At 41.6% G+C, this 576,716-nt stretch overlaps 2 protein-coding genes, 2 long non-coding RNA genes and 2 pseudogenes across 14 annotated transcripts in view; 2 read left to right on the top strand and 4 right to left on the bottom strand.

Annotated features, from left to right (window-relative positions):
• MACROD2 (mono-ADP ribosylhydrolase 2) overlaps positions 1-70,897 on the top strand; it is a 2,047,210-nt gene extending 1,976,313 nt beyond the window's left edge. Inside the window, exons 15-19 of the mRNA XM_086701648.1 lie at positions 10,617-10,691; positions 10,954-11,046; positions 61,919-61,996; positions 64,852-64,920; positions 70,813-70,897. Coding sequence (XP_086557774.1) covers positions 10,617-10,691; positions 10,954-11,046; positions 61,919-61,996; positions 64,852-64,913 — 308 coding nt within the window. The 3' untranslated portion in view covers positions 64,914-64,920; positions 70,813-70,897. The remainder of the gene's footprint in view (positions 1-10,616; positions 10,692-10,953; positions 11,047-61,918; positions 61,997-64,851; positions 64,921-70,812) is intronic.
• Positions 70,898-234,204: 163,307 nt separating this feature from the next.
• On the bottom strand, positions 234,205-238,554 carry LOC147582623 (uncharacterized). The gene is made up of 2 exons (XR_015248760.1): positions 237,358-238,554; positions 234,205-234,579 (listed from the first exon to the last, which is right to left on the bottom strand). It is a non-coding gene; the product is annotated as an uncharacterized LOC147582623 (long non-coding RNA).
• Positions 238,555-263,410: 24,856 nt separating this feature from the next.
• KIF16B (kinesin family member 16B) lies at positions 263,411-552,892 on the bottom strand. Of its 11 annotated transcripts, XM_086701642.1 has the most exons (28): positions 552,731-552,887; positions 514,294-514,363; positions 511,575-511,688; positions 505,500-505,616; positions 503,093-503,190; positions 502,194-502,303; positions 499,454-499,596; positions 497,806-497,974; positions 497,488-497,619; positions 496,348-496,523; positions 488,753-488,818; positions 485,703-485,762; positions 410,501-410,620; positions 409,569-409,620; positions 407,740-407,877; positions 392,613-392,695; positions 391,097-391,185; positions 366,350-366,382; positions 365,949-366,002; positions 363,224-364,576; positions 359,393-359,545; positions 357,415-357,511; positions 356,370-356,420; positions 340,576-340,698; positions 317,739-317,828; positions 296,806-296,889; positions 273,369-273,461; positions 263,411-264,717 (listed from the first exon to the last, which is right to left on the bottom strand). In XM_086701642.1, the coding sequence occupies exons 1-28, from the start codon at positions 552,775-552,777 to the stop codon at positions 264,559-264,561; spliced, it is 4,074 nt and encodes a 1,357-aa protein (XP_086557768.1). In that variant the 5' UTR covers positions 552,778-552,887; the 3' UTR covers positions 263,411-264,558. The 11 variants fall into 11 exon arrangements, 5 of the variants coding, with proteins under 5 accessions (XP_086557768.1, XP_086557769.1, XP_086557771.1 ...); XM_086701643.1 differs by lacking the exon at positions 273,369-273,461; XR_015249350.1 differs by lacking the exons at positions 263,411-264,717; positions 273,369-273,461; positions 296,806-296,889 and adding exons at positions 353,130-354,997; positions 521,426-521,500 and having other exon boundaries at positions 552,731-552,867.
• On the bottom strand, positions 368,188-374,337 carry LOC147582622 (uncharacterized). The gene is made up of 2 exons (XR_015249354.1): positions 370,061-374,337; positions 368,188-370,016 (listed from the first exon to the last, which is right to left on the bottom strand). It is a non-coding gene; the product is annotated as an uncharacterized LOC147582622 (long non-coding RNA).
• On the top strand, positions 521,158-522,678 carry LOC147582621 (UTP--glucose-1-phosphate uridylyltransferase pseudogene; annotated as a pseudogene).
• A 7,420-nt stretch (positions 552,893-560,312) lies between the features above and the next one.
• Positions 560,313-569,193, bottom strand: LOC112869592 (heterogeneous nuclear ribonucleoprotein A1-like 2; annotated as a pseudogene).
• Positions 569,194-576,716: the final 7,523 nt, after the last annotated feature.

Raw genomic sequence — 576,716 nt, 5'->3', positions numbered from 1 at the left:
TGTGCAAAAACAAGAAATATAGAAAGGAAGGAAAAAGTCAAGACTGAGAAAGACTCACTTGCAAATGACTATATGATAAGAGACTCATTATATGTATGAAAATGTTGAAATAGTTGCTTCAAACTTGGTATCAGAATGTTTTAAAGTTTTGCTTTTATCTTTGAAAATTATGGTGTGTTGTTTCAAAATGAGAAAGAAAAAGGAAAGACTTGTGTTTTCAGGAATGAAAGTCTAAATAGACGATTATTGTCACTGAAGATAACTAGACAACCTACACCAACAAAACAAACAAACAAATGAACAAAAATTATGGGCTCTGTTTAAAGGCAACAGAGAGCTAACAAGATAGTGAAGAATTGTCAGACCAGGTTCTGGTAAAAAATACATATCCAGGGATGTGAGCGCAGAATTGAAGCTGTTTTTATTTTAGGTCATTTGCTGATCCTACAAAAGGTATCTGGAGTCCCATTGCTGACAATGGCAAGGGAACACGGTAAACCCTTAGTTTTTGTGTTGAAACCCCAAAGATATGTACCCTAACAGAAATAATGAACCCACAGTAGACCAGCTTTCTGAAAGACTGGTGCCCAGCTTTGAATCATCTCAATCCTCAAATTAAACTAAGACCAACCCAGACTGCTAGTCCCTATAGGCACCTGAGAAAAACAAATGTAAAACATTTATTAGATGGAAAAGGAAGAGTATTACAGATGTCAAGCCATTTACAAAAACTATTTGGTAAACATAATGTTCAGCACACACATACAAAAAAAAAAAAAAAGTAGCCACCACCCCCCACCAAAAGAAACAAGATAACATAAAAAACAGTCAAGAGAAATAGGCCCTTTGGGGCTGAAAATATTAGAGTTATTATAAAATACAGTATAGAAAGTATAGAAATAAAGTACAGATTATATAAATAAAGTATATAAAGTATAAAGTTTAAAATAATTTTGCTGACTGCTATTACAGGGGATAAAGACAAAACTGAAAAACTTAGCTGAGAACTGGAAATTCAAAACAAAACAAAACAACATAAAAGAAAAATAAAGGAAAGTCTAAAAGTGAAAGATGCCATTACTGAAATGAAGAATGTAATGAATAGATTCATGGTTTAACCACATATTAGATACAACTAAAAGAGAATTTGTGAACTATAATTTAGGTCAGAAGAATATATCCAAAGTAAAAACAGTAGAGATGGCAAATGCTGAAGAAAGGGAACAAATACAGAGGCTAGAACGATAAAGTCTATCACAAATGTACTAGAAGGAACAAGTGAAAAGAATTACAAGCATAGTAAATACTAATTATTGGATAAGTCTAAATAAATATCAGTGATACCAATTCTTTTTAGAAAATATTTTTTTAATGTTCATTTATTCTTGAGAGATAGAGACAACGTGAGCAGGGGAGGGACAGAGAGAGAGGGAGACACAGAATCCAAAGTAGGCTCCAGTCTCTGAGCTGTCAGCACAGAGCCTGACGTAGGTCTCGAACCCACGAACCGCAAGATTATGACCTGCGCTGAAGTCGGAAGCTTAATCGACTGAGCCACCCAGGTGCCCCTATGATACCAATTTTGAGAATAAGCAGGAAGGTATGACCTATAAGAGAAGAGAAGTCAGTTAATATAAATCAATTCAGAAATGGCACAGATAGCATAATGAATATGAAAAGCCATGTTAAAAGGTATTATAATTGTATTCCACATCTTCTGAAAGCTAAAAGAAGTATTGTTTATGTCAGAGATATTAAAGATATAAAATGACCCAAATTGAATTTCTAGAGATGAAAATTACACTTGATGGGAATAATGGCAGATTAGCCACTGCAGAAGAAAAGATTAGTGGATTTGAAGATGTAGCAATAGAAACTATCCAAATTGAAACACAGAGAATAAATGACTGAAAACTGAAAAGATCATCAGTGAGCTACAGAAGAACGTGAAAGGTAATACCAATTCCAATATACATAAATTGAAATCTCTGTAGGCAAGCATGGGAAAGGAGGAGGAAAAAAATACTTGAAGTAAAAATAGTTGAAATTTTCAAAACTTTGATGAAAACTATGAACCCACATAGCCAAGAAGTTCTACAACCCCAAAGCACAAGAAAGGTAAAGAAAATTATAACCGAGTACATTGTAATCACCTTGCTCAACCCCAGTGATAAACAAAAATTCAAAAACAATCAGAAGAAAAAGGCAAGTTACATAGGAATAAATATAAAGATGAAGCAAAAGTCTTATTGGAAACTACAAACTAAAATTACAGGCTAAAGCATGGATAATGTTAAATTAAAAACGTACAGAAGCCTACATAGGGTACGATTTCATTTATATCAAGTTCAAAAAGCAGGAAAAGATAACAATACTATTTAGAAAAGTCATGTTTTGAGTGGGAAAATGATAAAGAAACCCTAGGTAGTGATTACTCTGAGTTAGAGTGCTGATTAAGTTTGGTGATTAGGGAAGAGGTTCTGATTGGCCCATGAGCAGGGCTTCTGGCTGGACAGTTATCATAAGGATATATAGTTTTTCTAGTTGCTTTTGGTTATTTGATTGAGCTGTCTATATTGTTTGTGAACTTCTCTATGTTTGTTACATTTTTATAGAATAGTTAAAAGAGGAATGAAGAAAGGGAGAAAATAAGAAAGAGGGAGAGAAAAGAAAGGAAGTATCAGTGTCAGAGTTGATACAGCAAAGATTATGGTGGGAAGCGGGGAAGGTTGTACAATATGCTGACTTCAGTCAAAAACTAAAAATCTTGCTCTGCTATAGATTATGACACTGTAAGTTTGAAAAATTTGATGATAATCACAAGTAGAATTAAATCACAATAGAATTAAAGGAAGAAATCTTACTCTTTAAATTTCTCAGAAAGACCATACCAAACATAAAAGTGTATTCAATAATGCAAATAATAAAAAAATAAGTAGGAGTGTAAGAAAAGCACAATATATCAAATAAGATAACAGAAACACAGGCAACTAATTATGACAAGAAATATAATTAGGTTGTTTTATTAAGTGTAAAAGCCAATCAGGTTGAATTAATTTTAAAAAATAGTAAGGGTGTAAAAAATATAAAGTCAGAAAAGGTGTATTTGGGAAGTGAACATCAAAAGAAAACATGGGAAACTACTTTAGAATCTATCCAGTTAGAGTTCTAGCAAAAAGTATTGAGCGAGAAAGCGAAATTTTATATCAGTAAAAATTTAAGTCCCTGATTTAATATAATAATGATGGGTTTTTATGTACCAGATGATATAAAAATCCATTTGGAAATTCAATGGGGGAATTCACTGATAATATTTTCAGTCAATGACAGAATAGACTAAAAATAATATGGAATCTTTGAAAAATGTGATTAGCAGTGTAGTTCTACTTTAGGAATAGACAAGTTGATCAATGAAACAGAATAAAGAGTTTAGAAATAGACCAAAGTAGATCTAGGTTTTTAGTACATATTCAGGCTGACATTTCGAAGACAGATAACTCCATAAATGGCATTAAGACAACTAGTTGACCATTTGGAAAAATCACCTGAATCCCAGCTTAACCCTTACACCAACTTAAATTACAAGAGGACCCAAGATAAAATGTAAAAATAAAATTAAAAATACTAGACTAAAAGAAATAAATGGCAAGGTATTTTTTAATTTTGAAATAAGAACTGCTTTTTGAACTGTAAATCAAAACATATACATGATTATATGCATATATGTACCTGCAATATGTGTCTGCATATGTCAATATATGTCATAAAAGAAATGACTAAATGTACATATACACATTTTGAGATGATAAAGATTATAATCAAATTCTAAAGAAAAACTTCCAGGAAAAGTATGCTCAGCCAAAATAACAAAGAATTGATTTTCTTACTAAAGAAAAAAAAGACCTCATAATTCAGTAAGAAAAAAAATTAGGAGGAAAACAGGCAATGGACTCAATTATAATTTACAAAATAAGAAATATAGTCATAAATATGAAGAAATTACTATCTCTTACTTAAGGAAATGCAAATAAAACATGATTTCAGTGTCTTCTCCTTTTGAGTATCAGGTAAGTTTCAGTAGGATTGATAATACACAGAATTGGTAGGAATAGGGTAGCCAAACATGCTCACACACCATTGATGGGAGCCTGAAAGGTGTAACCTCCTTATCAGCAATTTTGACAAAACCTAATAAAAAGTAAAATGTTCATACTTTTATCCAAGAGCTATGCTTTAGGAATTTGTCTTAAAGTAACATCCACCAAGAGTAGGGAGACATGTATTTACAAAAATGTTCAGGGCCGCCTGAGTGGCTCAGTCGGTTGAGCGTCCAACTTTGGCTCAGGTCATGATCTAACGGCTGGTGAGTTCAAGCCCTGCCTCAGGCTCTGTGCTGACAGCTCAGAGCCTGGAGCCTGGAGCCTGCTTTGGATTCTGTGTCTCCCTCTCTCTCTGCCCCTAACCCATTCGCATTCTGTCTCTGTCTCTCTCAAAAATAAATAAACATTAAAAATTTAAAAAAAAAGTTCATTGCACACACGTATGCATGCACAGGTGTATATCTACATACATATGTATACACACACAAGAAAGATCACAGTTTACAATATTAATAATGACAAAGTCATAAAGCTATAAATTATAGGTATAAAATTATTCATCATGCTCAACACTTATATGTACTTTTCACTGTTTCCATGAGGAAATTACAATTCTTTTGTAACTGCAAGAAAAAATAATTTTAGAAATAATTTACATTAAGAAAGTAAGGGTTTTTTTGGCCCCAAGAGATGACAAAAGGTTCTAGAAGATAATCAAGTCCACACTAATCTAGGTTTAACTTTTGTTCTGAAACTGGGGTATTTTTAGACATGGTAAACATAAAATTTTGAATATTTGCAGCAATCAAGTTTCCAGTTTAACAAAAGGACACAATTTCCATTATCTTTAAGACAAGCATCTAAGAAGCAAAGTCTTTGTTCTTATGAAGATCTGAGCCTATAATAATCTACAAACAATAAAACTATACTTTTGTTACTATTGTTCAGAAACGGCCCATTTACAGCCCATTTACAGAGCGAATTTAGGTTTATCCTCTAGAAATGTTTAGTTCCAGACTGATGACCCCAGTCCAATTTTTATGCAAATTATTTAAAGCATTAGCTTGAGCCAAACTTAATTACCAGGACTCCAAGAAATAATCACGTGATCTATTTCTAAAGAAAAGTGAATGGATTTTTGGATTATCTGTTCTAATAGTCCCCTCCCATTAGCATGGATGATTGAGTTCACTGTATAAATATATATATATGAACTGTGTGATCCTTTATATTCCTTTGTTTCCTCTGCCAGGAGGGATTAGGGCAGAGGACAGTGGGTGGAATTCAACTAGACTGAATGTGGAGAGGCAAACATAAAGCTTGCCCCCATGGGGTCAAGAAAGCAAGATGGAATGTGGAATGTCTGAGTGCACTGCAGAGAAAGGCAGAAGGGCTGGAGACCCCTGGAGTCATCATTAACACACAGCAGGCTGGGGTGCAGGGCTAGGAGCTCACACATACCTCCTTTTCCCATAATATGCCCAGTCCTGGCTTGGCTCAGGAATGAATGAGCAAATATGATTATTCCTGGATTTCAAAGCTGTGCACCTCGTTTCTTTCCCCATGTTATTTTACTGGCTTTATTTCAGAAAAATTAAAAAGAAGAAAATATATATATTTCCGTTCAGGAAAAGATTTCCAAAATATGTAAAGCACACGGGTGAAACAGATCAAGAGTGGGTACAAGTGAAAAGGCAGGGAGAAAGAAATACTCCGAAAGAAATTTGCAATGGGCTCTTATCCTCTAAGTGAAGTACCAGGACTTACTAGGCAAAGAGAAAATCCCTAGTATTCATCAACAGCCCTTAGGCAGTCTCCCCTGTATCAGTAGATACCCAGGCTCTGTTGAATGCTGTCTTCCTATCCCTGATTGAATTCCTTGGAAGATTTGTCAAGTGGGGCACTGGAACTGGGACACACGGGAATGCAGAGTGGCTGCTTTTATTCTCTGAAGCCTCTACTCTTTTCCTTCATTGTATGAACAAAGCCAAATTGCAAATGATGAGGTAATGGTCCCAGCAGTGATCTTGGCAGTAGATGTGATGGTCGGTTCCCCATATCAACAGTGATAGAGAATGAGCCTCACTCAGTGAATGCTCTCTCTCAATATCATCTATCTAATAAACACACATCAATAGTGACTAGAAACTTCACCAGGAGATAGATCCTCATTGAATGCCAAAGATAGAGGGAATCTAGGAAATTATCTAGTTTCCTTAAATAATTAAAGCCTTAAAAATTAAAGCCTTAAAAATAAATAATGAAAGTGAAGCCCAAAGAGGTTGTGATTTGCCTAAAACTTTGAGTTCTTATTCCAGGGTTTTTTGCAATAAATATAGTATACAGAGTGCTTAGCAGCCTAAGGCACTTACTTTGTTGCTAAAGGATGCAATAGAAAGTAAGTTACAGTCCCTAATTACTGCTTGCAGACATTGATGAGTACTATAATGGACAGCCAATTAAATAGGCATTTACCGATCACTCCTTATTAGTAGGTGCTGGGAAGGGAAATATGAATAAAGCACAATTTTTATGTTCACAATGCCCGTAACCCAGTAAGAGAGACAAACAGATACAACTATATTACAGAATGATAAGAAGAATAAGAAGAAGATAAATGAGCAAAAAACTCAATAAGAAAATATGTGAAAATGATTGATCCTGCCTAGTGATTCAGAGAATATTGCAAAGAAAGGTAAATTGATGGTTTAGTTTTGAAAGATAAGGAGATTTTTACTAGATAGAAGGTGGGGGTGAGGGGGGGGGGTTCAACCAGTGAGAACACATGTTGAGTGGACACAAAGGCAAGAAATAAAGTAATGGGTTTAGAAAATGGTGACCAGGTTGGGATATAGAGAGAATGGAAGGTAGGTGAGTTGACCAAAAGACAAAAAAGAGGGAAATTCAGGGGCACTTAGCTGTTTCAGTCAATTAAGCGTCCGACTCTTAATTTCAGCTCAGGTCATGATCTCAGGTTTCCAGCCCTGTGTTGGGCTCTGTGCTAATTGCACAGAGCCCGGTTGGGATTCTCTCTCTCCTTCTCTCTTTCTCCCTCCCCCACTTGCTTGCTCTCTCTCAAAAATAAATAATAAATAAACATTTTTTAAAAAGGGACACTCAAGAAGAAAGAGCTCCTCAACAGCTGAATTTCTCAAGTATTTTAGAGTTCAAATAGAATAGACACTGAGCAAAGGAAACTGGATTTAGCTAAACACAAACACCTTTTGGTTACAAATTTTTCTTCTGTGATATCATAGAAAGCACTTTTCTCTGCTTCCCAAATTGTTTCATTATGATTATTATATTATATAATATGCATTTGTTGTAAAATATAAAATGCAGGTTAGCAAAATAAAAATCCCATAAATTAAAATCCTACTTACCATTCAAAGATCCAGTGTTAACATTTAAGATAAAGCCTTCCTAGCTTTTGTTCCCATTAATATAAATATGTATAAGGGCATGTTTGATGAGTTACAAAATAGTAGATGGTTAGTAGATAGTAGTAGATAGTAGATACTTACAAAAAACAAAGTCATATTCTACATTCTCCAGTCTTTTAAAACCTCATGATGTGTTTTTTAATGGTTGCTCTCACATAAAAAAAAAAAAAAATGCTGCTGCTTAGATTTCCTCTAATCCTTAAATTAGAAATTCTATTGCTATTTTCTGTCCTCTGTGTTTATCATCTTTTTATGTTTCCTTTTCTCCTTTTGCTTTCTTAGTGAATTTTAATTCAGAAGTTTTATTTCTAAACCATTAATTTATCTATAGTGCTTATTCTTTTTATGACATCCACTGCTGATGTTAATGTTGTCATTTTGCTTTTAGGCTTGTAGGTTTTTCACAATGCCTCAGACAGTATCTATGCTCTTCAATCCATCTTTTCATTTCTTTATTCATCAGTTCTTTGCAAACACAAAAACGCTGTATATGTTTTTTGTTCTTCTGAATATATCTTTTACAAAAATATTTTTCGTTACTATATAATTCCCCTCTTTTTTTATGTTTCATTTTTTAAGTCCCCTGTTTGTTTGGATAGCTAGAAATAGCTATCCAGACAAGATGTTTGCCAGGAAATAAATTGAGAAATCCCCTTCACTTTCCATGTGATATAATCCTTCTCTCCATCCGGCCATTCTGGTATCCATCTAGTATTTATCCAGGATAAAACTGGAATGCAAAACCTGTGGCTTTAGTTTTATCAGAAATAGGATTGATAAGGGGCGTCTGGGTGGCTCAGTTGGTTAAGCATCTAACTTCGGCTCAGGGCATCATCTTGCAGTTTGTGCATTCAAGTCCCTCATCAGGTTCTGTGCTGACAGTGTGAAGCCTGCTTGTATTCTCTCTTTCTCTCTCTCTCTCTCTCTCTTCCCCAATCTCTGCCCCTCCCCCATGTGTTCCCTCCATCTCTCTCTCTCTATCAATAAAAAAAATAAAAATTAAAAGACAAAATAAAGACATTTCCAGGCAAAACAAAAAGGAAAAAGGGATGTGTAGTCAGATAAACCCAGTTAAAAATTTTAAAAGCAGAATGGGGATCACAATACTTACGTTGCAGGGCTAATGTGGTAATTATAGATAATGTACATGAAGTGTCTGGGCCACGTTTAGCATTTTTTATAGGATAAATAATTTGCAGATATACATTTATCCTCTAGGTCAGTGCTTCTGAAGCATTAATGAACTTACAGATACTTAGAAATCTTGTTAAAATGCAGAATCTGACTGTAGGTCTGAGATGAGACCTGAACTCCTGTATTTTTGAAATTCCAGTATTGCTTACCAAGGACCATAGTTTAAGCAGCAATAGAGAGGAATGGAGATGAATGGGCTTTATCAGCAGGGGAAACATCTTGATCAAATCTATGTTTTAAAAGATATTTCTGCTAGCAATTCACAAGATTGACTACAGGAGAAGAAAATGACAGATCCAAGAGACAGATAATATATCCCTAAATGGGGAAAGGTGAAGGAAAAATGGAAAGTGGGAAAAGAGGAACATTTTAAAGAATCATCAAGACTTGCCATTGCATTGAATTTTAGGAGTGATGACAGATAGTCATCAAAGACAGCCTGAGATATTTAGCTTCAATGATCAGACATATAAATATGCCAAAGTTGTAATTATTTTATCAGATCCTTTTATCAGATTAAAATTGAGCTCAAGAGGAGTGGTGTCAAAAAATTTCTTTTTTAGGTCGTGCTAGCAGAGCATGAACCAAGGGGAAGCCATATAGTGAGCACCTTAAGAATATTTGTATTAAAGAGGGAACTATAAAGAGTCGTATATAACAAATAATCCTAAAAGTCCCATTGGCTTACAGCAACAAAGGTTTGTTGTGTCTCTGCTTGGTTCTGCTCCACATGTTTTAATTCCAGGATATAAACCTGAAGGAGGGCACTCTATTAGGAGCAAGAAAGATGGAGGAAACATGCAATGGATCTTGAAGCTTCTGCTCAAATGTAGTATCCGTCATGTGTGTTGCTGTGTCATTTTGTAAACCAAATCACCCTATTGGCCTGGTGTCGTGAGGTGGGAACAAACACTTGTCCCCCAGGGGCCACTGCAGGTCACATGGTCACAGACAAAGAAGTAGAATCCTCTTACAGGAAGATGTAGGGGCAAGTTGAAACAATAATGCAATCTACCACAGGGATGTGCCCAGTCAGAGCCCAAGCCCCTCTGCATCCCCTTCATACCTATAACCAACTCTAGCTCTGGACTTTTTTTTTATTTCAACAGTTAAATGTTCTCAGCATTAAAAAAAATAAATATTCTCAGCATAAAATCTTTCATTAAAATGAGACAAATGGACAGATTTTGATTTCCTCTCTTAATGAGCACTTAAATATTCTAAACTCTACAGGGGGGAGTAAAGGGGAGAAACCAGGGGGGTGTGGAAGAAAAAAAACATTACTAGATAATCAGCCTTGGAGTAATCAAGAGTTGGCTGATCCCTCTCCTGACTTTTGCTATATTTATTAGGTGTCTTAACAGAATGGTTGAGGTGTTAGGTGACCCGATCCCTGTGTGCTCACATTACTTACATTTTTCATGCTCATTTAATGGGAGAATGAGAATACTAGTGTTTTCACTTTCTAGGAATCCTCAATATAGGAAATGTCTATACTTAAAGGAAAATTAAGTGTAGATAACCCATACAGGAATTATTTAAAATTTCAAAACTTCCAGGTTGTGCCCATAGACATTCAGTACATTAATAAACTAAACACAGATTACACCAGTCAGTTCGAAGAGGTTTTTGCGTAATTGTCAGGATAGCTCTCACAAAATAAATGGCATAAATTTGATGATTTGCAAAGTTGTCCACTTTGGTTCAAAACTGTTCTCTGCCTCTCCATGAATGATCAAAACATGGTTTTTAATTTTTTGCTTTTTCAAACCAGGGATAAAGCTATGGTCATGCATCTCTCTCTCTCTCTCTCTCTCTCTCTCTCTCTCTCTCTCTCTCTTTCTCTCTCTCTCTCTCTTGCAATCACTGTGCTTCACAGGACAAGAGCATGACTCAGCGAAGAATGAGATAAAAATTGAGGCAGAGTCCCAGAGCTCACATATGGAAACTGAAGGTATTAAAACCAGAATGTGTTATCAGAGAATGAGATGAAACTAAACCATGACTTCTGCATATCCCGTGCATGTGAGTGGTGTGGGTCTGTCTTTCAAGCACTGATTACTGGAGAATGGCAATAGTGTTCTGCTTGGTGTGCCTGTTAAAACTTGAAGGGAAAAAAAAAAAAAAAAGAACTTGAAGTTTCTCTGCTTTAGTCACTGTGTTCTCTCAATGATTCCAATTAAAACATCCCTGAGTGTCCTTCTGGCTCTCTTTAGAGCTTTCACCAAACCAAGATGATGCCACGACTGTTGAGCAACCAGAAGTGATCCTGCTAACAGATGACCAAGAGGAAAAAGAAGGTGAAAAAGGTAGGACTGCTCTTAAATTAACCCATCAGGAATAATGAATTCCTTTGGATTTTCGCCTACAATGCAACCATCAGTTATCCTTCTGGAAGAGCAGCCTGTGAAGGGGGAAAATGAACATTTCTTTCATCCTCAGCCTACTTGTGAGAGTAGAATAATCTAGAAGTAGCAAAAGAAGATATTTGTAACAGTTGTTTCGTCCTTCCAAATAGTTTGAAGATATTTTTATTATTCATTTCTATTTAATTTAATTTAAAAATTATAGCATTTAGAATGCCTATAAGAAATTGAAATTAAGGACTAGATGGATGAGAGTCTTAGAAAGTCTGAGATGGCTTTAAAACACACACATTAACCTTTCTGTATTGATTTCCTTCTGTCGTCCTTCATATGGCAGTGATTAAGGAAGCAATTTATGTAAAATATACACATTATATGAACCTTCTCAATTGTAGGCTTTGTCCACTAATACTAGGATACAATAATATTGAATACTAAAAATAAATAAGTGAGCATCATAACGATTTCTGAAGCCATAGGAGGAACGAATACTTTGTAAATTTTAAAGCGCTACTTGGGGCATGAAGCCAATATATTGGAGAAAGACATACATCTTTTTAAAGCATCTATTTTAAAAAACTATTATCAAAGTTCTTATTGAAGAACTGGATGATTTTTAAATATAAAGCGATCTCTTAAAAGAAGCCCAAATATGAAATAAAAAATGAAATGATTTGTCTGGTATACTCTATCATAAGTCATGCTGCTCTTAAATAAATATGTGTTTGCAAAGCAGTTACAAAGTAATAACTTGACAGGCCCTCTTTATAGAACACAGGGATCAATTTTGTTTCCAAATTAAAAGGCAGACATGATCTTAATGGTAAAATCAGGTCAATAGTAACTACTGCCTCCAAATTATGAACTCTTCTTGGCAAGGGGCATTGACAAAGTTTAATTACTAAGCCGGGTTAGTAATTTCGACATCTTTTAAAAATTTCCACTGCATTTAGAGCACAATACTCTTCCATCCCAGTTCAGGCTCATGTCACGAAGTTCCCAGCAAGTCTAGTAAATGGCATATCTGGAGTATTTTAAGTCTGATGATGGTAACAGAGAATTGATACAACCCTTACTTGAGACACAGATACATGGCACTGCTCTCTTCAGTTGTACTTCTAAAGTGTAAAATACACAATGTCTTGCCTGCCTGCTTAATTTCTCTACAGCAGAAATCATTTACTTTGTATATTGTACCTCAAGACATGCAAATGAGGAACAGCAAACAACTAGTATATTTTCTTCTTTTTTTTTTAAGTTTGTTTATTTTTTAAGTTTAGTTATTTATTTGAGAGAGAGCCACCCAGCCGCCCCACATTTTCTTCTCTTTAACTTGACCTACAGGGGAAAAGCTGGCATTCAGCACACCCTGATGGGTTTCCCTTGGTCCTTCAGCAACTGGCTCTCCTCTAGTTCCTGAAGAGTTAAATACCAACCCCCCTCTGCCTTGCAGGGATGTCAATGCTCTATAGCAAATGGCAGAATGACACATAAGAAGTGAAGTCAAATTCTGCTACTTGCTTATAGCAACTTTGAAGTTGGGCTTCTTTTTTTTTTTTTTTTTTTTTGAAATTGACTTTTCACTGCAGGAGAGTAATAATGCATGTGGACTGGTTTTCCCTCTCCTTCCTTACCAGAGATACTTAACTTGGCCCTGCCTTGCATATTCCTGTTTAAATTTGAAGTAATGTGAAATGCATCCCTTTACCATCTTTTTCTTTGCTTCAGAGTAAGAGTTAATAGGTAGCTAGCTTGCTACACATTAGAAAAGTCGCCGAAGGAAAGTGGGGCCATGTAGATTCAGGGTACTGTGTGTGAGGTAGCTCTGCCCTCACTAACAAGCTGGGTGGCCCTGGGAGAGTTATTTAAATTTTCCATGCCTCAGTTTCCTCATCTGTAAGATGGTGATGACAAAATCACCTGTCACGTATGGTTGCAGAGAAACTTTAGTGAGTTGATCCATGTACAGAAATTACAATACCTGCTGCATAGAAAGTGCTCAGTGTTTGGTGTTTCTCATACTTTGATACACTGATGACAAAGTCGAGAGGATCCGCATTTGGAGCTTCTCAAGCCCATTCGTCATCCTTCCTAACTGTTTTGAATCCATTAAAACTTCACATTTTCCCTCAACAACAAAAAAATTGTTCTCGGGGCGCTTGGGTGGCTCAGTCGGTTAAGCGTCCGACTTCAGCTCAGGTCATGATCTTGCGGTTTGTGGGTTCAAGCCCCATGTCGGGCTTGGTGCTGACAGCTCAGAGCCTAGAGCCTGCTTGTGATTCTGTGTCTTCTCCGCTCTCTCTCTCAAAAATAAATAAATGTTAATAAAATTTAAAAAAAAATGTTCTGCACATTTCCTTTTCAGCACCGTCTCCTGCAGGTAGTTTCGATATGTATATTCTTTTCTATAAAGATAGAACAATTAATGAAAGGTGAGGAGGGAGGCATTTTTCTCTATTCAGAAACTTCTCTGTCAAGATGTCAGTCTTCTGTTTGAGAAGTGTTGATCCAACCATAATTTCTATTTTTTAAAAGAAGATGCCATTGATCTATTGGTAGGTCCATGGAATAAAAGTACTAAATAACTGAAATCAGGACTTTTTTTTTTTTTTGCTTTCTTTAGACTCACAGAGCTAGAATCTTATTTGAAACCATTTTGAGAATATAGCTCCACGTTTTGTGTATATTCACAGTGTCTCTTATTGGAAAGTTGCACAAACGTATTAAAAATTACCCCAATCTACAAACAAAACAAATTAATTTTCTATTACATTTGTAGGGATAGTCTTTATAGCTTTAGGAATATGGGTTCTCTTTTATTTTGGGAATCCAAGGAGACAGAAAGTGGTTGCTTTCAAAAAATTTCAGACCAGGAAAAAAATGTATAACCTTTTTCTCTCATTTTGCAGCATTCTATAAGATTAGAAAATGTAGATAATCTTCAGGATACATCTTCTATGGCTCCCTGGTGTATGGGCACAGATGTTGCAACATTAAGTTTTGAAGTTAGCTCTACCAAAATATGGGTTTTGAAAAGAAGAGAAAATATTCAGCAGAAGTTCATGCTGATAAAATTATACAATAGCACAATGGACATATCCCTGGGAGATCTGAAATACAAAAATTTCAACAGGCATCGAGTGAGGTTTCACATATGGCAGCTTTTCTCTGAGAGCTTCATTGCCTCTTTCTAAATGAGCCCCGTTTTATACTTCCCCAGCAGGGTCTGCAGCACATATGAAATCCAGTAAAATAACCCCATTTAGGCTGATAACCCTAATAGGAAAGTAATATTATAGGAGATCTCCTCTAAACAGGATCTCATGTTTTAGCATAAAGTAGAAAGCCACCATTAAAACATGTTTCTGAACATGTTTATTTCTAGTTGAACTGAGAAATATTTGACATAAAATCTTAACTATATCATATTGCTGTCCTTATTAAAACACGTAATTTTCATTTGTGATTTACTATGAATATATTGGACTTTTTCTTCAAGTGTTACATGGAAGGCATACATCCTAATGATTTTTCTTATATCAATTGATAAGTCTTTTCTGAAATAGTAATTATTTATTCTCCTAAGGTTGATCAAACTGTTAATAGAGACTTCAGATCTATAGTTGGACTAAGTCAGACCTCCTTGGGAAAAGATGGATGTAGACAGGCATAGAAGCAGAAAGTGAGGTAGAAGCCAGCAACAAGTCTAAAATATCATGTTCTCAGGCTTATGTTTTGGCCTCTATCAGGGCTGTGTAACAAAGTGTATGCAAATCCATAGCTTCTGGCTCTGGCTGTGTGGTACCTTTAATGTCTCTGAATCCCAGTTTCCAGGGTCATACAATGAGGGGCATGAACTCAATAATGTAAGTATGGGGTTCCCCGATATCACAAATTTTCTCAGAAGGCCAAAGAACTGCATTCTTGATAAAACGAGGTAGGGAGGGCAACATGGGAGCCAGTGGTCATCAATACCTAGAGAAGGCCGTAATTATGGGTTTTACTCAGTTTTATTTATTGCATTCTACTGATAAAAATGCAGAAATGCCCTGGATCAGACAATAAGATCAGCCAAATCAACCATATTTTATTTCAGGACTTAACTGAATAATTGGACTGCTAATTATTCCCAGAAGATATTTTAAATGGGGAAAAAATGCCTTTCGACTCAAATTAAGTTTCCACACAAATTCTACTCAGAACGAGGCTGGATTTCCATCACCATCTTTCTTACCCATGTGGGAAGCATCCTTTCTTGTAGCTCCTCTGGCCACTGTTTCATCTTTAGGTGAACACATAGTTAGTGAACCACTTTCTTTTATGCTCCTACCAGTCAAATTCAATCGGGATTCATTTTTGTCTATAAAGCACCACTACACAGCCCTTGGTGTTTTCCACTATTTATGGGATTCTTGCATGGATGACAGAGCCTTTTCCTCTCTGCTTGACAAGCAGCCTCGACACCGACAATGCAGCAACAGACAGCATCTGTGGCATCCAGGCTTTCATACTCCAGCCTGTGTTCTTTGCTCTAGAGAATCAGAGTTCGGGTATAAGTTGATTCACACAAAATATTATGTGAGCTTGTACCTAGAGTAATTACTTTCCTGGAACTTTATATTTTCAGAAAGTCTTTTTATCTCATCTTTTCAAATGAAGTCAACTTTAATAATTCTGTGTGTTTTACATTAACAGCGTTACAGTTTAGTTTGGGGAGGGGGGTTTCATGTTCCAGTAGTTTCTTCTGTTATTGGTCTGCTTTCCTCATCATATTTTGTAGCTGGAATTTGTGAACCAAATTTTGTTTTAGAATATAAGATAAATTCATAATGCTGATCCCTGTACAGGTCTTAGGAATATTTTGAAGTGTTTAATGAAATCCCTTGTATTGGGTAAATATATTGAACATAAAAGTTGTAACTTTTTTAAGCTTGATTATTTAGGTTTTCTGCATATCTGTCTGTATGCAACATATACATATAGAACCAGTTCATTCAAATTACACTGTATAAGAGGTAAAGATACATGACTCTTTAAAATTCATTTTTAGAACGCTAATCTTCTTCATGTTTCTCCTTCAAATAAAAAATTAAAGTTAAAAAACAAAAAGAATGAATAGTGTATTCAGGTCTACAATAATAATTTTGGTTTCCATACTGCATATCTGTATGTGTGCAAATTTATATTCAACATCTCTCAATAAGAAAGTATGTAACATGCCTCCTGAATAATAATAATATTATAATATTATTGGCCAAAATTTAGCCTTTTGGCCAAATCCTCTAGCTAGCTTGGATCAGCTTGTCTTTCAAGATTGGGAAAAATTTAGCCTGAACTTCCATTCCACATGTAAGGGGGAGGGGAGGAAGTACTAGAATTAAGGACATGTGTAGACTTAAGTGAACATCAGGATCAAAACTTATCATCTCTATCTGGGGAATTTTCAGAGATCATCTCTTCTAATAAATCTCCAGCATCCAGCTTTGTTCCTGGATCCACTTTGTCTTTTTTTTATTTTCTCCCCTCCCTAACTCCCCAATTTCATTTACAATTTGACTTTGTACCAAGCCTAGATTGCCTGGTCTTGCCCTGAGGCATATGGCAATGTGGCTTATCAGAGTAATTTGCAAAGATGAAACAGACCTCTCCCTTAAGTAGAATTCTGTCTCCAGGTGTGGAACTTTTTATTCCTCTCTGTTCCATTAGAGTTCTGCAGCTCTCTGTGCACAGCATACCTTCAATCTTATCACATCTAATAAAAAGATTTGTTCCTGCATCTAACCATAATATTATTTTGCATATATCCTTAAATATTCCAGACAATTAGTTTCCTCTAAAAATAGTGAGTACATTGTTAACATTGGGTGACATGTTCATTATATTTGCCTTCTTCTCCAAGATATTAAATAATGTGAAATTATAGTTTTCAGAAAGACACAATCATGTAAAAGATTTTCTTTAACTCATGAATTAATGAGGGAACTAGTAAGATATAAAACTGATTTAAAAGAGAATTTTAGATGTATATATCTCCATAATATACATACAATCAGGAGTACTGAATATAGCCATGCATACACACTTACACACATAACTCAAGGGTCCTGAAATTTGAAAGACTAGTTAATTTTATGTAGGGCAAGAAAATATATTCCTTCTTCTCCACCAAACCAAATGCATTTGCACGTCTGTAAACAAGTCTCTTCTTCATCACTACAAGTTTTCTACAAGTTAACTTATTTTTTTTAATTTTTAAATGTTTATTTATTATTGAGGGAGAGACAGAGAGTGAGCAGGGCAGGGGCAGAGAGAGACGGAGATGCAGAATCCAAAGCAGACTCCAGGCTCTGAGCTGTCAGCACAGAGCCCAACGCGGGTCTCAAATTCATGAACCCTCAAGATCATGACCTGAGCCAAAGTCAGAACCTTAACTGGCTGAGCCACCCAGGTGCCCCTCTACAAGTTAACTTCTCTCTGTACTGATAAAATAGTCTAGTTGATAGAAAGTTTGTCAAAGGAATAACACACATAGATAGTCCCAGAGAGGGTGCTGTACAATACCCAGCCTTCCACAGGAGGGCCACACTCTCTTTTGCCCATTATCAAGTCTTAGACAATCTTTCTTGACAGTATATGAAGGTAAGACTGCCATCTTTACCCTTTTTCCCATTTCACTGAATTCATCAGTGTTGGTTATCTGATATGTTTAACAGATAGTGACAAAATGCCAGGGCAGTATTGGGGTAAGGCAGCAACTTCTCATTAAGTCTCTGAGATTTCGTTTACTTGCTATCATTTTGTGTCAAGGGCTACTGTAAATGGACTTATGCTGTGGATGTAAATGTACTTCTAAGATGCCACAATTTATGATGCATCATTATTTTATATATCATTAAGAAATTTTTTAAAAATCTTGCCAATTAAAGTAAGAAATGTTGTCATCATTTAGACTTTGTATTTTGCAACTATTGAAATGATTTTATAGTTACAGCTATTAAAATAACTACACACAGAGTTTATCATAAATAACTTTGGAGAATACATAAAGGGAAACGTATTAAATAAATTAGTTAAGGTATTGCCAAAATTTCACCAGATACAGGGTCAACTTCTGAATCAATCTCAATCAGAGTTATCAATATCTGTGTTGTTTCACACATACTCTGCTGTATGGTGTTAAACATGTGGATGATTCAGACTTAAAGAGAATCCAGAAAGAAATTAAAAGGCACTGTGCTATTATCATTAAGGTAGAGCTACTTACTTTTTTGCTTCTACATAGAGACAATTGCTAAACACTTCTGATTTACTACCTCCTCAGTTCCTTCCCTATTTCACTATTATTTCCAAGGGTTTCCCTCTAAGCCATCCAAACCCATTCTGCAAATTTTGGTATTTCTGTTTTTGATGTTAGTGCCTATATAGGATCAGTGAATTTCATCACAATGTTCTAGCCAACAAAAATTTTACAATTCTCTATTTCATAGATGTTATGATATGAAAACAGTGCAACTTAGTATTATGAAATGTAATTATTTCCCAGTGCAAACAACACAGCCTAGGTAAGGAAAACTTAATTATTGGTGATATAATCAAGTAAAGTTATTTTTTTCTGCTAACTCAGAAATCTGACTGGCGGTGGAATCCTTGTAAGCACATTCGTACACTGTTTCCTATTGCATATCATATAACTGAGAGTGATAATTGTTCCATTCATTCAACAAATACTTATTAAGCACCTAATGTTGATGTATACAGTCAATAGGGAACATATATGTATTATATTTATTGCACTCTGCTGGACTTTGGAATAGGATTCATGCGGAATAGTGAAAAAAAGCATAGGAAATATGAGTTACTTATATAAACATAAGCAAATTATGTATTATGTATTTTAGTTATATACAGTATACACAAAATTTTTCTTATATATATATATATATCTATGTTGCTTATTTTATGTGTTCATATGTGCTGATTATATATATTACTTATGACTATATATTATACACCTTATTTATATATAACATATAACACTGACTAGCTTTAACCACAAGTAAGCTGTGTAAGCCTCCTGGAGCCTTAGTTTCCTCTTTAGTGAGAGATGTAGCTGTCCTCATGCCTCTTGGAGTTGCTAAAAAGATGAAATGAAACTATCTTTGAGGAATAATCTGTGGCCTCTAGCAACAACCCATCAGCCAAATCTGGCCTGCTGCCTCTTTTTGTATGGCTTATGAATTAGAAATGGTTTTCACACTTTTAAGTGGTGGGGGGAGAAATGAGTAATAATTTTTGAGACATTAAAATTATATTAAATTCAAATTTCAGTGTGCACAAATAGAATTGTATTAAAACCTGCAAAGACTGAAACATTTATATCTGGCCCTTTACAGAAAAAAAAATTGCTGACTCCTAGTCTATAGCATCTATGTGAAGATAGCCCAAATTACCTTGAAGGTGAAACTATTCATTATCATGCAGGAACTCCTAAGTTACAAAGTCTTTATCAATACACAGACACGTGTGCATGTATGTTTCGTTAGTACTGTGAACACAGATTTATTCCCACAATGCCTTGCCTAGCTGTAGGCACAGCATTTGCCCTGTCCACACCCCTTCCGAAACTGGGAAACTGGGAGAAAATGGCTCCCTTTGATGTTAGCATCCACTAGAGGCAACCCAAAACAGTGTGGCTTGGATCTCAAGCATTTCACAATTTGGATGGTGAGAAGGAATACTCCAAAGCCTTGGTTCTTTCTCTCTTAGAATGAAAATTTAAGTTTCCTATAAAGCATTTGTTTGCCACTATTTAAAAGAAGAGTCTACCTATTTTTCAGTGAACTGATCTTTACTTTCTCTGAGTAGACTACAAGTGAGACCTTCATTAGGACCGTGAAGTAAACATCCTAACACAACCATTTTTACGGAAAGACCATTAGGTGACAGAACTCACAAATGCAGGTCCAGTCGTACAATGAGTGGGGTGCACAGTTAGAGATCGTAATAATATGAATATGGAAATATGTTCGTTTATACATTTTGTTGTAAAGACCAAACTATCGTCATCCCAAATTTTAACATATAGGCTTACACTCAGATATTAGTTGGAACATCGACTTTTAAAGACCACAGAAGCTCAACATCTATTTGCATAAAAGATTTTTTTAAAGTAACAAATAGCCACAAAATATATTGGATAAAATATTTACTGTACTTTGCCCATTTCACTTGACTCAGATGAAGGAGCTTCTAGACCCTGTTGATTCTACAAAAGGTATATCCATTCTGATTTGGATTTCAAATTTAAGTGCTACTTTTCTCTCTGTTTTAGAAGGAAGCTCAATTTCTTTTTCTTACTTGTTATACGTCAGGTGCCTTCATTTCAGCACAGTATGTAAAGAGCAGGTGGTATAAGGAGTACTTTGAATGTTAATTATTTTTTTCATTGATTTCACTGTGAGGATTTACCTTTCAATGTGTCTTTATAATCAGGATGGAAACAATTAGGGAGCTTGCTGCTTGAATGTTTCAGTACATTTATTTTATGACATCTGTTGCGATGATTAAAAAAAGAAAAGAAAAGAAAAGAAAAGAAAAAGGGAGGTAAGCATTTTAACAATAGTGAGGGGTTTGGGTTGATTGTATGTGATAGCTTTATTTCACTGTGAATCTTCAAAGGAAGTGTAGTGATAAATCAGTCATGTTTCTAACCAGTAAATACCATCTCATTGTTAGAACTTACATTTTTGACATAGAAGCATGTCTGTTCATGTTTCAGAGATGTCATAGTTTATTAGTCTTGGATTTTAATTGAAACCAATAGAAAAAAGCTACAGAGAAATAGGAAGGAAAGGGGAAAAAAAGTGGAAATTTCTTTTTAATGACATATTTCAAAGGAGAATGTTCTTTTTCCATTTATCATATTCAGTTCATTCCTCAAATATATGCAAAATTACTTCACCTGTCATTCATTTTCATATACTTTTGAGCATAGTTCATGAAATAATAATATTTGGTATCAGGAGAGGTATGGCTCATAATATATTAAGATATGGACATATAATTTCAATGTAAGGGAATACTTTTCAAAATGAATATAGTCATTTCATAGTGTGTTACATTACTCTTGTTTTTCTCATTAGCAAATATTATAGACAGGCCTATGCAACCAGAAAATAAAACTTGCATAAAATCCAATAATTATATATAATTAAATAGGATAAGTAATAGCCAGGATAAATATAGATATAATATGTGTGTATGTCTTTGGGAGGGGTGGGGGAGAACATGTGCCTGAGAACCACACTGTGGTTTTGAAGATGGATAAAGGAGAGAGGACATGAGCAGCCTCTAGAAACCAAAATATGTAAGGAAATGGATTCTTCCCCAGAGCCTCCAAAATGAAGGTAACTCTGCAGACACCTTGAATTTATCCCCATAAGACCCATTTCAGACTTCTGGCCTCTAGGGCTGTAAGAAAATAAATTTATGTTATGGTAAGAAACTAAGCCTATGGTAATTCATTACAACAGCAATAGGAAATGAATACAATACCTTTCGACATGGTTTCTTCAAACCATGTTGAAAATCCAGGCTTGTCTTAATAGATCCCCAGAGGAAGGAAAGGCTCCAATATCTTTCCATGTTCCAGTTGGGAATTACCATGAAGTTGTTCCTGCTTCTATAATCTATGCTAAATTAGGCAGCATTTTTATTATCATGACCCATCCCTTTTTAATGTCAGTCTCCGGTGGTTGCACAACTGAGATTTAATTCAGGTAAATCTAATTACCCTGGCCCCAGTAAGTGGAAATGGAATAGTTATGCATCTCTAGGAGATTAGAAGAAAAGGATTTAAAGGCATTAGGGAAATGGAGAAAAGGAGGAGGGGGAGGAAGAAGAAATGAAAGAGAAGGAAAGGTGGGAGAGAAGGAAGAAAGGATAGAAGGATGAAAAAGAACTGATTTCTAGTTTCTGGTCTGGGAAAAATAATAAAGTAAGTATCCAACCAATACTTTTTGGAAATGGAAGACATAAAATTCATGCCCAATAAACTTTCCAATTTGGCTGTCTCTGACTAATACTGCAAAATGAGAACAGAAATCTTTTTGACCCTAATAGTTTTCTGATAGTTAAAGGCAAAACTGACCACAAACATGGTTGGTATATTATCCTAGCACAGTGGCTCTCAAATTTATGTGTGTATAGGCATTAGAATGTTTGTGATTTCTGGACCCTATCCCCTAGAGATTCTGATATAGTAGGGCTTAGTGGGCTTGGGAATCTGCACATTTTTTTAAATGTTTATTCTTTTTTTTTTTTTTTTTTGATATACAGAGAGAAAGTGTTCGAGCACATGTGTCCCTGAGTGGGGGAGGGGCAGAGAGAGGAGAGAATCCCAAGCAGTCTCTGTGCTGTCAGTACAGAGCCCAACACGGTGCTCAGATCTTACAGACCGTGAAATCAATGACCTGAGCCAAAATCAGGACGCAGATGCTTAATCGGCCCAGCCACCCAGGTGCTGTGGGAATTTGCACTTCTATCAAGCTCCTAGTTGATGGTGATGCTGCCAGTCTGTGGACCACACTTTGAATGGCACTCCTAGTCTAGTATTTTTGCATCCAAATTTAGACCATTCTTTTTGAAAATCCCCTTATACCTTTCCCCCTGCCTTAATTTCATTGGAGGGTGGAGTGTTTAAACATGGCAACAATGATAGATACATAGACAGATGATAGAAAGCATATCCCTTCTCGGTAGATCCGAATCACCTGGATGCCTTGTTAAAAAAAGATGGATTGCTGGGCTCTATGCCTTGAATTCCTGATTCAGTAGGTTGGGGCTAGTGGGCAAGCAAGAGCTTGCATATTTAAGCTCCCAGGTTGATGCCCATGCCCCTGGTCCAGGGAACACACTTTGAGAACCACTGGCAAAGCCCTTGTTTACTACCCACACCAGCTGACTCCCATCAGGCACCGTGGGAGGATGTAGTCTTTTAATATTGTCGTGGACCACCAGGATCAGCGGCTGGGATACCAGACATTAGGATACTCGTGAATGTAAGGTAAGATTGGGAACCTCTTCCCAAATGGAGCCCCAGTATGTCTGAAATCAGCTGCTGCTCTTCCCTGTAAGCCTCTCTTCCCATATGTGCCCTCCTGTGGTCAGTGGTGCAGTGTGTCCCTCCCACAGTGTCTAGGAGGCAAGATGGAGGAGAAACACGTGCTACGTGCCTAGGTTAGGAAGATGCAGAAGAGGAGTGTGTCCGTTGGAAAATGGACCCAGTCTACTCCAGAAGCATCCTGAGTATGCCTTTGAGTTGCGTACCTGAAAAAATGTGTTTGTTTTTGATGAGAAGGAAATAACGAAGGAAACAAACATTTTCCTGTTGTTTTAGTAGTTTGACCCATGCTCCGACACAGAGGCAAGACAAAGTAACATGAAAGAAAATGCCATTCCTTCTGCAAAGGTTGAAAAAAAGAACAAACATAGGATTTAGGACATAACTGCTACCCAACTTCCAGGAGTTACCTACACAAAGTAAAAATAAACTCTGATTTAGCAGTCCCCTATCTGATTTAATTTGTCTTCCAAAACCTAACATTTTCTCAGCTGCATTTGAGGGGATGAGTTATTTTTTAAAAAACAAAAAAGGAGAAACCGAACAGGGCTTTTAGAGTGATGCACATAAGCTGTTTGCCATATTGAATCAACACCTGGGGCATTGATGTGAAAGCCAAACGCAGGCTGTTCACCTGGATTGCCAAGTATAACAGAAGCAACTGTCTGGTTGATGCTGTCAGACGGGACGTGCCTCGCGAGGGCTCCATCTGAAGCTGCCTTTGAGGACCACGGATAACCTGAAAAGAGGTTGCTCTGAAACCTAATTCCAGTTTAGGAGCAGATCTTTCTCTACTTTCCATAAACTACCTGTGATTTCTAATTAGAAATGCGCTTCTCAACCACGCTGACCTGATTCCTTTTTCTCCCTTAAATGAGTGTCCCTTTTTTGGTGTCGATGTTTGACTTTGCTTATTCGCTAAGCACTGTTGTTGCCTAGTCCTCTAAGCTTGTCAGGCCTGCCTTTCCCAACATTCCAAGCAGTAATAGTCTCATTGACCCAGTAATTAAAGAAATCCTGTACCTTTCCACTCTGGCTAGCTGCCCTCTTTCTTCTTCCCTATTGTTCCTTTAGTAACACCACCAGCAGATGGTTAGAGATTTTTCACCCTTTCAAAAGCTTTATATTTTTCCCATCTCATCAAGCATATCTCAGCCAAATGTAATTAGCTTAAGGCTTTTGAGCCCTCACGGGAGATCAGTAAAAAACCCAAGCAATTTCAATAAAGAGCTTGAAAAGAGGATCCTGGAAGGCCGTGCAAAACCACAGGAGAGCAGCTATTATTTAGAGGCAGGGATCTCTCTTCCTCCCTTCCCCCTTTGGCATTTTAAATTCTCAGAATATTCATGAGGCCTCCAGGGCTTTGGAGATCTGTTTGGACCATTATTGGGTAGGTGGGATATTTAAGCTCTCTTCAGCAAGGTCAGTGTTTGGTTCCTTTTAATTGATTTCAATCAAGGGGCCTTTTTGGGTAGCCCTGAGTTACTCCCAAATGGCAAACAGTTTGTTTGCTAAATCTCTTAGTCTTTTCATTCCTTTTTTTTTTTTTTTCTTCATCCTTTGGTTGTTGGAAACTAGCTGGTAAGCCTTCTTTGTAGTTCTGAGCATTTGATATGAAGGCTAAATTAATTAACCTCAATACAGATTTGCACCCTGCCTCTGACTGGTGGTGAACCCCCTTTTCTTTCTGAATAGCCACATGTCCTGCAGAGCTGATCCCAAAACCAGAGCCCTTTTCCCCACACTTAGGAGAAGGCAAGTTTTTGAGACCAACTTAAGCTCTATTTTTATTGAAATGGAGTGAAGTAGCACTTAAGTATGTGAAGCATAGATTTTTTTCATGGGATGTGGGGAGAGAGACATGGGCTCACCCTTGAATTGTGCGATGTGTGCTTTCCCCAAGCACTCAACAGGGAGGCTCCAGGTCTCAGGTGTTGGGTAGTCAGATGATTGTGTTCTCCTGTCAGTTTCTCATTACTAAGAGTTGGGTGAAAGGGGAATTGCTCTTTGTAACTGCACTACGCCCAGCCTTTTCAGATAAGGGAATCAATGCCAACACTTGATTAAAATAACTTTTTTTTTTTTTTTGTCTCAAGTGAACTAATCAGTTTCTTTGTGGATAGTGAGGCACAGATATGGATATGCACCTATGATGAAGATTGTTACATACATGCCACATTTCAGAGGACAGTGTAAGGGTGATTTAGGGGCAAATTCCTTTGAGAACTTGGGAACTGTGTTCTGAGCCGTGTTATGCCATGGCATAGGCTTGGGAAGCAGTCACTAAACATGAATTAACAGCGTCATCTCCAAAATACAACATAATGTTTGAGATGCAAATTGATTTACAAAAAGATATAAGCAAGGTGGAAGTTTTCTGTAGGCAGAACAAATAAGAACTTGGTCTTTAACAGGTGCTTTTCATAAATGTTAGTTTTACATTGAAGAATGAAAACTTAATTACAGTAAAGCTGCACTATCGTTGTTTAGACTACAGCAGGCCCAAAGAAACCAGACTATCTCAGGCAGGGGGAAAGTTCTGGATCACAAAACTAGTTGTGTTGGTGCAGAATGAGTAAGGCAGAGAGAAAAGGAAGGGATGCCTGGGTGGTTCAGTCGGTTAAGTCTCTGACTCTTGATTTCGGTGCAGATCATGATCTCTAGGTTCTTGAGTTTGAGCCCTATGTTGGTCTCTTCACTGACAGTGCAGGGCCTGCTTAGGATTCTCCCTCTCCCTCTCTGTCTGCCCCTTCCCCACTTGTACTCACCGTCTGTCTGTCTGTCTCTCTCTTATTTTAAAGTAAAATAAATAAACTTTAAAAAAAGAAAGAGAGAGAGAAGCAAAAGAAATTGCTTACAAGACCATCAGTTAATAACAAAAGAGACAGAGAAGGAAAAGGACCAGTAGCAAACTTGATATCCAGAAAATGTGCAGAAATGATCTTCTACAGAGCTACTTATACAATAGTTATGCGATTAGCCAGAGTGCCATTGGCAGGATATCTTTGGTTCATTCCATTTTCCAAATAACTGATGCTTAGTCAGAAAACTTTCGGGGCCAATTATCACTATTTTTTAAATTTACAAAATGATGATATCCATCTCCCTCCATTTTGAAGTTATAGAAATTAAGGGTAGGAGAGTTAATGCACCTGAACGGGGTCATACATTTAGTTGGTGGAAGCAGACCAATCCGTTGTCCAGATTGTGGCCCAGTATTACTTTTTCCACCCTACCCGTTCCTTTATAAACTGCTCTGAGGGGTTGTTCTTTGAGGACTAGGATACTCAGCGGAGGTGTCTACAGTATTTCAACTTAGCTCCTTTCTGAAATGGTGAAATCACCCTGCTGTAAATCTTGGATTTGGAATCAATCCTGAAGGTTGCCCAGTTTAGCTTCCTGCTCTGATGCACAAAAGCATTATTCCTTCCCAGCAGATGCTTTCACCTCTACTACAGAGCATACCCAATGGGGAACTTACTACCTTTCATCGCAGTTCCTTCATCCACTGATGATTCTGAGTGTTCAAATATGAACTGGACTTTGCTGCGCCTTCTGCTTCTTCACCCCATTTCTTTCCTGTGTAGGGAACTGAGATAGATGAGCCTGGCCTGTATGGTGAGCGCCCCTTGACTATTTGAAGGTAGTTTGCAGAGTCACTTTCTGTGTATTTTTTTTTAAACTCCCTTTTAAAAATTTTTTTTTAGTGTTTATTTTTGACAGAGACAGAATGCGAGTGGGTTAGGGGCAGAGAGAGAGGGAGACACAGAACCAGAAGCAGGCTCCAGGCTCTGAGCTGTCAGTACAGAGCCTGACGCAGGGCTCGAATTCATGAGCTGTGAGATTGTGACCTGAGCCGAAGTCAGACGCTCAACCGACTGAGCCACCCAGGCGCCCCTCTGTGTCTTCTTGTTAGCCACTTAATTCATTCCTTCCTTACTTATTCCAAATACCCCTCATATCACAAGGTTTTCAAACCCTTCCTCATTTTGGCGGTGTACTTCTGAGCAAGTTAAATGTGCCAACTTCTCTCTCAAAACATGGACACAGAATTGCACACAATGATCCAGATCTTCACTTGTCAAATTAAAGACTAAAAGAAATTGCTACAAGCCCTGAAAACTCTGTATACGAACGTCTCCCTTTGTGGGATGTTAAAGCATCTGAGTAGTAGTGAGACCAGCAGCCAGTCTGCAGAGGCTTGCAGACTATGCAGGTTCAAAGGCAGGCTCTTCTCTAATGATGCACGAACAAGCTTTTTACCCCTGGACTTGGTTTCCCCATCTGTAAATGGGGATAATGGTAGAGGAGTGTTTATAAGGTTCATGTGGTTTAATATGTGTAAAGTTCTAGCAATACCGCCAGGCACGTAGTAAACTCTTAATATTAGTGGGATTGTTCTGAGCAGAAGCCCATACTCCAAACTAAAGAAAATCCTCACATTTAAAAAAAAAATTGTTTTTAACATTTATTCATTTTTGAGAGTGAGAGAGAGCGGGACGGGGGGAGGGGCAGAGAGAGAGGGAGACACAGAATCTAAGCAGGCTCCAGGCTCTGAGCTGTCAGCACAAAGCCTGACGTGGGACTCAAACTCATGGACAGCGAGATTATGACCTGAGCTGAAGTGGGACGCTTAACCGACCGAGCCACCCAGGTGCCCCCAAAAATCCTCACATTGTTATGATGAGCAGAGAGAAACCTAAGGACTATCAGAACACTGAATCAAATGTTACCTCTGCTTTATGATTACTGGGCTAATCTACTCCCTTAGTCCCGACAAGCACAACGTGGGACCGCAAGGGTGCCCTGAGAGCCATCTAGGTACTTTGATCCTCCAAAAATGCCCCAGCTAGAAGTCCAGCAATTTCCCTTTAGCTGCCAATGTCTTTGATAGTAAGAGACCTCATTAAAGGGGTGCAGCTGGTCAAGAAAAACACGTGGAAGCCTTTGGCTTCTGGTAGATGTGCTGTGTCATGAGAATGCATCTGTCACAGCTGGTTCTGTCCCCATGCAGAAGTGACAGGGCCATGCAAACATCTCTAAAGCCTGGCCAAAATGGGCCTGCAAACTGAAGGAATAAAACATTCATGGAGGTGGATGTGTGCATGCCCACTGACGTTATTTTTAGGCACTTGGGCACAAAGTGTAAATGCTGCAGCATATATAACATGACTGTCACAATCATAGTTGACATTTGTATAGAAATGGCAAAACAGGGACCCAGGAGCCCAGAAACAGCCCTCCCTCAGCTAGGAGATTTAAAGTTGTAGGACTTATCATTAATTCCATTCTCTTACTTAAGTTTCTTATTATGGTGCTTTATATTTACTAGAACTTCTTTTAACTGTTGCTATTGGATCAAAGTCTATTACAAAGCAGGAGACAGAAAGAACACTTCCTACCTTGTTCAGTTTCATTTCCTCCAGGCCCATCCCATAAAGAAACTCAAAGTCCCCAAAAGAGCCACATTCTCAGGGAGAAGTAGATCGAGGACAAACAAAAATTTAAATTCCAGCAAATCGGAAACTACAAGGGATTGCTGCAGAAGGCAGTGGTAGCTCTCTTTAACCCTTCTATAGAGGTCATCCCTGGTGGGTTCGATCTTAGACTACAATGGAAGAAGTCTAATATTTCTCTCTACTGGACTTGATTTCAAATGCCAGGGTTGAGGTTCTTGCTTTATATATAAGCTACATTATCACTGGTGGCTTAATTATTCCTAGGATTATTAATGATTATGAAAATCTCACCTCAAACAATGCCAAGAGAAAGAGAACCAGATGTGGGTCCTAGTGCATTGGGGTCACCCAGGCAGCATCACACAGCCTAAGTGAAGAGAGCTGACCTTCAAAGACCCTTCTCTGCAGGGCTCTCACAGGACCAGCATCTTGTGACATTTTGTGCTGGGTACAGAATCCCACAGGCACTCACTTCTTATCTCAGCGTATGCCAGTGATCACAGCCACAAAGACCAGGGGACAGAATATAAAAGAATAGTGCTTTGTCTTCTTACCATTTTATCTTATTTTCCCTCTAGAATTTATATTTTGTACCAACCATTTCATAACAATAAAGGCAGTTCTAGAGAATGGGAAAAAATAGCACTATGATAGCCAGTATTATTATATCAAACTGCTTTGGGCTTTACCCTCTTTAAAGTGTGTTCATGTATTCAGCTACAAGGAAGTTTCTAAAAGTCCTCATGGGCAGCTCATTTCCTTATCTCCCAAGTGTGCTGCTCCTGAGTCATGGTCCTTGGGGTTTTTGAGAACTTAGGGTATGAGACCATGTTGGGAGATTTAGCATCTCCTCCATCCCTCGTGGGGAATAGACTAGAAATGCCTGGCAATCACCCCCACCCCCAGTCACATTTTGGGCCCCATTTGGATTCTGACAAATCAGTAACTGGAATAAAAGCAGCCTGATGAGGGAACACAGACTTGGGAAGCCAGAGACGGGGTGGTACCATCTCAACACACAATTTTATATGGTCTTATCAAAACCAAAACTTTCTCCTCAAATGGCATTCTCTTTTCATAATCAAGCCAGTCCTTTTCAAATGGCATAAGTGCATTTTCAACATTCCACAGGCATGAGGAAAAGCTTCCCCCAAACAAACTAAACCCATTAATCTCAGGACTTCGAGTATCTTACCCTAAGAGGGAAACAGGATGGTTTGGGTCACTTGTGTTAGGGCATTGGTGGTGGGGCAGAAATATTTGGTGTCATTGGAAGCACTGTGAACTGGGAATCTGAAGAAATGTGTCCTGATCCACATTTTGGCAGTCTGATTCCTACTGAACAATGGTGTAGGAGACCAAATCCTCAGGATGCGACACTCGCTTATGAAAGTCCTGTCAGTGTTCACTGACAGGCTAAAATGGCACCAGCTGCGGGGCGCCTGGGTGGTGCAGTCGGTTAAGTGTCCGACTTCAGCCAGGTCACGATCTCGCGGTCCGTGGGTTTGAGCCCCGCGTCGGGCTCTGGGCTGATGGCTCAGAGCCTGGAGCCTGTTTCCGATTCTGTGTCTCCCTCTCTCTCTGCCCCTCCCCCGTTCATGCTCTGTCTCTCTCTGTCCCAAAAATAAATAAAAAACGTTGAAAAAAAAATTTAAAAAAAATAAAATAAAATGGCACCAGCTGCATGTGGCCAGAGTTTGTGAGGCCAAAACAATAACTACTATGTTACAATGAGCCAGTTAACCCTACCCTTTGGCTGAAACGGGCTTCTGCCTGATATCTCTGAGATAGACAGAAAGTCCTAATTGTCCAAACTTGAAGTCATCCGTTGAAATACCAGCAGATTCTAGTGGTTCCAGGTGGTGCAAATTGTTAGGTGATCCAGAGTGTTAGTCTAGGTCTCCTTAGGACCTATTTGGGATTTATTTGGGAAATACAAGGTATTTCTTAGGGAAAACGCCCATGTGAGAGAAAAGGAGGAGGGGGTTGGTAAAGGCTAGGAGAGCCATCAGATGACACTGCAAGTGTGACCTCCAAGTGAAGGACACAGGGAAGGAAGGTTAAGAGGTGTGCAGGGCAAGAAAGTTTTGGCAAAGCACCCGGGAGTCTCTGAGGGAAGTTTAGCCAAGAACAGACCTGCCTCAGTTCCCCTCAATCACTGCTGGGAGCAACCTGTGAGAACCAGCCTCAGAACAAACACAGTGATGGATTCCAGAGCCCAGCAGGTGGGGCCCCCGGTTGATTATGCTGTCTGTCATTGGAGGTCTGCAAGGCACATTCTCATGGCTGCCATACAGAGTCCTGGAAACTTGGGTAAGCATCCAATAAATGACTCTACTTTTTAAGCACACATGTGGGTGTGCAACTAATTCTCAGAAAACAGGCGCATTTTCTAAGTTGCTTACAAAATAAATGAATCAACATTTAGACATTCAAAGTAAGTGAAATTTCTTTCAAAACAATTGCTTTGGGAAGTTGTGTACTGTTATTGAGAGCTCTGAAGTCAATCCTAACTGTGGTCACATCTGAAAGTATACTCAGGACTCACCTTCCCTACTCCACTCTGAATATGCATGTGGCAAGGAAAGCAAGACCAAGGTTTTGCAGAGGATTCCTCTGTGAGAAGATCCCAAGGGGAACCCTGCAGGCCAAGCTCACCCTGCAATGGATATGAAGAACCAAAGGTCAGAAGATTTCTGTAACAACATATCAATATTTGTACCCCCTTTTTTCCTTCCCTTCCTTATGCACCACGTAGAATGTGGGGAGCTTGTGTTCCCTGTTCTCAGACCCAAATTTCCCAAAGTAGTTCTCAGTTTTGAGGAGTTAAGTTCTCTGCATGCTCTGTCACTCTAAAATGGTGCTGGTGTGTATGAAGCACAAAATGGTGGTGGAAACACCAGCCCAATTCAATGCCTCTATATGTATGTATCACTTTACTTATATTCCGATGAGCAGCAAGTATTTTGATGCCAATGATTCCTCCCCTTTTTGGGATCAGAACAACAGAATGACTAGCTCTCTATATGATCATTGTTTTGGTACCTCATTCTAGAACATGCTCTTAACATGCCAAGTAAGCTTTGATCATTAAAGATCTGGAGAACATAGTAATGTTCTTAGGTCATCAGGAATGCTTACAATATGAGACACAAAGTGTGGTGCCTTATGGAAATACTTTTGGGAGTGAAATATACCAGATGATTTGTGTCACCCACATGATTTATCGGCTTTGCATTTTGGAATATGCCATGGATGCCTAGTTGTGTCAAAAGTGTGATAATAGCCAGAGAATATGAAATGGTAAGGGAGTATAAAGACTTCACTGCCATATCATAGCTAATACATTTTCAATTGAATTAGGTTATATGTACATGGACTCAATTAGAACAAATAGAAAAAGACTTTTATAATGCTCAACCACATTTCTCATGTAATTTAAATTTTGGCATTATGGGTTTTCCCCTGCATTGTCAAGTTGAATTCAGTGGGGAACAATAATGTCATTAATGGTTTTCACATGGACAACAATGTACTAAAACTCATCCTGGAGTGCCTGGATGGCTCAGTTCAGTTAAGCATCTGACTCTTGAGATCGGGTCATGATCTCACAGTTCATGAATTCGAACCCTGCATCGGGCTCCATGCTACCAGTGCAGAGCCTGCTTGGGATTCTCTCTCCCTCCCTCTTTCTCTGCCTCTCCCTCTCTCTCTCTCCCCGCCCCCTCTCAAAGTAAATTAATCTAAAAAAAACTCATCCCTAATCATTCTTTTGCTCAGAAGTATATTCATGGCTATTATTTCCTTAAACTCAAGTTGCCCTAAGAAGCTTACATTTTACATAAACATTAAACTCAGTTTGCTGGCTTCTGTGTTCCACCCATCTCTGGTGATGATAGATGTCAGTAATCTTAGACCATTGGTAGATAGAATGCTTATTGGGTGATGTATTTCAGAAAGTAATGTCCTAAATATTGCAATGTTAAACAGAGACTGGGGCTTCAAACTCATAATTTCAGTTTAGTTTAAAACTGAACAGCTTATCAGTTCAAGATTTCAAGGTGAACATACATGTTCATTCCCATCCCTCCAAAACACCCCATTGGGATAACAGTATAAAAAAACACAAAGTTGTAGCAAACCCCAACACTGAAGAAATCAGGAGACGGACAATGGATTACAGTAAATTTGCAAATATTAGAAATCAAAAGGAAATATGTTGGAGATGACACGGGGTCTAAAATACACTATAAGAGGAAGTGCCACAGTACAGAAGGAAGTAGATCTTCCATTTTAGAACCTCAGGGTTGGTAGTCAGCAGTAGAGTAACCAGATAATTTACTGTAGGACACTTTTAGAAGTAAAAGGTGATACTAGGACATATGGTCAGTAGGCAACATGGAGTTCAAGACAAAGAAGAGCCAGATATAGGTGGTTAACTATATCTCTTTGGAATAACCAGAGCAGTCAACCTCCTTACCATGGTACCTAAGGGAGCAGGGAGCTCAGTTCTAAAGAAATCAGGAAAATGAAATGAGAATTAGGGTTGTGTGGATGCTACCATTCCTGATTAATGTCCCCTCATTCTAGCAATTGGGGGCCTGACATCTGTCTCCTTGTCATCCTGCCCTAAGGTAGAACCTGTCCATCAACACATACCACTCATTTACATCAGGATTCTTCATTATGGGAGGTGGGGGAGGGAGAGAGACCAATGCCCTTATCAGAGGAACCTGCTATCACCCTGTTTCTTTCATGAATGTGAATGGCAACCTTGAGTCCTCAAACATAATAGGAAATCCATCACTGTAAATGCAGAAGAGTAAGAGAAAGACTGAAAAACACAGGTAAAAGAAACAGATAATTCAGGATAGTAATTTTGAAAAGAACTATCACAAGAAACAAACAAAAACAAATCACAATAATTTATAATCTCTTGAAGGAAAAAAATCTTCAAAGTAAGAGGTTGCAACAATTAGAAAAAGGCAACAATTAGGAGTAAGGAGCGTTTAAATGTAAATGTAAGGAGTGTTTTAAATGTAAAATGAAATTGCCAAAATTAAAAATAAAATCGATATATGCGCTGAAAGATAAAGTTGACTAAAAAGGCCAAGAAATGGAAAATATGAGAGAAAAGTTGAGGTCTAATTATCAAAGCAAATTGAAGGAAAGGTCCCAGAACTAAATTATGTGATGAAAAGAATTCAGGGAGTATCAACTATAAGAACAAAAATGGGCTCACAAAGAAAATGCATCATCATGAAATTTCAAATTGGAAAACTAGCAAACAAGCAACAGAATTGAATCTCCAGGAAGATTCTTTTTTATCATAACTCAATATGAGAAGTCAATAGAACACAGCCTGCAAAGTTCTGGGGAAAAAGTGATATTGAATACCTTTCTAATAAGGGTATAGCTAGAATAAACATATTTTAAGATATACAAAGCCTCAAAATGTTTACCTCCAAGTATATTCTTTCTTAAGAAATTACTTGAGAAAGCACACCACCAAAATGAGGAAAAAAACCAAAGTAGAAGAAAACAAGAGATCCAGTAAACATTAGATTCAACCCAGTAGAGAGGAGCCTGGGTGGCTCAGTCAGTTAAGTGTCTGACTTTGGCTCAGGTCATGATCTCACAGTTTGTGGGTTTGAGCCCTGCATTGGGTTTCGTGCTGCCAGCTTAGAGCCTGGAGCCCACTTTGGATTTTGTGCCTCCCTCTCTCTCTGCCCCTCCCCCTTGTGCTCTGTCTCTGTCTCTATCTCTCTCAAAATTAAACATTAAAAAAATTTTATTTTTTTAAATTTTTTTTAACGTTTATTTATTTTTGAGACAGAGAGAGACAGAGCATGAACAGGGGAGGAGCAGAGAGAGAGGGAGACACAGAATCTGAAACAGGCCCCAGGCTCTGAGCTGTCAGCACAGAGCCCCACACGGGGCTCGAACTCACGAGCCATGAGATCATGACCTGAGCCCAAGTCTGACGCTTAACCGACCGAGCCACCCAGGCGGCCCTTAAAAAAATTTTAGATTCAAGCCAGTAGAGAAACAAAATACCGTAACAACAAAATTTGCTCTAAAATGATGGAAACTATAATGTTTGATGCTACAAACATTCCCTCTGGGTGACTGTAGTGCCATACCATTGGTTCTGTGGTAAAAATCTATGACTGTAGTATGCTCTTGACCTACCTGGAAATAATATTCACATCACTTTGTAAAATGGCCAACAATTTATACTTCTAATTCATAAACCCAAAAGGATAGGTATGATAATCAACACATACAATAGATAATACATTAGATACATACATTAGATAGATTAGATACATTAGGTAGACACAATAATCCTTAAAATTCTATCCTATTGTGTAACAAAGCAAATCACATTTTATCCAACAATTTAAAGTATCTTTGGGAATTTAATCCCTTGTATGTATGTTCTCAGTGTTTCCTGTTTTCTCCCCTTTTGCTGTCCTCTGGCTTCTCAGGTAATGCGTCTTTGCTACTTCATGACTGAGCACCACCTCCTCTTACCTAACACAAAATCTATGGTCTGTTCTCTCTAGTCCAGTCCAGGCTTGGTGATTCTCTGATGACACCACCCCTTGACCTCAACGGGCCCTTCAGTGTGAGTGTGACTCCTAGCCTTTTCCCACCCCCTGGTGGTTCGTCTTGTACTTTTCAGCTACTGAAAGGCTGAAGGCCCCACATTTCACAACTCTGGAGGATTCGACCACCATCAGTGACCCTTGTAAATGTGCCCTAAGTGGCCTGCTCAGCTTCTCATGGAAGAGGGTTGCATGTTCCCCACTGTGGTCAGCATCACCAGCTGCATTCTGGGTACCCTACCTAGAGGACATGTGGGGACTTCTGATGACAGCAAGGCATGAAGAGATTCTGGGGATCTAAATGTAACCTCACTGAGACACCCCCTTTTCTCAGTTTAAGCAGAAAGGTGGAGGGGGAGATCCTCCTAGGACATATGCTCTTAATACCAAATAAGAAGTGGAGCAAAAGCCCCTCTTCAGATTTTGGCTTCCCCTCAACCTACCTATGTGTGTCCTCCCTCTGGGTCTTTGGCCTTTATCCCACCTTTGAAAGGAAGTTTCATAAAGGCTAGACTTTACTTTTCCTCTCTGACTAGTACTTCTTCTCAACTTCAACTGTAAATGAGAATTACCTGGGGAGCTTTCAAAAAGCCCAACTCCCATACCATAAGGTAGATCAGTTATATTCGATGATCTTGGAATGGCAGCTAGGCATTGGTATTTTTAAAGCTCCACAGGTGATTCCAAGGTGTACCCAAAGTTGAGAAACCCTGCTCTACATTCTCCCTCCTTTTTGAGGTGGCACCGGCCTTCCCATTTTCTGGTGGCTAAAATGCCCATTGGCTTCTAGAAAATGTGATATGTAGGAAAGAGGAATAAAGCATAATCAGAGTAATATGTTCAATATATTATCTCATTATAGCCTTTATCATAAAAATGGTATTTCTAAGTTCTAACATTTATAATAAAATCACTTTGGTTTATCATGTTTATAGACAGAATATAAATGTTTCTCTTGACCATGAAAGAGCAAATTTGTGATGGAAGATGGGAAGAATAAAGGGAGTAAGGAAAACTAGAAGGGAAGGTTGGAAAACTTGTACACTTCAGGTGCTTAAGTTAAAGATGTCAAAGGTAACCCATAGAAAATCTAGAAAAGAGATCTAAATGTTTAGCTCCAGTATATTCTTCCTAGATCAAAACTGTTTACCTCCAGTATATCCTTCCTAGATCAAAATCTAGGAAGAGAGAGGGTAGCATATGCAGTATATCACCATTGGTCATTGCAAGACTGAATAGCTATTGTCTAGGAAAGATAAATAAAAATGGCAGCTCAATTCCATGTTATTTAAAGGTAAGGTGACCACCCAGAGAACTAAAACAAATTATAAAGGTTGTCTCTTACAGGTGGGTCTGGGATAAACAAGAGTTCTGTATTTCTGAAGTTTTCCTTTGTACATACATGTAAAAGAAATTACAGATTAAAAAAAATAATGAAATTGGGATCCCATACTGTGGTGCATATCAAGGGATGGTTTGGGAGAATATCCCCAGTCAAGGTCGTTTTGTTGATGGCAACTGCAGCCCACCACTGACAAATGCAGAATGCTAGAGCCCGAGCCTTTGCCCACAGCAGTGTTTCATGCCTAGGTGGTGGTGCTCTGATTCTCCATGACCATGTCCTTAAGTTTCAGTTAGCAAATTGCCTGCATCGATGTTACTACATTTATAGTCTTTTAAATCGTGTGCACTCCCAGGGAAGATATAGGGAAAGTAACATTTAGGAAGAATCCACAGTGTGGCATTCCGGTTCACCACCTTGCAGATTCTTCTGAACGTAACTCTGAGTGATGACATTCTATTGGTGCAAGAAAGTTTTAGTGGATATTTTTGGTCTATGTGTCACGTGCCTTCAGATGTTTAGAGAAATATCTGTTGAGATAGACCATAGGTTCATAGAGCACTGAATTGAATTAGAGGAACTGTGATATCTCATCCTGGCTGTCCCTGTCTCCAGCTGGTTCTACATCCTCAACTACATCACTTAACTTCTGGAGGATCTACAAAATGAGGGCATCTCCTGACTCAAGTTCTAAATCCCCTTCTGACCTTAACACTGCATGTCAAAGCTTTCTTCTAGGATGAGAACTGTTAATGTTTGTCTCTGGGCTTTCTTCAAATTTTCTCTACCACCTCTGTTGAGGTTTAAAATATGGGTCTGCCTTTTAAGCAGGTCAGCAACAAACCTTGTCTTCAGAGAAATGGGATTAAAAGTCCAGCTCTATCACTTTTTGGCTGGATGACCATGAGCAAGTTTCCTAAATTTTGCACACCTAAGTTTCTCATCCATAAAAGAGATCAGATGTTCACTACTGTTAGAAAGGTTTGATGCATATACCTTCTAGTCAGAAAAAAATTCTCAATAAATGACACCTTATGCTGAGGAAGAAGATGGCATTAGGTTCTACTGCATGTTCCCTGAATGGGAAGAGAGGTCATCACAAAGGAGAAGTTCTGTGTGAGTTTGCGGATAACTAGGTCAGATTTTCCCATTTCCCTCATTTGCAAAGTAACAAGCCTTCTGTTCACACACAGAGTCTGTGTGCTGGGGGAAACCCTGATCACCATCTGGGTTCAACAGAAGCCAAGAAAAATAACAGGATAGCAGATTTAATACCCCTGGGCCATGTCCCTTTTCTATCCCTGGTCATTTTCTCTAGCCTAAACATCTGTTGTAGTGTTCAATACACTTGACCTTCTTATGGGACAGGTCTCCCTTAGGCCAGGCAAGAGCCCTGCCCTTTCCTCCCAAGGTATCCATGGTCACCTTTGGGCTTCTTGACTTATACACCTGTGTGTGTTAGGGTTAGAGTGCTCTGTAATCCATTAAATCTCATCCTTGGCCGATAGAAAGTTGAGAGAGAGGCAGAAGTGGCAGGAAAAAAGGACTACATCCCAATGGCAGTGATTTTTTTGCTGCTAGGCATCACTCACTCTTCAGAGTTTCCTGATTTTTAGTATGGTAGCAGTATTTCTTCAATCTCACAAAGGGGATGGTTGTTTGTTTGTTTGTTTGTTTTGTCATCGTTTTGTTATGGTTCTTACCTTATATCTGTATGTTGTTGGGTCTTGAAGACTAAGAAGGAAGAACTTGTCTGTATTTTTAGAAACCTGGTCCTTTGTTTCTACTCAACCATTTTGTCACAAAGTTCCTTACTGATGGTTTAACCACTAAAAATAAGCAGCCAATTTAAATGCAATTGAAATACCACACGTTAAGTATACATCAAGTGGAAACACTACAGCGCTCTTTCTTGAAGTAAAATCCCAAGTTAAATATTAATGGTGTCCACACAGAATTTTCCTCTTTTGTTATCTCTATAGAAAATAAAAAACAGTGGTGACCTGGGAAGTTGGAGGAGATTCCACATCCAATTGCTTATTACTGAACTAACCCAGTCTTAATTCAACTAACTCAGTCTTTACTCATGTTACAGCTCTGTTCACCCACTTTCAAGCCAAAAACAAAAACAAAAACAAAAACCTATGTTGAATGAGCTCATTTAGAGAATTTTCCTGGATAGAAAATAAATGTTGAATGTTTGTTTTTCCATACAAATCTTATAATTACTTTGTCTTATTCTACAATGAGTACTTTTATTGGAAGTAAGCTGTTTTGGCTACCTTACAATGTGTCTTTGTCACCAAAGTAGCCTCTGTTATGAATCCTCCACAGCATTTAAAAATTTTTATTTATATGCACTTTTAGTTTTCTTTTTCTTTTTAAATATATTTTATTGTTATTATGCCTATTATATAGTTAGTTTTTCTTATAATTTAGTCATACTATTTGAGGGCAAATTGCATTCAGTTGTTGGGTTATACTTTTGAATTTTTGGTTATTTATTGAGATTTTTTTTTCTGTAAAGAATTGTGTATCTTTTGTCCATATTTCTAACAGAATATTCTTTTATCCTTACTAGTTTATTAGAGTCCTTTATATATTATGACTCTTGGTTTGTTTTTTTTTTTTTCATCTTAAATTTAGAGGTGCAGAAAACTTAGAGATTATTCTATTTTACCATTTGTTATGCAAATTAAGAAAGTGAGGTCAGATGACTTTTCCATTGTCATATAGAGAGTTCATGGACAATCAGGACTGAAAAATTGGTCTCTTGGATCTTTTTTTAGAGGTTTCCCTCTCAACCAGTAGCCTTCTTGCCTCCACCTTTCTCCTTTTCCTCATAAGTTGAGCATTATTAGGTTACTTAATTTGATTCAAAATAACAATAAGTTGGTTCCCTACCTCAATAAATTAATTACAGCTAGTTGCTGACTCCCAAATCATACCTTAATTCCCAATATTTCCCATGAGCTCAGGATTCATCTAATAAACCTTTCTACTTGGATTTCTCATTAACAGCTCCAACTCAACCTTTCCAAAACTGAGCTTTTAATATCTGCTCCCCATCTGTAATTCTTACAGTCTTCCTCATCTGAGCAAATGGTACTTGTTCATGGTGGTCAGATCCAGAATTTTGGTTATCTTTGATGTGTCTCTTTATTCCCAAGTCCAAGCCCAATTCATCACCAAACCCTATGTTTTCAAAATATACCCAGATATGGTCACAACTCTCATTTCCTCCACCTTCTCGCCAGTCAAATTTATCTCTGCGTCAACTACCTATCACCTACTTGGTTCCCTGTCTTCATCTTGGGCTCCTTACAGTTTACTGTATCACCACTGTCAAAGTGATGCTTTTATGAAGTAAGAATATAATCTCCCACTTCTCCTCAAAATCTCCCAGTGATATCCAATATGACCTGACATCCATATAGTGACCCATGTAATCTTGACCCACTGTACCCCCAGCCTGCCCTGTTTTTTTTCCTCTGATGCAAATTTCTCTTTATTGATTCATGTCTGTTTTTCTTCAAATGTTTTAAGTATCCTCTTGCTTCAGGGCCTTTGCACTTACTGCTCCTACACCTGAAATGTTCACCCACACACACATTCATGTATAAGATGGTGACTACAAGGACATTTTCTACTTTGTAGCTGCTAAATCTTCAGCACCTAGGAAAGTGTCTGACACTAGGCTGGTGCACAATTTACAATTATTGAATGATCAAATGAGCTATACTCACTACCCATCATTTTTTGGTGGTGGTGTAAAGAATATACTGCAGCACCCTATGGCCTTTGCAGAACAAAGATAATCCTTCTTAGGAACTGAATCCTTGCATTAGAATAAAATTCAAACTCTTTGTGCTTGTCAGTTTCTCCGACAGCATTTCTTTCCTTTATCTCTCTCCCTCACTACTCTCCAGCTACACTGGCTTCCTTTCAGCTCCTTGAACAGGCCAAGCGTACCTGAGCCTTTGGGCCTTTTTTCTGGATGTGTTTCTTCAGGGAAACACCTGTTCCTGCATCTGCATGGCTGACTTCTCACGCAGGTCTCATTTTGAAGATCCTTTCTTAGTGAGATCTTCCCCAAACACTCAAACTAAATAACTCTCTTTCACTATGTCTCTATCACACCACATTCTTTTATTTCCGTCAAACATATATCCAGAGAGCGACGACTTTACCTGTTATTTCCACCACTGTATATTGCCTGGGGTTCACATTATATGATACATGGCGCACACTCACAAAATATTTGCAGGATGAATAAATGTCCTTAATCTAGCTGCTCAAGATCATATGATCTGTGCCTTCAATTCAGCAACAGCCACATGGTGCTGAAATTGTATATTTGTGAGTCTGTCTCCCACAAATACTGTGACAACCTCTGGGACAAGTACAATGCTTAATTCATAGTCGCTTCCTCGCCATTTCCCACAGCTCCTGGCACCTAGTGGTACCCCATAGATGTCTGCCAAACTAACACAAAGCAGCATAAAGGCCATTCAGCATCTTCACCAAGCTCATTTCACTGGAGAATATGAATATTCACTTGAGAATAGAGAAAATGAATTATAGACCGTAAAATATTAAAAAGTGAATATTATTAGATGGCCAAGGGAAGCCATATGAAGAAGAGTACACAAAAGAGTTAAGACATCGAAAAATTAAGTGCCTAGAATTAGCTTTCAGAGGGAGAAGAAATACAACAGTGAGATCATCAATTCAGGTACTCATTTCAGAGCAATGCCAAGCTTCTGGTGCTATAAATTTACATGGTCATTTTTTTTTTCTAGTCTAAAAAATAATATTATTGATGTGCTACATTTAATGGCTCCTATGAATAAGCCATCTTTTTTGATTACCCAAGCACACTTCTTACAGTAGCTAAACTTTATCCATCCTTCTCTTCCTCCACCTTCTCCTCCTCTCCTTCCCCTTCTCTTTCCATTCCCCTTTCTCCTTCTCCCTTCCCCCTTCTGCTTCTGCTTCTTCTCTGTCTTCCAGCCCTATCTCCTCACAGATTGTCCTATCTCCCACTTTGTTGAGAAAAATCAAAGTCATTAAAGGAAGAATCCCCTAACCTCATATCTTCTCCACCCAAATTATCTTTGACCCAAACACATCCCTCCTTATTTTCTTCTATCTTGACATAAGAGCTACATTTCTCCTTTCTAAAAATTAACCTTAACATTGCCTCTGAATCTCTTTTTCTTTTTTGTCAAACGACACCTTGTCTCCTCAATTATTTCCAATTCCCAGCATCATGTTTATATTTCTTTCTACTTGTTTCTTTCCCTTGGCTTTCAAATATATACAGCTTTTCCCTGTCTTAGAAAACTAATGGTTGCTACTGTTTCCCCTCCCTCACCCAGTGGCTATATTTTCCTTCATAATTAGGTCTTATCTGCATAACATACCATCACTGTTATTTCACAATATAGTCCCTCTCTTCTACTCATGCTTCAGATCTCAGCTCTGGTAACATTGGACTGCAAATGTGGATACCAAACTAGGGCTTTCTACACTTCACATTTAGTGACTTCCTCCCAGTGTTGACTCTGCCTGCCTGATATGCAGCATTTACCCCATGACTTGCCCATGACTTTCAGGCATGATGCATGCATACCTACTTTTCCTCCAACATTATGTCCAGATTATTCTATTTCTTCATTGTGGACAGCATCGATTCCTTTTTACTTAAAAAAGTACTTTATTCCTTTTTACTTAAAAAGAATTGCTTAGATACTTTATCCACTTTTATGGCTTCAGTAAAACAATAAATCATTTTCTAAGACGGCTAAGCACATTCCAAGGGCCAGGCAATGTTTGGACAACATTCATTAACTATTTGAATGATTCATAGGAATAGGACACTGGACTAGTTGGATAATCATTGAATTAAATATAAATATGGTTTTTACAGAAATGTAAATAGAGCAAAAAAAAAAAAATGATAGGGCTGAAAAGAGAACCAAAATTCAAAACAAGTTTAAAAAGAACAAGCTTACTTAGAATAATGGTTACAAAATAGTATGATACATATTTTGTCAATTGTAGAGGGAAGAAAACGGGCATAGGAGGGATAACTAGTCACAATTTCATCTGAGTAGCCATGCTGGTGAAAGTGATGTTTAAGCTGAGTGAAAATAGCTGCTTTGAGTAGAGGTAGGCAGATGTTGCAGAGGGAAGGAGCACCATGTGCAAAGGACTACAGGAGAAGACAGTATGATGTACACCTCCCTTAACTTACAGTCAGTGGGCCCTTGAGTGCCTACTGACACATCATCAAGATGACTTAACCTTATTTCGTGTGAAGCTTCAGATATTGTGAGGATTTTAAGTAGAATGTGTGGCTCTCTAGAGCCCATGGTCTAGTGTGGGAAAAGTCAAATGGGTGATCATAGTAAGTTCACTGTGAAAGGGAAGAGCACATCCTGGGCTGAGGTTGGGTGACAAGATGAGGAAGGTAAGCTGAGCCTTGAAACAACACTTGCATTCCATGCAGTTATAAAACTGATCACTGTGACAGATAGACCCAGTACTGGCAATCACACACATTGTAACTTTTTCTAATATGTCCCTTCTAGAAGTGACTCCTGTATTAATTTGAGTAGTCTGACTGCAGAAAACAACCTCATGATCTCAATGACTTACTGGAGAAAAGTATATTTCTTACTCAGCTCACACACTCCAAAGTTGTTCTGAGGAGGGAGACCCCTACTCCACACAGTCATTCAGGAACCCAGGATAATTCCTTCCTATACATCTTGCAATGCTACATTTTGTAGGGTATCAGTGTTCAAAATGTGATGCCTGGCTCAGCAGCATTACCATCACTTAGTAACTAGCTAGAAATGCAGATCCTTGGGCCCTATCACAGACCAGCTGAATTAGAGGCTCTGACTATGATTTAGAAATATGCACTTCACAAGCTGTCCAGGTGGTTCTCAAGTCTGAGTGTTGCTGCCAAGGCCTGGTGGATGAGGGCCAAGGTGTGGAGGATCACACAGGGAGGGTATGTAGGCGCCAGTCCCAAAAGTAGCACATGTTGCTTCAGCCCACAGTCCATTGGCTGCGACTCAGTCATGAGGCCCTGCCTACTATTTCAGAAGTGGGGACAGGGTACATCGTTCAGCTCTGTGCTCAAAAAGACTACTCCCTCCTCACTGTTCTTCCCAATTCCAGTCCCTCCCCCATTACTTAAATTCATTCTTTGCTCAGTAGTCAGACTAATCTTCCTAAAAGGCAAATCTGTTAGGCCACCCCCTGACTACAACCTCCATGGGTCTCATAGACCTTCTGAATGACACTTCTTAGTCTTCCAAAGACTGGTTCCTATTGCCTCTCTGGCCACCTCCCTTGAACTCTAAATATCAACCATCTTGAACTGTGGCAGTGACAACCGGCTAGTCCTTTCACTGGCCCCACACCCTCTTGTCTGAGCCTTTGTGCCTGAGACTCTTCTCAAGCTCCTTTCTTCCTGGACACTCCCATTCAACCTTCAAGGCTCAGTTGGGATGTAACTTAGTCCAGAAACATCTCCCTGAAACCACTTCCTATCTCTCTCTCTCAAGACTGGGTAAGATGCCCTCTACTAACCCAGAATAATTCTTATCACTTGGGATTTCAATCACTTAAGTCTCTGGAGGACAGAGACTATATCTTATAAGTATTGCTTTCTTGTTGCTCATAAAGAGCCTGGCATGTAATAGATACTTAATGAATGTCTGCTAAGTAATTAATTCAAAGTGGCTTAATAGATGCTCAGTGGGTGCTTATAGATGAGAATGTGGATTGTACCACACTTTGGCCAGAATTTGTTATTAAGTCCAATATGTTCACTCTTTCTTAATTAAGTACAGCACCAAAAAAAACTATAGCCAAGACTTTCACCTCTGAATATGAGAGGCCTGTATACAAGTGGGACTGGGGTGAAAGAAATCTATCTGCATCACCAGAAAATCATTCACAGTTAATCCATGTTTTTCATAGACCAAGTCTGCATATCTTTCTTCCTTCCATGTGATTTTACATATGCAATTTACAAAAAAAAAAAAAAAAAAAAAAGAATAAGAAAATAAAGAAGCCCAGCATGTGAAGTATAATCAAATTACATTGTTTAGAAAACAGAGAAAATAAAACTTGGTGCTGGTAGGACACAAAGCTCTCTCAGGAGCTTAATTGTTGGATGAATCAATCCCCTGTTCCTGTCAATGCTTCTGCCATGACTCATTCTGATGGACTAATTTTTAACTGAAAATGATAAACTCAGAGGATGTTCTCTTAAAAATATATAGCAACACCCTTCACAAGGGTATGAAAATAAGTCATATTAGCCTCCAAAAGTTCAGATAATTCCTCATTTAAAGAACATGAGCAACACCAACTGTTGCTGCAACTGTTGTTGCCTATGCTCTCGATTATTTTGTGATTCCCTTCTCTAGTGGGCTTTGTCTTATCAGTTATTTCCATCTCTCTCTCCCTAATGACTGTCTCCTCAATCTGTAATCAATCATGACTCCTGCTCCCATTGACAAAGACATACCTAAATAACAGCCATGCCATTTGGATTCTCTGTGAAGTAGAGAGGTAAGTGGTTGTAGTTAAAAGGTCTCCTGAGAAGGAAGGTATGTGAAAGCCAACGAGAGGAAGCAGAGTTGCACAGGAGACACAGAGAGGTGACATCACCCCTGCTAGTAAGTGGCAAAGCCAGGATTAAAACCCTGTAAATTCTGGCTTCAGAATCCAAGTGCATACGTAACCACTCTCTGTTACTGCCTGTGTCTTCTCCTGCCCTGATAGATCATGCATTTGATTATTACTCAAATCATAGCTTTTCATAATTATTTAACATGGGCCAAACACTCCACTAAGTGCTCCACTGTGTACATTACCTGTTTCTGAGGTAGGCATCACTTTGGGTCTTTTACATATTAGAAACCTGAGTCTCAGTGAGGTTAAAGAACATGCCCAGAATCATTCAGCAAGTAAGTAGCAGAATCAAAATTCACACTTCCAAATCTATGCTCTCAACCATGATGCCACAGTCCTTTATACTGTCATTGCCTTTGCATTAGGAAAGAGCTCTAGTCATCCTTATACTCACATAACCTAACAAATTACAGACGTTGAATAAGAATTTGCTAAATGAATGAATGAATGAACAATGTGCTTTTCCAGAATTTTTGTCTGGAATTAGGAAATTGTCATCTTTTAAAAAGGACATGTTGAGACATCTGGGTGGCTCAGTCACTTAAGCAGCTTACTCTTTTTTTTTTAATTATTTTTAATGTTTATTTTGAGAGAGAGGGAGACAGAGTGTGAGCAGGGGAGGGGCAGAGAAAGAGGGAAACACAGAATCTAAGCTGAGCTGTCAGCACAGAGCTGACACGAGGGCTCAAACCCACAAACTGTGAGATCATGACCTAGTTGAAATTTGACATGTAAACGATTGAGCCACCCAGGTGCCCCTAAGCATCTGACTCTTGATTTTGGCTCAGGTCATGATTTCACAGGTTCCTGAGATAGAGCCCCGCAGCAGGCTCACAGTGACAGCACAGAGCCTGCTTAGGATTCTCTCTGCTCCTTCCCAGCTCGTTCATGCATGTGTGCAAAATAAATAAACTTAAAAGAAATAAAGAAAGAAAAAGGACATGTTGTCAGAGCATCAGGGTAGCTCAGTCAGTTAGGTGTCCAACTCTTGGTTTCAGTTCAGGTCATGATATCCAGGTTTGTGAGTTCAAGACCCACAGAGGGTTTCACAGTGACAGTGCAGAACCTGCTTAGCATTCTCTCTCCTTCTCTTTCTGTCCCTCCCTCACTCATGCTCTCTCCCAAAATAAATAAGTAAAACTTTAAAAAAGGGACATATTATTGAGATGATACTATTCCCAATGTTTCAATTATCTTTTAAAAAATATTTGCTCTAGCTGTTATGCTATGAATAAAATTTCTACTAGTCAATACCTTAAGCACACATACTAGTAGAGGTCCAGGAACCTTAAGGATGCAATTTTGTTGAAAAGCAGCGAATAAGCAGATGATTCTCAAACTTCCATGTACACAGGAATAACTGGGGACAACTAATTAGAATGCAGATTACCAGGCTTCACCAGCCATAGATTCCTATTCAAGAGATTTGATAAGAAGCCTAGAAAAATCTTCATTTTATAATAATATCTAAGTGAGTCTACTGCAGATGGTCCATGGACCACATTTTGAAAAACTCAAGTGAATCACTGGGGCTGCCATTGGCTAATCAACCTCTATGTCACCTATGAGAAATCTGAAAAAACACACAAGGGTAATATCACTCTTGGAATAAAACTGTTTGATCCATTATTTCCTATAATGATTTTAAGAACTGTGATAAGACCTGAGACCCATAGCATGACACATGTGTGTGCCAACTAAGCCTAGTTGGATCAGGGTGGACAGAACAGTTCACAACTGTTTACAACTTTGTACTGATTTGGGGAAGGGGGGATGAGCTAATGACTCATTTTGCGTATTCAGTCTGTTAATGTCATCCCGGCAGTTTTATTTTTCATTAATAGTATGTCATTGAAATTAGGATACCTTCAATTATCTATAATTGAATTACTCCTCCATTAGCTATAACTGCATAAGAAAAAACTCCCCTGGCCCACCTGGGTGGCTCAGTCTGTTAAGTGTCCAACTTCAGCTCAGGTCATGATCTCACGGTTCAGTTCGTTTGCGAGTTCAAGCCCTGCATGGGGCTTGCTGCTGTCAATGTGGAGCCTGCTTTGAATCTTCTGTCTCCCTCTCTCTCTTCCCCTCCCCAACTTGCACTCCTTCTCTCTCTCTCAATCTCTCTCTCTCTCAAAACCAAATAAACATCACAAAAGAAGAAGAAGAAGAAGAAGAAGAAGAAGAAGAAGAAGAAGAAGAAGAAATCATTTTTTTAAAAAAAATCCCTAGAGCATTCAATATAGGACAACAAAGAGCTATACCCTTGGGGGAGGTTCAAGGAGAAATAGGGGACAGTGCTTTAATTTGTGTCCCTCCCAAAAGCAGATGCTGAGGCAGACCTTGGGTGTAAGTAATTTATTTGAGAGATGGTCTCTAGAAGCACAGGCAAAGGAGAAGGGAAATGAGACAGAAGGGAAGGAACCAATGAAGTATGGGTCATGAGCAGATTACTACTGTGAGAAAATGGGCTCATTCCCACGGAGTGCTCTTTAAGGACTTGTGTAGAACACATCACAGAATCGTGGCATCTAAGGACAGGGAAGCTGGGGCATTATCCAATGGCTCCCTTCCTTCATTGGTCACCCCCGGGCTTGTTAGGTCCCCAGCACTTTTTAATGAGGAACGGTTAATAAACAAATGATTCTTGGACTTCCATATGCACAGGACCCCTGGACGACCCTATGCTCAGAGCAAACAAGCTACCTGAGCACTGCTAGTGGAGAAGCAGAGGGATGCAGGCACACAATGGGGGAAACTGTCCAAGTACCCAGGGCTACTGTGTCCACTGCAGCTGCCACTCAGAGGTGGCCCAGGCGTGATGGCCCAGGCACCAACAATAACTGCTCCAAAAAGCCAGGAGTCTTGGGTGTCTTACCTTCAGCATTGATGGAAGTAGGTTTTAAAAAAAAGTCTCCCTTAAGAACTTGCACCACAAACTGGTGCTATTCCTGCAGGTTTGTGTCCTGAATTCATATCCCAGTGTGGTCCATAGAAACTGTAGGCAGGGAATTTAATTTAACTGATCTCAGGTTGGCAATGCTGTCCAGTGACTAACAAGCAAATGTAAATCCTCTGTCTGAACTTGGCTTCAATCCAGGTTAATAGCAATTGTAGAGCCATTGATTATTCAATTCATCTCAACTTCCCAGATGTTAAAATGTAGGGGGAAAAAAGGTGTCCTCAGATCAATGACATATAATAGTAGCAATTTAGCCACAAAATAGATAAAACCTCTTTCCTGTGTAATAAAACCTTAAGTAGCTACCCTCATCTTACCCCCAACACACACACACACACACCACCACCACCACCACCACCACCACCACCACCACCATCACCACACTTCTAATACAGGTTTCCTTGTAATGGAAAACACTTACTGGTATATGAGAACCTGTCTGTCTTCTTTCCTTCTCCAAGGTTTACAATCACACAAATAATCAATGTTCTATTGAAATCAGCCAAATAGCAACCGGGTTAAATGTAACAAAACCAGAAATCTGAAATTGGAGGGCAGCTTTTCAGTAGAGCTCTTCCCAGAGCAGAGGGGGTAATAATGCAGATTCTTGCTGCATTATTTTGGACTTTCAAAAAAAAAAAAATTTACAGGCAAAAAATGTCTATATAATTCTGTAAATTGAAAGAAATTAAGCTCTTATTTTTTTCCCCTTTAAAAAGTCTGGTCTTTAGGCTTTTATTTGACAATCACATATGGGCTATTATACACTGTTATTTTTTAGAAAAGCACTGTGTCTGAGATCAATAAATCAAAATTGGATTGCCTCCTTCTCACAGGTGAATTGTCATCTTGCTAGAGAGATTATGTGGCAGGATCTCTAGTTTGGTAAAGTATGTGAACAAAAAAAAAAAAAAAAAAAGAGAGAGAGAGAGAGAGAGAAATGAATTAAGATTTCTTTGCCTGAAAAGGAAATTCTGGATGTTCCTTTTTCGGCTATGAAAGAATTTCCTGAATTGTCTCTTAGAACAAGAGATTAAATGTCAAGAGATAAAGCGGGTGCAAGGCCCATTATTCAGTGTCCTCCACGTCCATTCTCTCACTGGAGGTACTGTTTCCACACAAGGAATAAAGTCACCTTGACAACTACAGAAGGACTGCCTATGAGAGTCTGAGAGAAGAGGCAAAAAAGGCAGCCAGAGGACTAGGGATCTCTTGGTTGTCAAAATTCTGGAACAAACAAGACATTCCTGACTATGGAAGAGACCAGGATGCCTCAGTCCAGATCATCAGTCAAGATGAAAGCAAAATTCAGCAGTCACAAGTCAGTCAAGCTGTAAAGCACCAGGGCAGTGAAGGAGCTGAGCATCCAGGGGTTCAGGAAAAGGACTGGGCAGTCCAGTGATGTCAACCTGAAGAGACTGGTGCTACAGCATGAATCCAAGGAGACTCCTGAAGCCCAGGGGATGACATCATTACATACCCAACCACTGTTGATTGACCACCCTCTTGAGTCCCAGGACCGCTAGATCCTCCGGTGGCTCAAGGAAGCCATGAAACCTTATGCTGCTCACATTTGGAATCTTTTCCCTGGATTCCAAACCAAGGCATCATGTACTTCTCACCCCAGTAGGAGGAGTTCCAGAGTGATGTTAATTTGGTTTTCCAGATTAAAGAAGACACGGAGTAAGCCCATCTTGAAAAGGATAATCAAACCACCAAATTTCAACTCTAAAATATCCAGCAGAGAAATATGGTCTGTGCTATAGGACCCTATCTATAGCAGACCCTGTGGGAGGGGCGAGCCTTGGCACACCACCATTTCTACCAAGCCTGCTGCCACTGACCACAGAGAAGTCCCTGGAACCGGACAGCGACCTATTCTCTTCATTGTGAATAATTTTGTGCTACCTTCCCCCAACAAAGCCATCTCAGGATGTGAACGACATCCCAAGCATCCCAAATTGCAGTCCTATTTCAGCTTTCTCACCACTATCACCAGTGTTGGGTAAAGTATTAGGAACAGCACAGGAGTGGAGTTAGAACTTTTAGTTCCAACCTCATCCCTGGGGTGCGGTGGAGGAAGGAGGGGGCGCTGGGCCAACTGTGCACTTTCCCGAGGCCCAGTGTCCACATCTCCACATCTGTGAAAGGGTTTGGTTGGACTGGAATATGGTCAAGGATCTTTTTTATTTCTGGAGGAAAGCATTCCCATTCAGAAACAAGAAATAACAGACCTACAACCTAAAAAAGGAATAAAGTCCTTAAACAGAAGAATTTGGCAAACATAACATCAACTTCTCATAAGTAACTTTGAATTCCCTTTAGTCAAAGGCTTCTGGCAGAGTTTAATAGCAGTTACATATTTAGTTACATATTTAGTGGATGTGGCCTAGACAGTCTTTTAGGGTGTGTGTGTGTGTGTGTGTGTGTGTATTTGAGTTTGCTCTGGTGGTGATAAACTCTCAGAAGGCATCAAAATTGTTAAATCCAAATAAGCTCCAAGGTTAAGATCCGGGCATCTATGACAGGGCTTTGTGAAGAAAAGCTGAAAAGAAAATGGGTTTGAGTTTAATACCAGGTGTGTTTGAAAACTTTTCCTACTAGGAAAACTTGTATCTTTTTTTTTTCCTAAAGCTAAAAGACTTGGTGTTGAGGGGCCAAGACCAGAAATGGAATTATTGTAGCAGAGCTGAACTCACTTACTTACAGTTCAGAGCCCTCTAATAACCATCCTCTGGTGCTTCTGTAAATCTTCTAGTTATTTCTTGGATGCAGCTTTCTTCCTGGGTGTAGATTTCTAGTACTTTGATCATAAACAAAGGTGTTGCACTAGGCCTTATTAAATGTTCGGAATAAATTGTGCTATTTCGGAAAATGCAACATACAAAAAGAGCAAAATCTAGTGGAAATAATTAAGGAGTCTATAATTAAGGATATATAGGATTAAATTATCCTTTGACTAAAGAGCTATATACTTAATCGTGCAGGGTTGCAACCAAAACAGTCAGAGGCACTTTCTTTCAGGAGCCTTAAATGTACAATGAAGTTTCTGAGAATCCAGCTTTGGTTATTGCCAGCAGTAAGTTCCTTCTTATGAAAGATTTCACATAAAGCACCATTGAAAAGCCCAAAGTTGCCCCACTGTGGCTCCTTACATAGTTAAAACCCTATTAGAGTGAAGGAATCAAGAGACTCCTCTGGAAAAAATACATATCTCTGTGTTCACTAGGACCCTGCTGTGTGCAGATTTATCTGGTTGCTGTAGAGAAACAAAAGCCACAAAGGGTGTGTGATGGTGTGTGGGGGCGTTTGAGAGACACCCAATCTGTATTATTCCTGCTGGAAAGACCCTGATCTGAGACCAGCACTGGCAGCCTCCAGCTGAGAAGGGCCTCCTTGTAGTCTCCATCCCTGCCAGGCCCTGGAGGGGGTGGGGAATGCATAATGAGGCCGAATGAGAATTAGATGCCTAATTGGGGCCTGGAAAAGGGAAAGAAAAAGCCAGAGGCACGTGGAATGTGATCAGCATCTAGCTCAGTTAAGCCAAATGTGACAACACCTGGGAAGCCTTCGGTGGTTGTGATAATGCACAGAGGAACTTGAACTGCTTTTTAGATTTTGTGGGAGCAGCACAACCAGCAGGGGAGATGCAGGAAGAGTAAAAAGGACCAGGCCCAGGGTAGTCTGGCTGAGGACGTGAAAAGCTGAGTCTTTCAGATGTTTTACAGACAGGAGATATTTCTACCTATCCAAATGCTTAGCGTGGGTGCAAAACATTTGAAACGGACTCAGACATAAGGCTCCAGCTTAAATGCTATCTCCTTGCCCTCCAAGGTTTGTCTTTACCCCCTTCAGAAAAGGTGAATCACTCTCTCCTTTGTGCCTCTGCAGTTCTTGGTAATGTCATTTAACTTGTGAGCAGTTAACTCTCTCTCTTTGTCTCTCTGTCTCTCAGCTAGGTTGTAAACTCCACGAAGACAGCAATATGCCTCATTCATTTTGCCTCCCAGCCCATGATAGGCACTGAAATATCTAGTGGACTTTTTTTTTTTGCTTTGCTTCCTAAATATTGTTTTCTTTCTGTAGAGAAGTTATTTGGACAATAACCAATGATGCATTTCCAAACCATTCTCAAAGGACTGGTATGGAGGCATATCATCTGGTAAAACATAAAATAAGAATTTGTAGACATTATGATCTCATGCCCGCCCCCAGCTACTGCCACTGCCTTTCATCTCCTACTAAAGACAGCTTCTGATTTTCATTAGGGTAGAATATTCTCAATTAATACAAGAAGGGTGTTGCCATGGAAAGGGTGTCTTGTAGAAACATGTGAATTTTCCACCTGCATGATCCTGTCAGCTTAATAATTGATTATTTAACTTCAGAGAGGGAGCCATGGGTGTGTGTCTACAGTATTTGTCTAAGTGATCAAGAGAGGTTGTGTGGTCAGGTAGCAGTTTTAACACTGAGGTTTTGGGGAGAAAGTAGATTGGGTGGGGGACAGATGGTTTACAATTATGCCTTTGTCCCAAAGAAGTATGAACTAAACATAAATCAAATATATCAGTCTGATCAGGCTACCATAACAAAGTGCCATAGATAAATAATGGAAATTAGTTTTCTTAGAGTTCTAGAGGCTGGGAAGTCCAAGTTCAAGGTGCTGGCGAATTTGGTTTCTGATGGGAGCTCTCTTTCTGGCCTGTAGATGGCGTCCTTCTCACCGTATTCTCACATGGCACAGACCTGTGCCTTCTTATAAGGCCACAGTCCTATCAAACTATGTCCACACCCTTATGACCTCATTTAACCTCAGTTAGCTCCATAAAGGCCCTGTCTCCAAATATAGTTGCATTGGGGATTGGAACTCCAACATACGAATTTGGGGGGAAAGGGGACAAAAACCTTCAGGCTATAACATCAAGTCTATAATCAGAACTATCATTTGATAAATATTCCAAAAACCAGCTACTGACAAGGTCAAGTATGTGACACATGTCGCTCAAGTGTGTGACAGTCACACAAATCAAAGCAGTCTGTGCATCTGGTCTTGGGTTTAAGATGATGGTGTGAAGTCAGATTTCACACCTTACTTTTTCCCATAGATAACAATATTCAGGGAGATCAGGAGATAAATAAAACAAGCATGCATAGAACATCAACAAAAACAGTAATCAGACAGAAGAATGGGTTGGTAGCCCTGAATGGGATCTTACTAAACACCATTTACGTCCTCAACTGGGAGAGGAGCAGCCCCAGGAAATCTCCACAAAACTACCTAGTCAGCCCTGAGCACCTTTTATTTCTCCCTTCCCCAAAGAGACAGGAAAACCCTCTGTAATTCTCCATTTCAATTATCTCCTGCTGAGAGGAAAATGGGAGAGGAAAAGCAGACCAGTAACAAATGCCTAGAACTAATTACCTCTAGCAAAACCCAGGAATTTCACCAAATGGAAAAAATAAAAGAGAAAATCAATAAGGCAAGATCTTTGGAGGTGCAGGAAGCAGGGAATGAGGTGCTTGAGAAGCCCCAATGAAATCTCCATGAAAAAGGTCTCACTCTACCGGTGGAGTCTGCATAGCACTCCTGTGGAGTTTATTTAGTCCCTGGATTGGGAGGCTGAGACCAAAACAAACAACAACAAGAACAACAACAAAAACAGCAAAAGAGAATAGAGAAACCCAAAGACAGACTGTCTGTCTGTCTTTCTCTTTCTTGCTGAGAAATCCAGTACAACTAATGTGGTAAATGCTCTGGCTTCTTTACTCCCCCTAAAGAAAATCTTCAAAAGAAAACACTCTTGGGGCGCCTGGGTGGCGCAGTCGGTTAAGCGTCCGACTTCAGCCAGGTCACGATCTCGCGGTCCGTGAGTTCGAGCCCCGCGTCGGGCTCTGGGCTGATGGCTCAGAGCCTGGAGCCTGTTTCTGATTCTGTGTCTCCCTCTCTCTCTGCCCCTCCCCCGTTCATGCTCTGTCTCTCTCTGTCCCAAAAAAATAAATAAACGTTAAAAAAAAAAAAAATTAAAAAAAAAAAAAAAAAAAAAAAAAAAAAGAAAACACTCTTCTAGGTAGTTCCCTGGAGGACAAGTAGGCCACAGATACCTTGAGAAAGAAGCACGCTAATGAATACTTGTCACACATCTCGACCTGAAAGCACTCAGAAGCCAGGACAGAGAGGAGGAAGGAAGGAAACCAGTGAGCATGTAAACCAGCAAAACACAGATGAAGAAGCTATTGTGGAAGAAAACATAACTCCAGATAACGATTAAAATTCCCTACAATAGCTATAAAAGAACTTCAAAAGAACATTAAAGATCTTGAAGTTAAGGTGATAAAACAGCATAAGGATCTGAAATGTAAGAATGAAGGAGACACATTTTCAACCATTAGCAACATAAATCAGTTAAGAACAGCAAAGACCAAATCACTGACAAAGAAAAAAAAAAAGGCTTGAGATTTTCACAGTGAAAAAGAACACAAAAACTAAAACAATTTGAGAAAAAAATGATATATATAGAAGAGAGAAGGAATAAATTGCTCTATGTGGGAACATTTGGTGTCCCTGGAATTTAGAAGTCAACATATAGAAGAGAAACTTCCCTGGGGCGCCTGGGTGGCGCAGTCGGTTAAGCGTCCGACTTCAGCCAGGTCACGATCTCGCGGTCCGTGAGTTCGAGCCCCGCGTCAGGCTCTGGGCTGATGGCTCAGAGCCTGGAGCCTGTTTCCGATTCTGTGTCTCCCTCTCTCTCTGCCCCTCCCCCGTTCATGCTCTGTCTCTCTCTGTCCCAAAAATAAATAAACGTTGAAAAAAAAAAAAAAAAAAGAAGAGAAACTTCCCTAAAAAAAGGGTCGCATAGGTGGCTCAGTCGGTTGAGCATCTGACTGGCTCAGGTCATGATCCCACGGTTCTTGAGTTCAAGCCCCATGTCGGGCTCTGTGCTGACAGCTCAGAGCCTGGAGCCTACTTCAGATTCTGTGTCTCCCTCCATCTCTTTGCCCCTCCCCCACTTGTACTGTCTCTCTCTCTCTCTCTCTCTCTCTCTCTCCCAAAAATAAACATTAAATATTTTTTAATCCCTAAAATGGAGGGAAAACAATTGATGATCTAATGGGCAGACCATACAAAAAGTCAGTACAGAAATCTCCCCACAAGAACATATATTTAACAAATTAATTCTTTACCATTAATAAATCGATTAAAGAATTAACATGTGTTAAATAAATAAGGCACAAATCAAGCTCATGATTTTATAGCTATGAACGCTATGGGACAAAATTAAGAAGCAATGTCAGAACTGAGTCCATTAAAAATGTATTATTAAGAGTGGTAGCTATCACCATAATAATGCAGTGTAACAGGCTATCTTCAATCTCATGGGCTTAGAACAATAATCAGCTCTGTTTTGCTCATGGATATGAGAATCAACTACATTTAGTCTGGGTTAAGAAGGACTGAGTAGGCTATGAGTTTAACTCAGTTCTTACTCTCCTTGGATCTACTGTTCCCTAAAGCATATTCCTTTTGGGGTAAAAAGCAGGAGTACAAGAGGCCAAGCTCCAACTGTACAAATGTGTTTGAAGCCTCTGTTTGACTCACCTCTGCTAATAGCCCATTGGCCAAAGCAAATTCCATCACCAAGCCCAATGTCAAGGGACAGTGCCAGAGACTCCCATGATGGTAGAAGATAGGAAGTGAACATTCCTGAATAATTATCTAATCCACTGCATTAGCAGCAAAGTTGAAAGATAGATAAGGCAAAAGTTGCCAAGATGGTTCAAGAATACCATCTTAGTTTGGGTCAATATCACTTTATATCCAGACAGGCCCTGCTCTCTATGGCTGTCCTGACATTTATGCAACCATATACTCTGAGAAATAATTATTTGCCATTCTATTTGTTGCATGGAGTTTATTATCAACACAAATCTCAGAAGAAAATGTTGGCGAATCCTCCAACATCTCTCCATGTTCATGTATTAAAAATCTGGTTAACTGCATTCTGTGTGTATCTCAGTATCTTTTCTATATGATGAGACCTGATTAACTTATTAGTTTTTATGTAATACAACTGACCTACAAAAGGTTACCATAATCAAGGCTTTGAGGAGGACAGTTGCTCTTGTGATTGAAAATAAAAAAGGTACTGAATGTCCCAGACATTTGCTATTTTAGCATCTTTCATCTCCTGCTGGGAGCGCTGAAATGTACCTCTTGTTTATGTTCCAAGCAGTAGCAATCAAACTGGGGGGAGGGACAGGCAAACTGGAATAAACAAGCTGTAGAAGCAATTTTTGTTTTGATCACATTCTGTCCTCTATATGAAATGGACTCATTTCTCTGGGGCACTCAGTTGCATTGCCCAGCAGGGTAGAAGCTGTTAGAATAATACCAGTTCCACACCACACACATGTCAGAGTAACAAATGTCTGTCATGCCTCTCCCTCTTCCCAAATATACCATGCATGTGCATGCACGCACACACACACACATGCGTGCATGCATGCCACTCACTGCACACAGTCATATATCCCTACCTTATGCACATATCGTGCATGTTCATGATATTAAAACATTTAATAATGCCTGTCAAACATACCTTTAGTGTCTTTGGAAGCAGATTTGGCAGATGATGCCTGCCTCTGCTCCTGGAATGCAGCAATATATAGAGCTACAACCTTGATTTCTGTTTTCATCTTTCTGTATCATGGATCTCAAACCTGCCTTTGCATCTCATGCTAATCTATGCTGATATGGTGACATAACCTGATTTTTCTCACATGAATATTTTGTATTACAAAATAATAAGGTTGAAAAGACAAAACAGAAGGCAAGCATCTAAAATGTTTACTATTTTTTTATTTGCCTTTGGGATTTTGCTTTCTTTAACTTCTTCCTTCATCTCTCACCCAGTTCTCAAAAGTGTTTTCTATGCTCCTTCATTTTCATTGAGCATTGTTTGGCTGACCAGTATCCTACTTATTAGATAAAAAGATCTCCATGATGCCACAGGGGTTTCTCCATAGTAATATCCCCAGGGGTATTATCATTGATAGTAATGACCTTGGAAGAGACTTCATGGACTAATCAGCCACAGATATCTTTAGATTCCATTACAAACAACAACCCCAAGGGGAAAGTCAGGGGCATAATGTTTAGCGTCAGGTCAATTAATTTCCCGTTCATAGTAATCATTTCTTATAAAAAATAACAATAAAGTTATGTGTTTATTAGTTCTGACGGTGTCCCAGAGAGTTAGAACATTTTATAAGTTACACAAGGAGATAGAACATTCTGTAGTCATTTAAATAGTGAAAAGTCAGGGCTTTTAAATGCTGAGATTTGGTAAAAGTCACTCAAAAAATTAAGTCACTAACAGGATATCCTCTTATGACATATTTGTTTGTTGTCTTGCTGATTGTTTATTGGGTTCCCTGTCTTTTCTCTGTTATTTTGCATATTTATTTCTTTTTTATATTCAGCATGGGAGTCAGTGATATATATCACAAATATCTTCTTCCACTCTGGCTTATTTTGTACTCTCTTAGTGGTGTGTTTTGATACATTAATGATGCTAATTTAAGTGTTTTCCAGATTGCCAGTCTTCTCCCTGATAGCTATTGCTTTATTTCTCCTGTGTAAGAAATTTTTGCCTAATGATGTGAAGGTATTTTTCCAAGTTACCCTTCACACTTAGTTCTAAAATCTACCTGGAATTGATTTTTGAGTATGGTGAAAACTATTCCTTCAGTGTAGGTCTACTGTTCTTGTCCCTGAATAAATTCTGGTGTTTTGTTTTGTTTTTTTTGCCCTGAAGTTGTTTTGTTTCAAATTCAAATTTGAAAGACCCTTTTTTGGCATGGAATTTTGCACTGCTGATCTTTTGTTTAGCACTTTGAAGATGTCATTGCATTGTTTCTGCCTTCCATTATTTTTTCTGAGAAGTCATCATGTAAGTCCTATTGTTGCTATTTTGATGTCAATGATCCTTATACACTAGATAATTTTATATTTGTTTCTTTAATTTTGGTTTTCAGCAGTTTTACTGGCCAGAGTGAGATTTGCTTTGCACTAATTCTGCTTGGAGATCATAGCACTCTTAAAACAGTGGTTTGATATCTTCCATTAATTTGGGGAAATTAGCCATCAAGCCTTAAATATTGCTTTTGCCACATTACACATAGAATAGACCCTATCTCATATATCTACTAACTCTTTTCTGTATTTTTCATCTGTACTTTACTTTTTATATTTTCTTCTAACCTAGCTTTCAGTTTACTAATCTCTTCTTTGGCTGTGTCTAATGGCTACCAGACTCACCCATTGATGTAATAACTTCAATTATAGTATATTTTTCAGTTCTAGAATTTATACCTGACATGTTAAATAGTGTCTAGTTATCTGATAAACTTCTTTGTCATGGAAGTTCTCCACATTGGCATCTGATTCTTTTTTAAAAACTGTTTATTTATTTTGAGAGGTGGGGGAAAGAGGCAGAGAGAGAAAAGAGATAATCCTAAGTAGGCTCCATGCTGTCAGCACAGGGCCCGATGGAGGGTTCTATCTCATGAGCTGTGAGACCATGACCTGAGGTGAAATCAAGAGTCACACACTTAACTGACTGAGCCACCTAAACACCCCAGGTATCTAATTCTTAAAGACATTAATCACTATTTTAAAATTGTGTCTACAGTATCTAGATCTCTAACATGTCTCTATATGTTGTCCTATTCTCTCGGTTTTCGGTTTTCGGTGATTTGTTCTTGTGCTTCTGGAATGCCAGGTAATTTTTCATTGAATACTGGATACTATGTGAATAATTGTAGCGATAACTTGAGGCACTGAGTGGTTTTATAACATTCCAGAAAGGATTTGTTTTTGCTTTTGCTTCTGACAGGCCAGTAGGATTGAGTAGAGCACTATAATATAATCAGGATTGAATTGAATAAAAGTTGGATGTCAGGGGTTTTTTTAGGTTTATTTATTTATTTTGAGGGGAAAAGGGCATAGAGAGAGAGAATACCAAGCAGGCTCCATGCTGTCAGTGAGGAGCCCAATGTGGGGCTCAATCTCACAAATTGTGAGATCATGACTTGAGCCAAAACCAAGCGTGCAACACTCAACTGACTGAGCCACCCAGATGCCCCTGGATTTCAGTTTTTTTAAGAGCTGGTCTGTATCGTTTATCTTTGTCCCCAGAATATAACCCTTCAGGTGACCCCAAAGTAAACTTGAGGTATTTTTCTAGGTACCTCTTCCTTGGTTAGCCTTGATTTCCACGTTTTGCCCTTCCCCCAAGCCTCATAAGATATCTGGAGGCTCTGTTCAACTTCTTGGTACATGTGGAATGTCAGGCTCATGATTTTATACCTCCTCAAGCTCGGGGTGCATTGATGGCTCTCTAGTGAGTGAATAGTTTCTTAAATAATTTCTCCAGTGACTCTAGCTGTTGCTAGTAGGAGGTTTAGTCTACATCATGATAATTCACCTTAGGTTGAAATCCTTTTCTCAGTGTAATTTTAATTTGCATTTCTTTCATTATGAGCAAAGTGAATCATCTTTTCACATGACTACAGGCCATTTTTATTTTTTTCTACGAACTGTCTGCTAAATTTCTTGCTCAATTTTCTACCCAGTTTTTGATCTTTTTAATATCTATTTTTAGAAGGACTTTAGATATTAAAGATATTAACCCTTTGTCTGTGGTAAAAGGTATAAACATTTTCCTCAGTTTATATTTTTCTTCTAAACATTTCTTATGGTATTTTTTTCCAGCCAAAAGTTTATTATGTTTATATAATGTCAAATGTTTTCATTTTTTTCCTTATTCTATTTTGAAACATAATTAACCAAGATTTCCTACTCCCAGGCTTAGAGAGATCCATCAGTGATTTCTTCTGTAATTGTGCCTAAAGGCATGTGTTGATGAGAAATTGAGAATGGCCCACTTTCCAGCATTGGTGGAGTTAGAGAGGATATGATATGGTTTGAAGTCCAGTTGGAAGGTTCCAGTTTTGTTTTCCTTTTCCCGACCTCATCCTCAGGAGCAAATGAAAATAAGTGACAGGCACAGTTACTTCCATATTGAAGCCTTGGGATCTATCAGTCATTTTTTAGTTCTGTTATCCTTTTCCCGACTCCTCTCATCTACCTTCATTTCATGAATGTTACTTCTACATTGACATCTCCCAAATATCCACATGTCTATTCACAGTTCTCTTCCTCAGGACTGGATGCAAAAGCTTGCTTGGCATCTCTCCTTATATGACCCTGCACTTCAGACTTCAAATCTAAAATGGCTTTCTTCACCTTCCCCCACTCTGCTTGTCTTGTATGTCTTCAAGTACTAACCTACCTACCACCCATCCACCAAGGCTCAGAGATTGGTCACCTTTGAATCATACTTCATGATTGTCAGCTTCAGCAAATCATTACCAAGAGCGCAGGGTCTATCCTTGAAGATTCCTTCCTTTGAAGAGACTATAAACTGGATCTTTAACATCCTTGGTTCATCCTCACCAACAGGCACACCAAATTTAACATACCCTGAGCTCAATAAGTACTCATGTAATGAAAATGAATTCAACCTTCTGATTTAAAAAAGTATTTTAGGGGCACCTGGATGGCTCAGTTGGTTAAGCATCCGACTTCGGCTCAGGTCATGATCTCGCGGTTTGTGAGTTTGAGCCCCATGTGGGGCTCTGTGCTGATAGCCTGGAGCCTGCTTCAGATTCTGTGTCTCCCCCTCTCTCTGCCCCTCCCATGCTCATGTTCTGTCTCTCTCTGTCTCTCAATAATAAATAAGCATTAAAAATTTTTTAAGTATTACACTATATGGGTTTCCAGACCTTTATCTGTATCTGTATTTCTAAATGCTATTGGTCTTCAAGTTGTGAACATAATAGACATTTAACTAAGATGTAAGATATTCTTGTCCTTCGGACTATCTGGCAAATTCTCACAATAAGAAAAAACAAGCCACTTACTAGTATATTTAAGCATGTTATATAGCTTCAGCCACAGCTGAATGGATGCACACCCTCTGAAGCTGTGCAAAATAGCATCAATCATAACAAAAATTAACTAAAGACTTGATTCTCAGCACTTCAAAATGGCAGCATCTGAGAATGTCTCCTAGGAAAGCATCAAGTCATTCATTTTGTGTTTAAAAAAAAAAAAAAACCTCACTGCCAAGAGAATGAATCTTTCAGCTTTCAGGCATGCCTAAGGCAAAACAGGTTTTTCCCCCCCTTTTCAAAGGTTAAGCTGTATAAATTCATACACACACACACATTTCCCTAAATTTAAATTGTAGGTTGTTCTGATTAAACCAAGTTTCCCTGCTTTCATGCGATCGGATTTTTAATTTGAGAAATTGTGTTATGTATGTATGCGATTATCTCACAAATTAAAGAGAATTTAGATGACAGCACTAAAGAATTCAAGCAACTCAACCCACTATTTCCTCCCTTAACCTTTTCCGCAAAAGAAGTTGAATCCCAGGAGTATTTTTAAATTTAAGAGGGCAATGGAGGGTGACAGAACAATTGGCAGTCAGGCTGTTCTAATTCTCTATTAATTGAGGACTATCTTCTTTCTTTCAGCTCAAGACGAGGACACACCTAGAGTTCCTGTGCAAAACGAAGGCTCTGGCTACACAGCAAACTCTCCGAGTCCTGATGGTAAAGTTCTGAACTATTTGAGCACATGCAAACTACAAACCTGACACATTTTCTGTGTGTAATCTAGGATTAAGGGAGCTATCTATTCTGTGAAGCAACATATTCAGTTAGAACAAGGTAAAGTTCAAAAACCATGTTCTACTAGGAACTAATAAAATTGGGAGACTTAAAAAAAAAAAAAAAACAAAGCACTGATGCTAGCTGCTTTAGAACAGTATGTGCCTCAGTTTAATCATAGCCCATAATACGGAAGCCATAGTGGATAATTCCAAGGGTGAACTGTACGAAGTACAGCTGGTGAACTGTATGGGAATATCCCTTACTTCCATAAAGAGTACTTTTCCAAAGTTATCCCTGTTCTACAGGGATTCAGGGGAGCCCCGGCTTGAGTTTGGGCCAAGGTTATCTTGGACCTTCATCACCTCACCTCACTGTATTATTTCAGATGGCTTGGCCAAAAGTGTAGTAAATCTTTAAAAGCACCTTAGAAATCAGTTTACAAAAAATATTTCTTTATTCACATCTCATTTTGAAGGCATCTAAATACTCTGAACCTCAGGAATATTAATATATCCTTGCCCCTGTACAACGATGCTGGGAACACTTTGAAATATTACTTGCATTAGAAAAACAATTATTTGGGAATATATGATTTAATAAATATTTGATTCCACTGGCCTACAGAGCTTAGGAGAACCAAAATTGGTTGATGATCAACCGTTTATATATATCTTGCTATTTGGGTTCTTTTAGCCAAAGGAAAAAAGCAAATTGCTTTGAGCTGATAAGGACCTTGGGAAAAATTCAGCCACTGGTAGAAATTACTTGGTGGTTTTAAATACAGTTTTCTACACTAGGTATTACACCCAATATAAGCTTTTCATCACCTGAATTTCCTCCCTTAATTATAAGCCCTTCCATATAAACTGGGTTTTTTTTTTTTTCACTCATAGGTATGAATTACCTAGGAGAATGTTTTTCAACTTTAGATCCATTAAAGACTACCACATGTTAGTCACGCTCAGTTGAATGAAACCTGCCACAGCCTGGTTGTGACATTATAGACATGGTTCTTTACTAGTTCTTTATAAAACATGTTCTGAAAAATAGCAGGCCCATACAATGCTCATTGAATAAAAGGGAAAGAAATGTGAGAAATACTAAGCTTTAGTCCTCACTTAGAGATTCGCCACGCATATTACAGGCTCTCAGAAGGCTCAGCTGTAAAGAGGTGTATTAACATTGCTTTTCCCAAACGTATTTGATCACGGGATGCTTTTTATATTAACATTTGCTAATAGGTTTTGGAACCAGTGACCCTTGGGTTGGAGGAAGAAACAGAGAAAGAATGTTCTATATTTTATGCGGCACACTACCTCACTAAGATGGGCAACCTTACAATAATTTTGTAGACCAGGATAGAAAGTACATGTATTATTCTCCTCATATCAGTAGCATTGCTGCATCTGGCCAGTTTATACCTGGGGTTTAGAGTAAGCTCACACATCATGAGAGACCCAGGATAGTTTGCAGGTGGAACAGAGACCCATTTTTAAAACCTTCCTCCTTAAGAAAGAGTTGGGTGGTATGCCCTTCAATGTCACTTCCTCTTTCATGCCTCCTTGGAGTGTGAAAAGCAGCATCTGCCACTACTTTAATTTAATCAAGTTTTCCTGTTTGAGAAAAAGAGCTTTGGATTGTTGATTTATTGTGCCAGTAAATGAAGACTACCTGAACGAGAACAAACAGAGGTTACTTATTCAGCTAAGTATAGTCGGCTGTTATCACTGGTGTTGGTCGACTCAAAGGCAGGCAGAGAAGTGGAAAATCTTTATTGTTAACAAAAGAGAAGGTTCCAAGCATCCTCTGAGTGGAGGTGGTTGGCATGGGGAAGCTGGATTTGGGCTACCTAGAACTGGGTGATTGGTTGGCTTTCCCTGTTTGGTCCTTCGTTGGAATATTGGCCCAGAATATGGTGGAGCTGGCAGTCACTGTCAAGTCCTGACCATTCTAAGCTGATTGCTACAGAGGCTGTGGTTGGATTGCCCAGGCTGGTTGCTGTAGAGGTTTTTAGTCAGTTATATTGTTACATACGGTCTGGCCACTGTCCATTTGTATATTGTCTCTCCGTTCATAATATGGGCTTTGATGCTTTAAAAATATCCATCTAATTAAACCTACTCACCCTTGAAATTTTCCAGAGCGACTGCTATGCCTCCCTGCTCTGGAATACTTCTGGACAATGGCTTTGATTATGCATTCAGATTTTATGCAAATGTTCGCAGAACAATGCACACAGTAATGTAAAAGCACACATTTTAGCATTGCTGTGTGGTCTGGTCAGATGTTCTGCTTTTCTGTTGCATGGTATCCACTGCTGCTGCACCCACTGGCCAATTTACAGGGTCTGTTTCGAAATTCACACTTGAAAACATAGCGAACCAAACAGGCCTACTGACATTGCCATTTTAGAGACAGCTGCTCACCTCTCTGCATGTCAATGATCTGTTTTGCTTTGTTTTCTTTTTCTTTTCTTAGACATCTATTAAGGCCTTTGAATTTACCTCAGGATGGTAATAAATACACCCAAAATGGCAACCCAAAAATCTAGTATAAAATGACAGCTCAGCTTCTACAGTTCAGTAAGAGGCAATTCTGCCCTCCTTGGCCCCTGGGAGTAAAAATCTAAAACCCCCAAATCTAAAAACCCAAATCTGGAATGAGTGAAAAAGGAACTGAAAAGAGGTACAAGATACGAGATCAGGAATGTAACGACACACAGACCATTGTAATGTGTTCAAAAGATTTGGGTTTAATCAATATTTAACCTTTTTTGTTTTCCTTTCTGGTTACAGTTGAAATGAATAGTCAGGTTGACAGTGTAAATGACCCAACAGAGAGTCAGCAAGAAGATTAACTGATAGGTAAGTTGCCCCTGTAGTGGGATTTTCAATTGATTAAACCAGCCATGGCAAGTGTTTGTAAATGGTATATTGGATTTCCCTCGGTTCTGCCAAGTCCCACAGTGTGGCTCAGGCTATACTTTAAAAATCTTTACACCAAATAACACAGTGGAAGGAGCAAGGATAACCCCTTAAAACTCACCATGCTTTGAGGGAAATAAGCCACAACATAGTCAAATATTCAGTTCCCTGCTTTTCTGAGTTTTGACAACAAGAAAAAAATGTTTCCATCCATCTAACCTCCTGGCCTCCCAGAGGGATCAAGCTATTTCAGCAACCCCTAGCTGATTCTGAAGCGTTGCTTTTCCAGAAGCTACCTGCTGAGTTGTTTTTAACAACTAACACTAAATAATAGTTTTTAAACGTAACACTAAATATCTCTCTCTGGAGAATGTGGAAAGGCACTTGAGTGTGTTTGGGCAGAAAGAAGCCTGACTTGTGTCCTATCTTGTCACACCACTACCTGTGGACCTGTATGTCTACACGGGGTTTGTTGAGTTGAATGAGCCTTGGGGAACTCCCCAAGAAAATCGTAGTCCTTGGGGCACCTGGGTGGCTCAGTCGGTTGAGCCTCCAACTTCGGCTTAGGTCACGATCTCACGGTTCATGAGTTCGAGCCCTGCATCGGGCTCCGTGTTGACAGCTCAGAGCCTGCAGCCTGCTTCGGATTCTGTGTCTTCCTCTCTCTCTGACCCTCCCCCATTCATGCTCTGTCTGTGTCTGTCTCAAAAATAAATAAACATTAAAAAAAAAAAAAAAAAAACAGAGAATCATAGTCCAGAGCAGTTCATGTTTAGGAGTTATTCCAAACCACCATTCTAAATCTCTCATCAGAGAGTGAAATTTATCTAAAATGATGAGTAGTCTGTAACCCTTTTCCATATCTTGAGGTCTGGTGAGAAGAATTAGAGAAGTCAATCTCGCTATTCTGATTCCTAGCTGAAAATAGTAACTGTGAAAAAAAAAAACCCTATGAAATAGATGAATTGTGGGTCATCCAGTGTAAGACACAATTGTGTTCACACCATTGCCTCTTAGCACCTTCCTGCACTCCCTGGCCTCTTCTCGGTGGGCCTCTACACTCACCCAGAAGACCATGTTGCTCCAGACTTGAGTTCCAACATCACAGTAGAATAAAGCTTGAGAATATATGAAAGTAGGCACCTGTCCTTCCCATCGTGGTCTTGAACATCATTTAAAACTAAATATAATAGTATTTGTGTAATACACACAAATGTAGTAGCTATACATGTATAGTATAGCACTGCTAAAAAATTAAAACTCATACAAATATGGTCTTATAAACATTTCTCCTTTTTTTAAACCTTGTTCATGTATTTAAAATTATCCTGTTAGGTGGAAGAAATGATACAGTAAAGAAGTTTCCATTAAAAAGTAATGAAGTGAGGCTAAGCCTGAACAATTTAAATGCAGGTTCCTCAGTGTTGCCTTACCTTTTGCCCTTTTATTGCCAACAAACTATAAACTTCTTTCTAGAATTTTTCTTACAGACACTATTATTTCCCTGTGTGATCAATATCTAAATAAATTATCCAGATCAATGTTTTCCTTGGTTAATGTCAAAATATTTTCTTTGACCATGAACATGAATCAATCTCTTTACCCAAATGAGTAAGTTGTCAAAACTTAAAGTTCAATATTAGTTTAAGGAAACTCAATTCCAGGAAGGAGAAGTGACTTACACAGGGTCACTTGGATGATCAATGGAAGTTCAGATACTCCCAGGACAGTTATTTGATGACACCATACTGCTCCCTAAACAGTAGACAGTTTCTGAACACAGTTGTCACAGAGAACAGTATGACCTGAGGAACTTCAGTAATTCCCACAGAAATATTTAGACAGCTGATTTTGTAGAGGTTATGTGGTAGTTAAAAAGAAAGAAGGGACTTTTAGTTCTGTGCATCACACATTCAGGAAATGGAAGAAATACAGTGAAATCGAATTAGAATTACAGAGTTCCAAGATATGATGCAAGAATATTTTAGTGTTGTGTAATTTATAATTGTAAAGAATCAGGAGTATCATAAATGGCAATAGGGGAATGACTCAGCAAATCAATAGAACACTTTGCCAATATAAAAATAAGTTTTCAACAGGTATTTGAGGTCATGGAAAGGTGGTTAAAGAATCTGAACCTTTGGTTCTAGAGAAACATGGCAGGCTGAGTTTGGCAGCTACCTAGGTACATTTTAAGAGGCCCTGTAACTTCCATGTTTACACTCTCAGAATGCTTGCTCTTGGAACCAAACCATCCTGTAAGAAGCTCAAACACTACTATAGAAGGAGAAAGGCCCCAGGGAGGAAGATTCTGGAACTGAGGGCCATTTTGGATGTTCTGACCCCAATGGAGACCACCTGGAACAGATAAACTGCCCAGCTGAGGCAAGACCAGACTATAGAACCTTGAAAAATAACAAACCATGATGTTTTAGCCACTAAGTTTTGGGGTGACTTGTTATGTAGCAACAGGTAACTGGAAAGGTGAGGTGATGCAGAATGTCTCCTAATACAAATGTTTAGAAATGAGAAATAAATTATAACAAAAAATGTTTAAATACCTAGCTAGCTCAACTGACATGAAAACAAAGGTGCCAGATATAAAGAGGAATTTGAAATCTAAAGCTATAATGTGGTAAGCTGAAGACACAGTAGCCCTAAGGGCTACAGTTTGGTTGTTGATGCAGAAATAGGCCCTATGGCTAGACCCTTGCTTACTAATGTCCACCTAGGACCTTGGGCCACTCAGGGTAAGAAGTTATAACTGATAACTCTACCTAAATAAACCTGGGATTTCCAGCTCAAGAAGTTAACAAGGAGACCTGTGTCAGCCCAAGGGTGCCATGAGGGGAAGGAAAAAGGTTCCTGTGACAAGTAGAAAACACAAATGCACCATGAATTTGAAACACAAATTTATGCCATCAAAAGTCATACAGAAATACACAGACTGAGAATTAATTTAATAGTTGATTATAGACAGTACCATTCCTGCTGTCAATAACACATTGAAATGTGAAACTATCACTTGGAATTCCTGCAAAGGAAAAAAAAATTCTCGGATGATGAATTCACAATTTGACGTCTTACAAAACACACAAGGAAATGACCTACCATGAATGAGAATCAGTGGGGAAACTTAAAGGATGATTAGTGCTGTGATAATTTTAGAGTAGAAAATTCTGAAGATTTTATAAGTACACTTAAATGACAAAAAAAAGATAAAAAGCAGATATAAAACTGTAAGAAAAGAGCAGTGCTCTAAAAAAATAAGAACCATTTGAAAAAGCAAACAGACATATGGCGATGTGAATGACACATAAAGAGACATGAAGGCTGGAAGGAGAGGGGCCAAGATGTTTGTGCTCAAAACATGTTCTAAAAGGAGAGAGTAGATAGTGTCTGAAAGATAATGGCTGAGGATTTATCAGAATTGACAAAAGTCATGAGTTTTAAGTTCAAAGAAGAATAATAAGTTGCAAGCAGGACATATTTAAAATAAACCCACAAATAGGCATTGCACAACAGCAGAGAACAAGGAGAAAAAACGTGAAACAACTACAGGGAAAGGAGAGTTAACCTATAAAGAAATAAGTATGGTATGTTCCCCACATCAAGAATTTAATTCAGAAGATAGTGGAATAATTCTGAGTTTTCAAAACACGGATAAAAATAATTGTCAGTGTGCAGTTCTCTCCTAGTTCCACTATCATTTAAGAAGATAGTAACTGCCATTTTTAGGAAGAAAAGAAAAGTTTGCTACTCACATACTCTATCTCTAAAAGCTACTAACAGATGCATAACAGTGAGAAGAAAACTAAGCCCAGAGGAAAGATGAAGGTGAAGGAAACAATTGTAAGCCAAGGAGAATGGTAAACACAAAGGCATAATCAAAGTATATATTGACCATACATTTATAATAATAATCAGTGGGTGGCTAAAAACAGGGCAAAACAAAATTACTATTTATGAGCATTTTTTTTTAATTTGGGGTGCCTGGGTGGCTCAGTTGGTTAAGTGTCTAACTTCAGCTCAGGCCATGATCTCACAGTCCATGGGTTCGAGCCCCACGTCGGGCTCTGTGCTGACAGCTCAGAGCCTGGAGCCTGCTTCGGATTCTGTGTCTCCCTCTGTCTCCACAGCTACCCCACTCATTCTCTGTCTCACTCCATCTCTCAAAAATAAATAAATGTTAAAAAAATATTTAAAAATTTTTTTTATCTGACAGAGAGAAAGAGGGAAAGAAAATGCGAGTGAGGGAGAGGGGAAAAGAGAGAGAGAGAGAAAGAGAGGTAGAGAGAGAAAAGGAGAGAGAGACAGAGAGAGAGAGACAGAGAGAGAGAGAGAGAGAGAAAGAGACAGAGAGAGAGAATCCAAGCAGGCTTCATGCCCAGTGCAGAGCCCAATGCAGGGCTCAATCCCATGACCTTGGGCTCATGACCTGAACTGAAACCAAGAGTCAGATGTTCAACCCACTGAGCCATCCAGGTGCCCATGTACATTTTATAATACACAAAGTAATACTATATACCCTCTATTATGTGTGTATTTGTGAGTATATATTTGTGTAAAAGTATAAAAACGTGAAAGTTGATTCACAATGAAACTAGGATTTGGTAATCTCTGGGAAGGAAGAGAAATATTTTTAACTTATCTATAAATTACATTAATTTATCTATAAATAATTTACCTGCATCTTTTATTTTTGAAAAGTAAAGATTGCAAGGAAATTTGAAAAATATTAGCATATATTAAATATGGATAGGGAATACATACTAGGTATGTTATACTGTTTATAAGTTTCTTTACATTTGCAATTTTCACTTTTTTAAATTAAAATATATAATTGTGTATATATGTATTAGAGAGATATAGAAAAATGCTATACGGAAATACTCCACAATATTAACCAAAAAAGTTATCCATGGAGGAATGATACAGGATTTTTTCTTCTCATTTACTTTTGGCTATTTTAAATACCATATGCCACAAGCATTATATTGCTTTCATTTACACATACACACCTAAAAGAATACTTTTTTACAGATTCATAGGACACCAGATAGAAAATCAACTCAGAGATCATCTGCTGCAGTTCTTCTGTGCAGAGACATAGTAATTTACAGTGATAGAAATCAGATCAATTGTTGGTTCGAGCAGGGTGGGATTAATAGTTGGAAAGGGTACTTTTGGGGTGACGGGAATGTTTTATATCTTGATAGCGGTGTAGGTTAAATGTATGTGTTTTGCAAAACAGGTCGAAGTATGCTTAAGATCTGTGCATTTCCTATATGTGGATTATACCTCACCTTTTTAAAATCTGAAATAAAGAATATCAACACTTCTAAGGCACAGTATCTTCTTAGAGTTCTCTCTCAGGTGGGGGACACAGCAGAGACTTAGTAAGATCTCAAAGTGGTAGTATAGCCATCAATAACTTTTGCAAATCTGCATTATGTACATTGTTACTATTATTTCTCTATGGAACCCTGGAAATAAGAGCATATGAATGGACCCAAGAAAGGAGGACACAGCATTGCAAGATTAGGTCTTTCAAAGACTACTTTGAAGACTTGAGTTAATCGTCCCCATCAGCGGAAGCAAGTCATGAATGTGGCATGCATTTATTAGCAGTGATTTATATGCTCTTTAAAGATACTGTGTGCCAGCAATCACAGCCCAGATATCCAAAGCTCTTTGATAGTCCAAGATATTCCTAGGCTTGTTTGAGGGGTAAGAAACATTTAAATGACTGTGTTAAAAAGACATTCCCTGCTAAGTCTATGAAATCTATTATCTTTAATCTAACAAATGGTTTCTCCTTGTCTTTGGCAGGGGCACAAGATGAAGCAAAGGAACAAAGAAATGGAAGTAAATCACAGTCCTCAGCATCGCAGGCCTCTCCTGGCCCTGGGGGGGGTGGGTGTAGGAAGACAGTAGTGCTAGCTGTGGAGGAGGGAGGTGTGGGCAGGGCACGTCCCAGGGAAGGGCCTAGAATCCTTTGCTCTAATTTCTCCAGCTGCATTTTGTTCTGTTCACCTGCAGAAAAAGAAAGAAAAAAAAAAAAGAAAAAAGAAAAAGAAAAAAAAAGTTTCCTTTAATTTAGTGACGGGACCCATGTTAATGCATCTTTCAGGCGCTATCCCTGTAATTTCTGTTTTTTCTCTCATGACCTTTCCCAGGGTCACAGTGGCACGGTGTAACCCTCACATGTGTATCCTGGCCCCTGTCCGCTTTCTTGATTATTTCACAAAGCTGGTCGATACTGTGGTTTCTTCAAAGAAAGAGAAGATGATTGATAAACAGCAAGCTAAATTTCAGGTGTCGTCGAGCCCGATATCAGAATAATCCACAGACAAAGGAGGCAGGGTAGAAAATGGGCAAAATGCTCAGAAATCACTTGGAAAAGGGTCAGGGCGATGAATGGAAAATGATATTTTATTCAGGGATTCCCAAGATACAGTTCTGTTCCATGTGGTTAATGAGGAATGTGGAAGCAGGATTTAATCCACAGCAGAGTGCAGAGACATAACAACAAAGGCAGACCCTGGCAGCCATCAGAGTCTTTTCCTTAGTAGCCAGGATAGCAGGTCCATGCTTTGACCCTGACTTTCAGCAAGGCTCACCTAGGTCACGAGGTCTTTATTGTGTGCTTCAACATAGAGCCCACTACTGAGACTCTTTGTGACACGGTTGTAAGGGTTGACACTTTTCTAAGTGTTTCAATTAAGAGAAAGGGCTCCTGCGTTCAGAACCCAAATGTATGCCAATAAATATTAAAAGTCCTACTTGAAACTTCTCCTTCTATATATGCTTTTCATAAAAGAACTTCTTGTTTTTACCCAAGGTTTGACTGCCCGCAGAAAGATGCTCATTGAAGTCAGAGGCAGTTTGAGGTCTTGCTTGCAGTTCTGGCTTACTTCTAAATGGTCTGGTTTGTTCATGCCAAATCCAAAACTACTTTGATGGCCCATCCCCTCTCCCAGAAATCCCTCGATTATGGCCTTGAAGGGGAACAGCAGTATCAATAAGGCAAGATTCCTGGGGTACAGTGGGCACAAGGGATGAGGAGCCCAGGAGGAAATCAGAAGTTGTCACAAACGTCTATCCCAGAGCCAACATGAATAGTGACCCTCATGAGGCAAAATGACCTGCTTCTAATAGCCTTCCTGGGTTCTAAGAACAATCTATTTTTTTCTGAGGAAACTAATATAACTTCTCGCACATCTTCTTAAATTCATCCTCCTTATAAGATCTTTAAAATTCTAAGATATACATAGAAAGGGAGAAAAGTAATGGATCAAATTGAATATTTCTAAAATAAAAGGGTGTTCTGTTTTCTAAATATTCCATGGAGTTCTTCAGTTTTGATCTTTCCTCTATGGAAAATTTACCTTCTTATCTTTCTATCAATTTTGTTTTGGCCTTTCTGAATTTGTTGTGCATTTGGATGGCTTATTTGGTATATTGGGATAATTAGCAAGTTATATTTCTGCATATGTAACATGTTCTAACATCCTGTATTTTAAAAACAGAGCTGCTTATCAGCCTAGGAGGAATAATATTTAAGGGACCTCATGATTTTGGAATGTGGCTATTTCTCCCTCTGCCATTATTCTACAGTTTGATACGGAAATATATATGCCCCCTACTGCCATTAGACATAGCTTTCTAGAAAAGCAAGGAAAAGTCCCATTTTAAGTAATCCAAGAAATGAAGCCATATGAATACTGATAGTTTCTATATTTCATGTTATCTTTATAACTTAATTGAAAGTCACCATCATTCTTGTAAAGGACTTGGCAAGTGTGTATGCTAGGAGCGCATTGTCCTATGACTCAAATGTTAGTGCTACTCATATTCAGTAATGAGTTATGACTGAAAACAGCATGAAGGAGACAAGAGGGATGGGGACTTCTCAATGGACAAAGATGAAAGCGACTTAATGTCCCTGTTAGGAACAGTGGAGATTGAAATTATTTCAGTCAGAGTGTTCTCTTTATCATCAGTGACAGCCATTTTATTCATTCATTTTTAAATGTGGGTTTAAATGTGGGTTGGGTAGGAGGCAGTTGAGTTCTCTGCCTGAAAACTGCAGGAAAAGGAAAGTAATCTTTGAGAGGAAACTAAGAGAATGAGGAGTAAATATCATCAGCCCCACTCCTGAATTTGTTTCAACTTTATCTTCTGATTAAATTGTGTTTCCATCTTTGCCTTGTTATGCCCTTTGGTTGCTATTTGGCTGTAAGATTTTACACTTTAAAACAAACAATGAAGTTACTTTCCATTTCAATAGTAAAATATTAAAAAATTTAGCTGTTGGCCAGATTGAAGACACCTCAACACAGGGAACCTTTTTTTCGCTGGTGCTGTCATTGAACAGGCTATACAATGGAAAATTCAAAAGGCTGGTTGATTCTCCTGCACATGAACCCTGGGTGTAAATTTCCAGCCACACTTCCGCCAGGTTATGTGTCATGATGAGTTACAGGAGGGAGAGGGGGAGAAAAATAGCCCCATATTAGTCGTGTTTGCATATAGAGGATCAAAGTGGGCTTTCAACATAATATAGGTATCCCTGCCTTTTTGAAATCACATTATCCACTTTGCTTTTATGAAAGGCCTACATAAAGGCCTGCCTGCTACCATGAACCTAAAGAAATCCGAAGAGGGTTTTTGCTTTTATGAAAAATAGAAGCAGTGAGAGTGGCACCGCCCAGCTCCTTCCCTGGGAACTACACTCTGCATCTCAGCATCAAGCCGCCATAGCTTTGCACTGCATCTGTGAGCATCTGTACTTTACCTCATTTTATTTTGTTATCTGTTAGCAAGATGTGCCCTATGGTATCAGAAAAGGGACTGGGAAGGCTCAAAAATGTTTCCATATAAATTAATAGTACTTGTTTCTTTGCTTTACACCATTTTGGCTTAAGGAAAGGTTTCAGAGGAACACTACTTTCAGATAGCAGGGGAAACCTATAGTTCTGATTAGAAAGGTAGTCCATTTTAGGAGAGACAAAGGGGCTTTTCCTCTAGCTGGTAACTATTCAGATGATGGACAAACCTTCTTTCATAAAAGCTTACAAAGGAGGCATCCCAAATACTGTCTGTGATACTGGGTCACATATTAGTCACCGCAGCTAATTGTAAATCTTTCTATGAAATACTGAAAAGCCTCTTTGTGAATTAATACAGTTCTGCTTGATGCACTTGATTTGAAATGACTTTTCTCTGTATGTGGTGCATGTCAGCTTTGCTTTGAAAAATAACAAAGTTAGCAGAATATGTTCAATATATTTTCTTGGGGAATAGGGTTTTTATCATATGATTCATTAAGGATTTGCCTTACCCTGACATTTGTGATATAAAGGAAAATCAGAAAAAAAAGTAATTTTCTTGATCAAGATATGTTTTTACTTACTGCAAATAAATGTAGTCTGTTGCTTGCAAGGAAAAAAAATGTCTTCTGATATCTGGTATAAACTGCTAAATAGAATAATACGTGCCTCTTTTGTTAAACCAGCATTTAAATGCTGAACTGCTTCTAAATCTGTTTGTTTCTTTTCATCTGTGCCATACACTAAGAAACTTAAACAATTGTTGCCTTCATACTATATTTGTTAGAGCAGAATATGAATAAAATTTGTTTGAGAAGATAAGGTGCAATTATCTGTGTTTTGTGAAATTTGTTCCTCAGCGTAAGCAATTAATAACTCAAAATGTCCTTTTAATACTATGTATTTGATTGCAACTATGTATATTTAAAATTTCCCCTCTAAATAAGCTTTAACTTATCAATAATCTTCCCTTATTGAGACTGGTCAATGTTTTGGCCATGCTTTTCAAAACTAAACTACAGTTTGTACAGACAGAAGTCCAAATGTCGATTTTTTTTCTCTGAATGCTACTAGATAACTACCCTTCCAACAGCTTCTGATAGGAGTGCAAGATAGGAGTTGCTGAGATGAAGCCCATGATTCTATGGACATGGGTTCATCGTTTAGAGCCCACCATCCATTACTGGAATTCTTTTCGAGAACCTTCTATGAGACAGCCGCTGTGCTATGTGATCACTACAACCATGATCCTCCTCAGTCTACTGTTGATGGAATTTTGATTGAATTACGCAATTGTTAGAGAGTTTGGCAATGGATCAACAAAAAATAGCTATGGGAAAAACTCAATGTTTTTTTGAAAACGGAAATCTGCATTCCATCAAATTTAATTCCCTCCATCTCCTCCAGAAGAGGTGCTTTCAGTTTTATTGTTCTAGAAGGCAGTAATAAAAGTCAATCCCCTTATCCAACAAAGCCAGAGACTTAATAGTTAAAGGAGAATAAGCTTTTTAAAACCGTTTTAGCAGAGGAGCATTTTTCCAATAATGAACAAGGTTCGATGAGAAAAAAATCATAGTCTTATGCGGCAATGGGCAACGTCAACAAAAATGCCTCCAAGTGACAGCAGAGATAATTTAACATGATTCTAGCATTGCCAGATGCAGTTTTTTAGCAACGTGAAATTTTCAGTCTCTTGGCCCGTCACTCTTGCCCCTCTGCCTTACTTTATTCAAAGGTGTCATTAAATGTTTAAATTTACTGGTGGTTCTCAGGACTAAAAGGGACAAGGACACCCATTACGTTGTTCTAGTCTGGACTCTGGCAAGCTGTGGGACCTTGAGAAGCAATGTGCCTCTATCTCTTGGTTTGACAGATGGAAATACTGATACATTCCTGAACTCTCTTACAAATTAAACATAAAGTGCCAAGATATTATATGTCACCACTTGGAAAAGTACTTGGTAAATTATTAGCATTAGAGTCTGCTATTTGACACTGTAGACAAATGGTCTTTTATTGAGCTCAAGACTCTTCTACCAAAAGAATAGATGATCCTTACGACTGGGTAGTAAATATGAAATCCTTTCTACTGAAGTTGATTTAAATTTTGCCCCTAAATGAAGAATCCATGAGAATAAGAAAGAATTATTTTATAAAATTTAGAGAAATAAGAGATTCGAGTTCTTAAAATTTGCACACATGAAGTACTGGCAGAGTATAAATCTTTTTAAGTAATCATTTTCTGATAATAACTCAAATGGACCTATGACTAAAGTAGAAAGGGGGTACAACTCTATCTTTCAGTTAACGTGCGTGGAAAAATATAGATTTACAAGGAGATTATACCAGTATATACTTTCCTTCCATGGGGAGAGGAGTATGCTTCCTCACCCCACTGACGTTGAACTTGATGATGTAATTTGCTTTGGCCAATGATATATGGGCAGAAATGGCATGTGACACTTCAGGTAGAAACTTCAAGATGCATGCTCTTTTTTCCCCCTCTACCACAATGACCAGCAATATCCCAGGTAGGCTGCTGTGTCAGCAGAGAACCCAGTGTGAAGATGTGGAGTGTCACGCAAGCCCCACTGAGGTGACATGAATGGGAAAGAAACCTGTACTTTGAGATTCAGGCACCGTTTGTTACCCTAGTACAACCTAGCCTGTACGAAGCATTTAAATAACAAGTTCACAAATCTATACAATCTGCCTCTCCAACTTCAACTTGTGGGACTGTCAACTTGGCTCACAATGCTGCCAGCACACTGGCCTTCTGCCCATTCCTAGAATAGCCCAAATTCTCACCAGGCTCGTGGCCTTTGAAGTTGAAAGTTCTTTTTTCCCATTGTCACTTGGCTACTACCTAGCCAGCCTCGAGATCTCACCCATGACATCACTTCTAGAGATGTCTCGTGTTTGTCTACCTAACACTATATTTGCTACTTCAGGAAACTTACAATAATTTGTAATTGCTTATTTGTTTAAAAGGCAGGGGTAAAAATTCATACGACTAGCCTCAGATATGCAAAATAATGTCATTCTTTTTCCCCCACCAACTGTACTTACCCTATTTCCAAGCCTCTATCTAACTAGTTAGAGGGAAATATGGAAAAAGAATTTAATCTATCAGTTATAGTTGTCAGCTTTTCCAGTTTAGGGAACTAATTTGGGGAAAATGATTTGGTCAGATTCAAGGTTTAAATTCTCCACTGAGGCTATTTCTTGCCACTTAAATTGTTATGCCCCCACCTCTTAAAGGCCTTATTTTCTAATCACTATGCAATAAAACTAACAATTAGCAAATAAATTTGAAGGTTAAAACAATAGTTATTATAATACTTTAAAAGTAATTTCCTAAATATTTTGTGAAGGAGGGCATCAAGAATAAAATTATGGACTATTTAGAAAATCACAAAAAATAACACTATAAAAAAATGTGGGATATAGCCAAAACTATACTTAAAGAGAAATTTAGTCTTAAATCTCTTAATTGAAATGGAGAAGAGAGAGAGAGAAAATACATTTAAAAACATTCAAATTTAGATTTTAGAAAAAGAAAAAGATCCAAAGAAAATAAAAACTAATATATATATATATATATACACACACACACACACATATATATAGTGAAATAGATATATTATGTATATATTATATATATATATATAATGAACTAAGAAATTTTTTTTTTTTTTTTAATTTTTTTTTCAACGTTTATTTCTTTTTGGGACAGAGAGAGACAGAGCACGAACAGGGGAGGGGCAGAGAGAGAGGGAGACACAGAATCGGACACAGGCTCCAGGCTCTGAGCCATCAGCCCAGAGCCTGACGCGGGGCTCAAACTCACGGACCGCGAGATCGTGACCTGGCTGAAGTCGGACGCTTAACTGACTGCGCCACCCAGGCGCCCCAAGAAATTTTTTAAACAGTAAAATGTTAGATCTATGGATTCTTTGGAAATCCATTAAATAAATAAATAAACTGTCATGAATAATTTAAAAAGGATAGCAATGTAGAAATTTTAAGTACAATGACATTAAATTTATACAGAATAATATAACTAATAATAGTCAAAGAAAATGGACATTTTTTTGAAATAAAAATTACCCAAATTGATACATCATGAAGCAGAAAATCCATATAAACAAATATATGGCAGAAATGAGAAAAGATCTCAAAAAGCCCCCAAGCTAAGCAGGTATACCTATTTACCTATATTTCTATCTAAATAATGTGTACAAATTGCCAAAAATCTAGAAATAAACACAGGCAATATTCTCAATTTGTTTTTATGTCATAGTATTTTCATAATGGAATCATATAGCACACTGCTTTTTCATTTGGTATCACAAGCATGTTCCTTTCAATCAAGAATTTTCCTGTTATTTACAAGTATTTTATCATATGGCTCAAATTTACATGATCATTTCTCCATTCTATGACATTTAGGTTATTTACAATTTTCCTTATTTTATTTTTTTTTTTAATTTTTTAAATGTTTATTTATTTTTGAGAGTGAAAGAGAGCACGAGTGGGGTCGGGGCAGAGAGAGAGGGAGACATGGAATTCGAAACAGGCTCCAGGCTCTGAGCTGTCAGCACAGAGCCTGAGGCAGGGCTCAAACTCACAAACTGCAAGATCATGACCGGAGCCGAAGTGGGACACTCAACTGACTGAGCCTCCCAGCCGCCCATTCCCTATTGTAAATAAAACTACAATGAGTACTTTTGATCACAAACTTTAATCTTCATCAGGGTATATTTTCAGAAGACTTCTAGGGTTTCTAGCAATTAGAAAATGAGAATTCCCCGGGCACCTGGGTGGCTTGGTCGATTGAGCACCTGACTTCAGCTCAGGTAACAATCTTGCAGTTTGAGCCCCATGCTAAGTGCTGTGTGACAGCTTGGAGCCTGGAGCCCACTTCAAGTTCTGTGTCTCCCTCTCTCTCTCTGTCCCCCCCCCCCCCACTCATTCTCTCTCTCTCAAAAATAAATAAACAAGGGGGCACCTGGATGGCTCAGTCCTTTTAGTGTCCGACTTCGGCTCAGGTCATGATCTCGTGGTCTGTGGGTTCAAACCCCGCGTCGGGCTCTGTGCTGACAGCTCGGAGCCTGGAGTCTGCTACAAATCCTGTGTCTCCCTCTCTCTCTGCCCCTCCCCTAAGCATGCTCTGTCTCTCTCTGACAAAAAAAAATAAACATTAAAAAAAGTTTTTAATAAATAAATAAATAAATAAATAAACATTAAACAAATTAAAAAAAAAAGAAAATGAGAATTCCCATTTTGTAGAATGCTCACTGGCCTTGAGGTTCCTACAAATATCTACCTAAAACATGTCAGTGTGAAAAATGATTTGTCATTATTATTTTACTAGTGTAACAAGGTTGAGCAGATTTGTCAGCTATGTGTATTTCCTGATTGGGGAATTAATCTGTGTTATTTGGTCATCTGTCATTTGGGATTTTGAATTTTTTTAATTGATATTTTTGAACTGTTTATATATTTATATAACATATGTATGTATTTATATAATATATATATTTATATAATGTATATATACTTATACATTATATATTTATATAAATATATTTATTTATATACATGTTTATATTATGTTAATTTATATAAGTATTTATATAATTTATATTAATTTATATAATTTATATAAATTAATATATATTTCCTGCATATAATTGTGATCATAGTATCTTCTGACATATAGAATTCTATGTTTCTATGCCATCAAATCTCCCTTTCCCTTCGTACTGGTTTACAGTGCTTTTGTAGGTGACATTTATTATGTTTGCCTGCTGAGTATCCACTCCTGCTACTTCAGGTGATGAAGCTTTTAAGCCTAGTAGAAAAACCCTTTTATGTCTTTTCTGGAGCTCACCTTCCAACCCTACTCTCTACAGGTGACAGACATGGGATCCAGACTGGCCAATCACAGCATTTTATCTCCCTATGCTCAGTGAGTGGTTTAGAGAGGCCATGTGACCCAAACTGGACCAATCAGTGACTTCCCTAACACTTTTTATGTGATTACTGGGAGAGAAAAAAAATCACAAATTATAGTAAGCATGTAAACCTCCAGATTTTGGCAGCTTTTTCCTGATTCAGTTATGTAAGCCAATAAATTTCCTTTTTAAGCAAGTTTGAGTTAGGTTTCTGGCTCTTGTAACTGAATAGGTTTCCAATTCACTCTGATTAAAGAATAAAAATCTTAAAATGTCCTGAGGGTTTCCATGTGATGTCTCGCACACATGCACGCATGTCCATTACTTCTGCTAACTCATTTCTTCTTATTGTCCTCCGTGGTCTTCACCACCCCACGTTAATTCCCCAAAGATGCCAGGCATGTTTCTCACCTTAAAGCTTTATGTTAGCCTTGCTAGAATTCTCTTCCTCCAAAGGTACATATAGCTACCTTGCTCCCCTCCTTGGAGTCTGTTCAAAGCTTTTCCATAGAGGCTTATCATGGCCACTTTCTCTAATGCTGCAAAAGACACCCAGCTCTGGCCCTCCTTACGGGATCCTTTTCCCCCTTGGCACTTATATACCATACAATTTACCTTTTCATTAAGTTCATTTTATAAAATATTATTGAAAATCTCCCTCTGCTCTATGAGGAAAAGGTAGGCTTGGTGGCAGTGAAGACCTTTGTCTGCTTTGCTCATTGAAGAATCCCAAGTACCAGACCAGGGCCTGGAATGTATTAGGTGCTCATTAAAGTTTTGTTCTGGGAAGCCCTTGGCAAATTCCCTATGAGGCTGATGGCCTACCTAAATGGGGTTCTTCTTCTTTCTTTTTGGAAAAAAATACAGAGGAGAGATGAAATTAAACTATCACACATGTGAACAGGGGGCTCTATACCCTGTCCCAGAAGACAAGTATCACAACAGTAAGAGAACTAACAAAGGTCAGAAAATTATTGTAAGATCTCCCTTTGGTTCAGAAATTATGCTTACCCCCTGTTGAATACAGAAAAAAGGGGTGAGGGGAATCTGTTGGTTGATCCTATCTCAAAGCAAGAATTGTGTTTTGATGTTTCCACGGTCCTTATTTTTATCCTAGGGTAGGTGGTGACTGGGCTGTTGAGGTAAGATCAGCTAGGCTACCCCGGGAAAACAATGCCATCCAATGACTGAACACAGTGAAGGTTGACTTTTCACTTACATCACAGCCCCTTGTGAGTTGGGCAGCTCTCCTTCTGGGCAGTGATGCCTGGACCCCTGTTTCCTCCATCCTGTGGTTCTGTCACCTTGGGCAAGTTTTCTCCCAGGTCACCATGCAACAAGAAAAGAGAATTATTAGGACCCAAGCACAGGAGGGATTGCAGAATGCCTGCCCACATTTCGTGGCCATACCCAGTCACCCACTCTAACTCCTGCAACGTGTAGGTTGGCCAAGTACCCGGCAGAAAAATGAAATGTGTTTGATGATTACCTAGCATTCCTTCTGCCTTGGAAGCAGAACAACTCCCTGCTGCGAGACAGAGCTGTGTGCTAACAACAAGCCCTCTATTTCCACTCCTCAAGACGAAATGAGTCATACTGATTTAGAGAAAGAGTGACATCTGGACATTTTAAATAATCAAAACAATCCCGTGGTGGGCAGAGGACTAAACAATAGATAGGAAAAAAAAATCTGAATGTTGGTCTGCATTGTCTTGGGTAAAAACTTAAGGACACAGTATAATAAATCTTTGACTGACCTCTATTGCTTGTCCTTTATTATTAAGAAAAATCACAAGAAGACCTGGTCCAAGGGAGGTGTGTATGTCTGATTTTGTTTTTAGGCCCTAATATGTAGAGCTTTTGAACTTCAATCATCTTTCCCTGTCTAAAGCTAGAGGATTGTTCCAGATGTTTATCTATATTCCCTTTCCTTTTTTTGTTCTTTTTGTCTATTTATGTGTGTGATCCCGTTTCTACAGCTACATCTTTAATGCGCCTTACATTTATTTTGGTATTTGGCATTTTGTGGGAATTCATCAAGCAGTCTTAAAAATCTTGCCAGCATCAAGTATTAAATAACACATCAAGATCCTATGGCCTGGAATTTATTTCTTGAACATATACTTATTTTACACTTGTGTAAGGATCTAGTTTCTTGGCTACATCTTCCTCTGGTTTCTCTAGTGCCACTCTGTTTTAATTAATGTAGTTTTATAACATGTGCCGATGGCTATTAAGACAAATTCAATGTTTCCACCATTCTTCATCTTTAAATGTTCTTGGCCGTTACTCATTGCTAGTGTTCCAGATAAACCTTAAAATAGCTTTGTTACATTTCCCTCATAGAGATATTCTTTCTGTTTCCATTCCCCCCCCCCCACTCTCAATATCCCCAGAAAAATGGATGAGCCAATCAATTTAGTCAACTCATGCCTAGTTCAGACAATAAGGGGAGAGGGCATCTGTTACAAATGCAGCTTCCTGAAATGTTCCAGAGAAGAACAACACTCCTGTTCATCCCAGGCCTTCTGACAAGGCTGGGTTGTGGTCTGAATAACAATTGGTCCCTGAATATTCTGCTCTGAAGCCTTTTCCTGCCTGTCTTGGCATCCAGTCCCTTCAATCTCGTCTGAGGCATTTGGTTCTGCCTAGTGAGTCAAGAGGCAAAAGCTAGGTAAATATCACTGTGTTTTGAGTAATCATCATCCACTTTGCAAACAAGTGGCTCAAGGGCTCAACAGAGCTGGTCCACAGGACTGTATCTGCAGAATCCAAGACATAGGAATATGGCATTTGGTTACTAAATGCTCCAGCTGCTGCAGCTTGGGAATGAGTTCTTCCTGAAGCAAACTGAAATGCAATCCCCTGGCTTTGGGTTCCATTTCACCTGATACCCGGTGCTGGCATTACCCAGCTCAGCTGAGACTCATTAACAACCTGGCCTGACAAAGACAGGACTGCATCAAACCTGTTGGGTCCTTTTCATTTTTAAAACATTTTTTTAATGCTTATTTATTTTTTGAGAGAGAGAGAGATCTCTGGGGAGGGGTAGAGAGAGAGGGAGACACAGAATCCAAAGCAGGTTCCAGGCTCTGAGCTGTCAGCACAGAGTCCAATGAACCGTGAGATCATGACCTGAGCTGAAGTCGGATGCTCAACTGACTGAGCCACCCAGGTGCCCCTGCTGGTTCTTCTTCAAAGAATCCAGGATAGCCAGGGGGAAAAGTAGCTTTCTTGGCAAACAGAAAAATACAATAAATATTGAAAGAGAATAAATATATAATGTTAAATAACATTAATTGTTCAACCCACTTTATATATGTGAACTCATTTAATCTTGATAACAATGAGATAGGTACTATTATTATCCCCACTTTATAGATGTGCAAACTGAGGCACCAAGAGACTAAGGATTTTGCACAGGGCCATACAACTAGTGTGCAGTAGGGCTATGATTTGAACACAGGAAGTCTGGAGCCAGAGGTTACTAACTAAACCATCAGACTAGGGATTCTCAAAGTTGCCCAGGTATCAGAGTCACCTGGTAGCTTGATAAATAATAAGACCCTGGACCCCAACTTCAGAGTTTCCCATTCATGAAGTCAGGGGAAGGAAGCCTGGATTTTACGCTTATATTAATTCCCAGGTGCTGCTGCTATCCCAGGGACCCTACTTTGAAAACCACTGTACTACACTACAATAGAAATGATTGGCAGGTGCATTCTTGTGAATGTGGAAAAAAGATAAATAGATGTGGAAAATGATTAAGCCATGCAGCTAATTCTCAGTTTCTAAAATCAGATATCTATGTTCTAGTTCCTAAGGCAACCCAAAGCTGGCATTGCCTACAAGTGCCACTTTCTTCCTATTATGTTTCGTTGTAGGCAGTTATACAAATATTAGAGAATATTAAGAGCACTGGTTGGAGCATCAAAACAGCTGGGTTTAAATCTCAGTAGCTAACTTAACCTAAGCCTCAGTTGTCATAGCTATAAAATAGTGACGATAATTATTTATCACTTGGGATTTCAGTAAAGGTAAATTGAATACATGCACGTGCGCACACACACACGTACACACACATGCGTTAGCTGACACATAGAAATAATGGTAGTTATTTATTTCATAAGAAGAGGGTATCTGGTATCTTTTCTTCCTCTCAGACACTAGCAGAGGAATTTAACTTTGGGCAGCCACTGCAGTACGATTTACCAAGGTTACATTGATCACCCAAACTTTACAACTTATAACTGTGACAAGGATAATAAAGACAGCATGTGTGTTTGACAATCTGCTGTCACCCTGTTCCTGTTGGAAAGAGAGAGAATTGGCTGGCTATCTCAGGGGCCATCTTTCCTTGTGTAGAAGAAACAGGTGGACTGGAGAAATGGACGGTGTGAGAAAGTAGGGGCAACCTACACAATGGGAGTCTGGGTAATTGGTCAAGAAAAACAGAGATCTTGGGGCGCCTGGGTGGCTCAGTCGGTTAAGTGTCCGACTTCGGCTCAGGTCATGATCTCACGGTCCGTGAGTTCAAGCCCCGCATCGGGCTCTGTGCTGACAGCTCAGAGCCTGAAGCCTGCTTCAGATTCTGTGTCTCCCTCTCTCTCTGACCCTCCCCCGTTCATGCTCTATCTCTCTCTGTCTCAAAAATAAATAAACATTAAAAAAAAATTTTTTTTAAATAAAAAAAAAAGAAAAACAGATCTTGAAACAGTTTTACTCAGTACTATAAAGGGGATCCCCTATCAGTCAATAAATAATTAAAGTTTTCTTTGAAGTTCTCTTTATCTAATTACAATTTCATTCATTTATTCAACAAATACATCTTGAGGCCCTGTTATGTTTCAGCCACTACTCTAGGTTCTGGAGATACAGGCGTGAACAAAACAGGTAAAGATGCCCTCCATATGGAGCAGGGAGGGGAGATATGAAGACTGTGGGGAAAGTGGGCAATACCAGAGAGTAAAGACCTGAAAGAAATGAGGACACGAGCCATGTGGCCATCCACTAGAAGAACATCTGGTAGAAGGAATTGCAAGTACAAAGGCCTAGAGGCTGGCTCGGCCCAGCCTCTGAGAACTGACAGCATGAGTGAGTGCAGGAGGTGAGGTAGGAGATGGAATGGGAGAAAAGGCCAGGTCCCATCACAGAAGGCAGAAACCCTTGTAGAGAAAAGAGTAGACGTTCACAAGCTTTTAAGCAGAGAAGAAGACACGATCCAATTTTGAAAGGAATCACTGTCAATGCAGCATGAGGGAGTTGAGCTGAAGACTCTAATTTGGGAGTTGGTATAGAATAGGAAAGACAGAAAAATAGATCAAAGGGTAGAGGTCCAAGAGAAAGATCTGGGTAGAGACCAAACCACCGGGGGATCCAAGTTCTGTTGGCCTGTACTCTCTTTTCCAATGCTCACCCCACAGTTTTCTCATGACCCCAAGAGGTAATTTACTAAGTATGATGATCTCGTCCCCAGCCACCTTGGATCAGTATCCTCAATCTTCACGGCACATTAGAATCATCTAGGGAACTTTTTCAACATTCCCTGCTGAAAAACAACGTGTCAAGATCAAGAAAGACAAAGGGACTATCCCAGATAAAGGAAAGTAAGAAGACACAATTATGTAGATACCTTATGGGATCCTGGCAAAGAACATTCGTAGATACTCAGCAAAATCTGAGCAAGGTCTATAGAACAGATCACTGCAAGTGTCAATGTTAGTTTCCTGGTTTTGATTATAATGCTGTGGTTATATAAATATGATCATTTGGGAAAGCTAGATGAAGGATACATTATAATCCTCTGTACTGTTCTTGCAACTTTTTTTGAAAATCTAAATTATTTCAAATTAAAATGTGAAAAAAAACTCTTGCCCAAGTTGTACCCCGACCTATACATCAGCATCTTGAGCACCAAGGCCTGGTTATGGACAGTTTTAAAAGCTCTCTAGATACCATATGTTTTCACTCATATGAGGATCCTGAGAAACTTAACAGACCATGGGGGAGGGGAAGGGGGAAAAAAAAAGTTACAGAGAGGGAGGGAGGCAAACCATAAGAGACTCTTAAATACCGAGAACAAACTGAGGGTTGATGGGGGGCGGGGGAGAGTGGGTGATGGGCATTGAGAAGGGCACCTATTGGGATGAGCACTGGGTGTTGTATGGAAACCAATTTGACAATAAATTATATTTAATATAAAAAAATAAATAAAATAAAATAAAATAAAATAAAATAAAATAAAGCTCTCTAAATGACCCTAACATGCATCCAGGTTTGAAGGCCATCACCTCGGATTTTAAAAGTCTTTAGGGAGCTTTCCCTTAAAGTTTTCTTCTGTCCAAGGTGCAGAAAGAGATGTTGTGCCAGTTCTTCCCAAAGCCTCTGTTTGCCACCCTTGAACCAGAAAGAACCTCTTCTGGGCAGAATCAAAGACCAGGTTGGAATAAAGTGGATGTGATCATGTAGTCACAAGAGAAACACCCTTTGAGATTCTGAAGGATGTTTCTCTAAAAGAATCTATCTTCCTCCTGGAAGAAGTCAGCACTGAGAAAGGTAGCTATAGGTCCAAAAACCCTCCCTGCCCCTTGGTAAAAGGAAAGAGGTTAGACGGCATCTTCAGATCATCTCCAGCCCTAGACAAGTATTATCTTCCACTGTCAGGTTTGGGGATGTTCCTTTTTCAAACTATTTATTTTATTGCTACATAGTAGAATGTGCCCTGCTCTATGGAAATTGGCAAACGTAAGTACCAACCTCTCCCAGCAAAGGCACCTATAACAAAATGAGGCTTAATCTGCTTTTATTAATAAAGAGGCAGCAAATGCTGACCATGGCCTGGAGGGTGCAAAAGGGAACACAAAAAAATCTGGTAGAAATGTGTGCCCAGAAAAGCAAAGAGAAAAATCAGGGAAGGTTAAGTCGCATAAAAAGACCTCTAGATTCTGATTCTGTTTTAGTGGCTGCAAAAACAGGGCTCTTGGCTATTTGCATATAAATGTGCTGGGGGTGGGGAACCACAGTACTCAGCTATGCATTCTAACTTTCTGCTCAAAATCTGTTCCCAAAGCAGCTGCAGAAATCAGCTGCAAATTCCAAATCTAAAAACGAAAGTCACATGGCTGAACTGGGGAAGAGGCAAAGAAAGGAAGGAGGCGAGGGCACCAAACGGTGTTGCGATTAACCCATTGGGGCCTGGAGCCCATATGCATTGCCTGGAAGCCTTTAGACATCTCAGTGCCCAGCCTGCACACCACAGCAATTAAATCAGACTCCCTAAGGGCGCACACAGGCATGGTGTGTTTGAGGATTTCCCAGGTGATTCTAACAAAGAGCCTTGACTGAGTAACAGGGGTCTACTCCGGGGCAGGAATTGGCCAAACTTGTCTATTATGGGCCACATGGTAAATATTTGAGGCTTTGTGGCCTGTACAGTGTCCCAACTACTCAACCCTGCCATTATGGCATAAAAGCACATACACAGTATGTAAATCAGTGGGCATTGCTGGGTGGAGTAAACAAACTTTATTTACAAAAACAGTAGTTGCAGCCCCCGCTCTAGACTCTTGTTATCCAAAGTATGGTCCTTGGGCCAACAGCAGGGACATCCGGTGGGAACTTGTTAGAAATGCCAAATCTCCAACCCCACACCAGAACCCTCCTGCATCGGACTCTGCTCTGTAACAAGGTCCCAAGACAGCCAGAGCACTGGAAAGTCGGAATAGTAGGCAGCAGGTGAACAATGCTGAGCACTGACCAGTACTTGGAACCCAGAGAGCTGGGCCTAGTCTCGGAGCATGAACTCCTTTGTCTACAAAACTGCTCCAGGGGTGTTCGCCTGAGTAAGGCCTTTGAAAGGTATAAAGTGCGAATTGTTAATATGTGACAACTCCAGCTCTGGCCTCTGGCTGGCGAGGGAACTGTCTCTTTGGCAAGGTGCTTATTGCTCCACCAGCAGTCATGATGAGGTGGGAAGGGCTGGCCACTCAGGCCCTCATTTCAGAGACCAAGACACTGGAACCCCAGTACTGCAAACAGCACACCTACAGAGCCTGGGCAAGTACCCTGAGTCTGCAGAACACGGGTTCAGAGTAGGCTGTGATGCCACCAAGCTGATTCATAACCTTAGCAACAACAAAAGCTCTCTGCTTGTACAACTCCCTGTCCCATGCAAGAGGGCGACCTGTTCATCTCTGCATCACTAGTGCCTGGCACGGCATCAGGGCCCAAAAATCTCTGATGGGTAAATGATCAGAGAGGCTAAGCTGCTCAATTCGGTAGCGTCAGTCTTTAGGTCATGAGAGTCCATAAGTGATAACTGACTTTCATATGTCAGTACACAGAAGGGCTGTGGGGTTTTATCAAAAAAGCTGTCTCCACATCCCTTGCATGTGCAGAACCCCGACAAAAGGCAACCAGAGCTAATTTTTAATCTGTTACCAGGAGCAGACGGCCTAAGGGCCTGGGTCTTGGCCCATAGAGTAAATGGGATTTCTGAAGAGGTTTTGAGTATGTTCTGTTTTGCCATAAGCCTCGCCGTGCCAATGCACGGGAAGGTAATGAACTGAGCAGCTCTCTCTCTCCAAGCGCCCATCTGCCAGTCAGCTGGGAGTAGCCTGTTGTCAGAGGATGTCTGCCATGCGCTAGAAGAAATGCTTTCTCCAAAAGCCCTGCCAGTAATTAGCATGTGAGAGGAAGCGTGTCCACACCACTTCATAAACCTTTGCACCTGCCCCTGAAGCGTCTGCAGACCTCTGTCTTGACACATCATGTGCAGTAAAATCAGGAGGCAGGAGGGGAAGTCCACACAGCACCTGAGAGTTGGGACAATGCCCTGGGCCTCAGCCGCTAGAGGAGCCAGCATGGGGTGCAGAAATACTCCTCAACTCTGCTGTGCAGATGAATCTCCCGGGCATCGTGTTAGACGACAACCCCCAAGGCTGGGCTGGGATCCTGAATTTCTGACATGTCGCAGGTGCTGCTGCTGCTCTGCTCCACAGACTGCCTTTTCAGTAGCCTGAGCACAGAGGAAGACTCTAGACTCATGGTCAGGCTAATTCTCTCTCCCTCAGACTTGCCCCAAAAGGCAGATCTATTTTCCAAAGATGACCAAGTAGTATCTCCCATCAACATGGTCTTCTTATACTGTGACTTCAATTCTCCTTCCACTGAGAGGTGGAGCCTGTGTTTCCTCCCCTTAAAGTGGGCAGGGCTTGTAACTGCCAAGGAAGTGACACAGTAACATCTGAGGGGACATCATAAAGAGCCATACAGTTTCCTCCTGGTTCTTTTGGGATGCTCACTCTTGGAACCCAGCTGCTATGGAGGAAGCCCAGGCCTCCATGGAGAGCCCTGGGTAAAGGGGAATTCCAGACCCTGGCTGAGCTCCCAGCTGACAGCCAGAACCAACTTGCCAGCCATAGAAATGAGCTGTACTTTAAAACTCCTCAGATTCATGACTTTGAGCCCCTCTTCAGGCTCTGCACAGACAGTGTGGGGACTGATTGGGATTCTCTCTCTTCCCCGCCCCATCCCTCTGTCTCTGTCTCTCTCTCTCTGTCTCTCAAAATAAATAATAAATAAAACCTCAAAAAAAAAAAAACCCACAAAACAAAACAAAACAAAACAAAACAACTCCCCAGATCCTTTTCTGATCCTGTCCCTCCAGTCAGGTATGTGGAATAGAGATGACCCATCCCCACTGTGCCCTGTCCATATGTCAGACTTATAAGCAAAATAAATGATTGTTGTTTCTTTAAGCCTCAAAGTTTGGAGGTATTTTTTAATGCGCCAATACTATCTGGAACATGGCTTTAACTATTCCCTGGGTTTTTTCACTCTGTATACCTTCTATGCACAACGTGATCACTCTCATTATTTAAATTACCATCTGCTTGGACTTCCCTTCTGAGCTACAGTGCTATATATCTAATTGCCTACTGGATATCCCCAATATATAAAAATCTTTATCTCCTTCTTGGTCCCCATCTCCATTCCACGTATAAATACCTTTCTCCTTGCTTACTTAGTGTCACCATCAATTTGCTTAATTCAGCCAACATTCCTTGACCCCAACTCCAACATCAGGAGATGACACCATCAACATAATTCCCTTGACATCCCTGGTTTCTGTCCCTCCCTCTGTGTTCTCATGGGCTGCCACTGCCCAGATTCAAGAAATCTCATGAGCAGAAAAGAAGAGAGACCAGAACTTGAGACAGAAAGCTGAGACTGTCCTGAGAAGTGTGCACTAAACCTTTAGGTGAATTCACTGAGTTCAGAGTCCTTGGGGAAGGACATCAACAGCATCTACTATAATCTACCTGTTCTTACCTCATATAATCTGGGCTTTTTTTATTCATTTATCTACACAAATGTTTATTAAACCTCTACACTCTGTCAGGTACCCTACTCAGGGCTCAGGACATATTGAGACCAAAACAGACATGCCCCTCACCTCATGAAGTTTATAGTCTAATGGGAAAGACAGTTGCTTATGTTGTGGTCTGAGGGGTCAAGATACCTCCTCCGAAGCATTTCAATCGTTATGTTAATCTGAATCACATCAGGATTGTGTTAAGTAGGATTTGGGTGGTATTCCAGGGACCACACTTTGAGTAGCAGGGCCCTGAAGGACACTTAAGCAAAGATCTAAAGGATAAGTAATAGACGGCTAGCCAGGTTAAATATAGATAGACTGATGGTTTTGGTTTGCCTGGGGCTGAGGGGTTTCCTGGAATGTGAGACTTTAAGTGCCCAAACTGGCCTAGTTGGTCACCTAGTAAAAATGGTGGTAGAACAATGAGAAAGAGCAGGCCAAGTGTTTACGAAGTCTTTGAGGCAAGAGGAGCACAGCACGTTGTAGAAGTGGAAGGAGACAATGAGACTGGGAGGATGCAGGAAAGAGTCTTCAAAGTGTCTTGAGGGGCACTTGGGTGGCTCAGTTGGTTAAGCGTCCCACCTTTGATCTGAGCTCAGGTCATGATCTCACGGTTCGTGGAATCGAGCCCCGAGTCAGGCCCTGTGCTGACAGCGGGGAGCCTGCTTGGGATTCTCTCTCTCCCTCTCTGCCCCTCACCTGCTTGTACTCTTTCTCTGTCTCGACGTAAATTAACAAATATAGTTTTTAAGTGTCTTGAAAACTTAGGGAAGCAAACTTCGGTGTGCAGTTACATCTCCGAGCACTGCAGTTGAGACTTCCCTTGCTAAACATGTGTGACTGAAGGTTTCATGTGAGCTTCTGTACAGTAGCCCCTACCACATTGGGCTTTGAACACTTAAAACACTAGTGCAACCGAGGAACTAAGTTTTTAAATGTATTTAATCTTAGTTGGCAAATTAAATTCAACCACATGTAGCCGGTGGCTATAATTTTGGACAGTGCAGGTGCACAAAATGGATGGAATGGTGACAAAGGGGCTGCTAGGATACAAGTAGAATATCCTCCTTCAGGAGTAACTAAGAGAAAAATTATGTTGGCTGAGGAAAAAATTATGAGGTGAAGGAAATGATGCAAAATATTATACTTTGCTCAGATAATGTAAAGATACAAGAAATGAGAGAGGAGACAGAGTTAGGGATAATTCCTGTATATCTGGCTTGAACAATTTGATATATGATAGGCCATCTGCTGTGAAAAATCAGATTGAGGATAGTGTGAGAAAAGGATGTTGAGTTTGAAGTCATATGAAGGTGGGGAATTCAGAATAGAGATAGGGTGGACAGCTAATGTTTGTTCAACTCAAAACAGTAATCTCATGATATTCCATCATCATACAGCAACTCCTAGTTCTCCTTGGCCGTGATGACCACATGACACAAGGTGAGCCATACTCCCCAACTATGGCGATTGACCCAAGGGTGGGCATCCAACCCAAAGACCAGCTCTCAGGGCTTTTAAGCTGTCAAAAGACAGATGCTCAGTAAGTCTGACCAGGAGATCTTGGTAGCTGTGCCTCCATTATTTTGGGAAAACCAGCTTGGGGTAATTAAGTGGGCATGCAAAGAGAAGTAGAGTCAAAAGAAAGAGAAAGAAACAGACATGGAAACATAAGTGTATGGTCTAAGGACTCCAACAGTATACTCTTAACTCTTAATTAATGAGCCAACTTTATGGACATTTCCTTCTTATGAGGCACCATGCTGGGCTTTAAGGGAATACTAGAAAGGCATAAATCTTTGCCCAAAAGAACTCACTGTCCAGTTTTACAGACATAAACTGTGAGTAAAATGTAATAGCAGCAAAATTGGAGAATGCTACAACAGAGGGTAGTCCTGAAAACATAGTGTGGTCTTTACATTACTTTCAACTTTCTTCACCACATCCAATAAGTTGCCCAAACCTAGCAACTCTGGGGTAAAATATCTGTTAAATATATTCCTCTCATAAAGCCCGTAAAGTCTGTGAATTGCTTTAACTGAATACCATAACAGAAAAATAAAACTAAACATTTCAAATACCCAAATTATCAAATAAAATTAATAGAAATTGCCATCAAGTAAGTAAATAAATAAGCAAGCCTAGGACAATGATTGCTGGTAAATTAGGTCTTTCCTATTTAGATTAATCTCTTTCAACTCGAGGCCTTTAAGTTTCATGGTAATTAATCAAAAACTTAGTTTTCACTAACGTTTTTCCAGAAATTAAGTTGCCAGGTTAACACCCTCCAATGGCTCCCATCACATCTGATAATAAAATCCAAATTCTTTGTAATGGCCTTTAACATCCTACACCTTTTGTTCTTGCCCATTCTCCTACCTCATTTCCCATTACCTTTCCACCCTCACACTCACTCTCCATTCTCCACCTGCACTGGCCATCCTTATGTTTCTAAACTTTTTTACTCGCTGGAACGCTGTCTCCCCAGATATTTTCTGGTCTTGGCTTAAAAAGTTACCTTTTCTCAGGGCGCCTGGGTGGCGCAGTCGGTTAAGCGTCCGACTTCAGCCAGGTCACGATCTCGCGGTCGGTGAGTTCGAGCCCCGCGTCGGGCTCTGGGCTGATGGCTCGGAGCCTGGAGCCTGTTTCCGGTTCTGTGTCTCCCTCTCTCTCTGCCCCTCCCCCGTTCATGCTCTGTCTCTCTCTGTCCCTCTCTGTCCCAAAAATAAATAAACGTTTAAAAAAAAAAGAAAAGTTACCTTTTCTCTCACTCCATTTCTATCAAATAACTTGATTTATTTCATCTTGTAGTATATGACCTACATATGTATGTGTTTATTGTCTATGTTCTATCTTTGCTACTACAATATAACCCCTATAAGTGCTGAGATTTTGTGTCTCTTTCACTGCTAATGTTCAGAGCAATTCCTGGCTCATGGCAGACCCTTTAAGCAATAGGGAAAGGACATGAGGCAAAAAGTTTTATCTTCAGTTATCTTTTGTATTTTATGTGGGAAGAATTAACCTCCCAAAAGACTTCCCTCATGCCTTATTGGCTCAAACTGGATCACAGGTTTGCTTCTGTACCAATCACCAACAAAGAAAAATAGGGTTGCCATATTTGGATTAGACCAATCACGACATTCCATGGACAGGCCAGCCTTCCTGGAAATCAAGGGATTATCACTAACTACCTAAAAACAGAATCAGAATTCTATTCGCAGGAAAGAAGGAGAGAGAGCTGGAAGAATAAGCAAATAACAGTGTCAGCCATTATACTCAACGTCTCATTTCTCATGCTGAAGTAAAATCCCTTCAAGCCCATGAAAAATGTCTTTGAATATCACATAGGATCACGTCTATTGCTTTACATTCTCTAATTAACCCATTCATTTGTTCATTCATTCTCACAAACACCTTTCAGCACCTATTATGTGTCAGACTTCATCAGACTCTATTAAAATCTGGGGATATAAAGAATCAGACAGTTTTAATTTTGGAGAGATTACAGTCTATTTTGTAGATCAGCAGTTATACAAACAGTTATAATACTGTGTGTTAAGTGCTTTGGTAGCAGGAAGTGGAAATTGCAATTAGACATGGTAAGCATTACTAAACGTCCAAATAGGGGGGCTTCAACAAACATTGTTGAATGAATATTGGGTGATTAAATGGCAAAGCAAAAGAAGTGAATGGATATACATGCACTAAGAAAGCTTGAACTAGCTCTTTGTGTTGATATCTATATTCTACAGGGGGGATGCATTGTACAGTTATGTGCCCAGACCCATGTCAGTACCACCTTCCTTTTTTTAAGCCTTGGTAAAGATAAAAGGGAGAGTCTGATAAGGGAGCTAGAGCTTGACTAAATTAAATTCAAGCTCTGGTTACCTCAGGTGACTTAACTAGAAAAGAGTCCCCAGAGGAAAGAACCTTTTCTGCATAGTACGTATTTTCTTTTCAGGTTAACATTTTCTTAAACTTTGGATGGATGTAACAGTATTTCCCCAACAACAATTTTCCTGGAGATAATATCCATACTAGCTAAAGATAGAAAAATGCCATTAATGTGCCACCATTGATTCTTCTGTGATTCTTATATTTAATTAATGTAAAAAAAGATACTTCTAAAATTAATTAATATAATATACCATAAAATCACTTGATGATCTCAATAGATGCAGAAACAGCATTTGACAAAATCCAATGCCCTTTATGATAAAAAATAAATCTCAATAAACTGGGAATAGAAGGGAACTTTCTCAACTTGATAAAGGACATCTACACAAAACTCACAGCTAAAATCATACTAATGGTGTTACATTAGAAAATGGTGTTACATAAAAAAGACCGAATACTTTCTCCTTAAAATCAAGAACAAGATAAGGATGAGTGCTCTTGCCACTTCTACTCAACATTGTACTGGAGATTCTAGCCAGAAAATTGGGCACGAAAATTAACCAAAAAGCATCTGGATTGGAAAAGAAGAAGTAAAACTATATTTGCAAATGACACGATCTTGTATAAAGCAAATCTTAAGGAATCCATAAATCTAAACAGTAGCAATAACAAACAAATTATATTAACAATGCTGTTTACAATAACATCTAAAAAGAATGAAATACAAAAAGTTTAACAAAAGAGGTGTAAAACTTATACTCTGTAAACTATAAAACATTGTTTAAAAAATGAAACTCGCAGTGCCTGGGTGGCTCATTCAGTTAAGCATCCAACTTTGGCTCGGGTTCATGAGTTTGAGCCCCGCATCAGGCTCTGTGCTGACAGCTCTGAGCCTGGAGCCTGCTTCAGATTCTGTGTGTCCCTCTCTCTCTCTGTTCCTCCCCTGCTCATGCTCTGTCTCTCTCTCTCAAAAATAAATAAACATTTAAAAAAATGAAACTCAAATAAGTAGAAGAATATCTCATGTCCTTGGATTGAAAGACAATATCCTTGGGGCGCCTGGGTGGCGCAGTCGGTTGAGCGTCCGACTTCAGCCAGGTCACGATCTCGCGGTCCGTGAGTTCGAGCCCCGCGTCAGGCTCTGGGCTGATGGCTCAGAGCCTGGAGCCTGTTTCCAATTCTCTGTCTCCCTCTCTCTCTGACCCTCCCCCGTTCATGCTCTGTCTCTCCCTGTCCCAAAAATAAATAAACGTTGAAAAAAAAAAAAATGAAAGACAATATCGTTAAGGTGGCAATACCCCAAATTGATCTAGAAATTCAACTCAATCTTTATCAAAATCCTAGTTGGCTTCTTTGAAGAAATTCATAAGCTACTCCTAAAATTCATATGGAAATGCAAGAAGAGCCAAATAATCTTGGGGAAAAAAGGCTTGGAGTACTCATGCTTTTCGATTTCAAAAGCTACTGGAAAGCTACACTAGTAGTGAAAACAGTATGGTATTGGCACAAGGATCAACATATAGATGAATGAAATGTAACTGAGAATCCAAAAATAAACCAACACATCTACAGTCAATTGATTTTCTACAAGGGTGCCAAGATCATTCAATGGGGAATGAGTAGTGTTTTCAACAAATTGTACTGAGACAATTGGATATCCATATGCAAAAGAATACAATTGGACTGCTACTTTACACCACATTAAAAAAGTCAACTCAAAATTTATCAGCGTCCACCTGCAAGTACTAAAACCATAAAAATCCTAGAAGAAAACATAGGTATAAATCGTCATCACCTTGGATTAGGCAATATTTTCTTAGATATGAACCCAAAAGTATCAACAATAAAACAAAAAGTAGGTAAACTGGATTTCATCAAAGTTAAAAACATTTTTGCTTCAGGAGACACCATGAAAAAAATATAAAGACAACCCACAAAATGGGAGAAAACGTTTCAAATCATATATAATAAGAAATTGTATTCAGAATATATAAAGAACTCTTAAAACTCCATGTTAAAAAACAAATCACTCAATTTAAAAATGAACAAAAGATTTGAAAAGACATTCTTCCAAGAAGATATAGAACAGGCTTATAAGCACATGAAAAGATGCTCAAGGGGTGCCTGGGTGGCTCAGTCGGTTGAGCATCTGACTTCGGCTCAGGTCATGATCTCATGATTTGTGAGTTCGAGCCCTGCATCGGGCTCTGTGCTGACAGCTCAGAGCCTGGAGCCTGCTTTGGATTCTGTGTCTCCCTCTGTCTCTGCCCCTCTCCTGCTCATGCTCTGTCTCTCTCTGTCTCTCAAAAATAAATAAACATTAAAAAAAATTTTAAATAAATAAAGATGCTCAATATTACTAATCATTAAGAAAATCCAAATCAATGCAAAAAATCACAATGAGATACCACTTGACATTCAATTGGATAACCATAATCAAGAAGGCAGATAATAACAAGTGTTGACAAGAATATGGATAAATTGGAGGCATCATGCATCTCTAGTAAGAAAGTATAACGGCACAGCTATTATGGAAAACAGGTACCAATTTTTCAAAAAGTTAAATATAGAGTTATTGTATGACTCAGCAATTCCACTCTTGGATATATACCCAAGAGAAATAAAAACATATGTCCACACAAAAACTTGCACATGAATGTTCATAGCAACATTATTCATAATGGCCAAAAAGGGGAAGCAAACCAAATGTCCATCGACTGATGAATGCATAAATAAAATGTTTTATATCCATTCACTGAAATATTATTCCGCAATAAAAAGAAATGAAGTAGTGATACACAACACAACATAAATAAACCTTGAAAATATAATGCTAACTGAAAGAAGCCAGACACAATATGAAGTGTCCAGAAGAGGCAAATTTATATAAACAGAAAGCAGACTTGTGGTTGCCTAGAGCAGTGCACGGAGTGTTGGAAGGAAATGGGGAATAACTCCTAATGGGTTCAGGTTTTGTTTTCAGAATAATTGAACGTTCTGGAATTGGATAATGGTGATGTTTGCACAATTTTGTGAATACACTAAAAATCACTGCGTTGTACTCTTTAAATGAGTGAATTGTATGGTATACGAATTTCATTTCAATAAAGCTGTGTTGTTGTTGTTGTTGTTGTTGTTTTAAAGGAAGTTTTATGTCTCCCATATTCTATAGAGATTTTGTTGGCCAAAACAACTTAAAAGCCGTAATAGATAAAATCAATGATAGGAGGCAGTCACCATGGTTTGGATGTTAGGGACTTTTTATTTCAGAGCTGAAAGCCACCGTTTGAGAGAAGTCTAACTGGATCAATGCTTGTTGCAGTTTTCAATAACAAGAATTGATCTGGGCTGTAAGTGCAAACTTCAGCCCAGGCGTGGAAGTCCAGACTCTTTCAATTCTTATACCCAACTGTTTAATTGTTATCCGGCCTGAAACACGGTGTGCTTTACCAGGGGCGGCTCTGTGAAACTGCTAAAACCATGGATCGGCGTTGTTACCTCTCCATTCACACACACCGGGTGCCACCATGGCTGCTGTCCCGGACCTCCTCCTCCGTCCTTATCTGCTAGGCTCCCTGCTCCAGCAGGCCTCCCAGCCCCTGGCAGGCTACCTGCCTGGTCCACCCACTGCTCTGGGGAAGGCTACCCCTTCCAGTTCTTTTAAGTCCTCTCTCTGACACCAGTAGTCACCTGCTTAGCTTCCTTCCTGCACAGTAATTATACTATATTCATAGCCTGATTTGACATTTCCATAGAAAAATGCAATTATAGCATCCTGAAAGGCGGAAATAACCTGCTGATGGTATTTGAGGGGAAAAAAATCACTTTGGAGATGTGCTTCAACTCAGTCTCTCAGATCAGTGTTACCAAATGCTGTTGGATCCTGAAGCCTTACTCATTGTCCTTCATCTAAATATTAAACCCTTCCCAACCTCTAGATAACTTGCACTGAGCAACTTAGAACCTCGTGGAGAAAAGTATTTTATGGGGAATACAAGATGAGGGTAAGCCTGAGAATAGAGCTCTTATAAACTCATCTCATTCATTAAAAAAAAAAAAAAAAAAAAAAAAGCAACAAAAAACACTAAGTGCTGATTACCAGAATATTATTTATGTTTTCCTAATTATTTTATCTTTTTGAGTTTATTCATTTATTTTTAGGGAGAGAGAAAGGCAAGGAGGGGCAGAGAGAGAGGGAGAGAGAGAGAATCCCAAGCAGGCTCCACACTGGCAGTGAAGAGCCCGATGTGGAGCCGGGTGTGTGTGGGGGGGTGTGGGGGTGTTGAACTCCAGATACTCCATCATTTCCAAACAACAAAATGTTCTCTGAATTTGAAATATTCTGATAGCTTTGCCATATGGTGAGGCTTTCACATTTGTTCTCCTTGAGGGGTAAGGAATCTGTCCTGTATTTACAGGAGATTGTTAGACATAAGGGTATGATCATTAAAGGTTCTACATGAAGTTGAGGATCTGAGTCCTTGGGTGCCAGCCTGGGACCCCTGAATCCTCAACAGACCAGATGTGCTGATGCGATTTCCCCTAGGAGTCCTTTCAAGCCCTTTTTCCTCCTTGCCTGGCCTTTTTTTGCTTTTCTGTAGCCAATCATCATTTTAGATGCAGCTCAGTCCAAAGGCAGCTTTAATTAATGAGCCAGGTTTCTGGCGTTGATAAGAATGCTAGGTTAAGGTCGAGTGTGGAGGGCGGTTTTCATTAAATACACTAAATGTGGTTGCAATTTGAAATGATATTGGCTATCTCTTGATGAGCTGCTGTTTTATTACAACGGAAGTGATGGCCTTCCAAATTCAAAAGCAATAGTAAAAGAAATGTATGGAGGGAGATGCTTCCTTGTACCCCAACTGTTAAAATGTTGCCTCTGCTTGTTTACTAGGGCAGGACCAAGTGACATATTGCATAGGGTCTCCTGAAGGACATCTCTAACCTCAGGGTCTACTGTTCTTATTCTGGGGCTCCTGATTTGTTTGCATGACAACCAGATGTCAAATATTTTGGGTGATTCTTGACAATCCAAAAAACCTAAAATAGAATCACAATCCTATATTTTTTGCTATTATTTTTATTTACATTGATCAATTTATTCTTTTTTATTTTCAGCAAACTTTTTAGTGTTACATAGAGCTTTTATTCTTCTAGAAGTAAAAAGAAAGGCAAATTTAAGAAGTTAAATTTTATAGGGGCACCTGGGTGGCTCAGTCGGTTGAGCATCCAACTTTGGCTGGGGTCATGATCTTACAGTTCGTGAGTTCAAGCCCCGCGTCAGGCTCTGTGCTGACAGCTTGGAGCCTGGAGCCTGCTTCTCATTCTGTATCTCCCTCTCTCTCTGCCCCTCCCCTGCTCATATGCTGTCTCTCTCTCAAATAAATAAAGATTTAAAAAAAATTTTTTTAAAGAAGTTAAGGGGCGCCTGGATGGCGCAGTCGGTTAAGCGTCCGACTTCAGCCAGGTCACGATCTCGCGGTCCGTGAGTTCGAGCCCCGCGTCGGGCTCTGGGCTGATGGCTCAGAGCCTGGAGCCTGTTTCCGATTCTGTGTCTCCCTCTCTCTCTGACCCTCCCCCGTTCATGCTCTGTCTCTCTCTGTCCCAAAAATAAATAAACATTGAAAAAAAAAATTTTAAAGAAGTTAAAGTTTATAGGGACTTTAGTTATTTTTTTCCTTCCCCTACTATCAACATCTCACACCAGAATGATACAGTTGTTACAGTCATTATTACCCAGAGTCCATAGTTTACGTTAGGGTTGATTCTTTTTAATTTAAATTTCAGTTAGTTAACATGCAGTGTAATACTAATTTCAGGTATACAATATAGTGATTCAATACTTCCATACATCACCTGATGCTCATCACTAGAGTTCACTCTTGATGTTGTAAGGGTTTCTCCCTCCCCTAGACCCTGATAACCACTGATCTTTTTACTGTCTCCATAGATTTTCTTTTTCCAGAAGGACATATAGTTAGAATCATATAGTATGTAGCCTTCTGAGATTGGTTTCTTTCTCTTCGTAATATGCATTTAAGTTTCTTCCATGTCTTTTCACAACTTGATAGCTCATTTCTTTTTAGTGTGGAATATTATTTCATTGTCTGGACATACCATAGTTTATTCATTCACCTACTGAAGGACATCTTGGTTGCTTCCAAGTTTTGACAATTATAAATAAAGCTCTATAAACATCTGTGTGCAGGGGATCATGATTGCTGGATCATATGGTAAAAGTATGTTTAGTTTTGTGGAAACCACCAAATTGTCTTCCAAAGTGACTATATTATTTTGCATTTCCACCAGCAATGAATGAGAGTTCCTATTGTCCTACATCCTCATCAGCATTTAGCATTAGCATTCTGGATTTGGCCTTTCTTTCTTTCTTTCTTTCTTTCTTTTTCTTTCTTTCTTTCTTTCTTTCTTTCTTTCTTTCTTTCATGTTTTTATTTTTGACAGAGAGAGAGAGAGGGAGAATGTGGGAGGAACAGAGAGAGAGGGAAGCAGAGGATCTCAAGTGGGCTCTGAACTGACAGCAGAGAGCCCCATGCGGGGCTGGAACTCATGAACCATGGAATCAGGACCTGAGTTGAAGCCAGATGCTTCACCAACTGAGTCGCCCAGGTGCCCCGTGGATTTGGCCACTCTAATAGGTGTGTGGTGGTATTTCATTGGTGCTTTCATTGACAATTCCTTAATGACATGTGATGTGGAGCATCTTTTTATATGCTTATTTACCATCTATAGCTCTTCTTTGGAGAAAGTATATTATTTTCTATTTACATACACATATTTATATTTTAAAACAATTTATTTACACATATTTAAATATTTACATCTTAAAACCCCAATGAATGAAACCATAGGCACCGAAAGAGTGAATTGCCAGAGAGATTATTATATCTTTTCATGGAAGGACTGCTAGTCCATAAACATAAGAACTAAGCCTCAACATGCGTACCAAACTGTGGCACTCTTGAATCTATTGTAAGATAACAATTTTAAAAGCAATAGACGAACAGAAAGGAGAATTGTGACTTTGACAAGACCCCTTTTCTTGCAAGAAAAATACATATGGTTTACCCTACTCTAGCCTTGCCACAATGTGCAACCAAAGAAACTCAATACATGCAAAGGGGAAAGGTGGTTATGACGGAGGCTCTTGACCAGGTGGCTTCAGTGGTAAAGGCCACTATCTCATACAGTCTTAAGACATGGGATGTCTTAGTCAGAGCAAGTCTTCTGTACAAGGGGATGCAGCTCTTCCCTGCAAGGTCTGACTTGAGAGAGAAACCTTGTCCCCTCCTGGCCCAGCCACAGGTATCTGGGATTCCTGCTCTTTGTTTGTTAAAGGCAGAAGTTTGCAAAGTAGTACTATTTGTCACCAATTCCAAGCTGCATTCACTAACTACAAACTAGGTAAGTCCTAATCTTGCCAACCCTTCATCTTTGAATAACTTGCTTAAGGCTCAGTGTCCCCAGGATTCCACTCCCTAGTGAATGAACTGAATTGTCCTATTCCCAAATTTGTCCTTTCTCAAAGCATTTTATCTTATCTTATTTTATTTTATTTTATTTTATTTTATTTTATTTTATTTTATTATTTTAATGTTTATATTTGAGAAAGAGACAGCACCCAAGTGGGGAAGGACAGAGAGAGAGGGAAACAGAGAATCTGAAGCAGACTTCACACTGTCTGCATAAAGCCCAATGTGGGGCTTGAACTCACAAAACATGAGATCATGACCTGATGGATGCTCAACTGACTGAGCCATCCAGGTGCCCCAAAGCTAGTCACATTTTATATCCAGATGATCCCTCTTGCCTTCCTCCTCACCCTGTCCCCTGCCATCTCTCAGCAGTGAGATGAAACTGGGTGAGAGGGGCACCTGGTTGGCTGTTGGTTAGGCGTCTGACTTCGGTTCAGGTCATGATCTCATGGTTTATGAGTTTGAGCCCCAAGTCGGGCTCTGCGCTGACAGCTGGGAGCCTGAAGCCTGCTTTGGATTCTATGTTTCCCTTTCTCTCTGCTCCTCCCCTACTCTCTCTCTCTCTCCCTCAAAAATAAATTAACATACAAAAAAGAAACTGGGGGAGAGGGTAAGTGGTTAAAGAGTTAGGGCTATGTCTGGGGTGGGGCTCACTCAAAGTAATGGGTACAGCCCCATCAAGAACATCCAGTTGGCTGGGTGGCCCAGAGCCATATGCTTAGCTCCTGCTGCTAAGTTCATGAGAGAGGAAGCATTGCCCACATTTTTTTTCCTTTGTGAAAAGTAGGCTCTCCCTCTTGCCAATGGAAAATTTCCCCTCAAATTAAAAAATGGGCTCAGAGCAGGGCAGCTAACAAATATATGTTATTTGTTACATATACACATATATAACATGTATATATGACATATGACATACATATAATGATATATATACATAATACCATCTTTATATTTCTTTTTATTTTAATTTTTTAATGTTTATTTTTATTTAATTAAAAGGAGGGAAAGGGAGGGAGAGAAAGAGAGAGAGTATAAGCTGAGGGGAGGCAGAGAGAGAGGGAGACACAGAATCAGAAGCAGGCTGCAGGCTCCGAGCGGTCAGCACAGAGCCAGATGCGGGGCTTGAACTCACAAACCCCGTGAGATCATGACCTGGGCCAAAGTCAGATGCTTAACCGACTAAGCCACCCAGGTGCCCCTCATCTTTATCTTTCTTGAAAATGACAGTTAAGAAATGAATAAAGAAAAAATTCCCATTTACAATTGCATCAAGAAAAAAAATATTGAGAGGGAAGATGGCGGCGTAGGAGGACACTGGGCTCACCGCGCGTCCTGCCGATCACTTAGATTCCACCTACACCTGCCTAAATAACCCAGAAAACCACCAGAGGATTAGCAGAACGGAGTCGCCGGAGCCAAGCGCAGGCGAGAGGCCCACGGAAGAGGGTAGGAAGGGCGGCGAGGCGGTGCGCTCTCCACGGACTGGCGGGAGGGAGCCGGGGCGGAGGGGCGGCTCGCCGGCCAAGCAGAGCCCCCGAGTCTGGCTTGCAAAAAGCGGAGGGGCCTGACGGACTGTGTTCCGACAGCAAGCGCGACTTAGCGTCTGGGAGGTCATAAGTTAGCAGCTCTGCTCAGAAAGCGGGAAGGCTGGAGGACAAAGGGAAGGAGAGCTGCTGAGCCCCCTGACGACAGAGCTCAGTTTGGTGGGGAACAAAGGCGCTCGCCAGCGCCATCTCCCCCGCCCATCCCCCAGCCAAAATCCCAAAGAGAACCAGTTCCTGCCAGGGAACTTGCTCGCTCCGCGCAAACACCCAACTCTGCGCTTCTGCGGAGCCAAACCTCCGGCAACGGATCTGACTCCCTCCTGCTGCCACAGGGCCCCTCCTGAAGAGGATCACCTAAGGAGAAGCAAGCTAAGCCTGCCCCTCCTGCCCCTGTGCACCTTGCCTACCCACCCCAGCTAAGACGCCAGATCCCCAGCATCACAAGCCTGGCAGTGTGCAAGTAGCCCAGACAGGCCACCCCACCCCACAGTGAATCCCGCCCCTAGGAGAGGGGAAGAGAAGGCATGCACCAGTCTGACTGTGGACACAGCGGTGGGCTGGGGGCAGACATCAGGTCTGACTGTGGCTCCGCCCACCAACTCCAGTTATACACCACAGCACAGGGGAAGTGCCCTGCAGGTCCTCACCACGCCAGGGACTATCCAAAATGACCAAGCGGAAGAATTCCCCTCAGAAGAATCTCCAGGAAATAACAACAGCTAATGAGCTGATCAAAAAGGATTTAAATAATATAACAGAAAGTGAATTTAGAATAATAGTCATAAAATTAATCGCTGGGCTTGAAAACAGTATAGCTGACAGCAGAGAATCTCTTGCTACAGAGATCAAGGGACTAAGGAACAGTCACGAGGAGCTGAAAAACGCTTTAAACGAAATGCATAACAAAATGGAAACCACCACGGCTCAGATTGAAGAGGCAGAGGAGAGAATAGGTGAACTAGAAGATAAAGTTATGGAAAAAGAGGAAGCTGAGAAAAAGAGAGATAAAAAAATCCAGGAGTATGAGGGGAAAATTAGAGAACTAAGTGATACACTAAAAAGAAATAATCTACGCATAATTGGTATCCCAGAGGAGGAAGAGAGAGGGAAAGGTGCTGAAGGGGTACTTGAAGAAATAATAGCTGAGAACTTCCCTGAACTGGGGAAGGAAAAAGGCATTGAAATCCAAGAGGCACAGAGAACTCCCTTCAGACGTAACTTGAATCGATCTTCTGCACGACATATCATAGTGAAACTGGCAAAATACAAGGATAAAGAGAAAATTCTGAAAGCAGCAAGGGGTAAACGTGCCCTCACATATAAAGGGAGACCTATAAGACTCGTGACTGATCTCTCTTTTGAAACTTGGCAGGCCAGAAAGAATTGGCACGAGATTTTCAGTGTGCTAGATGGAAAAAATATGCAGCCGAGAATCCTTTATCCAGCAAGTCTGTCATTTAGAATAGAAGGAGAGATAAAGGTCTTCCCAAACAAACAAAAACTGAAGGAATTTGTCACTACTAAACCAGCCCTACAAGAGATCCTAAGGGGGACCCTGTGAGACAAAGTACCAGAGACATCACTACAAGCATAAAACATACAGACATCACAATGACTCTAAACCCATACCTTTCTATAATAACACTGAATGTAAATGGATTAAATGCGCCAACCAAAAGACATAGGGTATCAGAATGGATAAAAAAACAAGACCCATCTATTTGCTGTCTACAAGAGACTCATTTTAGACCTGAGGACACCTTTAGATTGAGAGTGAGGGGATGGAGATCTATTTATCATGCTACTGGAAGCCAAAAGAAAGCTGGAGTAGCCATCCTTATATCAGACAAACTAGACTTTAAATTAAAGGCTGTAACAAGAGATGAAGAAGGACATTATATAATAGTGACAGGGTCTATCCATCAGGAAGAGCTAACAATTATAAATGTCTATACGCCGAATACTGGAGCGCCCAAATATATAAAACAATTACTCATAAACATAAGCAACCTTATTGATAAGAATGTGGTCATTGCAGGGGACTTTAACACCCCACTTACAGAAATGGATAGATCATCTAGACACACGGTCACTAAAGAAACAAGGGCCCTGAATGAGACATTGGATCAGATGGACTTGACAGATATATTTAGAACTCTGCATCCCAAAGCAACAGAATATACTTTGTTCTCGAGTGCACATGGAACATTCTCCAAGATAGATCATATACTGGGTCACAAAACAGCCCTTCATAAGTTTACAAGAATTGAAATCATACCATGCATACTTTCAGACCACAATGCTATGAAGCTTGAAATCAACCACAGAAAAAAGTCTGGAAAACCTCCAAAAGCATGGAGGTTAAAGAACACCCTACTAACGAATGAGTGGGTCAACCAGGCAATTAGAGAAGAAATTAAAAAATATATGGAAACAAACGAAAATGAAAATACAACAATCCAAACGCTTTGGGACGCAGCGAAGGCAGTCCTGAGAGGAAAATACATTGCAATCCAGGCCTATCTCAAGAAACAAGAAAAATCCCAAATACAAAATCTAACAGCACACCTAAAGGAAATAGAAGCAGAACAGCAAAGGCAGCCTAAACCCAGCAGAAGAAGAGAAATAATAAAGATCAGAGCAGAAATAAACAATATAGAATCTAAAAAAACTGTAGAGCAGATCAACGAAACCAAGAGTTGGTTTTTTGAAAAAATAAACAAAATTGACAAACCTCTAGCCAGGCTTCTCAAAAAGAAAAGGGAGATGACCCAAATAGATAAAATCATGAATGAAAATGGAATTATGACAACCAATCCCTCAGAGATACAAACAATTATCAGGGAATACTATGAAAAATTATATGCCAACAAATTGGACAACCTGGAAGAAATGGACAAATTCCTGAACACCCACACTCTTCCAAAACTCAATCAGGAGGAAATAGAAAGCTTGAACAGACCCACAACCAGCGAAGAAATTGAATCGGTTATCAAAAATCTCCCAACAAATAAGAGTCCAGGACCAGATGGCTTCCCAGGGGAGTTCTACCAGACGTTTAAAGCAGAGATAATACCTATCCTTCTCAAGCTATTCCAAGAAATAGAAAGGGAAGGAAAACTTCCAGACTCATTCTATGAAGCCAGTATTACTTTGATTCCTAAACCAGACAGAGACCCAGTAAAAAAAGAGAACTACAGGCCAATATCCCTGATGAATATGGATGCAAAAATTCTCAATAAGATACTAGCAAATCGAATTCAACAGCATATAAAAAGAATTATTCACCATGATCAAGTGGGATTCATTCCTGGGATGCAGGGCTGGTTCAACATTCGCAAATCAATCCACGTGATACATCACATTAACAAAAAAAAAGAGAAAAACCATATGATCCTGTCAATCGATGCAGAAAAGGCCTTTGACAAAATCCAGCACCCTTTCTTAATAAAAACTCTTGAGAAAGTCGGGATAGAAGGAACATACTTAAAGATCATAAAAGCCATTTATGAAAAGCCCACAGCTAACATCATCCTCAACGGGGAAAAACTGAGAGCTTTTTCCCTGAGATCAGGAACACGACAGGGATGCCCACTCTCACCGCTGTTGTTTAACATAGTGCTGGAAGTTCTAGCAACAGCAATCAGACAACAAAAGGAAATCAAAGGCGTCAAAATTGGCAAAGATGAAGTCAAGCTTTCGCTCTTTGCAGATGACATGATATTATACATGGAAAATCCGATAGACTCCACCAAAAGTCTGCTAGAACTGATACATGAATTCAGCAAAGTTGCAGGATACAAAATCAATGTACAGAAATCAGTTGCATTCTTATACACTAACAATGAAGCAACAGAAAGACAAATAAAGAAACTGATCCCATTCACAATTGCACCAAGAAGCATAAAATACCTAGGAATCAATCTAACCAAAGATGTAAAGGATCTGTATGCTGAAAACTATAGAAAGCTTATGAAGGTAATTGAAGAAGATTTAAAGAAATGGAAAGACATTCCCTGCTCATGGATTGGAAGAATAAATATTATCAAAATGTCAATACTACCCAAAGCTATCTACACATTCAATGCAATCCCAATCAAAATTGCACCAGCATTCTTCTCGAAACTAGAACAAGCTATCCTAAAATTCATATGGAACCACAAAAGGCCCCGAATAGCCAAAGGAATTTTGAAGAAGAAGACCAAAGCAGGAGGCATCACAATCCCAGACTTTAGCCTCTACTACAAAGCTGTCATCATCAAGACAGCATGGTATTGGCACAAAAACAGACACATAGACCAATGGAATAGAATAGAAACCCAGAACTAGACCCACAAACGTATGGCCAACTCATCTTTGACAAAGCAGGAAAGAACATCCAATGGAAAAAAGACAGTCTCTTTAACAAATGGTGCTGGGAGAACTGGACAGCAACATGCAGAAGGTTGAAACTAGAGCACTTTCTCACACCATTAACAAAAAGAAACTCAAAATGGATAAAGGACCTGAATGTGAGACAGGAAACCATCAAAACCTTAGAGGAGAAAGCAGGAAAAGACCTCTCTGACCTCAGCCGTAGCAATCTCTTACTCGACACATCCCCAAAGGCAAGGGAATTAAAAGCAAAAGTGAATTCCTGGGACCTTATGAAGATAAAAAGCTTCTGCACAGCAAAGGAAACAACCAACAAAACTAAAAGGCAACCAACGGAATGGGAAAAGATATTTGCAAATGACATATCGGACAAAGGGCTAGTATCCAAAATCTATAAAGAGCTCACCAAACTCCACACCCGAAAAGCAAATAACCCAGTGAAGAAATGGGCAGAAAACATGAATAGACACTTCTCTAAAGAAGACATCCGGATGGCCAACAGGCACATGAAAAGATGTTCAGCGTCGCTCCTTATCAGGGAAATACAAATCAAAACCACACTCAGATATCACCTCACGCCAGTCAGAATGGCCAAAATGAACAAATCAGGAGACTATAGATGCTGGAGAGGATGTGGAGAAACGGGAACCCTCTTGCACTGTTGGTGGGAATGCAAATTGGTGCAGCCGCTCTGGAAAGCAGTGTGGAGGTTCCTCAGAAAATTAAAAATAGACCTGCCCTATGACCCAGCAATAGCACTGCTAGGAATTTATCCAAGGGACACAGGAGTACTGATGCATAGGGGCACTTGTACCCCAATGTTCATAGCAGCACTCTCAACAATAGCCAAATTATGGAAAGAGCCTAAATGTCCATCAACTGATGAATGGATAAAGAAATTGTGGTTTATATACACAATGGAGTACTACGTGGCAATGAGAAAAAATGAAATATGGCCTTTTGTAGCAACGTGGATGGAACTGGAGAGTATGATGCTAAGTGAAATAAGCCATACAGAGAAAGACAGATACCATATGGTTTCACTCTTATGTGGATCCTGAGAAACTTAAGAGAAACCCATGGGGGAGGGGAACAACAACAAAAAAAAGAGGTTAGAGTGGGAGAGAGCCAAAGCATAAGAGACTGTTGAGAACTGAGAACAAACTAAGGGTTGATGGGGGGTGGGAGGGAGGAGAGGGTGGGTGATGGGTACTGAGGAGGGCACCTTTTGGGATGAGCACTGGGTGTTGTATGGAAACCAATTTGACAATAAATTTCATATATAAAAAAAAAATAAAATAAAATCTTTTTACGTAACAAAAAAAAAAAAGAAAAAAAGAAAAAAAATATTGAAATATCTAGGAATAAATTTAACCAAGGAGGTGAAAGTCTTTGATACTGAAAACTACAGGATATTAATGAAAGAAGCTGAAGAAGACACAGATAAATAGAAAGATATTACATGTTTATGGGTTGGAAGAATTAATATTGTTAAAATATCCATACTTCCTAACACAATCTACAGATTCAGTGCAATCCCTATCAAAATCAAACAGCATTTTTCACAGATATAGAACAGAAAAAAAAAAAATCTAAAATTTGTTCAGAACCAGAATAGCCAAAGCAATCTTGAGAAATAACTAATCTGGAGGCATTATGCTTCCTGATTTCAAACTATATTACAAAGCTATAGTATTAAAAAAGCATTGGCATAAAAACAGACCCAGAAATCAATGGGACAGAATAAAGGCCCAAGAAATACACCCACACATACATGGTCAGTTAATTTATGCCAAGAATATACAATAGGGGAAGGACAATCTCTTAAATAAATGCTCTTGGAAAAACTGGACAGCCAAATGCAAAAGAATGAAACTCAACCTCTATCTTATACTGTGGGGGATAAGCTTAAGAATCCCCTGGGCTTACACCAATGGGTTGAGAAGGCATAAAGAAATACAAAGTCATAAAATGCTCACACCCGAGCTTGGGTAAACCAGATTGGCACTCCAAGAATAGGGGGGTGTAAAGATACCCTGAGAATAAGGAGGCACAAAGGTGCCAGGAATAGGGAAGTGCAAAGGCACCCCAAAATAGGGAGGGGGTGCAGAGCCCCAAAAATGGAGAAGGAAAGGCAAAGGCCTGAAATAGAAATGGCACAAAGGTGCCCAATACATAGGAATAACAAGTTTAGATATTCAGGGGGGAAGCACCCCCAATTTAGTACTATAGCACAAAAGCTGCTTTCACAGGAGGATAGGGCCAGGTTAGGTAAATTGGTGAACTGGACTATGGACCGCTGCATTGCCAGCAAAGCAGCCCAGAGTGGAGATGGCAAGCAAAAGAAAATGTGCCTTTTCAACCCTGAGGTTATTCCCCCTATCTGTCTCATCCCCTAGGCTTGCTAAGATAAACAGAGGTGCTGCCTCACATGTGCTATAAACAACCCTCCTCCTGACTGCCTGGCGCCCAGATTTCCTTTTGTATTAACCCAAACCCCTAACCCCAAATAACCTCAAGACCCCCATTCCCTCACGTCCACAAGTTAATGTCCACAAATTCATTGTCCCTTGGTGCACGTCCATCGCCATGTTTGTAAGCCTTCTGATCCTAATAAAAACAGGGCAAGGACCCTTATTCAGGGCTCTTGTCTTTTCCTGGACATTAGCCATCTCTTATTTTAATCCTGTGTCTGCTCTTTTGCAAGACAAGAGAGAACTTTAGACTTAGAGTCTACGACATTATACTACACACAAAATCTTAGATTAAATATGCATACATAAGATCCAAGATTTGAAACTCTTAGAAAAAAACATAGTAAGTAGGTCTCGGTGATGATTTTTTAACTCTAACACTAAAACCAAAAGCAACAAAAACAAAAATAAACTATTGGGACTACATCAAACTTAAACACAGAAAAGGAAACCATCAGCAAAATGAAAAGGCAACCTACTGAATGGGAGAGAATAATTGCAAATCATATATTTCATAAGGTGTTAGTATCTAAAATATATAAGGGATTCATACAACTGAATGGCAAAAACCCAAATAATCCAATTTAAAAATGGGCAAAAGACATGATTAGATATTTTCTCAGAGAAGACAGATGGCCAATAGGTACATGAAAAGATGCTCAACATAATTAATCATCAGGGAAATGCAAACTGAAGCCACAGTGAGATATCACTCGCACCTGTTAGAATGGTTATCATCAAAAAAACAAGAAATAACAATTGATGGCGAGCATGTAGAGGAAGGGGAATCTTTGTGCACTCTTGGTGGGAATGTAAATTGATGCAGCCTCTATGGAAAACAGTATTGGGGGGGTCCTCAAAAAAATTAAAAATAGATCTACCATATGATCCAGTAATTCCACTTCTGGGTAAGTATCCAAAGAAAATAAAAACACTAATTTGAAAAGATATATGCATCCCCATGTTCACTGAAGCATTATTTACAATAGCCAAGATATGGAAACAGCCATATCTTGATGAATGCATAGATAAAGAAATACAATGGAATATTTGTATATATATTTGGCATGTATATATTTGGAATATTTAGCATACACACACACACACACACACACACACACACACACACACACACACCAGAATGGAATATTATGTCGGTCATAAAAAAAGAATGTAATCTTGAATGTAAAAAAAAGAATGTAATCTTGAATGGACCTCAAGGGCATTATGCTCAGTGAAATAAGTCAGAGAAAGAAAAATACCATATGATCTCTCTTATATGTGGGATCTAAACCACCACTACAACAAAACCAAGATCATAGATACAGAGAACAGATGGGTGGTTGCCAGAGGCAAGAGGTGCAGGGTGGGAGAAATGGGTGAACTACTGTGGGTTTTCTTAGTTTAAAGAAATTGAAAATTAAGAGGAAATGCCAGTTTTGTCCCCCTTTCAGGGTCTTCCTCTTGCAAATCTCCCTACCAGTTACTCTTCCCCATTTCAAAATGGCTGGTTGCTTCCCATTCTTCAGATTTCAGCTCTAATGCCCTCGTTCCCTGAAGTCTCTGTCATGCATGTCTCTCTTTCTAACTCTTAGCATTCTGTGATAACTACCTTCAACACTATGTTTTCTTTGTGTATTGTGTGTACTGTTCACCCCACTAGGAAGTAATCTCCATGAGGACAGACATGTTGGCTGATGGCTGCTCTGTTCTCTCCCCAGCGCAGTACCCACAGTGGCCACAGTTCACTAAATGACTAGGAAGAGTGCATAGATTTAATGGCGTCTGAACTCTGCCCTAATGTTGGTTCATTCCCATTTTTTACAGATGTATCTGCTTCCATTTCTCAGGCACCTGGATTCACATTTAATACCCTCACTTAGCATCAAGCTCCGGCAGCCAGCTGAATATTCCAGCTGTTTTCTTGGTCTTCTCCATCCCTCATTCCTTTGAGTGAGCCCCACACTAGCCACCAACTCGTTCGCACCCATCCTCCTACCCAGGTTCATCTCAGTGTTGACAGATGGGGAAGTAGGAGTGAGGAGGAAAGCAAGAGGGGTCATTGGAAGATAAAAGGTGACTAGCTTTGAGAAAGGGAAAATTTGTGCGTAGGACACTTCAGTTAATTCACTGAGTAGGACAATTCAGTTAATTCACTAGGAGGTGGAGATATAGAAAAGCAGTAGGTATTTCGTGGAAGGCAAAGCAGGGCCCTCTGAGAAGAGGATCAGCAGGAGAATCGTGAATGAGAATAAAGAGAGCCTGAAAATAACTTGTTTTCGAGGGTTTGACCCTAGGCTGATAGACAGGATTGGAACTCAAACTACAGTTTGATAAATATTTTCAAGTCTCTATTAAAACCAGCATTGTGCTGGCCACCACAGGTGTGTGAACACAAAAACAAAAGCTACCCACTCCAGCATCCACATGAGGCTCCTGATCAAGGCATCTCCTGCAGGACCCAAGGCATCTGCCTGTTCTGTGCACCCATGTGGGCTACATAATGTAACAGGAAAAAAAAAAAAACAAAAAAAACAAAAAAAAACAAAAAAAAAAAAACACGACATGAAGTGCTCTTTCTTGCCTATAGCTGAAACAACAATAGCTCATATTCATTCAAGAGCATTGAACTAAACACTTTTCATGCACCAGTTCATGGAATTCTCATAAACCATTTGAAGTCTTGCTGTTATTACCAGCATTTACGGATGAGGAAACTAAAGCTTGGGTGTGTTCCAAAGGTCACACAGTTGGCAAAGGGTGAAACTGGGATTCATACCAGCTAGGTCGTCTGCCATAACTCACGCTTTTCTAGGCAGCCTTTCCCCACATCCCCTTCTCTTTTTATCTAAATGACACTGATTCTTTGAGGCTCTGCTTCTATAAGACTTTTTTCATGAAGTCAAAATCTACATCTCCTTCCTCTGCTCTTCTTTTTGTTTTTTTGTTTTTTTTTTTTTTTAAGATTATTTGAGAGAGAGAGAGAGAGAGAGAGAGCATGAGTGGGGGAGGGACAGAGAGGGAGAGAGAGAATCCCAGCAGGCTCTGTGCTGTCAGCACAGAGCCCCAAGTGGGGACTGAACTCACGAACCATGAGATCATGACCTGAGCCAAAACCAAGAGTCAGACACTTACCAGTTGGGCCACCCAGACGCCCTATCCTTCCTCTGGTCTTCTATACCAACTCCCTTCTATCACTATTGATCCTGTATCTAATGCTGCCTTTTACTATAATCAATTCAGAGCCATACAAACATAAAGTTCAAATCCACCTCCATCCTTTACTTACTGTGTGGTAATTGATAAGCTGTGCTGAGCCTCAGTTTCTCCATCTATACTCAGGAGTGATAAAAACAACAACACCAGGGGTGCCTGGGTGGCGCAGTCGGTTGGGCGTCCGACTTCGGCTCAGGTCGTGATCTCACAGTTCGTTGAGTTCAAGCCCCGCGTCAGGCTCTGTGCGGATGGCTCAGAGCCTGGAGCCTGCTTCAGATTCTGTGCCTCCCTCTCTCTCTGCCCCTCCCCCACTCACACTCTGTCTCTCTCTCTCTCTCAAAAGTAAAAAAAAATTAAAAAAAAACACCAGCTTGAAAGTTGAAGATTGGATTGAATGTTCACAATAAAGCTGCTGTTTGTCTGCTCATTTCTCTGTCCCCCTCACAAATGTATTCATGTCTGCTCCTTGCCGTGACACCCATTGCAGTGCCTGGCACCTGCTAAGCCTCCAGTATTGACAGTTGGCAGGGGCATTTGATCCGAGGTGGGAGGGAGAGAAAGAAGTACTTCCACTTGCTTTTCCAAGTCCTTGCTTCCTTACCTGCAGTTGCTCAAGTATCACAACATTTGCCCCATCATGTGACACCACTATTATTTTATGTCACATTTTTCCCCACATCTAGTCACTTTCCCTCAATATTTTCTTATGAAAATTTGCATATTAAGAAGTTGAAAGAATTTTGCACAAAACATCTACATACCAATCATCTAGAGGCCACCGTAGACATTTTATTATGTTGGCTTTTTCACGTCCCTCCATTTCCCCATCAATTCAGCTTATTTCTGATGCATTTGTAAGTGAGTTACAGATATCAGTATACGTTGCCCTTACTACTTCAACATGCATATCATTGATTGGCGTTAAGGGCCTTTTACAATGTGTTTTATAAGATACAAAAAAAATGAAATAAAAAGTTCATAAGTATACTATATGATGAATTTTGACCTAAACCTCTATGAAGATATGGAACATTACTGTCACCCCAGAAAATCCCTTTATGTGAGTCATGATTTCCACCCCCAGAGGACTACTGTCCCGATATTTTTCTTACCATTGCCTATTCTAAAACTTCAGATAAGTAAAATTAGATATTTTTTAAAAAAAACAAATAAATCTATTTTATTTCTTTCTTTCTTAAATGTTTATTTATTTATTTTGAGAGAGAGAGAAAGTGTGAACAGGGGAGTGACAGAGAGGAAGAGAGAATCCCAAGCAGGCTCAATACTCAGCACAGAACCTGACATGGGGCTCAATCTCATGACTGTGAGATCATGACCTGAGCTGAAATGAAGAGTCTGGTGTTTATTTAATCGACTGAACCACCTAGGCACCAAAAACTAAATGAATCTATTTTAAAGGTAAGCACTCAGTATAAGTAAAAATCATATCCTTGGCCAGAAGTAGAATATATCCATTAAAACACATAAACACAAAAAACCAACGCAGCAAAAAATAAGTATCTCTCTACCACATAAAATCATCCTTGAACCACCTGCGTTTATTGACCATTGTGATTCTCAGAGTGTGGCCCAGGGACCCCTGGGGCCTCCAAGAACCTTACGTGTTCACAAGGTCAAAACTATTTTTAAAATAATCCTAAAATGTTATTTGCCTTTTCAATCTCATTAGTCTCAAGAATGTACAGTGGAGTTTCCCAGAGGCTATATGATGTGAGATATCACATAGGTTGAAGACAAAAGCAGATATGAGAATCTAGCTAACTGTCTCCTATTAGGGGCCAAGGACCAAAATATACCACAATGACATACTGATTGTTTTGAATTGAAGCACCTTGGGAAACAGCCAGTGTGAGGATACCCAGACCCTCCCCTGTTCCCTGAAAGCAGAAATACATCTCCCATTTGAAAGTTATACTAAGAAGTAAAGAGACATCCTTATCACCAGAGTTAGGGACTTTAAAGCTGAGAATGTTGTAGAAACAAACCTTGTAACTTTTTTACTAGTCTATTCTAGCCCAAATCCTGCTTAGAATTCCTTACTAATTAAAAATTCCAAACCTCTATTTGCTTTCTCCTATCAATTCTCACAAATTTATTGTCTCTCTGTCTAAAATATATAAAAACTACCTGCGTTGGTTATTTGTTTGAATCTCAATTTCATTATTGGGCCTCCATGTGCATGTAATAAAACTTTGGGGGTTTTTTCTCCTCTTACTCTGTGTCATGTCAATTGAATTCTTAGTCCAGCTGGGAAAACCTTGGAAAAAGAAAATTTTATTCCTCCCATTCTCCTGACATTAAGATTTGCAAAAATGTAAACGATGCTGTACTTTTCACTAAACTTATTTGGAAAATATTGGTTATTTTAATAAAATATGTTCTCTATGTTGACACGTTTATTTCTGTTATTTTTATTGAATCAATAAATTACATTTTTCAATTTTAAGTTCTGATATGGTACATATGGGTAGATTTAATCCATATAAACAGAAGCTTTTTTCGGGTTTGCAGTAATTTTTAGGAATGTAAAGGGTGCAAAGACCAAAATGTTTTTTTTATTAAAAATTTTTAAACATTTATTCATTTTTGAGAGAGAGAGTGTGAGCAGAGGAGGGGCAGAGAGAGGAGATACATATTCCGAAGCAGGCTCCAGGCTCTGAGCTGTCAGCACAGAGCCTGACATGGGGCTCGAACCCACAAACCGTGAGATCATGACCCGAGCCTCAGTCAGAGGCTCAACCAACTAAGCCACCCAGGAGCCCTGTTGTTTGAGAACACTGATGTACTGCATTTTGGAAGACGCTTCCCTAAATGGTAGGAGAAGTTCACATATAGATCATAAGAAGAGAGAGTCCATTCTTTTCTACTAATGCTAGCAAAGTCAAGTTCCTGCTTCCCCATTAAGTGCCCCTTTGGCCAACAGCAAAGTTCACTTCACTGCCTGGGAAAATGCATGTATATGCAATAACCCAGAAGATGCACATCTCCCCACGATGCCTAGATTCTCCATGTACTGGCTTAGTCAGGGGTGTCTCCAGCTGAGTGAATATGGACAAAATCAGGGCTTGCTGGAAAAGCCAGCCTTCCCCTGGCCTCTACTGTCTTTGAAGTTCCCTCACAAGCGTCCATGCTAAATATGAGAGCCAGTCTTACTCCCACTCAGTGAGCACACATCTCACACAAGCTGGCTAGAAATGCGTTTTAACCCAACCCTTTTTTGTACTTCTTTTGATGAAAAGAAAGCTTTAATTACAAGATTTGAAGCCAATTTCAAAAAATCAAGCCATAATCCTAACCTGCACAAAAAGCAATTCAGCATGGAGAGAAGCAGAAATGAACAGTGGAAATGACAAAGGAATCAGACCATTATGAATGAGATAGAAGGCATGTGTTTACAAAAGATTGATTTGAACAGGGCATCTAAACAGTCCTGGGTATAGGGGAAATGTCCTTCACATTTATCTTCTCTCAAAACGAAGATAGAGTTTGCTAGTTTGTTTTTGTTGTTGTTGTTGTTGTTTTTTTCCTATTAGCTCTGAAGTCTTAAAAAAATGTGCCCTGCTCTTGTGTTGCAAGCACTTTCTTATTTATCCTAACTGAAGGAGAAGAGAATCATGTTTCTGGCTAATATGGAATTTATGCATTTCCACAACTGTGCTTATGTGCCCCTCCCATTTTTTAAGCTAATTTTTGTATTCATGAATACAGGCTAAGCTATATTCCTGCCTTCACTCCTTTGTACTTTTAACCCCAAATGCAAAGTCAAGAGGCAGCATTTAAAGACAGCATCCCACACAGTTTATTTTTGGTTTCTCTTCCTTGATGATATATAGTTTCAGTCAACACAGCCTGCAGATACTCACCTGGTACCGTTGATAAGGTGACAGATGTTACAAGAACTAAGATGCCATCTCTTCCATGTGATGCCTTTATCTCCAAGAAGACTGATGAGAACCAGTTTCTTCAGATGCAAATGAGAGCCTCCCTTTGTCAACCTAGAAAGAGAAGTTTTTGTGGAGGTGGGCATTTTCCCCCACCAAGGACAAAACAAAGGAGAAAGGACTTCAATCGTGATTACAAGGATTATAAGGCTATATACATTGTGCAAAATTTCAGCAAGTAAATGGCCTGGACCAGCAAAGGTCAGGTAGGGGGCTCTTCCAGAGAGGGAGTGGTGCCCACCAAATTCAGTTGAGAGACAAAGTCAAAGACAGTTGCCAAGAGCCTTTGGTTGGCAGCCAAAGTCAAGAATATCAGTGCCAAAAGTCCAAAGGAGAAGCCATGAAGAGTAAAGGTGTGGGTGGCAGGAGGCATACTCCAGCACCCTCCACAGAGCCCCTATTCTTTTCTTATACTTTATCACTTTTCATCTTCCTTCCATACCCATCATTCCTGGGAAAGCCAACTGGAGATGAGAAAATCTTGAAATTCCCCAGGAAAAATATTAGGGAGGAAAATAGATTAGAACTGCAGTTCTGTGATGGTAGAGCTAAAGAGAAACCTTGGAGGATAGAAATTTCCATGAGGGTTGAAGTCATTTGCCATGGAGGATACAACCGAACCCCTCCTTCCCCCATCCCTGATATAAATTATTTAGCAAAATCTATTAGGCCACTGCTGCTTTTGTGAGAATAGATCCTTTAGGGAAACTCAACGGTGTAATGAGATCTGTACCCAGAGAACACAGAAACAGCACTGTGGACAACGAATGCAGATGACCTCAGGGTGCACACTGCTAAGGCAATTAAGAGAGATTGTTACTCTCATTAAAGGCAGCTCTCAAAGTTAGAATAGAAGCCACCTGCTTGTCCTCCATGCATCCAGCTGCCTCCAAGACTTCAGTCAGTCTTTCTCTCTCTTTCTCTCCCTCCCTCCTTCTTTCCCTCTCCCTCCCTCCCCTCTTTCCTTCTAGTTCCCTCTCTCTCAATCTCCCTCTCCCTCCTTCTCTCTCTCTCTCTTCCCTTCTGCTGCTTCCAGGCTCATAACACCAAGAGGCAAGAGAACAGATTTGTGAAATCAATCACACAGGTGAATTGCCCATCAGGGCAGTCATCCAAATCAGAGGGCTTGATTTTCCAACTTGAAGTTAAATCACCTCACACATCTCTTAAGGTTGGAGTCACTATTGAGACAGAACATTGCTAAAGTTGAGCCTGACGGTGTCAGAGGGTCAGACTCATTGCTTCATCGTCAGAGTCCCAGAGAGAGAAGGCAGCTGGAGGAAACCAGCAGAATGATCTCACTGAGCAATGTAATAAAAGCTGAAGGGGCGGCGTTGCTTTATAAGCCTTTTGATTAAATCCAATGGTGTTAAACGGACTGAGGCACTTTAATAGGCAAAGGTCTTTATGAGTAAGAACTGCCTTTTCTGAATTTGGCTCCTAAAAAAACAAAACCCCATCTCGGACTAAGCCTCTGTATTAAAACAGATTCACATCACATCTATCATGGCATTTTCTTCCTCATGAGATCCTGCCCGTTTTCTCTGTCTTGCACCAGTAAATGATTCTCCCATGCCAAGAAATTTTAGGAGAATAAAGGGGAAAACAGTCTGAATTATCAGTGGGACCATCTATGGTGATAGAATTTATGAGTTAATGCCTGATTCCCTGCTACACCTTGCCTGTGAGACTCACTGTTTTTGAAGAGTTTTTAGGACAATTTTGTTTCGTTACAGTCTTTATTTTCAGCCATCAGTAACAGTTGCAATGGAAAACACCATTTGTGCAGTTGATATAATTTGGTTATTTGCAGTGGTTTTAAAGTAGTGACTCTCTTTACCATGGCTCACACTGGAATCATCTAGAGAATTTTTAGAAATACTGATGCCTGGGTCTCACTTCCAGAGGTTTTTACTTAATTGATCTGGGGTATGTCTTGGGCATGGAGAGTTTTTAAATCTCTCTAGGTGATTCTAATGTGCAGCCAAGGTTGAAATCCACTGACTTAAAGCAATGGTTCTCAAATTTAGCATGCCTCAGGCTCATCCAGCAGGCTTGAAAAAACACAGATTGCAGGGCTGCATCCCAGAGTTCCCGATTCATAAGTAAAGGGTGAGGACACAGTTCTAAAAAGTTTCCAGGCAATGCTGATGCCTCTGACCCAATTACCACTCTTTGCAAACAATTGGCTTGAAACATTAGTGCAAACACTTTTTCTGAAGGTGTTTTTCATTACATTGATCTGGCTCCAAGGAAAGTACCCCAAGATGCCAACGTCCAATGACAACATCCACTGGGAAGAGAATCTTCCTGTTCCTTAGACTTCATGGAAGCTCTTGGGTTCTGAGCCTTGTTCATATGAATGGAAGGAAAATAGACCAGATCTTGGATATCTAGGAAAATGAAGCTAGGTAAAGCTTCTGCTATAGTTTCTGATCTTGCTGCTCTCATTTATTTGTCTTGCCAACTCCCAGAAAGCACCTGAATGAGTGTATTTTTTCTGTAGGTTCATAGGGCTAGCTCTAGCTCAAGGCGAAAACTGAAAGCCCCTCTAAACTCTGCAACTTGGTAGCTTGAGGATGAGGTTGAAAGTATGTGAGGTGTGTGTGTGTGTGTGTGTGTGTGTGTGTGTGTGCCTATGAAAGTACAGTGTCTTTGAGGCCCAAGAAGGGGACAATTCTAGAATTTTTCAAGATTGTCAAGAGCATTATCAAGCAGTAAGAGGTGCCCCATGGGCTGCCCAGACTCACCTGTGTAGCAGAGGCAGAAGGAGCCATTGTCCCCACCGATCATGCTCCAGTGCTCTAAGCAACATCTAGAGACATGTCTAATAGCTTTTGTTCCCTAGAAGAAAATCCTAGGAGATCTCAGACACCTGGGGGTTGTGGAGGCCCCAGTGAGGAATTCCTACATTCCTATATATTCCCTGCTACTCTGGCATGTGGGGGGTTCAAAACAATTTATAAAATCAAAAGGACATGATTTTTTAACTTTGCTTTTCCCAAGCTGGGGAAAGTCATCATGCAAGCTGTATGCACATGAGACAAGAACAAGTCTTTCATTAATATTCTTCCTATTGAACAAGAATCATAAAACACTATGAAACCATACCTGTGAAATCTCACTTGACCTACTTAGAAGTGTAAGGTAGATGATTCAATTGATGCAAATCATGTCATACATTTAGAATAAGGAAACAAAGACACAGAGAGGTCACACAACTAACTTCGTACTAGAGCTAGGGCAGAATTTCCCTGTTCTCACTCCATGCTCAGGGGTAGAGGGAAAGGATCTCAGAGGCTGCCTTGGAGGTCAGAGCAAGATGGGCGTGGAAATTCCTTCCTCCAGTCTAGCCTAAGAAATCTCCGTAGGTCTATGTGTACCCATGTTTCTGTCAAAGATTTTATTTCAAAGACTTCTGATGGAACATCCTGCACCCCATAGTTCGCAAACTGCACATCACCTTCCCAGAGCTCATCTTCCAAAGAACAAGGTTTCGTAGGAGGTCCTCCAAGATGGTTATCACAGGCTCTGTTTCATCTAAGAAGGCTGGTGAGTAAAATTTCAGATTCACCTGGAGGACTTGTTAAAACAAACTGCTGGGCCTCACCGCCAGAGTTTCTAATACAGTAGATCTGGGGAGGGTCTGGGAATTTGCATTTCTAACAAGCTCCTAGGTGCTGCTGCTGCTTGTGCTGCTGCGCATCTGGGAACCACTCTTTGAGAATCACCACAATGAGACAGTGGTGTGTACCAGAATCACCCAAGGACTTTAAAAAATGATAAACAACAGGCTCACTCAGACCAATTAAATCAGATTCTCTGTAGGTGAAGCCTAGGCACTAATGTGTTTAAAGTGGTCCCTACATGCAGCTAAGTTTGAGAACCTCTGCAGTAAGGAGAATCCTACGTACAATGACAAGTTATTCAAATCCCTAAGTGAGGGGTTCTCCAAATGTGGTCCTCGATCATTAGGATCAGTGTCACCTGGCAACTAGTTAGAAAGGCTTAGGCCCCATCTCAGACCTGCAGAATCAGAAAATCTGGGTGGGGCCCACCGATCTGTTTTATCAAACTCAGTAAATTAAGTAAATATGAGGTTTGCCAATGTTTGAGAACTACTACTCTAAGCTCTTGGCTTCCCTCCAAATGACCCCCTGGAAGTTGGGGAAGTGATCACCTAGGGGCGGTCACTGAGGCAGGACCCACAGCAGGATGGATGCACCAACTGTTCAGTCAGTAGCTGAGCTGGTGGAGGGATGAGAAAGGAGACCATTTGTCAGGTTGTCAGTGAGGTATCACGGCATGCTGCTCACATCCTTCCCAGGACATCTGGCTTCTAAGCTACGGAAGATAAGTTCTGCAAACGACTTTGCAATGAGTTTCACCCCTGCACACTCAGATGCAGGGCCAGCTTCAGGCAAAACTGAGATGTAGCTATAGCCAAGCTTGGGTCTCCTCTTGGCCTTTCCTAGCCCTCTTCTCCTAGGTTCCATCCCACTATCACTAATTCTCCAATGAAGTTCTCTCATGGCCTTCATTGCAATTAAGTTATTCCTGCCCTGGAGGATAGCTCAAATGAAGTGACTAATTATACTTGAATGTATTACCACCTCCCAAGGGTATTTTAATTCCAAAAAAAAAAAAAAAAAAAAAAAGACAACTGGGATAGGCAATGTCTAACACAGCAGAATGTCTCTTCAAAGATGGAATATCGGGCATTGACCCTTACTTGGGCAGTAAGATGTCCCTTACTTAGATGGTGATCTGTTTCTTTGGCATCAAGATACCTATGCTCCAGATTTCATATGTCTCTGCCCCCTTTTTACCTTTGTATCCTAAATATAAACAATATGATAGACTGAAAAAAAATGGCCAAAAATTCTTCCCCTTCTGTCAAGAAGTAGAATTTATTTTAGCACCTCTTAAATCTGGGTTGGACTTGTGACTTGTGTTGGCTAATGCAGACTTGAATAGCACTTTAGTTTGGGGCTTGCTTTGGCTAATGCAGACTTGAATAGCACTTGAGTTTGGGGCTTGCTTTTTTGCTGAAACTGCCGTGTAAGTGAGCCCAAGATAGCAGCTTGAGAATGAGAGAACATATAGAGGGGAACCAATGCACTCCAGCTGTGATTGAGGTCATCCAACCAGCTAACCTTCCAAATGGCCACAGATAGCAAGCCCAGCAGAGGTTAGCTCAGCTATCTCAAACAGAAGAACCACTCACTGACCCCTGGAATTGTGAACTAAATAATTATTATTTGGAGCCACTCATATTTGAGCTGTTTGTTATGCAGCAAAAACTAACTGATACATATGATTACACTAAAGATTATCGTGATTGCATCTCAAAATTACCCAAAAAGAGATATAATCCCAGAAATGTTGCCTTCCCTGAACATCCCTCCCCCATATACCCTCAGTTGCTAGGTTGGTAAACTCTTATATGTTCTCCTACAGATTCAGTATTTAGATCTACCTAAGGCTTGCCACAAATTTCCAGTTAAGCTTCTCTACCTGCCCCTGCCCCCTTACCATGAAATCTTTAAGAGCAGAAACCATGTCCCAGCTGTCTTTGTATTTGAAGCCCCTCTTTTCCTTGTTTGTTGCTCTGAGCTGAACAAAATGGAATATTTGGATATGAGAAGTGTGGGGGGGGGGGGTGAGGTGGGGAGAGTAGCTAGGAATGGTTTGCATTATTCACAGAGAAGAGCCTAGAATCTCCCCCCCCCCAACTCACCCCCATCCATACTCACCAAACTCCAAGATCTTAATGAACTGATGCTTATCTGGCCCAGGACCCACCAGAACATGAAAGTCTTTCTCTTGTGAGCCATAGACTATCTGCCTCTTTCACTTCATAAGAGCTCATGGGTAAAAAAATTATTTTATTCAAATATTCCAAACCTGTCTAGTTTTCATTATTTTCCTCATTCTACCACCCATGATGGGACAAGGAGGGGCTCTGTTTATCCATAATGACACGTCACAAATCCAGGGTTGCCTATTTAATTCATTTCTCCAGACACCTGTTTCCTATAGCCACAGAGACATAACTAATGATTTAAAAAATAGCTCACCCTTATCCAGCTGTTATTGGGTCCCAGTGTTGTGCTCTGAGCTACAGACTCATAACTTCATCCACTCCTTACAATGCTCAGAGAAGTTATCATGATACCCATTTAACAGATGAGGACTCAGAGACACAGAGATGAAAAGATCCACATACAGGTAGAGACCCACATCTTTCTGATTCCAAAATGGTGTTCCTCTTACAACTCCCATGATGCTGAAATGCATGATATAAATACTATATAGCTATCATTTTGAAAATCTTGTTTCTCTCACCCATCCATGGAGCTGACTAACTTGGCAAAGGAAAGGGAGAGGTGAAAGCTTTGTCAGAGGTTGCACAGGAGGGAAGGTGATGGTCCCTGGCTGTGCAATCTTGCATCATTGTTTGGCCTGTTATGAAAGATGGGCAGCCTGAAGTGGCCTCTGCGAAGCTGCCACCTGAGTCCATTGTTAGCAGAAAGGGTCGACGGGCAGTGGCAGACAGTCAGACAGGGACAGCGAAGAAGATTAAAATAATTACAGCTCTAATTGATCAGCTCTGCTCAAGAGAAGATTAAAAGGGAAAGGCATATTGAAGAAGGCACTCGACATCCGCCTTGGGCCAGCTTCCATCTGCCACTGTAGCCGGATCTCCGCCCCTCCCTCCTAGCCCTCCGTCCAGCAGCTCCCGCTGTGAAGCCCCATGCCACAGCCTTGATGAAAGTCATTCTTTGTGGAAGGCATCAGGCCGTGTTTCCCATGAAGAACTGCTTTCACAAGCAGCAGGGAGGAAGCAGCTTGGAGCAGCAGACAGTGGCCTCCCATTGGCAACCCCCCAGCATCGGCTTGCCAGCAGCATGTAGAAAGTGAGGAAGGAGATGCCAAGAGCAAGGCCAGTCCAGGGCAGGGGACTGGAGCAGCAAAGACAAGACTGTGCCTTGTCATCCGATAACCTAGACCCAGCAGACACAGCCTGGGCTCCAAGTGGCATTAGCCCTGATTTGAGCTTAGCACAGTTCCTGACTCAGCTTTTGGCTTCTTGTCATTTGAGAGCACAGCCATGGAGACAGTTTTGCCTTGTCCCTGGCACCTTTATGCAGGAATGGCAGAGGAAGGGCAGAAGCATGGACTGCAGCCAGGGAGGAAATGGGAAGGCAGATTCGGAGGGAGTAGCAGCAGCCCTGGCACTTGCCAGGTTCATCTGTTTACATGAGGCCTGAGCAAGGTCAAGAGCAAGACAGGAGGCACAGAATAGGAAAAACCCTCCAGGTTGCCTTTCCCATGTACGAGACAAATGAGCACGCCTAGAGGAAAGAGAACTTTGGATACTCATTCCTTATATTTGGGCTCACTTCTGGCTTATGACATGATGCAAAGGAGGACCAAATAGCCAAATATCAGAAACCTAAAGGTTCCCTTTATATTAACAGGAGCTGCAGTAGGAATCTGCACAGTGTTCTAAAGAGGGAATGGTAGGTTAGGAGGTCAGGGCAAGGGGGTCAGACATCCATCCACTATGGGGGCTCTGGAAGTGGAAGGAAACCAAAACACTCTTCTTACCTTACTGCCAAAATTAAGACATTGCTTCTCAAGCTGGAATTTCCATGTCAATCACTCGGGGCTGCTTTGAAAATATAGATCGTAATATAGCAGGTGTAGGGTGAGACCTGAGACGCTGCATTTCCAACAAGTTCCCAGGTGGTGCTCCCATGCTGCTTTTCCATGGATCACAGTTTGAGTAGCAAATGTCCAAGCCATTTTAAAAATATATAAAAGAACCTAGGTGAGGATTAATTCTATGGTAATATTGGAGACCATGGCTGGACATAAGGCTAAAACGGTCTCCATACCTCTTTCTCTCTTGTTCACCAACTGAATTGAGGATAGCTGTGCCTTCAGAGCAGGGACATCCTGACTTATCCAAGGTCCTAGCAGAAGAAAATAGAAATGAGAGAGCTGAGCCTTGGCTACGCCTTCAGGGAGCATATCTTATTTGCTCTGATGTATCAGTCAGGATAAAATAGGCTATGCTGCACTAGCAAACAACCCACAAGTCTTAGTGGCTTAAGAAACAAATGTTTCTTTCTCACTCACAGAAAACCTGCTGTGGGTATGGGTGACTCTCCAGGGATTTTCAGAATTCAAGGTTGGTTTCCATCTTCTGGCACCTCCACATTGACCCAGGGTGCCATAATCTCCATCACAAGGGGAAGTGGGCTAGAGAGCCAAATACTGGCAACAAAATGCTTTCGTCTGAAAGCAATATGTGTCACTTTTGCTCACATTTCATTGGCCAAAACAAATCATACAGGGAGAAGTAGATGAGAAAGAGGAGAGGAAAGAACAAAACGAACTCACTTCCTTCTCAGGGGAGAGGGAAGTAGAAGCTTCCTGCCTGTATTCTCCCACAACAGTTTGTTTTGAGGATGAACCATGTTTTTATAAGGAACTACTTTTTATAAAATTATATTTTTTGCATGTTGCATATTCTTTTTTTTTTCTTTTATTTTGAAGTTTATTTATTTATTTTGAGAGAGAAAAAGAGCACAAGCAGGGGAGGGCCAAAGAGAGAGGGAAAGAGAGAATACCAAGCAGGCTCCACACTGTCAGCACAGAGCCCTACACGGGGCTCAAACACACAAACTGGGAGATCATGACCCGAGTCGAAATCAAGAGTCAGACACTGAATAGACTAAGCCAGCCAGGCACCCCACATATTGCATATTCTAATATGAGTCTCCTTTTGGGAGACCTAGTATGGCTTTTACATTTTGTATTTTTCATACGCTCCTAGGTTCCAATCACAGGAGCTCAGACCAAGAATCCAGGGGACCTCATTTCTAGTTCCAGCTTAGACTTTTCTAGTTCTGTGACAACGGACGATTGATCTTCCTTTTTTCTGTAAAGTTGCACTATATTGAAACTAGGGTAGTTATAAAGACGCAATGAAATAAAAGGTGTGATGTTAAAAGTGCAAATGTGCCAGGCTATTGTTATACACATATGCCTGTCGTAAGAAATCTCTTTGGTCTTTCTCTAACACTTCATATGAGAATACTAGACAGTCCTCATTTATTTTTGAAAGAATTTTGGGTTTCCCAGTGGATATCCGCTGACTCTTCTCAGCACAGTCTTCAGACATTCCGTGGCTCTACTGTGGTCTTTTTCCTCTCTCCTTCCAGTTCAGTGGTGGAGCAAGAGATGAGCTGAAGCTCAGAGGCTAAATGCAACAGACTGTGCTCTTAACCTTGCCATAGCTAAAACTTTAATAGCTTATTTTAGGTCCTTTAAAAACACCTAAAATTAAAACAAACATGGCACAACATCAAAATGTTCATGGATTAATCTGAAAAGGATATGTATTTATTTATTTTTAAAGATTTTCTTTTCAGGAAATCTCTAAACCCAATCTGGGGCTCAAACTCACAACCCTGATGTCAAGAGTCATATGCTTTACTGACTGAGACAGCCAAGGGCCCCTAATAAAGGATATTTAATAACAAAACAAAACCGTATAAAAAGCCATCCAACATTGTCCTTGAAGGTGAAATGATGAATGCTTTCTTTTTGGGATGGATACTCTCAGAAAATAATAAAAGACATTAGAGACAAAACATGAAATTTTACTGAGACAAATTATACGCAAATAAATAGGTTTGTAAGACAATAATGTAAAGATGTAAATTCTCACTAAGTTAAGCTATAGATTTAATGTAATACCAAACAATATCCCAACTGTCTACGGGTGTATCAAAATTTATAAGCTGATTTTAAAATTATAAGTAAATGTAAAGGAACAAAAGCCAAACCAATCTTGAACAAAAGGAATAATGCTGGATGATTTACTCTCCTAGCTACCAAAAGTTATTATGAGCCTACAATAAATAAATAAATAAGGACACCTGGGTGGCTCAGTTGGTTAAGACGCTGACTCTTGATTTCAGTCATGACTTCGTGGTTTGTGAGTTCGAGCACCAGCATCAGGCTCTGTGCTGTCAGTTCAGATCCTGCTTGGGATTCTCTCTCTCCCTCTCTCTCTGTGCCTCCCCTGCTTTCTGTCTCTCTCTCACTCTTTCTCTATCTCTCTCAAAATAAATAAACTTAAAAAATAAAAATAATAAGTAAACCTGATAGACTGAGCAATGGGGCTAAATAGAGGTCGGAAACAGACCCATGCATAGATTGACAGTTGACTGATGACCAAATTTGCAGGACAAAGCAGTAAAAACCAAAGTACTTTTCATTAAATAAGACTGGATCAACCAAATGTCCTCATGGAAGAAAATGAGGCTTTCAGAAGAAATATGTATGTCCATATGGAAACAGTGAAATATCATGTGTAAAAATCAATTAATCAAATTCCACATGGATTGTAGATCTAAATGAGAAAAGTAAATAAAGCTCCTCAAAAACACAAAAAAAGAATATCTTCACAAACTTAGAGTTGGGCAAGATTGCTTTAAGGCTGTACAAAAAGGACTAATAATAAGGAAAAAATGGTCAGATTTGCTACATTTTGGTTTTTCAAAACATATCATTAAGAAAATGAAGAGTCACAGAGTGGGGGAAGATATTTTGAACACATGCAACTGGAAGGAGCTTATATTCAAAGTATGCGAAGAGCTCCTATGAATCATTATGTAAAAGACAGAAAACCCAACAGGAAAATGGGCAAAACATTTGAGAATTCACTTAATTAAGGAGGATATGCAAGCAATTAGTAAATACCTGAGAAAGTAAACACATATTAATAACACTAATCGGCAAGAGATTGCAAACCAAAACCACAAAAAGATACTATTATACACACTCCAGAATGGTTAAGATTTTAAGACTGACAATACCAAGTGCTGGGACGGATATAGAACAACTAAAATCGGTAAGAGTGTAAACTGCCACACTCATTTGGAAGATTATTAGAAGTATCCATTAAGGTTGAGCATATAATTACCCTGTGACCCAGCGAGTCCGTGTGCACTAAAAAACATGAACAAGAATGCTCACAGCAGCATTAACAGCATCAGCCTGGTAACAACACAAATGTCCGGAAACAGTGAAATGGACAAGTAATGATATATTCATGCAGTAAAATACCATATATTAATTAATTAAATTAATTAAATTAATTAATTAAATTAATGAATTAATTAAATTAATTAATTAATGAATTAATTAAAATGATCTACATGGCAATATGCATGACTCTCAAACACAATGCATACTGAAAAAGCCAACCACAAACAAGTGTATATGTAATAAAACAGAAAAAACTAATTGTGATGTTATAATTCTGGATAATAGCTACCTTCAGGAAGAAAACAGGAAGAGAAAGTGTTGGGATAGGGTAAGAGGGGGCCTCTGCAGTGCTGATAATATTCTATGTCTTGACCTGGGTGTCAGATATTCAAATGTCATCACTTTGTAATGATTAATTAAGCCGAACATTTATCACTCGTGCTCTTTTCTGTAATCATATTATACTTCAGTAAAGCATTTATTATTAAGTATTTTAAATTAAGTAGTTAAGTGTCATGTCTAATGGACTTTGGAGTGAGGGAGAATCAATAATCTATAAGACAATGTCTCTAAGGAATTGTTTTTAATGAAGAGAGGACCAGATGTGCAAACTAATTGGGACAATAAAGTTATCTTCTTCAAAAAAAGTGAAGATTTTCAAGCTTTTGTGATGGTTATTATTTGTGCAAAGATAATCATTTCCTTATCTACTGAGACAAGGTTCATTGGGCCAAAGAATAGAGTTCATTATTCTCCAACAAAGAAGATTTAGAAAGGTGAGTGACTCCTCGCATATTTTTTACTTAGGTTCATGTGAGGATACCACTGGCCTTGCCAAGACTCAAATGGATGGCGTAAGGACTTTGAATCCCCTTTAGAAGTACCATAAGTAACCGCTAGCTCTCCTGTCTTAGAATTCAGTGTTTCTCAAAGGCATCTCTTCTGTCCATCCAACAGCACACGACTCCTGATGTTTATTTATAGTGGCTAACATAAAGAGCACCATTTCTCACTCACTAGGCTGTGCCCAGGCATATGAGAAACTGAGGAACTGAGCAGGATCCAGCTGAGAAGCCCTTTGTATTTCTGCCAGTACTGATATATCTACTACGATAGTGGACCCACATGCACACGGGCATGAATCCTGTGTTTTCAAGTCCCTGATTTTCACAGGAGCGTACTGTGTGGAGTCAGGATCCAGGATGATAAGTGGAGCAAAACCACTCTTGGTCACTACCAGTAATTTCCCTCTGCCTACAATCGTAATAGACAGAGGTCACAAATGGGAGTGTCTTGGCACTGTTTTTGTGAATAATAGTACTTCCAGTATCTGGAGTATCTCTCATCTAAGGCACTCAAAATGCTTCCCATTTGGTGCTTTCGTGAGCTTTTATAGCACTTAGCTCTTCAGGTTTCTCAGATACCAAAGAGTAAGCATTTCAAAGAAATCAACTTAGGGTGAAAATTATCTGTATTGTTAAATACACACGTACAATACTCCTGGAATGCTTGTCAAACACTGTCCCACAGGCACAGAATGTACTTTCAAACTCTCAACAAAAATGAGAGTTCAACAACAGACTTCAATCTAATTGCGTCAGTGAGAAGCCAACCAAAATCGTGCCCTGAAGAGGAAAGATGTCACGCTCCAGTTCTACTACAACTGCTTATTTTAGGGACCTTGTGACTGCCACAGTGGCCTCCTAATGTGCCCCAGTACCAGTGCTGTCCAGAACTTCTTGGAATGTTGAAAATGTTCTTTATCTGCACCATCCAACATGGAAGCCAAGTCACATATGATAAGTGAGAACCAGAAATGTGGCTCCTGTGACTGTAAATTGAGTTTTCTTAATTTAATTCCAATTGAAATAGTTGCCTGCACCTGTGGCTACCATACTGGACAGCACAGCCATACCTCATTCGCAGTTCCCCTAGCTGATGTCCTCAGCCACAAGGCCTATGACGGTGAGGCAAGTGACAAAAGGAGGGAGGGAAGGTTGTAGGAAACTAAAGAAATGTGGCTTAGTACTCATGAATCTCCTCTTCTTCTTTTTTTCTCTTAAAGAATATTTGAAGTCTGAGTTAGTCTTAGAATGTTAACTGACATGAAAAATGTTTTTAAAAACAAAATGTCTTAGAACCAAACCAACCCTTCCCCCTGGGTTGTCCCATGCCATGTGTGGGCCACCAGTCTGCAATCTCTACTCTAGTAAACTTCCAGAGGACAGATGTAACTTTGTTCACTTCTGCTTCAAAAATCATTCTCCAACACCCACTTATAAATTCCAGACTCCCCAACTGCCATTTGAGGGCTTCTCCATCGTGGCCTCAGCCTCTCCCAGTTTCTCACATCCCTGGCCAGGTAGTTGTGTTGGGATGATCTTGGGGTTAGTTCTGTACTTTACTTTCTGGAAGGGTTTTATATTTCCTCCAACCTTTAAATAAAATTCATATCTCCGTCTACTATGATACTCACTGTGTGTCTGCCTTGCCACAGAGCCAGGAGTCAACACACATGCCTCTTGGCTAGGTTCTAACCTCTGGAAACGATTCTTATACAACCCTAAGTAAGGGCTGAGCCTTGTCTGTAGGAAATGCTTTGTGGATGTTTCTCAAAGTCAGATTCATTGAACAGAGATTCCTTACTGCATCCTTCGGTAGCATTTTCCAGACTCCTCTGATACCTTGAATACTTGCTATATTCTGGAATAAACAGGCAATTCACACAGGGAAAAATAACAAAGCTAACTGAAGAAGGAGCATCTTGTTTGAGTTCTTGGTCACATGAAGTGACCCAGAAGGGAAGAAATCACATCCTAACCAACCATCAAGAATATAACAAAACCACTCAGTTGATAGGTAACCACCCCAGAAAAGATATATAACAATGGTAGCTATTTTTTCCAAAGTAAGAGAATAAAGAATAATTCCACAGACAGTTTTATTCTTCCTGTTTATAAAATGTTTTTAATAAAAATGTTATTTCCTGTTATAAAAGCAAGCATGATTATTGGGGGGGAAAAAGGAAAAGAAAATAGCAGAAGTAAAAAACAATCACTGATAATCCCATTATCCCTAAAACAACAATACATGCATTAGGCTTTTTTATATCTTTCTGGTTTTTTGTTTTCTACCAGTATTAAGTATTCCATTTTAAAATTATCATTATAATAGAATTCTTGCTATTATTATACACATAAGCACAATTTTACTTTTTATAATATTCCTTCAAGTGGATATATTATTAACCACTCCTCTTTTGCTGGTGATTTAAATTATTTACACTTTGCATTTCTATAAATAAGCTTGAGGAATATCACCATGCATACAATTTTCTCCATATTTAGAATTATTTACTTAGAAAAGATTTTAAGAAGAGAATTTCCAGGGCAAAGAGTTTGACTGTTTTTCAACGTTTATTTATTTTTGGGACAGAGAGAGACAGAGCATGAATGGGGGAGGGGCAGAGAGAGAGGAAGACACAGAATCGGAAACAGGCTCCAGGCTCTGAGCCATCAGCCCAGAGCCCGACGCGGGGCTCGAACTCACGGAGTGTGAGATCGTGACCTGGCTGAAGTCGGACGCTTAACCGACTGGGCCACCCAGGCGCCCCGAGAGTTTGACTGTTTTAATGGTTCTTATATATAGTATTAAATTCACCACCTTTAGGTTGAGATCTCAGATACGGGAAATAAATTTAATAAGAGGAAAGAAGTATTGACCTTTCTTGTGAAATGAGACGCCTGATCTTATGGCAATACTGTATGCTGTGGTGGATTGCAAAAATGGTCACAAATTCTCTCTACTCCTATTTTGATGTTTCTCTGCAATGTGGCTTTAAAGCTCCTCCCACCATGAGGTGGGGTCTCTTTCTCTTCCTCTTGAATCTGGACTTGGCTATGTGACCTGGTTTAACCAAGGGACATCGGTACACATGATGCAACAGAGACTTGTACTGCGCTGGCTCACGGAGCCTTGATCTCTGGCTGCCTTTAGAATTGAGCCTCTGTGTAAAGAAGTCTGGGATAAGAGACATGGAATAGAGATGAAGTGCTCTATCTGAGCTCCCCCAAGACCAACAAACTGGCTCCAGGCACATAGTGAGGCCATCCTACACAATCCAGCTTCCAGCCATCCACAAATACATAAAAGATCCCAGCAAATATTGATGAAACCATCCAGACAAACCAAGGAATCATGACCTAAATAAAATTGTTGTTTTCAGGCCACTAAGTTTAAAGGTAGTTTGCTATGTGTCAAGAGCTAATGGAGACACGTACAGAGTCTAAACAGAAATAAATAATAACACACCTGTATCACCAAGACAATAGGAAGCAATTTTTCTGCTTAGATGTCTTTGAGACCTCAACCTCACAACCAGTAGTTCCCAGCTCCTTGCTATTAACAGTATCCTTGCTATGTTTCATATAACAACGGAGTCATTTTAAAGTAAGGTCTAAGCAAATCTGAATTTTCCTACAAACAGAATTTTCCCTTCAAACGCATGACCCTTCATTGTGTTAATCTCAGTTTCAGATGTAACAAAGACCTCTATTTTTCTCTCACTTCACAGTCTTCTTCCTGATGGGAAGAAAGGGACAAAGAGGTGTATAGACTCATAACCTGAATCCATTCAACAAAACTCTGGCCCACACCCTTGAACAGAGACAGCACTCCATCTTTCGCCTCCCCAGCCTCCCAGTGACCCCCAGATACTGTGAGCCAAAGAAACCTATTCTGTTATAAAGGGGAAAGAAGTATGGTTTGGGAATGGGACACATCTAGGCAACATGCCATATGGTAGAAACCATATTGCAGAATTTCTTCATTTATCAAGATACCACTACAAAGAATGTTGCACTTGCTGTTTCCTCATGAGATCCCAGAAAGCAGCCCCTTGACATCTGGGTGGGAAAGGCCTTTAAATGTGTTCTGGTGTAATGGAAAGGAGCCTTAGTGCAGCCTGCCTGTGAATACCAGCTATGAGGGAGAGTTTCATGTCCCTTTGACCATGTCTCACATAGGCTGGCAGCAGACCTAGTGATTTGGCTGAGAGTTACCATTTCTATAGCCCAAAGAACAGCCAGTGTCTTCCCTGGAATCTGGCAGCACTCCTGGAGAATAACTGGAGTCCAAGCACCAGCTCTCATTTAAAGGCTTTGTGACCCGAGGCAAGTCACCTAACACCACTGAGTCAATCTCCTTAACCATTTCACTGATTTCCCTGGTGGGTTGAAAAAGGATAGAGACAATTTTCAAATGCAGAACATCAAGACGATGTTGCACTCATATAGACAATTAACAGAGGGTAATGCTGAACAGGTTCTATGTCTTAAATCTTTCATAAGGTTCCAGAAGGCTCCAAACTCTTTACCATAAAATTCTGTTGTATGGGAGATTGCAACATATAATTGGCCAATTTTAGTTGTTGTATGTTAAGATTTTCCTTTCATGGGGTTTTTGTTCTTCAATAGTTGTTTGAGCTACAAAATATGGGACATAGCTGCTGAGAAGCTCTAAGACATACATATTTCAGAATCCATGTTAATCAATGGTTCAAAATTGTTAATCTGTTCTATAATAATATCATACAACACACCAAAGCCTTTCAAAATCTGTTTCTATCCTTCTTACCAGAACTCCGTTCCAATTCTTCATCTTCATGCTTTGTAAATTCTGGCCAGGGACACCCACTAACGCTCTTTTAATACTAAATGTCTTAGTTCTCTACTGTTGCCATAATAAGTCACCATGAACGTAGTAACTAAAAACAACATACAATTATTACTTGTTTGTCTTGTGGATCAGAAGTCCAACATGGGTCTCAATGGGCTAAAATGAAGTTTGTATCCCCTTCTGGAAGTCTGGAGAAGAATCGATTTCCTTGCCTTTTCCAGCTTCTAGCAGCTACCCACATTCCTTGACTTATGGCCCCTCCTTCCAATCTTCAAAATCAGCAGTACTGCCTATCTGACCCATCCTCCACCATTACATTTCTTTCTGGCCACAACTGGGAAGGATCCTCTCCTTTGGTCTACCTGGGCAATCTAGGATAATCTCCCCATCTCAAGACACTTAACTTGTACCACATCTCCAAAGCCCCTTTTGCTGTGTGATGTAAGCTTTTCACTGGTTCTTAGGGTTAGAAACCTATTAGGACCAGGATCTGTGAGGCCATTGTTCTGCCTTCCACATTTTCCTTTTGATTAACACCTCCTTTGCTCAAGTTCTTCCCTCCTGAATCCCTGACAACTACTCTCCATCTATAAAACTTCAAGCAAACCCTTTAGTGCCCCAGGGGCCATCTCATTCAGAAAGCTTGTCCTGCTCAGTCCAAAGGAAGTATTAATCTCCTCTGAATTCTTTTTAGTACCTTTCTGCCCTGAGCCCTTAGCAATAACCATTTTAGTTACCTTTTTAACTCTACCCTCTTTGATTCTCCAACCTGTCATTAGGAGCCCTCCCACTCCACCAAAGAGAAGAGGACATATATGTGAATATTGCAAAGACCCAAAACTCTGCATCATACAGTTTTTAGAGCCCCATAGTATTTGGAAATCACAACTGCTTAATTGATTAATCAAAACTACTTAATGTTAAATATATTTAAATGTGCAAACCAACCTAAAAAAAAAAACACCCAAAAAACAAAACCCTGACCAAGACAGTTTGTAGTAACGTGGGAAATGTTTGCTTGAAGTCAAGAGACATCACAGAGAAAGCAGTGCACCAGCTTAAGCTTAAGCTCATAAAGCAGTATCGTGTTGATGGAAGTTTGTATAGATCACAGAAACCCCTTCTCCCCTGCCCACGGAGAGGCTCTGTATCATCTTGCTCAGAGCTTCACGGTCTTCATAATCCTTCTGGCAGATGGCACCTCCAGTATTTCCCCTCCATCCCAGACTTCCTGGTAACAAAGGCTTCATCCCATTTAAAGATCCTAAGCTGTCTTAAATTCAATATACTACAGAAACAATCTAGATCCCAATCAAGGTTATAAAATACTTCAGGCAAGTAGAACATGAAAAGAGGGATTACAAGGGCCCAACACAATTAGCTGGACAACACAGGAATGCAGGGCTGGTGTCTACATGAGTTATCAGGTTCTGAGATACCTCTGGAGTACCCACAGGTCCCTAAGAGAGAGTGGAGCTAGGGAAAATTCTGATGTGTTCCAATTTCCCAGCATCATTTCTTCTACTTGGCTTTAATATTTAGACTTCATATGCTTACTACAGGTTATCACCGAAAATGCATCTTCCCTTGGGAAGCACGCCTGTGCTGTTCTGAGGCAGAATGGCTGTGTCCTATGTGTGCAGGACTCTGATGGGAAGAGTATATAAAGCTGTATCTGCAGGACTTCAAAGGATCATCCTAGAACCAGTGGGCAGAAGAAACAGGAACTTCAGTGTAATGATAGGAACGCATTTTTAAGGTCAGAACTGTCATCAACTGAAGGGGGCGACCTCTAGACCAGTCACTGTGTACCTGACCCTTAAGCAAAAGATGGCATTTGACAACATCTTCTTCTTCTGGGTCTTGATCAAAGGGACTAGTGCTTTGGAGGGGAAGGGACACAGCATTAGGGATACCGGAAAACACAGGCTTGGGGTGAATTGAAGATGCCCTGAGTCTGAGACAGTGACATCAATCCTCAGGCATCTCCAAAAAAAAAAAAAAAAAAAAAAGGTATAGCATAAGAGAGTGAGTGGTTGCAAAGGTCCTAATTCTGTTCTAAACTTCAGGGCTGGGCCACCAACAACTGCACACACTGATGTGGTGATTGGAGAACAGGCTCCTCAAGGGAAGACCAGCATTCTACTACAAGGGGAAAAGGACTTCATTGATAGAATTCCTTAAGCCTCTTAAAGGGTGCCAGCTAATGGCTGTAGCAGACGGGGAGATGGATCCAGAGGTGAAGAAGGAGATGTAATGAGTGGACCCAGCAGACAGTGGCCCCATTTACGACACCACGGAAGTTGCTTGAATGAGGGAAACCTCACCAACAGAAGCTGAGAAGACACAGGAGGCCCATATAGAAGACCCTAGAGGATAATCTCCAAGTTATCTTGCTAACCCCAGCACCTTCATGCAATGTTGTGGTTTTGGGTTTTTTTACCTGAAAAATAGTTTTTCTTAGGCAAAGATGCTGCACCCTTAGATGAGATTGGGGCTGATTATCTACTGCCTAACATAAATCACTCCACTCATACGTGCAGAGTGACTTAAGGCATATTGTGAGTGCTCAATATAACACTGTGATTGCATTCATCCCGAGGGAAAATGGGAACAACTGCAAATACCCTGAAAAACACGTATTTAAAGACCCTACTTATTCTTTTTTATATGTATCCTTTCATATATGGCTAAGGGAACCCTTGTCCTTTTTCATCTTTCATCTCAAATAAGGCAAAAGTAAGATAAAATTGTATTTCACCATGAGCCTGTGATTTCTATCCCTTAGGGTGGAAGAAAGGGATGGTGTTGGAGGGAGACAGAAAAGAGACATTTTCATCTTGGTCCTCCCCTGATGGACTTGGGTGCAGGCTATGTATAAGGCCCCTCTCTTCTCAGTCCCAAACATTGAGTGATCAACACTCCCTAGGGCTCAGGATAGTTCAGATAAATGATGGGCTGGGGGGAGTACGGATAATATGCATATGTTCTTTGGCTTTATATTTGATGGTGCATGTACAAACTTCTGACTTTCTCTTAGAGTCTTCAACGTGCATTTTATTGTGATCAAAAGATCCCCAAAATGGCCTAGCACAGAGGAGGCCAAAATGCCCCTCCGAGTTTGACACATTCTTGAGCAAAACCTGCTTGACATTTCCCAAGGAACTACGGAGCACTGACAAATTCTTAATGAGTGTTGCTTTGTGCCAGCCTCAGCCTATCAATAGTCAGTGTTGCTCTTAAACCAGCCCATGATTGCAAGATGACCTTCAGCAGCAACTATTAGGAAGCTCTGAAGAAAATAGAGGTCTGTTACTTACAAGACCTGGAAATTACATAGTGTACCTGGTGCTACACAGCAAGGTCATGGGTAGAGAGAGACAGCACTCCGGACAGATCTGCTTTTATTGGGATGAACGGTGGGGGCCTAGAATTTCGCAGGCTCACTCTTTATTGGTGAGTTTAAAACATAAGAGCGAAAATTAAAGCACAAGAAAAAGAAAAGTCAAGTGGCTTATATGATCAGTTATCAAAATCAAACAATATATCTAAATCAAAGGAGCCTCCCTCATGGGAGGTGAGGGGGCCTGGTGCTTTATCTAGTTGTGTGGCTGGCATTGTGTTTTTCCAGATAGCCATCTTTGAAGAGGATGCCTCTTTGAAACTGATGCCTTGGCAATCAAATCTTAAGTCAGGCAGTTGCTTTACAAAATAAGAAAAACAAAACAAAACAAAAACACTGTCCTGGCTTACACTGCAGGTGTTATCTAGACTCTTCTCATCAGTGTGTGATAAATAATCTGATTTCCAGGGCAGGGGTAGGATGGGAAGGCTGCAGTTCTGATTTTTAGCCAATTTTTGTGGGTAAAGTACTTCCAACGTATCCAATTTAGGCTACCAACAGCTCACAAAAGTTTTCATAGTTTAACTAAAAGCTCTCATGAGCCAGGATGAACTGGTTCACACCATTGATTCTATTCTGGTTTGCCTGTGGCAAACAAACAACAATAACAACAAATATATATATATATATATATATATATATATATATATATATATATATGTGTATATATATATATATATATATATATCCCCCACACATATTTTTTTAAATAAAGTGTCCTTTCTTCTGTGTTGTGTATGCAAGGATACCACAATCAAACTAATTAACATGTTCATCATCCCACTTGGTCATCTTTTGGTGGGGGGGGGGGACTTATTTGTTTGATTTTGATGAAAACAGTTAAGATCTCTGAACAAATTTCAGGCATAAAATACAGTATTGTTAACCATAGTCACCATTAGGTTTCCAAAACTTATTCATTCTCTATCTATGAAATTTTGTACATTTTTTGACCAGCATCTCCCAGACTCCCATTTCCTCACTTTCCACCCTGTTGGTGCCACCACTCTCTGCTTCTAAGTGTTTGATTTTTTTTTTTTTTAGGGTCCATGTATAACTGACATCTTGCAATATTTGTCTTTCTCTGTCTCATTTATTTCACTTAGCATAATGTCCTCCAGGTTAATCCATGTTGTCACAAATGACAAGATTTCTTTCTTTTCTAAGACTGAATAACATTTCATTTTATATATATCTATATGTGTGTGTATACATATATAAAATATATACAGGGAAAATATATACTATAAATACATTATATAAATATTATATTCTCTATATTACACAATATAAAATATATTATATCATATAAAATATAAATATATATCTATTATAGATACATATCACTTCTTTAAGTCAATTCACCTATTGGCAGACACAGATTGTTTCCAAATCTTGGCTATTGTGAATAATGTTGCAAAGAACATGAGAGTGCAGATATCTCTACAAGATCCAGATTTCATTTCCTGTGGGTAAATTCCCAGAAGTGGAGTTGCTGGATCATATGATAGTGCTATTTTTAGTTAAGGACCCTCCATACTATTTTCCATAATGGCTGTACCCATTTACATTCCTACCAACAGTGCACACCCTCACCAACACTGTTGTTTTTTGTTTTTTTGATAATTCGCACTCTAATAGGTGTGAGGTGATATCTTCTTGTGGTTGTGATTTGCATTTCCCTGATGATTGGAGATGTTGAGCACTTTTTCATGTACCTATTGGCCATTCCTCTTAAGAGCCACAAATCTCACCTGCTCCAGTGATGGCTAGCTTAGCCCTCAGTTACATGTGGGACTTCCCCAGGTTACAGAAAGGATACTCTTCCCAAGAATGTTGAACTTCTTTTGAGCACAGCTAGAGTTATCTTTATTATACTTACTTTACAGACATATTTATTTTATATAAAAACAAGTTGAGGGGCGCCTGGGTGGCGCAGTCGGTTAAGCGTCCGACTTCAGCCAGGTCAAGATCTCGCGGTCCGTGAGTTCGAGCCCCGCGTCAGGCTCTGGGCTGATGGCTCGGAGCCTGGAGCCTGTTTCCGATTCTGTGTCTCCCTCTCTCTCTGCCCCTCCCCCGTTCATGCTCTGTCTCTCTCTGTCCCAAAGATAAATAAAAAACGTTGAAAAAAAAATTAAAAAAAAATAAAATAAAAACAAGTTGAGACTCCGGGATGGCGATCACGTTAAGGATAAAAATAAGATCAAAAGCAAGCATGGTCTGGGCACCTGGGTGGCTCAGTCAGTTAAGTGTCCAACTCTTGATTTGGCTCAGGTCATAATCTTGTGGTTCATGGGATCCTGCCCCTCAGCAGTCTCTGTATTGACAGCATGGAGCCTGCTTGGGATTCTTCCTCTCTCTCCCTCTGTCTATGACCCTTCCCCTACCCCCCCCAAAATAAATAAATAAATAAATATTTTTTTTAAAGTAAGCATGGTAGATAACAAATGCTTAAAGAATGAATAAATGAAGAATGAATGAATGAGTAATTGATGAATGGAGGCCTTGAAGAAGAAGGACCAATGATGAGCCTGCCAATTACACTGCCTATGTTGCTGTCTTCTCTGTTTTCCCATAAAAGCAGTGTGAATAGGTTTTCCATGCCCATTGAGAGCATAGCCAAAGAAAATGGACTTAGATGTTTGGGTTAACAATGTAGAGGAGCCTCTTATTCCAGAAAAGGAAAAGTCTGCAATATTCTTTGTGAATATCTAAATTTTCTCTGCTCATCAGGTACACAACAGTGCACATTATGACAATAAGATGCTTTTGATTCAGCCTAACCCGGAGACAGGAGCTGGACCTCATGACCTTTGTAGGCATTACTAGACCTGCTTGGCTCATTGTAAGAGCAGTGGGGCATAGCATAAAGGGGCAGGAGCTTCCTGGGTTTGAATATTGACTGGTTGTGTACACTTGAGTTATTTAACATCCCTGGGCAGCAGGTTTCCCCTCTGTAGGTAGGAAATGAGAACAACACCTACTACACTGTAATGGCTAGAGATAACACTCATTAAGTGCTTGATTCATAGAACCTGTTCAATAATTAGTGGTGGTGGTTATTAGTACTGTTTATTAAATCCATAAAGATAAGATGTCATTGTTCCTCAGCCTTTTGTTGAGCCTGGGTAAGAAACAGTTGACTGGACTTAATACATGCATAGATCTCCCTTCTGTCCTATTGGAATTGTGCTGGTCACAATGCTCAGAAAATGTCTAGGGCATATGAGAGTTCTGGCTGCCAGGTGAGGAGTCCTGGCTAGTTTCTAACCACCAAACTCCTGAGTACGACCAGAGATGACCCAATCTTGGCTCGTTCTCCAGACTCTCTCACTGCCTTTTCAGCTTCCTCAATATCACCTTTGAGAGGCTAAATTCAGTCTCATGTAACTAATTTTAAAATCTCTTCTCCATCTCTGGGAAAAGAACAGAAGCCAACTTCCTGGGCTGGAAATAAAAAATCAAATTGAACTCATTACTGCCTCTAAATAGTCTAAGTACAACAGCCAAGCCACCTCTACTTAAGTCTAAAATGATGATCTCCTATGAGCAGTGCTTTATTGATTATACTCAGCTCAGTAATCTGGGGCTGATGAGCAAGGCTTTATAATGCTTCATGGGATGTGTATGAATGTAGACTGGGAGGCTTACTAAGCAATGCTAGAGATTTCTACCAGAGGTTTTAATGCATTTCTCTGTATCCTAGTGAGATCCATGTTGCTAGGTCAACAAAATTCTTGTCTGTAGACACAAGGACTTCTTGCATTCTTGCACGCAAAGGGAAAAAGACCCAAACTAGTCCTTTCTGAAGTTTTACTAAAGCTCTCAGTCTCTGGGGAGTTGGTGTATGAATTATCTATAGCTATGTAATAAGCCACTGAAACTTTGTGGCTGAACATAGCCATTTACTTAACTCATGATGCTGTGGGGTGGCAATTTGGGCTGGGATCAGCTGGCTGGCTCTTCTGCCTGCCTCACGTAAGCTCATTCATGTATATGAAGTCACTGGCCAGGTCATCTGTGAGTTGTCTCTGTTGAGATAGCTCACCTCTTCATATGTCTCATCCTCCAGCAGGACTGGCCCAGACTTGCTCACATGGCTGCTCAATAAGTCTCCAAGAGCCACAAGAGAGTCCACAAAGCACTCTTGAAGTATCAGTTTATATCATGTTTGCTTTTGTTCCATTAGCCAAAGCAAGTCACACAGCCAAACCCTGAGTCATCGTGGGAGGGCAGGAACCATAGACATGCATACAAGACGTGAATAAATCCAGGTCAGTTAGCCGCAACCAGAAACTGAAGTTGATGTCTTTGATTCTCTACCATAGTTTAAATGTACCCATGCTTTCTCATTTCAGCTAATTTTTGTGGGACATAGACTTGAGTTCTAGCTAGCCAGATAGTATTTGATAGTATTATCAAAATACTATCTCTTTACTGTGACATCATACTGTAACAAGCATGATTGGAATCATTTACCACGTGTTATATGATTCATACAATAATCCTACAAGGCGGGTATTATTGTGTCCCCCTCACAGATGAGGAAAATGAAGCTTAGACAGTGAATTGACTAGCCCAAGGTTGCCTCTGTTCCATTAATGGCAGAACTGAGATTTGTTTTTTTTTTTTTTCATTTGCATTTATTTTTATTTTTTTTTATTTATATATGAAATTTATTGTCAAATTGGTTTCCATACAACACCCAGTGCTCATCCTAAAAGGTGCCCTCCTCAGTACCCATCACCCACCCTCTCCTCCCTCCCACCCCCCATCAACCCTTAGTTTGTTCTCAGTTCTCAACAGTCTCTTATGCTTTGGCTCTCTCCCACTCTAACCTCTTTTTTTTTTTTTCCTTCCCCTCCCCCATGGGTTTCTCTTAAGTTTCTCAGGATCCACATAAGAGTGAAACCATATGGTATCTGTCTTTCTCTGTATGGCTTATTTCACTTAGCATCACACTCTCCAGTTCCATCCACGTTGCTACAAAAGGCCATATTTCATTTTTTCTCATTGCCACGTAGTACTCCATTGTGTATATAAACCACAATTTCTTTATCCATTCATCAGTTGATGGACATTTAGGCTCTTTCCATAATTTGGCTATTGTTGAGAGTGCTGCTATGAACATTGGGGTACAAGTGCCCCTATGCATCAGTACTCCTGTGTCCCTTGGATAAATTCCTAGCAGTGCTATTGCTGGGTCATAGGGTAGGTCTATTTTTAATTTTCTGAGGAACCTCCACACTGCTTTCCAGAGCGGCTGCACCAATTTGCATTCCCACCAACAGTGCAAGAGGGTTCCCGTTTCTCCACATCCTCTCCAGCATCTGTAGTCTCCTGATTTGTTCATTTTGGCCACTCTGACTGGCGTGAGGTGATACCTGAGTGTGGTTTTGATTTGTATTTCCCTGATAAGGAGCGACGCTGAACATCTTTTCATGTGCCTGTTGGCCATCCGGATGTCTTCTTTAGAGAAGTGTCTATTCATGTTTTCTGCCCATTTCTTCACTGGGTTATTTGCTTTTCGGGTGTGGAGTTTGGTGAGCTCTTTATAGATTTTGGATACTAGCCCTTTGTCCGATATGTCATTTGCAAATATCTTTTCCCATTCCGTTGGTTGCCTTTTAGTTTTGTTGGTTGTTTCCTTTGCTGTGCAGAAGCTTTTTATCTTCATAAGGTCCCAGTAATTCACTTTTGCTTTTAATTCCCTTGCCTTTGGGGATGTGTCGAGGAAGAGATTGCTACGGCTGAGGTCAGAGAGGTCTTTTCCTGCTTTCTCCTCTAAGGTTTTGATGGTTTCCTGTCTCACATTCAGGTCCTTTATCCATTTTGAGTTTATTTTTGTGAATGGTGTGAGAAAGGGGTCTAGTTTCAACCTTCTGCATGTTGCTGTCCAGTTCTCCCAGCACCATTTGTTAAAGAGACTGTCTTTTTTCCATTGGATGTTCATTCCTGCTTTGTCAAAGATTAGTTGGCCATACGTTTGTGGGTCTAGTTCTGGGGTTTCTATTCTATTCCATTGGTCTATGTGTCTGTTTTTGTGCCAATACCATGCTGTCTTGATGATGACAGCTTTGTAGTAGAGGCTAAAGTCTGGGATTGTGATGCCTCCTGCTTTGGCCTTCTTCTTCAAAATTACTTTGGCTATTCGGGGCCTTTTGTGGTTCCATATGAATTTTAGGATTGCTTGTTCTAGTTTCGAGAAGAATGCTGGTGCAATTTTGATTGGGATTGCATTGAATGTGTAGATAGCTTTGGGTAGTATTGACATTTTGATAATATTTATTCTTCCAATCCATGAGCAGGGAATGTCTTTCCATTTCTTTAAATCTTCTTCAATTACCTTCATAAGCTTTCTATAGTTTTCAGCATACAGATCCTTTACATCTTTGGTTAGATTTATTCCTAGGTATTTTATGCTTCTTGGTGCAATTGTGAATGGGATCAGTTTCTTTATTTGTCTTTCTGTTGCTTCATTGTTAGTGTATAAGAATGCAACTGATTTCTGTACATTGATTTTGTATCCTGCAACTTTGCTGAATTCATGTATCAGTTCTAGCAGACTTTTGGTGGAGTCTATCGGATTTTCCATGTATAATATCATGTCATCTGCAAAGAGCGAAAGCTTGACTTCATCTTTGCCAATTTTGACGCCTTTGATTTCCTTTTGTTGTCTGATTGCTGATGCTAGAACTTCCAGCACTATGTTAAACAACAGCGGTGAGAGTGGCCATCCCTGTCGTGTTCCTGATCTCAGGGAAAAAGCTCTCAGTTTTTCCCCGTTGAGGATGATGTTAGCTGTGGGCTTTTCATAAATGGCTTTTATGATCTTTAAGTATGTTCCTTCTATCCCGACTTTCTCAAGGGTTTTTATTAAGAAAGGGTGCTGGATTTTGTCAAAGGCCTTTTCTGCATCGATTGACAGGATCATATGGTTTTTCTCTTTTTTTTTGTTAATGTGATGTATCACGTTGATTGATTTGCGAATGTTGAACCAGCCCTGCATCCCAGGAATGAATCCCACTTGATCATGGTGAATAATTCTTTTTATATGCCGTTGAATTCGATTTGCTAGTATCTTATTGAGAATTTTTGCATCCATATTCATCAGGGATATTGGCCTGTAGTTCTCTTTTTTTACTGGGTCTCTGTCTGGTTTAGGAATCAAAGTAATACTGGCTTCATAGAATGAGTCTGGAAGTTTTCCTTCCCTTTCTATTTCTTGGAATAGCTTGAGAAGGATAGGTATTATCTCTGCTTTAAACGTCTGGTAGAACTCCCCTGGGAAGCCATCTGGTCCTGGACTCTTATTTGTTGGGAGATTTTTGATAACCGATTCAATTTCTTCGCTGGTTATGGGTCTGTTCAAGCTTTCTCTTTCCTCCTGATTGAGTTTTGGAAGAGTGTGGGTGTTCAGGAATTTGTCCATTTCTTCCAGGTTGCCCAATTTGTTGGCATATAATTTTTCATAGTATTCCCTGATAATTGTTTGTATCTCTGAGGGATTGGTTGTAATCATTCCATTTTCATTCATGATTTTATCTATTTGGGTCATCTCCCTTTTCTTTTTGAGAAGCCTGGCTAGAGGTTTGTCAATTTTGTTTATTTTTTCAAAAAACCAACTCTTGGTTTCGTTGATCTGCTCTACAGTTTTTTTAGATTCTATATTGTTTATTTCTGCTCTGATCTTTATTATTTCTCTTCTTCTGCTGGGTTTAGGCTGCCTTTGCTGTTCTGCTTCTATTTCCTTTAGGTGTGCTGTTAGATTTTGTATTTGGGATTTTTCTTGTTTCTTGAGATAGGCCTGGATTGCAATGTATTTTCCTCTCAGGACTGCCTTCGCTGCGTCCCAAAGCGTTTGGATTGTTGTATTTTCATTTTCGTTTGTTTCCATATATTTTTTAATTTCTTCTCAAATTGCCTGGTTGCCCCACTCATTCGTTAGTAGGGTGTTCTTTAACCTCCATGCTTTTGGAGGTTTTCCAGACTTTTTTCTGTGGTTGATTTCAAGCTTCAGAGCATTGTGGTCTGAAAGTATGCATGGTATGATTTCAATTCTTGTAAACTTATGAAGGGCTGTTTTGTGACCCAGTATATGATCTATCTTGGAGAATGTTCCATGTGCACTCGAGAAGAAAGTATATTCTGTTGCTTTGGGATGCAGAGTTCTAAATATATCTGTCAAGTCCATCTGATCCAATGTCTCATTCAGGGCCCTTGTTTCTTTATTGACCGTGTGTCTAGATGATCTATCCATTTCTGTAAGTGGGGTGTTAAAGTCCCCTGCAATTACCACATTCTTATCAATAAGGTTGCTTATGTTTATGAGTAATTGTTTTATATATTTGGGCGCTCCGGTATTCGGCGCATAGACATTTATAATTGTTAGCTCTTCCTGATGGATAGACCCTGTCACTATTATATAATGTCCTTCTTCATCTCTTGTTACAGCCTTTAATTTAAAGTCTAGTTTGTCTGATATAAGGATGGCTACTCCAGCTTTCTTTTGGCTTCCAGTAGCATGATAAATAGATCTCCATCCCCTCACTCTCAATCTAAAGGTGTCCTCAGGTCTAAAATGAGTCTCTTGTAGACAGCAAATAGATGGGTCTTGTTTTTTTATCCATTCTGATACCCTATGTCTTTTGGTTGGCGCATTTAATCCATTTACATTCAGTGTTATTATAGAAAGATATGGGTTTAGAGTCATTGTGATGTCTGTATGTTTTATGCTTGTAGTGATGTCTCTGGTACTTTGTCTCACAGGGTCCCCCTTAGGATCTCTTGGAGGGCTGGTTTAGTGGTGACAAATTCCTTCAGTTTTTGTTTGTTTAGGAAGACCTTTATCTCTCCTTCTATTCTAAATGACAGACTTGCTGGATAAAGGATTCTCGGCTGCATATTTTTTCTGTCTAGCACACTGAAAATCTCGTGCCAATTCTTTCTGGCCTGCCAAGTTTCAAAAGAGAGATCAGTCACGAGTCTTATTGGTCTCCCTTTATATGTGAGGGCACGTTTACCCCTTGCTGCTTTCAGAATTTTCTCTTTATCCTTGTATTTTGCCAGTTTCACTATGATATGTCGTGCAGAAGATCGATTCAAGTTACGTCTGAAGGGAGTTCTCTGTGCCTCTTGGATTTCAATGCCTTTTTCCTTCCCCAGTTCAGGGAAGTTCTCAGCTATTATTTCTTCAAGTACCCCTTCAGCACCTTTCCCTCTCTCTTCCTCCTCTGGGATACCAATTATGCGTAGATTATTTCTTTTTAGTGTATCACTTAGTTCTCTAATTTTCCCCTCATACTCCTGGATTTTTTTATCTCTCTTTTTCTCAGCTTCCTCTTTTTCCATAACTTTATCTTCTAGTTCACCTATTCTCTCCTCTGCCTCTTCAATCTGAGCCGTGGTGGTTTCCATTTTGTTATGCATTTCGTTTAAAGCGTTTTTCAGCTCCTCGTGACTGTTCCTTAGTCCCTTGATCTCTGTAGCAAGAGATTCTCTGCTGTCAGCTATACTGTTTTCAAGCCCAGCGATTAATTTTATGACTATTATTCTAAATTCACTTTCTGTTATATTATTTAAATCCTTTTTGATCAGCTCATTAGCTGTTGTTATTTCCTGGAGATTCTTCTGAGGGGAACTCTTCCGCTTGGTCATTTTGGATAGTCCCTGGCGTGGTGAGGACCTGCAGGGCACTTCCCCTGTGCTGTGGTGTATAACTGGAGTTGGTGGGCGGAGCCACAGTCAGACCTGATGTCTGCCCCCAGCCCACAGCTGTGTCCACAGTCAGACTGGTGTGTGCCTTCTCTTCCCCTCTCCTAGGGGCGGGATTCACTGTGGGGTGGGGTGGCCTGTCTGGGCTACTTGCACACTGCCAGGCTTGTGATGCTGGGGATCTGGCGTCTTAGCTGGGGTGGGTAGGCAAGGTGCACAGGGGCAGGAGGGGCAGGCTTAGCTTGCTTCTCCTTAGGTGATCCACTTCAGGAGGGGCCCTGTGGCAGCAGGAGGGAGTCAGATCCGCTGCCGGAGGTTTAGCTCCGCAGAAGCGCAGAGTTGGGTGTTTGCGCAGAGCGAGCAAGTTCCCTGGCAGGAACTGGTTCTCTTTGGGATTTTGGCTGGGGGATGGGCGGGGGAGATGGCGCTGGCGAGCGCCTTTGTTCCCCACCAAACTGAGCTCTGTCGTCCGGGGGCTCAGCAGCTCTCCTTCCCTTTGTCCTCCAGCCTTCCCGCTTTCTGAGCAGAGCTGTTAACTTATGACCTCCCAGACGCTAAGTCGCGCTTGCTGTCGGAACACAGTCTGTCAGGCCCCTCCGCTTTTTGTAAGCCAGACTCGGGGGCTCTGCTTGGCCGGCGAGCCGCCCCTCCGCCCCGGCGCCCTCCCGCCAGTCCGTGGAGCGCGCACCGCCTCGCCGCCCTTCCTACCCTCTTCCGTGGGCCTCTCGTCTGCGCTTGGCTCCGGCGACTCCGTTCTGCTAATCCTCTGGTGGTTTTCTGGGCTATTTAGGCAGGTGTAGGTGGAATCTAAGTGATCAGCAGGACGCGCGGTGAGCCCAGCGTCCTCCTACACCGCCATCTTCCCTCTCCTTTCAGAACTGAGATTTGAACTCAGTTTCCTCGGAGGCCAAATTTCAGACTCTTAACAAACTCTCAACTCTTAACAAATTTCAGGCTCTATACAACTACACCTTCCCATAAACCACTAAATGTTTTTTTTTAAATAATTTAGTGGATTCCTTTTCAATTATGAGGCATCAGATTCTTTGTTATAAAGGATAATAATTACTATGCACACATTGCCACAGGCAGATGTGTTTGCTTGCTTGTGTTTCCTCAAGGGCCAGGGAAGCCCAGTGGTGAAGACAGTTAAAAGGACAAGCTCTGGTCTCAGGCCTCCTCTGAAATAAGGCAGGTGAGTACCTGGGAGCCATGGAGTCCAGAGCAGCTGTGGGTCCTCATGGCATTTAGGGCTGCTGTGGGCCTGCCTGAGGGTATGACAGGGCACTCTGAAAACAGAAAAGAGAAAAGAGAGCCATTCTCTCACTTTCCAAGATGTCAAAGTCAGCTTCCTGAAATCTCCCAATGTCACAGAGGACTTTGGAGAACTACCCATGATTGGCAAAGAGCTTGTAAGGTAAAGGTGCCCTGGGACCACACAGGTCTTGGATGAGAACCCTAAAGACAAGAACCTCAGATTCTAACCTGCCTGGTTCCGTCTGCAGAAAGGAAACCACTGTTGCACCAGTGTCTCCCACAGTGTCTCAGTGTGCCCTTCGGGTCACTCCCCTCTTTGTTCTGCCTGTCCCATCCTTGTGCTAGCAGTGGCCAGCAGAATCCCAGCCACTGATTTTTAAGAAGAGTCTGGAAAGCCAGCTTGGCTTGATCTTTGGGAAATGAGTAGGGACTGGAAGCAGAATAAGTTTACTGCCCTAATTCACTGCACTGACAAGGAGACTGATCAGCACATTGCAGCATATAAAGTGTTTGACTTACAGCATCTTATTATACTTTTATTATAGCCCTGGAAGGAAGGTCAGGAAGGACAACTACCTGCTTTTGCAGATGAGGGCACTAATCTCAATAAGCTCAGTGGGTAACTTGCCCAAGATAACTTGGTGATGGGGTGGTTTGGATAAGAACCACAATCAGATCTTTCAGCATCATGGTTAATGTTTTATTTTGCTTCAAATTTTGTCTTGTGGTTGGCCTTCCTTGGACACCTTTGATTCTTGAATAATTGGAGGAAATGTGTGTTTCTATAAATATAAGCATGGAATCGTCCACCTCTCTGCTTCATTCTTGCAGTCACAAATAAGACCCCCAAAACAATTCCTGCTGTGGCTCATGGGGCCAACACAGGATATGTGAGTAAGTAAATACTTGCTTCTATCTTGTAAATAGTTTGAACAGTACTTTTGCATGTCTCTCAAAGAACAAATCAGTGAGCATATTGGCCTGAGGAAGAGATTCAGTAAGAAGTGTTTAGGGTCTCACTGACTTACTTCCAAGGCTTTAAAGTCCTGGCTTGAAAACTTCCAGTTGTCTTCCTGTGCACATAGGACAACCATCATGTTCACCAGCATGGCCCATCTGCCACCAATTATCATGCAGTTTTGTTCATTTTCTCTACATCCTCAGCTTTGACCAAATGACCCACCAAAGGTCTCCCCAGTTCCCTTTTGTATGAAATGGACTTCCATTTAGAATTCCCTATATCCTCCTCTCAGGGAAATCCTGTCCACCCTCACAGTACAACTCAGAACAAAACCTTCTCCTTCCAGTCTATGCCACTCAGTGGCAACGCTCTTGGTCTCGTGGCTCAGGCAATAAAACTCAGAATGAATCATCCTTGTGTTTTTCTCTCACTCTCCATATTCAGTCTGTCCACAAACCCTGTTAGCTCTACCTGCTGGATTAGCCTTTTCCATCATCCCCATCACACTGTGGCTGGTCCAAGCACAAATCTCCTCAGTGTTTATTATTTGACATGATCACATACTATCCTTTGTGGTACTTATTTTCACTACATTGAGTACTTCTGGAGGACAGCACCATGATTTATATATATTTGTATGATAATGCTACCACCTTATACATGAATGGCAATACAGTTCATAAGCATTTTTATTCTCACATATTGCCTCCCTCCCATTTCACAGGTGAGGAAAGAAGCTCCAAGAGATTACCTGTCACAGCCAAAGGCACAGATCTCCCAGGAGGGAAAACTAAACCTCTGGATTCCAAGCGCATTGCCCTGTACTCAGCAGGCCCTCATTAAACAACCACTCAAAATGTGTCTTTACCCTTTCCAAACAAGAGTATGGGAAGGTGGAAGGGTCCATAATGTAAGCAGACTTGAACCTTGCATCTATTCAGGTATACATTTCCAAAGTGTGTGCTAGGGCAATTTATTAGTTTAATTAGCATGGTGATCAGTCAAGATATTATTCAGGGTTTTGCTTGCATTTGTATAGATTCCTCAAAAGGAACTAAAGAATTTTTTCACCCTCAGGGGTATTCATCATAGCCCCAACCGAAAACAATCCAAATTTCCGACAGTAGGAGAACATATAAATAATTGTAGGACAGTCACTGAATGGAAACAATAATATAATACAAAGCAACAATAATAAATATAAATGAATTACTGCTACATGCAGCAACACAGGTGATTTGCACATACATGGTGTTGAGTAAAAAAAAAAAAAAGGAATAGTATTGTGTGATTCCATTTACCTATAGTCCAAGAACAGAAAAAATATATATTGTTACTGATGTCAAAATAGCAGTTTCCTCTGGATGGGTGGGGAAGGTTATTATTGATTATGAAAGGGAGCAGGTGAGCATTTTGAGGTGCTGGGAATATTCTATAGCAAGATTCAGCAGGCTATGGCCAAGGGCCAGATCTGACCCACCATCTGATTTTTGTATATAAAATTTTCTTGGAACATAGCCACACCCATTTATTTACATATGGCCATAGCTGCTTTTGGACTGCAATGGCAGAGTTGAGTGTTGCCACAAAGACAATATGGCCTCCATAGCCCAAATGACTTACTATCTGGCCCTCTACAGAGTCTGCTGATTTCTGAGAGAGAGAGAGAGAGAGAGAGAGAGAGAGAGAGAGAGAAATAACCAGCATGAGTGAGGGAAGGGCAGAGGAAGAGGGAGAGAGAGAATCTGAAGCAGGCTACATGTCAAGCAAAGAGCCCAATGCAAGGCTCAGCCTCACAACCATATCATGACCTGAACTGAAATCAAGAGTTGGGCACTTAACTGACTGAGCCACCCAGGTGCCCCCAAAGTCTTGATATCTATTCTATGCCATCATCTGAGTAGTGGTTACATGCATGTTTATCTATGAACATGAAAATTTTCATCAAGGTATATATTTTACTATACTAAACACCAAGGAAGAAAGAGAGGGAAGGAGGGGGGAAGAAAATTTTAAAAATACAGAAATATGTTCCAGAGTACGTCATTTATAAAGGTCATGTCACATATCATACTGGTGGATGGAAGCCGATACAGTCACTTCATGAATGAGAACCATATCTTGAGGTACCAAGAAAAGGGAAGTAATGCTGTTTTCCAAATGGGCTCATTCACACAACGTGTCACAACTTTTCTTGGGTTACAGAGACTCTTGTGGTATAACCTGACCTTGAATCCTCACTCTCCTACTTCTTCAGTGTGTGACTTTAAACAATAATCTCCCATCTCCAGCCCTCAATTTCTTCATCTGGAAAATGCATGTAATAATAACACCTACCTGTGGTTCATTATAAGGGTTAAATGGCATAAATGTAGTTAAGTGCTTAGCATAGCACCTGGAAAGAGCCTCAGTAACTGTTAAAGGATATAACGAAAGCTATGGATGTTCTTGCCAGGAAAATAACTCATTCACATTCACAGACTTTGAAACAAAATAAAGGGGAGTCAGGGCTGTCCCTTAAGCCCATGGTGGGCCCCAGTTCTTGCTGTTACTGAATTACATAGTCATGGCAGGCCCTGTACTGGCTACAAAGCCGCAAGAATGCTCAGGGCTGGCACATAGCAACCCCCTTTCCTCATAGACAACAATCAACATCCCTGAGGGGCCCTCTGCCAGCCTGGTGGCAAACTGGCATCTAATCATACCAGCTTCAGTGCTAACTTGCCAGGTGACAGGATCCAGGAAGTACTGTGGGGAAAGCACTGAATGGCACCTGCTGTGAGATGGAGATAGTCTCCCACCTGGAACTGTGCCTTTGTGTGGAGATGTAGACAGTAGAGCCCACAGCAGCAACACTGAGACTAAAGCAGCTGGGACAATGGCTCCTCAAATTCATTCATCACTCTCTCCTTCAGACCCTGTTTGTCATTAGCTAGAGCACAGCTGGCCTCCCCTGAGGTACACTGTTTGTGAGAACCAGGGGCAGTCACGCGCCAGACAGCTGGAGAGGCCCCATCTCCCCCAGACAGGTGTAGTGATCTATTCCTTGGTGTGGGTGAACCCAGCTTGGGGAACGCATGAGCAGGTGCTTGGCAGTGTCCACACTGCTGGGAGATATGCATCTGATGTTCCCTAGCACTGTGGGGGATAACATGGGGATGAGACCTCTTGCCACTCCTGCAAGCCAAGCCTCACTGGCATCTGGGTAAGGGCCCTGCATGACGTTCCGTGGAGGGGCTGAGAATCAGACAAATTGCTGCCTAACTGCAGGGAGAGTTTGGAGGAGGCTTTGTGGTTCCTCTGTGAAGGGCAAGACAGTCTCTTACCTTCTTACTGTTTTTCCAGCAGGAAGACAACCTAGATTCCTCACTTGTTTCCAAAACCTTTTTCATATTTGAGCAGCAGGAAACTCACAACCTTGCCATTTCAGAATGTTTTAACTAAGTGGAGGCTACCTTTCTGTTCTGTTTGGCTTTTGAGGCTCTTGTAAGAGTCATTGCCTACTGATGAATCTGTTTTCAAATTCACTCAAGTGATTAGCAGTATTTGTTTCTTTGCAGCCATAAGGCCATATTATAATAGCCCATATAATTTCCAGCTGCGGCGGGAAGCCCCCCTTAGGTTCTAGAGGACTCTTGCAGCACCTTGCCAAGCAGCCCTTTCTATAGGTCATGTCACACAACAAGAAAGCTTACTTCTTCGAAATCAGCAAAAGAGAAAAAGAGGAAGTCTAGTAGCAAGATAGTCTATAATGTAACATCTCATCACTTTGCCACATTCTACTGATTAGAAACAAGTCATAGGATACTAGCCCTTTGTCCGATATGTCATTTGCAAATATCTTTTCCCATTCCGTCCATCAACTGATGAATGGATAAAGAAATTGTGGTTTATATACACAATGGAATACTACGTGGCAATGAGAAAAAATGAAATATGGCCTTTTGTAGCAACGTGGATGGAACTGGAGAGTGTGATGCTAAGTGAAATAAGCCATACAGAGAAAGACAGATACCATATGGTTTCACTCTTATGTGGATCCTGAGAAACTTAACAGGAACCCATGGGGGAGGGGAAGGAAAAAAAAAAAAAAAAGAGGTGAGAGTGGGAGAGAGCCAAAGCATAAGAGACTGTTGAGAACTGAGAACAAACTAAGGGTTGATGGGGGGTGGGAGGGAGGAGAGGGTGGGTGATGGGTACTGAGGAGGGCACCTTTTGGGATGAGCACTGGGTGTTGTATGGAAACTAATTTAACAATAAATTTCATATATAAATTAAAAAAATGTTAAAAAAAAAAGAAAAAGAAAAAAAATAAAATCAGATTCCTGTTGCAAAAGCCAAAAAAAAAAAAAAAAAAAAAAAAAAAAGAAACAAGTCATAGGTCACACCCACATTCAGAGGGAGATTATACAAAGGCATGAATACTAAGGGTGGCAGGGATATGGGAACCACCTTAAAGTCTGTTCATCACAGAGAAGAAAAAGAGAAGTCCCAACTTTGGGAGGTATGGAGATCAAGAAGTGATTAGATATTCAGGTCTTGAGATCCAAAAGAAGAAAAGATCAATGCATTCTGATATTACTGAACTGCACCTTCAAGTGTAGGTTAAAGAAAAGAAATACTTTTGTATGTGCAAAGCTCTTAGAGTTTATATTGCAATCTCATGCATCATTTAACATTTGCATATATCCTGTAATGGAGCTTCATTTAACAGAAGAAAAAAAGCTGAGATTCTGATAGGTTATACAACTCTCCCAAGTAATCTCTATCAAATTCCTAGCTGGATTTTTGCAAAAATTAACAAACTCATCCTAAAATTCTTGTGGAAATGCAAAGGACCCAGAATAATCAAAAGTATCTTTAAAAAGAACAAAGTTGAAGGACTCACACTTTTCCAATTTCAAACATACCATGAAGTTACAGTAATCAAGACTGAGTGGTACTAGCATAGGCAGACATATGGACCAATGGAATAGAGGTAAGATTCCAAAAATAATTCCTTATATTTATGGTCAAGTGATTTTCATCAAGGGTGCCAGACAATTTAATGAGTAAAGAGTAATCTTTTCAACAAATAGTATTGAGAAAATACTCAATATTTTGCATATGAGTATACATGCAGAAGAATGAATTTGGATCCCTACCTCACATCACAGAAAAAAATTGGATCAAAGAACTTGGGGTGCCCGGGTGGCTCAGTCGGATGAGTGTCCGACTTTGGTTCAGGTCATGATCTCACAGTTTGTGAGGTCGAGCCCTGTGTCGGGCTCTGTGCTGACAGCTCAGAGCCTAGAGACACCTTCAGATTCTGTCTCTCTCTCTCTCTCTCTCAAAACAAATAAACATTAAAAAAAATAAAATTAAAAAAAAGAAAGAAAATGGATCAAAGAACTAAATGGATCCAAGAGCAAAAACCCTTGGATGAAACCTTAAGCATAAGTCTCATGACCTTGGATTATACAACGGTGTAGATGACACAAAAAGCACAAATCACAAAAGATAAATTGAGCTTCATCAAAATTAAAATCTTTTGTGCTTCCAATGACACTACAAGAAAGTGAAAAGACAGCCCACAGAATGGGAGAAAATATTTACAAATCATCTATCTGAGAAGGAATTTGTATTCATAATCTACAACATATTCTTACAACTCAAGGATAAAAGGACAAATAATCCAATTTTTTAAAGGGATAAAGGATTTGAATACATATATACATATATATGTATTTTTGGATATATATATCCAAAAAGCATATGAGATTATTCTCAACATGATTAGTCATTGAGGAAATGAAAATCAAAACCACAATGAGATATAACTTTGTACCCACTAGTATGGCTCTAATCACAAAGACAGGTAACAACAAGTGTTGGAAAGAATGTAAAGAAATTGGAACACTCACATACTGCTGGTGGGAAGGTAAAATGATGCAGCTGCTGTAGAAGACTGTCTGGAAGTTCCTCAAATGGTTTAAGATAGAGCTACCATACAGCCTAAGAATTCCACTCGTAGATATATACCCAAGAGGATTGGAAAAATATGCTCACACAAAAACTTGCATGCAAGCGTTTGTAGCAACATTATTCATAATAGTGGAAACAACCTAAATGTCCATCAGTTGATGAATGGATGAAAAAAATTTGGGATATTCAGACAATGGAATATCACCGATCCATTTAAATGAGTGAAGTGCTGATATATTCCGCAACATGAATGAAACTTGAAAACATTGTACCAAGTGAAAACAGCCTGACATAAAAGGCTACATATTGTATGATTTCATTTACATGAAATGTCAAGATAGGCAAATCCGTATAGACAGCAAATAGATTAATGGTTGCCAAGGGCTGGAAGGAAAAAAAAATGGGAAATGACTGTGCATGGGCACAGGGTCTTTGGAATGATGAAAATGGTCTGGAATTAGGTAGCCATGAAGGTTGCACAACTTTGGCATTATACTGAAAACCACTGTACTGAGCACATTTAAATGGGTAAATTTTATGGTATGTAAATTATAGCTCAATTTTAAAAATGATTCATGAACTGATAAATGAGAAAGAATCTTGAAATGTGAGAAAAACACAGTCACACAAATCAATGTGCATATTCCTAACATTAAGATCGTTTTTGAGTTTGTTAATTAAATATTTGTCTGAATAGATCATAAGTATACAAAATTCTATCTACAGATGCTTAGAGCATCATTAACAGTATTCTGAGTGGAATGATAGGGCAGACATCTCTAATTTGAAAAAGCTACTCAAGAAGCACATACATTTCTGGCTGGAGTATAAAATGGTACACTTTTTGGTGACTTCTTATGAAATTAAACAATAGATATCTACCCGATGATCCAGCAATTTCACTGCTAAATATTACCCAAGAACAGTGATGAAGTATGTCCACAAAAAGGCTTGTAAAAGAATGTTCTGAAAATCCTTAGGAAAAATAACTCCACAATGGAAGTAATCCAAATGTCTATCAATAGGAGAACAGATAAAGAAATTGTGGTACTCATGCAGTGGAATACCATTCAGCAATAAAAAAAAAAAAAAAAAAAAAAAATGAATGAACTACTCACAAGAGTAAAAGTGAATTTCATCAAGATTATGCTGAGCAAAAGAAGCCAGGCCCAAGATAGCATACACTGTATGGGAACCAGTTAAATTACTGTGAGAGAAGCCAGAAAGTGGTGGTCCCCAGGGAGAAGAGAACTGACTGGAAATAGGTATAAGGTCACTTTCTGGAATGACAAAAAATTCCTTATCTTATTTTGAGTAGTGTTAATGTGATTGTATAGAACAATCTAAACTCACCAACCCAACACTTACTATACAGTACATTTTATTGTATGTAATTTATATCTCAAAAACAAAAATGTTACATGGTCATAAGATTTTTGTTTTTTAATCTCATAAGTCTGATGGGCAACCACATTTAGAAAACTCTGGTTTCATCTAAGAATTCTTTTTCCTTAAGTTTCAGGAATAGCATGTATAGAAATTTCTATTCACCTACATTTTCTTGTACTTCCATGGCTACAGTAATGGGCTCTCAATAGAATTGGCCATAACAGCCTAAGGAAGCACTGTTTTAAAGAATTCAGTAGTACAGTTATTTGTTTTATAATTAAAAATCCAGATTTCTTCTAAGTCTTTAATTTCAATCATCTGTAGCCACAGAACAAAACCTGGGTAAATTTTGTGCCTATGCTATTTCTCTGCAATTGTCTATAATTTCAAGACAAGATTGATATTTTAGGGAACATACCATCACAATCTCTGCTTTGACTATTGTACGTGCACTTAAAATGGAACACGAGGTTTATGGTTACAAGCTTGGCAGAAGAGAACCTCAAAGTGTCTCAGATAAAACTGCCAGTCACATTTATTTTGTAGAAAAATTGGTGGTGCAGTCTATGTAAAGAAAATTCCACTCTATATCAGAGAGCCCTACATTTACTGCATGAGATGCCTTTGTCAACAGAGGCTCACAGACAACCTCATCCCACACCTCAGAGCTTCCCTTGGAAGGGAAAAGATTGAATAAGCCCTGTTCATAAAACACATCCCAGAGAGCATGAAAGCTATACACCTGGAGAATTTAAAACCAAGAGAATTTAAATCCAGTGGTAGCTGACTCTGGAGCTCAACGTGACAACTTTGACCAAAAACACTGAACAACTGGAAAGCAGAAACCCTAAATTTAAGGAAGATGATTCAACACTCCCATGAAATGCGAGGCATTGACACTTACTAACACCAGAAGCAACCAGACACCTTTGCCCTTTGTTTTTCCCCTTGTTTAAAAAAAGAAAATGAAAGCAGGGTTCAAGTAAGAACCTTGAGGTGGTGAGGGTGGGGGGGGGTGGCATCTAGTTGGCTCAGTGGCGCTAGATCTCAGGGTTGGGGGCTCAAGCCCCATGTTATGTGTGAGGCCTACTTCAAAAAAATAAAAATATGAACCCTTGGTATTGCAACACAACAATGCGTGGTGTAAATGAACGAAGTTTAGAAGGATGTTGGTCATTGCATTTTCTTTTTATTTTTGTTTATTTTTTTAAGTTTTAATTTATTTATTTGAGAGAGACAGAGATAATGCAAGCAGGGAAGGGGCAGAGAGAGACGGAGAGAATCCCAATCAGTCTCCCTGCTGCCAGCCAGAGCCCAGTGCAAGGCTCAAACTCACGAAACCATGAGATCATGACCTGAGCCAAAATTAAGAGTAGGATCCTTAACTGACTGAGGCACTCAGGTGCCCCAAAGCTTATTTATTTTTTGAGACAGAGAGAGAAAGAGTGCAAGGTGGGCAAGGGCAGAAAAAGAGGGAGACCAAGGATCCAAAGAGGGCTCTGCACTGACAGCGAAGACCCGGATGCAGGGCTGGAACTCACAAACCGTGAGATCATGACCTGAGTCAAAGTTGGTCACTTAACTGACTGAGCCACCCAGGTGCCCCAAGTCATTGCATTTTCTAATAAAAATATAATGGCTTTGCATACTATGTGACACATCCTCCTCCGGGAGCTTTAGACATAGTAAATCATTTCTTTCCTCAAAATAACCTTGTGAGTTCAGTACTAATATCATCAGCATTCCATAACAGGAAACTGAGGCTCACAATGGAATTTAGTGATTCCTGAGGTCATGCAGCTAGTACATATGCCAGCTGTGTTCAGAACGGTGCTGGTCTGACAAATTTGGCTGCAATTTAAAATCCTTGGGGAACAGTTAAAAATTCTGATGCCCATTGACCCACCCTCAGAGATTCTGATTTAGCTGGTCTAGGATGCAGCCTGGACATCCCATTTTTTTTTTTTTTTTAATCGTCCCAGGAGAATCTAATGAGCAACCAGGGTCAATTACCACTGGTCTGGATGGATCCCTCGCATTTTATGCCTCTGATCTACTGACTTCTCTGAATCAAAGACTCAAATTCTTCTAAAGCAGGTCTTTCTAACTCAGGCTAGAAATGTATCCAAAATTTGGTATTTGGGAATGCACGATTTTCTTAGCAAGATGATTTCATCAGACTCTCTGTAATAACCTTGACTCAAAAAATGTTAAGAACTATTCCAAAGGGTGACAAAAATCACAAGATATTATAGCAAATGCCTCAGTGAATATTTAATTTGGGTGTTTTTTTTTTTCTGGGGGTGGGGGGAGGGCGGTAAATTTTTCTCTACTTTGGTGACAGAGAAGCCAGAAAGTCACTTATTGTTTTCAGGAGTCAATCACAGTAGAACCACAAAGATGTCCTTTTCCCCTCAGAATGAAGAAGAAGCCCTGGAAGCAATCAGGGTAGTTCTATGGTCTCAAAAAAGGGGGAAAATGAGAGTTTAGTGTGCTTGAGGGAGAAGATACCACAAGGGAATGGGGTCAGGAGGCTGCAAATACATGATGGGCTGACAAGCAAGCTATCTGCTGACTTCCTGGGAGTCTTGGTTATATTTAGGGCTGATAAGCTCAGTACTAAAAAAAAAAAAAAGAGCACACTTGGCATAGCTGGCTCTGATAGGGTGGGTGGCACCCGTCCACACCCCCCACAGCCCCAGGATCTCTTGCAGCTTAGACGGGCATTGTCCACCAGGCTAAGAAATTCTAAAAAGGGAAATGATACTGACCTGGTATAACTGGATGTCGTCAAAGGATACTGGCAGCCATACTACAGAGACCACCTCAGGTCTTTTGGAGGATCCATAAGTAAAATAGTTTTCCCTGGCGCTCCTTCCAACTGACAGCTGCCATTTTCTTGGCTACCAGTCAATTAACCTCTCATTCAAGGCAAGAGAAACAAGGAGAACCGCGGGGTTTCCTGCAAACTTTCATATTTGTAAGAGCACAAGATCAAGAACTTGCTCTCCAGAGTAAGAGAAACCTACACTCAAACGTCCTATCTGTCATTGACAAGTCATGTCACTTCAAAAGAAATTTTAAGCTGTCTGAGGTCTCATCTGGGAAACAGAGATGATAATGTTATTGACATTATTGTTGTTGTTAGGAACAGTAAAGAGATACGCATATAAGGTATATATGCATCCAGTGTCCGGCACAGGGCAAGCCCTTGGAGAATGCTAGCTATTATCATTGAGAGGTGTTTGATGTAGTGCACAGTCAGGAAATGTTTCTGTCATTTACTTTTTTTTCTTTCTTCCCTTCCCCTTCTGTGGTACATTAAAATTGCCACCACATCTTTGCAGATGTTCCCATCAAGTGGTAGAGTCGATTCCCTCACAACTTGATTCTAAGCGGGCCTTTTAATTTGCTTTTATGTCATGAAATTTCTGAGTTTTGGCCTCAAGTGATCTTTCAGTATCTGCTCTTGCCTTTTTGGAATGCTGCTGCCATGTGAAAAAGCCTGAGCTAGCCTGCCAGACAGGGGAGAGAGGTCATCTGAGAACTTCCAGCCTCAGATGAGACTTCAGATGACTGTGGCCACAGAGTGACCTGAAGCAAGACCAGCAGAAGAACTTCTGGATGTGCCTAGCCCAGAGGGCTTGCCCAGAGAATCATGAACAAGTATGATAGTTGTTGTTTTAGACCACTAAGTTTTGGGATGGTTTGTTGTGCAGCAATAGATAACTAATACATCTTCCTCCTTGTTCAACCAATGAGTCTCCAGATGATGCCAATTCATTAGAAAGAGTTGAGAGCTAAGAGAGGACAATGGGAGATGTAAGATTTTTCTAGTAGGAAAGACTCCAATGCTTCCTGGCAGTTACAGTAGGGCTGCTTCCACAGGAATAATGGATAGATGTGTTTGTTTGGTTGCCTTAAGCTCAGTAACTTCCATCAGTATCTCTGCAATTGCTCATTATCCCAGCTAAAAAACGAAATGTAGAATTGAATGGAAAGCAATCAATGTAATTGCACTATATAGATATAACCTATAGATAACAGCAGCTTAAATAGCAAAATTCCAAAGTACCACTTAACCCCACAGAAAATGTGCACAGTGCAATTTTTATGTTAATCAATTAAAAAGTCAAGCCCAGTTAAGCCTATATATCTCAGTTACCTGATCATGAATCATATAAGCGGTATCATTTACCAAAAACTTTGCATCCGACACTACCTAAATGCTCTGTGTGTGATTAGTCCTTCCAATTAACCATAAGATGGAGGTGCTGTTGTGTCCATTTTACAGATTAGAAAACTAAGATATGCCTCATTTAACCCACTTCCCAAGCCCTCACAACTAATTCGTGGCTTAAGTAAAATGCAAACTATCAGATTCTTTAATTAGAGCCCTAGATCACCTGTAAATGCTTTGACCTAAAGGTCCAGAATTGAAGCTTTCGGGTTATTGGGCAGTTCAAAACAAAGATGTTAGTACTACATCCTCCATAGATGGGGTTGAAAATATACTCAAGGGCAACCCTTCTACCTCTGTCTTTCTGTCTAGAGACATCACTATACAAACTTCACTATAAAATGAATTATTGGTAAAAATCTCCGCCTCCAATGCCTCTAGCCTCCAATTCATGACTTCCACTAAGAATTGCTTGTCATTCTGTAGAATATATCTAGAAAATGCTATCTGTATCTAGCTCTCTCAGGAGAGATCTGTAAATAGATCTCCTGGCATGGGTCTTCAACCTGCAGAAATACTTTGCTCCACAACAAGTATAAGTTCTGCATTTTGCCATCCCCCAGACCCCAAAATAAAGCCTCACAATTATACAGGCACTGAAACATAATTGGGCAAGCCTCTATATAACCCACACATCTTAATTTATGGTAGGCCCTGAGTTCTGGTTAAGAGGCACTGGCGCTCTAGTCTAGGCCTATTGTCCTACAGTCATGGTCCTTGTTCAAGACCTTTAAAGTAGTACTCTAATACAACTAATGTCTGATATTTAGGACAGTGCATGGAATTTTATGGCCACTTGTGAAATCATAAACCAGAGTGTTGTCTCCATCTGTCACCCTATCACACAGTGCCCAAAACAGTAGGCACTCCATAAATATTTATTGAATTAAATACTATTGAATGACCACACAACAAGCCAAAAATTATGCTGCAGTCACCAAAGTCCTGAACACATGCACTGCAGCAGCCCTGGGTACTTTATAGAAACAGCTGCCCCTACCTAGAATTCAGCAAGTCTCAGTCCTTCACAGATTCCCAGATGAGATGATTTCAGATTCATATTGCAGTTTCACTAAAAATTTTTATTTTTTTAACTTCTTTTTATTTTTCAAAGTTCAATATAAACCCACTTCCCTATCTTCATATGGAAACAAAAAGAATGAATCACCTCTTAAAATGTCCCTTCATGATTATACTCCTCACTACAGAATATTCATGTCACTGCCTAGAAGCATCCACTTACCAGCTTGCTTTGGTCTTTCCAATACAGATCAATTGTCTTATATGGATTATTCTAGTCTACGAGGTTACATCATTTTTTTAAGTTTATTTATTTATTTTGGTGGGTGGTGGTGAGGGACAGAGAGAGGGAGAGAGGGAGAATGTCAAGCAGGCCCTGCACTGTCAGTGTTGAGCCCATGCCAAGGCTCCAACCCACGATCTGTGAGATTATGACCTGAGCCAAAACCAAGAGTCGGATGCTTAACTGACTGAGCCACCCAGGTGCCCCAAGTTTCCATCATTTTTAAAAGATGTTAAGGACACTTCCTGAGACCACCCTGCTAATACAGGACAAGATCAGATCTAGAAATAAGGTGATGTCACTCTTGGTCCAAATATTCTTTTGTCAACATCATAATTTAATGATCACTTGGAAAGTGATAACATTTAAAATATATGACGGTGGAAAGCCACACGTAAGATGGATTCAGTTGTTATCCCCCCTTCTATCCTAGAAGAAGATTATTAACTATTAACTCTCCTCAGTATGGCAAGAAAGCAATGTTATAATTAGTTCTCTTACAAAAAGGAGAAAAAAAGCCCAACAACTCAAGTATCTCGCTTGAGTACAGGAGAATAAACCAGTCCAATATAGAAAGGATCCATTCGATCAAAGAATTTCCCCATGGAAACATTTCACATCTATCTTATTTTACTGATAAATAGAAAGAGCTAATATTTATTGAATGCCTAACATGTGCCAGTCCTGTCATAAGTACTTTAGACACATGTACTCATTTCTCATTTCATCCTCAAAATAACCAATGAAGTGAGTGCTATCATGATCTTAATCTTATATATGAGGAGACTGAGGCATGGATAGATTGTTTAGCTAACTTAGTAAAAGCCATGCTGCAAACTGATGGTAAAATTTGGATTCAAATTCAGGCTGTCTGGGTCAGAGTGGTCCTCTATGCTGATACTGCTTCATCATATCATAAGCAATATTAAGGTCAAAGCAAATGAATTTTCAGAGACAAGATATATTATTTCCCTTGAATACATTTTGTTCTAGCAACACAGTCAAATATGGGATTTCCAAAGTCTCATATCCTTAAGATATGAATCATGGTGGCTTCCATCTGACAGAGCAGATTGCACTGTCTTCCAGAAATATAGTTTGTAACAGGTTTCCTGGAGAACAGGATAGAAACCACAGATGCCCCCATCCTCTTCCTGCTGCCCACTTGGGATAAATTCAGCTGGTGCCATCTTGTCCCATGAACTTTTCCAGCTTGGATTAGGAGTGGGTGCCCACTTGTAGAATCAGTCCTAGATGCTGCTAGGCATGCACAGGCCTTCCTGTTATTCATTCTCTGTAGTTTTTATGCTTCGAAGCTGAAGCCAGGGTTAGTTCTATTATTGGTTGTTAAATATATTGGAGAAAAAGTCAAAGAGAAAATTGGCATTTTTCTGAAGGGCAATCCTAGAGAATAAATTGGGATAAATAAATTATCTTGAGAAATAATGGCTTGCATATAGTATGTTAGATTGGAAGACTGGCCACAATTTTGCAATTCTCCAATCAAGGAATAAAATCCATTTCTCCACCCCTTTAATCTTGGTTGTCTGTGTGACACATTTTAGAACAATGGAACATTAGCAAATGTGACACAAACTGAAGATTAAAGAGTATGGATTGAGGCTTGTCTTCTCTGATTGTGCTTGAAACCTTGAGACCACCATGTGAACAAGCCTTAGCTAGCCTGACTAAAATGAAGAACCACATGGAGGAAAACCTAGCTTTCCAGTCAATCGCCACCAAAGCATTAGACATGTGACTGACACCATCTTAGGTGAACCAGCTGTCAGAAGACCCACCAGATAACCACAGATGCATGACAGAGCCCCCAGACTTGCTGGCCTAGTCCAGGAGATCTTCCTATCAGACCCACCAAATAATAGCCTAAATAAAACTGCTCATCTTTTAAGCCCCTAAATTTGTTTGTTACGTAGCAAAAGCTGATGCACATGGCAAACGAGGGTAAGACAGTCTGAAAAACAAAAGTGCACAATTCAAATCACATCAATTTAAAGGACACACAAGAAATGAGAATGTAGTAAATTTTGTTTGTCTATATCTGACTATAGTTAAAGTACAGATAATGCATTTTCCAAAGCAGTATGATGAAATGATAGGAAATTTTAGAAAACAGAGCTTTCGTTAAAAGAATCAATGGTCTTCACAAATGTAGCTACCATCTGTCCCATTACATTGCTATTACAATATCATTGACTATATTCCTTATGCTGTACCTTTTATTCCTGTGACTTATTCATTCCATAATTGAAAGTCTGTATCATACCATAATGTATAAACTTGTCAAATCACTAAGCTGTACACCTGAAGCAAAGGTAACATTGTGTATCAACTATGCTCAAAGAAAATGAATTTGCACATAAAAAAATAAATATAGCTTATTTTATAAATTGAAAAAAAAAAAAAAAGAACCAGTGGTCTTTTCTGGAATAAACAAAGCAAGATCCTATTTCAATCTTTCAGATTGTCAAAAAGTTATCTGAGATATTCTAAACAACACTACACAGCATATGTGACTCGTTAGACCTTGTCTATATGAAGTATAGACAGGAAAATTTTTCTGCTTAGTCATTGAAACCTTGCATATTCTGTTTAGTTGTTCTATCAGAAAGATTCATGCAATCATTCCACAAATAAGTATCAACACATATTGTGTGTTAAAGCACTGTGCTTGATGCTAGAGTAAAACCAGTCATTGTTCCTTCCCTAATGGAGCATGTTCATCAGGGAGGTTGTGGAATCCTTCCCTTTGGAAACAATGCTTGAGCTGTTATCTCAAGGACGCATGGCATTATGCACACAATTTGAGGAGGGAACACTTCTGGGCAAAGCAGTCATCGGATATGATGGCCATACACTGGGAGAGAAGAAGTGAGCAAGGATGGGGGACTGAAAAAAAGACCAGGATGCCTGTGTCAGGGAGTATTGAAGGCCACAACTCAAGAGAAGCTTAGAGAATAGTACTGACCTCCAACTGAGGTAAAAGAGTCCCCTGATTTTAGAAGGACCCCCTTTAGAAGGCTGAATTTGTCTAGCCCCTTCCTTCCCCATGGGTCAAGGAGCTTTTAGGGCTAAAGAGATGTTGGTCTCCCACAGTCCAGAGGAATTCTGTCCTCCCAGGATGCACAGAATTCCTTCTTCAAAAAACTCTCACCCTGCTTCCAAGGCCTGACTTACCTCTTTCATGAATCCACACTTATGAAGGTGGACCATGGTGCTAAAAGGAGCCTCTAAGCCTGAAAAATGTCCACAGGACAGCTATTGGTAGCTCTGTGGACAGATGTTGGATGGGTGGATGGGGTATCTATTTATGCTCAAGGCTTTTTGATATGTTATGGCATGGAACTACGAAGAGTACAGGATTCCCAAAGGAAACCTAGTTTTCTAGATCATTATGAAGGTGTATTGTTCCAAGATAGAAGGACAGAAAATAGTTTACTTAACATCTAGCTTAATTTTTAAATATTTAGGCATTAGGTTTATGGGCTTCCATTTTTACCCTTGTCCAGAACCCATAAATGTTAGGCAGGTTTGTAAGATTGGTAGGTAGTAGCGAAAGAACACAAAACCTTGCAGGACAGTGCCTTTTTATTCTTTTTCTTTTTCTTTTTTAGAGACAGAGTGCAAGCAGGGGAGAGGGGTAGAGAAAAAGAGAGAGAATTCCAAGGAGGCTCCACACCCAATGCAGAACCCAATGCCGGGCTTGATCCCAGTACCCTGGGACCATGACCTGAGCCAAAACCAAGAGTCAGATACTCAACTGACTGAGACACCCAGATGCCCCTGCAGGACTGTGCCTCTTAAACTTTAACATACTTGTGAATTACCTGGGGATCATGCAAAAATGTGGACACTGATTCTGCATTTCTTCTTGTTTGTTTGGTTTTTAAATTTTTTTTATTATATAGAAAGAGCACACAAGGGAGAGGGGCAGAGGGAGAGAGAGACAGAGACAGAGAGAGAATCTTAAGCAGGTTCCACACTCAGCACAGAGCCCAATACAGGGCTCAATCCCCTAACCCTGGGATTATGATCTGAGCTGAAATCAAGAGTCGGATGCTTAACCAACTGAGACATCAAGGTGCCCCTGATTCTGAATTACTAGAAAGCTCCAGGGAAATACCTGGGTAGCTGATAGAGGGACCACAGTCAAGTAGCAAGTTTGTAGAACATGTTTCTTTTTTTTAAATTTTTTTATTTTTTACCCAAAAAGCCATTAGACATTCTTGAGGGATTTTAAGCAACAGATTTCATTCTGAAAAGAGGACCATAGCTGGGACATAAAGCCCAGATGAAAGTATGGAGAAATGTGCAGACCACACTGGACAGGAGAGGAAGTAACCAGATTGAGAGAGATTTAGAAGGTAAGATAGGCTGAACTGGATAAGGGAGGAGGCGGGCAGCTTAACTCAGGAAGAGCAAAGTTTTAAAGAAATAAGTAACAAAATAAATTAACGAAGTGCCCCTATGTCATTCTCTCAACAAAGGTTTCAGAACAGCACGACTCAGGATAGTTGCAGTTGTGTGCGATTTCAGAGAATTGAAATTCTTTTTTTCTTCCCCCTTCGAGATAGTTGGAAGCCATTTTCACCCAAACTGCCATTAGCCTTCCTCTTTTCTTCCCCCCAGAGATATGCAATAATAGAAGTTAATAAGAAATAGTACCAGTTTTAATGATAACCATAACTATCTTCATTCATCTGCATTTAGTAAGGCCATCTTAGCAATTTCTCCCTTTAATTAAGTGGTTATAACAGGCACATGCTCCTCTCTAAGTGATTCCTCCAGTGCACATGTGATTATGTGTAGAACTCTGCTCACTCTACCTTTCTCTGGAGCAATACTCTGGACCCCTGAAAGCCCAAGCATCCTACAGGAAGATGCTCTCTCCCAGGGGGCTGGCCTCTCAAGAGAGGCTCACTTGTATCCAGGGTGGGCTCCTGGGAATGTTTCCTGATTTCAAAGAAACCCTCACTTTCTTTGGGACATCAGAATGGAATCCAAGGTCCTGCTGGGTTAATCACTCAGCTGCACCATCTGCAGAAGCCTGCTGTCCCAAGGGGACCAATGTCTCCAGAGAACTGTGGTTATCTCCAACAGCATCCGGCACACCGAGAAACGATGCCTACAACGGTTTACTGCTCTGCTAACCCTGCACGCACCTTCCCCTTCTCCAGCGTTCTGTGTGACCCACAAAAGGCATAAGAGGCAATACCTGGAGGAACTTCCAGCCTAAATTCAGGGAAGGTGCCTTAGCTTTCTCATAAATACCCAAGGAAAAGTTTAAATTCAATGCACAGCCTCTCAGGCTAGTGTATCGCTTATTTCCCATTCTCACGCTGTAATAGTCCCAAAGATGGCTGGCTTGATTTGCATACATTTCAAGAGCATCTTTATCTTTTTTATCTTTATTTATTGTCCTCTGCCTGTCTCACTTGCTGCTTTAGAACTCTGTATCAAATATTTATATGTGTTTACTTCCTGGCTCTAACCCACTCCATCATTCCCTTCCATGGAGCTTTATATTTCATGAAATCTGCTGCCTTCCCACACCCCCTCATACACCCCTGCCTTCTCCTTCCACACTCACCATGCGAAGCCGCTAGACTCAAGCTTAATTTGTGGGAGTCCTTATTTCTCCCTCACTCTGTAGTTGCCTCCAAAGAAGGCATTTGGGAGGTGTGGCCCGTCCCCAGCATCTCCTTTGCCAGGTCGTGATGATTCATAGGCCCAGGTACTTGGTGCTTATGGCTCCTAACACAGTGTGGAGCCTGTGGGGGCAGGGGCATCAAGAATGACAGGGGCCTGGTGATGCAGCAAGTAGTGCTGGGGCACGTGGCAAGCCAGAGAGCACACGTCCCACAGACAGAGGACAGCCACCTCTGAGGTCCAGCCAATAATGTCATGTGTTATGTTATTCTCATACTTTCCAGTTTCCCACCAGGAATGGGAAACCAAATTTTAATGTGAGATCTTCAGGTTTTTGTCTTCTGGCTCTATAAATAAAAAAATAATGAAATAGCACATCTGTGGGCCAACACTTTTTGTCCTCATGTTTGTAGTTCTCTTGGCTTAACTCCATAAGCACATCCCCACTCCCAGGCATTTGGAAATATACCGTATAGCTCAATGGGCACTTCCTACTCATAGTGCCCTGGACAGCAAAAAGAAGATTAAGTAAAGGAGCTCAAAATGTTAGTCTTCTAGTATCTTCCAACATGTCTTCTACCAGATTGTAACTTTAATATAGCTGGGCAATATTGAGGCTGCTCTTCGCTTGTCAATGAATCTAACAACAATGGAACAGATTCCAACAACGGAATCTGCCCTTAGAAGCTTAAAGAATAACATTTGTCTTTAGGTTTCCTTAAGGGCAAGAACATTGCCAAGGGCATTGTCAAGGGTATGGAATTCCTTGTCTTAAAACTAATCTTTAGATATCTCTTTTCCTGCCCAGTGTTCTCCATCAACAGCTGCCAAACATCTTCCATCTCTCTTGCTGCCTGTATGTTACCCCAAAACATTGGTTTCTCCCTTTTAGTACCCCTCTGCTCAGCACATGACTCCCCCATTCCAAGGAGAGTACACAGCTTTTTTCTCAAATGAATCAGCCCTCTGGCCCTAGAATCGTGGCAAGAAATTGTAGACGATAAGAGTTACCTTTGGGGCGCCTGAGTGGCACAGTTAGGCATCCAACTTCGGCTCAGGTCATGATCTCACAGTTCGTGGGTTCAAGCTCCACATTGGGCTCTGTGCTGACAGCTCAGAGTCTGGAGTCTGCTTCAGATTCTGTGTCTCCTTCTCTCTCTACCCCTCCCCCACTTGTGCTCTGTCTCTGTCTCTCAAAAATAAATATAATGTTAAAAAATTTTTTTAACGATGTTACCCTCATCCTTTGGATATTCCAGTATTCCTTCCTCCACACAACCATGTGATCTCTGAAGAGTTTGTCGTCAGTTTGCAATATCCCACCACCACTCAAAATCCCTGGGATGTTAGCCACAATCACTTGCAGCTTCCAGGGAATCTATTTGGACTTGAGCTAATTCTTCCTGAAGCTAAGTTTCTTAATGGCTAATCATCTAATGACCAACTCGTCTAATATTTAATCTCTCTCCCTGAATCCTTTCCAGTATCTATCCTTTTTAGAAATCTATTTGGCTTTTAATCATTTTTAAACAAATTTGCCTGTGGCCGCTTCTGAATTATTCTTGTATTTCAAATACCGAACTTTGACCATTCTATAAATGTGCCCTTGTGTGTCCTTTGCTATTTTGTGTGGAATTCCACATTTTAAGGATATTTTAGCCAAGTGTTTAAAGAGCTTATTTTTTTATTTAATTGATACCTTATATTTAAAGTCAAAATTTTTGGATTCTAAATGATCTCTAGGTGAAGTGATATACCATGAAAGTTTCTACACGGCCAAGAGGTGCAGGGTGACTGGCTGCTGTGTACCCTGTCACCAGTACCAGCTCTGCTCACCGGTGCCCTCCCAGGCTTGCCCCCTGCAATCATAGGCTTCTCCAAGCTTCTCTCTGCTGGAGGAAATTTCTTGTCTCTTTTAGAAAGACATTGGCCTTATAATCTGCATCACGCAAAACTCTTCCTGGGAAACCTTACATCCATTGTGGAGAACCTAGCCCTCACTACCTGAAGTAGCCAGGTTCTCTGCCTTCAGGTATAAAACATCCCCATATAACGTGGATTTCATACCCATCCCAATAACCTAGTAGTCGGTGGCCTTGAGTAGTAACTAACCTCTATAATCCTCTAGTCTAGAGGTTCCTTCATCTTTTAATGAGAAGAATCATAACAGCCCTCTACAGTTCTTATGAAAAAAATTTACATAGGGGCATATGGGTTGCTCAGTCTGTTAAGCTCCAACTTTGGCTCAGGTCATGATCTCCCGGTCTGTGAGTTTGAGCCCCATGCTGACAGCACAGAGCCTGGAGCCTGTTTCGGATTCTGTGTGTCTCTCTCTCTCTGTCCGCTCCTCCCCCACTCATGCTCTGTCTCTCAAAAAATAAATAAACATTAAAAAAGGAAAACATTTTTAAAAATATATTTACATAATGTGCAGGATACATGGGAGGTTCTCAGTGAGGGAGGAGGAAGAGGAGGAAAAGAGCATCTCAAATAGAATGGCAGAACACTGTCTAAGAATTAGGAAAAACTGCTCATATCCTCGGGTCCTATGAACTTATGAAAAACAATAATCATTCTTTGACACTTTCTCTGAAAATAGGCAGAGACAAACCACAAAAGCAATCGGTATAATTTACTTCTAGCTGAATCAAAATGTGGAAAAAATTTCACACTTTAGCCCTGTCCATCAGAGTTGTATGACCCTTTGCGCCACAGCCCATGTCTTTGGAAGTGTTTCTGGCCGTGGTCTTGTCCAGGAAACCCTCTGAATGACTGAGTCCAGGTTATGAGTGTGTGTTCTTCCTTGGTTCCTTCAGCCAACCTCCCAAACTGTCACAGGCCCATCTGCACCTGCCTCGGGCAACCGCTCTTTATTAAAGAGTCACAGGTGGTAAAAGAAGGTATGAAAGGCCAGAAGCATCTCTATGAGGCTTTTGCCCTAATGCAATGGAACTGGAAAGTAAAAATATAGAATACTGATGGCAAAATATTTTAATCTTGAATTCTGTTTTCAGAGATGGGTTGAACATGTGTCTCATACTACAAAGGGAAAATATGTTAGAGATACAGAAGATCTATTCTTTCTGAGCTGCCTTTAGATGCACCAATGCCATCTGGCCCCCTAGAAAGCTTTAGAAACTGAACATTTGAATTGTGGGGCTCTTCCCCTAAGCCATCCTTAGAATTGGAGCTTTCTCATTTTCCCTTTAACCAAAGAAGCTCCCTGTCGTTAAGCTTCTCCCCATTCCTCTCTCTGGTTCAGCTTCTTTCAGAATAAAATTGTCACCTGTCATTGGATATGACCAACGATTGCTAAGTTTATCGCAACACCCTACCCAATTTCCATAAAATCACACTCTGCTTTCCGAAGCCAAAAGCTTTCACACGTGCTCATAGACACAGTGCCGCAGGCAAGAAGCCCGCTGGGAGTGGAAATGTGTCAGTCCTCCGTGTAAGGCGCAGGCAGCCACTGCTTGTCAGTTCATTGACAATGGCAGCAGGTCGGGGGGGGGGGGGGGGGGAACGTCCAGGCCGGGGACTGAGTGGCCTGTGCTTCCTGCCGAGCCTTTCCACTAACTATCCATTTGGCTTTGCACAAGTCTCCCCATCTGACTTCCTCCCCCCCAAGCTAGGGCCTGTATGTAATGATGCAAAGTTCCCTCCCCCTACACAGTACCCCTCAAGTCTGCCTGACCAGCTGCCCTCCAGGCTCCAGAAGGTCAGACTCTCCCCTCTTCCCCCTCCCCCCACACACGTGCAAACGATAGCTTGACCCAACAATTTCTTGTTCTTCAGAAACTAATGCAGATGTTTTCATTTTTCCAAATTCCTCCTTCCTTCTATCTCATTTTTTTTACTGATGACAAAAGCAACATATGCTTATTGTAAAAATATTCACACATATGGATAAGCATAAGAAAAGAAAAATCATCCATAATGCCAGATTCTTTCAATCTGTGATTATATGTAGAGGTTCTACATACTGACTGTAGCATTTTCCAACTTGGCACATTTCTCCTTATCTTTAAATATCACTTGAAATTGTAATTTTAATAACTAGAGTTGCTGTATCATAAGATTGTGCCATGACTCAGTTTACCAATTTAGGTTTTTTATTTCTTTAAGTGTTGTGGTTTGTGTCATCCTGCCCTCTCTTTGAGTGCTGTGCTCAAATTGCTCTTAAGAATATCAACACATCAATGAATGCTCTTTACTGACTTGTTTTACCAATGGCTGAAAATTCTTGCAAGCTCTTACAGTTGAGAGGTGGAATGTCACTCCACTCCTCTCCAACCTGGGCTGGATTTATGACTTACTTGTAGCTTAAGAGAACAAAGTAAAAATGATGCTGTGTGACTCTAAGGCTAGATCAAAATAGCCCATTCAGCTCTCCCCTGATTATCCTGGTCAAGTTCCTCTCAGACTGCTTCCTCTCAATGCACACTTTCGGGGAACACAGCCGCCATTTTGTGAGGAAGTCCCAAGCAATGTGGAGAGATCACATGTGGGTGTTCTGGTCAACAGCCTGTCCCCAGGCCCAAGAACCAGACATGTGAGTAGTGAAACCACCATGGAAGCCGATCCTCAGTGCCAGCTGCCCAACCCCCAGATGTTCTAGTCACACCCAACCAATCAAGTCTTCCCAGCTGAGTCTTCAGTCATCATGGGGGCAGCAAAGAGTCCTCTGCTTTGCCAGATTTGAATTCCTGGCCCACAGAATCTGTGAGCAAGGAGGAATTTTTTGTTTACATGTCCAACTTTGAGCAGGTTGGGCCAGCAAGAGCACCGGGAGCACCATTTACCCTAAAACCAACATGATTGGGAGGCATGGCAGAAAGAATATTCTGAAGAACAAAGTTAGAATAAGAAAGTAGGCAAATAAATTTAACTTAACCTTCAGAGGAAACAGAAATACCGCAGTTCTGGGAGTAACAACTCAGACAAATATGTGTGTCTCCTATGTAAGTTCATCATCAGTGTCATGTTTTATGCTTGAAACAGCCAATCATGGATGCTGAAAGTATGACTAACGTCCTTAGAAAAGATAAGCTTGCAAATAAAAAAAAATCACAATGAGTTTAGAAACAAAAATAAGTTCAATGTCACTATCTGGAAAGAGGACTGTGGCTTACTCTGAAAGGGGCAGTATTGAAAAGCAGTTCAGAGCAAAAGTTTGGGAGTCAGAGTCACTCAAATCATAACACTATTATCACCTTACCAATTCCCTCATCTCTAAAACAGGAAGCAGATCCCACTCCAAGGTTGTGGGAGGACTAACAAACATAGTGGATGTTACGTGCTCAGCAAAGTGACTAGCAAGTAGTACTCAGTTAACTGTTATTGTTATTATTGGTGTTCCTGTTATTATTATTATATTATAGATATTATTATTGTTAGAGTTGTTCCAGGCGAGCAGAGGGGGAAGGATAATCATTTTGGTTGGAGGAAGAGAAAACACAACAGAAAATACATTATTGCATCTCTGGCCCAAAGGGCCCTTTTTTGATTCTAGGGAGAGAGTTTATGGAGTAAAGGGAAATAGATGGGTGGATGGTGAAGGGAAAGCAATGATGTGTAGTCCATGTGGAATACTAGACTATAATTCTAAGAGATTTACAATTAAGTCAGAAAACCGGAGGGCTTGAGTAGGTTCCCTCTCTTTAGTGCATTGGTGAGGTTTCAAGTTCATTCATTCAATCACCTATTAATTTAGCAGATACTTGTTAAGTGTCATTATGTCCTAGGATCTGTGTAGGTAGTGACAACCCAGAAAAATTAACAATAAACAGGCTCCAATCCTGTGTTAACCCTCTCTATTCACGGTCAAACTTTGTAACTCACTTGTAGTGTGATGTAAAACAATAACAACTACAAAGTGCCCTGGAGAGGAAAAAACAGAGGGAAAAAGATCTTACAAAAGTTCTAATAGTATCTGAGACTTTAAAAACCCTTTTCACATTCACCGTCTCAGTGAGCCTTCTAAACAATCCTGAAAACAATTATTATTATTATTATTATTATATCCATTTTATACAATATCCAAGGTCACAGGCATAATAAGTGACAGAGCTGGATAATTTGGACTCTATCTCCTGCACCTGTGCCAGGTTGGCATGTGTGCTGTATCACTGGAACTCCATCAGCTGCATGACTCTGTTGCATTGAAGCAAAGACACTAGACCCTCAATTAAGGCTACCTTTGCTTTAAAGCCTGCCTGAGGATGTTGAGCTAAAGCAACTTGAATATTTCTGAACTAAAGCAGTGAAAAGCCAGTGTGCCTCCACCATAGCTCTCTTCCTTTGGAAAGCACTATGGAGACCATGTGTTGAACTGGCAGAGCCTCTAGGGGAAGTAGCCTGGATATCTGAGTGTCTGCTTGGAGGAGACCCTTTCAGGTCTCTCACCAGAGAGAAATCACTCCTTGATGTGAAACCTCTGAGATTTCAGGGCTTATTTGTTAGCCAGGAATTATTTGTTGTCCTACCTGACAAATACAGTACCCAATGTGCCTGGTATTCTGCTGGGTTCTCAGGGTAAATGGAACTGTAAGTCATTCTCTGCCTTTGAGGAACCAACAAAGTTACTGGGCCATTAGTCAAAGCGAAGCGTTTTCTGAACAGAAACCCAGGCAGAACTAGCAACTTAAGACCCAGAAATACTACTGTCAGGCCCTGTCATCACATTTGAGAAGAGTTGTTCCCTAGACACTGTTAGGTGAGAGCTGCGATTTTTAAGATGTTATTGCATCTGAGCTGGGAGGTCAGCATTGAACCTGGGCTCTTGGAATCAACCCTTAGGATCAAGTTACCTGAGTTTCCTCTTGGAGCCCAACAGTTATCTTTGCTGATTCATGACTTTGCTCCATCTCAAGTCTGTCATTGTGACATCTCTCTCAGCACCTTTAGTCAGACACCTGGTCAGTGACTTTGGCTTCATTTCCCTACTTTATACTTGCCTCTTATCTTAGACCTGAAGATTTTCCATGATGGCTGCTTTCAATCATGCCATACCCTCTCTCTTGGCAGCCAAGTAAAGGTGCCACGTTCAACATTCTGTTGGAGAAAATGTCTCAGCCAGTGCCTTGTGTATAAACTTTAGCAAGCCACTTAATGATTCTGGGACTCAGTTCACTCATCTGCAAAGGGAGACAGTTGGACAAGATGGACACCAAGATACATTGCAGTTGAAAAAAAAGTAATTCTGAAGGTCACATAACTATAATCAGTGCCAGATGAAGGGATTAGAACTCCAATTTGGGTTCTTTGTCCTTTTCCAAATGACACATAGAAAGGCTCAAGGATTACATTTCATGTGACATGTGGGTATTTCTCAAGATGGCCACTCAAAACCTGGGACAATCCTTATCACGTCCATAGTCAGTGTTTTGAAATCCTGATTACTGGTTGAAAAAATGTGCCCCACCCCCAGCCTTGCCTTGTATCAGACTTGTTTCTTGCTGTTTTCTCCCAACTCTTTGAGAATTTGCTCCTTTATTTACTTGCTTAATAAACATTTACTGAGTCTCAGTATCATTCCAGTGCTGTGCTAGAGCTGGAGATACAAAAATTTTTTAAAAATGACCCTTGTTTTGAAGGAACTGAAGCATTTTTCAGAAAATAGGTCCATACTCAGAGCCATTATGGGAGTTATAAGACTGGGTGCTCAATGCAGGAACACTCAGACAGGGATCTTGGAGTTGAGTCTTAAACCATAAGTAAGAGTTCACCAACTCTCATAGTGTTATGCCCAGAATTCGTGATCCCCAAAGACCACTAGGGAGCTGAGTCCGATGTAAAAGCAAAAGAGCCTTTATTCGAGCTAGCTCGAGCTCAATCCCCTAGCTGCACTGACGTAGCAGTGAGATACTGGGGAGAGAGAGCGAGTTTCAAAAGCACAAAGGTTTTATTGGGGCCTAGGGGCAGTTGGTGAGGTAATGGCTGTGGCCTCAGCCGATTGGCTGGGGAAGGGTCCGAGTCCTGTTAGGCAGGTGAACGGGAGTTACTCAAGGGGAGGAGGCGTGGTCAAGGTGAAGGACAGAGAACAAGATGGAGTCGGAGGCATAGGCCCGCCCTTTCAATAGCTTTGTGAATATTTTACTCAATTTCCTCCTTAAGGATAAACGGTCAGGTCTTCCATGAAGAAGAAAACAAACAGCATGTTCCTTTCTTTCCTCAACTTCCTGGTTCTTTCACTTGAATTTTGAGATTCTTGTCTCACCATAGACTCAAGAGAAGTCCCAAAAGCCAAGAATTCAACCTTTGGTTTACCCTGAGTAATTTTGTATCCTCTTTTCTCTGGGGCAAACTCAACTTCTCTGGCTTTGAAAGTACACGCTCTGCAAGGAAAATAATTCCAGAAGAATAATTGCAAAGGGAAATATTTCAAAATATTATCCCTATTCCAGTTAGAACCAAATATCCATGAAGTAGCAATGTGGCCTTTTAGGGAGGCAAGGAATCCAATCCCATATGCTGTGGACTGCTACAAGGCCAAAAATTTGAATCTCATTTGCTGTGAGGGTGTTATGCAAAGAAAAGTCTCTAAGGGAGAGAGGCATGGCCAGGCCTCCAACATGTCACTAGTAGGCTTCATGCTTCTCTCCTTCTCATATAAGGATTAATCCCCGTTAAGGGTCTGAAGAAGCCATTTATTTTTTCAGTAACTTATCGATTTCTCAGGGGATGTCTTTCTGAGAAGCTACCCTCACCTCCCTGACCTTCCAACTACAGCACCAAATGCTCCTCTACAATAGAGCATATTGTATTCCTTGATTTCTAATGAATTTATTAAGGGGAATTTCTCCATTTTTACTCACAATTGAGTCCTCGAACTTAGAAGAGCAGTGACTAAGTCATCACAGGGTCTCTAAAACCTATTTTTTTGAGTGAATAATATTTGCAAAGAGAAGGATTTATAAAATCTTCAAGTAAAGTCTAGAATATGCCTCCTCCCCCGTCAGCTTGCCCCTGGATTCCATCCTTAGGGAAATACTTGAAAACTCCAGCAAAAATGCAAATATGTTTTCTGAGAGGATTAAGAAGAAAGCTATTATCCATCAAACGCAAGCCCTTATAGCAAATACTTAAGATAGTTGACATCCAAAATGACCCACAGAGAGTAAAGGAGCTTATGGGATCTTACTCTTCACAAGGAAAACCAGGGATAGGCTGGGTAATACCTAAAGAGCCAGACTCATGGTGCTGGGGATGAGAACAAAGGTCCTCATTCAAGACAATGGGAAGTGGGAGGGAGGGGCAAAGGAGAGAAGTAAGTCAGAAATAAATACCAGAAAGCCAGTGTGAGAAGAGTCGGGAAGGTTGTTAAATCCTAGGGTAGGAGTCCAAAATAATACATCAAAGTCTGACCATGAATCTAAGAGGCATCTGGGAGGTGAAAATGATCAAAACAAGGTAAGAGTTGTGTGGGAGTGGATGGGGCTGTGGTGGGGAAGGAGAGAGCTGTCTAGAGCATTATCACTGTGATACATCATATCAGGACAACAGGGGCCACTGCCCTGGGCCCCATGCTTTAGAGCAGCACTGTCCAAGAAAGCCACAAATGCGAGCCACATAGGTAATTTAAATTTTTCTTTATCTTCATTTAAAAAATAAAAAAGCAAAGTAAATAACTATAATGCCTTTAATGAGAAATCTTGCATTCTTTTTATTTTCTTTGTACTGCATCTTTAACATGCAATATGCATTTTACAATCAACTTGTTCAACACATCTCAGTTTGGACCAGCCACATTGCACATACTCAGAAGCCACAATCTTAAGGGACTTCACTCTGGTCCTCTTCTGGCTCCACCCTGGGGGTGAGGAATCTATGAGGCCAAAGGGTTCTATGTACCTAGATCCCAACACCTCCTTCTAGATTACACACCAAATGTCTGAGACTTTAAAATTCCCTGCCCAAAAGGTCCACAGTTCACTTTAAGGGCTTACATGAACCCTTTCCCTGGGTCCATCATAAGGAAAGGTCTACCCTTCTGGGGTAAACTATGCTGCTGCTCTGTGTAATCCCAAACTTGACAGGGTCCAAAGGGATGGCTGCTTATGGGGACATATGGACAGATCATGGACATGTGGGTTGATATTCCTGTGTAGGACAGAGCTAGGGGTTGGGAAGAGAAAAGAGACAGGTCATTCTCTAACACAGGGAGCCTGACCATCTCTCTCCACACTGCCACTTGCAATAGAGATTTCTGAAATGTCTTGAGAATTCTGCATTGGAAGCTAACTTTGACAAGGTAAGAGAACAGAATATATTTTATTTAAGAGTTTATTATTATTCCTGGGGCTCCTCGGTGGCTCAGTCGGTTAAGCATCCAGCTTTGGCTCAGTTCATGATCTCACAGTTTGTGGGTTTGAGTCTCATGTGGGGCTCTGTGTTGACAGCTCAGTCTGGATCCTGCTTTGGATTCTGTGTCTCCCTCTCTCTTTGCCCCTCCCCCACTCACGCTCTGTGTCTCTCTCTTTCAAAAATAAATAAACGTTAAATTTTTTAAATTAAAAAAACAGTTTATTATTCCTAACTTGTAACTTTAAAATATTCAGCCATGGTATGTGAGCCTCCATTTTTACTTCTGCCCTAGACCCCAGGAATGCTGGAAGCAAGCCTAATCCTGAGTTTTATTACTTACTGTAATATCTGGAATTTATTTATTTAAATTCTTATTTTTCTTTAGAGGAAGTGTGAGGAAATTGGCCCATCTTAAAATATCAGAGGCATAGGGCTCCTGGGTGGCTCAGTGAGTTAAAAGATTAGGGGTACAATGAACTCTATGTAACACAAGAGGAGAAACAAATTATTTGGCATAAAATTCCAGGCTGTTTTACTGAAGGTGGTCTCAAGGAGACAAAGTTATATTACCTCCACTGTGGAGACCACCCCAACACCAATTAGCATAATTAATCATTTTTTTCTCTTTGTTCCCAGAGAGCACTTTATTCAAAATGACGTTTTTGTAGAGTATACCTCCTTCTAGATCTAAAGGATCTATTTTCTTCTGAAACGCTTATTCTTTACTTTTGGGAATCACAGATCCTTTCGAGAATAGTATAGTGAAAGCCATGAGTCCTCCCTCCAGGGGGAAAGAAAAAAATATATATATATGTGTGTGTGTGTGTGTGTGTGTGTGTGTGTGTATAGGTAATGTGTGTATATATATATATATATATATATATATATATATAATACAAAATAATATAGGTAATGTATATAATACAAAATAATATAGGTAATGTGTATATATATACATAGGTAATGTGTGTGTATATATTATATATTATATATATATATATATAATACAAAATTGGGAATATGATTTCAAGGAGTTCATGAACTTGAGGTTAAAATTCCTGAGTTTGTACTACATGAAGAAAGTCATTGATTCCATTCAGTGCCATCTGAAACACAGTAAGCGCCCAAATCAGATAGGATGAATAAAGAACACGCTTCAGGCATCTCTTACATACAACAAACTATCTCACAATTTCATGGCTTAAAAGAAGAGACACAATTTATTGCTCAGGATTCTACAGTTCAGGCACGGCAAAGTAGGGATGCTTCTGCCCCTCGTGATGTGGGCTGGGGTGGCTTGACTGGGAAATAGAAGAGCTAAGATGGTATCATTCACAAGCTTTAGCTAGAATCACTGGGAGCTGGCTCGATTTCTCTCTCTGACTCTCACTTTCCCTATAGTCTCCTAACCTTGAGGGCATCTTTCCACATGAACTTTCCAACAGTATAGTCAAACTTGAAACCAAGGTTTCAGGAGGGAGCGTCTGCTTGTGTCATGCTTGCTAATTTCCCATTGGCCAAAAAAGTCCCATGACCAAGACCAATTAGTGTAGAAAGGTTCTACACAAGGGTATCGACACCAAGATATGTGGTTTATGGGGAGGGGTGTGCACCAAGTAAGTAGTCTCTAACACAGACTCTCCCCCTCTACTGCTGGCAATGGACAATTACTAAAAGAGCAAATAATCCCTTAAAGATGCTCCCCAATGAGGATGGGGTAGCTACTTAATTCTTCCCGTCATGTAGGCCTCAGGCCAACAGTCTCTTTCTCACAGCACCTGACTAGGTCATATCTCTTTGTTAGGCACTATCCAAGAACCCCATGCCCTTCTTCCTCAATACATATCACAGCTTGTAATAACATATTAGTGTGAATATCTGATTTTTTATTATGGAAACAAAATTATATACTCAATGAGGAAAGGGACCATAACTGCTTTTCTTACCATTACATCCTAGCTCCTGGCACAAGATCAGACACATGATAGTCTTCCATAAACATTTGAGGAAGGAAGGAAGGAAGGAAGGAAGGAAGGAAGGAAGGAAGGAAGGCCTCAGACCCTACACCCTTAATCACTCTTAAACATTATATCAGCTCTAAGGACAAATTAACATTTAGAAGCAAAAGAGAATACTTAAGGACTAACATGTGTGTCCCCTCAAGGACTTCCTGGGAAAAGATGAACACACAAGCAAAAGAAAAGAGATGTTTGTTGCTTTGTGGTGGTGGTGGGGGGGGGGGGGGGTGTTGTTCAAAAGACTGGTGGAGATCAAGCAGAAAAATGGAGTGAAAAATGAAAGCATCAGGGAGATAATGAGGCAGAAAGGACTGACCGGGAGGGATGCTCAGGTGGGTGGGTCCACATTTCATTAGAGAGGGGGTGATGCAAACACTTCCCAGGTGGAAAGGAAGATTAGCTGGTTAAAGTATTCAGATTGGCTTTGCAAAACACAGCCCTCACAATGAGTCATAATTTCAAAGATTATGAACAAAAACTGTGCCAAAGCGAAAGTTTAATAGCAGGTGCAAAATTTTTTATTAGTCACAAAACTCACAGGAGACGGTTGGCTTTCTGCTACAAACAGAGATCAAATATTTAAGTCTTTATCTATAGAAAAATCAAAAAGGCATAGCCCACACCCACCAGACTAGCTAAAATGAGAAGAAATGGATAAAAATTAATCATTAGAAAGGATTTGGAAAAATGGGACTCTCATACCCTGCTGGTGGGAATGGAATCCACTACACTGCTGAAAACTGTGAGCATCCACCAAAGCTGAACATGCACGCGTATTCTATGACCCAACATCACTTCTGAGCAAATACCCAATGGAAATGTACCCATATATTCATCAAAAGATGTGCTAGAATGTTCACAGCAGCACTATTCATAATGAGCTCCACTAGAAACCACTCAACTGCCCATCAACAGTAGAGCAGATAGGGGCGCTTGGTTTAGTGGGTAGAGCATGCGTCTTGATCTGAGTCATGAATTTGAACCCCATGTTGGGGGTGGAGATAAAAAAACAATACAAAACAAAACAAAATATAATCGAGCAGATAAATCATTGCTCACACATTGGAATGCTACACAGTAATGAGCATGAACAATGCACAGTTAAGTCCAGAACAATGGATGAACCTCACAGACAAGAATATTTAAAGTTAAAAGAAAACAAAACACTCTGGGGAAATCAGGATGGCAATTACCCTGTGGGAGGAGTGTCTGCAGGGAGTCTTAAAGACAGACTTCTAGGGTAACAGGGGCAATTTTCTATACGGATATTTTGTATCAATCAAACATTTCAAAGAAAACATCTTCAAGAACTTAAAACTGAGTTGTCCAATCACTATGTTGTACACCTGAAAATAACGTAGCATTGTGTGTCAAGTAAACTTCAATTAAAAAAAAAAAAAAACTGGGGCACCTGGGTGGCTCAGTCCATTAAGCGTCCAACTTCAGTTCAGGTCATGACCTCACTGTCTGTGAGTTTAAGCCCCACGTCTGACTCTGCTGACGGCTCAGAGCCTGGAGCCTGCTTCAGATTCTGTCTCTCTCTCTCTCTCTCTCTCTGCCCCTACCCATTCACACTCTGTCTCTCTGTCTCTCAAAAATGAATACATATTTTTAAAAAATTAAAAAGAAAAGTGAATAGAGACACAGAGATAAGACTGAGGAGAAGCAATGAGCAGGAAAAAAGTCAAGGAAGTTGTGTAGTAATCTCCTATCCACAATCTGTTTAGAGGACACAAGGGGGTCATTCCAGGGGCTCCTGGAGGAACCATTAGTCTGGAGATCTTGGAGAATTCACAAGCCTCTCTTATGGTGTCCTTGTTTTAAGTCATTTCTAAGGAACAGGAAGGTGCATGCCTCTCCTCTCTCTTTCTCCAGGCCCTAGGGTTGTGCCTTACACATGGCGGGTCTACAGTAAATGCGTGATGAATGAATGACGAATAAATAGAACTAAGGGGCTCTTTTTAAACGCTATGTCTTTAGTTGGTTTCCTCTAGTTTGTAGACCCTGACACAGGAATAGACGGGTTTGGGTGCTGCCCTTAGGAAGTACTTGCAGCAAAGTAAGGAAGTGAGACCAAGGAGGGAAGCAGCCAATACTGAGGGAGACTTCCCCTCTGGGCAACTGGGGCTCAATCCGCCTGGGGAGTTAACAGTATTAAACATACTTCAGAGTGGTCCCACCCAAGGTGTGAGATAGCAGGGGCATTCACCTTCCCATTTGCATTCATCCCTGCCCAGAAGCTGCTCCCAGAAGCCTAACTCCCTGATATGTCTTGAGAGTCACAAGTCCTGGGATGGGGGGCAAGGGGTACTGAGGAGAGGACGGGGGTAGAGGAGAGCCTCCACCACAGCTGGTCATGAGGAATATTCATGGGAAACATAATTTTGTTCTCCAGTGATGGATATGGGCCATGACTGAAAGTAGGAACTGGGGTTCAAGAGCTAAAAGTAAAAATCATACAAAGTTCAGTAGAAAAGAACTTTAAGACTTTTTTCTCTGACCGCTCTTTGATGTTTAAATCCTTCTTCACACACACTGTTCACTTGATGAACACCCCTGAAGCAACGTACCTGAGGAGCTCTAAGAAAAACAGCACTGAATTTCATATGTTCTATGTCCCTCTTTCTGTCTGCCTGGAGCCCCAGACTTTTAAATAGTTTGCTCTAGGAAGGGACATGGCCTCTCTGGCCCATGTCTTTACATGACTTACAATAAGCTTCTGTATCATTTTCAGCACTGTGCAAATTGGCTGTCTTCTGTTTCCATTCCAGGATCAGTTAGGGGCTGGAAAGTACACAAGATTCATTTTGAAATCTCCAGAAAAGACATTAAGATGCCAAATTTTAAGATCAATGCTTAGAGGATCTAAGTCCCAGCACCTCAGGAAGCAAAGACTAGCCTCCCCAACCTTTAGGTCTTGTTAGAACTCTCCCCAACCAGGGCTGTGAATACTAATTCCATAATGACAGTGGAGCATTGATGTAAAATTTAACAGTTGTTCAGCTGATCATCAAAATTAGCCTATCACAGTAAAGAGAGGAACTTCTAGTGATTCACTATCATGTAATTGCAGATAATAAGTGATATGATGGAAGAAAATTTTTAATGTATTCTAAACCCCATAGGGGGCATTCAGACTCCTTGCCTAGAAGTTTGGAAATTCCAGGGATGAGAGAAAAACCAACAGCAACAAAGACCCAGCTCTGAGCAAAGTCCATTTGGACACAGTCTCCAGAGAGGAAAGCATCCAGGCCCAAAGATCTGGCAAGGAAAAGTTACTTGGAGATGCTTTTTTTTGTAACTGTTCCTTGGAAAAAAAAGCAAAGTCCTTGAACAACATTTTCGTTCATGATGTGGTGATAACTTAAAGTCACCAAAGCTAAGATCCAATCTTTATGTTGAAAATATTCATGACTGATCATGAGTTTTAAAAAAATTTCTAGTGTAAGTAATACCTGCCCATTGAGAGTTTTAATCAGTTTCTTTAAAGGGACTAACCTTACCTAAGTAGCAGTAAGTGGTATAGTTTATTATTATTATCTGCAGTGGTGTCCAGCTCAATAGTGGGTACTTAATAGGTTCTCAACAAGCTATTGATTAGAATGAATATTTTAAGGTATTTTCCATGGAGCTCCTTTTTTGTAATGTTTATTTTTGAGAAAGAGAATACATTAAAGAGAAAGGAAGTACTTTTAATGTTTATTTATTTTGGAGACAGAGGGAGACAGAGCATGAGTGGGGAGGAGCAGACAGAAAGGGAGACACAGAATCCAAAGCAGGCTCCAGGCTCTGAGCTGTCAGCACAGAGCCTGACGCAGGGCTCAAACTCACGAACCACGAGATCATGACTGAGCCGAAGTTGGATGCTCAACCGACTGAGCCACCCAGGGGATTCTGGAGCTACATTTTCAAAAAAATTTATCTGGAAATAATTGCCAAATGTACAAAATTTGCAAAATGAGCTGCATCCTTTTGAAAATCAAAGTAGTGTGGTATAACTGAGAAGTGTACTGACAGCTACAAAATCCAGAAGCGCCTTTATAAAACCACTGTTAAGAGGTGTTTGCCTATCCTACATGGACAAGATGGTAGGATGAGAAGGAATGGTTTAGAACATAGTACTTCTTTTTTTTTTATGTTTATTTATTTATTTATTTATTTATTTATTTATTTTTGAGAAAGAGAGAGAGAGAGAGGGAGAGAGACAGAGCACGCATGGGGGAGGAGCAGAGAGAGAGGGAGACACAGAATCCGAAGCAGGCTCCAGGCTCTGAGCTGTCAGCACAAAGCCTGATGTGGGGCTTGAACTCATGAACCATGAGATCATGACCTGAGCCGGGGTCGGATGCTTAACCAGCTGAGCCACCCAGGTGCCCCAGAACACAGTACTTCTTTGAACAGCCCACTTTTATTTCTTTGTCCTCATGCCCCATCATGTGAGAAGCTGCAAATGAGATCATCTAAGCTTTCAGCAGCATCTCCTTTCTTTTATTTTTCTTTTGTATTGGGCTTTTGCAACATTTCCTTACTGTCTGTAATCCTAGGATTTCTAGAAGTTTCATAGACATTAAATCAGTTCCACACAAAATATCTGAAAAATATGTGAGATATAAGATGTGCAAGGTGGGTTCGGTTTGGAAGTTGGATTAAAAGCTATTCTATTCTGATTGATGTTTTTGTTGTTTGTGGGTTTGTTTCTTAATTAAAACTTTTTTTACCCCAGTGTTCTTCCAGACTTCTGAATTTCCTTGTCTGTTCTGAAAGCAGAGCTACTCAGCCAACAGTTAAAATCCCTTTGGTCCTAGACAACTTTTTTCACCTTTGCCCTGGCTGTCTCACTGTTTTTTTGTGCTTCATCTTGTAACTAACTTGTTGTAGCTGGACATTGATGGGGGCAGGTCGTTGGGGGAAAGAACCCAAATGAGAACACTGCATCAATTCTATTGAAGTAGAGTAAAACCTTGGTTTGCCAGCATAATTCGTTCCAGAAACATGCTTGTCACCCAAAGCCCTCATATATCAAAGTGAATTTCAAGAACCATTGGCTCACTTGTGACCATGTGACATCAGGCATCATGTACTACTTGTATCACAAGACATTGCTTGTTGGTCAAGTTAAAGTTTATTAGAAATGTTTGTTCGTCTTTCAGAATGCTCGCGAAACAAGTTACTCACAATCCAAGGTTTTGCTGTCCCTTTTATTCAGTATGCTAGACATTCATGAATATGTTATATATGTTATATAACTGGTTTTCAAACAGGTCTTATTCTCAGTTTTGAATGTCTGATCTTATGAAAGTCTAACTCAATAAGGATTTGGTTTACTTGAGTCAGCTGTATTTGACTCACCTGGCTAGCTGAGTCCAGGTAACATAGGGGTCTCACGATTCCAGGTGCAGCAAGAGAGAGCAACCTCCAAGGCATAAGTACCCTTCAAGCCTTTGCTGACATCTCATTTAACAGAACAAGTCACGCTTCTAAGCCCGGCTTCAAGGTACAAAGTACAGGTTCCACCTCATGATGCAAAGAGGGACCAAGTTACACTGCAAAGAGGTCTACACTCAAGAAAGAGAGGCATTTCACCACCTTTGCAATCCGCCATACAGAGCAGCTCGTAGTTACACCACGAACCTGTAGCAAAAATCTGAGAACTGCTGCTTTCATATCATTCACCGGGAGCTGCCAAGAGGACACAAGAAGCAAACAAACAACCCCGCCACCCTTTCCAGATCTCTAATCGCCTGTCATCTTCCAAAAAGGGCCAGAATATTTAGTTCTGGGTAGTTAGCTCTGAAACACAGAGCATAATATTTTTTTAAACACATAATGATACTGATTCAATATAACAGCTGTGAAAAGATCATAAAAGGAGAAGTTAGGGAAAGGCCCATCGGAAATAAGATTAGAGACAATGTTTCAGCTCCGCGGCTTTCACTGGGCCCTGGGAAAAGAAACACCTCAAAAAAGGTTAGTTAACTTTCTCCCTCCTAATGAACATTATGAGGACAAATATTCTGTTTGCATGTACCCTTTTGGCAGGCTGGTTAATTTGTTAAGCCCAACTGGACACATAAAGAGAGCCCCTTTATCTTCATTAAACCCGATGAGAATGAATGGCAAACAGCAGCATCATTAGTCTGGCATGATAGGTTTCATCAAAGGGCCCGGAAAGCTCTTAAAAACCCAGATGCCTTTAAGGTTGGCTGGGTTAGGGCTTGCTCATCTCTTATAACAAACATTGGCTGGTCTTATCTTCATCCGTAGATTTAGGCAAGCCATGATCAGCTTTCAAGTATACACAGTATAGAAACACATGGGTGCACACACACACGCAAACGTGCATGTGCACACACCCATTCACACACACACCACACACACATTGACCAACTAGCACAACTGGGAAGGAGATACAAGAGAGATAAGGAAGACGGAGGAGACAGAGTGGCTTCTGTTCTCTCTCTGGCCACATTGACTGGATGTGAGCCCCTAAGGACTCATCAGGATCAATGGTTAAAAGCATGGACTTTTGAGTAGACTGCCTAGATTTGACTCCTGGCTCTATGACTTCCTAGCTGGGTGACCCTGGGGAAGTTACTTCATGTCACTGTAACTCAGTATCTTCACCTGTTCAAACAAAACAACAAAACTCATGGGGCTGTTATGTAGGTTAAGTAAACTAATATCCTTGAAGTGTTTGGAATAGTCCTGTCCCATAGTAAGTGCTCTGTAAGAGCTGTTGAGGAAGTATGGCTACCGGGGCCAGGATGAAACTGCTAAGGAGTGGCTTTGTGACACCCTGAGCTGCTTTGGAGCCCAGGTGACAAAGTGTGACCAAAAATTAGGGCCATGGATCTCTTCCTGCCCCAACACTGATTCTTCATGAGCCAGGGAATCACCAAGTACTAAAAGCTTTAGAATCATTCTTCTTTGACAAGGACTTTGAAATGAGAGTGGGGGAAGGGAAAAGGCAGTAACAGGGAATCTCAGGTAGTGTCACAAGAGAAGAAAGACAGTGACAAGGATAGATCATGTGATAACAGCAGAGACAGCAGACAGAGACTGCTTCGTGAATACACGTGGGAGACCCTTTGTAGACCTCCCAGAAACAATATGCTGCGGTGGACCTGATGCGGTTTGGCATCATCAGGATGTGTCTTTATCCGTGGGTCTGGTAATTGATCCTGATTTTCATCTAGGAGCTTCTCTTAAACTATCAACTGGAGGACCCACACATGGTCTCTCCATTAACCTGAACTTCCTGACAGTATGGTGACCTCAAGATATTCAGACTTACTCCATTGCTGGTCACTGCTCAAAACCAAAACCAACCCAAACAAAACAAAACAAAAAACAAACAAACACACAAAAAACACGCCAAGTGTCCCAGCTATCAAGGTGAGAGCAACATTGCTTGTATGACCTAGCCTCAGAAATCACACAGCCTCATTTTTGTCACTTTCTATTCATTACTAATGAGACACACGCTTGCCTAGGTCCAAAGAAAGGGAACAGAGACTGAATGTCATGATAGATGAAGTGTCAAGTTCACATTGTAGAAGAACATGTGGGACGGGAGATATTGTTGCAGCTAAAATGCAATCAGCAACAGGGGATGTCAAGCCAGAAGGTATTTGCATTATATACGTTTTATTTATATTTACTTCAACTTTATATGGATGAGTTAATAATCTACTTAGCTTACACAATCTTTATATTTCTCTACGGCTATATTGCAAAGAACAATCACAATATTATGCACCCCATTATGAGCTTCCTTATGGAGTTGAAATAAAAACCCAGGAGTCAGCTGTGTTCTTTGAAGCCTAGCAATTCTATATGGTGAAAGGTTGACAAAACTTGGTATATTAGTAAAATTGGGTTAGCGAGCACAAAGCGAAGGAATTAGTTTCCCGTAGCAAGGAAAGATGCTAAATGGCTCTGAAAGAGCTGAAAGAAAGACCTCCATGACTCAGGATCTAGAGAACAATAGCTGGGGACTCAGTCCTGACACCATCTCCATCTCTGCTGTCTCACATCTCTCCTTGTCTCTTTTTGTATGTTGTCTTTGTTGTCTCCTACTGAAGACATGGGAGCTTCTCTGTAGGACTGGGAAATGACCAACCAGTCACCACACAGTAAGTCAGAGCTTCTCTTTTCCAATGTCAACATATCCCTTCCAGGGAAAGACAGCTCTGCTCCGCGTTAGTCACATGACTTCTCCTTGGAATTACTCTTGCTGGGGGATAATGCTCTATACTTAACCAGGAAGTCACGTATTCACTCCTCGGCCCAGGGGTCAAGATCTGTTGCATCTACTGAGTACCTTTCTTTACCTAAATATATGTGTATACGCACATGCTTGGTCATGAAAATAAACAGCCCTAAGGAAGCCAAAATATTCCTACAAATTTGCACATACTCCAATGTACTTTGTTTTCCATAGCAATCTTGGTTGGGAGAAACAGCTGATTCTCTTATCTGTAAGAACAGGACTGGTATTCCTGTCTGGCGAGGCCTGGAAAACACTTAAGACATTACTTGCTGCTGGCTGGGACTCACAGGCAAAGGAATTAGATGACACACAAGTCCTCAATTCTAGAACGTTGAATCTCGGAATGTCACTTGTCCTCTGGAAAGTTGATTTTGGATGCAATGTCATTCTCTCCTTCTAGGGACAGAGGTACCTCCTGGCCTCAGCTAGCTTGTTACTAGGCAACCATGGAAGAACTCCCAGGATCATTCATTGGCAATCAGAGGGGGTGAGACTATGAAATGATGGCAGTGCTAAAATAAACAATGTAGCCGCCTAATGGAAACTAATAATAATTTTTTAAGGTTTTTTTTAAAAAAGTGACATGGGTTTTTCCAACCCAAGGTGATGAAACAATGCCTCAATATTACTCTCCAGAGAGACAGCTCCCTAGAGTCTTTCTGGAAGAGATTAAAGGACTGACTTCAGCTCCATATTGTTTGGCTTCAATAATGTAAATTTGGTTTTAATCGGTCACCTCTTTGAAAGACCTCTTTAAACCAGCTGACAGAAGGTGAGTGCGGGAGCCAGATGATCAATGAGGACCCTGACCACTACATAGCATCACCTTGCTGGCACATTGGCTTATCCTGGTGTCCAAACCGTATGTGACAACCAAACTTTGGACAGTGGGGTTGCTGGGGAACAAACAACACACCTGGGCTTGATTTCTCTAATTTCAGGGTTCAGAGACAAAGGGCACAGCAATGACTTCCAAGGCTGGTTGAACATTCAAATGTGATTATAGTTTAGGGGTGCCTGGGTGGCTCAGTCAGTTAAGCATCCAGCTCTTGATTTCGGCTCAGGTCATGATCTCACAGTTGTGAGATCAAGCCCCATGTCAGGCTTTGTGCTGAGCAAGCGTGGAGCCTGTTTAGGATTCTCTCTCTCCCTCTCTCTCTGTACTCCTCCCCTGCTTGCTTTTGCGCCCTTTCTCTCTGTTTAAAATAAGTAAATAAACATTAAAAAAAGTGATTATAGTTTCACCCTCCATGGTAAAATGTTTTCTAATATCACCACCTCAATTCCTCCCACCCTTTATGCTCTTCCCAGTGTGAATTTTCTGCTCTCTCTACCAAGGGGTGGGTCTATTCCTCCATCCTGGAACCTCAGCTGGCCCTGTGACTTGCACTGACCAAAAGAATAGGGCAGAAGGGAAGTATGGAGCCTGTGATGCTAGGCGTGAAGAGGCATGGAAGCTTCCTTTTTTGTCCTCTTGCCATGTAATGAAAACCAGTATTCTGACAGACTAGGAGGTCATGGGGAGCTAGAAGCCCTGGAGGAAGAGAAAGGACACGTGAAGGAGAATTGACATCCCAGCTGACAGCCATTACCAAAACCCCAGCTGCGTGAGTGGGGTCATCTTGGCTCCTCCAACCCCAGTCAAGACACCTGGCTGACAACACTTAGGGCAGAGACAAGCCATCACCTTTCCCCCACTAGCCCTGCCCAAATCCCTGACCAACAGAATACTGAACAGTAAAACAGTTGTTGTTTAGAGCAAGTTGTGGAGTGGCTATGGATCAACAGATACTCATCCATCCTCTTGTTCTACTTGGAGAAAATGGTCCCCCGATTTGGGGAGGCCTGCCAAAAATTGGGCTATTGAAAGGATCAGAATATATTTTGTGTTATTATCACTGGATACAGAGTATTTCCCTCCAAATATTAAAGCCAAAACTAAATGAGCTGCTTTTCTTCAGAGCTAGGCCCTGCCATTCAAATCCAACCATTTTTTTCAGTCCTAAAATCTTTTCCAGTGGCTTGTGTGAGGTGAGTGAGCATCCCCTCCAGTTTTCTGAGAGCCACCGGGTTCCATTTTAGCAATCCTAAATCTTTTCAGCCTTTATCAGTGTTCTTACTGAACTTGACAAATGGCTGTTGACAGAATTTTTTTTTAATTGAGACTTGATCTCCCACTGAGTATAACTGCAACAAAGTTTCTATTAGATATCGATGGGAACATTCAGGCTGCTGAACTGATCATTTCCCATGTTAACACAGCCACCCTGAAAGTAATCAATTCTGCCCACCGGTCTCTGTGGACTGAAGAGAACTTTCCAGCAGCTTAGGCATGTTTCCTTATTATCATATGGTCAATAAATTATTTGTGTAGGTGCATTTTATGGTTGCCCAATACACCAGCATAATAACAGTTTGAATTAGGTAATGCTCCTTTTTATTATCAGAGATGAATTACCTCATGGGGCCAGCAGATACACAAATTTAGTGTGGCCTTCCACTAATTGGAAGGCCTTTTTCAATTGGCTTCTGACAAATGAGGAAGAAAAAAAACAAAATAACCACATTCCAAGATTTCTCAGTATCAATATTATAGATTTATTTTATTGGGCTCATTGTTACTCTTCATTCAATAATAAACAATAGCATCATTTCCATAGCAACCATGGCATACCATAAGGGCAATATTAAACATAAATTCCAAACTTTGAGCATTTCTGCTGAGTCCAAAATGGGACCCTTTCTGCAGGGCATGGTGAAACGTTCACACTGGACAGAAGTTCCATTTTTGATCCCACCAGACCTGTAGTGCTAAACACTATGCTAATAAATGTATGTAATAGCACAGGTATTTATGTTCACCATAAAGAGAATATCATGCTTTGATATATGAATGTTGGCCTATGATTCTAAAAGCTCATGTTTCATTTTTAACTTTTAAACAAAACTTATCACCTAATGATTAAGTGCTTCCTGTATACGAGGAACGGCCTCTCGATTTTCTCACTCTTTGCAGTTCATGAACTATGAATAGGACACTCGGACATCCAGTCTGTGCGCTCATCAAGGGTGAAGGCTGAGTCTTTGTCTCCGCTCTGTTTCTCACACCTGGCATGCAGTGGGCAATCAGTAAATGCTTAAAAATGGACAAACACTTCTTACTGCCACTGAGGTGATGGAAGGGTGGGAAGTAGTCCTGGAGAGTAGAAGACCCATAAATGTAGTCTGAAAAAATGGATAGAGTATAGTCCGATAAGGAAAAACAGGGGAAGGATATGGGGCATGAGAAACAATGGGAAGGGGGCCTAGGCCAGGAGAAGCAAGAACCTGCAGACTCTGATGACCTTGGAGGCCAATGTCTGCAGTAGGCTGAGAGCAGAAGTGAGGCCAGGGAAGGAGATACCAGGCAGGTCATGAAGCGCCATAGAACGCAGGTGCGAGCATACACATCACGGAGAGTATTGAGGGACATGAAGCAGAGACAGGTGTCGGTTGGGTTTCTGATTTAGAAAGATTATTCAGGCTTCAGTATGGAGGTGGATATCTAGGAAATACAGCGAGAATGGAGACAGCTTAGAAGGCCAGTAGAGTTTTGGCCACCCTGACACTCCTTCATTGCCACCATAGGTACATCACATAAGCTGGTTTTGGTACTGTTTCCACCCCAATGTCACGTGGGATTCTCAACAAGGTCAAACAAAGTAGCCCAGGGCCCCAGTTCTTTTTTTTTTTTTTTTCATTTTTATTTTTTTAATGTTCATTTATTTATTTTGAGAGAGAGAGAGAGAGAGAGAGAGAGAGAGAGCATGCCAGCAGGGGAGGGGCAAAGAGAGAGGGAGAGAGAGAATCCCAAGCAGTCTCCCCACTCTCAGCACAGAGCCCGACAGGCGGCTCCAACCCACGAACTATGAGATCATGACATGAGCCAACATCAAGAGTTGGACCCTTAACCAACTGAGCCACCCAGGGGCTCCTCCAGTTCTTGGGGCATCTCATGTCTTGGACACTGTGTTTCGAGGAAGCACTTTGTTCCAGAGCAAAGTGCTACTCACTTACACCTTCTGCCCACCTCCCTGTTCCTATCTTCCCATTAGTGGGCACTTCCAGGAGGAAGAACAGGGTGGAGCAAAGTGCTACTCACTTACACCTTCTGCCCACCTCCCTGTTCCTATCTTCCCATTAGTGGGCACTTCCAGGAGGAAGAACAGGGTGGAGAAAGGGGATGGGGTATTGCCATCTCTTTCCTAGTTTCAACCTTTCCAAGGACACACCTCTCTCTACAGAGACAGAGTCCTGGTCTTGAGCCGGCATTGAGAGGACAAATCTCAAATGGCTCCATTTGCCAACAAAGAGCTTTCCACCAAAGGGGTGGGGGTGGGGGGGGTATTAAACCACTTTATTTCTGATGATTTCCATTAGAAACAGATCCAAAGTCATAGGCATTCAGGTTCACAGACTTTCCCAGACCACTGGACGCCAAGAACCCACTTGAGCACCAGGCATTGCTTCCAAGATGTTTCTAGACCCTGTAGTAAGACCTAAGAAGAGAAAAGCCCAAACCTTGTACTGTTTTGTAAACATCAGAAACCGCCTGCCTAATGTGGGCCCTTTCCAGACTAGTCTGTGAATATAGCAACAAATTTCTGAAGAGATTAGTCAAGAAATCAAACTTACTCAGAGCAGAGGAGACAAAAATGTCAGCAAAGACTCACTGAATCCTTTGAATCCAGGTTACTGTGCTTTATGGCAATGGGAGCCTAATTGGTTTGGCAGCTGCCTCCAAAACCCGGACGAGGATGTGCTTGCTTTTTGTAGCGGAGGGATTTAATTGGAACAGAGGGAAAACTTACTGATAAGAAAGGTCGTTAGGAACGGTAACAGATTATAAAGAGAAACCCCTTCAAATTCATTTCTTCTGCAAATATTTTATCGAGCCCCCTCCATGGGCTAAGCACTGTTCTGGACTAAGAGAACTAATTCATCAGTAAAACTGAGACTCCTGCCCAAATGGAGTTTATATTCCAGCACAGCATCTGAGGAAGACCAAACAAAGGAGGCTTAAGATGACTGAGAGCTGCAGACACCTGCGCCCCGTGTGGCACAGTCCAATGTGGTGCAGTCAAGTGTGGGTACAGTGGCCACAGCCGGGAAAAATGGGAGGAGGGCGTGGTTTCCCTAGAGGAGCCTCCGGGATGGAACTAAAGCATTGAGCTGGGCTAGGAGGCAAGGAGGAGTATGAGCCTGGAAATGGAGCTCCAGGTTAGGGCAGAACAAGAAGAAGCCTGCAGGCCACCTGGAAGAATGGGGACGGTGCTGGAGAGCACAGAGCTGATGGCAGGCAGGAGGAGGGAGCTGGCCAGGAAGATGAATCAAGGATGAACGGAGAACAGCAGGACAAGAGACCAAGCAGGTCTCTTTAGACACAGATGACACCAGTGAGAAACGAGATCCCAAGCAAGTTGCTAAAAGGACAGGATTCTGGGGCACCCGCGTGGCTCAGTCAATTAAGTGTCCAACTTGATTTCTGCTCAGGTAATGATCTCACCATTCGTGAGTTTGAGCCCCACATCTGGCCTCATGCTGACAGCACAGAGTCGGCTTGGGATTCTCTCTCCTCTGCTGGTTCTCTCTCTCTCTCTCTCATAATAAATACATAGACTTTAAAAAATAAAAAAAAAATAATAATAAAAGGACGTGATTCAGTTGCCATTGGATGGAATCCGTGAGAAGCAGGGACCAGGTCTTGGGCTCACTTGGGTGGTGGCAAGAACACATGTGGGAAAGAGGGCAGGAGAGAGTGCTGGGCCAGTTTCAGTACCGCCTCTGAAGTGCTTCCCAGATGGTTGAGCAGCCACCCCCAGTGTGAGACGGCCACCTGTAGGTCATATGTCTGTGCTGTGTGTGGCCCCAGGTCAGGCGGCCCTGGATACTCGAGGCCTGAGGGTGGGTAAATGAGATAACACAGCCTCAGTAAAAAGCAGCGCAAGCCTCTGATAGACTGTGAGAGAATCACTGAAATGCAAAAGTGCCCGCTACCTGCTGCCTCACCAATGCCAGCTCAGTCCGAGCGTACAGCCTCATTTGCTAATCAGAACCCTTTAGAAATGCAATCTCCTAGCCCCTTAGCTGCGGGGCGACTCAAAACTCCGGACCTTGACCTTCCCTGCAAGTTGAACAATTTGTTCAGCCCAAGTCCTCAGAGTCTGTCTGAGTAGAGGAAGCTCCCTCACATCCCTGCTAATTCATCCCGCAAGTGATTGGAGTAAGCCCTCTTGACACCCAAGCTCTCCAAACAGATGCCTGGTTTCAGGGGCACAGCAGGTAAGAGGGAAGCACAGTATGCCTTTGAAGTTTTTTACCACCCACCCCCCAGTCCTGAAAGTCAGACGGTTCATAACCGGGGCTCCCTGCTCTCTGGTCCCCATGAGGCAGAAGCAGCGGCCGCACGCAGGTGAATTCTTCTCCAGCTGGCCCTGACAGCCTGGCCGCGGGTGGACTTCACACTTGTGCTGTGGTAAGACCTCAGAGTAGAGTTGGTCTCTGCTGGTGACCCCAGGCATGAACCAGCTTTACTCACCATCTCCCTCTGGCTTGGCTTCTTGACACTGTGGTTTGAATTCCTTGCTTCTCCTGGTTTTTTTTTTTAATGTTTATTTGTTTTTGAGAGAGAGAGTGCGAGCAGGGTAGGGGCAGAGAGAGAGGGAAAGAGAGGATCCAAAGAGGCTCCAGGCTCCATGCTGACGGCAGAGAGCCTGATGCGGAGCCCCAATTCCTTGCTTCTTGGTGCCAGAGGTGCAGGTCAGAAACTCTGTTCAGCAATTTTGTTCTCCATAATCAGAAAATCTCCTATTATTCATGAACTCCTAAAAGAGACCTGTCAGGTGTCACTGTTGTCCTTTTATACACATCCACCCAACATGTGGCTATATTGACACCCCATATGAGACATCCCAAGGCATAATTCCCCATTAGAAGCTTAATGAACTTTTCACAGCAAGTAGGACATGCTCCTGTGTGAAACACCATGCAATTTCACATAATAGCACACATCAAAAGGTGACATGCAGAATGCAACAGCGAGGCACTTTGGAGCCCTTTTATCCTTCTGTTAAGGGGCACAGAGTAAATATTTTAGGCTTTGTGGACCTGTTTAATCCGCCGCTATAAACAGCCATCGACAAGCCAGAAACAACTGGGTGTGGCCGCGTTTCTGCAACACTTTACTTACAAAAATTGGCAGTAGGTTGTGAGTGGTCTGCAAGCAGCAGGCAGTAGTCTGAGGTAGTGACAAGAGACAGAATAGGAGAAAAAAGAGGACAGCACCTTAAGTAACTGCAATTTTTTTCTTTTCTTCCTTCCTTCCTTCCTTCCTTCCTTCCTTCCTTCCTTCCTTTCTTCCTTCCTTCCTTTCTTTCTTCCCTCCTTTCTTCCTTCCTTCCTTTCCTTCTTCCTTCCTTCCTTCCTTTCTTCCTTCCTTCCTTTCTTTCTTCCCTCCTTTCTTCCTTCCTTCCTTTCCTTCTTCCTTCCTTCCTTCCTTCCTTCCTTCCTTCCTTCCTTCCTTTCTTTCTTTTCTTCTTTCTTTCTTTTAGAGAGAGAGAGAGTGTGCAAGCAGGGGAGAGGGGCAGAGGGCGAGAGAGAGAAAGAGAAAGAGAATCTTAAGCAGGCTTCATGCTTAGAGTAGAGCCCGATGCGGGGCTGGATCCACAGTCTTGGAATCATGACCTGAGCCAAAATCAAGAGTTGGACGCTCAACTGACTGAGCCACCCAGGTGCCCCAGTAACAGCAAAATTAAAGGGATGGGCAGTGTAGGAGGGGTGAAAACCAGATCACAGTGGGTTAGAGAATCATGATTACGTATGTGCTCATATATATATACATATATAAAAACATGTGTGTACATAGCTGTATATATGTACATACATGTATATTTCATGTGTGTGTGTGTGTGCGTGCACACACACACACACACACACCTCGAGATTTTTGTTTCTGGCAGTTTAGAAGATTGGATATACTGTGTAAGGCCCGATTGAAAAAACAATTCTGGATTAAATGCATCTGTGACCTGGATTGGAAATAAGGAATCCTCAGAAGAACCCAGAAACAGAGGGAAGGGAGGAGCCCTGTGTGTTTGCAGCAAACCATGAAATACACTGCGATTTCCCTTCATCGGCTGCATGGAACTCCAGGAAAAGACACTGAAGCTTAGCCCCAGAGAGATGGGGAATCTGAGAGGAGCCTATAGTGTTCATTACACATCAGTCACCTTAGCTATTCCACTGCTGGAAAAACAAGATACAGTTTAAATTCATACAACAGTGGACAAGGAATTCAGCACAGCAGCAGCAGGACAGGGACATGCTTGGAAAGGGGTCAGGAGACTGCAGGCCATAGTTTCTTTGTCCTTCCATGGCTGGGTCTCCTTGGAGAGCTTTGTCTCCAGGTTGTAACAAGGACCAGTGTGTGCACACATGTGTGTATATGTGTGCTTATGGGGGGGGTGGCGGGTAGGTGAAGCACCTTGGTACCTTGGTACCAGAACTGTTCATGTTGGGGGTCTCTAATAGATACATTCTAGTTAAGTGACCAGTCATATCTTAAAACTCAACTCTTTTCCCCAGATTCCACCAAAACCAAGAATAAATCATAAATCCAAATATTGTTACTAAACAATACCAAGAGGCTGCTACATTTTACTCTGAAATGGCTCACTGATCCATGATTGCAGAATATCATTTCTCATTAGTGAACAGACACCAAAGCCTTGGCCGCCAAGGGTCAGTAGCTCAGGAGATGAGCATGTGTCAGTACAGCTCAGGAGAGGTGATCCCATGCTACCTATCACCTCCAGCTGGGATGCCTCAGTGTCAGGACTACCTTTGTAGTTCAAGAAACCTCAAGAAACTTTAAAGTAGTCCCATAGTGGTAGTGTCCCAGGCAATATGTAGGAACAGATTTAATTCCTTTATGGAGAGAATCAACCAAGGCCCCAAAGAAATCACACAGGTCAAGCTGCAACATAAATGGGCAGTTCACAGACAAGCTGCCATGGGCTGGGACAAATCAGGGCAGGCACAGAATCACACGGTCTTCAGCTATTGGAGTTGCCAGGCTCACAGGTAAAATAACTATTTTTGATATGCTTTAAGGAATAAAAGAGAAATCCAAACACATGAAAAAAAGAATCAGATACTACAAGGAATGGTCAAACACTAACTTAATTAAAACGAACAGTTCTGTAGGCACCACAGCTAGTCTGTGACCACTTTGTGCCTTTAGAGTATTGGCGATAGTGGGGAGGGAGGCGAACTCTAGGGGAGGAGAGAGAGAACTAACAGTGGGAGGTCATACAGCCCAGGTGGTTGTGATCTTGAGCATGGAATCGTATTGAGTCATGGGAAAAGAACCAAATAAAATTTCTCAAAATGAAAAGTGTAATAATTGGAAAAAAAATTTTAATGAATTAAAAGATTAGTCACACATGAAAAGAGAAGAAATGAAGAAGATGGGATAGAATTACCCATTGTTTAGTTCAAGTTACAAAGGGATGGACCGAGTGAAGGAAGAAAGTGGAGTGGGTCATCTTCGGGAACAGGCGGGACTCTCTCCAGGCATGGCTGCCAGGTTGGCCCATTCCCTGGATCTTCTTTTTGGTCTCACTTGGGTTTTGAGGAGAAAACAAAAATATAACTTTTCTATGAAACCTTCTGATCTTTAAATGTTGAACACTAATTTAATTAAAACGAACAGTTCTATAGGCACCGCAGCTAATCTGTGACCAATTTGTGCCTTTAGAGTATTGACAATAGTGAGGAGGGAGGTGAACTCTAAGGGAGGAGAGAGAGAACTAACAGTGGGAGGTCATACAGGTCAGGTGGTTGTCATCTTGAGAATGAAATCGTATTGAGTCATGGGCATTGAGGCTAGCTGCTCATCCTCCAAGACAGGTGGGACAGAGCTGCACATAGATGGGAGTTAGGCTTACTATATCTCAACCAGCTTGAGGAGTTTAACCTAAGATCCTGATATCTTGTGAACGAACTGCCCTTGACTTTTAGCCAAAGAGATTAGAAGCAGGGAGTTTCTGAAAAAAATAAACTGAGCCTCATGTCACAGCACTGGGACACTAAGTAAAGAGAACATTGGGACACTGGATCTTACATTGCTATGATCATGTCAGAATTGTCAGAAAGAATCTTGGAAACATGGTTTCTTTTGCTGCCAGGCAAGTGGACAGAAATTTTCTGTAGGCAAAGCATCCTTAAATACTCACCAAAGGATTAATGGGAATCTGGGGACAATATAACAAGGAGATAGCTTTTCTGATGCTGATTGGTAAAGGCAGACGACCTACAGTTTAAAACCCAGAGAGCAAGGAGCAGCCAGGAAGGTAATAAGAAAGAAAGGAGAAGGGAAGAGAATGGATAACATATCACCCTGCTGTTTTGAAAGGCACTAAAAATTGGCAAGGTAGGTTCTGGGCCTCCAGTACAACAGCGATATTGTTCACTGAGGTCCTCAAGAACTTCCCAATGACCTGGCATCACAGAGGAAGCAAAGAGGTCTGGTTTTGTGTCCACTTCCACTCTTAAGGTAAGGAGCTTACCTTTGAAGCCTTAATCAGCTTTCTGTCCTCTGTATGTGGAGCACCCAGCATGGTGTCCAGCAAATGAGGTCTCACAGAAGGCAATTTCTCTCTACAGCCTAGACCTCCCTGTATCTGTTTATTTTTCCACATGTGCTCCTTCTCAGCAGCTATTGACCTCTCTTTTCTGCTATTTCAAAGAACCAACACTCCATGTGACAAGGCTATGTGCTGTGGCGAAGTCTCAAATTTAGGACGGGGAATGCATATTTGATCAAGATCTATGTAAATTCCACCCACCAACAGTTTTGAATATTTTCCTTTGCTTTGAGAATACAGTTCACCTCTGTCTGCGTTTGTGTTTCTACAAGTGGTAAAGCCTCGATGTATTGTTTTCAATCACCCTTTTATATTCAACCTCTCCCTTGAAAAAGTAATGTCTCCCCCAGTAGATACAAATTGGTACCAGAAAAAAAAAATCACAAAATAATTTTCATACCTTGTGTGCTATATACATTTATGTGAAATGCCTTCAAGAGCATCACTAAGCCGAACAAAGCCCAATGCTTTCCATTTATTATAAATATTGTCTTGGCTACAATTTTGAATCACATTTTGCCCACAAAAAATACTAGGCAGGCTTTCTTAGAGTCCAAATATAATTTTTAATTTTAAGTATTTAAGTAGTGTTTTTTTAGCACATTAAAAATATGTAATAATATGGGAGTCATTTTCTCTTTAATCTGTCACATTAAGACAAAAAAGTATGGATTGCTTTCTTTTCCTTGTTCTGGGAAGCCTTGTTACTAGATTGTCCAAAGGGACAATAGGAGCTGTATATGGATCTCGTGAAAATGCAGATTCTGACTCACTAGGTCTCAGGTAGAGCCAAGATTCAGCATTTCAGACAAGCTCCCAAGAGAGGCCAATGCTGTCCATCCAAGGGCCACATTTGGGGAAGCAAGGCAACCAGAACAGTCGCTCTCAGCCTCAGCTCCACACGTGAATCACCCATGGAGTTATAAAAGCAGGTGCCCAGGTCCCACCCCAGAGATTTCAATTTAATTGATCTGGAGGGTGGCCTGGCTATCAGAAGTTTGCAAAAGCATCTCAGTGATTCCAAAGTTCAGCTTAGGTGGTGAACCAATGATTTCAGTTGGGGCCTGCAGGGCAAGGTCTGAGGCTCTGATACCTTTTCCTCCTTGATGACGTTATGTCTAGATCATTATGAAATTACAGCATTGTTCAGAATGTCATCAGTGTGCTTAACACTAAACATGACCCCCATGGGATGATTGATTACGGTCCCTTTACCACTTATATTAAGAACCAGTACATTTGAATCAGTGGCTCCCATGGACACAATATGAATGACCCAAGATGAGAGGTTTTGATCTCGTTTAAGCATTACACACACAAAAAATCTGGGTGTAAGATATAGTCTTCTAGGTAGAAACATGGAGACCAAGGTAAAGTAAATATTTAAATAATTAAGGACTAGTGTGAAGCTGTGTTTCCTGATAAAATGCAGTATTCTCTCTCTACCTTACAGAACAACTAGATACTTTGGTAGTTAAGCATACTAGATACTTTGGTAAAGACTTAAGGTAAGGAACTTAGGTCCCTGAGGACATCACAGCCAGCCTGTGATTTTCAAAGAGCCCAGGCTATCGCCCAGCTGATATGGAAGATGAGCAGTCTGGGTTATGCCCTTGCCTGGCTTAATGACCACCAGGTGTCCTCACACATGCAGAGACCCCCATCTATGAAGATAGATACTCTGTGACTATCAAGGACCCAACATATGTTCCAAGGAAGACCAATAAAAGCAATGCATTATGAAAAACAGGTTTGGCAGAGGACACAGGTGGATATAGAGATGCTAGAGTCAGAGGTTTCCTTGGGCAAATTTAAAAAGCCTCCAGACTTCTATTCCCCTGGTTTGGAATCAGTGATAGTGATACTCTTTCACTGATTCGCTTTTGGAAACCTATCTCAGGTCTATAGTTATAAGTCATCACATAACTAACTTGGCAACAGGAGCCTATACTCTGGTGACTTTTTCTAATATAGCTGCCCTTCTATATGAAAGGTCATCATTTCCTCCATTTTTTTTTTTGTCTTCACTCTATGACCTCTAGAAAATAAACCATAAATACTATTAAATAATGAGATGACCTTTAGCTACAAATGAGCACTCCAGTGACCAGATTCTGCTGGATCACAAAGGTTTCAGAAGTTATAGTTATGGCAAGGTTCCTACTCTACACATCCTTATTCTGCCATATTGATGTTTTGGCAAAACAAACCACTGCAAAAAGATTGTTTCAATAGAGTACAAATATACAGTTCATGGTGAAAGCCATGTATAACCAATCAGCCACAGCATGTGAGTCAGATGGGTATTACAAAGCCAGGGCAACCATCAGCATGCATTAAGACTTCAGTACATCTCTCTATGTTTCTGAGTCTCCCAAGGGGATTCTGATATGCATTCAAAAGTCCTAAAAGGCACTGATGTCTTATCAGGTCCCACTTCCCTCTGACACTGAACCACTAAGTACTGCTGGTCTGCATTCTTGCCCACAGGGCACCAAAGTAAATGCACACAGGAGGGGTCCCCAGGCAGGGCTGCTTGTATCTCAGTGTGTTCCAGTATTTCAGTCTGTGTATCCAGAACCCAGAAAACTATTAGTCTGTCTGAAACAAACTAAACTTGAGTCCTACCCACGACATCTATTCACAATGTCTACTCTCCTCCCATGTTGTCTAAGACTCTTCCTACAGACATTTTTTATGATGACTTTTCTCCCAGCAGACAAGAAGCAAATAAGTGTCAGTCATGCCCAAATCTGGGCACAGCGGTGGGCACAATAGGGACTAACAGAAAGCAGTAAAAGCAGAAATGTGTTTGGCTGTTGATCCAAGGAATAAATGGAGGAAATGTCATTTTTACTTACAGTTCTTTTTCAAAGCCAACAAGCACATGTTTTGGCTGGAAAATGATGGGTGGTTCGCTGCATGTGACATTTGAAATGAAGACCAAAATTTCCAGAACAATAGGAATCAACCATGTGGTCTCATTATAGATGTTACTGGGATCAGAATAAACTTGCCAAATGGGAAACCCAAATCAAATTATTATTCAAGTAAACAAATTGAAAATGAAGGCATTCCCAGATGCTTTTGACAAGGGGCAAATGGACTACTAAATCAAACATTTCATAAATAAATTAGCAAAATGCATTATGTAACACTAACATTAACAACACACACCAGATTGCCAAGGTTTTTAATCAAATCTTTTCAATCTAAGTCCTTATATTGGGAATGGGTCGGTTCTTACAGACAGCTCGTAACACAAAGGAAGTCTCTCCAATGACGTTTCTGCCATCACCAAATGTTTTCCTTCTGATCTGTCTCCAGGCCTGACATTTTTGCAAATTAAACTGGATTACATTATCCATGATGGCTTAAATTCAATTATCCAAATAACTAAACAGCCAGCGCCATGACTAAATTATCCACCTGCTGCCTGAACTTTTTGGGTTTTGACAACAGGCTGGTTTCATTTTAATTTTGAAAAGTAGAAGTAGACCTGGATTTCTCCTGGAAAGAAAAAAAAAACCTCAATGTGATCTTTTTTTTATGTAACATTTTTTATTATTTAGAGAAAGTGAGAGAGAGCAGGGAAGGGGCAGAGAGAAAGGGAGACAGAGAAACCCAAACAGGCACTGAGCTTTCAGCACAGAGCTCAATGCAGGGCTCGATCTCACTAACTGTGAGATCATGACTTGAGCTGAAATCAAGACTGAGTCGCTTAACTGACTGAACCATCCACTCACCCCTCCTTTTGTATTATTTATTTGTTTGTTTGTTTATTCAAAAATGAATAAATGAGAGAGAGAGAGCGTGAGTGGGGGAGGGGCAGAGAGAGGGAGACACAGAATCTGAAGCAGGGTCCAGGCTCTGAGCTGTCAGCACAGAGCCCAACGCAGGGCTTGCACCCACGAACCATGGGACCATGACCTAAGCCAAAGTTGGACACGTAACCAACTGAGCCACCCAGGCACCCCTAGAACAGTCTTTTAAAGGTGTAAAACAAACAAACAAAATCACAAGACTAAAAACTGCCAAAATATGGGTTGATAGAAAACTTTTACCCAATGAATCAAGACAATAGAGTCAAATTTCCAGCAAATACTGAATGAAAGGTAGAAAACATAAGGGAAATATATTTTCAAGGTCATGTTTGAATAAGAGAATAGAAATAGAGAAAGAGGTCTTAGATTGGGAGCGATTCTGAAAAGAAGAATATTTAAAGATGCAGAGAGACTGGACTGTCTAGGCCTCTGCATTTTGATTATCATAATAGTTTTCTTTTGCTGCCATAACAGCTCACCACAAATTCATTAGTTTAAGGCAACACAAATTTGTTACCTTATAGTTCTGTAGGTCACAGTCTGGCAGGTGTCTCACCATGCAAAAATCCAGGTTATCAGTAGGCTGTATGTCTTTCTGGAGTCCCTGGTTTATAGGGGAACATCAGCTTCCTGCCTACTTTGGTTGCTGGCAGAATTCAGTTCTTTGAAGTTACAGGACTAGGTCCCCATTTTCTGGCTGGCTGAAAAAACTGAGGGCTGTTCCCAGATTCTAGAAGCTGCCATATTCCTTGGCTCATGCCCCCCTTCTTACATTGTCAAGGTCAGCAATGGCGTGTTGAATTCTCCTCATGTCACATCTCTTGAGCCCACTCTTAGCTTCCTTTTTCTGTAAAGACTTCATGTGATGAGATTGGGCCCACCTGGAGAATCCAGGCTAAGCTTGCTATTTTATTTATTTTTTATTTTTTTTAATGTTTATTGTTTATTTATTTATTTTGTTTTTTGACACAGAGAGAGCACGAGCTGGGGAGGGGCAGAGAGAGAGAGGGAGACACAGAATCTGAAGCAGGCTCCGGGCTCTGAGCTGTCAGCACAGAGCCCGAAGCAGGGCTTGAACCCACGAACAGTGATATCATAACCTGAGCCAAAGTCGGACACCTAACCGACTGAGGCCCAAACCTTGCTATTTTAAGGTCGGCTGATAAGCAACCTTAATTCCATCTGCAACCATAATCCTCTTTTGCCATGGAATATAACATATCCACAGGTTACCACAATTAGCTTTAATGGAATGCTTAAGAAAGCACCAAAGAATGTTAAACCTTCGTTTAACTGGCTTTTGTCCCTAACTGCTGAGCTTAAAGCAAAAATAAACACTCTGACTCTCCTTAAAGTTTATTTGTGGAAGCCTTGGATTCAGTCAGCTGCCACATGGGGACTACAGTCTCTCTTTTCCTCTTCCTTGTGACTTCCTCCCTTAACTGCCAGGCCCTGGACACCATTGTGACTTTCTCTGAGGTTTTCCAGCATGCCAGAGCTATGCCCTGTTTCAACAGGAAGGAGGGGGTGTAACTGCTCCCACAGTGTATGGCCTACTTGGCTTCCTGGGTAACCCAGCAGCCCTTCTTCCCTTGCCAGGTCTCCCTAGATCTTGCATGAAAATGGCTTCTCCTGCTTCTTATGAATCTTGGGAGGAGCTGGGTGACATAAAAGGAAACTTTTCACCTCCTCTCCTCTCACCTTTGTTTGGAAGGGATATTTAGGCACACTGACACTTAGTAGGTCACAGTTCATCATATACGTACAGAGGGGTCAGATTCATATATTTGCATATATATAAATTTGCATATATATGTGGGCGTGTAATATGCGTATATGAGAGTCAGATACGCACAGTGAAACAAATAATTCACTTTTCTCCCAAAGAATTCAAAACACAATTTTTATTATATTATTTATTCTAAATGTCTTCGTAGGGTATATATAAGACAATAAATAGTCTCATTGGCCATAATTCAACAGATGGACCTGAGAATAAGTCTTCCTCTCAAACTCATCAGGACAATTCCAGCCATCAACCCTGGCACAGGGAGCCTGACCAGAAATGGACCATCATTATGCTCTACCCAAAGAGTTTGTGCTCCAAGGAGACAACCTACACTGTGGACTATGCTCTAAGGAGATTCAGACTTTGGCTAAGATGGCTCCATTTTAGAATTCCTCCTAATGGCCTTTCCAAAGTGCAGCCAGGAAAAAGCCTAACAAAGCTAAGTGTTTGCTTCCTAATAAACATTATCATCCCAAAAGATGGCATATGCTTCAATGTGGCAGAACTGCTAGGACTTTCTGTCTGGGGATGAACCTAAAGATTTGGGCACCTTGGTCAGAAGTCTACTGTGACCTTTTTGTACACTGGAATAGAAAGCTAACCAAGATGGTATTTTTACAGGAAAAATTCTTTTATCCAATATGCTAAGAAAATGGTGTTGGTACAATCAACTCAGAATCCTGGGAAATTCAGATATCATGTAGAATCATGGATGAGGCTTTCACATTTACCTAATCCAATGCCTTACTTCACAAAAAGTAAAACTTAACAAGAGCAGATGACTCACTCAAGGTCAGGCAGCTAGCTCATGTCACAGCTGGGTCACCAAACCCTCTCTATATTGTGATGTCTTTCCATCACTCATGGGTTCCTGATATTCCAAGAGTGAAATGAACAAGGTTTTAGTTAGAGATGCCACATGGTGTACACTCTTTTAGATCCTCTTCCTCCCCAAACTCCAATGAAGCATCAGTAAGGAAATAGGAGAAGACAGCAGGAACAAAATAGTAGAATTTCAAAAGCAGATTTATCAGTGTTAATTAACTTTAGAAACCTGAATCCTTAAGCGGAGGAGAACATGAAATACATCACAGAATTCCCCCAAAGTTTCAGGAATTGTTTGCATCAAGTACTTTTGGAATTGAGAGTGTCAGTGGAGCATAGAAAAGGAGACTTGGCTGAAAGTCTATTTAAGAGGGAGTTAGAACCCAGATCCCTTCTGTATGTCCATGCAGCAAAGCCACCAGCCTTCCCTCACTGCAGTGGAAGAATGGAGCTGCTAAGTGATAGTTGTGATATATATATATCATACATATATATATATACACACATATATATGTGTGTGTATATATATATATATATATATATATATATATATATATATATATATATGTTGAATAGCAGTTTTAACTGCAGAACCAAGGGCTAATGAGCCTGACAATATCAGGTGTACAATACCACTAATTGTATTAATAATTGTTTAGGTATCAATTCCCCAATTAAACATAAGACACAAAAACAGTGGAGAACAGAGCTACTCCTGCTGTGTACCCACACGGGGTACGACAGCAACAAAATCCCCAGGTCATCCCTCTTATGGTGACTTTGAATTCATCAAAAGGAGGTTACCCTGGGTGGGTCTGACTTAATCAGATGAGCATATGGGCTCATGTGTCCAGAAACTATAAGTGGACTCTAAAGAAGTCCTATTCAATAGCTAAAAGAATCGGGCCTTAGTCCTATGACCATAAGGAAATGAATTCTTCCCACAACCAGTGAGCTGGCAGAGGGCCTGAGACTCAGATGAGAATCACAGCTCTAACCAACACCTTGACTTCAGCTCAGTAAAACCTTGAACAGACGAACTAGCCAACCTATACCCAGATTCTTGAACCATGGACACTAAGAAAGTGAATTTGTGTTGCTTTAAGTCACTAAGTTTGTAATAATTTGTTATGCAGCAATAGAAAGCCAATACCTCTGGGTAGTCTTAGTAGGAAAAAAAAATGGCCCAAAAAGAGTAAGGCAGAAGTAGGCCATGGACCAAGTCCACTGCTACTTTAGCAGGAGTGAATTTTTTCATCTTAGAGTCTCTTTATCTCCACCCCCATCTAATTGGAGAGCAGATTACATTCCCCATTCTCCTGACTCAGACTGGAAACAGGATTTGAAACTGCTCTTCATAAAGGAGGTGGGGAAATTCCAGACCAAGCTATCATCACAGTGATTCCTAGGTGGAGTTGGGCTCATTCAAAAGTAACCAGACCCATAAATGCAGAGAACAAACTGATGGTTGCCAAACCATAGAGGGGTGAGAGGATGGGCAAAATGGGGGAAGAGGAGTGGGAAGATACAGGTTTTCAGTTATGGAATGAATAAGTCACAGGAATAAAAAGCATAGCATCAGGAATATAGTCAATGATATTGTGATAGTGTTGTATGGTGGGGTAACTACACTTGTAGTGAGCATAGCATAATAAGGAAGTCAAATCACTATGTTGTATGCCTGAGACTAATGTAACATCATATGTCAGCTATACTCAAAAAAATGTTTTTAAATAAAAAAATAATTTTTAAGTGACCAGACTGAAAGCAGAGTACTCTAGACAATATAACCCCAAAATGAAGGTGGTCAGAAACATGAGTCAGAATCAGTATACCAAGAGAAAAAAGGCAAAGGCCGAAGGGACAAAACCTGGAGCCCTAATTACAGATAGACCAAAGCCAGGAATTAGAAATAGCAATCTGAAACAAAGAAGGCCTTGTGCCATTTCTGAGAAAAGCCATGGTATAGTGGGTACCCTCGAGGTCAGCAAGCAAGTGGTGTGGAGTATAGAGTTAAGAGATGCACAGTTACTGTGGGCCTTTACCAAGTGCTCTCAAACAGTTTGGGAAGGCTCTGAGGCAAGCCCTCATTAGCTTCTTTGGAAAGCTTGTACAGTCTATTTGGGAAACTGTGGCAGGGGAAAGCAAGCCAAAAAGAATATACACACCATGGCTGGGGGCATTTGTGTGTGGGAAACTTCTCACCCCAAGCCACCCAGCTTAAGGGAGGCCTTGCTAGGAACACCGTTATGGAGGTGTCTGTCAATGTCCAATGGAGGCCTCAGATGGAATCATCATAAAGACAATTCATGATCTTAGATGTGTCTCATGTGATAAGTCAATTCATCCTATCATAAGAACAGTAAAATAGAAGACCCAGGACATTTTGGCATAGGCTCACCCTTTCACAGCTCAACCAAGAATCTAAAAGTTGGAATCACTAAAGTGAACATCTGTCTCAACACCCCTACACAGGTAGGGAAAGTTCAAAGAGAGTATGTGACTCTGGAAGAACCCAATACTCATCTTTAAGTGTCCAAACACTTAAAGTGGACAGAGTGACAAAGAAAGCACTGGGGTGGAATCTCAACTCTGCATTCATGAGCGGTGTGATCTCAGGCAAGTCAGTTTACTTCTCTGAACCTGAGTTTCCTTATCTACCAAAAATGGATTTAGAAGGATTACCAGGGAAATTTAACAAGCGAATCATGGAGAAAGCCACAGCATAGTGTGCATAGCATGTAACATGTCAATACATTTCCTTTTGGGTCTTAGGACCAACCAAACTTTCATCTCTTCTCTTTGTACCCATTCCCCAGATCATCACCCAAACGCACTGAGTTTCTGAATCTGTAGTCCTAAATCTTGAATCTTATAACAAACCCATCATACTCTCAAGACTCAGAATTAAAATAAGGCTGGTATTTCCAGGGTCCCACAACAGCCTCCTGGCCTAGTGAGAAAACTCAGAGCCTGATCCACGGACAGGAGGCAGGAAAGATCAAAGCCCCAAGTGCTAGTCCTGAACACAGTGAAAGACAAGCTGACTTGAAAGGACCAGCTAGTTCAATTGTGGACTCTTGAAACATGTTAAACAGGAAATGAATAACAACAGTGGAAACAAGACTCAGGGCAACAGAAATACAACTATTAACTTTTCATGATTTTAGAGCTCAGAACATGCATGTTCATCACTGTGGCACTTTGTACATCAGTGAACGTATAGTGAGTGTAACTTGAAAATCAGGGCTCTTCACAGAAACAACTTAGTGCAATGCTGGCATTTTAAAAATTGTTATCAAAACTATTTCACCATAAAAACTAAAGAAACCTTAATAAGTAAAGGAAACTTATTGCCCCATCACCACTACCATTTTCAGTATGCTGTTAAAGGCATACAGTTGTCAGCTAATGCTTGCTTATCATGGTTTCTTGGTGAGGTCAGCAGGGCAATTTTTTTTTCCAGAAAGGAGCTCAATAAAGAAAATATAGTGACTTGTTTAATTTATGGGGACTGTAGTATCAGCAGGCTTCTAGTTCATATGCCCCAGTCCAGAGTCATTTTCACAATATTTAAATCCTCAACCCACCATTACACACACACACACACACACACACACACACACACACACACTTTAATAAGAGGAACTCTTCAAAGGGTTAATTTGTGTTTTGAAATTTTTGCTGCCGATTTTCTATCCTAGGAGCATCACTCTGACTTGCCACCTACTGGCTCTGCAACTTGAGGACCCTCTTTTCAGGTTAGGTTCTCCAAGATAATAGACCCTGAGATAAGGATTTGAGTGTAAATGTTTTACTGGGGTGAAGGGTGACCTCACGAAGCACTGGTAGAGAATGAGGAATAAGACAGGGATGGGAAGGCAGCCAATATGATGTGTTTTGATGAGCAGGTTATGTCTGTGGACAACTAGAGTTCCATCCCACTGGGGACCTATGTAAGACTGTACAGAATGCAACTCAAAGAAGTTCCCCCTCCAAAAGGTGAGAGAGGTGAGGTATTTCTCCACCAACTTCTTGTCATTGGTTCAGGCTGCTCCAGGCACATTCCTGTGTACTTCTGGCCTTCCCCATGCACAGACCGAGCACACTACTGCAGCCAGCAAAAGCCCTCTGTTTCTTTTAGGTGCCAGCAATGGGAAGCCATCAATAAAACATACATAAGAATAGTGAGTGGCAAGCGAAGATGGACAGGGAACTAACAATGTCCACTTCACGCTACAAATAAACCTCGTCAGTTTTAGACTGTCTCAACTGACCCTTGTATTCCTTACCTTCTCCCTCCTAACAATCAGGCTACTCAGAGATGGACCCTAGACATTCTCTCTACAGACCTTACCTGTGACCTGCCCTTGTGTGCAGTCCTCATCAAGACCAATGCTGGCAAATCAGAAAATGGCAGAAGCAGACTGGCACCCCAAGGAGAAGCAGCATAGGTAGTGGTTAAAAGAATGGATGCGGGTGCCCCACAGTCTGGGTCTGGAATTCTAATGCCCCACAGATCTCCTATTTGCCACTCCAAAATTATGTCAACACTAGACCCTGATATTTTCTGTGAGCCAACCCTGTCAGCCAGATTTCTAAAAGACCTCCAAAAAAGCAGCAAAGATGTGTCATATTAATACTAGACTTGCACAAACACCACCACAGACTCAGCAGGAGAGGCATGGTGCTCACAGAACTGAGCCATCCAACAAGAAAAAGCCATTGTTTTCTGGAAGAACCCATAGACATTCTGGGACGGAGCTGTAAGGGATAAGCTCCAGCTTGGCAAACTAAAAGCAATGGCAGAGGCTTAGAGATTTATTATAATCCCACAGACCACCAGCCATGGAAGGAGAGCCATGTGGAATTGATTGGACATAAGTAAGGCCCAGAAGATTTTAATTTAAAACAATTTAATTATAAAAAGAAAAGAAGCAGACCCTGAAGGGGAAAAAAATAATGTGGAGGGTGCATGTGAGAGAAAGTTCATTTGTATACATGACTATGAAAAGAGACAATAAGAGAAACACAGAGAAATAAATAGAAAAGCAGAACTAAGGGGAGGGCATTAATGAGAATAAAAGGTGGGGGCGGGGAAGGAAGGGGGAAATAATATGTCAGCTAAGATATTTAGGCGCAGATAACAGAAAATAATTCTGGTTGACTCAAATTTAAAATTACCTGTTGGAAGGATAGTTCAGTAAGCAGGTGGAATAGAAAAGTATTAAATAAGCAGTCCTCAGAACAGAATGAAGGAGCTCCTCAGATCTAGATAGAGGAGGAAATGGGCCACCTCGTCAGGTGTCTGCACTTAGTAATCACCACTTTCTATTGATACCCTACTGAAAACCATCCTTTTTCAGGTCATGGACAATATGACCTACCTTTGGTTGAGGATTTTGGGAAAGGATCTTGACTGAGGATCTCACACACATCACATAAATGAGGGAGGTATATCTCCATGCTGCCACTAAGACAAAAAGCAAGAAATTCCAGGCAGGCAGGAGCATCAGTGGTCCACTACAGAAAAGGAACTCAAAAGAGAGAAAGGTAGTGGGACTCAAAGGAATTTAGGGGAGAGTCAGCTACAAACCTGGAAAGACTAAGATATAGGAAAGGTAAGAGAATGATGAAGAGGGAGAAAAAAGGTAAGAATAATAAGAAAATGGCACAGAAAAATGAAGCTAGATAAAAAAGAAGAAACTCCATTTCCATGGAAGAAGTAGGAGCCAGACAATGGTAGGGAGAGAGAAAAGTGGAATGGTGATAGAAATGATAGCAAGGAATCACATAGGCTCAGTCATGACTTCATGAATTTATGACAATCGTAACTATAGGCATATTACTCCCCATGCCTACTAAGTGGATGGCAAGTAGGAGGGGTCCCAGATCATCTCAAGAGAATGTGATTTGGGATCCACTCCACTTGGCATGAATATCCACTAAGTGACTTGATATCCATGATTGATATTTTTCCAGTTCTCTATTGTTCCACAACAAATCACCTCAAAACTTAGTAGCTTGAAACTACTTATTATCTCTCATGGTCATCTGGTTTTACTGGACTCAGCTGAGTGGTTTTCACTTCGTGTATCTCATGCAATTCAGCCAAGGGTCAGCTGGGGCTGCAGTCATCTGAAGGCTCAACTGGGCTGGAATGAAGGCTCATCCAGGCTCGACTGGGCTCAATGCGCACCTGACTGGCAACTGATACTGCAGCTAGCTAAGGCTGTCAACTGAAATACCTCCATGTGGCTTGGGAGTTCCACAGCATGGCAGCCAAGTTCTGAAAAGGAGTGTCACAAGAGTGAGCATTCCAAGAGGCTGAAAGAGGAAGCTGTCAATCAAATTAAACTAAGTCTGAAACTAGCACAGCATCATGTCTGTCATATGCTATTGATCAAAGTAGTCACAGGGAACACCCAGACTCAAGGAAGTAGAAAATGGATTCCTTCTCTTGATGGTAAAGTCTCTTGATGGGCTTGGCAATGTCAATTGCAGAAGAGCATTTGGGATGAATAACCATCTTTAGAAAATGTAATCTGCCCTAGGTATCTAGCCTCTTGACAATGAAGAATAAAGTATTGTCTTTTTACACCTTTTTGAGTTGTTGGAAATTGAGCATCCAAATTTTGAACTCTCAATCCCATCTGACCTTTCAGAATATCCTCACTTCAAATGCAAGTTGATTGGTCAGAGAAAATGTTATATTTTCCAGGAACCTAATTGACTCATTCTTATTGAATGTAATATCCAACTGAGAGCATACCCAGTCTGTACAGAGCCCACATATGACAGATATAATTTTCAGTACCATCCTCTTTTCATTCATAATTAATTCATTTATTCCACAAATATTTTATTCCCAGGCTCCATGTTAAGTATTGAGGATGCAGAGAAAAGCATAGTCTCTACCCTCAAGAGTTGAATGCTATGACAGAGGTTCATTCACAACTCATTTTATAAAAGTTCTAGGGGTTACAGTTTACATTTATCAAATAAACTTAAAATTGTATATTACCAAAACTACTCTTAAAAATCTCTTAGGAATTCATCACTTTGTATACTCTGCTGCAACAAGCCCAATACAGATATTTTTTTCATCCATTGTTGGAAACTAATCATTGTTTTATTTTGTCGAACATCACATAAAATAGCAGGTTGCTATTTAGAAGTCACTTTTCTCTTCCTCCACTTACCATCCTAGACCTTTGGCCTCTCAGTTGATCTCCATGCTTTCACCCTTGCCCGCATGTAGCCAGAGTAGTCTTGCTTAAGTGAAAGTCAAATCACATTACTCCTCTGCTCAAAATCATCCAGTGATGCCTATGTCACTCAAAATAATGTTCTAAGTCCTTTCCATGACCCTCAAGGCCTTATAGGATGTATCTTATGCCTACCTTTCCAACATTTCTCACCACATTCCCCTCCACACCCTATATTCCAGGACTACTTCCTCCTTCCTGCCAAACTCATGTATGCCTCAGGACTTCTGAACTTGCTGCTCTTTCTGCCTGGAACATTCCTTCCCCAATTAGTCTCATCAGCTCCTCCACCTCATTCAGGTTACTGCATAAAAGGAACTTGGGCAGGGGCACCTGGCTGGCTCAGTTGGTTAAGCATCCAACTTCGGCTTAGGTCATGATCTCACAGTTCGTGAGTTTGAGCCTGACGTCGGGCTCTGTGCTCACAGCTCAGAGCCTGGCTCCTGCTTCAGATTCTGTGTCTCCCTCTCTCTCTGCCCCATCCCACTCATACTCTGTCTCTCTATGTCTTGAAAACAAATAAAACATTTTTAAAAAAATTTTTTAAAAAGGTACTTAGGCAGAAATCTCTTCCCTGAGCACAGCATATAAGATAACATTCTCTGGCATTTTCTGACCTCTTACCTTGGTTTATTCTTCTTCCTAGCCTTTATCACTACCTGAAGTTGGGCATCTGTTCCCTCACTGGAATGTAGCCTCCAAGAGGGCATCTCTGTACTCTAGTGCATCCCCAACCTCAGAAGAGTGACCGGCACATGGCACTCAATGAATATGTGTTAAGTGAATGGAATGGTAGATAGATGGATATATGAACAGGAGAATAGATAAATAGATACATGCAGTAGAGGCTGTACCCAAATCCCTCTTTCAGAAGGAGTCACCTGTTTCCCAACTGTCAGAAATATTACTTGCTCTTGGCTCCCAGCTGTTTGCCCAAGGCTATGCCCCTTTCCTGGGGGCAGCTGCATCCATTGACTGGTTAACATGGAGGTATGTAGACCTGGCTTCTCTTTTCTTTTCTTTTCTTTTCTTTTCTTTTCTTTTCTTTTCTTTTCTTTTCTTTTCTTTTCCTGTCTTTTCTCTTCTTTTCTTTTCTTTCTATTTGTTTGTTTTTGGTTTTGGAGTAGAATTCAGTGATTCATCACTTACATATAACACCCAGTGTTCATCCCAACAAGTGCCCTCCTTAATACCCATCGACCAATTAGGCCATCCCACCACCCACCTCTCCTCTTTGTTCTCTGTATTTAAGAGTCTCTTATGGTTTTACACCTAGCCCTCTTGACTCAACTTGGGATAATTCTGAAGATTTGGTTGCAAAGGCACCATGGTTTAACTTCTCCATGCCCTACCCTGCTCTCCAAGTCTCTACAGATGTAGGTCCCAAGATCACTCTCCAATAAATGTCCTAAACACAATTTCCATCTCCTAAACACAATTTTCCATCTCAGAGTCTGCTTCCTGGACACCTGACCTAAGAGAGTGCAGTACCAAAAATATCCACATTCAAGCACTGGAATCGCATGCAGTTCATGTATGAGTAAGAAAAACTGAGGAGTCCACAGACTCAAATCACCCACTTGGCACTTGTCCCAAGACAGTGGCTCACAAGAAGAAATGCTGGCAAATCACAGGTGTTCTCTTTCCCCATCCCTCTGTCTCTCCTTATTTCTCTCTCCACGTAGCTTATGTAGTTAGGTTCAATTATATTATGTAGATACAGTGCAATTCCACTGTGTCCACTTTGACCAGGAAAAGCATCTATCCCAAGGTAGCCAGAATGAGGCTTATCATATAGTCTGGAAAGAAAACTTCTCCCCCAAAAAAGGGTGAGCTAGGTTCTGACATCCCTGAACTCTAAACTGCTAAGTACAGAAAGGTCAGCAAGAACTGAAAAGATGCTCTGACAAGCCATTAGGAGTGGGAGAACAAGGAAGATAAAAGACAAAAATAAATGGAGAGAGGTCAGGTTAATAGGGAAACTCCAGATTAGGGCAACACAGGCTTTGGCCGCTGACATCCAGAGCTTTCTTGAATGCCACGTGATGATCCAGTTTCATACTCTTCAAGGCTCAGACATGCTGGGGGTCCCTGACCCTGCTAGTTGAGCTATCTCCCTTTCCTCGCTACCAACATGGGATTCCTGTTTTTCCGAATTCCCAAATGCATCTTTTTAATGAACCCATTACTTGAGGTTTATGGAGTTCTTTAAATCTCAAAATATCTTACTGGCAAATATAATTACTGAAAAGTGATAACAGTAACCATTGAAGAGTGCTTACTACATACCAGGCATTCACTGTTTCATAAATCCTCACAACCATTTGAAAGAATTTCTGAGGTAAGAAACTGAGGGTTTAGAGAGAATGACCGAAACTAGGCAGTTTGTTGGATACATTATTCAGTCAGGTCAACATGGCCGAACTGAATTCAAAACTAGGTCTATCACATTCTAAGTCCCAAATCAGTCTGACTCTTCAGCATCCTGTTTAGTGGCTGCAACTTGTTCTGCAGTAACATGTGCCATCTTCACCACCCATCAGAGAAAGTCAGGGAGTTAGTTCAAGAGCCCAACAATGTCATTGCTATCACAGTTCTGCTCTTGGTTCTGAGTTGGAAGCCACTGGCTGATCATCAATGGATTCCTGAAGGCCAATGCTCCCCAGACACTTTGCCTCCCAGTGAACTCCTTCTGATGGGAGAGAATAATAAGAGAACTAGTGTGCAGGCTGACCCTGAGGAGGCTCGGGTGCGGATCCTTGAAGAAAACCAGAAAAAAAGACAACAAAGAAAACCATCCTGTGACCTGCTCTGCTAGGCCATGTGGATAAACAGAAACCATCCCACAGCAAAGTTCCTCTGTCTCATAGGCAATCCAAACATCTACTTCCCTAATTGTGCTTTCTTTTATGCACACATGTATGTATATTTCACAGCTGTGCCATCTGTGTTACTATAGTTATGGTCCTATTAGCATTTCTATAAAAGTGATAGTAAATTTTTGTTTTCTGAGGTTCAGAAATAGCCTATAAAACTGGGTCTAGAGGCTGAATCTCATTCCCAGCAGGGTCCAGCCAAAACACTAATAGATTTTGTTCGCCAATTAAACAAATATCAATTTACTTGGTGGGCTAAAAAAAAAAAGTGCATAAGTTTACTATTTCCAGAGGCAGTTTGCATTCATAAAGGCAAAAAAAGCCCCAAATCTCAGTATAAACAAGATTATAGACTCAACATTCATGTTAGTGTCTGTAGGCCATTTCTGATTAATTGAAATGTTAAAAAGTCAGGTAAGTACTATACAATCTACAGATGTTCCCTGATTGCATTTGTTATAGAGATCTTTCGATAACAAGCAGCAGAAATGGACAATGGCTACTTTAGGCAAGAGGGAAATTCGTCAAAAAGATTTGCAGGATCTCACAGGATTACAGGGAGGAAAAGAAGGGGATGCTGAATAACCATGGCTGAAATGGATGGGCGCAAACTGAAAGTCTTTGTAGCATGAGCTGCTTGATAGCACCATGTCCAGAGCGAAGGCACTGTACCACTTTCATCCTTCTCTGTGTGTGTGTATATATATATATATATATATATATATATATTTTTTTTTTTTTTTTTTTTTTTTTTTTTTTTAGAGGGAGAGAGGGCATACCTAAGGAGGGGAGAGGAACAGAGGGAGAGCGCATGAGAGAGAATCCCAAGCATCTCCATCCCATGACCCCGGGATCATGACCTGAGCTGAAATCAAGTGTCAGACGTTCAACCGACTGAACCACTCAGGAGCCCCTGCATCCTTTTGATCTATATTCAAGATCCCAGGAAAGGGTTTGGTTTGCTAAACCTGCCATGTGGCTGTCCCTTGTTTCTATTACACTTGCTCCTTGGGACTATCACAGTGGTGGGAGAAGCATCCAGCAACATCATTTATAATTGCCAAGGAGAGGAAGGAAGGAAGGAAGGAAAGAAAGAAGGAAGAAGAAAATGAAAGTGAGAAGGAGCTGGGTGGGTTGGAGAAAGAAAAGGAGGAAAGGAAAGAAAGAAAAACAAAGAAGGAAGGAAGAAAGAAGAGAGAAAGAAAAAAGAGAAAGAAAGGAAGAAGAGAAAAACTGAAAGACAAAAAGAAACTCAGAGAGAGAAAAAGAGAAAGTGCATGAAAATGCAATAGTTAGAAACTGGTTGGCTAAATTATGCTCCAAATACACAATGGGATATTATATAATCATTAAAAGTTGTGGGGAAAATAGTAAACGACTTAGAAAGCTGTATTCAATATAGTGTTAAGTAAAACAGTAGGTTACAAACAGTATGGTCAATATAACCATTTTTAGATTAAATACATACATCCATAAGAAAGAATGTATGAATAGAAAAAAATGATGATGGAATTTGAAATTATTTTTAGTGTATTACTTTAGCTAATCTTTGTGATCTAAGTTTTAAAAAATGGATAAACACTATTTTTGAAAGGATTTTTTTTTCAGGGAGAGAGTGCACGTGCAGAGGAAAGAGGCAGCGGGAGAGAGAGAATCAAGCAGGCCCCATGCTCAGCGCAAAGTTTGACTTGGGGCTCCATCCCACAACCCTGGGATCACCCTTAGCTGGGCCCAAATCAAAAGCTGGATGCTCAACTGACTGAGCCATCTAGGCACCCCGCGATTATTTTAGAGAACACATTTCAGGTTTCTAAAACGCCTCCTGCACCTCTGAAGCACATACAACAAATATTCTTACCCCATTCCATATATGGAGACGTTAAGGCTCAGAGAGGACATGCACAGGCAGAATCACAAAGTGGAGCAAAGATAAGAACCTAGAGCCTTAGTCTCAAAGTCTGGGCCCTCTTCTCTTCTCTCTTCTATGAGGGATGGAGTTCTTGGATGTGACCTTTGACAAAGGGGGTGAAAACTGGCACTTAACACCCTTCTTGTGAACCAGACCAGCCTTCGTTCTTTCTTGAGCTTTGAGAGCTCCTGTGAAGCATATTGAGCTTGGGCTTTTACTCCATTTTTGCAAGAGAGGGTCCTTAAAGTGGTATTGGAAATTCTGTGTGTTGTATTGACACTGCTGGATGTTTTCTTTCACATGCCATTTCGAAATCATCTCTGTGTCTGAAAGGTCACTACCGCTGGCTAAATGGCATTGATTTCCAGGCATTTACAGATGTACGTGACGACTCCTGAAAGGGCTTTTCATGGATTGCAGAGCCCTGCCAATGGGATGCGAGTGGTAAACATCTCTCTGAACAGAGTCATTACAAGGGAAGATAAACCTGGAGGTGCCCGTCATCAGCAGACTAGAAATGGAGCCACGCTTTCCCGAGATGACCGCTGTCACTACAACAATCTCACAGCCTAGCCTGGCTCACCCGACACCACAGTGCCCATGAGAGGAAGCTCCTATTTGCAGCTCCTCCCTGCACACACCTAAGGGGCCCGGTGTTCCATACGAGAAACTCCAAGGAGGCTTAGCGGTTTGCAGGGGTGGAACTGAGACACAGGGTCGATGCGCACTGCGTTTCACTGTGAATTCTGAAAGCTCTCAGGAAGAACAGATTTCACATAAACGCTTTTGAGACATTCTCTCCGTGTCGAGGGCTCATGGTCATTTCTGTTTTCAGCCATGACCCACCATTTCTTAGTGGAAATGGACCCACCATTACCTAGCACCAAATGCAATGGTATAAAGTGAGTCTGTATCGTACTCTCATGGGCCTTTGTTTGGCGACCCACCCCTCCTGGCCCACAATCAAGCACTTGTTGAGAGATTCAGATGAGGTTGTGGGGATAATAGAATGTGTTTATGTCGACTTGTGTTTATAATTTTTGTTTTAATTTCCTTTTTTTTTTTTTTTATTTGAGAGAGAAAGAGACTGCTAGTGGAGGAGAGGGGCAGAGGGAGAGAGAGAAGAGAGAGAAAGAGAGAGAAAATCTTAAGCAGTGCCCCCGCCCCCCACCACGCCACTCAGCGCAGACCCTGACAAGGGGTTGGATCCCATGACCTGAACTGAAATCAAGAATCAGATGCTCAACTGACTGAGCCACCCGGGTGCCCCGTTGTGTTTTAATTTCTAATAAATACTAACAGAAATAACTCACATAAACAAATTTTAAGAGTATTAGGGAAGCGTCGATCTAATTTCTTTGCACCTCCGCCTCCCAAAGAATCAATAGGCTGTTGTAAACATTAAATTATATTGTACACTCGAAGCTAATATAGCCCTGCATGTTAATAATACTTGAAAAAAAGTAAGTAAATAATTTTTCAATAAATAAATAAATAAAATTGGATGAAGCACATGGCATTAGGAGCAATACACCAAAATTTATCCCTTCCTGCCCAAATACACGCATTGTCCTAGCTTGGTCTGAATGCTCAACTTCACTCTTTATGGGAATGAGTTTCATTCCTGCTTGAAAACACCCATTGTGCCTTCTCTGCAAAGCCAGGCCCTTAATAATCTCAGATTGAGTGCTCCAGCGCCTTCCCCTTAGATCCAATTTTCTGCCTCAGCCTTCCATCCCTGGCTTCTCTGTGCCATTTCTGCAAATATTAAGAGCTCTGTACCTATTCAAGTATATCCGGTAGAAGCCATAAAACAATACTTCTATGGAATGAAGGCACGGTCTTTCTTAAAATGAATGGTCTTTTCTGGTGTCATCCATTCCAGGAAGTGGAGGGCTGTAGGGCAGAGCTTGGAGGGAAATTCTTCAGTAATGTTCTTCTGTGTCTCATGCTTGGGCCAGGATTTGTGTTGCTTCATAGAAGTGGCACCCAGAGAGAGACCAGGAACCTGGCAGAAAGAACCCCCACAATGACAGGTTTCTTTATACCTGTTTGTCTGTGAATCCCCTGTACTAACTTCTCAGGGGCTCACTCGTTCTCAGAATAAAATAACTTCATCATTTCCCCACCCTGCTGTAGCTAAGACACTGGTATTCCCATTTCTTCTATAAGAGGTTGACTCTGGTATCCTACATCAGATGAAATGGAACAGGAAAAGTTTGGTGACAGGAAAATGCACCACAGACAGTGAGGACAGAGAAGAAATTTGAATTGAATAGGTATTTTCCAAGTAAAAACATCAGGATTGTATGTGGGAAATGGGGGACATAGAGCAACTGAGGATAACTCCAAGGATTCTGCTTCGGAACACTGATGGAAGAGAGGCTATTCATTGAGGCAGAGTAGTGAAGGAGAGCTGGATTGAGAGGGCAGGAGAGTCATGAGAAATTCTGGTCTAAATCTCAGGCTAGAGAGGGGCGCCTGGGTGGCTCAGTCGGTTAAGCGTCCGACTTCACGTCCGACTTCGGCTCAGGTCATGATCTCACAGTTCGTGAGTTTGAGCCCCGCATCGGGCTCTGTGCTGACAGCTCAGAGCCTGGAGCCTGCTTCGGATTCTGTGTCTCCTCTCTCTGCCCCTCCCAAACTTGTGCTCTGTCTCTGTCTCTCCAAAATAAATAAATGTAAAGGAAAAAAAAATTTAATCTCAGGCTAGAGGTCATCCTGAAGGTCACGGAATGGCAGCTGAAGCCCACAGGGCCTTTGCTATGCCTCTGCGGATCTTGCAGCTGTAATGGTGAAGCTGGAAAAAAAAAAAAAAAAAAAAAAAGCCGCCATCTGTTTTGTGGGATTCCCCAGAGCTCCTGTTGCTGATTCTTATTGTCAACTGCCTTTCCTGATTGCACTTCTGGCCGCTGACTTGATTTCCCCTTTGGCCTTCTGATCTGTTTTTGTACCCATAAACCTTGGCTCAATTCAGTACACGTTTTAATCTTTTGCATATTCCCAAGACCAGCTCAGAAAACTCTATTCTTCTTGTGCTGCTGGGTGTCTTCATTAGAAGCTGAGGGAGGGAAGGACAAAGAACAAAACACATAGAGCAAGAAGAGAGAAGGATCCCAGGAGAATGGGAACAATAAGGCAGCCATTAGTAAACTTCAAAAACTCTTCTTTCTTCTCTGGTGTGCATTTCCAAGTCGTACTTTCAAGGGAATTATTTTAAATGGCTAATTTGGAGACGTTGTGTCATTTGGGTAAATTTGGAATTAGAGCCAGATCTCTCACCCTCAAAAGGACTCAATTCACTGGAGCAAATATTATTGCATTCAAGAGTCATTGGCAACAGTAGAAACAACAAGAACAAAAAATATATGCAATTTTCACAGTGACTTGTTGATTTCTAAAAATTCCTTATATAAATAACTTCTTACATCTTAAGAATTTAGGCAGTTCCTTATAATTCACTATTGACTAAAATTTGCCATTTACTAAATATTTTGCAGGCAGAGGAGAAACAGTACTAGATAGGGTCAAAAGTTTGCTCAGTTTAGATCACTTGCAAGTTTTTGCTCACTGATGGATAAGCTAATGGTCTATAACAGCTAAGTTTCTTCTTGGGTGGTGTTACAATGTCAGAGGTATGGTTTCTCTGTCAATTCTGACCTAGACAATTAGTAAATTCTCCAAAATGCTGCTTGTCAGTAATATAGTTGCAATGGATGGAGGAAGTTCTTCTGGTCAGGATAGGCTAGGTTACGCTGCCGTGGCAATCCCCAGAGCTCAGTGTTGTGCAAGGCAGACTTATTTACGATGCATGTTCATTACTTATAAATGGAGGCGTTTGTTCCACATCACCTTCCCTCAGAAACTCAGGCTAGTCACAGTAGCAGGAGGGAGAGGAAGGATGAAGAATCATCATTCACTCTTAACCCTAGAAGTGACATAGGTCATTCTGTTCACATTATTTCAATCCAAAACGGATGTGAGTTGGGCTAAATTCAATAGGGAATTGAAAATAGAAAACTGTGTATGAACAAGTGTAAATTTTAACAGAACAGGAATAAAGACACCTTCATTTATTTACTTATTTATTTATTTATTTATTTATTCATTTATTTTTATTATGACTTAAAAAAATTTACTGTCAAGTTAGCTAGTGGGGGATTGCCCCCCCAAAAAATGAATAAACATTAAAAAATAAATAAATAAAGTGCAGGGGTGCCTGGGTGGCTCAGTTGGTTCAGCGCCTGACTTCAGCTTGGGTCATGACCTCGCAGTTTGTGAGTTCGAGCCCTGCATCCGGCTCTGTGCTGACAGCTCAGAGCCTGGAGCCTGCTTCGAATTCTGTGTCTCCCTCTCTCTCTCTGCCCCTCCCCACTCACACTCTCTCTCTCTCTCTCTCTCAAAAATAAACATTGAAAAAATTTTAAGTATTAAAAAATAAAGTACAAAATGAGTATAATAATCTCTATCTTACAAAATCATTATGCATAAAAAAATAAGAGAATGAGTATACCAGTCATACAATAAATGCTTATTTATTCTCCCCACCTTAGCCACCAAATGAGCTGATAGTTGATTGTCAAATACAGACTTTGAGTCTATCTGAATCACGTAAGGAGTTTTTTTTTGTTTGTGCTTTTGTTTTTTAATGGGGCATCGCAAGATTAACAGAGGAAATTGTGAAGTGGCTTGGAGATGGGGTTTGTATTTTTTTTATGCTCATTTATTTATTTTGAGAGAAAGAGAGAAAGCACAAGCGGGGGGTGGGGGGCAGAGAGACAGGGAGAGAGAGAATCCCAAGCAGGCTCCATACTAGCAGCACAGAGCCTGATGTGGGGCTCCATCCCATGAACTGTAAGATCACGACCTGAGCTGCAACCAAGTGTCAGATGCTAAACTGACTGAGCCACTCAGATGCCCCAAGATTTGTATTTTTAAAGACATGATATATGTTTACTAATAGCTACTTTATTGTTCCCATTCTCCTGGGATCCTCCTCTCTTCTTGCTCTGCATGTTTTTCCTTTGTCCTTCCCTCCCTCAGCTGCCAATGAAGAGCGCAGGAATAATAAAGGCTGTTCTGGGCCAATCTTGGGAGTGTGCAGAGAATGAAAGTGTGTGCACGGTGTATGCATGGACTATTTCTAGACAGTTAAGCTATTTTACCAATAAAATTGATGCTGAGGGGCGCCTGGGTGGCTCAATCGGTTGTGTCCAACTTCAGCTCAGGTCATGATCTCGCACTCTGTGAGTTCAAGCCCCGCGTTGGGCTCTGTGCTGACGGCTCAGAGCCTGGAGCCTGCTACAGATTCTGTGTCTCCCTCTCTCTCTGCCCCTCCCCCACTCACACTCTGTCTCTGTCTCTCAAAAATGAATAAATGTTAAAACACATATATATAAAAATTGCTGATATACTTTTCTTTCTTCTGCCGAAAATATTCGAGCATTTCCTGAACAACAGTTATATTCTATGAGTGAGTAAATTGCTATAGAAGTTCCAGTGTCTGTTTAAGGAAGGAAACTAAAAACAGTATCATGAAACTATTCATAATAACATCAATAAATGCAATAGCATACAACTTATTTTTTAAAGTTTTCCAGAGGGCTGACATACAAGACCACAATAATATGTAGAAAATAATTTGAAGTTTGGAGCACATACACAAAAGTTTATTAACAGAAGACCAAACTAATGTACAATTGGACCTGAGAACCAAGTTACAAATAGATCCTTAATTTCTTAATATCATTTGCTTACTAAAAACTGCTTATATCATGTACATACCCCCTAATGAAGACACAGGCATGAGTTAAGGAAGGTATAATGGATTAACTTGAGGTTTCTTGGTAGCCATTGGCCATGATGGATATATACACGACTGTGCCTATGCCAAGATCGGTATTTCTTAGAAATGGTTTCCCTCTTGTGCCTGTTCTTCTGAAAGTCCCATTAGTATCTACATACCTTGGTTGCCAGTAAGTGGATTAGTGGTACCTTTCAAAGTAGATTAGTGTTCCCTCTGCATTTAATTAAAGTACAGTTCATTCCATCATCTTTAAGAGCAAAATTATGCAGAAAGAAATACCTTATGTGCAGACGTTGACTACAAATATGTCTCCCATTTGGGTCCTTAAAGTGATCCAGTTGGCTGCACAGTTCAGAATTTCTGGAATAACATACAAATTCAGTGCTTTTTCTCCTGAGAACGGAAGTGTCTGCCCCATGAGTGGGAAGGACATGGGGAGGGTTATGTCCCTGACCTGATTTGAATCTCACACTTTCTAATAAGATAACACTTGTAAATCATTTTTAACAAAAGGGTAAAAAATTGCTAAAAAAATGGTTTAAAAAATGATAAAAATATTAATGCCCTCCTTAAGTTGATAAACTTGCAGAGGGAGAAGTCAAATCAGGGTGTTTCTCTGGCTCACAGATAGACTCAGGGCATCACTAGGCACCTTCTCATCAGACAGCACCATCTCAGGATCTTAGTGCCATAAACATCAAAAGAAATTGTTTCATAGCTGAACTGACAATGTTCTGGTCTGTGGCTGGGTTGTCATTTTATGTAGCTTCTCTCACAATAGCAAATATTTCGGCTCTGAGCCATTTTATGACCCAAAATACATTTACTGCCTGACTCTTCATAAGCACAAAAACAAATGACCACAAAATGTCTATCCCAGCGGTTTGCAACCCTGGCTACCCATTAGAATCACTTAAGAAACATTTAAATGGCATACCTGAGTCACTCAGAAATTCTAATTTAACTAGTCTGGAGCAGGGCCCAGGCATACTATTTTTTAGAAAGCACCCTAGGTAATTCTGCAGCCAAGGTGGAGAGTCAAGGAGGAAAACCACTGTTCTTTCCAATTCCCTGTCTCAGGCTTGCAGAAGTGAGCCTTTGTGAATCCCAAGAAGATAAAATATTGCTTTCTTGCCTCTTTAGGCTAATCCCCTTACAGAATACTTTTACTTGGGCTAAAGAGAATAGCCATCTCTTGCATCTGACTTTGCCTCTATCCCTTGGCTTTCAAAATGGGGATGGACAATGTGTGAACAAAGGAATCAGAGGGGCAGAGCACTTGGGAGTCCAGGCTCGCCTCATTTCTCCTGCTCTTTGAGCTTTACATATATCATCTAGGTGATGATATGACAGAGGTAATATGTGGTAACGACAGAGGAGAAGGAAGGCAATAACACAGAAAGCTGCTGTCCTACTGGGCCCCAGAAGAGACCACAAATGGTTTGTGGGCTGGTCAGGAGTTAGTTGGGAGGGGAAAATCCAACCACAGAAATGATCAATGGAATATCTGTGGCTGTGGATATTGGAGACCACACCTGCTGTGTGAAACAAGTGACTGAAGAGCCTTCCCAAGAGCCTGCTCTAACTTTCTGCTTCTCTGACTGTGGCGGAGTCAGCAAAGCCCCGTGGCATTTTCTTTCTCCCCCAATGCCTTCCCCATCTTCAAAGGCTTTAAGATACCATTTTGTAAAGTCTCAGTTTCTCTTTATCCTTTATTTTTGTCTCACACATACACAAAATCTTTACCCTAAAGATTGGCTTGGGTTTTTCAGTTGCTTCCTTGGTGACGCTCAAAAACAATGTAATGATAGTACCTTATCTGCGAGGCCACTTGAGGAAGCACAGAGACGAAACAAATGAGACTCAACTCAAACCGTTGATGACAGTATCAAATTTATTTCTGATTCAAAGTTTACCGGAAATAGGAAGACACAGCCAAGATGTGTTCCCCTCAGGGAAATCTAAGATCATCAGCATAGCTCCTCAGATGTCTGTTCTCCTCCTCTGAACTGCTTTGGTTCAGATTTCACATGTGAGGTTTAAGCACTGCATCTAGCGCATTGTTTGAACACATGAGTCATTTCAGTTGTGAAATACCTCCTTTTTACACCTATCTTTCCATACCTTACCTATGGTGGTACCTGACCTAACACGAAAATAATGCAAATGAGATTCAGCGTGAATCACTGATCAGACCTAGTACCAAGTTTGCTTCTGATTCAGCTTATAAGCATTAGCAATTGGCAAATAAATGATGTAGCTTCTGAAACATTTTCCATTGAGCCATGTCCCATAACTGCATTAATTTCAGGTTTATTTACAATAAGCGGCTGACACAGGCTAGGTTAATCCTGCTAAAAGTAGTGCACAAAGATTTTCCCTCATCTTTCTGCTGGTAAATATCATTTACCAAATGGTAAATTACCATTTGTGTGTGTTTTCCAGGAAATCTGGTTAGTAGTGAGCTGGCAAGAGAATTTGTCTGGTTTCTCTTTTTTTCCCCCAGATGGTCCAAAAGAGGTTGCAGGCCTGCTGCTGAACTTTTTTGTTTTTTCAGCACTTATAAATTAAAAACAAAAATGCCTCCACACCTAGTACCATCTCGACTCCCCATGAAACCTCTGGAGCAAGCATGGCAAGATTCCTTCTCTTTGTAGACTGAGGGAAATTCAAACTCAGAAAAATTGGGTGAGTCATCCAGAACCTTAAAACAAGTTGGGAATGAAGCAACTTGAGAAATCCAGCCTTCAATCCATAATATTCTGTCTTATACTTTCCCTTCTGGATCATGATTCTTCATCAAGAACGACACATGAGTAGTCACTCCTGAAACTCACATGTCTATAAAGGCAGAAAAAAAATTCAGAAGCACCGTTTTAAACAATGGCCATTGGATAATGTCTTATGTGTTCTGTAACTACCAAGACCAACAAATCCTAGAGCTCTGAGCTGTGTGTGGGTGATGGAAGCACCAACAGATGTCATTCTGTCACTGCTTCGAGGGAGCACCCCTCAAGGTGGTAATAATAATGATTCGTTCTCTTATGCACATAAGTGTTTCATCAGTTAGCATATGTGGCGTGTTCTTGCTGTACTCACCTTTGAATCTCTGGTGTGTGCAGGTGAACAGTAACTGTTTTTGTTGGACTAAATAATCTGTATTTGGAAGCTCACAAAAACCTTTCGAAGCAGGAAGCTCAGAAATAATTATCTTTACTTTGCAAATATCGGAAATAGTGCTTAAGGAAATTTAATGGCATTTTCAAGTTTACAGCTGGAAAGTATCCAAATCAGAGCCTATCCCCCAATCTCTGATCTCCGTTCCCCTCCCCTCTCTTCCCCCTGGGTTATGTGAATACTATAGCTCTTCCTTTCTTTTTTCACAACCAAGGTCAACTATAGCAGTGCCTTCCTTTCTCTTTTCACAACCAAGGTCAGCATTGTTACTCAATAATCTCTTCATTGATTATGTAACCTTTGCCCTTATTACTCTCCAGTTCAATCCTTGTTATTCAAAATGCAGACACTGAAAACCTTCTGGATTCTTGTAATGAGCGAGTCTGCATGGTGAGGAATGAAAACTGGGCATTAAGTGCAAAGGTCCTTGGCACTAAATACACATGTGCCTTGAGCAGTCCCTTAACTTAATAAGCCCCTGTTTCTTTAACCGTAAAAGAAAGGGATTAGAAAAGTCTGTCTCTACATCCACTTTGAGTTCCAAGTCTCTTGATCACCCTCCTCTTGCTAGTTTATTCCTGCAGTATGCACTTATTTAGGTGGTCTTAAAGAACTGGAATTATATTTTCGTTTATTTTCTATTCTCATAGTCAGGTAGTTTAATTTCACCAACTGTAAGATCCCCGGGGTGAGGTGTCTGGCCACCAATGGGTGAATCCAGAGAGGAGCAATGAACTTCATCTTGACTGACTCAGTGCTGAATCACTTTTGTGCCTTTTAGATAATCCAGAAATTGTGGGGCACCAGAAGACGCATTCAATATGACTTTCACTTCAGGATAAGCCAGAATAGCCCAGAGCTCCCACTGACAGGCAAAAACCTGTTTAAAGTTTACCCAAGAAATAAAATAGATATCAAGGCATCGCAATTAAGAAAGTGGAAAAAAGAGGGAGGGGAATGAGAAACAGGAAAGAGAAAAGGGAAAGCAACGTAAAAAGGAATCAAGAAAGAGAAACTGAGTTCATGAAGTGCTCACCAGTGCTGGGCATTTATCCTCAGTGCTGCCTTAGATTTTCCCCACCACCCTGGGAAACAGACTTCATCGACATTTGGCCACTGAGGAAAATGAGGCTTAGGATTGTTCCAGGCTTACATCGCTCCGGGGACAGTCAGGTAACAGACATCAATCAAGTGGACCAGGGACACAGAGGCGACAGGGAGGGTCTGCCACACGGAGAAGAACACAAGGCCACATTCTCATCTGCTACAGCAAATATGCCAGCTGGCCAAGTTCAGCCGTGGCCTGCCAAGTCTTGACCTCTGGTTAAGTGAAGGCTGGTATATAGGGGAGCCACACTTCAAACGTGTGCTTTGATCACATCATGCCCAACTTTTCATCGGCAGAGGTCAGGATTAATTTCACCAAGGTTTATTTTATTTCTGTCCCTGTTCCTTGAAGTGAACTTACCCAGACACTCAGTAAGGGAGAGGGAAGATGTAAAGCACAGGTATTACTGTTGAGGACCTTTAAGCATGGGCTCAGGCGTGACTGGGATAAGAAAACCAGAAGCCTTTTAGGGATTCTCTCCCTGCCCACTTAGCTGAATCCTTAGGTGGGCAGGGGGTGGCTCTCCCAGGAATGCCGCTGCTCACATAGCTCCCAGACGTCACACTCTGGGAAGGGAGACAATGATACACCCCAATCAACCTGGACTCTTGCCAGGTACACATCCTCATTAGCCAAGAGTTCTGGAGCCTGGTGACATGCCCACTACTATTTTAATGTTTCAAAAATGCATGCAACTCAGCGGTATGTACTTCCAGGAATGCTTTGCTTAGCTAAAAGGCTAACGGGGCCACTTTCGGATAATTCAACTGACAAGAACCAACAAGCAAAGACCTGCATAAGAAATCCTACACAGCTCAAGAAATGGTGATTTTGATCCTAAAATTCTACTCAAACAAGAATCTGTGAGTGTCTCTTCCCCACCCCACCCCCTGCCAGATTTAGCCACAGTAGTGATTGCCTACCCTGGAGGGATCATTTATGTGTCATTAACTTATGATATATACATGTGTGTATTTATTTTTATCTGTTTACTTATAATCACCAGCAAGAGAAGAGAGACCTCTGGGTGTCCTTCGGGGCAATTTCAGCGTGTTTTCTACCAACTACATAGCAAATGCTCAGAGCACCTAAGCTAACACTCTGATCTCTCTTTGATTGTTTCTGTCTTCTGTCCTTGTTCTGAGTCCAGTGTGATATCTCATTATTCTGACGTGTTAGATTAGATTGCTGTCACACTCTTTCATTCCCTCTCCCACTATAAAAATTATTCATCCACGTGCTTTGTCGTGTGACTTTGGACACCCTCCCCCTACGCTGGACAGAGTATATTTCCTCAGCTACTTGGTTTGGGGCTTGGTCCAGCGATTGCTTCAGCCAATGTAATCTTAGCAGGTGCGTACATGCAGAGGCTTTAAAGGTGCTGGCATGGTTTGGCCTGTGAGTGCCACGAGCAGAGTGAGCCCAGGGAGCCGCTGCCCCTTCAGTGTGGGCCCCAGAAGGCAGACACATAAGCAGACCTGGACCAAACCCATACCTTGAAGTAGAGCTTCCATCCGATCCGAGGTCACACAAGCATAAAACATCAACTTCTGTCTGATGTAGCCAACCGACGTTTTAATGTTTTTTCTGCGGCATCATTGCAGTCATGGTGAATAAAGCACATTTCCGGTAGACATACTATGAACCTAAATAAACATTGTTCAGGCCTCTGTTTGAGATCACAACCAGAAGCAATGGTCCCCTGGAAAATAGGGCCACTTGGACACTTGTAGGAAATTAACTTGAGTGGTCCTCAAGCCAACAACCAAGCAATTTCTGTCTACACTTAACTATTTATCTGTTAGTCTGAAGGTTACAGAACTCCTCCAGAATATAAAAATTCACAGTCATGGGCTCTCTATATTGTGCTGTGATCATTGAATGGGCTGTGGAAGACACTGCTCCTATGAGAAAATGGAGCTTTTATAATACGGGTCTTCCCTTACCTCTCCCTGATTATAGGCACAAAACAAGACCCGTTTAGTGAACAGTTTGCCGGGGTTTGAGTATTCACTGATATACACTGACATGCTAGCTGTATTTTATACAATCTCCTGACCATTCCCTCCTACTTAAAATGAGGAAAAACTATTTGCACTAAACTATGAATTAAAGCATAGGTACAACGATCGAATACTGACCATATACCAATCCTTGCAGTAGGTCCTTTGCACACATTAGTTCATCCAAAAGTCTCAGCGATTCTATAAACTAGGGACAATTAGAATTCCCATTTTGCTGATGAGGACTTGAGGGCTAGGGAAGTTAAGAAATTTGTCTGAAGCTACTCGTCTAGTTTATAAGCTAGAATTTCAGTCCTTGCATTTCCGAGTCAAAAGTTGACAGCCTCTGCCTGTCTTTTTGCCATCCTGTTCTTCCTTCTCCAACTTTAGGTAATTTCTCTGGCACCAAGGCCAGCGCTTGGACTCTGTTAGGCTGCTGAAGTTTATCTCCCCTTGGGCCTGACTAGCTCTTTCGAAGGCAGGTAGCAACAGCAGGACCATGATTGCAGTTGCCTGGCTGGCTTTCAAAGGAAATGAACACAAAATAGTGACACAACACTGCGATATATCCCACAGCTATTGGCACGGCAGATAATCTGGGCGTAGAAGAAACCACAAATCCACCTACAAGGCAGTTGCTGCTAGCAGTGTCTTGACCTTGACCAACTCTTGGTCCCAGGGGCAAGAAACACTCCTAGCAGGGAACTAAAGTATGATAATAAGCATGAGCTTTTCTCATGTTTCTGTAGGAAAAACTTCCTCTTGGAAATGGGCTTTTGTGGGAGATGTGAAAAGCATGGACTCTGGAGTCAGATGGGATTGGTTGTAAACTTACTTGTGTCACTACGCGCAAGCTCGTGACTTCACCTCATCATCAGCTTCAGCTTCTAACTTAAAAATCAGAGGTGATGCCTTAAGTTCGGTTTCCCAGAAACAGATCCCAAGATGAAGATTTGTATTAGTCAGGAAGCACTGCCAGAGGAAGCTGGAGATTGAGCAGGGGAAGAGGAGAGAAAAAAGGAGGGGCCAAACAGGAGACTGATCTCAGGCAAAAGTCCTGCAAAGGGCAGCCTCAGCCTGATCCTGAAGAGTACTGTGGGCTGCAAATCATGCCTCCGAGTCAGCCTTACCCAGAGGTGTTTTGTACGTCTGCACCTGTTAGTCATTTGTTAAGGGCTGTTGGAAGGAGAGTGGATATAAAAACTGAGGCACCTCCCTCTCTGCAAAGCAAGTTCTACCAGCAGAGGAGAAATCCTATGAAAAGTAGCCATCTGTACTTACTGTTGGAGCAAGAGCATCCCCAAAATGGGTGAAAAGGGACCCAAGGCGACCTTGGTGGAGTACCCATATTTTTCACCACAAATTATACTTACTTGCTGGGCCATTATTTATCTATATCTATGTCTATACCTATACCCATATATCAAAATAGAGAGATACATCTCAATATCCTGACATACAGAAGGCACTTGATAAATAGTTTGTGTTAGTGTCATTGTTATTATTGTTGTTCGAGTATTGCCCATAAAATCTTCCCAAGTTCACAGCCAGAGTCCTGTTTGCTCTGCTTGGGGATGCCCATGAGCTCTGCTTGCCAGCCGCATTGGTGCCTATGGGCTGATTTCACATCATTGGCTTTGTTTAGTTGGCACCATGTCTGTCACCCAATCTCATGACCACTGCCCTTTTGGAATCTCCTCTGCTAGACTCAGAAAGAACCCACTTCCTGCCAGGCAGGGTGTTTCCGAGCGAGGCAGGTGCCTGAGGGCTCAAGTGTGAGTGCTACTCTGTCTCCCAGCAGTGCCACTGGGCCTCCAGCAGGACGTGCCAGCCCCAATCCTCCCCTCTCATTAAATAAACCCTTGGCCTTTTTAAGTTTTGCCTATTCATCTTCCCCCACTAACGGCTAGGGATTGCGTGGAATGAACCAAAGTCCACAAAAGGACTCTTTCCCCTTTATGTCTAAGAGCCTACCCCGAGAGACCTGGGGCAGCCCTCTCTCCCTAGGGGGCCTAAGACACCCACAGAAACAATGCAGCATGGGCTTTATTTAATTAATCTTTTTTAACAATCAGCCTTTTCCATGTGCCAGCCGGGAGAGCTCATCTATGAAGGAGCCTCCCCTCTGTGACTAATCCTCTATGTTAAAAGATTGTGCTTTGCTATTAAGCCTTTACATACATCAGCTCACAAGAGCTGCATTTTCTCACAGTGCCAGACAGCCCCCTTAGCCACACTACTCTGGGACCTCATTTTCTAGGCTGCTATCATGCCTGAAATTAATCTAAGATGGGCTCCTTTTACAAGAGTGGCAGCAAATATCCAATTCAATTTGCTTTCACCCAAGATTTCCCAGGAGTCATGCCGAATGAGATAATCAATGATGATTATAGGGCTTGGCCTGCCTCGCTGAGCCAAAGTGTTAAAGGAGGGAGAATTTCTGCTCCGGTGCTCACCCAAGTCAGGCAGACCCATTACTATTCTCAGTGGCTGTAAACCATATGTGCTGCAGTAGTCATGGGGGGTAGGAACAGGGGATCAGTCCTCTTACCTAAGAAAAGAGAATTCATTTTTGCTTCCCCTCTCACCCCAGAATAACAGAAGCAAAGATGTATCGAGCATCTGGAGCAAAGATAAGTAGGCTGTTCAAACCAATGATGCTAAAGAGATTTAATTTATACAGCTAAACTTTCCTTGTCTCAGCTAGAGACTAGGCATTGCCTTTACTACTAATCCAATCAAAACAAAGTATTAAATTACTTGTTGCTATCATCTTAACCCTGAGAAGACTGTTTTCTGCTTGGATGATCATTCTGAAAGACCACAACACAAAGGGAAGGAAAGTAGGGACAAGTGGTTCCGGGGGGGGGGGGGGGGGGGCAAAGAAATCTTCCTGACTTCTTACTCCCTCCCTGTTTCTCCTCCTTCTTGCCTCAGCTAGTCTTGTACTCACTGTCCAGGGTTGGGGTGGGAGTTCTGAGCTCTGCACATTTTTACAAATGCTGTGTCCGAAAATGAGGATATGATTGTGTATTAGTTACCTACTGCTGTGTAACAAATGGGCCCCAGATGTAGCAGGTGGAAACAGCAAACACATGTAATTTCCCAGTTCCTGTGGATTGGGGATCCAGGAGCATCTTGGCTTTGTGGTTCTGATTCAGGCTCTCTCACAGGCTGTACTAAGGTTGTCAGCTGGGGCTGAGTCATCTCAAGAATCGGCCTGAGAAGGACAACCTCTGAGTTCACTCACTCACATGAGTGTCTTATTGGTAAGACACATCAGAAGATCAACTTTCAGGTTCACTGACGTGGGCCTTTGCACAGGACTGCCTCACCAACTGGTGGCCAGATTCTTCTAGAGTAAGGGACCCAAGAGAGCGCAAGACAGTACCCAAGATAGAGACCTCAGTCTTTTTATAATCTATTCTCAGGAGTCAAGTCACATTACTTTGCCACATTCTGTTGTCAGTAAGCCAGCTCCCACTCAAATGAAGAAGGTCACACAAGAGCACAAATACCAGGAGGGAGGCCTTTAGAGACTCTAAGTCTTAGAGATGACTATGACAGAGGAGAGACCTGCTGTTTGGAGACATCATCTGTGCATGGAAGTTGGGGGGGCATTGTCCCATCAGACTCTGAGGCAAACTCCAATGGGGGTCTCTTTTTTGTGGTGCAGAATGCTACCTCTGACTCCAGGGGAAGAAGAAGGGATATCTGCGTGTATTTAGAATCGCTCTGGGTGCTCAGGGTCAGAATTAGAGCTGGAAGCAGGGCCTGCCTTCCTAAAAACTTCACTGGAGGTAATAGGCTAAGGATGTACATGTTGGCCTAGGTGCTGCCTGGTTCCATAGTCTAGCAGCATGGCCAGCAGCACACACAGGACTGTGGTAGGAACCGTAAGACATCAACAGGGAGAAGAGAAGAGATACAGGACCTGGACTAGGAGGGCGTGGCTGGCGATCTCTTCTTTCCTTTTGTGCAAGACGGTTATAGTCATGGCCCAACAAACCACACCTCGCAGTATCCCTGTGTGTGGTTCCTCTCCCACACTTGACTCTGAGATTGCCCATGAGACTTTTTTGGGCCAAGTCCACAAGATGTAAGCCCTTGCTAAGTGCTACATGTATTGGGACTTGCCTCCTGGGGATGCTTTCCTGAGACCATCATGCCAGGAAGACTCCCACTGGAAAGACTCTGGAATGAAAGACCACATGGTAGGACGTTCCAGCCATCCCAGCTTAGCCCTGCTCCAGCCAACCTGCTTTTCCAGCTGGATGCAGTCTCATGAGCTGTTTCAGACAAAATTGGCAGAGGATCGATCCAAAATTGGGAGAAGGGATTTCTTGCTGGTCTAGGCCACCAAGTGCAGCAGTGATACGTTACAGAGAAATAGTTAACCGATATATTACTGATCCCGCCAGAATGGTCAAACCTACCCAGACAGGCAATGGTGGAATCTGGAACAATCCTGCGGTCACACAGGCTCCCGAGCCAGAAAGCAGCACCTGCCCAGTGCTTCAATGCATGCTCTCTCTCTCTCTCTCTCAGTGATGCCACAGAAGTAGTTCACAAACATCACATATGTGCTGGTCTTTTTATTCCTCAGAGAGAATCTGGACTCAACCAAAACAGACATATCTTTGGCTTCAAAGGAGATTCTCTTAAGAAATCACAAACCAAAGGCCCTTTACGAGCCAGTGCTTCCTGAGAGCCCAGGGGAAATTGGATACAGGACCACACTGTGCTCTGAAAAGGCTTTGTGGACAAAGCAGGGCATCCTTACATCTCAGCCAATGATTTCAGTGGACGGTGATCAGCGCAGTGGCTCTGGTGCTGTAAGGTCACCTGCCCAGGTTGCTCTCCAGGAAAATTGTTTCTCATCTCAGCAGCAGGTGAGCCAACTGGATCACTTGGGTGACTCGAGCGTTCTGGGAAGCGGTCAGATCATCCTCTGTCTGTCAAGAAGAAAATGTTGTCTGAGAAACGTGACTATCACAAATAATCCCTTATCCCTATTTCCCTGGTACCAAGCCTTGTCCTCTGAATCAGTATGCAGAGTGGAAACCCGCTGAGACGTGAGGGACACCTCTGCCACCCTGCTTCACTGCCTGGTGAAATTCCACTTGCTTGTCAAATTCCAGTCCCAGCATCACCTGCTCTGGGGAAACGTTGCCTGTTTTAATCCCATGGTAGAACAGGAGAGGGTGCCAGCTACATCCTTACCACTGCTATGCATCATCACTACATCCCACTGGGGTTGGCTGTACCTCCATCCCCAAACCTCAGGATCATGTTAAGAGGAAGATCCTGCTGTGAACATCTTGATATACTGAGTACACACCTGATACATGTTAGGCATTTGGCGAAGAGCAGAATTCATTCAGTCAGAAAATATTCACTGAATTCCTACTTTGTGCCAGATACCTGCTCTGAGATGACAGCAGGGAATGAGACACACATTCCTACCTTCAGGGGGCTTATATTCCACTCAGAGGAGACAAACAGTAAATGGAAAATAAGAAGTAAAATACAGGGTGGAGTAAAGCCTTGGTTTGCGAATCTAATTCATTCCAGAAACATGCTTGTAATCCAAAGCACTTGTATAACAAAGCGGATTGCAAGAACCACTGACTCAGTTGTGATCATGTGACATTCGGCGTCACGTGCGACTTGTATCGCAAGACATCACTTGCTCATCAAATTAAAATTTATTAGAAATGGGGGTGCCTGGGTGGCTCAGTATGTTAAGCATCCGACTTCAGCGCAGGTCATGATCTCACAGTTTGTGGTTTGAGCCCCGCGTGTCAGGCTCTGTGCTGACAGCTCAGAGCCTGGAGCCTGCTTCAGAGTCTGTGTCTCCCTCCCTCTTTCTGCCCCTCCCCCACTCATGCTCTGTCTCTCTGTCTTTCAAGAACGAATAAACGTTAAAATTTATCAGAAATGTTTGCTCGTCTTGCAGTACACTCACAGAACAGCCGTTTGCAATCCAAGGTTTCACTGTATATGAGAAGGTGATAGATGCTACGCAGAAAAACAAAACAGGAAAAGGAACAGAGTGTAGCAGTTTAATAGAAGCTGACATTTGAGCAAAGACTTAAAGGCAGAGAGGGAGTTAGCTAGGTGGGAAGAGTATTCTAGGCACATGAAAACGGCCAATGCAAAGGGCCTGAGGCAGGGGTATGACTGGTTTATTTGAGGAGCAGAAGGGGGGGGTGCAGAATAGCTGTAGCTATGTGAACAAGGGAGTGTCTTTAGAAGATGAGACTGAGCGGGTACGGGGGTGAGTGAAGTTTGTGCGGGGCTTTGCAGGGCAGAGTAAGGATTTCAGCTTTTAATCTGCAGAAGATGGAAGACGGATTTGGGATTTTTGAGCAGAGGAATGACACGGACGGACAGGGTTTAAAAGGATTCATCTGACTCTTCGGTGGCAAAAAGACCGTAGGCGGGTATGAGTGGAAGCAGTTAGGAGGCAATAACAGTAACAGCCCAGGTGAGAGACACTGGAGGTTTGAAACAGGTAGCGACAGCGGTCAGACAGTGATGTATTCTGAATGGTATTTTCTAACAGATTAAATGTGACACAGAAGGAAGACGCAAAGAGTCACAAGTAACCCCAAGATGTGGGGTCTGAAGGACTGACAGGGAGGGCTTGCTGGGTGGAGAGAAGGGGGTGGGCAGGGCGCTCAGGTGTGTCGAAAGATCAGGGGCCCTGCCTGGACACGTTGAGTCTAATATTTCCATCAGCAGAGATGTCGAGGAAGCCGTGGCATATTTGTGTCTGGAATCCATGGAGCACGTGTGGGCCAGAGCCATGAATTTGAAGGAATTCGTAAGCCTGAGCACTTTATTTTACTCTCTTGATTTTAACCTCCTCCACAGTAAATTGGGTGGAGGGGGAGGCCAGTAGGTGACATGTTAGACTTGGTGATTATCTACCATCCTTTCCGGGTCTTACACCAGTCTTTTATCTAGAAGATAATTGGGCATCCCACGCCATTCACCTCTTTGGCATTCTGCTTTTGCGGGCCTCTTCACTTCTGATTCCACTTTTTAGGCTCTTGAAATACATCACTCTTTCAAACAGAGATCACAAGTGCAACAGGAGAGCCAGCCCCCATCCATAGGTGAGTAACCACTCTCGGGGACCCCGGGCCTCTGGCGAAGGAGAGGACACAGAGGCACAATTGTCCAATCACTGACAGCAGTGGGCTGCAAAGGGCAGGCATGCGGCGGCCCGCCTTGCAAAAGGAACCAGTGCTGCCCACCAGGCAGAGGCACAGATGACTTTATTCTTTCCAACACTGAGCAGGAGACTCTTCGCGTGTTTGCCTTAGAAGGAGAGTGAATGTGTGTCCCGCTTTGCCCAGAACAGCCTGGGTTGGTATCTTTCATTTCAGTATAATTATAGCAGCATCCCCTTTAACTTCCAAAATTACCCCAGCTTGATAATAAATCACATGGTCACCAACTTACAGGCTTCCCTCTTGACATCTTTTACCTAAAAAACCCCCAGCAGAGTCTTTCCCTGATAACTCAGAACTTTCTGACTCTTGAGCAGGTTACGAATGAACTGAATCTCCATGGACCAACCCTGGGAACAGCAAAATCATTAAATTCTCTTCTCCTTGCCACCCCCCCACTTGGAGGGACAAGGACCCGGGCAATGATCTATGCATATGACCCTCCATTGGGAATCACTGGGTCACTGTAACTTTCAAGGTCCCTGAATTTACCTCCTTTGAGTCCAACCCTCCTAAGGGTCCCGTAGCTGACAGTGTTGTAAATGGCTCAGGTCACCTATGCAGAACCACACTCGCTGGTTTTATATCTATTCATACCATTGTTCGCTAATAACCTTGCTTTCCATTCATGCAACAAATACTTATCAGATGCTTGCCCAAAGCATAATGGGAAATATGGAAAAGATTTATGTATTAATCCTACCCTTGGGTCTAGCATAGAACATAAACGCAGGCAGAAATCATGAAAAGTTGATGTAGAATATGAAATGACAAAAAAGGTCCAGCTGAAGGCAATCTGACCATATAAAATCCTCCCGTCCTTTGACCAACATTTTTGGCATTGGTTATTCGCTCTGCAAACATTTGGCAAAGCGCCATTTATCAAGTGCCAGCCACTTGATATACATATCTCATTTAATCTTCACAGCCATACTCCAAGGTTGATATTATTATTTCAGCTTTGTAGATGAAAAGCCTGAGGCTCAGAGAAGTTGGATCATTTGCTGAAGGTCACACAGCCACAGAGCAAGAACTGAAACCAGGCTCTGTCCTCGTGCTCTTTCCAGATGCCACTTCCATGCACAGCACTGTTGGATTTTTCTTCCCCAACTCTGCTAAACGGGATAGTCCTTTCCTCGAAACACACAGGCAAGCCCTTGTAGCAGGACCCACATCCACTTGTTCTCTGGCTAAAAGGCAGAGCTGGGAGTGGGGTGAAGAGAGTAAGTCACTGACTGCAGGCACAAGATTTAAGGGGGTGTCAAAAACCTCAATAGTCAAGATAAATAATATTGTAATGCAACATTAAAAAAAAAAAATCAAACTGACAAACCACAGCGCTTGGGCCAGCTGCCTGTTTTCATAAATAAGGTTTCAGTACACTTCACATGTCAAGACAGGCCACATCCACTGGCCCCACGTGCCTGGTTTCACTTGTGGAAGAGACTTGCTTTGCCTTCTAGCCTAGAGGACAGCATGCATTCTATAAATAAAGGCCATGTGGGCTGGCGCCTGGACAATCACAGAGAGTGACACCAGAAGGCGGACTGCTCCCTTATTCTCCCTCGGAGCCAGAGCAATCCTGATGTGATTCCGAGACATGGGCAGGAAGTGGCGGCCGGCGCTTGCACAGCTGCAAGAATAACCGGCCGTGAGACGAGACGTGGCTCAAGTCCCCATTCCCCCGAGGATTAATTGCCACGTGGGATGCGCATGGAGGGACTCGGGGTCACTCCTCCGCGCTGTGATTGTGATGGGAGCTGTAGCTCTTCTTAGCTGACACACCCTTCGGTTGCCTGGGCTCCACCGGGCACATGCAGTGACGCCAGCACCCGCGCCAAGCAATTATTAATGGGAAAAGAGAGTGCTGGGGCCCCCAACAGCCATTTTTAACTGTGGACATTATTGCTCAATTTTGAGCTGCACCCAGGGACTCGTAAGAGGAAGACATAATGCTTGTTTGTGGAACTTTTATAGCTAATTGACATTTTTTCAGTGCTCCCCCGACAGCTATAGTTACTCCTGATTGGAAGGGCGGTGGAAAGCATCAAGTTGTGCACTGTCTCCAGATGGGGCCATATTTCTGACGTGCCACGGGGAAAAAAAAAAAGAATAAATAAAAAGCCGTCAAAATAAACATACTCAAAAGCGATAAAGAGGAGCTGAAGTGATTGGCCAAACTAGTTCGCTTTGTGCAAAAATAACGCATGCCATTTTCATGCTAATTGAGGATGTTTGACTATCTGGGGCTGTCAGATTTCCTCCTTTCTTGGGAACATTTTCCTCCCTTCTATAATTGCTCTTTGCTCTCCAGAGACAGGGGAACACGGAAGCAAATTTCTCCTTTCCCAGTCTGTGTGCCTCTTTCCACTTACGGGCTCTCAGACTCTGTCATTGGTGATAGCAGAAGTCAGTGCATCATATTCTGGCTGCTCTAAGTCAAGTTCATGAGATAAAAACAACTGGACTTAAATTGAGAAATCAACTTAATGCTAGCAATTCCACTTTCATCTCTGGACACGTACAGATTACCCAGGAATATCAGTAACTAGGATGGCATATGATATGCCAATTGAAGTGACAAATCACTTGGCATAAATGCCAGTTGGGGGTTTGCATGTGCGTATGCATGGACTCTTTTACAGTAAGCTTCCTTCTAGTTTTCTTGATTCAGAAAGTCACTGCTTCATGTGGAATGAATTCCTTTGAGAATATTATGTTCAGGACAGAACAATATTCCAGACGGAGGTCATCCTATACCATCCAAGTTTTCTGGTTGCATGGACAAATATCACATCTTGCCTATTTGGAGGGACGTCTCCTAGCCCATACATTTCCTGAATGGAAACATATATCAGGACAAGTATAAAAATCATAAAATGCAACTGAATGGCCATATTTAATATCCAGTGTCTACATATCAAAATTTTACACACCTAAGGCATAGGAGAGTCTGCCAGGCATTTGCTCAAAACCTCCATTCACTTACTTTACACACAATTCAAATGAACTCAGTGATCAGATCTCTAAGTCAAAGCTGCAATTAAGGAGGAGGAGAGGGGTTGCTAGAAGCAATGATAGTGACAGCAGAGAGAAATGGCAAAGACAACAGCCTGGCAGTAATGAGAGAGATTTTCAATTCAAAGTGATTAGACATGAGACCTTAATAAGCCCTCTACACCAAGCCTTACAGGTGCAAGCCCTCAAGGTAGCCCTTTGGGCATCAGTGTAAAGATGCCAGAGGTATGACAAGGAATGTCCCAGAGGCATTCAGGAAAAAGTCAAGTTCCGGAGCTCTGCTTAAGAAGCAGGAAACGATTCATCTTAGAAAAAATCTAACTTGAAATGTTTCATCATCATTGTTGTTGTTAGTAATTGAGGGAAATTAAAAGATAAACCCTCTGGATCAGACACGACTCTTGGTCTCAAGAGAAACCCAACTGAAATGAGCTTAAATAAGAAAATACATTAACTCCCCATGGGAAACTTCATAGTTGATCTGCGTTGAGAAATAGCTGGGTTCAGGTGGTCAAATGATGTCATCAACGATCTTCATCTTTTCATCCTGCTTTCCTCTGAAATCCTCTTTTATCCAGTCAGTTCATCACTCCAGGACAAAGATTTTTTTGTTTTGTTTTGTTTTGTTTTTTTTCCTCAATGGTTGAAGCATAAATCCTGAGGAGGATTCTTATTGGCCCAGCTGGGGTCATGTGCCATCCCCAGCCAATCACAGTGGCCAAGGCAATGTGCTGCTCTGATTGGCTAGGCATAGATCACTCCCCTTCCCCCATGGCAGGCTGGAGTGGGGTGGGCTCAGCTCCAAGGGTGGAGAGGAAGGGTGGTAGGCATACCCTGAGGAAAATGTAGAGGCTGATATGAGAAGGGGGGTAAGGATGCTATGCTGGTAAAAACAATTGATGGTCATTGCAGTATTAGCTATCAGAAGCCATTTTCCAGAACGGCTCGATGTCTGAGAGTTTTAGAGTTCTGCATTCCCTAGGAAAGAGACTCTGAGATGGAGAATTAGGTGCAGGTGGTTGTGGCAGAGGGCTCTTGAGACAGCATCAGGGGGGAAGGGAGGGAAGCTCGGCTGGGCAGAGGGAGGAGTTGGGCTGTCTTCAAGTTGCAACAGCAGCCTCAGCCCATCCCACAAAGCACTCTAGAGCTCAGAAAGATTTTCCCAGTTACAATGAACTGAGGTAAGGAGCCGGCCATTTGTAGATCTTGCATGGCGCAGTCATTGGACTGTCCCAAGGAAAGGGTTCTAGTCTTTAGGGAGGAGGCTCCCCTCAGCCAAATGTAATTCTTGGGGAAGGCACTCAACTGAGTGCCATCACTAGGCATCATTCCAAGTATCTAGAGGAACAGATGCCTCATGGGAAGGGGAGATCTGGGTGGAGCACCGGAATGAAGAGTACCCAAGTGGGAGGTGGTATATGAGGTGAGTCAGAGTAATGCTCTCCCACTTGTCAGGCCTTGGGCTTCAGGTTCTACTTACCCTGGTATCAGTGTGGACTGAATGCACCCATCTCAGGAAAGGAGGTGGGCAACACTGTAGGCAGGCTGAGGCCATGCAACATTCTGAAGCACGGTGTGCTGAAAGACATTTATTGAGCACCTACTGTGTGCTAGTTCCATGCTAGGTTTTTTTCTATCACAGAAACTTCCTCATTGTAAGAAACTTCTTTCCAGGGGCACCTGGGTGACTCAGTCAGTTAAGCGTGGGACTTCAGCTCAGGTCATGATCTCAGGGTTCTTGAGTTCAGCCTCAAGTCCTGCTCTGTGCTGACAGCTCAGAGCCCGGAGCCTGCTTCAGATTCTGTTTCTCCCTCTCTCTCTGCCCCTCCCCTGCTTGCTCATGCTCCCTGTCTCTCTCTCTCAAAACTAAATAAATATTTTTTAAAAATTTTAATAAAAAAAAAGAAAATTCTTTCCAAATGTGGATTCCAGGAAGTATGCTTAATAACAAAGGAAAGGGACACAGGGCTTATACTAAATGAGTTCAAGGACAGGAAAAAGAACAGTTGTTCAAAAGTGAGCCCCGGGGGTGAGCAAAAGTGTGTTTCTGAATGTGTATCAAAGGGAAATCAATTCTCAAGAAGAGGTAGGAAATTAAGGGAAAGTCTTTTTAAAAATGTAATCACAGAACTAGTGTAATTTTGTAAGGCTTCTTTTTTAAAAGAAATCCAGAAAATTAGATATGAAAAGGGTAGGTGTTCAAAAACAAAGAACAATGAGATAAACATGGTGGGACACAGTTTCTAAGAGGGAGAGAAGAGAAATAGGTCTTCTCATTTGCCCTTCATTGTTTACATGTTTTGTTTTGTTTGTTTTAAACAGGAGTTATTAACTGGGAGTTGGTAACTGAGCTGAAGAGGTCCGTGGATACCCTGGAACTGAATATAATATTGTGTACATTTTTCATCCGTGGATCTCGGCAGATCCTTAAAAATGACCATAATTCTCAAAATGAGCACCAATGTCCCAGCCCAAATAATGACTCTAGTGAGCAAATAGTTATAACAGAAAGATAAATGTTTTAGGAAATACTTGTATTTCCTTTTTGAGTAGATTTCTTATTTTTGTGTTTCAAAATTAGAAATGTATATTCAGTAAAGTTTCTTTCCTTCCTCCACCCACATCTACCTAATTTTCCTCCATATAGCCAATAATGTGACCAGTCTTTGTGCAACTTCCCAAATGTATCCTCTATAAATTTGTGTGTGTATGTGTATGTATGTATATACATGTATACTATATATGTGTATATACATATATGTGTGTGGATATGTGTATATAGTATGTAATATTATATATATATATATATTATATGGGCAAATATACATACAAATACACAATCATATATACAATATATGACCATGTATATGTACATATAAATTATATTACCATTTGTATTTATGTATGTATGTTTTTAACCAAAGAATAGTGTACAAAAGACATTATTCTCTACTTTTTTCCCCTTAATGTATCCTTATGTGGGCATAAAGATCTTTCTCTCTGCTTCTTAAGGGTCTTAATATTTCTATTCATGAACATACCATAATTTATTTAACCAATCCCTCAATGATAACATCTTGGTTATACTAAAATATTTTACAATTATGGAAACGGCAATTAATTAGTTTGACCATGCATAAATTTGTACCCATAAAAATATCTGTAAGATAAGTTCCTATAAATTGAATACCAGGGCAAAATGCAAAGTGCATCTGAAATTCTGAAGATATTGCCAAATCTCTCTCTGAGCTTACGCTAATTTATACTCCCTACAGCTCTACATGAGGATGCCTTTCTTCTCACACTCTTGTCAATAAAGTATATTAATATACTCTATCTTTGCCAGGGTAATGGTTGAAAAAATATCTCAATGAAATGTTATTCACATTTCTCTGATTTTGAGAAAAGTAGTACCTTTTTATGCAACTACTATTTGTATTTACTTTTCTGTGATTTGTATATATCTATTTATATACTTTTTTTACTTTTTATATACTATTTATATCTATATACTTTTCCCATTTTTCTATTGATTTGTAGGAGATCTTTATATATTTAGGTAATCATCCATTTGACAGGTGCATCAGAATGGGGTTTAAGTAGCTGTTAGAATGTGTGACAAAAAAAAAAAAAAAAAGCATAACCGTAAAATATCTCAAGAGGAGTGAAGGCATACAACAAAAACAAAAGGCAGAAAGAATTAGAAGGAATCAGGATAACTCGGCTAAAAAGGAGAAAAGACAAAGGATTCCTGAGAGCTACAAACTTGAACTTGGAAGAGAGATATAGAGATATACTATAGAATAAGACATAAGATACATGTTTTGGTTAAGATCGGCTAAAGACCTGCAACAAACCCACAAATGCAACAAATATAGTAGCAATTCATTTCTTCCAACAAAAAAAGTATAGTAGCAATTTATTTATTCACTGGGGCAAATGGCTCTCCTCACTATGGTGATTCAAGGACACACATCCACCCCTAGGGTCTTGTCCTAGTCTGTATTCATTTGTTGAAAGAAAAGCAAGTATGGAACAGGTACACCCACATCTTAAAAGCATGGGCCTTGAAATAGTTCACATCCCCTCCACTTACATTCCATTGGTTAGAATTAGTCATAAGTCCCCACCAAGCTGGGATAGAAAGAGCCTGGCTCGGTAGCCACTTCTCCGCACCAGCTGCATTACTGGGGAGGTGGGGAACAAAGTTTCATGGACACCTAGCCACCTTCACTACAACTAGTAAGAGACACACAGGGATCGAGCTGGTACCCGAGACTCTGAGAAATGCAGACCAAGGTATTATTCATTGGGAGCAGAAGCCCTTGCCTGGCTTAGCATCCCAAGATCTAAGTGGTTAAATATTCACACCTGTTCACCTGAGCCTGAGAGCAAGGGGAAAGCTGTCTGCTGTTTTCCCTGTGATCTGCTCTGTGTCTAGAACAGTACCTGATACATTGCAGGTGCTCAATAAAGATCTTTTGAATAAAGAGTGTTACACCAAACAGAAACAGAAGCTGAGGCCAGAAGGTGGACAGGTACACTGCCTAAGAGTTGTCTTTGCAGGGAGGGTCAGAAGACAGCTCACAGAAGCTCCACCCTCAAGCCTCACCTTGTTTTTCCAAATCCTTCCTTAATTCCTTAATCTTGGCCCTGGGATTTTTTTTTTTTTTTTTTTTTTTTTTTTTTTTTTTTTTTTTTAGTGGCTTTGTTCGTTTGTTTTTAGCATCAGGTACCCCATGGCCCTGGGATCTTCTTACTTGACTGGGAGGATTTCTGAGCATCCGAGCCTGGCTCCATATTTCCAAAGAAACTCAAACTGGTTTGCTATCAACCTTCCAAACTCCTACTAAAGGCTTCTCTCTAAAAGTCTTGGTTTTTAGTATGAGAAAAAGAAATAATTTTGATTATTTTTATTACTTTCCATGTGTTCAGCTACTCCTCCCAAGTTTCTGTTTCTCCCCCTGTTCCTAACCTACAAAGAAGGCAAGACTCAAACAGAGCATGCGATTAGGGAGTTGTCATTCCTATTTTTTCCCTACAAATATGTACTTTGGTCCCATTAAATAGCGTAACAAACTGGGGTGACTTTTTAAGCAGCGGTCAGGTTGACTTGATCTGTTCATAAGTATTTCAGTCTTAGGATCCACAGCTATAGACACAGATTTACGACACTGGTGACTATCTGTGTGAACTGTCCCTGGCATGATGTTATGTCCCTGTCCCTCAATGTTATGGACTCCAACAGAGGGTGCCGCTGTCTTGTTTGGAGATCTGCCTCTGAATTTTTAATTTTTTAATTTAAAATGGTATGTTTTACACAGAGGAGATCATTAAAGCTGTATGAAGGAAAACACAACAAGCCCGGGCATAGCCTCTTATGGCAGAGCTGACCTATGTGGTAATTATGTTAGGGTTTCTGCAGGGGGAGGAACACACAGACACATAATCTTGGCTTCTGCTCAGTGCTCTCCTGACATGCAACAGGTAAAACTCAGAGATGATGAATCATCGATGCTGACCAGATGGGCTGGTGGGGTCAGTCCGGCACAAAGTGGGAAGAGAGCAGCGAACATTTCGAAGAGCACGCTGTGTCCAGAGGGCGTTGGTTTTCTGAGTGTATTATCATATTTAACCACTGAAACCAACCTGGGAGGCCCTCTCCCCATTTCACAGGCCAGCAAGTGAATGTACCTGACATGAACAGCTCTACAAATATGGAGGCAAAACAGACCCACAGTCTCTTCTCAAGATGCCTTCAAACCAGCTGAATTCAGAATATTTCAGATTTGGAAAACGTAACATGACGCCGTGACCCTAGAGTATGTGACACCCCATCAGGGTCTGAGGGGAAACCCCATGATCATCCACATGAATATTTCCACAGTAAAACATAGGAATATTCTCACTGGAAGGGCTCAGTAAAGGTTATAAATAACCTCATGTCACTTCTGGTTAAGATTTGCCACCTAATGAGACTCTATCAATCGCAGGAGGGAAAAAGAAAAACAAACAAAACAAAACAAAAAAAAAAACCTGTTCTGATTTCAGAGCATTCTTGGGTTTGGAATCATAAATTTAAAATTATAGACCTTATTTGTTTTCTTTCCTATGTCATGTCCTACCTTCCTTCCTTTTTCATTCCTCTTTCCCTCTCTTCCTTCTGTCCACCGTTTAGTCCATCCACCAGTCACTAGTGTGTGTTCTGTGAGATAAAAATAGACCTTATTTCTATCAATAATCACCTCCTCTTTCATCCCAAATAAACATCAACAAACAAAAAGATTCCATAATTCCATGATCAAATGATTTGAGGAAATTTTTTTTACAGATTTTATCTTTACATAACCTCTACACTCGACGTAGGGCTCAAACTCACAGCCCAGAGATCAAGAGTCACATGTTCCACTGACTGAGCCAACCAGGTGCTCCATGATTTGAGGAAATTTTGGACAAAAATACTTCTTTACTGCATCAATTATAGGAAATCTCAATATTATAAAATGCCTTGAAATATCCACAAAAGAAGATGTGTGTATTTGACCACAGATAACTGTGGTGGGCTTTTAAAGAATTTCCTCTCTTGAAATTCCATGGTGTGAGTGTTCTGTGCACCTGGTCCTTCATTCTTCTTCCTCCATCTCCAGAACAGCATGTCCTGTGTATTAGCTTGGGAAAAATTAGCTGAGATTTCTAAGGATCCCTGTTGTAGTGCTGAAAATGAATTCTGAACTTTGTCCAAAGAGATCCCAGACTTTAGGGGATCTTTCAGTGCTAATACTAGAAGTTTCTTAATATATAATAAAGGAGAAGTTCTTCAGGGAAAAACTGATTTTGTATACTTAGATTTTACGCATCATAAATAACTCAGTGATTTTTTTTTAATTTTTTTTTTTTCAACGTTTATTTATTTTTGGGACAGAGAGAGACAGAGCATGAACGGGGGAGGGGCAGAGAGAGAGGGAGACACAGAATCGGAAACAGGCTCCAGGCTCAGAGCCATCAGCCCAGAGCCCGACGCGGGGCTCGAACTCACGGACCGCGAGATCGTGACCTGGCTGAAGTCGGACGCTTAACCGACTGCGCCACCCAGGCGCCCCACTCAGTGATTTTTTTTTTAAAAATGGTATGTCACAGGGGCGCCGTCAGGTCACGATCTCGCGGTCCGTGAGTTCGAGCCCCGCGTCGGGCTCTGGGCTGATGGCTCGGAGCCTGGAGCCTGTTTCCGATTCTGTGTCTCCCTCTCTCTCTGCCCCTCCCCCGTTCATGCTCTGTCTCTCTCTGTCCCAAAAATAAATAAACGTTGAAAAAAAAAAATTAAAAAAAAAAATGGTATGTCACATTTCCCTTAGCAATTTATTACCAGAGTTAGAGGAGACAAGGTGTTCTAATATGAATTCTACTAAGAAGTACAGATTCATTCAATGCTTTTAGTAAGTAATGTGTTTAAATCAACAATTCTGGGGCTTAATATCAATTGTGGGGCTCCCATATTTGGGATTATATGCAAGGACACAGATACACCCCCACACTCACACACAGTTTAGGGAAACTCTTCATGACATAGCTAAGTTAAATTATCAAGAAGTGTAGAAAACAGAATGCTTTTTCCTAGAGAGAGAGAGAGAGAGAGAGAGAGAGAGAGAGAGACAGCATGAGTGGGAAGGGGCAGAGAGAGAGAAGGAAAGAGAGAATCCCAAGCAGGCTCCAGGCTCAGCATGGGGCTGACACAGGGCTTTATCCCACAACCTTGAGATCATGACCTGAGCTGAAATCAAGAGCAGGATGTTTAACTGACTGAGCCAACCAGGTGTCCCTGCTTTTGAAAATTTAGAAATGACTATAAAATATAAAATATATAGCCCACCATAAAAATTCTGAAAATAGAAGAGAATAGAGGAAAAAAGTGAAGTATCTGCTAAATCCACCTCCATATATGTTTTATATATTTATGTAAATATAAATGTATTTATAAATATATACATATAAATATACACTTATATTTATATGTAATGCAGTTTATGTATATATATACATATTTTATGAAAATAGGGTTTCCTATTGCTATTTATTAATTAATGTTAATACAATACATTACATACAATGACTATTATGTAATATAATAGACTGATATTAACATTATTCTATTAATAATCATACATTTTAATAATGGGATCATAATCATAATAAAAGCTACCACTAATTGAGCTCCTACGATGAGTTAAATTTACACATACTATTAATAAGCTATTTACTTAATTACCTCATTTAATTCTCATGAATCTCAGACAGATACTCTGATGGCTCAGAAAGGCAAAGTGCCTTCCTCAAGGTCACACAGCACACTGTGGAGACCACTGTTCACACTCAGTCCACTATGTAGAGCCTGCACATTCCACCACTAAGCTATTCATACTCTCCTGCAACCTGCTGTTTTCACTTAATGTATTGTACTTATATTTCTGTGTTGATAAAATGGGGCTGTGCTGGCATATTTAATAGCTGCGTTGCATTTCACTGTAATGGAGACACCCTAATTCCTTCATCTATTCCTCTATAGGCATTATTTCGGTTTTGTAAAAATCTTATCTGTTTTCGTTGTTACAGTACTATCCTAAGTGTTCCTGTACCTTTTTGTGCATTTGTCCATTTCTATAGAATTTTAAATCGCTAGGTAACAAACTACCCTAAAACATAATACCTTAGAACAGCAACAGTTTATCATTTCTCACGATTGTGTGGTTTGGCTGGGCTCAGCCCGGTGGTCCTTCTGCCCCATGAGGTGTTGGCCAGGATCGCTCATTTGGCTGCAGCCAAGGAGGTGGCTGGAGATAGAACACGTCTCATGGTTGGCATTGTCTATCAGCCAGAGCCTCTCTCTCCTAGTGGTCTCTCTGGCTGTGTAGCCTACCGTCTTTAACTGGTGGCTCAGGGTTCCAAGATGGCAAAAATGGAAGTTGCCGGACCTCTTGAGGCCTAGTCTCTGAAGTTGTATGCTTCACTTATGCCGCATTCTGTTCGTTAAAGCAAGTCTCTAGGTGAGACCAGATAACTGATGGAGAATGGCAGATCACATTGCTACAGGGCATGTGGGACAAGAGGAGATGTTTGGGCCATCTCTGCAAACAATCTACGGATAAGTCAGAGCATGTGAAAATCATAAAGACTTTTGACAAATACTGACCCATAGAGAGATTCATCAGTAACATCCCTGCAGCAGAAAGAGTATCAATTTCTCCATTCATTGGGGTACCAGAATCTCTTTAAAATTTTATCACTCCCAGGTATCTCAAATGACAGCCCAGTGATGACTTCATTTGAAATCTTAATTTGTAGTAAAATTGGGCATCTGTTGGAATGTTCAGTGGCCACTTAAATTTCTTTTTATTGGTGTTAATTGTATGTTCATATTCTTTGCCATCGTAAAAATCAAAGAGTCCTAAAAAGACATGAGTCTATTTTCTTAATTTGAAAGAGAGTTTTTCATGTGCTACCAATTCTTTGTCATGTACATTACAAACTATTTTCTCAGGTTGTGTTTGGCATTCTTTATGATGTGAACACCATCTGTATCCTTTCATACCAACATCACTGCCACCTTCAGGCGCAGTGAGTCTAGATTCCTCTCTGGACCCCATGTTCTCAGACATGAGAACCCAGGGTGAATTCCTGGGCTGACCATCTGGTCTGTGCAGTATCTAAAATACTAGTTTATGAAGCTCACTCAGGGGAATGTCCTGGGTGACATATCTCACCATTTGTGGGGTCAAAAGTTCCCACTAATCATGTGGGATAGTTTTGTAGTTCAGATTGGATCTTGGAAGAGGAATAGTCAGTTTAGGGCATCTCAGTAGTTATCACAACAAACCAAGATTTCTCATTATCCCGTGGGGAACCAAATTAGGCTTGTTGCCAAGTCCCTGGAATGACAGCGTTACTGTTCTCCTCCATGCTTGTAGAGCTGTACCTGCACACCACCAGCTTCCCCTGCCCAGCATCACAGCCCAGCCTCAGAAGAATGCCACTCAATGGCCAGCAGAGAAGTCATGCCTCTTAGCATGATCTTTTCCAGGTTGGGACAGATTGAGCAGCAGCTTGACAGGCCTGGAAACTCTGCATGGTGAGCCAGGCTTCTGTGATGGGTGTTTGATGGTGAGGTTATAGTCCCCAACTTAGAAATCAAATGCTACCCTAGATATTATTGTGAAAGTGTTTTGCTGCTGGGATTAAAAGTCTTCATCAGTTAACATTAAGTAAAGGAAGTATCTTGGATGATTTGGGTAGGGTTTGACTGGACCCATTGGAAGACTTTAAAACCAGGGCTGAGATTTCTGAAAGGGAAGGAGAGAATGAGAGGGAGAGAGAGACAGGTGGAGGGAATTCCACCTGTGGGTGACAGCTTCTGACTATGTCTGTAGAGGACCCTACTTGTGGTCTTCCATCCATTAGCGTAACCCTACGGACCTCAATTTGTTGAGCCAGCCCACGATGGTGTAAGAGTCCTCTCTGGGAGATGATCTTAGCTTACTGAACCCACCCCAGTGACCAGGATGCTTTAGCTGGTCCTGTACTTGCAGAATCCATGGGCCTGGGCTGTGATTCGGTCCCTGGATGGAGCAGTGGAAAGAAAGCATAGAAGGGAGAGAAGAAAGGCAAGGAAACAGGCTTTGAGGTATGGGCAAACATAAACCTGCTGTGGACTGAAGGAAAAGAGGAGGAAGGACTGGTGGACTCACTTTGGCATTTGACTATGGCCCCTACACATGGGGTGGCTGAGTACCTAAGCTGAACTGGGATTGAGGGAAGACCTTACACTAAGGCGCTCCAGTACCCACCTCTGAAGTATCCTGGATCCCACACAAACCTCTAGCTGAGAATCACCACCCCCAGGCTCCTGCCAAACCTTCCCCCTCCACAATCAGATTTCATGCTCCAGTGTGCCATGACAGTCCCTCAGGTTTGGCCATCTGGCTTCAGTTCACCACTTCTAGACTTCCTAGAAACCCGACCGTCTCCCTTCTTCCATGTCCTACAGACACACACACGAGCATCTGTTGCATCTGGAATGTCTATGAGCCTCTGGTTATAAGCCTTCCCTTTGCTATTTGCTCTGGGTTTTTACAAGAACAAGAAATAACAACACATTTAGGAGCCTGGAAGCAATACTCCACCTCTGGGGTTTGGGATAGCACTTCCAATCTGTTCACGCTGAAGCAAAGAAGGTTGACCAACACAACCTTGACTTTTCCTTTCCTTGACTTTTCCTTTCCTCCCAAATACCAAGAAGTGCAAGGATTTCAGCCAGAACACAGTTTTAGAAGGCAATGATCTTTTTTCTGCAGCTTTGTTTTCAATTGCATTGGACGTCCATCCATCCAATCCTGTTGATACCAAAGGGACAGACACCCACCCTGTCTTTCTCTCCTCACAGAGGCTGCCCCAGCCAAGGCTCCCGAATTTTTCTTGCATCTTCCACTTTGGCCCCTCTAGTCTGTTCCAAGCAGTAGCCTGAGGAGTCTTTTTAGAATGCTGGTCATTGCTACCCTCAGCCCCCAACCCCAAACATACACACCAACTCAGTGTAATAACCATGGAGCATGCCACGTGCTGAAGTAGGGGAACCAGCAGTGAACAGAAGAATGCAGTCTTGTCCTTCCAGAACTCATCACTTAGGAGGGCATCGGACATGGAAGCTGAAGGTTACAGACAGTTGTTATCAGTCCTGTATTTCCCACTGAGTCCTGAAGTCTAACCCCTCACTGGGTGTTTTGTGACTTGGCCCTAGTGGGCTCAGCGGATACCCCACACTTGGCACAGCCTCACCATGCTGGGCCCCTGCTGGCCCCCAACATGGTGACAACATTCTCATCTTACAGTCCTGAGCATGCGGTGCTCCATGCGATTGGACAACCCTGCAGTTACTTTTCTAGTGAGTTCTGATGTCCCACCTCAGGAGTCTTCCTAGAGACTTGAAGGACTGGGAAGAAACACCTCTGGATCCATTTTCCTGTAAGATCTGGGCCCATGATCTTTTAGCTATGGGACAGTGGAAATCCTTAGACAGTGCTGGGGGTGGGCTGGGGAAAGAGTGAGAAGGGAGGGGAAATAAGAGAGAGGGAGGGAGAAGAGAGTGTGAAGGGGAGAGGGAAGAGGGCTCTGGTGCTGGCATGGCTGGTGACCCCCCATCCCTATCTTCTATTTCACAACTGTTATTGAGCACCTGGTGAGAGCCATGAAATGGTCCCTGCCATCTGTAGGCTGACAGACTACAGGGAGGTGACAGATTTTCCATCAACCCTGTATCCCCCTCCCAGTCAGGCCCTGGGGCCCAAGCTCACCAACTGGATTTTGGAGGCTGAGGCTTTGGTTTTTTATTTTTTATTTTTTACTTTATTTTTGTATTTTTCTCCCACAGGACTATGTTAGCCATCTCTGGTACAAAGGAAGAAGAAACAGTCATGATATGCAATAAAGTCAGATAGTCAACACATTTTACTGAATCATTTCCTTGAAAAAAAAAAAGTATATATATGGCATACTTTCCATACAGTAAAACCTTTTGCAATATACAGTTCTATGAATCTTACCAAATGCCTACACTTCTGTAACTCCCTCCACACTCAAGATATAGAACAGCCCCTCACCCCAAAACATTCCCACGTGCTACCCCTTTGTGGGGAACTCCTCCCCCAACCTCCCCCCACCAAATACCCCCTCCTGGAAAGCACTGATGTGTCCTTTCCCCGTGGCTTTGCCTTCTCAAAATTTTCATGTAAGTGGAGTCTCATGGTAATTATATTAAACAGTCATTATTAATTTATTGCTTGACCCAATTCTATAGTAATTGTTTCCCACTGTTTTTGTTGCATTTTCTTTGATCACTTCTGCATCAGACAATGATGTAACAGCACATTTAGAGAGAACAGAAAATAGGCTTTCCTTGGTGTCACAACGTGTTACTGGAAATAGCACACTGTGGGGGCAGAGCTTCTTGCCTCAGGGAATATCCTGGGAGATGGAGCTCCTTGACCTTGGAGGACTGTGGTCTTGGTAGCACTGGTCCAACTCAGTGATACCCATCCTCCCCTCCTCCCTTGCCCCACTTAACAGTTGCTGTGGGTGTCAGAGACAACCTGCCCACCCCATGGCAGTAATGGTGGGACCACCAGGTATGGGGAGGTGACCCTTAAGCTCACCCTTGTTCCCTCCAGGAATGGCCAGGTTGCTGCTTCCCTGCCCGGGCTTCACCCTTGGAGGGGAGCCTGTGCATGTGAGGGGCGTAAGCTGAACTGTCTTCGACTTTCTCTCAGGATAGCAGGGTTTCCAGGAAACAGCAATTCCCCCAAGCTTCAAAAGATGACGAGCATTTCTCTTCACAACTTTGACACTTGGACACAAAGGTGGCACATCAGGCCATTCTGTGTGTGCCCTCTCTGTCCTTCTGAGACATCTCTGCCAGCCCTCACAGAGGATGAAAAAGTACAACTCGAATTAGTAGATTCTGAACTAGAGATTTTTGTTATAAGGCAGAAGAGAAGGACGTTCAACCCAAGTGCTTGAACGAATATTCTGAATTACCTGTATTTTGGCATTCCCCCTTTACCACATGGATGATGGCTAATTACAGAGATTGCTTCAAATATGTCTTATCTATTCAGACTTCCCCTTCTGAAAAACCTCACTTTTAATTGAATTGCCTTGAATTTGTAGGTCTGGCTTTGGCTTGTCTCCCCTGATAAGCCCTGCGACAGGGTATTTCTCAGATGGCAGGGACTGTTATAACTCACACTTCTGCACCTTTACAGGATGAAGCTTTCTTTGCGATCAGATGTACTCTCAGCCACTTGTCATCCCCCACACCCAGGAGCCGATCGTCTGTCACTGATACCAGGAAATTTAATGAAAATAAATGAAGTTCTTTGAGTTCCCTGGACAGCATCCATTTTAAGAGGAAGACAGATACCAGCCCAGTCATTGTGGGCTGACTGGAGGGGTAAGATGTTGAAGCAAGCAACTATTAAATGTTCATTCCATTTCTTGAGGATTTCATTCTGATAATTAGAGAAGTATGAGCCCCAGAGCCAGGAGGCTTGTTGTATGCCAGCAGAGTGATTTCTTGGGACCCTGGACTCTTTGGCCAGTTCTCTTTCAGAACTTTCCTGCATAACTCCTTCACACCCGATGTGTCCACTCCTGGTATGGGTGAGCAGGAAAGCTCAAATGGGAAGACGAGCCTTGGATTCCGTGGCTTGGCAGAACAGCCCTCCACGTGAGAAAAGCAGTTGTGCAAAAAGGCCAAGCAGAGACTGGGAAAAACGAGACCGAGGCAACACTTCCAACGCCTTTGCTCACAGGATGTTAAACGTCTTCAGGAAATATCTGTTCCCAAATTCTGAAGTTCACAACAGCCAGGAAAATAGCCGTTTCAGGTCTTTGAAGGTTAATGTCATGGCCCAGTGCCAGGAATGTTATGGCTGATCTTGCCTCTCATGGGGATAAACACAGAGAAGTAATTTCTCAGGTGAGTAGCACTACGGATCACTCGGACAGAAGGGATGAGGCTGCCCACCTTGAGTGCAGAGAATAGAGGTGATTCCACACAGGTTCATAAGGGCCCTATTGTGACACCACTGCATTTAATCAACAGCATGTAAATTCAGGGTCCCCAGGCCCTTGACCATAGAGCTCACTTCCCTGCTAGATGCTCTAGAAACATCCTTGTGTATGTCTGCAAGGCCTATTGAGATTGTAGTTCAGCCTTCCAGGACCCTGGGATTGGAGCAGATCCTTCCAAAATGACTTTCTTTGTCACGTAAGGGAAGAATTAGAGAAAGAGCAACTATCATTTTGGTGCAGGGAGGGGTGTCCTAGGATGCTTTGGCCCCTTGTCTTTTTAAAGCAGTCTTTCAACACTTCTTTCCATTTCAGGAAAAGTAGCCTATGGCAAAGGCAGATGCGGCAGGAGATGCTTGAGGTATCATTTCCCATGTGATGAGCATTGCATTGTGCAGGTGCCACATGGCTGCAGCCGCTTTGAGAGACAAGAGTGTCCAGTCTTTTGGGCTTCAACCTGATAAATGTTTGGAATAAATTTTACCTTTGCAGGTGAGCTCCTAGAGGACACAGCCCATGCAGATTAACTCCCAGACTAGAGTGTCCTGTGTCCAGCAATTGGCATACGCGGCATCCAAAGGATGTCCAGTGATGGGTTATGGTAGGGGACAGGGGGCCTGGCTTCCAGATTGTTCTCTGCAAATTGATTGATAGCTGATGAGTGTTAGATCCAGGCTTCAACTGGAGCAAAAGCTCAGTGTGCCAGTTAGTGAACACATATCTCCCAGCTCAAAACCTGCCCCTCTCTGCTCTGGGATGCAGGGACTGGGACTCTGCAGACCTTATTTCTGCTCTGCCAGCTGCTCCCAGTTACGCTCGGCCAAGACAGAGCCCTAGAGGGAGACAAGCAAGGCTAGGGGAGCAAGAAGGGATGTGTTTCTTTTGCTTTCTGTTTCTGTGAACATCATCTCTACAACACTTCCTGTCTGCTTCCTCTTCCTGATTAGACGACTTCCTGTTCCCGTCAGCATCACCCTAGCTACACGTCTCCCCTCCAGGAGCAGCAGCTGAATCCAGTGTGCGGTTTTCCCAACATTTGCCGACAAGCCTCACTGCACCCTGGCCCGTAGAGATGCCAGCACCTCGTCCTCAGAAGCCCGGGTCCCAGCCCCACAGGATCCTCCCCGCCTGCCCCCCCCAGACACCAGTACCAGTGCCAGTGCCCCTTCCCTTTGGGCTGTCAGTTTCAACTCTGTGGCGGCCTTTCCTCCAAGCTTCTAAGTTTTAATAATTCTAATCTTCTCATGTTCTCCCCAGTACTCTGGATGGCAGCTGTTTCCTGTGGTTACTACCTCTGCCATACCTTGGAGCTTTCTGTTTTTCACCTTCTACATTAACTATAGTTGTTTTAAATTCTCTTTATGAAAATAAATGGTGCGATCCCTATCGTGACTGATGCACTCAGCATTTTCCTCTCATCCGGGCAGTGGTAGGACGTTGAGGCTCAGGTCAGTGACTTGGATAGGCCATCACCTCCTTCCAGATGCTTTGCCTTTGGTAAATTAAGAGATGGATTTAAATCAGAGATTTCAGGGGCACCTGGGTGGCTCAGTCGATTAAGCATCTGACGTTGGCTCAGGTCATGATCTCACAGCTCATGGGTTTGAGCCCCACGTCGGGCTCTGAGCTGACAGCTTGAAGCCTGGAGCCTGCCTCAGATTCTCTGACTCCCTCTCTCTCTGCCCCTCCCCTGCTCATGCTCTCTCTCTCTCTCTTTCTCTCAAAACTCAATCAGAGATTGCAAATGGTAACCATGGGCAGAGTGCCACCTGCAGGTGGGTCGGGCTTGCCCGGCTCCCACATGTGCACTTTTGCAGCATGCCCTCATTTCCCTTTGGTGGAGGATGTCCTCTCCATCCACATGTGTATTGTGTGTCTAACTCCTGAGCGGATCTTGGATCCGGATTGTTTCCAAGGCTCCTTCCGGCTCTGACATCCTTTTGTCTCCACCCAGGTGGAGTGGTGTTGCTGGGAGCTTGGAGAATGTCCCAAAGGTGGTACAACTCAACTGATGCAATTTCGGTTCCGTTGCAGGCACAGGAAGAAAATGCGAGAAATAACGGGCCCCCTCTGTTGGGGCCGCTCTGAGCAACCTAGACCTCCCTGGAGGCATTAAAAGTATGCTAAAGTTGAGTTCTGCAGGGCCGGCTTGGATTATCACCTATTCCTCATCCACAAGATGCCGCCTTACTGGCAGACTTTCCAGAACAGATGGAGACTTTCCTTCTATGCTTTGAATGCTTTGCTTGGCTTAAGGACACAACAAGAGGCTTGGACGCTGGTAGCAGAGTATTCATGGTTTTTTTGGGAAACTAGCAGAGCTCCTGCCATCCCCAAGGGTATCTGAGGCTCTCAGGAGCCCCACACAGCTCACTGAGGTCATAGCCACATGTGCAAAGAGGTGACACAGAAAGCTGGCGTGGCACTCAGTAGAAGCAGCAGGAACCTGACTTTACTGCCAAAAAGGAGTATTATGTGCAGCCAGAGGGCCCTAGGTGGCCCGCCCTATCTTTCCTCTTGCTTTTAACTTCAATAGATTCGTCCCTGAAAAAAGCTACCTAGGGAGATTGTCTTTGAAGTGTCCCCACCCCCAACAAAATGAACTCTTGCCTCGGCATGTACGTCCCCTTTCTGACTCTGAGAGAGGAGGCCTTGGAGCCAGAAGCATAGCAGAGGGGAATCGGCAGCGTGGGCCTGGCTGTTTGTGATACACAAGGCCAGGTGTATCCCCCTCTCAGGCCGAACACAACCTGTCATCCTTCACTTCTGCTGCACCTTCTCCTCACCTGACATGTGTCTTGGCCCCCATGGCCTCTTCCTTTTGTGGGAAGCTTTCAGTGACCACAGCCACAGCCAGTGGTAGTCTGTCCCCTATTAGTCATGTTGTCATCGTTGGGGGGCCCAAGGAGGACTCCTTCTGTGTGCACCCAGCAGAGAAGCTAGCTCACCAAATGGCCTCGTGAATTGATGTATGAAGAGCAATGGCCCTTTTGAATGGTAGCACTGAATTCATACAAAGTGGACCAGGCTGAAATTTTGGGGAGACCCTGTGTTAGGGATGTTAGTCTCTGAGCCACCTGATCCACAGAAACTGACCTGCTTTATTGAACCACATTCTCAGGCTGGCTGAGAGATTTTTGCTTTCTTTTCCAGCCAAGGGGCTTCTCTGTACCCGGGATGGGTTACAGGCTATTTATTTAATCTGAAAGCAATTTTTTTCTTTCATGGGGGAGGCTGGGATGCTTATGCTCAGCCTCAAAAGGTGGGCAGAGGAGTTGATGTCCACTTAGGGCTAAGATCATGGTGCCCCAGCCTTAAGGAGGACACGGTGTCCTTGTGCAACTGCTGGTCTAAGTCATAGACCAAACCCCATAACCTCATAGTTTCTTGACAGCTATGTCTGCATGGGGCTCCTTATTCTTCTGTTTACAAAGCAAGGATTAGGTGGGAGGCCCAAAGACAAGACATGAACTTTGCTTGGGTTTGCTGGCTACTGTAGTATGGGACTTTGGACACACCCGGCAAGACATCTGAGGGTCTGGTGAGATCATGCCTCTCTAAGGCAAAAGCCCCTGAAATCTCAGAATCTGAAACACACACACCTAAGATCAAGATGACAAGAGCAGAACTTCCGGCCTTTAGATGGCACAGGACAGTACTCTCACTCAGATCTTATCCCTTCATTGTTAATATTGGATCAGGAAGTTTGCTTCTCTTTATTACGTGTGATTTTAAAGGATGAGCCCTACTTGCCATGTGCTCTTCCCCCAGGGGAACATCCTTCCAAAACAGTGGTGGCTGATGGGAAACGTGATCTCATTTACAAAATTTCAGCCAGCAACCTCTCAGGTGCTCATTCCTCTGGCCTCTTTCTCTCCAACCTGTCATGTCTACGGCCACACCACCCTGAATGTACCTGATCTCGTCTGATCTTGGAAGCTAAGCAGGGTCAGGCCTGTTCCCGGTTGGATGGGGGTCCAACCTGTCACTGTCCCTGATGTTCTCTTCATGTTACAGCGATGAGCATTTTCCCTCTTGCACACATGCGCTTTCCTCAATTTGGGGCAATCTCTTTGCCTCCTTGGCACTCATTTCTCCTCATTGCTCAGGTCTTAGCTCAGGGAAACTGCAGAGCTTCCCAGATGAAATCATTTCTCTAGTACATTCTCCCCTGGCACCATCTACTCTTGTTCCATACCATTTATCACAATTTGCAGTCACGTGATTGGGCAAGCATTGGTGGGTCACTGAGTGGAATGAGAGCTCCCTGAGGGCAGGTCCATGGCCATACAGCTCACCTCAGTGTGGGGGCCCCAGTCCCATGCTAGGACATGGAAGACGCTCATGAGTATGTGGTGAATGGTGTGTGGGATGCCAACGATGAGCAGGTCAGTGCTCTCACAACCAGGAATGAGCAGAACACAACCAGTTGCTCTACCTTCTCTGCGCCATGTTCTCTCTCAGCCAGATCTCAATACTTAACATGTGGCCAGTGGACGCACATGAATGGCCACAGTTCGGTCTGATCCTTCCTTCAACCTTCCCCATGGCAGGAAGGGGCTGGCGGTGTGGCTGTGACACGTACACAGCTGGCTTTAAGTAGGGCAAGCATCATCCATACTTTATGAACTTACTGAGGCTCATCTCACCGTGTTTGTCCATCCTTTCTCCCAAACCCTCACGGGGTACAGAACAAGAGAGGGGCCAGTGGGGTGCACAAGGCAGGGAGAGGAATGGCTTACACAGGAAATGAATGAGGTAGGACTAGGCGGCGGTGTGAGTAGTGGGGCTGGGCCAGCTGGCACCGGTTTCCTGATCAGACACGCGCGTACGTGCAACAGACAGCGAGGCTGCTGGACAGCAACCTCTTCAGACGCATCCTCCACTCTAGAACACTCTGCGCTTCAGAATCCAAGGGGAGCACTGCACTCTTTGGCCTTGAGTTCTTTACGGAAAAAAGAAATCTATACGTGGGTATATTTAGGCTGCAGCCCTTGTACCAGAAGGCAAAGAAAATCCTTTATAATGTAAACATGACTTTCCCCATCTGCTTATAAAGGATAAACAGGGTTTTAATATTACTCTGCAATCAAAGAATTGCACCCTCTGTGAATTGACTTTACTTATTACATTCATTAAAATTAGGGCTTAAAACACCAACCAAAAAGAGTCATTTATAACGGCAAGCCACACACCCCCATTCCTCCAGCCACCCCTCACCGCCCTCCCCCCCCCCCCCCCACCCGCCCCACATACACCATAGCTTCTGGCTTGTTTTCAGGAGAAAAGCTAACAGAATTTAGAATCTATGAAAGTGCAAATATTAAAGATGCTCTTAATCACCGCCAACTGCTATGATTGTTCACTGTGATCCTCTCCTCTAAGATATTCCCTGGCAGCTTTGGAAAAGCAGCTGCAATCTTTCTCTCTTCCTCCCTCCTTCCTTTCCTTCCTCCTGGCTGAGAAGGAAGAAGGAGCCTCAGGAATAGCAGACCCTCAGGCTGTAATTTAGTGAGAGGCTCTCAGGCACAACTTTAAGTGCTACTGGAAACATTTCTGCAAATATTAACCGTGCATAAGGATTCACAACACTTTGAGGAAAATAACTCCTCTTTCAAGCAGTGAAGATATTTAACTATATTTTTCACGTTTTTTTTTTTTTCCCTACCCGGACTTAAGTTCTAGACAAAGGTTTCTCTCTTTCAGGTGACCTGCCTTAATGGTACCGAACAGCTTTGTATGCTAACCCTTTAGGGCTTTTGCATTCTGCTGATGCATTTCCCTCTGTGCATTGCCAATTTTATACCTAGTGCACTTCCCCATTTTCAATGCAGAAAGAAAGATGGTTTGTGCATCTTTTTGCAAACACATCTATTTCTCCCTGAATGGGGAAGATTCTGCCTTTCCAGCAATGGAGAAGGAGCAAAATCAAATTGATGAACCTCAAATTCCGACAGAAGAATCAGTTTTTGGAGAGGTAATCCCCAGGTTAAAAAAAAAAACACTTTATTATTTAACTTTCAAATTAAGGGGTACCAAATGAGCATAGTCAAAGAAAGAATATTTTATATTTAGTCATTTTCCAAGAGATGCACAAAAGGGAGAAACCTCTAGAAAGGCAGTGCAGTAAGAGACAGTGCCAGAGCATAGGGCACAGAATTCTACAGTGATCAATGCATGCAGATTGCTATTTGCAGGGAACAAGGATAAACTCGTATCCTTGAACCCCTTCAGTTCAGCCAAATGTCTTTCTGTCTTTCCTACCATTTCAAAATGTAGCTGGGTTCTTCTGGGTTCCCAGATGGACAAGCCTTCTGAAGGTAACAGCCTGGCCACCACCAACATCACCTCAGATAACTCCCAGGTACCACTGTAGGATCCATTTGAAATATGACGCTTTAGAAATTTATAACAACCGGTGGATTTGTTTCAACTCAGAAACAATTCTGTATGTGCAAAATTCAAAATTTCAGCACCAGAGAGTCATTACCCATGTACTTATCATCAGAAAAAAAACACTCTGAACAAAAGGAAAAAAGTCGACAACCGGGTCCTCTTCTTGCACGTAGCAAGAGGCATGCCATTAAAAGGTGGGACAGACAGGGCTTAATCTGCCAAGAATGAGTCCCCCTAGATTAATGGTCTTTAATTAGTTTCCCCAAAACATAACTCACCTGTCATGATAATTTAAGTAAAACTGAAGCAGTTGATTTTGCCATGGATTTATTTTACAGACATTTCTTATTCCTCTTCTTCAAAATGAAAACAAACAAAAACAAACAAAAAAACCCACTTACCCAGTAACAGAGTCCAGCCTGAACTACTCTTGCATGGGTGTGTAGGAATATGGGAAGACAAGGGCCTCACGTGGGAGAAATTTTCAACCCTGGACTAATGACCCCTCAAGGCATCATTCTAGGCGTTTGTGAAGGAGCATATTTAAAACCTCTCTCCAACACTACTGATCAGAAAGCAGGATGTCACTGAAAATTCTCTCATGACCATCTTGAATTGTTACCTAAGTTCCCTCTGAGGAGATGAGGACTGCTTGGGGTAGGCTCGGCATAACAACGAGCCACGTCACAACAGAAGCCTGCTCTCTACCCCGGAGGGCACGTCTGAGGAAGCAATGGGGCATGCGTCGGATTGCACCCTGGGGGAGGTGGATCTGAACCTCATCTTTGAAACTCGCACCCAGAACACCAATGTGCCCCGGCTCTGAGGCGAGGGACTGCAGCCTTGCAGGAGCTACATATCTGAGCTCACAGATGCTCTAAGCTGTGAAACTTCTGGCTCCTTCTGCCCAGACTGCCGAGCATGTGCTGGCCAGAGCACGAAGTGGGTGGACAGAACCAAGTGGATAACTGGGTCTTTCTACATACAGATGTGCACAGAAGTGGCCCTGGGGCCTGGGTACCCAGTTCATGAGTCTCCAGGCATCTCCACATTATGGGCCCGAGAATCTTCTAGATGCCCATCATTCGGGAGCCAGCATGACTTAGCTATTCCCTATGCACAAGCCCAAATTAGTCAAGACGGCGAGGCCTGGGTGGGATCCCAGCCGAAGGCGCCTACCCTACTTGTGAGTATAAACAAGCTTGGTGTACACATTTTACTATGTAAGCAAGACCTAGGACATGCTAGGTCCTAGGTCCTAAAGAATCCTAAGTTCCTTAGATTTGTCCAACTGACTACAGGAATATTTAGAAGTTGATGGCACCTCAATCTGAATTGATAAAACGGTCATTTTAGCACAACTTTATTTGAGGCACTCGAAGTAAAAAAATCGGTATCTGCTAATTTTCTTTTACTGCTCTGAATCAGTCTAAATTAACAAAGCTTCAATTCTGTCATCCTGACTCTGACATCTGTTTTGTCTACACTCCAGAAACTCCATTATTTGTTTAGGTGAGACTTTTCATTGGCTTTTCAACATTCCCTCATGTTTTATTCAGGTCAAGCTGCCTTTGGGTCTGGTTAGAAGTTTGTATTTCACATCCGCACACCAGGGGCTTACCTGGCCCATCCATCAGGAGTAGTTATCCCCCTGCTTGTGACCACGGCTAGAACAGGAAAGAGAAATTATCCTGTGCAACAGCTTGTTTTCAGATGGGGAGACTGAGGCTCAGAGAGGTGAAATGACCCACAAACACTACAGCCAGCTTTAGCCAGAGCCAGCTAGCGCTTGAACTTCAAACTCAATACTGATTACTTAAGATGAGGATTGGAATCAAAGGGTCTTCTGGCTCCTGCACGGCTCACAAACACGGGTCTATTTATTCTCGCCAGGTTATTATCGTATCCTGTGTCACTTCAGTGAAACGCTTGCCATGAGCCTGGCCTCAGAGACAGGTCCAAAAGGGCAGGGGACAGATTATCTGGTCAGCTGAAGAAAACCATTTAGTTTACTCTGCAAACGAGGGACAATCTGTAGTGCTTTGGCTCCTTTTAGATGAATGACCTATGGTTAATTATTATCTCCCAGCTTTATCCTTAAATCTGCAGGTTTAAATTCTCTGGTAGTAATTGCCTCTAAACCTATGCCTGTAATCACTGCTGGAGACAAAAAGCAAGTCTTTCTGTAGCAATTTTTAAATGTCCTCATTTTTGTCATATTAAACTATGATATCTAATTAGTGTAATAATAGTTTTCCCCCTTATTGGGATAATTGCATCTTTAAACATATTTTTCAGGTTGGAGGGCTCAGTTGCACAGGTATATTGTAGAAGACTGAATGCAAACACATTTTGTTACCCCATTCATTCGTGGCTTCAAATGTTACTCTGACAGCATCTTCTGCAACACAAATGCTAAATTATACATTACCGATCTTTCCAAACACATTAGATAAATTTTTAAACAGACCAGTAGGGATGATCATGTCGCAAACTTAAAATAAACGGTGCTACAGGATAGGTTCTATAACTTCATTTAATATTGATAGCAGCTCAATTTAAATTTTGAAATAGCAAATACCTTTAATAAATTTGGCGTGGATGATTATATATTTTGATACAACTATTGTACAGGCGTGTGTACATATATAAATCTATAGGTAGAATTATATACATTTCAGTATATGCCACATATTTTTCCACTTACATTTTTCTTCTTAGTAAAACAAAGCAGTTTTATTGTACATGGATGTGCAATGCTACATTAAGTCCTGAGTAATTTTAAGGGATCATTAATAAACTACTGTAAATTCTAGTCTTTCAGCCAAAGATCCAGTAGACTCTGTAACAAAAACGTGAAAAAAAAATTAAAAATATGCATTCAGCTACGTGCTTGTTTTGTGCTTAGCGGAGAAAGCTCAAGAATGCACAGTAGCCATTTACGTTTAGGAAAATTTCCTCAGATATTCAAGATTAAACATATATCCTGTTTGTATGGATTTACAGATGTTTTAAGTGATGTCGCCTACATCTAATTTTCAGGCATGGAAGATTCCAGTCATGATTGGACCATAAATCCCTTTTGCAAAATATGAAATTCTGTGTAAACATCAGTGGTCAGGTATCGTACAAAAGTTCTGACTCAAATGAGGGGAAACGGAAAAAATACAATGAAATCATTTAAAATGCTTCTTGTGGGATACAGCCAGCCATATGGAAGGCATATAAAAAATAAGATATATTTTGGTGGAAGAGGAAACCAGATGAAAGTCATTTCAGGTAGGTCTGGTAAGCCGCACACCCAGTTTGGGAGGTCCCAGGTTGGCGTGGCTCAGGGAGGGCCAAGGTAAGCCGGCCACGTCCATTTTGCCACAGGGGACGGCCTCCCGCTGCGAGGAGGAGGGAGCACTATGGGGGAAAAGGCCACGTTCAACGGCAATGGAACAGTAGCAGCTGCCCGTCAGGGTCACCACCAACGAAGCGAAACATGCCAGTCCAAAGTCAGGCACCCGGGAGGCCCTGGTGGGGCGGCCCAGGCCAGCTGCTGCACGTCCGGCTGCCACAGGAGGAGGCAGGCCCAGAAGGAGTGTGGGAGGCTGCCGCACGCCGGGAGGGCCACGTGGACGAGAAGGCACTGCATCGGTGGTTCCTCCATCACCCCCAGCTCTACCCCGTCCCGTGGCTGCTGTAGTCAAAGACCCCTTTCTTGAAGAACGGTGAGAACTCACAGATGGTGTGTTTGGAAAGAGTCAGCCCCACTTTGTCGATGTGTAGGGGAGACGTCGCGGACTGCAGCATCACGCTGAAAAAGTCCCTGAGGTATTTCTGAGGAAGAGACGGGAGACAAAACATGGTTAGACGTCGTCGTGGGGTGGAGTCAAGGAGAGAGAAGAAATCCCAGAAACAACTTGCCACCCACTTTGGAAGAGCTGTTGCTGCCATTGGAAACAGCACATGGGAATCTGTGTGTCCTTGGCCTTCACCAGACCAACCCAAGGGAATAGAGCCACCACATCCATTACGCGGGTGGCTCTGCTCTCTGGCTCAGGGCAACATGGCCTCAGGTCTACCTGCGGACAATGCCCAGAGAAATGCCAATGTGGTGCCAGGATGGGGGGTGGGGAAGTGGTCTTGCCAACAATAGTGGCATCAGTTAATATCCTATTTTTTTAACAGGCCGTTTCCCCCCAACTTACCTGTTAAATAGAAAGCCAATTAAAGGGAGGGGGAAAAAAGGCTAGCCATCTGTAGAATGCTAAATGTGCTGCTCACTAGCATTTTTAAACAGCACTGTAACTGTCTGATTTGGATCCTTTAAAGGAAAAGAAATGCTGGGGACAAGCGGGTCAGTTCCAAGTACTAATATTTACGAGTCATTTTGCAAAACCCATAATCATCAATGAAAAGAAATTCTGACTAAGATTAATTGCTCTGAACCCCCTGCTCTGCCCCTCCCCACGGCTGCACGTGTTTGTCACAGCAGTCCCCGCCTTTTCTGGCACCGAGCAAGCAAAGCATGTCTGGGACGAGGATCCGAGATGCCGGGGATGGAATGAGACGTGGGTGCAGGCAGGATGTATTAAAGGAAAAGAGGACATACAGAAATAGTTCACATATTTCAGGTCAGGCAAGTGTTATTTACAAGAGAAAATGGGTAAGCCTAAATCTTTATTACTGCCTCAGCTTATTTCAAAAATATAAATGATCCTATCACAAACGCTGACATTAAACATAATTATTATGGACTTTGAGTAACAAAGATATTTGTCAGCGAAACACGGCTGAGGCCGAGAAGCAGTGGTTCCCACCAGGGGCGGTCCACCCCGTAGAAGACACACAGCGATGTCTGCAGATGGTTTCGTTACTCTGGGGGGGGGGGGGGGGGTGGCGTGCATCTAGGCGCATCCCACGATGCACGGGACAGCCCCATGCAAGTATTATTGCGTTCCCAATGTCACTCACGCAACGATTGCGAAAACCTGACCCAGCAGAAGTGGCATCCAGCTGCCCCTACGAACTGCCGGCCTTAAATTTACTTCTGAAAGAAGACACTCTGCTCAAGGAAAATTCATCAGCTACTTTCTTAAAAGTAATGAGGATTATTAATAATTGACACTGTATAGTAATTTACTTTCTAAAAATCTTCTAACGTCTCATTTCTTACTGACGCACAGTCACTGTACGTGCTTCAAACGGACAATCTGGTGAGTCTTGAACCGTGTGTACACCCGTGAAGCCATCCCCAAAGCAAGAGAACAAAACATTTGTACTGTGCCTCCGCATTTCTGAGCTCACCTTGTTTTATGTTGTTCTTGTACTCTGCCTAGAATTATCTGCTCTTATTAGTCATAGCCGTTTTTGGATGAGGACCCTGTCGTCAGGGAGGTGAGCAAGGCTAGCGATCAGGAGAGGGGACTTGGAAAACAAGGGTTTTTCACTCAGACTCTGTCTTTTTTGTTCAGTATTCCTCACTTACTGGTCTCACGGTAATCTCTCAGGAAAGGAGCTTGAAAGAGCGATCAGGTCGAGGCAAGAAGGTGTCAAAACCAATTGCTGAAAAATGAAGATTTTACACCAGTACTTTTTTGCATCAGGGGCAAAAGGAACCGGACTTCAACCTCACTGGGGGAAGGGAAGCGGAGAACAGCAACTTTAGAGGGACCCAAAAATCCACCCAACGTGGATGCGAGTGTCCAACACAGACCACACCTGCCGGCCAGCCAATCTTTACAATGCAATAAATACACGTGCGCAAACTGACTGTTGTGGGAAGGTCAAGAGGGAAGTGTTTCCAGAAGGATGAGGAGGAGCTTGTGCACTGGAGTGTGGGGCCACAAGTCTGCCACAGTCTAAAGCTCGAACAGAGCTGGGAACAGCCCCTGCTACAGGTCTCCCACAGGCTGCTCAAATCTAGGAACAGATGTTGTATCCGCATTTGTCGTAATTGGTTCACAAAGAGTGGGGGACCTTTAAAGGGCCAGTGGAACCCAAAGGGGGTCATGAAAAGTTAAAGTTAAAAAACACAGATAAAAATAAAGAAAATATTGAAGATACCTTCCCTGCCCGGTCACCGCCATCAAGAGACCAGTAAACTAAACTAGGTGCAGGGAGTGTCTTTTTCTTTAAATGAACTCACTGACATGTCTCCATGGAAACTGGAGATACAGGGACCTCATTCAACGAATTAGAAACATTATAGGAGAGTTTTTTCATTGCAAAACAACCTCTGCATTGCAGGATTGGGCAGCCGGGGCTCCCTTTACATAGACTGCTTCCTTGGCCAAAGAAATGCTTTGATTAGAGAGTACTCTTCATAGTGACCTTGAGGTGCTCTGAAGTATCCAAGGGGAGGCAGGGTGGCCTTGGTGCTGTGTCCAGAGCCACGTGCTTGCAGTGGGCCGGACAACTTCTGGTGAATGACAAAACCAAAGGACTAGGTGTAGGGCTGGGCACAGAAGACAAAAGTAAACTCCTAGAAGGTTCCTGAGGTCACAGACAGCATATCCTTTTTCTTTGTAACCACTGCCATGCCTGGCACACTGCTGAGCTTGGGAAAAGTGCCTGGAAAGAACCCTGATGACGGACGCTGGTGAGTTAATTTTTAAAAATTGAGGTGTACCCTGAGAATACAGCATGCACACACAGCCTAACAAAGTTTCCAAGACTGGACGTACCTGTGTGAGGAGCACCTAGATAAAAACGAGACAATGTTGCTAGTACCCGGGGGGGGGGGGGGGGGGGGGGAGGTGGCTCACACTACTGGAACCACGCAGGACACTCTCTTTTGTGTCTGGCCTCCTGTGTGTAACACAAAGCTTGGGAGATTCGCTCACCCTGTTGGGCATCCTTGTAGTTTGCTCATGATCATGGCTGTATAGTATTCTGCATGTGCACATGCCCACTGACTGTCTTTTGCAGATAGTCCAGCAACGGTGACTAGTTTGATTCTTCTCTCTGAGCTCTTCCTCAGTGATAAAATCTGCCTCTACATAACGCGGTGTCTGGTGAATCAAGCTTATCACTCTTTCTCCAATAAAAAAGTTTCCCTTTAGGATTTGAGGCTCAGGCCTAGATCAGCCAATGAACTAGAACTCGACCTTTGCATATATTTAATATACGTTACAATTATACATAAAATACATATTTAAATATACACATATTTACATTAGTAATTTTCTATGGCATCTGTGGCTGAAGGGAGAAAATGAGAGGCCTTCCTGTCAAGGTTAGCCCTCCCTGCTATGTGAAAAATAAGTCCAGGGGCCAAGCTGTATCCCCAGGGCAGTGCACTTTATAAAAAAGTATTGCAAAAATTGAAGGACATTAGGAGTTTAAGTGGCTTATCAGGGTCAGAAGGGCAAAGTAGGAAAAGGATTTGTGAAATCCAATATCAAGTTTCTGTTTCTCTCACATGGCATTTTCCCCATTAAAAAAAAAAAAGAAGAAGAAACAAAAGTAGACGTATTTAAATCTGTTGCTGTTCGGGACCACAGAGGGCCGGTAACCCCTGCCCGCCGGGGTGGGGGGGGGGCATCTCACCTGAGTCCTTGCTTCATTCGACACTCGGATCAGGGCCATTGAGAATAGATGGTTATATCCCCAGAGGTTGCGCAACATTTCGGCCCTGCCTCATCCTGGTACTTGGAGGATGTAGGTCAGATTAAGCCAAATCCTTTTTCAATTAAGATTGCAAACCCATAGTACAGAGCAAGAAGGGGTCTGGGACAGGGTCTGAGTATGAGTGATTGCAGGAAAGGGCAGGGGCCAAAAGGGGCCCTGAGAGATGGAGGGGTCGGCTGGAGGAGGGTGAGAGAGGAAGTTTTGGGATGGAAGGGAGAACAGAAGCCACAGGGGAGAGAAGGCAAATAGCACAGCAATATTGGAGATCAAACTCTGTGAGTCATGTATTGATTTGGCAAAAAAAAAAAAAAAAAAAAAAAAAAAAAAAAGATTTAAGAAATATATGAGACATTTATCTAGGTTATTTACTTTTTGCTACTTGGACTAACACTAAAGTATAAGGTGTTTTCTTGTTGATACTTTCAGAAAATCAGGCTTAGATGGCAGATCTTGAACGCACATTTCAGTACTGAACAGAGTACCTTGATTCCATAAAGTGCCTTTCTTCTACAGTCCGCGGGAATATCTTATTATGTTTTAATTTTTTTTAATGTTTATTTATTTATTTATGAGCGAGCACAAGCGGGAAGAGGGGCAGAGAGAGAGGGAGACACAGAATCTGAAGCACGCTCCAGCCTCTGAGTTGTCAGCCCAGAGCCCGACGCAGGACTCAAACCCACAAACAGTGAGATCATGACCTGAGCCAAAGTCAAACACTTAACCGACTGAGCCACCCAGGTACCCCTCTTATTATTTTTTAAAGTCAATCCATGCAAAGGCAATGAGCAGGCGTAGACGAAACTGGGAGAGACCACCCATGGGTGTGCCAAATGGAAATGTTAAATAGGCATGTGCTTTTAATCTCCACCTCCAAATAAGACAAAATCCTGAGGGGACCACGAGCCTTTCAAAAGAAGGCCGAAAGAACACAGGAAAGACGAGGACACACAGCTTGTTCGAGACACTTACATCAGGCTCCTGACCTCTCCTTTCCAAAGGAAAGTGGTCAACTCATACCTGCCAAGACCACTCTATTTCCTGAGGATTGTCTCCCACATACACACAACAGTCTGACCAGCTCCCATCTTGTTGCTCTCACGAAGAGGCCAGTTATCAAGGGCATGTAATGTTGTAGGCACAGTGAGAACTTTTCATGGTATATCTCATTTACTTACCACAAGAGCTATTTATGAAATAGCTATTTATGAAATAGGGACACTGCATGGGACCCATCTGCCAGATGAAGAAACTGAGGACCAAGAGGCTTAAGCAATGCCCCAAAGGTCATGAAGCACAGAGGTGGGAATACCAGATCCATACCCACATCTTTCAGCCCTAGAGGCTGGGTCTCAATCACCAGCCTGCTGTCCAGCGTCTACCATCCCCGTTTTATCCTGTTGGGCCTCCCATGTCCTGAGCACTGTTGTCTCTCACCAGGCAAGGTTGTCTACACTGAGCCAGATATGCTGCCTTTTCCAGGCCTGAGGCTGCTCTCACAGAGACAGGGGGCCTCTGGGTTCTCTAGAGTTAATGTTCCATACAAACATGAGAAAAAGACCTCTAGCTGTGAGCCTTATACTCTTCTCCACAGAGTCCAATGTAACCCTGTTCATGCTCTGATATCTTCCTTACAGAGCCTTGGTGAGCACTGGCCATGTTTTGACTGCCCTGCTTCCTTTTCCCTTCCCTAATAGCACTCAGATTCCCTTCTGAAAAAATAGCTTTCCCTTCTTTGGGGGTTGGTTATCTAGCTGACTTATGGCAGAGGGCTGGTGAGTTTTTCCCATTCATATTCTGGGATGGGCACCTCACTGCCAAAGAGCTACTGGAGATACCACTTGGAATCTGCTGGAATCGATCTCTTATTGACTTCACAGCCACTGCCATAGAGCATTTATAAGAGTGTAAGAAATTCAGGGACCTCTCTCACAGAGGGGCAGCTCCAGGAGAGACTTTGGTCGGGCCATTCCCAAGCCTGGGAGTGGAGAAGGCCATTTGCTTACAATGTGGCCCCAGTGATTTTCCACTGTTTGCAAACAAGTTAATGGACATTAACTCCGAGCACTGTCAGGTGGTAGGTGCCAGTCAAGATCAGAGGAAACCTTCCACCTATACCACATCCAAGCCCCTAGGCCGTGGGGGGTGTAGTCTGTAGTCACATCAAGATCTGCCCAAGTCACCCTTCTCTCACTCCTAGGAGGCTTTAGTGACTAACATTTTTGATGGGTCAGTGCATCCTAGTGGTACATCCCCGGCCAAGTATTTACCTGGAAAGCTCCTGCCCAAAGCCTGATATATACACGCAGGCCAATCTTCAAAATTCCAACACCATTTCAAAATACAACAACTAAATATTATTAATCTTTTGAACCAAAACACAGGCTAATATGGTCTACTGGCTGTGTTAATGAGTTCTGAAAGGTGAAGCACACTCCCTACAGCAATACAGGGTAATTCAGCAAGAATTTAGTCAATTATTTTAGAGCTTTAGCCTGGTACCTCAATCGATACATTGCATGAGGAAAAAAATTGAAAATATAATGTGCTGCTACATGCTATTTTCATTTTTATTTCATTCTTGATGAAGGTCATTTTGTTAACATGATTCATATGTGCCTTACAATGTAATTTTAGGCTCTGCTCTAGCTGAAAGGAAAAGTACTTAAGTTACCGGAACAACCTAGCTAAAAGCTGGCCTTATGATGGCCTCTGCTGGCTTATTCTTTTCAATTCTGGAGTTTCTGGATGAAACGTTAGTCTGGTCATTGGGACCGACCATATGCTCCATAGTCCTTCCAGGCAAAAACCTGCATGATCAGCAGGGAGTTCGATAGTGTGGCCCTTCTCATCTTGCAGCCATTTCCTTTCAGGTCTGGGATCTGGAAAGGAGGGAAGACGGAGTGGTACCCAAACTCAGCAAACTGTGTGAACAAGGGAGTAAGTAAGGCTAGCATGTGCAGGGCTCTGTGTGGGGAACAGCAGGACTTGAAGGAGAATGTGGAAGGCCTGGATGCTGGATTTGGATCTTCAGGCACTTTGTACAAAACACTTACCAGTTCATGAGCTCCCATGACCCCTAAGACATGCTGAGGTGGAGGAGGACAGGTATGTGAATCCTGTTTACAGATGAGGAAACTGAGATCCCAAGAGGCAGTGGCTTAGCCAATGTCAACAGACTATAGAAGCTGACAAACAACTTGGTCTTTAAATTCAGGAGAAAGTCAGATGGCTTAATATCACTTACAAGGTGCAATCCCTTAAGCCTGAAAGGTAATGAGTAAATGTGCATGTAAACACAGCCCTTCTCTTTAGGGATCTCCATACCATGCAGACTCTCAGAATTTACTGTGTGTGAGTGTGTGTGTGTGTGTGCATGTGCACACACACGCACGCATAGAGAACACGTGGGAATAAGAGGGCTTCAGAAGCGTTTCAAAGATCTTACCTTATTTTTTGGCTCCTTTCCTTTTGCTTTAATGCTCAGGGGGATAAAGTCATGACTATTTTAGGTTACTAAAAAGCTTGCTTTAACAGGGCTCATGACTGTAAGTGTAGTCTGCTGCTCATTTCACAGGCATGCACCACCCAGCTGTGCCACTCTCATGATTTCCCCAGCCATCTCATTGTTGTGGAGCCCCTTCATCTCACAAAATTTTAACATAAATTTGTAATGTAATTTAAAGTTATTGAAATTATTAAAACGTACTTTAAAAATGTAGTAGGGCCTTATCCACCTTTCCACTGTGACATATTAACAGGGAAGACAGTTCGCTGGAATTCATTTCCAGAAGCCATTAGCCAGGGCAGCTTAAAGATAACGATCAGTCTAATAAGACTTAGAGGTTTCATTTACCTTGTAGCACTTGGAAAATTCATCCTTGACTGATGGGTTCCAAAGACCAATCAAGCGGGGATGGAGACATGCTGGGATATTTCTAGACATGAGAGGTCTGGTCACCACTGGCCATGGATCATGAATCAACCCCCTACCAGTGGGGTCAATATTCACTCACTCAAGTCTTCCCAGTTCTAACTCTCATAAATTCTAGTCGACACCTTTCTCTGGCTATTTTAGGGATCCTAAAATTTGTCTCCACTGGATCAAAAATGCTGGGTTCCTTTCCTGACATGGTCCTAAATGTCCTCTACACTCTGATGAAATTAGGATGGTTTAATTCAAGCAACTCATCCATCCACCACAGTTACCACACACCTGCCCTACATGGAGCAGCGTGCCAAGCACTGGGTGTCCAACATTGACTAAAACAGACACTGAGCCTGTGCTGAAAAGGAGCCTGGGCCACCCAGCACCATCTCCTCATTGTCCAGAATCCTTCATCTAAATCCTACTTGTCTTCTGAGGACTGGATCAAGGTTTGTTCTTCGTCGGCTCCTCTTGAGACTTCATTCATGCACCCAACAAATATTTACTGAGAGCTTTCTATATGTCATGCTGCTGAGGAGTCAGTAGTGAATAAGGTCAGTTCTCGTCTTGAGTCACATGCAGGCATTCCAGGGACTTGGGACAAGTAAAGCTCTGATTAAAATATGGAATGAGATGATTTTGGAGTACATAGAAAAGGCATCCAGCCTAGTCCTGGGAACTGCTGACATTTCTGCCAAGAGCTGAAGGATGAGTAAGAATCAGACAGGTAGAGATACTTGTAGGAGATACTGTAGAAGCCTATTCCCGGCAGTGGGGGGAGAGGGGGTGGGCGGAGAGGGGCGGGGGATGTGCAAAGCCTCATGTTGACAATGAACAGTTTGGGGTCCCACCAAGAGTCCAGCATGGCTGGACCACACACTATGTGGGGTTCATTTACGTGGGGGACACACTTCTGGAATGTACTGCTCACTGGATCGGCTCTCCAATTGTCCTCATGTTGCAGCTTCTTCACTGTGCTCCAACAGCATCTCTTCTCTCTGATCCGTGGATCCTGCCAGGCCTTCTGTTTTCCAAGAGAAAACACTGGAAGTAAAGCTGACAGTGAAGGAGTCACCTTGCAGGCTTCAGTGCCCCATCTGAGCCCAGTCCTCAGTGGAACCATGATCAGAATACAGCCATGTAAGTGGCCTGACATGATACCTGACATTTGGAAAAGATGAACCACTTGGCCAAGCCCTGCCCAAATTCCAGAACCACAGCATCACAAGCAATAAAGTGGTGGCTGCTTTAAGGAAGTTAAGTTTTGGGGTAGTTTATTACGTGGTGATAGATAATCACAATAGATATGCGTGGGAAGAAGGTAAGGGATGAGAGAGTCAATGAAATTAGTCAAAGCAGAATAGAAAAGTCTCATTGGTTTTTATTTATAATTTATGACTAGCCATACATCACAGTCCATGCTACTAACCTTTTCCAACCTTTTTAGTATTTCTAATGAATAATTCTATCTTAGCAGGTACTTCTTTTCTATCCATCCTAGGTTTTAAAGTAAATACTTGAAATAAGTAGTCATCATTTGAAATATGGCATTTATTTCTTGATTTTATAGAGAATTCTGAGAGCTCCCAGTTAAAATTCATCAGGGTGAAAATGTTAGTCTGTGATTACAGAATTGGAACTATTCATTACAGCTATTCAGAGAATCTTCTTTATGAGCTTAATGACATAAGCATATTGTATTGAATTATTATGGTACTGCATCAATTGGACTCATAAATTTAATATACTCAGTCTGGTTCACATATTCTAATAAAATCCAGTGAGCTTTAAACATTTTATAAGGAATGCGCATTTAAAGTCATGTGATATTCAGTTTTTACAGGTTGGCGTTCCTGCTTAGGGTAAGAAGCGAGCTTCAATGATCTTGGCCACCCGGCCTGGTAGACCAGCAAGCTTGGGGGGAGACCCCCCCCCCCCCACTCAGACAAACAGGCCACATTAGAAAGCCCCAAATCCATCAGCTCAGGCTGTGAAGTTGGTTGAGCTTTTCTCTAGAACCCAAGTGGGTATCAGGCCCATCTTTTCGGCTCATGAAGGGAAGAGAGCAACTAGCTGAGGCTGCATCTTGAGCCGTGAGCAATGGCATGTCAGCTGTAAGGGAGCAGGCAAACCCGCTTCCAGGCAGTCTGACAGGCCCCCCTCTCAACCTCATTCGGCTGAAGCAAAATACGGCAGGACAGACACTGTGGAGAAGCGCAGTTTCCAGGGCTCGCTCTGGTTCTTTGACTTTTGTTTACTGGATCTAGGTTAAGAGATTGGTAAGGGTCCCACACACAGCAACTGTCTCTGCATCCAGGCGGGGAGGGCGGAAGAGGACCTGGCCATGTGGACCACACGACTGCTGGAACCCTACCCTTGCACTGTGAGCCACGTCCTGGGCACCCAGTCACACAGCAGCCAGCACGCTGGGCATGGGGGGCATTACCATGCTGGGGTCCAGATTAAGTCGTGAAACTCTCCTGCACCTCACTTTCCTCATCTGATTAGAATGCTTTTTAAATCAGAAGATGAAATGAGAGGTCTGTCAGGTGCTAGGGGCAAGGCCCAAGTCACAGCATGCATTTATTAAGTAGGTGACATTATTATCTACACAGCTTTGTCCTTGCAGAGTTAATCTGCAAATATAATCATTTTCTCCTCTTTTAGATGTTTCAGGGCACGTGGGCTTAAAATGTGTTAGTATTTAATGCTTTAATGTTTTCCCCTTCAAAGGAAAATGGAAGACAACAGTCTGGAATGGTTTTTTTCCAAAGTCACCTCATATCAGATGCTGGCAGACCCTTTATTTCAAAAATTGCTTTAAAGTAAGAAAGAGTTAATGTGTTTCTCAAAATGGGGAATCATGTTCATGTGTTTAAAAATATAGGCTACACCAGGTAAATTAACTATGCCCCCAAAGCTCATTTTAAGATATAGTTTGGATACTGAGATTCTGAAAAATGCTATCTGGGGAAAGAAAGAAGTATTCTTTGTTTCTCAGCTCATGATTCCTTCTTGCACCATCTACATCTTCAAAGAGGTTCTTGACATTTTGAGGGGGATGACTGCTCCAAATGGCCAATGTGACTGACAGACTTTCAAATGAGAATCTCATTGTGTGGTACCTCTTGGCTTTAATATACTTAAACTCAAATTCAAAGAAACCTCAAATTCAAAGGTCCCCAGAAGCTTAAGAATCAAGATGTAGTTGCGCATTCATTACTGGCATCCCAAAGTCTCCCTCTTAGTAGAAGCCCAAGCACCGGGACACGGTGTGAGGCTTCAGGGACCCCCCACGTGACCATCTTGCTCCTCTCTACCATCCGTGCCTGTGGTTGAGCAGGACCATCCCCCGCTTTTATGTCTGACCTGAGGTCACTTCTGTATTGATGGCAAGTTTCCTCAGGCTGGCCTTGTACTGGGCCATCCCTGAATACCAATGAGTCCCTGAATTCCAGGGCAAGAGGGTCAGCTCTTGAGACTAGGAGGGAAGACCCACTGACCCTTTTTTGTTCTCTGGACGAGGGGCTCCTGATGATCCCTGTGAGGCTATTTGCCTTCAGAATATCTCCCTGCCTTGGGAGTTATTCCTCAGTGTCCGCCCACTGCCCTACGTCCCAGGAGGGAGCCATGGTCATGCCCTAGGTGTGATTAGGCCTGTGGCCCTGAGCGGTGGGCCTGTGACCCCACCCCACGGAGAGGATTAGCTGAGGATTTGGATTATCCACACCGGTGATCCCTTTCACTGGGGACAATGATGGAGGCTTGACTATGTCAGGGAGGCTGGAGGCAGGGAGAAAAGCCAGACCAAACCTTCTCTCATATAACATCTCTAATTCCAAAAAAGGATGGGGTAGGTGTAGATTTTTAATAATTCCTTCACCAAACAGATATCATCCACACAATTAAGTATCTAAGTTGAAAAATATATACATTGAAAACATGTACCTCCTGCACAGCACTTTGCTCATAAAAGACACGGTCTATTAGGTACCTGATGCAATGAATGTTAGGTTAATATTAAATGTTAATAAATCCTGCTGAACAATGAGAAGCCTGGGTTTTCTCTCTTTCAGATCTTCCCTTGCAGCAAAATTTCACGGATTTATAGTATCTTCTCTCTTCTGAACAAAGGAAGTTTACTAAATTACTGTAGAGAAGGAGTCTATCAACTTATGCTTATGCTTAACTTATATGCTTATGCTTATCTTAACTTATGCTTCAAAGCCAAACTTTAGAAACTCTTCAAACTGTCCTTGGCCTCTGTCCAAGTCTGAAAAGTTGCTGAAGAAGAGAAGTTGGAAAGGTTGCCCGTTGGGCAGGGGATGAAGCACGTGCTTCCTTGGATACTCGTGTCTGGCTCTGTTCCCCACAATGAACCTGAGCCTGTGGGAGCAACAGTCTTTCAGCTGTCACAACTTTTAGCACTCGAGATTGTTCTCAGCTGAGAGGCACTGAAAGCAATGTGGTACAAGTTAAAACAGAGTCCTGGCAAAATGTGGAAAGAAGATTGTACAGATGAAAGGGAAATCACACCAGCTGGGGGATCGCAGAGAAAGCGATGGGGCCATTAAATCTAAGAAATAATGGGCTAATTTGGGCTAATTTGACATCCAGTTTCTGTCACAAGGAAACTGCCTTCCAAAGTAAGAAATGTCAGTTTGTACTGACTGAGCTATGACTTGGATTGCCCAGAGTCTTTCGAGTAAGAAATTGCATATAAATGTAATGTTGGGGACTAGAAGATAAATAAGCAGCAGAAGTGGCAAAGAGAAGGTGAATCAGCAGCAAACAGACACCAAAATGCATAAATACCCCAGCCTAGGGAGATAGTTAGGGCAGATGGTTATCTTGCTGCTCATAGCACTTTATCCACAGAGCTCGGAAATAAAAGCTCCAGAATCCACTGGGGCTTTGTTTCCAGCAGGCTAAAAAATCCACCGAGAAAAGGGTGATGGCTTCATTTACTGCCATTTTCAACTCTGATTAGCAAATGCTTTCTTGATTTTCGTACCAGTTTCTCAATTTTACTTATAAATACTATGAAACAGGTGATCTCAATTAGGAAACAAATTAGGCCAAGTGTTAATTTTTCTTTTTTTTTTTTTTTTTTTTGGTTGCCTGGAATGAATATTATATATGTAAATGTAACCGCATTGCAATGAATTCCTGGGAACAGAAATAAGCCTATCTAAAAATGGACAGGAGCTTTACACAGGCAAACAATAAAGACAAAATGTTGAGTGAAATTGGGACAAACTGATGTTCTTACCCGTTTCTTTCTCCCAAGTATCATCTCAAAGGACTGCAACATGTGCTATGATTCATTACTGTTATGAAATATAAGCAACACACACAGAAAAAAAAAGGGGGATCATCCAAGGGGAAAAAAAAAAAAAAACAACTACCTGAATTCTAAAATAAAGATACAGTTTCAGAAGCAACAAAGGACAGTACAGAAGTTCACTGGCAAAGGCCACAGTGAGCACCTTTAATAAAAGCACAATTTACTTGGAAAACAAATCTAAATAAATGGAGTGAAAGGAATCAAAGCATCTTCAAGAAAGCCTAATTCAAATTTATAAAAGAGAAAGGGTGACTGCCAGATGTTGATATAAACAGTGAGCTGAGAACTAGCAGAGACTGGACAAAGTGGTTCTTTTTTTAAAGTTTTATTTTTTCAAGTTATTTTGAGAAAGAATGAGCGAGTGGGGGGAGGGAGAGAGGGGGACAGAGAGAGAGAGAGACAGAGAGAGAGAGAGAGAGAGAGAGATAGAGAGAGAATCCCAAGCAGGGATTGGGATTCAGTGCAGAGCCACACTTGGAGCTTGAACTCACCAACTGTGAGATGATGACCTGAGGTGAAGTCAAGAATCAGCCGCTTAACCGACTGAGCCACCCAGGCGTCCCAAGAGAAATTGGTTCTTAAAATAAACAGACACACAAGAAGAATTCTGTGTATGTCTTCTGGGCTATTGCAACAAAAGGAATGTATGACAAGGAGCTATACAGATGTCAATGGAAATAAATATAATTGATCATTTCAGGAAGAAGCTAGGCCTTCAGGCTTGTAACAGCATGAGAAGGTGCAAAAGTAATAAGCACAATGTTAAAACAAGGTCAGGAAGAATGAAAAGGATCGCGTTGTGCAGTGCTTCGCAAACACTTTGCGGAGAAGGACCAACTGAAGGAGGGAGGGGGGAGGAGAAAGAGACAGAAAGAAATGGCAAATATAAGAGACAGGAAAATTCAAGGAGGACAAGACCAGGGGATCAACACAAACAAATGGTATTCCAGAAAGAAATAAGAGGAAAAACCCTGACAGGAGGAAATCATCACACAAATCTCCTAGAAAGAAATAAAGGACACAAGAGAGGGAATGGACATGGAACAACCAGCAGAACTGAAGGGCTGTTCACCAAAGTAGAACCAGGAAAGCTCAGAACCCTGGGTACAGACAGAGCTTTTGTAAGGGTCAGAGAAGTATTACGTCACATACAGAGGACCAAAAATCAAAATGGTGGGGCACCTGGGGAGCTCAGTCGGTTAAGTGCCCAACTCTTTGTTTCAGCTTAGGTGTCGATCTCATAGTTCATGGGTTCGAGCCCCACGTCGGGCTCCACGCTGATGATGCAAAAGCCTGCTTGGGATTCTCTGCCTCCCTCTCTCTGTCTCTGCCCCTCCCCTACTCGCGCTGTCTCTCTCAAGATAAACTTTCAAAATTAAAAAAAAAAAAAGGAAGCAATACACAAATGCAATTTTAGTTTGTAAGAAAATGCCAAAAGGTATCGTAAGGGTTGCTGCTAGGGAAAGGGGAATGGAATGCCCAGGATGCAGAAAACTGCTTTCCAGGAAAGCCTAGTACAACTATTTGAGCATACCCATAATTGGCACTGATTTTTTAAAAAAAGTTTTAAAATCTCTCTCTCATTGGAAAAACGGTCAGAAGGGACATATGCCCAACTGTAAGAGCAATGACTTCTGGGAAAGTGCCTCTATTTGAGACCCTGTGAAAGCAGAGACAGAGGGAGATTATATACAGATGATCTTGGATGCAGAGGTAAAGGGGCGGGAAAGTCAGAGTGGGAAAAGGAGGTGGCCAGTAGAGGGCTGTCGATGCACCGGTTACTGTCCAGGGCAGCACTTGGTCCTGCTGGGGACCCTTCGAGAGACATGTAGACTGTGCTTCTGAGTCATCTGTAATGACGGGAGGCAGGCACATTTATCCATACTTCGTCTCTTACTGTTTGAGGCAGGCCTCACTTCCCTCTAACCACTAGGCTGCAGCCTGAGGGAGAGAGGGAGAGAGCAAGCGAGCCCTGGGGCGCTGTAGCACATAGTACGGCTTTTCTCCAGGGCTGTGGCCAGAACCATGGGAAAGTCAAAGGGTCACAGAGCAGCACACAGCATGTGTTTGCTACAGGATGGGGCTGGGGTTGGTGGTGATTAAGGGGGATCCCAGCTTTAGATGTGAAGAGAGAGTCCTTTGCTTAGTGCTCCCTGCCAACCAGCTTGGGAAGCCAGCCAGGGTGATGGGGGTGGGGTTGGGTGGGGGTCGTCTTTGCTCTTGGCTCCAGCAGCTTTCTTCCCTCCCCAGCATTTTTCTTAGTCTTCAGCATTTTTGGTTTTCTGATGAGGACTTTTTGATTCACAGCAACCTTACTCGTTATCTTCTTAGGGATGAACAAGCATTTTTAAAGAATTTAAAATGCAAGTTTTATTGCAACCTTAGGTGATAAGACTGAGGTGACTGTGGCTCATGCACTGGGCCTAAGTCAGTTCATGGTCAGAATGATTCCAGAGCATTCAGAAGATAAAGAGCTACAAATTAGCTCCCAGCCTGCCCCATATCTTAGCTAACATCCACTGGGCTGGACTGTGGCATCGCCCCAGGAGCAAGCTGGAATGGCGGCCAGCACTAAGGGAACTGGGCCATGCCGCCGTCATTTCCAGGAACTCCTGTGTTGCATGTTTTTACAACAAGAACAGATTTTTATTTTATATGAATACTTCCATGTATCTATACACAATACTGAATTATATCTATTGACATCTCCATATACATCTATAATCTATTTCTAGATTATACCTATATAACTGTATTTATAGCTATGCCTATACCTGTATAATATAATCTATAATTAAATCTACTAACTATATCTTATACCACATTTTATTTTATAATAATATCTTAATGTATGAGGAATTTCTTCCTCCAATGAGTCTTAACAAGATTGTTACTGCATGTAAAACAATACAGTCAGGGGGCACTAAATGGTCACCTGACAGTGCCTGGAAGGGACTAAGAACCTTACGGGTGGGGGTTGGGGCCATTCTTTGATTTACACCAAGGGGGAAGAGAAAAATTAGTAGCCTCTGGCAGACATGAGCAAGCATAAGCCAATAAGCAGGGATACTAGCAGAAATTGATGATACAAACATGTCACTATCATATACGGGATTCAAAATGGTCACTGATTCCAAAACAATCAAAAACATTTTTTTTTAACGTTTATTTATTTTTGAGACATAGGGAGAGACAGAGGACGAGCAGGGAAGGGGCAGAGAAAGTGGGAGACAGGATCCAAAGCAGGCTCCAGGCTCTGAGCTGTCAGCACAGATCCCATGGTGAGGCTCAAACCTATGAACCATGAGATCGTGACCTGAGCCAAAGTCAGACCCTTAACTGACTGAGACACCCAGCACCCCCAAAACAATTTTAATAACATGGGCATCATCAGAAGGTGGTCAGCGTTTTCTCAACCATCAACTGCTGCATCTCAGGTATGGCTACTCTTTTCCCTACTTTTAGCTGTATTTCTATGCAATGTTTCCCCCTGGGGCCTGGAAGCTAATTAAGTGCTCTGGCTTAAAAGACCTTTCCTTTTCACCCGTGTTGTGCCGCAGCATGAATGTGAGCTGTAAGGGGAGGCAGATGAGAAAATATTAAAATGGCATTTAATTAAGCAGAGTAAACAATAAGGGTCAGTAGCAACTTGAAGCTGACATCTGTCTCCGAACAAGCAGGCAAGTTACTTCCAGGTATGGGCGACAGAGAAGTAAGCTTAGGCTGCAGGCTCCTTTGGTCCATACCACTTGTGATTTCTACTTCTGTTTCAGAGGCAATGAGACATTTAATAAAAGAAAACAAATAGCGATGCCGCGCTGTATCTAGGAGAGCAGGAACAACCCTCCAGCTGTTTAACACTGCAATGTTCAGGCTTCATTTCATTTTGCTTCTAAAAGAAACCAGGGAAATGAAAAATGTGGTATGCTGACCTCCACGAACAGAGCATGCACAGCTCTTAAGCCTGCCATCTCGAGCTGTGCTGCGTTAAATTCATCAGATGCTATTTCTATAAACAGGAAAGAGTTGGAGAATCTCTGTTAGGTATTTGTCAAGCCCCAAACACCTTGTAAATGAGCAAGGGGCCTGGAGAGATGACAGATGTTACTGATTTACTGCTAGGACAGCACATGAGGTGGGACTGTAGTTGCGGCTGATATTAGAATATCAAAAGCCCAACAAATGGAAAAATTACCATTGCAGCTGCATCTGGGGTGAACAGAATGGCTTCTGTCACAGTTAACCTTATGCATCAACTTGACTGGGTCATGGGGTGCCCGGATATTTGGCCAAACATTCTGGTTTGTTTGTGAAGGTGTTTTGGGGTGGGAGTAACATTTGAGTACACAGACTGAGTACAATTTGAGTACGATCTGAGCAGACTGTCCTCCCTAATGTGGGTGGCAATGGTCAATCAGCTGAAAGCCTGCACAGAACCAAGAAAACTGACCCTTCCATGAGTTCAAGGGATCTCCTGCCTCGCTGCACTGAGCTGGGACACTGGTCTTTTCTTGCCGGTGGCCATGAATGGAAAGATCAGCACTTCCTGGGTCTCAAGACGACTGGCTCTCAGAACAGAATTTAGACCAGCAGCTCTCAGGGCTCTCAGGCCCTCAGGCTCAGACTGGAACCATACCACTGGCTGTCCCCAGTCTCTACCTTGATGCAGATCATGGGACTTCTCAGGCTCCATTATTGTATAAGCCAATTCCATATAATAAATCTCTTCACACAGACACACACACATACCCTACAGGCTCTTTCTCTGGAGAACCCCAACTACTTGTTTCCAAACGCCAGATTAGTGAAGTGGTAAAACAAAAACAAAAACAAAACAAAAAACACCACTATTTCGATACCATGAGTTGTATGTAGAAATGTAAAATTCACAAATATATTTAATACCAGATTTCACTGTTAAGCTTGGTGTCCAGGTCTTGGGCATCCATACAAGTTTCATTACCACCCCCAGGTCTCATTCAACTGAGTGACAAGCCATGCTGATTCACAGGCAATGACTGTCATTGTCAGTGCACTGCTTTCATAAAGACCAAAGATTACAAGTGACCACTAGACATGCTTCCTCTGAGATGGGCAGAACAGCACCACTTATATAGTGTTCTTGTCCCCCACCAAATCAAACCTAAACTAGATCAAGCCTCTCAATATAACTACTGGTTTTCAGAAAATGCAGGTTTAGAGGAGCATGGTGAATGACACCACGAGGATGCCATTAGCAAAACCCAAAATGTAGGAATTTAACGGATACATGGTATGGCTTCATCAAAAACAGATGGTGAGAAAAAGAAGAGGGAAGGGAAACCTATAGATTATTATACACTTTAGAGGTATATCAACCAATATCACGTATGGATATAATTTGGGTCCTGATTCATCTACTGAAGAGAAAAAAGAAAAAAAAAAGACTGATGTGGCTTGAACAATGACTGGTTATTTATTTTGAAAGATTAGCTAATTTTTAGGGTGTATGTGTGATGATAATGATTTTATTTTTAAAAACAGAGTGCCTTGATTTTTTAAGTACCTATTTAAAAAAAATTTTTTTTAAGGTTTATTCATTTTTTAGAGACATAGCATGAGTGGGGGAGGGGTAGAGAGAGAGGGAGACACAGAATCCGAAGCAGGCTCCAGGCTCTGAGCTACCAGCACAGAGCCTGATGGGGGCCTCGAACCCACAAGCCGTGATCATGACCCGAATGAAAGTTCGGATGCTCAACCAACTGAGCCACCCAGGTGCCCCTTTAAGTACTTATTTTAGAGAGAGACAATGTGCTTGTGGGAGAGAGGGGCAGAGGGGGAGAAACAGAATCCAAAACAGGCTCTACAATCAGCATGGAGCCCAACATAGGGCTCGATCCCCAGACCCTGGGATCATGACCTGAGCCGAAAGCCAGAGTCAGATGCTCAACTGACTGAGTTACCCAGGCACCCTGAGTATCTTGCTTTTTAAGAGGTACATCCTAAAATATTTATGGTTAAAATATATAATGTGTGGTATTTGCTTTAAATTGTGTGTAATGCCATGCCTAAGGGTAGAAATGAAACAAAACTGGACACATGCTAATGAAATGTTGAAGTTGAATGATATGGGAGGGCACACAGGGGTTCATTACATTATTCTTTCTGAGGTTTCATAAATATTATCATGAGAAATAAAGTGAAAACAGGAGGTAGAATAGACCATTAATATCTATGTCATGATATCTCAAAGTTTCTTTAATGCATCAATGTTTGTAAAGTTGAAGATAGTTTGCATAAACCCTGGAGGAGCAGAAATGTGCAAATGTACCAGGATTACATTCTTGGATGCTAAGAATTCTTTTAACACCTGATATTAACAAACACTATATTCTTAGGTAAACCTAATTCCTCTTTTGAACCAGAATGGGTTGGAAAGAATTGCCAAAGAAGATTACCAAGGAGATCTGGGGCGATGTCCTTCAATAAAGATGTTTTCTCCTTTCCCATGGGAAATTCTAGACACATTTTGATGCTAAAATGAATGTGCTCAAGTCCTTCTAGATCTTCACATTAAGTTGACAGAATGAAGGGGCATTTAGTTTTAGTACAGTGGAAAGTTAAGAGGTATAGGAAAGGGCAACCTCTATTGAGACTTTTTTAAAGTGACACTCGAAGGAAAAAGTCTTTACAAATTATACTCTGTAATTAAATGTAATAATAGGTCACCTAAAATATCCCAAGTGATACTACAAGAGAGAAGAGCACAAAGGTCTTCTGAACCTAATATCAATGTGAAAAAGTCTTTGTAGTAATATATGAAAATTATAGGGGGAAAGGATCTTTGCAACTATTTGTCAATTACATCAGTATTCCAAGTGGCCTTTAACCTTATTTTATGGTTACATCCAATTACAAGAGATTTCCTTCTTGGTTTCTGTGTTGAAATGTTTTAATTTGTGAAGGCTGTCCACTGGATAGGCACCTCATTAATTTGCAGACTCTGAGAAGCACTGATCATATACACAGACATCTGAGTTTGGAAAGAAAGAGTGAAGAAAAATGGTGCTTGGTAAAGAGACAAAATAGTGACTTTAAAGTTTCAGAGTAAGGCGTGAGCCAATCTTAATGGAATATAAATTATCATTTGCTTAAAAGTGGATAAAATACGTATGAAAAATATTATTTGTTTAGAGGATGATTACCTTTAACAGATTAACCTCATACTCTTAAGAAAAACGTGTAATGATGTCAAATCCATCCATCCATCCATCCATCCATCCATCCATCCATCCATCCATTTTTCTTCCTTCTTTTTTCTTTAGCAAAGCAATAAAGGGACATTGGAAAAATTGGAGGATGTGAGGGTAGAAGTGAAAGAAGAATGAGGAAAAAAAAAGAAGGAAAGAAAGGAGATTATAAATGTATGATGATTGCATAATGATTTATTTGTAATTTGTTATTGGTGATATGTTTAAAAGCAGTTATAGGTTGACGGGAAAATTGAGAAGAAGGTAAAAAAATTTCCCACATACACCCCTACCCTCACATGCCCGCAGCCACTATTAAAATCCCACACCAGAGTGTGACATCTTGCATAAAGCAATGAAATGACACCGACACATCATCATCATCATCATCATCATCATCATCATCATCATCATCATCCAAGTCCATAGATTACATTAGGGTTCACTCTTGGTGTTGTGAATTCTGTGGGCTTTTGCCAAACAAATAATGTATCCACCATGATAGCATCATACAGAGTTGTTTCACTGCCCTAAATATCCTCTGTGCTCCACCCATTCATCCCTCCCTTCCCCCTTCCCCCTGGTAACCACTTATCTTTCTACCATCTCCATAAGTTATGCTTTTTTCAAATGTCACATAGTTAGAATTATATAGTATATAGTGTTCAGATTGGTTTCTTTCACTTAGTAGTATATATTTAAGGTTCCCCTATGTCTTTTCATGGCTTGATAGCTCATTTCTTTTTAGGGTTGAGTAATATTTAACTCTTGGTTCGTGTACCATGGTTTGTCTATTCACTTACTGAAGGACATGTTGATTGCTTCCAAGTTTTGACAATTATAAATAAACCTGCTATAAACATTCACATATAAGTGTATGTGAGGACATAGGTTTTCAGCTCACTGGAGTAAGCAGCAAGAAGTGCAACTGCTGAATTGAATATTAAGACTGTTTTTATAAGAAACGTTCAACTGTCTTCCAAAGTGGCCACACCATTTTGCATTCCCACCAGCAATGAATGAGAGTTCCTGTTGCTCCACAGCCTCATCAACATTTGATGTCCTTAGTGTTTTATTCTGGCCATTTTCATAGGTGTGGAGAGGTATAGCATTTTTTTTTTTTTTTAATTTTCAATTCCCTAATGACATGATGTTGATGAACATCCTTTTTATACGCTTACTTGCCAGCTGTATATCTTCTTTGGTGAGGTGTCTGTTCATGTCTTTGCCCATGTTTCAATTGAGTTTTTCATCATCTTATTGTTGACTTTTTAAAGCTCATTGTATTGTTTTGTGTAAGAGTCCTTTATCAGATATCTTTTGCAAATAGTTTTTCCCAGTCTGTGGCTTGTCTTCTCATTCTCTAGGTGTGGGCTTTTGTAGAACAAAATTTTTCAATTTTAATGACTTTGAGCTTATCGATTATATCTTTCATGGACTGTGCCTTTGATGTTGTATCTAAAAGTTTATCACCATACACCCAAGGTCATCTTGGTTTTCTCTTATGCTAGCTTCTAAGAGTTTTGTGTTTTACATTTAGATCTACTATCCATTTTGAGTTCCTTTCTGTGAAGGATGTAAGATCTAGGTCTAGATTCATTATTTTCCCCTTTGGGATGTGGATGTCCAGTTGTCCCAGCGCCATTTGTTGAAAAGACTATTTTGCTCCATTGTATTGCCTTTGTGCCTTTGTCAGATATCACTTGACTGTATTTACGTGGGTCTCGTTCTGGGCTCCACTGACTTATTTGTCTGTTCTTTTGCAAATAACGTACTGTCTTGATTTCTGTAGCTTCTAGTAAGTCTTGACGCTGGGTAGTGTCAGTTCTCCAACTCTGTTCTCCTTCAGTATGGTATTGGCTATTCCAGACTTTTGCCTCTCCATTTAAACTTCAGTTTGTCCATAGTCAAAAGATAACTTGCTGAGATTCTGATTGGGATTACAATGAATCTATAAATCAAGTTGGGAAGACCTGGCATCTTAACAACACTGAGTCTCCCTACTCATGACATGAAATACCTCATTCATTTGGTTCTTTGGTTTCTTTCATCAGAGTTTTAGTTTTCCTCATATAGACCTTACACATACTTTGTTAGATTTTTACCTAAGCATTTCCTTTTTGTGGGTGCTAATGTAAATGACACTGTGTTTTTTTTTTAAGTTTATTTATTTGGGGGGAGGGGGCGGCAAGGGGCAGAGAGACAGGGAGAGAGAGAGAATGCAAGCAGGCTTTCCACTGTCAGCACAGAGACCAGTGTGGAGCTCAAACTCACGAACTGTGAGATCACGACCTGAGCTGAAATCGATAGTCAGATGCTAAACCAACCAAGCCACCCAGGTGCCCCATTACACTGTGTTTTTAATTCCAAATTCCACTTGTTAATTATTGGTATAGGGGAATGCAATTAACTAATGTATCCTGCAATCTTGCCATAATGGCTTATCAATTCCAAAAGGTGTTTCAGTCAATTATTTTGAATTTTCTACATAGATAATGATGTCATTTGTGAATAAGACAGCTTTATTTCTTCCTTCTCAATAGGTAGACCTTTTATTTCCTTTTCTTTGTCCCATGACATTAATTAGGGACTTTAAATGTTTAATTATAAAAGTATACTTACTATATAAGTCACTATACGGCAACTACGAGGTAGCAACATTTTCAAAAACAATGATCATTTCTAGGGTTTGCTATGTACCTGGCACCCAAGTATTTTGTATTTTATATGAATCATCTCATTTAACCCTCACAATTATACAAAGTGGGTACAATTATTATCACCATTTTATAGATGAGGAGACAGCCTGACAGAGAGGTTACCTCGTCAGTAAGCAGCAGAGCAAGGATTCGCAAACAGCTTTACTGGACTGTATAGTGTACATTTTTAACCATTATCCTGTATCAATTAAGGACGTATTATGGGTTATGCCTTCTATTAGGTACTTTTTACATACTGTTCTCATTTGATCCTATTCTACACTGAGAATAATGAAACTCAGAGTGGGTAAGGAGTTTGCCCAGTGGCGTACTACAAAGTGGCAGAGCTGGCATTCAAACCCAAGTTCAAGCACATGCTCTCTTTTTGAGAAAAGAAAAAAAAAATTTTCAGAACAAATATGTGCATATACTGTTCAGCATGGCTTTAACTGCTCATTCAACAAACATTTGCTGAGAATCTATTAAGGGCCAGATACTGTTCTAGGCACTGAGGAAACAAATACACAAGGCAGCTAGAATCCTTGTCGTCACAGAACTTACCTTCTAGTAAAATATAAAGCATTTAAAAACCAAACCAACAGACAAAAGTTCCCTCCAACTGCTACTAAGTGTTGTGATCAAGACACTATAGGGGGATATGGTGGGGATTAATGGGTCAAGGCTGCTTCCACTTGGAGGCAGGTCTCTCTGAGGAGAAGACATCTGAACTGAAGGACATGCTCCAAGCTTGGAGATGTTTCAGCTGACTTAATCATAATCAACAAAGAAATGGAGATCCTGATTGCCAGCTTAGAGTTTTAGGTCACAAGCCCAACGATGGAGAGCAAGTTTTCCACTTTGTGTTTTGAGTTCCTGAGTTGCTAGCCATTGCCCCATACAGGATGCCTTGAGGGTGTGGGGGAGTAGGAAGAACAGGAGGAAGAGAGGGAGAAAAATGTCAAGAGAATAAAACTGTTTGAAGGCAGTATGGGGGTGCTTCCCTTCCCGCTCCAGGCCTCCATGTGGATTTGAAAGTCTTTACTCTCTTGGGTAACATTTAATCTTGGCTTCCTAAACCAACAACTAATCATGGAAACCAAAGTAGGATTTTCCTTCCAGTTGGAGACTCACGATCTTTGATGTGACCATGAAGCACCACTTAAATTGATAGGATAAGGGTTTTTGTCATATAAAATGACTTCTTGACTGGCAATTTACCTGTGGAGTTCATTCTTTCTCATAATTCTTCTCCCCACACGTTATGGCGTGGCTTACTCCCAGTATATATGATTTCTCATGTAATTCCAATAACCCTACAGAGTAGAGATATTAGTTCTGCCACTCAGTAAGTAAGAAACTGAAGTTCAGAGACAGAAGAAATTTGCCAAGTTCACACGGACACTGGGTTTCAAGCCCAGGTCTGACTCTAGAACCTTCTGCATGATTCCAATATCACATAGTTTTCTGTCTCCTTCCCTAACCTTAGCCCCAGTATCACAGCCTTTTCAGTTCTTCTGACTCCACGAAGCATCAAGATGAAACAGCTGTCAGACTGGCTCCATCCCCTCTAATGCACTTGACAGCCACTTAACCCCCTTCAAAAATGCTTTGCTACTGACGATGATGGTAATGGACTAATAACAGAAAACAGTTAATGTGAACAACCAGAAAACCAAAAGGAAAAAAAAACAAAAAACATTAGTGAGGAAGAAAATGGTCCTTTGTGTGAAATATTTCTTACATTTACGTTTAATAATGGTTCTACAATTATCCATTTTGCGAGATCAGCAGAACGTAGACGGAAGAGATGTTAAATTAAGCACAGAACTGCTGGATATCTTTAAGATAGTTAAATGAATGAGAAAACTTAAGGATTTTTACCTCCTGAAATTTACTTTGAAATTGACAGAGCTCAACCTATAAAACGTCTAAACAAATGATTCTGTTGTTAGAAATTTAAGGTTTGAAGCTAACATAAAACTAAAGTAGAACAGGCAGAGGAGAACCAGACTGTATGTGTGGCGGGCACCATAAGCCAGAAAAGTGACTCTTGGCAGTGGGGGGTAGTGGTGGCATCAGTACTGGCAATCACCACTAATACCTGTATTTGGTAGCTAAGGCAGTTGAACTATCAAGACTTTATTTTGGAAACAGCTCTTCATTTAGTGCACTGTTTCCATTTAGAAAGATTATACCTGTAACTCTGGGCATCCCTTTATTGTAAGAAAAAAAGAAAGCAAGAAAAACAGCTAGGGGTTGGCCTGGTACTCACAGCTAAGTTGTAGCATTCTCCTGTCAACCATAAACAACTTCAAAGAATACTAACACAGGACAATGCTACTCTGCTCATGAAGGCGCCTCCCCTTCCCCTCCCCGCCCCCACACAAAGACCGCTCCATTATCACGTCTAAACACAGACAAAAACATGAACACTGTACAAACCATGAATATGCCCAAATAGCTCCCTACTCTGGCTAACATGGCTGACTGCTTTTTTATCATAGTTTTTAAAAAACGTTTTATTTATTTATTTTGAGAGACAGAGAGAGAGAGAGAGAGAGAGAGAGAGAGAGAGAGAGCACGTGCGCAAGCAGGGAATGGGCAGAGAGAGATGGAAAGAAAATCCCATGGGGCTTGATCCCAAGGGGCTTGATCATGACTTAAGCCAAAATCAGAAGTCATCAAGAGTCAGACACTCAACCAACTGAGCCACCCACGTGCTGCATCAATCACAGTTTTAACAACACTCTCTTCTTCTTGCCCTCTAGATAAGAATTATTAAAACACTCACAGAATCACCCCAGAGACCAGTCCAGAGCAAAGCGCCACTTTCTTACACTCCCCAAAATCACCTAAAACAAGCTCAAATCCTACCTTAAGTTCTTTGTAACATGTTTTTGCTGGGATGCCCCCGTACTTCCCATTGTATATGTTCTCCCTTAGTGCCGTGAGCCACTAAACCTAACACTGTTGGAAAGGAGGTATATTTCTGGGCGTCTGTGCTGAAAGGCACTGACCTGTGTCTATTTGTTCAGGGGAAGAAGCTCAGGAGATGCATCAGGTGTGAGCTGGGGACTCCACAGTGGGCAGTCTTGCAGCCAATGACCCAGGAAACATGCAAAGAGAACTAACCAGCTGTGAATAAAAGCCAAGTAAATGTGGAGGAGGTGTGCTCATTTCATAATGATCCTATGCCTCTTATCTCTTTCACAATGAATAACAGCTTGACCACGATTAAATCATCAAAAACCAGTTCTAGTTTTCAGAGTATAATTTTACAGGCTGAAAGAAAGGCTGGTATTAAAGCAAGAGATTCCTGATATCCAGGTGTCACCATGAATAAGAATACTTACATAATGTTAGCGTCTTTGCCCTCAGACACTGATTTTCCAAGTAGATGTGACAAACTGAGATACTCATATTGTTACACGTTATGGCTGCTGAAGGGCGGTGCTCTCTTGTCCTTCTCTGGCTCTTCAAGCACATCTAAACATGCCTCAAAGGCTCCATCACTGTTGTCATTGTCATTACCACCACCACTACCCCCATCTTCACTGTCATCATTGGACTGCCCAGCAGTCTGGAATGTTCTTCTCTGTACTAGAGTCTGTGCCACATGCATGACCCCCTTTAACCCTAAGGTCAACTCTAGGAAGATGGTGGTGTTCTTTATCCTTATTTTGCAGAGAAGGAAACTGAAGCAGTGACATTAACTCCAAAGGGGAGGCACAGGGATTCGAGGCCAGGGTAATCTGCCCCAGGGCCCACATGCTTAGCAACTACACCACTTTTTACCCTTAACAGGGCCCTAGAATATGAGATGAAAATGGGGAAGAAAAAAAAGAAGTTGCCTTGGGCTTGCTGCATGCTCTTTAGTACTTTGAAGAAAACTTCCTAGAAATCTCTCAGGTTCTTACTTCCAAAGGTGGCTGTATTATTCTTGAAAGCTTTATGGTTTTAGAGGATTTCACGTACTTTCATTAATTACAGACTACTCCTTGAAATGATAGACTGTTAAGATGATTAGCAGAAATGTTTCCAAGTAAGATGATGATGTTGCCTGAAATTAGTAACCAAAAACGTACCTCTCACCAATCAACAAAAACAAAACACAAAACTCATTAATTTGGGGGTAATGGGGGCAGATTTTCTGATATTCATTGAATAATTCAATGGATTTGTGAAGCATGTGAAAAATATCACGGGAGGCTAAGAATCAAAGGAGATGGCAATTCTGCTGCCTCCAAGGAACTGAAAAGAGTACAACAGGGAAGGTCTGGGACATAAACCTGTCTCTTGGTACAAGCAAAACAGTGACAGGAGTCTTAACAGAAGTGGAGGGGAGGTTTCCTGGACATTACGGAATAGTGCTACTCAAAATGTGGTATGTGTTTTGGACGCCTGTATTGCAATTTAACAGTATTTTTATGTCTATTGAATCTATATATAGCAAGCTCAATAATTATGCTTGCATTTTATATGACCTTTTTATTTCATTTTTCATTTCATGTTTCTAGTAATTAATGCTCATTCATTTTGCGAAAGTACTAATAAATGACAGAGCATAAATAAGTGGTTCTTTACTACTGCAGCCTGAGAAGCAGTATATCCTAGAGCCGTGTTTAAGGCCAACCACATTTTTCTTACTAGAACTCAATTTGATAGCCATTTGGATATACATATAATAACGTACTACGTATTTTTTACATATAATATTTGCATAAAATATTTAAAGTCACAAAAATCTCTGAAGATATTCTAAGTTTATACTCTTTGGCAATTCATGTAGAAAATAAATCTGCATAGTAATGATTTGACAAAGCAGTAGACATATGCTTTAAAAATAAACAAAGCCATGGGGCGCCTGGGTGCTCGGTCGGTTAAGGGTCCAACTTTGGCTCAGGTCACGATCTTGTGGTTTGTGAGTTTGAGCCCCACACCGGGCTCTGTGCTGACAGCTCAGAGCCTAGAGCCTCCTTTGGATTCTGTGTCTCCCTCTCTCTTGGCCCCTCCCCAGCTTGCGTGCTCTCGCTCTCTCTCTCTCTCTCTCTCTCTCTCAAAAATAAACATAAAAAATGTTTTTTAATTTAAAAATAAAGCCATAACCAATTGAGATTCAGAACCTTTGATGAGCCATGAAGTGAATATTTAAAAATCAACAATTATGATAAGTATTTTTCCTTGCAAAAAAATATAATGAGAGGTCACTCCTATAGTCAGGGTCAATTAAGAGATGAGGAAAAAAGAGATGAGAAACAATGTGTTGCTCTAGAGTTTTGTAGAACACTGCTTGGCACAGAGTAGGTGCTCAATACTTGCTGAATGAAAAAAAAAAGGTATTTAAGAATAAATAATGAGGCAATGGATCTTAGTTAACATTGTGGTGTAATGCTGGAAGATGATGTTTCCTCAAAGGAAAAGACATTTCCTTTACAGGAAGACTCCATTCCATTCCAAACTTCGAGCATGCTGATTATTATGACAGGGGCTTGCTCTGAAAGACGCCGTAGTGTGAGCTGAGGCTTTGTCAGTGACTGGTGGTGGGACCTTCTTGGTCCTCCTCCTCCTCCTAGATCTCCTTGCCTACAACATGGAGATGATAACAGAGCTCACCTCACAAGCTAACTGGGGGAGAAGATGACATGTTATATGAGCATTTTGTTTATGCCTGGTACTTAGGGAATGCCCAGGTAAATGGAAGACAGCAGTAGTATTATGTGAAAGCAGAGGATTCTGCCAATATTTTGTCACTTTGACCTACAACAATGGCAGTTTCTTATGGTTCAGCCTAATATTAATGGTACCTGGTTTCAAATACAGTAAACAGAACCTTTCTGCTCAAAATAATTCATCAGGCGGAGACTGATGTATTCATTTCCTGTCACCTCCACTATCTTACCTGCCAGCATATGTCTCCTGGGCTGCTGTCCAAGTTACAAAAAGGGATGTATGAGCCTGGGAAGCATGTCACACATGGGGAGTGTTGCCATCATAATCCTCTGGCTGCCTGATGGCAGGGTCTGCCCAGGACACGTACACCTACACTGTGCTGGTTCCTCCAGGGCCTCAAGGGAAGCAATGTTACAAACCACATTACAAACCTTCAAAGATTCTATGGCTCTTTTTGAGCAAAAGTGCTGGGCAGCTTTCGAGCTTGAGATGCAAAGCAACAGCAGGCCAGATTCTGGAAAATGGGGCTCCAGGTATAAACTAGGGCTGGCCCAATAACTTTGTGTGGGTGGGCCACATACAAATTTATCAGTGAGAGCTAGCACTGGAAGCCATATTTATACCCCTCCATCGACCATCATCACCTTCTTACTCACTTCTACCTTTTATGGTGCAATATAACCAGGCTACAACCCTCAGGCTCCCACACTGCCATCATCACCACCACCACACACAGCTAGTATCATTCTTTCCAAAGTAAGAAACTCAACCTCCAAAACATCTCATGACGGTTAGAAATTCCTGTTCCTACCCATCATTTTTACAAATAAGTACTGTAACAGGTTACATAGCTTGGGAAGAACCAGCGTGGTGTCTATGTCTTTAATATGAAAATATTTTATATTTTCTGCCTATAAACTTAAACACAAGTTCTAAATCTTGGAACTATTTTAATAGAAAGGCAGATCAAAGCCCAATGAATGTCTGCTTAAAACACCGCTTTATACAGCCTACTTAGGGTGAGGAGGTTTATAAAGTTGCGTTTCTGGATTTTAAAAAATTGTCAGATAATTTCGTTTGAGCAAAACTACGTATATAGAGCGTATTAGCACAAGGGTAGTCTACTGAAATCCATTTTTCTGTACGTATTTATGTATTTAGTTTTATCTCTAGGTAAAGTTTCATATAGGAATTTAAATATATGCTCTTAGAGGGAAAGAAATTATTCTATATAATACCTAGCACTGTCTCCAGCATGTATTAGGAATTAAGTAAATGTATACTGAATTAAATCGAACAAAAACTCAGGGAAAGTAATTATGTTAATTTTCACATGAAAATACAGTAAATCAAATGGTGGCTTCTGATGTTAGATTAAAAAAAAAAAAAAAAGATACAATAGTCGTGGGAAATTAACTCAAGAATCTCAGATTAATTTTCCACTAAAGTGAAACTGAATTATCCTTGCTCCTTGAAAAGGACATAATACTCTAAGATTTAACCGTCAGCATGAGGAAAATGCATTTAATTTAAAATGTGCCTATTTCTACGAGGCATGGAATCCATTCTTTAAAGGCTAAAGCCACAGGTAAATAACAGTCACAGGCAATGGAATGGCTCCTTGTATAGGTAGAGACATCAATACAGAATTCTGTTCATTAACAATTGATGGCTTAGTAGGGCTAGGTGATTGGGTGGGAGGCACAGAAAGAACAAAGATGGGCCCACCTAAATACCTGGAATGAAAGAGGCCCCCGAGCTGTGCTCTGACCCTGAAACCTGGAATGGAAAGACAGGAGTCACCAAGGGCAGAGCTCACAAATACTCAACACACAAGATGCCCAATCTGTAGTGGCACAGCCGGGTGCCGTGTGAATTCAACAGGAGCCCCGAGAAGCTAGGAAAGATAATAGTCTATTTCCTGTTGGTTTATAAACTTGTTTTTATACACTATCATGCTCCACCTTTCCATTAAAAACAAGTCTAGATAACTGAAGGGGGTAAAGGTTAGGTAAAAAAATAAATAAACCATCACCAGTTCTATCATTATTTGTACATTTTTTTTGTATGATACAAAGCAAACCTTTAAGAGAACTTGATCAAGCAGGCTCACCACCATGACCTTTCCCTTGAAGGCAAGTCCTTCAGTTGGGTATCAGGGTGCCAACTCATAGATGATTTTTAGAAACCTACCATGATTCATTCAAAGCTCAGACTTCATAGACCCAGGACCTCTTCAAACGCATCATTCCTCCAGTATAACTCAAATGCCAGGAAGGATTGCTACACCCTGAAAATCCTTCTTTCCTCAGAGCGATTCTATATGAGGATCTCAAAACTCTAAGCTGCCCCTGATGGACCACAATCTCCTAATCTTTAATTTTAGTTTCCCATTTCTCCCCTTCTTTTGCTCTCACTGGACCCTCCAGCCTCTGGATGTTTCCCTAATCCTTGGTTCACTAGCATTAAGTGGATCCCATGGGCAGTCATTTCAAACTGGCTGTCACCAGGAATGAGAATAGAACCTAATTTTGATGTAGCACTTCATGATTCAGGAGGGGCTCTCTTGGGCCTTCTCTTACTTGATTTCATTTGCAACAGGTCTTATTATTATTCCTCTTAAATAAGTAGCACAGAGGAATTTGAGAGGCCCCATGAAAGCTTGCTGACATGAGACTGTAGTCAGCTATTTGTAATTTTATCCTGCCCGCCTCAGTGGCAAGGGACACGAGCCAGGCAAAACGGCACAACGGCAGGAGATACAACCCAGGATACCTATGACCGTGCCTTAGCACCTAGATTCAGCCTCAGCGTTAGATTCCAACCAAATAAGCAACTCTATCTTGAAAAGGAATACAAACTACATAAAGCAGTCAACAATGTGTATTGGCAGTGAGGCACTCAGAAAAACAAGCTGTGCTGAGCCAAAGTTCTATATGTAGCTGGCTCAGAAGAATAAATTAAAACAAGTCAAACAAAGCCTCACCATGACCAAAATAGGTATGTGTCTTTTTGCTTCCAACTCTCTCAAAAAAGTAACAATAATGCAATACTATCTATCTTCAGTTAATTAATTCAAGCTTCTTGCAGCAAGCTTTTGTACCTCAATCTGTATTACAGACCATCTGTCTCTGCAAATCGTTAGCTCTCACCCACAGCCTGCTTCCTAACCCTTAGAAGAAATGTGATCTCCTTCAAAGCCGGAAAAACGTTCTGTGACACCAGAGGGGGGTTAAGGACGGACATTTTAAGTAAACCGATGTCGTTACTTTACCATGCACCGCAGCCACCTCCGCTGTTAATGAAACAACACCTTCACATCCGTGAACAAGAGCCATAGTGTTTGTATAACAGGAACAATTCTCACTGGTCAATCAGATGGCAAATTTTCTATGCAGAGAAAGCAAAGCTTAATTCTGTTACCTCTAAGTGACTTCGCCTCTCAGCAATCACTCGTTCATCCTTGTTTCCAAATAGTTTCTTTGGAGGGAACTCAAGGGTAGCAAGCTGAAATACATATTTTATAAGAGATGCATTAATATCATACCTACGACCTTTGGCTTTTATTTATCTATTATCTGCAGTCTCTATCATGGGGTGAAAAGAGGAAGAGGTTGGAAATTTAAAGATGGTAGGTCCTCCCCTACTCTGTCACTAATCTACTGCGTGACCTTGAACGGACAGGGTAGGACTCCACAATGGTCAAATGAGGAGGAGAGATGATGGGAACTCAGAGAAAGGACAGGTGTTAGTCCCAATATTTTGTCTCAGATGGGTGTTTCCCAAGTTTTATTTGTTAAAACGCAAGTTTGTTCTTTTAGTCCCCTCCTCACGCTAGAATTCAATTATTTTTGCGCTAGGAATGAAAGCTTACCTTGCACAGTACTGGAACATTCTGTAAAACATTCTGAGACCATTGTTCAGGTTCCTTAAACATTCCATATTGCCTTTTTATAGCTATGGTTACAAATGAAGAATTCCCGTGTGAAGGGAGGACCTCTCTTTGAATCTTTTCCTTGTTCTTTAGAGAATAAAGGCTTAGGATTTGTTTTTAGCCAGGTGTCGGGATTTCATGGTTATTTTCTTTGTGCTTCTCTTCTTGGAGGTATTAAAATCGTAATAAAAAGATAAGTTTTATTATAGGCCGTGAGGCAAGAAAGGACTCCATAATCTGATGAGCACCTGACCAGCCAGTGCTGCTCTGGTCAAATGAATGCTAAGCGGAGCAATAATTGCTGGTGTTGGTGAAATTCACTATTTTCTGCCTTCCTCACCTTGTCAGGTTCAGACAAACTGAGAGGCTGATGAAGGACTATCAAGAAAAAAATTAACGTTTCTTCCAAAACACATGTCACAGTGTGTCACAAAATCCCTGTTTTATACACATGTAAATCTCTTAGTTGATTTAAATTTTTATTACCACAGTGGCAGTCAAAAATTAAGAACCGGCACCTATATGTTTAGTGCTTGAAAATCTCAGTATTAAAGTAGAAGAATATACGTAAAGTGCACATAAGTGAACTTGGTAAATTTTCAACATCTCAACACACTGAAGCCACTACCCAGATCAAGAAAGAGAACATGCTCAGCACCGTAGGCCCCGCCAAGCACCCCCTCGCAGCCCTGCTCTCCCGCCCTCTACAAAGACTGACGCTAGCCTGACTGACTTCCAATAGTGAGGCTCAGTGTTGCCTATTTTTGAGCTTTATGAACTCCTTGGTGTCTGCCTTCACCACCCTACCTCATGTTTGTGAGATCCATCCACCTTGCTGTGTGTAGCAATAGTTTGCTCATTCTTGTAGCTACACAGTATTCCATTATGCGAACATTCCACCATTTATTTGTTTAATAGTCTTGTGTTACTGGGCTACTGGTTAGTTTCTAGTTTGGGGCCATTAGGAATTGTGCTGCTATGAACATTTTCCCAAAGGCCTTCTGATGAACATATGCAGGGATTTCTGCTGGTCAGAGTCTTGGGAGTAAAAATGCTGGGTCACAGGGTATGAAAGTGTTCAGCTGTGTTGGAATTACCGAATGGTTTTCTGGAGTGGTTTAACCACCTGACACTCCCATGAGCAGGGACTGAGAGATCCAGTTGCTTCAGATCCTTGCCAATATCTGGTCCATCTCTGGTTTGTCTTTGCAATCCCATTGGGTGGGCAGTGATCTCTACTGTGGCTCAAGTTTACCTTTTCCTAATGACTAATGACGTTGAGTGTCACTTTCACATGCTCACTGATCATCTGGTTGGTCATTGTGGGGAAGTGTCTGCTCAACTCTTTTGTCATCTTTTATTAGGTATCTAAGGTATCTTCTGTTTTCTTATTAATAGCAATTCTCCTTGTTAACTCTCATCAAGGTATCTTTGATGACTTAATGTCCTTTTTTAAAGTTAACTGAGGTTGGGAAGATGTTTACTCCTTTCACACTCTAGCGTTGTACCAAAGCAGAGAAAACTTGGGGTGGGTGGCATGGAGCACCTCTTCTCCTCCTACTCTCACCACGTTCCAATTTTGGTGATGACACGGAGCTTTAAAATCAGTTCAAGGTAAAGTGAAAGACCTTGGGTACTGAGGTAAGGCACACCCAGTCTGAATCTTGGCTTGACCACTATCTAGCTGACTGGCTGTGTTTCTCTCTGCCTAAATATTCCCTGCGGAAAGGCGGCGGACAACGATCCTAAACTTCCCCAGGTTTCTGTGAAGATGTAGTGAAATAATGACAGATGGACCTTAGCTACTGTTACGATTTGCTAGAGATCTGCTTGTTACAAGAAAAGCAGCATGCCACATCCTCTTGGACCCTCTCTCCATCCCTGGACTGGTGATGTGGCCTCAGGGAGCAAAGGGTTTTCTGGAACCTTGGCCTCGCTGGCAAAAACACACTTCCCAGCTGTTGCAGTTTCGAGAAGACAGGTACACCAGAGCTTGTCTTTTGGGCTTTATCTAGCCCCGATTTTATCTTATACAAGCGTGTTTCCCCCCAGCACTGATGCTGAAACCTTGGCAGTCATGCTGTCACAGTTGGTTGTTTTGTCATTTTCTTATATGGCTGATGAGGCGATGTGGTTTCTGTCAGGGGAAATTTATAGTCACGTTTGTGTGCTCAATCAGAAATGGGGCACTAACAGGACTTGAGGCAGCTGAACCAGGTGGGGAGCAAGCATTTAGCTGTCCTCGTTGTCAACAGCAATACTCTATTCTGAGAGGGAGGATAAAATTTTGTGCTGTTAATAACCACCCTGTGAAACAGGCACGTATAAAGTATGTGTAATGCTGTCGTTCAGATTTTTAAGAAGAAAAGGACACCTGTTAACAACTTTCAGGCATATAATCAGAGGACTATAATATTCAACCACTTAACTTCAGAGACCAGGAAACACAGTTAGTTCTAGACTTAAACAGTCATGGTGTGGCTGAGTTGAGACAAGGAATCAGCGCTGACTCTGAGTGTTTCACAACAGTGCTGTAGAGGGTGCCTGCAATGTACAGAAAAACCCCTTTCAAGTCCTTGGGAATCTAGGATTCAGAAGAAAAAAAGTAACCCCTTCTTAAGAATATTAAACCAGAAGAGTGATGTATAGCTGCTAGGCAGTGGCCAACAGTTCCAAGAGCTGTGAACAGAACCCCATGAAGACTGGTACCCAACAAGGGAATGGGAACATGCGGGAGAGCAACAGCAGTGGGGGTAACAGGAAAGGGGCTGGGTTGGGAGGCAGGCTCCCAGAAGTCCATCCTGGGATTGGTCTTATGAGATTAGTCCGTTCCTGTCAGCTTACTCCTCTCACAATAAAAACTGGGAATAACGGTGGCTATCCTTATACACAGCTGAAGAGAGGAAGGAACGGACTGGGGCAGAAATTCCAGTATGAATCATGATAGAAATGCACACTAGTGGGTCCATGTGCTTTTGGTGGGGCTGGGGCACAGAGCAAATTAAAGTAGAAAGGCAAGGCTGTGAGACAAAGTATAAAAGAAAAATACTGCCTCCATTAAAATAATTATATTTACATCAGAAACAGCTCTCCAACTCTCTTCCTTCTGATAGAATGGAAATGACCTTCATTTCTCCTTTTTAGAGAATCTTAACACCGGTGTTTAAGCCTTGCTATCTATAAGCTCTTAGGCTAAATGAGATGAAATTGCCAATTTCGTAAGTTAAAAATGGTTGAATATCAGCAATTTCATCTGGTTAAACCCTGCATAAAACTTTGACATTTTTAAGCGACCACTAGGGCAAAGATACATTTCCATCTGCTTTACCTGCCAAGGGTAAGTATTCTCATTTGATGGACTGTCAGTGGGCTATATCACACCGATATTCTTGCAAAGGCTATTTCTCTTACTCAAAAATAATACTAAACTAGAAGTATCTAATATTAAAAAGTATACGACAGTGAAACAGCCGAGGAGTTGGGAATGGGGGCCAGGTGATGCAGGAAGCCATTTGGGAACCAACAGCTGTTGACCCAGAACATAGAGCCACACTCGGCCATCTGAATCAGCCCATCCTCCATAAGGAAAAGGGACCATCACAGTCTTTGCCTGCACTAGGGGAAGGAGACGGGAATTACTGCTTCGTTCTTAAAACAGTAATATTATGCATGGAGGAGGGCACTTGGGACGAGCACTGGGTGTTGTATGGAAACCAATTTGACGATAAATTATATTAAAAAAAAAAAACAGCAACATTATAAAAATCCTTAGAAGAGTTTAGAGCTCTAGAACAGAGAAGAAACCTGAACTTTTTCTCTCTTCAAGAACAAAGTGACTGCCTCGTTTCTGTTAAAACAGACAGCAGAAGCAATCCTCCGTAGGTTTCATGGCTGGATTGTGAATTACTTAAATTTTTTAAAAAGGATAATTTACCAAGATCAACAAAGCCACTGGTCAGTTTAAATAAAGTGCCTGGAGAGCCAAAACAGACAAACAAATGGGCAAAACAAACAAACAAAAAACAAACACACATAAACACGCCAAACAAAAAAGAAAAACTCTTCCATTTTCCCGAAAGTGTTGCTGTCTGAAAAGTAACATTTCCAACAAGAGCACAAGAAAGGGTTAGAAAGGGGGCGGTTCCAAACTGTCCCTGATTTCTCTACTCATGTCTGACGTACATCAACATCTTCTGTTTGCTTGCTTGGTTTCCATGTTAAACAGAAATTTGTAAATAAGATAAATTATATTCGCTGGACGTTTTTATTTCTTTTCAAGTTCTTTGTATTCACAAACTTTCATTTTTATCGACTTATTTTTTAATCTAGCAGATGGTCTAGATTTGATTTCCATGAGAGACACTGTCAGGAACAGTGAATGGCAATCTGTAGGCGGGGGAAAATGTCCTCTTTGATTGCCTTTGTAACCTGTGATAAAGGAAATACAGTGTCCTACATTTCTAAAAATCATAGTTCCTTAAGTTCTATATTCCTTACAGTAACTAAATTCGAGAGTGACTCAGATAAATGCGATTCATATACAAATTATCAACATACTGAGATTCAGTAATGAGGGAAAAATGACTTTCCTTACACTTTCATTTCATTTTCATAAAGAACAAGGGCCATGATTTCCCCCTTATAACTCTCATGGAGAGGGTGTCTCATGTTGGAAAGTATGATTCTACCAGAAAATAACCTTTCTACAAACGATAAGATGTGAGGAAACAGTTCTGGTTGAGGGTAAAAAAAAAAAAAAAAAAAAAAAAAAAAAAAAAATACTGCCTCCATTAAAATAATTATATTTATTTTGGCGGAGCCTTATTTGTTCCCCTTCAAAAGCACGAAAAACAAGAGAAGAGATGAAAAGGAAACACTGTGTCTCCAAACTAGGAAAGTGGCAGGGCTCTGCCCTGCAGCCTGGGCAGCACCCAGGGAAAGCTTGTGGGGAGTGGGGAGACGGGGAGCTGCCGGGGCCACCCTCACCTCGCCCCCAGACCGCTGGCATCATGAGCTGCCCACCAAGGCAGGCATGCAAACTCTCGGGCAGCCCACTACACTGCGATTAAAGGGCTAAATCTGGGGACAAGGAAAAGGCAGGGGACAGCCGCAGCGAGAGGAAGGTGGGTAAGGGCTGTGGGGGTGGGGAAGGACCTGGGGAAGCTCACACTACTAAGGAGAGGAAAGGTCTGAGGCCAAGTGTGTACCCCACAGCGATCCCACAGCCCTCACGAACACCAGAAAGGAAGAGAGTATGTGTCACAAAGACAAAACCGGTGGAAAGAGATTGAGAAAAATCCCAGGCAGAAGGTCAGGCACGTAGTAGGTTGCTGCCTTCATCATCGCCAGTATCTGTCCTCCCCTCTCCCCGGGATATGCTGCTGTTCCCCCAGCCATTAGTCTGCTGCACTGACAGATGAGATGCCATTAGGAGGAACCCAGATGGGTACGATGACTAAATGAGTAGGGGTGAGAAGGAGGATGAGGGACATGTAAGCAAAGGCAGATAAAGAACCACCACCACATGAAGAACGGGCCAGAGACAGCCAGAGGGGTTCGGACACAGAGTCACTCACGGGCCACCTGGGGGGCTCAGTCAGCTGGGCGCCCATCTGACTCTTGACTTTGGCTCAGTACATGACCGCACGGTTGTGAGATCGAGCCCCATGTCGGGCTCCATGCTGACAGTGCGGAGCCTCCTTGGGATTCTCTCTCTCCCTCTCTCTTTGCCCTTCCCCCTACCCCACTTGCAAATGCTGTCTTTCTCTATCTTAAAAGAAATAAATTAAAAAAAAAAAAAAAACAAGGAAAGAAGTTACTCATGGTCTTGCAGAAACCACAAAAATCATCTCAAAAGAAGAGCTGAAGAAGTACACAGGTTGAAGGAAGAGACCGTGAGGGGAGAGGGGTGGAAAAGCGAGCCAGCTCTGAGAGAAATGGCTGACTCAAGGACTGGGACAGGGAAGATGTAAGCTAAGCCTGAAGCATCTCATAGTGCCCGAAAGGAAGTGCCCAGAAACTTCAAAGCACAAAGATGGAGTGTTACAAAGGAGCACAAGCATTAACTGAAAGAGCTCCTAAAGGCCAAAGATGAAATAATCTGAAAACAAAATTTAAAAAAACAAAACAAAAAAACTAGTATTGGCTTATAGCCAAAATATGACCGGACAAGCAAACAACTGAATAAAGACAGACACGGGAAAGGAAAGACAAGCCCTCCACGCACAAGATTTCCAAATAACTTGTGGCTATCTCACCCTGAAGGACGTGGAACATACCTCTCCATGACTAAAATGTGTGCTATGCACAGGGACTTCCTTCCAAAGAGTAAGTGTAGAAAAGGGGGAAGCCATGTAACATTCCGGGGGAGAAACTGGGAGAAACCTCAGCCAGGTGATCGAGATCAGTATCAACAGTGATAAGCCCCACAGACAGTGTTTGTCCCTTTCATCTGACATGATCATAATGGCACTTTTACCTCTGTAGTTCTCTCCTCCCCAAACCCACAGCTCTAATCACAAGAAAAGCATCACACAAATCCCAACAGGGAACATTCTGTAAAATACCTGACCAGCATTCCTCAATAAAGTCAAGGTCATCAAAATTAGGTAAGTATAAAAAAGTGTCACAATAAAATGTAAGACAGATTCCTGGATGGGATCCTGGAACAGAAATGGGATGTTAAGTAAAAACTAAGAAAATCTCAAAAATGTAAACAATAACAATGGATCAATATTAGTTCACTAGTTGTGGCACATGTACTATAGTAGTGTAAGTTGTTAATAACAGGGGAGGCTATAAATCTAAAACTATTCAAATAGGACTTCTGGCTTGTGATCTGACACGTTGAGAAGCTTGGAAGCCATCACCCTTGCCCTCACAACAAGAAAAAAGCTGAAAAGACTAAAAATCAACAGCTCTTCGTAGATCCATCAGAGAGCTGAGGTCATGGGGCAAACTAATGTCCCCAAACTAGAGAGACAAGCAGGAAGAGACTGAGAACCATATCCTATTGGGTGCAGAAGCCTGTAGCTGGATCCAGGAGAGGCAGCAACAATTTAAACTGTAACTGGTGAGGGGCACTGGCTGTCTCAGTGGGTTAAGCCTCCAACTCTCGATTTGGGCTCTGGTCATGATCTCACGGTTCGTGAGATCAAGCCCCACACAGGCCTCTGAGCTGATAGTGCAGAGCCTGCTTGAGATTCTCTCTCTCCCTCTCTCTCTGCCCTCCCCCGTTTGTTCATTCTCTCTCTCTCTCTCTCAATAAATAAACTTTAAAAAATAAATAAACTGTAACTGGTGAATTACTGGAGGCTCAGTACAGACTAGTATTTGAGTTAAAAACTCTGGGTACGTGTGGGGTCTGCACACTTCTGTTAGTTTTACCCCCAGGAGTCCAGCCAGGTTCTCATCCTGAGATGGGAGAAAAATCTGCTACTTTCCAGCAGGAGAGAAAAAGTAATCATCCTGAAATACACCCAAAGTTCTCTGTTGTCCTTAACATGGCCTGCCCTCAAGGGAAACTTGTACCAGAATCTAAGCGCTTTGGGATAACCAAACCTGGGGAAAGTAAAATGCCCCACAGCAGGCTCACTAAAAGAGGACACCTGATTAAAGGCCAATGCAGGCTTTTCCCTTTCCCTCTGGCCACACCTCACTACCACATCAAGAGGCCTCCTGATTACAGCGGAAAGAGCTACAAGCCCCAGGCTCTACTGAAGAAGTCTTTAGCCAAACCCCAAGACTAGGAAGACCAAAACAAGGCCACCTGGGAAAACAGTAGCCTCTGATACCACAGCTACAGCAAACAGCAAGCACAGCCTGGATTCTAGCCAATGAACATAAAACCTCACACCGAAGGCCTATCTACCTCAATTCCTTTCATCCAATACACCATGTCCAGCTTTCAGCAAAAACTGACAAGCCAAAAAAAAAGAAAAAAAAGTTGATTGAAAAATCAGTACCACCACACCCTCACTATCTACCTCTCCCTACCCACAACCTACTAAAAAAAAGAGAAAAAGAAAAAAAAAAAGTGGGCCAGAAGCACTCCACAAAGAATGGGGAAAAAGCAAAAAACACTTATTAGAATGAAAGCCCCAGTAGAAGAAACAAACCTAGAATGAACACAATGAAAACACAGATTAGCATGTAGTATAGAGAGTAAGGGACAATGCAAAATGAAATGTGCTAAGGGAAAAGTCAACATGACCCGAAGAGTTTATGCCTAACCAAAGTGTCTTTCAAGTGCACAGGCCACAGAGAGACATTCTCAAGCACACAAGAACTCTGGTAAAACACATCAAGCTGCATCTTTTCAAAAATGTACTGGATGATCAAAAAATAACCAAGAGATAGCACAGGAATCTCAGGAATGAAGAAATTATGGTAAAGGAAATGTCCCCTCTATTTAAAATCACAATATTTAGGGGCGCCTGGGTGGCTCAGTCAGTTGGGCATCCAACTTCAGCTCAGGTCATGATCTCACGGTTTGTGAGTTCAAGCCCTGTGTCGGGCTCTGTGCTGACAGCTTCAGATTCTGTGTCTCCGTCTTTCTCTGCCCCCACCCCACTCACTCATGCTCTGTCTGTCGCTCAAAAGTGAATAAATGTTAAAAATTTTTTAAAATCACATTTAATAATATATAATTATATAAGTCTATGTACAATGTTTAATAATATATAATTATATGAATTTAGGTATAAAAGAATGTGAATGCTATGTATCTTGACAGTGTAAAAAGATAATACAAAATGACTTAAAATTTGGGAGATGGGAGTAAACATAAGTGTACTGATCTTAACTTTGTTAGAAGAGTCAGTTGATCATTCATAAAAGGGAAACACAACTGGTCATTTGTAAACTAGAAACACATTTGAAAACTAGCAACTAAATTCTAATGTTTGTTTATAATCTGTTTTCTTAAAGTCCTATATATTTTAGAGAACTTAAAACTTCTTGTGGAGCAACATTTAATTTGAAGTTCAGTAATTTCTTCAATTTCATTTTCTTTCACTTCTGACAAATTCAAGTAAAATTAAACTTACTGTTTGCAATTAAAGATACGACATTTAGAATGACCCTAATGTTATAAAATTATTTCATTCTTTTTCTCATTTTAGTTTTTTATCAATCTATATATCCATCCTTTTATCTGTGCCTATTCATTTAAGTATGTAAGATAATGTTCATTAAATAGTAACATTAATTATATTTAGAGAATGATTTGGGGCAATCTGTTGTTTTCTCTCTGTATTACGTGAAATTTTTATAAATGAGCATGCATCATCTTTATAGAAACAATAAAAAGTGATTATTCTCTTTACAGATTTAATGGAACAGTTAAATTAGCGCCATATGTCTTTTTCTTTTAATAACCTGGGATTTGGGGCAATCAGATTTTGAAGTCTCAGTTCAGCACGGAGCTGCTGGCATATTCTCGAGCGATGTAAAAAAACCTAGTTTTATCACCTATTAAAATGAAGGAGTTGACCTAAGATGTTTTAAGTTTCTGTTCAGCTCTGAAATTCTGTAACTCAAGTACTGATGATGAAAATCTCTGTATGCTGAGTAAGAAGTAGCATTTGGATACCACGGAGATACTTGGCTACATTGCCTCTGAGGAATGTCCTGACTTCCTGCAAAATCCTCACAGCATTCTTATTTGAAGAAAGGCAAAGGTATGTAGAAGGGAAATAGGGCCGGATTTACAATCATGAAGCACGGTACTTTTCAAGAGGTTGTAGAATAGAAAAAGGACAGATACAAACGGGAATGCAGTATTCATGAGAAATTCCTTAAAATGGTATCTTTTCCTGCTACAACCATTATCTTTGCAGCAGGAGTGGGAAATGATGCAAAGATATTTGAGCTCTTATGGGAAAATTGTACGTTTAAGTTAAAAATGGTGACGGAGATCAAATAAATTGGATATTTGTGGAAGACATGGTAGGCCTGGAGAACACTGGAAGAAAACTTAACAGCCCTTATGGCCTACTTTGTATAATTATGAAATGTGATTATGCAGACTAAAACACAGGAAACAAACAAATGAGGCTAAAACAGCACATTTCTTTGGCCTGAGAGAAACATAATGACAAGCTTGTTCTGCAATTCAGTAAATAAAACATATTCTAAAGACAAAAAGATTGAAATAAAAGCCATTAGAAAAATGAAATCAGTAATTTTGAGGCCTACTGACTTCCAATGAAATTTGTCTTTCCCTTCTTCAGTGACTGTAGAGTCTAAAACCCCGAGTTGTTAATTTCATTTTGAATGTTTGAACCCACAAGCCTCTAATTTGCAGGCTGAACAACAGATCTGTATGAAGAACTATCAACAGCATCAGATAAGACAATTAATAATTGCTTATAACCAGCAGCCATTTTATGGAATTGCCTGTGAATTTCAGTTTTGGGAAAATGAAAGCATGGAGAATCCATTCATCCATGAAGTTGGTGAGCTATGTATGTATGTGCATATGTATCAGCGATAGTGTCCGCATTCTCTGTTGCTTTGTAATATTTCTTAATGATCTTAATGATCTCAGAGTTGGTTTTTCCCTTTCTGACTCCCAGTGAACTCACACAGCTCAATTATCTTCAAAGAGCCATCATGCCCAAATGCTGACTCCAATGTTTATTAGATTATAATAAGATAGGTCGGCCAGTCTGCTGCCATCACGAAGATAAATTAAATGCAATGGAAACGTTTGATTTTATTATAAGCCTTTCTCTCTTGGCCAAGTTCACTTTTCGGGTGAGCCAGACCCTATATTAAGCCCAGGTGGTCTTGGAGGCAACAGCATAGATTTTGATAAATGGGATCATTATTTCTTTGAATATAAATAATGGCAGCCCTTATACAGAAATTTAAATGAGTGATAAAAAGCCTTGTTTATCTTTTATGATTTCATAACAATTAAGCTGCTAAAACTGGATTATAAATCACTGAAAGAAAACCGAAAACAACTAATAAAGTGTGGAATCTTTACTGATGAAAGAAAAACATTTGACTTCTGTTACCACCTAATAAAAGTGTACTTTATTTTCATTCCTCATTTACAAAGCTCTTTCTTTCTTTTTTTTTTTTTCCCTTACTCCCATAACACTTGGCTACCTAACTAGTACCTGATTTTTAAAGATTAAGGGGGGAAATTCTACCTGGCACTCTAATTGGTCAAATCAGCTATAACCTGACTTTTGTAAGTAGACATACCTACATGATGACTGACAGCATTTGAAACATCCACACCCTGCAGGTTTGTGGCTGTGAATTTTAGCCACTCCAGCTTTTGAGAAATGCAAATAATGAAAACTCATCAAAGGGCTGCTATAATTCTCACAGCTGACTAAGTGGGAGCATTTCTGGCTACTCAAAATTAATAGCAATTTCCAAGGTCTTATAAGAACAGCTGTCACTGAGAAATATACTCACAGACAAAAAAGGAACTCTCCTCCAAGTTTCACTAGAGGCATGAAAGAGCAACTCTTCAGAACAATCTGGGTGGATTATTAAAGGAGCAATGACAACAGACCTCTCATAATAAGCACACCACACAATATTGATGAATACCTGCTATCTTGCCCACAGCCAGGCACATACTAGACTCTCCTCAAATATCTGCTGAATGAATGCACAAGGCAGGACTCTTTGCTGGTGGTCCACATGGTATAGCCAGCAATTACAATGAGGACATATCAGACAGAGCTGCTGTCTTGTTGTCACTGAAGTGCTAAAACTTGGAGTCATACTATGTACAAAACCATCGCTGGGAACATAGTTAAGACTGCACGGACTTGGTCATATTCTGTATAAAGATGATAACTTTTTAAAATGCAATCACACAAAGCCTCCCAAAGCCAGTATCAATCTTATTCAGGCAGGGGCCAGTAAAGATAGATTTGAGGACATTCATATATGCTGCAACAATTTTGAAAGTGAGAAATGTTTCAGATATGTGAGAGTTTAATGTTGCATATTTAAGAATAATTATACAGTTGGACTAACTCAGATGCTTGCATTTTCTATCTCTTATTATGATGTTACTTGTCTCTTTCAGGGACTGAGACATGGCAAGAACCTGTCTTTGTCACAATATTCAACTAACAGATTTTTGCAGAGAAGAGATGTTCTTCTCTTTGGTCTCATCTGGGGCACTCTGAAAATTCCCCTTTCATGAATGACCAAGGTCATGGAGAGGAAGATTTAAAACACAGAAAGAGGACTAGGAATGAAGAGACATGAACTTTGCCTATACCCCAAGTCTTGATGTGACTTTCAACAAAACTGAGCATTTAAGTGTCCTTCCTTCCTTCCTTCCTTCCTTCCTTCCTTCCTTCCTTCCTTCCTTCCAAGAGACAGACAGCATGAGCGGCAAAGGGGCCAAGTGGGAGGGGAGACAGAGAGAGAGAGAGAGAGAGAGAGAGGGAGAGAGAGAGAGAGAGAGAGAGAGAGACCTAAGCAGGCTCCATGCTCAGCACAGAGCCCCCAAAGCAGGGCTTGATCGCATAACCCTGGGGTCATGACCTGAGCAGAAATCAAGAGTCTGATGCTCAACTGACTGAGCCACCCAGGCACCCCATGAGTCCTCATGAGTCCCCATGAGGTTTGGGAGTGCCCAAACCTTTAAGACTCCTTGGTGTACTTATATTTCATAATGTGCAAATGGGTCCAACCCGTTGCTATAAAAGTCTCCTTGCCGGTTGCAGAGGAAAGCCTGATACTCTATGCTCCACAGTCTTTGGTGGTCAAAGAAACAATCAACATGCCCCCACTGCCTAGGCTTAACATAGCCTATCCTTAATTTTGACAAGATGATTGGTCCCTGGAAATTACCTTTTAGAACTGGTGACCTATAATAATGAAAAATCAACCAATGCTCCCAAGGTGGCTGTGAAAGAGATGACAGGCAGCATACTAACCAGTGGTCCAGAGAGCACTATTTGGGGAACTGGGGCCCCAACTACCCACTCTCAGGCCCCACATCAGATTTACTGAATCATAATTTCCTAGTTTGGCGAAAAGCTTCCCAGAAAATTCTGAAGTCTTTTGCCCCCAGCTCCCCATACACTTGAAAGAAGTAATTAAAATACTGTTTTATGTCTTGGGTGGAGGGAACCGTGTGTTGCAAACCATACAGTGAGGTACCTTGGTCTCTCATAACATACTAGGTCAGGAAGCTGGCAGGAAGCGTTCTATTTTTGCCTACATAGCTGTTTGCTATTTAAAAATCCAAGGGGGCTGAGCTCTTGGTACAGGTGAATTTATCTAAGGCTTACTGAATGCTCCCTATGGCTATGGTTGGTAGCATTATAATTTGGGTGGTGAGTAGATTTGCAATTTTTATATTAAATTTGGAAAGCTGGTTATAAAACTGTTGAGAATGCATTTCAGTGATGGATGGCAAAAAGCTGTCCAAATCAAATCCAAGGCCAAGAGCCAGTTTCTTTTCTTCCCTGTCCACCCCCACCCCCTTTTATTTTTGGTACTGCTTTGGGGAAATTACTTGGAAAATACAGAAGGTGAGAAATGGTTCTACCAGCACAAACTGAAAGTCCATATATGAATTAAACACCTCCTTTTTTCCCCTCCCACTGTTATTTACTGGGCACCCAGAGACCGTTAGACTTGAGACAGAAGAGTTGCTCCATACAGCAATCTTTCATGTTCTATTCAAAAGCTCTGAAAACATTTCCCCCCGCCGCCCCAGCTCTGTAGGGAGAAGGGAGCCCCCTTGGGGATGTGGTTGATGGAGGCTGAGGTCCTGTTTGACACTTGGGGACTCGAATGACTCACTGTGATAACTCAGTTATGATGTAGACATTCACACATCATGTTCCATGCCACGTATGCTGTCACCACACACGGGCATTAAAAGTTCCCGTAGCATTTATTTTGATGGTACCTTTCAATACAGAACATAGCCCATTTTCATGGTTCATCCTTTTGCCTCCAGGAAGACCAACACAAACCTGCTTCCGAATGACTCTTGGCCCAGATTATAAAAGGACCCTTGATGATGGATTCCAATGCCTAACTTCTCTCACTGTGCGATGGCTCTCCTGAGAAGTATGGTGCCCACTAGGTTCTAGCACTTGTTAAATGTATTAAAATTAAAGACCTCTAAAATCAGAGTGTGGCATCTCCGAACCTCCTAGAATGAGCAGCTCTCACTGACCCTCTCATCTTCCAGCCCCATGTCCTCCTACTTTATAAAATACATTCAGAGCCCCCTAGACCACTCATCCAGAATGTAGGGGGCACAGGCACCATGTTGTCACTCTTCATTCTGATGGTTGAGAGGGAACATGGTCTTAAAATAGTCTCTCTTCCCAGCTTCATGATAAACTGTGCTTTGATCAGATCATTGTCCACTCTCAATGACGTGGATCCATAGGTAAACTTCATGGACACGAGATCTTAACGGTAACTCTACCTCCTCCGTGGCAAAAAGAGAACATTTGTGTTTGAGCATATAACTTGACTGATGCTTAAAGGGATTATACTACTGACTTTAATGGAGTACAAAATTTTTCATACAGATAAAGAGCACTGCAGAAATGATTTGCATGATAAAATTTCAAAGACATGCTCTCTAGCAGATGCTGCATATTACTTCATAGTCGCTTTCAATAAAATATTTTATCTGAGGCTTTCACAGTCTTTTACAAACTAGCTGTGGCATTATCATTTTACAGATGTGGAATCTGAAAACACAAGGTTTAATTTGATTAAGATTCCATACAAGGTCAATGAAGGGGAGCAGAGAAAGAAAGCTAGAAGGAGCTATTATCCTGCACAATACATGTCAGTATATCAAGAGGACAATTAATTCAAGACAAAAGGGAAACCTGTTTAGAATCCAGAAGAAACTAAGATGAAGGGAAATGAATAAACAAAAATAAAACAACAATTTTAAAAACCTTGAACAATGCAGCACCTCGAGTGAGGGCTCAGTCCCTCACACAGTGAATCTGAAAATGGAAGGAACGTAATGTTCACATATGATCCCACACCACCTGCAGCCAATCCGTTCTTCTTTAGTGTTCCACAGAACAAAGAACTTTGTTTTCTTTTTCTGAAATTTGTCACGATACAAAAACAATGGACTCAATTTTTCTTTGGTGTCTACTTTGTCCCTGCCCTCAGTCCCCATGCCTGAGTTTCATGGGACCCAGTGGCTTTGTCCTTTCAATTCACAGGTTTGTTTTGCTTGTAATCCCCCTAAAGTCCTTCTATTTTTTTCACAGACACACATTATAGCTAATAATCAATGACCTCTTCCTGTTTTAATTGGGTCACCACCCAAGTGTATATAAAGTATCCCTGAGGGGTCTCCAGTTGACATCCCTCTGCTTATGGAGACATTATAGTACACAGTAAATAATTAGGCAAATACATGGGAGTAAACAGGGAAATTAGAAGACGTAGCTGAATGACGGTTAAGGAATTCTTAAAACCTTGCCACTACTTGGGGGTAAGGCTCGGGGCTCTCAGTCAACCCAAGTTTTGTGTGTTCTTTTCCTAATCTTGGTTCTTCATAAATTAAGTCTTTAAAAACAGTTGAGCAATTACCCAATTTCTTCACAAGGGAAGTATGCATGTGTGAATTGGAAGTCATGCAGCTACCTTTAAGAATGTCCACAAAGAAGCGGTCACAGCAGCAAAAATCTGGAAACTACCCCTATGTCCATGAAGAGGAATCTGCGAATCTGATAAGGTGGTACGCCAACTTTGTTAGTAGACACCACTGCTCCTGGCAAAATGATCAATCACTTGATAAGCTGATAAACTGTTTGTATAGACTAGGGAAGTGATAGCTATCTGGTGTGAAGTTGTAGATTCAGGCTTCTCTGAGTGAGGTTTCTTTTATAGCTCAGCAGGTCTCTTATAGGTACTCTGCTGGAAGCAGTGATATTTTTATACCTTCCTCAGGTCAATCAATGCTAGGTATGGCCTATGCAAGTCCTGTAAGTACGAATGTTTAGCTGGACCCAAGAACTCCTGAGGGCATTGCAAATGATTGCTTCTGAGGGCCAGATTAAGAGAAACTTTCACACTCTATGTATACCTCTTTGAATGACTTCAATCTTTTACCATACACGTGTGACTTATTATCTGAAAAAAAAAAAAATACTGAAAGAAAAAAGAAAATAGCCATAAGAAGAACTGTTATATCAAACTCCTGTAGAGGTATATCCCCCAGGAAAAACAGGGTTAAAATGCCAGAAGAAAATGTGAATGAACAGGATATAATTCAAAGTTCCAAAAGATTATAAGCTACAACCCAAACTAAAGTTTCAAGGTGAACAAAGATTCTCCATCTTGGCAAGTAATTACAAAGCCTATGTACTTTTGAATTCAAGGGTATTTTTTCAATATATTTTTCAGCTTGATTAAAAATTTGAAACCTTGTATAACTTGGTAAATTTAGTATGTATCATTACAAAAAAAAAAAATAATCGACCATCTTGTTACCCTTGTAACTAAAAGAACAAGAGGAGTTTCATACTTCTATCGAAATAATGACCCCAATTTGGTGAAGGAGTGAGGTAAATAAAATATGTTCCCACTTGGTTATGAAACAGTTATCTGTGAGAGGAAATTTTCAGCATCCTTCTATGTGAACCTTTGGGCCTTCCTGAAGAAGTTACATCTTTAACAAGTCAAATGATTTCTAGGATGCCGACAGGCCAAGTAGACCATTTGGAGATAGATGATTACTTCAGTAAGATTAACGTTATATACAGAGACGTCAACAATATGCACAATGATAAGAGCAATCATAACTGTTGAATACCTAATGAACATTATTGATCTCAAGTCTCCACAAACACTTAGCACGTAAGAGTATGTGAAGGTAGGCTGCGCAAAAGAAAAATCAACTTTATGGAAGAAAATACAGCTGATATTCAACTTGACATTTAAGCTTCATCTTGAAAATGTTAACTGGGCAATGTCGTTCTCCTTTCACTGAAATAAGATTTATCTAGAGCTACAATGACATGCTGCTGCCTTTTTACAGATAATGTTTTCCCCCCATTTCTATTTTTATACTATTGTTTGTTTAGAGATAGTAAATGGAGCCCAATTGCCTGCGCTTCCAGACTGGCTTCTGCCCACCAGGTGTGTGACAGGAGGCAAGTCTCTGGCTCCGACCACAGGGTCCTGAATGGCAAAAGCATAACACAAGACCCAGGACATGGGAAGCACTCAGTCAATGGTGAGGAAACCAGTCAGAGTGTGGCTACTGTAAAGCTCAATGGCGCCCCCTCAGGCTTTGTAATTACAACCTCCCTTTCTACAGGCGGTGTTTATTTTAGGATCTCACCACATGGTTTCAAATCACTACTCACATTACCTCCTCTCTTTCAAACACACGCATACATGTGTAAGTTCTTTACATTTTTTGCCCTCAGAAGAAGGCAAAGTCACCAAGTTGGACTCAAAACAAGGAAAAGCAATTTCCAATCTTGGTTATCAGTTAGATCGTGAGCCTGCCTTCAGGAAAAAGGTTTGTATGGGAAGTCATACATGGATAGAATGGAAATTCCAGCTTAGTTTCCACATCCAGACCTTCTTTAATATCATTCAGTGGTTTCCCACAATACTTGTGATCAAGTGATACATGATACAGTCCCTACTTCCTGTCCCTACCTCCCTGTCCTCATCTCTACCACACTTGCCACTTTTCACAGGACTTTTTATTCTTGGAACATGCTTGGCCAACAGGCGTGGTCCCACCCCAGGGCCTTTGCATTTGCTGTTCCCTTTACTTCAGATGTGTCTACCCCAGATTTTCATGCCTGGCTCCTTTTCAACATTAAGATTTCCCCAGGCCTGCCTAGCTCTCATGCCACACGATCACACTACCTTGTTTTATTCTCTCCATGGCACTTAACATTATCTAAAACTATCTTATTTGTTGGTTTGTTTGTTTACTGTTCATTCTCTCCGCTTCCTGAGAGGAGGGGATGTGGCTGTCTTGCCGACAATGGTATTCAGTGTGGGGTGGTTCAATACAGACTTGTGACTGACTGGATGAAGGAGACCAGCCTGATTTTCCTCATTCGAAGCTCACTTAACTTTTTTCAGCAGGTATGTACACTCTTTCTGCCCTTGAAAAGGATTATCACATATGTGATAATCTGTGTTCGTTAATGTTGCCAGCTACCAGGCAATCTCTTCCACTTACATACTTACATCATGTTTAACCTCAGGGGTGTTTTCCTCCATTATGTTTTTTTTTTTTTTTTTTAATTTTTTTTTTCAACGTTTATTTATTTTTGGGACAGAGAGAGACAGAGCATGAACGGGGGAGGGGCAGAGAGAGAGGGAGACACAGAACCAGAAACAGGCTCCAGGCTCTGAGCCATCAGCCCAGAGCCTGACGCGGGGCTCGAACTCACGGACCGCGAGATTGTGACCTGGCTGAAGTCGGACGCTTAACCGACTGCACCACCCAGGCGCCCCTCTTCCATTATGTTTTTAAAGACTGCTTCTGTTTGCTTTGAAATTTTCTTTAAGAACACTGATCAGGACTCGGCATCTGAGTGCCCAACCCTGAAACAACCTTTATACTAAAATGCCCAACATCTTCTGCCCATTTTATGGATATTTTTCCTAGAAGGCATGCAGCTCACTTAAGATGGTAACTGTCACATAGTGTGCGTGTACGTTAAGTGTTAGTTATTATATTTTCCTTGTTTATTGTCAGTGTGTCCCCATATGAATTCAGGATACGTAAGAGAAGACATTTTTGTTCTTGTCCACCACTCTATTACTAGAATGTATTAAATCTGCCTACATACAATGGCGCTGAACTAATGGCACTGAAAGAACAGATATGAAATAAATCCTGCAATGCATGATACACATGTATTATAATTGATATGATATACATACATTTGTAGCATTGGGGAAAACCTGCACATTATTAAAGCACTGGTGGAGTAACTTATAATTAAGCAGGTAATGGGCTGCAAAGCTCAATTTAAAAACAAATCACTCTATACGGTAATATGTACATGATACTTCCAATTTTTATTGTCAATATTAACTTGGGACATGAAGAGTAATTGCAGAAACAAACTCAATAACTTGACTTTGATGCAGTTACTTCTGGAACTGAAGCCTCTTGAGGAACACTGAACTAAAATCCAAATTCGCCACTTCTTCAGCTTTTAATTCACTGCTACCTAAGAGCTTAACAAGAGAATTTCGGATACCTCAATTCCCAGTACTCAAGGAAGCTTTTATTTATAAAAAGGAATTTCTCTTTATATTTATATCAGATAGGAAAGAGTAAGAGACATGGAAAGGTTAAGGAAGCATTAGTTATTTGATGTGAGGGGAAAATGTCTGACTAAATTCTTTTCTAGGCTGTCATAAGAAACTATAAAAATAGTGTCGAAAAGCAATACTTAGTGAGAGCAGATATTAGACAATGACTACTGACTGATTTGCAGTCAGTTCAAACCAAAATTCCCAAAGAGTTGTGCAGATACAAGGCTTCCTTTAGTTCAAGTAAAAACACTCCCTCACTCACTCGCTCACTTGGAAGATACACATTAACTTCAAGAATACTTTTCTTTGTTAAGAAGGATTTTAGGGGCACCTGGGTGGCTCAGTCAGTTAAGCGACCCACTTCAGCTCAGGTCACGATCTCACGGTCCATGAGTTTGAGCCCCGCGTCAGGCTCTGTGCTGACAGCTCACAGCCTGGAGCCTGCTTCGGATTCTGTGTCTCCTCTCTCTGCCCCTCCCCTGCTCATGCTCTCTCTCTGTCTCAAAAATAAACAAAAATACTAAAAAAAAAAAAAAAAAAAAAAAAGAAGGATTTTAAAAACTAGTCTTTGCCCAAAGAGGAAAAGATTAATAATGTATCAATACACTCTGGATATCTGATCAGATGTATGAAATACCCCCTTGCTTCTAGAGAATTCCATATTGACTATCTACCTCCCAACCATGTTTGATGGCAAATTAACCTTAAAGACCTAATTTCTCATTAAGTGGAAGTCTAAGCATTGATATATCTTTTTTAAGAGAAAAAAAGGGCAAATCTATATTGAGGGATTTATTACTGTTTCATTTTAGTAGATCTTACCATTAAGAAGTTGTAAGTTTATTAAAATATTTGTTTAAAATTGGTAAAATGTATTAAAAGGGTAGAATTCATTTACTGTCACTTTACTATCACTTTCAAAATCCTGTGTTCAGAAAATGTTTAAATTGTGTAGAACAGAAATGAAACAAAGAACAAAAGTTAAAAAGCTACCTTTGACAGATGCGTAATTGCAACAAAACTCGGTGACACTTACAAGCTAATACCTAAAGGGAGGGGAGCATGATAATGCAATCAGCTCATTTACTTTATAAAATAAATGTTCTTAATTGGAGATAATTATTTCATAACTTACCTCTGCATACTTTAACTTCAATGTTTTATGCATTTCTCGAAAGCGACTGTAGCGCCTGAATACGGTCCATGTCTCATCTAGGACAGTGATCTATTACCAGGAAAATCAAAATAAATCAGCATTAATTAGAGGGGAAAAGATGACTAGAATTAAAAAAAAATAATTTTAAAATTAACAAAAAGTGATTAGCATGTGAAATTTCTCCAGAACTGAAAACATTAATCTAACTGCATAAATAAGACTTATAAATAATAAGTGTTCTCTACTTAAGGATGCATCTCTGGTTCCTAAATCTGTTTATAAGCAGCATGTGCCTATGTAAAATGAAAGACAGTCACCTCTTAATGGCTTGTAAAAAGTGTCGCTTTACTCTGCACTTGGGTGGTAGAAAGTAAATCCCATAGGGTGACCTTTCTGTTATGGCACTGTGCCCATACAAAATGTCAGTGCAGGCTCCCACATGCCACCATAGTGGATAGGATGGGAAAAAATGAGAGAAGGAGAAGCCAAGAAGTAAAGGGAGGAGGAAAAGGAGGAAGAGAAGGTAGAAGGAGAAAGAGGACAAAGAAAGATGAGAAAAAAAATCTGTAACTCAATTTTTAGCATAAAAACATACAACATAGTTGGCTTCATTTTAGAGGAGGAATTCTCAGTCCAATCTTTAACTGGTAGTTGAATTATAGTTCCTGTTGAATGTGCTAACTGGTACACATGCAAAGGTCCTGAGGCACATCAGCTCACATAATCAAGATCACAGTGACAAGGGGAAGCTGGTAGACACCACCAGCCTGGACAATCACAGGCTAACAAGTCTCAAATTCCTATTACAGTTCCCACTTTTCTTCCTAGCTCTAGACCCATGCACCCGAGTTGGAGACATCATTCTTTAGATGTCACGCCATAGCAACTTCAAGGTCATGTTGTCTAAAACCAAACTCCACATGCTCTCTCTAGTCTCTAGTTCTTATCTGGTGTATTTTGCCACCATCCAGAAAGCCCTGTCAGACAGATGCTGAAGCCACACCTGATCCCCTCCTCCCCACCAACGTGACCAAGGTCCAACGAGCACTAGGTCTTGCTCTTTTTGCTTTGTAAACGTTTCTTAGAGTTCTATCCTTCCATCCTCCACCATCATCACCATCTCACTCTGGGCCAGCGGGTCTCAGATGGCCTTTGCCAGGGTCTCCCAGTTGTCTGCATCCACATTTGCCCCCTCCAATCCCTTCTCTGCACAACTGCAAGGGCAGCTTTATTCCACACACTCCGCCCCCCTAAAGACCCTGTGGTAGTTTCATACTGCCATAGAAAAGAGCCCTAATTTTTAATTTTAAAGAGCCAAATTTAAAATTTTTAACCCACTGCCTGCAGCAGCCTCATTTCAAGCCTGCCCCCCCTTAGGTGTCTTCACTCCTGCATACTCCCTGAAAGCACATACTCTTTCCCACCGCAGGGCCCTTGCATGGGTCTTATCCCTTTATGGGAAATCTTATCTTGCACATTACAGCAATGCCCTTCTCGAGCACTGTCATTCAACCTGACTCTCCCACATATAAACCACAGGGGATCAGTAGGAAGGGAGAAGCAATAGTGGGGAGAATACCCATGCGGGTAGCTTTGGGAGGAGTGAGTCTTGAGTCTCAGCCATTTGGTTTGCTCATTTCCCAAAGTGGCAAGTGAGATGATTTTAGGTTACAGGAGCATGTACTTTTACTTTTTAAAAAAAGTGTTCAGCATTCTGGTTCTGTATTCATTATTTTCTTTTTTCTTTTTTTAATATGAAATTTATTGTCAAATTGGTTTCCATACAACACCCAGTGCTCATCCCAACAGGTGCCCTCCCCCATCACCCACTTTCCCCTCCTCCTACCCCCCCACCAACCCTCAGTTTGTTCTCAGTTTTTTGTTTTTTTTTTTTTTTAATTTTTTTTTTTTTCAACATTTATTTATTTCTGGGACAGAGAGAGACAGAGCATGAACGGGGGAGGGGCAGAGAGAGAGGGAGACACAGAATCGGAAACAGGCTCCAGGCTCTGAGCCATCAGCCCAGAGCCTGACGCGGGGCTCGAACTCCCGGACCGCGAGATCGTGACCTGGCTGAAGTCGGACGCTTAACCGACTGCGCCACCCAGGCGCCCCTGTTCTCAGTTTTTAAGAGTATCTTATGTTTTGGCTCCCTCCCTTTTTTTTTTTTTTCCTTCCCCTCCCCCATGGTCTTCTGTTAAGCTTCTCAGGATCCACTTAAGAGTGAAAACATATGGTATCTGTCTTTCTCTGTATGACTTATTTTACTTAACATAACACTCTCCAGTTCCATCCACGTTGCTACAAAAGGCCATATACCTAGGGGCACTTGTACCCCAATGTTTGTGGCAGCATTTTGAACAATAACCAAATTATGGAAAGAGCCTAAATGTCCATCAACTGATGAATGGATAAAGAAATTGTGGTTTAGGGGCGCCTGGGTGGCTCAGTCGGTTGGGCGTCCGACTTCAGCTCAGGTCATGATCTCGCGGTCCATGGGTTCGAGCCCCGTGTCGGGCTCTGGGCTGATGGCTCAGAGCCTGGAGCCTGCTTCCGATTCTGTGTCTCCCTCTCTCTCTGCCCCTCCCCCGTTCATGCTCTGTCTCCCTCTGTCTCAAAAATAAATAAACGTTATAAAAAAAATAAAAAAAAAAAAGAAATTGTGGTTTATATACACAATGGAATACTATGTGGCAATGAGAAAGAATGAAATATAGCCTTATGTATTCATTATTTTCAATGATTTTTTTTAAAATTGTGGCGGGTTTCTTCTTATGAGTTCCCCCTAAAAAGTTATTTCTCTAAGGAAATAAAAAAAGTAAGTATATTTACAAAAAAATAAAAGGCATTAAATTAAATAAAAACAGTACAGTTCTGCAGCTATAAGTTTTTAAAGCTGGTACACAAGTCACCACACTGCTCCCTGTGGCTAAGCTGGGGGAGGGGGAGCTTTCTCTCTGACCTCTCCTCTTCAATAGACCCCACTGAAGCACTGTGAGGGAGGCCACCACAATCAGCATGGGTGTGAGGACTTCCTTAGGGTGAGAACACAGCAATACACTGCTCTGGCTGGATGCAAACCAGGTATCAAAGAGAGAACTGTAACAGGAGGGGCCACGATGCTGTCTACTTGTCAAGAGAACCCAGAACGTTAACGGGGCCACACTCAGGGCCTGGGAGCAGGAAGACGCTGGATGCTCACAGGTGAGACCTTGCTGGGTTGGGACTTTGAATTCCATAGAAGTCACCAAAGAAGCCTAGAACTCCCTCATCCCTCAGTCTCTACTGCTCCCTGGCTCTCTGTTGAACTCCTAACCAGTCACCAGCAAAACACCCTAGATCCTTAGCCTCTTCCAGAAACATCCCCTTCATCCTCACTCTAACTGGAAACTGACTCTCCCCTGAAGAATCACTTGGCCTGCAGTCCTCTCAAGTAGGGGCTATTTTCTGCTGGGATGTAGGAAGGCACTGTTGTTCTCCTACCCAACTTTCAAACCATCATTCCTCTGTCCATTCTGAAATCCCTCCTCTGTGAAGCTCATGCCTTCCGATCCTGCGCTCCATCTTTCCTGCAGGGGCCGATGCACCTTAGTCACTTCTCCAACTCCCTGAAGGTCTTGGGCTCTGCTCACTGTCATCCACGCCAACACTATGGAACTGCTGTCATGAATCTTGTCCATTCCATTAACACACAGATGATCCTTCCGACACCGTGACCTGGTCCTCGACCTCTGCCTGGTTCCTTCCTCACTCAACCTGGAAACCATGGGCAATCATGACCACCATTCCCTTGCATTCCACCTCAAACCTCTTCATCCTGCTCTTGAAATTCCCTGGACTAAGAACTAAACCATAGCCCTGGTGAAATGCAACATGGTCCTGCATCTGCCTAGTAGAATGTGGCTGAAGTAAAAAATGCCACCGAGTGGACTGACTGGTCTCATCTAAAAGTCACAGTCCACACTTTTCAGTCAGCCTGGAGGCCTCCCACCAGTCATACCTCATTTTCCAGTTCCATCCACTCTTCTCCTAGGTAAGTTTTCTAAAAGTCTACACCATCTTTCTCCTCAAGCCTCCATCACTTCTCTCCTGGTCCTCAGTGGATAACCTTAATTCCAACTGCATTGAGAAAATGAAAGAAATCCAAAGAACATTTCCACAGGCACCCTCAAGCGAGTCTCCTCATTGCCACCATCTACCCTGTACCTCATGTTTTCCCCTGTTATCAGGCATGAGATACGGATCAGTGCTCCTGTTAAGGTCAAGCCCTCTTCTTAAACACTGGATTCCATCCTCTTTTGCCTGCTGAAGGATATTGCAATACACAATTTTCTCTTCTCTATCCTATACCAACACATTCCCATCCTGTACTAGATTACTCCCATCAGCATCTATACGAGCTCTTATGTCCGTCATCTTAAACTCCCACCTTGGCCTCCCTTTCCTTTCTAATTACCACTCCATTTCTATTCTTCCCATCATAACAAATCTCCTTGAAAGAGTTTATTCTTGATATCTTGATTTCTTTCTTACCATTATTCCTTGAATCCACTCCAATCTACACAGCATTCCACTCAAGCTACTCTTACCAAGGTCATCAACAACTTCCATATTTCCAACCCACTGGTTAATTCTTGGTCTTGATTATACTCCATGTATCAGCAGGATTTGATGTATCTGACAGGTCCTCCTTGCAACACCTTTTTCATTTGGCTTCCAGATGGCTACACTCCCTTACCTTAGTTTTCTTTGCTGAGATTTCTTATCTCTCTGACCTCTAAACATCAATATGTCCCAGGGCTTTGTCCTTGAACATGTTTTATTTTCTACCTGCACTCACTCCTTTAATGATCTCATCCCCATCTCATAGCTTACATGTATATGCTGATGATTCCCTGGGTGCTCATATCTGTCCCCCGAAACCAGACTCGTATATCCTACTGCCTATTTGGATGTCGAATTGCATCTCAGACTTAACATGGCTGAACTTACCAAACTCACTCACCTTCCCGCGTCCCCATCTCAGTAGATGACAATGCCACTCTTCTACCTGTTCAGTCCCAAACCTCTGGCATCATCCTTGATGTTCCTCTTTCTCTCACAGCTCATATCCATTCAGTCAGCAAATCCTTTCCACCTAACTCCTAAATGTAATGAGACTCTGCCCAGTTCTCAACATGACCACCGCTCACATCTCAGTCTAAGCCACCACCCTCTCTTGTGTGGGTTATTTTTAAGAGCCTCCTAGTGGATCTCCTTGCTTCTGCTCTCCCCCAACCCCAACTTTCCCTTCTCACACAGCGGCCAAAGCGATCTTGTCAAAAATGAAGTCAGATGGGGCCATTTCTTTGCCTGAAGTGGACATCCTTCCAAGCTGCCCCATATCACTCAGGGTGCAAATTCAAGTTCTTCAACTGACCTACAAGGATCGCTATGATTTGTCTCCTTCCCAGCATCATTTCCAACCACTCACTCACTTGCTCATTCTGGTTTCCTCACCTATCTGGAACATTTCAAATGTGCGACACAGAAGGTATGTCCTCGGGGACTTTTCATGAGATTTTTCCTCTTTCTGGAATACTCTTGCCACATGACTAGCTCCTTCACTTCCTTTAGGTCTTTGCTCAAAAGTCACCTTCTCATTTATACCTTCTCAGGATATACTATCTAAAACCGCACCCCCTTTCCCATCTCCACACTACTTGCTCCTCTTCTCCAACTTATTGTTATATTAGGCACTACTCACTACCCACCACGGTATCTTGTTTTCTGTCTACCTTCTCCACTGGAATGTAAGCTCCAGGAGAGGTGGCATTTTTTGCTGGTTTTCACCGCACCTTAGAAGAGTACTTGGCATGTCACGGGCATCCTAAATGAAGAGCAGGAAGAGGGAGCTCCAAGGTGGACTTGTCTTATATATGCTCAGGCTCTTGGTGACAATGGGACAGCAATAGTTCTTTCATCTCTCTGGGTGGAAGAGATGCCCTCAAGGAAAAATGAGGATAAAGATACGGTAAAGTGGGCACTTCGCTTGTGGGTCTTTGGTTTTTCTACCTTGTTTTCTCAGCTCATTAATGTGGGACCACCTTTTGAAATCTCTAATGAAATCTACCTCACCATCTGGGGGTTCATTCCCCTTTCCCACAGTGGACCCAGAAGAGTGCTTCTATAAGGGATACCAATGTCTCTAACAACACACACACACACACCAAATCCTGGGGAGGCGGTGACACGGCCAAGTAATTTCCTGGGCAGCAGAATTGAGAGCATTGGGCACCAGATAACAAGTCAACAAGGAGAGGGCAGAGTCCTTGAGAGAATCCCCAGAAAGGTATCCAATGTACTTCCTTCCACTTTCTTGATATCAGCCCCCAGAGCTCACAGTGGGATGTGGGATGCTAACATGGTGGTGTGCAGAGCTGGGAGGGGACAGAGAAAGATGGCCCAATGTGCAGAGGCCTGTCCACAGCTTTATACATGTACTCCTTTGAACTGGGCCTGATAAGGTCTGTACAGGTGTCAGAGGCATCCCCGTTTTCACTGTGCTATGCTGGTGACTCCAAGAGTCCCACTATTAATAAAAAGGAAGGGGACTCTGTGGAACCATTAACACCGTATATACAATTTCTCCAAAGTGTTGAACAATGAAGATCATTATTGGCACATTCTGGGTAATGATTTATTTTATTGCCCATCTTACTTGATATTTTAATAAACTCAAGTCAACAAACCCACATACAGATCTGAATGACCTCAACCCTCGAGGTTTCAGTCTATAGTCTAAATCACTGGTTCTCAAAGTGTGATGTCTGACCAGCAGCACCAGCCTCACTGGGCAACTTGTTAGAAATGCAAGCTCGGACATGTACCCACACTTATTTAATTAGGAACTCTGAGGTGGGGCCTGGCAGCCCATGTTTTGTTTTGTTTTGTTTTAATTTATTTTTGAGAGACAGAGAGAGACTGAGCATGAATGGGGGAGGAGCAGAGAGAGAGGGAGACACAGAATCGGAAGCAGGCTCCAGGCTCCGAACTGTCAGCACAGAGCCCGATGCGGGGCTCAAACCGACAAATTGTGAGATTATGACCTGAGCTGAAGTCGGACACTTACCCGGCTGAGCCACCCAGGCGCCCCAAAACCCGTGTCTTAACAAACCTTTCAGGGGATTCAGGGTAAGCACCCATGCCATAAACTACTTGTAGTATTGCTGGTCCAGGATCAAAATATGGCGGCTGACTGGCCTCCCACCCTCTCTCAACGCCAAGGGCCCTTAGTATGGCATTCAGGGACTTTTCCAAGCTGACCGAATGCTACCTTTCTACCCTCAGCTCCCGGTGGATCAGAAATCTCACATTTCACACAGAATCTCACACTCAACACAGAACTATGATGTATTCATTGGTCTTTTGCAGGGTCTTTTTAATGGCCTCTCATAGTTCCATTCTATGACTAGAGAGCTTCTGTTCAGCCTCCAGGGCCGCACCCAAACAAACCACAGTCCCTCCCTTGGCAGCTTCCTTCCTCCTCTTCTGTCCCTGGAAAAATCATTCCCTCCTCTGTGATTTCTTAGTGTGTACTCAATGCTTAACCAGAGCACATATCACAGGATATTAGTTATATAATTAAAGTTGTACTAATTAACTTATAGAACTGGTATTGGTTATATGAATGCCTCTCTACCCTACAGAATTTTAAGCCTTCTAAGGGAATGAGCCTTTGGCAATAATTGGGGTAGAAGTAGGAGAACTCTTACTGTAGAGATAAACATTTATTGAGCTACTACTATGTGCCGGACTGGTAGTTTGCTGAAAGATGTTCTTAAGATTATTTTGCTTTTCCAATCAGGTAAGAGTTCCAGGCTTGGCCCAGGGCAACCAAAATGGTGAACAAAGCCTGCCGCAATTGTGGCTCCACACAGTCTGTGCTGGTGGTTTCTTGGAGGTTCATCTGAATCAGATTATTTGAATTAGTCACACAATACTATACTTTCTTTTTTTAACTGCATGGAGAATATGGTGCCTTTTCAATGTATCTGTAACCTAAGCTTACAGTGACACATAGAGGGATTTCTAAATTAGCCAGGTTAAGTACAGGGATTGAAACAGCTCAAGCTTCCTACTTCATATATGAACCATCTAAATCTCCCCTTGTCTATCAACATAGAAAGAGGATGAAGACAAGGATGATGAAAAATTAAGGCCAGCCATGATCACCGCAGAAATGGGTGGCAAGGCGACCGCATGTGTCATCTCTCCAAGGAAAATGTCAAACCCCTTCAAGATGAGGTTTGGACCAACTACACAAAAAGGAGAGATATATATTAAAGTCCCATTTTGCCCCAAATTAAAATTGGGCATGAGATAAGGTGTTGATGCAGAGAAGGGACAGATCACTACAACAGATAAATCAGACCAAAATATTCGATTATTTTCTTCAGTGTTGAGAAAGCAGGGCATCATTACTGTGTATCTTTGAGGAGCAAATTCATTACTTCTCTCTCACTGAATGGTTCTGCTGATACAAATCCATCTTTTCTGGGCCATAAAATGATCAAGTGCAACTTAAACACCATAAACATGTCCACAAGATGAACTGCATTTACTTATAAACAATTCTCGATTGAGTGCTTTCCACAAATTTATGTTATATACATATTTTGCTGGTTTGAGAATTGCCGATTTTAAGATCTGTCATCAGTATATTTTCCCTTGCATGTATCTATCTGTGTAAGGACGAGAATCTACAATTTTTCACCCAAAGAAAACTCTTCTAGCTGGCCTCCATGTAAATAGTTACTTGTGGAATTCTCTCAAACAACATTTTGAGGAGGTACCTGAAGTATGTAAAAATAAAATTCCTTCTACTTCATAATAGTTTGGAGGAAATCGTCAAAATGCCAACCTAATATTTCCTAAAAGTTTTTATGCTAAAACATTATACTAAAGTTTTGTCAGATTTTTGCAAAATATAGTCTTCAGCAACACAACTGTGAACACGTTCAAGGGAACATGAACCTTCTTACAAACACTGGAATCTGTATGGTCGGAAGTGTTAATACATCAGACTTAATTAAAAGCTCAGACAACTGTCAAAATGGAACTAAACTGGAAATGGAAAAAGAGGCCAACACCTCACTAACCACAGCCTGCCCATCATCCTGTAACTCCTTGCTCTGGTCCACCTCTAAGATGGCCAAATCCTTCAAAGGGTTTCGAATGGGCACGCTCGCCCTACGTTTGTGGAGTCCACTGTCTTCACTGGGATGCTTGTAACCTCTTCTGGTCTCTTAGCTCACCTCTTCCCTCTTGATCACTCCTCCTAGGCCCAGGCTGGATTCCAGGTCAGTCTTCCTGCCACTGGAGGACCAGCGAGGTGACCTCATTTCCCCAGCTCCCCTGGACTTTTCTGGTGGGGCCACATTAGAATAACCCCCCCCCCCCAAATCAGGCAGTCTAGGGTGCCCGCTTTCTCTCCTGTGTGCTGCCTCCCACAGAAAGCAGAAAGCAAAGTATGAAATTTATGCTCTTTTGACTCAGCAGGGTCACTCCTACTTGGAAATCCTTCCAGATTACATTCTCTGCAAGGAATCTTTCAAAATTTTCTAGATTTCCAGTCCTCATGGACAGTGATAATATTTTCTGAGGTGATTAGGGTCACCCAAAACCACCTTCCTGAGCACATTTCAAACCCTCTCAAAATAATGCTGTTGCTACATCCATTCTCTGCCTCCCCATCCCCCACCAAACCTCTTCATCTTCACTTCATTGTTCCCACTCTCTACCTGAGGCCTGGCCTTGGCCTCAGGTGTACTGCTTCCTCTTAGCACAGATCTTTGATCTCTGACTGCCCTCAGGCCTCTGTCCTGCCTTTCTCACTGCCTCAAAAGCCCTCCCTCTCTTTTCCAACTCACTGAAATCCCCCCATCTGCCTTAGGTAAACAAAAATGCTATCTTCCTGACTGCTTCTTCCTGACCCCCATTTTGCTTTGCATTGTTCTAGTTTTCTGCGTTTCTCTCTCCCCCACTTCGTTGACCCTAGAGCACATGAACTGCTTACTCATCTTTTCTGTCCTTCAATATGTTGATAGTTCCATCATGGTCTTTAAAAAAACAAAAAAACAAAAATGAACCACTACGTTACATGTTACATATGTTATGTACCGAATGAGTATTTATTAAATAATAAACAATGGAGACAGTGGAGCCCATGGTCTCTTTTTAATAAATACTTTAAAAAAATTTTTTAATTTTTATTTATTTTTGAGAGAGAGACAGAGAACAAGTGGGGGGGGGGCAGAGAGAGAGAGAGAGAGAGAGAGAGAGAGAGAATCTAAAGCAGGCTCCAGGCTCTAAGCTGTCAGCACAGAGCCCGATGCAGGGCTCAAACTCACGAACTGTGAGATCATGACCTGAGCCACCCAGGTGCACCTTAATACTTTTCTACTGCATTTTCCAATTCCCTTTCTCTCCTGCAATGTGGGCCGTGGAATGAACTGCATTTTAGTCTGTTTCTGACTTACCTGTAGCTATTTCAAGTTTTTAGAAAGTATGCATTAGAGGAGATAAAGGGAGAGGGTAATGAATTGCAAAACAAAGAAAGACAAAAGGTCATTTATCAAATTCCTTTTGGAGAGAGGATTCTGCTGATTGAGAAGAAATACCGTGACAAAAGATTTGGGGTAAGGAGAGTGAGTGGGACAGGGAGAGTAGATGAAGACTCCCCCAAAACACATCAAGAAACAAAAGGTGGTCTCTAAGTTGCCTTTAAAGGGGTGGGTCCTAGTTAAACTTCAGAGCATTTGTTTCTGAACTTCAAGGTCCTTCAGGTATGTAAACTTGAAAAAAAAAAAAGGCCTAAGAAGTAGGCTTGAGCGGAATCTTCACTTAGCAAGGGGGCAGCAGCTAGAACTCCCAAAGGGTATCTGGGAAGCAGGAGTGGGAAGGCTGGTGAACATAATTTTGGAGAACATTATGTTTGGGAGAACATAATTAGCTAACAGGGTATTTTCAGTAATTTTCTCTGAAATGTGCAATGCACCTCCTTCTTTGGTTTCCCTGGGGAAATTTCAGGCAAGTTTATACGCCTTTCTTTCTGAGAAACCCAGAGGAGTGCTGAGCTCTGTAGCCAAGTGGACACAAAGGAAAAGACACTGTGTCAGCAACCACCCAGGAGGCAAGAGACTAGCTGCCATTTGAATCGTGCCCATGAACTCTGTGTAACGAGATCCTGAACTGACCAGGCATCCCCCTGCATCACAGTGGTCCCATGAACCAAGAGGCTACCAACAATGGAAATTCGGTCTCCAGGGCACCTGAGTCAAGAAGTCAGGCCCCAGCAGGAGCACGGTCTTCAAGCCAGTGCACTGGGCAAGGAGAGAGGAGTCTATAATCCACTCCCAGATCTGCCCTGGCTGTTGGTGACATGGATGGGAGATGTATGGAGCTGGAGCATAAAGATTTCAGAAAGTAGGAGGCCCATGCCGAGGTAAGATCATTCGGCCTTCTATCCAGGAAACTCCCCAAACATCCTTCTTTGAAGATGCAGCACCAAGTTCATGAAGTGCCCCAGAGCCCTTGGCTTCCAAACCTGCTCCGAATGCAGTGTGTCGGGAAGAAAAGAGCCTGAGCCGACTGCTGACTTACATCACGTCTACGTAACTATGAAGTGGTGCAAGATCCAATAGAGCTTTCTCGCTGACCAAAGAATCAGCCTTCTGCAATAACTAGAAATTACAACCACTCGATGCTTCAGTTTCAGCACCCTCAAACTTGAGATAATTTCGTTTATTTTAGTGTACACTAAAATACAAGATCATTACTAATAAGTACTTCTCCCTTCCCCTAACACCTCTGCAAAACCAGTGAGGAATAGGGGAAATTATTCTACTTTAAAATTGTGGGAAATTGCCTAATCAATTTTCCTTCCAATTACCGAGGTATTCAGAGGCAAAGACCAGAATGCAAATGCACTACCAGTCATCACTGGAGAGTGGAATAGTGAAAAGCTCTGGATGAAGACAGACTCAGATCCTAACTTTAGTCTAGTCACTAATTAGCTGTGTGACCTGGGCTCCATTACACAACTCCTCCAGGCCTCAGTTTCTTCATCTGTGAAATGGGCTCAGGATACTAAACTACAGATGAATGAAAAACATGTGAAACAATTAGCAGGGTGTTTTAGCACCCAATAAATGGTAACTCCTAGCACTGTGATCACAGGTCTTTTCTTAGGCACCACTCAAAGGCAAGGGGTATCTTTGGATAGCAACTGCAAAAATGGGAGTGCAAACCATTTTATGATTTATTTTTTTAAAGTTTATTTATTTATTGTGAGAGAGAGAAAGAGGGAGGGAGGGTCAGAGAGAGGGGAAGGGAGAGAGAATACCAAGCAAGGTACATACTGTCAACACAGAGCCCAACACAAGGCTCAAATCCACAAACTGTGAGATCATGACTTGAACTGAAACCCAGAGTCGGATGCTTAACCAACTGAGCCACTCAGCGACCCTCATTTTGTAATTAAAAAAAAAAAAAAAAAAAAAAAAAAAAAAAAAAATTTTTTTTTTTTACTGTTTACGTATTTTTGAGAGAGAGAGATAGAGAGAGAGATAGAGGCAGACAGACAGAGGGTGAGTGGGGGAGGGTCAAAGAGAGAGGGAGACACAGAATCTGAAGCAGGCTCCAGCCTCTGAACTGTCAGCACAGAGCCTGACGCGGGGCTCAAACCCATGGAGCACAGGATCATGACCTGAGCTGAAGTCCGACACTTAACGGACTGAGCCGCCCAGGCACCCCTGTGATTTAGTTTAAAACCAATTTTATTCCAGGAAGAGATGTTAAACCTCCCTCCCCAAATTCTAAAGTTTTGGAAGAAGAATTATTAATATATTCTTATAGGGAAAAAACAAACTTGAAATGAAAATTCAAGGCATGGCCAAACCAAGTTGACTGCTTTCCTTCTGCGCTTATGACTCAATCTCATTTCTTCTTTGCCATTTTTCATATGTGCAGCATTTATTTTGTGAAGGCAAACACAACTGCCCCAAGTGAAAGTGATATAAAAAGATGAGTTGCTCTGTGTGAAAATAAGGGAAGGGAAAAAGGTTTTGTCTTAATTTTTGTAGCGAAAGACAAAGTTCTCAAAAAGATGGGAAGGTGCTTAAAAAAATAGGATAAAATACGATTCTTCTAGTCCCAATGCTATTTCTTTGACTTGTTATTTATGTTTGAAAATAACACACAAAGGGATCTAGATGGACCGCAGCTTATGCAACACTCCATTTGTCTCGACTATGCTAATACACATACAGGGAGAGAATCTATCAAGTTACTAATAAGCAGAGATTCAGATGCCAACACACAAATCCTTCTGAACATTTATATTCTATCAAGTTGGGAGTATTTCTGAAAGATGTATGTGTGCACAGTTTATCTAACAGACTGGAATGGCGCTTATTTCTGTTCTGCCAAATAAAGAGAAATTTCTCTGACTGTAAATGTGATTGCTCCAACTCGCAAAGTGCACATTTTCTGGGCATTTCCTCTCTTCATGCTCCCTGGCAGGTCTCTCCACCATCAAATTCTCCAGGTCTGTCAGAGCCTTCTTAATAGCCCCAATTTACAGAGGGCCTGTAACTTGGCCAGAACTCGAGCTAAAAAATTAAAATGCATACAAAAATAGGTTTTCAAAGTAGGCAAGGATGTGGAAATGGCCCCCCATCCGGGGCAACACTAAAATATGGCATCGACTCCTAAAAAGAGCAGAAAGTAGTGAAATTTAGAAGGCACATTGGGGCACCCGGGTTGCTCAGTCGGCTGAGCATCCCAACTCTCAGTTTCAGCTCAGGCCCTGATTCCAGGGTTGTGGGATAGTGTCCTGCATGAGCTCCACAATGAACATCAACCCTGCTTGGGATTCATATTCTCTCTCTTTTCCCTTCTCCCTCTCTCCCTCCTGCCGCCCCTCTCCCTAACTTGTGCTCTCTCTCAACCTTAAATAAATAAATAAATAAATAAATAAATAAATAAATAAGGCACATTAAAATGAGTAAGCAAAGGAACCAGTATGGATCTCCTCTCCTCACTGGCCATGTGGCCTTGGGCAAATCACTCATAATGGCCTAGTTCATTAAATGCAAGTAATACCCCCATCCTGGTATAGCTTCCACATTTGCGGAAATGCCTGGCAAAGTGCCCGGGCTGAGGAAGATGTCTGATAGATGACGGTGTCCTCCCCTGAAGAGAGGCTGCAAACACAACTGCCTGAAGGGTTTAGCCACGAACAAACCTCTGAGAGTCTCCGTGAGTACAGGGGTGTAAGACAGCAGGCAGCGCAGGGGGAGTCTAAGTGCTACCTGAGCACTTACAGCTCTGCCACAGAGGACGGATGAAGCTCCTCAGAGGGGCTGAGCACTGCCAGTAAGTAAGCCAGCAGCTCAGGTGAGACAAGTAAATAAACCTCAGGATATGTGCCAGAACAGAGGGCAGGACACAGGCAGCTTTCCAGACACAAAAGAATGCATAAGATGTGCTAAATAAAGTCCTATAACCTATAAGGCATGCTGGAGACAGATGGGATAAATAAATACGATAGAACAGATAAAAGCATTACCTAGAGATACAAAGTAGTAGGTCATGATCAGGCAGCTCAGGGCCAACAGCTAATTCAGCCCTGAATGGACCACCGTTGACAAGAAGGACCCGGTCCCATGCTGGGCCCACATGCGCGCTATCCAAGAAGTGCAGGTGAAAACCGGGGGTGCTCAGCAGGGCACCGGCCAGGCACGTGGCCTTGGGGCAAATGAGCACTGGCGAGCAGAGCGGGAAGGCTCTGGGGCAGAGAGAGACAGGGCAGGTGAACAAGGTATGACCCTGGGGTCAGGTAGTGTGCTCCGCCCACCTGCTCCCCTCTCCCTGTGTGTGTAAATGGACTTCATAAACTGTGTGATCAGAGACTCCATCTGGTCTGTGAGCCCTTCCAGGCAGTCGGGACTTGGCGTGTACTGTTCCCTCCGGTGATCTCCTCTGTGCCCAGGGGCAATGACGTCTGTGGCGCGGTGGAGGGAGGGCACGAGCCTCAAACCAAGAGGAGCCGCCGGCTCACCCCAATCAGGCTTGCGTTTTGGGAAAACCGGCCCAGGGTTCCCACATGTTCTGATATTTTACAGAAACGTGAGAAATTTGGATTTCCATGTCAGATCTCCCAAGTTTGAAATGCTGAGAACTCACCGAAATATTTGAAAACCTGTTCAGGCAAAATAACGCACATCATACACTGACAGTTTGCGTCCTCTCCCTTCATACCTTTGCACAGCTCTGTCTGGCCCAGGCCCTGAGGTCCCTGTCACGTGGCTCCTTCAGTTGTAAAAGCCAGAGGCCAGCTGCCTGAATTTTGCCTTTGGCTGCGTTTCAACTCCAGGGCAGCACTGACTGAGACTGGAAGGGGGGCTCACATACCTAAGCTCACGTGACAGGAAAGAAAACGACACCACAGACTGGGCACTCAGGAATCCCTCGCAGGTGGTCTACAAGCTTGTGCTGGAAGGGTACCCACCCCAAGGGTACACCTTCCCGCTATCATTCCCCCCTGTGTCTCCTCTCCTTCTCAGGCCGCCGATCAGGAGTTACAGAAAACCAGGCGCATCTGGAGGCAAGAGGAGGTGACTGTTCCTGTGGTACCTTCAACACAAATCACGTGACTGAAATTAGGAACGGTTTTGTTTCAGATGTTGTGTGTTCGAGGTAAAGAAGTATGTAGTCCTGTGTTCCTTTGGTCCACAAGTGGACCAAAGTGATTCTGCCCCAAAGGGCTGACCTCCTGCCACCACACGAAAAGGGCAGGGCGCTGTCCTTCTCTGAACAGCATGGGGGGTGGGTATGACTAGGGTGCCAGGTGGCCAGAGGGCTCCTTAGAAGAGAAGACTCTACAACAGGTGCTTCCTGATCAAGGGGCTGACGTGCTCAGGTGACCAGCATAATGTCCAGCAGGTGGACAGTGGGTAGAGGGCTACCTCTCTGTGCAGAACAGAACCTCTCTGTGGGTGCTGGAGACTCCGGAGCGAGGATGTGCGTGAGCTGGCGCACTGGAGGGTAGGGTGGAGAGGCAGCGGGGAGGCAGAACGCACTGGCTTTCTTGCACTTAGACACAGTCCAGAAGCATGATTTGCCTGTACTTGCACTGGACCATGAGAGAAGCAGCCACATCATTAGGAAAACAGTGGGTGGGATGGCTATTCAATGACTGAATCCACCAGCACAGTCGGAGCACAGGGAGCCCGTGGGGGGCTGTTTACAAAGGGCACAAGGACACAAAATCCCGAAGCTCTACAAGGGCTCTGACCAGTAAGAACACCCGGTGATGGACTTGTGTGTGTCACATTGTTAAGTGATCTCTCCTGGGTGGGTGACCATTATCAGTCAGAGCCTTTGGGAGGGCTGGGGACTCAGCAAGGAGGGCCCAAAGGAAGACCATCTATAAACATGACAGTGACTGAAAGAAAACAATGTGACTGCCTCTGTGACCTCTGCAGTGAAGGGAGGAAACCAGGTGACAGGACAGAGAGTGGGGGGAAGGGGGACAACACAGCAGAAGTCGCGGCTCTAGGAAGACAGAAAACAATCTCCTGTAAAGATTACCTACAGTTTTTACAGGAATAAAGACTCTTAGGAAACAAAATATTAAAAAAAAATACACCAGTGTTGGCTTATTTCTTTATATTATCATGTTAATGTGTAAATTAAAGGGGAGAGAATTTAAAACGATGCTGGAAACACCACGTTATTTCTATAACATAAAAGTATGCCAGCCTCCGTGAGACTTAACCACAGATTTCCCAGGCCGGTGTTTTGCATCCTGCTGAAATCTAATTTAAAAATTAAATTCTATCCACCCTGGTCCTGGCTGACTGAAAATGGCAAGTATAACGCAGTGTAATTGATTTCCTGTATCAATCACTGAAAAGCATTTGAAGCAGAAGTTTTAAGATGACTGCTGGAGTCCAGTTAGTGGTATAACCTGTGACAGCTGCGGTTTCCAAGCACGTATTGTACCAGTACATTCTGCTGACCAGCAGGTGACATTCAACACCATTCAGCACAGAATGTGCTCTTCTCCAAGAGTAGCTAGACTAGCACGCCCACAGCTCTCTGCCCGCCTGTGACATCAGTCTGCAGGCCGTACATCTCTTGCAGTACACGTGGACACAGTCCCAGAAGGATGTGCTACTGCGACCTGCTGGAAGGCATAACCACAATGGTGATGGGAACCAAGGCCCATGCCCCGGGTCTCCCAGGCATGTGTCCTTCAAGGATGAGCAAAATAAGTGGGTGGCGAGGGGTGTGAAGGGAGTGCATCATGGAGATCACAGCTTTCTGTATTGTCAAGTAACGACATTAAGACAAATACCATTCCACAAATCATGATATATCCATACAATGGGAGGCTATTTAGTCATAAAAAAACAAAAAACAAAAAACAAATTACTGTTCTACTCAGCTATATGGATGAATCTCCAAAACATCACGCTATGTGGAAGGAGCCAGACATGGAAAAGTAACCGCTGCCAGCCACATCCCCACGGCATGCTGGAACAGACACTACTCATCTATAGTCGCAGACAGCTGTGCAGGGGCACTCACCATAAAGGGGCACAAGAAACTTTCTGGAATGACTGAAAAGTCCTAAGTCTTGATTGATGTGCTGGTTGCATGGGTATACACACGTCAAAACTTGTCAAACTACACTTAAATACGTGCGTTTCATTGTATGTAAATTATGCCTCAACAAAATCAACTGAAAAAAATCAAATGGGACCAGAAAACAAAAACCTGTATATGTATCTATTCTCATAGTTACTTCATAAAAGAAAGTTATTTTTAATCCCTGTATACAGAAGATTTGAAAAAGTCCTTTTGAATTAAATTTTAGTTTAATGAAAAAGTCTACTTTTCTCATTTTAAATCCCAGCAATAGGAACTTCCTTGAACTCATCAGGGACCAGAAGGTGAGCATTTGAGAACCACTGTTGTCCTCCTTCCTCCCCCAAATTCCACTCCTCATACCTGACCTCAGAGAGTACCTTAACCTGGCTCATGACTACTTCATTCAGCAAGGAGCAGCCCAATCAGAGCCACTCGACTGGGGATTAAAATGAAAGTGGCCAGGAAGAAGGAATAACTTAAGTAATAAATGCTACCTCAGGAAAGGCAGGCAGAAAAGGGCAGGAGGCAGAGGGAACAGCTCTGAAAGACAAAGCTCGGGGCAGCTATAACACCAGACGCTGTCTTCCCCGCCCCACTCCTTGGGGCAAACTCAGCCTGTGGAGACTTGAACCCAGTGGGCGCCATGTGTTCATGGGCCAGCTTGGCCCCTTAAATGAACCGGCCGTGACCACGGAGCAAGTTATACAGTCAACCGGGGTCGGACATCATTGACAAGACCCTTCCCTGCTGGTGACAGAGCCTTGCTGCGTATATTCAGGATCCCAGGAGACTTTGAAGACCATAACAGGGGAAGAACAGAAAACTGAAATCGCTTTTGTTTAAAAAAGGAGTGAAGATTTCTCTGGAGTATATAGTATTATAGTATAAAATATCTATATACATTAACATCAGATTTTCCTTCAAAAAAGGTCTCTAAAACTAAATAGAATAGACTTAAAAAAATAATACTTTTTACCTTAGCTGCCTGAAAGCCACTGGTTCATCAAGAAAAGACTTTAGTAGTAAACAAAGTGTTATCACAAGTGTGACTGTCCCAGAAAACTGTCAATGCATCAAATAGTCAAATCATGGATGGAAAAGGTTGCCATGCTTAATTTTAGAATTCAGGAATGTTGAGGGGGAATTAACAATCAAAATGGAAACAAAACAAAATCCCCAAACTCTCAAAGATACAACTATACAAAGTCATTAAGAGGATTCCAAGGGTAAAATCTCAGTCATTCCTTGTGCCTTTTAAAAATTTACTTATTTTATGGGGCACATGGGTGGCTCAGTCAGTTAAGCATCCAACTCTTGATTTCTGCTCAGGATCTCATGGTGCGTGCGATTGAGCCTTGTGTCAGGCTGTGCACCGACAGCACATAGCCTACTTGGGATTTTCTCTCTCTCTCTCTCTCTCTCTCTCTCTCTCCCTCTGCCCCTCCTCCTTCTCTCTCTCTATCTCCCTCAAAATAAATAAACTTTAAAAATTTTTTAAATAAAAATTTACCTATTTTTTTTTTAATTTTTTTTTCAACGTTTATTTATTTTTGGGACAGAGAGAGACAGAGCATGAACGGGGGAGGGGCAGAGAGAGAGGGAGACACAGAATCGGAAACAGGCTCCAGGCTCCGAGCCATCAGCCCAGAGCCTGACGCGGGGCTCGAACTCACGGACCGCGAGATCGTGACCTGGCTGAAGTCGGACGCTTAACTGACTGCGCCACCCAGGCGCCCCAAAATTTACCTATTTTTTAAAAACAAACACTTATCCAGCACTTAGCACGTGGCAGGCACTGTTCTAAATACTTTACATGACCTAAGTTCATGCACTGTTCATACTAATCCAACCAGGCAGGTCTCTTTATCCCCATTTTACAGATGAGGCACAGCGAGACTACGGCTTGTAAGGTTAACTGGTGGAGCCTGGACAGGACATTGGTGCACCCAGCACTATCCCAACAGCTATGCCTTTGCTGGGGTGTGGCCGTTTTTGTTTTGTTCAGGGGAGGGGCAGTATATTCAGGTCATGTTCTAGTACTGGGGCCCTGATGTTTCTGTGACTAGTAACCCCAGAAGAATGTCAGACCCTCAGCACACCTACCTGCCAATGCATGCCAGCCCTTCCTACACAGAGAACTAGGGATTCTCCGGCAAGTGTTAACAAGCCATTCCTGATGCCGATTACAGCACCTGGGATAAGTACAAGAAGGAAGCAGAGCAATTGATATGCTTTCAGAACTTGGCTTTGATAAGTTCAAAGAAAGCTAAACTCTTTGGATTTGGATTTTATGTATTCTGAATTGAAAGCCAGGATTCTGAAAGGTCCCATACGATTTTCTGTATGTGGGTTCTCTAACTTGCCTTCACAGAATGATCTTCACAATTTTGGCCAGATCTGATAAGGCCTGGACTATTATTTGCCTGCCAGTTTTATTTAAATCAACTCAGTTTTTTTTTCTAGTTCTTTTCTTTTTTTTAATTCTTGAAGTATAATTGACATATATCGTATTAGTTTCAGGTGTATAATACAACGATTCGATATTTGTATATATTGTGAAACGATCACCTCAATGAGTCTTGTGAGTATCTGTCACAACACATGGTTACAACATTTTTTTCCTTATGATGAGAACTTTTTTTTTTTTTTTAATTTTTTTTTCAACGTTTATTTATTTTTGGGACAGAGAGAGACAGAGCATGAACGGGGGAGGGGCAGAGAGAGAGGGAGACACAGAATCAGAAACAGGCTCCAGGCTCCGAGCCATCAGCCCAGAGCCTGACGGGGGGCTCGAACTCGCTGACCGCGAGATCGTGACCTGGCTGAAGTCGGACGCTTAACCGACTGCGCCACCCAGGCGCCCCATGATGAGAACTTTTAAAGATTTACCCTTCCAGCAACTTTCAAATATGGAATACAGCATTATTAACTATAATCACGAAGCTATACTTGACATCCTCGGGAGTTATTTATTTTATTACTGGAAGTTTGTCCCTTTTGACCACCTGCACCCATTTCACCCACCCCAGCAACCACCAATCTGTCTGTATCTATGAGCTTGGTTTTTATTTTTAGGTTCCACATATAAGTGAGATCATACTAAATCAACTAAGTATCTTCTTTATCCATGATCTTATCTTTTAGGCATGAAATCAATTTAATGGTTATATTTTATTAACACATTTATCTATTAAAATAAAATATATCTATGCACCAATGAAAATCATTGCATGTTCTCCAGTGCTGTGAGCTCTCTGTTTAGTAGAATTCAAATTCTGAGTTGGTGAAAGCCAGTCTTCACCCTCTAATTAAAAATATGGACTGGGGTGCCTGGGTGGCTCACTCGGTTAACCCTCTGACTTCGGCTCAGGTCATGATCTCACTGTTTGTGAGGTCAAGCCCCGTGTCGGGCTCTGTGCTGACAGCTCAGAGTCTGGAGCCTGCTTTGGATTTTGTGTCTCCCTCTGTCTCTGCTCCTGCCCCGCTCACACATGCTCTCTCTCTCTCAAAAATAAACATTAAAAAAATTTTTTTTAAATATAGAAATAATACACATACCTTCAGAGAGTATTTTGATAAATGTATATAACATTACATGTATGTACAAAGGGAACTCTAAATACACACACATACACACAATTTCAAACGATTGAGAACAGAAATTGAGCAGGCATTAGGCATACAGTCAGGGGCGGTGAGAAGTACTGGCTCCTGGACGTGGCATAACATTTTAATAAGAAACCACACAATCTGGTCAGTGACGTTCAAAATACCACCCCCCCCCCCCAGACATCATGTACTCTCAGCAGGGACCTCAAATGTATAAATTAGTGCCTAGGTTTAAAAAATAAAAAGGAAAACAATATATAGAGATAAGAATCTGAGAACTTGATTAATTACAAAACTCATGGGCACTCTTTCTCCTGGAAGACTGAAAATGAATATGCATGCCTAAAAGGGAGAGATCCCTAAGGACCCAGGGGCTCCACTCCCCACCAAGGGGCATGTTGGGGGTGGGGATGGGGACTGCTGGCTTCAGGCTCCCTCCGCCCTCTCCCCCCACAGCAGCTCCATGCTGATCTGCTTTCCACACTGTCCTTCCTCATAAATATTTTCTCAACAAATGTCTTTGCTAAGAAGAAATTTGGAAACCGCCGGTGTAATCCAATTTCTGCATTTCACCAGTGAGAAAACTGACGCTCAGAGAAGGTAAAAGACTTAGCATCACTCAACAAACAGCAACAGAATCAGAGCCTAAAGACCTCAGCGTCCAGATTCCCAGCCTGATGTTCACCTCCAAGAACACCCTCACACAGCCATATACTGGTGACCCTAGTGGATGTTATTACATCAATACCCTTGCCTAGCCTTGAAAACGAAGAAGTGTTATTATTAATCATTAATTCTTTGAAGAGAGGAGAGCATCCAGCAATATTTAATGAATTGTTATGAGTCAATGGAACTAAATTAGGAATAAGATGAAGTCATTATTTTGGAAAGTATGATGTAAGGAAGCAGGCACATTTCTTCCTGAAAAGTTGTATAAATCAAATCATGACTAAAATGGATTAGGAAAGCTTCCTAAATTAATAATAATAGAAACAACACTAAAAGCAGCAGTAGTAATTATAGCAACTGTTATAACTTTATGTGCACTGATATCCTTGTAATAAACATTATTATTCCCACTTTTATAGATAAGAAAACTGAGCTTAAGCCCAGGGATAGGTCACCAGGGATAGGGTGACCGACTGCACTGGTTTGTCTGGCATGAACTGGTTTCCCAGGGCGTAGAACTTTCAGTGCTGAAAGCAAAACAGTCCTGGATAACCTGGAAGGGTTGGTCACCCTGCCTGTAGGGCTGGTGACAAGAACTTCCTCCCGTGTCTGCCTGAATCCCCAGCCACCACCACCTTCTATGGCATAACTTCCCTCCATGTTTCACAGTCTAGACTTTCACATATCAGTTTAAAGGAGGGCATGACCAATATGCTATAAAACAACATGTTCACATGTAGCTTCATCTCCTTTCATATGTATATATGTATATAGACAGAGAAAGCCCTGGGAGCTTCAAGCCTCCATTCCTCCAGAAGAGTAAAGAAGGGGCACTTACCTTGACCTCAAACTCGAAGTGCTCGTCCTTCCCTTGCCCGCAGAGCACATAGCGTGGAATACTAATTTTAATTGGGTCCTTCAGGTCGTCTGGATTTGCTCCCAAAGAGCGAGAAACCATCCTCTATCAAAGGCACATCAGATGGGGAGAACAAAGAGAAACCCAGATCACTCTTCAGCAAAAACCATGTTTGGGCAGGCGGGAGAAAATGTGTTTCAAGCAAAGAAGAGAGCATCAAACTAGTAGAGTTTATTTAGAAAAATGATGGCTTCCTTTGAAAGAAATGCTAGGTTTCTCTCATCACAAAAGACCATTTCTTGAGGTATACTATTCCAAGAAATTAGGGCAAAAGCACTTCAAAATGTTGTTTGGCTTTGAAGTTCCTTCCAATTTATAAGAACAAGTGAAAAAACAGACAGATTACATATCCCGACTTTTTAAAAAATCAGTGTAAACCAGATTCCTTTCTGAAAAGACTTGATCATCTGACAAACTTCTTCTCTTTTCACAGACTATCAGATTGCTGTACATATAGCTCCAAAAGCTAAAGACTTTATTCAAATTTACTTCATTTTTAACTTCTAGGCATTTTTATAAGCCAGTATGGTGGGGAAAGCTCTTTAAACCACAATTAAAATAAATACCAAGTATTTTCTTTAGGCTTCATTTGATTAATAATCAGCCTGGCTCTGACAAACATTTATGGTCTGGATGGTGGGAAGCCAGAGGGGTTTGAGAAAGAAGCATTATGAAAAAAATAAATCTTCAAAATGAGTTCTCTTGAGTATAAATGGATAGAAATCTCTGAACAATCCTTATCATTTGCACTAACCTGGGGCTTTAGAAAACGTAAGAAAATATGTTTTTAAAGCAGTAGCAGTAATAAAAGATTAATTACCGTAATTATAGTTAGCATTCATTGAATACTTACTATATACTAAGGACTGTGCTAAACAGTTCATTTAATGCATTTCTGCATCATTTCATTTAATCCTCACGATCTCCTTATGAGGTATTAATTGTCACTGAACCCTACTTATCAGGTGAGGGCCCAAAGTTTGTGAATTAAGATAATGTGACAAAGGCAGGTGGCAGAGCTAGGATTTGAACTCAGGCTAACCCAGTGCCCCATGATGCCTGCTGGCCCATCTCCATCACCATTTATATTGCCATCATGAAATTTTTGAATAACTTCACCCGAGATAAAGTCGGCAAATGAACATTTCAACCAACATACACAGAATTTAAGAAGATGGGAATGCCATGATTATGCAGTAAAATTCACTTATTTGACTAAAAAGAAACACTGAGTAATATGTGGTCCTGGATCCTTAGCCAGGTGTAATGTGGAGGGTCCAGCCTAGCTGTGTGGGAATGAAAGCTCAGATTTCTGGATGACAGACAGGTGTATAATTTGTCTTAGATTACTGCTTTCATCTAGCAGACCCCGTAAACATTTTGGCATGGTATGAAGTTACCAAAGCCTTTTAGAGCATCTAATTTTTTCCCCGTGTGGCTGGTCACCCAAAACAAGAACTGTTAATTTTATGGCAATGGTACACCTACTTAGTTGTCTCTGATGTCAAAAGCTACCGTGGAAATTCTTAAAAAAAAAAAAAAAAGAAAGAAAGAAAAGAGTTTCTCAATGTGCACATTGTCAAAGACCTTTCAGTTCACTGACAGTATGTTTCCAAATTACTGGAAAGGTAGACATTTCCTGAAGCATGGAATATGTTATCTCTTTGAAGGGTGAAAAGGAAGAGAAATAATTTAGTGGTTTTATTTATTTTCAAAAAGCACATTTACTGTTAAGAAATGTCTTTGACCTATGGCTATGTTTTAGCCATAAAGTTCGTACTCTACTGCCTAAGCCCTGAAATCTTCCATGCCATGCTCTTTTTTTTTTTTAACTTTTTAACGTTTATTTATTTTTGAGACAGAGAGAGACAGAGCATGAATGGGGGAGGGTCAGAGAGAGGGAGACACAGAATCCGAAACAGGCTCCAGGCTCCAAGCTGTCAGCCCAGAGCCCGACGCGGGGCTCGAACTCACGGACGCGAGATCATGACCTGAGCTGAAGTAGGCCGCCCAACCGACTGGGCCACCCAGGCGCCCCATGCCATGCTCTTTAAAAAATATTTATTTATTTATTTTGAGAGTGAGAGAGAGAGAGAGAGAGAGAGAGAGAGGGAGAGCTCAAGCAAGGGAGGGACAGAAAGAGAGAAAGAGGGAGAATCCAAAGCCGGCTCTGCTGTCAGTGCAGAGTCCAATGTGGGGCTCGAATCCGTGGACTGTGAGATCATGACCTGAGCTGAAACCAAGAGTCAGACACTTAACTGACTGATTCACTCAGATGCCCCTTCTATGCCATGCTTCATAACTACATATATATATATATATATATATATATATATATATATATATGTTACATACACACATATATATATGTTACATACACACACATATATATATATATATACATATGTTACATATATATATATATATATATATATATATATATATATATATATGTTTTTTTTAATGTTTATTTACTTTTGAGAGAGAGTGTGTGAGCAGGTGAGGGGCTGAGAGAGACACACACACAGAATCCGAAGCAGGCTCCAAGCTCTGAGCTGTCAGCACAGAGCCTGATATGGGGCTCAAACTCACAAAGTTGGCAGCTGGCAGCTGTGGGGGTTCTGGCAACTGATAATACTAATTGGGAAACGAAGACCCACATGCTCTACCTTAGGAGGAACCTGGTCCTCCCTACCAGTTAGACCCAAAGGCCAATACCACAGTTCATTTGATGAGGAGCTCTCTCTATGCTAAGAGGCTAGAATTAGGAAAAGGAAGAAGGAAGAAAAGTAGTTAAATGCACTAGGAACAGTATTATTATGTGTATTAGGGGGGTTTAAAAAGGTGTGGATAACAACATCAAGTGTAATACACTTGGTATTGAAACTCTACCATTAGGGGTATCCCTGAAGCAATCACTTGGGATTGCACGTGGGGTTCACCTCAAAGATTCAGAGAGGGGAAAGAGAAGACCCAGAATCAAATCCTAGCATTAGGTCTTGGTCTCAGTGTAACAGTCACCCACCCACCCTTTCTGCACCTCAGTCTCATGTCTATGGAAGTGGGCATGGTATTTAGCAAATCCCATCTATAGAGCAAAAACCCAACTGTGAACATGACAGTGTCCCACCCTACAGGACTTCTAGTCAGAAGCAGAATGACAAGTAAATTCTAGGAGGATTTTAAAACTGTGACAGGGGTTTATAGCGGCATTATTTACAATTTACAATATGGAAGCAGCCCAAGTGTCCAACAATAGATGAATGGGTAAAGAAGATGTGGTACACACACACACACACACACACACACACACACACACACTGGAATACTATTCGGCCACAAAAAAAGAATGAAATCTTGCCACTTGCAATGACATAGATGGAGGTAGAATGTATTATGCCAAGCAAAGTAAGTCAAAGAAAGACAAATATCATATGATTTTACTCATGTGGAATTTAAGAAACAAAATAAACAAGCAAAGGGAAAAAGTAAGAGAGAGACGAAGCAAGAAACAGATTCTCAACTACAGAGGACAAACTGATGGTTACCAGAGGGGAGACGGGTGGAGGGTAGGTTAAATAGATGATGGGGATTAAGGAGTGCACTTGTCATGATGAGCACCGGGTGTTATACAGAACTTGTTGAATTCCTATATTCTATACCTGAAGCGAATGTAATGCTGGATGTTAACTAGAATTAAAATAAAAACTTAAAAAAACAAAACAAAACACTTTGATGGGGGCACTGAGTGAGGAAAACAAGAATATACACATGGCTATCTAAAATGTCATGACTTTTGGGGCGCCTGGGTGGCTCAGTCGGTTAAGTGTCCGACTTCGACTCAGGTCGTGATCTCATGGTTTGTGAGTTCGAGCCCCGTGTCAGGCTCTGTGCTGACAGCTCGGAGCCTGGAGCCTGCTTCGGATTCTGTGTATCCTTCTCTCTCTGCCCCTCCCCTGCTCGCTCGCTCTCTCTGCCTCTCAATAATAAATAAACGTTAAAAAATTAAAAAAATAATAAAAAATAAAATAATAAATAAAATGTCATGACTTTTACTGAGGAAGAGCTGCAGCCCAAACCACCCATGTATATTATTAACCGAACAATGGAGGCTTCAACTTTCTAAATGCCTTTTCTTAGAGGCCCCCTTAGGATATACATCAAACATTGGTATCTTTTACTGAGCACCCACAAGGTACCATTCGCGAGGTCCTGAGAATAGGTCCTGAGAATACAAAATAACTTCTACAAAGTCTCTGTAATTTCTTAGACCTTTAGTTTTTTCTCAACTGCATCAAATTTTGAACAAAGATTTGGTTTCTCCACTCCAGATGGATTACATTCTAAAGTTAGCCAACTTAGCTTTCTCCTTTTATAAGTCAACATTCAAAGTGGGATAAGACTGAAATTGATGGTCTGGTTACTACATAGCCATTTTAGGACTGGAAAGTTCTCTGTTTCTAACAATTTTATAGTTGTGAAATAATCCCTAATGAAAGTTGCTTGGAGCTTGGGATTATACACCCTTTAAAGACAAAAACTCTTGCCTTTGATAATTTAACTGGGTACATGAAAGAAGTAGAGACCATTTATCTGGGAGGAACTGGATCCTGTAATGTTTATGTAGCTCATCTAAATATAGGACGGCCCCTTATATACCAGCACCTGCACGTATACCACAGAACACAGTTCTGAGCCACTGCCCCAACCGCAGGATCAGACAGCTTCTCTCTTCATTATTTAGCATGCTAGGGGCTAGAAATATTACCAGAGTCCTCGCTATCGCCCAGAGTCACAGTGTACTTCAATCTCAGATTTCAGAGTAACTCCATATTAACAAGTGTAGAGAAATGTACAACTACGGAAATGGGTAACTAAAAAATAACTGCTAAGGATCTGAAGATGTTTGAGCCTTTATCTACAGATAGATGAACAGAGAGACAAATCTAAAGCGTATGTGTTTCTATCAAATCACTGCTGCCATGTGATTTTTAGAAACTATTTTTTGAAGTCAATTTCATGAGAAATGTAGAATTCTCAGAATACAGTGTGAAAGGTTCCTGACATTCCCCTAAACTATGTTTATGTTAGAGAGGAAGGAAAACTAACACACATGTCTCAGAAATTTATTTTTTATTTGAAAGTAGCTATGTTTTGAATATCTTGAGTTTTATACTAGACAAGTAAATGTGTGCTGTATCATGTTATATCCTATTATTTAAGGGAGCTTTTAAATTTCTATGGAGCTATTTATTTTGGAATCAGTCATGGTTTTTCTATATGTGGCAAAGAAGATGCTTAGACATGGAAGGGAAATTGGTCATACATCACAGGAGGAGGTAAAGAAACATGAAAGGCTGGATACACATCTTACAGCAGATCTGGATAAATACGCAGGACATTTCAAGGAACTTTAAATGCCTTGTGGAGTGGGTTCTGTTTAGAAATGAAAGGTCAAGGAAAAGTACATAATTAGTAACTTGGATTATGCTCCTATACATAAGAAACATCTTTTAAAATAAAATGCAAAGAAATACTCTTCTGGTAGCTTTTAATGAAATAATGTCTTGTGTCAACAAATATGCTATTTTTCTGTTGTTGGGGAAACACTATAGTCGGGTCCTTAGCCAAAAAAAGCAGGCAGATCACAGACTATATTTTGAGTATTCAGATTAGAATCTTCTCTTCCCACTAAGGCTGTCTCCTTCAAAAGGGACAAGTTAAGGAAATTAATAGGAAGTGGCATTAACATCCACTCAGATCAATGTCGACACTGCAGAGGGCACAGAATGGACCAATTCTACAGGGAGTCATCAACATTTCCCCTAAATACTCTAATTATGTACCAGATGGTTGAATTCAGTGTATGCTCTGACTAGGACAAGGTCAGACCTAAGGACTGCCGTCTGATCTCCTAGAGCCAAATATCCAAGGTTTTCTAAAATACAGGCAACCTGGGTTTTTATCAGCTTCAACAAAACTACCAATTCTCCTTTCTCTGTTCCCAGCATAGCACATATTTCTATTCCCTCCTTTTTTCCACCACACATGCCACATTGATAATTCTAATTAGAGCTATTTTGTATCAAGGACTTCCTATGCCCAGGAGGTTTGAAAACAGAGGTCTGGGACAGAGGGAGGGCTAGGGGATCAGTTATATTTTCAAGTATTAGCCATGTTATCAGAAGCAGAGAATAAAGGTACCTTGTGTGAGCAAGTCCAAATTATGAATAAAGAGCCAAAACATGTTTATATTCATCTCTGGAAGGTGAAGCCTGCCTCTGTCATGAAGGGATATTTTTTATTTTTCAAAACTTTTTTTTTTAACATTTATTCATTTTTGAGAATGAGAGAAACAGAGCATAAGTGGAGGAGGGGCAGAGAGAGTGGGAGACACAGAATCCAAAGCAGGCTCCAGGCTCTGAGCTGTCAGCACAGAGCCTGACGCAGGGCTCGAACTCACAGACCACGAGATCATGACCTGAGCCGAAGTCAGATGCTCAACCGACTGAGCCACCCAGGCACCCCTGTCATGAAGGGATCTTGAGCTAATACCACATCATCTCTGAAGGCTAAGTACATAGAGCTGAACTGGAGTCTGCTAAGAGATGTAGCCACACATGCCACAGGTATCTCCTGACCATGTTGGTCAAGGTGAGGACTTAACACCACCAGGGCATGAAGAAACAGTGCTAACCTTATCTTAAAGTGAGTTAAAAAAACTTGCATGAGGAAACAGAGATAAAGGTTTTCAAATAAAGGAGTATTTCTTCAATTTTGATATATATCTTTAGGGATAAACTACCCATAAAATGACAAGCTGTTGGACATAAGTATTTGTGGAATATCTTATTTACTTTTAGTGGATTTAGGGTAAATCCAAAAGGATGGCTAACATTTCCTGATCCAGGATTCTTACCAGAATAGATGATTTCATCCATAGAGATCTGAGTTGATCAACGTTATTTCAAAATTTGGAAACACTGGGTATCTGATGAATGTTTTAACTTGAAATCATTAAGAACATTCGTTACCATCTTTCTCTAGAGCATCAAAGACTAGTCCCTTTAATGGTCATTTTCTTGGGATAACTCATCATTAAATGGATGAAATTTTAAAAAGACTAAAGAATGGATTCAGTATAAGTGAGAACAGGGCAACAATTGTTAAGTGGTTCTTATACCAAACACAAACATTGGCAATTTGGGATGTTCAGGAGGGAAAATCAACTTTTCTCCTTTCCAGTTCTACAGTGTCCATGATTAGCCACAAAAGGATCACGCATCTTCACTCACTAATTCTTGCTGAGCCCTAGTTTTGGTTCAATCTGTGCTCGGTTCTAAGGCCCAAGAGAAATTAAAGTTGGGAGGGAGGGGAAGATTCTTTCAGGTATCTGTAGAGCATATTGTTTGAACTTCAGGTAAAGCAGCGACATTGAGCATACAAGGTTATCTATACCATATTCGCATTATGACTTTACCTACGCTTCTCTTCTATAGGAGATAAAAATGCAGAGAGCAAAAAGGAGACATAAGGTTCATACAATGGAACAAGGGAATTGCAAAGAAATCTGCACGGGAATTTTTGGGGGAAAAAATAACTCATAAAAAGAGAAATAATCTTCAATGTCTAGAAACTCCAATAAAAGAATTTACAAGTCAGAAAAGAATCAACTTCATAGTTCTTCCAAATATTTATCCCTAGTATAGTCATCCCCATGAGAAGAATAAATCAATAAAAAAATTTACCCAGACAATGTGACCAGGAACTGACTTTGGCATTGCGGAAAGAATAGATGTTCTGGACAAAGAAGGTCTGGGTTTGATTCCAATTCTCAGTCAAGTGATCCTTTCTGAGTTAAATTCCCAAATATGAAGTGCAGATTGATGATAATTCCTCCATCCCAGGAGGATCACTGTGGGACTCAAAAGGAGCCATACATGGGAAAGAAGTTGGTACACTGTCAACCACAATGTAAGGGGGATTTGGATTGTTATCACTGGAATCCACTGCCACCTTTAGCACCAAAGATTTTAACCAGGTGTTAAATGGCAGGGGGACTGATTTACAACAGACTCTCTTTCCTTCTTACTAACTGAATCATTCAGTTCCATTCCTTATAAAGGAGGTCTTAAAAAATTACAATGGTGCAACCCTAGCAAGAGATTGGATGGTGGTGGTTTGGAAACAATGTTGGATAAGAAACAACAAAGGAACTGAAGAATGTTGGAGGTAAAAAAGGAAAATCAGAGAAGGTGAGAGAGATAATGGTCTTCTCTGAAGGGTCAGTCAGATTATAACACAGACTGTGGAACAGATTTGTTCTATTCTGTTACACAAGAATGCGAATGATGGATGGGCCCTACAGATGTAGACTACAATAAAGATGATGATGGAAAGAATGGCCTAACAATGAGAACAGTTCCATTGAATAAACTGCTGTGAGGTAGAGAGTGAGCAGTCCTGGAGGTGTCAAGAAAGGACTAAATTGGAAAGCCAGTTGAACTAAGTAACTTTAATGGTCCTATGACATATGTTCTTCCCAGTACCTGAATACTTCCATTAGGGAGAAGTCCTACAAGCTTTATCTGAATTTTATTTTAAATAGAGCCTTAGGACCTTGACATAATATATCCATGCAGACTGAACCATTGGTCCCAATTTTTCTTTTTCCTGCAGCAGCATATATCCAGTCTTGCCATGGCTTCTTGGTGGATCGAGTGTTCCTTGCCCCTGGACTTTGGACTTGGTTGCATGACTTGTGTTGGCCAGTGGGACACTGGCAGACATGATGCATCAGCATCTTCTGTGCTTCTGTCATCATTATTATGGCCACTGACCCTGCAGCACAGACCTCAAAATGAGACATCAGGAGTAGACCAACACTATCTAAACTTCAGATGATCCTACTTACAACCATCAGTAAGAAATAAAAGCTTTTTTATTTTTTTATGGGTTGTTTGTTACCCAGCAAGAGCTGACTGATATAATACCTATCACAAAAGATATCTTAAATAATGAATCAGAATTGTCTAACATGCAAATTAAGACAATTAACAAGATAACCTCACTAGACACTGGCCTAGCCAGTAAGACTGCTTGACCTTCAAAGAAGCATTAATAAAAGTGCTCTAATCTATTTATCATTCAAAACTTGAAATCATGTAGGAAAAAGAATGTGAATAAAAATTACCGTAATTATTACTTGGGAAGCATAAGTATTCTCTCCAAGGGATGCACTTACATTTTTTAAGTAATGAGAAAGGGAAGACAAACTGTTTTGAAATGTTCTTCAACAAAGGCTGAATAAATTCACCCTGCCAACCACAATTCTGTAAAACAGGCAGCTGTGAACAAAATGGATTTTAATCAAATTCAGATGAAATCAGTATTTCGAAGTACTCAAAGAGGTATTGTCTAGAATGCATTAACAAGTTCCACAATGTAAATGTTTAGGCCTATGCTACAACAATGAAAATGCCACAGAACAAAGTATGTATGAACCTTTTTTTTTTTTTTCCTTGATGCAAGAACTCATTACAACTGAGACGATCCCCCATTAGGCTGAGTATGGAGATGCTCACACTTGCTCCCTATAGTAGCATCACAGGTCCAGAACTCCTAAAGAATGAGGCAGTGGAGACAGAGGGAGGCCTGCAGGATTAAAGCCACAGTGGATAATGGCACAAACACTACTCCCCTGGCCTCTACAGGGACAACCTAAGGTATGACAACCTTACTACTTACTTCATGGATAGTAAATCAAATTCTCATATCAGGGAACATACTTGATCTCAAGATAAAAAGTACGCTTAGGTGAGAGAAGAGACATGTAAAATTTGAATTGCCAGAGGCCTCTTCTATTATGTGGTGAGACCTGAATGTAATCCTCATTGTGGCCTACCTGGGTCATAAAGCAGACGGAAGATGTTATAATGAATAATAGGATGTTTATGCAAGGCTTGTATTTGCTGCATGCTCCATCTACGAACAATATTAAAGACCATAATTTATAACATAGAATTATGTTTTTTTTTTAATCTATGAAGACAAGCAAGTCTGTCTAATATTTTTCATTCTTTTGTTAAAGTTCTTATGCTGCTTATGCACTGTTTCCCTCCCAACTATACTGTCCCTCTGCTAACATCTTAAAGTTCATTCCCTCTGTTCTTCATGATCATTAGTTCTGTGCTTCTTATTAAGGATACTTAAGAAAATAATCAATGGGGCAATTTTTAAGAAAGTATTTTCTGAAAAAAGCAAAAAGAGGGGGAAGTTATGTGAAAATTATTGATAAGATATTAGAAGGCTACCATGGCTCATTTAAGAAATTCCTTCCACAGTAGATCTTCCGGCCAAAAACACGACAAGCTAACTAATTTTACTGATATCCTCATCAGAGACTCAAAACCCTTCATTTATAAGGCAACAGGGTGTGTATATGTGCATGGGGGGAAGGGTGGAAGTGACAAAAACAAGCTCCACCTAAAAACATCTGAACCCTATTGCCTCAAAAAGTCAAAAAGCCTCTACATGGTTATTGCAGATAAGACAGCAGCCACCGGTGTGTAGATCCTAACACACTCGCCAGTTTCCTGCCCTTTCCTGTTTACTTCCCCACACCTGGGGAGAGGAAAATCAATGATGAAGCACAGAACACATTAAGTAGCTTGTTAGTTCTGAGGGGGAAAGAAGGAAGGTCTGTACTTTGTGGCCAAAGGGAGCCGGTGAGTTTCTGGGTTAAGCTTTGACACTGCCCCTATCAGTGATCAGGAGTAGAAATGAAGAGAGGGCTATGGCATTTATATTGTACATCATCCAAAGGTCTCGCTAGAACAGAATGACCCCTCCATGCCAAGGCTAATATAAATGGCTTCATGGAATCGCTGATTTGCTGAACTGCCTGCAACATTCAATGAGTAGCTACAATGAGCTCATCATGATCCCAGCTAGAAGTGGAAGAGAGAGGATGGAGCAGTGAAGAATCCACCTCCTTCCTTCTAAGACTCTGGAATTTAGTAGAACACACACATCCAAGAAACAGGAGAACACTGGCTGTGAAACCTAGGACCCGATGAAATAGCTAATAAATATAAGACACGCAATGCAATTCCTCATAGGAATGTTGAACAGAGATGGATAAAAAAGAAAGGGTCACTCGGAGGAGAGAGAGCTTCTGAAGAGCCCAGTTTCAAGCCTCTCACAGAGGAGGAGGGCAGCTGAGTACCGGATCATACTTTGTGAAGAGAGACATACCTGAGACTGCCATGGGCATGACTCATCTCAGAAGGCAGGCCAGTGGACCAGCTCGGGCCAGCAGAACATGCTGGTCAGCGGCTGTGAGTGATGATGTGTTAGGTGGGAGGCGGAGAGGGAGGGCGGCCAGAGGAAAGAGCCGAATGCCTTCTGAGGTGACCCTGCAGCTGATAAGATTGCTTACAGAAGCCGTTAGAAAAAATCAGGACTTGAAGATGAAGAGTCTTTCCAGGACAGAAATATAAAAGCTCGGAGAAAGTCCTGGCATGTGGGGGGGCATGTGGCATAGGGGGAAGGGTAGTCAAAACTAAACCAACAAGTAAGGAGTTGAAAGCACATAGGTTGGAAAGCAATAGTCAAAAAGTCTGAAAGGAGGAAGGAAAAGGCAATTAACTGAGGAAGAAGACACCGCAGGGCATGTGGTGCTGTCTCCATTCCATGTATTATAGTGAGAGGAGGGTATTTTAAATCCCTGGGTCCTTCCAGGAAGCTTGATGCATTACTAATGTGCTCTGCTACAGAGCTGTCCTAATCATGGCTAAAACGGAGGATGTCAGTGAAGGTCACTGCCAACCGGGCACTTTTTCAAGCAGCACAAATTAGCCTGCCGGAATCCAGCAGACACAGACAGATTCCAAGCCACCCTACTAGAAGCCGACATGAAGCCAAAAACAATCAGAAATGCTTTAATCACCTAGCAAATAATGAGGCAGACCCAAATTTACAAGGCTGAGGTTCAAGAAAAGGAAGCAGGGTGGTGATAAAGATATTTTATCAGTGCTCTGCTACCCCCGCCTTTTTTTTTAATTGTAGATACTTAACATATTTACATTTTCAATTTTAGAGGTCTGCATTTTTCTAGTGTCAAATCAGTTAGCTACACAGAGCTTTTCCGGGTCCTTGACTATTCTCATAATGTTCATTTTATTAAAAATCTCAAAAAATATGCGAAGTATTTTTATAAGTTTCCTCCTGAGAGCCTTGTCAAGTGTGCGATGAGCCACAGAGCCTCATCCTGAGAGCTGAGGGTCAGTTTCCAGACCTCGGGTGCCACGTTCTGACTGCCCTCAGGACACGGCATGCCAGGGAACAAATGGGCGTTCTGGGCTCCTTCAAAGTGCTCAGCTGGGCTATTTCTTGAATCTGATGGGAGTCTGAGTTTTTCTGGGAAGACAAGTTGGACGGTTGACAAGGTTTCCTTCTCTGGAACGACGACATACCTGAATTCGCTTAAAGCACGACATCTGGTCACATCAAACTGTGCTCGTGGAGAAGGTGTGTTTAGGGACTGAGTGTGGGGATAGAAAACTCGATCTTCCCTCAAAAGGGCAATGTGGGTGTTCAGAAGGACTAACGACTGGAGGTTGTCTTGGCCGGGGTCACCCTCGACTCTGACTGTCGTGTAGAGCAGTAACTGTACCTCTGCCAGAGAGGGGATGTTGACTTCCATATTTCCATGAAGAAAGTAAATCATGTCAACCAAGGTATCCTGGAATCTGGATGACAACCGAACACCGTCTGCCAAAACTAAATCAGGGATTTCTGCTTTCCAGTCAAGAGAAAGCTGAACCAGATCTTGTTGGAACAAAGGGTGATTAGTGCGGACAGCAGCAACAGACTCGGGCATCAGGACACACAGGAGGTCACCGCAAATCTGCTGACAGAGGGTTTTGCTGTAACTAAATACGGTGAGCAGGAGACTCTCTGCAGAGCCCAAGAGTCTGATGCTCTGCCCACCAAAGCCGACTTGGATTTCCTCTAGTCCAGAGAGAGGCAGAGCATGAAAAATGCCCGTTGAGGCTGAAGGATTATCTGACAGAACCAAAGCATATAGCATGGAATGAAGCAGAAGCAAACATGCTGGCTGAGGGTCAGGTTCTGTGCAGTTAGCAACAGCAAGCCAGTAAACACCTTTGACTTCCTTTACGTCGCCTGAGAGTTCTGGTACGGAACAAGCCACGTGCTCAAGAAAGTCTTTTAGAGGCTGCTCCTGAAGTTTCAGCATCTGGGCTGGGAATCGCACAAGAGTCTGCTGAAATGCGGGTCTCCTTCCAGAATCTTCAGATTCTAGGTGCAGCACTGAGCTTGCGGAGGAGTCTGGGGATCCTGCAGCAGCAGAGGTAGCAGTGAGGCCTGGTGCTCTGAAAGGCATGGTGCCCTCTGCTGGCCTGGCGGCTCCTGCCTCTTCAGGATCGCTGCTGCCAGCCTGAGCTTCTCTGGGGAAAGAATAAGGCTCTGATGACGCCTGCTGTGACTTCAGGGGCGTGTCCAGGGGAAAGTGTTTCAGAAATGGTAGTCTTCTGATAAATGTCGTCACATGGGAGGTGAGCCCCCTGGGGTCACACAGGTTCCCTATATGCCCGGCTTGGCGGATCACCTCTGTGCCAGCCTGTAGCAGGTGACTTCTGGTATCTTTATAAAGATCTGCCAGCCTGTGGTAAAAATAGCCCAACCCGCTGTTTCCTTCTGTCCTGATATTTATCAGGGACTGTGGAGAGTTATCTTTTTTAGCATCTAACTCTCTCTCGACTTGCTGCTCACCACAAAACTTCCCGGCGGGTGCATGCTGAGGAACGCTGTGGGAGGCACCCTCCTCACCAGAAACCGTTTCAGAGAGGACCAAGCAGAGTAACTTGCTTTGCCTGGTCTGCTTGCTTCCATTATGTAGAGGCACTTCTTGGGACAAATCTTGCAGCAAAGTCCAGCTGGACTCGATTCCCAAGTTGTGTTTATCTTTATGAGTCATCAGATCACTGAGATGTTCGGATCGATGCTGATGTTTTGTGTCACTGGTGTTGCTTTCGTTAAGAAATGTGATTTCATGTAGACTGAAACGTTTTGGTTGGAAACAGCCTGCACACTCAGGATGACCGTATCCACGATCACTGTTCTGCCACACCTTGTGTACGGAGGACCGATGTCTTCGCTGGTGGGCTCTCTCGCACGATGCTGAGGAGGGAGCAGGAGACGCCGAGATGCTCTGTGTCGTGGGAGGACCCGGATGGTTGTTCCGATTCACCTCCCTCCCCTCTTCTCTGCCGGAAGGGCCAGTGACATCTCTGGGCAGCAGCGGGGCAAGATACCTTTTCTGTTCAAGATGTCAAAAACAGTTGAAATGGGGGTTGGCAGCATCTTTTGCAAATCTTTTTGCACATGAAGATTCCTGCAGTCATTGGTTTCATTGTGTAGATTAATGCAGAGGTTAGATCGAAAGCCTAAGCTATTCATATTGATTGATACATGATTTAAGAATGGATGATCTGATTCACACACAGGACATCAATTTCCATATTATTTATCTTACAAATTGCCAAGTGTTTGAAAGAGATATGTTGTGCGGGATTGATCCACAGTATCCACTTCTTGGTCTAATATTTCAATTGCTCCAAAATAAATCCTAAGATCTTTGACTCAATTTGCAAAAGGTCAGACTTAGTTGTGAAAATAAGTCCATGACTGTATGTCCAAAATGTAAAAGTAATCAGGGCACACTTAATGAAAATCAGATGACAGGGCCAAAAGGAAATTGACAAGTATTTCAACCTCAGTCATATTTCTCTTGCCTCTTGGTTCACTTCATGGGAATCTTTAATTATACCTGCCCTGGTTAGACTGCCGTGACCAGAGCTACGAACCAGCACTGTGAAAGGCTTCCCCGCTACAGGCCAGGCACAGTGGACACAAAGAAATAACAGGCAACGTCCTACACTTCACAAGGTTATCTGCTAGAGAGAAGGATGTCTAGAGGAAGACAATGTCATTACTGGACCAGCCGGGTGGAGGCGTGGCAGTGGCCAAAGTCAGCTAAGCCTCCTCTGGGACACCCAGCCCTTCACCTCTTGTTCTCTGTTCTGTAATATATGGGCGCCATCTGTAAGACTTCTACCACCTAGTTTTGTTTTGTTTGTTTTTGTTTTGTTTTGTTTTTTAATTTAGGAATGTATGGGAAGGACAGGTCCCTCAGTGGAAGACAATACTATAAGTAAAACCTTACAAATCGTATGCCCAAATAAACCTTGGTTTGACAATCCACCAGAGAAATAAGCTAATCAACCAAGAGTATGTCCTTTGTACTACTGCCAACTCACAGTCCATAAAATGAGCAGGGTTTTTAAAACATTGAGAAGTGTTCAGTTTCATTTCCAAACCCCATATCTGATTCTGATTATATAATTCTGCCTTTTAAATGCAGACCAGGGGAAAGGATACTGTTACAAATGAAAAACTGGGCAAGGAGCCTCCACCACAGTTACATGCCATTCAAATAAAGTCCAAGCAGTTTTCAACCTGCAGGATTCCGTTTAATTTTAAGTCCATATAATAGCTTGCCTTCCCTATTAGCCATTAATCTCACTGGGACTTCAAAATTCTAATTACGCAACCAAACATTAAGAAAATTTAATCACACGAGCATGCCATAATTTAAGGCGACCTTATCAATCTGAAAAATCATTACCTACCTCATATTTTAGCTTACGTTGAATGGTGCCATTGTGGAGTTTCTCATTATCCTGATAAGAAAATAAAAAGCGCTCTATATTAAATTATAGCTTGTTCATAGAGGGAAAAGAAACTGATTTGATTAGAAATATTTATGGGAACAAAATTCTAAAGAAACATACTTACTCAACAATGACATCCCTTCTATAGAATTTATATTCCCAAGGTAAGTATGACTCTATTGCTCCATCTGCCTGTAAGGGAACTGAAGCATCTATTCCTAATCTTAAAATTCTAAGAATAATATGAACATATTAAATAAAATTCAATAAATTAAATAAATGAAATAAAACTTCCTTAGGACCCTTATTAACTTGAGGAATAGGAATGAAATGTTTCTATTTTGATAAAAATCAACATCGCAAATACGTATCTTCTCAAAAGCGAAATTATATATCTACTCAGGATAATGTATCAAGCAAAATTAAATACTTAAGGAAATTGGTTATATTTTTTGGAGAAAATGGAAAAATGTTACATGTAGAATCTTTATAAGTCAAAGTAAATAAAGCATTTTAGTAGACTCTATATTCAGTTAAGAATTCCCCCAGAAGTACAAAATTCTTAAATAAACAAAGTTTCTCTTGAACCAATACTATTTATAACATGTTAAGCTCCACCCAAGCTATATTTAATTTTTAGAGAACATTCTGCATCTCAGTTTTCTCACCGAGAAACAATAATAAGGGGGCCCATCACCACTACCTCCACCAACTTATGGAGAGGTCACCTTGAAAACTAATGATGGGGTGCATGGGTGGCTCAGTCGGTTAAGCATCCGAGTTTGGCTTGGGTCATGATCTCATGAGTTCGAGCCCAGCGTCGGGCTCTGTGCTGATACCTCAGAGCCTAGAGCCTGCTTCAGATTCTCTGTCTCCCTCTCTCTCTGCCCCTCCCCAACTCACGCTCTGTCTCTGTCTCTCAAATACAAATAAACATTAAAAAAAAAAAAAAAAACTTAAAAAAATAAAACAAATGACTGATGGCTTGGCTCCCTCAGCTCACCCTCACCACATCTGCAGATGCACTGCTATCCTCGCCAATCACGCGATGCAAATCCTGAAGTCGTCGTTGGACTTCTTCTTCAATGTAAGCACTGATCCTGCAAACAACAGAGATGGGGGAGGTGGCACTTAAAGATTTCTAACCACAGAGGGCATCTGAGATCCTCAGTTTACTACACCCTTCAAAAAGAGGTGCTCTCTCATTCTAAACATCAAACATAACAACTCGGGACCTTGACCATTTTTCTAGTTTCTAAGAAATGCAGTGCCATGTGTTCATGATCTCGGTTTTCTCCAAACAAGAGAGAAGTGGACTAATAACAGAATCTTGAGAATAAAAGGGAGACGACATGATCCCATCCACATCTCTCCTGGCTCTCCTTGGTGGAACCCCTGCTCCAGGAGAATCACAGACGCTGGCTTCAGAAGGCTCCACGGCCTCAGACCAGACTCTGAAAACCCACACTTCATTCACCAAGCCTCAGTTTCTTCACATGGAAAATTGTGAGTGTTATTTCTCATATCATAAAGTCATTTAAGAGGATTAAAGGGGAGGGGGAGAGTGGGCACAATCTCTATGAATCTTCACTATTCCAAGGGAACAATGGCTTGAATTGTTTCTGCTCCATCGTGTCTCTCCATAGGTACCTGGCTGTGAGAAACCACATTTTAAAGGCCCCTCTACCTTTCAAACTGCCTGGCATGTGGCCAAGACAGTGGAAGCAAGAAACAGTTGATGATTGAAGCAGCTGTCAACTAAATATATGGTACCCTAGAGAATGGAGGTGAACGTGTATGAAGTACAACCATCCACCCAGAGAAACCAGGAAGACCGAAGAATTTTAGTTCCAGCTAAAATTTTCTAGTGGCTCAGACTGCCCACATGGAAGGCTTGCTTAGCTCCAGACTCTCCCTCCCCCATACAGACACCGATTAGATGGATTATTTAAAATTAACTGTTTTGCATGTTTATTTCTTAGCACACTAAAAAATAATCTGGTTTCATCTTTCTAAGCACATGTGCACTCCTAGAAACATCTCGGTACTATGAACCATGCCTTGATGATTTCCTGAAATGTTAGGCAAAGAGATTAATATTTTAAGTAAAAGAGCACAGAAGAATGGATAATAAAATGCAGTAGTTACCTTTCAATACTGAAAGAAAAATCATGTGCAGCTGACCCAGAGCCAAGGGCACTTACAAATGAATTACTTCTCTGGACCTTTTACTTAGAGTTTAAACTAGCCCCACTGAAGATGCAGACCTAGATTTAAGGGGCCACAGAGGCTCATACCATTCTTCGTAGTTTTTGATATCCAAATACATGTCACCTACTGCCCAGGGCTCATGACTGCCCAATTTGAAATGTCCCCAAGACACAGCTGGAGTTGACGAAAATAATCCACTTTCTTATAGGCAAAGAATGATTAAGTCAACTTATCTGAAAGCTCTAAGTCACAGAGCAATTTACAATACCACTCAAGTTGAAAACCATTTTACTATAGTAACATCAGGTATATATGCTATTCATGACCATTCCAAATATACTGGCACAGTTTTTGTAACAGACTTCATCTATTTGTAATTAATGACTTCATAAATTAACTGTCAGCACGAGGTCCTTCTTCTTGGTATGGTTCAATTAACTCTACTTCTTTGTTCCTCTCAGCCTGGCCTTGGTTCACTCCTTTCTAGATGACGTGGTTTCCCTGGACCTTCCAATTCTACCTTCTCACACAACACTACTCCAAAATGCCTTGGGTTTGGATGGCCAGTCCTCAGATCTTTGGTTCCCTTCAAATGATACCTCTCCCCCCAGGCAATAAATTTATGGAGACAAAGTATACATATCTCAGAGACACCTATCACTAGTCACCTCTGATAGATCCCTTCACATGCACACTGGACAATACAAGGTACAGTGAGTCATTAAACCACATGGCAAATGTAAGTTTGGCATCAGTTTAATGTCCAGTACCTGGCATCCATCAGAGGGACCAGGTGAGATTTTTCACCACTGGATGGCAAGCTGGAAGAAGGAGCCTTCCCCTCCATGGTCCCACGATGCCCCTTTTGAACACCATCAACCTCACAGATCTTCTGCTTCAACTGCTGGATTTCATACTCTAATCTACAGAGATGGGAGTTACATGAATTCATTCATGAACAGTATTTCCGGAGCATCTTCACTGGGTGAGACATTGTTCTTGAAACCATGGGGGATCTAGACACTTTTTGCAAAGAGCTTTACCTTCTAGTAGTAAAGGTGCCACATATGCATCAGACAAGGTATAAGGGGATAACGAGCCATGAGAAGGATTCAGAACAATGCTGCAGGTGTTCAAAAGTTGGAGAGAGTTTAATTATCAAGGGCAAAGATATTCCCACAGTGCTGAGCCAATCCTCTGAGGTAGATGTACAGGATTCTGAGCCCCCTACCCCTGCCTCAACAAAACAGTTGGTCTTTGACCACATATGGGGATCCCCCTACATACCTCTGTTTGACAAAAGAGATCTATGCTTTAAAGAATTTTTAACCACCACCAACCCAAGGAGGATCTGCATGGTCAAGGCAGTTCTAAGTTGAATCTTCAGAGGCCCGTAGGAATTTGGGCATTTGGAGATGAGGGTTAAGGGCTCTCCAGGTACAAAAAGCAATATGAACAAAGCCCTAAGTCACAAAAACTAGAAATCCACTTTGGCTAAGGCAGAGGGTGTGGGAAAGGGAAACAGGAGAGAGACCTCGGAAGGCAAGGTGAGTATCTTGAGAAATTAAACCACTGTAGAACCAAACACTTATTTCCAATGATAAATGATACATCCAATATGAGGTCAAGTGTGTGTAAGCTCATTCTCCTGCTGGCCCGGGTATGCTTGGATCCAGGGCCAGGAGGCTAGAGGGCCAAGCTTGCCAGTAAATTTGGCCCAGGAAACATAGGCGCTGCAGCTCCCTCACTGTGTGAACTAAGGCGAGTTAATGAAATCTGGGCCTCAATTTTTTCATACACCAATCTGAAGAGTCAACTAGTCTAAATTCCTTCAGTCCCAAACTTCAAGGATTCTAGCTTCAGATGCTGGCACAGCATGATCCTACCAGCTCTCTGGTGTTACCAACAGCAATTTGATGGAACTACATGAAAGCCAAGCTCTCAACTCGCAGGGATGTAATTACAAGGTCACCAGGGTCAGCACTCATGGGTTCCATGGAGGCAATGCCCAGCCTAACTCAGCCATTCATCTGTCTGCTGATGAGCAAGTACTTACTAAGCATCAACTTCCACAGCATGTAGTCTTTTCAAAGGAGGAAGAAAGATGCGTAAACATTGACATCAGGGGCCAGTTGGTGGGCCAAGAACAAGGGAACAATATTAATACAAAGTCTTAGAGATGGTAAGGAAAACGAGCCAGATATAAGCAAGTAACTGCCAACATTTATAGTTAAGATGACATGTACCAGAGTCGGTCAAAGACATCTTTCAGGAGTGGGGCAGTGGAAAAGATACCACAGAGCAAAGGGGTTGTTGGCATGGGGTCCTGAAGCCCCAACAGGATTTCTATGGGTGGCAAGGGAAGCAGGGCGTCCCAGGAAAGGATTGTAGCACATATGAAGACAAGAGGACGAAGTGGCTCAGAGTGGGCTGGTGAGTAGACCTGCCACTTTCTAACTGTGTGACACTTGTCCCCAATGACTATATAACCACTGGGTAGAAAAGATGACAGAGAATGGATTAAATCTTGCTCATAAGGAAGCCAACAAGGAAAGCCAAGTTCAGTGCACTGTTGTCTAAGCTAGTTCTACTTGAATTTAAAATTTCACACTTGTGGGATTTCACAAGCGGCTGACTCAGGCCGCACGGCAGGCCCTGGCTTAGCCGTGAGAACCCAGAGAGATAATAACACACAAAACCAACACCCACAGAAAGCTGCAGTAGCATCACAGCCAGAGCAAAGAGCTCAGAATTTGTTGGCCTGAATTAGGTCTTAGCAAAGTCTACTCCATCAAAACGCATGAAGCCAAAAGCATCCTTTGTGTGGCTTCTGGAGGAACGCTGACATCAGGAAATCACTTCCCTGGAAATCACAATACTGTATCCGCTATAATAGAGTATTAATACTAATGGCCAGGGAGTGAAGCTGGTTGACAAAAGCCAGGGACATCAAGCTAAAAGCCCACGTGGCATTCTCACTGCACACTGCAGGATATAAATTGAGAGTGTGCCCTCCACTGCTTTAAATTTCCTGGGGCTGGAGCTTTGTCCGGCAATTTCATTTACATAACATACCTGCAATCATTTTCTTAAAACTCCAACCTATTTTTCCGAAGTAATAGCATTATGGTTTTTGATTGTTATTTCTTGCTGTTTTGCCAGAGGGAATTACCAGAGAGCAAAGGTAAATAGAACCCACAGTATAAGCAGATCATTTGAAAGGGAGGTTGTCCCAACCTGTTCAGGCAAGATGATGGAGAGAGGCTCCAGCCTCAGGTCTTGCTTTGTCGTTAGTATGGATCCTTGGCGTCTGCCAATATCAAGCTGGGCTCCTACAAGCCAGCCGACTGGGCTTCGGTTGCAGCCCCTCTGGAGGCGCTGTGGGTGCCTGGAATGCTGGAGAGGGGCAGCAGTCCAGGCCCTCCAACCTGGGCTTCAGGTAAGATCTCAACCGACCAAGGGGTCTGGAGCTAAAGAAAATGCACAGGCCCCTGGTCTCCTCCGCCCTCTTGTAAGAGGACGCACTGAGGCCCAAAGATCAAAGAGCCTGCCGAGGCCAGCCAGGCAGGAACGGGGTGGGCCAGGGTATGAAAGCTGGGCAGGACAACAAAGCGGGTGATGTCTGCACACCAGGCAGACTACCTACTTTCTGGGAGTCTTGGCATCACGTCTGCTGGGCTACCAGAAAAACGTGTTCTTGACTTCATGCACTTATTCCTTCTGAGAACCTACCGTGTGGGAAGTGTGGTGACAGGGAATGGGTGGGAGAAGATAAATACTCTTTCTTTACCATGAAAATAGTGCCAGTTCCTAGTTTTATTTTTCATAACACCAAAAGTAACATGAGTAAATCATCACCACACGTGCTTGAATATACCGCTCGCTGTGTTCACGAATCACCTGGAGAATTTTGTTTGTTTAGCAGTTTCCTTTTTAATACAGAATCCTGGGGCCTCCTTCAAATACTGTGAATCAGGAAGGGAAGGAAAGGGGCTATTTTTCAGTTTCCCAACAGGGGTGGAAATCAGCACCTGCTCTGTGTGGTCTGTGACCAAAGGGATGATGCTGTATTGTAACTAGTGCTGGTCAGAGAGAAGATGTTAGGCCCAGGGTGAGGGTGATGCGGGGAATAGGGGAGGGTAGGAAAAATTCTGAGGAGGGGTGGTCGGGGGAGGGGGGGGTGAGAAGGGGAGGACAGAAGGAAGAAAGGAGGGAGGAAGGGAAGGGAAAGAGAAAAGGGAGGGGAGGGGACAGATACAGGGGACGGGGCAAGCTGGAAGCAGTCGTATTTATCAAATATGACAATAATCGTATTCCATAAGTCAGTGGAGTCACAGACAAGGGCTCTGGTTTTGTTTGAGTGTTTTTTTCAATGGCAGGCCAACGATTCTCAGATGAGGATCCTAAGGAGCAAGAAAATGTGGGGGGGGGTGCTTTTCTCAGCTTTGGTTGGACCACAAGCGTTGGCTGCTGTATCAGAGAACACACAGGCGAACAGAATCACTTTTTTAGAAAGACAGCGAGACGCACACCTTGAGAGGGCGGAAAACACACCACCTTTGGCACCTACGGTGTGCCGTGCTCTCCCTGTCCAGCCTCACCTCTCCCGGTCCTTCTCCAGGGCTTCCTGCTCAGCTTCCAGGCTGGCCCGGAGGCCGGACTGCTCGCTGCTGCTGTTCAGCGTGGCCAGTCTCTGCCTCTGCTCCTCGATCTCCAGGCCCAGGGTGGAGCGCCTCTGCAGGGCCCAGTGCCTCCTCTCCAGCCTGGCCACGGCCCGCTCCAGCGCCTCGCGCTGCTGCTTCTCCCGTGACTCGAGGATCTCCTTTTCCTTCTTCCTCACTTTTTCTTCCTGACGGGCGATGTTGGCAGTGAACTCAAAGGTGGCTTGGAGCTTCTGCAGCTGGCTCGCGTTGGCCTGGTACTGAGCGAGCTGTTCCTCTTTTTCTTCCATTTCTTTTTCCACTTGATAAAGAGTGTTGTCTAAGCCGAGAGGACCTCTGTCAAGGATTTCAAACGCTCTCTGCTTTTCCTCCAACAGGGTTGGCAAATGATGCTGCAGGAGGTACTGGAGCTGGCGTTCCTTATACTGCAGCCTGTATTCCGCGGGCTTTATCTTCTCGAGGATTTGAGCCGCCTGGGTGACGTGTGTGACACCCCCGGCATCCTTCTCCGACACTCTGAAGTCATCTTCGTTTGCAGACTTTAAACGCTCCAGGAGTTCTTGTTCCTCTTCGACTTCTTTTCTCAGGAGGTCCTTCTGCTGAACCAGGTCCTTCTCCAAGTTGGCCAGCTTGACCAGCTGCCTTCTCTTGAACTCCAGGAAACGCAGCTGAGCCCGTTCTGACTCCTCGCCGTCGTCCTCCCCTTCGGCCCGGGCCTCCTTCACCTGCAGGAGGGCCTCCCGGATGCCCTCCAGGTCCCTCCTCTCCTCCTCCACCCGCTGCACCTCCCCTCGCTGGAGGAGCCGGCTCATCTCCCGCTTCTGGCGCAGCTGCTCCTCTAGGTGCACCACGAGCACGACCTGCTCCTTCTCCTGCTCCTCCAGCCTCTTCTTCTCCAACTCGAGCTTGGCGTACTGCTCATCCTTCTCCTTCTTGAGGCGGTCCAGCTCTCGAAATATCTGGATCTTCTCGGCCTTCTCGTTGTTGTTGAGCTCCTGGAGCCGCTGGAGCTCTTCTTTGACTCGGAGAAAGCTCTCCTCCTCCTGCTTCTTCTGCAGCTCGATTTCCTGCTGCTCCCGCAGCCTTTCCTCTTCGAACTTTTCCTTCTCGGCAAGCAAATCCTTCAGCTTGCTCTCGATGTGGAAGCTGCGGCGTTTGAGGCTCTCCTCCTGCTTGCGGATCTGCAGCTGGACAATCTCCGTCTCCTTGCGCTGAGTCTCCACCTCCTGCTGCATCCGCTCCAGTTCTGCCTTATCTGACTTCTGCTTTTCTTCCATTTCTTCTATGAGTTTCCTGAAATGCCAAACGTTGACCCATCATCGTCTGCTCGCTACATACGAATGGTGCTCGAACTTTTCCCTACCTGAAATGTTCTGAACATGGACACGTGCCACAAAGTCAGGCCCTTCACTAAAATAAAAAGTGGGGGGAACTGCTTTCCTTTTCATTTCCAGCAGCACACTGCTTAGCTTTTTCACTCTGTAACTGTCCAACATATCATTTGCCTAATCTCCTGAAGTCGCCTCTGATATCATTTCTTTGTAGAGTCTATAAGCATAATGTGTTATGCATGATATAATTTTAAAAGCCCCCTGAGCTCAAAGAGAAAGAACCGTGCCCAATTTAAATTTAAATGTGAATAATGTTATTCAGCCCAATGGCTAAAACTCAATAGAAATTCAGTTACAAAATGACATTAAATAAAAATGCTTATGCTGTCCTCAACTCATTGGGGTCAAATATCAAAGTCAAGATAATCGACAGTTCATTGTTGCAGCTCAAATAACCGCATGCTATTTAGCATTTAATCACTAGTTTAGGACAAATGGTAATCACCGAATGGCCCCAAATATTAGTTTATTAACACATAACACTGAGAATAACAGGAGTCTCCATAGAAAACTGAGATGCATGATTTCAGGGGTTACATGTCATGCTTGGTCTATAGCATTCTAAACTCCAGGTTCCAGAAAATAAATATCCAATTTACAGATTTTCTCTGGCCTTTAGTTTCTACTCTAATATATAACCTTACTCTGTTTCTTGGCTCGTTAAACAGGATGCGGGTGGGGAGAAGGAGAAAATACTTAGTTTTATCAGATAATTATATTCAGAACATATAAAAAAAAACCTCTCCCAATCAGCTAAAAAAATCACTCACACACACACACACACACACACACACACACACACACACACACGAGAAAAGTGGGCCAAGAATTTAAAGAAGCAAATTATAGAAGGGAAATATAAATGGCCAAATAACATAAGCAAAGATGTTTAAAAGGGGAGGAGATATAAGGAAGGGGAACTGTCATTCTTTTGGCTTTTTAAAACCTCAGGCGATAATCACTAAGGGGGATATGCTTTTAGATTAAACATAAGTATACATTTGGTGTATTAAATGTAACGAGTGTATGAAATTTGCCTACTGACTCTATTCCCACTTTCTCCCAAGTATTTGAAGATGTACTGTTTTCAAAACATTCAAACATGAGGTAAAACTAACCAGCTAGAGAAATGACCTACAGTCATTAAACACATAAATACTTGACACAGAGCCAGAGCAAGGTAGTGAAACAGACCCGAAGAAATCCGTCTGGAGCAGTAATGCAAGAATCCACAGACTACAGTAGTGTCAAAACCCGTACCCCACATGGCTTACCTTTTACTTTCTAATTTTTCAAGTTCTTCGCGCTGTTGCCGCTCAAATTCAAGTCTAATAAAAATCAAATGAAAATGAGTCACTTTTCAGAAACAGCTTTTCTCTCTCATTCTCTGTATATAGTTGCATATTAGAAAGAGCATCCATTTTTTAAGCATTATTTTTAATTACAATGGATTAGCAATTTAAAATGTTTTCTTTGCTCTGTGACTATGATTAGAAATTAGACATTCTTCTGGGTGCTGGCATTCAGGCTTGAAAAGAACATATTTGACCTGAAGGAAAACAAACAAAGCACGAATGTATTGAAAAAGCAGGGTTAAAGGAAACTTCTAAATGATAAGCATGTCTACTCCATGCAGCTTAATCACTGATGAGTATATAAAATAGAGAATCTCTACCTTAGACAGATGGGTCCTTTTATAGGGAAAAGACTGCCAGAGAGGTGAGAGACAAAGAGAGAGAGCACAGACATCAATTAAGAAAAGAATTAACTGGGGGAAACATCAGGAAAAAAGCAGTAAGGTACTTAACAGCCAATAGCCATGCATACATTGAAGTCTCTTTTTATAAATATCGTATTTCCCAAAAATTGCTTGAAGCAAAGACTCCAGGGAGTTAGATGTGTTATGTTTGCAATGTTCCCATCATGACAGCACTAATAATAACTGAGTACCAATAATAATTCTGACAGTAGTCAAATTCATATTTTTACTACTTTGTAGATGGTTATAGCACAGGGAAGTCCACCAAGATCTTCCTATGACTAGTAGTTCTAGGATACAGAAATTACTGGGGGCTACGTAGATTGTAGACAGATTTACCACAGCGTTACCAGAATAAAGGGGGCTAGTCACTGGGAATTTTAAAACAATTTGCTAATCTATTGATAACAAAAGTTGATCCTCCTCAAATACAAGTCTTAATGACTACAAGATTTCACAGTGTGAAATCTTATGAAACAGTGTGAACTGTAGTTCTTAAACTTCTACATTTTCCTGCTGTGGTAAATGGCAGTTAGAGCTAAAAAGTTCAACTCTGGAAAAATTCATCACAAACTTTCCCGTATGACATGCAAATCCAGGCTGGCAAAAGTAACCTTTACAATGAGCTAACAAACATTCCAAATAGATGTGTTACCTATTCATTTGAGCGAACATTGAGAGTAAGATGCCTGGTGTCTTTTATAAGCAAAACTAAGTGCTGTGGTAGGTCGTTTACCCACGTTAGCTTACTTTGTCTTCCCAGCAAACCCTAAAGTTAGCAAAGTCTCTCCATCTTACAGATAAGGAACCCAGAGCTCAGGTATGTGAAACAACTTGTCCAAGGTCATAATGGTGAGATGTGGAAGAGCCAGGATTTGAACCCATGATAGCCTACTCCCAAAACAGCCCCCCTCAATTCATGAGCAATGCTCCAATTTGTGATAGACAATAAAAGATTTAAACCTTCCCTGAAACTTGTCATTTAGGGTTATACATATCCTCCCATCAAATGAAAATAATCTGTAGACTGTAGGCATTGCCATCCATGAGAAATCAATCACATAAATATATACGAAGGTATTTGCAAGTCCCCAAGCTCAGCACATATGCCATTATACTAAGTAGGGATAAGGTTTCATTAAAGTTAATATGTGATTGTTCTCTGTTATACAGCAATAAACAGAACCTTGAAAATGTTTCCTAGTAGGTATTTTTTAGACTTCAGTACAGTTTAGCTTTCCTAGAAATATTTACATGGTCAAAAAGAATCATTAGATTAAACACTTTCAAAACCAGAGAATTCCCCTAATGGAACTGCCTTTAATCTCTAGTTTTACTTTCTATGAACAGCCCAGTGTAACCAACAGTAGACACTGCTCTGACAATGTCACAGGCATGTGGTCCGAAACCAAATGCTCCCCTGAGAGTTGGGAGACCTGGGTTTGAATGAAATCCTCTCACCTGAGGACTGTGTACCAGGGGCAGGTGCTGGGCTAGGCTCTTAGCTGGCAATACCCTTCCTCTGTTCTCCCAACCCTGCCAGGGTGACATGCTTCTCATCCCCATTTTGCAGAACAAAAAACTGAGGCTTAGAAAAGTTAAGTAGCAGAGGGAGAACTTGAATCCAAGTTTGATACACTAAAACCTGGGCTACTGACCACTGCAATTGTTGCTACTGAGCTGTGTCATCTCAAGAGGTCATAAAATGTGAGTTTTAATATCTTCATCTCTAACATGATGCTCTGAGCACCTACTTTTTTTTTTTTTTTTTTTTTTTATTGAGCATGGTGCCAGGCACAGGGTGGGGGCACATGAGACATAACAGCCTGTATCAGTGATGTGGTCCCTGCCTCCACAAGACTCCCAGTCTGTGACAGTCAGATAAACACAACTGAACACCCAACGGGTTGCAAGCCAGGAAGGACACAGTGTTATAACGTACAAGAGCAGGGTACTGATCCCAGAATTTGGTAGTACCTAGAATCAAGGCAAGCTTCCTGAGGAAACTTATACCGAAGCTGTGCCATTCTTCCTCATTCATGATACAGAAATTCAAGAGAAGGTCAATAAAACCACATCTTGGCTTGCTGTGGGGGAAGCGGCAAGACCCAAAGCCTAATAGGACAACAAGAAGGCAGATGGTGAAGGGCCTTGGAAAGTAAATATTAAGGACTCTGAACTTGATCCTAAAGATGGTGGCAGAAAAGTCCCATGTGATAAGAAAGAAAGAGTTGGGGCGCTGGGGTGGCTTAGTCAGTTAAGCATCAGACTTCAGCTCAGGTCATGACCTTGTGGTTTGTGAGTTAGAGCCCCACACTGGGCTCTGTGCTGAGAGCTCAGAGCCTGGAGCCTGCTTCAGATTCTGTGTGTCTCCCTCTCTCTCTGCCCCTCTTCTACTCATTCTCTCTCTCTCTCTCTCTCTCTCTCTCTCTCTCTCTCTTTCAAAAATAAACATTAAAGAAAGGAAGAGTCAAAGATGCCCCTCAGGTTTCTGACCGGATTACACAGGAGGTGGGAAAGCAAGAGCTAAAAGGTCTCCAGATGTGAACACAAATTCTAGGGACTGTGAGACCACGTATGAGTCATTTAATAATATGTATTGGGATCCAATGAGATGGAGAAGAGCACTGGGGACAGACCAGTGGGGGAGGCAGAAGTCGTAATGGCAGCCACACTAGTGCTAGTACTCATGGTGGCCAAGATGAGGGCAGCAGCCACCGTCCCCTGAAGATTCACTCTACGCCCGGTTCTGAGGACTTTGCATTTAACTCTTGCAATGGCCCTGTGAGGTAGGTGCCGTCATTATCCCATTTGACATGTGAGGGACGGTCATATCACTAGTAAATGGCAGAATCAATCCTGATGCCAGAGCTCACAATTTTCACCTCTTCTCCATCCTGCCTTCGAGAAGGTAAGCCCAATTTCATACATTTGTGGAAGCTAATGACTCCAGAAAGTTCTACTAAATGAGATGTCCAGCAGGCAGGGAGATACATACAAAGGTCTAGCTCTCGGGCCATTGTCAAGGACGGAGATACAGACTTGGGATTCACCAGCATCTAGACTGCAACTGAAACCACAAAAGCGGATGAAGTTACCCAGGATGTATGTATGGAATGAGAATAAAGGAGCTTAGTGACAAATCTGGAAGACCACGGATACCGCAGTGACTGGCAGAGAACGAGGCTAAGGAGCAGTTAAAGACACAGAGAGAAGGTTAGGAAAGAGTGGGCACAGGAAAGCAAAGGGAAGGGAGAAAAGTAGTATGAAATGCTCCAGTAAAGTCAAGTAAGATAGGGCCCAAGGAGAACTCACTGAACTTAGCAACATGGAGGTCACTGGCAAACTTGGAGTGAGCTTTTCTGGGTTTGGGGCCAGACTGCAGTGGACTGGGACTGAATGGGAGGAGAGCAGAGGCTGAACAATAGAGAGTGTTCTCGGTAATGTTAGTTATGAAGGGGAAGTGGTAGTTTTAGGAGAATGGGTCCTCATTTTAAAAGCTGGAAGAGACTTGTGCGTATTTAAACCCTGGTATAAACAAGCCAGAAGAGACAGAATGTAAACAAATTGGGGATAGAGGCCCCTAAGCTGGAATTGGAAGGAAAGGACAGAACGATGGCTAAGAACATGGGCTGGAATTGGAAGGAAAGGACAGAACGATGGCTAAGAACATGGGCTTTGGAATTAGTCTACCCCAGATCAAATCCTGGCTCCTATAAGACCACGGGACAATTTCTCTCTAAGCCTTAATTTCCTCATCTGGAACTACACTCGAGAATAAGCTTAGTCCTTGCTGAGTGGAGGATCCAATGGAAGTATATAATGAGCACTTAGCAGTTAACAAATATTAGCTATGAATCCTACAGCATCCATAGTACAGGTAGGAGAAGACAAAGAGCAATTCAGCCATTGAGACAGGAAGGATGGAGGAAAAGACAAAAGCAAAGCAGACATGGGCTTTGGTGGTGGTGTTTCTTAGGACTTCTGTATTCTCTGTGAGGTCAGAAGCAAGGTCCTCTGCTAAGAATAAGGAGGAAGGTGGCGGGGTTAGAGACATAAAGAACATGAAGATTACTAGTAATACCTGAAAAGGCCAATGGACAAGAGAACTGATAAGGACAACAAACTAAAAGGGGGTGGGTGGGTGGGCATCACTCAAGCCTAGGGATCATTAATTTACAGAGGTGCCCATGTCTGTGTTGACATGGCTTTCTCTCATAGCATTGGGCTGAGATATCAGATACAGGCTCAGGGCAGGGAGAAAATTCAATGGAACCAGGTGGGTCTGCAACAAGTGAAAGAACCAAAGGACCATCTGAGGACTTGGGAAGAGGACAGCTCAAGTGTTGGGGATGAAAACTTGACTGGACAGAGAAGTAAGTGGAGATGCAGCAAGTCTTCTTACAGGTGAAATGAAGAAATCTAAGAAGTCTCCAGGCTGAAGAAGTAAATATGCTTACTTAACCATAAGTATCCATACGGAATCACCCAAGATAACAGCAGGACTGAAAAAGATGGTGAAGCTTAGAAAGTAAGTTTAGATGACAACAGTAAGGAGGGGCAAAGGCTGGGAGAGGCAGGTGCCATAAGTGAACACATCAGAGCTCTGTGGGGCAGGGGAAGGGTGGTCTGAGGGCAGCTTCAGGGGAACCGGAGTCTCTGGGCTGATGAGAACCCTGGCTCCTCCTTGGTAGAAGTTCTCATTTCAGATTGTGATAAGGAAAGGAAAAGAACTTGGACGAACAGAAGCTGTCAACTTTAGATGTAATGAGGCTGTCTGACCCCTCCTGAAGAGAGGTATCTAATGATATGTAATGTTCTGAGTTAAGAAGTCAGGGAAAGATTCCCATTTGAATTCATAAGGAAGAAGTATGGATTCATTCCTGTGGTCTCTTTCTAAAATGGGAAAAAAAGTTTGACTGCTTTCTACTAAAAGCAATGCCCTTGATAACAAATGACCCTTCTTTCCTAAAATATAAGAGTTAAAAAAAAACAAAAACAAAACATAAAGATGCTCAGTCTTAACTTAAAACCAAGTCCCAACCATTCTGAGAGTCATAATTACAAAGTCAAGAACTATATTTCAAAATACGAGGTGAATTAGCTATTGCTGGTACTGTATGACTTCCATTAAATATTACATATTTACTAATCATACTTTAAAATGCACCTCTTTCCTTAATCAATGATAATTATTTCAAATAGCAAACCTCAAGAGATTGTGAAAGATAAACGTGAATGTGTTAATATCAGGGAAAGAATATCAACTATAATTGTATTTTAATGTGGCTTCATTTTAAATAATTGTAATTCACTATCTTATTTTACTGGAATTATCTTGGCCTCAAATGCTAATTTCCTAAATGTTACAATTAAAAGGAAAACCACAAAAGGATGTAATTTTTGCAGCTGTTTTTAGCATTTTAAAATGACATTTGGAAGTACACATACTGTGTTAGGTCCAACAAAAAAAGCAGCATACAATCTATTTTTATGAGAAACGGCTTTTTTTTTTTTTTTTTTTTTTGCATTAAAAAGACATCTAGCATTTTTAGGTATAATTGCACATCTTGCAATTTATATTCCTGTTATCATCGGCAGTGAAAAAGCAAGGGGGTGGGAATTTCTCAGTTCACACCATGACATTGAAAGTGAGACTGTGATTATCAAAAAAAAAGAAAGAAAAAGAAAAATTTAAATGAACTGAAGGCATAAATATCCGAGTCCTTATGTTATGCCAGGGGTGATTACTTTGTGTCTTTGATGTCGTTTCACTTTCAAAAAGGAGGCAAACAGCTACTCAAGTGCAGCCAACACTTGTACTGGCAGCTGTGGTGGGGGGTAGATGTGGAGGGTAACTGAGGCTGAGCCCCAGGCCCCAGCATGACTAGAAGGGAGTGACCTGACAACGGAGGTGAGCTGAAGGCAAGGTAGTCCCCCATATGGACATTCTCCATAAGTACGTGAACAGGTAAGGGGAAAGAAAATTCTTAGGCCATGGGTAAGCCAGAATTTTCCCCACGTGATTTTTAGGTTCTCATAGGTTTGACCCCATGGGTGTGCCACCTGTGAGGACACACAGGGTCCTGCATTCACTGTCTACTGCCGTCATCTTGAGACTCTTCCTATTTGAACGAGAAGCCCCATGTTTACACTATGCACTGAACCCTGCAAATTATGTAGCTGGGTTCTGATCAAGCATACATCATTTCTTAAAGAACTCCTGGCCCGTTGCCTGGGATGTACGGTGGTAGTCTGCAGTCCAGATTCTGGTAAGGGCCAGGTGGAAAGCAGCTAGAAAAGACCAGAACTCCATGCAAGATGGCTCACTTGTCCCTGATCCTTCACAAGGGATTAGGTTTCAACAACAGTTCTGGTAACAGTGAGACCAGAATGGCTGACCTTCTTACCACCCTACCACTCTCAGGAACTTCCAGCCAGTTTCAAACCACCTCACTACAAAGGAACAAACTCCCAAAGAGATAGGGGTGGATCTTAAAGACTGAAGAGGAAGTTTGGATTCGGGTGCTGGAGTTGATGCGGGTTTTATCCAATAATCTTCCTGAGCAGAAACCAGAGACTACCCCAAGGAAGGCACAGGGAAATGCATGAAATAACCTGGCCATTCATCCAGACCCCGTCTCTTCATGGAAAGGCTCTGAGGTCTTTCCTATGTGCATCATTAGAGACTTTTATAAGGAAGCTAAAAGTAGGGGTGCCTGGGTGGCTCAGTCAGTCGAGTGTCCGACTTCGGTTCAGGTCATGATCTCACGGTTCCTGGGTTCCAGCCCACATCAGGCCCACATTGGGTTCTCTGCTGTCAGCATACAGCCCACTTCAAATCCTCTGTTCCCTTCTCTCTGCTCCTCCTCCACTCACAGGCGCAGGTGCTCCAGCACACGCTCTCACTCTCTCTCAAAAATAAATAAATAAATAAAAAGAAAGCTAAGAATCGTTGCTTTGTAGAGACAGTAGAATTGCTATGCCACTCCTCCCCATTTCCCTTTTTTCCTCCCAAATCATTGTATAGCCTGTAATACAGTGACTTACATACAACTGCAATTCAAGGCGTCTATATCAAAATGAGGGTCTCACAATGCAATTTAATCTAGGAGGTTGTGAAATTAAACCCCTTTTAGTTAGAAGTCAGAGTTTATAACACAAATATCCCTAGTACTCTGGGAATGGTTTTCTAATAAACTTTCAAATCCCTAGTCTAGAAAGTACTCAGAAAAGACTTTCAGGAGCCAGTCTTAAGCCTTTTGTATTGCAAATGGAAAGTGCCCAAAGAAACAAAGATTGTTTTTGAAAAAAAAAAAAAGTAAAATTCGATACTAAAAGCATTTTAAGTGAGTTTTCTCCCCAGCCTATTTCTCATAACAGTGGTAAAACTCGCTCCAATAAACTCAGCCAGAACCAGATGTTAAACCCAGGAGACCTACCTGATCGAGCTGCAAGATCACATGTGGTTACGACTACATGGAGACTCAAGAGATTGTTCATTCAACTTGGCACACACCCTACACTCTGCTCCCCCCACTATTTTCTAGGCCAAGAGACTGAGGCCCAGAGAGTAGTAGAGGGAGGTCCAAGGTGACCTCTTCTTTAGAGGAGCCAAGAGTAAAGCTCACCTCCTCCTACGCCTCCTCCATTCTCACTTTGACACTGCAATTCCACCTTACCTCCTCAATTGAACTAGGGTAACTTTTACCCCAGAAACAGCCTCCCAGAAGTTGACAATGGTTTATCATTCCAAAATGCACCTCTCCCTGTTGGACCCAGAATAGTGTACCTCACGTGATTTTCCTGCCACCTGATTCAGCCATGAATGCCACGTCACCAATAAATGTGAATCAACACCTAACATGTACAAGGGCAATGCTGAATAGATAAAGTGCCTTTGCATCTTAAGAGTAGATTATAAGTAGGGGCGCCTGGGTGGCGCAGTCGGTTAAGCGTCCGACTTCAGCCAGGTCACGATCTCGCGGTCCGTGAGTTCGAGCCCCGCGTCGGGCTCTGGGCTGATGGCTCGGAGCCTGGAGCCTGTTTCCGATTCTGTGTCTCCCTCTCTCTCTGCCCCTCCCCTGTTCATGCTCTGTCTCTCTCTGTCCCAAAAATAAATAAATGTTGAAAAAAAAATTAAAAAAAAAAAAAAAGAGTAGATTATAAGTGAAATAAAATGTGCATGCATATCAATCACAGCACATGATGAACCCGAGAAAGTTCCATTTTTAACAGGAGATGGGTTGGAGGGAGAGCATTTATAGCTGCAGGGACGAGAGGATGCCTAGCAGAGGAACTGCTGTCAAGTTGGGCCTTGACAGATGGACAGAATAACAACGGGCGTAGTGTGGTGAGTGGGGGGAAATCTAGTTGAAGAAAAACAGGAGAAGAAAGACAAAAGATGCAAGCAAAGGAAGCAGTAAAGGGCACACCTGGCTATTGCTCAGAACAAATAAAGGAGTGATGAGAAGAAATAAAACCCAAAAGGTAGACCGTGGACAGAATGTCAAAAGTTAAGCTGACACTCTGGGGAGCACCTCCGTGGGCAACCTTTCCTCCCACCCCTGTGTAGTCCTCTACCCAAGACACTGGGTACAAAAAACAGGAACCAGTAGTTCACACAGCCAATAATTCATCTGTTCAATATGGCGTCCATGTGCCAGGGCACTGGCACTATGGGTTCAGCAAAGGGAACTAAGTCCCTGGCATTATAAACCCTCCATTCTAGTGAGTAGGACAGCTAACTAACAATGAGTATGTTATGCGATAAGGGTTATGAAAAAAAAAAAATGAAGACCAGAGAGAGGGTACAAAGAGAAGGTGACATTTAGGAGAGAGCTAAGTGGAAGAAGTAACCACGAGGATGTATCTGGTGCCAACACGAGTGGGAAGCCAGGCCAATGACCAGGAGACAACATGTGTGGCATGCTGGGAGCACAGCAAGACCAGCATGGCAAGAGCATATGGAACCGGGAGATAGTGACGGTGTGAGAGCAACTGTGGCCCAAGAGGGAGCCAGAGCCAAAACCACCAAAACCACACAGAGCCTTACAGATCAGAGGGCAGACAGAGCCCTGTCCACCAGGGTTCCTTAAGGAAAGAGACCCGCCTTAATTGACTGTGTATCCTGAGGGCCTTCTGTGAGGCAAATAGTAGGCATTCAACCAATGGCTGCTGTGAGTAGTGCTTTGAAGTCAGGTACAAGAGGCTCAGAGCCAGACCCCAATGACATAGCCATAGAATCCCTGGACGAGGAATACTGACGGTGTCAGCCAATGCAGAGCTCCCTTTGCCATAAGAAGTAACAACTTTTGGTGCTTTCCACCCTTCTCAAGATGAAAGTTCACTAACTGTAGCAAATGTACAAAATACAAGTAAGTAAAACACTTACTGATACAATCCCCATGATCCATCCCGGCCTACAGCCTTTAGCCTCCACAGCCACACATAATACACACAAGAGGAGAGCCAACAACAGAGTTCATTTTGTAACCTTTTCCTCTTAATGAATACTTCCGACAAGTCCCCAGATCATTAACGATTACTGTCTAACATAGTTTAATATCATGCAATTCGATAATACAGATGCACCATGATTAATGTAAGCAATTACATGCTGGAGAGGTACATGACAGTGGACACAGAAAACGGTGTGGTGCCATCTACACTGGGTCGTCCAGGAAGGGGTTCGTTTCAGAAAAGCTGTGCCTGTTTCTGAGCAGAGGGAAGAGAGAGAGCACAGAGGGAAGTTTGAAGATGTGAGAAAGACTTAAAATGCACCACAGCTCCTCTCCCTTCACTGAAGTGAAGGGCTTTAGTGTTACAGATCTGCATTACACATTTGTACTTCTTTGATATCACCCACTGAATGACAAAATGCTACCACACCGAACAAGCAATGCTTGCACTGCGTGCCTCTGTCTCGGGCTGGGGGTGAGCAGTAGTCCTGGGAACACCTGCCGTACCTCCACCGGCCTGTGTGCCCACTCCCTGCTCTCTACTGTCATGCCTTTTATGGTCTGGGTCATCAACCATTCCTTTCCTTATTTCTCTCTCTGACACCTCTCTTCATTCCTCCCCTTGTTGCTTTAATGTAAGCAGTAGCTGCCATCAAATACAGAATTCAAGGGAGTGCGGATATAGCTGACAAAAGAAAAAAAAAGTGGGAAAGATTTACGTAAGTGGATTAATTGCAACAATTTATGGGGGGGGGGGTTCCAAAAGTCCTCTACGATTAAGCAAGAATTACAATTATGATATAAACAGAATGAAGACTTGTCTTCAATGGCATGAGGAAAAGTTCACAATAAAATGTTAAAAGAAAAAGCAGGTTCTAGAACTGTATATCTAGTTTGATCTCAATTTGTTTTTTTACGTAATCATTATAGTGCATAATTACAATATCTGATGTACAATTAAAACACATATACTATAAATCTAAGTAAATATTACAAACATAAACCAATCATTATTTTTTGGTGGGAGGATTGTGAATGCTTGTGATTACCTTATTCATTTCTGAATGTTTTCCTTTTTTGTAACAAGCATTTCCATTTATAATGAGACAAACTACCTGTTTCAAATTTTTTTCTTAATCTACCATGATTATAGCAACCATTTTACTTCCTTTTTGCTTCCATGAATCTCTGGTTCATTTCCATTTTATCCAACGACAATGATGATTAACCTGACTAGATCATAAGGTATGGGAACTAAACACGTAATGTCACTGATGTGGGCGCAGCTTCTCAAGGTTAGAATTATGGTCTGTGATAGAAGAAGGGGATGAAACTGCCTTGTCAGGGCACAACAATTCACACACACATTCTACCAACAATTATTTCTCAAACACCTACTTGGAGCAGGGACACAGTATCAAGAAAATCAGACCCTTTCACTTACTACTAAAGATATAGACCAAGAGTAGACAGTTGACCAAAAGACACAATTACCAACTATTTCAAATGCTACCAAGGAAAGACAGAGGATGCTTTCAGGGAATAGCTAAGGAGATGAAATTCAAATGGGAGGTTGGCAGGGCCTTTTTGAAGAAGCAACATTTAAATTGGGATCTTAGATAAGAGACTCTTGGAAACTGAGAACAAACTGAGGGTTGACGGGGTGGGGGAGAGGAGAAAGTGGGTGATGGGCGGGGAGGAGGGCACTTGTTGGGATGAACACTGGGTGTTGTATGGAAACCAATTTGACAATAAATTATATTTTAAAATAATAATAAAAAAATTAAAAATAAATAAAAAATAAAATAAATTGGGATCTTAGAGACTATGTAGGATTCAGCCACACGAGGAACTGGTGGACACATGGATGAGTGCTCCAGAAGGAAACAGCATGTGCCAAAAGACCCAGAAGCAAGAATGGATATGTACAACTGGAACCCTTGACTGAACCAGCAAGAAGCTCTCATCAAATGAGTTAACAAATTATGGAGAGCTCATGGCATGTATTCAAGTGAATACAACATGGATCTTCAAAGGCAAATCATGCTGCCATGTAGGACTAAGGAAATCTGCTATCTTCCATCCTTGCCCACAACTACCATTCACCATTTCACCAGGAAAAGTCTCATTTCCCCAGCTGACCTTTACAGTTCAGCTTTCAACTGTGCAATTATCAAATGAAGGAAGAGGAAATGCAGCCTGCTACTCAGACAATGCAAATCTAAGGTAACTGAATAAAGACAGATTGTTCTTTGAATTTACAGCTCATCTTTCTGCCTACTTTGAAAACAGAAAACACAGGAAGCTCATCGCTTAAAGTGGTTCACAGTGGAATACCATTCAAGGACAAAAAAACAAAACAAAAAAACCCAAAAAGTCAGTAATTAACACTAATCTCCATTAGTGGAAGGAAGAAGCCCACTTTCATCACATGGTCCCCAAGACTGTATCTTAACAAGCTATTTAAGGCACTCTAGAGCAACTGTAAAGTTAGTAAATGGTCCATAAAAAAGCAAGACAAATGAGACCAAAAACTGGAGAAGAAATCAGCCTTGCAGCGAAGCAAACTTTTGAGAAATGGCAAGGCCTGATAAAATAAACCAGCAGAGACAAACACAGTAAATAAACATCAACTAAAATGCAGGCTAACTACCAAATCAGCAGCAACATAAATATTGCCAACTACATGCGTAAAACTTCCATGCTCAAGGTCAGCAAGAAAAAAAAAGATAAAAGAATTGAGAATTGATAAAGTACCGGAAAGTAGAGAGAAGAGAGAAAGGTGGAGCTAGCAGGGCACTGTATTCACAGGCGATGTGACCTTCTCTCTCAGGAGATATAGTGGAGACCCTGGTCTCACCTGAAGATGCAAATCTCATCAAGAGTATATCCAGCCATTACCAGATTCTGTTTCGGAAGCCCCTTCCACACTGGTATGAATTAAGGGGGGAAAGTGAATTCACTTTGCTCACATTGATCAGATGTCTGTTAAGTTTCAGGTACGATGCTGGGCACTGAGTGAACAACACATTAGATTCTGTGACTGTTTTCTGGAAGCTTACAGTGATCCACAGTGAGGCTAAGGCTCAGTACAACAGGATGTAACCATATTATTGAGGTCTCCATACTTTCTCTCTAATGTGATGTATTTATTTTTTCAGCTGAAGGCAGGAAATGGGGAGGGAGGACATAAGGAAAAAATAGGAAAGGGGCTGCAGATAGGAAAGAAAATGAAACTACAACTGACCCTTGAACAATGCAGTCAAAAATCACACAGTTGAAAGTCCACATATAACTTTTCACTCCCCCAAAACTTAACTAATAGTCTACTGTTGACCAGAGGTCTTATTGGTATCATAAATTCAACTAACACATATTTTGAATCTTATATGTGTTATGTACAGTATTGTTATAATAAGCTAGAGAAAATATTAAGATCATAAGGAAGAAGAAATACATTCACAGTAGTGTACTGTATTTATTGAAAAAATTTACATGGGGCACCTGGGTGGTTCAGTTGGTCAAGCATCCAACTTTAGCTCAGGTCGTGATCTCACAGCTCATGAGTTGGAGCCCTGCGTCGGGCTCTGTGCTGATGGCTCGGAGCCTGGAGCCTGCTTCAGATTCTGTGTCTCCCTCTCTCTCTGCCCCTCCCCCATTCACACTCTGTCTCTTTATCTCTCGTAAATAAATAAAAATTAAAATAAATTTGTTAAGAGGAAAAAAATAAAAAATCTGCATACAAATGGATGTGTGCTGTTCGAAGAACAACCCATATTGTTTAAAGATCAACTGTACTTTTTTTCCATACGATTGTTGTCAGCCAGTGAGACGTCCTCACTGCCATTTTGGTGCCTCCGGCTTTTTGATACAAATCCCAGAATTCTTCATTCAGAATCTACTTCCTTCCAGCTTTACGTTCTAATTTGTCATCCCTACTTTTGACTTGAAAGGGCCAGGAAGGCTGGAGCTAAGTACATATAGCATTCTAGTACAGCATGAAGCTCCACACAGGACAAACTAGGTCCTTGATGAATCCTTGGTGATGATTAGGATGCCTAGGACATGCTTCCAGAGAGAGCCACCGTTAGCAGGATTCCCCAGAATCTAGTTCCTATGAAGACAGCTTACAGCTACACTCAAGAAGGTGTATTCATATTGGTATTCTATACTTCAAGAGGATCTCTTTCTAGTTTGTATGCAATTGGAAACTCTCCTACAGTACTGGTAGAAAATGGTGGTTATGTGTGCAACCATTCTATAGAGCAATTTGTCAACACTTATCAAGGGCCTTAAAACTATTTACATTTCCAGGGGCACCCAGGTGGCTCAGCCAGTTGAGCGTCCAACTCTTGAATTCAGCTCAGGTCATGATCCCAGAGTCATGGGATCGAGCCACACGTCAGGCTCTGTGCAAAGCATGGAACCTGCCTGAGATTCTCTCTCTCTCCCTCTGCCCTTCTCCCCAACACTCTCTCCCTCTTTCTCTAAAATAAAAAATAAACAATAAAAAATGAAATGAAATGAAATGAAATGAAATGAAAGTAAGAAACCAATAAACAAACAAACAAAAAAAACTATTTACATTTCTGGCCTACTAATTCCATCTCTACTTCTTTTCCCCCTGTGGAAGTAATCATGGAGAAACAAAAAGATTTAGCTGCTACATATATGTTCACCCCAATTGCTTGTGATAACTTAACACTAGACAAAATGCCTACCAACAGACAAGAAGTAAGGCACAGAATACCCAAGGAATGCAATATCACGTGGTCATGAAAATAATGTAGGAAAATATTTATGAAAAGAAAAGGTGAATAAGTGCAAAAACTCTTCATGAACCCGTCCTGGTTAAAGAACACACATAAATAATATATAAGTGCGTGTGTATAAAAGAGTATCCACATACATACACACACAAAGACAGAAATGGCTACACAGTGGAACAGCCAGGGGTAGAGACGAATATGCAGCGGCATGTTGACTATGCAGTAAGTTCTTTTTTGCTTGTTTATAATTTCTAAGTTTTCCATAATGAACATGTTAAAACGTTAGACTGAAAATAATTTTCACTCGTCTGTCTCCATTCCTTGATTGCTGATGACTTCAGACCATCCCCACTTAAGAGCCTTCCCAGCTACCGAGGTCTGCGGCGGCCCTGATGCCAGCCAAACCCCAGCTCGCAATGCCACACTCCATGAAGCTCCTTGGATGGCTTACCAAATACATGCCTGATTTTTGATTTGGATATTTTTTGGTCCAAATGGATTTGAAAGCCAGATGTTTCTCGTCTTCAGAATTCAATTATTCAAATATACCCATGTAAATCAACTCACCACTGGTTATTGCTTAAAGGATGCTAATGCACAAGTGAAAATCTCTTTATTTTCGAGACTGAAATGAATTTGGAATGTATATAATTTTGCTTAGAGTACTTTTGAGAAGCTGTGAAAGCTTCCACATCCTGCCAAATTAGCTGTCTGTTTGCAGTCTCAGAGCAAGACAGAGGATGCCTAAGCAGTGGGCTTGGTTGCTTCATAAAGACTGTGCCGGTTACGGAGGAATCTTTCCCCCGCAGCGAAATTACTTCCTGGCAAAGACCCTCGCTGGGCACTACTCCAAAGTGGAACTAACTCCCAAAGGAAGTCACCGGGCTGCTTTGCCTCATCCAAAATTTCTCTGGCACCAAGTACCACGCATGTGTGTATACAAATCTTAGTTTCCAGGGAGCTTGAGATGTAGGCCAGGAGTAAGTTCCAAAACTCTGCTAGAAATGATATACCCAACTTTATGTGCCCAATTTGACTGATTAAACGTTCTTGGGGAGTAAAGACTTCACTTTCAAAAACTCCAAATCTTACTATGATTTAGAGCATGAGGTTTTTTTTAGACATGGGTGATGTGGAGAATCAGTAGGTTACCTGCTGAACAAAGGAAAAAGAACCGGTTGCTTTGTTGCTTTAGAGAGATAAGTTGGATCTCAACTGCATACGATAATTTGTAAACTGGACATACTTCTTTCAGAGAGCTTTGCTGTAGGAGGAACTGAGTATTCAGCAGTAATTTTCAGTCTACTGCAAAAAAACAAAACCAAAAACTCAGGTCTATACGATACCAAAGAAACCAAGAGATATGGTCATTTGTAACAGTTAAGAAAGCCACAAAAAAGTATGCCTGCACGAGTGAAAAACTCAAAAGGCAGAGGCCAGCTAAAAAGTGGAGATACTAAAAAGGGCACAGGACCCATCTGAAGCACGAGGCATCTGAAGACCTATGAACAGACACATCCTTTGTGCTGGGAGCACATCTGCGGGCCAAAACCTACCGCTCAATGAACATTTGTTAAGAGCCCACTATGTGGGAGCTTCTGGAGATTAAAAATGAGTAAGGAATGGTCTCTGTCCACAAGAAGCCTAGTGGGAAAGCAGACATAAACATCAATTAAATGAATTTGGAAAAGGCTCTGCTAAAAATATGCACAAAATGCCTGCTCAAGAGAAAGCATTTAGCTCAAATTGGAGACACACAGACTGCTTCTTGAGGAGACAATTCTGACACTCGGGCTTGAAAGATGAAGAGGACTGGCCAAGACAAAGAGTGGGACGGTTTTATGGATAGGTTTTATAGAGAGGCCTGACCTGGAGAGAGCTGTGAAAGATCTGTTTTGTCCACTTAAACCAAGGCATAAAGTTGGAGGTAGAAAGTGACAGAAGACAATGTTGGAGAACAGAATCATGAATGATTGTGCTGGAGCTTGGAAGTCACCACACGGGCACCGAGGGGCCAAATCAAATGCTGGGAAGAAGAAGGGTCTTAGAGAAAGAAGTCACCACAAAGGGCTAAGGAGGTGTGACTTAAGGTTGGGACAGTCTTCCCAATGAGGCAGGTCAATGAGTCTGTCCTGTGCCACTGCAAAGAGGAAGTCAGGAATCACCTTCAGGGCCATGACAGTCACCTTAATGACATTTGCCAGTCCTCAGGTATTAATCACACTGGCCATTTACTTTATTTTTTTTTTAACTAAGGTATAATTGATACATATTAGTTTCAGGTGAACACAGCGATTCTATATTTGTAGATGTTGCAAAATGATCACCATGATAAGTCTAGTTACCATCCATCACCATAGATAGTTACAAAAATTTTCTTCTTATGATGAGAACCTTTAAGATTTACTCTCTTAGAAACTTTCAAATGTGCCATATAATAACATTAACTATAGTCACCATGCTGTACATTACTACACATTATATTACTTATTTACTTACTGGGAGTATGTACTTTTTTACCACCTGCATCCACTTTCCCTCCTCCCCTCTGGCAACCACCAATCTGTTCTCGGTATCTATGAGCTTAGTTCTTTTGTTTTGGCCGATCCGTTTCTTTAGATTCTACACGTAAGTGAAATCATATATATTTGTCTTTCTCTTTCTGACTTATTTCACGTAGCATAATGCCCTCAAGGTCCATCCATGTTGTCACAAAAGCAGGATTTCCTTCTCTTTTTTTATGGCTGAGTAGTATATCTAGAGAAGAGATGAGGCAAATATGAGGTAGGGGATACCAACCTCTACTCTAATCACCAGGGCTTGGCCACCTGCTGATCAGAGAATTCTGTGACAAGGATCCCCTTCAATGAGATGCAGCATATTGAGGGGCGGGGTCTGGGCTCAACTGCACAGCTTTCCTTAACTTAAAGACATCCCAGGAATCCTAGCCTGGCAAGCGCAAGGACAATGCTACTGGTGTCCTGATTTCTGACAGGCTTTACGAGGGTCTTCCTTGTGCAATGAGTTATGCTCCAAGGTGACTGAGCCCCTATCTGTCTTACTCACCCCAGCCCCAGTACAGGGCTGGACAAAGGACTGCCCTAAAACAGGAGCCAAAGGGATGAGGGGAAAGTGGTAAATGTTGTGAACATCTATTTTACTCAACAGGGGAAACCTCCTTCATCCTGTTGTTTGGTCAAGCCACAGAGACTCCAGCTTTGTCCAGGGGTATGCAGCGGCTGACAGAGTACTCAAATGCACAGTCACTTATGGGAGAAAGTTCAAGGCCTGGGGCTCAGTTTTTCAAGGTTGTACTCATTATCCTCCTGCCTCTTGACAACCCGCTCTTCCTTCCCTTGTATCTGTATTTCAGCCAGGTAGCATGCCACCCCCAACCAATTATTTAAGCCAGAAAACAGAAGTCAACATCTTTACTTCCCATATCCAATTAATCATCCAGGCTTCATGACTTCCTGCCCCAAATGGCCGTGGAGCCCACCCCTTCTTCTAGGTTCCTTTGACCACTGTCTCAGTTTAAGCCCTCACCTCTGCGTCCTTCCCATAGCTTCCTTGGTGCCTCTGTTACTCAGCTGCCAGAGTGAATCTGTCAATGCAAAGATGATCACATCTCTCCTTGGCTAGAAAAACTTCTTGGATTCCTACCATCAATTAGGTTTTAAGATACCCAATCTCAATGGGCTGGTTAAACTGAACGCGGCAGTGCTTGAGAGAGGTCATCAGGAAATCAATCTATGTTAGATTTATGTTCATCATTTGTTTACTGTATTTATTGGGGGAACTGAATTTTGAGATCTTCTTTCTTTCTATATTTCCAGACATCACTTTCCGGATAAAACATTCTTGAGAAAATGGAAGAGAAAAAAAACTTTTTTAACAAAATACAAAGGAACATCACCCCCCCCCCCATACCCATAGGATGGCTATTATTTAAAAAAAAAAAAAAAAAAAAAAAAAAAAAGAGGGGCACCTAGATGGCTTAGTCAGTTAAGCGTCCGACTCTTGGTTTCGGTTCAGGTCATGATCTCACCATTCATGGGATGGAGCCCACACTGTTCGTGCCCTGCTTGTGCCCTCTCTCTCTCTCTCTCTCTCTCTCTCTCTCTCAAAATAAATTAAAAAAAAAAAAACTTTAAAAAGTAGAAAGAAAAAAAATTTTAACGAAAAAAGAAAAAAACAGAACAGAAAACAAGTGTTGGTGAGGATGTGGAGAATTTGGAACCCTTGTGCACCGTTGGTGGGAATGTAAAATGGTACAGATGCTGTGGAAAATAGGATGGCAGTTTCTCAAAACACTAAAAACAGAATTACCACATCCCCAACAATTCCACTTCTGGGTATATACCCAAAAGAACTGAAAGCAGGGCCTGAAACAGATATTTGTATACCCATGTTCATATCAGTATTATTCACAACAGCCAAAAGGTAGGAGCAACCCAAGTGTCCCTCAACAGGTGAGTGGATAAACAAGATGTGGTACATACGTCCAATGGAATGTTATTCAGCCTTAAAAAGGAAGGAGGAAGTTCTGACACGTGCTACAACAGGGATGAACTTAGAAGACATTATGCTAAGTGAAATAAGCTAGTCTCAAAAAGCCAAATAATGCAGGAGTCTACTTACGTGAGGTACCCCAAGTAGTCAAACTTCCGAAACAGAAACTACAATGGTGATCGCCAGGGTTTGGGAGAAGGAGGGAATGGGCAGTTACTGTCTAATGGGCACAGAGTTTCAGTTTTATAAAATGGAGAGTTCTGGAGATGAGCTGCACAATAATGTGAATGCACTGAACTGTACACTTAAAAGTGGTTAAGGCAGTAAATTTTATGTTAAGTATGCTATCACAATTTAAAACAGTGAAGAAATGAGCTACCAAATGCTGATGAATATACAGAAATTGTTCTCTGTTGCATTTGGGGCCATATATTTTAATCATGGTCATAACTTCTGGACGTGCTAATCGAATTTATAAAAACATTACACATACACGGGTACCGTGGATGTGCCTAGAGAACCCGAGCTGCCATCCCTCTCCTACTTCTAATCCACCTGCCCGAACCCCAGTGCATCTCCGGGAGGAAAAGCTCTGTCTGCTCATCCATACTTGGCTTTCAGAATGCTCCCGAGCCAGGCCTGAACCTGCGGACTCCTCTTAGCACACCCTTCTGCTCAGCAGGACTCTCTCTTCCCAGCACTCCTCTGCTCGGCCCACAAAACTGCCCACTCCCAGAATCTCTTCTGTCCAGCCTGCCTCTCCTACTTGCAAACATCTCAAGGTCCGGCACAGAATCCAGTTTATTTGTGAATCTTGGAGAGAATTCTCGAGAAGAACTGAGGGGAGTGACTTGGGATTTCTAAGGGGAGGGTGTCCAAGACCAAATCTTCACTTAATATCCTTCCTCACTTTGTCCTCCAAGCTGAGGCAGTACTGCAGACTCCCGACAGCTTCATATCCTCAACTACAGAGAAGAAAGCACTAGACCAGAGGCTTCAGACCGGGTTTCACTTAAGGCTCCTAATAACCCCCACTATCCCTTCCATACTACCCTTCTCCTGAGATGCTCTCTGGCTATTTATTCCAGGCGTGTGTCGCTATGGCACTGAGAGGGAGCTGAATGGGATGGAACGGGAAAATTTTATGATAGGGACAACTGGGTTGAGGAAACAGTGTTCCTGGGAATTAGGCTTAAGACTCTGATTCCATGATGCCGGCTGGAGGCAATCGCAATGTCAAGAAGGATTCCTTCTGGAAGTCTCTGGTTTTCTAAGTTACCCAACATATTACAAGGCAAGGCTACATGAGGAGGATCACTTCCCAGACCTCCCAGGGGCAACTCTCTGCCCTGAATCACATGCTGCCTGGCCTTCACTCAAAATGAGTTCACGGGCGTGTGCCTGTTCTCCTGGGCAGAAAGAACATTCATCTGACACTTCTAGGTTCTCTACACAGAAGACTCTCAATAAATATGTGTTGATCTGTGCAAGCATCTCAGGGCTATTTTCCATCTTGAGAAACTAACATGCTCTTGTTCCAAGCAGCTCATTATCTAGCTATAAATAAATATTTAATCAGCGTCCAAGTAGAAAACATATTTCTTCCAATGGTCTTCCAGTTTATCATGTGGTACTTACTTTAAGCCAAGGCTATTTACACCTGTAACATCAAAAAAAGTATAAACAGCATGGCGATACTTTAATCCCGCTTCATTTTGCCAAGTTGCTAGAGCAGACACCTCGTGACACCCATAAATCAGAGTAGGAAATTTTTCTCCAATTATGCTTTAATTCATGGGCAATCATTCTCTACAGCAGGTGGCAAGTTGAGGGGGGCTAGACGTGAGGGAGCATGAAGTCAGGCTGGCGAAGTATTGAGTAATTTTAATCTGAGCTTTTACAAATGAGCACCACAAGGGTGGCAAAGACAAAATGTGCCTGTTAACTGAAGCCAGGTGAACAGGATGCACAACGGCAGTATCAAATGCATCTAGAACCATCTCCTCAGCCAACTGCAATGTAATCTAACACAGATGCTGCTTCTCACTTGAATTCTCTGATTGTCTTGGTCTAATTAATTCCATCACAAGACCATCTTCCCATTTTTTTGTTTGAGGATCCTGAACATGACCTTAAGATTATTCACATAACTTCAGTGTCATTTAGGAATTGACCCATGTGACAGAAACACATTCCTTTATATAGTATACCATTTTTCACTCTTTGGAATATCCATGCCCAGAGAAATTAGCAAAAAATCCTTTCCCAAGAGGATCTATGTATCCTACTAAAATTTCCCTCTTAATCTGTTTGCTAAACATTTACTATGCACGTTACGTGAATGACACTTCAACATACAGAAATTAGCCTGGGTGGCTCAGTCAGCTAAGCATCCCACTCTTGGTTTTGGTTCAGGTCATGATCTCATGGTTTCATGAGTTCGAACCCCAGGTTGGGTTCCGAGCATGAGGCCTGCTTGGGATTCTTTCTCTCTCCCTTTCTTCCTACCCCTCCCCCACTTGCACTGTCTCTGTCTCTCAACATAAATAAACTTATAAAATAAAATAAATAAAATAAAATAAAATAAAATAAAATAAAATAAAATAAAATAAAATAAAATAATAAAATAAAATAAAATAAAATAAAATAAAATACAGAAATTACTACAAGTAATTTACTTGTAATTTACTACAAGTAAATTTACTACAAGTAAATTACTACAGTAATTACTATAATTACTGACCTCAAAACACTTCCAACCAAATAGGAGAGACACTCACACGAGCCAAACTCTTGTGCAAAGGCCACCTCACGCCAATTCTCCCTGCCTCCCCCATCTCAGGAACAGACGCACCATCTGCCCAGCTATTTACATCTGAAACCTGGGCATGACCCTTGATTCCATGGCACTCCATCTCTAGGGCTACCACCCAATTCTAAGCCACTCTCACTTCTACGTGGACAAAGGAAACAGCTTTCTAAACGGTTTCTTGTTTTCGTGCTACTTTCTCCAAGTGACATACATTCTAAGGTTAGTAGGAAGTACATCATCGGGCTGCTTTTCTTCTGAAAGCCCTGGAAGAGTTCCCTAGCCCTCTTAGAAAAGAGACAAACTCCTGCCAATGGCCTAAGAGGCCTTATATAGCTGCCCCAGTCTATGCACCAGCCTCACCTCCGATGACTGAATTCCCTCTACTCTGAGCTCTTGCTGTTCCTCGGGTAGAAGCCATTGCACTTGTCCTCTTCCTGGAAGACTCTCCTCTCTCCCACTTTCTGTCGTTCCAGAGTCTTGGATTCAATGTCACCTCCTCAGGAAGCCCTCCCTGATCACTCCACTGCTCAGGACATTTCATTCCCACTTTCTGCACCCATTTGTAAATCCCCTGTGCCTGCCTCTCTCCTCTAGCGAGCTGTAAACTGACCCTGTCAGGGTTGTGGGCAGCTGTGCCCCTGGGTAGAACTATGCTCCCCACAGGAGGCAGGCAGAAAAGGCTTGTTGTTTGATGAATGTCCATTACAAAGAGGACCAGAATGAGGATGACAGAATGTACAGTGAAGGAGGAGCACTTCCTTTCGACTGGGAGAGGAAAGATGCGAATAGCTTCCAGAGGAGAGACCGCATGCACTGTGTTTTAGAGGACAAGTAGGCACATCCCAAAACGCATGCCAGAGCTCTGAAACTAGCAAAAGACAAGCCCAAAAGGCACGGCTAGTCCAGGAAGGTCTGAGCAACAGAAGGGTCCCTGAAATGGCTAAAACCCAGAACACACGCAGGTATGTGCTACGAGGACGGCACTCACGGTGGAGAGCCTGAGTGACACGGTAAGGGGTTAGCATTCTATTGTTTGGGACCACAGAAAGTCACCGAAAAGTTTGGAGGGTGAAAAATTAGTACACTCTAACCTGTATTTTATAAACATTGAGAAAGATCGTTGTAATGTAAAAACCAGCAAACAACCTAAACTGGCATCACTTTTAAGAGGACTACATATTCACCTCTGTTTGGAGGAGAAAAAAAGAAGTCCTTGGATACCATGTGGCAATGCAAGGGAGAGGGGGGCTCACAGCTGGTGACCCTGTGTCTCCAAGAGGATGAGCTGACTGCACATCAGTCTGGGGCTTTTCAAAGGCACCGAACAGCCACATAAGATTTCCAAATGGGTTCAAAGTAAAAGGCCCCAGCATCATGGATAAAGAAGCTGGTAACTGGATTCCAGGACTAGAGCTGGGTCCTGGACTGGGAGATGATTACGAGCAAGCACGGTATGCATTCCAGAACAGTTTAGTCAAACAATACTGAACAGATGGGCTCACAATACTTAAACTGCAATTAACCCTAAAGACTGGCATATTATATTAAACAAAGTGAGTATATGAATGACTCCATCCCAGCCACCACAAAAGGCAGTTGCTAACGCTACTGCAAGGGACTGAAGACCTCTAACAGAACATGCCTTCCAAAGCAGCGATAACCCAGGCGCTCTGAGGGCTTTATCGATACAGATTATTTCAAGACAGATTTATTTGATGAGCACAACTCTCCTCAACAGCTACGTAATAAGATGGGAGAGCTGACCTGTAAAATGGGTAAAGACAAAGGCTGACAAAGTTAACTGTGGCTTGTACTTGCAGAAGTTCTGGAGAGTGGGAGAGGCCCAGGAGCCTGCAGCTATGATGTTGCACTGGGTGGTTGTTTTTCGTTTTGTTTTTTTCCTTTGGGTTTTCTGTTTGTTTGTTTGTTTGTTTGTTTGTTTTGGCTCCAGCCAGGTGTGAAATCAAATCTGGTCTTCAGCTTGCCTATAAAATGAGGAATCCCAGAAAAAAGATCAAAGGTCCCTCCCAGATTTAAACTCCCATGGCAATGAAGAAATCCCTTGTAGGCATAACCTGCTTTTCACAAACCAGTGAAGGGACTTGCGCCAGAAGAGGCATGCCTCCAGACTCAGTATCTGTGAGCACTGCCCAGGTGGGGTGGGGGCTCTAGCAGGGCACCGGCCCCAGGTCTGAAAAGGCCCCCAGCTGGAGATAAGCAGGGAATCACATGGTCACTGCATGGGCTGAGACCTTACGTGGGCCAGCAAATGGCTATAAATTCTCCATATGTCAAGCGGGGACAGTCACCCAGAGAATTAAGACAACGGGTATGAGATGCCGAATGCAGTGCCTGGCACGGAATGCAGCCACTCCTCGGTGCAGCGCAGTTCTAAAAGACGTCGTCGTCAGTTTTACATCACTTTTTCAGTTGTTAGATTTACCTCTGCTGATTTATAGGAAATTCCCTCTGTAGGAAAGATAAAACTGTGGGACCTCATAAAACAGGAAAGGACCCCAAAGTCCTTTTGTGCAGTTCCCTGTTCTTAGGCATTTTCATTGTCACCACCACATCACTACTGAAACTGTGAAGGACCTGAGCAACCCAGCCACAAAGTTCTTTGTGTCCCCAGGGGTCCCCCCCAAGGCTTGGATGTACTGAACACAATTTCCTGCACTCCTGGATGCCCTCAGAATCAAAATTGTCTGTTATTACAATAAATTTATAAAATGAGATGAAAGTGCCTAAACCAAGGGGATCACGCACTACATAATCAAAGAGCCAATTCTAAAATAATAGACAATTACGAAAATGATAACGAAGGCTGTAACAACCCTCACTAATGCTTCTTACGCTGTTAAGCAAAAAAAAAAAAAAAAAAAAAAAAAATCGGAACACACAATCTCATTTATGTTGTGATTACAATGAAGTAAAATTATGTACAGACAGAGCAAGGGCTGAAAAGCGACTTGGGAAATGACTATGGCTGATTTGCTAAGGAGGAGCAATTGCAGAAACTTTATTTTTATCTAGTGACTTTAATGGGGTTGACACAATAAACACCACAAAAGTGACAGTCACAGGGAAGGAGACGCTGCTGTTCACTCACCCTGGGTTATACAACATGACCGTGGACAGGTTCTCACAGGACTTCGAGAGGTCAGTCATGGACAAGCTGAAGGAGGACAGAAGGCCACTCTAAGAGCAGACACAGGGCAGAGCGGTTACCTTAGTGGGGGAGAGAGGGCCAGAGCCCTGGACTCACTGCTCTCACCTTGTGAGAGGCAATGAGGTACATATACCCCTCATTAGCACGCACGCCAACCGGTCTACCTGAGGACGGCAAATCAGGGACAGCCAAGCAACAAATACAACTCCAACCCAAGCCTCAGCTAACCACAGCGGGGCCCCAGCATGCCCGGACAGGGGAAGCTAGCCAGGAAGTGCACAACCATGAGGATCTCCTCGACCACGCTGCACTGAAGTGGAGGGAAGGGTCACCCTCCATTCCTGGCGGGAGCTGTGTCCTGTTCTCAGCAGCACTCACATGTGTTGAGGAATAAAGATGAGGAGGGAGAGGGGAAGGGAGACCAAAAAGTAAGAGCTTAACCTGTTTGCTTCCATGGAAAGCTACTGGCAAATATATTTTCCTCCCTCTCTTCCTCTGCAACTGTGAACCAATAAGGACCCTCCAGGGAGACCGTGGGCCAGAATAGATAAGAGGCTTCACTGGCTGGAATGAGCAACCGTGGAGAAGGCTGGGGTTTGCAGCTTTCTCGTTCTTTCCCATGGAAGGCACTGGCACCCTTGGGTAGCCCTCACAATAGGAGGTTGACATGCAGGGCTCTGTGACTTAGGGGTGAAGGGCAGACCCTTTAGGTCAGCGGGTCAGGGCAGCAGTGCAGGCTGGCCATGTGCTAGTTAGGGAACAAGTAAGCCTCAGTTTCTCATCTTGATCATCTGTGACATGGGGTTAATAAGAGCTGCTACACAGATAAAGCAGTAAGATATGCTGTAGAAGTTTCATAACTGTATGAAACTGGCTCATAGAAATGTTAGCTGTAGCCTTTACCTTCCTCAGTCTAAGGACATACGGTGTCCCAAGACACATTCTCTCTCATCTCTTCCCTTCTCTCTCAGGTCTTCTACCCACCTCACCCGTCCTGCACTTAGAGTGCCCTCTGGATGACCCTATCCAACTAGCTGTCCCAAACTCACCCCCTCTCTGCTTCACACCCTAACCAGGAGTCTCATTTGCTATGGCTGAAAGTAAAAAGGAAGCAAGCCTTTGGATGAAACTGATTCTGATATTGGGTTAACTCCTAAAACAGATCCTCATAAGTGGAAGTCACTCCCCACTTAATGCAAAACAATGCCCAACTCCTTTTGGGGGGTGGAGGGGTGAGGAGAAGGATCTAGAAGGAGCCATTTCTCCCCCTGCTCTGGACTTGACCAGTTTGCTTTCCTACTTCATCAGCCAATCATCCACTGAGAAACAACTCCATACAGTCAGTACAGGCTACAGCGTGACTTTTCTAGTTCCGTACTCCGGAAAATCAAACTGCTCCCACAGCCCCAGCCCCACCAGAATCAGAATTGGCTCCTGGAGATGTTATGCTGCTCACCTTCCTCTTCTCCCTGAGCTTGGCAGCCTCCTTAGGATGGTTAAAGCGAAACATATTGGTTCTTCCCAAGAGTATCACAGCACCTAAGAACATACAAAAATAGCAATGAGTTCACGGTAAGCAACCGGTTGGTTGACAACATCATGTTGTGGAATTTTACAGCTGAAATGTAATTTCCAGTGCACTATAAAATGGTAATAATAAGGGAAAGACTTAGTCTCAAAAGTCTGCTTATATAAGCCAATTTTAAACCTGCAAATATTCTTATTTTTATAGCTGAGTGTCACAATACTCATGTTACTAAGGCAGAAGTGATGGATTCAAGCATTATATTACGAGATTTAAAACTTAATATCCAGATAATTATAGTTTTGATTGTTAGGAAGAAAAAAAAAGCAGTAAGTTCTACAAAGAGATGCTGTAATACCAACCAAAGCATATGGTCACAAATTTGGGAAATGTTTATTAATGCCAGTAAAAGGAGAAATCCCGAAGGAAAGCGCTTTCAAAAGAAAACATGGTATAATCGGCAGAGTACAGGTAACCACTACTAACGTCTACTTCAGAATTTGACAGGAAAGAAATTGTGTACGTGTAGGGTCTATTACCATGTGAAAACACTGCTTCTTGTTAAAACTGTTAAAATTTGGGTGGCCACATGAGACACACGAGAAAGGCTCCACTTGATGGACCAGGGTTCTGCTTATTCAAAAAATGATCACACAGAATTCAAGCCAAGTACCCAAGGGTAACAAAAATGTTAACTAAGGGCAGGGACAAATTTTAGCATTTTTAAGCAAATAAGCAAACAAACACTTTCCAAATTCAGAACTGCTCAAAGCTGGCATGGGTGTCACAGATGGCAGTGAGCTCCTTGTCATCAGAGGCATCTAAGGGAAGCAATGTTCCAGAAGAGATTCACTATGTTGTCTGGTCCCATCCATACCCGAGAGTCTATCACACCTCAGAAGAGACCCCCATGTTCAATCCTTGCCCTGAAAAAGAATGCAACTTCTTTGTGAGGACAGAACATATCCACTGAAGTCAACCACGGAAGACGACGACATGTGATGAGGGGTCAAGCATCTAAGTGATGTGTGCAAGGCTGCTGTAGGTGGGGACAGACCTCAGCTGGGTCTCACAAGGCAGCTCGAGGACAAGAGAGGTGGTTCCAGTTTGGGGAAACCGCAGGGAAGGGCTAAGCCTGACCAGGGAAATGGACCTGTCCTGCTGCGGGGAGAGGAGGGAGTCAAATCCACCCAAAATGCGGGGCATCAGAAACAGCACCAGGATAGAACAGACACTGTGAGGACTTGGAGAGCCAAGGGAGAGAAGTTGCATCAAATGTCACAAACTGATGGGCTGAGAGAAATCAGCTCAGAGATGTTTTGTGTGCCCCGCGAAAACTTAAAAACTAAAATTATTAGCTTCCAGTTAAAAATCTGCAGTTTTTACATAAAGTACTGAGTTTCTTTCTGATTTCCCTTCAAAAACTAGAAGGTAATGTATCAGTAGATTTGTATGGCCACTTGGCAAAAATCCCTGGGCTGCTGAAGGCTGCCTCCTTTGGACAGGGCACGTGACCTGTGGGGTAACAGCAGTCACCAACCTCTTCACTTGGCTACTATTTCCCTACCTGGGCCTCAAAAGTAATATCGTAGCCCCAGGTGGCTATTCTAGAGCTTCAGACCAGTATATCCACCTGCCTACTCAACATACTGCCTCAGATTCTCAAATTCAATATGGTTAAAACCTAACGGATTAGGTCATAACCCCAGGGAGCTACTGAAAGGGTTGGTTCTGGCAGTTATCATTATTTAGCGGAGAGGGAGTCCGTATGAAAAGAAGAACACAGTTTTCAGAGACTTAAAAGTATAGCAGTGGGTAGTAACCAATCTACAACCTGCTTATCCCCCTCATGGAAAATTATATTCGTATATTTTCCAATCATGAAAAGGCACCATTACCATAATTAAGAAAGGTGTTTTCTATACCTTTTATGACCAGGACTCAGAACTGTGTGCCATACAGAGAAGTCAAAAGTTAAGCAGCCATGTCTAGGATATAGGTATATTTAATGCTCTGGAAGTGAAATTAGAGATTAATAAGGCAATCACATTCAATGTGCTAATTACATTTAATCCAATTCTTTTTTTTAATTTTTTTTCTGTTAATCAAATGCCCAGCCATGCAGGTTGAAAAGTGCTAAAATATGTTAATGGAAAAATAGAAATGGTATTTCAGAGACATATTTCATATCATATTAAATCATTGAAAATAATCTTGCCACCCATGTATTTGCATGAAATACACATAAAAATCCCTTTAAGAGTTATAAAAGAAAACAAAATTATCCATGACCATTCCTTGTTTCTACCTAAATAATGTGCATAAACTGCCTGGCACATAGAAAGAGGCTTGTTAGGGGCCCCTGGGTAGCTCAGTCGGTCCAACTCCTGATTTTGGTCCAGGTCATGATCTCATGGTTGATGAGATCGAGCCCCAAATCAGCCCATTTGCGATTCTCTCTCTCCCTCCCTCTCTACCCCTCCTGCGTGTGTACTCTCTCTCTCTCTCAAAATAAATAATTAAACATTAAAAAAAAAAAAAAGAGGCTCTGTTAAGGCTGGTTTCTTTCTATTTCATTTTATTCCTTTACTCAACAAACCTACTAACTTAAAAAATTGGCTTTGTTTTTACATTATGCTGCTGTTCATGCATTCATTCATTCATTCAACAAGTACTTAATGAACCCTGACTGCATGCTAGTCACTGTGATAAGCACTGCAGATACAAAGTTGAACAAGTCAGACATATGCCCTGCCCTCATGGAATTTATAAGTAAGAGAGAGAGGTGAATAATCAAATAAGTCCACAATTAGATGCAAAGCTACACCTAAAGGAGAGATACCCTGCCCAGTACTCAAAGAGCACATAAGAAGAGGGTTGATTTAGAGGAAGTTAGGGAAAGAAGAAGTGGGAAGCGGTGCCTAAGACAAGCTCTGAGGATGAAGCACGGAGAGTGAGGGAGTGGCATGTGTAAAGGTCCCATGGCAGGAAAAACTGATGGTGGTGGTGGTGATGATGCTGAGTGACTGGAAGACAGTTAAATGCCTACGGCACAGGAAAGGGAGAACAGTACACGCAATGAAGCTTGAGAGAGAGAAAGGAAGAGACCACATAGAATCTTTCAAGATACAGTAAAGCAACTTTTACTTCATGAGGGTGCATAAGAAGATGGTGAAAGGCTTTGTGCAGCATCACATGATTGGATGAGAGTTTCAGAAAGTTCATTCTTTCAACTGTTTGAAGAAGGAAGCAAAGAGGGCAAGGGTAGATGCAGATAAATAAGGTCGGAGGCTATTGCAAGAGTCCAGGTCAAAGACAATGGTGGTTCAGCACTGGGGGGAAGGGGAGAGGAGAGAAGGAGAATAAACAAATCAGGAAGATATGTAGAAGATAAGGTCAATAGGACCCCATGATGGGCTGCATATAGGGACAAGGGAGGTAAAGAAGATGTTCCTGGGTACTGGCAGGCAACAGCTGGTTGGACGGGGAGCTGTTCACACAGACTGAGAATACTGAAAAAGGACCAATATTGGGTTGGGAGAGAAAGCCTGAGTTTGGTTTTATCCATAATGAATTTGAGATGGCTTTGGCAGGCAGAAATATGGGTCTGAAGCTCTAGAAGAAAAACTTGGGACATCTATCCATCAGTGTATCTACCAACCTACCTACCAACCTACTTACTCATGAATATATATAAATGTATATGTATGTATGTGTGTGTGTATATATGTATGTATGTATATATATGTATGTATGTATATATGTATGTATGTGTGTATACACACACACACACTCAGACACACACATGCACGTACGTATATGTACATATCTACCTAACATCTGTGTGTGTTAAGACCCAGCGCATCTGCCCTGCCCCAAACTCTTGTGTGGCCAAGGGTGAGTTAAGCTCACCCTTTCCAGAATTCAGTTTCCTTATCTAGTCATCAAACTGGATACTTTCTAAGGTTCCTTCCAGATCTTAAATTCTTTAACCATGAACTACTCCTTGATTGGAGGTTAACATGATTAGTCACAGCAGATGGACTTTTCTGATGCGTTTAGTTTGTAATTTTTAGAGCATATCTAAGCCTCCTTAAAATGCATGATGGCTTCTTTGAGTTTACTTCAGAGCCTGTTAAATACCAGAAGGTAGACAAGTTCCAGATGGTCTTAAAAGGAAATGGAAGGGAAATGACATTGTAAAAGGGTACACAGAGGCACTTGTTAACAACAACCAAAAAAAAGATAGAAAGAAAGAAAAAAAAAGTGCTTTGCTTAAATCTCTATGAATGAAACCACTGAATGCTGATTTCACAGAAGATTTTCTGTTTTAGTATTTCAGGTACACTGAAAGTGAAATTAAACATGTAAACATTTCTATGGATTTCTAAGCAGTATAGTGACAATAATCGATAATATCACTATTAATTACCCTCAAATTTTATGTGAGATTTTCTAATTCTGCTACGGCACAAATAAATCAACTCTTTTATCCTATTAAATGTTGTCATATGAATATTTCTGAGGTGATGATGTACAAATTAATTAATTCTGGGTTATAATTAATACAAACATGTAGGAAAACTATACTTCCCAAAAATGGATGGTCCAATGTAACAGGAGTTTAGAGGCCAAAAAATAAGGGGCCTGGTGAAATTTTGCTTCAGTCTCCAAATTCTGAATTTGATTACTTTAGAAAGCCTCGCCCCACCCCACCAAGCACACAGACAGGATATAACAGACGGCTAAAGCATGCTCTGTGAAAGAGAAGTTTTCATTTTGGATACAATTGTCAGGAAAGCAAATCTCTGTCTAGGAACATAGGTTTCTATTTTTTTTTTAATGTTCATTTATTTTTGAAAGACAGAGAAAGACACAGCACATGCAGGGGAGGGGCAGAGAGAGAGGAAGACACAGAATCCGAAGAAGGCTCCAGGCCCTGAGCTGTCAGCATAGAGCCTGATGCGGGGCTCGAACCCACAAACCATGAGACCTGAAACGTTCAATTGACTGAGTCAACCAGGTGCCTCAGGGAATGTAACTTTCTAGAATGGTACTGAGATACAAGTCAGGGTAAGGCAGGATGGGTGAAGTTCTTAAAACTTGTTTGTGTAGGATCATTTTCCTTCTGATTTAAAACATCCTCAAAATATTTACATTAAAATAAGTTATGATGATGGCACCATTTGGAGGACCTGATAAAAGAAAGTCTGATTTCCACTAATAACGCCAGTACTTGAGAACGCATTAAGTAATATGTTTGAAGGCCTTGGGCTCTTGTGACACTGATGTTATTACTTAAGATACCTGAATTATAGTAATTTTCCTCTATCTCCAAACAGCTTCAGGCAATGAGACGGGGAAGATTAAGATCTGACATGGTGCTTGTGGTAAGAAAATTTCATATGAATACTGACAAATTCAAACAGGGTAGGTGGCTTGGGGTTCACAGCTAGCTTGGATAAGTGACAGGCACTCAGCATCAAGGGTAACGGACGTCAGTGTCAAAGCATGCCATCGGGTCGTCTGCTAGTATTTGTGAAGGATATAAATACACATGACACCTTGTCAAAAGGCCACATAGGCCTGGCCCCCTCCCTTTCAACATTTATAATTCAAATGTGGATTTACAATTTCCTGATTTAGATAAATTACTTAAATCCTTGTTCACTCTTGGTAAAGGAAAAATTGCAAACCTACATTGTGAGACTCTGGAGAAGAAAGTAAATTGATTTTCAATCTTTGTTATTGAGGTTTCCAGCCAAATAATCCATCAAGAATTATTTGTCCAAGTGTGTGCATGGGTTGACTCTGGAGCTATGTAAAAATCCCAAGATATTCCAGTCCCATCCCCAAAGAAACGTTTAGATGTGTGTGGGGGTGGGGCAAGTGGGAGCTGATTTTTCTCTTATGAAAGCCTGACAGGAGATGCAAAAAGGAATTTTCATTCTTCTGAAGGAAAATGCAGAAAGTGTAGGAAATAATTAGAGGATGATTCCAGACAGTAGAACATAAAATGACAAATTCTAAGGTACTGAATGGAAGGCATTATACTAACTGGTCAGGCTATTAGTAACTTTCTTTACTTCATATTCTTTGTTGCCAACAGTACCATTTATTCTGTTAGTAACAAGCTCAACTATTCAGTTCTAGCCTCCTACACACTCCAAGCTGTCAATATTTTATCGTTTCTTCCAAAATAGTTCTTTCCAAATGCCTCTCTTCTCTCCAAGCAGCAACAAGGGTCTCTTCCCTCCATCACCCGTCTTGTGTTACTGCTCATCTCCAAGCCCCCTTGGTCTACACAAATGTCACACTGTCCTTCACGTCAGCGACCATATTATGCATTGACCGAATGGTGAACACCTTGCAGTCTACAGTTCCCAAGCCCCAGAAACCTGCCACGATTCAGCAGCCCTGGTCCCCCATTGCTCCTGGCTTCCACTTCACCCACCTTCCAGGCTTCAGACACTTCTTCACCACACACTTTGGTCAAAGCACATCTACATCACTTTTTCCCCATGTGCCATTTTGACAAATGCATCATCCACTTCAGAATTCAGCTTTGGGTAAATTTCTCCCTTTTTGGCAGTCTACAGCCACCCTGTGGGAGGAGTTTGGGTTCTGCACAGATGGATAAACACACCCCGCCCTGTCTGTCCCACTGAATGCCACTACAGTGTGGGCAGAATGCAGGCAGGAGTTATTCAAGGGCCCTGACAAGTAAGCAGTAGCAGGTGGGCTGAAGAAGACAGGGATCTGAAGCACCAATGGACAGACAGGGAATGTACTATTTGCACCCTCCAGTGTTCCCTGGCTTAGTCTAGGAGGAAACCCAAAAGCTGACATCAGCACAAATGAAAGAACTCCAGGAGAAGTCCTCTAGTTCAGGTTCAAGGTAGAGTGACAGGGTACTCTGGCAGCAACAGAGGAAGCAGAAGAGGGCCCACGGATGCCTATAGCTACGAGGAAGGGGAAATCCCTCTCCAATCAGAGAAGCTATGATCTCCATGAGGGTGGGGCACAGTCTTGTAGCTTCTCTCTCTCTCTCTGCCCTCTTCCTTCTTGGCCCCAGACTTGGGCACAAGCACAGAAAGAACATGAAAGAGTAGTATAAAGCTCCAGATTTCTAGCCAGATGACAGAAACGGGAAGGCTCTTCAGTGTTGACACAGAAGGAGAAGTTCAGGAAATCAGACTCACAGAACTATTTATGAACTCCTCCGCCACTTAGTTCTGACCCTCAACAGCACACAAAGACTTCAAGGACTGACCTGAGATACAGACTACGGCTCAGGTCCCAGACAGGCCCTTAGGTAGCACACACGGGACAGACCAGAATAGCACCACAAAGGCTTTGAAAATTGAATTGGCATTGGAACTAGAATCACAACCCCCAGAGGCTAATTCTAACTTACGGTCTGAATCCAACCAGGTCAACCGCCTGCTAAAACAAAACAAAACCAAGCAAAATCAACGTTTCCCATAGGATTTAAACAAGACTCAGAGTCTCATATCAAAATATCAAAAATGTCCAGGATGCAATCTAGTATTGTTCAGCATATGAAGAAGTGGGGCAACCTCAACGTGTATGGCAAAAATCAATCAACATATGTCAACGTGGAGATCATAGAGATGTTGAACTTATTTGATAAAGATTTTAAATCAGCTATTATATAAATATTCAAAAATAGGAGAATAATCTTGAAAGGTAAAATGTTACAACAAAGAAATAAAGGATATTTATTCAAAGAAGAATCAAATAGTACAACTAAAAAAATACAACAACCAGAATAAAAATACACACTGGTTGGGCTCAATAGAAAGGTAGAAAGGACAGAGAAAGAGGCCGTGAACTTGAAGACAGACCAATTAGAATGATCTAATCTGAAAAGAAAAAAGAGGGGCACCTGGGTGGCTCAGTTAAGTGTCTGACTTTGGCTCAGGGCATGATCTCATGGTTCATGAGTTCAAGCCCCAAGTTGGGCTCTGTGCTGACAGCTCAGAGCCTGGAGCCTGCTTCAGATTCTGTGTCTCCCTCTCTCTCTCTGCCTTTCCCCACTCATGCTTTCTCTCTCTCTCTCTCAAAAATAAGTAAACATTAAAAAAAAATTTTTTTTAAAGAAAAAAGAAAAAAAGTTTACCAAAGGGTAAAAATAAGTAAACAGAGCCTCAGGGACTTGTGGAACAATACTAAAATACTTAACAGTCATGTAATTGGAGTCCCAGAAGAAGGGAAGAAAGACTATAGGGTGGAAACCAATTATTTAATTTTGACTATGACTGAATGAGTATAATAACTGAAAAGTTCCCAAATCTGGAGAAAGACATAAACCTACAGATTCAAGAAGCTGGGCAAATCCCAAACAGGTAAACATCAAGAAATCCATGCCAAGGCACATTGTCAAGCGACTCTATGGAACATGAAGCTAAAAGTGACATTTAAAAAGGAACAGAGAGGTCATGAAAAATCTCTAACAAGAGATGAACCCAATGAAGAGAAGAAAGAGGTTAAAGGGACTATCATATGGTTGTCGTGTACACCAACATCTGGACACCAAGAAACTGTCTTGAGTGTTATTAGTTTTGGTCAGCTGGTCTCATATCAGATGTTCATCAACATCACTTACACAGCTTGTGAAAAACTAAAGTACTAGGCCCCGTTCCTATATTTTCCGACTCAGTAGGTCTAGGACGGAACATTTCAAAATGCTCTAGGTACTACTGATGTTACTGATACGGGGATGCACTTTTAAGAACTGTGGGCTTTGGGTAGAGTCTTTAAGAAGAGCCAGGGCTTTGACTTTCAAAAGCATCTACTGAAACAATCATGTACAAGAAAAAGGGATCATATGTACAGATCTCAAGTCTGAGGAAAAAATCTAATGATAGTGAGTACTTATGAGCAAGTACAGGTGAGTTAACTGGGAGGCCAGCCACTGATATCTGCTGGCTGGCTGTAGTGTACAAAAGATCTCTTCTGTTCATTAGATACCTTGGAAAAGCTGCTGGAAGATCCATTTCCCTTGCTAGTTCCACTAAAATCCTTTCTTAATTTGCCACTGAACAACTCACAGCAGTGCTTAAGCAAATGAAAATTTTATCAAAGCCTCCTCAGCTCCACTCCCCAGATGATCACCTGTTACCTCTTTCTGAGTGCTTGAATAGATGCAAATATATTTTGGCACTCAAGCATAACGCATTCAGAAGCACCTAGGTGTAAAGTCCCCAGATACAGTTTCTGCGGCATGTCTAAAAGAAGAGATGAACGTTCAACAGCTCTGAAAAACCCGCCAGATGACCAAGGGAGTCCACTGATATGAATGGGAAAATTAATCACCTTTTAACAACTATCAGCTTTCAAGTAACATTTTATAGTAAAAGGACAAAAATAATAATAATTAACATAAGAGAGAAGAGTTCCTAGCAATTATATAGAAAATGCTGAAATACTTTTTGAACTGTAACTCACTTGATTTTTGTACCATTTCATAGTATTTGGAAAAAAGAAGAAGAAAAGCCTAAGGTCACTACCAAGAACAGCTCAAGGCCTATGCACTAGATACCCTGGTCAAATTCATGCTTTCTTCTCTAGCAATTGCCTCCTTTCTACAGAATCACACTATTATTCTATAAAGTCATTCGATGCAATCATTCTATGGCATCGTGGGAGTGAGGAACGCTAAGCTCCAGAGAACACAGCAATGGAAGAGCACACTCAGGTGTGATGCTGCATGTGCCGTGCGTGGCTTCTGGAAGAACTCAGGGAAGAGGAGGAGAAAGGTTTCATGTGCCGGGCTTTAGACAACACACATTCTGTATGTCATCTCATTTAATTCCCACGGCACTAGCAAACGCTTTTCATTTTAGTGATGTTGCCAGACGGAAATACTCCTATAATTTAAGGCGGGGGAAGTACTGTTTATACAATCTCGAAGTAAGGCTGTTAACTGATACAGGTTAAAAAAAAAAAAAAATCCCCACAATGGTGAAAATCTGCTAAATACAAGTAAATCTCCTATTAGTTGACATTCACAAATCTCTTAAGTGATCTAGATAAGGAAGTGGTAATTACTGCCTGTGCTTTTTAAGGGGACAGCCTAACACATTTCCAAATGAAGTAATTTACTAATGAAAAGAGACGTTTAAGTATCAAATATCAGCAATAAACTGGAAACTGATAGTGAAAAGATAGGAAGCTGCTGGTAATGCAGGGTAAACCTGGAATCCTGTCAAATGCAGACTCAATACAGTTAGATGGCTGTGACTTGGGTTAACGTCCATCTCTTCTTGACACCTTCACTTAAACTGCTTCATGGGCAAAAGCCAAGTAATTTTTGGAGTATGAATACACTGATATGTTTAATTCTGTTTCCCAATTATTATATTTTAATGAAGTCCATATTCTTTCTCTTTTTCATTTTGGTCTTGTTTTTTGTTTGTTTGGTTTGTTTTGTTTTCTGTTTTTGTTAAACGATCAAATCTTACAAATACAGCTGGAAATTCTTCTGTAGCCCTACCTGATAAAAGACTCCCCAGGACTCCCCCTTCCTCTCCAGAGGTTAACACCATTCCAAAGTAGGCATGTGTTAGTCCCATTCACATCTTTTTGCTTTTACTACATAGTTTCATAACCAAAAAGAACACACTGTATATGTTGTGTTTTTAAAATGTGTTCCAGTTCTCATTTTAATAATCCTCAAAAACGAAGGTATGTGGAGAAGTCTAACCCTTAATTTCAGAAGGACCATACACATGGCTTTCCTTGGTCGGATGTTTCAGTCTGAAAGTATGTGCATTTAAAAAAAAAAAAAACGGTAGGGGCGCCTGGGTGGCGCAGTCGGTTAAGCGTCCGACTTCAGCCAGGTCACGATCTCGCGGTCCGGGAGTTCGAGCCCCGCGTCGGGCTCTGGGCTGATGGCTCGGAGCCTGGAGCCTGTTTCCGATTCTGTGTCTCCCTCTCTCTCTGCCCCTCCCCCATTCATGCTCTGTCTCTCTCTGTCCCAAAAATAAATAAACGTTGAAAAAAAAAAAATTAAAAAAAAAAAAACAAAAAAAACGGTATTCTGTTGCTTCGTTCATGTAATGCCTTGAAACACAAAGTCATCTTGCATTTCACTGCCCTAAGACTTGCTAATGACATTTGTTCTTGGTGCACGGTGTTTTACCACTTTGGAACATGGCATTTTTATGTCGGTAGCTCAGAAGAGCACCAGAGGAGCTCAAGCCCAAATCATGGTACCATGGTAATAAAAACAAGATACCCCACAGGAAAAAGATAATTCTGACCATTAACCTTAAATGTCAATTAGTACTACTTTCCGAGGACAAGTCAAAAATTTAGTTTCAGTCATCACTAACCTGATGAGGCATATTTTTTAAATGGACTTTCAATTAAGGTAAAAATTTAAGATTAAAAAAAAACTTGATAAAAATACTATATGGGAAATATATTACTTACCTTCAATGCCTCAATTCCCAAGAGAATTAGAGACATAATCATAGCTATATAAGCAGATGGCAGTGGAATAATAAGCAAATTCTTTGAACTAAATAAATAATAATCTTTCTATGGGGGTGGGTGGGCAAAGGGTAGAAGATAACCCCAATACTGAACAGTAAGTTCTAGGCAGTTTCCCTGTTAAACAATATGTGCTCTAAAAGCTCCTTTCACAGTGTATTGTTGGGACCTTAAAACTGATTTTTTTTCAGAGAAACACCATTACACATAAAAGTTAACCTCCAAGAGGACCCACAAGAGACTATTTGACCCATAATGGTAGAAGCAGTGATTCTACAATTTCTTTGAAAAAATTAACAGGTATGAATAGCACAAAAACACTCAAATAAGAAGAGAAATTAAAGCATATTAAAACATAACAAGCATTAAAATTGTGCGATACCTGTACAAAAGTAGAAATACAGAGTACACGAACAAAGTGGAAAGCCACAAAATAGATACGTTGCTATGTGTCAGCGTTCATTTTTGGGAAAGAAAATTTCTTCGAAAGAGAGGTGGGTATTTAGTATGCATGAGGTAAGGTTATAATAAATGATAAACCAATATGGAAAAAATTAAATTAGGTCTACCCCAGATGTATTAAACGATTAAATATTTCAAAATGAATTCTAAAGTTCTACTCATGCATTAACGATGATATTGGAAACCAGTACAAGCCTCTTATAAAATCCCATAACAATACACAGTCATCAGAGCAAGGTCAACTTCCCCTGACCTGACGGGGATGCAGCCCCTACAGAGATCTCTACTGCGCTAGGGGACCCATCTCCCACCTCTCACCATGACCTGTGCACCAGCCCTGCTGCCCAGAGGAACAGCAGCAGGCCCTCCACCTGAGGTCCTAAGCGTGAACAAACAGGTGGTCTGGGTCTGTGTGCTCACAAGCAGGACAGCCACTGAAAAGCCCTATATAGTGACCTCCTGTCTGCTGGCCAATTATGGTAACCTTCTGGGTTCAGGGCAGATAGCCTCTCACCATGACTATTACTCTGCTGTCCAGCAAGAACCAGCTTCTCCAACCCTTACTGCCAGAGTCCTTGTCCTGGTTACAGACAAGCAGAAAATGCTGCTTTGGTAATGATCACTGGGTACTCATGGTATCCTTGGTTTGGGCTAGTCACTGGCTACTGCTGAACTCTGACATTCCCAGCCAGCTCCAAGGTACCCAAATGTTTCCCAAGCTCAACTTACCCTGACACTGAAAAATACTAATAGTACAAAAACAGATGAAGAGATCAATGGATGAGTGGATGACTTGGTGGTAGGTTCATGGGTGGATACTCCATTAGTTGCTTTTAGAATGTCTTCAGTGGATTCTATACCCTTCCTATAAAAGGATGATGGTTCTGGTACCATACCATCCTTCATTTCTGAGATAACTCCTTACAACTGATTTCTGCTCATGACTTCACTAACACCAATGAACTATATGCTTTCCATCTGTCCAATTTCCCCCATGTGTCCAATTCCTATGTCAAACCAGATACATTATAGTATGTAACTACGAAAAACTGTTATCATAAAACTATGCATAATATACAGAAAAAAAAGGGGGGGCTTAAGATATATCAACTCTTTCCTTTGTTCCTCCTCGCATGACTCAGTACAAAAGCCATTAGGCGGGACTATGCAAAGCAGGCATCAGCATGGGAAGGGAGTAAGTTTCAGTGTCTGCACTAGAAGAGTGAGGGCAGTGGCGTGGTAGTCCAGCATGGGGTGTCAAAGCCTGAACAGGAAGAAGAGGATCCCTGCATGAGGAGGGGGCAGAAGTGATAGCATACTGGTTACATAATGGAAGTCAGGTTTATCACTATCAGAAAAGGGAGCTATTTACAAATGTGAAAAAAGGAAAAAACTAGAAAGAATGCTATGGTATTGTGTTGGGTTAGAGGTACTGATATGAACTCCTGGTCAGCAATATAGATGTTGAAATGCTGACACAGATACAGACATAAATATAGTGTTGTATAAATACAGACATAAATATGTGTTGTACACACAAAGACACACACTTTCCCTAACTCTTTTGACTAACAGGACCTGGGAACAGCAACACCTCAAGAGCGACAAATACGTCTAGAGCTCAGATCTTAGTTTCTAAATCCCATTCTCCACTGAGATGAACCAAGGCTCCTTGGAGAACTGGCTGATTCCAGCAAAGTATAAGAGATAAGCCTGGAACATGTTATTGTGTCAGAAATTAAGGAAGTGCTCATCGATGCTGGGGACAAGATCCAAGGACACAGGAATCGGCTTGGAGCAACTCCCACTCACCAAACCTGGGACAATTTGTGTATCAAAACAAATAATGACAGACAGACCAAGACCTACCAAATAAAATAGCGAGCCATGTGACCCTGTTGATACCTACAGTAAAAATCCAACTAATGTAGAAAGAGGGAGATTGCCACGTGGCATCCATCCGAATAATAATTCAATCAGACACCAGCACCCCCCAACATGGTTCCAAAACCAGTGGGTGAAAGTGTGATAAAGAATGGGTATTTATGATCTCAAAATCCTGCCCAATATCCTTATTAATAAAAAGGAGGAAGAGAGTAGCTTCATAGTAAAGAAGCCTGACAAGCTCCATTTTAATCAAATGATCAAAGCAAGCATCTCTTCAGTAATGGGACGTGGGAAAAACAGGGCATCATCTCTCGGACAGTCCTGTCAAGAAGGCACAATATTAGTGTCATCGCAAGGAAGCAGCAGATAGATGCTACACTTGTGTAAAGGGACATTCTGCAACATATTTGACCTGCCAAAGTCCCAAGAGTCAGAGGAAAGCAAAGGAACTCTTCCAGACTGAAAGAGACAAGACAGGTGGGGCAACTCAATGCAGCACATGATGCCGGATTGAATCCCGGACCCACAGTGGACATTGTTGGGCAAACAACAACTTGAAGGGCGTCTGAGGATCAGATGGCAGGAATGTACCGAAGTTTGTTTTCTAATCTGGATGCTTATCTTGTAATTACACAGGAAAATGCCATTGTTTAAAGGAAATAAACACTGAATTATTCAGGGGTGGTGGGGCATCATGTTGGTGATTTACCTTCAAATGCTTCTAAAACTAAAAAGTTCTTTGTATGAGAATTGCAACTTTTCCATAAAACTGAAATTATTTAAAAAGAAAAAAAAAAGCTATGATACCAGATCCTGTATGTATGCTACAATCACAACTATTCACAAAAAGAATACAAATATGGTAATAAAGTTACTAACAGCAGGCACTGTGTTAGGGTTTTGCATTTGAAAGGTGCTTTTTTAACTTAAAAAATTCCTTTAAAGTCATATTTCCATAAAAGCAATAATTTTTAAGACAACTATATATATGTTTAATTCAACAAGACAACTGGAATTATAAAGAAGTCCTCCAGCAAAACAGAAAACAGCATAATGAAGCAAACAGTCTGCATATTTCTTATAACTAACCAGCAATTAATTCTAAGATGCACACGTTCTCCCATTACCTGGCCAACTTGTACTCTAGCAACGGCATACACAAAGAACTCTGAAAACCAAAACCAGATACCTTGATTTAGGTGTGTGGCCTCCATGATCTGAACACCATTCACGGAGCACTGAGACCCGCTCAGGGGTATCAGAGTCACCGTCCCCCCGACGTTTTCAAAGATGCAGTGCTCACTCTCCAGGTCGAGGCCATGAAGAACTAAGTTGGAAAAACAAAAAAGAAAGATAATATCTTCTTTGTTATCGAGTACAGTGAGTCCCAACCTTTACTTATTTTTCCATATTGAATACCCTTCCTTTTCCATGTAAATATTATGAAGTGAACATTTATGTTCAGGGAGAAAAGTGAATTTCAGGACTTCATGGCATCAGCTGACAGACGCTGAATGTTACCTCAAAGGGTCTGGATTTCACCTGTGTAAGGAAGTAAGTTCTCACATGCTAATTTCTCTCATCTTCAGGGAGAATATAGTTAAGTAACTTGTCTTAATTGAATACCATTGTGTGGCTCAGGTGCTGAATAAATTTCCTCCACCAGCCACCCAAAGGTGACTGTAAAATGGAAGCAACAAAAGGGCTCTGTGGGTCAAGGCCCTTCTTATAACCTCTGCACTTATAGACACTGCATTCCAGGAGCAGAAACCAAAGGTGAACTTGGCCTGGCATGGATCTTGAGAGGCCCAAGGAAGTCTCCAGAAGCTGCACTGGGATGCACACCACCACAGCCTGTGCCAAATCTGAGAGAACATGACCTCCACTGACCTCTCGGAGCATGAGGCTGCTAAAGTACCTATTCTTGTAGGACTACACCAAGTTATTCTTACTTGGGTGAGTGGCCAGGCATGGACATGAACGCCTGTCAAAAAAATCTACACAATTTTAGGCACAGTTCTTGGCCAGCTTCTCAGAAGTACAAATCAAACAGCTTCCACTGTTCTCCACTGAACCATACTACTGAGCTTTTCTGTGCACAGAAAACATGTGTTCTTACCACTCATCATCATTTACAGCAACCCCAAAGGTCAAATACACAATTTAACGATCAGAAGAGGAGGCCTGACACCTAGTTCCACTCAAAAACAGCTGAAGCTCAGGACTTCTGGGAACTGGTTTTCAGCTCTCCCAGTTTCACAGCAAATAGTAAAACACACAGAACTACGCTAGCTTTGGCGTGATGAATAGCTTACACTTGGCAGGAAAGCAAGTCCATTACCAGCAATTCTAAAAACAGCTGAGAAGACAGAATTCTTCCCCTGCCACTCCCCACCTTGTCTCACACACACACACACACACACACACACACACACACACACACACACACACACACACACACACACACACACACACCAACCACCACCACCACCACAGTGGTTGCCCGGCTATGCTTTTAAAGCCTAACAAGACCTCACCCTGCTCCCGGGCTGAATCACTGCTTATCTGTGGGTCTCGGCAAAGACTTTCAGGAAACCCAGAAGTCATACCTCCATATGTGTGTGTGTTGTGCACTCTGGCATCATTGCACAGGTGTCTATATCCTTCCTGTTGAGGGATCTGCTACCCTCTATCTATGTCTGTTGGCATATTTTCATCACTGTCCCATTGTGACGAGAGTAGAGTAATTTAAATTACTCTCGAAAGTTGTGACAGAGTATAGAATGTATATATGGTGGGGGTAAGGATGTACAATTCCATTTTATTCACTAAACTAATTGTTCTGTTCCATTCATTTGAGTTGCATTCAAAATTATAGAAATGCACATACTGATCGATACTGTATTTGCAAAAGAGGTTTTTTTTATAATCACTTTAGTGTTAGTCATTCGAAAGAAAATTCTTCATTAAATGGTTTTTAAAAATCACTGGGAAGAAGAAATTGATAAAGATTCTCACCAATATCCTGTTCTGTTGAAGCATCTTCTCGACCAACATATGTCTGACCTTCCTAGGAAGAAAAGTCAAGTTGAATTTATTAGCAAGAACATGAAGAATGGTCTGTTTCTCCATTTTTCATGTAAACTCAAGCAAGCTGGTGGCTGATAGGCTGAGCAATGTTCCAGACAGGCCATAGCCTCAGTGCAATTAGAGTTCACTGAGGCTCTGTAACAATGTCCCATGTTGCCCAGAAAATGCACAGGTCCTGAGGCTTCCTGCTCAACAAGGGTAGGCTCCTATTTTTGGCGTGCATCCATACTCTGTCCACGTGGGTAATCCCACTGATGTTCCTGATCCTTTCTGGCAAGTTTCTCCTCTAGGGGCCAAAGGTTCTTCCTATCTAAAGATACAATTTATGGGAGGCTGCAAAGCTCAGATCCAACACTATCCTCATTTTAAGGCATGGATCAGAGAGAGGATACTAAGTCAAGGTTACAGAGGCAACCACTGATACTAATGTGGTAATTCTGTTCTCTTGACACAAATTGCCAGTTTGGGACCAGGCCCAATAATGTAGGCTGGAGACACGCTTTATAATTAACCCGAGGGACTAGAAAATTACATGTAGCAAATCTCAGCTCCAGGTGGTTGTAACTTTCCTTCCTTGGTCTGCCTGCCTTTTTGTTCCTTACCTCTCTCTCACTGATTCACCAAAGTGGCAGGCAAAGTAAATGCATCTTCATTTAGCTTTAGAACTCCATAAACATGGGAACTTTTAATACCACAGAACACCAGTGAGCCATTGAAAATCCCCAAAGGGCTCAAAGATTTGTAGTGTATTCTCTAATGTAATAGTTGTGTTCACGGATGTAGAGTATTACAGGAAACCCTGCTAGTGTCTAAAGAGGAAACGGAAAACAAAATTATGTTCTACTTAAGCCATTTCTAACCTTCAAGTGATATAAGATGATTCCAGTACTCAGAAGGTCATCATCAATGCCAATCAAATGGGGCAGTTCAGAATCCAAAACAACTCCAATCCCTTCTTTCCTAAGGGCTAGAGTTTGTTCCTGAAATTAGGAGGGAAAGGAAAGGAAAGATTACTTAGAGGAAAGAGAATGAGTAGTATTTTATTTCTCATCAAAACAGCTGCAAGAAAAATGGAAAATCTTCATGCTGGGATCCTGGCATGTGGCAGGTAAAGTGAACTTGAAATATACAAAAAGCTCAATATAAAATGAAGTAAACTTATTGCCTGATGAATACAACCTCTTTGAAACCAAGCTCAGACCTTGCCTTGCTTAGGAAAGGTCCTAGGACCACCCAACTACAAAGTAATCTTTCTCCCTCTTCAGAACCCTTATTTCACTTAATATCTAGAAGTCTCCCAATATGTCGGCTCTTCTCACCAGTTACTATGGTCAAACTGTGAATGTTCCCCAAAGCAACCCTTTCCTGTGCATTAGCAACCTCTGTGCCAGATGTACTTGACCCTCTGTCTCCTGAACTAACTTCTAATACCTACCAGGTCATCCCTACGTACATAAAAATCTGCAACACATTCTCCCAACAATGACCACCATGACCACCCACCTTGGCTCTGCATCTCCTCCAACTACCAACAATTTCTCTGTGTCCCTTTGGAAATAATCTCCTCCAAAGTCTTCCCTACACTAGTGGTTTCTCCAATTCCTCCCCTCCCACTCTCTCCTGCAGGCTTTCATCCTTGGGACCAGAGTACCTATAGTCACTCCCTGATGACCGCATCCTGTCTCTGGACTTACCTGCAATCTACATGTGATGACTCAAGTCTAATGCTACAGACAGCCATCTCCCTTGACCCCACACTCATGCATACATACAATCACTTACCTCAGTGTATTCTATGGGGATGCCAAACAGGCAGCTCAAACCTAATACATTAAAAAACCAACTCTTGGGGTGCTTGGGTGGCTCAGTCGCTTAAGCATCTGACTTTGGCTCAGATAATGATCTCGCGGTTAGTGAATTCGAGTCCTGCATCAGGCTCTCTGCTGTCAGCACGGAGCCTGCTTAGGATCCTCTGTCCCCCTGTCTCTCTGCCCCTCCCTCACTTGTGCCCACCCACTCTCTCTCTCCCCCAAAATAAATAAACATTAAAAGAAAAACCCAACCCTTGATTTCCCCTGCTTCTCAAACCTGCACACCATACCATCCTGGTAAATGCCAACCTTCCTTCTAATTGTTCAGACCAAACACCAAGGCTATACTTTGCTCCTTTCTTTCTTTAAATCCTACATGCTTAGTGTTGACTCTGCCTTCAAAATATGACCTAATCTGACAACATTGAACCACCTGCACCACATTCCTCCTGAGCCCCAACCACCATCATCTTTCACCAGGCTACCACCACTGGTGCCCCACTGTGTCATGTGCTCTACTCAGCAGCCAGAGGGATGTGAGGGCAGGCTGCTCCCCTGTTCGAATCCTTTCCCTGGCCTCCCGTTTCATAGAGTTGAAAGCCCAAGCCTCTGTAAGGTTCTACGAAGCTCTACACGATCTCATCCCTTGCTAACCTCCCGTTCTCATCTCCCCCCACCTTGCTCACTCCTGTCTAGGAGTCCAGAGGCTCCTTGCCCTTCCTCAAACTTGCCAGCCCATCCCCAACTCAGGGCTTTAGGCATCGTTGTTCCTTCTGCTTTTGTGGTGGCTGTTTCTTCTGTCACTGTCTGTCCCTTCCCTTCCCCTAGAAGAGGGCTCCCAGACCCTGGCACTACTGACATTTCAAATCAGATGGCTCTTCATCATGGGAGGATGCCTTGTGCACTGCAGGTGGCTTAGCAGTACCCCTGGCCTCTACCTGTTAGCTATGATGCAATGGGAAGTTACGCAAATAAGAGGGCTAAAAGCTATCAGCAGAAGGGAGGAGGGGAAAGAACAAAAGTAGGGAAGGAATGTGTTGCGTTTTTGTAGAACCAACAGCTCCAGCCAAGGAGAAGCCCCAGTTAGGTGTTTGACCTGACAGTCTCTTGCTAGGTATGTCTCACCTGATATCCCTTTACATAAGCCAGCTTGAGCCAGATTGCAGGTGAGGACAGCCTGGGTTTTACAGAAACCCCCGAGTTGTTCTGAAGTTACCTTTAGCTCATTACAATACCAAGAGCCCCTCCGATAAGTGCAGTTTTCCACCATTTCAAAGATGGGATGTATGTACTGGCACGCTAACATGTCAGGCATGCACAACTGAACCCAATGCAAACTCCCTGCAAGCGTCCTTGCAAACCTGTGCAAGCTCCCTGCCCCTGCTCCCTAACACGCTGAATTAAAGTTTCCCGTATTAACCCCATGGGGAGACAGTTCTTTGAGAACTCTCTCCCTATCTCCCTATTGAAAGTTCTTTGTTTTCCTTGGGTGGCATTCAGTTTGGTGCACCCCAAGCAAACCCTTGAGTTCGGTTACATACCCACTAGATACCAGTAGTACCCTACTGCTTCCACAAGGCTGTGACAACCAAAAAGTCTCCAGATACAAGCCAATATCATCAACTACATCAACTCTAGTTGAGAAGAACTCACATACATGCGTGTGTGTGTGTGTGTGTGTGTGTGTGTGTGTGTATAAATATATAAATAACTCAGCCTTCAGTACCTCCAGTCTCCACTCAAATGTCACCTTCCCCATCACCCCATACAAAGTAATAAGCACTAATCTCCTTTATCCTGATGTTTCCCTCCTTAACAATTACCACTACATGATATATTACATATGAGCTTATTACCTGTCTGGACTAGAATATAAGCCAGTGCCTAATTTCATGTCTGACACATTGTAACTGGTTAGTATCGTCAAATCAATGAATGAATGAATGAATGAATGGTCAGGTACACGAAGTTCCGACAAATGCGGGCAGGGCGGCAACAGCGCTGGTCAGGCAACAGACCATGGGTCCCTGTCCTAACATAAGGCCCATCGGTACCAAGACAAAAGAGCTCTAAAATCAGGCTTCTAAACAAATCTGAGATAAATTCCAAAGACCGAAGGTGAAAAGTCCAGCCTTGAGGCTGGGCCATGCTGAGCTCTGACTGAGTCACGTCCAAGAGCACAACGCTGCACCCTGTGATCTTAGGTATAATGTGACCAATGGGGAAGCAAGCTCTAAGCTACCAGCCAGGTTCCTGGTAGAGACACTCCTAGCGGGTCTCTTCCCCACCCCACCCCTATAATGCGCACTGTGACCAGGGCACAGTTCTAGATCTCCAAAGCGAGCACTGCCTGAAACATACTCAGTACACCTTACATTTCTGCAATGAATAAATGTATTTCATGTTACTGAAATATTAAAACGATGTCATCCTCTAGGTGAAGGATTCAGAACTTCACAACCTTATAGACAAGGGAGTTACTAAGAGGTTCAGGGGAAGGGTAGCAGAAAGAGAGAAGTTTCCTGGGCCTTCATCTCTGCAGATATATGAGTCTCAAACACACACCCACAGAGCTGCAGTCATGCAAGAGGGTGATGGAATGAAATGCAAAAAAAAAAAAAAAAAAAAAAAAAAAAAAAACATAAAAATCACCACTTGAAAGAAAGCAATTTAATTTAACAACCATTAAATAGATACGCAGAGAAAATGACCAATGCATAACTTCGATTCAAGAAAAGGAAATGAAGCGTATCATTGTTCTTCAATTACTCCTCTTATCAGCCAGGCTCCCACTGCAGGGCTCAAAACCTCAGGCTTCCAGGTCGGAGACTTCAGTAATCCTGATTTACTGTACCAAGACCCTCGCAAATCTTAGTTAAATGAGTACTCTAAATAAACCAGCCTCTACTCCTATCTCTCAGATATTGGTAGAATGTGTTCTTTTCCTCCTGACTGTAGAATTCAAGCAGGAGAGGAAAGTATGTGCTTTAAAAAAAAGAAAAAAAAAAGATATATGTTAGAGTGGAGAACTTAATCACACGGTTCTATTTCATAAAACAGTGTCCTCACTGGAAGGTCTGGTGGCTCTGAACTGTGACAGTACCACATATGTGGTTAGGCAGCCGCCTGCCAACAAATGTTCCGGGCCTCTAGGTCCATGTGAAGAGGACAGTGACTGTTCTCAGAAGTGCAGAGACATATGTATTTTCTTTCTGCATAAGAGTGGACAATAACCCGAGGAAAAGGCAATATTTTAAATTCTCATAGCTCCCACTCAAACTAGAGAAATTGTTTTGGACTACATCCCAGTTTAGTTTCATATTCCTTTTTTTTTTAAAAAAAACCACTGAAAAATACTTTCTTTTTCCCTTCCTTGAAATAAGTCTCATAGATTTTGAAAATCATTGGAAATTCATAACTTTGGAGCCACTAGGTCAAAAGCATTACCTGTCTCCACTCCCCCTTCCCATGCACACACACCAGCATGTTCTCACACACAGTTCCACACACAGAATGGGTAACAGCTGAATTAAGAGACAGTCTTCCAGGACTGGGAGTGGGGGCAGATGAATTTATGATTAATGCTGCTCTAAAGCTCCATGACATTCAAGCTGCATTCACTACACGATATTATAAAAGTGTCACCTCATAAAACTAAAAACGAGGGTTTAAATCATTGCTCAAGTGAAAAAGTAATTTCAGACAAAAATATCTATCACGTATAAAATATTTATTGAGTGGCATCTACTGTTATACATAATTTATGAAACACCTCTTTGATAAGATGGAATATTTAACATAGCAGAATTGGCCATCCCTCCCCCAACTCTAGGAAGGCCATGTCCCAAAGAAATGGGAAAATATATAGAGCTGCACGTATTTTGTATTGAAACAAAGCTTCTGGCAACCAATTATTGTATAAAAAAGAAACCATAGCCTGACTAAAAGTGTCAAAACATACTATCAGCTTATTTTAAACATTACGTTCATTACATTTGCAAATAATATGTTCAATATGTTTCTCTGAACCTAAAACATGTGTCCAGTGCCTTTGTGCTCACTGTGTCACTTCTGGCACATTCCAGCAGTTCAGGTGAGTTACAGGCAGGGCTGCCTGATTCCAGGGGAGGAGACCACACAAGGGCTTAGTTCATTGGGAGCGCCCCATGTAACCACCATACCTGTTTATAAGACTGAGCAGAGGTCCTACCTCTTTTAATCACAACCATATCCTCAGCATCTAGTACTTTCTGACAAAAGTCAACAGCATTCCTCAATGACTAAGTGAAAACCAAAACAAGAACGTAACCAACAACAAAACCAATTTTTCCCTTTTGAGAATTCTCCTGAGAGCTGGATCTCACTTGGGGAATACTAGGAAAACTGGTGATGTGCCTGTCCCACCTAAATTAAGAGCTGTCTAAGAATAGAAACTGTCTTTCCTTACACTGACTACGTCAGGTGAATATGGCTGCACCGGGCACACAGCAGTCACTCAATAAGTGCTGATTATTCGCCACGGTAGGGAGTAAGTGATTTTAAGTAGATTGTTTTTTGACAGCCAAAAATTAAATGTCAGACTCTTTTTTTGAGCAAATGTAGTCTATGGAGAATTATGTGTCTCACTAGCGGAATTTTGTAGCCTTGCCTCACAGTATAAAGTGCAGTTAACTTCTGCCAACTTGCCTATGACACTTAGCAGAAGACGAAAGGTTCCCCTGGAGCCGGTGCCCGCGGTGTGTGTAAAGAGGGAGGGAGGAAGCCAGGCAGACAGGAAGACTTTTATAAAAAATAAAATTAGCCTCTAGCAAAGCTACTTTTTCATTTAACACACCGCACGTGACTTTATGTGAATTTAACAAAAGGAAAAGAAACTGAAGTATTTGTTGAATTTCAACCAAATGTTCCTTCACTACAAGGGCTATTTCCTAAAATATCCTTCTAAGTTAAAACGTCATGAAGCATATTTAGCGGTCTGACGGTGCTGCCGACGTACATTTTTCATACGTGCTTTGATTTTAAGCACTCTTACTCGAGTTTGTACACGTTTGGAAATATCTGCCTCCTGCCCTCACACCTGAATAACCCCTTAGCTGTGTCAGTTTGGGCCACCGTCGGGTCATACTTCCTTTCCCTCAGAATGCTGAACACACAGCTCCATTATCTTCAGAAACTGACTGCTACTCTGAGGAAATACGAAGCTACGCTAACTTTTAGTCCACCGCAGACAATCTGCTTTTCTGCCCAGGGGGGTATGAAGAACTCCTTTATCTCTGAAATCCAATAGCTTAATTAAGATAGATTTCAGTCTTGAACCTTCTGTACTCCAAATTTTCCTGGAATGCAAGACTCATCTGCAGACCCAGTTCTTTTGCTTATTTCTTCATTTCACGAAAACTGGCTTGTTTTCTACCGCATTTTGTTTCATTTGCTGACTGTCTACTTCAGGGATGCCAATTATCCTTATATGACATTGTCTTTGTCTTCTTTATATTTTAGCTTCTGATTACTTAATACCTTGAGCATTTCATTTGTGTTCATTGACATTATGAAGCCTTTACTCTTTTAGTAATTTGATTTCAATGGCATCTATTCTTTCCCTTGGTATTTCTAATTTTACGTATTAGTGCTGTACTGGATGTTGTTTTGGACCTCACACTCTTTCTTTAGGTCTGCAATCTCCTGTTTTTTTTTCCCCCCAACCTCATTCTGCTTTTTATTATCATCTTGTTTTGTTTACCGACTTCACATTTCTCACTAACTTTAGTTCCACAGAATGAAACAATTGTAAAGAACTCCCATGCCTTGAGGTATGCTTTCATCGAGATCTGGACCCCTTTGTCTTTTGCATGCTAGATTCCTTTTCTTTTCCTTTTCCTTTTCCTTTCTTTCTTTCTTTCTTTCTTTCTTTCTTTCTTTCTTTCTTTCTTTTTCTTTCTTTCTTTTTGTCCATCTGTCCACCCATCCCTTACTATAACTATGTTTCTAGAATTACCCTAGTTTTATCTCTCATCTCGTATATGTGCTCAGGTGTGTATGCTTAGGAATCCAGAGATTCCGTATGCTCTAACACACAACGGGCAACTCCTTGACCCCTGTCCTGCTGTTCCTGTGATCTTGTCAAGTTCAAAGACTGAGTAGCCTGCATTCTATCACTTTTCCCTAGCCAGATGGAATGACGAGAGCCACGTTTCAAACAAAGCACCCTAGAGGCTCTAGGGTGAATTTGAATTCCAGGGCTCTGCCCTCTCTTAGCAAAGGTCATGAAATATCCTCTACTGTGCTCCTTCCTCCTGCTTGAGATCCCACTCCTGTGGGGAAGCCTGCTCCCAGGTCTCTCACCATTTCACCAGGCTTTTACTTACAAAGAGAATCAGCTCTGCATTTCACTTCCTCCCAGTTACCACCACCAGCTACTTCTATGGCTCCTCAAATAAGAACAGGGAAATCAGTTTGGATCTCCCCAGACTGGAGGGCCCCAGGAAGGGTTTTTAGAACCCTCACTGATTTAGGGGCGCCTGGGTGGCTCAGTCAGTTAAGCGTCCGACTTTGGCTCAGGTCCTGATAACACGGTCCGTGGGTTCAAGCCCTGCATCGGGCTCTGTGCTGACAGCTCAGAGCCTGGAGCCTACTTCAGATTCTGTACCTCCCTCTCTCTCTCACTGCCCCTCCACCGCTTGTGCTCTGTCTCTCTCAAATATAATAAACATCAAAAAATATTTTTTTTTTTTAAATTCCTTAAGAACCCTCACTGATTCAGCTTCCGATGTGCAGGCTTAGGAACAACCTTCCCTCTTCCTCAGGGCCGGCTTGTGACTTTGTCATCTGCTCCCTATTAGTGAGTTCACGGTGGTTTTTCTGCTGCAGCATGGGATGCTTGCTTTGCTTTTTATTATTTCCTCCCATCTTTGAAACTGTGATGTCATCTCCAAATGCCTCTTTAAAGAGTAGGATTTCAGCAGGTTACAAAAAGGAAGAAAATAAGGGATACTCCAGGTTTGGGGGACTCCTTGAGTAAAGACAGGACAACAGCAAACATGGGTATATCCACAAGAGACCCCTGGAAATTCACTTTACCTGCTAAACCTGGAAAAAATGGACTGGAAAGCCAGGTAGATGGATCATTATTTGATTCAGAAAACAGGAAGCCATTGAGAATTTTGAAGTATCAACAGGAACGGGTTGATACTTTAGAAGATGAATCTGGCAAGGATGTTCAGGAAGAATGGGAACAGAGGAAAAAGGAAAGCGGGATTATAAAGGACACTGCAGAGGTAGATGCACTCTGTGACAATCAGTTTAGACGGACTGACCTTAAGACATCCTTCTCAACTATTTTACATATTCTTCTTAATGAGAAATAAGGAAAACTGGAGAGCTTGCAAGAGTTGCAAATATCTGATAAATATCCAAAAGATTTTTGTTGCCAGGAAAAAAAAAAAAAACCAACAATCCTGACATTTACTAGTAATACTTTGCAGACAGCTCAGCAAGTGGATACTGGTGACTTGTTAAAATCACTCACCAACTTGACTAGCAAGTGTTCTCAAGTAATTTACACGTTTCTCATATAATACAAAATGATAAATGGTCACTGGCAACACAAACTAACTAGCTCTGAAATCCTGAAAGTACACCACAAGCTGACATTCACCCAAAAGCTACTATTTCTTGTATGTTCTTCCACACACAGAAAGAAATCTAACAGAGAAAGGAAACAGTTGCCAAGATTACCAGGAAATCAATGAAGCTGTACATGTGAACCGCCAACTATCATCCTGTCTTCTTTCACTCTTTGTTCATGCAGCCTGAGTATGATGAAAAGAGGTAAGAATCTCTTTCACATTCCTCCAGGAAATAACTTTACTTTTGCTGTGTTCCCAGAAGAGAATGTGAGAGAGAAGTGAATAAAAATAATACTGGGTGGCTAACAGCATGTTCTATGACCCTACAAGTCTATTGGTAATATGTAATCCTTCCTATGAGAGCTCTATTTAATTATGCTCTCTGAATCATAATCTGATTTACACACACACACACACACACACACGCACAGGAAAGAATAGTCTGTGGAAGTTAATAAGGGAATGGAAGTCTACCATAACTGAAAAGGTCTGGCAGATACCACAGACCTAGAATCAAGGGAGGACTGGCGATCAGTCTTAATGAGAATGAGGCTCCAGCAAGGAGGAAGTTTAGGTGGGAAGGCAGAATTAGCAATCCATGGCTTGAAAAAACAAAAAAAAAGGAAGAATCAAGTGGATCAACCTAGATGCCACCCTTGATCCTTCTCTTTGCCTCAACTCCCCTAGCCAGACCATCAGTAGGTCCATCAGCTCTACCTACACAACAAAGTCTGAATCATCCACAGCTTTCTGTCTCCACTGCTACTGAGCTGATCTGGCTACCACCATATCCTACCTGGAGTCTCTGACATCCCCCAGTTGGTCCTTCTGCTTCCTCTCTTGCCACCCTACAATCCATTCTGCATATGAGCCAGAGCCACCTTTTCTAAACATCAAGAGGTCATGCATAAAACCCTATGGTGGTTTCCCATGCATTTAGAATAAAATGACCCCCACATCTCATTTCATCTGGCCCCTGTGCACCTCTCCAACCTTGCCTCCCCCCTCTCCACTTGACTCACAATGCTCCAGCCAGAATGCCTCCTCATTCCCACTGCAGGGCCTTTGAACATGCTATTCTTTCTGCCTGGGACATTCTCTCCCGACTTTGTTGCTTATCCCTTCTTGTCAATCAGCTCTTACCACACATGCTGCCTGCTCTCTTAAAATCAAAGACAGCAGTGAGTAAATGGAGAAAGTCCCTGCTCAGATAAAGTTTATGCCCTACTAGACCCCATTCCCCTACTCCCAGGCATATACATATTCTACCACTCCACTGGGCTTAATATTTTCAGGGCACTCAAGGCTACCAAAATTACATTTACTGTGTGTCTTCCCCTCCAGAAAGCAAACGGTGGCAGGACAACAAGCTAGGCCCAGAGAAAGAGAATTCAGGATGGAATCAGTGAGAGCCAAAATATTTAACAGTATCGTGATCTCTGATCCCAAGCCTGAGACTATTTCTGATCAGTCCTGTTTTTATGCTCCTTGCTAGGCAAAAGCAGCTCTTGAACCTCAAAAGAATATTTAAAATGGCCAGAATAAGTCAAGCTTATAAGGGAATCTTGCTTAAATGTGAAGGTTTGATCCTAAAAGACTATCATCATAAATGATTTAAGAAGTATCCAACACATCTCTACCTAGCATCATGATGCTGATATCAGATTGGCACCTATTACATCATGAAAGTTAGGGTAGAAATGTAAAAACCTTGTTTTTCACATGACTTTGAAACAATCCACATTAAAGTACCTGTGGTCAAAAGAAACACCTTTAGGACAGATGGTGAACAGTTCCAGACTCACCAGGGCAGAAATAGGAAGAGAAGAATCTGGCCACCACCTACTCCATGGTGCTAACAAATCTAAATTTCCTAGGATTATTGGCAGTCAGCCCCTAACAGTAAATAGAATTAATATTGTGCTTTTAATGAACAGAAACTCTTGGGGCAGTTCAATTTCCACTACACTTCCCGTTACGGAAAACATTCTTTATTTTAAACACCAACAGCTAACTCTTGGCAGGCAGTTCAGAGACGATGCTGTGTAGATCTTTCTGATGAAGCAGTCCTCTGCTGGCTGAGCAAATCACCCAGATGTTGGTATTTAAATTATGCAAAATGCATAATACCAATTAAAGAAATTACGTGTGAAAATATGCAAGAGCAAATTTCCCCGCATTAATATTTAACTAGGCTTTTTAAGTAGAGCAGGATCTTGTGATCAGAAGTACATTAGTATATTTGAAGTATATTTGAATGGAAGCCTAAAATACTCAGAAGGGCTCACCAGAAGGTACTACAAGGGCATTTCTATAAAATACAAATTTGAACACAGGTAAGAAAGCTAAGTGAAAGGGTCACTTTAAGTGGCACGTTGTAACCTAGAAAGCTTCACTCTGACATCTGCTTCACGCTTTGGTCATGTAAAGCTGGTTTACTCTTGTTTTCTTACCCAAAGAAAATGTCACGCTCATATCCACCTTCCAGCCTTTGCTGGAAAGTCTGCTTGGAATAGCCTTGCAGTCCCTTCCTCTATCTGAATCTTACCCCATCTTTCCCCTTGCTGTGGGAAACATTTACAGCCTACTCAGATCCACAGAGGACACGCCCTCTGTACTGACCACAGTTAAGCAGCCTAACCACTCAGATCTCAGTCGAATACAGACTACTGACATTAACATCTATGTGTAGTTATTTGTCCTGTTAGACCAGCAGATCACTCAAGGAGTTTTTAAAAAGTATCATGCCTGAGCCCTGTTCTGTCCCTTAACTGAGTATCTCAGGGGCAGGGCCCAAGCATGGTATTTTTTTTTTTTTTAAGTTTTTCTTTTTCTTTCTTTCTTTCTTTCTTTCTTTCTTTCTTTCTTTTTTTTTTTTTTGGGGGGGGGGGGAGAGAGAGGAGAGGAGAGGAGAGGAGAGGAGAGGAGAGGAGACGAGAGGAGACGAGAGGAGAGGAAAGAAAGGCAGAGAGAGGGAGACAGAGAATCCCAAGCAGGCTCTGCACTGTCAGCACAGAGCCTGATACGGGGCTCAATCTCATGAACCATGAGATCATGACGTGAGCCAAAATCAAGAGTCGGACGCTTAACCAACTGAGCCACCCAGGCGCCGCATGAGTTGTTTTTTTTTTAAGCTTCCAGGTATTTCACATCCAGGATTGTGCCATAATTTCCTATATTCCCCCATATGACTGACACCTCTGTTTTGGGCCCACTTGGAGGATGTACCATGTTAGTATATTACTAGTTTATCAACTTGCAATCCCCTCATCCTCCAGTTAGCTGCTTCTGCAACTCATTCAACTAATATTTAATGAACTGCTACTTGCCAGGTGCTAGTATATACTGGGGATGATGGAGTGAATAAAAGACACCCTCTTATATATTATCTATATCTCCATTTTGTTGTCTCCAATCTGGATCTGTGTCAATGTTATATGTAATGACATATCTCTTATGTAAACATACCTATGGCTACATCTGTGTATCAAACCACATCTGTGTTAATCTTTAAATAGATTTATCTGTATCTACTTATCAGGATTACAGATGGTAGTTATTATCATTAACATCCATATCTTTGCTTAGCATAAATAATTAGCATTACCAGAAAAAAAAAAAAAAGCAAACAAAACCCCTGAAATTCACAACTAGCATGTCTGTCTCACCAAAAAAATGTCTAGGTCTTGGTACATGGACAGTTATTCCAAATAATATTTTATCCGACAAAAGTCTTGCCCATGAGGAATCTGCACAGACTTTCAGAGTTGTAGCAAAATTCAAGTCCACTGGGTCAAGCTGGATGCTGATGGGCTAGGAGCGTGTAGTCACACATTCCACATCCTTCCTCCTGAGTTCCATTTAATAACACGGCATCACATGCCAGCAAATAACATGCAGGCCACAGAAAAACTGATGTGCCTCCGTATCAATGTCATGAGTAACAAAGGTTGCTTTCTTCCTTGGGCAATGTACAGTAGTCCCCCCTTTATCCACAGGAAACATTCCAACACCCCCAGTGGATACCTGAAGCCACAGATAGTACCAAACCCAATGTATACTGGTTTTTTTTTTCCTATATATATGTACCTATGATAAAGTTTAATTTATAAAATAGGCATGGTGAGAGTTAACAGCAATAATTCCAAAACAGAACAATTACGTAAGAACATACTGTAGTAAAAGTTATGTGAATGTGCTCTTTCTCTCTCAAAACATCTTATTGTACTGCACTCCTACTTCTCCTTGTGATGATGCAAGATGATAGAATGCCTTCGTGATGAGAAGATGTGAGCGAGGTGAATGACGCAGGTGCTGTGATACAGCGGTAGGCTACTGCTGACATTCTGACAATCCGTCGAGAGGAGGGTCATCTGCTTCCGGACCACACTTGATGGGGGTAACAGAAACCGTGGAAAGTGAAACTGAGGAAAAGGGGGGACTACTGTAATAAATTAACTGGACATCGTTTCTTCAAGGGATCGGTATCAGCAGATCCACTTCACAAAGGCAAAAGCCAGAGGCACATGGTGGCTCCTCTCGGACCCAGCACACAGTTATCCCGCAGACTCAGTAGTCTGGAATGGTCCAGAGCCAGGAAGGAAAACACGGCTCTGTGCAGGCACCCACCAATGTCATGGAGGAAGGGCCCATCAAGAGCTTCATGGCTGAATTTCAGAACACCTCTGTTAAGCAGCTGCTCCTACCAAGCTCCATCCAGGTTTAGAGATAAGAGAACTGAACCTTCAGGAGACTGACTGCATCGTTTGCTGAAACCACTTAACTAAACTCAGAACAGAGGTTCGCTAACACTGTCACACACACCTCTTTGTGCAGTCCTCCAAAGCCCGCACAGAAAACCTCATGCCTTCCTATGTTTTACACCTGCACTTGTGACTGTCCACTTCTGCACTGCTGGGCATTTAAATAATCTCAGTTATGTCTCCCACGAAAGATGCTTCACATCTCAACAGGCTCGGACGTATCACTATATACTGGCCACGTTTAAAACAAAATAAAGCTTTACATCACAACACAAAAAGCTAAACTAGTCTCAGCTGACTTAATATGGAAAAGCATGTGGCATACATTAGAAAAATATATGTATCACAGTGTGATTCATGCTAATGATAATCAGAAAAAACTGCATTAGATTACATAGAAAATGATCTCAATTTCTGTTTAAAATGTGTGGGTCTCTGTATATGTATGATTCATGTGTGTGTTTGTACGTGTCTGTTAGTCATCTTGAGCTGCCGTAACAAATTCAACAGAATGAGTGGCTTAAACAACATAAATTTATTGTTCAAGGTTCTAGAGGCTGGGAATCCAAGATTAAGTTCCTAGCAAAGCAGGTTTTGTTCTGAGGCCTCCACTCGTGGCTTGCAGGAGCCCCCACCCCACCTTGTACTCACATGGTCTTTCTTTTGAGCATGCAAGCAATGGTAAAGAGACAGATTTCTCTTCCTTCCTCTTATGGTAAGGCCACCAGTCCTACTGGATTAGGACCCCAACCTTATGACCTCATTTAATTACTCTTAATTACTCTTAATTACTTAATTACTCTCTAAAGGCTCTATATCCAAATACAGTTGCACTGGGGATTAGGGCTTCAACAAATGGATTTTGGAAGGGACCAATTCCATCTATAGCAAGGGTGTGTGTGTGTGTGTGTGTGTGTGTGTGTGTGTGTGTGTGTGTCTCATGTTATGTACCTATTTGGAATACATAATAAATATAATAAATAAATATGAGAAAGAGAGAAAAGACAAGGAGAGACTGAACCTGACCCGCATCTCACGCAATACTACAAAATAAAAACAAATTATCTCTGGATATTTTTTCTTTATACTTTTTTACATTCCAAATTTTTTTAAATGTTTGAGAAAGAGAGAAAAATCACACTTGCAAGCAGGGGAGGTGCAGACAGAGAGAGGGAGACAGAGGATCCGAAGAGGGCTCCACGCTAAGAACAGAGAGCCCATTGCAGGGATCGAACTCATGAACCGTGAGATCAAGACCTGAGCCAAACTCGGATACCAAAGTTGGACGCCTAACCGACTGAGCATTCGGGTGTCCCCAAATTTTCTATAATAAACATACCTGAGGGGCGCCTGGGTGGCTCAGTCAGTTGAACGTCAGACTTCAGCTCAGGTCATAATCTCACAGTTTGTGAGTTTGAGCCCTGCATCGGGCTCTGTGCTGACAGCTCAGAGCCTGGGGCCTGTTTCAGATTCTGTGTCTCCCTCTCTCTCTGACCCTCCCCCGTTCATGCTCTGTCTCTCTCTGTCTCAAAAAATAAACATTTAAAAAAAATTTAAAAATAAACACACTTGAAACCAAAATAATACATGTAATAATCTTTTTCAATAAATAAAGGGACATATTTTCATGTAAAACTTTTAAACTTACTGTATTTCAATTTATTTTATTTAAAATATATTTTACTTAATCTTAAGTATATCTCCAAGACTATTATCTTATTGTATTTTTATCGCATGTTGTATAATGTTCTGAAGATGGAACTCTGATGACAAAATTTCATCCTCCAAAAATGAAAGCCAAAAGACCATTCCTCCAAAAGCCTTCCACAAGGAAAACCTGCCCGCAGCTAACGTCATACTCAATGGTGAAAAACTGAAAGTTCTTCCTCTAAGATCAGGAATAAGAAAAGGACACCCACTCTTGCCACTTTTATTCAACATAGTATTGGAGGCCATAACCAGAGAAATTAGACAAGAAAAGAAATAAAGGTGTCCAAATTGGAAAGGAAAAAGTAAAACTGTCTCTATTTGCAAATGACATGATACTATATAGAGACAACCACAAGGACTTCATCAAAACACTATTAGAATAAACAAATTCAGTAAAGCTGCAGGATACAAAATTCATACACAAAAATCAGCTGCATGTCCATACACTAGTAACGACCAGAAAGAGAAATTAAGAAAACAATTCTACTTACAATTATATCAAAAAAGAATAAAATACCTAGGAATAAATTTAACCAAGGAGGTGAAAGACCTGCACGTTGAAAACTAAGACACTGATGAAAGAAACTGAGGATGACACAAACAAATGGAAAGATATTCCACGCTCATGGGCTGGAAGAATTAATATTGTTAAAATGTCCATTATACCCAAAGTGACCTACAAATTCAACACAATTCCTATGAAAATCCAATGCAGTTTTCATAGAAATAAGACAAACAATCCTAAAATTTGCATAGGACCACAAAAGACCCCAAGAAGCATAAGCAATCTTGAGAAATAACGAAGCTAGAGGCATTGTACTTCTTAATATCAAACCATATTACAAAGCCATAGTAAACAAAACAGTACGGTTATTTGCATAAAAGCAAACACATAAGTCAATAGAATAGAAGAGAGAGGCCAGAAATAAACCCACCTGGACAAGAATATACAATGGGGAGAAGCATAGTCTCTTTAACAAATGGTGCTGGGGAAATTGGACAGCCCCATGCAGAAGAATGAAACTGGACCACTATCATACACCATACACAAAAATCAACCTTAAAATGGATTAAAGGATTGTATATAAAACCTGAAACCATAAAACTCCTAGAAGAAAACATAGGGAGTAATGTTTTGGCAATGATTTTTTTTTTTTTTTTTTTTTTTTTGGATTTGACACCAAAAGCTAAGAAAACAAAAGCTAGACAAACAAAAAAGTGGGACTACATGAATCTCAAAAGGTTTCTGGCACAATAAAAGAGACGATCAACAAAATGAAAAGGCAACCTATAGAATGGGAGAAAATGTTGCAAACCTTATAAGGGGTTAATAACCAACATATATAAAGAACTTGATAACAACCCAGTAACAACAACAGCAACAACAAACATCACTCATCATCAGGAAAATGCCAATCAAAACCACAATGAGAGATCACCTCACATTTGTCAGAATGGCTATCATCAAAAAGACAAGAAGTAACAAGTGTTGGCAAGGATGTGAAGAAAAAGGAACCCTTGCGCACTGCTCATGCAAGTGTAAACTGGTGCAGGCACTATGGGAAATAATACAGAAATTCCTCAAAAAGTCAAAAATAGGACTATTATATGATCCAGCAATTCCACTTCCTTGTACCTATCTGAAGGAAGTGAAAATAGGTATCTGCACCCCTATGATCATTACAGCATTGTTTAGAACAGCCAAGACAGGGAAACAACCCAATTTCATCAGCAGATGAATGGATAAAGAAATTGTGGCGTATACAAATGTGTATATACATATTGAATATTATTCAGTCATTACAAAGGAAGAAATCCTGCTATTTGCAACAGCATGGATGGACCCTGAGGGCATTATGCTAAGTGAAATAAGTCAGACAGATGAAGGCAAATACTGTACAATCTCACCTATATGTGGAATCTGAAAAAGCCAAACTCATGGACACAGAGAACAGATTGGTGGTTGCAAGAGGTGGAGGCAGGCAGGGAGGGAGGGGAGGGAGGGAGGTGGAATGAGTGAAGGTTGTCGAAAGACACAAACTTCCAGTTAGAAGACAAATAAGTTATTAGGATGTAATGTACAGCCTGGTGATAAAGCTAACATACTATATTGTATACACTGAAAGTTGTTGAGAGAGTAAGTCTTAAAAGTTCTCATCACGAGAAAAAAAAAATGTATAACCGTGCAAGGTGATGAATGTTCACTAAACTTATTGTGGCGACCATTTTGCAATAAACACGTGTCAGGTCATCATGTTGTACACCAAAACTAATCCAGTGTTGTATGCCAATTGTATCTCAATAAGACAGAGGTGCAGAGATAAGGACAATCTGCAGATGTCTGGAAGCCAAAGGGATGTGTAGCCAACCTTTATCAGCAGAAATCACCCCTGAAAAATCTATTAAGGCTTTCAGTAAAAATCTACTTAAAAATAAGTGGGAACTCACAGAGTGTATCTGGATTCACAGATCTGAATTAAGCAGGAAATAAACAAATGCAAAAGCAAAGATCCTCCAGTTCACCTTTTTTTTTTTGGTCAGCTGCTTTCTCATTCACTCTTTCACACAAAAATGGGAGAAGAGGTCTTCTCTAATAGCTGAGAGAAGGGAGGGGCTTAATTCCTGAACTCGGTAGAGATTTCTTTTGTTTCTTAGCCACATGAGCCTATCATTACCCAAGGGGACTTAGAAAACTAAGAAAGGAGGAGACAGAGAAGAGACAGAGAAAAAGTTAAAGACAAGGCACACTTCTGGCTTCTCAAGATTTCCTTCTGGAAAGTGCATACTCCAGACATGCTGGCGAGTCAGTGAAGACCCAACCCCAAGTGGATGGGCTCATTCTGTCTCCTAGTTCGTAATGAAACCTGCTTTGAACAGACAAGGGAGACTATAACCCTCTTCCTTCCATTAACCTATATCCACCCCAAACACTAAAACCAAATCAGTCTAATGAACCCCACTGTTCAGACAGCTGTCGACACCATGAGCAGTGAGGGCCCAGCAGAAGCACACATCAGGACAGAGGCGAGTTTCCGCCCTGGCTGTGCAGTAAACTTTGGGAATGGCAAGGAAGCCCAGCACAGAGGGATGTGACCCTGGTACTCCATGAATAACTAGATAAAGTATCCTCTAAGAACCCAAGGAGTTAATCCTGTTCAAAAGGCCTGCCACTCAAATCCTGTCCCTTTGAGAGTTCAGGTCATTTACCTCACAACACTTGATATGAGCACCAATCCCAAAAGACCAGCTCCTTCTCCCCCAATCAATTTAGCAGGAATATAAATATATGTCTTGGTTGCATAAATACTCTCATGGCCAACAATATTTTACACAAGTATTCCTGTAAGTGATACATTACACTTTGAAATATTATTAATATACCTTTAGCAAGATAAACTGCCCAGTAAATCAACAGGGCACATTCACTCAAATTATGCAAGTGGAGGGCTTTCAAAAACCCAAATATAATTTTGAATGCTGACTGCACATGGCCCCAATAGTTTATTAAAATGTGAAATGTAATCCATTTTAAAAAGAGAAATTACATTTGAAATCTTTTTACAAATAAAGCATGTGTGGCTAAGGTTACAGAGCAGTTCAGGGAAACCTGAAATTCAAAATAAGAATTAAATTGTGTTTCCTATCTGGTCTATTAATAGTAAAGCAATAAACGAAATAAAAGGTACACATGCAACACTGTCCAATTACATACTCCAATTATTTCTGTTAATAAGTGCAGTGCCAGCTGCTTATCTCAACATCTAACTTCTCAAAATCATAACCAATCAGGACTCAAAAGTAAGGAAACAACTCAAAAGTAAGGAAACAACATCACAAAATCCAAACTCTCAAATCTACGTGCTTCATTCATACAGAACTATTTACATGTTGTTAAGTACATGGAGAGAACCACTACGGAAAACAGGCAGGGTCTTCTATAGTTGGAGAATATCTATACCACGTGACCCAGCATTCCCCCTTAGGTACATGCCCAGCGGCTGGGGTCAGCCAACTCCTGCCGCAGGTCAAATCAAGCCAGCTGCCTGGTTCTGTACGCAGTGGTGAGCTGAGGATTATTTTTTACATTTTTAGATGGTTGAAAACAAAAACAAAAACAAAAGAATTGTATTTCATGACATATGAAAAATGTATGAAATTTAAATTTCAATGTCTATAAGCAAAGTTTTATTAAAATACACATTCCCACGTTCATTTATTTACATAATGTCTACAGTTGCTTTTGTGCTTCAGCAGCAGGTGTGGGTAGGCACGACACAGGCAACATGGTCTACAAGGAGGGAACTGTTTACTACCTAGCCCTTTACTAAAGCATCCCGCTGACCTCCACACCATAGAAATGCATACAGGTGTTCCCTAAAAGACACGCTCGAAAATGTTCATGACAGCACCATTCAAAATACTCCCACAAAAAACCAGCGAACTACCCAAATGCCCGTTAAGAGCAGAATGGGTAAACTGCCATTTATTCAGACAATGCAATAATACTTAGTCATGAGAAGGCACAAACAGCAGCCATAGAAAACATCATGGATGAATATCACAAACCAAACGTGGAGGAGAGAAGCCCGACAGATGAGAAGAAAAGATGCAACATTCTACGTGTCTAAGGTTCAAACGCAGGCACAATATGTATGCAGATAGAAATCAGGATAATGGTTACTTATGTGATGTAGCACCGAAGAGCAGAGCTCTAAGTGTGGCCTCAAAATATCCCTGTATGGGGCATAAAATTTACTCAAGTTTCATGACGATGATGTCTGGGTCATTAAGGAACACTGAGGCTTCTGTTACACCACAGCAAAGTCTCACATGTCACCTCTCAGCTGGTTGTGGTTTTAATCACCCCACCTTGCCAAGCCAGGAGAAAGCATTCTTCAAAGGTGCCATGCCAGAGGCCGGGCCATTTTCTGGCCCTGCCAAGGCATTACCTCCCTTTCCAGAAATTCTTTCATTCTTCAGATCAAAACCAAGAACAAATCCCACCATGAAAAGTTTCAAGGCGCTGTTCTACTGCTATGCTGTATTTAAGATGATGGGGAAGTGGGTTATCTATTTTCCACCCCAAATGGGTAACTTGCATTTCTCTGCTCTAAGGGGTAAACTTTTGTAACCCAGAAAGAGAATACTAGCTAAAACTAAGTTTTTTTCCCCTTTAGGAAAATTAACTCCATTTTTTCCTATGAAGTTTATTTTCTACCAATAAAGAAAAAATATACATGTATTTGTTCAGTGGCAGTTAAGCATAATATCTGAAGGAATATTCAGTTGCAGGAATAGATTAAAACTCTCATCAGGTCCATCCTAAAAATATTCTTAATCCTCCTTCCTCCCTCCTTTCCTTCCTTCCCTCCTCCTTCAACGTAGCAATATGCCTGGCAAAGTGTTAAGGGGGCACTGTTATCAGTGGATTAGAGGGTTTGATCATCCCACCCCATCTCTTACTTCAACACTAAATTAATGAAGGATGTTAGCCTGGCACAGAGAATAGGAAAAGGTATTATACTCTTTTCATCCATTTTATGCATAAAATTATGTGTAAATAGGAGATTATGCAGAACAGAAGCTATAACAACAATCCATAATGTTCATCAATCAAAACAAAGGATGGCTTCCCTAGCTTTGTGGATTCCTTCTACCCGAACCCTGCCATGCTTTGCTTTATAATTAACATACTTCTAACATGCCCAATGAAAAAAAACAAATATTTACCCAGTTATACTCATTCCCATGGTATTTAATTGAGGTTGAGATTATGCATACACCTTTCCTTACCTGTGGTTTCTGGCACACATAGTAGGCATATCATCGTTGTTTGGTGAATACTATGGGTTCTTATAAGATGTGGCAAATAATAACACCAGTAGGACTAAAGGTTATCCATCCAGGCTAAACATTCTCCTTGTAGAAATTATTTTCTTCTGATATTTTTGTTATTGTTTATTTTGAGCAAGGACAATATGACACTGAGTCTTCTTTGCATCATTTACTACAGACCTAGGACTCAATAAACACTGTGCTGTGTCCTGTTTTGCACAGTAGTTGGGTACTTTCCCCAGAATTTAGTTGCTGAACTTGATAATCACTGGGTGTCAGGGCTTTGTACAGTCTCTATTGACAGGCACGCCACATTGGCCTGGTCAGGAGAGGCAAGGCTCTGCAATCCCACTTCCTGCACTCAATCCTGGGCTCCTACACATACATAACTTTGACCATAGCTGAGTTCTTAAACTTGCTCTCTCTGTTTCTGAAAGCAGAAACCCGAGTACTTATATTAACTGAATTTATATCTTATCTAAACTGAGTTTAAATAAGATGGTATGCACAAAACGTTCAATGCCCATTACAACAGTGTCTGGGACCAAGCAAGAGTTCAGCAAGGTTATGTATTTATATCTTCATCATTACAACACACAACTATTGCCCAACAGGCTAAATGGCTTTTAGAAAAATATTTATCTCCCCTGCAATGGAGCAATCATCTTGGACACAACCTTGTCCGGCCTGAGACACAAGCCCACACAGTTTTAACGTTGATGGCCTCGGGTCTGTTTTTAAAATTATCAACAGATTGTGTCATTTCAATTAGTTTTGTTTTTTTTTTTTTAATCACTGATACATTCACACAGAATAAAATTCAAACCATATAAAAGGATGATGCAGTGAAAACACTCCATCCCACTCCTACACCAGAGAAAACCAGGACCCTTCCTCAGAGGGTCCTGTGAAATTTTGCAGAGACACAGGCACAAGGGAGCACATTGTTGTCATTTTGCCTCTCCTGTGACAGTGCATAGTGCATACCATTCTGAGCCTTGTTTCTCTCTCCCCCATCTCTTCCTCCCTCCCCTTCCTCCTCCTCCTCCTCCCCTCATCCTCCTCCTCTTCTTCCTCCTCCTCTTCCTCCTTCTTCTTCTTCTCCTCTCTCTCTCTGTCTCTCTCTCTCCCCTTAGTATTTCTAGAGCTCATTCCATATCAGTACATAAAGAGCTTCTTCAGGTTTTATAGAGTTATGAACAATTTCATTTTGTGAATACACTCTAATTTATTTAACCTGTCTTCTATTCATGGGCATTTAAGTGGCTCTCAGAATCTTTCAATCACTGGCTATTGCCAACAGCTCTGAGATGAGTAACCCCATATGTACAATGAACCTCTCAGTGCTGGATGAGGGAACGGATAGACATTCATAATTGCTTCTCATTACACATCAGAAACAATACAAAAACCTTCCTGGGGACTTGGAAAATGAGCTAGATTCTATACTAAACTGTGGCCAAAACCCTCCTATTCCCAGGGGCCAACCATACAGGGTGTTATTACAATGTATATTTATTAGAGATTTGGGGGGAGGAAATGAGAATGAATAAATAATACACAAATATATTTGTTCTTTCATTCTCACTGCATATGTATATTTATAGATATGTGTGTATATATTCATTTGTATGCATATCCCCCCCCACCCTCAATGTGAAGTCATTCCAACCAAGAACTTTGCAAGAGCTAATTTAAATATACTTTTAAGTGGGCAATTTGAATAACAAGTCACAAATGGCTTAGAATTTCAAGTCTTCTCAACCAAGAAGCAGTTTTGACAGCCCTTTCCTAAAAATGCAGGCTTCAACATCCTGTCACATTTTTGCCCAGGTCAGCACTTTCAGAGGGGACCGTGCATCAGGTCCTTTTTCACAAAATCGCGGGTGTTTACATGGTAACACACAAGCCCAGAACACAGTGAGTCAGAGTATGGTCCACAATAAGTACAGAAATTAAATGCAAGTGTTCAGAAACCTTGAGAGCAAACAGAGTAATTTTATGAGCATTGAATCTAATAATAAAATACTAGAATTTGTATGTTGCTATCCAGTTTTCCCAACACCATTTGTTGAAGAGACCATTTTTCCCCCCCCACTGGAAAAAAAAAAAGCCTTTCCTGCTTTGTCAAAGATTAACTGACCATATAATTGTGGGTTCACTTTTGAGTTTTCTATTCTGTTCCACTGATCTACGTGTCTATTTTTGTGCTAGTACCATACTGTTTGGATTACTACAGCTTTGTAATATAATCTGATGCTGAGAATTGTGATGCTTCCAGCTTTGCTTTTCTTTTACAAGATTACTTTGGTGATTCAGGGTGTTTTGTGGTTCCATACAGATTTTAGGACTGTCTTTTCTAGCTCTGTGGAAAATGCTGTTGGTGTTTTGATAGGGATTGTATTAAATGTGTTTATCGCTTTGGGTAATATAGACATTTTAACAATAATCTATGAGCATGGAATGTCTTTTCACTTCCTTATGTCATCTTCAATTTCTTTCATCAGTGTTTTGTAGTTTTCAGAGTACAGGTCTTTAACCTCATTGGTTAGGTTGATTCCTAGGTATCTTATGGTTTCTGGTACAATTGTAAATGGGACTGATTCTTTCATTTCTCTTTCTGCTAATTCATTATTGGTATATAGAAATGCAACAGATTCTGTATGTTGATTTTATATCCTGTGACTTTAATGAATTCATTCATCAGTTCTAGCAGTTTTTGGTAGAGTCTTTCAGGTTTTCTATATATACTAGCATGTCATCTGCAAATATGAAAAAGAACGAAACTGGACCACTTTCTTACATCGTATACTAAAGTAAATTCAAAATGAGTTAAAGATCCAAATATGAGACTTAAAACCATAAAAATCATAGAAGAGAACACATACAGTAACTTCTTTGACATCTGCCACAGCAACTTCTTTCTAGATATGTCTCCTGAGGCAAGGGAGACAAAAGCAAAACAAACAAACAAACAAAACAAAACTATTGGGACTATATCAAAATAAAAAACACAATATAAAACACAAAAAAACACAAAATAAAAAAGCACAATGAAGGAAACAATCAACAAAACTAAAAGGCAACCTTCAGAATGGAAGAAGATATTTGCAAATGACATATCCGATAAACAATATCTGAAATACATAAAGAATATATAAAGCTCAACACCCCCAAAAATGAATAGTACAATTCAAGAATGACAAGACATGAACAGACATTTCTCCAAAGACATTCAGATGGCCAACAGACATGTTAAAAAATGCTCAGCATCACTTATCATTAGGGAAATGTAAATCAAAACTACAATGAGATATCCCCTTACACCTAAAATGACTAAATCAGAATGACTAAAATCAACAACACAAGAAACAACAGATGCTGAGAATGTGGAGAATGGAAAAGCCTTTTGTACTGTTAGTGGGAACCAGTCACTCTAGGAAACAGTATGGAAGTTCCTCAAAAAGTTAAAAAGAGAACTACCCTCTAATCCAGCAATTGCACTACTAGGTATTTACCCAAAGGATACAAAAGTACTAATTCAAATAGACAAATGTACTCCTATGTTTATAGGAGTAATATCTACAATAGCCAAATTATGGAAATGACCCAAGTGTCCATCAACTGATGAATGGATAAAGATGTGATTTAGATATATATAATGGAATATTACCCAGCTATAAAAAAAAAATGAAATTTTGCCATTTGCAACAATATAAATGGAGCTAGAGAATATTATGCTAAATAAAATGTCGCTCAGAGAAAGACTAATAACATACGATTTCACTCACACATGGAATTTGAGAACCAAAACAAACAAGGAAAGGGAAAAGAAAGGGACAGAGAGAGAGGCAAACTCAAAACCAGACTGTTAACTACAGAGGACAAACTGATGGTTACCAGAGGGAAGGTGGGTGGAGCGATGGGTGAAATACGTGATGGGGATTAAGGAGTACACTTGTTGTGATGAGCCCCAGGTGATGTATGGGAGTGTCGAATTACTGTATTGTACACCTGAAAGTAATACTACACATATGTTAACTAACTTGAATTTAAAAAAAAAACTTTAAAAATATATTGGGACTTGTATTTTTGTGTATCTTGTGTTCCATTTTGGAATTCCAATGATTCATTATTATTATTCAATTTTACAGATGTTTCAGTGCGTAATGGATTAAAATTTAAAAAACAAAAAAACCTGCATGTGACCACGGACAGTGTAGACAACCTCCTCTTCCTGCCTGATTCTGCCAGAACGGACAGCTTATGGGAGAGTGGAAGCCTGTTGTTGTTGCCTTGATGTCACAAGTGGCCCACAATGAGCAGGAGAGATGAGACAAGAGACAAGGAGGCTGGCACCTTTAATAAAAAAACAGATTTATCCTTATATATCAGTTAAACATTGAGAAAACAATCAGGGATGCTGAAAGTCCACTCCTTTGTTAAAAAGGTAAATTCAAAAGTTTAGGAGAAACTATAGAGACGATTCCATTGTGGTTTTAATGACAGTGCTGTCAAACACAGGCCGATTCCAACCTCAACAGCCCTGTGGCCGTTATCAAAACACCAGATTGGGGTTAGTTTGTACTTTAATTAATCTAATGAACCGACTGTCTGGCTTCAGTAGACATTTTTAAAATGTCACTGCATACCTCGAGGCTGCAAGTGAACTGGGTGGCGAGCCTTCCTGCACCATCTTGATTCCATTAACACTTCCCTGCAGGAACATTTTACGTCTGCATCCTCATATGCTCTGATAATGTCGTGAATTTAGGCTTTATTAGGCCAATTAAAATATAGAAATGTTAAGTAATGGAAATCTACAAAATTAGAACAATTCCTTAAAATAGAATATACCCTTAATTCAAATATGTATATATATGTATACGTACACATATATATGCATAAAATAGCTGCCAGACTTTGATCACCTAAAAAGTCCATGGATTCTAACTGCTAAACAAGGAAAATGTTCATCTAATTTCTAGAGACCATACTATTTAAATCTTAGGTATTGTATCAATTTCAGCCTCAAACATCAGTAGGCAAGCTAGGTAGCAAAGAGTGGATTTCTGAAGACTTTACAGACTGAACAGGAAGTGCTCCTATATAAAACTTAAGGCACCTGGGTGGCTCAGTTGGTTAAATGTCTGACTTCAGCTCAGGTCATGATCTCACGGTTTGTGAGTTTGAGCCCTGCGTCAGGCTCTGTACTGACAGCTCAGAGCCTATAGCCTGCTTTGGATTATGTGCCTCACTCTCTCTCCCTCTCTGCCCCTCCCCTGCTCACGTTCTGTCTCTCTCTCAAAAATAAATAAACATTAAAAAAATTTTTTTTAACTTAGAGATGAACCTGAGAAAATATTAGGACTCAAAAAAATCACCCCACACTGGACTAAATCCACTCATATTCACCAACTCGATTCCCCCACCACCTCTTTAGAACAACAACCTGTCTTTTTTAAGGTGGTTTTCAGAGCCCCAGCACAGCGCAGACACTCAAACACACAGTGAACGCTCCCCTGCGAACTAAGTGAGCACTTTAAGTCCTTCAAATCATGGACTGCACTTGAAAACAGGAAAAGAGGAAAGAGTTTAATACCTCTCTTTAGGGGCTTATCTGATTTACATTAGATGTGGACCACTTAGAACATCTCTTCATTCTTCCTTCCCGTTCTAAAAGATTCACCATGACCTAAAAAGTCTACCCTTCAATTAGACAGAGGGAGTCGTAGTTAAGTAAAAACTCACAGGGACGTATTCTAATGTGAAAAATACTCCAACCTTTTTGATCACTTTGAATTGAGATCACAGACCTGCCTCCAACTTCACTAGTCATGAGAAGAGGGGTGAAGAGCCCTGGAGGGCGGCCCAAAATTTCATCAGGGAAAGAAAAGCTGTGCCAGAAACTTACACTGGGAAAGTCCATTGAAAATGTCCACCCCAAATTAAAAGCAAGTTAAAAGCTCTAATAAGAACTTCCGGCTTATGATGGCAACGGCCAAAACCGGCAGCAGCCGGTCCACTCTCAGCCAGGTCCATATTGAAACCCTGATAAAAACACAGAAATCAATGCAACCAAACAAACACTTAGGCATTTCGCCATACTGGTAATAATGCGCCAGATCCTGAGAGATACGTTTTATAATAAAACCATATACAGGTGAGTGTCTGAGGAAAGACAGCAAGGGCAGCCAGAAAGGTTCCTTCCCCTGCTTTTCCATACCCCCAGTGCCAATTCTGGGCGGGAGGAACCGCCTTTCTGGAGTAGCCTAGACTATTTCATCATCCCTTGCTAGTGCTCCTTCTACATCAACCGTCACTCACAGCCAGGATGGAGGGCACCAGCCACTGCACACCGTGTCGTGACACATGGAGGAGGAAACAGGAAGGAGGAGAAGCACGGGAGGTGCTCACACAGCATCCTATAAAGATGTTTCTCATGCTGCATTTATGCCAAGAGAAAAAATACAAATGTTTCTATTATGAATAAATCTTCAAGTAATCCCATAAAATAGGATGGCAACAGACCATCCCTTGTCAGAAAAGCAAGCTGAGCTAGGCAAATGACCAGAAGATACCAAGAATTTGGCAAAGTGCAGCCCACCTAGACCAGTCCTTCAGCTTCCGGCCTGGCCAAGATTTCTAACACGCAGCAAGGCAAGCAGTGTTGGGGACCAAAGAGAATCCCCCAAGACAGACAAGCACAAGGATCCCAAACATCAGCAACAACCAACTCAGCAATGTTAAGACATCAACGGTCCTCACTGACCACAGAACAATAGGCAACAACTACTAGTAGCTTAAACAACAAGCGGCAATAGCCCGCAAGAGCCAATAAGAGGGACTCTCCAGGCAAAATGATTTTGCCATGTAAAATAAGGGTAATGGTGTATTCGAGATAACAGAAAATATTTTGCTCTATTCTGTTTACAATAAGAAACAGAGGCTAATCCAAGAATATGTGATGTAAAAATGGGGGGGTGGAGAGAAATGAAGGACATGGAGCTGAAACAGCAGAGGGGAGTGCAAACTCAGAATTAATTTCTGTATTAAAAGAGGAAACAAAACTTGCACTCCAAATAACCAGATGAGTGAGGCAGAGAACAAGAGATGTAATCACAGAATGCAAAGTGTCCAGGATGAAGGGATGAGAACAATGTGAGAATAGATAAGCAACAAAGAGGAAGGAAAGAGAAAATCTAAGTGAAAGGAAATGGGTACTCCTGAGGAAGAGAAGACATGAGAGCGAGCTACAAAGAATCACTGGAAAGAAAAGCTGAAAAGAGGCCAGCATCTGATGAGGGAAAAAAATCTCTGAGGAGGAAGACAAAAAAGAAGAGGAGGAGGAGGGGAGGGGGAGGGAGAGGAGGAGGAATTTTATTAAATATAAAATGTAAGGGAGCCTGGGTGGCTCAGTCAGTTAAGTGTCTGACTTTCGATTTTGGCTCAGGTCACGATCCCAGGGTCATGGGATCATGCCCCACATTAAGCTCCACACTGAACGGGAGCCTGCTTAAGACTCATTCATTCTCATTCTCATTCTCATATTCTCTCTCTCTCTCTCTCTCTCTCTCTCTCTCGTCTCCTCAACCCCCTCTGCTCAAGTGTGTGCTCGCTCTCTCAAAACAAAACAAAATAAAAAAACTAAAATAAAATAAAAACTAAAATGTAAAATTATAAAACCTGTAAGTATCAAGATAAAAGACAAATAGTCACAAATGGGAAAAATATTAGAATGACATAAGAATTTCCCTTAGCAACATAGAATCCAAAACATAAGTGACATTCACAGTTTTTGAAGGGGAAAAAAACTGAAAACCAAAAGAATTCTGTACCCACATGATTTTCCACCTGCCAAAGTATCACAAGCAACAAAAGATGGTCTGCAGACTCACTCTGAAAACAATTATTTTGAGATAAGTAAGAGATGATCTAAACAAAGCACCCAAGAATGGAGGTGGGCATGGGGGACAATAAGCAATGAAACCATTTCAAAACAGGGAGTTGGGGGCACGGGTAAAATGGGCAAAGGAGAGTGGGAGATACAGGCTTCCAGGTATGGAATGAGTAAGTCACAAGAATAAAACATGCAGCACAGGAAATGTAGTCAATAGCAATAGCTATGGTGACAGATCGTGGCCACACTTGCAGTGAGCACAGCAGAACATACAGACTCATCCAATCACTATGCTGTGCACCTGAAATTAACGTGACATTGTTGAGTCAACTACAGTAAAATTTTTTTTTTCAAAATAAAGATCTCTTATTAATTGTTGGAAATAAGGTTATAAAGCAGAATGCAAATGTCAAAATTGAGAGGTAAATTAAACATAATTATTAATAATAGGATATAAGACCTCTCATTACATCAGCAACAGTAAAATGGATGGCAGATGGGTGAGGTAATTACTAGAAAAATAGCTGCTAAAACTGAACAGAGTTCGCACAATTTGGTTCAACACTCACAGAGTACCTCCAGGAGCAAAACACCATGGGATATGAAGGTGAACCAGAAACACAGTTTCTAATGAGAATAAGTATGAGACTAAACAGCATAAATACTAGAAGAAAATTGAAATAATTAAGAAGAAAAAGAAAACAATGATAATTTCTACCTTTCAAAACATCAATTTTTTAATTGATATACCATGGAACACTGGACATGGTACAGGAAGGGCAAACAGATTTTTTTTTTTTAATTCTAAATGCAATCCAGCCTACTTCAGTATTAATCTATGGTAAAATTTATTTGTGTTTGAACTTTAACCGCTTGCAATTTTATAGATGTTTGCTAACGTAGCTCACAAAGGAAACACAAAGCTAGAAGAGACACGAATACCTCCAAGTGAACCCCCTCTCTCCCCCACACACATACCTGAGTTTTGGTGTTCATGCAACCTGGCTCTAGAGCCACAACAGAAATGAACGCATAAGCCCCAACGCTACCATTAAACATTTGCACAGAGTTCAAAGACCCATCAGGTGTCTTTCCAGTTTAAAGTATCAACATACTGAATTTGTTGGTTTAAAGTTGGTCAAGTTCTACTGCAGAAGCTTTCCCAGCATGAGGCAGAGAGAGGACAGGAGAGCCAAAGTGCATCTGAGACCCCTGTGCCTGCACCTAGCATCACACACACACCCCACCCAACAGGCTCTTTCCTCTGCTCAAGCTCCCCACCTTACACACGCTCCATTACTGTTGTTCCCGGCTGATGGCACTGTAATTACGCGCTGTCGCCCTCCCTGGGCTGAGTTCTCTGAGAACGAGGACAGCATCACACTCAGGTTTGTAAGCCCAGCACCTAAAAGAACCTGGTACCCAGTATATGCTCAACAAATGAAGTGAGGCTGGGCTGAGCTTTCCATGGGAAGAGACACAGGACATGTAGAAACAAACAAGATTTCACAGCTATATTTTGACCGACAGGAGTTCAGTTCTGAAGACACTTGAAAACATGCCCACTCTTGGAGAGAAATAGTAGGATGTTGTGAGCAGGTTATAGCTTAGTGTGTTCCACACCAAAAAATACTGCAATTTGTTTGAACTGACAAGTAATGCGGCAGTGGGAGGGGGCAGCTGGGTGGCACGCTGACAGCAGTGTCACCTTCTAATTCCTGCATATTCTCAGACAGGTTTGGGTCAGTCACAATCTCTATCTCAATGTTTTTTTCCACATTACACAGAAAATAGACTTGTCAGCATATATTCTGCAAGCGGCCTTCCAAGCTCACAGCGGGGGGAAAAAAAACCTACAAATGAGAAGGACTGAAATAGTGCAAGTCATTTAGCATCTCATGTGGCTAATGTCTTTAGGGAAAACATTTCTATAATTGTAACTTCCTTATTTGGCCTTCTGATGGGAGACATTTATAGCAGCAAATGCAAGATGCTGCTAGACTCGGGAGACATGGAAACACATTTCATAGAATAATGAGGAACAAGGGGGAAAATGGGGCTCCTCTAGCGACTCAGAAAGTTTATGAGGCATACGCAACTGCACTTCGCTCACTATTTAAATGGACACTGATGGTGATTCTTGGTAAATCATAACTGATCCAAAATAGCTCTCCTAAGTAACTGGAAGACTTCCTTCTTTGGATCGCATTGCCATTTCCATTAAGCTGAAACAAATACCACCACGTCAGAAAAACAATTCACAGTTTCTCAGAATATCTTGGTCAACGTTCACTTAAAGCCTTCTCTTGTGAACTTGGCAAACCAGAATTCAGGAGAGGAAGTAACTATTAAACAAACCTTGCCTCATGTTCACACTATCCAGTTCTAGTGAAGATTGCATGCCCAAAACACACAAAACATTCCCATAGACATCCGCAGAAAGGGTTGGGAGGCAATTTTTTTTTTTTTTTTTGGTCAGGTTTTGGTTTCATTTACTTTAATGTTCTGTACTTTAAAAATAAGCTCACGTGTACCTATTTTAAAAGGAATACATGGGCTCTGTCCAGGTTCAGGTAGGAATTATGGGGATTATTCACTTATCCTAAAAACCATGAAAATCAACTAGAAGAATAAACAGAAACTTTTATCGATGCCTGTTTCAAATAACGTATGCAGGGGTAAAACTGCACCAGCAGAGTCGATGGCACGAGAGGTGACAGCCATGTGCAGGGGAGAAAATATAACCAGGAAGAATGGAGAGGAGTGGGGGGGGTGGGGGGTAAAAGGACTTTATTAGTAGCAGACCAAGAAAACACCAGCAAAAAAATATTCACCACCAGAAGAAGAGAGGCTCATCCTTTGTGGGAACTGCTCTAGCCAGGTCTGAGAACAAATAGGGTAGAACAGGAAGAATTGGGGGACGCAGAAAGAAAAGGCATGGAAAGTGCAAAACATGCAAAGAGCTAGTGGTATGTAGCAAAGAAATTGCCCATTCCACTAGCAGCTGTGGAGAAGATGCTATGCTGAGAAACCAGGAGGGCTGCCCTAAGTCCCCTACCCTTACAGGCCCCTGCGGCTAGTAGGTATTTCAGGAAAATACAAATAATTCAAATGGGAACAAAAAGGCAACTAAAACTGCCATATCCACCATGGGAAAAAAAAAAAAATATTTCTCAGCATAAGAAAATTCGCCAGAAAAACATAGTCACAAAAGCTAGAAAATTATAGAACATTCCAAGAATTCAAAGACATAATCACACAATAGAAGGAAGGGAGAAGAAATATACAGAACTCAGGGAGGATAAAAAGAAAAAAGTAATTAGGAAACGAAGACTAAAGTACAAAGAATGCATGAGAAAAGAGAGATCCGAGAAAGCACAGTGAAGAATGTAAAAAATGAGAAAAGCTCTGAAAATGAAGCCAAGATCAAATGGCAGACAGGTAAGACAAAAGGTGACAGATATTTTAAAAAGTGATCAAAGGAACAAAATACAGTTCTCCATCCAAACAAGAAACCAAAACAGTGGAACACACCAAACATTTGAAACCTACTGCAAGCAAAGGTCTCTGAAATAAAGCACTACTCTCTACACCAGGGCTTGGCAAACTAGAGCCATGTGGCCAAGTCCAGTCACATGCATCTGTGAAAGTGCCACCTCCAGCTGCTTCAGCACTATGACAGCAGAGGTGGTAGCTGTGGCAGAGAGCACCTGGCCTACGAAGCTGAAACCATTTACTCTCTGGCCCTTTATGTAAAAAGTTTGTGGACCCCTGCTCTAAACTATGAATTAGAAGGTACATCATATGACTGGAAACACCCAGACATACACTTAGAAAGCCAATAGACTTTAAAGATGAAGGATCATTTGGGCAGCCAGTCAAAAAGACCAAGTCACCTATACGGGAAAGCAAATCAGGTTGGCAACTGACTTCAACATCAACATTCAATGCCGGAAAATAATGGAGCAGTACCTACAAAGAAAGAATGAATGAACTAGTATATGGATGCTTTGAGGGAGTATTTTTCCTGAGAGTTCTTCCAGAGAAATCTACCAGAGGACAAGCTTTATCGAACGAAGACATGAGAGAAACTTCAGCAAGGACTGATGGAGACCCATAAGTATTTGTCACTATAGAACTAAGACCTTAATAAACGCGGGGGTAAAAATAACTGAATAGCATGGAAATATTCATGCACCAACAATTTAACAATAGTGCAACTCATAGCCCACCTCCTATGTACCAGCTGAGGTAGAAAGGATGGCAGTTTAAGCTGCTAAGTCTCATTTAAGGATACAAAGTTAAACAACAAGAAATTCCACACAAGTGACCAAAAGCATAGATAGAAGAGAAGGAGAGGAAACTGGAAGAAGCAATAAGTTAATTTCATTGTTGTTCATTGTAGGAGACCAACGGACAAGGTCTAAGCTAAAGGAAAAGGAACTGAGTCTTTTGCGACTGTATTGTCATAAAACTACTAACACAAAAATATAGGTCTCCCCAAACACTGGAAGTATAAAAAACACATTGCTAAGCAAACAGAATACACACAGAAGATACTTTAAAAATGTGCACACACACATACATAAGTGATGCATAAGTCAGTATCACAAAACTAAACCAATCACACTGGTTGTATCTATATCTATCTATCTATCTATCTATCTATCTATCTATCTATCTATCTTCCTATCTATATTTTAGGGCTTAATTCAATGATTTGCAGGTTGATGAACACAGTAAAACTCTTTTCTGTACCAGGTACAGAGACACTAACACAAAATGAATCAGGAAGATTCAAAATGAAGTTAGAAGCAATGGTATAGCAGACAAATGCAAAGCCAAAGGAGTGTAGGGATCACAACTTTGACATTAAATAACACAGAATTAAATCATGTAAACAGTGACATAGATGAGTGAATAGACAAACAAAAGAGAAGTCTAAAAGTTCAGAGACGAACCTAAATACATTTGGTGTTTTTGATGGCCTATCAAAACAGTTGGGTAAAGATCAATTTGTAAATGTACATAGTATAACAGCTGGACAGTGCAGGGGAGGAAATATTTTTCCTTCTACCCTTCAAGGTCCTCCAGCTGGTTTGAGAATTAAATTGACATAAAACGGATTACCAGGAGGAGAAAACCAAAGTTTTACTATATGTGTATGTACTGACAATTAGTTAATATATGAAGACTCTTAGAAATTCAGGTTAGGGGAATAACCAAAAAGCAAATAGAAAACTTTTTTTAAAAATATAGAAACAAATAATTCACAGAAAAATCCAATTAACTGGCCTTTAAATAAAAAGTTCTCTTAATTTCACATAAGAAAAATATAAATCAAAACTACCATGACCCAACAATGAAATAGAGACCTAAAGAAATGGACCAAAGCAGGCAATCTCTTTACAGTTTTTAAACAAGAAGATAATAAATTCAAGAGGAATTGACAAGATAAAGAAAATAGACATTTGGGAGCTCTTAGAAGGAATTGTAAGCAAAATTTGGGCTGGAGTAGATTAGTAAAAAGTAATAAGATTTGTTTCTACAGCTTTCTTGGCTTTAAAGTCCCTATATCTGATGTTAAAGATGTCTCTTTACTACTTAGTACAGAGAGGGTACCTTTCGTATGGGAGATGTATTTCCCACTTTCAAGGGGACAGGGGAGGGTCTGAGTATCCTTTCACTGGCTGTTTCCCAAGGTCCTTCAATTCAAAATGATCAGTATACCAAAGTGGCACATCTTGGAGCAGGTTGCCCTTGGCCCCTACCATAGCCATTTAGAAAAAGACAAAGTTGGGATGCTTGGGTGGCTCAGTCGGTTAAGTGTCCAACTTTGGCTCAGGTCATGATCTCACAGTTCACGGGTTTGAGCCCTGCGTCGGGCTCTGTGCTGACAGCTCAGAGCCTGGAGCCTGCTTCGAATTCTGTGTTTCCCTCTCTCTCTGCCCCTCACCACTCGAGTTCTGTCTCTGTCTCTCTCTCTCTCTCTCTCTCTCTCTCTCTCTCTAAAAATTTTTTTTTAGAAAAGGCAAAGTTAGCTCCATAACTTTACGTACTTTACAAAGGATAAACTATAAGTGGATCAAAGATTTCAATGTAAAACATAAAATTATAGAGATGCTGTGAAAAAAATAAAGTATACTCCTTTATAGTGTCAAAGTGGAGAATGTCTTGTTATGATTCAAAATCCAGAAGTCACAAAAGATTAATAAATTTGACAATAAAAACTACTGTGTGACTATATTATACACACACACACACACACACACACACACACACACACACACACACATACACCCATAAACCCAAATACAAACTTCTACATAATTCATGTATAAATATACACACGCCACACAATAAAAACACAAATTAAAATTTAAAAATCAAGCAAAAAAAATGGGGGATGTATACTTACTAACAATTGGTTAATACATGAAAAATCTTAGAAATTCAGGGAAGGGGAATAACCAAAAAGCCAATAGTAAAATTAAAAAAAAAAAATACGGAAACAAATAATTCACAGAAAAGAAAATTAATTAGTTGGCCTTAAATATAACATTCTCTTAATTTCACTTATAAGAAAAATACAAATCAAAACTACCATGATCTATTTCTGATCTATCAGACTCATAAAATTTTACTATGACAATATACTCTGTTGAGAGGTTGTGGAAAAAGCAAAACAGTACAACCTCTATGGAAAAGATTTGGCAATACCTTCCTAAATTATAGATTAATTTATCCTTGACTCAGAAATTTCACTTCTAGAATTCTATTCTATGAATTCACAGGGAAAAGTACAAATGACTTTCACACACACCCACATCATTCAGTTATTCCTTATGATATCAAAACATTTTCTTCAAAACATTAAAGAAAAAATGTCTCGCAATAGAGAAAGCTTGGGTCAAGTGATAGTGAATATAGTATATCTATCCACACAATAACTGTTCTGTTATGAAAAAAAACTAATGAGGAAAATCTCTAAGGAGAACTAGGATATATTGATAAATGAATAAAAAGATGTAGAACTATGTGTGTATTTTCTTGTCTTATTTTTGTGTAACAAGTGTGGAGAACAAAAATATATATTCATTGCTTTCCAAAAGCATATTCATGTATTCATACTTTCTAAAAGGAAAACTTTTGGAAGGATAAACAAATAACAAAAATGGACAATAATAAGAACAAAAGACTTATCTCTGTACACCTTTCTATATTGATTTAGGTTGTAGAACTGCACAAATTTAATATTATATATACAAACAGGTATAATAAGTATATATATATATATGTAAATATACTTTATTCTTTATGTGTATCATTTTAATGTATAACATAATAATTTAAATTTTTTAATCCTAAAATTGAAAATAAACTGGAACAAATGAATTCAAGTACTCATCAAAATGAAAACACAACCACATAAACAATTATTTTAAGTAAATTTTTAACACAGCATCCTGGTTACAAACCCTCCTTAACATTCTGAGAACAAAGACCTAGAAATGTATTTTAAACTTCCTTCATTAATTTTTTTTATTAGTTATGTATTAGTAATGCTGTCCTGAAAGCTTTCAGAAAAATAAAATGAGTATTGAATAAATCAAATAAATAATTTGTTAATGGTCTTAGGAATCAAGATTTTCACTTAAAGGAAAACACATAATTTTGAAATAAAATACAAAGATGGTATTTATGAAATGGCTTAGAAGCCATTGCACCCCAGCAGCAGTGGGAACCCTAGGTTTCAGAGATTGGTATCAACACTATTCACCACTAACAGGAACCAGAGCTCCTTAGAGAGATGGCTGATTTCAACTCTCAGAGAGAAGAGGTTCAATATGAGCCTAGGACATCTCATTCCAACAGAGAACAAGTAGGTTTTAAAAGATTATGAGCCCGAGTGGCTCATTGGTTGAGCTTCTAACTTTGGCTGAGGTCATGATCTCAGGGTTTGTGAGTTAGAGCCCTGTGTTGGGCTCTGTGCTGACAGCTCAGAGCCTAGAGCCTGGAGCCTGCTTCGGATTCTGTTGTCTCCCTTTTTCTCTGCCCCTCCCCCACTCGTGCTCTGTCTCTTTCTGTCTCTCTGTCTCTCTCTCTCTCTGTCTCTCTCTGTCTTTCTAAAAAATAAGTAAGCATTAAAAAAAAATTGTAAGGTTGTGTAGGGACACAGGTAGGAAAAAAAGCCACTAAACAAAATTGTGAGATTTTTAAATCAAAAAGAATGCTAATTATAGTTGACTAAAGCATACTGATCCAGGAAATTCCATGATTTGTTAATAATAATCAAAAAAAGAATAAAGAGGAAAAGAAAGTGCCAGAAGGGAAAAAAAAAAAACAAAAAACAACTTATTTGTCATCATTTTAAGTAGCTATGAAACCAATTCCTTACTTTAAAAATACAATAAAAGGTGGGGGTGGGGGGGAAGGACTTATCCTGACTTTTCAGAGGATCTAAGTGGGTCCTGGTGATAAGTGAAGGTCAACTGCACAGAAGAAAACTAGCTAATAAAGGAGGAAGGAATGATAAAGTTAGAAAATCATTACTCCACAACTTCCAGTGAAATCATTGAATCAGGCATGAATTATCAACTGTTGTCAAAACCAAGAAGTAAACAGCTCACAGGAATTAAAGTAACAATATATATTCTTTGTCACTTCCACTCTAGTGCCCAACAAGAGTCCACACACAATAAAAATAAAAACCAAATAATCATAATCATAATCATAATCATAATAATAAGGGAAAGAGAAAAAAGAGACAAATGGGCAGTAGGCTAAATTAAGAAGTAAAGGACAGGCTACAGACTGCTTGCCAGAAAGATCTACACATACATACAGAGGTAGGACATACCTCTGATGCTAAATATATCTGCCAATACAAAGAGGCTACCTGATTCACAGTATCTGTGAGTTAAAAACAAAACCTTTCCTTGGCACAGTACCTGCCCTTCCTCCTAAGAGAACCGTCCCCTCTGGTTGTCACAGAGACACACAGACTAGTCCTTAACAACTCCTCAGATTAAACATGGCAACCTGCTTTCTAGGGCATTTATTACAATGTCCTTCAACATAGGTTCATCAGATGTTGCCAAAAGTTAGTTCAATCAAAGCAATTCTACTGGGAGCTAATATGATCCAGTCCGGGCATATAATTTTGAAGCTCTGACTGAATCTAGGGAAAGATTTCTAGGTATCTAAAATCCAACTCACCACATTTGACTCATATAAATACATGACAGATTCATATTTCCTCTGGGAGGCCCAATTTGGAATACATAGCTCTCCGATGCGTACATTCTCAAATTCAAACTGACGTTAATGTCTTTGCAGTAGATTGCTTTTCTTTCTTTGAAACAAAAATGCAAACAGAAAAGGCCTTCCATGATCTTGCTAAAAATAGTCTCACTTTTTTCTTATTCCAATTAAAGCTCAAGCACACACTCATGTGTGCACATGCGCACAACAGTCCTTTATTCCAAAACATATATGCCTTGTGTGCCCTTTAGCTGATATGGCCCTGACAGAATGTGGGGCCCTCTGAATTCCATATAGTAATCCCAAAGAAGAAAGAGAAACTAAAAGAGATCACTAATATCATAACATCTAAAATGTTAAGACACCTACCCAAATTACACAACTAATACATAAGGCACCTACGACCGGACTAAAAAGTAACCTGATTTCAGAAACCATGATGCTAAACACCACACTCAACTATCTTGCAACACCACATCCTCCACTAGAACATGTCCCCGTGTTTTGTTTTGTTTTTTTGCCACAAAGATGGAACCCGAATTCACCTGACACTTTTATTGACCTATGAATGCTATGGAGTAGACAAGGCTCATCTAGCCATGATGGAATCTGCCTTGCCATAAAGCTCTAGGCTTCAGAACTAGAACTAATTCTGAAGCCTCAAGGTAGGAACAGACCTCCAGTGCCTGAAGACTCCACCCAGGTATCAAGACACAGAAACGTAAATGAGGATAATGTCCCCTCCTCATCCTATTCTCCAACTACTCTCATTTACAAGTTAGTCCAAGAAAGACACATAAAATGGGTCCTGGGTTAGAATCTCAGCAACTTCTTACTCCTGCTGATAACACTGATAAATAACACTTTACTTTGGTTCATGTTACGAAAGACTTCTGATTAAATTCCACTTTAGAGACAGGCCGTGCATTTCCTTTTTTGTGGACACAAAATAACATTAGTAAACTGTACCGGTAACCTAGTATTTCTAAATCTGTGTACACTGAAAAGGACAGAAAACATGCAATGCTGCAAAATTTCTGTGAGCAGTGTCTTAGCCCAGAAATCATACTCACCACTATTTGCCTAATAATGAAAAGTCAATGGATGACTTTGCCTAAATGAAGTTATAACAATTACAAATCAACGTCACAATGGCCCTTCGTTTCTGCTCCATGAGATGTTAAAAAGAGGATGGGGGGGGGGGGGGGGGTCCTGAACACTCTGCCTTTTGAAGGCTTCATTTGCCTCATCCATGAAAAGGCTGGCTGTGGTTTGCAATCCAGTATTCAACAGCTAAGCAGGTCCTATGTGAGTGCCACCTTGCCTTGTCCGGCAACAAACAAAGAAGAGTATGAGTAACACCTTGAAAAGTCTTTGCCTCATGCAATCGTGAAGCTTCCCACTCAAGATGTTTATAAAGAGTCACACCAAGGCCTCCCCTAGATAGGAAACTGATCCTTGATACTGACAAGGACCTGACACAGGACGGTGTGATAGTCAAGGAAAGCTTCTTCGCCACTTGGCCATGCCGGCATCCCTAGTTCAAGATCACAGAAAAAAGGGTGGAAATAAAATCCTTTTATGCTCTTGGGAAGAAAAAAAATTTACCTGCACCACCCAATAAAGCACAACCAAGAGGAAACCAGAATTGGTGTTACAGGAGATGGAGGATGGGGGAGGTAGTTTTCTTGTGGTTTTGTGAGGCCTTTCTACTTTAATCAATCAAGAAATCCATTAAAGATTCTGCCACAACCCAGATCAAAATGGGGTAGTTTTGCTGTGAGCCACTTTACTGCCAAAACGCAGCTGCTTTGAGAGCGATCCACAAAGGCATCGGTGGCTGCCGCAGATGAATATCAATTAAAGAAAATGACAGATGCAGCATAAACAACTGCCCAAGTGAGCAAGTCTGGCAAAGAGGCGAAGGCGACAGAAAATTAATATGGTCGCTTTACGTAAAGAGGAAATGTTACATTGGGAATAACTTCACCTTCTCATGCTTCTCACTTTTCCTATGAAGTGCTTGCTTCAGTCACCTAAGCGATCTACTCACCCAAGAGTGGGCATGAAAATAAAGGCAATTACTAAGAAATCAAATTCTATTATAAGAGTCAAAACAGGAAGCCGCTGCTGAAATTTATGTTCTAATAGCATACCTGATATCAATTTTTGATTAATGGTCTGATGTGTATGAGTAGCACACGCTATATTTTTTTTCCAGAAAACTCTGTCTTTATGAATAAATGTGGCTTAATATTCTAAAACTGGTACGCAATTCTTTGAAACATGACACTTAACAAAATGCCACATTCTAGCCAAGATTAGATTCAGAAAAGAGTTTGTATTAGATGAAATGGAAAGTGAAGGAAGGGAGGGAGGGAGGGAGGAAGGGAGAAAAGGGGGAAGGGAAGAAATCCACATAAAAAATGTGTCTGCAGGCACACACACACACACACACACACACACACACACACACACACACACACCATGCCCCACTAGCTACTCTGCAGGAGAGCCAAAAAGATTAATTAGATGAGTCCTGGAAAATGCTTTGAACTCTTTGGAAGACGAGTGCAGTATAAATGGAAGGTCTTAGTTTTCTTATTATTGTAAAAGGCATTTTGATTCACTTCTGGATGAAACATAATACAACTAATACCCAGTATGTTTTCTTTTAATAATTAAAATAATCATATCAGAAGTCTTTTTAGAATTTACATTAAACAAACACCAATTCCCCATTTACCAACTCTAGTGCTTGTATGATTATCATTTTTTAACAAGTGCCTGAAGTCATGATTTCTTGCCAAATAGTTTAATATAAGTTTAATTACAGGCATATAGGTATTTCTGACTTTTGAGTTATACCCTCACCACCAAGACTAACACTATCATGCACAAATATTCAGTGACTACCTACCTACTCTAGGTAATACAGAGATGCCCAAAATTTAGTCCCTGACCCCAAGAAACTTGTAATTGCACATAAAATAACAAAATACAAAAACTGGGGCAACTGGGTGGCTCAGTGGGTTAAGCATCTGACTCTTGGTTTAGGCTCAGGTCATGATGATCTCATGGTTCAGGAGTTCCAAACAAACGTTTAAATACATATATATATATGTATTTATATATATTATATATATATATATTTATATATATATAAACTGGGTCTCCTGGGTGGCTCAGTCAGTTGAGTGTTCGACTTCAGCTCAGGTCATGATCTCAGTTTGTGGGTTCGAGCCCCTCGTCAGGTTCTGTGCTGACAGCTCAGAGCCTGGAGCCTGCTTCTGGTTCTGTGTCTCCCTCTCTCTTTGCCCCTCCTGTTTTCACTCTGTCTCTCTCTCTCTCTCAAAAATAAGCATTAAAAAATTTAATATATATATAAACTTATAAGAGCCTATTTAACCAACACAGTAGCTAGGTGTGGGTGTCAGGCATTCTCCACAAAGGAATTTTCCCAAAAGCCTAGGCTTCCTTTTATGAAGTTCTCAACCATTTTATAAAAGGGAATTATATTCAAGAAAAATCTTCCTCAAAGGAGCAGCACATTTTGCTGGCTCTTGGGTTGAGTGCACTGTGTATGTCTCTGGGGCTCTGAGTCATCGTCATGGCCTCTGATGACTCCAATGCAGCGGAATACAGTCCATGCCACAGGCTGGGCCCTCTGAAGGTGGTGCGGTGGCAGCTTTTAGCCTGAACCGAGGAGCCAACAAAGTGCTTGGATTTGTTTAAATTATTCTGCCTCTTTTAAAATCAGCAGGTTGTCATTTATCCCTGCTATCTGGGCCTGCTCCTCACAGCTCCTATCCCACTTCTAATTTGCTTTTTGCTAATCTCCTGCAGGCCAGGAAACTCAAAAGCCCTTCTTAAGATGTGTGCACAGAGGGGTCTCTCAGAGGAGCAGAAGTTTCTGAAACATTTCCAACACCCTTTCTTTGGCTTCTGACCTGTGCTCAGGGGGCTTCACCGTTTTTAGCGCCCAGCTGTCTTCTAAGAGTCAAAACTGTCAAATGTTTTTGACATGTCTCACTTCTCCACTCATAAATGACTCATTTAAAAGAACAGTAAGATTTTTAAAATGGGGAAAATAAAGAGTTTTATCATGGGGGAGTAATACTTATACAATGGAAATCCCAAGTTGTTTATGTTATGAATCCAGACAGAATGAGACAGAAGTAGCCAAAACCTGCACATCTCATGACAATATGGCACAAAGAAGTACAAATAAAAATTAAATGCATGCTGGATTTAAAGTACAATGGTCTATGATTTCTCCTTGACTCTAGGATTTGGAAGAAAATAGAGCTTAAACTTCAGCAAAAGCATCATGAGCCCTACAGGCAATCCATTTGTCAATTACTACAAAAGCCTCCAATATCCCAGAGGTGATACTTCCATTCATATCATCCAAGAGATAAACCAGAGTGAAGAGAGGAATGGGGTAACCCATGGCCAAACACACTGGTGGGAAGCAATGAACAACAGAGAAAGTACTGAGCTTAAGCTGAATATAATCTATACACAGATGGAAACATGGAAAGAAAAAGACCTTGAAAAAAGATACAGAGTGTAATAGTCAATAATCTAAAATTAAAATCTGAATACAATCCCAATCAAAATTGCACCAGCATTCTTCTCGAAGTTAGAACAAGCAATCCTAAAATTTGTGTGGAACCACAAAAGACCCCGAATAGCCAAAGCAATATTGAAGAAGAAAACCAAAGCGGGAAGCATCACAACCTGAGACTTTAACCTCTACTACAAAGCTGTCATCATCAAGACAGCATGGTATTGGCACAAAAACAGACACATAGACCAATGGAATAGAATAGAGACTCCAGAATTGGACCCACAAAAGTATGGCCAACTGATCTTTGACAAAGCAGGGAAGAATATCCAATGGAAAAAAGACAGTCTCTTTAACAAATGGTGCTGGGAGAACTGGACAGCAACATGCAGAAGGATGAATCTAGACCACTTTCTTACACCATTCACAAAAATAAACTCAAAATGGATAAAGGACCTGAATGTGAGACAGGAAACCATCAAAACCCTAGAGGAGAAAGCAGGAAAAAAAACCTCTTTGACCTCAGCCGCAGCAATTTCTTACTTGACACATCCACAAAGGCAAGGGAATTAAAAGCAAAAATGAACTATTGGGACCTCATGAAGATAAAAAGCTTCTGCACTGCAAAGGAAACAATCAACAAAACTAAAAGGCAACCAACGGAATGGGAAAAGATATTTGCAAATGACATATCGGATAAAGGGCTAGTATCCGAAATCTATAAAGAACTCACCAAACGCCACACCCGGAAAACAAATAATCCAGTGAAGAAATGGACAGAAAACATGAATAGACACTTCTCTAAAGAAGACATCCAGATGGCCAACAGGCACATGAAAAGATGCTCAACGTCGCTCCTCATCAGGGAAATACAAATCAAAACCACAATGAGATACCACCTCACGCCAGTCAGAGTGGCTAAAATGAACAAATCAGGAGACTATAGATGCTGGCGAGGATGTGGAGAAACGAGAACCTTCTTGCACTGTTAGTGGGAATGCAAACTGGTGCAGCCGCTCTGGGAACAGTGTGGAGGTTCCTCAAAAAATTAAAAATAGATCTACCCCATGACCGAGAAATAGCACTGCTAAAAATTTACCCAAGGGATACAGGAGTGCTGATGCATAGGGGCACTTGTACCCCAATGTTTATAGCAGCACTCTCAACAATAACCAAATTATGGAAAGAGCCTAAATGTCTATCAACTGATGAATGGATAAAGAAATTGTGGTTTAAATTTTTTTTTTCAACGTTTTTATTTATTTTTGGGACAGAGAGAGACAGAGCACGAACGGGGGAGGGGCAGAGAGAGAGGGAGACACAGAATCGGAAACAGGCTCCAGGCTCCGAGCCATCAGCCCAGAGCCCGAAGCGGGGCTCGAACTCACGGACCGCGAGATCGTGACCTGGCTGAAGTCGGACGCCTAACCGACTGCGCCACCCAGGCGCCCCAGAAATTGTGGTTTATATACACAATGGAATACTATGTGGCAATGAGAAAGAATGAAATATGGCCTTTTGTAGCAACGTGGATGGAACTGGAGAGTGTTATGCTAAGTGAAATAAGTCATACAGAGAAAGACACATACCATATGTTTTCACTCTTATGTGGATCCTGAGAAACTTAACAGAAGACCATGGGGGAGGGGAAGGGAGAAAAAAAAGTTAGAGAGGGAGAGAGCCAAAGCATAAGAGACTCGTCAAAACTGAGAACAAACTGAGGGCTGATCGGGGGTGGGAGGGCGGGGAGAGTGGGTGATGGGTATTGAGCAGGGCACCTGTTGGGATGAGCACTGGGTATTGTATGGAAACCAATTTGACAATAAATTTCATATTAAAAAAAAAAAAGATAAAGAATCTAGAAACTCATGAGACCCATTGGTTCTGCTTTCTGTGGAGCAAGAAATCAAAAAGGATGCAGAAAGAAACAAAATCATGCCAACTCAGCTTACAATAAACAGATCCATTTCACTCATCACTATACATGAAAAGATGAAACACACATAACAAGGTATACTGATCGCCATGAAGCCAAACTAAAGGTAACTCACAATTTATACATTTTTTTAAGTCAAGAATATCAGTGAATGAGGAGCGCCTGGGTGGCTCAGTTGGTTAAGTGTCCAACTCTTGATTTTAGCTCAGATCATGATCTCATGTTTGTGAGATCAAGCCCTGCATGGGGCTTGATGCTCAGCATGGAGCCTGCTTGGGATTCTCTCCTTGTCCCTCCCTCTGCCCCTCTCCCCTGCCCACACTCTCTTTCTCTCTCTCTCTCTCTCTCTCTCTCTCTCTCTTTCAAAAAAAAAAAAAAAAAAAAAAAAGAGTATCTGTGATTGAAAGCCACTACCAGCTCAAAGCCAAATTGAGAATACTGTGACTGACAGCACAGCTCTTCCTGAAAATTACAGATTTCTTAATGGAATACTGACCAGCCATTCCCAATTTACCCTTATAAATACCAAATTTTAGTGACCTAAATAACTGACAAGTAACAATCAGGTATAAAAAGCCCACAGAATTGTGCACCATATGATCAGAAGAATTTACAGAAAAGACATGAATTCTTAGTAAATTTCTGGCCTACCAGAGCAACGAGAGGTATTTGTATTTGAGAGTCACTGCCCCAAAGCAGAAGTCTCAAACTAGAAGTTGCCCAAAGATGGAAACTTCCCGAGAATACTAAGCAAGGACAGATTCAAAGGCTCCAGATCTCCAATTTTCACCTGTATGCTTGTCTAGAATGGATCTGAGAAGAAGCCGCCTGCGGTAGCCACACCCAACACTACCCATCCTAATTACATTATACTCAAGGTGCCAAGCAAAAAGAAAATGTGAATATTTAGTTTAAACCTAAGCCTCCTGACTCAAGGCACATTACAGGATTTCCTACCTTCCTCCACACATTTCCGTTGAAGTCAAAGCTGGTGATAGAACCTGGGTATCTGGCCTGGATTGAGCTATTTTAGGGGATGTTGGCAACACGGCAAGCCGGGGGAATGAGAAGACACGTTGAAAATAGTTTCCTTACTTCGAGTCAGCAAGGGTACGGTACCTAGTTCTCCCCATATAACCATCTTAGGACTGGAAAACAGAACAGGAACAGATATTAATGTGTTTGTTTCAACCGAAGAATGAGTCTGATGTTTTTAAACCAGAAGACTTTTTTTTTTCTAAGTAGAAAGATAAGTCCACAGCCTCATGGTTTCCACCACACACATAGTATAGAGAGAAAAATGCATTTAAAGCCAATAATATATAAATAAAAACGCATTCTCAGCCTTTCCAGAGTATATAGAATTTTAAAAGGTGCCTGAAAGTAAAACCACAACAGGTATGATTGATAGGGGTCTGATGAACTGAGGTAAAGCCTTTTTGGTAAACTTCCCAGAAACTGAGAAAGTGAATGATTCTAATGACTAGATAACAAACAAAGCCTGTTTGGAAGTCGGGAGGTTTCCAATTCTTGACTTTCAACAAAATTGAAGGAGGACCAAATCTCAAGTTGTCAGCACACAGAGCATTAATAGTGATTTCTGATGACAGATCACCACATGACTGTCTGCTTATTACCTAAAACCGCTGGGAAGAAGGGAAGGACACTGCAAAGATGACTCTCTTCCTACTCACACCAACTCATCGACTTGCAGGTGCTCCTCCATCAACGTCCCTGTGAGCAGTCCCTCTGAGGAGGAAGTCCCACACATTGGGTAAATGACACATTTTTAGTAGCATTTTTAAGGTATAATAATTAGTCACCAAAACGTAGAACACTTAGGTTGCTTTGATAAAGTGTGTACAACTAGTAACTATCATGGTAGCTCACTCTGGAAGAAATTTTCTTAATAATTACAGCCTCATGATTCTAAGAAATATTTTTAATTACATTTCAAATCATTTGCATGGTTTTAGTGCAAGGGATTAGGATAGGATGATCAAAGAAAAACTTCTAAGCGCAAAAATACATTCCGCTAGGGAAAAAAAAAATTGGAGGGCAAATTGGATACACAGGTTCAAGGAGAGAAGAGAATGATGTAAAATTTCCAACAGTTAAAAAGAGACCTTTAACTCATTTTTGCATAGATGATAGTGGATGCTGAGTCCCTGTGATTTCAGATTTCACTGGATTCATTTCAAAGAGTGATGTAAAATTTTAAAATGTTAATATTTAAAATCCACCAAAATCCTAGCTTGTGCTGATGTTAAATGTGTGACAAAACACAATTAGATACAAATTTATAAATGTCAAAGTGAGTGCAGGGTTTTGCCAAGTTCCTTTAGCAGATATACAAATCAGGAAGTTTGATGGCCTCTGCCATCTAGCTCCCAGCGTGGTTACGGCTTAGGACAGGCATGCACCCCAAGCTCCAGCCTCATCACTGCTCTGTGGCACCCTGGGACCCACTGCTAAGTTCTTCATGCGAACTGGACTCTGAATCCCTTTCTTCACTTTTTCACATGTGTACCCCAACTGTCGACCGCAACAGTACACAACAGTCATGCACAAAGTACTGGTTTTCAAAATTAAATAAAATGTCATTTGCCAAAGGTTAGAGAGCAATTCCTAGTTCTTTGAGAACCTGTTCCAGCTGAACATTTATCAGACATAAAAGATGAGACAGGCTGAACTCTGGGCTATGAAGAGAAGCCAAGAGTCAAATTCCTAACCACCGTGCATTCTAGGAGTGACCTTTGATAAATCATTTAACTGTTGGATGCTTCGTGCAGGTTTCCACCTACTTAAAAATAAATGCACAAGAGATAAGGACCCTTGCCTTATTGCAAAAGTGGCCTCAAGAGGATTAATACACGCCTCGAAAAGCATTTCCAGCTCCTAGAAGAAAGAAATGCCTAACACTGGAACAACAACAAACAAGGACTTCAAGTAGTCATTCATTCTAGGGCATTCTCTGCCTCCAGATAAACCAGAACACACCAATTCCACAGAGAGCTGGGCGCTACACTGGAATTGAACCATAAAGAATGGGAAGTCAAGAGGTTCTTTAATAAAAGAGATTCGTTGCTAATGCAGCTTAGGTCCACAGCCTCTCACATCCCCGTTGGTGGTCAGACAGTCTCAGTCCATCAAGCAGCTCTGTCCTCCACCAGCAAAGCATTCCACACACCTCTAAAGTACTCTGTGCAGCTCTTCCGGTGGGCCCCTGCACTATTTTTTATTTTAAATCATTTTAATACACACGTTATTTTAAAATGTAGCTGCGTCTATAGCATTCCCATATGTAAACATACATGCATATGCAAAGTCTCTACACCAACCATTTTAAACAGTTCAACAACTAAAGGTGAAAGAAAATAATCATTTTTAAGGCTCCCAACAAGGACCCAACACGCACATTTATACAGGTGCATAACATTTATATAATCACATCCCATGCTAACTTCTACATAGCCAAAGATGAGCAAACCAGACTTATCTTTCCTCTCACTTAAAAAATTCTAAGTGAAATTCTTAGTGAACAGACAAAATCATTCTTCCTATACTTCTTTTCTTCTTGAACTTAAGAAATGTGTAAGAAATTCAGAACGATGGAAATTTGATGAAAGCAGAAACCTCGTCGGTCTGGTCCCATAGGCCCAGGGTCTACGCCTCTGCCTGAAGCACAGCAGGCACACAGAGACCACTTTGCTGAGTGGATGCCACAACAGTGCTCCAAATATAAAGGATGTGGTCTCAACCACCACACGGTTCAGAGGTGTGAGGCAGGGAGGGAAGCTTGTTTGGCTTTTTTATACTGAAGTATTAATTATCTGTCCAGCTTTGAGATATTATTGACATATAACATACATAAGATTAAGGTGTACAATGTGATGACTGGATGCCCGTATATATACTGCAAAACAATTACAATGAATAAGGTTAGTTAACAACCTCTATTCCCTAACATCATTACCTTTGTTGTGTGTGCGGTGATTATATTCAAGATCTACTCTCTTAACAGCTTTCAAGTATATAAAACAATATTAACTATATTCATCATGCTGTACACTATATCCCCAGTACTAACTAATCTTATGGAAGTTTAGACCCTTTGGCCAACATCTCCCATTTCCCTCAACCTCCCGGCCCTGTCAACCACCACTCTACCCTCTTATTTCTATAAGTTCACCTTTTATTGATTTTACATATAAGTGAGATCATACAGTATTCGCCTTTCTCTGACTTATTTCACTTAGCATAATGCCTTCAAAGTCCACCCACATTGCTGCAAAAGGCAGGATCTCTTTCCTTTTAATGGCTGAATATTCCACACAACATACTACATCTTCTTTATCCATTCATCCATAAGCGGATGCTTAGGTTCTTAGCCTGTGTCGGCTATTGCAAAGAATGCTGCAACGAACATGGGATCGCAGGTATTTCTTCAAGATAATGGTTTTACTTCCTTCATATACATATATACCCAGAAGTGGGATTGCTGGATCAAACAGTAATTCTATTTTTAATTTTTTGACACACCTCCACACTGTTTTCCAGAGTGGCTGCACCAGTTTGCATTCCCACCAGCAGTGCAAAAGGGTTCCTTTTTCTCCATACCCTTGCCAACACTAGTTACCCCTTGTCTTTTCAATGACAGCCATTCTGACAGGTGTGAGGTAGTATCTCATTGTGGCTGTGACTTGCATTTCCCTGATGATGAGTGATACTGAGCACCTTTTCATGTACCTGTTGGTTCTTTGTACGTCATCTTTGGAAAAAATATGTCTATTCGAGTCCTTTATCCAGTTTTTAATCGGATTGTTTCTTTGCTATTGAGTTGTAAGAGTTCCATATATGCTTTGTATATTAACCCCTTATCAGATAGATGGTTTGCAAACATTTTCTCTCATTCTGTAGGTTGCCTTTTCATTCTGTTGACTGTTTCTTTTGCTTTGTAGAAGCTTTTTAGCTTGATGTAGGCCCACCTGTTTATTTCTGCTTTTATTGCTTGCACTTTTGATGTCACCTCCAAAAAAACCAATGCCAGTATCAATGTCAAAAAAGGGTGTTCCCTATGTTTTCTTATATTTATCATAAGATTTTGGGTCTTAAGTCTAATCCATTTGGAGTTAATTTTTGTGATGTGGTATTAGATGGTATCTAATTGCATTCTTTTGCAAATGAATGTCTAGGTTCCCCAGTATCACTTTTATTGCAGAGCCTATCGTTTCCATATATAATATTTTGGTGCCCTTGTCAAATATTAGTTTGCCAAATATGTGTGGGCTTGTTTCTGAGCTCTCAGTTCTGTTCCATTGGTCTATATATATGTCTTTATTTATATGTCAATAACAGACTGTTTTGACTACTACAACTTTGTAATAAAAATATAAATTATAGGGAGCAAAATATGACTAAACACAGATCAGGACTTGAAGGAGAATGCATTCTGGGATTAAAAAAAAAAAAAAAAGCTAACTTCTGATTTCTAGTCTGCCATGTAAGGAACTTAGAAGTCACACTCCATCCTAACAAGAGAAAAAAGCTGGAAAAAAAAAAACTGAAAAATGAAAAACTTTTTTTTACTGTCAGAGAAGTGAGGTCACAGTGCAAGCTGCTGCCCCCTAAACTAGAGAGACAGACAGTCAGAAACATAAGACCACAAGTTACTAGAGCAGAAACGCATGAGAAAGTGCTAGGGTAAGAAAACATAAATGGTAATTTGACAAATTGGTGGAGGCTCAGTGTGGACAAGTCTGCTGGTTAAAAACTGCAGAGGGCCAGCCAAGATGTTGTAAGATCTCTTCCAGGAGCTCTACCAGACACTCACGGTGAATATCAGAATGAAAAATTCCTTTATGCTTCCAGCAGGAGGCAGGGGAAAGTAGTCGTCTTGAAATATGTCAGAGCATTTTGTTCTTCTTAACAAGGCCTGCCCTCAGTATAAACTGTTTTACCAAAGCCCAGCCTTCTGGGGTTTTATCAGAACCTAACCTATCTGGGGGAAGGGAAATAACCAATTCTAGCTCGTTCTGGTCCTCCTGTCCCACCTAAGGTGACATGGGGGGACCAACTGAGAAACATTGTGACATTCACAGTCCAAGGGCATAGATTCAACAAAAGACTGAGCCCTATCATGGGACTATAGAATGCTTCTCTCCTCCAAAACCTTTCCACTACAGTACTGAAGGCCTATCACCACACTTTCTCTTACACAGTGCATCATGTCCACCTTTCACTAAAAATTACAAGGCATACTAAAAGATAAAAACACAGTTTGAAGGGATTTTAAAAAGCATCAGAACCAGAGTCACATATAGGAGGGAAGTTGTAATTACCACACTAAGACTTTTTAAAAACCATGATTCATATGCAAAGGGCTTTCACAGAAAAAGTAGACACCATGCAAGGACTCTTTGCAAAGATAAACTCAAAATGGATCACAGAACTAAATGTAAGATGCAAAACTATAAAACTCCTAGAAGATAACACAGCAGAAGACTTTGATGACTTCTTGTATGGTAATGGTGTGGTGACTTTTAGATATAACACCAAAGGCACTACCAACAAAAGAAATAATTGCTAACCTGCACTTTATTAAATTTAAAACCTCTGTTATGTCAAAAGAATGAGAAGATCAGCCACAGACTAGGAAAAAAATATTTGCACTATTGCTGTTGTACCTTCTATGGGCTTTGACATATATCCACCACTGCAGAATAATTGTACTGCCCTAAAAATCCTCTGTGTTCTACCTATTCATCCTTTGCTCTCCTCAACCTATCTCTGACAACCACTGATCTTACTGTCTCCATAGTTTTACCTTTTCCAGAATGCCATCTACTTGGAATCTTACAGTATGCAGTCTTTTCAGATTGGCTTGTCCCACTTAGTAAAATGCGTATGGCTCCTAAAATATTCCCTATCTGGTCCTTTAAGGCAAGTATGCCAACCTCTCTCGTAGACACTGTACAAAGCAGTTATACAGATTACATCTTTACATGAGTTGTTCTGGTGAGGTAGAAATTATTACTATCTCCATTTTAAGGAAAAGGAAGCTGAAGTAACTCTGCTAGACTCACAAGTGGCCAAGACAGGCTACAACCCCAAACTCACTGGCTTAGAGAAGATGCTCTAGGCCACCAAGCTATGCTGAGTGGGAGCTGGAGAGGTAACCCTAATTTTACATAAGCAAAGAAATCTTCCCTGGGACAAAGGTAAAAGGCCTAAGCCAATCTCTGGGATGAGGAGACTCCCACACACTCTGTGGAAACATTGTGTGAATCCCATCATATGACTAATATCACAGTTATTACCAAGTTTCCCAGGATAGTGTCATGTGTTTGCTTTTGCCATTTTGTGGATCAAGCCAGAACGTCTCGGTGCATCGACCACCAGCCCAGGGACTTTGCATTCTGCCTTTGCTGACCTACTCTATGTGCCATTACCATGCCGATCCCCTCTCTAAACACTGCATAAGCCGTTATCTCAGGGCACCTCATTCCCTGAGATAAACAGACTTCAGTGGGCCAACCTTAGAGCCTAACCACAACCGAATATCAATGCTTGATGGACAAAAACAAGATCGGGGTTCTGAGGAACTAAGAACATGAATCATTTTTCAAAATGGGACTATCTTCTCAAACAACAGATTTTTTAGCAGAAAACCCTTCATCATTTTACTAGCAAAAGACCAGAAGGCAATCTAAAATGAATAAAAATTGTTTTTGTCCCAAGGACTCAATTCAGGCTACAAGTTCCCTCACAGGCTGGATACCAAAACCGTAAAAGGACATTTGGCTTAGAGCCAAACAGGAGTCCTCAGAACACATTAAGTTTTGGGCACCTGAGTAACTCAGTCAGTTAAGCGTTCAACTCTTGGTTTCTGCTCAGGTCATGATCTTACAGTTCTTAAGTTCAAGCTCCGCATTGAGCCACGCTATCAGCATGGAATGCCAAGAGGAAACTTCTAGGGATGCTCTCTCTCCCTCTCTCTCACTCTCTGCCCCTCGTCTGCTCATTCTCTCTTTCAAAATAAACTTAATTTTTTTTAAAAAAAAGAACACATTAAGTTTAAAGTGAGCAGCCCCCTCCTTATAATCATCTTATAGCCACAGAGCACATGAGTATATTAAAGGCTCTTCCAACTTTTTGTTTAACCCAGTATTTCCAAGACTTAATTGAACAAGGATTTTTTTTTTCCTCTTTCAAGGAACCACATTAATACTGGAATAATCTGTCAACAAACATTTCCTGAGTGTCTTTTTTGTGTCAAGCACTCAACTAAGGACTAGAGGTAGAATCCAAGGAGGATGCATGTTAAACACATCATTGCAGATGATTACCCAAATATCAGTACACTGCGAAGGAGATACACAGGGCTTGGAGAACACACTTTGGGAAATACTGGAATGGTAGGAGGATGCTGGACTGTGAATGAGAAAATGATCTTCTGACCTAGACTCGGACACTGACTCCCCATGTAATCCTGAAGACCACTCAGCAAGAAAAGATCATGTTCAGGCCTCAGATGCTCCCAACTATGACATGAAAAGGTTGAATAAGATCAGTTCTAAGGCTCCATCCATTTTGAATATTCCATGTCATTAATTCAATGTGAAATGAGAGAAATGAATAAGAAATTTCAATATACTTCTTAGACACTTCAAAAGACATACTGATGGCTCAGATAATGAAACTAAACTGGAAAAATGTCTTCAGAATATATGTTCAGAATTTAAATTAGCTCTGAGTATTTTTCCTGAAGCAATAATGAAGCAGCAAGAGCTCTGAAGGGGAAATTATATCACCATGGTCTGACCTATGTTCTTTCTCCAGCCTTGGCACCTCTATCCTCCTAGACCCTTGTTCCAAGCTCTCTCAGCTTCCTCCAAAACTTCAGAGTAATGGGTTCCTCTAAGCTCAGGCCATCAGAAAGCCTTTACCACCGCAGCTCAAGACTCCCAACATCAACCCAGTTCTATGGTTGGCTTCAAGGTCAACTCTCCTCTGAGCCCCTCCTAACATCCTCACTACTGTCTTACAGAAGGCGTGGCCTGTTGGCCAAGGCCTTCTTGGCACCTCCACCAATCCTCAGACTGATTTCTGGCCAGCCTGGTCACCTACTGGCTGTGCAACAAGCTTCTTGTTTACTCTAGCCTCCATTTCCTCCAGCAGATTAATGAATACCCATACAGCAGGGCTGTTATGAGATCCCAGTGAATTACTACATGTAAGATGCTTTGGGCAGTGCCTGGCACATAGCGAGTGCTTGTGGTCAAGACCGCCTCTGCTTTCCCTCTCTTCAGTGTGAACAAAAAGTCAGTTTGGGTAGGAATGGCAATGTGCCCAGCTGGAAAACCATTTCCTGGCCTTCCTTGTGGCCAGAAGGGGCCATGTGGCATAACTCTACAATGAGATATAAGCTGGGTTGTTGAGGAAGGCTTAAAAGAGGGGTAAATTCAGCTAACATATGCCCCACTGTTCTTCCCCATTCCTCCTAAGTCTCAGATGTGATTACATAGCTGCAGAACTGGCCTCAAAACCACAAGGGAAAGACCAAGAGAATGACACAGACCTCTCAGCTCTGACAGCCGTGAACCACTAATCATGTAGCTAGCCTCGCTCTACAATTCCCATCCAGGGAGGGAAAAGGGACAACCCTTAACTGGCTTACGGGACCCTTTCTCAGGTTCCTGCTATGTGCATCCAAACACATCCCTGATGCAGTTAACTCCTTCTTATAAACGCAGCCCCTACAACTATTCATTTCATCACTTCTTTACATTTTGGTTTCCTCGCCGCAAGAAAAGTCTTATTCGTGTTCACGCAGCACCTCCTACCAAGCAGGTGCTCTAAAATGGTAAATGAATAAATGAAGTGATAATAATGGCCATTATCTTTTGTCGCCAGTCCTTTTGTAAGAGAAAAAAATGTTTTTCTTCTTCCTCCCTAACAAAACGGAATATACTTTAGATTATTTAGCATTTAACAATGTGCCCACAGAGTGCCTGAAACTGAAGGCCTTTATTTAACAAGCTCTTAAGGTGAGAACGTTATTTGCCAAGCACTACTTTCAATGCTTTCACAAACAACTCATTTAATCCTCACAACAACCCAATGAGACAGGTACGACTATCTCCATTTCACAGAGGAGGGCGCTGAGGCACAGAAAGGTTAAAGAAGCCACCCAAGGTCACGCAGACAGCAACGGAGCTGGGTGGGATTGGGTTTCAAGCAGTTGGGTTCCAGGGTTTGCGTTCTTGCATCCTTAATTGTTACTAATTGAACAAGGAAAAGACTGGGAGAAAATCCAACCTGCCTATCTATGAAGGTTTTTAGCTTCACAAACCAGCAGAAACCAAGGAGGAGTACTCTCCATCCACTATACCGAAAAGCCAAGGGAGCAGGTATTACCAAATGTACGATTGGTAATGCAAAGAGAAGACAAGGAATGATATATTTTAATTCTCCTCAGAATTTCGGGGGTTGAAACCAAGGAAAATGTGAGGTAAAAGAAGAAATGACATAACAAGAAATTTCTGTAAGTGACAAATACAAGCAAAGGACAAAGAAAGCTTTCGAGTGGCAAGCTAATCGAAATGACCACCTAGACCCAGATTAACATGGTACATGTATCCAGGTATCCTGCTCCTGCAGCAATTTTAGAAAAACTATTTTAAAAGTGAGAAAACAATCTCCAGAAACCTGGTGGTACATTTCATCTTTTCTCAGCAATTCTCGAGTTAGCCACAACAAGATACTAGTTATACTAAATTCTTCACAATTTATCTCTCACACAGATTCGGCATCCAGAAATCGGTGACCAAGCCCAAGTCCATTTAGCAGTACCTGTCATGTCCTTTCAGACAACTTCACTACCAAGGACCCTGGAATTAAACAGGCAGACAGCCGGCTGTTCCTATCTGCAGTGACATCAAGTGGTAAGAAACTGAAAAGCACCCTGTGGCACAACATTTCTTTCAATTATCACATTAACTGCGTATTATAAAATTGGAATGTGTATAACTCTAAAATAGATCTTTTTTCATAATTAGAAATGCCAATTGTCAATTATCTTCTAATCCAAAATTTAAAATATCTTCTAAGATTAACCCATTGAGAAAATACACTCGTTTGGCTGAGGTAAAGAAATCATTTTGTTCTCCAATTTTTTGTTGGTTTTAAACACAAACATATCTTTATTTACTAACAGCAGACTGGAATGTTAGGAGATTCTGCAGACATTAAAAGACTTCCTGTTAAATTGAACCAAAAAGCACTCTGGCTTAATATAACAATAAATATAAGCCATTTATTCAAAACCAACTTTCAAAAATCTCTGAAGAATAATTTAAATGCAGATGAAGCCCATTATAGAATGGCTTGCTGATTTAAATATGCCATGGGCTAAATCTTGTCTCCAAATTTTACATATTAAAATTATATTCTAAAAGATGCAGGCTAGCTATATTCTCTTCATCAAAGTAAAGTACCATTTTTGTACTAAGAATCTAGGTGTCTGGAAACCATTTTAAAAGGTAAGTAAAGAATAATCAAAGAGCACTGAATTATGAGTATGAAAATAGGAGCTTGTCCTGGTTCTACCTCTAGAACTCTGAGACCAAATCATTTAATTTCTCTTGGCTTCAATTTCCATTTAAAAAAAAAAAAAAAAAAAAAGGCTAGGACAAGAGAAGAGTTTCGCCCAAGTTCTCACCTGGGCCCCTTGTTCTATATCCCATGTTCTATGAACAGAATAATCTTTAAGGTCTCGTTCAGAATTTTGTTTTAATTACTTAAACCACATATAATGACACAGCACTTTGAAGAAGACAGTGCTACTGGGGAAAAGAAAGGAGATCTGAACAGAAATCAGTGTGGAGCATAAAAGATTTCTTTAAGGGGTGGCTCAGTCGGTTAAGCATCCAACCTTTGGTTTCAGCTCAGGTGATGATCTCACAGCTTTATGGGTTCACACCCCACATTGGGCTCTGCGATGACAACAAGTAGCCTGCTTGAGATTTTCTCCCTCTCTTGCTGCCCCTCCCAATTCGTGTTGTTTCTGTCTCTCTCAAGATAAAAAAATAAAAAAAAGATATAAGATGATTCCTGACCTAGATCAAAGACACATGAAACTGCATCTACTATGACCTTGTACTTCTCAACCATAAGTACTATCTAAAGCCTTTTAATAATGATCTTCAGAAATCAATGTAATTCAAGTGGGCTTTGTTGCTCAACCACAATAGTCATGAACATTCTGGTTAAGCAAAATACTGTCACCAGAATAAAGTTAGGTTCTTTACCTAGTTTAGTGGGAATGCTCACTGAAAATGTTTTCTAAGATGAGGAAAGAGATATAATTAATTTAAAATGTGCCTAGAATTTTTTGCTACAATTATGGTTATTTCTATCACTTTGCACAAAGAATGTTGACCTGGCTAAAATAACAGCTACTGTTCCCAATAGCTAAAGCGAGATGGGGGGAAGGGGATGTCCAGTGGAGAAGTGGTTATACTCAACAAGCAAGAAGGAAGGAAATGAGGCAAGCTGAACCCCAAAGACCCACCAGATTTAGGCTGGCTCCAGACCACTGCACTGTTATGCCCCAGGTATCTCAGAAGGTCCCCCTCAAGCATTTGTGAGGAGCTGGTGACAGAGTGACAGCTCTGTTAGGTGACTAGCGAGTCTATGCATAAACAAAGTGAGGTGAGCTGGAGAAGGCTGGAGGAGCGTCCCGTGGCCGAGGACACCAAACACTGGGGCAGCTCACATAATGACAGGGTCTGAGGTGAAGTCATCTGGAAAATAAGGCTAATTAAAAATAATGGGAAGTTTTTTAAAACCATCAGGAAATGCCACGTAGAACCAGTTTGAAAGACCCAGAAAATGGCTCCAGTGGGGAAAAAAAAGACAGAAGACTACAAATGTTGGTGAGGAGGGAGAGCACCTGGTCCTCTCACAGAAGGTGAGGGTGTAAATAGTACAACTACTTGGAAGACCTACTTTCAGCATCTGCTAAAGCTGGACATATACCTGCTCTAGGACCCACCAATTCTACTCCTAGGCATACACCCAACAGAGATATCTTACATTCACCAAAAGACATGTTTGAGAAGGTTCGAAACAGCACTATTTCTAACAGCCCAAACCAGGAAACAATCTAAATTCAGAGGACAGAGTGAATAAACAAATTGTGACATAGCCACGCTTATGCAATAATTAAAATACAATTATGTGCAAAATTATAGATAGGTCTTAGAAACATAATGTTGAAAAGTGAATCCAGTTACCAAATACATACATACATACATACATTCTGTATGATTCCATACGGATAAAGTTTAAATGAAGGATAAACAAAGCTATGCTCCTAGAAGTAAAGCTAGACATCTCCTTGGACGGAGCGCTGACCGGAAGGGGGCATGGCAGGGACTTGGAGGCGCTGACAACATTGCCTCTTCACCTGATTGCAGGTTATGTCTGTTTGGTCTGTGAAAATCCTTCAAGCAGCAAACTTATGATTTGTGTGACATTATGTATGTATGTGATGCATCAATGCCCACACTAAGACAGGCCACAAGGGTACGTTCAAAAAAGAAGAGTAGTCCCCACCAACCTCCCCAAAACATCCAGAAGCAAGGGACTAAAAGCAAGCCCTCGCTGAAGACCCCTGAAGAAAGAGAAACAGGAAAGGATTCCCACACCCAAGAGGCGAGGCCCACAGGGATAATGACATGCAGCCTCCTGAGAAAGAACCTAAGTCCTTGTCGAATAGAAGGAAAGCTTAGAGCTCATCTAGACCAGACTGTGCCATTTATGGCAGAAAAACATGAGACCAAGAGAAAGGGGGTATATTTGGTTCAAGTCACCCAATTAGTGAGGGGCAAATCCAAGTACCAAAACCAGGTCACCTCAGTTAGTAAGACTTAAATAATTATCAAATAGTCAAAATATTTCAAAAGTCTGAATTATGGGACCACCCAGAATGGGAAAGAACCCCAGAGAGGATAAGGCCTTTGTCCATTTCATTCACATGAGAGTCACAGTGAAGAGGCGATGGGATGCACACACCCACAGAAAGGGGACCTCAGAGGGAGGGAGACCGTAGGGTCTTAGAGGAACCTGGAGCACAGCGGCCAAAGAGGAACTACGCCAAATCACCACTTGACCACTATGTTGCTTTTCTTCATATGCAGCACTCAAAATGACAGTACACTTGACCCTTGAACAACACAGGCTTAAACTGTGTGTTTCCACTTGTATACAGACGGTTTTCAATAAATACAGTACAATACTGTAAAAGTATCGTCTCTTCCTTATTTTTAATAACATTTTCTTTTCTCTAGCCTGCTTCATTGTAAAAATACATTCTATAATACATAAAGCAGACAAAACATGTGCTAATCAACTGTTCATTTAATCGGTAAGGCTTCCAGTCAACAGTTGGCTATGAGTAGTTAAGTTTTGGGGAAGTCAAACTTCATGCACACTTCTGACTGTGCAGGCACCCCAATGCCTGCATTGTTCAACAGGGCAACTATCACACATCAGGATGAAAAAATACCGGTACCCAGGGAAATAACCGTGACTCTCTGCTTAAGAAAAAGACTGACTATACATGGTGCCTGGGTAGCTCAGTCAGTTGAGCGTCCAACTTCGGCTCAGGTCGTGATCTTGAGATTCGTGGGTTCGAGCCCCGCATCAGGCTCCGTGCTGACAGCTCGGAGCCTGGAGCCCCCTTCAGATTCTGTGTCTCCCTCTCTCTCTGCCCCTCCCCAGCTCACACTCTGTCTCTCAAAAATAAGTAAATGTTAAAAAAAAAAAAAATTAAAGAAAAAGACTATAGAAAGGGGCCAAGGCAAAAGAGATGAGTAAGCCCAACCTTGGTGGAAAAAAAAAAACAAAAAAACAAAAAAAACCCAGAATCATTATTAAAGAAAGAGCATTTCCAAACACAGAAGAAACCCTGAGCCGTTACTGCAGAGAAAGCAAATCTTGTCTTGACATTTACAGAGATAACAGAGCAGCTGGTACTTAAACAGTGGCCATCATCTATTTTGGTTTTTAAAACACTGAAGAACAACCAAACTCAGGGCAAATATGGGGTCACTTTCTAAAACCACTTTTTTCATCAATCTTTATAATATGAAAAAGCACAAAGACCAGGGTTAGGGGAAAGACCAAACAAAAGCCAGTGCATGTGAATATGAAACAAACTGAGGTCAGTTTTAAATGATCAAGAACTGAGCAGTAGAGTCACGAGCCCAGACCTCAAGACAGGGTTCAAATTCAGATCTCCTCCTCCTTAACTGTGTACCCTCTGGGCCTCAGTTTCCTTGTCTGTACATTGAAAATATATATATATGGGGCACCTGGGTGGCTCAGTGAGTTAAGCATCCAACTTCAGCTCAGGTCATGATCTCAGGGTTTGTGATTTCGGGCCCTGCATTGGACTCTGTGCTAACAGCTCGGAGCCTAGAGCCTGCTTTGGATTCTGTGTCTCCTCCTCTCTCTTACCCTCCCCTACTCATGCTCTCTCTCTCTCTCTCTCACAAAAATAAATAAACATTAAATTTTTTTTTAAAGAAAACAAATATGCCATCCTCACGAGACTACTGAATGGAACAAATTAATACATATGACATTTAAAACTGTGGCATGCATGTGGCTCCTGAAAAGAGTCTTATAATGTGGCTAATGCCGTGGGAAAATTGAACTCGTCATTTTCTTTTCTTTCTTTTTTTTTTTTTTAAACGTTTATCTTTTTTTGAGACAGAGAGAGACAGAGCATGAATGGGGGAGGGTCAGAGAGAGAGGGAGACACAGAATCTGAAACAGGCTCCAGGCTCTGAGCAGTCAGCACAGAGCCCGACGCGGGGCTCGAACTCACGGACCGTGAGATCATGACCTGAGCTAAAGTCGGAGGCTTAACCGACTGAGCCACCCAGGCGCCCCACTCGTCATTTTCATTTAATTTATTGATTTAAATTCTTTTTTTTTTTTTTAATTTTTTTTTTCCAACATTTATTTATTTTTGGGACAGAGAGAGACAGAGCATGAACGGGGGAGGGGCAGAGAGAGAGGGAGACACAGAATCGGAAACAGGCTCCAGGCTCTGAGCCATCAGCCCAGAGCCTGACGCGGGGCTCGAACTCACGGACCGCGAGATCGTGACCTGGCTGAAGTCGGACGCTTAACCGACTGCGCCACCCAGGCGCCCCTTGATTTAAATTCTTAAACTACACTCAATTGATTTATTGGAAAACTTTTAAATATGTTTGGAACACAGTTAATATGAGAATCTATTTTTCAACTATAAATTTTATAAAATCAAAATACTGATCAAGTGTATCTTATATAAATTAGCATCTGAATGGAGATACACTGTAAATGTAAAATTCATGCATGTCAAAGACTCATTAACAAAAGAGCATAAAATATTTCAGTAATAATTTTTATATTGATTATATGTCAAAGTGGTAATTTTTATATATTAGTCTAAATAAGTATACTATTAAAATTAATGTAAGCTGTATCTTTTTATTTCTTTAATGTGGCCATTAGAAAATCTTAAATCCCTACTATGTGGCTTGCATTACATTTCTATTAAACATTGGTGACTTAGAATAACACCTAACACATAGTAAAGAAAGTGTGCAATAAATATTATCTACTATTATTCTTATTAATATTAAATTGCTGGGTGCAAAGTGATTTAGGGGCAAGGGGAGAGGGCTAAGTTTCCCAAAACAATTAAAATACATCGCTACCTCTGGACCCCACCATCTAGCAAAGGAAAACCAGACTGTCCACAACAGCTCTCTAGGACACAAATTATTTTTTTTTTTTTTTTTTTTTTTTTTTAATTTTTTTTTTCAACGTTTATTTATTTTTGGGATAGAGAGAGACAGAGCATGAACGGGGGAGGGGCAGAGAGAGAGGGAGACACAGATTGGGAAACAGGCTCCAGGCTCTGAGCCATCAGCCCAGAGCCTGACGCGGGGCTCGAACTCACGGACCGCGAGATCGTGACCTGGCTGAAGTCGGACGCTTAACCGACTGCGCCACCCAGGCGCCCCTAGGACACAAATTATTAAATATCTGGCTGTGAAAAAAGAAGACTTACAGAAAAAAAAAAAAATCCACAGAGTGTATTAAAAACCTTTGAAATTCCTTCTACAAAGCTAGAGACATCAGAATTAATTTGTGTTAATCACCCAATTAAACTAAACCCAGATGAAAACAGAAAAAAAAAAAAAAACACATTACACAAAGAACCCACATAGACTGAAGGCAAACATCTGCTGTTTGTGGATGAGCGGTTCTGCTCCTGCTGGGTCCAGACCTGATCCGCCAGGACAGGGGGTCTGGCCTTGGTCCCTTGGCCTCACCCAGAATGAGAGCCAGCTGGGCGAGGAACAGGGGATGTTTGGGTCAAGGATTCGAAGGTCATAAAGAATGGGCAGACACACGGAAGAGACAGGCAAGTCGGGACCAACTCTTACCAAGATGAGAGCCAGGAAAAGGGGGCCTGGTGAAAGGATGCACCCGACAAAACAGGTTCAAGAATGTTCACAGAAGCACTAGTCCTAATAACCAAAAGGCTGGACATAATCGCGCAAATGGAGATAGTCAATGGGAGAATGGATAAAAAGAGTGTGGTAGAGTTGCATAATAAAGAAGAAACTCCTGCTAGACAGAGCATGGATGAATCTTACAGGCAACACACTGCAGTAAAGAAGCCAAACACAGAAACCGAACATACCGCATGAATCTGTGTGTATGAAACTCAAGAAGAGGTGACCCTTCCCTGTGTAACAAGCGTCACAACGGGGAAGGCCTCTGCAAGAGGGAGGCAGGAAACATCTGGCTGAGGAGGGCAAGAGGGAGCCCCTGGGGAGTAGGAAATTTCTCTATCTTGATCTGGGTGTGGGTTACATGGTGCACACACAGCTCAAAATTGATGAGCTGTCCACTCTAGACGTGCGCTTTTTTACACATGTTCACTGAGTGGCACGCTTCGGATCTGCACACTTTGTGTACACTGAACCTAAATTTAAAAAATAAACACTAATGTTTTTCAAAGTCCTGTGAATAAATCACTCCATTTTATGCAAAGTAATCTATTCAGTTGAGATTTCTTTCCAAATGGCATCACACAATGGCTCCAAATGCTTGCATGAGTGCCCAGTGTGGGGATCACAAAACACTGCAGGAAGTTATGTGTGCCATTTCTTTCCAGAAGCCCACACCCATGCGATAACACATCAAGATGTGCTCTAAGGGGTGATCTTCCATATGAGTCCCTGCTCTTGTGAGAAGGCACTGGGCACCTGTTCAAAGTAGAGAGTTTAGGGTGCCATCTCCCACAGTTCTCCGTCCTGGAGTCTGAAGAACCCACAAAATGATCTTTGCAAAAGGTCCACAAGGGATTCTGAGTGGAAACCATTTACACATGGAAAAGCAACTTCTGTGACATGCAGCATAACTGACATTTAAGTTGTTCTGGGTGAGAAACTGGACTTTGCAACTTGAAGAAGTGTCGTAGCAAGTTCTGTTGCTGATCTCAGCCCGATCTGCTAAGAATGCCAGGGTAATCGTCACTGTAACGGCAAGGACAAGAAAGGCTTACATATAACACATTAATATAGAGTGTACTGGATCCAGAGGAAAATGACCACCTTTATGATGCCTGTGTTGTTAGATTCTTTCAAGGGGAAACCACAGCTATTTGAAACTAACTCCTGTCATCTCTGAGACACAGACAGCTTGCTGGGGAAAGCTGTTTCTGGCTGGCAAAGCTGGTGCTATAGAGTGTATTACATGACATATTAGAAACGTATAGCTGTTTCCACCCTCTGCAAGTAACAGAATATCCTGGTAATAAATATCTACATGCCACCTAGGTCCATGTTTCTTTTCCAGTAGAGATGCCCACTTGCTAATTACACTGTCTTACAGATACATACTTCTTAAAACCATCACCTTTGCTAAAAAGAAAAAAACACAAAAACCTTGAGGCTCTGCTGCCTGGAGTTAAGAGAAACTGCTGTCATCCTTAAATAATGCAAAGGCAAAATCAAGCAGGATGCTAAGGAAAAGTAATCTCCTAAAACCTGCTGTTGTGTTACAAATGGAGGGGCAAATCCAGCACACCGCTCATAGTAACTGTTGCTAGGTAGACTGGGCTGGGAAACATCACGCTAAAGGGGTCAATTGGAAATTAAGCTAAATTCAAAACTACATATGAAAAGCTGGAGAGGAGAACACACCCACACCGAGGGTTCATTTGAAATAACGTGATCAATCAAAGGGAGAAGAGGAAAATGCATTTCAACACACGGAATTCACTGTGTGCCATCTTTCAATTCTAAGACCAAAAAAAAGACAGGTTTCTCTCCTATGACATATTCACACCACAGTACAGATACTCAGCGGGCCCTTTCACATAATTTTTCAGCTGAATATAGGACTTCTGAGTCATAAAGAAAGTATTCGAAAACATTTTCTACTAAGAAATAAAAGCATGTTTCAAAAACTTGCACCTCCTGTTCGCAATGAAGATACTTCACACTCCAGTAAGTGACCAGGTTCTATGTCTGTGAAAAACGTGGTGGCATCACTAAGATTCACCCTCTCCCCCCACTACACAGTGCACAGCATCTGTGGCCAATGGTCTTGACCTCACCCCCAGCTCCAAAGGTGGGCCCTGGTTCATCTCAACTCATCAGGGTCACGCCTTTCCTTGATTTAGACAACCCAAGCCAAGGCCAGTCAGCACACGGTATCTCCTCGGCCCCAACAACTGGTTTAGAAATGCACCAATCTGTACAAAGCTCGGAATTCTGTCAGGCACTCTGAAACCCAGACACTTTGAAACTTAGATGGTATGGTAGGTAGATATAAAAGTAACTGCTGCTCTCGCTTTGCCATTCCAAGAACAGAACACACGAAGATGAAGTCAATACAACAAAAAGGCAAAACCAAGAAGAATCCCAGAGAACCAGAGCCCTGATTAAACCATGCCTAAATCCCATGCTACCTCCAGACCATTACTCTTCTCTGAGCTTTACCACTTAAGCAAGTTTGGAATTGGATTTTCTGTTACTTGAAATAAACAAACATAAAATGCTATACCATAAAGTATCTTAGAATTAATGCCACATTGGAGCATGAAATTATATACTTTTGAAAGCTTCTATATACATAATTTTTTTTTCTGCCCAATTGGCAAGATACACACTACTTACTGGCAACCCAGTTTTATGTAAAAGAGGATGGACTCCCAGAAAACCAAACAAAAAACAGTTAACGTTACTGTAATGCCTACAGTGCTAACTATGTGCTGGATGCCACACTAAACTTCCTACATGTGCTCATCTGTCACTTTACGTGACAGGTACAACTCTTGTCTGCATCTTGTGGTGAGATTTTGAGAAACAGAGAGGTCAATGGGACCCAGGTCAGAAGGGTGTACAGGCAGAGTTCTCTAGGTGAGGCAGGCAAGAGTCATCTCCTCACTCCACGCCCACCCCCTGCCCCCAGCACACCTTCCTCTCAAACTCACAACTGCTAGAACTCATCCAAGGTGAGTTAGATGTGCTCCGGGGTGACACGAACAATAAACGGATCTGTACCATGAAATGGTCGCTTTTTAAGACTCCCCGCCAATGAAACCAAGTGCCTACACTTTAGCACACCCAGTGAGTTCAGGTGTACATAAAGCATACTTTCATATGACCAGGCAATCTTTTCCTCCCTGACCGTGGCAATAAATATGCAGTAAGAGCCCGTCAACGCACATGCCTCGCTGCAAAAGATCAGAAGGAAAATCCCCTATGTATTCAAAATAATTTATCGCATGGTTCCAACATTTAACAGTGTGCATTTGACTTATTTCTGAGCCTTGTGCTCCAGAAACGTTACTCAAAAGTAAGAACCAACATACACTTGCATTGCCTTTATTTACGATCGGTTCCTTCAGGCTGAAAACTGCCGCAGAAAATATGGGAGCCCTGGCATTATTAACAACATCAGAGCTGGTTCTGTAAATCGCCCGCTTAGCCTCTGACCCCGCCAAGTTCTTCAGTCAACCTCCAGTGCTGTAGCGTTGACAGTGGTCCCCCCAATTCATTATTGAGTCCAAGTTTTAGAGAACAATAACTTTATTACTCTGCCCTTCGTCAAAAAGCAGTTGCGAAGAGCAAAACTTTAGAAAAGGGAGAACACACCGTTTGATGGAAATTAACAGCCAGTGTCAACTTTCATGAGAAGTTGACAAATTAACAACTACATACTATGTCAAGTGCAATCACATCATTTTTCTCTTGCTTCAAATCAAGAAAGAGCCAATGAGATAGTATGTGTGAATGCACTAAAAAAGAGAAAAGGGCTTTGCACATGGGGCTTTGTAGATGACTTCTGTTCAAACAGACACAAAGTCATCCACATTAGTCTGCAGATTAAAGTGAGGAAACAAAGAAGTTCTTATGACACTCTCTCAATTCATCTATATTGCAACCCCTATCCCAAATCCTCTCTTTTCCGTACCATCCTCTATAGAAAGACAAGAATACGCACTCACACACAAAAACGCAGCTGCAAATCACTGAGGCTGGTTGGTAAGGCAACGGGTCACAGAGAATAGAGAAAAAGATTCTTGTGGTCAGTTGTTTTGCAAAAATGGAAGAAATCACTGCTCACCCTGTACCCATGCCATTGGGTAACTCCCTCACACCTCACCCCGGTTTTCGCCATATGAGTAGCTCTGGCCAAGGAGACATTATCAAATGAAGTACAAGTGAGGGCTGAAAAATGCTTGGACGTTGGGGTTCATCCTCCCTCAAGACCACCATATAAATGAGCCCGAGGATTAGAGACACATGACCAGATCATCCACAGTGGACACCAAGCCAACCACCACCCATGTGAGTGAAGCCATTCTGGACCGTCCTGGGAATCCGCTGAGCCAGCCTGTACCACAAAATCATGGGAAATAGTAAGTCTGTTAAAACCACTAGGCTTAAGGGCAGAATGTTATGCACCAAAAATCTTCAAACGTGTCCTGAAACATTCTCAGAAATGGGAGAACACAGTTAATTGAGTTCAACCGTTATTTGCTGAACACTTCCTACTTTTAAAACATTAGTACATAAAGCACTAGAATTTATGAGAGATACAAGAGCTAGTGATCATGTTCCCTGACCTCAAAGAGTTTACCACCTAACAGAAAGAATGGTGGGCATAATTTATTAACTCATTCGTAAACAACTTTTCTAGTAACGTACCCCATAGGGGCCTTTCTAGCTGTCCATTCAGTGCTCAGACCTGCTCTGAACAGCAAACAAAACAGAAGCTGTACCCTCATGGAGTTTCCACCCTAATGGATGTCAATTTTAAAAAGGCTTTCTATGCCTCTGGGGCTTTTCAAAGCGCTATACAGACAGACATTTTAATGCGCTTAGTATAAATTATCTTTTTAAGTATATTTAATTAATAAAATACCAGAACTGAAAAAGTAAGACATGTACTTTACATAATCTGAGACCTCATATATCAAACAATCAGAGGAGTGGACTATATTGTTGTGTTAATAAATCTATTTTTAAAGGAGAAGAGAAGAGGACCAGGTTATGGAATGTTTACAGAAGAACGTCCAATTTGGGGGAAAAGCCTTCTAGCACTAGGATGCAATGATCTCCATGAGGGCAGGGATTTTTTTGCTTTGTTCATGAGGTATACCCAGTGCCTCAAACTATGTCTGATACAGAAGATGCTCTCAATAAACATACATTTAATGAATGAGGGAGGGTGAGAGAAGATGGACAGGAATGGATGAATGGACGAATGGGTGGTGGGTAGATGGACAGGAGGGATACAATGAGGGAAGCTGGGGAGGCCACTAGAGGGAGAATATTTTTTAATTCAGTGTAACACTAGCAATTTCTTTATCAACATAGGCAGCAGTCCTATTTTATTAGGATATTGGTATGCCAACAAAAAATAAAAACAAAAAGCTCACCACCTTTTATCCCTTCTTTACCAAAAAGTTTTCAAAAGTTTGAAAATAAAGTTTTTAAAACTCAGAAAAAAAATGAAACTCACAAGGCAGTTACTGAGATCGTAAAGGCATGACCTGCACGTGGGCAGCATGAATGAGCAGGTGCTGAGCTGGGCTCACTCTCTTTTCACAATGAAAACCAAAGGGGAAAGAGCACTGACTTCTAAAATTCCCGCTGCAGCCAATCTCTGCTTGAATGGATACTTGGAAATTCAATGTATTATCTTCACGTAGCCAAATGAGCTCTAGAGACAACAGTCTGTATTTTTATATGCTACTACAAACTATAAACAATATGTGAGACTGTCGGAGGTCAGAATTTTGAACCATCAAATGCCCACACAGTTGCTAATAAGGAAGGTGACCCGTGGTTGAAAAGAGCTGTCTCCTCCTTAATCCAAAATCTGGGCAAAATCGATGTCCATAAATAAAATTCTATCCTAGAGCTACTACCCCCAGGTTCAGTTCTTGTACCAAGAAGAGGTCAAGATTAACTGCATCTAAAGGAGGCAAAGGCCACAAAAAGTGTCATCTCTCCCATGATTTCTTTGTAGGTTTTCTGGAAACCAGAGGATTCAGTGCCCTGGGCAGCAGAAATCCAAAGGCCTGCCACATGTCTGCTGAGCAACGGCCCCAGTTATTAGGGCTGTTTCCAAACTCATTACCCTCCCCGGTACACGTTTGCTCCACGAAATGGAAAACAGCAGACAGCCCAGGCAAAAAAAAAAAAAAATCTTTTATAGGTTGCCATAATCTTCCAGAGACAAAAGTTCAGTTGACTGATTCTATCATAAAACAGAAATAAGTTGGTTTAAAGTAGGCCTATCCATGAAACTTAAGCTCAGAAAATCTTAAACCAAGAAAGGATTCTAATTTCATTTTACTGTATTTCTTATTACTCAAAACATTGTGAAAAAGTAAAACATTTTCTTCCATCAAAGTGTTAGCCAGCCCTGCCATACTCCTGCTCTTCTCTTCCTCAGGGATGGAAAATTAAGACCCAGCACAATTTAAACTTAAATCATTTGTATATGGATCCCACTGTCACATAGATTCAAATATGCTCCATCCTCCAAATTCAATTCAACAAACATTGTTTACTGTGTGTAAGGAACAAAACAAAACAAAACAAAACAAAAAACTCCATGGGGCGCCTGGGAGGCTCAGTTGATAAAGCGGCTGACTCTTGATGTCAGCTCAGGTTGTGATCTCACAGTTGATGGGTTCAAGCCCTGAGTCAGGCTCTGCACTGATGGCATGGAACCTGCTTGGGATTCTCGCTCTCCCTCCCTCTCTGCCCCTCCCCCATTCACTTGTTCTCTCTCTCTCAAAAATAAACATTTAAAAAAAATTTTTTTAAGAAAAAAATCCGTATGATTAATGTCTGGGGTGGGGGTGGGGGTAGGGGGATAAAAACACAAAAAAACAACTTTCATGGAACTTATATAAGTAGCTCACTTATCAAGGACAAGTCTCTCCAACTAAGCAGCCTGCTTCCTCCCCGACCTACACTTGTGCCAAGTCACAGTCAGACGTTCTGTTCTGGACAATAAAACACAAAAGCAAGTCAGACGCTGAGTAATCGAAGAATATGCTTTCAGTAAGGAGGAGACCCTAGTTTTTTAAAAAATGAGAAGAGTAGCCAAGGCTGGAGGAATGCAAACAGAGAGCCCCCTCGGGGCCGCAGGCCGAACTTCATCATTAGGCTCTGGACAAACCCCGCAGAGTAGCGCTCCCTTCTGCCACACCATCTGTCAGACACTTGAGAGCTCTATGCTGCAGTCCAAACTGACTGTGCTTTATCTCGAAGCACAGAACTCAAGGAGTTATTTGGAAGTCAGATAACACCTTTGAGCATTTTTTTTCATCCGTTTATAAAATGCTGGAACAGAGAAACCAAAACGGGTACAGAGCAGACACACCAAAGAAGTATGTGAAGGGGTCGGGTGAGGGGGAAGAAAGTGGGAATGGAGAACTCATTCGGGGACTCATTACTTGAAAAAATTCATCAACAATAAAACATACGGGATTTATAAAAAGCCACGCCAAAAGGCCCCCAGGAGGCGCATCAAGTAGCCACTTTATAAACCACTTCAAACAGTAAGCAGTCAGCACAATATGGAAGCTATGCAAAAAGGGAACGATACACCAAGGCCTCAGGAACGCATTGATCCCAAGGCTTGTAGATGCTGGATTTATCACAACATTAAGTTCCAAGACCCAAGAGAGTTATCACGGTTTAGCACAAATTCAGCCAGGATGAAAAACACACCGGGGCAGTATTCGAAGAGACTAGAAAGATCAAAAAGAGAAGAGTCAACCCAGATTCTCAGGAGCCGGCACAGCACGTCAAGAGAGTGAGATGTGGGACTGACTCTGCTATCAGACCAGGTTGAACCATGGAACAGAAGCTGCTTCAGTGCTTACATCCCAGGGGCTTTAAAACAGAGAATTGGTTACTTGGCTGAAGGAGGAGCTGGGAAGCCACTCTGGATGGTAAGGCCACCCAGAAACTGACACCAGCAGGAACCAGCATCACCCCTGGGCAGGAGGGACACAGGGGCAAGGCCAGGGCTGGGCCACACGAATGCTACAAGAAGCCTGAGGGGGAGACGTCTGCTTTCTCGCTCCAATCTCCAGGGGAGTCCCCCAGGAGCCTGAGAAAGGGTAGCCCCCAGGGGCCGGCCCCCCCCCATGACCATGACCCAAGGCAGGGCCGGAGAAGTAGGGAAAGGGATCCGACGGCAAAAAAGCCCAAGACTGCTCCCCACCTTTCCTCAAACTGTATGGTGCAGACCTGCCACCCGGGCACCTTAGATTCTGACTTAGCTCATCTGCAGTGGAGCCTGAGGGCCAGCGATGCAGATGGTGCTGGTCCAGGAGCCCCAGTCTGGCGAATATCTAACTGATTCAAATGAAAGGCTGGACCATAATCCAAAGGAACACAGCCACATTCCTTCTAAGGATAAAAACACACCCTCATGTATAAGCCTTTCAAAGAAGAACAAGGAACATAAGGCACAGGTAGGAACAAGACCAGTGCATGCACAACACTCCGTGTTACTTCTTCCCCCAGACTGTCAGATTTGTGTGCTTCAAGGTTATGGCTGAATTGGGTCCCCCTAAAATTCAGCTACTGAAGTCCTCATCCACAGTACCTCAGAACATAACTGTATTTGGAGACGGGGACTTTATGTAATGACACTAAAATGAAGCAGTTAGGGTGTAATATGACTGACGTCCTCGTAAAAAGAGAAGACTGGGACACACACAGTATGAGCAGCCGTGCAGGCAGGCACACTGAGAAAAGACCACATGAGGACACACGCCAAGAAGAGAGGCCTCGGGAGGAACCAACCCTGCCGTCACCTTCATCCTGGACTTGAGGCCTCCAGAGCTGTGAGCAGATAAAGTTCTGCTGTTTAAGCCCCCTGGTCTGTGATATTTCGTATGACAGCCTAGAGAGTTAATATAAAAGTCTTGGTTTGGGTTTTTGCTTCTTGATACCACTTTAATGAGGTTAAGTTTTCGCTGCTTGCCTGCCCAGTGAGAGGCAGAGTTCCAGAAGCTGGCTTACAGAATAATAGAGACAGTCCTAACCCAGACCCTGCTCCTATTTAGGGGGAGAAACCAAGGCCACCAACCTCAGATGATGATGGATGCTGTGACAGAGGCAAAGCCAAATGCTCTAAAGGCCCAAGGAGAACAAAATCATTCCAACTGGGAGGTGGGGTGGAAGTGTGAGCAGGGACAGAGCTTCCACAGGGATTCTGATGGGTCCAGAAAGCTGAAACATCTAGAATGCTGGAGCAACACAGGCAAAGGCCAAGAGTCACCAAGAGACCCGATGCGCAGGTGTGCGGGGACCAGCAAGACGTCTGGCAGGGCGGGTGCAATGGCGGGGGCCCAGGGGCAGGGAGAACTGTCAAAGTAAACAGAGAACTGAGGAGCTCACTACCTCTGGGAGTCTGAACTCTAATTTGCAGAAAATGAAGATTAATGAAATAAGGAAAGCAGGTTAAGGGCAAGAGAGTGGATATGCAGAGTCCATTGTGAAGGATAGTAAAACTCTCATTACCTAACTGCCTAAGAACAGCCTCCTCAAGATTAACATACTTTCTACCTTCATTAGCCACTTCCAAAAGAACTCTTAGAACTTTATTATCTCTTCCCCTGTTAACCTGGATCTAGGGAACAGGTTGCCATCCACCATGATATCCAAGCTAGGAACCAGAGTATGTGATGGTTGTGGGTAAGTGTCACAACCCAGTGAGTCAGAAAGAGAACTGAAGCCTGAGATCCAAGTTCCGCAGATCGAAGCCTGAGGCTCCGTCACTGCCACCACGGTGCCACCAGTCTGGCTGCAAATAGCTATCACCCTTTGTCAGAGCATGAATCTGGCTAGCAGCCTTCTGCTCTCCCTCCACCCCCACTCAGGAGGACCTTGGATCCCTCATCCAGAGCAAGGGAAGCAACAGGCCCAATGAAAAGAAAGGAACAAAGTTACTCCTTGGCTTGTGAGCATCCAGGATCCCAGCCTCTAGTGATTTCCAGGGAAATTAAGGAACTTCCAAGCGTAATTCACATGAATCTGACTTTAAGAGACCTTTGCCTTGTACACTGACTGAGAGTCCCATCCCTGCAGGAAAGGGGGCTCTCATTTACTCCCAAAGCACCTCCATGTGGCGTATGCCAATGAACTAATCTCGGGTCTCATCACTGACTGAGGAGATGCAAGCATACAGCACCGGCATCTCAACGCCAACAAAAACCAATGTGACGCCTGACGAGATGGGTTATGCCCCTCTCCTTAGTCCTCTCTTCAAGCAATAGCCATGTGGCTCCTCTGAAATGACTCGCCGATAAACTTGGACAAGAAAAAGAAACAAGGCAGACAGGTGTGGCACCAACAAACACTGAATCAGCCCTGGTCTCTCCCTTTATCCCCTGGATGTTATAACTCTCATCTGCCTGTTCCCCAAAGGACTCTCCTTGGATGTTCAGAAGTGGGGTTTGGAAAGGATGATAACAGGGAAACTGGCAGAGTCAACAGTTGGGTCTTGACAGTGAACATAATCCTGGGAACCTACTGGTTCACTGGGCCTGTCTCTACAAAATGTGCTAATTCGGTATAAGAGCAAGTTCCCACAGTTTAGCACAGGCATGTGCAGACTGAACTACTGATCTGAAAGCACGTTTGCATTTACACCCTGGCACCGCCTTATTGTGAGTAAAATATCCTTCTTTCCCCTTTGCTTTTTAGTTCAGTCAAGTGACTTGCTTTGGTCAATGTGATGCTAGCGAGCACGGCGCAAGCAGAAGCCTGAAACACACCTGCATGACTCGGCATGCCCGCCTGTACCTTGGCCAAGACCATGAGAAGAGCACGCCCCAGAAAACCAGCCGCTCCAAGAGGATGAGGGACATGTGGGGCAGACCCGGAACCCACCGACAGCCTGGAGCCAAGCCCAGCCAACTCCCAGCCAACCCCCAGCCAACCTGCACACGCGTGAGAGAAAACGTGGTTTTAAGCCACTGAGTTGGTGTGGGTTCTCTGCAGCATTATTAGAGCAATAGCTGATAAAGAACCATCTGACAACAGAAATAGGGCAAGGATTCCACAGGTTACCGCACAGATACAAACTCATCGAATAACACTCATTTTCCTCATCAATTTCCAAACGCTTTCAAAAACAGCGTTTGAGTAGCCGCCTTCTTTCCTTCACCTCAGCCCTCAGGCACCGTCTTCCAGTAAGAGAGGAAGACCGCCCCTAAAACAGCAAATATAAGCAGAAAATGACTACAGATTTAAAACACAAATACCAGCAGAGAAATCTAAAATGGGCTTGCAAGAGCGAGAGACAATTTGAAATTTGAAATAAAATTAGCCAAATAAAATTTGAAATATCATTAGCCTTTCTCATAATCTTTGACACCTAGCACACAACACATTTCCATTCTTCTCATCTGAATAGTTATAAAAAAATAAAAATAAAGATTTATGAATAATAGAATTGGAATTGGAGGAGAACTTAGCCTCAGGGCCCAAAAATCACCTTATGAAAAGGCCCACTGCCTCCTGTGCTAACAGATACTACATGCGCTAATGACTTTTCAAAGAGCTATCTCGTTTCTCTGTTCCTTAAACGGAACAGATTTCCGTCTTCTCTCTTTGCAAATTTACTGAGGTGAGTGTACATCGCGTCATGAAAGGTCAAACGACGTGGGCTTCCCAGGCAGGGGCTGTGGCACTGCTCCTTAGAGCTGATGCAGCTACCGGATGAAAACTACCCATGTCTTGGGGGTGCTTGCTCCACACCGGACTATGGTACTTGCAAATGCAAGTGAGGTCTTTTGCTCAGTCTCCTGAACAAAAATCTATTGACGTGGGAAATGCTGAAGAAGTACTTCAAAATAATATGACACTATCATCAGAATCAGGAGGCTCCCCTCCAGAAACCCTTACCTTCTGTAACGGGAAACATCATCTCTCAGACCATCACAACCCACCCCCACTGAGAAGCACAGCTCAACCTCCCACCTTGTGAGAAAGTCTTGTTAAGCCTCAAAGCAGGCCAAGCTGCCTAAATGGCACGTGGAGAACTTTACAGCATATGCTGCTGACCTCTTTCAGAGCTGTCAGGCACAAAACTACATGGCTGACCCAGGCCTTCAAGAGTTTGCCCCCATGAAACGGTTAAGTGGGTGTCCCATTTTTCATATATAGGGTAGAGTTCTGCCAAGACATGCAGCTAAACCTGGTCTCTCCAGCCTTACCTATGGTACAGGACATTTCACTCTTTCCAGAATACTTTGTCTGAATAGGCCTCAAAAACAAACCCAGGATTCAGTGGTCTCTGAATCCCCCTCCCTCATGTGTGAAGTCAGACACTATCAAAGCTTATATTCCGGTCCGAACCTCAAATGTCGTTGAGGTATTGACCCTCAATAGAGGACTCAGGTTTTCTGCCAACTCGGGAATAGCCGGAAACACGAAGAAGCGTGTATTTTGAAGCACAGAAAATGAAAATTGGAGGCCACTGGTGACATCCTTTCACAATTAGCATCGCCAAACATGCAGACCATCTCTGTCTAGCCCTTGAGACACACACACACAAATTCCAATAGGAAATTACTAGTTTCGTAATCTGAAATCTAGCCATGCTATGCACACACATTCTACAATACTGACACAAGACTTTTTTTATCCCTCCCCCCCATTTAACCTATCACTTTTACATTGGGTTTAACAAAAGCAGGAAAGCAAAGTGGATGCCCTTGAATACTAAGTGGAGTGTAATATGTGCTGAATCAAAAATGGAAAAACTCCAGCAAGTAAAAACAAACACCTTACATATCAGCAACCCCTCTGCATGTGAAAATACACACCTTTAATGTCTCATAGCTCTATTTCCTGTTTCCATTTCTTCAAAATTAAACCAGAACCCAAATCCCCCAAAAGTCACTGGTCTTACCTTAAGCAAAGCATGTAGTAGCCATATATCAGGTAGAAGGGAAAAAAAAGTTTTATCTATTTAAGCCAAGATAGTAAGGTTAAGGCACCATATTACAGTCCTTACTTTCAAAATATTTTGGGTTTCATTCCACTTATTTGTCCATTCCTTGGTCAATTCTTGAACCTAAAAGGAAAAGTACACATGTGTGATTGCTTCATTATCCATTATTGTGGTTTTCTTCTAGAAAGTTTCTAAACTCTTATAGCTTATGGAAGGATGTACGATATATATCTTTAATTACATAGTAATTTTGATCCCTGAAAGAACTATCACCAAATATAAATCAAATAAGCTGATCTCATTCTACAACCTACATTGTAGCAAAGGAAAGAACAGGAAAAAAAAAAAACTGTCAAGTTGCCTAGAGTTTTACAACAGTCTTTTTCATGGTATACTTAAGTGAAAGCTGCTTCCTTGGATATTAACTAAAAATTACAAGTTCAAGAATGGGAATGTCCCATTAAATGGGTTAATTTTTCCCGATTATACACTAGGTCCTAAAAAAATAGTGATTTGCTTTTCTTTCTAATTAGATGGGGTGATTAAATCACCTTGGATGCTGCAGTTTTCTTTAAGAGATAATCTGCTGTTTTAGCTCATTAATAGGACTTATAAATCTCATTCTATCTTAAAAAAGAAAAAAGGTAGCTCTTTAACTCTTTTAGTAAAAGCAAAAATCTTTTGATGACAATCAGCTTCTTTCCAGTCTGCTGTAACCTAGGGGAGAAAATATCCCCCCAATTGTTGAACACAGCACAGTTGGAAACCGCTCAAGTCTAATAAAAATATTTTGCTGGTTCCATAAAACTTTGTAAATGGTCCTAGTAAGTAATTCATTAAGAAGCAAACAGTGATATTAGATTGAGAGGTAGGAAAAAAAAAAAAATGTGTCCTGTAAAAATGAATATCCCTGAAGCTAAAACAGAGTGACTCCCCCCAGGGACGGGGTAGGATTGGACAGACAGATGACACTCGTCCTTTCAAAGCCTTCCTCCTTCCCTACTTTAGCAGTTCTGCCACTTCTCCGCTCCCATCCCATCTGAACGTACTGCTCTTGCAGCTGAGACATTAGCTTATTTAACCAGGCCAAAGTGCATGCCGGGAATACACCTGCTTGCACTCTCACTGCCAACAGCAAGACACCCCCCACACGCCACTGACTATATAGCAACTGGAGGAGGTGCTCATGTCAGACACCTCCCCGACAGAAAGCCTTTGTTACTGACAAGTGGGGAAACTGAAGGGACAGCTTACCGGAGAGGAAAACCAAACCACACCTAACCCACCTATACTCAATTGTTCGGCAGTCATTCATTTTACTCCATTTAGCCCAAATAGGGCTGACTAAGTTAAAAGAATACCGCTTCATTTTCACTAGTTATTAAAATCAAAATCAATCATCTTCTTGGTTAAAACCACATAAATGAAAGAAACAGGACCGACCCTCTCTAGTTTTGCTTTTTGTGTGTTTTTAACGGTTTGCAAAGACTGTCCTGAGCTGTCTGGAACTGCACATTCACTCCAGTCTTTCGTCTCATCCCTTGAGTGATGGCAACTTCAGGCTCTAATGATGGCAGTTAAAGCCACCTGGCTATCAGGGCGTGTTTTGGAAAAGCTTTCAGAGAGGCAATGTTCCGAGAGGGAATGTTCTGCCTTTTCTCCCTACAGAAGAAGGAAGGACTGGTATATTGAATTTACCAATTTATAATCATCGGTTCACAGATTCTCACTGGCAATTTATCGGACAAACACGGCATTCAATAATAAATGCTTCTGCATTTCACCAAAAGGTGTGTTCTCCCTGAAGAAATGACAAGCCAATCAATCCTTTTCCAATTCAATCAAACCATTCTAGCTTTAAACAAATTGTTAAGTATGCCTTGGGTTTATTTTACTATGGATTTTAAAGCAAATAATCTTCATTTACAAAATAGACCAATGAGTGATACCACCTCTAGCAAATGACCAGGTGATAAGATTTATAGCTAAACAGACAGCAAACGATTGTAAAAGGTCAGCAGAAAACTAGATTAAAACCTAGAAATTGTTATGAACGAGATACGTAGTCATTTCTGTCACAGCATGTGTAATGCATTCAAATTAAGATGTTTATTGCTTTCTATTAACTTGCTAGGTATTCCTGAAAACTATTACTAAGAAACAATATAAGACTATATCCATTTCGAAGCACTCAAAATTAGAATTTGAAGCACTAAAATACAAAATTTCATCAGAAAAATAGGGAGTAAGAAACTAATGTTTTTACTCATGCTATTATCAGCAAATTCATCAGCATAATTACCCAGGGAAGTGTCAACAAGTTCCTAACTACAAGCCAATTTATATTTTCAGTATTGTGTACTCTTCAAAGAGCTTTACCAATAGAATCCAATTTTCTTTCTCAATCTGCTGTAACCATTCAGCACAGTGAACAAAATCCAACCCAAAAAATGTTCTCAGTGCCTGTTTTTCTTTCACAGACGACTCTTTTTTTAAAAAACAAAAATAGTACAGAACCAGGTCAGCCATGAAACTGGCTTTCAGAAAGAGCCAGCATACCAGCACTCAACGTCAGCCCACGACATCTCCAGAGCCACTCTCTCTCTGGTCACTCACTGCCACTCCCTCTCCCTGCTTCAGCTCTCCCTAGCTTAAGGGAAACTAAGCATCCACGTGGAGTATTCAGAGATTCCCCCAGGGCTGCACTTCCCACTGGAAACAAAGTAAAGGGATGACAAAAAGACTAAACAGTGGCCATTCTTCAGCTACGGTTAAGCTGTGGGGACCACCGCTGTCTCATGAATGTTGAACATGGCCTCCCTCGACTCGGGGCTCCTGTGTGCTCTGAAGTACCGAGCAGCCTCCTGGCCTGCGTGTGAATTTCAGTTGCAGTAACCATCATGTACCAGACAATCCCATTTAATAAGTCACAGAGGACACGATGAGATACACCAAGAGTCAACCATTGTGCTTCTTTAAAAATGGGGTGAGGCAGAGGGAGGGTTCAGTGAAATGAAGAAGGAAAATGAGTTTAAACAGCAAGTATTAAAAAGCGTGCACTTAAAATAACAGTGAAAAGATTTTTAAAAAATAACGAGTCAGGCATCACTTACTCTTGCTTCATTCTGCTGAAGTTTTTCCTCCATACTTAAGGCTGTGGGGGAGTCTAAGAGGGCAATCTACAATTTAAGCCATAAAAGAGAAAAGTAATTAGTAAACAGCAATAATCTACAGGAAGGATTTGTCCATGATTAATAAATTATCAAAAAGAGCCAAATAACTATTAAGCAAAGGTGAAAAGTACTGTCCCACAACCACCCCAAAAGTGTCAGTCATCACTGAGTCTTTAATCAATAGGGTACATATCTCATAATATTCAAAACCATAGCATCCTAGCAAACCCACATTTGCAATACAAATCAGTAAAGCAAAGGAAAAAGACAAACATGTTACATACTGACATTTTACCAAAATCAAACACGGTCTAAATCCCTAAATCTGAAAGAATTCATCTGTTCTGAATACGCACAATGTACAAAATTCAAAAAGAAGCATAAGTCTTGCTCAATCACAGGCTTCTGAGAATTATACATGTTGATACATGCAAATGAAATTTAGTTTCACTGCTGGATTATACTCCATGTGTGGTATGGCTACCCATTTCTTTATGCGCGTTGCAAAGGTATAAAGATTGACACGTGAATGACAAACACCAAAATCTGGTTGGAACTGGGACAAGACACAGAAGGGGAAGCACAGGGAGCCAGGTAGGACACAGAGGGGCTCTGACTGTATTCGGAACTCATAATCTGAGAGGTAGGGACACAGTGCTCCCTAGGATGTCATCAGAAATAAAAGAAAGGGGTCATATAAAAGGCACAGCATGTGGAGGGGGTGGGGGTGTGAGGACTTCTGGGTGGCTCAGTTGGTTAAACATCCCACTGTGGCTCAGGTCATGATCTCGCAGTTTGTGAGTTCGAGCCCCGCATCAGGCTCTGGGCTGACAGCCTGGAGCCTGGAGCCTGGAGCCTGCTTCAGATTCTGTGTCTCCCTCTCTCTCTCTCTCTCTCTCTCTCTCTCTCTCTGCCCATCTCCCACTTGTGCTCTGGCTCTCTCTCAAAAATAAATAAACATTAAAAAAAAAAAACTTTCAAAGATACAGCAGAGGGGACATAGTCAATGATATTTTAATAGCGTTGTGTGGTGACAGACGGTAGCTACACTTGTGAGCAGAACATCACAAGATGTTGAATCACTATGCTGTACACCTGAAACTGTGCATCAGCTATACTCAAGTAAAAAATTTAAAAAACAAAAAACAGAGAGGGTCTTCCTCCCTCCCCATCCACAGGCAACCACTTTTTCCCAATATGCTGTGTAAACCTGAAGTCATTCTGGTCATATGCACACATATTTTTGTTGTTTTTTAAACAGCACAAACACTAGCAGAACACTATTCTGAACACTGCCATTTTCGCTCAACAATATATTCTGGAGAAAATTCAGTACAAATAAAACCACTTCGTTCTTTTTAACAATTCCAATTCACCATTCAGTATTCCATATATGTATACATATATATATATACATATATGTATACAATATTTGAATATTCAAATCATATATCCATATGTATGAATATTCCATAATTTATGTCAGCACTTTCCTAGTAATGGAAATGCAGGGTTTCTTTCTAATCTTCTGTTTTACCAGCAATGCTACAAACAGCAATCCTATACCACGGTCTACCATGTACATAGGTGTATCGATAAATTCCTCCAAAGGAATTTGTGAGTCATTTATACGTATGTTTTTTTTTTTTTTAACTGCCAACTTCTCCTCCTCAGAGACTGTAGCATTTTTTTTCATTATTATTTACATTTCAATTTCTATTCAAATGAATGCAACAGCCATAAGTGGTCTTCGTTGGCTCAGTTAAACTTTCAGGCTGACAAGATTACCATGGGCCACACTCCACATGGACAGGACAGCAAGGTCCTCATGAAGTCTCTGTACCGGTCCCCACAGCTGTCAGGAGCTACCATCTTTAGCCCTCTCGAAGGACTGAGATTGAAACACGCACCTAGGGGGCTCACCTTGGCCTAGAAGCCCCACACCCTGCCAGAGGCAGCATCTCTTGTTCAGGCATACCCTCTAGGGTCCACAAGAGACATCCTCAGTTACAAGAGTCACTGCACTCAGGGAAACCCAAACCTATGGCTTTCCACCCACACTTACAGTTTATATATAGTCCATCGTAATCCAGATGCAATTCTCCTATTAGGGGCCATTTTTATCATTAGAGATATTGTCTGGTGATAAAGATGGCCTCCCACTGTTACCCAGATTACGGAGAATAAAGCCAACAAGATAAGCACTAGTAAAGGAAATTCATTCATAGCAGAAAAAAAGGAGTTTTGCTAACACGTTACTACAGCACATTATTGCAGCACCTAGCATGCCGTCTTGCACACAGATGGTACTCGACAAATAGTTGCCAGTGAAGAAATGCAGGTGGCAGGCTTTATTATGCCTGCACAGTTTATATGTGGCTGACAATTTTCACAGCAATTAGTGACCCCTTTATAACATGGCTAATTTCACCGACTCCGCTATAGGGATTTTTCATCTATACTCAAAGCTGAAACATTCCTACCACATTGTCAACTCAGCAGATAATCACCGACTGAACACATGCGGGTGGGCGGGCTATCATGACCACTAGGCCTTTTGGTAAACCCACCTAAGTCCTCTTAAAGGAAATATCTGGTCAAACTAAACCATTTTCAATTAAATTACTGTTTGCAAGGTGTCCATTTAGAAGAAAGACGTTCGGGACTAAATAATACTCAGATGAAGTTCATGTGTTAAACCAATGGTAACACGGCATCACAACTGCAGCAGCATCAACTCCACCAACGACATGTATAAGCACCTGTCGCCTCCCACCCGGGCCAATATACTATGCAATTAAGCATTTTGATCTTTGCCCATCTGATAGGTTTTCTAAGAAATGTGAGGTATAATTTACATGCAGCAAAATACACAGCTTAATGACTATGTGTCCATATCCGTATATTTTCATCTCACTGTTCTTAATATTTGCATTTACCGTATTTCAAGGGACATTGAATATTTTTTCATAGACTTAGAAACCATTTGAAACTTTTTCCTATGAACTGTGCTCATATTCTTTATTCACTTTTCAGTCAGCTTGTGATCTTTTCCTCATTTTTTTTTTTTAATAGAAGCAATTTTGGGGGCACCTGGATGGCTCAGTCGGTTGAGTGTCAGGTCATGATCTCGCAGTTTGTGGGTTCAAGCCCTGCATCGACTTTACCGCTATTAGCACAGAGCCCGCTTTGGATCCTCTGCCCCGTTCCTCTCTGCCTCTCCCCCACTCACTTGCTCTCTCAAAAATAAATAAAAATATTACAAAAAAAAAAAAAAGACCTTTTCACAATAAGGAAACTTGTGGCACAAGTTGGTGATCTATTTCTCCTGGTTTGTACTGATTAGAGCAAATTTTCATGGTGTTATGTAAATATGCTACGTCCTTCCTTACCTTGGTCTATGTGAGCTCTCATGAAATGAGACAGAGGATTACAGCTCCCCATGGCAAATATGTTTGGCTCTGTCTCCTGCTATTTCCTATAGTTTTTTGGGTTTTTTTCTTTAAAAAAGTTGACACATTTGGTTTTAATTATGAATTACACTCTTTACTATAATAAAGTGCTTTTTTGTTTGTTTTAGAGAAAGAGCACATGAATGAGGGGGAGGGGGAAGGGAAGGGGAAGGGGGAGGGAGAAAATATCAAGCAGGCTCCACATTCAGCACAGAGCCCAAACCAGGGCTAGATCCTATGACCCTGAGATTATGACCTGAGCTGAAATCAAGACTCGGACATTCAACCTACTGAGCCACCCAGGCGCCCCATAAAGTGCTTTTTTAAGGTATGCATAATATATATAAAATGTAAAAACAACATAATGCTGTTTTGTACTTCTTCCTTTCCCCTCTGAATTACCTAGTAGGCCTGTGTTCATTCATACAAATATCATGTAACAGTTTCCGTCTGTGACCCTCCTGGAGATGTGTCTTAAAAGTTTGCACATGATGACATTTCTATTATCTAGCTATCATTTAAAGTTTCTCTGTGACTCCAGCTATACAGATGAGAAATTCATCCTATTTCCATTTTAGTGTCCTCCTTTGCTTCCCGACTTTTCTGGCTTATTTCATTTCTTTATTGTTTAATTTTCTCATCTCCAGATATATCCAAGAGAAAGAGTTCACAGACATTCTCTCTGTCAGCTTTGAAGCAGAATTCTGAAAACATGCTTTAAATATAACAAAAGAGAACACTTGAAAGGACAAGCGATCAAAATACTCAACTTCATTGATCATCTGAGAAGTGCAAACTAAATCCTTCTGTAACATAACAGTGCATCCGTCAGACGGTCACAATGAAAACTGGACAGAACCCAGTGTGGACAAGGGCCTGCAGCAGCGAGATCGGGCACTTTCGTGTGCTCATGGTAGATGTAAACCAGTACAGGCACTGTAAAAACTGTCTGGCTAAAACTGAGCATATGTACACCTTCCGACCCACCAACTCCACTCTTAAATATAAACCTAACAGAAACGCGTCGGTACATTCGCTAAATGACATGCAGAAGAAAGTCAGCAACAGCACTTATAGCCCCATAAAGGAAACTCCCCAAATGCCCATCAAAATTACACTGGATAAATGAGTTGGGACACACTTGTGTGATGGAATACAATATAGCAGTGAGAATGAACGGATCTACAACTACATGCAACACCATGGATCAATCTCACAAACACGACATTGAATGAAAGAAATGAGACCAAGAGTATATACTACATGATTCCATTTACATAAAGAACAAAAATAGGCAACACTAAAACCTAATCTATGCCCTCAGAAGTCAGGATAATAGTTACTCTTGACAGAAATGGCAGGCAGCACCTGGAAAAGGAATATGAAGGGGGTCTTCCAGGATGCTGGTAATTTATGTTCCTTGATAGGGACGCAGGTTAGATCGGTGGATCCGGCTTGCGAAAATTCAATAATCTGTACACTTACAATATGTAGTTTCCCTGTACATAAATAACTCTTAAATACAGAGTTCATATATATGTATATATACAAACAACTACACATATCTGTGTATTTCTCTATAGTAGGAGAAACAAATACATGTTATATTCTTGTGCTTTATTTACTTTGTACTTTTGAAATTCTGATGCATTTGACATTTTGCACTGGCAAATACAAAAACTTGTTAAAAGGAGTTGATTTTTATTTAGCTGCCCTTAGCCAAATAATGGGACTTTGATTTGAATAACCATTTCAATGAACCATGGCAGCATTTGGAATATTGTAGGAATAGAGCAATGTTACCAGAAAAAAATTATACAGAGATTTTTAATGGGTACTTAAGAACACCTGCTTATTTTACTGAGCATCACAAATTTAATTAATTTAGGATAAGCCTGTACTGTCCCACAACAATTTATAGTTTCATAGTGTGATAAATTATTTTAAATTGGACTCCTGTTTTTATTATAACGTATGAAGTTAACCAAAGAATTTTATCTTCAGTGTGCTCTAAAATAGACTTAACTATCTCTTCCATCCTCACCCTCACCCACAAAAATACTCCTTCAATTACAGCAGCAGCCCTCGGTCACGAAAGAAGATAAAAGGCAACTGGCTCACACAATACGTCTCAAGACATCCCTCAGACAGAATATGGAAAACTTTTAATAAATTAAACTTTTCTGTCTGTATGATAAGGCTTCCTTCAAGGGTTTCCTCAGGTTCATTTAAAAAGGCTCATCTTTCTTTTCCTTCATTGCCGCAACTTAGTAAATCATTAAGTACAACAAGTCGCACCAATAATCGTCCAAATACTTCCCTTCACATAGAATAGTGTGGGTGATCCTATCAAATCATCCTTAAGTATTCACTTTAGATAAATAAAATTTTTATGACACTGAAAAAAAGATCCCATAGGGCGCCTGGGTGTCTAAGTTGGTTAAGTGTTTGACTTTAGCCTAGGACATGATCTCGCCATTCCTCAGTTCGAGCCCCGCGTCAGGCTCTGTGCTGACAGCTCAGAGCCTAGAGCCCTGTTTCAGATTCTGTGTCTCCCTTTCTCTCTGCTCCTTCCCTACTCATTCTCATTCTCTCTCTCTCTCTCTCTCTCTCTCAAAAATTAAGAAACAAACAACAACAAAAGAAAAGAAAAAAAGATCCCAATAGCATGGTATACAAATTAAAATGACTATCATGTCCTAAGTCAGGGGAGCCTGATAATATCATATACAGCTGGACTATTCATTCTGGCAACTTGCCTTCACACACAGGAAAGGTCCACATCAAAAAGTAAAATATATGTGGAATGTTTTGTTTTGTTTTGTTTTGTTTTGTTTTGTTTTGTTTTGTTTTGTTTTGTTTTAGAGAGAGAACACGGGCCAGTGGGGTAAGGGCAGAGGGAGAGAGAAAGAATCTTAAGCAGGTTCCACGCTCAGTGCAGAGCCTGATGTGGGGCTGGATCCCACAATCCTGGGATCATGACCTGAGCAGAAATCAAGAGTCGGTTGCTCAACCACCCGACTGAGTCACCCAGGTGCCTCTGTGTGGAGATATTTTTAAGTGCAATGAAGAATTCCTATTCAAATGCTGTCTGCCATCGGACGGGAATAAACTGTCAGGTACATTTCAGGATGCAGGAAACTCAGTGAGGTTTTCATTCTGCCAATAGTTTTATGGGTCAAACCACTTATGGTATGTCAAGGGCTTCAAGGGCCATACATTTCTAGATGAAAAGCTGCTCTAGAAAGGGCACTCTGCATCTAAAGAAAAGCATTTTTTTTTTTTTTTCAAATAATACACTTAAGACATTCATGTATGGGTTAGGAAAATGGGAAGAAATGTATCTCTATTTATTTCTAACTCAAATCTAAGTCCAATATTTTAAAAAGCTATCCCTGATTTTCTTTCAAGGGTGGACTTTCTTTACAACAGTATCTAAAACCCATCAGAACCTAAGTCACACTATTCATTAAAGAACGTAACTCTGTGTGCACACTACACAGATAAGCAAGTTTACTGTGAAAAAACAAGGACAAAGGCCCTTCACTGGAATCCCAAAACATCCCGGGGTGAAGCCATTTGGACAGCCAAGCAAGGCCTCAAGGACATCATCTCAGCCAGTTACACATGTCACTGTATCACCATAACCACCTCTGTAATGGGCAATACAAAATAGATTCAGAAAGGTCTTCAAACAAGTCTTTCATTCTGTCAAAGTACATTTTCAAACCATAAAATGCATGGGTAGAATTTTAAACCTTACTCCAAGCACCTCAATTTCCTTCTACTAATGGAGATTATGCGGCTAATCCTATTGCATGCTAAATTTCCATCCATAATTGATAACTATTAGATACTTAATCATTTCAGGCTTCGTGGATGAAATCTTACACACAGAGCCCATAATGAATGCAAAGGCCAAGGAGAAGGTAATGTAAAGGAGACTGGCTAACTCATTCAAAGCTTTACCTAGCACTTATTTACTCAAATCAATACAACGAGTGCGATAATTGTCTCATTAAGATCTAGAAATAGATGTCACTACTCAAAGAAAATTATCCATAAATCTCAGAAAAACCCAACCTGATTCCCTTGAGCAAGCAGCGTTTTCAGTCTGGCTATTTCAGCACGCAGCTCACGGATGAGTTTGACGTTGGCGTCCTCATTAATAGTAGGCTTGTTGATGATGTTTTTGGCTCTATTTGCATAGCGAAGAGTACTTAGGGTTTCTCCATAATTGACATCAGCAGGTGATATGGCTGTGAAGAATGAATTCAAAAAATAATTTATCCAGCACTCCGTGTTTCATTTAACACAAAGTTGGTTTGTAATTTAAAAGTCAGATTAACCCCGGGTCATTGGATAGACTAAATATTCATTGCCATGGTAATGAATATTAAAAATTATCTAAGATTTATAGGAAAGGTGCTCACTATACCAAATTAAATGTCATTTTGCTCCTCTTAAGTCTAGAATCAGCTAGCTATCTAACCAACTCTAAAATGAGATATGAGACTTTCCACCGTGCTTTAAGTAAGGAGTTTTCTCTGTTGAAAATATAGGAAGAAGATTTTAAGACTATTTGTACTTCTCAATACTACATAGAAATTAAAATACATTTAAAAGTTATGGCAAAGTCTACCACCTGCAAAAATCCATGGCATTACTACTTTTCAAAAGAGTCAGTAGATCAGTGAATTCTTTTCCTCTAAAGCTTTGGTTAACCACCCCCCTGAACCCCCACCACAGCCTTCAGGGTTCAGGTAACTAGATAGTTACCTGTATCTGGAGTACATACCCTAGGTTAGATCCCTTTTCTCTACCATTAACGCATGGCCTGGGCAATGGGGGAGACACAGAGACAAGAAGGGAAGAGGAGAAAAGGCAAAAGAAAGTGGGGTTAAAAGGTTTTGAGTTCTTCCAAGCAACTGTCTCCCCTTTGTACATCTTTTTCTGTTACACGTCTTCCAGTGAGTGAAAATGCAGGAGCATTTGCACAACACATGGCAAGTTTATCTAACTAGGAAACAGGAAAGAGAGTTAATAATATGATAGTGTAGACAGGGATCACAGCGATTTTCTTCAAGATAGAAAAACTATTATCTTTTTTAAGATTTAAAAACAAAAAGGCACTACTTCCTAACGAGATGCTTTAAACTTACACATCTACAGGTAGTTCACATAAAACACTATATGCTGAGGACAAGAACTTGAAATTCTTACTGGCGATCATGATGGTTTTAGAGTTCCCGCCAAGGCTATCTTTCAACAGCCAAGTCAAAACAGAATCTCTGTAAGGCACAAAAACTTGTTTCTTCTTCACAAGAGGGTTTGCCGCGTCCTGAGATAAATCGGCTGCACGAAGGAAGAAGAAAAAGAAGAAGAAGAAAAAAAAAAAAGAGTAAAGTTTTTTCTCTAATTTGGCTTCAGAAAACCTTGAGGCTATCCTCTCAGACTATAACACAAACATTATACATAATTGCTTTGTGTTAATACAGTACCACGAAGAGTAAGAGGGGCAGGGGACAAGCAGAAACCCACCTAAGGCAGAAATGACATTTCCCAGAGTCACGAGGGATTTGTTAATATTCCCCCCTTCCTTCAGTCTGACCCCAGTGGCACCGGTGGCATCCGCTCGCTCACTTCCAGCAAGATCGACTAAGTGGATCTTACTAACGGTTTCAGACGGCATTTCAGAATCAAATTTTGCCTGTAGCAAAATATAAAAGCAAAATTGAAGAGGTGTAAAGAGCCCTGATGTTGTCTGTGATACAAATTCTAATTATTTTCCACTTCTCACTGTGATCTCTCAGGGTAGGGTTTGGGGTTTTTTTATTGTTTGTTTTTAATTTTGTTGTTTCGTTGGCCTTCTTACTGGTTATAGAAACTTCCAAATGAAACTGAATACACCAGAAGTCTACCATATGTAATTCTTAAACTTTCTGAAGATATCTGTTCCATTACTCAAATCACTCGGTCATTCTCAACAAAGGCTTACTAAGTCTGACTGTAGTAGAATAGGACACAAGTCACTGTGGGCACTCAACAAAGAAAATAGAAGTAAATAAATAAGTAGTTTTGTTCTCATCTAGAGTCTTCAGCATTCCAAGCACAATGGCTCTCCAAAATACGATAAATGTAGACAGTTGTTAAAAGACCATTTGACCATTATTCAATGTCAAAACTTGTTTCACAAAGTATAAAACACTGAAAACCTTAGTGTATTCCTTGCTTCTGGATTCTACCAAAATCTTACCTTCCCAATGACTTTTAACCTGCATTTAACAGTCTGAGCCAAAATGCCAAAAAGAAATTACCATATTTTGATAGAAATGTAAGCCTCTTAGAAACCAGAGGTGGCCATATCCTAATTCACATTAACCAGAAAGAAGGAGAAAATCCAAAAAACTACAGTAAATCATAAGCAAAGATGTAACAAAAGGTAAAGATGTGGAGCATTTATTACGAGTTGTTCTGACTGATTTTTGAGAATTTTTTTATTTTCTTGGTCTGGGATTCCCCTCCTGAATAAAATACTATTTTTTGTATCTGATATGTTCAATGGCTAACATAGGCCAGGACATCCCCAAACTCCTAACACACGCTCAAGTCCCAAGAGGACCCTACGTGTTTGCATTCATCTGTTCTACTGGCCTAGGTCTTAAACTATTTCCCTTCAGTAATTCCACACACAGTCACAACACACCTCACCTCGTAATCAGAATAGTTCTTACACTGGTACCTAAAAACGTTGGTTGCCTTTTAATATCATTCAAATAATCATAATCAACATTGTGGGGTGAGTGCCATGGAGCGATAATGTACCACAATGAGTTACTCACCTTGGCCTCCAGCTGGTCTGACTTGCAATCCATTATCTCCCAGAGAGCTCACAACACTGAAAACTTTTGCTTAATTATGCAAAAAGCAAGTTTTTTCTGTCTAGAACAGGGCTGAAGCCTGCTAACTATTTCTTGAGGGTACACATCTGGATATTTCAAACGACCGTGCCTGTAACCACGGAGAAACTGCACACAACACATGTTCGTCTCTAATTAACAAGGAGATGACAGGCCGTCACCTTTGCCTGCTGCTGCTCCTGGTTCAACAATGATTGGTCCTCAGCTGGGGCTAATCACCAAGTAAAGACCTCGAGGATGGAGCCAGCCGGCCCCCCAGCTGCCCTCACCTGAGTGAACTTGATGGTGAAGATGGCATGAGACCTGCTACTGACGTCGTTCATCCCAGTCGCTGCTGTGGTTCGGTTGATATTTCCTGCATCCATGAGTTCTTCCACATCACTGTAATTCTGTACTAAATGTTTGGATAAATCTGGGAAAAAAGCAGAGGGCGGGGGGCTGAAGAAATCTCCCTAATATACGATAAACAGAATAAGAAATTTACCCCTAGGAAATAACACACAACTGTACAAATTTGCTGACTTGTTTAAAGATCTTGCTTGTTCCTACGGTGTGCCAGTTTATAACACAGACTCGGGGATCAAGTCCTACTCTGCTGCTTACCAGTGGACTTACATGGTTATGCACAAGTCACTTAACCTCGCTGAGCCCCAGTCACCTCTGATAATGTGTACCTATCACATAGGGTATTTATGATAAACGTTAGCTATTATCATCGACCTCATGAGCGTTAGTTATAGCAAGGGAAACATAAACACTAGCTTCGTGCAAAACCCAAGAGCATTTTTTTTAATCCTTTAAAAAACGTGTCATTCATTTTCTGGGAACATTCATATGTTTCTAAAATCAAAAGCTATGAAAGATATACTGTGTAAAGGGTTTCCCACCACCCATCCTAAACCCACTGCTCACTTCCCTGTGTCAGACAACCCAATGTAATTAGTTTTTCCATACTCTTCTAAAAATAACCCATAGATATGCAGGCAATTACATACACGGGTGTGTGTGTGTGTGTGTGTGTAATTCCATTTGTATCCTGCTTTTTTCTATGTAATAATATACTGAAGAATATTCTGTATCAGTTAAGGTGATTCTTCACTCATTTGTGTGACTGCAAAGTGTTCAACTGTATGCATGCGCCATAACCAATTTTAACCAGTCTCCTGTTGAAACTATAGACGTTGTTTACATTCTATTCGCAATTACAAGTCACGCGGATACAAATAATCTTGTACATAGGTCTTTTCAGATATGTGTGAATATTTCTGCACAAAAAAAAAATTCTTAAGAGGCAGAAGTTCTGGATCAAAGCACATTTGAAATTTTGGTGGATATTGTAAACACCGTTCTCCATAGAAGGCAATTTACACCCAGCAGCAGCAATGGATGAGACTGTCTATCGCCCAACACTGTCTTAGGCTTACTTACATCTGCCAGGGATAGGTAAGAAATGGTATCTTGAAGACTTTTTTATTTTGCTTTTCTCTGATTATGAGTGAGGCTAAGCATTCTTTCCTTCATTTAAAAATCATCCATATTCCCATTTCTGTGAAGTCTATTCACATCTTTTGTTCATTTGTCTACTTGGTTGTTGAGTCTGTTGTTATTGCGTTATGGAATCTCTTTATTATTGGGAAATTAGTCCTTTGTCTGGAACTTGGATGGAAAAGATTTTTCCCACTTTTCAAGTTGTCTTTTTACCTTGCTGACTGTATTTCTGCCAAATTTTTATTCTGTTCTGTTTGTTTGTTTTTTACCATTTCAAATTTAACACTTAGTTTATGGTTTCTAGGTTTTAAGTAAATTTTTAAAAGACTTCCTTTCTGCAAATTTCTGAAAGAAAAAATTAACCCACAGTTTCTTGTAGCCATTTTATTGGCTATTGAAAGTAGTCACTTTCAATATTAAAATATTTGTTCCATTTGCCATTTATCCTGGTACAAAAGCTGAGTTCTGATGCCAATTTACTTTTTTTTCTCCCAGACAGCTTAACAACCAATATTTGTCCAATGTTTGAACATCAGATTTATTAGACACTAAATCCCCATAAGTATCTACATCATATTCTGGATGTTTTCCTCTGTCTGATTATTCTGTCTCCTCATAAGCCAGCTTTATAATATGTTTTAACATCTGATAAGACAATTAAAGGGAAGCATGAAGGCACAGTTAGCCTAAAAGCTATTAACAATAATAGCTATTCTATGCTCCACAAAACAAATACATAGTTATACACCTTACTTTGGGCATAAAAGGCAAAATTTTCATTGGAAATTTAATAAAATGCAGATGGGGCCTGTTAATACACCTGATGTCACCAGGTGAAAAAGACAACCAAAACAGGAACACCTTTAAGCCCATGACCAGTTCTCAGCCTTGCCTCCAACGAGACGCAAATGCAGGACAACAGCCACAGGAAAGCACATGTCTGTGATTCCTACAGGCCAGCCACAACTCAACGCCTATGCCAGGAAGTTGAGAGGAGCCAGCCTATTCATAAATAATTAGCAGGGGCCAGCCACCATTACTTGTGACGTTCCTCACAAGTGTCTGTGACGCAGCTAGTGTGTCACAATACAAATGCCAAGGACCGCAGCACAGGAAACTCTGTCAACGCTCTTCTCTCAAGGTGAGAGGTCTTATAATCTCCATACAGTCATAAGTCACCATTAAGGTCAGTAAAAATATACCGCTAAGACACAATGCCACTTAAAGAGGCAGCCTACAGGGTTGGTTATCTTGCCTGAGAACAGAAAAACAAGTTTCCAGAGAGTTCTTATTCTGGAAGCCAGAGGAAATCTATTGGCAAGCCCACAAAATCAGTGAATGCTCAATGAAGTATAAATTCTTACTAGTGATAGCTGTAGTGACGACACATGTCATCTTTGCTATAATAAAATGCCAAAGATAAATCTTTTGCATATCGCCATTATCTCACATTTCCCCCTGAAACTACTGTTGTTACGGAAATTCCCAAGAAGAACAGAGCTGTGAGATACTTGCTCTTACCCTCCACATAAGGTCCTTCTTTTGGATGCTCTCGGACTCTTAAATTGAAGGTTTTGGATGACTTCCGCCTAAGTAGATCTCGCACACGTTCATTATAAATTTCTAAGTAGCTAAAAATTTTAAACAGGATTTAATTCAGTGAAATAATTTCAGACAGTAATAACAACAAAACGACAACAATAACAACCGCAACATACCTTTATAGACAGTAACCATATATCTATCAGGTACCATGCTTAGCACTTTAAGTGGATTACTTCATTTAATCCCTACAACAGTCCACAAGTAGGTACTGCTATTATCCCCATTTTACAGGCTACATAGTGGAGGTGTAGAGTGTTTTAAACAACTGTTCAAGGCTACACAGCCACTGAGAGGTTGGGCCAGCCATAAAGACCTCTGATCGCCGTGTCTGTCCTCAAACCCAATGATGAGACTGGTTCCCCACAAAAGTTTTATTTCAAGGAGGAAAAACACTCCTCATCCATCCAGATTTATTTTAAGATTAGGTGTACAGTGATCCTACCAACACAAAGAATTACACAAACCTTATTTAGCTAAAAGAATAAGGCAAGTGAATGGGATACACACTTCTAAGTCGAAAGCTCGCTCTCTTTCAGATAAACATCCTAGGTTAGAGTTTCTGACTTAGAGGGATTTTTTTTTTTTTTTTTTTTTTTTTTTTGCCAGCCTCCCAAATCCTAATCCAAATTGCACCCAAGAAAGTCACTGAAAACAGACGTGTTTTAAGCTTTACTTCCAGCTCCGATAGTACAGGAGGGGAAAAGGCAGCCTCTCCCTTCAGGAATCCGCAGGCCTTATCTTTTATCTACTGCTCAAGCCTAGAGAGAAGATACAACCAAGCTCACACATTCAGTTACTCAGGCCACGGGCCCTACCTGACTTCAGTTCGAAAAGATGCTTCATCCCATCTGGTGGTTTCATTTATTTGACTGAAGAGCCCTTCACAAATCCGAGGTATTAAGCCAGAATCGCCCTGCAGTAGAAGAGGAATGTCACAGCTGTCACTTGAAATAAAAGCAACTGATGGCTGAATCTGCAATTTGCCAGAGTGGATTCAGACTCAAGGGGCCTGCATGTCAACCCCAGGCCTACCACTGCAGGCCCCTGACACACCATCTACCCCCTCGGGACTGCTTCCCATCCTCTGAAATGAAAGGATGAAGCTTTCTAGCTTCTACATGCTGGGTCTAGGGTAATGTACAGCTATCAGCTGTTAATCAGTTGAATCCTGGCTTGAAAACAGACCTATTCCTTAACTTTTAAACAAGATGGTCTCCAGCTGCAGAATAAATATGGAAAAGCTCATAAGGCCAAATGACCAAAGAAGGTGAAATATATGCTGGGCAGAAAAGAAAAATACCAATGAAATCTTCGTAAGCACTCAAAGTAGCTGATAAGTCTTAAAATTTAGGTGACAGGACCACATTAAAACATGTAGTGTGTCCCTCCTTTGATGCACTAATCCCTGCACTGGCCTTCCTAGACAGATTTTAATAACATCATATTACTTATACAATGTGGGCATCTTCAGGAATATTCATGTTTCAGCCAGCATTAACAAGCGACAAACCTCAGAACGATGCTAAAGATGAAGCCAAGTATTCTTGCCAGGAAACCAAAACTTCAGAGCTTCAGTGTTTCCCTCCAAAGACCCTCTCTATCTTCACCCAACATTCCCCCAACCCCAGCAAAAAAATAAAAGAATTAGTGGGGTGCCTGGATGGCTCAGTCAGTTGATCATCCGACTTCAGCTCAGGTCATGATCTCACGGTTTGTGGGTTCGTGAGTTCGAGCCCCACATCAGGCTCTGTGCTGACTGCTCAGAGCCTGGAGCCTGCTTCGGATTCTGTATCTCCCTCTCTCTCTGCCCCTCCCCTGCCCATGCTCTGTCTCTCTCTCTCTCAAAAATAAATAAACATTAAAAAAATTTTTTTTAAAAAAAGAATTATCTTTACAGCTTTAAGAGATTTTTTTTCCCTTATACCATTAAGTTGGTACCAATTCTTATCAAGGAAAACTGGGCTTTTCACCATATTTTTTGTTCTTCCTTTAAAAAACAAAATAAAAAGGAAGACCCAAACACTACTCAACCGAAAGGTCAGAGAAAAACAGGTGTAATTTAGGAGTACTTTATGAATGTTTAACTTAAGTAAAATAGCTACTAACAAATCAACATGTAAATTTCATTTTTTTAGAGAAGGTTTTTTCTTTTCTTTTCTTTTTTTTTTTTTTTTTTTTTTTTTTTTTTTTGTAAAGGCACAGTGGGAAATTCGGAAGGGAGAAGTAATGATAAAAGGAAATGTGAAACTCCTGACCCTAACTGTTCACTCTCCTATTTATTCTTCCATTCTGTTCAGCATTGAGGATTCACAAGACAGCATCCATCTACTTCCGTAAAGGAAAAGGCTGAATTTAAGAAGCCAGGTCACAGGCACTCAAATACTTTCATCTGGAAAGACCCACCCTCCTTCAGGAACGCACTACCACTACCTTCCATGAGCCACCAAACTTGCAGCACTAAAAACACCATGTGCCTGCCAGCAGGAAGCCCTGTGACCCTCTGCTCGCACCTCCACATCTAGAACTGGCCACAGGTCGGACAGGCAGTGAAGAGTTTTTACTGGGACATAAATAGAACACACAAACACTACCTAGATCTGGAGAAAACACAGAACGAGATAAAGTTCCTGCAATAATGTATAGCTTTTACTTTTCCATATTTTGGGGTAAGTATAACTTTAATGTCTGTTAGTTTATACAGCATAACTACTAAACTCTACATACTCCGTAATTACATAGACTCCATACAAACTACATAATTCTCTTTTGATGTATATGCTGGAGTTATGTAGTACCTTCCCACCAGAGAGTTAGATTTTCTTTTTTTTTTTTTTACATTTTTCTTGGGGAAAATATGTTTTGAATAATTTTAAAAAGAACAGAGTTCAGTAATTTTATTCAAACTGTTGTGTTGGCAGAAAAGAAGAATAAATTACTTGTGGGCCCAGCATACTTTTTTGATAAGATTATAAAGCCTTTAAAAACGGAAAATGAACTGAGACTTGCATCCATTATTCATGCTTATAAACTTAAAACTATTTCTAATTTAAAATCTCTCAAAGGAAATTTAGTCCAACTTATTACTGAGTTTTATCTTATTGCTAAAGAATGATCAGAACATGAAAAGCAAGTTAGTACAGACCAAGTAGATAAAAGAGATAATTCTATCAGTCCAAAGAGAGATAATAAGAAATTTTCTTCCCACAGTGTAAAACAACGTACAGAATTTCCCATCATAGTGTATGACTTTCCCGATCCAGTTTGCCCATATGCAAAGACACAAGCATTATAACCTTCAAATGCAGACTTCACGACATCTGTGCCAAGGGTGTTGAAAACCTGAAAGCAGGAAAAACAAACACAAAAGACACAATTACCATAGATTTTAATAAGAACCCCTTTAATGTCGACAAATATTCTTGAATGCTACTTTCGTCTTGCAAGTATTACACCACATAAATAAAATCTTCGCACAACTATTAACAACAGAGTATGTATGTACCTCAGTTTTTAATCAAAAGGAAACTTTTTAAGGAAGAAAAGAGCAACCCCATCCTTTTTCCTACTTAACAAAAAATTCCTGAATGTAAACAAGGCAAAATGACAGTCATGTCTAAGAAGCAAAGATGCTTTTAAAGCATGATGATTTACCATTTCAGAATTAAATAAACTTACAAAGTTGTGCATTCTATCAGAGCTTCCAGAAGCTAAATATTCAAAACCTAAAAATCACTGCAGCCAGAAGTTATTGCCCAAAGCATGCCAAATCAATACTGTCATTTGAAGAGTCCGGCTATTCATCAAAATAAGTCTCAGAAGGTTGAGTGATGGCTGGGTGTGAATGAGGCTGGGAAGGCCGGGCTCCCCTGAGTTAGAGTCCAGATGCTTTCTCCTATTTGAATATTGGCCTCAGATGGAGAAGGCAGGGACAGGAGCTGTGTGGGGTCTGGGGTTGTGCCTACACTGGCCTGAGACTGTGTCTGATGTACCACTCAGCTGCAGTGGGACACTCTGGGAAATGAAACAGGATGAAGGACAAATACTTCGCCCAGACAACTGATGTCAGTGAGGCCAATCGACATGTGTGGCCATCCTGAGTACACCCAATTGGGAAGGGGACCAACCAAAGCTGCCCAAACCCCACAAGCCTTCACGTTGCCCCTTTCCTCTGTCAGAGAGGAAGCATGATCGGGTTCTTAGAGCCAGGAAAAGTGAGGCACTGTTTTGTGGCGTCACCACAGTCCAAGGTGGGAGCCTCATTAACCCCTCAGGAATGTTTAGTCTGTGTGAGTGATGCTGAATCAGCTGAACTTGAGACCCATCATCTCCCCTTCAGGGTTCTAAGCCCTGCAGCCAGAACACCCATCCTTAGACAAGGCTGATAAACACTAGGCCCCTCAACCTCAGCTCCACATAAACTATCCCTGCTACTAACACAGCTTATCATCCAAGGACAAAATATAAACAGTCAACCGGACTTCAGCTTTCTTCAGGTACCATCCTGCCGCCATCTTGCTTTTTTTCCTCAGTTTCTCGGTCAAAGATTTCCAAACTATCATTTCAATTGAGTCACTTCCAAAATGACCAGTCTCATTCATACTGTTAATTTGTATCCATTTCAGCTCTAAGAGTGGATATTTTCTAGTCCTATTCTCAAATTCTGATGACTTATTCAACTCTCAATGGTAATAGCAGGTCACAAGGAGTTCGCATATTGGTCCTCATAAAATTCTACAGGGTGATTAAGCATCACTTAGATCCATTTCTCAGGGGGAGAAGTGAGATGAGTGAACATACACAGTGAGTGGCAGAGATGGGATTTGCACCTGGGTATTTCTGACCCCAAAGCCTGTGCTAAACCCTTCAGTGTCCTCTTCCCACACCCTCAACATCAAGCATGAGGCCCCAGTCCTCCCTGAAAGGACCTCCTCCCACAAACCATGAAAAGGCAGAAGCCAGGAATCCCAGGGAGGCTCAGGGCTCCAGACAACCTATCTAAAATCAGTTTTCACCACGGTATATGGAACATGAGGAAAAACTCTAAATATTTCTTCAATTCTCTTTGATTAAGCAAAAAATAAAAATCATACATCATTTTTACCCTATCATGGGGTGCCACTGGATAGGAAGTACAGCCTTCCATAAAGTTCTCAAAGAATAAAAAAAGGATCTTCTGTAATACCTTTGTCTGAGGCTGAAACAAACTCATTGAAAATATATTTAAACCAAACCCCAACGTTTTCAAAATAAAATTCTTTCCCAGGATTAAAAATCCCACCCACCAGGCTGCCTATATGGTTCAGTCGGTTAAGTGTCAGATTTTGGCTACGTCATGATCTCACATTTGGTGAGTTCAAACCTCGCACAGGGCTCTCTGAGGTCAGCATGGGGCCTGCTTTGGATCTTCTGTCTCCCTCCCTCTCTGCCCCTCCCCTGCTCACACTCTCCTGCACTCTCTCTGTCTCAGAAATAAACATTAAAAAAAAATGTTTATAAAAAAATCCCACACACCATTTTACTGTTACCTATTTCTCCAGAAAGCCAACTCAGCTGGATTTCTCCAACAGATCTGGGGGCCTGGGACAGGAGGAGGAGGGTCCTGGTGCTGGTGAACATGACTGCAAAACAGGCCTAGAATACGCAGGTCTGGATGCACCGAGACCCAGGCCGGGCTCAGTCTCAGCTTCAAGTAACCCACCCAAAGTTGTCCCAGGACCCAGAGAAGCAGCGGGACACTGTCCACATCTTTGGGGTTCTTGGCAAGGAAAACAGGCTACCCCAGTGCAGCTGCCAGGAAGGACCTGTTTAGCATCAATATCAAACCAAAGTGGAGAGGGAGTGGCTGCATTGTGAGACGAGCTCTCCCCTCCTCGACTGGCACTGGCGACTGGCATCAAAATCCGGCTGAGATCCTCACCTGGCCAGGTGACCCAAATAGCTGTATATCTGAGCACAGATTTTCAAATGGATTTCCAGAGCGATCCAAGGCATCCCAGGGCCTCAACTGAGGGGAACTGCCCACAAGAGGGCACTGTTAAAACAAAAGACTCACCCATTCAGCTTGTCAACTGGGAGATTTTAGGTTTCAAGTTTCTCCAAGGTTGAATCAAAGAGATCAAAGCCTCCCTTTGGAGTTTTGAAGAACCATTAAGAAAATCAGACCTTATTTAATGGTCTTTAATTTATGTGAATACAGACTTAAATTGTCCAATGATTTTTTTTTTTTCCAAATCTAAAATTAACTTGTAAGGAAGAAATATTACTGGTCATCTTACTTGCTATTTAACAGTAAGGGAAACTTAGGTTGAACTCTAGTAATAGGCATGATATATTTCCTCAAGATGCCCCTCTATCCAGATGAGAAGGATAAAAAGGAGGAGGAAGAGAAGACCAACATCATGCTAAGCTTGCATCTTCCCGTTTATGCAGGGGTACAACCTGACAGCTCAAATCCTGGGCCAGAGATGACAGCATGAAAACTTTAATCAGTAATCAAAATTGAAGCTATTTTTAACATTAGGGGTGAGGGAAGATTACCCTTCTCTTTAATAGAGTTTCAAAAAAATAGGTATTTTCCTGTATCTATGCTGACTTTATTAACATGTGCTTCTGCTAGAAAGTAGTACTGTATTTACTAATACATCACCACGCTTTTTTAGTTTTGTAATTTAGTAGAACAATCTCAGGTTATTTATATAGTCGAAAAACGCAAAACACCTGAGAAGAGACGCTACCCATCACTCGAAGCATGGAAATTATCCCTATCAGAAGCTTTGCACAAACTAAAACTATTCTTAAACTCTGAGCATTTATTTTTAACTTTCAAAAGAGCTAAACTTGTTACTCTTTCCCTGATCTTGACTCTTGTAGAACCAGGAAATGTCATCTGTTCCCATAAATTAACCACCATCTGTAAACGACTTCTGTCAGTCAGCAAATGTTTACCGAGCATCTCCAGCGTGCCAGGTCCTGCTGTCACACACTGCTCTGCTCCTCCCCCCATGGACTTTCCCTCACCACAGCCCTCTGTCCCCAAAAGGCCTCAAATTCAGGTTAAATAAGGAGGAAAATCCAACCGTTTGCTGTGTAAGTTAGACATGGAAACCTTCCTGGCTCTTCATCCATCATCTCTTGAGGACATTCTGAAGACTGTGGAATGAATTGGCTTTTCCCTGAACAAATTCCCTCACACCAGCCACTTCATTTTTATTCCTGTATTAAAGCCCAAATCTGGATTCCAATATCTATAACATTCTATTCCTCACCAGCTGCCAATCTATTTATTCCTAGCTGCCAATGTTGACCAATCCAGTTACCTCAACAGCAAAGTTGCTGTGAAACAGAAAACCACAGGCCCAAAATGGAGTCACTTATGCTAGGCCAAGTCACCAAACTGGGGTTCAATACCTAACCTAACTGCAGTTTCAACCTCCCCCAGATATGCAGTCTCAACTGGTCGGTCAGGAATTTTCTGATCAGCACCAATGAGGTCATCTCCCACATGGGCCCTCTCCATCCCCCAGAGGAAGATGAGGTGATCCACCTAAACAACACCCTCTACTCTTCTGCCTAAGGGAAGATGACCTTGCCTGAAACAATCTTTTCTTGTGCTACTTCTCCCACCCTGTTTCTGCCTATGAAATCCTTCCATCTTGTACAGCTCTTCAAAGTTCCTTTCTACTTGCTGAATGGGATGCTGCAGGATTCATGAATCGATGAATAAAGCCAATTTGATTTTCAAATTTACTCGGTTGAATTTTGTTCTTTAACACTCCTCACTCATTTATTCATCAATAAGGCTGCCCTATTCATCCATCATTTAGAACAAACCAACCTTATGCCCTGAAGACCCTCCAGTGGCATCTCCCCTGCCCTACACATCAGCCCCAGGATCTCATCTCGGCTACTATTAAGTCCATTAGGTGTATGGACTTGAGCACATTATTTAAGCTCAGAGTCTCTTCGACAAAGAAAAACGGAGCTAAAGTGAAACCTGGCCTTCTGAGAATGAAGTGAGACAAGTACATGAGTGCCAAGCAGAGTTTCAGACACCAACACAAACTCAAGCAACATTAGTTCCTGGCCCCTCTTTCATCCCAGGCAGCTAATCGTTCTTTATGGCTCTCAATCTTATTGCTGTCATCCTTTCAATTTTTGCCCTGATGCTGAACCCACACATTCTGGATACAAACACTCCAATCTTCTCCTTTGAATAATTTCTCTAAGTTGTCTATCTTAACTCCAACATTTACATTGCCTCTATAAGCCGACTTCTTCCACAAACCATGTGCTTAACCAATGCTAAGTTCTCCAATGTCGAGGTGTGCAAATCTGCTAAAAAATGCAGTTTGGCTCAGTGGGGTCTGGAATTGGTACAGATTTTGCATTTTTAACATGCTCTAGTCAATGCAGTGGTTCTGGAACATGGACACACGAAGTTGCCAGCAACTAGACAATAATACCACTTTAAGATGCCACCGCATGGATTATAACCCAGGGTAGGCAAGACGGGAATTCTTATCTTAGTTGTAACACATGCAGTCCTAAAGCAATATATCTGAAGAAACTGTTAAGAAGCCAGGAAGAAGCCCATATTCCTCCCCTTGTACCGATGCTTCCCCATAGCTCTACTCTGTTTAAACACCCAACTGGTCCCACCCAGGGAAATCCCCTTAGTCTGCTCACATGCAGCATCAATATGCAATGGTCTCCTGGGAGGATCTCCGAATCTGTTCTTCTATGCCATGTCACATCCACATTTTAGACCATAAAACCCTATAGCACCGGTTTCTTGGACAAATTACAGCTACATTCTAGATTCTAGAAAAATTCTGAACAAAATGCCCATTCCTTCTAGAACCCTTCTTTTGAGAATCCTAAAACGGTCCACAGGAAGTGGGGCTTTGGTCTGAAATCTAACTTCCAGAGCCCTGCATCACAGCAGGACTCAGAGCTGAGCGGCTTATTTGCTGGGCTTAGCAATATACAAACGGCGCTCCCCAAATGCTTTATTTGCACAGCTCCTTCAAAACGGTAGTCCTTTCCAAGTTTGGGGGTGGGAGGGTGGGGGGAAGTTATGATCATCATGCTTAGAAGTGAAAAACAAAATCAACTTTTTGGGGACTGAATTCTTCTCAGGCTTAATGGTGCTATGTAACAAAGCTAAATTAGCAGAGGTAGATTTTACATAAATTATATTGAGAAAAAATCAGCAAGATGTTTTATAGAGTTTTAGGATGGGCATTTTTTTCCTCAATATGGAAATAAATCAAAATAAAGATTATGAAAATATCATACCATCTCTTGTGAGACATAATCTGGACTTTTCGTATCAGCAGAATAAAAAGAGAAGTCATAGGTGAAGGTCTTCGTCCGTTCTCTTCCTGAGTCCCCAGTCCCTCCTTCTGGTATCTAGACAGGATTGTGATAATAATGTAAAGAGCACTGCTAGCTAAATGATCTATCCAATTCAAGAAAAAGAAAAATCCATTAAAAATGTATAATGATCACTTGACTAAAAAAGCATTTAATTCCTCCTGAACACCCTCCTAAATACATAGGGAGAGAGAGAGGGTAGGAGGGGGTAAGGTTGGAAGGAAGGGAGGGGAGGGGAAGGATGAGGTGGGGGGGGAGGGAGAGAGGGAGAGGGAGAGGGGGAGAGGGAGAGAGAGAGAGAGAGAGAGAGAGAGAGAGAGAGAGAGAGAGAGATCCCAAATTCCTCCCAGCAATCCAGGCTATGATATGACCCAAGGCGTCTTTTCTGGACTTTTATTATGATTATCTTATATGAAGCCAACACTCTGGCCAGACTCTTATTTCTTTCCTGGCTTCAATTCTTTTTACTGTTCCCTCCAACCAAAACCAACAGAGTCAGGGTCTACAGAACTCCAAGGGGTGCCATTCACATAGATGGTGATGTGACTAGAGCCCCCTAGAGTTGTGCAGCTTTGTGGCCCCACTGTAAACTCCAGGTGGGATGCTTCCTCTCCCATGAAGCTTCCCTTGGGCACTACAACCAGAAGTAATTGCTCCCACCTCCGAGAGGCTAGATTCTCCCAGGACATATTCTGAGTTTACTGCAGATATTTGCATGTATCTTGTCTACCTTGCTATATACCTAAATTGAGCCAAAAACCATGTTTAAAAATCATCATAAGCCACCAATGCTTTACACAGTTCCCTGGACACATGCTGAAAAAATTTAATGAGCATCATATTTTCTAATATAATTCAGACTCTATAAATACACAATTTCTATGGTTCTTATTAAAATGTTAAAAATCTGGACATCTGTTTTTGTTAAATTGGACAAGGAAATGTTTGTAAAACTCAAAAGGCACCAGAACAATCAAGGAAAATAGATTCCATAATGCACAAAGAAGAGAAGCATCCAAAGCCAAGGGTCTCTTAGCTCTGTTCCAGTAAATATAATTTTTTAAAGATTAAACTTGTACCAAAGCATGGTGAGCAGACAGATACATGAAGCAAAGCAAAGCAAAGGTAACTAACAGGAGGTGATGGTCAAGTGATGACAGGCAGAAATACAAGTAGATGTGGGAGGTCAAAGGAGGGCAAGCCAGGTGGGGCCAGACAGAGCTAGAAGGTATCAGGATTGTGCTCAGAGGAGAAAGAAAGACATTCCACTGGAGAATGCCTGGGGCAAAGGGACACGGAGCCTCAAAGAAAGCCTATCAAATTATCTAGAGCATGGCCCAATTGGAAGAGAGGAGCATTCCCCAGCTTCTATCACTGGAGATCAAGTAGACTACTTTGAGATTCCAAAGTATCTAGTCCCTTGAGCCACAAATTAACAGAAATCCAACTAGAGATTGATCTGCACTTGGCCATGGAGCAGCAGGCCTCCGAAACCCCAACCTGTGAGTTAATGACAAATTTGGGAGGACAAAGGGGCAGAGTCCACCAAGCATATGATTTACTATTATTAATTTTACACTCATATCTCCCTCCAAGTGAAAAGTATTCACAATTCTTAACAAATTCACTGACCAAAGGAAAGAATAGGATATTTTAAGTGCAAAAGGAAGAAATATGCCATGCTAGAAAATTCTGGGTTTTTCCAACTTTTTCAAAACTCTTTTTTTTTTTAATGTTTGTTTATTTTTGAGAGACAGAGACAGAGTGTGAGCAGGGGTGGGGCAGAGAGAGGGAGACACAGAGTCCAAAGCAGGCTCTAGGCTCTGAGCCCTCAGCACAGAGCCCAATGCGGGGCTCAAACCCAGGCACCGTGAGATCATGACCTGAGCCGAAGTCGGGACGCTTAACCAACTGAGCCACCCAGATGCGCCTGGACTGTCCTTTCCAGAAAAAAAACAAAACAAAAAATCCATTTTTTTAAATCTTTCGTTCCCTGAGTTTTTAATAATAATGTAAGTTCCCCTTGCCAAGTTTAAAAACATGATTATTTTCATTAAGAATTGAAAGAGGGGCACCTGGATGGATCAGTTGGTCATATCCAACTCTTGGTTTTGGTTCAGGTCATGATCTCATGGTTTGTGAGTTCGAGCCCCATGGCAGGCTCCACGCTGACAGTGCAGAGCCTGCTTGAGATTGTCTCTCTCTCCCTCTCTCTCTGCACCTCCCCTGCTCGTGTTCTCTCTCTCAAAATAAATAAATAAATTAAAAAAAAAAAAAAAGAATGGAAACAAATCTAGAGCCAACAGTTACTTAATGATTCACAAAATGCAGCTAGACGCCAGGCTAAGAATCTAGCACAGGATACAGGATAACATTGTGTAGTCGGGGCTAAATCTGTGAGTTTGCACACCAAGGCTACAGCTTGAAGGTTCTGAGACCAAATAAAACTAGGGGGCGGGAGAAGAGATAAAACATAGCCGTTCACTTCATGACTGAGCCCTAGACAAGTACAAGTTGACGTGGCTAGCTGAACTGAGAAGGAGGGGTAAGGAAATGGCAGATGTGTTTTATTTACCCAGAAATCATTTTGACAATAAAACAAACATGGAGGCTCATGGAGCGTGGCCAGGTTGCTACTTGCCTTTAAGTTTGTGATTGTTGTTTTGCTTTTCTCCATTTGAATAATGAATTTGGCTTCCAAGTCCTTTTCCCTGCAACACAAATTCATACTAGTTAGGAGAGAAAAGATTGTTTTTAAAACATTTGTTTTATTTACTTTTTACATATGGGGGTTTGTTTTTAAATGGCATCTGAAGCACAATCTGTGACACCACTCCTCCCAAATCTTTACTAATACAAACACAAAGACACACAAAACAGATGCCACCATCAAAAAACTTAAGACTGACAAATAATGTGTTCTCAAAACCTGGAAGAATCTCTAACTGCCAGCCAAGAGGAGTGTAAATTAAATGACAGAAACCGTGGAGGGCTGTGTGACTCATGAAAAAAGCAGCCCCACCTACCTGGTTATAAAAGACACCTTCTCCCCTCCACCCAAGAGGAGAACCAAGTAGAAAACTGGTATGAATGGTCGCAAACAGGCGCTGCTTCTAGAAGCAGCCAGGGCACTGCCACCTCCTCCCACCTTCTTTCCATATACATTCAGAAACTGCAGTGCCTGGAAAACAGCAGAACTGGAAGTCCACAGGACTCCTGAGAACAGTTCTGGAGAATAAATAACCATGTATCTATACAATGGAGTGGTCGGTTACTGAAAAAGGAATGAGGAAGGTCTCTATCAACTGTTAGGGAATGGGAGCCAGGATGTATTGTTAAGAGGGGAATGCAAAGTGGAGAAAAGTATACCTAGGATGCTAGAATTATAAGAAAATAAAACAAGATTACTTTTTAATGACCTAAAACAGATCAGTGTGTTAGTGCAGTTGAAGGGCAGGTCATGTGTTCCATGTTAAAAAACAAAATTAAATTAAAATAAAAATAAAAGGGGTGCCTGGGTGGCTCAGTCAGTTGAACATCTGACTCTTGATTTCAGCTCAGGTCATGATCTCATGGGATTGAGCCCTGCATCAGGCTCTGAGCTGACAGGATAGAGCCTGCTTGGGATTCTCTCTCTCCTTCTTTCTCTACCCCTTCCACATGTGCATGTGCGCGCGCTCTCTCTCTCTCTCTCTCTCAAAATAAAAAATAAAAATAAAGTGACCTAAAACATAAAAGTAAGCTGAAGCAAGTGAACTGGCATACCACAGTGTGACATTTAATTAATAATTTATTATTTTAATCAATAATTTTAATTAATTTTAATTAATAATTGTTTTAATTAATAATTTAATTAATAATTTATTATTTTTTAATTTACATCCAAGTTAGTTAGGATATGGTGCAACAATGATTTCAGGAGTAGATTCCTTAATGCCCCTTACCCATTTAGCCATCCCCCCTCCCACAACCCCTCCAGCAACCCTCTGTTTGTTCTTTATATTTAGGAGTCTCTTATGTTTTGTCCCCCTCGTGTTTTTATATTATTTTTGCTTCCCTTCCCTTACGTTCATCTGTTTTGTATCTTAAAGTCCTCATATGAGTGAAATGATATGATGTTTGTCTTTCTCTGACTAATTTCACTTAGCATAATACCCTGTAGTTCCATCCACATAGTTGCAAATGGCAAGATTTCATTCTTTTTGATTGCTGAGTAATACTCCATTGCATATATGTGCCACATCTTCTTTATCCATTCATCCATTGATGGACATTTGGGCTCTTTCCATACTTTGGCTATTGTTGACAGTGCTGCTATAAACATTGGGTACATGTGCCCCTTCGAAACAGCATACCTGTATCCCTTGGATAAATACCCAGTAGTGCAATTGCTGGGTTGTAGGGTAGTTCTATTTTTAATTTTTTGAGGAACCTCCATACAGTTTTCCAGAGTGGCTGCACCAGTTTGCATTCCCACCAATAATGCAAAAGGGTGCCCCTTTCTCTGTATCCTTGCTAACATCTGTTGTTGCCTGAGTAGTTAATGTTAGCCATTCTGACAGGTGTGAGGTGGTATCTCATGGTGGTTTTGATTTGTGTTTCCCTGATGATGAGAGATGTTGAGCATTTTTCATGTATCGGTTGGTCATCTGGATGTCTTCTTTGGAGAAGTGTCTATTCATGTCTTTTGCCCATTTCTTCACTGGATTATTTGTTTTTGGGGTGTTAAGTTTGATAAATTCTCTATTGATTTTGGATACTAACCCTTTATCTGGTATGTCGTTTGCAGATATCTTCTCCCATTCCGTCAGTTGCCTTTTAGTTTTGCTGATTGTTTCCTTCCCTGTGCAAAAGCTTTGTATTTTGATGAGGTCCCAATAGTTCATTTTTGCTTTGACTTCCCTTGCCTCCAGAGACATGCTGAGTAAGAAGTTGGTGCAGCCGAAGTCAAAGAGGTTTTGCCTTTTTTTTTTTTTTTTTAAGTTTATTTATTTTTCAGAGAGAACACAAGAAGGGGAGGGACAGTGAGAGAGGGGGAGAGAATCCCAAGCAGGCTCTGCACTGTCAGCACTGAGCCCAATGTGGGGCCCAAACTCACTAGCCTCAAGATCATGACCTGAGCCAAAACCAAGAGTGAGACACTTAACTGACTGAACCACCCAGGTGCCATGCACAGTGTGAGATGATTTCCATTATATGTTAGAATCTGACTGTAGAATGCAGTGGGATATAGCCCGGAGAGAAAAACAACTATAAAGAAGTCTTAAAGCATTTTCAGTAATCATATATTTGATGGTAAAGTAAGTGTCGGCATTTGGAGACTTCTGTTTGTGTATTATGGGATGATACTGGAGTAATTATGGCTGTGGCCTTGAGAACCAAGGTTTCTAGATGAAAAGAGATACAAACATAAGATGGATGAGGTTAAGTAAAAAAAAACTCTCTCGTCCTGAATCTGAATGGGGCTAGCATAAACTTTATCTGAAATTGAGAAAGAAAAAGAAAGTACTCCCTAGCTTTGTCCTCTGAAAAGGCCTAGAATCTTATGCCCAAATTATAGTCTCTAAATTCCATTTAGTGTCAGGGTTCTTTGGAGAAAGACTCGATCCAAATATTTGAACTATCTTCTCACACAAGAAAGCAGGATGCTGTCACATCAAAAGTTACTGGTTTGTCCAGGTTGTCCATAAGCAACGTCTAACATGGTTCCTGGTGATCCCTGCCTCCGGGTATCTGTGACCCTGTGCGATCCCCTCCCCAGCAAATGGGCTGGACCTAGAAACTCACTTCTAATAACTAGAACACTACCACCCCAAAAGTGATGATCTGTCACTTCCTAGTTTGGGTTATAAAATGATTCTGATTTCTGACTTGCTGGCTCTCCTGAGGGTGTCTCTCTCAGAGCCCTGGCAATGGGGACAGCCAGCTGCCACACTGCGAGACTTTGGGAGAGACTCACATGGCAAGGAATTGCGGCCTGCCAGCAGCCACCTGGGTGAGCCTGGAAGTGTCCCTCCCCCAGCCAGGCTGGAAGGCCCTGGACTGCAGCCTTGAGACCCTGAGCCATCAGAGGACCCAGGTAAACCCCACCCAGACTCCTGACTCACAGAAACAGTGAGATAATAAATGTTGTTTTAAGCCCCTAAATTTGGGGGCTTAGGAGTTTGGAGCTCCTAAGTTGTGTTACACAGTGAGAAATAACCAAGACAAGAGCCGCAGCAAAAGGACTCAGTCAACCTGATAAGTGGCCGCCGACAAAGCACAGCGGCAGAAAGAACAGTAACTGCAGTAGACTGAAACGCGTGAGATATGCATAAATTATGAGCTCATAATTAAAAGATAAAAACCAAATGTCCCCTTTGGAGAATCAAAAGAATCACCTCATTATTTTAAAAACTAGTAAATAAAGGGGAAGATTCAAGCACTTACCCTGCATTTCCTTTTTTTTTAGTTTTTTTTTTTTTTTTTTGATGTTTATCTATTTTTGAGAGAGAGAGAGACAGAGCATGAGCAGGGGAGGGGCAGAGAGAGAGGGAGACACAGAATCCAAAGCAGGCTCCAGGCTCTAAGCTCTGAGCTGTCAGCACAGAGCCTGACACGGGGCTCAAACCCACAAACTGTGAGATCATGACCTGAGCCAAAGTCAGACGCTTAACTGACTGAGCCACCCAGGCACCCCATCATTTTTTTTTTAAGTGTTAATTCTTTTTGAAAGAAGGAGAGTGTGAGCATGTGAGTGCATGCACACAGGGGAGGGACAGAGAGAGGGAGAGAGAATCAGAAGCAGGATCCACACTGTCAGTGTAGAGCCCTAGGTGAGGCTTGAATCCAGGAACTGTGAGATTATGACCTGAGCAGAGTCTGATGCTCAACCGACTGAGCCACCCAGACGCCCCACCTGCATTTCCCAAACAATCTGCACTCCATGGTAACCGAAGAGTTGTTTGGGAAAGTTTCTCTTTTCAGGGTATTCTACCTAATACATCAAGAAGGAACAGAAGAATTAGAATGTCAGCACTTTGCGACTCTGGTGAACTCATGGCTTTAGAGAGTGACCATCATGGGCTGTTGACTCCACCACCAGGAGACAACCAGACACCCTGGGCATCCAAACTGCAACACCAGAACCCCTCTGCAGAAATCTTATCCCTCCCACATGGAAGACTGACTCTGCCCAAGACCTGATGGACCGTGATCTGCCAGGAAACACAGGGGGCAGGGGGAATCCATCCATCAATGCCAAGGAGGCAATCAGCAAAATCCAGCTTTTAGGCAGGTGGGCAGATAAGGGACCCAGCTTATTCAAGAACAAGAACAATAAACTGCAAGGAGCATAAAGATGGAAGGGGGACCTACAGATTTAACAAAAAAAAAAAAAAAGACTTTAAAGACCTATCAACCAATTGGACTTCAGTGCAAACAGAAAAGGCATTTTTAGAAATTATAAGATATGTAGGGAAAAGCTTACACTGATTAAAAATTTGATATTAAGGAATTATTACTACCGTTTTAGGTTTAATAATGGTACCATGATGCTTTTTTTTAAAACTCTCAACCTTTAAGAGATACACATTGAAATATTTATAAGTGAAATAACATGGCATCTGGTATTTACTTAAAAATAATCCCGGGGTGGAGGAACAACGCATCTGGCAACCTTAGGATGAACAGGCTGAATAATAAAACCCAAACAGTCTGTTGTAAACATCATTCAAGAACTACAATGGACTCCTACGGCCTGATTTAACTTTTCCAGCCAGTCTGAAGAAGTCTAGGCCTGGATGAAACAGAACAATGGCTTAAAAGACAGACAAATAAATGAAATCCCTGCCATGCGCATGGTGCCCAGATCTCACCCAAAAGTGAGAACTGCCTCAGGGACACCCTGTGCTCATGTGGTCTTAAAACAAATACTTCACCAAACTACCCCTTTCTTATAGCACGTAAGTACCAACAGCATGTCGTGGCCAGCAAGAGAGCTACACAATTAGTTTTAGTAACGCACGGGATGCCACATCTCCAGCCCTTCCATCTGCACGTGGGTCGGCTCTCAGTCACTAACCTAATGTGTCCAGATCTTTCACTTTAAAACCACTCTTATCAACAAATACCTGCCGGCAGCACAAAATCATCCAGGGATCAAAGATTAGAAGTGACTACGACAGGTGCTCATACCACTGGTCAATGCTCACTTACAAAACATGAAGAAATGCCATTCACACCATGCCCACCGCTCTTGCTAGACGTCACAGGTAAAGCAATTCCAAGGCTCAGAGCCTTACACCCTTGGAGCAGCGCGAGTTAAGGGGCCCTCCCACGTGATCATTTATTCTAAACGTAGGTAACCACAGCAGTACCTTCCTAGTTTTAAATGAATATCCACACTATAAAATATACTAGAGAAGATACTGACTGAAGGACCATTACATCATCTGAGCATCTATTAGCCACTTCTGAAATCTGAAGATGCTGGGTGGGTTTCAAAGGGTTCACAACCTTGAAATCATATGCACTGGGATGTGGTCGTGGGAGGGGGAAGGTGGCAGGCTCACTGTTCCGAGGGCCCACAGCTTTCCTTACTTGCCCAAAGAGCTCTGTACCCCAAAAAACACAGGAGCCCCAGCTCATACCCTCATGACTCAAAATGCAGCCCAAGAACAAGCAGCATTAGCAGCCCAGGAGCCTGTCAGAAATGAGGGCTCTCGGGCTGCACCACACACCTGCACTGCAACGAGAGCCCTAAGTGATTCTGGTGAATGTGAAAGTTTGTAAAGTGCTATGCTGACATTATCTTAATATGATAAGCCTGATGCTACTGCTCGTAAGACCTACTCCCCAATGTTATCTATCTACTTGGTACACTGGGAAACTCACTACCTTTGTACTTTGACCTTTAAGTTTTACTTATAAAATTATATGGCAGAATATGGACATAGCCTGGCTGACACTGTCTCTACTGTTTGCTCTTAAGTTGTACAGTGGCTTCTGACCAAAAACGACAAATGTCTGACTTACTGGTATCTAAGAAGCCATCTGACTGTCACGACTTCCAAGTTACCTCATTCCCAGCACCCTGCCAAGCTATCAGTTTCTAGCCCTTTCTATACCCAGACTGTTTCCCAATTGTCAAGGTAAGGTTGCTGCCAATACCTTGAAGTCATTCTTAAAAATAATCAGAGTAAGGGGGCAACCTGGGTGGCCCAGTCGGTTGGGCGTCCGGCTCTTGATTTTGGCTCATGATCTTGCAGTCTGTGGAGTTGAGCCCTGCACTGGGCTTTATGCTGGCAGCATGTAGCCTGCTTGGGATTCTGTCTCCCCCCCCCCCCCCGCCCCCTCCCCGACTTGCTCTCTGTCTTTCTCTCAAAATAAATAAAAATAAACTTAAAAAAAATCAGGTTAAGGGAATTACTTAGGGGGAAAATGGACTGAAGACAGAATATTTAAAAACCCAGGGAGTAAGAAAGCAGGAACCAGTTATGGAAACTGAGGCACAGCTCAGAGAGATCTTAGCAAAGTCATGTCTCAAAATGGTGCTTCTCAGTTCCAAAAAGTCATTCAACAACAGCTGGAATTATCTTTGAAGAAACTAGAAAAAATACTCACCACAGCATCATCACATGAGTTTGAGCACAATAAAAAAATAACTTACTGGATTTCAGAAGCTATTTCATAGCTTTTTCCAAGAAAAGGGACCTGCTGTGGTTTGGGGAAAAATCCAAAGACCTCCAGAAGATTCCATTCAATGCTATGAAAAGATGAAGGCCAGGGCTTACCTGACAATATTTATTTTCTGTGATGCCCCAGCTGGTGGTGGTGAAACTCAACGGCAGTTTGAGAACCAGCATGGGCTACAAAGACCCAAAAAAAATTGGACAGTGTTTGAAATGAGAATATCTTTTTAGATCTGACCATTCAGCAAACTGAACTTCTGAACAGATATTCCTCTTATTCTAATAAGCTAATGAGCACTTTTAACACAAATGAAGATACAAAAATAAATACTAAAGAACAAACATTTCATGTGAAAAATCTACACTTTTAATCAAAGCAGGTACCCAAGGATTAATAAAGAATCCTTACTGCCTGTAGCCAAAGATGTATCTTACTCAGAGGAAAACCCAGAAGCTTGGTACCCCGGGCCATGGTGACATTTATGTCACTTTCTACAACTCTGGTTGGCTCAATACCCTTCTAGGAGAAGGAAAAGACTATATTTCTGTGTCTAACGTAGATAATCTGGGTGCCAAAGGGGAACTTTATATTCTTAACCATCTAATGAACCCAGCCAATGGAAAACCCTGCGAACTTTGTCCTGGAAATCACAAATAAAATACATGCCCAAGGTAAAGGGTACGAAGTCTCACTCACTCAGTATGAAGTCTGGTGACTAGTGGAAATCACTCAAATACCAAAAGCACCCGTTGGTGAAGTCAAATCTCATCAAAATTCAAAATATTTAACACCAACAACCTGAGATCCATCTCTCTCTTGCAGCCGTCAAAAGGCTGCAGGAGGAGAAGATATTGACATGGAAATCACTGTGAATTCAGAGACCGGATGGAGGGCTGAATGTCGCTCTGTCAGAAACTGCAGTAGGGGATGCCAGGAAAAGATTTTAACACTCAAGGTATTAATGTTCCTACAAGGCAGTTTCTGCCTGTCAAAACCACATCAGATCTCTCGCTTGTGATGTCAAACCTCTCACAGCCTTAACGCAGTATCTTTGACGAGTGGATAGCGGGAATTTTCCTACAGTGCCCTTGGTTAAATTAGGCAGTTCTTTCACAAAGGTTCAGGACTCTCTAAGGAGACTTGAAAGTACACGAGATAGGCTTGAGTTGGATCACCTCGCAGTTCCAGGGGATCGACGTTTGGTAAGAATGGTTATCATCACCGTTAATCACGGTGACTGAATTGACGTCCCCCTGGAGCAGTACTGGAGAACGAAATTATATTTAGGAACCTTCCTATCTTGGACGACGGCAATGAAAAAAACTGTGTACACTTCATACTAATTATGGGCTAAATCGTTTCTTACAATAAAATGTTCTGTAGGATTCTAAAATAGGCAGGTACATTACTGTTACTGCGGTGTTAATTTTTAGAGTGTTTTGCAACATGATTTTAGTCTAAGAAAAGCACAAATGGAAGCAATGCTTTTCTTCTTTAAAGAAGATCTCAAAAGTTAGTTCGTCTCTTTCCCTCCACAACCTGCTGACCAACCCTGCTCAAGATCTCATCCGCTGGAGACAGGCTACTGTCATGGCCTTTGCTTCATTGCAGAGCCTTCAACCGTCAGAGGTGACTTCAAGGTCCATGCGGCACTCCAACCAACAGCCTTACCTCCCGCTCCCTCATGCCCACACCCAACAGTCAGTTACTAAGTCCTGTGAAACTGACCACCCATCTACCCACCTTGGCCACATGCCACATCTCCCCACAGACACTGCTCCATCTGGGGTTGCCACCACCTCGCCAGTGTCCTTGCCTCCAGCCTTCTCCCTTCCCATCCACACTCTACCCTGCTGTCAGAGGGATTCCCCCAGTTGCATATTTCACCCTGAGGCTCCCCTGCTTTAACTCCTTCAATGACTTCTCAAAGGCTACAGGATAAAATCCAACTCTCAGCAGTATACAAGGTCCTTCCTGCTCTGACCCTAACTAATGTTGTCATTCAACACTGTATCAATCCCACCTCCTCATCCTGACCCCCTCCCAGCCGGCCATCCAGACTCAGCTTAGACCTCACACGTCTGGAGAGACTTCGCTGAGCCCTCTCTCCCATCCCCTCGTTAGAGCGTCCTCTTACTTGTCTTACCCACCAGACCCTGAACTTCTTAAAAAGCAAGGACCCTACCTGTTTGGGTTTATATCCGCAGGCCTAGCACAGCGCCTGCAACTTTGAGGTGCTCATCAAATGCTTGTTGAATGTGATGGGCTGACTAAAAGTTAAAAAATTGCCTCTTACCCAAGCCTAGCCATCTCCACGTGCATCCCCTACTTAATGCCAGCCTCCCTATGCACCCCCTTCTCAGTTCTTGCTTTCCCACACGCTACGGTGCCAACCAATCCCCATCCACATTCCAGAGAAAGGCTTTTCTCGAGTCTAATTTGACTCACCTACCATCATAAAACCTCAGAAACCATTTCCCTTCATATACCTGCCTAGTTCATCCCCAATCGCACGGGCCACATCCTTGCTAATGTCACCTCTCCAATTAGTCTAGTGAATCCCAGAGATGCAAGAACCAGCTTTGTTCATAATCCACAACCTGAGTCCACTGAGCACAAGGGCAACACTCAAAATCAGTGCCCAGTGCTTTGTCTTTTAATCCTTCAGCTGAGAACTGTAAAACACCAGGCATTGAGAGTTCCCCCAGCTCAGGTCAATTTCCTCTGACATTTAAGAAACATGGGAAATAAATCTTGACATTTTTCTCATATTGAGGAAAATAAATAATCCTAAAATATTATTTGAACATTGATTTGATAATAGAGCAAAATGAACTATGTCTCTCCCGAGCCACTTTGGTGAATTGGGTTTCTCAACCGAAAAGTCAATTATGGCTCCTTCATATAAATGAGTAATTTATTTGAAAGGTCTGGAAACTAGATCATAAGATGCTACAAATGAACCAGCTGGAATAAGTAGACTGAGATATAGATCAATATTGGAGGGAAGGAAAAGGAGGAAGGAAGGGAAAAGAGTAAAACCTCCAATCAGAAAAGAGATGAATTGTGTCAGCTCTCAGATTTGTGAGTAGGAGGAAGCTTACGGGGGGGGGAGGAACTATGTTAATTCAAGTATTTTGAAATATTTTTAAATTATTCAGCAATTCAAATTGATTCCAGTTGGTCAGCTGATGGTATTTGCTCACTCCATTATGGACAGCCTGACTGGATAGTACTCAGATCTCCAAACTGAGTGTCATCCAAGAAGATTCTGAAGAGCAGCTTACTCACCCCGAGTTCTGAAGTCAATCAGTATCCCCCAAAGTCATCTCAAAACTTACGTACTTTGTATATAATTGTAGAATCTCTATGTTGTACACCTGAAACTAAAATAATACTGTATGTGAACTATACTTCAGTTAAAAGTAAAAAATGCCAAGAGGCACCTAGGTGGCTCAGTCAGTTAAGCATCTAACTCTTGATTTCGGCTCAGGTCATGATCTCACAGTCCGTGAGATCGAGCTCTGTGTCAGGCTCCATTGTGACCACGGAGCCTGCTTGGGATTCTCTTTCTCCTTCTCTCTCTGCCCCTCCCCTGCTCATTCTCTCTTTCTCGCTCTCAAAATAAACAGACATTAAAAAAAATAAAAATAAAAAATGCAAACTTACATCCTATGAATATCTAACTGCCTTCACTTTGGTGGCAGGACACTCCAAAGCAAAATTAAAAATAAAACACCATTTTTTAAAAGAATATGTGACCTCCATGGGTACCACTATGGAAAGAAGTCCAAGGAAAACTGCTCGGTTGGAGAAAGAGTAAGTAGCAAACAGTGTGCAGACCTTGATCCAGTTTGCAGGTAAGCAGATAAATAAAGCATAAAGAATATGCACACATATATGCTTCCAGATGTACAAGGCATTTCTAAGAGGATAAAGAGGAAGCTGTAAGTGGTATGAGATCTCATGCAATATTTGTATTGAGTTATACTATATCCTGATCCCATATGCTCAATGAATTGCTTAGTCCCTCTGTGCTACCCCCATGACATGCCTCTTTGCCCTTTTATTAGGGCTCCAGATAAAATACAGGACACTCACTTAAATGTGAATTTCAGATAAACAAATGGTTTTTTAGTGTAATTATATCCCAAATATCGCGTGAGATCTACTCACACTTTATTTTCCCCTGCTAACCGGGATGCCACCGTGTCTTAGCCGGGGTGTGCATCCAGCAGGCTCTTCCAGTTAGATGCATGTGGGTTCGCCTCCCTCCCTAGAGCCCAGACAGACAGATACTAAGCTGAGTCTTCAAATACGCTTGCACCCTCAGTACCCAATGCAGCAGCAGAGGCTTCATAATCCATGTCCCCTCACCTTTGTCTAAATGTAGAAACAAACTCAGGGAGGGCTATTCTCCTGAAACCAGCTTCTCCTTAACCTCTCTTGCTGATCCTGACCACTCAAAGATCATGGAACTGTTGACTACTCTTAGTTGCTCTCCATGAAATCATAAAAGCCTGCAACTCAGTTTTGGGGTAAAACCCCGGGGAAGACAGACACTGAAAATTCTGGAGTGGGTTTTTAAGGCAATCCCCCTGACTTCATTTCAGCTCCTCACAGCACACCTCACCGCACGGCGGTCAGCCAGAGGTCAGCGGCACCATGACCTCCATCCAAGGGCCAAGCTGGAGTGGCAGCCTGTGAGAGGTCTGCAGAGCCTCCACTCCATTCCTCACGGCCTGCCTCCACGGACAAGCCAAGGACAGCAGTGCTGTCACGGTCTCAGAGGCTACGAGCGTCCCATGCTAAGTGAAATCCTCCGCTGACCCCTGCCATATAGCAGGCGATTAAGTGAACCTTTTATTTCCCCTGGTCTGGAGAGGGTGTAATGAACCTGAAAGATTAGGTGCAACAAGCCCACTGCTACAGGTTGGGATCCCGGAGAAGCAGATACTGTGAAGGAGTTTAGCAAGTGGGGTGCTCTTGGGACGGACACCTGGAAAAAGGAGAAGGCAGCAGGACCGAGCAGAGAAGACAGTGGAACTGCGATGACACAGGCCCCAGGGCAGCCTCGACTGACCCCACAGGCAGCCCTGAACTATGACGGCCCTTCAGAGTTGCCCAGGCTGGGCCTTGATGCTCCTTATTGGCCGGGGGACTGTGGGAGGCTGCCTGGGGAAGGGGCACAACCTTGAGGACGTGCTGACCGCACTTTGGCAGCCGGGCAACACGATGCGGCAACAGAGGATCTGGAGGCGAGCGCAGGCTCCACCGCCCCAACTCCCCATCCATGCGGTAGAGTATGCCGGCCAGTGGCAGCCACCACTGTGGCAGAGTGGTGTCAATAACAATCAGAGCTGTCTCAATGCAAATGAGCTGCCTGGACATGTGCAGAATCATCCCTGAGGGGGTTTAGGTGGAGGCTGACAAATCCTCATCTGGGACAAATCCTTATGCGGATATTTGCATTCACTCAGTCTTCAAATATTTAGTACCTTTCATGCCAGATAATATTCCTGGTGTGGGAAAAAGCAGTAAACAATACAGAGTCTGCCTGGAATCTGCATTATAGTGAGGGGAGCAGAAAAAAATAAAAACAATACCATCGTAGACACTGGTAACTAGCTATAAAGAAATGAAACAGTGTCATGGGATAGAATTGAAGGCAGAGGCAGTGGGAGGCATGTGGCTAGAAATGACCTTTCCAAGGGGGTTAACGTGTGAGCAAAGGCCTGACTGCAGGAAGGCCAAGGGGCAGGCAAAGATCTGGGAGAAACATTCCAGATAAACAGAAAGGCAGGGAAAAGGCCCTGGGGCAGGAACCAGCAGGAGGTTTGGGGGAAAGAGCAAAAAGGCCAGTGTGACTGCAGGTAAGAGGGGGTAAGCAAAATGGGACGTGAGGTCAGAAAAGGAAGCCAGGGCCAAAGTATGTCAGGCCTTTATAGGACGTTGGAACTTACGTGTGGTAGCAGGCCACAGACACAGGAGGGCTAAGAGTACAGGGGAATAGCACAATCCCACTTACATTTTTAAATCCTCCCCCAGCTACTGTGCATGGACTCCCGAGGGGCAAGAGTAGAGAAAGGAAGCCAAGGAGGGTCCTACAGGCCACACGAAAGACACTGGGCCGCCGTCAGAGCACAGGTGTGTCCAAAAGACAATGGGGCCACATCCAGGATTCCCAAGCCCTGCAGATCAACAGAATCACATGAAGCATCCCCCCCAGACCTACCAAGTGAGAATCCCCTGGATGGGGACCAGGAATCTCTATATTCAACCACCAAGGTTTGGGAAGCACTGACCTGGGTGATCTGTGATGCCCCCCTCAGCTGTGAGGAGCCGGGGCCCTATGAGTGAGGAAGCGTAGTTCCTCTTAGCTCCTTCTGAAAGGGTGCTTTACTAGATGGGCTCGGCCCTTCTTCTGAATGGAGCCCAACTCACCCAGCCCCAATTCCAGAACAAGAATCCAGATTTGGACTGTGACTTTCAGGGTATCGCTGTTGGCTTCCTACCAAGGCTCCTCTTCCGAACTCTGGAACACCAGAGTCACTGAAAACACTCGTAAGTGGGAAGAAAGAGCAAGCAGCAAAACAGCATGAAAGCTATAATGTAATTTGCAATTAAACAGAAAGAAAGAAGGGAAGAAAAAAATATGCACATATACTGAAAACTATTTTCTCACTTCTCCTAAGGAAGGTGTATAACCAGTACCATTCTAGAAGCATAGAAGGAAAGTCAATTCATTACATATAGTGAGTGGATGCCTTACTCCGGGCATTAGGCATAATTTAATTCTGTCACAGAACCCTGGCCCAGTTGAGAAAAACTGGTAAAGAATTTCATACACTATAAAATTCAAGCCCAAAAGCCAAAAGAACTAAATTTTGCTTGAGACTAAAGATGATAATGACACTTTGCAGGGAATTTTGGATACTCTGCAGGGAGGACCACTGGAGACCAAGATGGTAAAGGGCTTGAAAGCTAAGATGAGCACTTGACAAGAAGATGATGGACTCGGAAGAGACCTCGTCCATGACCTCCACTCGGGCGGAGAGAAAGTGAGGCCCCGGGAGGGTAAGGGACTTGCTCCAAGTCGCTACTAGAGTCAGCACTATGGAAAGTTAGAGGAAGTAAGCGGTCAATACTTCCAAGCCACAGTGAATGGCTCTGGGCTGTGCGCAAAGCTAGAACACCAAACGATTTCAACTACCTCCCCCTGAAGGTGGGAGTTAGGGAAGCTTGGGCTCCCATGGGAACACAATGGGCCAGCTGCACATGTGAGCAATCCACACCAAGATTACTCCCTAAATTGGATGCAAGGTGTCTATTGCATCAGGTGCTAGATGCAGGGCACAAGAAGCCCACCTAGCCTCATCTCCCACACACACCTGTACCACCCAAGCCCCCATCGCATCCCAAACAGCGCCTTTTTCCAGGACTCACAGTGACCCTCATGCTGTGCCCTCTGTCTGGAATGTACTTTTCCCCTCCATCTCACTCTTCCTTCAAAGCTTTTTGATGTTCCTCCTCCAGGAAGCCTTCCCAATGTTCTCCTAGCCAGTACCTTCTGTGTGATATTCTATAACACACCACATCTTCTGTGTGATACTTCCTAACACACACCTTTGTGATATTTCATAACACATCATAGCGGTTTCTACCTTCCACCTGTTTACTACTGGGGGACTACATATTTGTCTTCTCAACCAGTCCACCCGCTTCCTGGGGGCAGACATAATGCCTTAATTTTTGCACACCCCATAATACCTAGCACTACACCCTGACATACAGAAAGCACCTAGATGGATGAATGAAAGTAAGCAATGAAACAATGAAACAGGTGAAGTGAAAACAAGATCCTACTCTTGAATTCCAAGCCTTAAAATGCAGTTGATTATGCTTCAAAGTCCATTATACATTTTTAATTTCTAAATGCAGATGTGTTTTCCCTATAAGTATCAGTTAACCTAGCAGATGTTAACTCCAAAGGCAAAAATGAAGTTCGGCTCTTCCCGGAGACACACAGCTGTGCTGACTCCACAACCAAGGCAGTGAGAATGTCCATCACTTTTGAATCACAGAAGAAAAATAGGGATGTGCGTATGACCAAACTTCTTCAACACGTTTCTTCAAAACACAGAAGCAATACGTTCACAAAAGGAAAGTGGCAAGTTAAAAGAAATGGCCTAAATGTAAACACGGAGAACTTTACTAATACTTCCTTTTGTTTTCCTGTGCTCAGACATTAAGCCAACTATTTAACGTCCAAAGATACCCTCGTGCAATGTGGCAGCGCCACGAAACACGAAGAAATGAGTTTTCTCGGCTCTTTCCCCACACCATTACCACCACCCTCCTTCCAGATTTATCTCTATTTTAGAGAAATGTTCTCAGTGACAGCTTTATGAAAAAAAAAAAATACAATAGCTGGCTCATAAAAAGAAGATTGATTCCTTTTACCACATTGCCAGCTAAATATACCAGATAGGAGAAAGGTATGCTTCAAAATACTCAATTGTAAGACTCTTCAAAAGACTTCACCTCAAGTCAGAGTGGAATCAGATGCAAGCACAGCTTCTGATGTTGCCGAGCAGAGTGGTTTAATAATTGTGCAGGGAAGCACTGGGCTTTGGGCACCTGCATTGAAACCCTGCCTCTCGGCAGCTCTGTGACTTTAGCACCTGATTGAACTTTGACAAGCCTTGGTTTCCTCACCTGTAAAATGGAGGAATAAAACCTATCACACAGGGGTGCCTGAGTGTTTCCGTGGGTTAAGCCTCCAACTCTTGATATCAGCTTAGGTAATGATCTCGCAGTCTGGATCTTGTGGTCGTGAGATCGAGCCCTGCATCCGGCTGGGCTCCGTGCTGAGCACAGAACCTGCTTGGGATTCTCTCTCCCCTGCATGCGTGTGTGTTCTCTCTTTCTCTCTCTCAAACTAAATAAATAAACTTAAAAAAAAGCAAACCTAAGTACTGATTGTGCAATGCTGTGGGTTGAGCTCGCCTGATGCATCATTTTCTGCTGAAAAATGTGACAGAAGAAAACAGGCAACACAAGGCCAGGCACCCAGCAGACAATCAGTTCATCTCCATCACAAACCCAAGATCCATCCATCAGCAAGTGTTTATCGTGCCTGTGCTGTCTGAGGCACTGGACATACACCAGTAAACAAAAACAACAAAAAGCCCTGCCCTCCAGGAGCTTACATTCTGTTGGGCAGTTCTGTGTTAATAACCTTTCCAGGGCTTTCCAAAAATGAGTGGAAATGGAGGAAATCCAGAATACATTTTGCCAACTTTTCTAGCCAGATCTCAAAACTATGAAGAACCACCAGATAGTTGATCCTCATAGGTTTTATTTATAAAGCGCCTTATCTTCAACACAATCCAGAGGCCACAATTCATAAAAAAAGAACATCAGAAACACCAAAATTCTTTCACTTATTTTTAATGTTTATTTTTGAGAGGGGGGGAGGGGCAGAGAGAGGGAAACACTGAATCCAAAGCAGGCTCCAGGCTCTGAGCTGGCAGCACAGAGCCTGACACGGGGCTCGAACCCACAAACCATGAGATTGTGACATCAGCCGAAGCTGGATGCTTAACCCACTGAGCCACCCAGGTGCCCCTTCCTTCACTTATTTTTAAATACTTGAGAAAGGTGTCTAGTGATTCTGACTATATACTCGATGTCTGAAGACAGGAAACGAATGCCGTCCTTGCCCAGTAGCCCCTTCCCTTCGTCCCCGAGGGCAAGCTTGCAATTGTATAATAAATTAAAGAGAGCAACAGTGGCTAGAGGCAGGAGTAGGTCAAAGGACAAACACATGTCTCCCCTTTACGAGGCTCTCAGGGATACAGCGATGTATAATCATAGACCGTGACCTTCACCATCCCACGATCACCCCATGTGGGTGAGACCAAACAGGCTGTAAAAGCAAAGGCCCACCCCAGCACGGGAGGCCAGACCAAGGAAAGATCTGATATGGTTGACATGGTAAGTGAAATGCAGTCAGTCCAAAAAAGAAACCCAATCATTGCCTAAAGGAATACCCACATTTTGTATACTAGGAGACAAGGGGGTAGGTCATCAGACCCTTTCCAGGCTATTCTTGGAACAAAACTGAGTCACACCACCTTCCTTGGTGCCTAAACACAGCCAGGCTTGGTGAAGAGCTGCTCCCTGCCTGTCCTGGCTCTCGCTGCTTTTCAGACCACACTGGTCAGACACGGAGTATGCTACGCCCCATCTGCAGTTTCTGACTAGTGATACAAAGCACAACAGCAGAGAAATAGAACAGAGGAAGAAGCCACACTCTACACACAGGCCGATTTTCATTTCGTCATCACCTGGAAAACATGAGGCATCAATGGAGAGCACACTGACATCATGCGGGGTGTCCAGGAGCTGGAGCGTTACCAGTAATCACATTCCAGCTGTCTCCCAACCCAGGAGCCCTCCAGCTCTGCTGCACACAGCAATTTCCCAGGGACTTTAAAATTCCTGATGCCCAGCTGCACCCCCTACGAGTTAGATCCACTCTCTGGGGTGGGAAGCCATCGGCTGAGATGTGAGGCCAGCATCCTAAACTCCTGGTTTTTCTACTTCCCCCATTAAAGGTCTCAGAAGGGCAAGCTGGGCCTCCCCCACAATGCCATTAGCAAAGCCCAAAGGAGAAAACGCACCATGACCACGGACCCTGTATGAAACCAGATGACAGAGGTGGGAAAATATCAAGCAGGCCACCAAAACTCTCAACAAAGAAGAAAAGGCCTTCAGGCTCAGGCATGCAGTCTGCCACAGTCAGAGCAACGTAGCCCAGAATTTCAGGGTCCAAAGAGCCAGGTTCACATTCTGCAGCTCTAACTGACCAATGTGTTGCTGACCAAGCCTGCCTGCCCGTCCATAATACAGGGATGAGTCCTGCCTGCCCTACCTGCCCTAGAGAAGACTACGGGATTCAGAGGACAGAGTCGAAGCGCGCAGTGAAGGACGGGCTTATGCAGACCCAATTGCTGTCCTCAGCATTACCAGCACTGTTCACAGAAGCTACTTTAGGGCTACCTCTTCCAGGAGCCCCCTCCCCAACCATGACACCTCTTTCCTGGTCTTCACAGAAACACGGAAAGGACCAGCATCTTTCAGCATTCAGTGGAATTCAAGGATGCTTGTGACACAACAGTGAGACAAGCCAGGAGCACTCAAAGATGACAACCCCCCCCCCACCACCAAATATTGAAAACACCGGTAATGCAGAAAAGTAGTAAGGGGAAATGGTCTGAAGAGTTGCAAATAAAAGAGAAAGATTTTTTTAATTCCAGTATAATTAACATACAATGCTGTATTAGTTTCAGTTGTACAACACAGTGATTCAACATTTCTATATATCACCCAATGGTCATCATGGTAAGTGTACTCTTAATCCCCTTCACCTGTTTCACCCATCCCCCACCCAACTCCCCTCTGGCAACCATCAATTTTTTCTCTATAGTTAAAGAGTCTGTTTTGGGGGGGATGTATGGGTGGCTCAGTCAGTTAAGCATCTGACTCTTGATCTCGGCTCAGGTCATGATCTCATGGGCCATGGGATTGAGCCCTGCATCAGGCCCTGTGCTGACAGTGTGGAGCCTGCTTGGGATTCTCTCTCTCTCTCAAACATAACTAAACTTAAAAAAAAAAAAAAAAAAAAGTATGCTTTTTGTCTTTTTTTTGTTCATTTGTTTTGTTTTTTAAATTCCACATGAGTATGATCATATGGTATTTGTCTTTCTCTGACTTATTCCACTTAGCATTATACTCTCTAGATGCATCCAAGCTGTTGCAAATGGCAAGATTTCATTCTTTTTTATGGGTGAGTAATACTCCACTACGTGTGTAAGGGTGTGGGTGTGTGTGTACCACATCTTCTTTGTCCATTCGTCTATCCGTGGACACTTGGGCTGCTTCCGTATCTTGGCTATTGTAAATAACACTGCAATAAACACAGGGGTCCATGTTTCTTTTTGAATAGTGTTTTCATTTTCTTTGGATAAATACCCAGTAGTGGAATTAATGGATCAAGTGGTGTTTCTATTCTTAATTTTTCTTAATGTTTATTTTTGAGACAGAGAGGGACACAGTATGAGTGGGGGAGGTGCAGAGAGAGAGGGAGACACAGAATCCGAAGCAGGCTCCAGGCTCTGAGCTGTCAGCACAGAGCCTGATGTGGGGCTCAAACCCACGAACCATGAGATCATGACCTGAGCTGAAGTCAAACGCTCAACTGACTGAGCTACCCTATTTTTAATTTTTTGAGGAAGCTCCACACTGTTTTCCACAGTGGCTGCACCAATTTTCACTCGCCAACAGTGTATGAGGGTTCCCTTTTTCCCACATCCTCAACAACACTTGTTATATCTTGTCTTTTGGATATTAGCCATTCTGACAGATATAATATGATATCTCACTGTGGTTCTGATTTGCCTTTCCATGATGATAAGCAATGTTGAGTATCTTTTCATCTATCTGTTGTCCATCTCGATGTCTTCTTTGGAGAAATGTCTGTTCATGTCTTCTGCCCATTTTTTAATTGGACTATGTTTTTTTGATGTTCAGTTATATAAGTTCTTTACATACTTGGGATACTAACCCTTTACCAAATGTGTCATTTGTAAATATCTTCTCCCATCTGGTAAGCTGTCTTTTAGTTTTGTTGGTTGTTTCCTTTGCTGTGCAGAAGCATTTTATTTTGATGTAGGGGAGAAGTTTTAAACATTCATTCTATGCCAGATATTTTTCAGTGGCATCCGAAGGCTAGGACTAGTGTACTCTGTATTCTAAAATATCTTTAATTAATTGTCAGTACTTTAAAAAATCAGAAGACCTTATGTGAATATTCTTGTTATTCCTGAAATACAATGGCACTCCTATGACCATACTCCACAGGACAGCAGAAAGGGAGATGATGTTGGCCTACCCCCGCAGCCCACACAGGTCACCAGCTCCGCCAGTTCCCCAGACACGGGAGTTGAGACCCCACAGAAAACTTGGGAGACTGGGGCGCCTGGGTGGCGCAGTCGGTTAAGCGTCCGACTTCAGCCAGGTCACGATCTCGCGGTCCGTGAGTTCGAGCCCCGCGTCGGGCTCTGGGCTGATGGCTCAGAGCCTGGAGCCTGTTTCCGATTCTGTGTCTCCCTCTCTCTCTGCCCCTCCCCCGTTCATGCTCTGTCTCTCTCTGTCCCAAAAATAAATAAAACGTTGAAAAAAAAAATTTTTAAAAAGAAAACTTGGGAGACTTCAGAGAGCAGGTTATGCTTCTAATGGCAAAAAAAAACTTTTTAAATGACCTACTGGCAGCAAATCTAAAGAATTTGATTGTGGCTTCTCAAACTTTCTGTTGGATTCTATTATCTTCTCCCCATGGCGCCTCGAGGGACAGAGAGCCAATGACAATGCTGGCTGATGTGATGAAACCAATGAAGCTGACTTTTAACAAAATAAAACATGACTTAACCCAGCCTGGAGCAAATAAGGTGTGATCTGTTCAGGTTTTCTAACATCTTTAGGATTTCTTAAAGAAACTACCAGTGTGGAATAGCTTCTATCTTTTTAGCATAGGCTGCACCCTCTTTAATTTTCAATCCTTCTGACTCTCTGCCAGTATTTTCATGTCCTGATACCCTCGAGGTGTGCTCCTTTTGAAGAGTGAAGCTGTCTTTCCCCAGAGCTGTACTGCTGGGGCAGCATTAGCTGGTTCTTAAGACTCAAGAACTCATCCCAGATTCCTTGAAACTGAATACACTACCACAATTTACACAGAAATGAAAGAAATAACCTTGTCATCAAGCCAGAAGGCCCTGAAGTAAGAAAGCCCTCTGATATCATGATGTTCTTTGCAATCAAACAGGCAGAAAGCAAAACAGGTCTGTCCTCATTTCTGGGGCTCAGCTGATCGAACAGTAAATGCACAATAAAGCAGGCCCCTCCTACAACAACTATATGAGGGCAAAGGAAGTCTCTAGTTGCACCTGGCGTTAATACTGGCATCTCTAGGGGCGCCTGGGTGGCGCAGTCGGTTAAGCGTCCGACTTCAGCCAGGTCACGATCTCGCGGTTCGTGAGTTCGAGCCCCGCGTCGGGCTCTGGGCTGATGGCTCAGAGCCTGGAGCCTGTTTCCGATTCTGTGTCTCCCTCTCTCTCTGCCCCTCCCCTGTTCATGCTCTGTCTCTCTCTGTCCCAAAAATAAATAAACGTTGAAAAAAAAAAAAATTTAAAAAAAAAAAAAAAAAAAAAAAAATACTGGCATCTCTAATTTGGACCTCATTTCAAAGGAGGAGGGGAGGAGGGGCGAGAGCTAGTACACAATGCACTGGCACTCACTGTCTGAGACCGAGGCCTCATCTTGCGATCACACGATGACATCAAACGAGCAGTTCCACTTCTGTTTCACTCAAGTCCTCAACTCTCAAGTGTCGCCTTTCTGTTCTTTTATGATTAATTATGCTTTTTAATTCAGTCTCCATTCTTCTGCACACTGAGCCCCCTCACGTTTCATGGCTCTGCTCCATTTGCATTTTCAAAGCTTGACAAACCCAGTTCAGCACTTGAAACAGGAAGCTCTCCAACACAAGTGCCAAGAAACAAGGCCCTTAGCTGCCTACAAGCCACATAGGGAAGGGGCTTAAGAACAGCCATGTGTGCCTCTGAAAACAAACAAGTGGATAAAATCACATCACACTGAAGCTGCACAGAGAAAGCAAACTGCTGGTATTGTTCCAGCAAATGCATTATTAACACACAGCCATTGGAAGTTCCTTCAGCTCCTCAAATGAGGTCTCTGGGCCTTCCACGTTGTTCCCTCCATCTGCTATACTTGTCCCTGGCCAACGCCCACTTCCGATCTAGCTAGATGTTTCTCCCCTAAGCACCTTCCCTGATGCCCCAAGTCTGAATTAGACCCCAGCTCTCACCACAAGCTTCCATACATAGTACCACAGGACCTAGTCCAACAAAGACCAGGACAGTGCCTGGCTTATGCACCACTACATCCCCAACATGCAACCCAGCAGCTGCCTTGTGGTTGTTAATGACTATGGGGGGGACGGGGTTTAGAAGGTCAACTATATTCATAATTATACCAGGACATTATTTGCCTTTTTCACTCTCATTCTCTCCCAAGTGCACAGTGGAGTTTTCCAGGGGCTGCAATGTGTGTGATGAATCGTTCTGACGGCTAAAGGAATGTGTGCTTACATACTCCTATGTTTTAAATTTTTCTGTTTTAATTCCTAATGTGGTAAATAATAGACTTATGTAGCCCACAAAAACAAAAGCTCTTTGGGGTCCTCAAAAATTTTTAAGACTGCAGAAATCCCCAAAGCCAACAACGTTTGAGAATCACTGGTCTAGCACATGGCCTGACACATACCCTGTCATGGTATCCTCCTCTGGAATGTTCTTCCCATCCCTAGAAGGAGCGCCACTCAACACCCCCACCCTCATACATCATGTCTCGAATACACCATCATTACCTAGGGGTCTTCTGAAGCTCCCTTTGTTCCTGTCACTTCCACTAGGTCACGAGCTACTAGAGAGTAGGGACTATGCCCTCGATCATCTCGGACCAAAGAAAAGGGCTCAATAAAAGCTCAGTAGCTGGACAAAATGTCAAGGTCACCATGAAAACCTCTGCTTTTCACCAAGCTAAGCCTAGTCAGACCACAATGTTCAACTCCTGCCATAACTCCTTACCTATAGACTTGAGCTCACACTATCTTCCTTTCTCCAAATACCCACGGTATTTTATTATCTATATAGTAAAACCAAATACTTGGTGACTAGTAGACTTTGTCCATTTATTACTGAGTTATGTCAGATTGTGCTTTGCCATCACAATATCCACGTGAAATCCTAAAAAGTACAAGACAAAATTATAATAGCACTGATTATGCCTATTCCATGCAAGCACTCTACAGCCAGGATACAAGAAGCATCTAATTTACCTGCTCTTCCATATCCATGCCTCTATCACACCTTCACTGTACTAAGTACTGTGTGAAAGACTGGGATTACAGGACAGTGAAATCTCTGCCTCGCTAATGTAGTCAGTAAACAGTGCAAAGGTATCCTTCCAAGGAAAAGCTCACACACAAAGAAAGTCGTTTCCCATATGCAGAAAGCACTCCATGTCTGCTGAATGAAGGAATGAATAAATGAATCGGAAATAGCAAATCAAGAACTACAAACGTGCTCCAAAGGCTAAGAAAGATGGTACAGAAAATAAATCCGATGTATCTAGGACTGATTAGCAATAGCTCTCTCTCAAAAGTCAGAGCAGAAGAAAAGGGAAAAGGGGAAAGGCAGCAAAAAGAAACAACCACAAAATCCTCCGACTCTTCAAAATCAAAGGAGGGAGGAATTCCAGCCAAGATCAAATTATAATCAAACCAGTTCCACAAACACTTATGTTCCAGGCAAGGAGGAGTGAAGTCCTTCCGCTGATCCTTTAATTCATTTATTGGTCATTAGAAAGAGCAGAAAATCTGAAAACCACTGGTTAGTAGAAAGTGTAGGCTAAGTTACCATTACCACTGGAAATAAGCTTCCCTTGGGGACAAAAGCCTGCCTTTGCAGTGTCCCATCTTCCCTTCTCACCATCCTCCTGTTTCCAGAACTGGTCCACTACCTGCATCACAGGCTGAGTGTGACCCCACACCTCCCTGAACTCATCTTCAGCGGCTGCCCAACAGTCAACAGAATACAGGCTGCTGACCTCAGTGCTACGAGGGTCTTACAGGTCACCTAAGCTCAAGTTCTTTTAGCCTGACACCAGCCTGGTGATCGGTCATGCAAAGAAATAGGACAGCCAGAAATCACCACACCTGCCTACTCAACAGAATGGCTCCCTTTGTTCTCTGCCTGCCCCTCTACTCAAGCTTGCCACTCTGAACCAGCCACTCATTTGTTAGCGTGAGCTTCCTGAGAACATAGATCATGCCCATTGGTATCCCCAGTGCCTAACTATAATGCTTGGCACTTCGTAGGCGGCCAATGAATGTTTGCAGGATGAAAGACTGTATGAATGATCATAATCATATACACCCACACCTCTTGGTCAAATCATCCCATTTCTATTCTTGTCCCCTTACAGTCCATTCTCCACCAGTGGCCCAAGTGACTTTTGGACAAGTGAAGTCAGATCAGGTCACTCCCATTCTCTCACTCTTGCCATGGCCCTAACCACACTCACAATAAGCCTACAACCTTACCATGGTTTCCTGAGCTCCACATAATGCATCACACTTCCTCCCACATGGCTTCCAGTATCCAGTGCATATTCCAGGCATGTTCTTGCCATAGGGCCTTCGTACTTGCTATTCCTTCTGCCTAGAGGATTCTTCTTAGATATCCCCATAGTTCATCACCCTCTTTTATCTACCCAAAAAGTCCCTTCCTGACCCCTGGTATGGTTAGCTATCCTTTTACCCTGCTTTATTTTCTTTATAGAACTCTTAACTACCTGCCATTACATATGATCTGTTTACTTCCCAGACCTGTGCTGTCCAATATGGCAGTGACTGGCCACATGTGGCTACTGAGCACTTGAAACGTGGTTAGTCGTGCTGTAAGTATAACAAACATGCCACACTTCCGAGACAGTACAAAAAAGGGATGTAAAATATCTCATTAATACTTACTCTACTGATTTCATATTGAAATGACATTCTGAATATAATGGGTTAAATTAGATTGATAAAGTTAATTTCACCCATTTATTTTTTTTTTTTTTTTAATGTGACTACCAGAAAATTTTAAATTACATATGTGGGGGACACTGCCTTTCTATTCGACAGTAGTATACTAGAATATAAGCTCTCTGAGGGCAGCAACTTTATCATCCTGTTCAGCAAAGAATCTCCAAACTTTGAAAAGCACCCTGCACACACAGCTGCTCAATAAGTACTTAATGACTAAAATATCTTTCCTCTGCTATGACTCTTTCCCACTGTACAAGGTCCAGATCAAACCTCCCCTCTCCCTGGAAGCTTCCTGGGGTCACCTCACTCAGCATTCATTCCCCCAGCAACCAGCACAGGGTCTGGCACAGTTCGATACACAGTAAGCCCAATAATTCAGCAAGTGGGGGTGGGGGTGGGCAGGTGGGGAGGACTATTAGTCTCATATTGTAGAAGAAGGCTCTGAAACCCAGAGAAGTAAAATGACACACCCAAACTCACACAATGAGCAAGTGGCAGACCTGGAAAACAAACCCATGTCTTCCAGCCCCAGCCCCTGACACCTGGCTCTCCACCCAAGGCCCAGGCTAGCAGCCAGGATCACACCCATAGACATGGTTTGCTTGTTTGTTTTAGCTATAACCCTAGCCAACATTTGAAATTTTGAGGATTTCAACAGTCCGTGTTCCCATTTTATTCAATACTTGAACACATGTCAAGTACAAGAAAGATATCCAAGAACAAGACAGGAATGGCCCCGGTCCTCATAGAGTAACTCTGATAATAAACCACTAAAAAAGGAAAATACACAGTAGTCCAAATTGTGATAAGAGTGATAAGGAAAATAAAAAATTGAGAAGGGAGATAGGAAATACCAGGCATGGGAGATGATATTTTCAATGAGACAACTGAGGAGGTGACATCTAACTAAGAAGGAAGAAACAGGACATGTGGACATCTGGGTTTCCACACCTGTACCACATGGAAAGGTAAGTGCAAAGGTCCTTGATGGTATCACTGGCTGGAACAGATGGAGTTGCCTCTCGAGACACAGTGTGCAGAACTAGATAGCTTCCCCTTTACAGTACAGAATTATCTCCGGGAAGTGGTGTCCCAGACAGTAAAATAACTACGGTTTCCAGCTTTCCCTGCAGCCAGGTGTGGCCATGTGGCCAATGGGAGGTGAGCACTAGTGACATGTCTCTTCCACACCACGGAGGTGGGTGCACCTCCCTACCCTCCACTTGCCTTCCACTAGCTGGAGAGAGAGGATGGTGAGGCCCCAGAGAATAGAGGCTCCAGGAGCACCAGCTGACTGGGAACTACACACAGTGATCTGCTTACGTGAGCAACAGATAAACAGTGTTGGTAACTTTAGTGTGAAGTCCTTAAAACATGGGGGGAAGTTTACTAGAGAAACTAGCAAGTGCCCCTCCACACACGATTACCTCCCTGACTCAGAGTTTGTAATGTGGACTGTGGAAAGGCCTATCTGGTCCCATGTAGGCATTGAGTTTGTAGCCCCTGTACTACAAATTTAACTAATTATGTCTAAAACTGATCCTTGAGGGGTGCCTGGGTGGCTCAGTCGGTTAAGCATCTGACTCTTGTTTTCAGCTCAGGTCATGATCTTTTGGTTCATGTGATCGAGCCCCACGTCAGGCTCTGTGCTGACAGCACAGATCCTGCTTGTGATTCTCTCTCTCTCTGGCCCTGACCCACTTGCTTGTGCATGTTCATGCATGTTTTCTCTCTCTCTCTCTCAAAATAAATGAACTTAAAAAAAAAAAATCCTTGACACATCACTAAGACCTGCCTTCCCCCAAACTCACTCCAAATTCCAAACCTTTCCACCCCATCAAGGATGAGAGGTCCCCATGTGTCTTTTCCATTTGACATGTGGAACAATTAATCCAACCAAGGTCTTAACAGCTCAAAGTGTCTGTCTATATTCCAAAAAAGGATGCCAGGAGGCATAATTCTTCAATCTTTCAAAGAGAGTTATTCTAGGAGAAATGTTATCTATTCTTACCCTTAATATCATATCAGGAAAGACAAAGTTGGCCCTAAGAACAAAAAGAGCTTAATTAAGATGTTTTACAAGACAACTAAACTCATTGTGTGATCTTGGACTGGATTTTAGACCTGAAGAAAGACACTATTGGGGAAATTTGGGAAATGTGAATAAGTCAGATTAAGATTCACTATTGTGAATAGTACTGTATCAGTGTAACTATGCTGGTTTTTAATTACAGTTTTCTAAGATTATAATACTTAGGGAAGTTGGGCAAAAGCCACGTGAAAACTCTGCCCTACTCTGCAACTTTTTGTAAATGTTTCAAAATGAAAAGTTTTTATATATTAAAATAAAATGAAGAAAAGAAGGACTACACCACCTGCGGCTGGAGGAGTTGGGGGGGAATGGGAAGTACTCTGTTGTGCTGGTTCCTAGCAAAGAGTGTTCAAGCAAGAGACCAACTCAGCATTTTAGACAGGGCAGAATGCTTGCCCAATACTTCCAGGATGCTCAGCAGGTAAGGCATAACCCCACCTCAAAACAAAGAAGAGAAAGAAGAAAAGAAAAGCACCTTATTTGGATCATCAACGTGAGTCCCAGCCCAGGACTGGTGACATTTTTCTCACAACTGCCTTTCAATCTGATCAAGTAGAGACAGCTCACAGGAAAACTTTAGGAAAAAGAAGAGACCAAAATCTGTTTTTAAAAGCTTCATCTCTGCAATTGTTCTCACTTTTGAGCTAGTCTCCATCACCTTGAATTATTTTTCTTAAAACCTTCCTAGGGAACTTTAAGTCCCACTAAGAGGGAGCTCACAGAGTGATTTACCTCTGCCCTAAGCAGAATTTCCAAGCAGAATCACTGTGATGGCTTAGACTCTGTTAATAAAACCCTGAAAATAAGAATCAGCAGGTGTAACCTGGCGAAAGACCATGAGGCCATGAGGGCTCAAGAAAGCAAGATCCTGAGAGTAGACATCGCATGGTAGGTTCAGAATCCTAGCCTCTTAAAAGTTGAAAAATCTCCTTCTAAGCTTGATTTATCCTCTTGGGATCATGAGCCCTCCAGCATCTTAGAGGAAACAGGATTGACTTTCAATCTAACACAATCCTAACTTTGATGTTCTCTCGGGAAAAAAAACAAAATCAGATTTTACCAATTTCTGTTCTGGACAATAAATCCACTACACTAGTGTTTTCCAAACTGCAGATCTTAAAATCAATTTAGCGGGTAACAACTATCTTTTATTTTTTTTTTTTTTAATGAAACAGTAGAGAATAGAACACATCAGCATGTGGTGAGCTAATACATGTCTTACTGCAGATGTCAGAAATACACAGTCCTGTACAATCATCATCAGCCTTCCAAAACACAAATGTCCTTCATTTTCAGTATGATGAATGCTTTTTCACAAGGTTGGGTAGGGGGGATATTTTAAATGAATCTTATATTCACAATAACTTTTTATTAGAACATCTGAAATGTGTTCCCATGAAGATAAAAATAGTGTTATAAAACTGAAATTTAAAACTTTTCCTGCAGGGGCACCTGAGTGGCTCGGTTGGTTAAGCATGACTCTTGATTTCGGCTCAGGTCATGATATCTGGGTCAGGAGATCCAGCCCTGTGTGGAAGCTGCTTAGGATTCTCAGTCTCCCTCTTCCTCTGCCCCTACTCCCTACCCTGCCCCACCCCCGGCACTCTCTCTCTCTAAAATTAAAAAAAAAAATTTAAAAAAAAACTTTTCCCCTCAAAGTATCTCCCTCAGATATTTATCAACCACAGACACCACCAGCAGACATCACGTTAACCAGTGATCAAGGTCAACATCACCACTAAGAAGACAGACTAACACCACATACCCAGGCATGATGTGAAATGAAGAGCAGAATATTACTTATGTGGTGTTCTCAACAACACTGTCTCTTCAATTCAATCATGATTAAACATCAGAGAAACCCAAACTGAGGGCCATTCCACAGGCTAACTGACTGGCACTCTTTTGAAATTGAGGAACTGTCACAGACCAGAAGAGATTAAGGAGACATGGCAACTAAGTGTGAGGTGGGGTCCTGCACTGGTTGCTGGAACAGAGAAAGGACAGTCAGTTAAAACTATAGTCTCGTTAACAGTCTTGTACAGATAATTTCTTGGTTTGGCAGCTGTACCCCGGTTATGTAAGACATGAATATTAGAGGAGGTTGGAATTCCAAAATTATTTCAAGATAAAAAGCTAAAAAAACAAAAACAAACAAAAAACACAAAACCTTTTCCTGAAAAAAGGCACATGAGTGTTTTGTCCCATAAACTATGTATCATTTAAACACAGTAAGTGTTTTATCTCCAATTCTCTAACCTTAAGAGATAAACATAATGAGTATTCGATGTGCAATTTGTGTATAATTAACTTAATATGCAGGGAAAGCTCCAAAGCTGTTATTCTTCACCCAGGCTCCTCCTCAGCCTTCTTCTACTTCTCTTGTCCTCCTAATATCCAACAGGAAGATCATCGAAGTTCCCTTTTCCTCCTCACACAGAGCAGTGTGAGACATCCCACAGATGCTGGGTTAGGGGTTCCTGATTCCTTAAAACAGGTGCTGAGCTAGGAGTTCCTGATTTCTTGTAACAGGTGCTGGGCTAGGGGTTCCTGATTCCTTATAAGCATCCAAGATAGGGGAAAGATAGGGGAAACAGGGAGCAAGGGAGGTGGCAGTAATTAATGCAATATTTTCTGAGTACCCTTCTCTGCCAGGCACAGTTCTAGGCTTCAGAGAAACATCCATGAGTAAGACTGACAAGGCTACTGGCTCTCACAGAATTTATGCAAGAACATGATAAAAAAGCAAACACACAAAAATACATTCATATGCACACATACATACACTCAGATAATATAAATGCTATGAAGCCAGAAAACCAGTGTAATGTGATAAAACTGGGGCCAGGACCCGATCTTTCTCTGATCCCCAGTTTCCTCATCTATAAAATGGAGATAACAGTATTCACCCCTATAGGGCTGTTGCTAGGAATTAAATTAGATAGCAACCACACAAGCCTTAGCAGAGTTCCTAGTAAATGAATGAGCCGCTGGCAATAGTAATCGATGACAAAAATCACTGATCAGCACCATTAGTGAAAGCTCTTTCTCAACTGACTTTAAATTCTACATATCCCACTGAAATTTGTTCTAAGTGTCTATGCTGATGACAGACGTAGTTATTTCTCCCCTACTAAGCAGCAACAATGAATAATGAATGTATTTGGAAATAGAGCAGGAAACAAGCACTCAGCCCAGAGCCCCGGACAGTGAGGGGAAGCTTCCAGGTCCTGCTGGCGGGAACCTCCTCTGAGCTTGATGGGAATTGGCAGGCTGAATCCAAGGGAATGATGCCCGCCTTCCCATGAAGGACTTTTTCCTGGACTGTCTCTGCAACTGGAGCCGGATGGAATGTAGTCGGGCCACCAAAACAAACCAGAGGATCTCAGTCCTGGGGAAGGGGTTGGGAATTATAAGGCACTATCACATCCTCCCCCAGCCGTAGGTGGGACTAGAACGTTTTCCTTCCCAAAACAAGCTTCCCACTTCTAGAACACCCAAAAACAGCAAAAGCTATTGAAACAATTTAGAAAATTAACCATGAAATGAGGATGTGTAAAATGAATCAACCTCACACCAAAGCGCTATGTATTATACAGCTGGACATTTCTCAATAACCTCTGACACACAAACAGCAAGACAAACACACTCTGGATCTCTCACCCACAGCCTCCATGAATAAAACAAAGAAAAAGTTACTACCAAATCATGCTTATTTAATACTCTGGGTCACTAAAGAGCATTTTTAAACCACTAGTACTCATAGCTTATTTAAGTGCATTATATACATTAAGATATTTTTAAATTTTGTATATGAGAAAACACCAGTCACTCACTTCACGTTACTTGCCAAGTCCGTCTAAAAGAAGGGATAAAACCTCCATGCGCTCCCAATCCCATGAGTCAGTGACAGCGTGACCCTCCCTGGGGAACCTCACTCACCCGGAGCATCACAGCTGCCCCACACCCCGTGAGAGAAACCTCTAGCCATCCCTACCTCCCTCCCTTGCCTCCCCCCACAGCCTTCTTTCTCCCACCCCTACCTCCCCGTTTTCTGTTCCACTTCTTTAAAACAAACACAAACACACCACACCTCTCCTTTGCCTCGCCCAGGTTTGTGGTGCCCAGGTGAGGGCTGGGGCCCAAGTCTGGCCATGTGCCTCACAGAAGCAGAGCAGCAGTACTATTTACTGACAGTTACCATAGAAGAAATTAAAACTGAGAAATTTCTAAAACATAGAACGGCACATAGAGCCACGACATCGCGGTACATCACGGTGCTCCTGGAAAACTCCGCCACGCCCCCATGAGAGAAGGGTGAAAAGAGCAACAATCTTAGTATTACTGCAAAAGTAGTTCTGACTTTGGCAACTCCCTAAAAGAATCTCAGTGATTCCCAGCTGTCCCTGGTCCACCCTGAGAATCAATGTCCTACAAAAAGAGAACTGAGTCTTAAAGAGCAAGTGTCACACAGCCAGTTACACTGTTCTGCTACCAACCCTTCCTTCTTTACTATCGTTCTCCTTGGAAACAAAGCTCACTTCCACCACATCCACCATCACCTTCAAGAAACCCACATCCAAATGCACACCGCAGGGCTGATACTTCACCTGAGTCCCTACCACCTGGATCCCCCACCAGCATCCAGAGCCAACTCAACTCATCATCATGCCCCTCCACCCCAACCAGCTCACCTTGGCAGCCTAACTTTGCGGGGGAGTCATTCTCCCACTTATATCCCAAACCACTCAGTCATCTTTGATTCTTGCCTCTCTGTGTACTGCTGATTGGTCTTCAGGGTGTCTCTTACATATGTAAACAGTAGGGTATAAAACAGTGTACACATTATGTTGCTACACAAGGAAAAAAAAAGGCTGGATTCCAATGCATCAAGTTTACACGTAGCTATCCCTGGATCATGGAGTTATGAGCTGTTTTCAATTCGATTTCTTTGACATACTTGTCTTCAGAGCATGCATTGTTTTATAAGCGTATATTATTTTCACAGTCAGAAAATATGCTAAAACCTTCTTCAAGATTTTGCTTGCAAGTTATATCCTTCGACTGTGCCCCTTCCTATGTTAAAAGAAAACCACAGACCAAAATGGGAGTTACTTATGCTAGGCCAAGTCACCAAAGTGGGGCTTAATATCTAACCTAACTGTACTTTCAACCTCTCCCAGGAACATAGTCGGCCAACAATTCTCTGGTCAGCACCATGGAGGTAGGAAGACACAGTGATCCACCTAATAAGACTCTTTGTTCTCCCTCAGGGAAGGTGACCTTGCCTGAAACAATCTTTTCTTCTGCTAATAAATTCTCACCCCATCCTCCTTCCTATAAAAACCTTCCATTTTGTACAACTCCTTGGAGCTCCTTACAATTTGCTAGACAGGGATGCCGCCTGATTCACGAATTGCTTAATAAAGCCTATTAGATTTTTGAATTTACTTGGTTGAATTTCAAAACCTATTAAGACTCCAATCTAGTCCAGAATCACATCGTCATGGGTCATGTTTCAGTTTTTATGGTCTTCCTGCACTGGCCTCTGCCCACTCACACAGACATTTAGGCCCCGGGTCTTGCATCCCAGAGTATGATAGGAAAGCCAACGGGGTAATACTAGTGCATAAGAGGCACTTAGCACAGCACTCGGCAAATACTAAATAAAAGCTCATTGTTGCTGGTCCTGGTAGCAGTTCTCCACACTGCTATTAGATGAAACTTCTGAAAATATAAAATGGCAAATGACAACCCTGTTTTAAAACCATCAGTAGCCCCCAATGACTAAAAATAATAGCCAAGATTTACAGAGCCCTTGCTCTGGGGCCCAACAGCATTAGCAAGTGTTAGCGCACTCAGGCACCATCTCAGCCCACAAGGTGGGTCCTGTGAAGATCTCCATTTTATACTTGAAGACACTGAACCACAGAGCACTTACGCGCCAAGGCAGGAAGCTAAGAAGCGGCAAATCTGGGACTCAAGCCAGCTCAGTCTTACCGCCGGAGAGAACTTTCCACGATGATGGGCATGCTCTATGTCTGCACTGTTGAATACGTGGGCTACTGAGTGTTTGGAATGTGACTGGCGCCAGTGAGCAACTACAATTGAAATCTCCCTTAATGTTAACTGAAATAGCCCCATGCGGCCCACAGCCACGTACCCGCCAGCAAACTGGAGCATAAAAGGATAAAAGCCCAAGCTTAACAAAGGAAAGTCCTCACAACACCCTGTCTACCTACCTGTCAACTGATTCTTACAAGAAGCTTCGGTTGGTCTAAAACCCCTTGTAACTGTACTTGTTCCTACCTGCCTGGCTGTCCCCTGCCCTCTGCTCATTTCAGTGTCTGTATAATGGAGGAGCTTCAGAAATGACAGGAAGGTAGACTTGGCACAAATCCAGACCCCAGTGGCTATTATCCAAGGGTCTCAGTTTCCCCTCTGTAAAATGGGCATAATCAAGCCCTCAGTCACTCAGTTGGTGGGAGCAGGAAAGGAAATTGCCAAGGTAAAGAAATGAGCATGATGCCTGATACATGGCAGCGTCTTGACAGATGTCTCCCACCCTTAACACCCGAGCCATCTGTTGTCTTCATCACAGATCCAAGAGACCACCCTGACACTCGTAAAATAAGACTTTAGTACACCCTAAAGCTGTCAATCCCAAAATACCACTGACAGTTTTTCTTCTTCTCTTTTTAACTTGATAGACATGACTGTAGGGTCCACCTGAGAGGCTAATCCGGAAAGAAAGCTAAGAACAGTCAGAAAAGGGAAGGACTGAGGGGGGTCTTGCCTCATTAGATAAGAAAGCACGTTAAAAAGCTATCACTTGGCCTGTTGCCAGCACTCGCAAATATTTTTTGGCAAAAAAATTTTCAAAAACTTACTATTAAAGTTGCCATCATTAAAATGTGAAAACAACAGCAATAACAATAACTGATCCTTACAGAGCCCTCGCTGCATGCCAGGCACTGTGTGGAGGGCTTTATCCACATGCATGATCTCATTTGAACCCCACGACGGTTGTTTTTCAGACTGCCAACTGCAACTCATTAATAGATCTTGGAAGTCAATCTAGTGGATCTAGAAATAGCATTCTTTTTAACAAGACAATAGAATAAAATAGGACAGGACAGAAAATATGAGGGAACTGCATGTAACACCTCACGAATCTTTTACGTATTTACAGAACTTCAATTTCAAATGTGTCATCTTGTCAATCACAATAACAAAATACATAAAAAAGACCTTGCCTCACAATCTATAAGGCCTGTACAATTACAATCACCATTTCACAGTTGCGAAAACTGAGGTTTAAAACAATTAAGTGTCTTGCTCAAATTTACCCAGCTTGTAAATGACAGCCAAAACTGGGACCCATGCAGTCTGCCCTCAGACCCCAGCCCCATCAACACTGGCAAATCAATGGGACAGGATAGATGGTGCAAAAGAATCACCTAGTGTTTCTGCAAAAAAAAGCAAACAACTGAAAACAAAAGGAAATGAACGAATTAGTTACCAAATCATTATTTTGTTCTCTTCAGAAGGGAAAAGAAGTATCTTGTAAAATTGTAAAACATGAAACCGATAAAAAAGAAAAGGCTGGGCCTAAGAACAATGGGAGATATCACAAAGAAAAAGGCATGCATAAGACATACGTACATAAGGCATAAAAAGACGATACATAAATGTTAAACTTTTGCCCATAAAAGCAATGAACAAATTAAGTTTCTGCAAAAATTTTACTCATTTTCAAAAAGTACAGGGCTGACTGCCCTCCGAAACTGACTTCAGGCAGGGTGCCTGGGTGGCTCTGTCAGTGAAGCATAGACTCTGGATTTCAGCTCAGGTCATGATCTCACATTTCATTAGTTCAGGCCCCACCTCAGCTTTGCACTGACAGCGCAGAGTCTGCTTGGGATTCTCTCTCTCACTCTCGCTCCCTCTGTCCCTCTCAAACTAAATAAATATTAAAAGAAAGAAGAGAAAAGAAAAAGAAAACTGACTTCGAGCAAGTTAACTATGTTTCCCAATCTGTACAATGGCACGACAATAATAGTCTGTACCTACTAAGACTGTAACAAAGATTAAATTAGATTTTGTACCACTGCCACAGAGCAAACTCTCACATAAAGTAGCTGCTGTTATGTGATGCAAAATAACAGTTCTTTCAAACCTGAAACTACTACTTCTGCCCCACCATAGTAAAAACAAAGGCACTGCATCTTAGCCTGAATCAAGCACTGGGTGCTTGTTCGCAAGGACTAGTTACTGCAAAGGCTCCTGGCTCAGAAAGTCAGCATCCCCCTGCCATGCCTCCATCCTTTTAGAGCCAAGCTCCAAGAGCGATCCTCACCTCCCAAAACCTCAGGCCTTTGCTTTCTGTCGATTGCTTCCTCTTTGCCTAAATCTCTTCTGAAGATTAACAAAACAAAAATTTTACATCTGCACCTACATCCCTACCTGCATCCTTACACATACGTCTTGGTAGACAGAAATATAATCCATAAAATAAAATCTTTATAAATGAAACTGTCCAATCAGTGGATTTATTAAATTCCAATCTTGATAGCTACCGTCAAATTCCCACTAAGAAAGTGTTCAGGCGTTTTGACCCCCTATGATTTCATCACCACTTTCACCAGCACCTGATGTTCAGTTAAGGTCCACCAAGCTCACTGATAAACAATAGTTTCTTACTGCTATTATAATTTGCATGTTTAGGTCAAGTACTTCTGCTCGGCCATTTGTACATCTCTTTCCATTTCATGTCCAACTTCTGGATCATTGTCTCTCCTTGAAACTGCCTTTTGGAAGGTTACCAAGGCTCCTGTCTCCAAGACCAAGGACCTCATCTTACTCACATCCTCAGGGCACCATCTTGGCAACATCTGACAGCAAAAACCATCACCTCCTTCAAGAGACACTTCTCCTTTCTCTGTTATGACAATTTGCTATGCTAATTCTCCTTCATGAGGGGCAAGCCAATCTTCTCCCTAGAATCCTAAAGAAAAGCATATCCCAGTATCCAATCCTTTTCTTCTTACTGTAACATTATTTTTGTAACCTGCTATATATATATATATCTATATATATAGATAGATAGATAGATAGATATACACACATAAGTATATGTATATACGTGTATGCATGCATATATATGTGCATATATATATATACATGCTTTATAAAGATAAGATTTTCTCCTCCTGAGAAATCTCACTGTAATACTCTTAAATTGTCCTCCATGTGCAAAAGATTTCCAAATGTCAGTCTTCAAATCACCTGAGACATAAACCCATGTTTCTAAAAGTCTAGCGAACGCCACCAAAGAGACAGATGCCCTTCCCACACAACAGGGTCAACACGAGGGCAGCACTCACTCTGTGCCCACACGGTGCTTGTACTTGACACACTGTATCCCGTTTCCAAAAGGTTATATACCAACCTCATTACACACCTTCCCCAAACCTCTTCTACCTCCTTGACCATCAAACTTCAGTTAACGGTTCTCTGTTCTTCCCCGTCCTCCTCCTTCCCATCCAAGGACCTGCCAAATCCTGTCGATTCTGCCAGTAAACTGTCTTGGTGTACATACCCAGCCTTCCCATTTCTGCCTTTGGTTCAGACCACTACTTCCTTACCTCTTGCCCTAATCCTGATACCACCACCAGAGTTCTCTGCTGAAAGCATAAATACCACCACTTCAATCTACCTCCTCAAATCACATGACTTTGGATGTTTCCTGCAGCCACTCCATGTAACTGGCTCCAGGCCTACACTGGCAAAGGACTGCACCTGCACCATCCCTCCCAACCAGCCCCATGTTTTAGGAGAGTCCTGCCAGGGTGTAGTCCCTACCCCATCAGACAGTAGGCTCTTAAGAAGACATTCATCAAACCTCATTCACCTTAGGGGCACCTGGGTGGCTCAGTCGGTTAAGCGATTGACTGGCTCAGGTCATGATCTTGCAGTTCATGAGTTTGGGCCCCTTGTCAGGCTCTTTGCTGACAGCTCAGAGCCTGGAGCCTGCTTCAGATTCAGTGTCTCCCTCTCTGTCTCTCTCTCTGTCTCTCTCTCTCTCTGCCCCTTCCCCCACTCATACTCTCTCTCTCAAAAATAAACATTAAAAAATTTAAAAAAACAAACTCATTCACCTTATTAAAAAAATAAAAAACACCTTATTCACCTTGTTCCCCAGATAGCACTCAGGACAGTGCCTTGCATTTGGCAGGTGATTTCTAAAGTTACTCAATACAATCTTCTAGCATGTGTTCATGTTATTCCAAAGAGCGAGAGGAACTTCTTTATACATGTAAATCCAGAATAAAGAAAAATCTTTTTAAATGGTCTAAATGACTTAGGAATCTGTCCTGTATGACTGAATACACAGAAAAACATCCATATTCTCTTCAGACTTACAAAAAAGTCAAACTCCTTCCCTAAAAAGCTTTACAAGTAACTTAAAAATGACAAAAGCACTGGTTTACAATAGCTACAACCCAGAATGATTCCCTATTTGCCAAGAGAAAAAGGGAGATTCGGGTGAGTCGAGGAAGATTCTGGCAATCACTTGATTTTATGATCCTCTGATGCCCCAAACAGCTGTCAGAACCACCAAACAATTACCTCCACAAGTTGACATTAGAAAGTGGAAAAGCCATATGGTAAGTCAAATGTCCAACAACTTGACTGAGAAGCCAATAAAAACAAATGGCCTTGTGTGAACTTGGCCTGTCAATTCAGAAGGACACATACCATTTACGTCTACTTCATTCTTTAAAGTTAAACCAATTTAAAAACTCTTCTAAAGCATCTTCCTAAACTGATTATAAAGAGGTCATTGAGAAGCAAGCACAGATTGTTTTTTCAGTGAATAAAGAGTCAAATCATTCTGAAAAGCATTACTTTGTTGAAAAATACAAGATTAAATTCTAAATGTGTTTATAGCTCTTCCCCTCTGTTAACACCAGAGGATTTCAAACACGTGTGCCTAAGTGTCCTTGATTTTTTCCCCCTCTGAAGTCAAAACTTTGCTAAAGTTTCCCATACACTCTTGAACGTGAAGTTAAGAATTGCTAAGTTACTGATTAGAAGTTAGGGTTCCAATTCAGGGACTCGAAATCCTCGCTCACTGAAAAATTAAACAGTAACATTACTGTTACTAGAGAACTTCTGAGTTGACAGAGTTGAGGAGAGCTCCTCTGACAGCTGAGGTGTCCCATAACCACTCTCATATTCCCCCCAAAGGAGGCTACGCCTTCATGAAAGTGATCCCTTGACGCTTGGTGGGGAGGGGGGGGGGGCGGCACGCAAACCTCCACAAGTTAATACGGCAGGAATCTTCTACGTGGCTTCGTGAACTCCGTACCCCCAGGGTCCCCAACAGGGCAGAGTAAAAGGGACAGCAAAGCATGAAGTGCTCCAGGCCCCCAGAGGCCACAGCCAGGGAGCAGTGGGCCGCAGACCGTCCCGTGACACTTAGGTCCAGGCTGCCCTTCGAAGGGACTTGGAGACGAGGCTCATCCGAGTGGGGGCGCATCGGGGGGCCGCCTAAGGCCTCCCCCAACTCACCTGCGATTCATGGGCCGGACCCTCACGGCCACCTTGACCGATGCCATCGCTCATCCCGGCCTGGCCCACGCGGGCTCCCACCTGCCCAGCGCCCCACGGCAGCCGGCTACTCTAGCGACTCTGCCCTCCGCTCCCGCCCACTTCCCTCTCTCTACCCCCGCCCCTCCGCTTCAGGCCGGACCGGGCGTCCCGCGGCGGCCCCACCTGCCGGGCCACTGAGCATGCCCAGAGCGACTCCGGCCCGCGTGATCCTCGCGCCGGGGTTTGGCTGCGGCCGGGCGGCGAAGAGGGGCGGGGTCGGGATGCCCGAGCACCGCCACCTAAGGTTGCCTAGTCAGGAAGAGGCTCCGCGCAGGCGGTGGCCTGTAAGTCACCCAGGGTTACCGGAGAGGAGTGATTTCAGGAAAGCTACAACCCAGCCTTATCACCTGAAAACCTAGGGAGGAGGAAGAAAGGGAAGGGGTCGCAGTAACTTAGAGCCAGAGCGAAGACCTCAGTCCTGGGGCTCAGATGACCGAAAACAGTGTGTCAACCCATAACAAGACCTGGTTTTACCCCATTGTGCAAGTTAGCTCATCCAATTTACAGAACAAGAATCTGAGGCGCAGAGATTATCATACTTGTTTGTTTCCCACTAGGTACTTCTCTGCTGCTCTAAGACTACCCAACCAAGGGGTGTGTTTTGGACTGCTCAATTCAGGGATGACGAGAAATGAAAATAAAAAGGGTACTAGATGTTTTTAAACTGCTGGCGAGAATGTCTACACTGACTGAAATCAGATCTTCATTGGACTTTTTTGCATTTGTTACAGTTTAGTAGTTCAGTTTTATAGGCGTGAAAACGACCCTCTCTTTAAAGCTTAGGGCATAAGAAGTGAGGCCTGACCCAGCCTTTTTTCCTGAGTCCTCCTCTCCCCGTTGCCCTCTCCCGAAGAATATAAATTCATTCATTCAGCTATTCATTCACATATTCCTTCACACACACCCAGGAAGCCACCTGTGACCACAGCCAAGACCTGAGTTCGGCCTTCCTCCTACTGCCCCATTCAGAGCCGCTCAGCCCACCCCAGCCCAGCTCCAGGACCCCTCCCTTCCTGCCCCTTAGGGCAGCTGATGGTCAGGATCTGGCAGGCCCACTGTATCAGGTCCTCAAGATCCACCAGGCTCTGGAGTCCCCCTAGGGCTGAGAAGGGAAGCTCTGCCCTCACCCCTCTCCCTCCCTGCGGGTATTTCACACTCCCAGGGTGTCTGAGTGTCTGGAGCAGTGGCTTTCTGTTCAGATGAAGGGACCAGGGCCAGGCAAGAGGGACTGCTCGTCCAGGAAGCCAAGCTGTAACAGAGGCCTTAGGGAGTGGACACCGGGCTGCTAGATTTGAGCCCCAGCTCCTACACTAGTCTTGGGCGTCCTGCAGTCTGCATTACTAGGCACCTCTGAGGCTTTTTGCCTGAAGGCAAATCGGAAACAACTCCCTGGAGTTGATTAATGCATTAAGTGAGATGATGTCAGCAAACGTGACCCACTCAGATTAAGGAATCATTACTTCTGCTTCCCTAGAGCCCCGCGGCTAGCCCGGAATCAGCATCCCATTTGTTTTCCAGAGCGCTGAAAACCCAGGGTTTTTCCCACTTGCGCGAGCAGAGCTGGGTGCAGATTTCACCACTGCTGGCTGCAGGAAAACAAGGACCGCCGGAAGCTGGACCGGGCCGCGCGAAACATGCGCAGTAGCGGCGGGCTGCTTGGAGGCGCGGCCAGGGAGCCGGCGCACCGCCCCCGCCGCCCCGGGCAGGGGCGGGGTCCGCCTTATAAGGGAGCTGAGCGGGGACAAACAGCGCGTGCCCAATTCGCAGGGGTGGGCGGGGGGGCGTGCAGCCCGACCCTGGAGCGAATCACCGCCACCCATGTTCGCGACCACGCTCCCGGGTCTGGGCGCACCGAACACCCGACTGGCCCACCCCCGGCAATGCCAGCTCAATTCTTAAAGACAACGAATTGAACTTTATAGGAGGAGCTCTAGCTTACTCATAAAGCGATTTTCTGTGCCTGGGGTTTTATTGGTTGGTTGGTTGGTTGGTTGGTTGGTTGGTTGGTTGGTTGGTTGGTTGGTTAGTGGTGAGGTTTAATTCATTATTTCGTTCGTTAGCTTCTTTTCAGCAGCCTACACACGCCTATAAGCCCCTGACCTCCCATGACCTTGCCATTTGACACAGAGCATCGCAGACACACTAGACCCCACACATCTGGCATAGAGGTTTTGACTAGGTGGCAGTGAGGCTTCAACTCACAGAGGGACAATGGGGAGGTGGGAAAAGAGGTACTTTGCTTGTTTTGATGTAGTTTATTTGAGTCTTCATTTATTTTTTTTTCTGATGTTTAGCAATCTCTGTACTGCCAAATAGTTGTGAGTGATTGAAACTCCCTGAGTCTTAGCTTCTTCATTTCAAAGTGAGATAGCACTAGAATAGAATGTTCACTCTGCCTACAAATATTCGAATCATCTTGAAATACCATCATCAGAAAACAAACAAACAAACAAAAAAACAATATCCCTATCAGCTATATATACAGCGATGTATTTCTTCCCCTAGCCTTTGAGGAATAAAATTGATTTACTCTCTCACAAACATGACTTTTAAAAAACCTTGATAAGCAGCAGACTGGCACACTTAAATTGGAACATAGGATACAACTGACATCTCAGAAACCCATCTGTTTTCCTGTGTGCTAAAAGTACCGACCTCAAGCATTCTATCACACAGTACGCTTAATATCTCCTCGTAGGGTTGTCTTACACCATGGGACTTAAGTTGAATTCAGGAGCTAAACAGTGAGCCAATAAATGAAAAAAAGGATTCTGGTTTTCAAACAATTGCCTGATAGTATCAGAGATAGAAATTACAGATATCAAATCCAAACCCAGAACCGTTTTCATTTTCTAAGTCATAAAATGTAAAGGTAAATTTAGGATCTCCTAAAATACTAAACATTAAAAGCAAAGATAATTTGAAAAAGTGTGCTTTGGAGCCGGATTGTAAAACCTGAGCTACTAAGTAACAGCAAAGATAATCACAAAAGTCATACATAGAAATTTTGCTACAAATCTATAGGCAGGTAGCTGTGAATCCCAGCTCTCTTTTATAGCAGAAGTGAATGAAGAAATCACAGAAGATTCAATTTAATGGAAACTATCACCCTAAATCATAGTCATTTTATATACTAAGATGAAAAAAAGATTGTTTCAACTGCATATAACTGTACCTATGGTTACAAATAGTTCAGAATCGACAGACTTTGTAGAGTCTGTGGCAACATTTCAACCCTTCAGAGTCAGATGCCACATTTAGTTGAAGGGATGGGGAGATGTCTTGTAGATGAATTCGTTTTGGAGATGGGCCTTGCAAAGGGATGGGTGGAATTTGAACCCCAAGATGGGTGAAGAGCTGATTTCTAAGCCAGAGAAAATACCTGGAACAAAATGTTCAGAGTTGGGAAAGTGGGGGTCTTGCTGCAGGAAGAGTGAGAAAGCCTCCTTACCTAAAACAGTGTGACAGATTTAAAGACAGTTATAAATGCTTCCCCACCTGCATTTGGACCTTGCAACGTCAGGTTGCAGCTACCCTCAATCAGGGGCAGTGTCCGTTTCTCTACCTCTCTAGTATGGCTGCCCTTGTATCTTGCTCTGACTCATAGAATGCCACAGAATTAACTTTGTCACTTTCAAACCTAGGTGTCTGAAGGCCTTGCATGCTTCCACTCACCCAAGGGACCCTGATGCTGTCATGTGAGCAAGCCCAGGCTGGCCTGCTTAAGGATGGCTTGACCCAGTCAAACCCAGTGCCACAGCCAACAGGCAGCCAACCACCAGACTTGGGAGTGGGGTCCCCTGGCACCAGCCCACCCCAGCCAACTCACTTGCTGATCACAGATGCATGAGTGAGGGCATCCCAGGGTGACAGAATCCATCCAGACAAGCAGAACCACTTGTTGACTAAGAGGATCAGGATATGCCACCCCAAAATATGTTGCTTTGACATAAGAATTCTTTTAAGCTGAGGACAATTAAGAAGAAGCAAACACATGGGGCGCCTGGGTGGCGCAGTCGGTTGAGTGTCCGACTTCAGCCAGGTCACGATCTCGCGGTCCGTGAGTTCGAGCCCCGCGTCAGGCTCTGAGCTGATGGCTCAGAGCCTGGAGCCTGTTTCCGATTCTGTGTCTCCCTCTCTCTCTGCCCCTCCCCCGTTCATGCTCTGTCTCTCTCTGTCCCAAAAATAAATAAATGTTGAAAAAAAAAAAAAAAAAAAGAAGAAGCAAACACAGAAAGAGCCCCCTACCCTCCCCCACCCGCCTAAAAGCAGGACACAAATTTCCTTTTGTGAAGGTGTTTCTTCTCTCCTCTCCTATACCATCAGAAAAGCAGTCCTTATTACTGGAAAGAGAGAGTCAGCAAAACTTACTAACAAAACAAAAACACAAAAAAACCAAAAAACCCTCATCTTCCATTAGTTTCCCTCATGTATTTACTTTCCCACAATCTACTATCCCTGGGAACCCAAGTCCTTTTCCTTTGTCCAGTCACTTCTCTGCATTTTATCACCCTTTGTTAAAACAGTATGTAAGCTCCCAGGTCTGAACACTTTGGGGGATTTTTCATTTCTTTTCTGTGATGCCCCCCATGTGCAGAGAAAATAAGGCCTTTCTCCTGTTAATCTTTCTTCCCGCAGTTTAATTCACACACCCCAGATAGAAACTTAAGAGAGTAGTGGAGAAGTGGTATTTTTTCATCCCTGATAAATCTCATGAGCAATAACCCAATTTTTTGCTTAAGCCCTTTGGTTTAGGGTATGTGGGTGTTATTGCTTGCATTCAAATACAGCCTATCTTATATAATGAGAAGGGTTTTTCGATGGATGTCGCAATTCAGGAGACTTTTCAACATATAGAAATATGAGTGACATAAAAATCAGCTGTAAAACAGGGCCCTAATCAAGGGCTTTGCAGTTGTAATCTGGAGCTGAAAGAGTCTTCATGGTCATTTCTTACATTGCAAATGAGAAGACAGGCAGGCAGGCTCAGACCAGCAACATGACTCCCGACACTGCCTTCCTCACCACCCACCCTCTCAGTGGAACTTACATCAGTGAAGCAGGTTCACGGAAGAATAAATGCTCTCACAACACAATTTTCTGCATTCCCACTTCGATTCAGCTGCGCATCCAAGAGGAATGCCACTTCCTCTCCTTGTCTCCTGCATCCAGTCCATCCTGAGGGTTCTACTGCCAATAGTGTTGCCCCCTCCCCGCCCCATGCACCGGCACCAACTCAAAATAATCAACCCCTCCACCAACTGCTTTGCACCGTGGCTGGCGGCACTCATTTGCTACTCGTTGGCGAATTTTAAACCTTGGTTTTCTGGGTCTCACTTCCAACCAGATTATCAATCCTTCAAGGCTAGAGAACAGGTCTTACAGTTCTCTGTACTTCCAGTATTGCCAGATTAGTAAATGCTAGGGTTGGTAATTGGTAAAACCAGTAAGCTCGTTACATGACTCTGTTTCTGCAGATAACCAATATATACATATGAATTTCTGTGTGATGATTCTTTGGCCCATTCTGTCCTTTTTTGTTCCTCTAACCAGGTCAGAACATAAAGGTGATGCCATTTGTTACTGTCAAGCTTAATTAAACCCATTATAATTTGTTAACCCCTGTGCTTGCTTTGTAATTAACATTGATTAACACAAACAAGTACAAAATAGGCCATCAGCACTTTCCAGAAGTGCTGATTACAATTATATTGATAATTCAATACAGTACAGAAGATGATGGGATAGTAATTTGCACTCTCTTTACATAGGGAGACAAATGCTACCAGGCAAAACTAAGCCTAGAAATAAAATACTTTGTTCATCGGATTTACCTGATTGAACCTTCATGCTATTAACCCCCTCAGTCCCCCACCCCTTGACTACTTAAACCTTGGAAGGATTACTGAAGGCACAGCTCCCAGTGACCTGCTTCATTGCATGCCTGAATCAGAATAGGGAAGCATTTCAAGGCTGACAGACGGATCATGGAGTGTTCAGCCACAGCAAAGCAGCCCCCAAGGCTCATGACAGACAATTATGGGGCCAGTATCACATTTCGTAATCCTGGGGTACGTCCAAGGCTTTATGGCAGCAGGTCGAAGATGTGCAACAATGAGCACCCAGCAGCGATGGGTCCAAAAAGCTCTCAGTGACCAATAACCTGAAAATAAACTCTATCTGCCTACTCAAAATACAAGAAACAAAACCAACAAAATTGATATCCCAATATACTCAAGAGTGTGTTTAAATTCCCTTTCTCTCTGACCTCAGACGATGATATATTCTGGCCATCCATGGTAAGAAGAGCCCACCATGCTCCCATGTGACTGTGGTCCATTACCAGCGGGGGTAGGCACACATTTGAACTTTTCCATATTTCTAGGAACAAAGTCGGGATGCTTAGGAGCTGTAATAGTTTTTGTTCTGTATATAAAAAAGTAAGCGGGACTCTGACCCACTGCACTCCAGGGAAGAATTCACAGAACTGGTATCACACAGATCAATTGGCCCTGTGCAAATGACATGATAATGAGGCCATGGAGTTTTTATGATTTTCTGTTACTGCTCCAGAAAATATGCTCCAGAAACCGTTCAAACCCCCTAAAAGGAATATTAGTACAAAACAAGGTGTTTCAAACTCATTGCTGAAAGATTAATGTTCAAAAAGATCCCTGAGATACCAAGACTTCTATATAAATGTGTGACTGATTGAGGAACACTCTGCCAGATGAAAAAGTATGGAGAAATTTGCTGATAGTCATATGCTTCTAACCCAAATGTCTGCATTCTCAGAGCTAGGCCTTCTCTTTTCCCTCCCTAGCAGAGGATATGTTGGAAAAAGTGCTAGAAATGGAAAAAAAAAAAATGCTGTCATAAGTAGAATTAAATAAAGAAACAGAAGAAAACAAACAAACAAACACAATCACACACTGAAACAAAGAGTCAGCCCTAAGCAAGACCATAACATTGTGACATTTGCTTTGGGGGTCTATAGCCTCTTGTCTCCCATTATCAAACGTGACACTCAGGATGTAACATCAATCCCAGGGAGTTGCAGCGAGTCATTTAACCCTCTTTGTCCTGTCATCCCATCTCTCTCTGTCTCATAAATATTAGGCATGTATTCCAGGCTTTTTTGTCTTCTTCTTGTAGTTTTTTAATAAAAAAAAGACATGTTTCTTCAACATCGTGAGCAGACTATTACATTTAGCAACGAACAGCATAGGTGCCAAAAGAAAATCTACCTTACAACCCGTTGTTGGAATGCGTTACACTTTCTACAGAACAGAAACTAAGATAACCTGTTATACAATTAGTCGCAAATAAGGCCCTTGAGTTTTTGCCCATACACATGAGTACTGTCTAAAACGTGTCTTCTTTGTAGCAGCTGGGCCCTGCCACCACTGTGCTTGACAGAGTTCACAACTGCTGTAACCTGTAGCTTCCCTTTCACTTCTCTGGCTCCCTTCTCCAGCTGAGCTTTGTTTCCTGGCAGTAATTAAAACCTCCTACCACTGTCATAGCTACTGCTGCTGCTGGAACCACCATGGCCACTCTGGTTTGGTGGTTTGGCAAAGTATTGGCCTCCACCGCCACAGGGGCCAGGGCTTCTGCCTCCAAAATTTCCTCCCTGGATGGACCCCCAAATCTGAAGATTGGTTGTTGCAATTGTCAAAATCATTATAGCTTCTGCCACCTCCAGAGTTACTTCCGTCATTACCAAATCTGTTATAGCCATCCCTATTGCCACCGTATCCACCACCACCTTGACTGCCACCAAAGCCATCTCCCCCAGTGAGGTTTCCTCCGCAACTTTAACCTCTTTGGCTGGATGAAGCACTAGCTATCTCTTGCTTAGCTAGAGCTCTCCTTACTTCACAATCGTGGCCAGTCCCAGTATGGCGTTCTTGAATGACCATCTTGTCCACAGAGTCATGGTCATCAGATGTCACAAAAGCAACGCCGTTCTTTTTGCCACCGCCTGGGTCAGTCATGATTTCAATCACTTCGCTTTTCCCATACTGTCCACCATAACTTCTTAGATGATGTTCTTCAGTGTCTTCTTCAACGCCATCCACAAAAATCTTTTTCACAGTTACGTGGGCACCGGCTCTTTGAGAATCTTCTCTTGAGACAGCCATCAGTGGTTCCACAGCTCTTCACCAGACATTCAACTGACTGAGCTTCCCAGACGTCCCAGACTTTTTATTTTAAAGTCAGATTTATTGAGGTAGCATCTTCTGGGGGTTTTGTTTGTTTGTTTGTTTGTTTTCTAAGTAGGCCCTACACCCAGTGTGGAGCCCAGTGTGGAGCTGGAGCTCACCACTCTGAAATAAAGCCCTGAGCTGAGATCAAGAGTCAGATGCTTAACTGACTAAGCCACCCAGGTACCCTGAGGTACCTCAAGATATCATTTTCATACATACATTTCATACAGCATTATTCACCATTTTTAATAGGCAGTTCTCTTAGTTTTGAGAAATGCATACAGATGTGTGGCCACCAATACAATCAAAATGTAGAACTGTATCATGACCTTTCCCCCCAAATCCCCCTGTGTCCCTCCCTCCATCTCTACCCCCTGGCAACCACTAATCTGTCTTTTGTCCTTACAGTTTATCTTTTCTAGAATGTCATATAAATGGAATCATGCAGTATGTGGTCTTTTGAGTATGACTTCTTTCACTCAGCAAATACATTTGAGATTCAGCCATGTGGCTGAGTGTTTCAGTAGTTCCTTCCTTTTCATCACTGAGCAGTACTTAATTATACGACAATCTGTATATCCATTCAGAGGTTAAAGGACATTTGGGCTGTTTCCAGTTTCTAACAATTATGAATAAGCCACTATCAACATCCACATGCAGGGTTTTATGTGAATCTAAGTTTTCATTTCTTTGGGGTTCAAACCCAGGAAGTGGATTTCTTGCTCGATGCTAAGTGTATGTTAAACTTCAGTTTTTTATTTTTGTTTTTCAAAAAAAGCCAAACCACTCTCCAGAGTATTTGTATGACTTCGCCTTCCCACCAGCAGTGTATGATACGTCTGGGTGCGCCATATTGTCACCAGAACTTGGCATTGCCGGTTGTTGTGTTTTCTTTCCAGTCATTTCACTAGGTGACTGACACCGATTTTTGAAGCTGAGCAAACATGTTCATAGAATTCATTGCTATCTTCAGAAAAGACTTAAAATCAATCGTAAATATCTAATATTACATGAGAGCCACTTGGCTGCATACTCATTAGGCAGTTTATACTAACTGGAGTTACTTTTACCCAAGCTGTCCAATTTTGCTTAGTTGTCTATATTTCAAGCAGCATTCATGCCAATTTCCTTAGCACACTTGTTAAACACAAGAGTCCTGTGTCTTCCCTGCAGCGGTAAGGATCCTCACTTCATTCCAGTGTCTCTGAAACACTCAACAGCCTACCTCTAATCACCTTGTTCAGGTGTGTTTTTGGTACCCAGAAAATGAAACATCCCTCCAGCGTCTACTTTCAAAAACATATCTATCAAAAACACTCTAAGCTGGAGGAAAGGAGAAAAAATGTTTTGTTGCAGTAAACAAATTGTCACACTCGGGGGATTGATGGATAATTCAATCACTTTCCTGCTCTGCCCTCGATCTGCACAGAGCCATACATTGCTGTTCTTCAGAAGTAACTATTGCTGATTTCTCTGACGTGGGCAGAAAACACACATAGTCAGAACCCGGTCTGCTCAGATTTGTCACACAAATTCCTCCCTGGCCTGTTGCTTCTCTGTGGATCTCCCTGCTAATGCTTTATTCATTTGCATCTGTCTGCCCCATCTGCTGGTTCTAATGGTGTGTTGTAAGCAATTAGACCCTCATGCATGTACCACCTCCCATGCATTCCTTCTGTTCTTCCTCTCCCCCTCCCCCGGCCATTTCGATTTTTCTGCCTCAGCCCCAGAGGAATTCAGCAGACAACCCCAGCTGCATCTTTCCATTTTTCTGAAGTTTACTATTTATTTTAAATAGATAATACATGCACAAAAGATGAATCCAAAAGATACAAAAGGGCACAGAGGTAGAAGTCTCTTCCCTTCCTTTACCACTCCTTTGGTTCCATTGCTTAGAGGCAACTATGGTCACCAGTGTCTGGTGCCCTCCCAGAAAGAGATAATCTATACATAGACAAACATACAATCTAGATACTTTTATTCTTTGTAGAAATAGCAACACACTGTAACACCTTTTTGCACCTTGCTTTTTTCATGTACGTGTGTGTGCGCGTGTGTTGTAGAGCATTTCATCTCTCTATACTCGTATATACTACTGACTGTACATTAGTAGATATGCCTCTTTCCTTTAAAGAGTTGGTTGGTATGTAATATTGCATATGTACTATGATTCATCTTACCAAAATCCTTTTTAAAGTATGTAAAATAACGACTTAACCCAACCAAGATAGACATTTATATCATGAAAAAAAAAATGAGCAGAGTTCAATGTCTCAGGGCTGGTATTGGTAAGCTACAGTCTCAAAGACTTAAGATCTTTCTCTTTGTGTTCGAAGGTAGCTGCTGAAGCTCCAGCCTTCACGTCTGCATTCCCAGCCGGAGGAAAGATCTATGTGTTCCCCCTCAAGAAAGACACTTCCCAGCTCACAGAATCCCTTCAGTTATATCCATTTTCCAAAACCTAGTCACAAAGCTACACCTGGCTGCAAGGGAGGATGGGAAATGTAGTCACGATCTAGGGATGGTGTTGAAAACTTGGGGATCTATTAAGAAACAAGGAGGGAAGAGTGAGTATTGGGGTACAACGATATCCATTCTGTCCCAGGATTGTCAGCTCTTTTGCTCTTTCACTGCTAAACCAGAGATCTCTGTGAACATTCAGTTTCATGCTCTGGGAGATGGGTCACAGGTTGTATGCATTTTTATTTTCGTGAGTATTCCCAATTGCCATCCCTGACAAAGCAACAATTAATCCCTGCACTGACATATGAGTGTGACTATTTCCCCACACCCTCAATAGTCCTGAGTGTGCTTACCTTTTTTTTATTTTTATTTTTTGTCTTTTACCATTATAATAGCTAAAGTACAGTATCCAGGGGCCTCAGTGGCTCATTCAGTTAAGTACCCAAGTCTTGATTTTGGCTCAGGTCATGATCTCACGGTTCATGGGATGGAGCCCCACTTTGAGCTCTGCTCTGACAGCACGAAACTGCTTGAGATTCCCTCTCTCTCCCTCTCTCTCTACCCCTCCCCAGCTCTTGCTCTGTCACTCTTTCTCTCGAAATAAATAAATAAACTCAAAAAATAAATAAAATAAAATAAAATAAAATAAAATACAGCTTCTCAAGTTGTCTTAATTGGATTTAATAGGACTTTCTCTTATTTTTAGTGCCAGTCAGTAGTTTTTCAAATGTCTAGAAACTATTTGTATTTCCTTATCTCTGAACTATTTCCATCATTTGCCCAGTAGATTGTATTATTTCCTTATTACTCTATAGAAATTCTTTATAAATTGGGGAAATCAGCATTTTCAGCAATATTATTTAAACATTTTCCCCCAACAGTTTTGGCTTGATTTGTTGTGCTTTTGTTCCCATGCAGATTTTTTATTTTTTTTTCTTTTTCTTTTAAAGAGAAGTAAGCCTTTGTTTCCTTGTTCCACAAGCAATGCTTGGCTGAGTTGGTTGCTGTCAAAGAGACAAGTCCCACATTCTCATGAGACTCCTCTGACTTCCCCTTTGCTTCAACCGTAGCAGGTGCAGCAGTGGCCACAAATGCAGATGCATCAGCCAGCAGGGCCTTGACCGAGAGGCATACATCGTCGGTCTCCACGGGCTAGAACCCACCTGTGCCCACCGACGACCGAATGGGGTATTGATGGGGGCTCCGGGTGGCTCAGTCGGTTAAGCGTCCAACTTTGGCTCAGGTCACGATCTTGTGGTTTGTGAGTTCGAGCCCTGCGTCGGGCTCTGTACTGACAGCTGGGAGCCTGGAGTCTGCTTTGGATTCTGTGTCTCCTTCTCTCTCTGCCCCTCCCCCACTTGTGTTCTGTGTCTCTCTCTCTTTCAAAAAATGAGTAAACATTAAAAATAATTTTTTTAATTAAAAAAAGAATGGGGTAGTGATGCAACATCTCTAGGCATGGGCTGGCGACACGGAGAATGCCCTCCTGGAAGCGAGAATGCAGTGTCCTCTGTGATGTCAAGCACTTCCACATTTGTAGATAATGGATGTTCAGCCAGAGGGATGGTGGGAGGGGGTGGAGGCGGTGGGGGGGGGGGTGAAATATTCAAAGTGTTCAGTGCCTCGAGCTCCCCCCCTGTCTCCATTAGCTGTAGGTCACTCAGGATTTCAATGGTGATTTTTCTTTTTTTCTTTTTTTTAAATTTTGTTAATGTTTATCTACTTTTGAGAGAGACAGACAGACAGATGGAGACAAATAGGGGAGGGGCAGAGAGACAGGGAGACACAGAATCCGAAGCAGGCTCCAGGCTCTGAGCGGTCAGCACAGAGCCCGACGGGGGGCTCGAACCCACAGGCCGTGAGATCATGACCTGAGCCGAAGTCGGACATTCAACCGACTGAGCCACCCAGGCGCCCCCAGTGGTGATTGTTCTAATGTAGTTGCATGTATCCCTTTTAACAAATTGCTTCTGGGTATTGTGACTTTCTCAGAAGGCATTCCCTGTACCAAAATTACAAAATAAATTCTTCCATAGTTTTCTTTTTCAGAGTAATAATAATCACAAAGGGGCTCCAACTTGATTTATTTTAACAAGACTTCTGGTTATCCTGGCCCCACTGACCCATCCATCTTCCCCCACTGATTTGGTAGCTTGGCTGCCTTTAAATGGAAGCACCAAGCAGTTCTCCTTCACTTAAAATCAGTACATCTTAATTCCACTTTCTATTTGATATATCCTGCACTGCCATCAATATTATTCATTACCTTTCGGGGTTACAGATTGCAGTCGGATCCAATTTGCCAACGAGGAGGGCTAAGCACTGAGAGACGCAAACATTCAGACTGCCCTGCTCACAGGCTAGCTAGCAAACCATGTAATTCTAACCCGCAGAGACTTTTGGGAGGAACTCAGGCTTTGGAGGCTGTTAAGGGCTCACTTGTGTCCTCTCCAAACTCATATGTTAAGGTCCTAACTGCCAGTACCTCAGAAAGTGACTCTATTTAGAGACAGGGCCTTAAAAGAGGTAATTCTGTTAGGGTGGCTCAGTCAGTCGAGCGTCTGACTTGGGATCAGGTCGTGATCTCAGGGTTCATCGGTTCATTGGTTTGAGCCCCACATTGGGCTTTGGGCTTTGCACTGACAGCACAGAGCCTGCTTCGGGTTCTCTGTCTCCCTCATGCTCTGCACCTCCCCTGCTTGCTCTCTTTCTCTCAAAAATAAATAGACATTAAAAAAATTAAAAACAGGTAATTACATTAAAATGAGGTCATTAGGGTGGGCTCTAATCCAATGACTGGTGTCCTTATAAGACAAGGAAGTAGGAGGTAGATAGAGGGAAGATCTGGAGACACAGGGAGAAGACAGCCATCTACAAGCCGACGGGAGACACCTCTGTAGAAACCAACCCTGAAAGCATTTTGATCTCAAACTTTTAGCCTTTAGAACTGTGAGAAAACAAATTTCTGTTGTTCCAGCCATTCAACCTGGGGTACCTTGTTTGACAGTCCCAGCAAGCACATACAGGGGTGCACAGAGCAGGCTGAATCAACTTGGGGTCTTCGGTGCAAGTCTTAGAAGTTTAGCCAGATCCGTCAGGTCACGTTCCCCAGACTCTGGTGGAAATCTACAAATAGTGGTGGCTCAGTCGGTTAAGTGTCCGACCTCAGCTCCGGTCATGATCTCACTGTTGTGTTGGAGCCCCACTTTGGGCTCTGTGCTGACAGTCAGAGCCTGGAGCCTGCTTCAAATTCTGTGTTTCCCTCTCTCTGCCCTTCCACCGCCTGCACTCTGTCTGTCTGTCTCTCTCTCAAAAATAAACATTTTTTTAAAAATTAACAAAAGAAAAAGAAATCTGCTGACAGCAGCAGTACTGGGCAGGGCTCACAGAAGCTACAAGGTGTAGAAGGAGTAAAGGAAGCAGGAAGAAGAAATTGAACCATGATGTAATTTCAACAGAGGCCTCAAGTTGATCCTAAGAGGAGCTCTGGACCCGGGAGAGCTTTTGGGCTTGTCCAGAATGAAGCAAGGACACTGGGCCTTTGTACCCCAGCAGACTGTCTCCTGGAAGAGGGTCTGAACTTGGGCAAGGAAGCTCTAAGTGGCTGAGGGCTAGGAGGGCCTCAGATGCGAGCCATCAGTGTCCAGCACAGTGACAGCAGGGGAAGAAGCCCCCCAGGCCTAGTGGGGGCACACCCCCACACCCACCACACCTACCTACACAAAAAGGGATTTGTTAGGAGGATACGGGGGAAGCTCACAGCATGGAGGGACAGCCTGAAGGAACAACCCTCAGAAAGGACATGGCTCAGAGTAGCCGTGAGGTTTGGGAACTCAGAAACAAATGGGACGGTCTCTCTAGGCAACAACCATGGGGATGAATCAGCCCCCACTATGCATCTTTTCCCTTCAGCGTTCAGAGTCATCGGAGAGAGTCTACTTAACCTGACTTGGATCACCTGCTTGCTCTTTGGACAGAGAAGAGCATGGCCCTTTGACATTTGCTAGAAGGCTGCACGACCTGGGAGAAAACTGGTTCCCCAAAAAAGGCCAACTGTGATGTCATCACCAGAAGAAGAAAACATGTCCATTGGGCCCAGGCCATCGGAGTTGGAACCTCAGTTTGGGGTGTTTGGGAGCAAATAGCTTGAACTTATAAAATTTGAAAGTGCTTCCTCTGTAAAAAAGAAATATTACCTCCCACATAAGATTTTTCAGGCTTCAGTTATATCTATAGCTATACCCATATCTATATCTCTGTACCTGTTTGTATGTATGTGCTTACATAAAAGAATTATGCATACATACATGTGTATACACACGGACATAATACATGTATGATGCCTATATAATATAGTCACCATTTATTTGAGTGTCTATAGCTCCTAGGTCCTCATCAACTATTTCCTATCATGTATCTGTGCATCTATTTGCTTTCCCACCTCTTCTTTGAGAGCAAGAGAAGCATTCAATATCCTAGTCCCCAAACTCTAGACCTGGAAACCCCCTTAGAGATGCTGCCTCTTTTTTTTTTTTATAAGTTTATTTATTTATTTTGAGAGAGAAAGAGGGAGAGAGAGAATCCCAAGCAGGCTCCACGCTGCCAGCACAGAGCCCAACTTGGGGCTCGATCCCACACACCATGAGATCATGACCTGAGCCAAAATCAAGAGTTGGACACAACTGACTGAGCCGCCCAGGTGCCCTTAGATACTGCCTCTTTGTACAGAAGGAACTGTGGCATTGCAAAGTTTTACCACTTCACATTCCTCATGTTGGGTGTGGGGGTGTGCTTGACTTTTAATTTAAAAAATAAGTCAAAGAGTCAGGAGGGGAACGAGAAAAGCAAAAGGAGAGTTTTTCTGATAGGTCATCTACTCACAGAGGTACACACAAGCCTTCTCAGGGGGTTTCTCAACCCCAGGTGATGCAGGGAAGGGGCAGGAGGAGAGCAGGATAGCCAGGTATCAGGCACCAGTGACATTCCAGAGTGGAGAACACAGTTCCCCATTTCTTTCATTGCTGATTATAGAGAACAGCATTTATTGTGGACCACGTGGGACGAGGCCGACTGGAATGGAGGAGAGAGTGTGAGACAGAGGGCAAGGGGGGGGGGTTGGCATTTTCTCTCCTACAGCTATTTTCAAGAGGAGATCTAATTCCAGCAACAACGTTTCGACTTCACTCCCACCAAAAGGGATGGCTTCTGTGGAATGCCTCTCAGCTTGCAAATGTTGCCTTTCCGAGGTCACGCAAATAGCTAATACATCCATTTCCCTGAGATAAATGCCATCATGGAGGTCTTCTTGTCACTGTCAGGGGTTATGAGCGGTGTTGATGGAGTGGGGTAATGACATCGCAGGGTGATTGAAAGGGTTTGGGATGTGATTTCCTATTTGGTTCAGACAAAATAAAACCATTATCTGTGCTTCATCTTTTTTAAAGACATTGTTTCCCGAGCTCTTTGGCGCTTGAAGTCTGTTGCAGCACGGAGGAACAATATCAGCCTGTCACAATTATAGATCAGTTCATCACCACAGTCAGCCTCCAATCTCCTTGAACTCTTTTCAGGGGAAATGACTTTCCGGGGCCTACCTTATCCCCGGGTATTTTGCCTTTTGAAAAAGACGGTGCGGTGGTCATACATTCTCTGCGGAGAGCCCTCGGGCAGCACGGGGCCAGGCACACTGGGGAGTCTGCAGGTAGCCATTTAGGAGAGATGGAGACCCCTGAGCCCTTCAGTCACTCTTGGGTGAGCAAGAATGAGACACTCAGACACATGGACGTGATGGGGGCAAGCGGTTGCTTATGCAGGTTAAGGATACACTTGATGTTGAAGGACATAGGGTTCCCTGGTACATTTCTTATCTGTCTCTGAAACATGCCCAGCTTAGTGGGCTCATGTGGCCAGGCCGCAGCAAGACTATCAGAAGGGCTATCAGTACTCTTGCCCGCACACTTTTACCTCTGGCCAACCTAGGAAGCCATGCCATTGATGTCCTGGCCCTGACACTGCTTTATCCAACACCAGCCCGTCACCAGACCTTCTGTCGAAGTTCCAGGTATCAGGTGGCAATCTCTACACTTTAAAGAGTTTTTCCATCCTGGGGGCCCTCCAAGCAGTAGGCTTCAACCCAGCCCTGCACACCTCCACACAAGGAGTAGAAGGTCCCGTGGCCTGTTACTTCTCCCAGAATCAAAATATCCCTAATTCATCTCCATAGGTGGGTGCAGCACATGTATCCAGCTGTCAACCAATCTGTTAGGGTGTTTTGAGGGGGCGTCTGGGTGGCTCAGTCAGTTAAGCATCCGACTCTTGATTTCAGCTCAGGTCATGATCTCACGGTTCATGAGTTCAAGCCCCTCATCAGGCTCTGCACTGACAGCACAGAGCCTGCTTGGGATTCTCTCTCTCTCCCTCTCTCTCTGCCCCCATGCATGCATGCTCTCTCTCTCTCTCTGTCTGTCTCTCACTCTCAAAATAAATAAATAAACATTTAAAAAAAAATTTAAGATTTTATTTTTAAATACTCGCTACACCCAACATGGGGCTCAAACTCACGACCCCAAGATCAATTGTCACATGCTCCACTACTGAGCCAGCCAGGCATCCCTACCATTTTAAACATTTTAAAACCTACATTTCTGTGGTATTAAGTACATTCACTTTATTGTGCAGCCATCCCCACCATCCATCTCCAGAACTTTTCCATCTTCTCAAACTGAAATTCTATGTCCATGGACTATAACTCCCTATTCCTCCCTTCCCCCAGCCCTTGGTAACAACCATTCTACTTTTTGTATCTGTGAACTTGACAACTCTAGGAACCTCATAGAAGTGGAATCATACAGTATTTGTCCTTTTGTGACCAGATTATTTCAATGTGGGTGTATAAATATCTATTCAAATTCCAGCCTTTAATTCTTTTGGTATTTTGGTATGTACCCCAAAGTGGGATTGCTGGGTCAAATGGTATTCCACATTTAATTTTTTGAAGAACTTCAATACTGTTTTCCACAAAGGTTACACCATTTACATTGTACAATTTTACAATGCACAAGGGTTCCAACTTCTCTACATCCTTGCCAGCATTTGTTCGTTCCTGGTTTTTTTGACAATTGTCACCCTGATAGTTGTCCTATTGATGTTTTTTTTTTTTTTTTAACGTTTATTTATTTTTGAGACAGAGAGAGACAGAGCATGAACGGGGGAAGTTCAGAGAGAGGGAGACACAGAAACCGAAACAGGCTCCAGGCTCCGAGCTGTCAGCACAGAGCTGGACGCGGGGCTCGAACTCACGGACCGCGAGATCATGACCTGAGCTGAAGTCGGCCGCTTAACCGACTGAGCCACCCAGGCGCCCCGGTGTTTTTAAATGTAGTGATCACAGTTCGTTTAGAAAGTTGCTTCAGGATAAAGGGAAGAGAAGGTAAACGGAAAGAAAACCAATGAGAAGAGGTCAATGGGTACGGAACCAAGAAACTAGTGAGTTAAAGAGGGAGGAGTGTGTGTGTGTGTGTGTGTGTGTGTGTGTGTGCATGTGTTGGGTGCTGTGTATATATGTTTTACAAGATACCAGCCACCACCATCGATCTTGTTGCTGGTGACTGGACTTCTTTTAGATATATGAAGATGGACACTCCAATCTCTCATATGTTTAAAATTTTTCATATTTATTCTCAACTTACAACAAACCTAGACCATTGTCATCATTTTAATCTATTAGCTCACCAAATATATTCATTAGTAATAATATCAATAAATATATTCAAATATATTTAATCTATTGGCTCCACAAATATATTCATTAGTAATAATATCAATAAAAAATAGACAAATAGCTGGCCACCTGGGAGGAAATACTTGTACTATCTGAAAGGGATTAGGATCAGTGTTTAAAACATACAAATAACTCCTGTAAATTAATAGGGAAAATGAAGAAACCAAAGAGAAAAGTGGGTAGAGAATATAGATAAGCAGTTTGCAGATAGAAAATGAAAAAATGAAAAGAAGTACATGAAAAATCCTCAGTCTCACTAAAAATCAGAGAAGTTACAATCAAAACAACGAACCCACCTTGCGCTCCTTAGGATAGCAACTTAAAAAGATAAAAAAAAAAAAAAAAAAAAAAGCACAAGTGTTTGTGAGCAGACCAAGAACTTCCCACTGATACTGCCATTGGAAATGTCAACTCAGCCATTCTGAAAAATAAACTGATGTTGTTTCACTATGTTAAACATGTTGAAGCCAAAGGAGGCAAAATCCCTTACTTGAATACCTTGGGCAGGCATGTAAGAAAATGTGAATGAAGACCTTCATCATAGCATTGTCTGTGGTACTGGGGGTGGGGAATGGCAGTTTGGGGTCCACCACAATAGGGCAAGATCAACAACAGGAGCGGACTGCAATGAAGCAGTCAGAAGCAACAGATTGAAGGTACCTTCAACGCCAACCTGGAACGAAACGTCAAGACAAAAAAAATCAGGAAACAGACGTCATAGCACCTTTAATACCATTTACGTACACTAAAAGCTCAGACACAAAACAGTAAGAATTTTTAAAGAATACATGCGTGCTGGGGATGCCTATCAGCACACTAGGATGGGTGCTTAGGAGGGGGAAGGGGAATGGATATGAGAATTAGGAATAAAGAGGGAAAAAAAACAAAAGAGGAGACTTGTAGTAGACTGCTGATCATATAGCATGCTGAAGATGACAAGGAAAAATTAATATGGTATCTCAGGTCTCCTTAGCTGGGACCAAACATAAAATAAAAAAAGGGACAAAAAAGCAAAAGAAGGTCCAGTGATCAACACCTCAGCTGACCGTTTTGCCTTACATCGTGGTATCTATATGTATATGTCTATATAGAACTATATATATATCTGTATATATATAGAACTATATATATGTTTGTATATGTCTATATAGAACTGTTCCAACAGTTCTGCATAATAAACATGAGACCTTTCTTCCCACTTAATAGTGAAGGGTCGGATGTTTTCCCCCTAAGATCAGGAACAAGACAAGTCTGCTGTCACTACTTTAGTCAACATAGTACTGGAGGTTCTAGCCAGGGCAGTTAGGGAAAAAAGAAAGGGGATGGAATGAGATAAAGAAGAAAAAAAGAAATACAAGGTAGTCAGGCTAGAAAATAATTATTAAACTATCTCTATTTCTAGAGGAAATGATCTTACGTACAGAAGATCAAGTTGAGCAAGATTGCAGGATACAAGATTAATGACAAAAACCAATTGTGTGTCAAGCACACTAGCAGGGAAGAATCCAGAAATGAATTTGAGAAATTTACACCAGCATCAAAAAGAATAAAATACTTAGGAATAAATGTATAGAAAGACATGCTATTGTTAAGATGGCAATACTCTCCAAGTTAACCTTCAAATTCAACACGATCCCTATCAAAATCCCAGCTGACTCTCTTGCAGATGCAGCCCAAGGGATGTTAGACCTCATATGAAAATTCAAAGGACCCACAATAGCCAAAACAATCTTGAAAAAAGAGATACAAAAGAGAAGATTCATACTCTCCCATTTAAAAACTTACTGCAAAGCTACAATAATTAAGTCAAGGTGCTACCAGATAAGGACAGGCATTTAATCAACAGAATATGAGAATCTAGAAATAAGCCTTTATATTTATAGTCAATTGATTTTTGATAAGAGTGCCAAGATAATTTACTTGGGGAAAGAACAGGCTTTTCACCAAATGGCACTGGGACAGCTGGATATCCACATTCAAAAGAATGAAGTTGTACTCCTTCCTTACTCCATGCGCAAAAATTAACTCAAAATGAATCTTAGACCTAAATGTTAGGGCTAAAAATTATAAGATTCTTAGAAGGGATGCCTAGGTGGCTCTGTCACTTGAGCATCTGACTCTATTTTGGCTCAGGTCATGATCCAAGGGTCGTGGGATAGAACCCCGTGTTGAGCCCCATGTTGAGCCCCACATCTGGCTCCATGGAGCCTTCCTCTCTTGTTCACATTCTCTCTCTTAAAAAAAAAAAAAAAAGATTCTTAGAAGAAAACATAGGAAGAAATCTTGTGACCTTGGGTTAAGCAATAGTTTTTTAAATATGATACCAAAAACAAAAGTGCCAAAGTAAAAAATGGATATCAAAATGGTTTTATCAAAATCAAAAATGTTTAGAGGCACCTAGGTGGCTCAGTCAGTTGAGTGCCCAACTTCAGCTCAGGTCACAATCTCCTGGTTCATGAGTTTGAGCCCCACATCGGGCTCACTGCTGTCAGCCTGTTCCCCTGTCTCTGTCCCTCCCCGCCTTGTGCTCTCCTAAAAAATAAATGTTAAAAAAAAAAAACAGTTTCTTTTAAAGAAATAAAAAGTGTTTATTCTTCAAAGGAAACCAATAAGAAAATGAAAAGACAACCCACACAAGGGGGGAAAATATTTTCAAGTATTTCTGAATCATATGTTTGTAAAGGGAATCAAACAACAAATTCAGCAATAAAAGACAACCTAATTAAAAAATGGACAAAGGTCTGAATAGTCATTTCCCTAACAAACATATACAAATGTCCAATAAAGACATGAGAAGGTACTCAGCATTAGTAGTCACCAGAAAAATGAAAATCAAAACCACAATGAGATAGTACTTCACATCCACTGGAATAGTTATAATCAAAAAAGACTCACAATAACAAGTGTCGGCAAAGATGTGAAAGAATTGAGACCCTCCGATGGTGAGAATGTTGAATTGCCTAGCCACTCTGGAAAACTGTTTGGCAGTTCTTTAAAATGTTACATGTAGAGTTACCATATGACCCAGCAATTCTACTCCCAGTTATAAATTCAAGAGAGAAGAAAATATATGTTCAGCCAAACATATATACATAAGCATCCTTATCAGCATTATTCATTATAGCCCCCAAAATGGAAACCACTGAAATGTCCATAAATAATGGAAGGATAAACAAAATGTGGTATGTCCATACAATGGAATACTACTCAGCAATAAAGAGAAATATGATACTAATACATGCTACAATCTGGATGAACCTTAAAAATATTATGCTAAGGAAAAGAAGCCAGTCACAAAAGATCATATATATGAGCCCATTTATAACAAAAGTGCTGAATAGCCAAATCTATAGACCCAGAAGGTAGATTCGTGGTTGTCAGGGGCTTGGGGGCAGGTACAGTGGGGAGGGACTTCTAATGGGTACAAAGCTGTTTCGTGGTGAGTGATGAAAGCATTCTAAAATTAGGTGGTGGTTAAGGTTGCACAACTCTGTGAATATACTAAAAACCATCAAACTGTGGGGCACCTGGGTGTCTCAGTCAGTTGAGCATCCGACTCTTGATTTCAGCTTGTGATCCCTGAGTTGTGGGATGGAGTCCCACATGGAGCTCTGCACTGAGCATGGAGCCAGCTTGAAATTCTCTCTCTCTCTCTGCCCCTCTCCCGCCCCACCCCCACTAACACTCTCTCTCTCTCTCTCTCTCTAAAATAAGAAAAAAAAAATCAAAATAAATAACAGGGCACCAAGATGGCTCAGTTGATTAAGCATCCAACTTTGGCTCAGGTCATGATCTCACAGTCCATGAGTTCAAACCCCACATCAGGCTCTGCCCTAGCAGTGCAGAGCCTTCTTGGTATTATTTCTCTCTCCCTCTCTCTTTGCCCCTCCCCCACTATCTCTCTCTCATAATAAATAAATAAACTTAAATAAATAAATACCATCAAATTGTACATATGAAATAGCTAAGTAGTACTATATATGAATGTCTCGATAATATCACTTTAAAGAAACCAAAGATTTACTTATTTATTTTTTTAACATCACTATATGCGTCTCTATGCTGAAAGTCAGCATTGGATGGGAAAAGAACTAATTTAGTGCTTTTCGGGAAGAATGCCAAATACCTTGCTTTAAATGATCAATCACTTGGGGGTGAAGTAACATGCACAGTAAATATGGAAATAAGCGTTTTTCTCCTTCTGTTGCACAGCGTGAACACACTGACTGCTCTGAAAAAGAAAAGTTGCAATACTGTTTGGCCAAAATATAATAGTTACATTTAACAACACCAGGAAAAAAATTTCAGAGCACTGGAACTGGAGACAAACTACCTTTCTAGATTTGATACTATTCGCCTTTAAGAGGGAATAGTGTACCAGAAGGGAAACAAGAAAGGGGACTGTTTTATCTGTGACTTTGAGAAAGAGTTGTGAACAGGAAGGGTTGGGAATGAACGGCAGCAGGAACCCATCATCCCACTACACACTGTCAACTTAGCTGCAGGACATCTAGAAAGACTGGATCCATTATCCTCCGTAGACCTTGATCGTCCTCCCCAAGATGAAAGAAGTCTTACTGCCATTTCTTTGTTGTGCCTCACATAGCACACGAGATGGCTCAAGTCCAAATCTTCAGCGTCATTCATTCGCATCGGCCATTTTCACCGGTTAATATCAATGCAGGTCGCCATGTTTATCAGGCTAATGTTGAGAGCAACTCTACAGCACATTCCAAAATCAACATACTGGCCTTTACAGACAATTTCCCTTTCTAGTGGTGATATGTTTGTTCAACTTGGCTAAGTTAAATAAACAGGCACTTTAGGAGACAGAACTGTATATTTTATTTTTTTTTAATGTTCTTCCAAACCCATGAAGCTTAAAACGAGGTCCATCAGTCTATAAGTACTTAATACATTGGAAAGAAATGGTCCAGGATACCCTGCAATGATAGACTACCAAAACCACAGAAATGAATGATAGAACACACTTCTCAGAGGCACACTAACCATGCTTATTGGGATGCTGCAGCTTGTAATCTTACCCTTACAAGACAAGCATTTGTTTACAGTTCAGCATGGTAGGTAGGCAACATTGTGTGTGGAATAAAAGAGTCCCAAGTGATGGAACTCAGTGTTGTTTACAAAATCAGTTGTTAGGCTTCTTTTTCTCAGTCTGAGAAATTTCTTATTTTAATGTTTGGCATCTTGTTATCTGCCTGAGAAGTCTCCGGGCTAATCATAAATTCGGACAAAGCTAGATTTTATTCAGCCTGTCTACCTTTGTGCTTTTGTGACCCTAGCAGGCTGCCTGGATTGAAGATTCAGAAGTATCTTAGAATATCATGGTAGACACAGGTAAAATAAACTACATGAAAAATGCCTCCATTTCTACAGTAATTTAAAAACTGTCAGATAGTCAGGAAAAATTCCCAGTTTCATTTTGCAATCT

This window comes from Puma concolor, chromosome A3 (assembly GCF_028749965.1).
Source record: "Puma concolor isolate L17-30 chromosome A3, mPumCon1.1.hap2, whole genome shotgun sequence".
Taxonomy (NCBI): domain Eukaryota; kingdom Metazoa; phylum Chordata; class Mammalia; order Carnivora; family Felidae; genus Puma; species Puma concolor.
Note: the sequence above shows the minus strand (reverse complement) of the source record. Positions and strands in the feature narration are given on the sequence as shown.

Bases quoted from the DNA above. Each gene is read 5' to 3' on its own strand.
- KIF16B (XM_086701641.1), bottom strand. From the start codon at position 552,777: ATGGCATCGGTCAAGGTGGCCGTGAGGGTCCGGCCCATGAATCGCAG. The intron at 514,364-552,730 runs GTGAGTTGGGGG...TTTGTGTTGCAG, and splicing joins GTCCGGCCCATGAATCGCAG to GGAAAAGGACTTGGAAGCCA. The intron at 354,998-356,369 runs GTAGGTAATGAT...CATCTTGAACAG, and splicing joins AACGTAAGCTAAAATATGAG to AAAAGGTATCTTGCCCCGCT.